The sequence below is a fragment of the Dasypus novemcinctus genome, chromosome 23 (assembly GCF_030445035.2).
Source record: "Dasypus novemcinctus isolate mDasNov1 chromosome 23, mDasNov1.1.hap2, whole genome shotgun sequence".
Classification (NCBI taxonomy): Eukaryota; Metazoa; Chordata; class Mammalia; order Cingulata; family Dasypodidae; genus Dasypus; species Dasypus novemcinctus.
Window position 1 is genome coordinate 72,074,705 of NC_080695.1, and position 534,033 is coordinate 72,608,737.

At 57.3% G+C, this 534,033-nt stretch overlaps 21 protein-coding genes, 3 long non-coding RNA genes and 1 pseudogene across 62 annotated transcripts; 14 read left to right on the plus strand and 11 right to left on the minus strand.

Moving 5' to 3' along the window:
• Positions 1-68,647: 68,647 nt before the first annotated feature.
• On the minus strand, positions 68,648-70,599 carry LOC139437459 (uncharacterized). Its single transcript, XR_011647262.1, has 3 exons — positions 70,489-70,599; positions 69,076-69,227; positions 68,648-68,786 (listed from the first exon to the last, which is right to left on the minus strand). It is a non-coding gene; the product is annotated as an uncharacterized lncRNA (long non-coding RNA).
• A 1,468-nt stretch (positions 70,600-72,067) lies between these two features.
• On the plus strand, positions 72,068-103,086 carry MEIOB (meiosis specific with OB-fold). Its single transcript, XM_058286656.2, has 14 exons — positions 72,068-74,065; positions 75,102-75,178; positions 76,744-76,801; positions 79,897-80,028; positions 82,495-82,567; positions 84,672-84,867; positions 87,349-87,449; positions 87,938-87,990; positions 88,077-88,172; positions 90,824-90,925; positions 93,341-93,494; positions 95,645-95,828; positions 96,497-96,583; positions 102,705-103,086. Exons 2-14 carry the CDS (start codon positions 75,110-75,112, stop codon positions 102,813-102,815), a joined length of 1,416 nt encoding a protein of 471 aa, XP_058142639.1. The 5' UTR covers positions 72,068-74,065; positions 75,102-75,109; the 3' UTR covers positions 102,816-103,086.
• A 5,000-nt stretch (positions 103,087-108,086) lies between these two features.
• FAHD1 (fumarylacetoacetate hydrolase domain containing 1) lies at positions 108,087-109,221 on the minus strand. The gene has a single exon (XM_071211449.1). The coding sequence runs from the start codon at positions 109,171-109,173 to the stop codon at positions 108,508-108,510; it is 666 nt and encodes a 221-aa protein (XP_071067550.1). The 5' UTR covers positions 109,174-109,221; the 3' UTR covers positions 108,087-108,507.
• A 188-nt stretch (positions 109,222-109,409) lies between these two features.
• On the plus strand, positions 109,410-132,910 carry HAGH (hydroxyacylglutathione hydrolase). Its single transcript, XM_058286658.2, has 9 exons — positions 109,410-109,516; positions 111,858-112,033; positions 112,476-112,540; positions 115,364-115,481; positions 116,786-116,894; positions 119,432-119,535; positions 120,144-120,245; positions 132,375-132,454; positions 132,652-132,910. The coding sequence occupies exons 1-9, from the start codon at positions 109,441-109,443 to the stop codon at positions 132,749-132,751; spliced, it is 930 nt and encodes a 309-aa protein (XP_058142641.1). The 5' UTR covers positions 109,410-109,440; the 3' UTR covers positions 132,752-132,910.
• LOC139437428 (uncharacterized) lies at positions 112,942-114,277 on the minus strand. The gene is made up of 2 exons (XR_011647244.1): positions 114,011-114,277; positions 112,942-113,461 (listed from the first exon to the last, which is right to left on the minus strand). It is a non-coding gene; the product is annotated as an uncharacterized lncRNA (long non-coding RNA).
• On the plus strand, positions 120,256-126,989 carry LOC131275648 (uncharacterized). Its single transcript, XR_009183125.2, has 2 exons — positions 120,256-121,879; positions 122,084-126,989. It is a non-coding gene; the product is annotated as an uncharacterized lncRNA (long non-coding RNA).
• A 24,712-nt stretch (positions 132,911-157,622) lies between the features above and the next one.
• On the plus strand, positions 157,623-160,525 carry IGFALS (insulin like growth factor binding protein acid labile subunit). Its single transcript, XM_058286659.2, has 2 exons — positions 157,623-158,020; positions 158,673-160,525. Exons 1-2 carry the CDS (start codon positions 158,005-158,007, stop codon positions 160,445-160,447), a joined length of 1,791 nt encoding a protein of 596 aa, XP_058142642.1. The 5' UTR covers positions 157,623-158,004; the 3' UTR covers positions 160,448-160,525.
• A 586-nt stretch (positions 160,526-161,111) lies between these two features.
• NUBP2 (NUBP iron-sulfur cluster assembly factor 2, cytosolic) lies at positions 161,112-167,057 on the minus strand. The gene is made up of 7 exons (XM_058286666.2): positions 166,970-167,057; positions 162,767-162,885; positions 162,488-162,686; positions 162,145-162,299; positions 161,969-162,079; positions 161,792-161,861; positions 161,112-161,523 (listed from the first exon to the last, which is right to left on the minus strand). Exons 1-7 carry the CDS (start codon positions 166,983-166,985, stop codon positions 161,345-161,347), a joined length of 849 nt encoding a protein of 282 aa, XP_058142649.1. The 5' UTR covers positions 166,986-167,057; the 3' UTR covers positions 161,112-161,344.
• A 367-nt stretch (positions 167,058-167,424) lies between these two features.
• SPSB3 (splA/ryanodine receptor domain and SOCS box containing 3) lies at positions 167,425-172,836 on the plus strand. 6 transcript variants are annotated; one of them, XM_071211450.1, is made up of 8 exons: positions 167,428-167,515; positions 167,908-168,113; positions 169,234-169,371; positions 171,149-171,326; positions 171,423-171,610; positions 171,682-171,784; positions 171,905-171,977; positions 172,166-172,836. In XM_071211450.1, the coding sequence occupies exons 3-8, from the start codon at positions 169,246-169,248 to the stop codon at positions 172,554-172,556; spliced, it is 1,059 nt and encodes a 352-aa protein (XP_071067551.1). In that variant the 5' UTR covers positions 167,428-167,515; positions 167,908-168,113; positions 169,234-169,245; the 3' UTR covers positions 172,557-172,836. The 6 variants fall into 6 exon arrangements, with proteins under 6 accessions (XP_058142645.1, XP_058142644.1, XP_071067551.1 ...); XM_071211451.1 differs by having other exon boundaries at positions 167,429-167,515; positions 171,852-171,977; XM_058286662.1 differs by having other exon boundaries at positions 167,425-167,515; positions 167,998-168,113; positions 171,682-171,977.
• On the minus strand, positions 169,643-176,117 carry EME2 (essential meiotic structure-specific endonuclease subunit 2). Its single transcript, XM_004459420.3, has 8 exons — positions 175,886-176,117; positions 175,474-175,610; positions 175,096-175,188; positions 174,486-174,577; positions 174,243-174,339; positions 173,998-174,113; positions 173,664-173,853; positions 169,643-173,593 (listed from the first exon to the last, which is right to left on the minus strand). Exons 1-8 carry the CDS (start codon positions 176,115-176,117, stop codon positions 173,423-173,425), a joined length of 1,128 nt encoding a protein of 375 aa, XP_004459477.1. The 3' UTR covers positions 169,643-173,422.
• Positions 176,118-176,238: 121 nt separating this feature from the next.
• On the plus strand, positions 176,239-177,601 carry MRPS34 (mitochondrial ribosomal protein S34). Its single transcript, XM_004459421.4, has 3 exons — positions 176,239-176,590; positions 176,792-176,834; positions 176,916-177,601. The coding sequence occupies exons 1-3, from the start codon at positions 176,270-176,272 to the stop codon at positions 177,191-177,193; spliced, it is 642 nt and encodes a 213-aa protein (XP_004459478.2). The 5' UTR covers positions 176,239-176,269; the 3' UTR covers positions 177,194-177,601.
• Positions 177,602-177,808: 207 nt separating this feature from the next.
• On the plus strand, positions 177,809-179,546 carry NME3 (NME/NM23 nucleoside diphosphate kinase 3). Of its 2 annotated transcripts, none has more exons than XM_058286689.2 (5): positions 177,809-177,876; positions 178,659-178,789; positions 178,871-178,972; positions 179,056-179,168; positions 179,278-179,546. In XM_058286689.2, the coding sequence occupies exons 1-5, from the start codon at positions 177,831-177,833 to the stop codon at positions 179,393-179,395; spliced, it is 510 nt and encodes a 169-aa protein (XP_058142672.1). In that variant the 5' UTR covers positions 177,809-177,830; the 3' UTR covers positions 179,396-179,546. The 2 variants fall into 2 exon arrangements, with proteins under 2 accessions (XP_058142672.1, XP_058142673.1); XM_058286690.2 differs by having other exon boundaries at positions 178,659-178,783.
• Positions 179,547-179,769: 223 nt separating this feature from the next.
• On the minus strand, positions 179,770-227,036 carry MAPK8IP3 (mitogen-activated protein kinase 8 interacting protein 3). 25 transcript variants are annotated; one of them, XM_058286680.2, is made up of 33 exons: positions 226,590-227,025; positions 211,515-211,635; positions 209,169-209,239; positions 208,819-208,910; positions 206,175-206,198; positions 203,718-203,769; positions 199,713-199,959; positions 199,184-199,286; positions 198,863-198,981; positions 191,970-191,981; positions 191,191-191,208; positions 189,558-189,615; positions 188,896-189,048; positions 188,207-188,288; positions 186,549-186,679; positions 186,218-186,274; positions 185,941-186,111; positions 185,100-185,226; positions 184,878-184,973; positions 184,455-184,610; positions 184,008-184,170; positions 183,354-183,536; positions 183,089-183,278; positions 182,776-182,895; positions 182,614-182,694; positions 182,476-182,543; positions 182,256-182,404; positions 182,008-182,179; positions 181,799-181,912; positions 181,684-181,722; positions 181,378-181,557; positions 181,145-181,294; positions 179,770-181,053 (listed from the first exon to the last, which is right to left on the minus strand). In XM_058286680.2, exons 1-33 carry the CDS (start codon positions 226,914-226,916, stop codon positions 180,932-180,934), a joined length of 3,948 nt encoding a protein of 1,315 aa, XP_058142663.1. In that variant the 5' UTR covers positions 226,917-227,025; the 3' UTR covers positions 179,770-180,931. The 25 variants fall into 25 exon arrangements, with proteins under 25 accessions (XP_058142663.1, XP_058142667.1, XP_058142653.1 ...); XM_058286684.2 differs by lacking the exon at positions 206,175-206,198 and having other exon boundaries at positions 203,718-203,766; XM_058286670.2 differs by lacking the exon at positions 206,175-206,198 and having other exon boundaries at positions 203,625-203,766.
• Positions 227,037-229,192: 2,156 nt separating this feature from the next.
• Positions 229,193-242,377, minus strand: JPT2 (Jupiter microtubule associated homolog 2). 2 transcript variants are annotated; one of them, XM_004459425.5, is made up of 5 exons: positions 242,250-242,377; positions 239,325-239,473; positions 235,263-235,405; positions 232,699-232,747; positions 229,193-231,743 (listed from the first exon to the last, which is right to left on the minus strand). In XM_004459425.5, exons 1-5 carry the CDS (start codon positions 242,291-242,293, stop codon positions 231,565-231,567), a joined length of 564 nt encoding a protein of 187 aa, XP_004459482.1. In that variant the 5' UTR covers positions 242,294-242,377; the 3' UTR covers positions 229,193-231,564. The 2 variants fall into 2 exon arrangements, with proteins under 2 accessions (XP_004459482.1, XP_023444815.1); XM_023589047.3 differs by lacking the exon at positions 242,250-242,377 and adding an exon at positions 239,620-241,861.
• A 267-nt stretch (positions 242,378-242,644) lies between these two features.
• On the minus strand, positions 242,645-312,244 carry CRAMP1 (cramped chromatin regulator homolog 1). Of its 2 annotated transcripts, none has more exons than XM_058286694.2 (21): positions 311,982-312,244; positions 309,762-310,102; positions 300,750-300,943; positions 296,304-296,457; positions 287,821-287,904; positions 283,682-283,730; positions 273,203-273,288; positions 272,725-272,848; positions 272,224-272,305; positions 270,991-272,097; positions 270,212-270,389; positions 254,057-254,238; positions 253,893-253,967; positions 252,107-252,188; positions 251,477-251,581; positions 251,069-251,247; positions 250,392-250,451; positions 249,730-249,961; positions 248,930-249,094; positions 247,946-248,091; positions 242,645-245,719 (listed from the first exon to the last, which is right to left on the minus strand). In XM_058286694.2, the coding sequence occupies exons 2-21, from the start codon at positions 310,099-310,101 to the stop codon at positions 245,555-245,557; spliced, it is 3,789 nt and encodes a 1,262-aa protein (XP_058142677.1). In that variant the 5' UTR covers position 310,102; positions 311,982-312,244; the 3' UTR covers positions 242,645-245,554. The 2 variants fall into 2 exon arrangements, with proteins under 2 accessions (XP_058142677.1, XP_058142676.1); XM_058286693.2 differs by lacking the exon at positions 311,982-312,244 and adding an exon at positions 310,502-310,582.
• Positions 312,245-314,150: 1,906 nt separating this feature from the next.
• On the plus strand, positions 314,151-393,536 carry IFT140 (intraflagellar transport 140). Of its 2 annotated transcripts, XM_058286695.1 has the most exons (30): positions 314,156-314,263; positions 317,186-317,346; positions 320,963-321,184; positions 324,078-324,199; positions 324,372-324,514; positions 324,795-324,970; positions 326,071-326,162; positions 326,612-326,718; positions 327,209-327,354; positions 335,563-335,766; positions 335,995-336,067; positions 337,047-337,138; positions 340,901-341,028; positions 347,402-347,519; positions 350,528-350,658; positions 352,683-352,848; positions 354,181-354,312; positions 357,846-358,045; positions 381,696-381,873; positions 383,408-383,598; positions 383,997-384,092; positions 384,262-384,394; positions 384,487-384,630; positions 385,110-385,238; positions 385,331-385,513; positions 386,609-386,815; positions 387,015-387,227; positions 387,296-387,462; positions 387,853-387,994; positions 392,946-393,536. In XM_058286695.1, the coding sequence occupies exons 2-30, from the start codon at positions 317,200-317,202 to the stop codon at positions 393,150-393,152; spliced, it is 4,389 nt and encodes a 1,462-aa protein (XP_058142678.1). In that variant the 5' UTR covers positions 314,156-314,263; positions 317,186-317,199; the 3' UTR covers positions 393,153-393,536. The 2 variants fall into 2 exon arrangements, with proteins under 2 accessions (XP_058142679.1, XP_058142678.1); XM_058286696.2 differs by lacking the exons at positions 381,696-381,873; positions 383,408-383,598; positions 383,997-384,092; ... (7 more) ...; positions 387,853-387,994; positions 392,946-393,536 and adding exons at positions 367,112-367,284; positions 367,561-368,692 and having other exon boundaries at positions 314,151-314,263.
• TMEM204 (transmembrane protein 204) lies at positions 361,177-376,330 on the minus strand. Its single transcript, XM_023583064.3, has 3 exons — positions 375,976-376,330; positions 370,017-370,172; positions 361,177-361,557 (listed from the first exon to the last, which is right to left on the minus strand). Exons 1-3 carry the CDS (start codon positions 376,229-376,231, stop codon positions 361,313-361,315), a joined length of 657 nt encoding a protein of 218 aa, XP_023438832.2. The 5' UTR covers positions 376,232-376,330; the 3' UTR covers positions 361,177-361,312.
• On the minus strand, positions 393,502-418,159 carry TELO2 (telomere maintenance 2). Of its 4 annotated transcripts, none has more exons than XM_058286699.2 (21): positions 417,987-418,159; positions 417,037-417,372; positions 415,896-416,170; positions 414,356-414,424; positions 414,114-414,261; positions 412,741-412,843; positions 411,177-411,245; positions 410,892-411,033; positions 410,378-410,514; positions 409,926-410,005; positions 409,633-409,737; positions 409,306-409,394; positions 408,963-409,054; positions 408,504-408,620; positions 408,328-408,399; positions 396,462-396,650; positions 395,825-395,916; positions 395,648-395,747; positions 395,413-395,477; positions 395,154-395,269; positions 393,502-394,058 (listed from the first exon to the last, which is right to left on the minus strand). In XM_058286699.2, the coding sequence occupies exons 2-21, from the start codon at positions 417,369-417,371 to the stop codon at positions 393,952-393,954; spliced, it is 2,502 nt and encodes an 833-aa protein (XP_058142682.1). In that variant the 5' UTR covers position 417,372; positions 417,987-418,159; the 3' UTR covers positions 393,502-393,951. The 4 variants fall into 4 exon arrangements, with proteins under 4 accessions (XP_058142682.1, XP_058142683.1, XP_058142680.1 ...); XM_058286700.2 differs by having other exon boundaries at positions 417,770-418,123; XM_058286697.2 differs by lacking the exon at positions 393,502-394,058 and adding an exon at positions 394,124-394,417.
• Positions 401,521-405,314, plus strand: LOC139437482 (ubiquitin-associated protein 1 pseudogene; annotated as a pseudogene).
• Positions 418,160-443,431: 25,272 nt separating the features above from the next.
• PTX4 (pentraxin 4) lies at positions 443,432-444,004 on the plus strand. Its single transcript, XM_058286243.1, is given in 3 exon segments — positions 443,432-443,664; positions 443,666-443,967; positions 443,970-444,004. Coding segments are annotated over 3 exon segments (570 nt in total).
• A 15,578-nt stretch (positions 444,005-459,582) lies between these two features.
• CLCN7 (chloride voltage-gated channel 7) lies at positions 459,583-487,777 on the plus strand. 3 transcript variants are annotated; one of them, XM_004449169.5, is made up of 25 exons: positions 459,583-459,807; positions 467,992-468,063; positions 473,013-473,084; positions 473,223-473,288; positions 473,833-473,965; positions 474,148-474,257; positions 474,744-474,824; positions 475,264-475,326; positions 475,394-475,477; positions 476,761-476,854; positions 477,290-477,354; positions 477,821-477,937; positions 478,576-478,630; positions 479,358-479,418; positions 479,821-479,959; positions 481,851-481,944; positions 483,182-483,351; positions 483,870-483,921; positions 483,993-484,120; positions 484,201-484,286; positions 484,409-484,538; positions 484,955-485,014; positions 485,099-485,275; positions 485,350-485,430; positions 485,665-487,777. In XM_004449169.5, the coding sequence occupies exons 1-25, from the start codon at positions 459,652-459,654 to the stop codon at positions 485,749-485,751; spliced, it is 2,433 nt and encodes an 810-aa protein (XP_004449226.2). In that variant the 5' UTR covers positions 459,583-459,651; the 3' UTR covers positions 485,752-487,777. The 3 variants fall into 3 exon arrangements, with proteins under 3 accessions (XP_004449226.2, XP_071067558.1, XP_071067559.1); XM_071211457.1 differs by having other exon boundaries at positions 459,597-459,807; positions 478,579-478,630; XM_071211458.1 differs by lacking the exon at positions 459,583-459,807 and adding an exon at positions 467,772-467,874.
• Positions 487,778-488,117: 340 nt separating this feature from the next.
• CCDC154 (coiled-coil domain containing 154) lies at positions 488,118-496,660 on the plus strand. Its single transcript, XM_058286244.1, has 18 exons — positions 488,118-488,276; positions 489,121-489,223; positions 489,426-489,699; positions 489,784-489,961; positions 490,065-490,111; positions 490,258-490,353; positions 490,658-490,781; positions 492,442-492,543; positions 492,649-492,777; positions 492,876-492,985; positions 493,182-493,308; positions 493,378-493,515; positions 494,121-494,240; positions 494,572-494,648; positions 495,060-495,177; positions 495,835-495,921; positions 496,279-496,466; positions 496,539-496,660. The coding sequence occupies exons 1-18, from the start codon at positions 488,118-488,120 to the stop codon at positions 496,642-496,644; spliced, it is 2,283 nt and encodes a 760-aa protein (XP_058142227.1). The 3' UTR covers positions 496,645-496,660.
• On the minus strand, positions 496,417-500,254 carry PERCC1 (proline and glutamate rich with coiled coil 1). The gene is made up of 2 exons (XM_058286245.2): positions 499,767-500,254; positions 496,417-498,285 (listed from the first exon to the last, which is right to left on the minus strand). The coding sequence occupies exon 2, from the start codon at positions 498,251-498,253 to the stop codon at positions 497,447-497,449; it is 807 nt and encodes a 268-aa protein (XP_058142228.1). The 5' UTR covers positions 498,254-498,285; positions 499,767-500,254; the 3' UTR covers positions 496,417-497,446.
• A 5,688-nt stretch (positions 500,255-505,942) lies between these two features.
• Positions 505,943-506,963, plus strand: UQCC4 (ubiquinol-cytochrome c reductase complex assembly factor 4). The gene is made up of 2 exons (XM_004449172.4): positions 505,943-506,039; positions 506,120-506,963. The coding sequence occupies exons 1-2, from the start codon at positions 506,008-506,010 to the stop codon at positions 506,493-506,495; spliced, it is 408 nt and encodes a 135-aa protein (XP_004449229.1). The 5' UTR covers positions 505,943-506,007; the 3' UTR covers positions 506,496-506,963.
• A 3,722-nt stretch (positions 506,964-510,685) lies between these two features.
• Positions 510,686-534,012, plus strand: LOC101445826 (unk like zinc finger). The gene is made up of 3 exons (XM_058286702.2): positions 510,686-510,802; positions 511,519-511,728; positions 531,110-534,012. Exons 1-3 carry the CDS (start codon positions 510,717-510,719, stop codon positions 531,288-531,290), a joined length of 477 nt encoding a protein of 158 aa, XP_058142685.1. The 5' UTR covers positions 510,686-510,716; the 3' UTR covers positions 531,291-534,012.
• The last annotated feature ends 21 nt before the right edge of the window (positions 534,013-534,033 follow it).

Consider the following 534,033-nt stretch of genomic DNA (forward strand, 5'->3'; position numbering starts at 1 on the left):
CGTCTTATTTTCCACCTCACCGTTGCCACGCCAGCCCCCTCTTCCTGCGGCCCTCCCTGGAGTGGCCCTGCCACCCCGCCTGCCCGGCTCCAGGGCTGTGAAATCCACAGAGAGGGGAGACTGGGGACCCTGAAGGTGCAGCTCTCCTCTGGACCTGGCGGGCCCAGCGCCTCGGGCCAAGGAGGCCTGGCAGAGTGACTGACTCCTTGGGTGGTGACCGTGCCCCACCTGCTGCCATCACTAGCCACAGGGACAGCCGAGGCTTCCAGGGACACGAAACAAGCAGGCCCAGGCTCTGCGCCACGCCTGTTCCTCCTTGCGGGGCGAGGAATTCCTCCCACCTGCCTTAATCCAAGCCACGCTGCGTGCGGCCTGGGCGGGGAGAGCCCCGGGAGAACGGCAGTCCACGGCGCCGCTGAGGAAGGGTGCTGGCGGGGCACCCAGGCCCACGCTCTCATCAGGGGAAGGCGGCCCTCGGTGGGACAGCGGGGACAAGTGCGGTCTTTTTTTATTTTTTATTTTAAAGATTTATTTTCACTTTTCTCCCCTTACCCCCGTTGTCTGCTCTCTGCGTCCTTTCTTTTTTTTAAGATTTATTTTTTATTTCTCTCTCTCTCTCTCCTTCCCCGCCCCCACCCCCTTGTCTGCTCTCTGTGTCCATTTGCTGTATGTTCTTCTGTGTCTGCTTGCATTCTTGTCAGTGGCTCCAGGAATCTGTGTCTCTTTTTGTTGCGTCATCTTGCTGCATCAGCTCTCCGTGTGTGCGGTGCCATTCCTGAGCAGGCTGTGCTTTTTTTCTCACAGGGCTGCTCTCTTGCAGGGCACACTCCTTGCGCGTGGGACACCCCTATGTGGGGGCACCCCTGTGTGGCAGGGCACTCCTTGCGCGTGTCAGCACTGTGCATGGGCCAGCTCCACACGGGTCAGGAGGCTCTGGGGATTGAACCCTGGACCCTCCATATGGTAGGCAGATGCTCTACCAGTTGAGCCACGTTCACTTCCCACAATTGCGATCTTGTTCTCTGTCTCTGGAGATGGCTGAGCAGGGAGCCCGCAGGTTGGATCCCCGCTGCCCTCTTCCCCGCCGCTGGGGCAGGCCAGATCTGCTAGGAAGCCGAGCGGGTGCACAGGGGCCCGTCCCCCGTGGCAGGGAGGGGATCCGGAGAGCTCTGGCCGGAGCGTGGGGGCCGCCTTATTCAGGGGGTCTGGCTCCCTCCACCCCCTGGACCCGTCCCCAAAGTGGGGAGATGCAGGGAGGCCAGAGGGGAGCAGGGTGGGGGCTGCAGAATCTTGGACGGGGCCCGGGGTGGGGGCGGAAACAAACCCCGGTTTCTGGGCCCCCAGAGGGTGCACTGCCCAGTGGTCTGCTCCAAAGAGCAGGGACGAGAGAGGAGGAAGCAGTTGACCTGGACAGCGGCCTCTCCCGGGGGCCCTCTCTGGACCAGGCCCTGCAGGGCTCGGCGTGGCGCTGGCCCAGGAAGAACTCAAACGGCCATCACGGTGTGAGCTGCCTCCAGGCACCGCGTGGGAAGGAACCACGAGCGGCCGCTGGGAGCAGAGAGCGCCCGCGGGCCAACGGTCACCCAGAAGCAAGGACCGCGGTCCCACAGCCACAATGAAATGAATTCTGTTGACGGCCAGGGGGCTTGGGATAGAATCCTGAGCCTCTGATGAGACCCCAGCCCCGGCCGACACCTTGCTCGCAGCCTGGCATGACCGTCAGTCAAGCTGGGCCCAGCACTCCAACTCGCGTTAACTGTGAGATCATCAAGGGGAGGTATTTTAAGCTGCTGAGTTTGTGGTTATTTGTTGTGCAGCAGTAGAAAGGTAGGACAAGAGGAAGAATGTTCTGGAAAAGAGGAGCAGCTCTGCAGATAAGGCTTTTGCCACCCTCAGCTTTGGGATAAAGAGGTGTGGGGAAGAATCCAGAATCGCAGGGTGCCGATTTGGTCTGTAGTGGCGGTTTCTGCCGATGGGCCCCCGTGTGTGGGCAGCTCTCCCAGGTCACGTGCCCCCCGCCCCTCCCCAGAAGGAGTGGGAAGGCTGGTGTTGCTCTGGGTGAGAAGCCAGGGGGTGCAGTCTGGCTTGAATTAAATATCATAAGCTCAGTATTAATTGCTGCCAGAAACAAAAGCTTAGTTCCAGTCCCACTGTAAACACAAATGCTTCCAGACACTGGCCCGTGGGCTGCAGGGGAGGCCCACATGGTTCCTTGGAAGCCCCCCCGCCGCCACCCCCCCCCCCCCCCCCCCCCGTTCCCGTCCAGTCCACATGGCAGAGCCCCTGGTCTGGGGGGGGGGAGGGGGAGGAATGCTGGATGTAAGAGAAACCCCCACCCGGGGACAGCTCCCTGGGCGCCTCCCGCTGTGAAATTCAGCCCAGGGCTGTTCCTGCCTCCAGGCGGTAGCAGAGGATGCTAAAGGTCTGTGCTGCCACCAGCACTGCCTGGGGGGGGAGGTTCTAGCCCCCCGACATGCCAGCCTCGCTCCCGGGTGCCGCAGTTCTCTGAGGAACGACCTCACGGCCCCGTCTGGGCTGGAGGAAAAGGTCGTTGCTGCCCCTCTGCTCCTCGGACCCAGGGCGTGGCGGGTGCTGGGCAGGAGCCGCCTGCTGCGTGTGGGTGCGCGGTGCCGCTGACAGAGGACGCCCGCGATCACAGGCTCTGCCTCCCCGAACCAGCTCAGCGGGCATCGCAGGAAGGGCTCTTGTATTTGACCAGTGCCACTGCCGTAGTGGTGCCCCAAACTCAGGGGCCTAGAAAGTGTGGAAGTGCAGGACGGGGCCACCTGGGCTAAGGCCACGGTGTCGGCAGGCTCTGCTCCCGTCCGCAGACCCAGGGACGCCGGTTCCTTGTCACTGGCAGGGTCCAGCTCCCGGCGGCGGTGGGACTGAGTCCCCGTCTTCTTGCTGGCGGCCGGTGAGGGCCGTTCCCAGCTCCCAGGGCCGCCCCGTTCCCCAGCCCGGCGCCCCTTCCTCCGTCGTCAAAGCCAGAAGCCGCTGGTGCTTCGAATCGCCCCGACCCGCTGGTCACCACTCTGTGCTCTCTGACCACAGCCGGGAAGAGGGCTCCGCTTTCTCAAAGGACTCACGTTGTGTTCGGCCACCAGGTTTGTGGCGCTTTGTTACGCGTGCATTAGTCAGCCAAAGGGGAGCTGATGCAAAGTTCCAGAACTCTGTTGGCTTCTTTTTTTTTTAAGGATTTATTTTATGTATTTCTCTCCCTTTCCTCCCATTGTCTGCTCTGTGTCCATTTGCTGTGTGTTCTTCTGTGTCTGCTTGTTTTCTCGTCATGCGGCACTGGGAAACTGTGTTGCCTTTTTTTTTTGAGTCATCTTCTGTATCAGCTATCCAAGTGTGCGGCCCCACTCCTGGGCAGGCTGTGCTTTCTCTGCAGAGGGTGGCTCTCCTTATGGGGCGCACTCTTTGTGTGTGGAGCTCCCCTACACAGGGGACACCCCTGCGTGGCAGGTCATCCTTGCACACGGCAGCACTGCACATGGGCCAGCTCATCACACGGGTCAGGAGGCCCTGGGTTTGAACCCTGGACCTCCCATGTGGTAGGCAGACGCTCTATCACTTGAGCCAAATCCACTTCCTCTGTTGGCTTTTATAAAGGGTATTTATTTGGTGTAAAAAGTTACAGTTACAAGGCCCTAAAGAGTCCAACTCAAGGTACCGTAAGAGGTACTTTCTCACCAAAGTCTGTTGCCACCTGTTGAAGCAGGATGGTTGCCGATCTCCGCAAGGGTTCAGCCTTCCTCTTCCTCTAAGGCTCCGTGGGCCCAGCTTTTTCACATCTCAGCTGTAGGCTGGAGGGCTCGTTTCTTTCCAGGCCTTCTCAGCTGCTCAGGGCTCCAGTCTCCTCAGCTGCAAACTACCATGGAAATGGCTAAGCTCTCCCGGGGACTTCAGCTGTTTGAGCCTTCTCCTTTCCGTCACACGGCAGGACAGAAAGACCAAGTTCTCTCCTCTTCCGTGTCTTCCTCTGTGGGTCTTCTTGAGTGAGTGTCTGTTTATACAGCCCGCCCAGGGCTTATAGAGCCCACCGAGGGGGCGGGGACCAAGCCGAGGCATGCCCTACTGATGTGATTAGCCTAACTGAATCATAGGCCTCTCAGCTGAGTCTAATACAGTCAAAGGGGCTCCTGCCCACAGGAACAGACCAGTTCACAAACAATCTCTCTTATTGGAATTCATACATAATCTCAAACTACCACGTAACAGCTGAACGAAACTGATACACTGCTCTTCTTGAAAAATAAACCCAATTTCCAGGACACTCGAAGAGAGCACACTGCCCTGGCCCGCCTCGGTGGGCCTCTCAGCCCTGCCCGAGCTGGACAACGCACTCCCTGCCCGAGCCCAAGGGGGCTGCTGAGGGAGAGACGGCTGGGCAGGGCCAGCAGCGGGGGGCCCCGTGGAGAAGGGGCTGGCGGAGCGCAAGGGAGGACGTCGAGGCACCGCCTGCCAGGCCCTCTCCCCCGGAGGCCGCTCGGGGCCGCACGCGGGACCCCCGCCCTGTGCCTCTGTCGTTTGGGTCAGAAGGGAAGAAGATGCATGGGGTGCCTGGGGGGTTCGGAGAAGCTGGGGGGCGGTGGTCTTGCAGGCGGTGCACTGGCCCCACGGACAGAAGACGTGGCTCTGCTTGGCCCTCCCCGCCCCAGCCTCAGTTTCTCCATCTGCTACACTGAAGAGGCCTGGTCGGCGGCTGTCTTCCCGGAGCTGCTGTATTTGGGTCCTTCCTCGGGCATGCAGGCCAGGCTCCGAGCGCACGGGGTGGGGGTACGGGCGACCAGCGATCGCGCCACGCCGCGCCTGGCGTCTGTGCCCTCTGCACCTGGGGGACCTGTGAACGTGGAAACTCACCTGGGGGCAGGGACCGGGCAGGTGTGCTGAAGTTAACGCTCTCGGGATGGGGAGGGGCGTTACCCAGGTGGGCCCAAAGTAGGCGCAGGGGCCCTTAGAAGAGGGAGGGTCAGTAGGAGAAGTGATGGCAGAGGCTGGAGAGAGGTTGGAAGATGCTGCGCTGACGGCTTGGAAGACGAGGGCCACGAGCCAAGGAGTAGGGGCGACTTCCGGAAGCTGGAGAAGGCGAGACATGGTGCGTCCCCTACAGCCTCCAGAGGGAGGGGCCCTGCCCGCACCTCGGTTTCAGACACCTGACCGCAGGAGCCGTGAGCGGACACCTTCGTGCTGTGTTAAGCCGGGACGTGTTTGTTAATTTGTTACAGCAGCACCGGGAAGCCGATACACGGCGTTGGGAAGGTCTGTTCGGCTACGATGCTGACTTTGGGGGCGACCTGTGAGGTGGGGGGAGGGAAAACTGAAAGTGGACGTCGCTTTCCAGGTGGAGGAGATGCGCGTGCACAGAGCCTGGCAACGGAGGAGGCGGCAGCTCCCAGCGCTTCATTATGCTCTTCAAAGCAATCGAAGGCCCAGGAGAGCTTGTCCGTGTGGAGGACACCCAGGGCCCAGGGCTGCAGGAAAGGGCCGTTAAAGGGCCCGAAGTAGCCAGCGTTCCTTTCTTCTGCGGTTGTGTCCACTTTGGGGCTGTCGTGAATCATGCCGCTACGAGGCTTTGTGTGCAAGGCTGTGTGGACACGTGCTTCCGTTTCTCTTGGCAGAGTCCTGCTGGCTCGGTGGGCTGCATGTCCCCTTTGGAGGACCTGCTGGCCTGCTTTTCAGAGTGGTGGCCCCACTGCACGCCGCCCCCCCCCCCATCATGGGAGGGCTCTGAGTTCCCAACGCATTCTTTGAGTTTTTAATCGTTGCCTTCCTTGTGTGTGTGAAGTGGTCTCTCTCTCGGTTTTGCTTTATATTTCCCTGATGGCTATTGATGCTGGACATCTTTCCTGTGCTTCTTGGCCATTTGTAGCCCTCCTTTGAAAAAAAGGTCTATTCAGATCCTTTGCCCATTTCTTTTTTTTTTTCCTTTTTCTTTTTTGTGTCCGTTGGTTGTGTGCTTTCTGTGTCTGCCCATCTTCTCTTTAGGAGGCACTGGGGACCGAACCTGGGACCTCTCATGCGGGAGAGAGGTGCTCAGTTGCTTGAGCCACCTTAGCTCCCTGGTTTGTTGTGTCTCCCATTGTCTTTCCTCTTCGTGTCTCTTTGTTGCATCGTCTTGTGTCAGCTCATCACGTATGCCCATTGTGCCACCGCACTGTCTCGCGCACCGTCTTTAGGGAGGCTCTGGGAACTGAACCTGGGACCTTCCGTGTGGTAGGCAGAAGCCCAATTGCTTGAGCCACATCCGCTTCCCCCTTTGCCTATTTCTAAATAGGGTTACTTGTCTTTTTTTTGAATTGTAATAATTTTTTTATGTATTCTAGATGAAAGTCCCTTACAAGATATATAACTGGCAAAAATTTTCTCCCATTCTCTGGGTAGGCCTTTTAACTTTCTTGTTGGTGTCCTTTGAAGCACAAATGTTTTTAATTTTGGTGATGTCCAATCTATCTATTTTTTCTTTGGTTGCTTGTACTTTTGGTGTTATGCCTAAGACACTATTGCTAAATCTACACAAAGATTCATACGTATGTTTTTTTTCTGAGTTTTATAATAATACCTCTTACATTTAGATTTTTGATCCATTTTGAGTTTTTTTTTTAAGGTTTATTTATTTGTATCTCCCCTTCTCACTGTTTTGTGCTGTCTGCTCTCTGTGTCTGTTCATTGTGTGTTCATCCATTTTTTTCTTTTTAGGAGACTTTGGGAACCGAACCCAGGACCTCCCAAGCAGTAGGCGGGCACCCAACTGCTTGAGTCACATTTGTGTCCCTTGATTATTTATTTATTTATTTATTTATTTATTTATTTCCCCTGCCCCTGCCTCCACCCCCACCCTGATGTTTTTTGCTGTCTGTGTCCATTTGTTGTGTGATCTTCTGTAGCTATTTCTCTTTTAGTTTTCTCGGATTCACTGAGATTTGATCCTGGAGACCCCTGATGTGGAGAGAGGCTCCCTGTCAATTGCACCACCTCAGTTCCTGGTCTCTGCTGCGCTTCACCTCGACTCTCCCGTTCCTCTCTCTTTTGTTGTGTCATTACCTGCTACGTGACTCACTTGCACGGGCACTCAGCTCACCTCATGGGCACACTTTCTATTCTTTTGTCACCGGGAGGCCCCAGGGATCAAACTCAGGTCCTCCCATATGGTAGGCGGAGGCCTTATCGCTTGAGCCACATCTGCTTTCCGAGCTATTTTTTACATGTGACGTGCTGGTTAATTTCTGAGCTCTCCCTTTGATTCCATTGGTCTATGTGTCTGTCCTTGTGCCTGTACCCTGCTGGTTTGATTACTGTGGCTTGTAATAAGTTTTAAGGTTGGGAAGTGTAGTCCTTCAACTTTGTTCTGCTTTTTCAAGATGGCTTTGGCTATTCTGGGCCCCTTACCCTTCCATATAAATTTGATGACTTTTCTATTTCTGCAAATAAGAATGTTGGGATTTTTTTTTTTTTATTTTATTTCTTTCCCCTCCTTCCCCCTCATTGTCTGCTCTCTTGTGTCCATTTGCTGTGTGTTCTTTTGTGTCTACTTGCATTCTTATCAGGCAGACAAGAAATCTGTGTCTCTTTTTGTTGTGTCATTTTGCTGTGTCATTTTGTTGCGTCTTCAGCTCTCCCTGTGTGTGGCACCGCTCCTGGGCAGGCTGTGCTTTTTTCACACGGGGCGGCTCTCCTTACAGGGTGCACTCGTTGCATGTGGGGCTCCCCTAAGTGTGGCACACCCCTGTGTGGCACAGCACTCCTTGCACGCAGGCAGCACTGCCCATGGGCCAGCTCACCACATGGGCCAGGAGGCCCTGGGTTTGAACCCTGGACCTCCTGTGTTGTAGGGAGATGCTCTATCAGTTGACCCACATCCATATCCCAGGATGTTGGAATTTTGATTGGGATTGCATTGAACCTGTAAATTGCTTTGGTTAGAATTGACATCTTCATAATATTTAGTCTTCTAGGTCATGAACACAGAATGTCCTTCCATTTATTTAGATCTTCTTTTATTTCTTTTAGCAATGTTTTGTAGTTTTCTATGTACAAGTCCTTTACATCTTGGTTAGATATTTGATTCTTTTAGTTGCTATTGTAAGTGGAGTTTTTTTCTTGCTTTCCTCTTCAGATTGTTCATTACTAGTGTATAGAAACACTACTGAAACAGTGATTTTTGTGAGTTGATCTTGTATCCCACCACTCTGCTGAATTCATTTATTAACTATTAGCTTTGTGGTGGATTTTTCAGGCTTTTCTGTATATAGGATCATGTCATCAGCAAATAGGGAACATTTCCTTCTTTCTTTCCAATTTGGATGGCTTTTCTTTTCCTTTTTTTTTAACCTAATTGCTCTGTCTAGAACTTGCAGTGCAATGATGAATAACAGCGATGACAGCGGGCATCTTTGTCTTGTTCTTGACCTTGGAGGGAAGCTTTCAGGCTGTCACCATCGAGTATGATATTACCTGGGGGGTTTTCATTTAGGCCCTTTATGAAGTCGAGGACGTTTCCTTCTATTCCTAGTTTTCTGAGTGGTTTTTATCAAGAGGTGCTGTTGAATTTTATCACATGCTTTTTCTCTGTCTCCTGAAGTAACAATGTGTTCTTTGTTGATAATGCTGCATTATAGTAACAGATTTTTTGGGTGCAAAATCAACCTTGCATTCCTGGGATAAATCCTACTTGATCATAGTGTATAATTCTTTTTACATAATATTGGAATCGGTTTGTTAGAATATGTTGAGGGTTTTTGACTCTATTCATAAGAGACGTGGGTCTGGATGCTTCTTTTCCTGTGATGTCTTTGTCTGATTTTGGTATGATTTCTGGAGAGTTAGAAGAGCTCTGGTTTTTTAGGAGCTCCTGAGGATTGAACCCGGGACCTTGCACACAGGAAGGGTGCTCAACCACTCGAGCTACATCTGCTCCCCAAGGAGAGTTGCTTTTTTAAAAAAATTTTAAAGATTTTTATTATTTCTTTCTTTCTCCCCACCCCCTCATTATTTGCACTCGCTGTGTCTGTTCATCTTTTTTTGTTTCTCTAGGAGGCACCAGGAGCAGAACCCGGGACCTCCGATATGGGAGGGAGGTGCCTAATCACTTGAGCCACTTTGTTCCCTACTTTGTTGTGTCTCTCATTATGTTTCTCCTCCATGTTTCTCTTGTTGCGTCATCTTGTTGCATCAGCTTACCATGCCTGCCCATCCCGTCATCTCACTGTCTTCTTTAGGAGGCACCAGGAACCTCTGCTCCCTGCCCTGTTGTGTTTCTCATTATGTTTTTTTTTTCTCATCTTGTGTCTCTTGTTGTGTCAGCTCGCTGCGCCTGCCCATCATGCCAGCTCACTCTCTTCCCCAGGAGGCACCAGGGTCCAAACCAGCAACGTCCTGTGTGGTAGGCGGGAGCCCAGTCCCCTGGGCCCCAGTCCCCTGCTTCCCTGCTTTGCTTGTTGGTTTGTTTGTTAGGAGGTACCAGGGATCAAACAGAGGCCCTTGTACCTGGGAAACAGGCGCTCAACCGCTGAGCTACACCCGCTCTCCAAGAGCTGCATTTTAAAAAGAGTTGTCAGGGAGGGTTTCACTGAGCAGAAACTTGAAGGAGGTGAGCAAGAAGCCCGGTCATATCTGGGGACAGAGCACTCCAGGTGGGAGAATGGCAAGTGCAAAGGCCCTGGGGCAGGAGCGCTGGGAGAAGAGGCCATGGAGACAGAGAGCGCCCCTTACACGGGGCAGCGGCGGGGAAGGAGTCTGCGAAACCTTGGGCTTTCTCTCCGAGTGGCAGGGGCAGGGTCTGAGGCCCACGGCTGCTACTGTGGAGAAGCGCCTGCAGGGTAGCAACGGGTGGCATAAGGGAGACTGTGGGTGCCAGCCCGAGAATCACGGAGGACTGCCGGGGAGAAGACGGGGAGAAGCGTGGGAGAAGGTAGGAGCAGGCAGGACGGGCTACCTCTGGGGTGGGGGTGAGGCAGGAGGCCCTGATGTCCGGCTCAGCCCCTGGAAGGGGGGCGCCACCATGGATGGAGGCAGAGAAGACAGCGTGGGAGGGTGGCCGGGGGTCCCGGCCGGGGCTGCGCGCTCTGGGGGCAGCGGCGTGTGCGGCCAGCTGTGCTAGTCCGAGGACTGGACGGAGGTCGGGAGGAAGAAGCAGCCCGAGGCCGGGGCCCTCCGGCCCCTGGAGCCGGGCGCCGGGTGGGGGGCCGACCCCGAGACTGCTCGGGGAGGAAGGCGGGAGAGCGGGCGCTGCTGGGCCCCGGAGGTACGGTCACTGGCCAGGCCGCATCCGCCGGGCGGCCCCTCGGTGCTGCGGGCGTGGGGGCCGCCTGGTTCTGTGCCTCGTGGGCGGTCGGCGTCCCTGGCCTGCACCCCCGTGGGGCCCCCAGAACTGTCCCCAGCCGTCGCCCAGCGATGGGCAAGATTGGCCCTGGGTGAGAACCCCAGATTGGGACAGGTTTAGAGGGAGGGGGTTGCTGGTGACCTGGGCACTGGCGCGGAGGGGGCCAAAGCCCCCGGCGGGTTCCCGGGTGTCAGGCTTCATGGGGTGCGGCGCCCGCTGGCTCCCCTTCTTTCCTCCCGCGTCCTCCTGTACCTTGGATATTTTCTTTTCTTTATAGAGTTTATTTACTTTTTTATCCCCCACCCCCGTTGTCTGCTCTCTGTGTACATTTGCAGTGTGTCTTTCTGGGTCTGCTTGCCTTCTCATTAGGTGGCTCTGGGGACCGATCCTGGGACCTTCCAAAGCAGGAGAAAGGCGCTCAGTCTCTTACATCACCTCAGCTCCCTGGCCTGCTGCATCTCTTATTGTCTCCTCTGAGTCTCTTTGTTGCGTCATCTTGCTGCACCAAGTTCTCCACGTGGGCCAGCTCGCCCTCACCAGGAGGCCCCGGGCATTGAACCCTGGACCTCCTCTATGGTAGATGGGAGCCCAATCCCTTGAGCCCACCCGCTGCCCCTTTTGTCCCTTGCATTCACCTGGGCACGCAGGCAGGCCGTGTGCCTGGGGGAGAGCTGCGTCGGGGAGGGCGCATCTCCCAAGCACCCGCCTCCTTCTTTCCCCGTCCCGGGGACGTGCGCTGCTGTTCTGTGGGTTGGGTGTTCCTCACCCACGGGGCAGGTCGTACTCTAGCAGCGATTAAGAACCACACTCTGGAAAATGTCACAATTAGAAGGGACAGTTGGGGGCCCCTCAAGAAGGCCTGCTCCCACCCCCCCGTGGCCCTGTGTCCTCTCCTGCAAAGACACGCCCCCTCTCCCAGGGCCAGGGCCCCCCAGTCCAGGAAAACGGCAGGGCACCCCCGCGGGATACCGAGGTACCTCTTTGGGCTGAAGCTGCTTCGCCTTTCCTCGCCTGGACGGCACGTGGAGGGGGAAGGCCTCGCCCGCTGCCCGGGGGCGCCACACCTGGTCCAGGTTGGGTCCCTCCAGCCGGCCAGGAGCCCTCCCGCCCGTGCCCTGGAAGCCGGTGGCTTTGCCGACAAAAACGCCCCCGAAGACTCGAATGCAGAGGCCGGTCCCGCCGCCCCGCCCGTCCCTCACTCCGAGGACGAGCCGTGTGGGAGCTGCGCCGACGACGCGGGGAGACACGCGGGCTGCGCTGCTTTCTCCAGATCTGGCCCCCCAGGAGGGTGGGGGCTGGGGGTGGCGAGAGCCAGGATAACTTTTTAAAAAACATTTTTAAACCTTTTACTCTGAAATACTTTCAGCCCTCCACAGGAGAGGCGAAGACGCCTCCATCCCCGGGCCTCCTCGGCAGCTGCCCACGGCCAAGCCCAGGCGCCAGGCCAGGCGTCTGCAGCGGGGCCTGCCGGCTCCACGGGGCGCCGCGTGCCCGGTCGTGTCCCTCCCTGCCCCGGCGCCCCGTCCAGCACCCCCACTGCGTTTCGCCGTCACGTCTCCTCAGGCCCCTCGGATCTGGGACACTTTCGCGGACGTTCCTTTTCTTTCGTGACCTTGACCCTTTGAGGAGCACCAGACGGGGGTCACCTCGGGCGTCTGATGCTCTCTTGATCCGGGTTTGGGGGAAGGACATTGAGGAAGTGAGGGCTCCACGTTCTGTCCCTGGTGATTCGGACGTCGTTTGCCTGGGTGGGGGCGGCCTGCGATCTCTTTTTAATTAATACACATTTGGGGGAAGTGGATTTGGCTCAACGGATAGAGCACCCGCCTACCACATGGGAGGTCCGCGGTTCAAACCCCGGGCCTCCTTGACCCGTGTGGAGCTGGCCATGTGCAGTGCTGTTGCGCACAAGGAGTGCCCTGCCATGCAGGGGTGTCCCCCGCGTAGGGGAGCCCCACGCGCAAGGAGTGCGCCCCACAAGGAAGGCTGCCCCACAAAAAAAGCGCAGCCTGCCCAGGAATGGTGCCGCACACGTGGAGAGCTGATGCAGCAAGATGACGCAACAAAAAGAGACACAGATTCCCGGTGCTGCTGACAAGAAGGCAAGTGGACACAGAAGAACACACAGCGAATGGACGCAGAGAGCAGATAACTGGTGGGAGGATAGGGTGGGGAAGGGGAGGGGAAAGGGGGAGAAATTAAAAATAAATAAATAAATCTTTAAAAAAAATGACTCTCAGACTTTGAAATCGATAAAGGATGCCCTGCAGCTCTACTGAACTGCAGAGAAACTGTAACTCATGTTTCCCTCCCAGTTTCTCCTTATGGTAATGAAAATGTTTATCCTTTTTCCATCCATTTGTGTTTTGGAAGCAGATAAATTGTTTTGTAAGTTTCAGAGGTCTATAGCAGATGGGGCTTTGCCCCAAGACAAACTGTATTTCTTTAAATTGATTATGATATGATTTAGTACTTGCATTGTAACTGATTTAAGTCTTTTTTGAATATTGTGATGACTTTTTGGAATTCAGAGGGTGGAATGTAGCAGTTTGATATGGTTATGAATTCCAAAAATAGATATTGGACTAAGTTTGTAATCTGATCTGTACCTGGGAATGACTGATACATGCTTAGGGCGTGGAGTCCCCACCCACAAAGGCAGCGCCAAGAACAGAGTTGGGGATTTCTGATGTCAGAGTTTGAAGCTGAAGACCCGGGAAGTCAGCACGCAGAGGAAAGAGAAGCCAGCACCAAGAAAGAAGGAACCTCGAACCCGGAGAAAAGCAAGCCCAGGAACGTGGGAACCCAGGAAGCCTGAGCCCTCGCAGACGTCTTGCTCAAATAAGACTTTGGTCGGGGAAGTAACTCATGCTTTACGGCTGGTATCTGTAAGCTCCTACCCCAAATAAATACCTTTATAAAAACTGACTGATTTCTGGTATTTTGCATCAGCACCCCTTTGGCTGACTAATACACCATCCAATACGGCCACCACGTGTGGCCGCTGAGCAGGTGCACCGGGGTGCCCCCGAATTGAGAGGGGCTGTCGGTGCGAAACGCAGGCTGGGTTTCCAGTCTCAGGATGAAGGAAACAATGTGCACCTCTCACCGACAACGTTGTAGATGCATCGAATCACAGGCGACCTGATAACAGGTGGGTTAGATAAAACACGTTACTAAATTTACTCTCCCCTTTCTTTGTACTTTTCTGCTGTGGCTTCTAGGACATTTCCATGGAGCCCGGTCCCCGCTGTACTTCTGCGGGGCAGCGCCGCTCCAGAGCGCCCCGGGGCGGTTCTTGTCATCCCAGGAGCTGGCGAGCGCCGGGGGAGCAGGGGCCGCTGCGCCGTGCCCGGGCCCCGCGTGTCGGGCGAGCTTCTGGCCTCCTGCCACCGCCCAGGCCCAGCCAGCAAACACCCAGAGAGCCTCCTCAGGGCCGGGGCCTGGGGCACACAGAGGGGCAAGATGTGCCGCGGGACCACAAAATCACAAAATCACACGGGAGGGGTCTCCCCCCCCCTCCCAGATGTCCACGCCCAAGTCCCCAGAACCTGGGAACGAGTTCTCTTACGTAGCAAAGGGGATTTTTTTAAGGCTTCGTCTCAAGAGTCCAGAGGGAGGTGTGTTTTTTTTTTAAGTTTAAAAAAAATTAATTTATTCCCCCCTCATTATTTGCCATCTGCTCTCTGTGTCTGTTCATTGTGTGCACTCTGTGTCTGCTCGTCGTCTTTTTCTTTTTCTTTTTAGATTTATTTTTATTGATTTCTCCCCCCTGACCGTTGTCTGCTCTCTGTGTCCATCCGCTGTGTGTTCTTCTGTGACGGTTTCTATCCTTATCAGCGGCACTGGGAATCTGTGTTTTTTTTTTTTTTTTAAAGATTTATTTATTTATTTAATTTCCCCTCCCCTCCCCCGGTTGTCTGTTCTCTGTGTCTATTTGCTGCGTCTTGTTTCTTTGTCCGCTTCTGTTGTCCTCAGCGGCACGGGAAGTGTGGGCAGCGCCGTTCCTGGGCAGGCTGCACTTTCTTTCGCGCTGGGTGGCTCTCCTTACGGGGCGCACTCCTTGCGCGTGGGGCTCCCCTACGCGGGGACACCCCTGCGTGGCAGGGCACTCTGCACGCATCAGCACTGTGCATGGGCCAGCTCCACACGGGTCAAGGAGACCCGGGGTTTGAACCGCAGACCTCCCATGTGGTAGATGGACGCCCTAACCACTGGGCCAAGTCCGTTTCCCTCTGTGTTTCTTTTTGTTGCGTCATCTTGTTGTATCAGCTCTCCATGTGTGCGGCGCCATTCCTGGGCAGGCTGCACTTTCTTTCGCGCTGGGCGGCTCTCCTTACGGGGCGCACTCCTTGCGCGTGGGGCTCCCCTACACGGGGGACACCTCTGCGTGGCACGGCACTCCTTGCGCGCATCAGCACTGCGCATGGCCAGCTCCACACGGGTCAAGGAGGCCCGGGGTTTGAACCGCAGACCTCCCATGTGGTAGGCGGACGCCCTAACCACTGGGCCAAGTCCGCTTCCCTTGTCTTCTTTTAAAGAGGCACTAGGAACCAAACCCAGGACCTCTCATGTGGGAGGGAGGCGCTTAATTGCTTGAGCCATGTTCACTCATTGCTTGTTGTGTCTTTCATCTTGTTTCCTCATTGCATCAGCTTGCCACACCAGCTTGCTGTCTGGCTCGTCTTCTTTAGGAGGCACCGGGATTGGAACCTGGCACCTCCCATATGGGAGTCAGGCGCCAAATTGCTTGAGCTACATCTGCTCATCGGCAAAGGGGAGTTGAGGTTGCTAGTCAGCTAGCCTTAAAATAAAGAGGGTACCTGGGTCACCCACGTGGGCCCAAGGCCACGTCCCTTCACCACGCAAGAGGCCATCAGAATCAGGCAACACGTGGCAATGTGCAGAGGTCCTGTGATGGAGCGTTTGGGGCTCAACCTGCCGTGGCCGGCTTTGCAGACAGAGGGGACCACAGCCCTGGAGCGCAGGTGGCCTCTGGAAGCCTCTGGAAGCCTCTGGAAGCTGGGAAAGGCCAGGAGACAGTCTGCCCTGAAGCCTCCGGCAGGAACCAGCCATGCCAACAGCTTGACTTCAGCCCAGGAGCCCCACGTGGGACCTGTGACCCCAGGGCTGGGGACAGCAGGTTAGGGTTGTTCGGAGCCTCTGGGTGGGTGACGACCTGTCCCAGAAGCAGCAGGAGTCTAAGCCAGGGCTGCACGGAGGGGTTCTTCTTTTCCTTCCTGGGATATTCTACTTTTTCTTTTCTAAACATGGATTTCGTAATAAAAAATCAAAAGGAAAACATCCCGTTGGACAGACTTAAACAAGCAAACTAATACAAAGCCCCCGACATTGTTAGAGGGAAGTTTGTACCCAGAGGAGGGGGCAGGAGGGTGGACCTCAGGACGGAGAGGACCCCCAGAGGGTGCAGGCCCCGGGGTGCTCCAGGAGCACCTGGGACCAGCCGGACCTCGGGGGACGGGCGGCAGGGTGTGCGCGGGCGGCCCAGAGGGTCTCAGCTGCAAAGTCACAAGGTCACGTTTGTGATTTATAATCAGTGCCCAGCGGCTGGGATTGAAAGAGAGAGAGTCTGCGTTCCAAGTTAGGGCCTTCCTGGTTAGGGGGCTGTTTTTGTTTTGTTTTTGTTTTTATTGTGGTAACATCTATACTCCATACATTCTCCCATTCTAATCACTTTCAAGGTTACAATTCAGTGACATAAATTACATTCACCATGGACCATCACCACCACCCAGAACCAACTCTGCCGTCACACCAAACAGAACCTCTGCTCCCGGTAAGCAATAGCTCCCCATTTCCCCTTCCCTGACCCCCCAGAACTTGTCATCTTCTTTCTGTCTCTGTGACTTTGCATATTCTAGGTATTTCACATCAGCGAGTCGCTCACTAACTGGCCTTTTGCGCCTGGCTCCCTGCAGGGAACGCAGTGTTTTCAAGGTGCGCCCAGGTTGGCGCAGCACCTCGTTCCTTGTTCACGGCTGTGTAACATTCCCTTGCGGGGCTGGGCCTCATCTTGCATTCAGGAGGTGGTTTTAACACCCTGTGAGAGGCTCCCACATGAGAGGTTATAAGGCAAGGGGAGATTAAGGTTTGCCCGGCAACTGGCTTTAAAATGAAGAGATTATCTCCATTGTTTTTATTTTCAAGGCATTTTACTAACAGGTGTATTGTGTTTTTTTACTGTGGTTTTGAGATGCATTTCCTTCAGGATTAAAGATGTTGAGACTCACCTTTTTTAAAAAGGGGAGATTGTGTCTGGTCACGGGGGGGGGGGGGGCCCGGGGCAGCCACAGGGGTCCGCTACAGAGAGGGGGCAGAAGAGTGGAAGTCAGGGGCCGAGGCTGGAGGGAGCAGCCCGCCTCACGTGGCCGCTGTGGTTTCGCTCAGCACAAGTGGGTCCCCAAGGCGGCGGGTCTTCGCCCACATGGACTCCCCCGAACGGGTCATGAAGCCGGCTCCTCCCTCGGGCCCTGCCGGGGAGGGGCCCGGCCGTCCCCACCCCAGGACCGTCAGCCCACAGAAGGTTCTGGGCCTCCCCCTGCCGGCTCCTCCGAGAGGGGCTGCAGTGTGCGGGGCAGCGCCCGCGTGCTTGCCTGGGAGGCGCTCCTTTCAGCTCCGGAAGGTTGCGGGAGAAGCACCTGGCACGCCTGCTCCGACCCTGCTCTGACCCCGGGGTGGCCGAGCCAAATTCCTAACAGGAGGGGCCCTGGGGCGCCACGCCCCTCGACGGCAGCCTGCTGGAGAAGGTTCCAGAGGGGAGGCGCCCCGGCCCAGCGGCGCTGCGTGCTCTGTGCTCGAGTGTCTGCGCGTCTGTGCCCACAGCCCTCCCCGGGCCAGCCGCGCTCCATTCCGACCCGCACCGCCGGTCCCCGCGGTCAAGGCCCGTCCTGAGAGGTCGTGCGGGAGGGCAGCCCCCGAGGGCCGGGGGATACAGGGTTCAGGCCCCCGTGCTTGGGAGGGGGGCAGGGGTTTGTGCCCAATGCTGCGGGATGCAGGGGTTCAGGTGCCCAGTGCTGGGGGTGCAGGGGCTTGGCCAGTCCGTCCAGCAAGGCCGGGGCTCCCTTGGGGAGCTGGAATGGCAGCCCCCTCTGCAGGCGCGCTGGCTCCTGGCAGGTGCTAGCCCACCCCGCGGGTGGGGTGGCGGGGGTGGCGGACGGTCCCTGCGGGTAGCTGTGCCCCCGTGGGCGGGACAAGCCCCCAGCCGTAGGCTCTGTCTCCCCAGCATTCCCGGAGCGCGAGTTTCCTCTCTTGGCACTGCCTTTTGGGTTTTGTTGCTTTATACACATTTTTCGGTGGTAAAATACATGCATGAAGTTTGCCTCTGTAACCGTTTTTAAACACGGCACTTTTTATTAACGAGCCACACACGGTACAGCCACCCAAAGCGTACAGTCAAGATCAGTGGCTCTTGGTGGGATCACAGAGCTGTGCATTCATCACCACAATCAATTCCAGAACATTTTCATTGCTCCAACCATTAAAACAAAAAAGAAAAAACCCTCACCCCTCCTATCCCCCACTATTTTCAATGTAGACTTTCAAATGTGCAGGTCAGTGGCATTCATTATGACCATCACCACTATTTCCAAACCTTTTCCATCCCCCCCCAAGCAGAAACCATCCTCATTACACAGGGAGGCCCTGCCCCCCAGCCCCTGCTGACCTCCCACCTGCTTCACCCCTGTGAAATTGTCTCTTCTCGATCCTTCATATAAGGAACTCATATACTAATTGCCCTATCTTTTGGGGTCTGGCTTATCTTACCCGGCATCATGTTTTCAGGGTTCATCCACTTGTCGCGTGTGTCAGAACTTCTTCCTTTTCTCTATGACTGAATAGTATGCGTTGAATCGGTGGACCACATTTTGTTTCTCCATCCATCGGCCGGTGACTCTTGAGTTGTTTCACCAACACCAGTGAGCATCTGACTCCCAATTTTCAATTCTTTTGAGAATAGGGTATATGCTTTTTTTTTTTAAAGATTTATTTTACTTATTTATTCCCCTTCCCATTGTGTTTGTGGTCACTGTATACTCTCTGTGTCCATTTGCTGTGTGCTCTCTGTGTCTGCTCATCTTCTCTTTAGGAGGCACCGGGAACCGAACCTGGGACCTCCCATATGGAAGAGAGGGGCTCAATTGCTTGCGCCACCTCAGCTGCCTGGTTTGCTGTGTCTCTCGTTGTCCTTCCTCTTCGTGTCTCTTTGTTGCATCATCTTGTTGTGTCAGCTTGCCGTACCTGCCCATCGTGCCAGCTCACCTTCTCCAGGAGGAGAACCTGAACCTGGGAGCTTCCGTGTGGTAGGCGGAAGCCCAGTCACTTGAGCCACATCTGCTTCCCAGTATATGCTTTTTAAAAAGCCTTGCTTTAAGTATTAGGTTGGTGCAAAAGTAATTGCAATTTTGCTTTGTTGAAATTTGCTGTTTGATATTGGAATACACTCTTAAATAAATGCGGTTATGTTACACATCATTTTAATGTGCATTTCTTGCTTTTTTTGTCTTAATGACTTTTTACTTGCTGCTTATTTTATATTTGTTTTAGACTATGAAAATGATGTTAGACAAAAAACAAATTCAAGTGATTTTCTTATTTGATTTCAAAATGGGTCTGAAGCAAAGGAGACAACTCATAACATCAACAACGCATTTGGCCAGGAACTGCTAGTGAACGTACAGTGCGGTGGTAGTTCAAGAAGTTTTGCAAAGGAGACGAGAGCCTTGAAAATGAGGAGTGTAGTGGCTAGCCGTTGGAAGCTGACAACCAGCGCTTCTAAAGCTGCAAGGCTGTAAGGTTCTGCCTCGTCTGGCATATTCACCCGACCTCTCACCAACCCACTCCCTCTTCTTCAAGCATCTCGACAACTTTTTGCAGGGAAAATGCTTCCACAACCAGCAGGATGCAGAAAACGCTTTCCAAGAGTTCGTTGACTCCTGAAGCATGGATTTGTACCCTACAGGAATGCACAAACTTGTTTCTCATTGGCAAAAACGTGTTGCTTGTAATGGTCCCTATTTTGAGTAATAAGGATGTGTTTGAGCCTAGTTGTAATGATTGCAAATCCTCGGTGCGCCGCCGCAGTTCCTTGTGCACCAACCTAAGACCAGACAAGAGTTAGAACAAAGCCAGCACCATCTCTTCTCTTTAGAAGGGATCCAGGTGTATTGCAAAACAAGCACCGAGTGTGCGTGCCAGAGCAGGGCACTGCCACTGACACCTCGGAGGTCCCCGAAGGCGTGGGAAACGGCGCCCAGAGGCCGTGTGCCAAAAATGATTGGCGCCAATCAATGGGAAACTGTGTTTGGGCCTCGCTGTGGATATCTGACGCGTGTGTTATAATTGGTTTCCCAACCAGCCCTGACTCCTTTATTAATTGCACACGTTCCCCCTGTCAAACGTGGGCCTGGAGACGCTGCGCCTTTCGATCTGGCCCTGACAAGCTCTTGGCTGGGAGCAGAGCCCGGAGGTCGCCTCTCCTGCAGGAAGAGGCTGGCTTGTCAGAACTGCACGCACCACCGTGGCACCTGCTGACAGTTTTCCTGAGCCCCCTTGACCACGGCGCTCTTTAGAGAGAAGGCGCCAGGAGAGCCTCGACAGCTTGAGCCTGCTCTGCTGCTCAGGAAGCCAGGCTGCTCAGAAAATGTCTTCTGGAATTTAAACCAAGTGCTTGAGTCACCGATGAATGCTAGAATTAGCAGCAGAACGCCTAAGGCAAAACAATATATATGCATAATTTTAAAGGTTCTTCCTGAAATGATTTTTTTTTTAAGATTTATTTATTTTTTGTTTCTCTCCCCTTCCCCGCCCCCCCCCCCCCAGTTGTCTGCTCTCTGTGTCCATTCGCTGTGTGTTCTTCTGTGTCCATTTGTATTCTTGTCAGTGGCACCGGGAATCTGTCCTTTTTTGTTGTGTCATCTTGCTGCGTCAGCTCTCCGTGTGTGCGGCGCCACTCCCAGGCAGGGTGCACTTTTTTTGCGCAGGGCAGCTCTCCTTAGGGGGCACACTCCTTGCACATGGAGCTCCCCTACACGGGGGACACCCCTGCGTGGCACGGCACTCCTTGTGCGCATCAGCACTGCACATGGACCAGCTCACCACACGGGCCAGGAGACCCTGGGTTTGAACCCTGGACCTCCCAGGTGGTAGGCGTATGCTCTGTCCATTGAGCCAGATCCGCTTCCCTGAGAGTCATTCTTATGATGATGGTTTCTTCTTCTTGGTGCCTTATGGGAACCCACCCTTTCCACAGGCTTGCCCAATGGCCATTTTCTTGGTTCCACCCTCATCAAGTATCTAGGTGTTAACCAAGCTCCAGACCTCTCCCTCCAAGAGTGTTGGGGTGATTGCCACACCTTACTCAATCTTTGGGTTAGTCTTTTTTTTTTTATTTTTATTTTTTTTAAAGATTTATTTATTTCTCTCCCCTTCCCCAACCCCTGCCCTGGTTGTCTGTTCTGTGTGTCTATTTGCTGTGTCTTCTTCTGTGGTTGTCAGTGGCGTGGGAATCTGTGTTTCTTTTTGTTGCGTCATCTTGTTGTGTCAGCTCTCTGTGTGTGTGGCGCCATTCCTGGGCAGGCTGCACTTTCTTTCGCGTTGGGCGGCTCTCCTTATGGGTGCACTCCTTGTGCGTGGGGCTCCCCTACACAGGGGACACCCCTGCGTGGCAGGGCACTCCTTGCGCGCATCAGCACTGCGCATGGGCCAGCTCCACACGGGCCAAGGAGGCCCGGGGTTTGAACGGCGGACCTCCCAGGTGGTAGGCGGACGCCCTAACCACTGGGCCACGTCAGCTTCCCATGCACAGCGACGTGAAGACAACATTCCCCCCAACCTTTGGCATACAGGCTCAGCCCTCTCAGAGCAACGAGTTGATCACTGGCCTTCCCTAACCTTTGGGGGACAGGCCCACCCCTCTCAGACCTGAGGGGTGCTGACCTTAACCGCCCTAATCCTTGGGGAATGTGCCCCTCCTTCTCTGTGCCCTGGGGCAGCAAAACTCGCCCATCATCTTGTCATTTTTATGCACTGCTCTCAGTCGGTGAGATGCTCATGACAGGACGAGAAAATGAAAAAAAAAAAATTCCAGGCTGGCATAAAGACTTGTGGGGGTGAGATAAATGGAAGCGAATAATAAGGCGTTCTGAATTTGGGCCTGTTTCTAGAAGCTACACGAAAACATGGAAAAACAAGCATCGACCCATAGATCTTGGTGTGTGGGCAGCCCCAGAAAATTCTGGAAGGTTCTAGAGACTGAGGAGTCTATAGAAGCGGTGTTGCTAGCACCCTGAGATGTCTCTGGCCTCTCTAAGGCGTGACACAGGGAGGCGCTTCCAGCCGGCTGTTGGCAGCACCCAAATCTCAGGAACCCCAGGCAAGCGTGGGGAGAGAAGAGCTGGCCCCGAGCTGGGAGGAACAGCGCCAGCGAGGACGCCACCGGCGCAGACCTCCTCCCATGACTTTCTTTTTTCCTTAAAAAAATGTTATTTTTATTGAAACATAATTCACATACCATGAAATTCACCCATTTAAGGTGTACCAGTCGGTGTCTTTTCATATAGTCACCACTGTCTAATTTCAGAACATTTTGTCCCCTGAGAAGAGAGCCGCGCCGTGGGCCCTCCCGCGCCGTCCCCCCTCCTCCCGCGCCCCGCTCCGCTCGGCTCCCGGCTGCCCCTGCAGATTTCTGTGTTCTGGACGTTTCCCAGGATTGGGATCACACGACGTCCGTTTTTTTGGTTGCTGGCTTCTTTCGCTCAGTGTGACCGAGGTCCACGTTTGTGGTGGCGCGTCCCAGAACTTGGATCCTTTCTCCCGGCTGAAGGGTGGGCCGCGGTGTGGACAGGTGCTTTTGGTTCGTGCTTCCGTCCGTGCAGGGCCCCGTGGGGTGTTCCTGGCTCTGGCGAATTGGGGCGAACAGTCGTGCATGAGCCTCGGTTGGACGCGCGCTTCCAGCTCTCTAGGGCGTGGCTAGGGGTGGGACCCTGGGGCCCACTGGGGCGTCTGTGGAGGAGGACGTTGCCCACCTCCCGCCAGCGGGTGTGCGGGCTCCTAGGCCTCCGCGAGCCACGCGGCCCTCCCGCTCGGTGCCAGGGGCCGGCGCTGGGCCCGTGCCCTCGTTCTGCAGGCCCCTGCGCCCGGCGGCTTTCGGGCCTTCCTCTAGGCAGGCAACTCCTGGAGAAGGGCTCCCGACCCACGGCGGGTGCTGGCCGAGACCCGGCTCGCCCCGTAGCCCTCCCTGGCTCACCCCGAGACAAAGACCCAGGCCCGTTTATTTATTCATTTTTTAAAGATTTCTTTCTTTCTTCCCCCTCGCCCCCGTTGTCTGCTCTCTGTGTCCATTTGCTGTGTGTTCTTCTGTGTCCGTTTTGGATTCTTGTCAGCGACACCTGGAATCTGTGCCTCGTTTTGTTGTGTCACCTTGCTGTACCAGCTCTCCGTGTGGGCGGCACCACTCCTGGGCAGGCTGCACTTTCTTTCGCGCTGGGCGGCTCTCCTTATGGGGTGCACTCCTTGCGCGTGGGGCTCCCCTACGCCGGGACAACCCTGAGTGACAGCATTCCTTGTGTGCATCAGCACTGCGCGTGCGCCGGCTGCACATGGATCCTGGGTTTGAATCTTGGACCTCCCTTGTGGTAGGCGGGTGCTCTATCGGTTGGGCCAAATCCACTTCCTTATTTATTCATTTTTAATCTTTCAGAACTTCAACATCTGAGAACTTTCCCTTGAAATTATCGCCGTTGGAACTCAAAAGAGTAAGTCCTCAGTGTGTAGGGATTTGAAAGTTCATATTAAAGATAACTTTTTGAAAAAGGTAAAATCCTTTAACTCGTTAGTTACTGAGGGAACCGAGAGGATATGACAGTGGTTCAAAGGAAAAACCCGTAGGCAGGTAAACCAGAGCTGCTGAGAGGAGCTAGGAGGCTTCAGGGCTGGCTCCGGGTCACGCTTTGCATTCAGGCTGACGTGGCTCATTTGCATTATTATCAATTTCTCCAATTTACAGAGTTCTAAACCAGTTCCAAGACAAGCAAAGGCTGAGATAACCTGGAAGGCCCATTTTGAGCATTTTAAAGACTTTTATCTGTAGTCTTCCTGGCGGGGAGCATGGTCGTCTCCAGGAAAAGTTTCTCAACTATGAAATAAGGCGGGGCTCATTGGCTTTGGCCTGACGGTTGGCAGAGGCACGAGTGCGAGTTCGCCCTCCAGGCCTGCTGGAGTTTAGACGTCCACGAGGAGTCTCGGGCTGGGCTTTTCAAAACCTCTAGAACTTGCTATCCCCAGGCATGGAAACAGGCGAAGAACCACCCCCCTCCAGATTTCAGCTGTAGCGCCGACACATTCAGGCAAATTCTTCTCTTCGGGAGGACCCCCAAATATCCCACCTTTCTTGGGTGGCCAGGAGCAGCCTTCCTTCCGCCTGCAGACTGGGGCTTTGTGCAAAGCTGGGCAAGCGCCACGCCCGAGCTCCCGGAGGGCTCTGTGGGAGGCGGGTGGCTGCACCCACCATTCTCCCTTGAACCACTCCAGTGGACATGGTCTTTCGTATGAAAGGTCTTTGTATTTAGCAAAATAGGTCCTTGTACAAAGCAGGACAGGGAGGGGACGTGGCTCCTGTGGTTGAGCGCCTGCTTCCCACACGGGAGGTCCTGGGTTTGGTCCCCGGTGCCTCCTAAAAACAAAAAAGCAAACAACAGGGAAGTGGACGTGGTTCAACAGATAGAGCGTCTGCCTACCACATGGGAGGTCCAGGGTTCAAACCCAGGGCCTCCTGGCCCATGTGGAGTTGACCCATGCTCAGTGCTGCTGCAGGCAAGGAGGGCCATGCCATGCAGGGTATCCCCTGCGTAGGGGAGCCCCACGCGCAAGGAGCGCGCCCAGCAGGGAGAGCCCCCTGGGTGGGACAAGCGCAGCCCGCCCAGGAGTGGCGCCGTACACACAGAGAGCTGATGCAGCGAGATGATGCAATAAAAAAGAGATGCAGTTTCCCGGTGCCACTGAGGGTGCAAGTGGACACAGCAGAACATATTGCGAGTTAACACAGAGAGCAGACAACGGGGCGGAGGAGAAATAAAGAAAATAAATCTTAAAGAAAACAAATCAAACAACAAATGAAAAAACCAATTCAAGGGAGCCAGTGTGGCTCAGGGGTGCCTGCTGGCTTCCCATGCAGGAGGTCCAGGGTTCAATCCCCAGCCCCGGAACTGCCAAACAAAAAAGCAGGGTAGATTCTTACTATGCCTGTGCCAATAGCTATTTTGCCATGAAAAATAAGTTCCTGAATTCTGGTGAGGGTGTGTGTATATTTCATTTCGGTTTACAAAAGCAGAATTTGATGAAATTTCTGTGGATTACAGATAGCTTAAGATGAGAAAAACACACTAATGAAAGATATTGCATGGAGCAGATGGGAATCCTTTATATTTTAATGTAACATTTTATGTAATCTAAGAATCTTTTAAAAAATAAATAAAAAATATAATAAAAAGAAAAAAGATGAGAAAAGGCTTCCTTATACGTCCAGAAAATAGACTGTTAAAATACCATCCACAACATTCCAAACACACCACCCCACTAAAAGGTCGCTCCCAGGACATTTGGTCCATGGGATTCGTCCCTTCCAGTGGATCTCGGGTTGGGGGTTTCACGGAGCCTTCTGCTTCTCAAATAAAAGTCCTGGACATCTTGACTTAGTCCCCTGGGACGGGCTGAGAGTTGTTGGAGGGATGTCTGCTCTGCCCTCGACAGCTTATCCTTGGAAGGGTCCACCAGGGGCAACGGTAAATGAAATGTGGCCCACCTGTGGAGTGGAATATCACTCAGCTGTAAAAAGGATGGAAGTGCTGGTATGTGCTACAGCATGGAGGAACCTGTGTCGAGTGAGATAAGCCAGACTCAAAAGGACCCAGAATGGATAACCTCAGAGATGTGCAAATCATTAGAGGCAGGGTACCAGGGGTGGGGCAGGGTGGGGGATGGGGACAGGGCTTTTGGGGTGAGAGAGAAGTTGTGGTGAGGGGGGGGGTGGTGATGGCAGCACGACATTGTGAATGCCTCCGAATTGGACACCTAAAAGCGGCTGAAACGGGGCCTGTTGGGTTGTTTATATGCTACCACGATAAAGTAGAAGAAGGTTTCCTTTGAAGTGTTAACATTTTGAAGTACCTGTCACGGTCCTTTCCGTGAGGCTGAGACAGCCCTTCTTTGTCGAAGGCAAGCTCTCTGGACTGGAGCATCAGGGTGAAACCAATCCTGTCCGTAGCCCACAGTCACTTAATGGCCCTGGCTAGTTTATTATTGATAATTTTCAAAACTGAGCAGGCTGAGAAGCATTCACGAGAAGAATAATGCAACTGGCAAGGAAATCTGGCATGCAAAACAAGATAATAAAGACAGGCCAAGAAGTTTTTGAGACAAAATGTCTCTAAGAATAATGATAAACCTATTTTCAAAGAAATCAGTGATATTACATCTAATTTATAAAAATGGGTCAACATAAATTTTAAAAAGGACAAAGGTCTCGAGATAGATCATATAATTACGGCATCCTGCAATTTTCTTTTTAAATCAACAGTGTCTAGTAGAGAGATTCAGTCAGTCTGGAGTCAGCTCCTCTCTATCTTTTTAATATTTTTATATTGGCATCTATATTTTTATAAAACTTAAAAAAAAAAGATTTTATTTATTTATTTGTTTGTTTGTTTATTTATTTATTTATTTATTTCCCCCCTTCCCCTCCTCCCGCCCTGCTGTTTGTGCTCTCTGTGTTGTCTTCTCTTCTCATTTTTTCTCCTCTGGGAGTCACTGGGATTCAATCCTGGCGATTCCTGATGCGGAGAGAGGTTCCCTGTCAACTGTGCCACTTCAGTTCCTGGTTTCTGCTGTGTTTCACCTTGACTCCCTCCCCCTTTTTAAAAAAAGGTTTATTCATTTATTTATTCCCCCCCGCCCCCTCCCCCGCACTTTGTTCCTTACCTGTCTCTTCTGTGTCCATTCGCTGTGCTTTTTTTTTTTTCCCTATCTGCTTGTCTCCCTTTGTTGGGTCATCTCGCTGCCCCAGCTCTCGGCGGTGCACGGGCCAGACTGCCGTCACATACGGTAGGCGGGAGCTCTATCAGTGAACCACATCCGTTTACCTTTATAAAACTTTATGGGTAGGTCTGATGAGCATCACCAATGCGGAGATTCACATTAAAGAAGTAAATTTGTGGCCCAATAAATACTCTAAATCATAGCTGAAATTGAGACTGATCGTTTGATTCTGTTGTTGCCTATGTATCAGGTAAAGTAGCATCAGGACCCTGATAAATACAGGATAACTCGATAGAACTATTTGATAGGAATTTTATAGTAGTTTATCTACATGTAAATAGTTTAGAATAGTTTTATGAATATTTTCCCTGATGTTAGAAACATACTTTGAGAGACAGGGACATGGAGCTCTACCCAGGACAGACTTCCTGTACAGGGTACCGCTTCTAGAACATTGATATTAGATTGGTGCAAAAGTAACTGCGGTAGTGCATTATTGAAATTTGCCATTTGATATTGAAATACATTCTTAAATAAAGGTGGCTATGTTATACGTCATTTTAATGTGCATTTCTCGCTTTATTTCTTTTGCTAATGACATATTACTTGCTGTTTATTTTATATTTATTATAGACTATGGAAATGATGTTAGACAAAAAGCAAATTTGAGCGATTTTCGTATTTAAGTTCAAAATGGGTTGTAAAGCAGTGGAGACAACTTGCAACATCAACAACGCATTTGGCCAGGAACTGCTAAGGAATGTACAGTGCAGTGGTGGGTCAAGAAATTTTGCAGAGGAGACGAGAGCCTTGACGATGAGGAGCATAGAGGCTGGCCATCGAAAGTTGACACGACCAGTTGAGAGCAATCATCGAAGCTGATCCTCTTACAACTACATGAGAAGTTGTGGAAGAGCTCAATGTCGATCACTCTACAGTCGTTCATCATTTGAAGCCCATTGGAAGGTGAAAAACCTCGCTAAGTGACCGAAAATCAGAAAAATCATCGTTTTGCAGTGTCGTCTTCTCTTCATGCAACAGCAACAAACCGGTTCTCGATTGGATTGTGACATGTGACAAAAAGTGGATTTTATATGACAACTGGTGATGACCAGCCCAGTGGTGGGACCGAGAAGAAGCTCTAAAGCACTTCCCAAATCTAAACTTGCACCAGAAAAAGGTCATGGTCACTGCTTGGTGGTCTGCTGCAGGCCTGACCCACTACAGCTTCCTTTTTTTTTTTTAAGATTTATTTATTTATTTCTCTCCCTCCCCCCCAGCCCAGTTATCTGTTCTCTGTGTCTATTTGCTGCGTCATCTTCTTTGTCTGCTTCTATTGTTGTCAGCGGCACCAGGAATCTGTGTTTCTTTTTGTTGCATCATCTTGTTGTGTCAGCTCTCCGTGTGGGCGGCACCATTCCTGGGCAGGCTGCACTTTCTTTCGCGCTGGGCGGCTCTCCTTACGGGGCGCACTCCTTGTGCGTGGGGCTGCCCTACTCGTGGGACACCCCTGTGTGGCAGGGCACTCCTTGCGCGCATCAGCACTGCGCATAGGCCTGCTCCACACGGGTCAAGGAGGCCTGGGGTTTGAACCGCGGACCTCCCAGATGGTAGACGGACGCCCTAACCGCTGGGCCAAGTCTGCCGCCCACTACAGCTTTCTGAATCCCGGCAAAACCACTACATCTGAGAAGTATGCTCAGCAAATCGATGAGATACACTGAAAACTGCAACATCTGCAGCTGGCAGTGGTCAACAGAAAGGGCCAATTCTTCTCCACGACAACACCCGACTGCATGTCGCACAACCAATGCTTCAAAAGTTGAATGAATTGGGCTACAAGGTTTTGCCTCATCCGCCATACTCATCTGACCTCTCACCAACCGACTACCACTTCCTCGAGCATCTCGACAACTTTTTGCAGGAACAACACTTCCACAACCAGCAGGATGCAGAAAATGCTTTCCAAGACTTCATCAAATCTCAAAGCATAGATTTATTTTTTAAGATTTATTTTTTATTTATTTATCTCCCCTTTCCCACCCCACCCCCACCCCCCGCCAATTCTCTGCTCTCTGTGTCCATTTACTGTGTGTTCTTCTGTGTCCGCTTGTATTCTTGTCAGCAGCACCGGGAATCTGTGTCTCTTTTTGTTGTGTCATCTTGCCACATCAGCTCTCTGTGTGTGCAACACCCTGGGCAGGCTGCACTCTTTTTGCACTGGGTGGTTCTCCTTACGGGGACCACTCCTTGCACATGGTGCTCCCCTATATGGGGGACACCCCTGCATGGCACTGCACTCCTTGTGCACATCAGCACTGAGCGTGGGCCAGCTCATCACACAGGTCAGGAGGCCCTGGGTTTGAACCTTGGACCTCCCATGTGGTAGGCAGACGCCCTATTCGTTGGGCCAAATCTGCTTCCCTCAAAGCATAGATTTTTGCAATACAGAAATATATAAATTTATTTCTCATTGGCAAAAATTAGAAAATGGTTCCCTTTTTTTAAAAATAAGATTTACTTTTTTATTTATCCCACCCCCCTGCCATTATTTGCACTCACTGCCTGCTCTCTGTGTCCAGTCACTGTGTGTTCTGTGTCTGCTTGTTTTCTCTTTAGGCAGCTCCAGGGACCGATCTGGGACCTTCCGGGGTGGGAGAGAGGGGATTAGTCTCTTATATCACCTCAGCTCCTTGATCTGCTGCATCTCTTATGGTCTCTCCTCTGTGTCTCTTTCTGTTGCTTCCTCTTGCTGCTCCAGTTCTCCACATGGTCAGCACTTTGCGTGGGCCAGCTCTCCGCTTGCGTGGGCCAGCTTGCCTTCACCAGGAGCTCCAGTAATCGAACCCTGGACCTCCTATATGGTAGACGGGAGCCCAGTTGGTTGATCAATATCCATTTCCCAGTGGTTCCTATTTTGATTAATAAAGATGAGTTTGAGCCTAATTGCAATAATTTAAAATTCACAGTCTGAAACTGTAATTCCTTTTGCACCAACCTAATATTAGTAGCATTTTACGGACACAGATTTAACCTAGGGCAGGCTGAGCTTCTCTTCTGATCGCACGGTTGTTCCCCAAGATCTCTTATGACAGTGACACAGGCGATGGCTCTCTTTATTTCTAGCCCCTTTTTTTATATAAAGTCAAAGAACAAATCTTTGGGATTTTCCAGGGGCCTTCTGGAAAATCTCAAAGGTAGCTTTATGTGCAAAAAATATCCTGAGGGTTTTTTTTTCTCCCATAATCAGGGTCCAGTTTTGGAAAAGAAAAAACGAAAAAGTTGTCGGTGGGGATTTGGACACTTGATTAAGCCAGGATCCTGCGGGTTGGAGAAACAATCCTTGGTTACCTATTTAATCAAAGTGAAAATAAAAATGTGTCAAGATTAATGTAGTAGGCAACATGACAGCCAAGGGTCTTAGCTCTTTCGTGAGATACCTTTGTTTTTTGCTTTTCCCCTAAAATAATCAAGGCCATAACAGCGTCAACAAAGCTCAGCCAATTGTTCCGGAAGGACGCAGACTCCTGGCTCTCGGGCCCGGGGGAAGGATGACTTCCACACTGCGGGAGGCGTTGGCCAGGACGCCAGGAAAGCCAGCCCCTGAGCGTCTACACACTTCACAGCTTCTCTCCCCTGCAGGTGCCTTACATTCCTTTAATCTAGCCCTGCCTCTGCTTTTCCAGTCTTTTATGAGGTTGACGTGGTCGGGGAAACATTTAAAAAATAATAGACCGTTTCCCATTTAGAGGTTTGTGACATTTCCAGCAGGATTAGATTCGGCTTCTTCCTCGGAATTCTGCAGGAGCGACGCCCTGTCCTCCCTCCACTGTCCGCTCCTCCCTGGGGCCGTGACCTTTGATCACCGATGTCGTGGGAGCCAACCGTGGTGGAGTTCCTACTTCTCCCTTGACACTAAGAAGCAATCAGTGGCAGACAGACCCCTTGCAGATATCGTGAAATAGCATGAAGCTTGACGGCCCCCAGGACGCAGCCTCCGTGACCGAGTCCTGCCTTTCCCCACCGTCGGGGGCCGTGGCCCGTTCTCCAGCCCGGCCTGCCCTCTGCCCGGCCGGAGGCCGCCGTCCCCCCGGAGCAGGAGCCCTCTCTTCCCCCCTTCCCTTCCTTATGCATCTATTTTCTGCGTGGACTCATGAATTGCTGATTTTTTCCATGGTTTATACTTCATTACAGCTTCATCATGATGGTGGTGCTCAAATGGTGCCAGATCTGCCCGGCAGGAGCCCCTCCAAGCGGGCGCCTCTGCCCTTTTGGCAGGCCATTCTTATTAGATATTATATCTCTATATAATATTATATATATTAGTAAGAATGTCTTTACTTTCTGCTCTCACAGTGGTTGAGGTTCATCTTAGCTTTTTCTGCTCAGCCCTCGGAAGCAGGCATTTTCCTAAGGAGCTCAGGTTCCTTTTTGTGGGAATTTATTTATTGAATGATCGCTTGACCAGCAGATTTTTTTTTTTTAGAGGAGGAACTGGGGACTGAACCTGGGACCTCCTGTACGGATAGCAGGTGCTCAACCACTGCGCTACGCCTGCTGCCCGGGAATGGTATTTAGAAACTGAGATCCTGGGGTCTTTGCTTTGAGGTTCTTTTAGCAGATGGACTTAGAATATAAATAAGCGTAGGTATGCGTACCCGTGTGCACACACGAGCTGGGATTCCTGCGGGAACTTCTTGGGACGTCATGAGTTCACACGGCAGCAGCGCGCCTCCACTCCATGTCTGCTGTACCTTCCTTCTCCCAGGAAGATCGACGGATCTGCTCAGAAACCCTCCGTCCTATACTCTGAAGTATTTCTTCACACCTTCTACTACCAACAATGAGTCTAGGAGGAAGAGGATTTCTCTGCGGCGCTCCCTGCTGCACCGTATAGAGGACGACTTCACTTATAATGAATTGCTGGGATGTGTCCGTCGCAACTTTTTCAGCGGGGCTATGTCTTTCCTTTACAGCAGTTGGGTTCATTTGTTTCCATTTGCTCTCGGTTTGAGTTATTTTTCTTTCATCCTTGTTAATTTAATTTTTTGAGTATGGAGAAGATGCCTCCAAAAACTCAAAACAAACTAAAAGGTATCCTTAGAGAAGTGCCACCTCTTTCCATATACTTCTCGCCCAGTTTCCGCACACCCCTTATAGGTAGCCAGCACGATTGTTTTCGGGTTTATCCTTCCCGTGTGTCTGTTTGTAAAGACGGGCACGTGTGCACACACACACGTGTATTTTCTGACTGCATGTGCTCGCCTGAACTTGGCATTTTTCACATAATGTCTCTTGGAAGTGACCTGGTATCTACTTGCAGAGAGCTTCTTTGTCCTTTTTTTTTTTTTTAAGAGTATGCCACTGTGGGGATGAAATGCAGGTAATTCACCAATCACTTCTGTTTGGACATTTAGGTAGTTTCCAATATTTTGCAGGGGTAAAAATGCTGCAGTGAAAAATCCTTGTGTTTTCATATTGCTGGACATGTGGCTTCAGGTACGTTCTTAGAACTGAGATTGCTGGGCTGAGGAGTGAGGGTCTGTTTATTTTATCAACCAGTGCCCCCTTCCCGGCCGTGGGGTGGCACCATTCTGCCTTCCCGCCGGAACGGCCAAGGGCACCCATTTCCCGACGGTTCTGCTGACACAGCACATTTTCAAGCTTTTGTGTTTTTGACAAACTGATGAATGAGAAAGCATTTTGTTGTCATTTTAATTTACATTTCTCTTACCGTGAGTGAGGCTGAATATCTTTTCAAATATTTAAGGCCATCTCCATATCTTTTTTTGTTGTTCTTGTTAATTGTCTATTCTTGCTTCTTTTTTTTTTTAAACAGGATTTCTGATCTCTTTTCTCCTTGATTTTTAAAAGTTTTTCCTGTACATTAGGAATATGGCCTTTTGTCTGTGATATGCATTGAAAATATGCTCTTCTGGTTTGTCATTTATCTTTTAACTTTGTTCAAGGTGTTTATTTGCCATGAATTTTATTTTTTAGTTTTTAGGTAGTCAAGTGTGTGTCTTGTTTTTTTTTTTTAATAGTGTGCGAATCCAGGTTATGGAAGAATTCACCCCGATTCTCTTCTAGGACTTACTTGTTTCCATTTTTCAACCTTTAGTGCTTTGATTCTTTTGGAGTTTATTTCTATGGATAGTGTGAGGAAGTGACCCAGTGTTATCCTTTTTGTCCCCTAATAGCCATCCAGTTTTCCCAACATCATTTATAAAAAACCTGTCTTTGGCCCCCTGATATGAGATTCCAGTTTATCATACACTTTATTCCTATGGGTAGTTAGGTCCCCTTTTGGACCTTCTCATCTATTCCGCCAGCCTAGACATGTTCCAGGGCCACCGTGCGTAGCCTGTGCTCACATCTGGTTGGACGAGTTCTCATTCAGACCTCTCTCTTTTCAGTGTTCTCCTAGTTCATAGCTGTCTTTTAAATGAAACCAAAAACTGGTCACTTAAATAAAATTTGAATCTCAGAGCCTAAGAACAAAACATGACATTTTAAAAAACAAAGGCCACGTTCTTTTTTAAAATAAAATTTCATCAAAGTATATCATTCATACATGAACCTGCATAAACAAGTATATAGTAAAAATTGTGAATTTACAAAACAAACATGCCTAACATTGTACGGGGATCCCATATATCTCCCCAACACCTTCTTGCATGGTCGTGAAACATTTGTGACAAACTGTGAAAGAGCATCGTCAAGCTCTTCTACCAACTAGAGCCCATATCTTCCATTGGTGTCTTTCCCCCTGACTGACCCAATTATTAACACCCTGTCTCAGTATTATACGTTTGTTCTAGTTCATGGGAGAACGTTCTCATCTTTGTCCTGTTAACCACAGTCCCACAAAGGTCATGTTCTAACACTGAGAATGCTAAGCGAACGTGGAAATGTTTTTGCTATGATTTGGCATTAGAAAAATGGCCAATGAGTTTATTGCGTTCTGATGTTTAACTGCTCAAATTCCTAGCTGGGTAGTTCTTGTTCCAGAAATATTATCGTAAATAGGTGTCAATGCCTTTATTCTGTTTTACTTTCTGTTCTTACTCTTTGTTATGGAAAACAAACAAAAGAGGGGAGAAGGGGATAAAGAATTACCGTGACCCTGCCACCACGCCTGCCACCTTGTTTCATCCAGTTCCCCAACTTTTCTTCCCCAGGAACGTCCCAGGGCTTATATCCCACCGGTACGTTTTTCAGCAAGTATCTTTAACGGTTAAGACCCCTTTTTCTTTTAAACAAAATCGCAATATCATTATTATCCCTAACTAAAGCAACAAGAATTCACTAATAGCACGCACCCTTGGTTCACGTTTCCCCGTTTTTCTTTAAAAGTCTTTTGTTTGTTTAAATTAGGATCTAAAAGAGTGATTCTCAGCAGGGGCACTTTTGACCCCATGGGCCATTTAGCAATGTCTGGAGACATTTTTTCTTTTAACTCTTTTGTTTTCTTTTTTAAAAATTATGGTTTTTTTAAGTCTTTGTGTGTGTGTGTGTTTTGTTATTTAGGAGACTTTTTTTTTTGGAGGTAACAGGGCCCTGGGATTGAACTCAGGGCCTTGTACGTGGGAGGCAGGTGCCCAACGGCTTGCGCCACATCCGCTCCGCAGGAGACGTTTTTGATGGCCACGCTTGGGGTTCTCTACCAGTCTCTGGCCCGTGGAAACCGGGGATGCTGCTAACTGCCCTTGCAGTGCCGGGAGAATCGTCCCGCCATGGTCAGGGGCAAGGCGCCCTAGCAGGGGAATCCAGCATGGCTCTTGGGTTGCAGTTGGCTGATAAGCCAATAAATGTCTCTTAGTTCATGTGATTCCCCTAACCCTCTCTAGAAAAACTCTAGAGTGAGCTTTAATAAGGAGGAAACATATTCTGATGTGGAGACAATGATGAAAATTGACAAAAATAAAATGAACAAGAATCTCAGAAAAGACGATTCACGTCACAACAATCCCCTGCCCTCCATGGCTCCTTCGTCTGTCTGCTCGTTGTGTCCACTCGTCGTCGTCTTTAGGAGGCACCGGAACCAAACCGGGATCTCCCACGTGGGGGGCGGGCGCCCAGCTGCTGAGCCACATCTGTTTCCTGCATCATAATAATTTTAAGCGTTTGCCAACAAATTAGAAGACAGATCAAACAATTTTTTAACAAGTGAAAAGCCTCTTTAAAAAAAAGTCGTACCCGTGTGGAGCTGGCCCATGCGCAGTGCTGATGCGTGCAAGGAGTGCCGCGCCACGCAGGGTGTCCCCCGCGTAGGGGAGCCCCACACGCAAGGAGTGCACCCATAAGGAGAGCCGCCCAGCGCGAAGGAGGGAGCAGCCTGCCCAGGAATGGCGCCGCCCACACTTCCCGTGCCGCTGACAACAACAGAAGCGGACAAAGAAACAAGACGCAGCAAAAAGACACAGAAAACAGACAACAGGGGGAGGGGAGGGGAATTAAATAAATAAAAATAAATCTTAAAAAAAAAAAAAGTCGTAATCAATGACCATTTCCTTTTCCCCTTCTGTGCCTTTAAAAAAATGAACATTTCATCTATTTGAATAGGACTGACCAGAAAGAGATGCAAAAAGTTAGCTGCTGCCCTGAGCTGTCCGTCTAGCTGGGGACTTCCCAGCCTAATGACATGCAGGAAACGACCTAGCAGCCCCTAGGTCCCTAGGAAAGTACCAGGGAAGTTTTCCTACTTCCCGCTGGCCCCCGGCGCAGGAGGGGCTGGACTGGGGAGAGCCTGGCCGGGGCCAGCAGCCCACCCCGCCCTGCCGTCCTGGCGCCTTCCTGACCCCAGGCAAGGGCGCGCTCGGCCCCCCGCAGTGCGGGACAAGCCCCCAGCCCCGACCGCGGTCACCAGGACCTGGAGGCGGCCAGGGCGGCAGGAGGCCTGTGTCCCCAGGGAGAGGATCTTTACGTAAAAAGGCGAGGGGACAGGGACGGTAGGTGCCGCTCGCCACGCGGCCTGCGTGCCCGGGACAGAGGGAAATGCGTGGAGGGTCAGGCACGTTCCCGGGGGGGGACACCAGGGAGCTGAAGGCCGGCACCCTGAAATCTGGGGACATCAGGGGGGCTTGAGCACCCGAAGGTGCTATGCTGTGCACGGTTCAGTGGGGCGGTGACATTCGCGCTCCTGGACCGCTGCCCCCACCACGAGCTCCCCGTTTCTCCCCGAACCCCGCTGGCACCGGACCCGCCTGCTCTGGCTCCTTGAGGAAGTAGAGTGAGATGACCTCGGTGTCCCTCAGCGTCTGTCTCCAGGCGCATCCGTGTCACACGGGGAGGAGCGCGCAGCTCCCTTCCAGACCCGAGCGGACGCCGCCCGTGCCCCTCGAGCCCCTGCTCAGGGCCCCAGGTGCCCCCACCTTAGCTGCCAGGAGCCACGGCATGGCCATGGGCGCCGTCCAGCGAGCAGAGCGCCCGGGAGACCGCTGCCCAGAGCACCTGAGCGCAAGGTGCGCTCCCAGGGTTGCAGCTAAGCCAGTTCTGAGTGGCAGAAAATCCCAAATGTCGCCTGGAGAGGTGGAGGAACAGATTTATTACGCGCGGGCCCAGAGGAGAGTCACTCTCCAAATTCTGAGCCCTGTTTTTCAGTTTTCATAAGTTTATATAGGATTTTATGGGGAATCAGCATGACTTTTGCTCATTGGCTAATGCGTTGCTAGGCGAAATTTTGCAAGTGGGGCTACAGAAGCAGAAGGCAGGTGCAAGGCCATGCTTTCACAGGCTGATTGACAGAAGCGGAGGGCAGGAGTGGTTTGTTTGACAGTCTCCTGCAAAGCCATGTTCTCACAGGCTGATTTACAGAGGCAAAGAGCAGGAGCGCTTCGTTAGATATTTTTCTGCAAGGTTATGCTTTTTATTTCTCAACAGTAGGATGCACTGGGAGCAATCAAAACACATTTGAAAAAGGAGAGAGAGCGAGGAGGAGAAAGCCATGGAAGTAAGAAGCGAAAACCAGAAATGAACTACGAGGGTCCCAGGGGCGGTAGGAGGGCCGGGGAGCAGGGCCTCAGGATTCGGTCTTGCCCTCGGCCCCCTTTCTGCTCTCTTGACCTGGGTCTCCTCCCAACATCCCTGAAGTGGGGGGCGACAGGTGGGCTCCGTGAGAGAGGGAGGGAGGGAAGCAACAAACACTCTATTTATAAACGTCTGAGAACAAACTGCCGTCTCGGCCATTTGTGTCACTTTTTTTTTTTTTAATTTCTTTGTGTCACTTTTTAAAAAAATTTATTTTATTTATTTCTCTCCCCTTCCCTCCCAGTTGTCTGCTCTCTGTGTCCATTCGCTGTGTGTTCCTCTGTGTCCGCTTGTATTCTTGGTGGCGCTGGGCATCTTTGTCTCGTTTTGTTGTGTCATCTTGCTGCTCCATGTATGCGGCGCCATTCCTGGTCAGGCTGCGCTTTTTTCATGCTGGGTGGCTCTCCTTGCGGGGCGCACTCCTTGCACGTGGGGCTCCCCTACTCGGGGGTCACCCCTGCAAGGCACAGCACTCCTCGAGCGGCAGCACTGTGCGTGGACCAGCTCATCACATGGGTCAGGAGGCCCTGGGTTTGAACCCTGGACCTCCCATGTGGTAGGCGGACGCCCTATCCATTGAGCCATGTCCACTTCCCTGTGTCACTTTTATACCAGTTGTCTGTAGCTCCAGGTGAGCGTCTTGGCTTCATGCACCTGGCACTTGGTGTTAGAGACCCATCCCAGCTCTGATGTCATCGGGTGTCCCCTCCCGCTCCTCCACGCTCCTGTGGACGATGGTTTGGCTTTGACCCAATAAAGGGACACTTTCACAGTGACGCCACCTCCAACAGAATCCACGTGCTCTTTGGCAATTCTAATGCGATTTGCAGGAGAAAAATTTTGACGGATAATTTTAGCTGAGAAAGTAACTGTCAATGCAGCCTTTATAAAAATAGAAAAATAATTAAATAAAAAAATTTTTTTTAAAAAGGAGACAGCTGGAAACAGCAATGTTTAGATGTTTCCCTTGCAGCTCATTGATGGTGGAAGTCTGTAAATACCTAAGAAAATATAATTGGCTCATCATTTAATTTTTTTTTTAAGATTTATTTTATTTATTTCTCTCCCCTTCCCCCCTGTTGTCTGCTCTCTGTGTCCAGTCACTGTGTGTTCTGTGTCTGCTTGTATTCTTGTCAGTGGCGCTGGGAAACCGTGTCTTGTTTTTGTGTTGCGTCATCTTGCTGCGTCAGCTCTTCGTGTATGTGGCGCCACTCCTGGGCGGGCTGTGCTTTTTTTTGCACGGGGCAGCTCTCCTTGTGGGGCGCGCTCCTTGCGCGTGGGGCTCCCCTATGCAGGCGACACCCCTGCGTGGCACGGCACTCCTTGCATGCAGCAGCACTGCCTGTGGGCAGCTCCACACGGGTCAGGAGGCCCTGGGTTTGAACCCTGGGCCCTCCGTAGGGTAGATGGACGCTCTATCAGTTGAGCCATGTCAGCTTCCCTCATCATTTAATTTTAAGGCTGCAGTCGCACTTATTAAATCCCAGAAATGGCTCACAGAATCCAGTGTCCTGTAAATACAGCTTGGTCCCCACAGAACGAGGCCAGGAGGGGAGTTGTTCAATCTTGCATGTTGCACGGCAGCGACCCCCTTCCCAGTGGTGGGAGGTGTGGGGGGGCCTCCAAGAGCGTGTGCCAAGGCCCTGGGGCCTCTCCCTGGCCTCGGGCGGCAGCTCCGACGGGGCCCTGCAGTACCGCCACACTGGGGGTGAGGTGGTTGTCGGGGCGGGCTCCCGGTCTCGAGGCAGAGCAGCCTGGCTCAGCAGGGGGGGTCGGAGGTGCAGCCCCCTCGCCGGGGCTCAGGCCCCCGAAGGCTCTGGGAAGCCAGGCCCCGGGGGAGCGGGCCGTGTGCCGCGTGGGGCGGCCCGTTCGAGCGTCCTGGAGGGGCTGGGGTCGCCATCACCATTCCTTAGGGGCCTTGCTGCAGGGTCTGGCCTCCCAGAGCCGCCGCTGCCTCGTGGCCCACGAGGATGTCACACGCCCGGCGCTCCCGTCACGAGGTCGTCCGGAGGCTCCAGCAGGACGAGGGCGGTGGAGGACGGAGCGCGGTCACTCGGGGAGAGGCGCTCGTCAGTCCGTTAGGTGGGTCCAGAGCCTCGGCCAAGCTGCAGGTGGACGTATGCGTTAGATGGCGCGAAGTCTAGTGAAACAACAGCAGAGGAGAAGGAGTGCTACGAGGACGGGAGAAATCGGAGTCCCTGCGCATGGCTGGCAGGAGGGAGACGGCGTGGCTGCTGCGGACAACGCTCCCCCGGGTCCTTGGAAGTTAAACGCGGGCCACGTCCTGACCCGGCGTTCCCGAAGGACTGACAGCAGGGGCGGGCCCTCCTGCTGGGGTGTTCGCCTTGGCCGTATTCGCAGCAGCCAGACGGCGGACGCCCCCGAGGGTCCATCGGTGCCGAAGGGGGAGACAAACGTGGCACATCGCACCACGGAACCTCCAGCCCTGAGAGGGAAGGCCTGGCCCTCCCCGGCTGGGGCCTTGAAAGGACGGTGCTGGAGGCCACATGCCGGTGGCTCCACGTCCACGAGCCGCCCGGACAGGTGGACCCGCAGGCCAGCGGTTGGCTGGGGGAGCGGCGACGGGGAGAGACTGCGTGACGCGCGCGGGGCTTCATTCTGGAGTGAGAGAAATGCCCGGAACACGAGGGTGCCGCGATCGTACAGCATGTGACTATGCTCAAGGCCAGCGGATCGTTCCCTCTAAAAGGACCGATTTTCTTATGTGAATTTCATCCCAACAAATTACCAAAAAAACAGATGGGGAGAAGCGGCTGTGGCTCCATCAGCTGGGCTCCCGTCTACCAGGTGGGAGGCCCTGGGTTTGCGTCCCGGGGCCTCCTGGTGAGGGCAGGCTCGCCCACACGGTGCGGAGGGTCGCCCGGCCCACAAGTGCCATGGAGCACCACCCAGTGCGCAGAGACCACAGAGCCGACGCAGCAAGGTGATGCAACAACAACAACAACAGAAAAGGGAGACAGGCGAAAACACAGAAGAGCGCGCAGTGAATGGACACAGAGACAGACAGCAAGCAAGCTGCAAGCGGGGAGGGGAAATGAAAATAAAATAAATACAGACACAGAAAACGCACAGCATATGGGCACAGAGAGCAGAGGGCACACAAAATAAAATAAAATAAAACTGACGGTGCTGCAGGGGCTGCAGCGGCTCCGCCAACTAGATGACCCCATGTCCCAGGGACTCCTGCCTCCTCCACAGTCACTTCCACGAACCAAGCAGGCGTTTCAAGGTGGCAGGAGGTGGACTGTGGCCCGGGAACAAGCTTTCGGGTCCTTGATTCCTTCACAGCCTCCCCAGCCACCTCTGGCTCGCAATACGCGGATTGAAAGACTTGGGTAGAGAGAACAAGATAAACAAGCATTGCTGTTTCCAAATGAAGGACAATAGGTAAAAAAAAAGAAGAGGCGACCGAAAAACGATTATGACTGTGATGAGTGTCATGAAGGAAATCCCTGGGGGGTAAGATACAAAATACTGGGAGGGAGAGCACAGCCTCCTTCGGAATCGTGCCTCTCTGGGGAGGAGGTGCTTGAGCTGAGACCTCGTGGGTGAGAAGGAGCCAGGCACGTAACAGTACAGAGGTTCAGGAACACAGAATGGCACGTGCAAAGGCCCTGGGGCAGGAAGAAGCTTGAATTGTTCCCCGTCTTGAAAGCATCCCCAGGGCGGTGGGCTTGGTGAACTGGGGAAAAAGTGACAAGAGATGAGGCTGGGAAGGGAGGCAGGGCCACGTACCCCCAGAACTCTTGGACAGAGGCCCTGAGCTAGGGTAGCTCGATAAAACACAGGGCACCCAGTTAAATGTAAATTTCAGATAAACAACGAATCATTCTTTAATAAAAATATGGCTCAAAAGATGTGCATGGAACTTTTTTTAGTAATAAGTATGACCCAAATATTGTATGGGATATGCTTATACTAAAATATGATTTGCATTTATCTAAAATTCAAATTTAACTTGGCATCCTGTATTATTATTTGCTAAATCTGGCAACCTTGGCTAGGCTTGAGCACTAAAAGAAAAACGGTGCCCTTTTCCCCACGACCCCCCCGTATGACAAAAAATTTTAACTGAATGGTATTTCAGGTGTGGCGAAGTTCAGCAAAGTGTCATCTCCCCCCACGATGTCCATTTAGGTTTTTTACCCCCTCCATTCTTTCCTGGAGTTTCCTCCTTGTTTTCGTGGGTGCTGTGGCTCGAGTAGGCGTGCGTGGGCGTGCAGTCTGCCTGCGGTGGCCGTGGCAGCAGGGGGTTTGGATTTTACTTGGGAATTCCCTGGAGGGCTGGGCAGGAGAGGCTTACGTCCCAGGGAATTTTCCTTTCTCAGCAAAAAAAAAAAAAAAAAAGAGGAGAAATTCACGACATAAAATTAACCATTGTAAAGTGACATTTCATACGGTCACGGTATTGTGCAGCCACCATCTCTATCTAATTTCAAAACCTTCTCACCGTAACATTTTTTGTGATCTATGTATCTTCAAAAAAATACAATTAAAAAAAATGATGGGGGTGGGGGAATGGGGAGGGCGGTATATGGGAACCTCTTTATGTTTTTTAATGTAACATTTTGTGTGATCTATTAACTTTAAAAAAAAAGATAATTAAAAAAGTAAATTAAAAAAAAACAAAACACAACCATTCTCACCACTCCAGGAGTAAAACCCCGCACCGGTTAAGCAGCGGGCAGGCTGCTCCCTGACCTGAGGGACGTGCCTGTTACGGGTGTCTCATGTAAGCGGGATCACCAGTGGGCCACGTTGTGTGCCTGGCTTCTCTCAGAGTGATGTCTTCGAGCGTCACCCACACCTCAGCAGGGCTCAGAACACCGTTACTTTTTTTTTTTTCACCCCTCCACTGTAGCTTTTGTTTTTTTTTTGCTTGCTGTCTGCTCTGTGTCCATTCACTGCGGGCTCTTTTGTGTTCTACCTTGTCTCCCTTCTTTCTGTTGTGTCACCCTTGCTCAGTCGGCTCTCCGTGGTGTCTGCGGGCCGGGTGGCGCCCTGTGACGTCTGTGGGTGAGCCTGCCTTCACAAGGAGGCCCCGGGACGCGAACCCAGGGCCTCCTCTATGGTAGATGTGAGCCCACCTGATGGCGCCACAGCCGCCTCCCAGACGCCATTACTTTTCAAAAAAAGATTTATTTTATTTATGTATGTCTCCCTACCTCCTCGTCGTTTGCACTTTATGTGACTGTGTTTTAGGAGGCACCAGGAACCGAATCCAGGACCTCCAGGTGGGAGGCAGGTGCCTAATGGCTTGAGCCACCTTCGTTCCCTGCTTTGTTGTGTCTCTCATTATGCTTTCCATCTTGTGTCTCTTGTGGCATCATCTTGTTGCGCCAGCTTGCCGCACCTGGCTGTTGCGCCAGCTCGCTGTCTTCTTTAGGAGGCACTGGGAACCAAACCGGGGCCCTCCCATGTGGGAGGTGGGGGCTTAGTTGCTTGAGCCACATCCGCTTCCCACGTCGTGCCTTCTTACAGCCGAGTGGCACTCGTTTAAGGACGGGCCACGCTGCCTTCCTCCCCCGCCTCTTGACCCCTGGGCAGTCCCCACCTCTCAGCTCCCCCGGAGATGCCGCCATGCTCGCTGGTGTACTGGTGTACTAGGATCCGTTTGGGTCTCTGCTTTCAATTCTTTTAAAAAAATGTTTATTCTACTGACAAGTATACGCTCTAACATCTCCCTGCTGGAGCACGTCCGGATTTAGGGTTCAGGGACACTAACGACACTCACGGTGCCGTGCTCCCGTCACCCCCCTCCAGCACGTTTTCCGTTCTTCGGGTCTACGCCTGGGAGAGTGGGGACACCCCTTCGACAAGTCCCTCGGCCATTTCCTGTGGCCGCAGTGTGCGTCACCGGGAGGGCGGCTCTGGTTCCCGGGGGGAGGTGGGGGAGAAGCTCCTTCCTCCCGTCCCCGAGCCCCTCTGCTTCGCTCACGCGCCACCCGTGTCACCTCCTGGCTGCACCCAGAGCGACAGTCACTTGCGGCTGGGCCTTCGGCTGCCACTCCCAGTTCACCAGAAACACGGGGGACAGGGGACTGCGTTAAACGCCCCCCAGGGATGACGCAATCTAGACCGTGGCTGCCGGGAGGACTGGTAGACCCGGCCCCCCGGGCCACTCCTGGCATCTCTGAATCGGGAGGGCCGGGCGAGGCCCGGGAATCAGCATATCTACAGGTCCCCAGCTGCTGTTCCTGGTCCAGGAATGACCCTTCCAGAACTGTTTTCCTACCACACCCACAAATAAGCTACCGGCCAAGAAAGGTGGAAGAGGAGCTCACAGCTCAAAGGAGACGGAAGGGGCCAGCTGCTTCGCACGGATCTTATTTGGATCCTAATTCTCACCATCGGTCAACAAATACCCTTGACCTTTATTAGAAAATTGGAAATGTTTAGCTCTCACTGAACATTTGATCCCGGTAAGTAATTCTTATTAATTTCAGAGTTGTGATCATGGCATGGCGGTGATATTCTAAGGGAAGCCTTGCCTCTTAGAGATGCACGCTGCAATATTTATGAGTGGAATGATAGAATGGCTGGGCTGAGCTTGGGGGTCTCGCAGGGGAGTCGGGGGCGTGCAGCCGAGAAAAGCCGGGCGGTGAGGCCAGAAGGGTGGACGGGCGCGCCGCCCTCGGACGGTTACTGGACTGCTACATCCACTTCCGGATGGACTGAAAGCTTTCCACGACGACAGGGTTAAAAACAGAAGTCTCCCGGCCTCCTTTGGAAGGGGGTCGATCCTCTTCCTTTTTAAAAAAAAAAATGTTTTTAAACTTGGGGATAATTCTGGATTCACAGAGAAGTTGCAAAGTTAGTAGAGTCTCCAATGCCCAGAGTCAGCCTCCCCTCGCGCCATCCCAGCCCCGGGTGTGTGGTCACAGCTAGGCGCTGAGCCAAGCTCCGGCCCTGACTGGGGTGTCTGCAGTTTTCCCACTGACCTCCCCTTGCCAGGACTCCGGGCACGGAGCCATTCTGCACGTGGTTGTCGCGTCCCCAATCTCCCCTGGCCGGTGGCAGCTGCTCAGTCTTGCCTTGGTTTTTACTTTTAAAGATTTATTTATTTTATTCCCGCCCCCCCCCCCCCCAGTGGTCTGCTCTTTGTGTCCATTTGCTGTGTGTTCTTCTGTGTTCTCCTGGATTCTTGTCAGTGGCACTGGGAATCTGTGTCTCCTTCTGTTGCATCATCTTGCTGCGTCAGCTCTCTGTGTGTGCAGCTCCACTCCTGGGCAGGCTGCACTTTCTTTTGCGCTGGGCGGCTCTCCTTGTGGGGCGCACTCCTTGCGCGTGGGGCTCCCCTACGCGGGGGACACCCCTGCGTGGCAGGGCACTCCTTGCGTGCATCAGCACTGCGTGTGGGCCAGCTCACCACATGGACCAGGAGGCCCTGGGTTTGAACCCTGGACCTCCCATATGGTAGGCAGATGCTCTATCAGTTGAGCCACATTCGCTTCCCTTGCTTTGGTTTTTAAGTGCAAGTACAGCTTTAACCGTAAGGGAGGAGAAAGCGGCCGTGAAGCAGTAGCCTTGAACCCCCCTCTCCTGCCACCCCATGTCCTCTCAGCTTGCCCATGTCCACTGCCCCGGCCACCCCCAGCCCTCCCCTGGAGGGCTGGCAGGTTTGCTTTCATCTCATGTAAAAATAAAAGCATTAATTAACCATTAATGCCAGCTGGGCGACACGCTTTCACGAGCTAGCACGTTCACTCTTCATAAGAACGCTATGCGTCGCCATCTGCTTTTATCCCCATTTTATAGTTGAGCATACTAAGGGCAGAGAGGTAAAGCAACTTGCCCAAGGTCACGAAGCTATCCTTCAGGCTCAGCCAGAATTACCAGTGCGAAGGATAGGCTAATGTGCCAGCTCTGCCAGGTAACTGTGCCCAGCTGTTTGGTCAAGCAGGCGCTGGGCTGATTGTAATAGAAGGACATTTATGGACTTTGGTCACTGGTGAGTTTACTGCACAGATGGCTATATCAACAGGGAGATTGCCATCAGCAGAGAGTGATGTTTTATCCTATCAGTTGCAGGCCTTAAAAGGAGCAGTGATTTCAGCATTCAGGGAGAATTTCCCAGCCTGACTTCGGAGAGCCAATGTCTCCTGGGAACTCATCAAGGACCTTCGCCGGGGCCCCTGGTTTGCAGCCTGCCTGTGGAACTCAGACGTGTGCATCCCCACAGGCACGTGAGAGAATTTTACAAAACCTGCTATTTACAGATACCTCCTGTTGATTCTGTTTCCCTAGAAACCCCTACTAATACACTAGTCTAAATGCAAATCTGATCAATAAAGGCTTAAAACTTTTACCATCCTTTTCCCCACAAGGTGCCAATAAAATCAAGGCCGAATTCTTCAAAACAATCATCACTCTGGTTTGAGAGGTGACTGAGGGTTCAAACGTAGGGAACTAACCTTCAATTTCCAGCGCGCTGAGTTAGTAAATTATTGGTCATTTTCTTTATTAAATATGTGCTTGGAGCCTTTAAAAAAAAAGGGGGGCCTTAGAACTTTCTGACACCTAAATAATTTGCCCACTTCTGAATCCTAAACCAGAAGTCAGCAAAGAGATTAATAGTAATTTACTAGAGCATCAGAGCGAACATTTAGATTAAATACTGCCGAGAGATCTCACCTCCGCAGGGCGGCCTGAGCACGTGCTTTCCTACTAGTTTAGATTTAGTTACTTCTCACCTAAACTTCAGTTGCAGCAAGTGTGGCTATTGGGTGAAGGAAAAGAATAATTCACACCTTGACCAAGTCCTATTTTTATTGCTTCTAGATTGACCAAATAAAATCGAATTACAGATCTTCTTATTTCACTTTTCATATTCTTGTTTGAAGGCTAAATATGTATTAATCATTTCATCCATTGTAATGGTATGTGGTATTAGCAGAGCATTGGACTTTGTAGGGTGGCTGTGATCAGGATTGAAGGCTGAGATTTTCCTGCTAGGCTCTCTTAAAAAGTTATAACAGATTTTTAAGAGGCAAAAAAAAAAAAAAAAAAAAGAGAAACAAGTGAATAAAACTCTTGTCTACAAAGCATACAGTGTGGAGGAAAACGACACAAGCTCTCAGAGGAAAATTGGGTTAATCTTGAACAAATGGCTTTGTGAGTTATTAGATGCTATTGGGACCCACTATTTGTAATATCAGCGAATTTTGAATTGATTCTCTCTGGGAACATTAACTGCAGTAAAATGTTCCAGACAGGGGTATTAGTAAAATCTCTTTATTAATTAAAAAGGGAACAAGGCAATTATATTTACTGTCGGGCCCCCTAAATCATTTTCTATTTGCAAATTCTTTTAACTGCTTGCTATTTGCTTGAGGCTTTATGGGAGCTAGCTGAAGGGAAACAAGCAGGAGCTTGCAGGAAGCCCGGCAGGGTGCGGCGGCTGTGATGGCTGGGCCAAGCGTGGCTGTGGGGAGAAACCCCCAAAACTCCCCGCACCCCAGGTCCAAGGCCTCCCCTGCAGGTGATTGTTTTCTGAACTCACCTGAGGCCCAGGAGCTCCCACTAAGACCAGGAGTACGAGAAGGGAGAGCAACAGTGAGGCAGGGTCTGCCCAGCTCAGCACTTCTGACCTTTGAACTGGGTCAGCCTTTACTGGGGGGGGGGGGGGAGCTGTGCATTGGAGGGTTTTGTTCAGCACCCCTGGCCTCGCAGCCCTAGATTCCAGGAGCAACCCCGGTCCCTGAGCTGTGCCTCCAGACCTTGCCAGGTGTCCCGTCGGCCGCGGAGGCCCTCCGTGCAAACCTCACCTGCCGGAAGAGTGGGGAGGCCATGGAGGAGGCAGGTGGAGGGCTGCCAGGTTTAGCAAGTAAAACACGGGGTGCTGGGGTGCACTTGAATTACAGATAGATGGGTAAGTTTAAAGGTAAGTATGACCCAAACATTGCATGGGCTGTGCTGATGTGGCAGCAAAGCCAGTAGTTCTCAGGGGCAGAAAAACCCAAATGGCACTCGGAGAGACGGAGGAACAGATTTATTATGTGTGGGCCCAGAGGAGGCTTAGTCTCTAAATTCTGAGCCCCGTTTTCCAGTTTTCATCTGTTATATAGGATTTTGTGCTGGAGTGGCATGGTTCTCGTTCACTGGCTAATGCGTTGCTGGGCAAAATTTTGCAAGCAGGGTTACAGAAGCAGAAGGCAGGTGCGAGGTCATGCTTTCGCAGGCTGATTTACAGAAGCAGAGGGCAGGAGTGGTTTGTTTGACAGTCTCCTGAAAGGCCATGTTCTCACAGGCTGATTTATAGAAGCGGGGGACAGGAGTGGCGCGTTAGGTATTTTTCTGCAAGGCTATGCGTTTTATTTCTCAACACTTGGTGTCCTGCGTTTTATCAGGCAACTTCAGGGCCGAGGTGATGGCCATTTGGGAAAGGCCATGGCTTGGCAGAGAAAGAAAAAGCCTAAGAGGGCCCCCTTACAGAGCCAAAGCAGCCTTTAATTCTGAGATGCCCCAAGAGTCTGAAGTAGACTTCAAAAGGGCTGGAATCCCGTATGTCTATGACCAGTGACTTTCCGGGACCCTGTGGACTGGCTTGGGAGGTGTGTGGTAGTTCGTGCTATTCCGGCTCTGAGCTCCCACACCGAGGGCTGATCGGTGACACGGCAGCAATGAAGCAAATGGGACTTGGGAGACGCTTTCCCCTTTTTCAGTAGTTTGGAAAGATAATTCAGTTTTAATGATTTTACAAAAAGCACTACTGCCAAAATGTGTACTGACATTTCTACACTTTTAGCTAATTTGTGCACTGCCGTAAATGGGGTTCACTAATTTTTGTTCTTTGAATCCAGGCTGCTTTTTAAGAGATTATTATTGGAAAATAGCTTTGAGAGCTTTTTTTTCCCCCTTTTGAAATTAAAAGAATTCAGGTTTATGGTTTAAAAGTGAAGCTATTCAGAAAACTATAAAGTGAAAAATAAAAGGCTCCTTTCCCATCAGCTCCAATCCCCTCGTCCTGTTTCCAGAATAACTGCTACCAACAATTTCTAATGTGTTGTGCCAGAAATTTTCCATAGAAAATTAAGCAATTAAAGGTGCATGTCCTGCTGCCGCTGCTGGCCTCTGAGCTGGTTCCTGGGGAGGCTTCACTGCCTGCATTTGTGCTCATGGAAAATAACCTCTCTGCCTGAGTGCGCGCCCGAGGGGTGACTTGCTTCTGACCCAAAGCGTGTGGCCAGGTTGGAGGGTGACCCTTGCTGCTGGGTTACAAAAGATGGTGATTTCTGCCTGGCAAGCAGACCCTGTCCCTTCTTGGTTTTCACACCTTGATGACACGCACTGCCGGGCTGGAGGGGCCCCACGGCAAGGAACGGAGACCCTCCATCCAACAGCGCTCGAGGTATTGCCTGCCACCTTCAACCACGGGAGCCTGCAGGTGAGACCTGGCCCCTATAATAGACCCTGAGCAGAGGACCCAGGCCCGGATTCCCGGCCCACAGAAACGGTGAGATAACAAGGGTGTGTTGTTTTAATCTGCCAAGTTTTGTTACGCGGCCGTAGATAACTAGTACACCTTCCCTTGATGCAGAATGAGGTCATAGTCTCTATACTGTTGGAATGCTCTTGAAAATGATAGGAATTGGCCAAAAAGGAGGAATAACAGAATAAGGAAGAAGGAGTAAATGTTGATGGTTTCTCAGTTACCAGGTATTAAAGCCCAGTCGTGTCGTGGCATCACAGAATGGGTGGACAGCAGTACCGTTGTTGAACCGGATTTTGAATGAAGCAGAAACTTGTTGCCCTGAAGGTGTGGCAAGAAATGAAGTGAGCAGCAAGGTACACTTCACATTTAAGGGTAAGTGCAAAAGGCAATTGAGACCAGAGAAGGTCCCAGATGGGGAGCAGATGTGGCTCGAGCAGTTGAGCACCTGCTTCCCACATGGGTAGTCCAGGGTTTGGTTCGTGGTGCCTCTTAAAAACAAAAACAAACAGCAAGCACACACAAGGAGTGCGCCCTGTAAGGAGAGCCGCCCAGCGCGAAAGAAAGTGCAGCCTGCCCAGGAATGGCGCCGCCCACACGGAGAGCTGACACAGCAAGATGACGCAACAAAAAGAAACAGATTCCCATGCCGCTGACAACAACAGAAGAGGACAAAGAAGAACACGCAGCAAATGGACACAGAGAACAGACAACTGGGGGGAGTGGGGGAAAGGGGAGAGAAATAAATAAAATAAATCTTAAAACAAAACAAAACAACAATAAGCAAAGAAACAAAGCAAAACAAAACAAAAAACAACTCAGGGGAGCTGCTGTGGCTCAGTGGTTGAGTGCTGGCTTCTCACATATGAGATCCCAGGTTCAATCCCCTGGGTCTGGTACCAAAAAAAAAGAAGGTCCCAGAGTGAGTCTGAAGGCTTGCAATGGTAAAGATTTGGGGAGATTTCACCCTTTGTGGGGTACCTAGTGCTACCGAGGGGCAGATCTTAAGGTGGCCAGCATAATGACGTAAGGTCACATGCCTGCATAAAGCGAAACACCGTGGAAAGCTAAGTGTTACCAACTTTAGGTACAGAATAATCGTGCCCTAACTTGTTGCTATTTTACTATGGGCTTTTTGATAGAATGCTCTCGAGATTTTTAAGGAGCACTTTTACCATGCTTCTCAAATGCCCACAAGTCACATTTTCTCTGGCGAAACGTCAGAATAGCAAGTTTCAGAGCTTTCAACATGGGCTCAGACTTGCCCACACTCTTCTTTTGCTGGAACTCAGAGCCATCACTTACTAGGACAGCGCCAAGGCCCCAGAGTTTCACAGCTAACTCTATTCCTTTCTCCCTCCCACAGGTCCACACGACATTTCTAAAATGTGCTGCCTGCCACGGTGTAGTCCCATCAAACGCAGGTTTTTTCCACTTTATATTGCAGATGCGTTTCAGCCACGTTGGATGTAAAACGATTCCTAGTTTCCGTTGAGTTCCACAATCAAATCATAAAAGCGCTCCCCGGAGAAGATTCGCCAATAGAACAAGTTGTAATTTCTGATGGTTAATTTTTACTTACTGAGATATACAGCATTTTAACACTCTCACAGACCTAAAATATCCATCAGATGCTGGCCACCGTGCTCAATTCCACCCCATCTAAAACCACAGGAATATCTTTTTTAAAAAAAAGATTTATTTATTTATCTCCCCCCTTCCCCTCCTCCTGCCCTGATGTTTTTGCTGTCTGTGTTGTCTTCTCATCTTTCTCCTCTAGGATTCACTGGGATTCCATCCTGGAGACCTCTGATGGGGAGAGAGGTTCCATGTCAATGGTCCCACCTCAGTTCCTGGTTTCTGCTGCGCTTCACCTTGACTCTCCCCTTGTCTCTCTTTTGATGTAGCATCATCTTGCTGCGTGATTCACTTGTGCAGGCACCGGCTCACCACGTGGACACTCGCGTAGGCACTGGCTCACCATGCGGGCACTCAGTTGCCATGTGGGCATGCTTTCTCATCTTCTTTTTCACCAGAAGGTCCCAGGGGTTGAACCCGGGTCCTCCCATATGGCAGGCGGAAGCCTTATCACTTGAGCCATATCCGCTTTCCAGGAATATCTTTTATGCTTAGAGAATATCAAAAACAAGGGTCAACACATGAGAGGTCCGCGGTTCAAACCCCGGGCCTCCTTGACCCGTGTGGAGCTGGCCCATGCACAGTGCTGATGCGCGCAAGGAGTGCTGTGCCACGCAGGGGTGTCCCCCGCGTAGGGGAGCCCCACATGCAAGGAGTGCGCCCCATAAGGAGAGCCGCCCAGTGCGAAAGAAAGTGCAGCCTGCCCAGGAATGGTGCCGCCCACACTTCCCGTGCCGCTGACGACAACAGAAGCGGACAAAGAAATAAGACACAGAAAATAGACACAGAGAACAGACAACCGGGGGAGGGGGGAATTAAATAAATAAATAAATCTTAAAAAAAAAAAAAAAGAACAAGGGTCAGGAAACTTTCTCTATAAAGGCCAGATAGTAAATGCTTCAGGCTTAGTGGGTCTCCTGGTCTCCATTAAACGCTTCAATCTGCCATTGCAGCTCAAAAGCAAGCATAAACAATATGAACATGAAAAGGCATGGCTGTGTTCCATTAAAACTTTATGGGCACTGAAATTTGGATTTCCTCTCATTTTCACATGTCATGAAATATTCTTTTTCTTTCGATTTGCTTTTCAACCATTAAAAAATGTAAAACCCATCCGTGGTTGCCAGGGAAGCAGGGGGAGGGAAGGGATGACAAAGTGGAGCCTGGGGCATTTTTGGGCAGTGAAACTATTCTGTGTGATATTGTAATAGTGGAAACATGACACGATGCATTTGTCAAAACCCATAAAACTATGCAACACGAAAGCGCTAATGGGAACTATGGACTTCAGTTAATTATAATGATCAATATTGGTTCACCATTGGTTAAGAAATATACCACACTGATGCAGGATGCTCATAATCCTAAAAATCCTCTGAAAAAGAGGAGAAACAGCAAGATGGTGTCAGAATAAGGCGCTTCTAGAGGCACCTCCTGCCCCAGGGCAGTTAGTAAAAACCCAGAGCTCTCTGGAGCTAGCTGAAGCACCTGTTTGGGGGCTCCAGGAGACTAGAAGGGCATCCTGCCATATCCCTGAAGGAATGGAAGGAGGAAGCTGACCATCTGCAGAGAAGACTCGTAAGTAGAGTGCTCCATGCCCCGGAGGCTGGGGCCCATCCTCCACTGGAGGCACAAGCCGCCTCGGCAGCTGCTCCACAGCTGGAATTGAAAGCTCCACTTCCCAAAAAGAGGAGAGGAAGAGATGGTTGAGCACCAACTTCAGCTCCTGAGGAGTAAATTTAGTCAACTAAGGCATAATCCTAAGAAGAGCTGAAGTTTGAGCCTGTCCAAGTCAGAAAGAGACCAGAAGCTGCCATCTTAACTCTGCGCCTGGCACGAGGGGAAGCAGGGTGGACTGAAAATCCCAGTGCTGGTGGGGACTGGCTTCTTTCCATCCAGGTCAGATTGCAGCTCCAGCCTAAGCCCCAGTGCCACCTCCAGCAGGGAGGAAGCTGCAGGGACCTGTGCCAGCCTCTCTGGGAAATTACTAGCCAAGCTGCGGAGGCCAGTGATTGTCCTACTCTGGCAGCATGAGCCACCCCAGGAGCTAGTCTGTGGCTCGAATTGGAAGCTCCATTTCCCAAAACCAGCAGAGAAGGAGATGGTTGGGTGGCGATTTTGGCTACTGATTGGTAGACTCGGCTGGCTAAGATATAACACTGGGAATAGCTGGGCTGTGAATCTGTCCAAGTCAGAAAAAGGCCAGTGGCTGCTGTTTTGACTCCACTCCCAGCCTGAGGGGAAGCCAGAACCAAAAATCACAGTGACAGTAGGAACCAGTTTCTTTCACCCAGATTGGCCTGCAGCCCTAGCCTAGGCTTCAGCCCCACCTCTGGCAGGGAGGAGGCTGGCGGGCCCTGCACCAGCCTGTCCAGGTAACTGCAGGTACCTTTGACTGACACACACTGAAAACTGGAAGTCTACTGGGCAACTGTGGTCATCTTGGACCTACACTGCATAGATTGCTGCCCACACCTGCAGCTCCATCCCCACCCCAGGCAGGGGGGAAAGGGATGTGAAGCTTCATCAGTCTCTCTGGACAACTACAGTTTAGGCCTGCATGACTTAGATTACTCCACACAGCTGTGACTCTGTCCCTACCCCTGGCAAAGGAAAAAGGTGGCAGAAGCTTCATTGGTCCCTGGTGCAATGAGGGCAGCTTGAGCCTCCACAGCTTACAGCACCAACTACATGCTTGGTTCCTATTGTACAACCAGCAAGGGAGAAAGGGCAGGAAGCACTAAACTAAAGAGAAACACTGCACACAGAATAAATACTCTAGTAATGCAGATGCCAAGACACCGACAAAAAATTACAATCCCCACCAAGAAACAGGAAGCTATGGCCCAGTTAAAGGAACAAGATAAGCCTCCAGATGATATAAAGGAGTTGAGATAACTAATCATAGATGCTCAAACAAATCTTAATAAATTCAATGAGATGATTGAAGATATTAAGGATATGAAGAAGATACTGGATGAGCACAAAGAAGAATTTGAAAGCAAAAATAGCAGATCTTATGGGAATGTAAGGTGCAATCAATGAAATTAAAAAAACATTGGAATCATATAATAGCAGATTTGAGGAGGCAGAAGAAAGGATTGGTGAGCTTGAAGAAATGGTCTCTGAAAGTGAATATACAAAAGAACAGATGAAGAAAACAATGGAAAATATTGAACGAGGTCTCAGGGAACTAAGTGACAGCAAAAGGTGCGCAAACATATGTGTTATGGGTGTCCCAGAAAGAGAAGAGAAGGGAAAAGGGTCAGAATGAATGTTTGAGGAAATAATGGTAGAAAATTTCCCAACCCTATTGAGGGACATGGATATCCATGTCCAAGAAGCACAACATACTCCCATCTGAAAAAAATCCAAATAGCCCAACTCTGAGACACATTCATCAGAATGTCAAATGCCAAAGACAAAGAGAGAATTCTGAGAACAGCAAGAGAAAAGCAATGCATAACATGTAAGGGATACTCAATAAGATTAAGTGCTGATTTTTCACCAGAAACCTTGGAGGCAAGAAGACAGTGGTCTGATATATTTAAGATACTACAAGAGAAAAACTTCCAGCCGAGAATCTTATATCCAGCAAGACTGTCTTCCAAAAATGAGGGCGAGATTAGATTATTCACAGATAAACAGAAGCTGAGAGAATTTCTAAGCAAGAGACCAGATTTTCAGGAAATACTAAAGGGTGTGCTAGAACCTGAAAAGAAAAGACAGGAGAGAGAGGTATGGAAGAGAGTCAAGAAATGAAGATTATATCAATGAAAGTAACTAAAAGTGTCAAAAGAGAGGTGAAAATAAAATATGACAGATAAAACTCAAATAGTCAGGAATAAACTTAACCAATGATGTAAAGCACTTGTATTCAGAAAACTGCAACTCAATTTTAACAGAAATTTAAAAAAGCCTAAATAGCTGGAAGAACATTCCATGCTCATGAATTGGAAGACTAAATATCATTAAGATGTCAATTCTACTCAAGTTGATATACAGATTCAATGCAATCCTGATAAAAATTCCACCAGCATTAAAAAAAAAATTGAAAACACGATCCTCAAATTTATTTGAAAGGGCAAGGGGTCCTGAATAGCCAGAAACATCATAAAAAGGAAAAGTGAACCTTCATCTTCAAACTTTAAATCATATTATCTAGCTATAGTGGTAAAAACAAAATGGTACAGCTTAAAGACAGACGCTTAGACCAATGGAATAAAATTTATGGTTCAGAAACAAACCCTTACATGTATGGTCAAGTGATTTTTGACTAGCCTGTTGAACCCACACAGCTCGGGCAGAACAAATGGTGCTGAAAGAACTGGACATCCATTGCCAAAAGAAGGAAAGAGGACCCCTATCTCACACCTTATTAAAAAAATTAACTCAAAATGGATCAAAAACCTAAAAATAAAAGCAAGAACCAAAAAACTTCTAGGAGAAATTATGGGAAAATATCTTCAAGACCTGGTGGTAGGAGATAAGAGGAGGACTGAGATGAACTTCTGATGTTTAATGTATGTAGAAGTTTCAATTAGCTTTACTGTAAAAGTGTGGAAATGTATAGAATGGATGGTAACACACAGTGAGTAACAGCTAGTTTATAAATGGGGATGTGGCTGACAATGGTAGTCTAGGGATGTAAATGTCAATTGACAGAATGCTAGAGAATAATCTAGGAACTGAATAGCACAGTAAACCAAGAGGTGGATGAGAATTGTTACAGATGCAAGAGCGTCCTTTGTGAGCTAGTGCCAATGTACATCACTACTGCAGGGTGTTGGGAATGTGACAAGCATGGGAAAAATACAAGCTGGGGTGACCTATGGACTATGGTTAGTAGTAATAACATAATATTCTTGCATCTATGCGAAAGATATACTGTGTTGATAATGAGGCAGTATGGAAAATGTGGGCCAAATGTATTCTATGAACATGGTATCAATCAGGTGATATTATTGTAGTAAATGTTCCACCATAGTGTGATGTGTTGATGGGGGGGTGTTGTTTGGGAATTCTGCACATGTGCCTGATTGTTTTATAAGTTTACAACTTCTGTCATAAAAAATATACTTAAAAAATAATAATAGGGTAGCTTGGGGGAAAAACATATGCCAAATGTAAGATAAGGACTATGATTAGTAGTAAGGTTTTGACAATATTCTTTCATAATTTATAAAAAACGTCCCATGACAATGCAAGGTGTTGGTGGAGGGTTGATGTATGGGACCTCTGTATGATGATATGCATGTTTGCTTTGTAAGTTCATAACTTTTACTATACACTTGTTTATGTATGTTCATATATAAATAATATAGAGATAATAATATTAGGGTTAAAAAAATCCTCTAAAAAATAATGTCTAGTAATTAAAGAAAGTATAAATCTTTGTATGACTCAACAGAAAATCAGGCAGTGGCCCAGATTTCATCCACAGGACATACTTGGGCAACCCTTGATCCAGGACGTACATTTTATTTTCCCAGTCCCCAAAGCTCTTTCATCAGGGTTTGTATATTTTTGATGCCTATTAGGGTTGAATTATACAATTACATCTTTCCAAGATGTGTATATATCTAAAAGATCATACTTATCGACCCATTTATCTGGACTTTAAAAAACTACTAATCTGTCTATCTTTGTTGTTTCACTGGTGAATTTTGTCCATTTACAATAATTGTCATCTTGTCATCTTTGATGTTATTCCTACTATCATATTATTTTAGTTTAGCCACTCATTTTCTTTCTTTTTTTAAAAAAATTTTATTTTATTTATCCCCCCCCCATTATTTTGTGCTTGCTGTATGCTTGCCTTTTTTTTTTTTTTTAGGAAGCACCAGGAACTGAACCTGGGACCTCCCATGTGGAAAGGAGATGCCCAATCACTTGAGCCACCTCCGCTCCCTGATTATGTCTCTCGTTGTGTTTCCTTGTTGTGTTGACATCTTGTTGTGTGGTCATCTGGTTGCATTGTCATGTTGTAGCATCAGCTCACTGCACCAGCCCCTCCCATCAGCTTGCGGTCTTGCTCATCTTCTTTAGGAGGCACCAGCAACTGAACCCAGGACCTCCCATGCGGGGGACAGGCCCCCAAGGGATTGAGCCACATCGGCTTCCCTCTTTCTATTTATTTTTAATGCTATCTCTCTTTAAAAATTGTTATCTTCATCTCTCCCCATATTAAGACAAGAATTTAACACACTCTCAGCAATTTTAGTTATGATAACTTTTTTTTTTAAGGGGTGCTAGGGATTGAACCCGGGACCTCGTACATGTTGTAGCGTCAGCTCCCCGCACCAGCCTCTCACATCAGCTTGCGGTCTTGCTCATCTTCTTTAGGAGGCACCAGGAACTGAACCCAGGACCTCCCATGCGGGGGACAGGCACCTAATTGCTTGAGCCACATCCGCTCCCCCTCCCAATAACTTTTTTTTTTTTTTAAGATTTATTTATTTATTTCTCTCTCCTTCCCTCCCCCTCCTCGCCCTGCCCCGGTTGTCTGTTCTCTGTGTCCATTTGCTGCGTTTTCTTCTTTGTCCGCTTCTGTTGTTGTCAGCGGCATGGGAATCTGTGTTTCTTTTTGTTGCGTCATCTTGCTGTGTCAGCTCTCCGTGTGTGTGGCGCCATTCTTGGGCAGGCTGAACTTTCTTTCGCGCTGGGCGGCTCTCTTTATGGGGCACTCTCCTTGCGCGTGGGGCTCCCCTACGCGGGGGAAACCCCTGCGTGGCACGGCACTCCTTGCGCGCATCAGCACTGCGTGTGGGCCAGCTCCACACGGGTCAAGGGGGCCTGGGGTTTGAACCGGGACCTCCCATATGGTAGACAAATGCCCTAACCACTGGGCCAAGTCCACTTCCCCCAATAACTTTTAATTATGCCTTAATTTGGGAATATTTTCTATTTTTCTCTGTTTTAAGAGAAAAGGATAGTAACAACATTTTCCAAAGAATTTTGGCATCTTTACTGCATATACTTCTTGCAATTTCTCCTGTGGTTTCTTTCTGCTTATTCATATACTTCTCCCCACACACTTTTGTGTGTGCCTTGTGTGGCAAAGCTGAGGCCTTTATTTCTTAAGAACAGTTTTATCGTGTCTTCATATTTGAAAGCAGTCAAGCAATTAAGCTGGACATAAAGTTCTAGGTTATTTTCCTTTAATACTTTGAAAATACTATTCCATCGCATCTTTACCCCTGCGCATGCAGTTTCACTATTGGGACATTTGTTACAAGGTCCTAGCATTAATCTTATTAATATTATTATTGAGATATAATCCAAGTACTGTAAAATTTAAAGTCAGTGGTTTCTAGTATATCACAAAGCGGCAGATCCTCACCATGATGTAATTTCTAAGCCTGTTCATCATGGTAGAAAGAAAGCCCGTCCACATCAGCAATCACTCTCCATTTCTTCCTACCTCAACCCCCAGCAACTGCGAATGTACTTTCTGTCGCTATGGATTTGCCTTTTGTGGACATTCCATATCAATGGGCTCACACAATATGTGGTCTTTTGTGTCTGGCATCTTTCCCTCCTCATAATGCTTTCACATTGTAGCATGTATCAGAACGTTATTCCTTTTTATGGCCAAATAATGTTCCATTGTATGGATAGATCACATTTTTGCCTATTTTTTTTTAAAGATTTATTTATTTTTTATTTCTCTCCTCTTCCCCCAGTTGTGTGCTCTCTGCTTCCATTTGCTGTGTGTTCTCTTGTGACCGCTTCTATCCTTATTAGCGGCACCGGGAATTGGAATCTGTGTTTCTTTTTGCTGCGTCATCTTGTCGTGTCAGCTCTGTGTGTGTGCGGTGCCATTCCTGGGCAGGCTGCACTTTCTTTTGTGCTGGGCGGCTCTCCCTACGGGGCGCACTCCTTGCGCGTGGGGCTCCCCTATGCCGGGACACCCCTGCGTGGCACGGCACTCCTTGTGCGCATCAGCACTGCTCATGGGCCAGCTCATCACACGGGTCATGAAGCCCTGGGTTTGAACCTTGGACCTCCCATGTGGTAGATGGATGCCCCATCTGTTGGGCCAAATCTGCTTCCCTCGAAGTTCTTAATATTTGCAGAGGGGCCCTGCATTTCCATCATGAGCTGGGCCCTGAGATTTAGGCAGCTGGTTCTGGTGGTATCTGAACCTAACCCAGATGATACAGTCTGACTCCAAAGCGCATCCTGCTCCAGATCCTGCTGCTTCCTCAGTTCTCTGTGTGGAGAAGGCAGGGGACACAGGTGGCTTTGCCTCTTAGCGGCCATGGCCTCGCTGAAAGAACCCAGATTTCTTTTGAGTCCATGGGATTTGGAGGACTGTCTTCCCCTGCCCCCAGCTGGGCATTTGAAGCAGACCTAAGACATCAGTGTTCCCCGAGCCTCTGGTCACGGGATTGGCTCAGGTGGGGACAGTGACCCACATCCGTCAGCGGCGGCCAGGAGCAGAACTTTGGTTTGATCCATCGGAGGAGACGCAGCTCTCTGAGGGATGGTGTCTCAGTTTGCCAGGGCTGCTGTGACAAAAACCACTCACGGGGTTGGCGTCGACAACAGGAATCTATTGTCCCTCACTGTTTTGGAGGCCAGAAGCCCAAAATCAAGAAGTTGGCAAGGCCCCGCGGTCCTCAGGGCCTGGCGTGCTCCAGGGCTGGCTTTCCGGCAATCCGCTGCCCAGTGCCATCTGTCTGCTCATCTCCTGCTCTGGGCTCTCCTAACCGACGGGACCCGAATCCGCTCTGCTCCTGAAGGCCTCGGCCATACTGCATCGAGCCTCGCCCCCTTCCCCAGGCTCGTCCCAGGTCCCTTTCACAAAGGGGTTCACGCCCATGGGACCGGGGGCAGGACTTGACCGGGGCTTTGTGGGGAACGTGAGCCAACCTACCACAGATGGAAGGAAGCCAAGGCCGGGAGATACTGAGTCCTGGATCTTCCAGGACGTTCCAGGGCCTGGAGCTGATAAAATCCACCACCACCCTCTCCCCTTTCCTTTAAAGCCAGCCGAGGTTGTACTTTCTGTCACTTACAACGAAAGAATCTGTATTAGTCTGCCAAAGGGGTACTGATGCAGAATACCAGAAATCTGCTGGGCGTTAGACAGGGTATGTATTTGGGGTAGAAGCTTACAGATACCAGGCCAGAAAGCATAAGTTCCTTCCTTCACCAAAGTCTATGTGGAGCAAGATGGCTGCCGACATCCGCGAGGGCTCAGGCTTCCTGGGTTCCTACGTTCCTGGGGCTTGCTTTTCTCTGGCTTCAAGGTTCCCTCCTTTCTGGGGCTGGCTCCTCTTTCCTCTGCGTGCAGACCTCCCAGGGCTCCAGTTTAAGTCTTCAGCATCAAGCTCCAAAATAAAAACTCCAACATTAAAAGCCCCCAACTCTGTCCTTTGCCATGCCTTTTATCTGTGAGTCTCCACCAACTCCACGTCCTAATCGTAACTCAATCAGGCCCAGGTACAGATCAGATTACAAACATAATCCAATATTTCTTTTTGGAATTCATCAATTATATCAACTGCTACAGAGTCTTAGTGTATCCATAGAATTTTCTCAGAGAAAGGGATGTCTCCACATGATATCACAATGGAAATCCTAACAGGCCTGTTGTCTTTGCAAGATTTTAGTTTTTTGGGGGTGCCACTTTAACACAGCAAATCATATTTGGAAAAATTATCAAGAAGTTCCATAGGAATTGGGAAGGTAAGAGTCTAGCTGATGAAATAAGCAGAATGTGCATGTTCACAGTCAGAATCTAGGGTACAGTTTACCAGGGGCTGCGTGGAAGGGATTGGGGAGTTCTTGTTTGAAAGCTATTGTCTCGGAATCTGTACATCAGTTTCAGGAAATATGATATGAATAAGCTAAAAGATTATCGCTGTGGAAGGGAAAAGGTTTTATGGTGGATCTGGGGAAGTACTGTGTATTGTATATATGAATTTCGGTGATCTAAGACTCTTGTGAAGCTGACATTATGTTGGGATTCACTTTACAGGAAGTTTTGGATCACAGAGTGGTTCAACAATGGCAGCGGAGGAATACTGATATAGGATGTTATTGACAGGATATATATGGCTGACAGGGAGTTATACAGGGCATATGCCCAGGGTATATAGTAATGTCTGGATATACTCATAGTGGAAACTATTAAAAACAACAGCTGGGGGGGTACCGGGCCCCTGGCCGGGGGTCACTGTCATGGACCCTGGGGGAGCAGTGGCAGTCCCCCAGGGGCAACGGCAAGAACCAGGAAGGAAGGAGGGCCCAACAGTGGGTTCCTGATACTAATGGCTATGCTTTTGAGCCTATACACCTGCAATAAGAACAAGGCCTAGAGTAGCATTGTGCCTGGGAGTTTCCTCCTGACAGCCTTCATGTTACTCAAATGTGGCCACTCTCACAGCCATACTCAGCATGTAGATGCAGTGCATTCCCCCCAACATGGGACATGACACCCGGGGATGAGCCTCCCTGGCAACGAGGGATCACTACCACATACCAGCTGAAGATGCAACTAGAAAATGACCTTGAATTAAAGGTTCAATACGGATCAGCAGAATATCCCTGTCTACATATAATAACATGACTTCAAAATGCTGTTTGACCTAATGTAAGGGGGAAATGGAGAGGAGAAATGAGATTATAAGGCTATGAGTCTCTAAAAAAGAGTCTGGAGGTTGTCAGAAGGAATGCCCTTATGTACAACTGAGCAGAGTCTAAGAGACAGATAAAGTAGATACAACCCCAGGTATTGGTTCTTTTGAGGGATAAAGAGACCCACGGGTTCTATGGTCATGGCAGATGGGATTCACTGCCATGGCAGATGGCCCTTTTTTGGAGCTGGTGTTTCTACATGATGGAATTGGACTCGGAGGGGATCTCTTCTCACAAGACTTGCATGATACTTTATTGGAATTGTAGTTGGTGCTGGGGTTTAAGATATATTTAGGGGATTTGAATCTCTGGACTGATAATAAGACACCCAGGCCCAGAGCCTCAACAGACTTCAGCTCCTACACTTTGATTTATTGGACTGACCCCACTCAGCTAACATGGAGTTGAAGAAGGTCAACCACCACACCATGGAGCCTAGAATGTCTACAACTGAAAGCAGGAGGAGTGCATCCAGTATCCATGTGGAATCTAAGCCCACACTTGACATAGATGTGCAATGGACACAACCAATCCAATGTCCACAGAGAAAATGTGGAATGGGTGTGGGAAGGGTAGCCATGGTGGCTGCTGGGTTTGGGGAATGGGAGGAAGAGATGAGATGTGGAGGCGTTTTCGGGACGTGGAGTTGTCCTGGGTGGTGCTTCACGGACAATTACAGGACATTGTAGATCCCCCCAGGGCCCACTGGATGGAACGTGGGAGAGTGTGGGCTATGATGTGGACCATTGACTACGGGGTGCAGTGATGTTCAGAGATGTACTTACTGGGTGCAATGGATGTCTCACGATGATGGGAGAGAGTGTTGCTGTGGGGGGAGTGGGGGGTGGGGGCGGTGGGGTTGATTGGGACCTCGTATTTTTTTAATGTAATTTTTAAAAATAAATAATTTTAATAAAAAAAAAGATTTCATTGGTTGGGAGTTTCTGTCTGGGGTGGGGGAAAAGTTTTGGCAACAGATGATGGGGATGGAGGCACAATTTTGCATATGTAATTAACACCACTGAAATATATATTCAAAAAAGGATAAAAAGGGAAATTTTAGGTTGCATATAAGTTTACACACACACAAAACCCATAGAACCGTACAATATAAAGAGTGAGCCTAATGTAAACAGTGGGTGAAAATTAAAAGCATAATTATAATAATATTCTTCATGAGTTTTAACAAAGGAGCACACTAATGCAAAATGTTCATAAGAGGGAAAGGTGCATGTGTGAAGGGGGTTATAAGGTATATTAGTTAGCCAAAGGGGCGCTAATGCAAAGTACCAGAACTCTGTTGCTTTTTTTTTGTTTTTTGTTTTTTGTTTTTTTTAAAAAAATATTTATTTATTTATTTTTTTAAATTACATTATGAAAAATATGAGGTCCCATTCAACCCCACCGCCCCCGCCCCCCACTCCCCCCACAGCAACACTCTCTCCCATCATCATGACACATCCATTGCACCTGGTCGGTTGCTTTTATAAAGGGTATTTTTTTGGGTAGAAGCTTACGGTTACAAGGCCCTAAAGAGTCCGACTCAAGGTACTGAAACAGGTACTTCCTCACCCAAATCTGTTGCCACACATTGAAGCAAGATGGTGGGCGACATCGGCAAGGGTCCAGCCTCCCTCTTCCTCTTAAGGCTCCCAGGTCCCAGCTCCTCCCGATCTCAGCTGGAGGCTGGAGGGTTCGTCTCTCTTCCCGGGGCTTTCTCAGCGCTGCAAACGGTCAGGCAAAAGGCATCATCTCTCTGCCATGTCTTTGGAGCGTCTCTCTTTCTCTGTGTGTCTCCCTGTGTGTCTACTTCTGTGTGTCTTCTTGACTGAATGTCCATTTGTACAGCCCATGAAGGGGCAGGGACTCAACCCTGCACGCCCTCATGACGTGGCAGAATCAAAGCCCTAATCTTGATTTAATCAAGTCAATGGAAAGTCTTTGAATTTAAGTCAATCAAAGGGTAAGGGTATCATGCCCAGAGGAACAGACCAGTTTACAAACATAATCTGTATCTCTTTTTGGCATTCATAAATAATATCAAAGTGCTCATATGGGAAATCTACTTTCTGCATAATGTTTCCGTAAACCCACAGCTGCTTTAATAATGATTTTACAAAGAGCCTGCCTGGACTCCTCTTCATGCATCTAATTCACAGTGTCTTAAAGTATATATTTGTTCAGTTATAGCATAGTTTAAGGTCATTAAATATATTGATTAAAGAGATTGCGGCTTGGGTTGATGAAAACAGCCTGGAAACAGCCGTGGAAGTTGCACAGTACTGTCCATGTCCTTAATGTCACAGAACTGTCCACTAAAAATAGTTGAAATGATTGTTACGGCATTTCTACTTTACCACAATTCAAAATAAATTCATAATTAAAAATGAATTTGTTAAATATTATGTATAATGCGGTAGAATTTTTGTAAACAAATTTGAGCACAGTGAAGATTTTTAAAGTATTTACTCACTCATGAACAAGGGTTCTCACTGGGTTACAGATTTAGGAGTGATCTGAGTTTCTTCTTTGTACTTTGTTTTTTTTCTCAGAATTTTTACAGTATGAGCCCATGACATTTTAGAGCAGAAAAAAAGAATTTTATTAAGTGTTAAAAAAGCCATTTGTAGGGGTGGTAAGGGGGATTAACTATAAATGGGCATTTTATTGGGATGATGAAAATGGATTATGGTAATGGTTGCACAACTTGGCAAATTTACTAAAAACATTGGCTTGTAGAGTTCAAATGGGTAAATTTTATGTATGTGTATTAGTCAGCCAAAGGGGTGCTGATGCAAAATAACAGGAATCGGTTGGTTTTTATAAAGGGTATTTATTTGGGGTTAGAGCTTACAGTTACCAGGCCATAAAGCATAAGTTACTTCCCTCACCAAAGTCTATTTTCACGTGTTGGAGCAAGATGGCAGCTGACATCTGTGAGGGCTCAGGCTTCCAGGGTTTCTCTGGGCTCAGCTCCTCCGTTTTCTCCACAAGGTCAGCTGTCGACTATCAGGCCAACAGCTCTGTCTCTCTCCCTGGGGCTCAAGATTAAGACTTTAAACTCCAACATCAAAACTCCAACATTAAGAACCCTCAACTCTGTCCTTTGCCCTGCCTTTTATCTGTGATTCCCCCCCACCAAGGGGCGGGAACTCAATGCCCTAATGACAAGGCCCGATCAAAGCCCTAATCATAACTCAATCATTCCCAGGTACAGACCAGATTACAAACATAATCCAATATTTATTTCTGGAATTCATAACCATATCAAACTGCTACAGTATGTAAAGTATACCTCCATAAAGTTGTTTTAACAATAAAAAATATAACTGCAATGATGCATTAAAACATCTCCATCCACCTCATTAAGCGACCATTTTTGAGACAACAGGAAACTGGAAAATACTACAGTTTTGAATTTTCTAAATTTTTTAACCAGGGTTTGTGCTCCTTTTTTTCTTGGTCTTCTCAGCTATGAAGAGTTCATATGCAAGTTGTGCAATTTGTAGGCTAGTACTATTCAATCTTTTATCCTCTGACATTTTTAAATTACAATAGCCAACACTGATATGAAGATAAATTTGATCCAATTAAGAGAGCGATTGGTCTTAATGGGCTGGCTCCATCCTGAATCTTCTAATAGCGAACATGCATTCATGGCAAAGCTCGCGCAGAAGTCAGGAGATAAAGGATTTGCAGAGGCTAAGGACCTGAGCTGAACCTTGGAACTAGAACTGGAATCTTTAGTTCCTGATTTCTCATTCTTTAAGCATTTTACTCTCTTGCCCAATGAGTTAATACATTTTAAAATGGTGTTAAAACTTCTCAGTATAGGATGTGCTCTATGTCAGTACTTCTGACCATAAAGTGATGGTTTTAAATATCATATCATTTATAATAACCTGGATGAAATCTCTGTTGGAATTCTTTCACATCTTTTCTCTAGAGTTATAGTTCAAAGACTACAATTGTTTAAAAATTTTTTCACCTTTTTTCTTCACTTACAAATATACTTATAAAAAGATACAAGCATCTTACTTACACATACCTATATATATATAAGTAAGACATACATAGTACATATATCTTACTTATATGAGAGCCTGGCAAAACAAGAAAGAAAAGACATGACATGGAGATTCTCTTTTTTTCCTGTGAGTCGGTGGCTTAGATCCCCTGGAACAACTTGATCAGTGGCTGGTATTGTATGAAACAGTTGACCTAAAACAGTCCATCAGTTTCCTGGCATGCCACTTTTCAACAGCCCGGTGTAATTATGATGGGCTTTATTGACATAATAAATATGAGAGCGCAGCTGGTCTCCATTTTCAGTTGTTTAATGGAAGAAATGAAAGATCTTGTAATATGGAGTTGACACAGAGAATTTATCAAGATACAATAAAATTTTTCAATAGCTGTGACCTCAGGGTCATAAAATCACTGATCAAGAGGGAAAAAAATTTACGATATAGAAGTGACTTTATTGACTCGTTTTATTCCTTGCTGCAACACCAACAGAGCGAATAAACTGCTTCCTACTGCCCTCTCTTCTAAAGCCGAGTGAGCCTGTGGACAAATCAATGCAAATACTGTCTGAAATCACAAGCTATAATGAAAGAATAATATATGGCGCACTTGTCTTTTTTAAGGGTCCTGAAAAAAAGTGGAGGGTAATGGAATTCTACTATGGAATCCTTTGAAGCTAATATCAACATGCATAAACACTGAAACACAAAGAAAACACGTCACTGATTTTTCTTTAAAACAGTAAATGAGGCCACCTTGCTCATAATTTTTTTCATCTAAGTCTCAAGATGTCAATATCAAAATAACGTTTAATTTAGGAGCAAAACACAGAAAGTTGTACAAATTCCCAGGATCTTTAAAAGAAATAAGCTGACTGCTGGAGCTCAGGCACATCTGCCTGTCATTCGCTGCTCCTACTTCATGGCTGTGGGGAGAATTAAACGATAGATGGCAAAGAAGCCTTTTGTTGCTGCGTGACTCTAAAAATAATGCATTCTTGGCAAACTCGAATCTAAACACAAATAATGAAATGTGTTACACTTGGGTAACTTTTTTCTTCTCCTCCTCCCCAAATCAGAACTTGCAGGATGTATACTTTTAATTGTGGGACTTTCTGGCAGTTCCCTCCAGACCTGAAATGTGATGTTTTCCAGTGCCGAAAAGTTCATTGCTCCAACAGGGGTGACGAGGCAAGCTGAGGGTAACTTGTTTTTTTTTAATTTAACAGCTTTATTGACATATACGTACCGAATAATTCATCACTTAAAGTGTAAAGTTAGTATATTCACAGATAGGTGCAATCATCACCATTATCTAATTCCAGGATATTTTCATCACTCCCCAAAGAAACCTTGGACCTGCCAGCAGTCACTCTCCATTTCTCCCCAACTCCTCACCCTCAGTCCTGCTGTGGCCCCAGGCAAGCACTAAGTAACTTTTTCTCCGTGGATTTGCCTATTCTGGGCATTTCACATAAATGGAATCAGGTAATCTGTGTTCCTTTGTGCCTGGCTCCTTTCACTTAGCCTGATGTTTTCCGGGTCCACCCAAGTCCCTGCGTGGATCGGCATCTCATTCTTTTTCATTTATGGCCAAATAATATTCCATTGTATGGCTAGACCACATTTTGTTTATCCATTTTTCCGTGATAGACATTTGGGTTGTTTCCACCTGTTGGCTGTTATGACAATGCAACTACGAACCTTTGTGTGCAAGGTTTTGTATGGATATAGGTTTTCATTTCTCTTGGGCTGATACCTAGGAGTGGAATTGCTGAGGTATCTGGTAACTCTCTGTTTAATGGTTTAATGAACTGCCGGACTGTTTTCCAAAAAAGGCTGTCCTCTTTTGCTTTCCCACCAGCAGGGTATGAGGGTTCCAGTGTCTCTCCCTTCTCACCAACGTTTGCTGTGGTCTGTCTGTTTGATTTGAGCCATCCCAGTGGGTGTGACATGCTCTCTCATGGTCAAAGTTCACTTTTCCATTTGAATTACTCCAATGTCCAGAACCAAAACCAGACCTAAAATGCAAGTCTGCTGGCCTCCCACCATAGCACACAGCAGCCCATATAGACTCCGAGTGGAGAGTGATGCCCTCTACCCCTTGCTTTTTTGCAGATTTGTCACATCTTAAAGCCTGGTTGTTCCTGACTATAGAATGACTCATTCAGCAAGCACTGGCTATGGGCAAGGCACTAGTTAGCTACGGGAGGATTCCGAGATGAACGAGCTTTCAAAAGTTTTCTGTCTGAGAGGAGAGATGGACATATACCTAAATAAATACATTACATTTTCCCACAGGGTATCGAATTTTGTATTCATCTTTGTCCCTCTGGGGCTATCCGAACCTTTTATTTGACAGATAAGGAAAATGAAGTTGAGAGAGTCTTGAGTGACACAGCTAATTAGGGGCAAACTTGAGATTCTGATGGGACAGATTGGCTTTTAGGTTATGGGCTACCTCCTTCTAAACCTCATTCACTGTCTCATTTCAGACAAGCGGGTAACAAAACTACAAGACAGGAGAACTCCGACTGATGAACACTGAAATTAGGTATGCCGAGGATTGTGTATTGTCTTTTTGTCAGAGTGATAACTTTAAAAATTGGAGTGTCTTTTTAAATTGAGGTTATCTCTTGCTTCCTTTAGCCTTTGCCGACTATGGGAACAATACAGACAGGTTATCATGTCCGAGGAAATTCCTAAACCCATACGTAAACCTCACAAGGAACAAGGCCTGAGAGCTTGACGCAAAGGGAGGAAAGCCCAGGGCTGCAGATCCCCCATCACCCATGTTCTCTATCTTGTAGCAATTTTGGACTCTAAGAGAACCGAACTGTGTACCACTTATCATTCCAAATAGTAGGGAGGCTTCATTCCAGATAGCCCTTAGTAAGATTTCCTGAAAGTAACAGCGAAGCAATGAACATGGACCCCATGGGCAAGGAAATGGAGAAGAGCGTGGAAATGAAAATACTGTGGCGACAGGATGATTGTTTTAAAACATTTAAAAAATATTTGTGTATTTGCAGTGCAGGAAGTCCATTTTAAACATAAATTTATTGGGGAAGAGGACTTTGGCCCAGTGGTTAGGGCGTCCGTCTACCACATGGGAGGTCCGCAGTTCAAACCCTGGGCCTCCTTGACCCGTGTGGAGCTGGCCCATGCACAGTGCTGATGCGCGCAATGAGTGCCGTGCCACGCAGGGGTGTCCCCCGCGTAGGGGTGCCCCATGCGTAAGGAGTGCGCCCCGTAAGGAGAGCCGCCCAGCACAAAAGCAAGTTCAGCCTGCCCAGGAATGGCACTGCACACACGGAGAGCTAACACAAGATGACGCAACAAAAAGAAACACAGATTCCCATGCCGCTGACAACAATACAACAATAGAAGCGGACAAAGAAGAACACATAGCAAATAGACACAAAGAACAGACAACTGGGGTGGGGGAGGGGGAGGGGAAAGAAATAAAATAAATAAATTTAAAAAAACATAAATTTATTGAGCATATAAAAGTCTCAGGACTTCAGCTCCTACACTTTGACTTACTGGACTTACTCCACTCAGCTAACATGGAGTTGAAGAAGGTCAACCACCACAACATGGAGCCTAGAGTGTCTACAACTAGAAGCGGGAAGAGTGCATCCAGTACCCATGTGGAATCTAAGCCCTCACTTGACATAGGTGTGCAATGGACACAACCAATCCAATGTCCACAGAGAAAATGTGGAATGGGTGTGGGAACGGTAGCCATGGGGGCTGCTGGGTGTGGGGAACGGGAGGAAGAGATGAGATGTGGAGGCGTTTTCGGGACGTGGAGTTGTCCTGGATAGTGTTTCACGGACAATTACGGGACACTGTAGATCCCCCCAGGGCCCACTGGATGGAACATGAGAGAGTCTGGGCTATGATGTGGACCATTGACTATGGGGTGCAGTGATGCTCAGAGATGAACTTACCAGGTGCAATGGATGTATCACGATGATGGGAGAGAGTGTTGCTGTGGGGGGAGTGGGGGGCGGGGGCGGTGGGGTTGAATGGGACCTCATATATTTTTTTTAATGTAATTTAAAAAAAATAATAAATAAATATTTAAAAAAAAAAAAGTCTCAGGAAAATGGACACGTTAGAGAAAGAGTGGGGAAAAGGGCTAGTGCTGTAAATTGAGTCCAAATTGCCGAGAGTGATAGATTCCAAGCTACGGAATTTTTACTGTAATCCAGGGGTCTCCAAACTACAGCCCGTGGGCCAGCCTGCTTTGTGAATAAAGTTTTATTGGAACACAGCCATGCCCATTTTTTCAGCTATTGTCTGTGGTTGCTTTTTTGCACTATAAGGGCAGAATTGAGTCGTTGCGAGAGACCGAATGACCCACAAAGCCTTAAATATTTATTATCTGACCCTTTACATCAAAAGTCGAATGCACCTCACCCCCAACCCCCACCCCTCCATAACAACGAACTGTAGTGAAGATTCCAGATCAAGGAGAGGCTGTGATGGAGCTGTGAGAGGCTTACTCTGGAGACGGCGTGGGCCGGGCTGGCCCTGGTGAGGCCAGGCCGCTCCAGCAGGCTCCTGCCCCAGCCCGTCCATCCCTCCAGGGCCAGAGGTGTCCACACTGGGCCTAAAAAGGCGAGGGCATGTGTACTCTACAGGGGACTCCCACATATCCCACAGCAAACCCTTTCCCCCTTCCCCAGCAATGATCTTTTTACATGCTCATGTTCTAGATGCTGCAGCTGATGGACAGATTTTGAAACATAGCTATCAAACACGGTTCCATTTTGGTTTACATTATGGTTTATATTTTAGACTGTACAATTTTCTAAATTTTTAGTTACATTATGGTTTACATTATGGCTTACATTTTAGCCTATAGTTGCAATTCCTACTCTCCGGTTCATTGGACTTACCCAGGTCAGGTAATAGGGAGCTGAAGATGGTCAACCACCACACCAGGGAAACAAGAGAGCCAACAGCTGCAAGCAGGAGGCATCCATCAACACTGTGGGATCCAAGGCCCCTCTCGACTTGGAGGTGGAGTGGACCTCACCATCCCAGGGTCCTCAGGAAGGAGGAATAAAATATGGATTAGAATAGACTTACTGGTATTCTACTACAGAACTATTGTGACTCTAGCAATTGAAGAAACTGTAGCATTGATGTGGAGAAAGTGGCCATGGTAGTTGCTGAGGGCAGGGAAAAGGAATAGGAGATGTGATGTGGGGGCATTTTCGGGACTTGGAGTTGTCCTAAATGACATTGCAGGGACAGATGCTGGACATTATATACCCTGCCATAACCCACTGAATGGACTGGGGGAGAGTGTAAAGTACAATGTGAACTATAATCCATGCGGTGCAACAGTGCTCCAAAATGTATCACTAAATGCAATGATGAAGGAGGTTGTTGATGTGGGAGGAGTGGGGGTGTGGGGTGTGGAATATGTGGGAACCTCTTATATTTTTTAATGTAACATTTTTTGTGATCTATATATCTTCAAAAAAAATACAGTAAAAAATGTGCATTAAAAAAAAAAAGACAAGGGCAGATGCAAGAGATAATCCGAAGAGAAACAGAACTTGATGGCTGACTAGGTGGAAATGGAAGGAAAAGAGAGTTCAAAACTACTGGTCATGGCTGGAATTATGTCCCCACAAAGGTATGTCGAAATCCTCATGGCCAGGACCACAGAACGTAGCCTGGTTTAGAAAAAGAGTTGTCACGGAGCGAAACTGTCCTGAGTCCAGCTGCCCCAGGATGTCCTCTTCACTTTTGCCTCTTCTGTTTCCTTCTCTTATTTGCTCCAATAACTCTTAAATTGGCCAGTTTCGTCCTTCAGCCCATTCCCCATGTCTAGTTCTCTCCACCCCCCTGGCTGGTTACCTCACTTTTCTTCTCTAGTCAAATGTTTGCAAAAATTTACAAAAATGTCCGTAACTCTGAGCACACCTCCAGCCTAGTAAGTGCTGGCCACCACGGCCCCTCCGGGGCGAGGGCTTTCCTTTACGACTGGGGGAGTAAGATCAGTTACTCCAGTGACTGGCCTATTAGTAGTTCGGATCCTGGGAGGGATGCTGTAGTAGCAACGTCCACCTTAGAGAAGTTATTTCTGTAATTATGAGGTTAAACAAATAATGGTGATCTCATCAGTCATTGCAATAATGGTCAATTTTTTCCTTCCCATTTGTACTTGTAAAGTTGATCACTACATATTTCCCCTGTCACCCATTTGGGCCCCAGGTGGTTTGACAGCTGGCATGCTCCAGGGAGGGGCGGATGGGGCCGCATGCCCTTTCTTTTGCCAGACACGCAATGTTTCTCACCTCTGACCTCTGTTCACTCATCCTCCACCTCCACATCCAGGGGTAAGAGCTAGGCATCTCTTGTCCTTGTTTTTGTTATGTGCCTCCAAAACGTATTGACAAGTCAATTCTACGGTTAAGAACAAACCCATTTCACAGAATTGTTATAAAAATGGGAGAAAGGAGTAATTTATGCCAGAGGTAGTTTTGATTTCATCAACACGAAACAATTCCAGTCTTTGGGGCTAGGCTAATGTGTTTCACAAGAGCTCGGCTTATGAAATGCCTGTTGTGTTCTAGTGAGCCTGACATGTGCTTGCTTCATCTTATGGAGGTTTCAGCAAAAATTAATTTACTAAAAATACAAAAAAAAGCCCACAAAATATAAAAAGGAAAAAAACCTAAAAGGTAATTTACTAAAACATGAAAAAAATCAAAGAAAAAAAAGTATTACCTCCCCCCCCAAGCTTAACTGAAAAAATGTATGAAAACAATTTTTTAAACCAATTTTTTTTCTTTAAAATATACTTAAGTGGAGTGGGTGTAGCTCAGTGGTTGAGCTCCTGCTTTGCATGTATGAGGTCCCAGGTTCAATTCTGGTATCTCCTAAATAAACAATTAATTAAAAGTAAAATATACTTTAAAATGCCTTTTCATTCTCTTGGAAAGATAAAGATATGTTCTATGAAAACAAAGACTGGAAAAGGATATGGAAATTGAAAAGACTTTTTCTATTGAATTTGAAATGGTGGTAACATGGGTCCTCTATTTTGATTTCCATGATCATTTGGGGAATTAAAAAATTACAAAAAAAAAAAAAAAAGACTACGTTTTGATGACAACATAAAACTTGCCCCTGATATTGTGTTTTTCTTTTGTAACATATGGTGGTATACTGCGAACCAAGGATTTTTTTCCTTTTAAAGGAGAAGCTCAAAAATTTAACATGCTAGTTGGGGACAACTGTAACGGAGTCAGTGTTGGCTCCTCTTTGCCCCAGATGAGAACTTTCACACCACGAAGTAGTTTATACTAAGCTGTTAGGCTAACAAGATTTCCAAACGGTAGTAGCAATTGAGGCTTCTCATCAGTCCGGCGCAGCCGGGCGCTGAGCCCCCCATGCCTGTTTCGGGGTCCCCCCCCCCCCCCCCCGCTCTAGCGGCCTGCCCAGCCCTCCCAGCAGCTCCGCCGGCGCCCCCCAGCGCCAGGGGCAGGGTCTGCGCCCGCACCGCCTCCCTCCGAAGCCCTCGGCTGCAGGCGCCCTCCTCCCTTTGTGCACTTTTTCTTTTTCAAACTGAGGTCCCTGGAGAGCCGCACGCAGGTGAAAGAATTAACCCAGGGATAGCCCGCACCTCGCGCGGCTGCCCCGGGTGCTGCAGCTCAGAACCTGGACTCAGAGGAGGAGGGGCGGGGCCGGGGGCGGGCCGGGGGCGGGGCCGGGGCCGGGGCCGGGGCCGGGGCCGGGGGCGGGGCCGGGGGCGGGGCCGGGGCATGGAGCTGGCGCGGGGGCGGGGCCTAGGGGCGTGCTCGGGCGGGGCGGGGCGGGGCGGGGCGAGCGCGGCGTGCGCGCGAGGGCGGCCGGGAGCGCGCGGCTGAGGTGAAGGCTCCTCGCGCCGAGCCCGGGGCGTCCGGCCGGGGCAGGGCCCGCGGGCCGCGGGGCTCTCACCAGCAGGGAGGGGCGAGCCCGGGCGGCGTCTGGAGGCAGCGAGGCCCCCGGCCCCGCCGGCGAGGGGGCGTCTGGGGCTGGGCGCGGACCCCTTCCCCAGGGGCTCGCCCGGCGCTGCGAGGCCGCTCGGGGGCCCGGCGCGCGCGCGCGGGGCTCGGCCTGGAGCGCGGGGCCGGCGCCTTCCTGGGACCCGCGAGCGGGCGGAGGCCGGGAGCCGCCCGCCCTGTGGGAGGCCGAGGCCGGCTTCGTCACTTGGTCCCAGCCCGGGGCCCGCGGGGGCGGTCGGGGCTCCGCAGGTCCCTGGGGCGGAGAACTGAGCTGTAAACACGCGTGCTCCTGTGGCACAAATAGGAAGTCAGGCCGGGCCTCTGCCGCCCAAAAGGTTCCCCGGTCACCCGCCGGTTTAGTCAGCCTGGCGGCAGCTGTGTACGAAAGACCACCCGGGCGGACACCTGAGGAGGGCTGAGAGGGGAAACAGAGGCAGGGCCGAGAGAGGAGCAGGGGGAGCGGGGAGGGGTGAGGCTGGCAGCTGAGGGACCGGCGTGTGGGAAGTGTGAGGAAGTGAGAGCAGCAGGCTGGAGAGCGGCGGCAGGAGGAACAGGCGGCGGGAAGTTTGGGTTCCATTGAGTGCAAGGGAGTGACATGATTTAAGGTTTTAAAAGCTCACTCTGCCAGGAGTGGATCTGTAGTCAGCCAGCTGGGGAGAAGCATCAGATTCAAGACAGGACTTAGGAGGTAGCCTGGGCGGGACTTGGATTGTTTGGGGCTGAGGCGGTGACAGAGGAAGTGCTGGTGAGACGAGCCGTGGTAATGGGATTTTCTAAGATGGGCGCCAGCACAGCACCTGGCCCCTGGGCAGGGGTGAACAACTGTGCAGAAGAGATGGACTGCACACACGCAAGCCCACACCCCAGACCCCGCCCTGGGCAGTACCCAGAAGTCGGCAGAGCTTGTGGCTCTGCTTTCACTTCCTCCATTCCCAGCCCAGGCCCCAGGAGACCAACTGGCTTGCTCAGAAGTTGAGACCACTGGCCTCCATATCAGCAAGTTAGTGGGCGTTGCTATCACGGTCCCACTGACCCCTTCAGCTGACCCGAGGGCCACATACATACCTTCTTGGAGCCAGTGGCTAGCAGTGTCCCTTCCTCATGGGGGTCCACAGAGCCCCAGAGGGAGTAAGGACCCAGCAGTGCAGCTCTCTCTAGAGGAGAGCTCCAGCAAGGAGGCACATGCCTGGCTCAGGCCATGCCCCCCCCACCACCATTAATCTGAAAGGGACGGACTAGGAAGGTCCAAGGAGGGAAATTCCTGGAGCCCTGTGGTGGGCGAGCTGTTGGAGATCTTGAGGGTGTGTCTGGTTTCTGGAGTGGAGGGCCTGCCCCAAAGCAGGCCACCACCACGGCTACCTTAGCCTGGACTAGTTCCACCAACGCTCTTTCCCTCCCACCTTGGTCAAGGATCTGGGCCAGTGGCCTCCAGGCTGTACGCATCCTGTCACATGTCCTTCCTGTTTTCATTGCTCCCCTCTGAGGCTCCTGGGTGGGTACAGTGAAGGACACTAGGGACCAGCCCCCAAGTCTAACCCCTCTTCTGCCCCAGGACATCAGACCACACGCGTTGAATAAATAATGTCTCATAAACTAGGTTACTGCAGGAAAATGACAGACCTGGGCCCAGGAGGTGACAATGAGGATGGAGAAATATATATTTAAGATATATTTTGAAAGTGAAAGGGACAGTGGTTGCTGATGAATGATGTAACCTTTGTACTACCATATTGAGCTCTTTTTTCTTGTTAATTTTGTGTTTCTCACAAGGTCCGGGGAGAGAAGTACGTCATATTTTTTGTGGGCAGACGCTAAAGTATATCTCTGTATATGTTGGATAATAGTAGAAATTGAAGGAACTTGAAAGAAATCATATAGATATCACGTAAGTCAATGAGCAAACCATGTAAGTCAGATGCTAAAGAGTAAAAATTTGGAGAATCCATTTAAAAGTTAGTTGGAACAGAAGCGGACAAAACACGCAGCAAATGGACACAGAGAGCAGACAGCTAAGGGGGTGGTGGGAAGGGGAGAGAAATTTTTAAAAAAATTAGTTGGGCAGGGTTTTTACACAAAATCCAACTTCTGAATAATTCTCTCTAACCTCAAGTGACTGGCACTTGATATGTTCTTAATAAATATTTGTTGCTTGGACAGATGAATTGGTCACAGTTTGTTAAGTATTTTAAAGAGTGGAATTGCATAGTGAGTGAACCAGATCACAGCAGGCTAGAAAAATGAGTAGGAGGGAGCGGAGGGGTCTAAAGTGATTGGGTGCCTCCCTCCCAAATGGGAGGTCTCAGGTTTGATTTCCAGTGCTTCCAAAAAAAAAAAAAAAAAAAAAAGAATGAGTAGGAAACTTAACATGCTCACCCTCCCAATTGTTTCTTCCGGCACCAAAAGGTCTTTGAATATATTGAGGGGCTTGCAGCAGCTAGGCACTTTGTGTACATAATTACTAATTTTCGCAACTGTTCAAGGTAGTGGTATCCACGTTTTATGGATGAGAAAATTATAGCTGAATATGTCAAAGTGCCCAGTTACAAGCTAGGGTTCTGGGATTCAAAATTATGTTGGACTAACTCCACTGCCTCCCCAAAACTCTGAAGTCCTCAGACGTGTCCTGGAACCAAAGCCTCTGGATGAGGGCGTTCACAAGAGTTTTAGAAAAGGAAATCTGCTAGTTTGTTGTGGCTTACAATTTCCACTACAGTAAAACCTTTCATAATGATGATAATGAGATACAAGCTGCTGTTTTATTCATTTAATATCTGAGGACTAGCTATGTGCAAGGTAGCACTGGAATACATTAAAATATGTTAGCCACTGCCTCCATATTAAATTTTTTTAATATTGGAATTTTTAATGAATTATTTCAGTTATTTAGTTTATACACCTAAATTATATTTTCTAAAATGCAGATTAAAGAATGGAAAACTCCATTGCTTCGAAGACCTTCACCGCTCTTTCAGATCTGCATCCGAATATGGCTAACATGGTAGATACTGTGGTTTGGGTGCTCTCTAATGAAAGCTCATGCGTAATATTACCTACATCAGTGTTACTGATTCACCCGGCACCTGCTGTGTAACTGACAAGTGTGCAGAGACTCACTGCATTCACGTGATTGTTAGATAGGAAGTATCTCTACGCTTCTTTGTCTTGACACCAGCAAAATGAAAATTAATCTTTCTTTTGACTGTAGGGTAAGAGATACAACTGTAGATCTAACTAGCAATTGCTCAAGAAGATTAAAATTTTATTTGTATCATTTTAGTTCTCTATTAAATATCTGCTCAAATTAACCAAGTTATGGACTTACATGCTTGCCGTTCCTGCTTTTATGACATGAATATACCCAGCAAGTATATTTATAAAATGATTATGTGAAAAATTTTGGGGAAGGATTGTGAGGGAATTCAATAATTTCTAATATCCCAAGACTGTTAGTTATTTAAAAGATATCTGGGTGGAATTGTCTTGTAAGGTGAAGGACTTAGTGTAAAGCAGTTCCTTTACCCCGATACCTTTCTTGCCCTTGAGCAGTGTGTTATGTCATGTACACTGGGCTTTTGCAAGCCAGATCTCTGAAAAAGTGGGGTAAATTTTAGGTAACTTCAGTAATTTGCAACTCAAAGTTTATTAATGTTAAAAATTATTGTTGTTGTAGTTTTCCTTGAAAGGTAAACCTATTTGCTTAATTGCCTCTTTAGTTGGAAAATTTAATCACCATTTCCATTAGTTTTGTTTTTCCAACAAAATTCAGTAAGCCCTGCATGCATAGGAAATTAAATAATATCAGTGTGTCTAAATGCAGTAAGGAAGCTAACAGCTCAGCTAGGATGTGGTAGTCCTAAAAGGTGGACTATATTTTAAATGTAACAGATTATTGCAGGGTTAAAATCACTTGTTAGAATAAGTAATATAAATTTAGGTTATCCTTTCAGAAGAGCTAGTTGTTTTTATTTTTTAACACACTTTTAATTTTTCTTGGGTAGGCACTAAAGAGAACTTTAACATTTTGTGGTGATGTTGATATCTCTAAGGTTTCAGATCTAGGACGTTTTAATCGATTATTACAATTTATCAGCAGCAATGTACAAGTTTTGTCACAATCTAATTTATATTATTGTCCAGCATGCTTGGCTTAAGAAGCTAAACAATTTTATGTGGATTGTTCCAAAACCCCATATAAAAGAAAGCTTTGAAGACCATGGCAAATTAAATTGCATTAGAAATGTGCTTTGAATGAATTCAGTAAGGATTGATAGCATAGCTCAGTTACTGCGCTCCACCTAGTGATTGAAAATAAAGTAGAAACATACTAATATTAAATGATGATATTTGAAATAGGAGTTAACTGTCTTATTACTTTGTTCTATTCCTTGTGGAATTGAACATTTATGAAGTTCTTTTAGATGTTGGTCTGGAGTAAATACATTTAAATGGTTCCTAGTCAAAAATGTTTGTTAGCACCAGTAAAATATAACAGGTCCATGAAATTAAATTTACTGTCTACATCTGTGTTTAATATTGGTCTTCTATAACCTTTTTGTTTTGCAGAAAATAATCGGGATAGTTATTGGAAAAACAGATGTCAAAGGCTTTCCAGACAGAAAAAGCTGAGTTCTCTTTAACTCTTTGCTTCATTTTTTTCATAAACTGTGACTTATGAGTACAACAAAGTATATTTAAGTGATTAAATTTTTCATGCCTTTTTAACAACTTAAGAGCAATGGCTGTGTTCTCTAGGGTAAGGTAAAGTACTCGCTTCAAGGCCATGTGTGAGAGGACATTAAAATAATGTTTAATGATTTTATTTGCTGTTTTCAAACGTAATTTTAATGTCTTTGCTCAATGCCAAAATTGCTAGTTAAAATGGTCAAGGCATTGACTTCGGTCAGCGTGTTTACTGAACACATTCACTGTGAAGTCTTGTGGATTGGAAGATAAGAGAAACTGTGGTCTCATACCACCATCAGCGCTTGCAGTGTCCGAGGTATGGACGCTGTAGCTGGATTGGGCTCACTTATTCCCTGAGAGATCTGAACTCAAGTACTCCATGTCTGACCTGCACACGTCTATGAAATGGGGACAAATAGAGCTGGTGTGAAAATTACACGAGCTCATACTTGTAAGGGCCTCATACATGGCTCAGAGTAAGAAGCCTGAGCCGGCTACCACTTTCAGTCTAGAAGGAGACAAGTACGCTTGTCAATCACAAAATCAATAATCAATTAAAAGACCAAAAGTGAGGAGGAGAAGTTTTCTGAGCAGGGAAGTGTGATGGTGGAGCAGTGTCCTAGGGAGGTGGCAGTGGGACAGCAGTGTCTGTGTACGTACACAGCCAGATAGCCGAGGGAAAGCATTGCCTTCCGTTTGTGTAAAACACAAAGCCAATGTTTTGGCTTTAGTGGTTCTTACAGTGTTGCTTGAACTGTACAAGACTTTTGGGACTATGGAAACATAATCCAAGGCTGAAATTTTGTTTTTTAAATCAACTCAGGGGGAAGCGGATTTGGCTCAACTGATAGAGCATCCACTTACCACATGGGAGGCCTAGGGTTCAAACCCAGGGTCTCCTGACCCATGTGGTAAGCTGGCCCACGTGTAGCGCTGATGTGCACAAGGAGTGCTGTGCCACTCAGGGGTGTCCCCTGCATAGGGGAGCCCCACGTGCAAGGAGTACACCCCCTGTGGAGAGCCACCCCGCATGAAAAAGTACAGCCTGCCCAGGAATGGCGCCACACGCACGGAGAGCTGACGCAGCAAGATGACGCAACAAAGAGATACAGAATCCCAGTGCTGCTGACAAGAATACAAGCAGACACAGAAGAACACTCAGTGAATGGACACAGAGAGCAGACAATTGGAAGGGGGAAGGGGAGAGAAATTAAAAAATAAATCTTAAAAAAAAAAATCAACTCAGGGAAGTGGATGTGGCTCTATTGATAGAGCTTCCGCCTATCATATGGGAGGACCTGGGTTCGATCCCTGGGGCCTCCTGGTAAAAAAGAAGAGAAGGCATGCCCATGCAACAAGTCAGTGCCTGTGCGAGTACCCACGTGGTGAGCCAGTGCCCATGCAAGTGAGTCACACAGCAAGATGATGACGCATCAAAAGAGACAAGAGGAGAGTTAAGGTGAAGTGCAGCAGAGACCAGGAACTAAGGTGACACAATTGACAGGGAACCTCTCTGCCCATCAGAGGTCCCCAGGATCGAATCCCGGTGAATCCTAGAGGAGAGAAAATGAGAAGACAACACAGACAGCAAAAACAGCAGGGCGGGAGGAGGGGAAGGGGGAGAAATAAAAAATAATCTTTAAAAAATAAAATCAGCTCACCTTCAGGGAGCAGATGAGGCTCAGTGGTTGAGCACCTGCTTCCCATATACAGGGTCTAGGTTCAATCCCTGGTACTTCCTAAAAAATAATAATTATCAACTCACCTTCAAAATTTTGTAGCTGACATGCAAAGATACAATAGAGATTGCCAAAGCTGGCAGTTAACTACTATTAGCTTTAAAGGTGTTAATGCCTTTTTATCGAAGGTTACAGTGTGTTTCCGTTTAGCAGAAGTAAATCAGAGCTTTGGCTAACCAGATTCACTTACTAATAATCTTGGTAGAGTTTGCTGAAATTACCTGAGTAATTGTGGCTGTGTTAATGACTCACACTAACATTACGTATGAACCATAGGTGAGTGGTAGGTATTGCCATCCTTATTTTCTTTCATATTAATAGTTGAGCTAGATGACAAGGATGTCATCTCCTACCCTGTGCGCCACTACATATTCCTTTCTGTATCTGCTTTACTTCAGTGTCATCAGTTAGATCAGAAATACCATTTGAACTGTTTGAGAATCTGTAGAACTTCCTGTTTTCTAAGCTCTAAAAGCCTTAACTTAAAATACATGAATTAGAAAAAAGTCATTAGTAAAATATTTACTAAAACTACAACATGAAATACAATTTTTACACATCAGATAGTGTGGGGAGGAGAAACAGTTCTCTATTCTTTGACTTCTTTTTAAGATGATGTGTACAGTGTACTTTTTTTGGGAGAAGATATACTTACTGACTTAAAAATATTACACATAACATTAATATGTTTTTCATTAAAAATTTAGAACAGTATAGAAAGTCATAGAGTTGAAAAGTAAAATTCCCCCTTCCATCTCCCATTCTTCCTATCCCACTGCCCTCCTCAAAGGTAAACACTAACAGCTATAATTTGCACATGTATTTAGATTGTAACACTTTTTTAATTAGCAAAAAGCTATAATAAAGAAATTTCCATTTTGAAATTAAAAAAACCTTGCTGACCCCTAGTGGTGTTCTTTTAATAGCACACAATTTGATTTGAAATAATGTAGATCTGAATTACAGCTGAGGATGAAACAGTAACAGTGAGAGAGAGACGGAGACTTGAAGCTAGTATCTGGATGGTTCAGCTTGCATATCATTTCCCTCCAAATACACAGATAACAGGGAAGACAACAGCGGGGCTGACAGTAATGTGAGTTCTCTACGTTGGCAGCTTGTTACTACTTGACTCTGAAATTCTCAAAAGCATAACATTATAGGATTTATATCTGAAATAATATTTTATAGCATTTTATTTGAGTGTTTTTTTATCATAGCAATAATCATATTTTCTCAAAGTTGAAATAAAACTTTTTCCATTTGAAAAATAAAAGTTTTGGTTTTCCCTTAGATATAGGATCAGAAAGATACACTTTCAGCTTTACCATTCGAGATTCACCAGCCCATTTTGTAAATGCAACATCCTGGGGAAATGAAAATTACATCAAATCGCTTTCTGACAGCTTTAGGGTTGGCGAGTGTGGTAAGTTGGCATTGATTCTTAAAGTGTATTATATACTGAGGGACTCAAAATAAGACACAGTTCATATCTGTAAAGATCCTTAACAGAAAAAATGTCAGGTGTTACGGGTATAATGCCAGGCCTTCAATATAATTACTTGAAACATACACAAACATGATAGGCAAACACTTTTACCATCTTTGATTTATTTCCTATTTCAAGTTGCATCAACCCCTATTGGTACTGTAATACTTTATTTGTAAACCTATAATAGGGCCCCTGAATAGATTTTGATAAAAAGTTGATATTTGAATTTTTCTGTAGCTTCCCCCCACTCCAGTGTCTCTCTGACAGCACAGTATAGTACAGTAGAAAGAATGAAGACTTTGAAAACAGGTGTTTTTGTTTTTTTCCTGTGTTTTTGTCTCCTAGCTCCTAAAACCAATACCACATGAAGGGTTGGCTTAACAACAGGAGTTTATTGGCTCATGGTTCAAGGACTAGGAGTCTTGCTTTCTCTTGGGGTGGTATCTTTTGGCTGGCCAGCAATTTCGGGGTTTCCTTGGCTTTTCTGTCACATGGTGATGCACATGGTGGCATCTCCTCCTTTCTCTTCTGGGTTCTGGTGACTTCCGGCTGCTCCTGAGGCCCCTCTCTCTGCGGCTTCCTGGAGGGCCTCTGGTAGTAGCTTTGAGACCCGTGCGATTTAGTTGGGCCACACCTTCACTGAAGTCGCCTCGCCAGAAGGCTCTAGTTACGAGGGGTTCACCCCACAGGACCGGGGTGGGACCTGAGCGTGCCTTTCATGGAGGACATGAGTCCACCCCAACACCCGGACTCAGGTCTCAGCGCCAACATTTATCTACACCGTGGCTCTGAGAAAATTTCTGACTTGTTGGCTCTCAGCTCTAAGTTATAACCTGTTAGGATCTTGTGAGAGTTAAATGAGAAAATGTGCCTAGTATTAAGCAGTGAACTTAATCACTCAATAGGTGACAGCTCTAACCTCGTAGAAGAAATTCAGGAAAGCACATGTACCATGGTAGAAAAAGAGAAAGGAGAGAACAAATGGAGTCATTGAGTCAGTACCTAGAACACAGGGTACCAGGGGCTGGGGGTGGGAGTCGGGAGTGGGGAGTTAGTGCTTGAACTGCAGAGATTTTTCCTATTTGGGGTAATTAATAGATGTGATGGTTGCACAACATTGTAAACATAATAGCTCTGAATTTTATATCTGAATGTGGTTAAAAGGGAAAATTTTTGCTTATATATATGTTACTAGAATAAATTTTTAAAATGCTATATGTCTGTACAACACAAAAAGTGAACCTTAATGTAAACCTTGGACTATAGGTGATAGTACAATTATAATAATATTCTTTCATCAATTGAAACAAATGTATCACATTAATGCAAGGTGCTAAAAAATAGGTTGGGTGGCTACATGGGAACTCAGTATTTTCTGCATGATTTTTCTGTAAGCCTAATCTTCTCTAAAAAAAAAAGAAAAGTATGATGCAGATGATTAAGCTATGCCTCCCTAGTTCTGGAGTATCAAGCAGCCAGTTACCCATAGCAATTATTTAACTCCTAATCATATATTGCCTTGTATTAGAAACGTTTTGGGATTATGTGTAGTATATCTCAAGTGAATAATAAGGTCATCACACGTAAGGTCTATGAAGGCAGCAGACTTTGCAAACATTAGATCCCAGTATAGGTAAAACATATTACTTGAATGAATGTCAAAATATTAGCCATAAAATGAGATAAAGATATTTTTAGTATTAAAATATATTACATAGGGATGGTTGTTGAGGATAAATGAGATATGGGATTTTATAAAAGCCAAAAGATGATGATGATTATAAATTTAAATAGGATGCTAGTGTTGTAAAATGATAAAATTACAGAATTTTAAATCAGAACAATATGGCTTCAAATTTTTAGCTCTACTTACTAGATATATAACATCAAGAAAATTATTTAACCTCTGTGAGCTCCAATTTCTTCATTTGTAAAATGGGGATAATCGTGGGATGGTTGCATAAGGAATTAATGAAATAGAGTACAAAAAGTTCTGATAAAGCCCACAAAGAAATCAAAACCCTAACATGTTAAGTTCACAAAGCTGTAAATGTGAAGCCAGGAAAAGTGCAACTGTTAACTGGGTAGAGAGTAATTCAAGAGTTTGTTTTATAGAAGGCATGTTGTAACCACACTGCATGTCCAGTATAACCAGTCAATAAAGCAATATGTTGGGTCATCTGTCGGGATTTAAACACAAGGCCAAGAAGTGTCCTCTGAGGTCAAGTTGCTGGGTGTACCCCAGGAATCCATTTCTCCTCGTGTCATGAGAAAATTAGTGTGGTGGAAATAGAGCACCAGCTCAGGTGATTAGAGGCATCATGAGCTACACTCGTTTTGAACTACTATGATTTATCCTGTTACTATTTTGTAACGGCATCATACTTTTCCCTGTTTTAGTGATAATTGAAAACCCCCTGGTCCAAAGAAAGGATATAGAAAGAGAAGAGAAATTCAGCCCTGCAACTCCTAGGTAAACACCTTTCTAGTGCAGACCTCGACCATCTTTGTCCTAGAATGATAATTTTGTGTGAGTCAGACCAGTCAAGAGCTTACAATTAGGTGCTGTATTTCAATATGAAAATTCAGAGTTTAATTCTTTTTTTAAAATTTACCTTTATTATGAAATAATTTACTTTGATATGGGGGCACATGAAAAAATGGCTTTGTTTTTAGTACTTTGGTTCTCACTTTTAGATTTGCAAAATGTTCACTCTAGTCATATTAAAATTGAATAATAATAAATCTTGGAAATGATCTAGTTTTGCATCAAGGTATAACTCTGCCCACACGCCTTGTTCTCTTAGGTCTGAATCAAGGGTTTGTGGGCAGGTTATTCGCTGAGGGCAGGCTCTCAGGGAACCAGTAAGGACAGGTGGGGGAGAGGCCTAGCCCAGAGGTGGCTCCAGCCAAGACCTAGCTCAGCCTGGTCCTAGGAGGGAGCTCTGGAGTGGGAGTGGCACCCCACTGAGGGGAGGGGGCTGGGCTTCGTGCCTGCCTGGTCGTTGGCTGTAGTATGCCTCCCTGGCGTGGAGGGCACAACCTTGAAGGCTTTCCTGGCTCAGAACAGTTAGCCAGAGAAGGACATAACTGTGACCCTGCACCAGCCTGGCAACGGGTGCTGGGCAGGACAGAGTCTCCACCGTGTGCGTGTCTGCCTCCAGGCCAGGGCTTCTGAACCTTTTTTGTTCCATGGACCCCTTTGCCAGTCAGGTGAAAACCACGGACCCCTTGCTAAGTCCACAGTCTGCTGTGTATTAGTTCATAAATATTTCACACCCGCACCAACACATCCCCACAAGAGTATTTTTTTTTTTAAATCTCAATTCAAGGTCACAGACTTCTGGTTAAGAGTCCGTGCTCTACGCTGACCCCTTCCCTCCTACTTTCCTGACCTCTTCAGGCATCATATTCTCAAGGCTTGTTTCTCTGCAGCCACACTGGCCTTCTTTCCGTTTCATGGACACCCCAGGCTCATTCTGCACTAAGAGGTTTTGTACTTCCTGCCTCTCTGCATAGTACCAGCTTCTGTCGCCCACAAAGTCCCAGCTTGAATGTCGCCTCCTCGGACCTTCCCCGTCTACTCTGCTTGTGGTAGCACTCTCAGCCACTTTCTAGACCGCCCTGTGTTGTCGTTGTCATTGCCCTGGCCGCTATCTAACATTATTGGGGTGTTTGTTGTCTGTTTCCTCTTCGTGTGTGGGCACGCCAGGAGAGCACAGGTCTCGCCACCTTGCTCACCACTGTTCCCCTGGTGTCTAGAATAGGGTCTGGCACATAACAGAGTCTCAGTAAGTATTTTTTGGAATGAATGAATGAATGAATAAATGGGGGGAAGAACATTCTTGGCAGAGGGAACAAATGTGAGACGTTTTTCACCTGAGAAAAGGTCAGTTTCATAAGCTAATGGTGTGACAAGGCTGGCCTAGAGGAGGAGGGTGGGGAAGCAACAGGAGAGGAAATGAGGGAAGCAGGCCCTTTGGAGAACTTGCCTGCCTCCCCTCATCCTTGGTGGAGTGGAGCCTGCGGGCCGTGGGCTGGTCCTGGTGGTGTAGGAAGCTGCTTGGGCTGCAGGCAGAGGGCAGACTGTAGGGGATACAGCTTAGTTAGGAACCTGGGTGAAATGTGTACAGTAAATAACTGAGGGAAAAGCGGGGGTGGGGGCTTGCTGGCTGCAGGGGCCAAGCCCCCCCAGTTTCGGTTCAGGTTGAGAGGCATTCTACACCCTGCTTCCTAAAGGCGCCATGGAGGACTAGGAGGCAGAGGCGCCGAGCACGGAGAGTCCCTGTCCTGAGCGCGTGGCCCTGTGTTTCCCCGGCCCCTAGTGTGGCGGAGTGCTCTTTTGCCTCTACTTTACAGCAGGAAGCTGAAGCTCAGGTTTGTCTTGGCCAAGGTCAGACAACTACTATGCTTAGTGAAAGTACATGTAAAACAAAAAAAATATTTTGCAACTTTTTCAGTGTATCTAAAAGTAAAACATATACATTTCTTAATGTAGCCTAAATTAACTGTGAATGTAGAATTGGTTTTCCATGTAAAAATTACTTGATATTAACTCATTTGTTTTTGAAATTTAGCGACTGTAAACTGTTGCTCAGTGAGAATCACTCAGTGGTAAAAGTTTGCCCTATCTATGACGTGGACACCAACTTACTTTCTTTGATCCATTTACCTGTCAAAGAGTCTCGTGATTATTATTCATTGGGTGACATTGTTGCCAATGGACAAAATCTTGATGGGAAGATTGTTAATGTGCTTGCAGCTGTGAGATCGGTAAGTTGAAACCAGAGAAAATTAAGTGCGATTGGGGGGCCACCCGGCACTTACTTTGGGTTTGGAAGGTAGTGATCATGACCAGCTGGAGCGCGTTTCCTCAGTATTTTGATCAGTAGTCCATTAAATTAATTCTAAAAAACGGTAATACTTATTATTAAAGGAAAAGTAGCTTTCTATTTGTGAATGAGTAGCAAAATTAAACCATGTTTTAATGCTGAATACAGCACATCACTCCTCTGGAAAGTGACCCACTAACCATCTGAAAGCGTTTCATACTTCAGTTGCTCAAAGATGCAAATGGAGAAGGTTGAGCTCATTGAGGGAGTGTGCCCCAGTCTGCACCCTGTTCTCAGGGCTGCCCTGGCGTGGAGGGGGGAGTAGGGGCTCCTGGAGAGGCGGAAGGCAGGGCTCATGGGTGCCCAGGGCCTGACTGCCTGCTGCACAGCATCGCTCTCCCTCCCACGCTGCTGTTGCAGCAGGCTCTGGGCTCTGGGCTTCGACAGACTCGAGGGGCTTGGCAAGGATTCAAAAGTAGAGTTTCCCAAGTAGAGTCTGTGAAGACAATGAAGGGTCAGAGGAGGGATGGTGGTCAAAAGACGGCGAAGGAAGTATGCTCCATTCTTCTTGTAGTTCACCTGAGTAAATACCATTGCTCTTCAGTATTAAATAACTGAAGGAGAGAGGGTGCCAATTGTCCCCCACGCAGGCCCACGGCGCAGAGCCCTTAGTGCTTCGTTTGCCACCCTTGTCCCGGCCTTGCCCCGGCCAACACCTGCCGTATCATGAGTGCACAATATAATTTAGGAGAGAGAATAAACACCCTTTGTGACAATCTTGAAAAATAGGAGAAATCATTTTTTGGGCAATTTTGGTTCAGTCTTACTTGAAGGCAAGATATGATCTCGCAGTTCCCCCACAGTTCTGTAAAACGTATTTACAGCACAGTGAGAATTTTCTAAAATTCAGTATAAATATAAGCAAAAACCTGTAACAGCCTATTCCACATGCACATACACACATACACACAAGAGTTTAACCACCTCTTGCACAGGGCTACATTACTTCTTTTTTTCAGTCCTTTTTGCCCATTTTGCTTCTAGCCCTTTTACATTTCCATTTCTCTGCATTCACTTTGTTTTTATTTTTTTTTAATTCCCTCTTTTTATTTTTTATTTATTTCTCTTCCCTCCCCCCTCCCCCCAGTTGTCTGCTCTCTGTGTCCATTCGCTGTGTGTTCTTCTGTGTCGGCTTGCATTCTTGTCAGCGGTACCAGGAAACTGTGTCTCTTTCTTGTTGCATCATCATGCTGCATCAGCTCTCCATGTGTGTGGTGCCACTCCTGGGTAGACTGTACTTTTTTCACGTGGGGCAGCTCTTCTTGCAGGGTGCACTCCTTGTGTGTGTGGCTCCCCTACATGGCGGACACCCCTGCATGGCACAGCACTCCTTGCACGCATCAGCACTGCATGTGGGCCAGCTCACCACATGGGCCAGGAGGCCCTGGATTTGAACCCTGGACCTACTATACGGGAGGTGGATGCTCTATCGGTTGAGCCAAATCCGCCTCCCTCTCTGCATTCACTTTAGACTGGCTCACTTCCTTCTCCTCTCTACTGTCTCTTCAGTTTAAAATTTCCTGTACCTCTGCACACCTCCCTCGTGCTCTGGCTCTCTTTCCCCAGAGCCTGCTCTCTTGGCACCTGCAAGCCTTTCTTCTGCTCCTGCCACAGAGCACAGTCCTGGGGAGGAGGGACAGAGCCAGTGGGTGACGGATGGCCTCACATGTGCTCGGAGCTGTTGCTGTGGCCTGTCGATGGCTGAGAACTCAGTGGAGGGACAGAAGGGTCCCCTGACTCCACCTCCACCTCTTTTGTTTCTTCAGGGGGTACAGGAATTGAACGCAGGACCTTGCACTTGGGAAGCAGGCATTCAAACACTGAGCTCATCTGCTCCCCCCCTTTTTTTCCACCACAACCTCTTTGATCCTTTTAGCACACAGTGTGGACAGCATCGGAGGGCAGTCAGAGTGCTTTGTGTATATCATCTCACCTGAGCCTCACCTGCTGACCCTGTGAAGGAGGCAGAGGAGGGCTCAGTACCGGTGCTGTGTCTGCGCTGACAGCTGAGGCACGTGGGCCCTGCCAGGCTCTGCGCAGAGCCAGGGGACACAGAGGTCAGCAGTGTGCTGTCGTGGGCCTTGTGTCCTGGCGTGCTGGAAAGACCTGGCAGCCTTGGTGTAAAATACGTATGTCTGGGTCTCTCTTCAGCCAGAAGTGTGTGTAACTCATGTCCAGCTGAACACACCTGGTTCAGAGATGGAAGATGCCCCCAAATCAAGTACATAGTAGTAGTTCTTGCTATTTTCATATTTCCAATTTGTTGTTTCAAAGGTAAACAATTTAACATTTCCATCAAAAAATATTGAGTACTCCTAGATGAACTAAAGGTGAAGAATAAAGATTTCCTTCCATCTCTAAGGTTGGAGAGCCCAAGTACTTTACAACTGCAGACCGAAGAAGAGGCCAGAGATGTGAAGTTAAGCTCTATGATGACACAGAGTCTTCTTTTGCCATGCTATGGTAATCTCTCACATATATTCCAAACTTAAATTACTGTTGTTATTACCAAGACAGAACATTTTAGTTTATCAAAAAGATGATGGATTTTATATCAGGAGAGGAGTTATGATAAGAAGAAATGGTATCTAAAAACCTAGACTTTGCTCCTGTCTGTCCAGTCGTTATAGTCCCTGCTGTGGGACCACCTTACAACGGTGTAGAATCGCGTAGATGGGCTCCACGATGATCATCTCTGTCACGGTGTTCTACAGCAAAGGGTGTTTGAGTAGGTCCCTGCGGGTGGTGCTCTGCGGGACTCCATGAGAGGGTGTGGAAAGGGAGCGGGAGACAAGCAGCCTCACAAGCAGGTTCTGAGGCAGTGGGGGGTGTCCTGGATGGACGGGGTCGCCAGCCCCCCATTAGGCACTAGTTTTTGGTAAATAGCATGGCTATTCACCAGTTTTCTTCTAATGTATTCAATTATGATCATTTCTTTTTAAAAAATTCAGCTGGGATAATGAATCTATTCTGCTTGCACAAAGCTGGATGCCACGAGAAACAGGTACCTTATTTTCATATTGTGTTCAACATTTGTCATGTTTTCATCCCCCCATGAAATAATTTTAAAACGACTTTTTCCCCAACCAGTAATATTTGCCTCAGATGTAAGAATAAGTTTTGACAAATTTCGGAACTGCATGACGGCGACTGTAATCTCAAAAACCATTATTACAACTAATCCAGGTAAAAAAGCTTTTTGAAAATGCTCATCCCTTTTGAAATGACTGTATTATTTATTCCAATATTTGGGCAGTTTATTAAAATGCAGTTTGGGTTTAGTTTGAATCAAAAGTGAAAAACTGCTTAAACAACATTTTTGTAAACTCGCGTTGAGACTCTTCGGTAACTTTCCTAAAGGGCTGTGAGGAACCAATGTTGAAAGTCTCATCCACCTTGAGATTTTTGAGAGATCAATGTTATAGCTCAGATAACCTAAATTATTGACTATTTAACAAATTAATTGAGTTTCCCTACTTTTGAATCACTGTTGCTGCTAGAGCACTTAGAACGGGGCTGTGGCGTCACTTCATAACTGCACTTTAAGTGCCTGAAGGGCCACCTGCGTGGGGCCACCCCCCAGTGCTTGTACTTACCTGCACGCCAGGCTGAGGTGGCCACTCCTGAGCCCTTGGAGGGGTCAGCTTCGGGCGGCCCCTCCTCAAATCGGGTACGGGCAGCTTCTGTGCGAAGCCAGGGGAGCATAGCGTGAGGAGTTGGAGGGGGTGGGCCAAGAAGGCTTCCAGGCTGCTCGCAGGGCTCGGGTCTCACGCTGTCTGAGAGCAGGGTGGGATCCTGAGCAGAGCGGCCACCTGGCTGACAGCATTCTAGAAGCAACCCTCGGGCTGCTTTGTTGTATGTTGATAGTGAGTGACACAGCCATGGTCTGTCCTCAACACTTAGTACGATAGTGCCCTGTACATGTCCTTTAGGCAGGAGGGGTGGTGGTGGGAATTTGGTTTATTTATTAAGCACCAACAATGGAAAATCTCCATCTTTTAAGGGTAAATTTTGTTCAGGAGGATTTCTAAACGACAGTTGGATTTGTCTGGTGAAATAGCTCATCAAGCTTGACATTATTCATTGCAGCTAAAATTCAATATTAAATTAATGAGACAGGTCTTCCAGGGTGATTTGGCTTTGAAACAGATGCAAAATAAAAATGTCTGTAGAAGAGAGGAGACAGTGCAGAGCGGGACGGGGTGAGGGTTAGAAATGAAAAAAATATTGTCTGTGGAATAGATGCTTTCTTTCTCAAGGAGACATATAGAAATCCTCATCGGGATGTGTGAATTTCAGCTTGATTGTTTAAATCAGCTTCTTCCTGCTTTCCTGGGCTGCACTTGCCACGTAGAAATTAAGAACCTCTAAATGGCTTCAGTTTTCACCCAGAGTGAAAACCAGGCTTCCCTATGACTTCTGGTTTTCTCTGCCTTCCCTGCAGAAATTCTGGGATAGGCTTTTTCCCAGCAGGGGGTCTTCACAGCAGTGCCCACCCCACCCTCCCTACCAGCTTCTGTCCCAAGAAGAGCTTATTGGTGTGGTTTCTGTGGCTTCCCTCCAGCAACTGCTCCCGTCTGATGAGGAGCCCTTTATCATTTCAAAACCATTCATTCATTCACTCATTAATTTACAAATGCTCGTTGCTTGTTGAGTGCCTTTTATTTACCGAGTACTGAGACAGCATAAATCCTTTCTGGCATACGGCAGTGGGTGACTGGATGGTGGTTGAACAGGTAGGAGGATGTCACCATCCTGGATACCGGAGATACAGGGAGGAAAAGGCAGAGCCCCTGCCCACAAGGAGTTCAGCAGCTCCCAGGCTCATGGGAGAACCGGAGGGCCGAAGGAGAAACACCGACATCTGCCACAGGAGTTGGGGTCCAAGAGGAAGTGCCAAGTCCTACAGTAGCCTCTGAGGCCGCTCGGTGCGTGCGGTCCCGCTCAGCCGTCGTCGGGGCAGTGGTGGAATGTTGAGTCAACAGGCTAAGGGGTGATGCAGTGCTGAAGAGCCCTTTTCCAGATCAAGTCCTTGCCTTCCAGCCCTCCGTCCAGTGGCTCCTGAGGATACCCACATCCTGATCTGAGGAGCAAGTCTTTAAAACTATCTTTTCTTTTAAAAATAACTTTTTTTCTGGTTAGAAAAGATATACTTATAAAAATCCTTTCATTCCTGGGTTTCGGCAGGAAAAAACAGCAACAAACAAACGAACAAAAACAACAACAACAAAAATCCAAAAAATACATGAAAGCATAGAAAGGAAAACAAAGCCCCTGTAATCTTACCTAGGCATAGTCATTTCCTTGCTAGACCTCTTTGCTAGTGTTTTTGTTTGTTTGTTTTTGAGGTACCAGGGCCAGGGATTGAACCCAGGACCTCAACTGTGGGAAACTCAACCACTGAGCTACACCAGCTTCTCTGAGTTGGTTTCTTCATTTGTTTGTTTGTTTTTTAGGAGGTACCAGGGATAGAACCCCGGACCTCATACATGGGAAGTAGGCACTCAACCATTTGAGCTATATCTGCTCCCCTGCTGGTGATTTTATATTCATAGGTATATATATGTAGATTTCCTTAATTAGAAAATGAGTTATTGTAGGATGCTCTTTTCACACCCTAACCCTAACCCTAGCCCTGTAATGGTGTGTGGTGGGCAATCCTTACGTTAATGAGGAGAGCTCCATGTCTCCATTTTTAGGGACTATATATATAGGACTCCATTTGATTACGTTTTTCTGTGTTTTCACTTTTTACCTTCAAAATAATTTTGGGTCATGCACAATGATTTTAAAAAGTAATCAGTTGCTTTTTCCTTGTTATGCATTTTTAATTTAAGTTACACAAGAAGCTAACATCCTACTGAGTTTTATAAGAGAAAATGCAGAAGCAATTGCTGTGGGTGATGAAATTGACAGTTACTTGAAAGAATCTGTAAATTGTAAGTGAAATTTTAAATATTATTTGAACTTGTAAAGGTCAAAATTTGGACCTATGAAGTTTTGTTTGATACAGTAAAAGATAGCAAATTCTTATTCTGCTGGTTATTTCTAGTTTTAAAAAGGCATTTTTAAACTTTGGGGGCTTATATAACCTTTGGCCAATCTGATGAAAGCTATGACCCTCTCCCCAGAGAAGTAGCGGCTCACACACAGAATTTTGCATAAAATGTCTTGTGTTCACGAAGCCCTGTAAGAGGCTCTACTTTAAAAGGTATGCTTTTTCTCCCATTCGTTGCCTATGGGAGATACATGGGAGGAGGGGGACAGAGTGACGTCTAAGCTTGCTCCCCAGTGACACGCTGTACAACCCAGTCTCCAAGAGCAAGTATTTCACCATCCTAGATGACACTAAATTCACTTCAAGAGGGCAACAGTCAATTTAACCGTGGGATAAAGTGTTTGGCAAGTTCATCGTATACCTTAATGAGTTCTTAACAAGAACTGTGTTACTGCTTCTGTGGAGGATATTTAACAAGTTTTACATCCATTGCAGTCACTGATGGAAAAGAATACTACTGGATCAAGATATAACTATCACCTTTTTGTCTCACAGAAGGACTAGCTTTAAGCCACATTATTTACCAGAGCTAAAATAAAGTAGTTATTGTTTTGAAAACTTTTTTTTTAAATGTTGGTTCGTTTGCAAATAATGACACTTCAGGAAGCATGGAAGGGTTCACCAAGCCATGAAGTAGGCTTACTACCAACTTACTTCAGTCCCTGACCAGTCATTCAACCAACAGGGACAAGAAAACAGTGGCCACTGCCTTCCTCTGGGCTACTCAAGGGTCACGCCAAAGTGATCACAAAAGTGGTATTCAAGGGCCCGTTTCTTTTTCTTGACTGTGGGAGCTTTTATAATTAAGTTTATTCAGATGCAACAATGACATGCCATTTCTTTTTTAAAAAATTATTATTACTGGTTGAAATTCACAGAACATAAAGCGACCTGTTTTAAAGTAGCATGTAATACAGTCGCATGATATTGCAACCACTATCTAGATCTAGTTCTGAAACGTTTTCATTGTTCCAAACCCTCAACCATTAGCAGTTTCTCCCATTCCTACCTTTCCTCAGCCCTGGCAACCACCAACTGGCTTTCTGTCTAACAGATTTACCTGTTCTGGATGTTTCTTTTACTTGGAATCATCCAATATATGTCCTGTTGTTTGTGGCTTTTTTCACTTAGCATAATATTTTCATGTTCATCCATGTTGCAGCATGCTTCCTCATTTAAAACCTTGGGTTGGGGAAACAGATGTAGCTCAAGTGATTGAGCTCCAGCTTACCACATGGGAGGTCCTGGGTTTGGTTCTCAGTGCCTCTTAAAGAAGACAAGCTGACACGATGGGCTGGAACAGTGAGCTGATGCAATAAGATAATGCAACAAAAGACACAAGGAGGAAAACACAATGAAAGACGCAATAAAGCAGGGAATGGAGGTGGCTCAAGTAATTAAGTACCTCCCTCTCACTTGGGAGGTCCCAGGTTCGGTTCCCAGTGCCTCCTAAAAGGAAGATTAGCACACGATGAACAGACACAGCAAATGCAAAACAACGAGGGGGTGGGGAGAAATAAATGCATTAATCTTTAAAAAATATAAAAATAAAAACTTGGGTTGATTTTTAAAAAAGATTTATTTATTTATTTCTCTCCCCTTTCCCCACCCCCCTGCCCCATTGTCTGCTCTGTGTCCATTTGCTGTGTGTTCTTCTGTGTCCACAGCAGCACCGGGAATCTGTGTCTCTTTTTGTTGCATCATCTTGCTGCGTTAGCGCTCTACGTGTGTGATGCCACTCCTGGGTGGGCTGCACATTTTTTGTGCGCAGGGGCTCTCCTTGTGGGGTGCACTCCTTGCAGGTGGTGCTCCCCTACATGGGGGACACCCCTCCATGGCACAGCACCCCTTTGCACATGGCAGGACTCCATGTGGGACAGCTTACCACACGGGTCAGGAGGTCCTGGGTTTGAACCCTGGACCTCCCATGTGGTGGCAGATACTCTATCAATTGAGACAAATCCGCTTCCATGGGTTGATTTTTTAACTGATGTTTAAGAGTTCTTTAGATATTCTGAATATTAGTCTTTTGTTTTATAAATTAACATCTCCCACTCTGGCTTGCCTTCATTCTCTTTTACTGTTAATCTTTTGATGATCAGAAATTCTTTATTTTAATGAAGACTAATTTCACCTTTTCCTTAATGTCCAGTGATTTCGCATCCATTTCTGTATGTTTTAAGGTATGGTATCCTAACATAACAAAATTTGTTCTCCTTTGAACTTTGTAGCTTTTCTACTAGTAGTTCTTAGTTCTTAGAATATGTACAGAACTTTAATAACTTTTTATTTTTAGTGACTACAATAGTTGATGTCTATACAGTTGAACAATTAAAGGAAAAAGCTTTGAAGAATGAAGGAAAAATGGATCCTTTTTATGGCATTCTTTATGCTTACATTTCAACACTGAACATTGATGATGAAACTGCAAAAGTAGCTCGAAATAGATGGTAAGTAGCCAAATTACTTTTAGCAAATTTTTGTAAGAATGAGAAACAATTATGACTAATGAACATGAAGCTCAATAAGCGAGACAGCTATTCTTTGACATGGTGAAGGGGCCTGTGGGGATCCCTGGGTTCTCGCCTGGTGCTGAGAGGCAGAGTCCACATCAAGGCGGACTGCACAAGGCAGAGTGCGTTCTTAAGCTGGTGCAGGCCAGGAGAGTAAATCTTAAATCTGCCTCCTCAACGAAGGAGGTGAGGGTTTTTACTAGGTTTAGACAAGGGGGCTTGGGACAGATGCTGTTGCCCGAGCCCACCTGCAAACTAGGTCTTGCAGAGTGGGCATCAGAGGAGGGAGGAGGCGCGAGCTCGTGGCCGCCGTCTCTGCCCACGTTAAATGCGCTCCTTAGAGCGTCCTTGGCCTCAGGTTTCTCAGTCTGTTGCGTGTTTTATTAGGTTAGATAAGGGGGAGATGAAAAACAGGAGCTTGTTAGCATCGAAAAATAGGGATTTGCCAAGGAGTGGAAAACAGGAACTTACTCTGTGACTAAGGACAGTTTCCATTAACAGGTAACAATGTCTAGCTGCATGCTGCACGTTACAGGCATGAGGTTACCTGGCTTAAACTAAACTGTCATTCATCAGTTAAATTTAAAATTCAGGCTGCAGTGTAGCCTATATCACCTGGCTGCCTTTGGTCCATTTCACAGTAGTTACGTATTTCAGTGGATGTGTAAGCAGCCCACACTGGAAAGTTCCCACAGCCAACCACTGAGAGTCCAAGTATAATTTACTCTATTTCTGTAATCCTAAGAAGTAAAGATGTAAGACTAACAGAAACTTAGATTACAGGATGTCACCTTACAACTCAGAAGAAAATTATTTTACTTGTCATATCCAATAGTAATGTCACAATAGCATTTAAGAAAATCATTTTCAGCTGCATGAAGACTATGATTTCCAACATCTTGGTAAAATATTGTATATACTTCATAGAAAAGGAAACTCTAGGAAGTTTAATAATCTTACCTAAAAGATGCTTGGTGAGAAATGTCTAAAATGTTATTATGAAATTCTCCCTATGGAATTTTTTAATTGAAAATTTTATTGATAATTATAGATTCATGTGTAGTTGTAAGAAATAGTAGTGAGATTCTTTGTGCCCTTTGCCCAGTTTCCCCCCCAAAAGTAACATTTGGAAAAGTATAGGGTAATAGCACATCCCGGATATTGACATTTCTGCCATCTGCTGGTCTTTTCCTTGGTGTCCCGGTTTTACCTGTACTCCTGCATGGGTGTATATGCAGTTCCGTACCGTTTTATCACCTGCGTGCATTCATGTATTCACCACAGTCAAGATACTGATCTATGGACTTTTAAAGCATTTTATGATGAGTATTAAATGAATGTAGATGCTGCTGTGTAGCACATGTATTTTTTAAGGCTAACTACTTTTCATCGTCTCCTTTAATTTTTCCTACATCTTTCTTATCGATATGTGAGGGAAAGCATCTAAAATTTGCTAAAAACTGACCCAGTGGCTAGGCAAGAAACCACACTCTTGAGCTTACTCCCTCAGTTTGAGAAATTTGGATTCATGTTCCTGTGCAAGTTGACTGAAGTAAGGCCTGCTTCAGAAATGTGGAGGAGCCCAACATTACACCCAGAGAGGGGGCGCCTTCTGAGCAGGGCTAAGAGCCTGTGCTCAGGCGGAGCAGAGGCACCGCCGGCCAGAGTCCTGGGGTCCAGGAGGGACAAGACCCCGGGACGGGGAGACACACTGGGCACATTGGGCACATCTGCCAGGACAAAGCCTAGGCCGTGGGCGCTGGAAGGAGCTCTGACGTCTAAGTTCTGCAGCTGCTGGGAGAGGGTAGGAGGAAGGGGCGAGGGCAGGGAACAGAGGGGAGCAGACGGGAGGGGAGGAGGCAGGTCAGGCAAGGACTGGCTGGCTTGTGCAGGTTCATCCCAGAGAGGGGCTCTGCCTTGTCATGCCCCTGCCATGGCCTGTGCCCTGACCCTTGTGGCGCTGTATGTCGGTGCCCACCCCCCACCCCCCGTGCCAACCCCGAGGCCCTGAAGCGAATCCTGCGGCTGCAGAGCAAGCTGGTTTGCAGTGGCCGTCACCATGTTTTATTTTCCTTGTTTCTTTTTAGCTCAGGCTGTGGTTATCTTGTAAACGAAACATCCAACACCTGCACAACTTGCAACAAAGTTTCTCTGGAACTGAAGCCTGCTGCGCTCAGCTTTGACCTGCTGATTGACCTTACTGATCACACCGGCACCCTCTCCTCCTGTAGTCTCGCGGGAAGCATTGCTGAGGAGACTTTGGGCTGCACGGTAAATAGCAAAAGGAGAAAATGGGTAGAAATATTTCCAAGTTGATTTCTCTTCTCCAAATCATAGGTTATTTTTGAGAACATTTAGTAGAAATTAATTCACTCGTAAAGAGGTCTGGGGGAAAAACAATTTTGATGTAAACACATTGCCTTATCTAAACAAATAGTCATATTGTATTTTTAAATTATAGAAAATACTGATGGAACGATGACTGAGGGCTTTAACCAAAGTGGAGGAATAAACATGACATTTTATATAGTCAAGTAGCAACGAGTAAAACAGCATATGGAGACTTGGATCAATCATGGGGGGCTCTCTAGGGAGGGGGGTTGGTACCATTTCACCTACCCAGCTGTATAGAACCCACCATGAGTTTTCTTCCTGGTCTGTGGCTGGATAAGAAGCAGCAGATAATGCATTAAAGCAGATACTTTCCTGAAAAAAAAAAAAGCAGCAGATACGTAGAGATTCACAGATTAAAACCAGCTCATGACGTTTACCAGCTTTTCTTGCCTTATCTTCTTTATCAAGAGAATTGACCTGTAATCACTGTGAATAAAATTCCAATTTGTGAGCAATTTAAGTTTTACATTGTTATCAAAATGAGTTATCTATACTTCTGCCAGAACATTTGTTTAAGCGTTTTATTATTACTTTTTTTTAACCAGGTAAATGAATTTCTTGCAATGACAGATGAACAGAAAACCTCATTAAAGTGGCAATTCCTTCTGGAAAGAAGCAAAATATATGTAAAAGTGAGTGTATTCAGAAACTAAGACAATCCTAGGATAGGTACCTAATAAGTTAGGAAAATTATTTTTAATTGTGCCCAATTCCTAGATGTGCAGAAGGATTCAGCTACATCCACAAGGGGAGAACCAGGCTTTCCCCTCCAGGAAAAAGGAGTTCTAGATGGACAAGCGAGGAGTCCTCTGCGCTCCAGAGGGTGTCAAAGCGCAGTCCTCTGCCTGCGTTCTGGGGCGGGATCCCGTATGCCCCCTCCTCAGCCCTGCGACCCTGGCACGTTAACCCTCCCCGCCAGGCTTCCTGATTTCAGGTCTCTTTTACACTCTTGAAAGTTATTGGGTCTTTGTTTATATAAGTTATAGCTATCAATATCCACTGTATTAATGTGAAATTTTTAAAACACAAGAATCCCTAAGCTACCCATTCCATGTGTGGTCAGAGCAGTGCTCTTGCCACATGTCTCATCGTCTCTGGAAAATGGAGCGTAAAAAAGGCACATGACATCCTGGTATTATGGAGATGGTTTTGGTCGCACGAATACCTTGAGAGAGTCTTGGAGAATTGCTGTGTCCATTCCATCTCAGCCCTGTAAGCAGGTTTTCCCACTGTTAGTGGTTTCCTTCCTTTCTCATCAGAATAGGTTGCAGCTGGGGAGTGATGGCCTCACCAGTATTTCTAGAACTTCCATGTGAGGCCTCTTCATTACGGGGCAGGAGGGGGGACAATTGCAGTCATATACTGCATCTCTTCCACCGTTAACTATATATTGTTTATTCCCAAACCAGAGCATCCTCAGCTCCTTGGCCAGCTACATGTTTCCCCCCGAAACTGGAGGTTCCTGCTGCTAATCAGTTTGATCAATTTAGTTAAATTCATGGCAACTTATAGTTTCCCAAACTTTATTGAAATGCAACTCCCAGCTTCCCTCAAGTAAAAAGGTAGTGGACCTTTCCAAAGAATATGTTAAAAAGATATTTAGGGAAATGGATGTGGCTCAACCAATTGGGCTCCTGTCTACCATATAGGAGGTCCAGGGTTTGATGCCCAGGGCCTCCTGGTGAGGGCAAGCTGGTCCATGCAGAGTGCCAGCCCATACAGGAGTGCCACCCTGCATGGGAATGCTGCCCCATACAAGAAAGCCACCCCGCACAGAGTGCCGGCTGACGTGGAGAGCTGGTGCATCAAGATGACGCAACAAGAGACACAGAGGAGAGATAATAAGAAGACGTAGCACAACAGGGGGTTGAGGTGGCACAAGAGAGTAATCGCCTCTCTCCCACTCTGGAAAGTCCCAGGATCGGTTCTCAGAGCTGCCTAATGAAAATATAAGCAGACACAGAAGAACACATAGCAAATGGACACAGAGAGCAGACAACAGGGTGGGGGGAGAGAAAAAAATAAAAATAAATCTTAAAAAATATATATATATATATATTTAAGGGCTGTCCATGTGCCAGCTGGGCCCTGAGGCTCAATTGAGTTGCAACACCTACTCTCCAGTTCATTGGACTCACCCAGGACAACTAACAAGAAGCTGATGATGGACAACGACCATACCAAAGAACCAAGAGAGTGCAACTGCAAGCAAGAGAGTCTCATCAATCAGCCGTGTGGGACGAAGCCCTCTCTCAATTAGAGGTGGAGTTGGCATCACCATCTAAGAATCCTCAGTCATTGGGAATGACCTATGGACTAGAGTGGACTTATTGGTAGTCTACTATTAGACTTACTGTGATTCTAGCAATGGAAGAACTTATATCATTGATGTGGAGGCTGTGGCCACTGGAGGTTCTGAGGTCAGGGAGAGGGAAAACAGATGTAATACAGGGGCAGTTTTGGGACTTGGGAATTGTCCTGAATGACATTGCAACTACAGATATAGGCCGCTTTTTATCTTGCTCATTGGAACCTAGTTTGTTCCAGGTTTCTGGGTTATTCTTTCTGTCCCAACTGACATCTAGATTGCGCATTGCCAGATGCAAGACACACAGTGCTGCTCCAGTAGCTCCAGTTCCAATAAATACAAAGAGGGGCATCAAGCTCAGGTGCTTCTTGGCCTGCCCGACAATCCAGGGGAACATGTTTGCAGCAGAGGCCTTGAGAAAGAACTAAGTTTCAAGGCCCAGGAATTAGCAATCTCTGCCTCGTGATACATCTTAACCTCTAGCAGTGTGACGTAATCTGTCAGATTACAAGGATATGAAAATACAAATAGTAATTATGAATGATAATGTCTGTTTTTTTAAACAATTTACAAAGCACTTCCACCAACATTTTATTTAGTATGTACTGAGAGCAGGGAAGGAGAGAAAGAATGTTGGCTGAAGTCCTATCTCAGCTGTGAGGGGCAGCAAGTGGCAACAATTCTTGGCCCCATTTTCCTTATATGTTTGTCCTACTCCCCTTCTAATGAAACCTTTCAACAAATCCTGTGATCCCCCAAAACTGAAGAGTTGCTAGTGCCTGGGAGACCTCTCTCCTTCAGAGTTGTAGGATCAGGGAACTTTAGAGGCCTGGATGACATCGCAAGAACAGATACAGGCCCTTATATATCTTGCCATAACCTACGGAATTGTGCGGGAGAGAGTGTGAACTACAATATAAACTATAATCCATGCTTAGTGGCAATGCTCCAAAATGTTTTCATCAATTGCAGTGAATGTACCACACTAAATTTGTTACAAGAAAGAAAAAAAAAGAAAAACTAGTTACCAGAGAAATCTAGAAAAAAGATATTTAGGTAGGATTTAACAGAGATCTTAAGCAGGTATAAAATGATCATACTGGGAAGTGGATTTGATTCAACGGATAGAGCATCCGCCTACCACACGGGAGGTCCAGGGTTCAAACCAAAGGCCTCCTGACTTGTGTGATGAGCTGGCCCACGCGCAGTGCTGATGCGCACAAGGAGTGCCATGCCATGCCATGCTGGGGTGTCCGCCGCGTAGGGGAGCCCCACGCGCAAGGAATGCACCCCGTAAGGAGAGCCGCCCAGTGTGAAAAAAGCGCAGCCTGCCCAGGAGTGATGCCGCACACACAGAGAGCTGACGCAGCAAGATGATGCAACAAAAAGAGACACAGATTCCCCGTGTAGCTGACAAGAATACAAGCGGACACAGAAGAACATACAGCAAATGGACACAGAAAGCAGACAACTGGGGGGGGGGCAGGTGGGAAGGGGAGAGAAATAAATAAATAATAAATCTTAAAAAAAAGATAATACTGCATCACAAAATGTAATAAAGGTCATGGGAATCAAACATAATATCAATTGTCATAATCAGTTAAAATACCATGTGTGGCAGTTTGATATAATTGATGAATTCCAAAAAGAAATATTGGATTATACTTGTAATCTGGTCTGTACCTGGGCATGATTAAGTTATGATTAGGGAGTTGTGTCCCCACCCCATGGTGGGTTGGGATTCACAGATAAAAGGCAGGGCCAAGAACAGAGTTGGGGATTTCTGATGTTAGAGTTTGATGCTGGAAACCCGGGAAGTCAGCACCCAGAGGAAAGAGAAGCCAGCTCCACAAAGGAAGGAAACTTGAAGCCAGAGTAAAGCAATCCCCAGGAACATAGGAACCCAGGAAGCCTGAACCCTTGCAGACGTCGGCAGCCATCTTGCTCCAAACAGACTTTGGTGAGGGAAGGAACTTATGCTTTATGGCCTGGTGTCTGTAAGCTCCTACCCCAAATAAATACCCTTTATAATGCCCAGCAGATTTCTGGTATTTTGCATCAGCACCCCTTTGGCTGACTAATACACCATATGTAATTTATAAAGAACTTATTTTGCTTTAATATGTTAAAACAGTATAATTATATATATTGAACATTTTATAATATATTTAGTACATTTTAATTAAAAGGCAATTACAAGTAATGGCTACTTGGGAAGTGGCTGTGGCTCTATCAGTTGGGCTCCCGTCTACCATAGGGGACGCCCTGGGTTGGTGTCCCGGGTCCTCCTTGTGAAAGGCAGGCTCCCGCGCACGCTGAGGAGTGCCACTTGGCCAGCAGACGCGGTGGAGCGCCAACTCAGCAAGGTGACACAACAAAGTTGGAGACAAGCAAAAATGCAGAAGAGTGTGCAGCAAATAGCATGCAAAAAGCCATGGGGGGGGGGGAGGGGGCTCGGAGGTTAAAAAAAAAAGTAACAGCTACTTAAAATGGTTCAACTGTGAGATTTCCAAGGATATTAATTTTAATGTTTTAAAACACATGGTGATATTATTACAGACCTTTTAAATCTGATATTAGTGTTCAAAGAAAATTTCTTAAAAGGGTAAAAAATCATGACTCATAGAAAAATAAAATTAACACATATCCAAGATTTAATTGAACTCATCGACTGAGGGAAGCAGTAGGATCTAAAAGACACAGGCAGGCCTCCTGAGATGTTGGGTTGAGTTTGCCCCTTCTGCAAGAAAGAATCTCCTGCGTCTTCACCCAAACAACTCATTTGTGTATCTGTGAGCAGGAATCACATGAGTTGCCACCAGTTTTCTGCCACCCACTCTTGTTACTCAGGTCAGCCAGGGCAATGGAAGGCGCAGGCCAGGGGTCCAGTGAGCAGAAGGTGAAAGCTGTGCCAGAAGGGCATGTGCCATGAGGGAGCCTGTCGTCCTCACTGTCCGTTCCAAAGCCTTTCACAGTATTTTCAGACTGAAAATATTCAGACCATTCCTCTTAGTCTTTGAAATTAAAATATCCAGCTGCTGGGAAATGGACTTGGCCCAGTGGTTAGGGCGTCCGTCTACCACATGGGAGGTCCGCGGTTCAAACCCCCCGCCTCCTTGACCCATGTGGAGCTGGCCCATGCACAGTGCTGATGCGCGCAAGGAGTGCCGCCCCACGCAGGGGTGTCCCCCGCATAGGGGAGCCCCATGTGCAAGGAGTGCACCTGTAAGGAGAGCCGCCCAGCGTGAAAGAAAGTGCAGCCTGCCCAAGAATGGCGCCGCCCACACTTCCCCTGCTGCTGAGGACAACAGAAGCAGACAAAGAAACAAGACAACAAGACGCAGCAAATAGACACAGAGAACAGACAACCAGGGTAGGGAGGGGAATTAAATAAATAAATAATCTTAAAAAAAGAAAAAAATATCCAGCTGCTGTGACTTTTCAGTACATATTAAATAAAATGTTAGTGGAAGTGCTTTGTAAATTGTTTTTAAAAAGAGACATTATCATTCATAATTATTAATATTTGTATTTTCATATCCTTGTAATCTGACAGATTACGTCACACTGCTAGAGGTTAAGATGTATCACGAGGCAGAGATTGCTAATTCCTGGGCCTTGAAACTTAGTTCTTTCTCAAGGCCTCTGCTGCAAACATGTTCCCCTGGATTGTCGGGCAGGCCAAGAAGCACCTGAGCTTGATGCCCCTCTTTGTATTTATTGGAACTGGAGCTACTGGAGCAGCACTGTGTGTCTTGCATCTGGCAATGCGCAATCTAGATGTCAGTTGGGACAGAAAGAATAACCCAGAAACCTGGAACAAACTGGGTCCCAATGAGCAATACAAATTCTACTCAGTGAATGTGGATTACAGAAAACTGAAGAAAGAAGGCCCAGACTTCTAAATGAAATGTTTCCTTTAAAGCCGCTTACCATGAAGGTCTTCCAGAAACTGTCCGTATAATTTTCCAGTTAACCTGGAAATATTTCCCTTCTAAATACACGAAATCATGTTGGGTGTATCATGTTGGGGTTCATACTGATTAATAAATATTTGAAATTTGAGGGAAAAAAAAAAGATGTACCACAATATGGGAATCTGTACAAACATTAACCCTTTTTCATTCATTTGATTTGTAATCCCAACTCTTCTACTTGAGAAATATGTCATAAAAAACATAGATTTTTACAAAATCACTGTCAGAAGCCAGACGTAGAACTTCTCTATTGTACTTTGCCTGACACTGGAGCTCTTTCCATTGTCTTACAATTTTTTTTTTTTTGTACTTGATTATCCCTTGCTTGTCTTACAACTTCTAATTTAGATTTATGTTAACATCTGTAAATGAAACTTTTCATCGCAGTTCTCCATTCATGACATTGGTTTTCAACTTTATATACAAGGTGATTTTTAAAACCAAACCTCTCTCTTTTTTGTTCTACAGTTAGTTTTATCACGCAGAGCAAGGGGTGGACTGAGAATCAGCGTGCTGTCATGTAAGCTGGCAGATCCTATTGAGGCAAGTAGGAGCTTGTCCAGGCAAGAAAATATTTGAAACCATCCATCATTGTAAACTATGAAAAGTAGGAGTTTTAACTTTCTTTGAAGTGGAATATTAGTTCGAAAATTATGATTCAAATTATATTTTGTTCAAACGTGGTAGAAATGTTTCTGTAAATTGTTATGATGTTCCCTCTGAAAATGGTTTGGGGAAAAGTCTGGTCTCTGACTCATGGCTTGTGAGCCCTTTTCTGCGGGCTTCGCCTCATCTTTTCCCAATTGGAAGCTATTCATATGAATTAATAAACAGGGTGAATGTTCCCCATGGACAGAAGTGAATGTTTTCTGTTCTCAGCCATTTCATTCTTATCTTCCTGGAGAAAGTCCCTGGGGAAGTGTGGGACTGACTGCTCTGAACACCAAAGGGCTTTTCCAAATCGCCCCCACCCGGCAGACAGGTGGGAGCCGCCCAGTGTTTTTAAGGGCGTGCTGACTCAGGACTCGGCAGGGTGGGGACCCGCTTCAGAAGCTGGCGGAGCCACGCCCTCACCTCAGGAGCTCTGAAGGGGGAGGCCCGCTGAGGATTGGGGCAGGAGCCTCCCTTCCCGCTGTGGGTTCTTGACAGCAGCCCAGGGGTGCTGCCCAGCTCCGTGCCACCCCTAGTCACTGGCTCTGGCCAGAGATGCCGCCCGTGAAGACCCAGCACTAAGGCCCACACCCACCCCCAGTGCAAGGTATCGCCAGCGTATGCCAGGCCTGGCACTTCTGAAGGTACACATCATCCATCACAGGACTGAAGGGGAATAAAAAGGAAAAAGTAAGTATAGCAACTTTTACAAGCCTAGCGTTGGGAGACATAACTTAAAGGTCAGGCAGGAATGGTTTCTCTGGCTCTTACAGTATGCAGCCACTGGGGAGGGTTGCAGGTTGACCACTGCTATATCCAAATCCTGGTAATAAATGAGGTAACGTGGGACACCCCTGGTTGTGCAAATAGCAAATGGGCCCAATGAAGAGGAGGAATGGGTTTTTTAAGCAAGGTGAAATTGGGAAGGTGGGTGGGGGAGAAAGGACGGGAGATGCGTGGATGGGGAAAGGTCACACAGGGGAGGAAAGAGCAGGGAGGGCGTCCCGCCGTCCAGTTCACGCACACCCTTGGCTAAGCGTGCCCTCCCCTCGTCCCATGTCAAGAGCGCAGGAGATGGGGAAGGATGCCCAGACGTGGATGGCAGAGTGGCAGGGCCAGGCCCCTGGGGCCCGGACTTCTTGCAAGGCCCTATGTGCTAGCAGGGTCCAGAGCACCAAGGCCTGGACCAAGGGAGCTGCGCACAGCTCTTTGGGCCCGGAGCAGTCCCTGGGCCTCAGCGGCTCTGGCAGCCTCCCCGTCGGCTTCACTTGCATGCGTGGGCACAGCGCGCGTCCTCACTGCAGGCCCATGGCCAGGAGCCAGTGCGGCCAGCCCAGGTCTGTGGGGCCAGCATGGCCAGCAGAGGGCTCTGGATTCCTTCCTCGCTGCCTCCGCGGACTTGTCTCCCAGGCAGCCAGCACGGAACTGGGAAACTGCTCGTCCCTTTCACAGAAGGGACGTCTAGTGTCATACAAATCTGCAGGGCTAGGCATCAAGCCCAACTGAGAAGGTGCCCCACAGGGCTTCCCTTGCACATTTACGAAATAAAGGTTGCAAATGGGTGGATATCTAAAATTTGGCTGTAGATTAGCCAGTCACTCAAACCAGTAAAAGAGATGGGCCTCCCAGCAGCTTGCAGTAAATAACCACCTGCATGTCTGGACTCACCTTGGCTCTGCTACTCCCCAGGGCTTCTCTGTCCTGGTTTTATCAGCTTTTGACCTCCCCGTTTTTTATATATATATATAGTTTTGGCGGTTATCTGATTTTTCTAATTTATGAGTTCATTTCAATAAAATGTTTCTTTGGCAAATGTGTTGGTTCAACACTGTGCATGGCCGAAACACAATATATATTTGGCCAACATAACTTACCTTGAGGAACCCTGGGGTTGTTTTTGCTTTTTAAATATTTTTTATTATAAAGTTCTACATGTTTATTGTAGGAAAATTAGGAAATAATAGATAACAGGAAAGGAAACCCCATAATCCCCCTCCCATATTTTTGCATGTCTTTCTTGACTGTCTACCTACCTGTGGCAAAACACATAATTCATAATATAGGCTACACTGTAATCTGTGTTTACATTTAATAATTTATATGAATGTTTTGTCATTAAATATTCTATATAATCTTAATAGCTGCTTATCACTCCAGTATATGCCTATATAGGATAGTGAACTTAATCAATCCAATACCATTGGACATTTGGGATGCTTTGCATTTTTTGCTGTCGTAAACAGCTGTGGCTAAATCTTCATCTATTTTTTATTTGTTCCTTGGGATACATTTCTAGCACTAAGTTGCTATGATAATATTAATAGCTAACATTACCGAGAGCTTCTTATATGAGTCTTTGTAAAAAAGCACTTATCTCATGCCATCATACTGGTGCTGTTATTCTGCTAATTTTACAGATTGAGTCTGAAGTACAGTGTTTATGCCCAAAGCCATACAGCTATTGGAGACTCAAGACTTGAATCTGGTCAGTCTATTTTCAGAGCCTCTTCTTTGCTATGTCAAAGTAGGAGCATTTGTGAGGCTTTTGATCATTGACAAGTTGCCTCTAGATAGGTTTTTAACAATCTCTTTACACAACTACTGGCAGTGCACTAGTTTCCAGTTACTTGAATTGTGGTCCACTGGAGTTACAGTAGTTTACCCGTCTTACCCAGTCTGCTGCCTGAATCTCATCTGAGGGCTAATGAGGTACGTGCTCTTGTCTAATCCACTGCCTTCCTCACTCAGCATTCCCTTCAAAGAACTTTATATGAAATCAACTGTTCGTAAGAACCTTGATCTGAACTTTCCAAGGAAAATCATTCATCCTACTTATTGTCTCCTTGGGAGATGTCAAGGGGCAAAGGGAAAAAGAGTAAGGAGGGATGTAGAAATTGGTCACAGACATTGAGTGATTTCTGGGTACTCAGCCCTGTGATAGATTCAGAAACACAGAAGGGAGGACAGTGACAAACACAGCAAAAGTTAACAATGGCTGAATTTGGTGAAGGTTCTGTAGGATTCATTGTACTAAGCTTTCAGTTTTTAATTTTTTTCAAATTAAAAGGTGGGAAAAAACATATCTTCTTGGTGACAGAATTACTGGCGATTTTCACAAAGGAATTGTGGGAATTGGGCCATCTAGAGTTTGATGCTTGCAGCCAAGGACTTTGTGTGCTGCACCCACAATGCTGATGTCAGGAGTTTGTGGCAGAATAAACACCTGCTCTGGGCAAAGCTGGCGCCGCCCCTCTGGTGCTCCCTGACCCCAGGGCAGCGTTCACGCTCTGCACACTCCGGGTGCAGGCTGGTGCCTCCCAGGCAGGCAGGGACATGTGGACCTTGCGCCTGCCTTCTCCCCTTAGCGTGCTTTAATAAACCAACTGGCTAGGCTTATCTCCAGTGGACCGAGCACCTGCTCATGGAGACAAACACACATTCCCCATGAGCAGGCCCTGTGACCTGAAATGTGCTGATTCTACTAGTAAGCAGAAACAGCTCATATCCCAAGGTGGGACTGACCACAGAGTCCTGAGAATAACACAGAGTGAAAAAACAGAAACATGCCGAACAACATGGAAAGATATTCACAATACAGTGAAAAAAGTTTAGGAAACAGTACATAGTATAAGCAAAATCTGTTTTAAAAAGTATAGCTATACCCATGAATTTGGAAGGATGGACATAAAATGGTTAATCTGGATACCTCTGGGCGGATGAAATTTTGGGGGTTTTCTTTTTGCTTATCAGTTTTTTTTTACTCTTCTGTAATGAACATGTATTATTTAGGCAATTAAAAAGAGAAACTTCATCAGAAGACAAGAGAAGTTAAACTAGCATGGCATTTAATAGGCAAATCCGTAACTTAGATTTTGAAAACAGGGCCACATAATACCAAAATGTTTGAATCTTCTTATATGTCTACTTAGAAGATTCAACCTGCACTGTATTCAAGACTTCAGGGTCTGCTCTCAAGACAGCGGGTCTCATCTTGGCCCTGCCACTGGGCTGAGGCTGCTTTAACTTCTAAATCCACATCCTCATCTGTAAAATGGTAGTAACAATACCAACCTCCCTCATAGCTTTGCTGAGGGTTAAATAAAAAGCAGAAAGCTCTTGGTTGTATCCAGCAGTACGAAGTGCTAAATATTTGTTAGTCAATCTAAATTAGATATGCTGTGTTTACACTGACATCAGGAGCCCCCGTGAAGTCTAAAGGCTCCAGCAGCCACTCTAATAGCTACGCTGTGCACCTGCCTTAGCTTTTTGTCAGAAGCAGCACTCGAAGGCCATTCAGCTTCCCTGAAGTCTCCTCATGACTGCCTGTTACTGGTTCAACACAGTGCAAAGGAGCCAGCGTCCTCCTCACTACTATTAAGGGAGAAAAGTACACTTTAAGGCCACACAGAAGATAGCACCTTTATTTGGAAAACAATTTCAAAATGATCTTTCCAGACTCTGAATCTATGACACCCTGAGTAAACAGGTGAAGTCTTTTGAATTGCTTACTTATTAAATAGAATTTTAAGGTAACTGATTATCTGGAATAGTGATTTTCCAAATTTCCCTGGAATCACTTGGAGTGCAGTATAAATGCACCTACCTTGGCTATTACCACAATTGCTTAAGTGGGTCTGGGATGGGCCAGTAAGCTTGGAAATTTTTATTTTTACAAATACCTCTAGAGGATTATCATTATCAAGGAAATTTGGAAAATACATATTTGGAACATGATTTCCATGTTCCTCTGCAGATTTCAAGTCCTGACCTACTGAAAGCCCAGACTGACCCATTAAAAAGTCTTATCCAGGGACGTGGATGTGGCTCAAGCAGTTGGGCATCCATCCGCCTACCACATGGGAGGTACTGGGTTCGGTTCTGCTGCCTCCTAAAAAAAACAAATGACATAACAGTGAGCTGGCACGGCAAGCAGACGCAACATGACGCAATGAAGAGACACAATGAGGAAACACAATGAGAGACAAAACAAGCCAGGAGTGGAAGTGGCTCAAGTGAATGGGCACCTCCCTCCCACATGGGAGGTCTGGGTTCAGTCCCCATGCCTCCTAAAAAGGTGAGCAGACACAGAGAGCAGACAGCACAAACACGAGGGAAGGGAGAAATAAATCTTAAAAAAAAAAAAAAAAGTCATATCCAGTACAACTTTAGAAACAGAAACTACCATCAGTCTTCTGGACATTTGGTTTAATAATCCTTTATTAAGCTAAATGCCCATTCGATCCTTTAATCTGGTGGTTTTCTAGAAGACACTTTTTTGGTTCCATACTGGCCTCACAGATCTATATCAGGTTGAGTGGGTGTTTTTTTTACAGCCATTTTACCGAGACTTAACCACATACCACACAAGGCACCCAAAGTGTGCAACCAGTGGTTTTTGGTATAATCACAGTTGTGCAATTATCACCGCTATCAATTTTAGAACATTTACATCAAGTCTTTCTTGAAGGGTCCCTCTTCCTGAGTTGAGTCACAGTGATCTGATCAAATCATTTTTTGACTTCTCACTGAAGGCTTTTAACATTTAATAACCTTTTCCTGCTTCCGTCTTGCTCACTTCTCTCCAGAGACTTGTTAAGAAGTTGGGATGCTTTTTACAGTCTCAGTCCTGCGGCCTTTCCACCTTGAATGTCATACTGATAACCCCGTGTATGCCAGCCTCGATCTCATCGTTTTCTTTAACAGGACCGACGCCCTTCGGCGTCCCGGTCAAGATAATATCTCCTTCTTCCAAGGTCATTATCCTAGAAACGTAGCTGATGATGTAGGGGATGGAAAAAATCATGGAGGACGTCTCACCCTCCTGCCGGAGCTCGCCATTGACCTTGAGCCAGAGCTTGAGGTTGTGCGGGTCGGGGATCTTCTCTTTGGGCACGAAGGCGCTGACGGGGCAGGAGGCCGTGAAGCCCTTGGCCAGGGTCCAGGGCAGCCCTTTCTTCTTGCACTCGCTCTGCACGTCTCGCGCGGTCATGTCCAGGCACAGGGCATAGCCGGCCACGTAGTCCAGCGCCGCGGCCTCGGGGACGGCGCAGCTGCGCGCGCCCATCACCACGCCGAGCTCCAGCTCGTGGTGCACGCAGCGGCTGTGCGGGGGCAGGAGGACGGGCGCGCCCTCGGGGACGTAGGCGGTGGATGGCTTCAGGAAGAGCACCGGCTCGCTCGGCGCCGCGCTGCGCAGCTCCCGGACGTGGTCCGCGTAGTTCCTCCCCACGCACACGATGTTCTTCCCCCACTCCCAGAAGCGGGACAGCTCCCTGCCAGCCGCCATGCTGCTCGCGGGCCGCGGGCTGGGGTCACGTGGGCGCTGCGGGCCGCCGGGCGCCTACGGCGTCCCTGCAGAGACAAACTACCCCGAACGCCGTTCCGCAGGCGACAGCCCGCTCGGCCTGGCGCTCGGCCGGCTGCTGGGGGCGGGCCGCGGGCCGGGCTCTTGCGCGCTGATTGGCGGGGGACGGCGCGGGGCGGCCTCCGATTGGCCGCGGCGCGCCCCCGCCCGGCGTCCTGGCCCGCGCCGCAGCGGCGCCGCCGCGCGGTCATGGTGCTGGGCCGCGGGCTGCTCGGCCGCCGGAGCCTCGCCGTCCTGGGAGCCGCCTGCGCCCGCCGCGGCCCGGGTAGGCGGGCGGGCCGGGGCGGGGGCGCGGGCCGGGCGGCCGTCGAGCCCCGGGGACCGAGCCGTTCCCGAGCCGGGCCCTCCGCTCGCGGCCCCGGGAAACCGACGCTCGAAGCCGCGGGCCCCGAAAGCGCGAGCGGCGGGCGCCGTGGGGCCGGGCCGGGGGCGCGCCCGGGGGCCGCAGGGAGCAGCCGGGCCGAGCCGCGAGCCGGTGCTGTTTGCCCCCGGCTCGGGCACCTGACTCCTCGCGGACCACCGGTCGGCAGGCCGCGGGGCCCAGGGCGGGCTCCCCGGGAGTTGTCAGACACTCGAGGGGGAGTGGGTGACCCGAGAGCGGGGTCTTGGAGGGTAAGAGCCCAGTCCCGGGGCGGCCGCTCGGCCTCCGGCCTCTCGACGGTAGCGTTTTCCACTCCCGCCTGTCCCCATGGCCGCAGAGCGCCCCGAGGCGGCGCGTCCTTGTCCCGGAGCCCAGGAGGATGCCGTGTCGGTGTCCACAAATTAAAGCACGTCGTCCTCAAGTGAAACCCAGAACGACCCCGGGCTCCTGTGGACTGGGAGCTGGGGGTCCCTGGCCTGGTGGCCTCCTCTCCTGGCTCATGGGTCTCCAAAACGAGAGGCATGGCCTCGCAGGCCTCCAGGGACCGGCTCGTTGAGCCTTACAGTTAGGGTTCTCACTGGGCTGCCTCCTGTTCCGTCGGAGTCCTTCGACCTTGAGTTTTGAAATCTCCTCTTCATCCCTTGGTGTCCCCTCTGGCCGACGTCGCAACAGGGGCAGTTGGTTAACGTGCTGCCTTTGGGAGCCGGTCAGCACTTAGCGGACAACTGGGGCATGTCGCAAGCAGTGAAGCCCCCCCTTGCCTGTTGTCAAGGGTGACCGAACGCAGCCCAGGCTCTGGAGCTGGGGTTTCCTGAGGACCCCCGAACTACGTGTTTTCTTCTGTTCCAGGTGTCAGGGCTAAGAGTTTTTGCGTAGGAGCCAGGCAGGTGGCTGCCCCATTTAAAGGAAGCCAGCTCCTGCCAGTTGCTGCCACACAGAAATACAGGCCCAGTTCAGGAGAAGCGGAAATCCACGAAACACCTCGATTTTTAAAACCTTTTTGGGCCAGTCATGTCTCTGGGCTTGGCAGCAGGTATATGTGACCTCTGCTCATGTAGGTCAGCACAGTTGCAAGCCTGCGAGGCGCCGGGTAGAACTTACGGAAAAAGAGTAAGGTTTCTGGTGGTGCCAGCCCCTGGGGAATTCTTTCCTTAGAAATAAATTCCTCTTTCCCCGTTGCCAGCTTCTGCCCTGAGCCCTTATGCTCAGCTGCAGCTGTCAGTGAGGCTTCCTTCACGTGGGCAGCCCCGTTTTAGCATTCTCCTAGGAAATGCTCGAATGGGCCTCCTCTCTGAAGGCTGCGGCCACACTCCTCAAGTCCTGTGCCATGCCTTCTGCTCCCTCTGCCACGCACACGTGCACACACACACTGGCGTATACACAGTTACACGTACACACAGGCATGCACACGCATACACAGCCCTGCCTGGGCGTGGGCAGCGTTGGGGCTTAGAGGAGGTAGAATATCACGGGAATTTGATCAGCCACTGTGTTTACTTTTCTGTTGAGGACAGGGTCTGGCTAACACCCAGCTGGCTGTCAGCGATAAGAAGGAATTAGAGATCTTTGTGTGGTCCTTAAAGCTACAACTTGGCAGTTTCCCTGTCAGCAATGACAGGTTGAATTCTGCAGTTAGAGGACCCTGCAGACATTGTCCGTTTGTCCGTCGGTGCTGTCTGCTCCCAGGCCCTGTTGGGGAGAAGCCCCAGCACCTGTGGAGGGACACTGGCTAGCTTCTTGCACCTCCTGCAGTTTCCCCCTTTCAGACTCAGGCCAGGCCCTCCTGTCCTCCGGAAGAGGTGGTGGTTATTCCAGGAGCTGGCGACTTGTGCTTAGTATCCACATCCCTAACCCCTGCCATTTGGAAGCGAACGCGGTCGGAGCAGGCCTGAGAAAGCCTCGGCGCAGGCCGGGCCCCTGGCACGTGGTGGCTGGGTGCGGCCGGCCGCAGTGCGCGGGCGCCTTTCTTTTTCGTCTTCTCGAGTTGGGCACAGGCGACCTGGGGCGCCCACGGGCAGTCATTCAGGCTGGCGGGTCCCTTGGAGCCCTTGAAAGCGAAGAGTCGCGGCCGAAGCTAGAGCCCGCCGCCTGGCCGTGAACCGAGGCGCTGCCACCTTGCCCTCGGGGCTGCGTGGGGATGTCCTGACCGAGGCCCCGGCCGCCGTCCAGGATGGCCGCGTGCTCCGAGTCTCCGCTGGCCGGGGCCCCACGTGGGCCCTGACCTGGAGCTCACCTGTGCCTGCAGGTCCTGCCCTGCTGGGAGTCCTTGCCCGCCACGCCGGCGCGAGGAGCAGCCTGACCATGGAGCAGGCTGCCATGAAGGTGGAGCTGCTGCCCGCGCTGACCGACAACTACATGTACCTGCTCATCGACGAGGACTCTAAGGAGGCCGCCATCGTGGACCCCGTGCAGCCCCAGAAGGCGGGTGTCGCCGGCCTCGGGCCAGCGCCCTGGCGGCCTGCCCCTCTCCACCCGGCCCAGCCCCCCGCCCCAGCCGCCGCGCGGGCCCTGGCCAGCCGGTCACCCCACAGCTCTCGTCAGCCCCCCGACGGGTTTCGTAACCGCGGTGTCCTGGCAGCTGTGCAGTTGTTTTGAAAACGATTAAACTGGTAGCCGGCCCCCCGCGGTTAACTGGGTCAGGCCCGAGACAGGGCGGAGGAGAGCGCGGGCGCCGACTCGAGGGCGCGGGCCGTCTGGAAGGGTGGGCGTGGGCCCCGCCGCGCCCCCTCGGGGCCGCGACCCCAGAGCTGGCCGGCCCGGCGCCAGGCTGCTGGGGAGCAGGCGCCTCCACCCTGCCCTCGTGGCGCCCTCCGCCGGGGCGCAGGGCTGACTGGGCCCCTGTGTCCTGTCCCCTTGGTGGCAGGTTGTGGAGACCGTGAAGAAGCAGGGCGTGCGGCTGACCACGGTGCTGACCACCCATCACCACTGGTGAGTGCTCGGCCACGGGGCTCCGCGCCGCGGCGCGGGGGCGGCGGGCTCTCGGGCCCCTCCGGCGTCGTGGGCAGCAGAGCACGGCGGGGACCTGGAGCCTCTGCGCTGTCCTGATGGGCTCATGCCCGCGGCTCGCTGTCCCCAGGACTCGGCCGCCAGCCCTCCCCCCTCGGGCCCCCGAGGCCCTGACCACTCACCCCGGGCCAGGGGCCACAGCGCTCTCCGGGCAGGGCCGGGTCTGCAGTGCCTCTGGGCCCCAATACCCTCCCGCAGCCCCCTCCAGCCTCTCGGGCCCGTGGGGGGCGTCTTGGCTTCCAAGTCCAGGGAGAAGTCAGTCTAGACACTCGTGTTTCCAGAAGAGCCGGCAGCCACGGCTGGAAAGGTGGTGGTGCTGGTGGTGGTTTTCATCTTTTTTTAATTTTTAATTTTCTTTAAGGTACATGGATCACACGAAATGTTATGTTAAAAATATAGTAGAGGTTGCCATATACTGCACTTCAACACCCCCCGCTCTTCCCACATCGAAAACTTCTTTTACCATCGTGGCACATTCCTTGCATTTGGTGAATACGTTTTGGAGCAGTGCTGCCCCACATGGATGATGGTTTACATTGTAGTTCACGCTCTCCCCCATCCACTCAGTGGGTTATGGCAGGATATATAATGTCCAGCATCTGTCCCTGCAATAGCGAGGACAACTCAAAATCCCAAAAATGCCCCCCATCACACCTCCTCTTCCCTCTCCTTGCTCTCAGCAACTTCCGTGGCCACTGTCTCCACATCAATGCAGCGGTTTCTTCCATTGCTAGAGTCACAATAACCCTGTAGTTAGAATACCAGCAAGTCCACTCGAATCCGTATTTTATTCCTCTGGAGAGGTGTTTTTTGTCATCAGTTTGTTTTTGAAGTAATTGAAAGCTAAAGGATGGAAAAAGAAAATTTGTTTGGGATTTTGGGCCAGAGTTGCCTGTCTAAGGTTCTTCTTTTGGATTTTGAAGGTTTTGAAGCTCTTTAGATCTAGAAAAGAGTGCTACTTATTTGGCCCTGAACCTTCTTTTCCACATAACTGCCCAAGTGCAGCCTTGAACCTGCCCGCGGCCGCCCGGCCTTAACTGCGCCTGCCTTCCCGCTGGCCGCACAAGGCCTCTCGTCCTCTCCGGGTGGCAGGACGCAGCTGTGGCCGGCCAGGCCTGCTGAGCGGCTGCTGCGGCCGTCACGGCTGACGAGGCGCACCCGAGCCCCGGGTCCGCGGGGCCCTCCCGGAGCTGGGTGCGGGCGCCATCGTGGGTGCGCAGGGCCGTGCTGGAGGGCCTGCGGAGCTTACCCCAGCTCGCTGCCTCCTGGGGGTCCCGACGGAGCTGGTGCCGGCTCAGCGTCCCCCCGGGCTGCCAGGCGGAGCCCCGCCTTCCACGCCCCCCCCCACCTGCTCCTGCCCGTGCAGCCCCGCCCCAGGTGTCCCCTCCTCACTTTCTGGGCTTTTCTCAGCACCCTCTCGGGCTTGGGTGAGAGCAGGAGGCCTTAAACCACGTCCTAAAACGAGCTCCTGGGTACAGCCTTTGCCTGATGGGACGGTCACGCTGTTGCTTCTTCTCAGCGGTGGCACCTGAAGAGTCTGTGCGCCCGGCGTCTGCCTTGTGCTTTCCTTGTTCTTGCCTGGGGCCCCGGCCGCTGGCCTCTGTGAGTGACACGTCCTCCTGGAGCTGGCCCCTGGCCTTGGGCCACCTGCTGCGCTCTTGTCACCTTAGGGGCCGTGGACGTGGCTCCAACGCACGTGAGGGAGCACCTGAGCACACCTGAGGGGCGGAGCTTGGAGCAAAGCCTCATCCCCAGGTGTGATGCTCCCAGCCCTGGGCTGGCGTCAGCTGCGCGGGCCGCGTGGTAGTGCTTTCCGCGGCTGGTCTGGGTGGCTGGGACTGTGGTCGCAAGTACCAAACGGGGCCTTGAGACGGGCTCGTCCCTGGAGCAGGAGCGGCAGCCTGACTTCTAGAGAGGGTCCCTTCTGCGCTCCCCACCTTCGGCGGCTCGCTGGCAGTCTCGGGCCTTGGGCCTCGGGCTGTGCCTCAGCTGCCGCGTGGCGCTCCCCGGCGCTGGGCCCCTGCCTGGCCGCCCCTGCTCAGCAGGACTCCAGTCTCTGGGTGAGGCCCTGCTCGGGGTGTCGTCCTCTGCGTGCCGCACCTGCCCACAAGGACCCTGTTTCCAGAGAAGACCCCGAGGCTGGGGTCGGGCCTGTAGCCTGGTTTTTGGGGTGTTTCTGAGACGCGGATTGGGTTTTCTCCCGGTAGTCGGGATGCCTTGGGAGCACCTGGAGGGGTGGCCCGGGTGGGCTTCCAGCTCTAGGCGCCCAGTAGAGGTCCAGGGAGTTACACCCCCCTGGGGCAGCTGGGGCATCGCGGCTGAAAGTGGTTCCCCCCCTCCCCCCGGCCCGGCGCATGCTGGAGCCGGGGCGGCTTCCAGAGCCCCTGCGCCCCTGCAGGCAAGTCGGGGTGTGCAGCCGGGAGCCAGGCCAGATGCAGGGTCCCCGGTGATCCCCGCCCCCCGAGCTCGGGAACGGGGCCTTGGGGCTACGCAGGCGGTTGGTGCTTCTCTGCTCCCCAGAAGCTTCACCGCGACGGGGCAGGGCGTGGAGGGCCTGCCTGGGAGCCGCGCGTCGCGGCACGTTCTCTCCGAGGAGCCCGTCCTCTGCTCTGGGAGACGCGCGGCTCCTTCTGAGCAGCACGGCTGGGCAGAAGAAAAGCCCCGTGTTGGTCGGGTGTTGAGAGGTCAGCAGAGCCCACGGCAGCCGAGTGACCGTGAGCCCTGGGGACCTCTTCCGGCCTCCAGGGACCACGCTGGCGGCAACGAGAAGCTGGTCAAGCTGCAGCCCGGGCTGAAGGTGTACGGGGGCGACGACCGCATCGGGGCCCTCACCCACAAGGTCACACACCTGTCCACGCTGCAGGTGAGAGCCACGGGCCCGGGGGTGGGACAGGCCTGGGCTCCAGGGGGTCGGCCTGACGGCCTCTCGGGGGCCTGCCTTGGGGGTCTGCCCGGTAGGCCGGCTTGGGTGGTCTTCTCCATAGAGGGCTTGCAAGTGCACGGGTGTGCAATACAGTAAACTGGAGAAGCCGCACGCAGGCTGTGAGGGGACATTGTGTTGGTGCCGAGGGCTGTGGAGGTGCTAACAGCGAGGCTCCTTTAGGGGTGGTTGGTCAGATGTCCACAGAGTGCTGCAGCAAGAGAGCACGTGTGTGTCATGTAGAGAGCATGTGTGTGACAGAACACGTGTGTCGCGTAGAGAGCATGTGTGTCATGTAGAGAGCACATGTGTATAACAGCACGTGTGTGACAGAACAAGTGTGTCGCGTAGAGAGCACATGTGTCATGTAGAGAGCACTGTGTAGCAGCATGTGTAACAGCATGTGGTGTAATAGAACGTATGTTATGTAGAGCACGTGTGTGTAATGTAGAAAGCACGTGCTTAGCAGCACATGTGTAATGGCATGCCTGCATCACGTAGAGAGCACTGTTGCATGAGTGCACGTGTGTCACGTGAGAGCACGTGTGTCACGTGAGCATGTGCAGGCGTGGCAGGACGCTGGCAGCTGGTGGTCTGCTGGAGCGGTCTGCATGTTGCTCTTCTGAGGTTCAAGTGTTTGTGAAGTGAAGAGATGGGGGTGGGTCGGGCCGAGAAGGAAAAGCAGACGAAAGAGCAAGCACCTAAGGAGGAGAAGTGTCTTTCCTGGAGAGCTGTCCCACTGAGACCCGCCCCGGGTCGTGGAAGGAGATGGATAGGCCTTTGTTTGGCTCGCCGGCCGGCAGGCGTGCTCCAGGCCAGCGCTGGGGCTGTGTCGGCGGGAAGCCCCCTCGGTGGGCGTCCCCCCTCACCTGCCACTGCCTCCCCAAGGGCGCCCGGCCCCCCCCCCCCCCCCGGCTGGGAGGGGCGCCTGAGGGCGCGCGTGCCCCGGAGTGCTGCGGCGTGCAGGCCGCTGTCCTGGGAAGGCTCCCCGCTTATTTGGGGGCACAGGTTATTGCTTGCTCTTTTTTTTTTCTCGAGGTACCAGGGCCAGGGATTGAGCCTGGAACCTCACATGTGGGAAGCCGGCGCTCAGCCACTGAGCCACACGGGCTCCCGAGTTGGCTTTCTTGTTTGTTTTGCTTGTTTGTTCTTAGGAGGCACTGGGCACCGAACCCAGGACCTCCCGTGTGGGAGGCCGGCGCGCAGCCGCAGGAGCCACCTCCACGCCCACCGCTTGCTTTTTTAAGGTGGGATCCCTCGTTGTCAAATGCCTGTCCACGCCGTGCCACACTTCTGGCCACATCTGCTACTTTGCGAGCAAGCCCAGCAGCCCAGAGCCGCCCGCTGTGTTCACAGGTGAGTGGGGCGAGGGGCCGCGCGGGCGCTCTCCGCAGGGGCTGGCGGGGTCTTTGGAAACCTCTGCCAGGCCGGCTGCACAGGGCTGCGCTGCCCAGTCGTCGTAGGTCGGCTGTGGGGAGGACCGCAGCCTCGGTAGACAGTGCCCCCGTCCTTCCTCGGCCCGCTGGCTGCTGCGGGTGCAGGTCAGGGCCTCAGGGGCCCTCAGGGGGCACAGCGCCCGGGGGCGTGGCCTGAGCGCAGGAGGACCTTGAGAGGAGCGGGGGCAGGGCTTCCGTGACAGAGGCCCAGGTGTGCTCGGTCAGGTGTTGCGCGCCTGTCCCGCACGCGGCCCTCGGGGTGTCCTGGGGTGGGCGTTTGGCAGAGCCAGGTCTGCACATGAGCGGCCCCTCCGGAGGCACGATGCGCTGTCGGGTGGGGGTGGGGGTGAGTGGCCTGCGGGAGGCCGTGACCTCTGGGTGGCTTCTCCGTCCACGGGCTGTGAACACAGCAGCGCTCGGCCGGGCTGCGCCTGGAAGCGCCTGGTGTGGCTCTTGTGAGAACGAAAGGAAGAAAGCGTTGCTTCTGATCAGGGCATCCACATTGGGGCACAGCTGCGGAGCGTGAGCCCCCAGGACAGCGGGCGGGAGGCAGGGGACAAGCAGGGGCGAGCACGGAGCAGGCCACCGGGCCCACTGCACCCCCAGCGAACGCTGTCACGAACGTTACTAAAGAGTCAGTGGCCTTGGAGCCCTGAGCATCCTGGGAACCTGCTAGAACCACACGTTGTGACCGCAGTGGAAGTTTGTTTAAAAGCACGCCTGCTGAGCGCATCTGGGACCCTGGAAGGGGGAAGGACACCGTGGAAAACTTGGGGCCGGCCTGGAGGCTTCCTGCAAGGCCTGAGACGTGTCCCGGTCCTGACACCTGGGCCACGGTGGGGACGGCCGCGTGGAGGGGCAGGGGCCAATCCAGAGTCTTTCTGGAAGCAGCGTTCTCATCCACCCCAGCGGCACGTGCCTTTCCTCCGGCTGGGAGCACGAGGCCCCCCAGAGCCGACCGTGCACCCCAGATCCCCAGCAGGTCCCGGCCCTGCACGCCCGCGTGTCCGGGGCCCCCTCGCACCTGCGGGAAGGGGGGCAGAGGCGCGCCCCCTTGGCAGGTAGCACAGGATAAGTGACCCCGGCTCTCTGCCACGAGCGCTGCTGACATCAGGGACGTTTGAGGCAAAATCCCTGAACCCCGGTTTCTGCCTTCGGTTGAAGGCGGTTACGCGCTCCGCCTGGTTGAGCCGCAGGGATGGCGGGGGGTGCAGGTGACCCCGTGGACTCCCGACACGCCCTGGCCAGCATCCCCGCGCTCGTCACATATCTGGGATGTGCACTTTGAGCTTCTAACAAATCCTGCCTCGCAGGGTTACCGTGGCCCGGCATGCGGGGGAGTCCACGCGTGGCCGGCTTCCCGATGCCACTCTGCTGTAGGCAGCCACGCCACCCGGGAAGGTGGGCGGGGGTCGCGGCGCAGGGCTCTTGGCACAGCTGGGGTTGCCGTGCCCATGGCGAGCGCAGTCTCGTTCAGGTCCTAGGAGGGCAAGTGGGGTCCTGGGGGCCGGCAGGGAGGGTGGGAGGCCTGGGGGCCGAGTGGAAGCAGTGGTTGTTTGTGGAGGCAGGGCCAGCCCAGACGTGGGTGTCCCGTGGGCTGCAGCCCCGGGACACGGCGGGGAGGGGCTGTGAGGTCAGCTGGGCAGGAGCCGCAGGCATGAGCGCGGCTGCGTCTGCACTTGAGGGCCTGAGGCCGGTGGTCGTGGCCGGTGGCCCGGCCTGTGGGCGTTGTGGGCGCAGGCGGCACTGGGCAGCGCCAGGCCTGCGGCCGCTGGCCCTCAGGCTCCTGACAGCTAAGGCAGGGTGCTGGGCCAGGAGGTGCAGGGGGCGCGGGGGCAGGGCCACGCTGCCCCACGCCACCTCTCCTGGGGTGGTGGCCCCCCACCAGCACCTCCTTCCTTAGCCCTGAGGGTTTGGGGCTCGTCCCCAGGGTCCTGGGAGAGGCCTCGAGGGTGGAGCCGAGCGGGGCCTGGGCTCGCTCGTTCGTCCCCTGGGTCTCCACAGGGCGGTGGTCTGCGCCCTCTGACGGGGCTCTGGGAAGACCCCTTGGCAGCGCTATGCTGGACAGGGGGTCGGGGCGCTGGGAACGGGCTCCTGTGACTGGGGAGGGGTCTGCAGCCAGGGGGCCTGGCCCGCCTGCGAGGGCCGGTCACGGGGGCTCCTGGGGGCCTCCAGCGGGGGCTGGCGAGCCTGGCTGTGGGGAGGAGGGTTGCTGGGTGGCGGCGGCGAGGGTTCTGGAGGGACGCCGACGGGCCGGGGACGGGAGCGTGGGGAGCTGGGCGGTTTTCGGGCCTTGCGGGGCAGGTGGTGCCCGTTCTTGAGACTGAGGGCATGAAGGTGGGGAGGGCGTTGAGCGCTCTGGTTGGGGGCGCGGTCTGGCCTGGGCCCGTCCAGCTGAGCCTGCTCCCGAGGAGGCCCAGGGGTCCTGACGGGTGCCCGGACGCGGCTCTTCTCCAGGGGACACCCTGTTCGTGGGTGGCTGCGGGAAGTTCTACGAGGGCACCGCGGACGAGATGCACAAGGCCCTGCTGGAGATCCTGGGCCGGCTCCCTCCAGACACGGTAGGCACCGCGGCCTGCGAGCACCCGCCCTCGGCCCGCCCCGGACCCGCCCCCCATCCTTGGCTGGCTGTGGCCCTCGTTCTGGGCCCGGTGGGCGCCCCAGCCCCTGGGGTGCTGCCCACACTCGCTCCCAGGCCGGTAGCCCCGCGGGGAGCAGCAGCCTTACCTTGGTACTGGGAAGAGCACGGGGGCTGGGGGTATTTCCTCGGGAAGTGCTCTTCCCCCAGCGAGATGGCTCCTTCATCTGCCTGCTTGCTGAGTTTGCTCATTGTGTCTGCTCGTTGCATCAGCCTGTTGCATCTGCTCATCTTTGGGAGGCATCAGGAACTGAACCTGGGATCTCCCATGTGGGAGGTGGGTGCCCAACTGCTTGAGTCACATCCACTCCCCAGTTTTCTTTTTTAATGTGCTTTTTATGGGTGTTAAGCACGTGTGCCAATAAGTGTGTGTGTCCCAAGGGGCACTAACTGAACATGCCACGGAGAGGTCAACAGATCAAGGTCAAGAACAAAGCTGTGCTGGGAGCCCCTCCTGGTCCCTCTAGGGAAGTGTCTTAAACAATGGGTTAGGCTCTTCTTTCAGAGCTGACGGTTTTGGCTTTTTCTCAGAAAGTGTATTGTGGTCACGAGTACACCATCAACAACCTCAAGTTCGCCCGCCACGTGGAGCCTAACAACGTCGCCATCCAGGAGAAACTGGCCTGGGCCAAGGTGAGGGTCGGAGTTCCCGGGAGGGTCCCGGATATGGAGAGCTAGCGAGGTGGGGGCAGCTGCTGGCCCGGCCTCCAGCTGGCTTCTGAGCCTGGTGGGGAGGGGCCAGGGACAGGGTCTGCCTCCCTGCTTTAGACCTTCGCGGCCCCCATTTCACTGCATGGCCAGTCCCCTGGACTCTCAGCAAGAGGCAGTGCCAACTTGGTGGGCCTGGGCAGGCCCGGGGCTCTGCATTTCCAGTATCCCCCGCCCCAATTCTGCACTTGGAGCAGAGGGTCAGAGGAGGGGCATCTGGTGGCTGTGCTGGTCTCACTCTGGTCGGGGAAACTATCTCTGCTGTCCCCTCAGACTGGCCAGAATCGGGCCACGAGGCCCCCTTCTCAAGGGCACTGGTCTCCTTGGCTGCCCAGTTCTGCCCCGTGGCCGCATCGCCACCCCCGGGGCAGCTCGTGTTGGCCGGAAAGCGGCATCACTGCAGGTGCCCAGCAGGTGTGAGGGGCTTCCGGGCTCCAGGGGCCATTTGTCCCCTTAGTTCACTGAGAGATGATGTCAGCAGGCTACACGCAGACCTGGGGGGCTTGGGCGCTCGCTCCCTCCCGCGGAGGGATGAGGCCGCATGCATTTTGTTTTTGTGTAACGTCTTTTTTTTTTTTGAAAGGCAAAATCTTTTTTTGCATTATTTTTTTTCAGGAGGCACTGGGGGTTGAACCCAGGACCTCGTATATGGGAAGCAGGCGCTCAACCACTGAGCTGCACCTGCTCCCCTTACTTTGTTCATTTTTAAATTTTTTTATTTTTTTACTTCTCTCCCCTTCCCACCCTCCCAGTTATCTGATCTCTGTGTCTATTTGCTGTATGTTCTTCTGTGACTGCTTCTGTCCTTATCAGCGGTGCCGGGAATCTGTGTTTCATTTTGTTGCGTCATCCTGTTGTGTCAGCTCTCTGTGTGTGCTGCGCCATTGGCCCAGTGGTTAGGGCATCCGCCTACCACATGGGAGGTCCACGGTTCAAACCCCGGGCCTCCTTGACCCGTGTGGAGCTGGCCAGGCGCAGTGCTGATGCGCGCAAGGAGTGCCGTGCCACGCAGTGGTGTCCCCCACATAGGGGAGCCCCACGCGCAAGCAGTGCGCCCCTTATTTCGTTCCTAAGACCACAGTGTACTTCACACGTTAGACCGACGGAGAGTTGAGACACCTGCCAGCAGCGCCTTCTGAGCTCCCTCACCTCCGCGACCGTGTGGTAATGGAATGCTCTGGAATGAAGCCCTGGGAATTGATTCAGATGATTGCCCACTCCTGGGGCTGTGCGGCCGTCGTGCCGCTGCCACTGCTGCCGCCTTCCTGTGCCCTGCTCATGTAAAGCATCATTTTCAATTTGTTTCTTTTTTCCTTTTGGCTTACACAATAATCCTCATTCACAGGAATTCTAACGCTGCCTTAATCAGTTATAAATACTCCCCCCAGTTTTTTACACTCTGTTCATAAACAACACGTTTCTTACTATAACAAAGGGCTCCTACTACTACACACAGTTTTGTGCCTTGCTTTTCACTTAGAGACGTGCCTCGGTGTGCCCTCCGTGTCAGCCCACAACGCTGAAGGCGTTCTTTCCACGCTTCTCTCAGCTGTGCTGAGGTGATTGACATACAGCGGAACCACCTGTCCTGAGGGAACAGTGGGTGCCTCGGTACATTTTGGCAGTGTCGACACCTCGTAGCGCCGCCACAGGCCCAGATGCAGGACATCCCCCTGCCCCGGAAGGTCCCCTCGCCCTCCCACCGGTGCCCCCCCCCCCGGCCGCCTACTATCCGCCTTCAGTCACCATCGTTTTTCCTACAGTTTCACAGAAATGGAGTCACCTCGTGCTACTTCGTGGTGTCTGGCTTCTTCCACTCAGCACAAAGCTTTTGCGATTCACCTGTGTTCCTTTTTACCTGTGAGCAGCAGCCCATCGTACGGACAGACTGCCGTTTAGCCATTCACCTGCTGAGAGACGTCTGGGTGGCTTCCGGTTTTTCAGTGTTGTACATAAAGTTGCTGTGGACGGTTGTGTACGAGCCTTTTCTAGGACCATATGAATTCCTCTTGGGTCCATACCTAAGAGTGTGACTGCCGGGTTGTCTGTGCGTGCATGCTGAGCTTGTGGGAAGCTGCCCAGCTGTTTTCCAACGTGGCTCTACCATTTTGTCTTCTCACCACCATGCATGGGAGTCCACTTGCCCCGCACTGTCACCCACGCTTGCTTTTGTCAGTCTTGATTCTAGCCATTCTCTTCTTCCTTCATCGGTTGATGGACGCGTAGGTTGTTTCTATCTTTTAGCAGTTGTGAATAATGCAACTAGGGACATCGGTGAGCAAATATCTGTTCAAGTTGTTGCTTTCAGTTCTTCTGAACATATTCCTGTAGCAGGATTGCTGGGTCCTGTGACGTTTCTCTGTTTACTTCCTGAGGAACCGCCAGATGGTCCTCCACCGAGGCCTCGCCGTTTTACGCCCGCCGACACTGAGGGAGCGCTCCTACTTCTCCACAGCCTCTTCCGTATTTCCAGTTTCCTGTCCTTTTATTAATGGCCATTCTGTATAGTCTGAGGTGATATTTCATTGTAGTTACGATCTTCCTTTCCCTAATAGCTAGTGATGTTTCAGTGTCTTTTGGCCATTTTGTATTTCAACTTCAGAAAAATGTCTACAGTTCTTTTGCCCAATTTTTAATTGGTTTGCTTGTCATTTTATCATTGTGTGATCTCTTTATATAACATGGAGGTCAATCCTTTATCAGATATAGGGATTCCGAGGATTTTTTCCCACTGAGGAGGCTGCCTTCTTACTGTCTTGACAAAGTCTTTTGAAGAACAAAAGGATTTAATTTTGAGGAGGTCCCATTTATCTGTTTTTCTGTTGCTTGTGTTTTGGGTATAAGGTCCCAGAAACCACCTACCACAAGATCTTGAAGATTTTTCCCTACATTTTTCTAAGAGTTGTGTGGTTCTAGTTTTTATATTTAGGTCCTTGTCCATTTTGGATTTTTTCTGTAAAACATTTCATATAAGGATATCTAGTTTTCCTAGCACCATTTGTTAAACAGGCTTTTCTGTCCCAGCTCAGTGGTTTTGCAGCCTTGTCAAAAATCACTTGACCACAGAGTTGAGGATCTATTTCCTAACTCTCTTTAATCCCACTGGGCAATCTGTCTATCTTTATGACAGTACCATGCTGTTTCTACCACTGTAGCTAGATAGATGCTTTAAGTCAGGGAGTGAGAGGCCTCCAACTTCATCATCTTTTTTAAGATACTTTTGGGCTATTTGGGGGCACTTACCTTCCAGATAATTTGATAATTGCTTTTCCAATTGTACAAAGAAGGATATTGTAATTTTTATCAGGATTGTGTTAAATCCACAGGTCAGTTTGGGTAGACCTGACACCTTGATATTCAGTCTTCCACCCATGAACATGGAATGTCCTTCCATTTATTATGCCGTCGTTGGTTTCTTTTTTTTTAAAAGATTTATTTTTATTTATTTAATTCCCCCTCCTCCCCCGGTTATCTGTTTTCTGTGTCTTTTTGCTACGTCTTGTTTCTTTGTCCTCTTCTGTTGTCATCAGCGGCACGGGAAGTGTGGGCGGCGCCATTCCTGGGCAGGCTGCACTTTCTTTCGTGCTGGGCGGCTCTCCTTACGGGGTGCACTCCTTGCACGTGGGGCTCCCCAATGCGGGGACACCCCTGCGTGGCACGGCACTCCTTGCACGCATCAGCACTGCGCATGGGCAGCTCCACACGGGTCAGGGAGGCCCGGGGCTTGAACCCTGGACCTCCCATGTGGTAGACGGACGCCCTAACCACTGGGCCACGTCCGCTTCCCCGTTGGTTTCTTTTAGCACTCTTTCATAGTCTTCTGAATACAGGTCCTTTATGTCTGTGGTTAAATTTATTCTTAAATATTTGATTCTTTCAGTTGCTATTGTAAGTTGGAATTTTTTTCTGATCCTCCTCAGATTGTTCTTTAGCAGTGGAGAGCAATGCTGTTGACTTTTACATATTGCTCTTGTAGCCCACCACTTTGCTGAAATCATGTATAAGTTCTGATAGTTTGTTGTGCACATATGGGATTTTCTAAGTGGGGTTATATCAGCAAATACTGGAAGTTTTACTTCTTCCTTTCCTATTTGGGGGCCTTTTGTTTCTTTTTCGTGCCTAATTGCTCCAGCTAGAACTCCCAGCACAGCGCTGAACGCCGTGTCGGCGGTGCTGTCCTGGTCCCGCTCCCGGTCTCCGTGGGAGAGCCCGTCTGGCCTCTTGGCATTCGGTGTTGAGAGTGTCCTCTTAGGACCTCTCACCCCTGCGGGGTCAGAGGTGATGGCCCAGGGGCCTTTCCCCTCTGTCACCGCTCGCTGCTCCCGTGGGTGAGGGACCAGCAGTGTTTCCGGCAAGGGGGGGCAGCAGCTCAATGTCCACCCCTTGGCCACTCCGTCCCCAGTCCCCAGTCCCGCCTGGAAACAAGTGCGGCACTCCCCTGGCCTGCAGGGATCCCGGGTAGCTTCCTCGGACAACTTCTGTGCCCTCTCCCCTAGCGTGCGCGCACGCCGCGCCCTGCCGAGCCACTCGGACCCCGTCCTGGGGGGCCTCCCAGGATCGGCTGAGCTCTTGACACCGTTGGCTCTTTCCACGGACGTGAAGCAGCTTCTGGTCGCTGAGGTCTTGAGGTTTCTCTGCAGTGTTTGTAATTCCCAGTGTTGCCACTCTGGCACATGCTGTTAAATATTCCCTGGGCATGTCCTGTTCTCCTATCTTACTATAAATGATTATCTGTTGGCAGTATTCAGGATAAAATTGAGTTTTGTATGTTGACCTTGTATGCTGTGACCTTGTGGAATTCACTTATTATGTCATCTTTTCCACAGATTCCTTACTACACAATCTTGTTGACTTTCCTTAGAGACAGTTTCATTTCTTCCTCTCCAGGCTGTAGGCCTTTTATTCATTTTTGTTCTGCTTTGGACCTTCAGTGCAGTGTTAAATAGCAGTGGTCAGCGCCGGCATCCTTGCCTCCTTCCCAGCCTTGGAAGGAAAGCATCCATTTTGTCTTTTCATTTCTTTTCTTTTTTTTTTTTTTAAGAGATTTATTTTTATCTAGGTCTTTCTCCCCACCCCCTCGTTTGCACTTGCTGTGTCTGTCTGTCTTCCCGGGGACCACACCCGGGACCCTCAGTGTGGGAGGGAGGTGCCTAATCACTTGAGCCACCTCCACTCCCTGCTTCAGGGAGGCGCCTAATCACTTGAGCCACCTCCACTCCCTGCTTCAGGGAGGCACCTAATCACTTGAGCCACCTCCACTCCCTGCTTGGTTGTCCTCATTATGTTTTTCTTCTTGTGTCTCTTGTTGCATCATCTTGTGGCATCAGCTTGCCACGTCTGTCGTGCCAGCTCGCTGTCTGCTTTAGGAGGCACTGGGAACCAAACCACAGACCTCCTGTCTGGTAGACGGAGCCCAACTGCTCGAACCACATCCACCTTCCCATTCTTTCCTCTTGAATGTAAAGTGAGCTGTGGGTTTTTCATATATCCTCTATCAGGTCGAGGAAGTTCTCTCCTGTTTGTGTTTTTCGGAGCATTTTTATTATGAATGTTGGATTTTCTCAAAATGTTTTATAATCATTCTATTTTTTTTTTTTTTTACTCCATTACTATGGTGAATTACACTGATCAATTTCCAAATGTTAAGCCAACTTTGCTTTCCCAGAATAATCTGAGTCATGGTGGATTACCTTTTTATATACTGCTGGACTGTATTTTTTTTTAAGATTTATTTATTTACCCCACCTTGTTTGTGGTCGCTGCCTGCTTTCTGTGTCCATTTGCTGTGTGCTCTCTGTGTCTGCTCATCTTCTTTTTAGGAGGCACCGGGAACTGAACCTGGGACCTCCCATGTGGAAGAGAGGGGCTCAGTCGCTTGAGCCAGTTCAGCTCCCTGTTTTGTTGTCTCTCTTGTCCTTTCCTCTTTGTGTCTCCTTTTTTACGTCATCTTGTTGCACCTGCCCATTTTGCCAGCTTGCTGTCTTGCTTATCTTCTGGAGGCACTGGGAACTGAACCTGGGACTCCCATGTGGTAGGTGGGAGCTTAACCACTTGAGCCATATCTGCTTCCCTGGGCTTTGTTCTTTATCTGAGTTCACGAGGAATATTGGCCTGTTGTTTAGTTTTCTTGCAGTGTCTTTCTGGTTTTAGCATCGGGGTAATGCCGGGCTCATAAAATAATTTGCAAAGTGTTTCGTTCTGTTTTCCGAAGGCATTTTTATGTCGTTGCTAGTTCTTCCTTTGACGTCTGTTAGGAGTGACCAGTGAAGTCTGGACCTGGAGTTCTCTTTGTGGACAGGTTTTTAATCGTGAATCCAACATGTTTAATTTATATGGGGCTGTTAGATCTCCATTTCTGCTTGAGTCGGTTTTGGAAATGTGTATACTTCAAAGAATCTGTCCATTTTGACTAGGTTTTCAAATTTATTGGCATAGAGTTTTCGTAATACCCCCACTTTGGTATCAGCTTTGAGATTGAATTCACGTGGAATAAACTGCGCTTGTTTATAGGGAACAGTTCAGTGTGTTCTGAGAGATGTTTATCCCACTGCAACGACCATAATTATGGTACAGACGAACGGCCGCCAACCCACCTCGTACCTCATCTGTCACGTGGCATGAGCTTGGTTTGCATTTTCTAGAATTTTATATAAATGGACTTATATAGTATGTGTGTGTGTTTATTTTTTTTGTCTTTTTTCATTTTTTTGATATTACATTCAAAAAACATGAGGTCCCCATATACCCCTCACCCCCCTCACCCCACTACTCCCCCCATAGCAGCATTCTCCTCCATCATCATGAGATGTTCACTGCATTTGGTGAATACATCTCTGAGCATCGCTGCACCTCATGGTCAATGGTCCACATCATAGCCCACACTCTCCCACGTTCCATCCAGTGGGCCATGGGAGGACCTACAATGTCCGGTAATTGTCCCTGCAGCACCACCCAGGACAACTGACAAGTCCCGAAAACGCCTCCACATCTCATCTCTTCCTCCCGTTCTCCACACCCAGCAACCACCATGGCCACTTTCTCCACACCAATGCCACACATTTTCTTTGATTACTAATCATAATAGTTCATGAATAGAATATCAGTAAGTCCACCCTAATACATATTCTATTCCTCCATCCTGTGGACGTTGGATTGGTTGTGTCCATTCCACATCTATGTCAAGAGGGGGCTTAGATTCCACATGGATGCTGGATGCAATCCTCCTGCTTTCAGTTGTAGGCACTCTTGGCTCCATGGTGTGGTGGTTGACAATCTTCAACTCCATGATAGCTGAGTGGGGTAAGTCCAATAAACCAGAGTGTAGGAGCTGAAGTCTGTTGAGGCTCAGGGCCTGGCTATCATATGGTCAATCCAAAGATTCAGATCCCCTGGGTATATATTAAACCCCTGCACCAACTACAATTCTGGTAAAGTTAACAGGAAAGGCTTGTGAAATGAGATCACATCTGAGTCCAGCTCCATCATACAGAAACACCAACTCCAAAGACAGGCCAACTGACATGGCACTGAACTCCATCTGCCATGACCATAAAACCTGTGGGTCTCTGTAGCCCTCAGAAGAACCAATACCTGGGGTTGTATCTACTTTCTCTGTCTCTGGGTCTCTGCTCGGGTGTGCATAAGGGCAACCCCTCTGATAACCTCCCGGCTCTTTTTTTAGAGACTCATGGCCATATAAACTCATTTGTCCTTTCCATTTCCCCCTTGATTTAGGTCAAAAAGCATTTTTAACCCTTGTTATTATATGTAGACAGAGCTATTCTGCTGGTTCGAGTTGAACCTTTTATTCAAGGTCATTTTCTAGTTACATCATCAGCTGGTACTTGGTAGTAATCCCTCGGTGCCAGGGAGGCTCATCCCCGGGAGTCATGTCCCACTCTGGGGGGAAGGCAACGCATTTACATGCTGAGTTTGGCTTCGAGACTGGACACATTTGAGCAACACGGAGGCTCTCAGGAGGTAACTCTTAGGCACAGTGCTGCTCTAGGCCTTGTTCTTATTTCAGGTGCACAGGCTCACAAGCATAGTCATTAGTATCAGGGGCTCATTGTTGGACCTTCATTCTTTTTTGGTCTTTGCTGTTGCACTTTGGGGATTGTTGCTGTTCCTTTAGGGACTGTAATAGAGCTCCCCTGGCTAGGAACTCAGCACTCCCTCAGTTGTTGTTTTTAATTGTTTCCACTATGAAAATATCCAAACATTTTTATGTACCCTGGATATATGCCCTGTAGAACTCTCTGCCACCCATATTATTTTTAATGATTTTTAAAAAAGATTTATTTATTTCTCTCCCGTTCCTCCCCTTCCCAGTTGTCTGTTCTCTGTGTCTATTTGCTGCATCTTCTTTGTCTGCTTCTGTTGTTGTCAGCGGCAGGGGAATCTGTGTTTCTTTTTGTTGCATTATCTTGCTGCATCAGCTCTCCGTGTGTGCGGTGCCATTCTTGGGTAGGCTGCACTTTCCTTCACGCTGGGCGGCTCTCCTTATGGGTGCACTCCTTGCATGTGGGGCTCCGCTACATGGGGACACCCCTGCATGGCACAGCACTCCTTGCACACATCAGCACTGCGCATGGGCCAGCTCCACACGGGTCAAGGAGGCCCGGGGTTTGAACCACGGACCTCCCTTTAATGATTTTTTTAATCCCACCCCCACCCCCAATACCCAAGAAGGCTCCCTTGTCTGCCTGCTCCTTGTTTCCTTGTCTTCCTGAGGCAGCACCAGGAATCAAACTTGGGACCTCCCATATGGGAGACAGGTGCCCAGCTGCTTGAGCCACTTCCGTTCCCTGCTGGTTGCAGCTTCTTGCTGGTTACAGCATCTGCTCGTCGTGTTTAGGAGGCACTGGGAACTGAACCTGGGACCTCCCATGTGGGAGGCCAGCACCTGACTGCTAGAGCCACTTTGGCTTCCTGCACCTATTTTTTCACTTGGCTTGGTGATTTTGTGGTTCCTGTTGCCGTGTGGAGCAGTAATTCTTTCCTTCTTACTGCTGGGTCGTATTCTGTTCCTTGGATATAGCACCTTTTGTCATCCACTCACCTGTGGACAGACATCTGTGCTGTTTCCAGTTGTGGCCTTTTCATGATAAAGCTGCCGTTTATCATGTACACTTGTGTACAGTCTTCGTGTGACATTTCTTTTTAAAGATATATAGATCACACAAAACATTACATTAAAAAATATGAGGTTCCCATATAGCCCACTCCCCCTCCTGGTGTGACATTTTTTTCTCTCTCTTGGGTAAGAGTGATTGACTGTGTTGTATAATAGGTTATGTTTGACTTTCAAGAAGATACTGAACTTTCCCAAATTGCATTATTTTAGAGCTAAGTATGAGAGTTCCAGTTGTTCCACATCCTTGGCAACACATGGTATTGGCAGTCTTTTAAAATTTTTTTTTAAGATTTACTTTTTATTTTTACTTTATTTTGCATGTACTTTTTATTTACTGTCCCCCCGCACCCCCGCCCGATGCTTCTCTCCTCTCTCTCCTCGTCTTCTCCAGGAGGCACCGTACCAAACCTTGGACTCCCAGCTGGGACGCGAGTTTGGCATCTTTTTTCTTTGTCCGCTTCTGTTGTCGTCAGTGGCATGGGAAGTGTGGGCGGCGCCATTCCTGGGCAGGCTGCACTTTCTTTCGTGCTGGGCGGCTCTCCTTACGGGTGTACTCCTTGCGCGTGGGGCTCCCCTACGCGGGGGGCACCCCTGCATGGCAGGGCACTCCTTGTGCGCATCAGCACTGCGCATGGGCCAGCTCCACATGGGTCAAGGAGGCCCGGGATTTGAACCGCGGACCTCCCATGTGGTAGACAGATGCCCTAACCACTGGGCCAAGTCCGTTTCCCCATTTTAATACTTATGAGGTGATATTTCATTGTGCTTTTAATTTGCATTTTTTCTAATGCCTAATAACATCAAATATCTTTTTATGTGCTTATTGGTCATTTTGTGAAGTGTTTATTAATCTTTTGCCCATTTGAAAATTTTGGTTTGTTGTCTTCTTGGGTAATAAACTGTACACATATTCTGGAAACAAGTCCTTTGTCAGATAAACATATCTTGACTAGTTCTTCTGATTTTGTGGCTTGCTTTTTTGTTTTCTTAACAATGTCTTTTGAAGAGCAAAAGCTTTTAGTTTTTGTGAAATCAGTTTACCAGCTTCCCTTTTATGATTCATACTGTTTATATCCTATGTAGAAATCTTGGCCTATCCCAAGGTCACAAGAATTTCTCCTGTTTTCTTTGGGAAGTTTCATAGTTTTAGCTTTTAAATATAGGCTCTGCCCCCTCTGCTGCATATCTCCTGATGTTCTCACCCGATTTCTAAGATTGGTTGTTTGTTTTCTCTTTTTCTTTATCAGTTTCATCAATTTTTGTTGATCTTTTAAAAGAGCCAACTTTAGTTTTCTGTTTATCTAGGCCACTGATTTCTGATCTTAGGTTTATCTGTTTATGCCTTCCTCTTCCTTGATAGGTCCTTGAGGTTGACTTAGACTTTCTTCTCATCTAACACAAGCACGTAAAGCTGGCAACTTACCTCTAAACATTGCTTGAACCTCATCCCGAACATTTCAGTATGGTGCATTTTCATTGTCTTTGATTTGAAATGTTTGAAGAATAGCCCTCGTGATTTCTTTAACGCTTAGGTTATATGGAATTGTATTAATTTTTTTTAGCCTTTTCAACACAGTGTTGTGTAAAATTTCAAACATCCAGAAGGTTTACAGGATTCTCAGTGAGCGCTCGTGGGCTCCACCAGCCTGCAGCGAATGCTTCAGGGCGCTTGTTTCTCCTCACGGCTGTCTGTCCGCCCGGCTGTCTGTCCGCCCGGCCAGCTCGTTTCCTCCCTAGGTGGAGCGCTCTGTCTTACCGTCCGGGGTTTCCGCCTCGTGCGCTCACAAGCTGCGCTGCACGAGCACCTTGATGCGCCCAGACGCTCAGTTCGCCGGGTGGTCCCAGGGCTGGCAGCTCAGCCTCCCTCGGGGGCCTTTCAGACCCCTCGGGCCTTACCCTCGGGAGATGAAGCGCACTCCCCCTCGTGGGAGCTGGAGGGGGCGGCAGGAGCTGGAAGGGGCGGCAGGACTGTCCTAAACCGTCCCAAGGCCCCAGCGCGCCCCGGCAGGCCAAGGACGGCCACAGAGGACACCTGCTGTCCCTGCATGCAGGCTGGGTGGGGTGGTGCCTGCGCATCCAAGGGCCGGCCTGGGGGCTGGACTGGGGGCCTGGGCCGGGGCCTGGGCTGAGGGACCCGGGCTGGGGGCCAGGCTGGGGGGCCTCCGCAGGGGGCCAGGGCTGGAGTCTGGGCTGGGGGTCCTGGACTGGGGTCCTGGGCTGGGGGCCAGGCTGGGGGGCCTCCGCAGGGGGCCTGGGCTGGAGTCTGGGCTGGGGGTCGGGCTGAGGGGCCTGGGCTGAGGGACACGGGCTGGGGGTCCCGGGCTGGGGGTCCTGGGCTGGGGTCCTGGGCTGGGGTCCTGGGCTGGGGGCCAGGCTGGGGGGCCTCCACAGGGGGCCTGGGCTGGAGTCTGGGCTGGGGCCTGAGCTGGGGGGCCGGGGCCGGGGGGTCTGGGCTGGGGGGCTGGGCAGCAGCTTCCCAAGGGCCCGTCAGCCCTGCCTCCCCCTCCCCTGGCCTGGCGGCGAGGGGGCAGCGTGGGGTTCCCACCGTTCAGGCCGTCCTGGCCCCCTGGTGCCCTGCCGGCATCCCCGTCCTCTTCTCTCTGACGCTGAGGGGGTGGCCAGCCCCACCCCGGGGCTTCTCCCGGGGCCGAGGGAGCCCCTGCGCACATCCCTTGCCATGCAGGGTGTGCCTACAGCACGCATGCCCTCCTCTGTGTTCTGAGGTGTGTTTTTTTGCCATTTTCCACTTTCAAAACCTGGAAATGGAAACCCCACACTGACGAGTCGCGCTCGGGCTCCCTCCCCATCCTTGACAGCAGAGCGGGGTGGGGCAGGGGGGAGGGCTCCACACGCACCCCTGCCTCGCCGGGCAGCCCTGGGACGCCGCCTTGGTGCTACAGCGGCCACGTCTCCCGCAGGAGAAGTACGGCATCGGGGAGCCCACGGTGCCGTCCACCATCGCGGAGGAGTTCACCTACAACCCGTTCATGCGCGTGAGGTGGGTGCACGCCCCGGCCCAGGGACTGGGTGGGGGGGAGGGCGCCCCGGGGCAGGGGCGCCTGGCTGCCTGGGGGGGGGGCTGCCCCGCCCGTGCCCCCTTGCTCGGGGTGGCTGGCCCCCGGGGACGTGCCTTGGGAGGGAGCGGCCGCGGCGGCCTGGCGCGGGGCCTGCAGCCTGGCGCTTGGCCTCCGGCAGGGAGAAGACGGTGCAGCAGCACGCGGGCGAGACGGACCCCGTGACCACCATGCGGGCCATCCGCAAGGAGAAGGACCAGTTCAAGGTGCCCCGGGACTGAGGCTGCGGGGGCGGCGCGCTGCGCGGTGGTTCACACCCGCCACCGGCGCAGCAGCCCAGGCCTGGCTTAATTTTAACTTAATTTCAGAGCCCTGTGCTTACGCTATCAAATGTTCCCGAGAATATTTATAAGAGAAGTTTTAAAGATATTTATCCCGAAGCCTCTGCTCGTTCTCTGTGGCTTTGTGCGCGAGCCGCCCTGCCCCGCTCCCGGCCCGCCCTGGCCCTGCGCTCCCTCACATCCTCCCTCGTCTGCTCACCTGGACAGTAACACCCGCCCAGAGGCGCCGCCAGCCTCGGGTCCTGGGTCGTATCTCCACAAAGCCTTTTCAGCGTCCACACAGGATGCATCGCCTCCAGCCCGGTGAGAGCAGGAGCCCGGCCGGGCCAGCAGGCCGCCTGCCACCTGCCGGGTGGGGTGCTCGCACCTGTCCGAAGCGGCCCTGGCAGGTGGGCGGGGCTGGCGGTGCCTGGCCTTGCCGCTGTGGCCACACTCGGTGCCACTCCAGCCGTCCCACAGCCCAGCGGGCAGCCTGGGGGTGCTGGGCCGAGGCCAGAGGGGCCGCTGGCGGGCAGGGGTCCCGCGCTCCCTGCTGCCCAGAGCCTCTGCCAGAGGCCGGCGGTGGCTGCCCCACAGCCCACGCCAGGCCTGTGCCCGTGGATGTGCGGGCGTTGCCAGTGTGCGGTGTCACCTCACTCGGGGCCCACAGCCCCCAGCCCGTCTCTGTGGCCCCCCAAGGCGGAGCCCATGGAGGCCCCCAGGCTCTTCTGTGAGCACCTCAGGACGCGGGCAACTGCCCCACCGCCACTGGCGTCTGGCCCCCGAGGGCTTTGGCTGCACCGAGCCACGGCGCCACCGAGCCACGTCCAGGTGCAGCAGAGTTGGCGGGAGCAGAGGCAGCCCCAGTCCGCAGCCCCCGGAGGAGCCCCGCCTCCCAGGCTCCCGAGGCGGGCGAGGGTGCCTGGTGGAGCCCGTGGGCCAGTGGGTGGGGGGAAGCGCGGGAAACGGCTTCCCGACAGGCCGGCTCCGCTCTCAGGGTTTCCGCCATCCCCATTTTCTGCTAGCCTCAGGGGCGGGGGGGGGGCCACAGGGGACTGGCCACGCCCTGCGAGCGCCCCGGAAGGCCCCGCGCAGTGCTCATCGCGGGAGCAAGCCAAGCCCCAGCACATGCCTGCCTGCACCTGCAGACCCTGGTGAGGGGGCACCCTGCGTGCACCCCGGGAACCTGGCCCTGTGCCGGCCGCCCCCCTGCTGTGGCCCCTTCTGAGTACATGGCGCCAAGAGGCTCAGAATCCAGCACGCATTTCAGGTGCATGAGAATCAGGTGAATTCAGTCTCGTTTAGGGTCACGATGGGACAGATGGCGCGCCCAGCCCCGTCCACCCGCCCTCCCAGCACGCCCGCCTGCGCAAATGCTGGGCGCAGCGTCCACAGTGCCTCCTGTGAGGGCCGCGCTGCCCTGGTCTTGGCCTTTTCTGCAAATCACACACTTGGCAGTGGCGGTGGCGTACGGCCTCCGTCCAGGGCTCTTCCGCTACGTGAACGGGCCTCCGTCAGTCACTGGGCCCCCGAGGGGCGTTGGGGCTCCCACGCAGTCACGCCGGTGCAGCGCCATGAGGGGACATTTCTAGCTTTAATGCGCGGCAGCCCTGCCCACCACTGCACCAGCCCCTTCCCTTGTGGGGCGCGGGCGTGCACGCACGTTCTCCCTGGGCCCCCGCGGTCCTGCTGGCTATCAGCGGCGCGCCTCCGCAGCGCCGTCACGGACGAGGAGACGTGGTGTCTGGAGCGCACGGGATGGAAGAGCAACGGGCCCCTCCACCAGCTTGGACAGAGCCCGGGGCCCCCGGCTGCACACGGCCTATCTCCCTCGGGGACCCACGATGCCCGAAGGACGCTTCCTGCCGGCTGTGGCCCTCGGGGACCTGCCTTTCCTCCGAGGACGCCGTGGCTGGCGTGGGCACGTCCATGACACGTGCGGAAGACGGAGCCGGGGTCGGCCCCTTTGGCCGATGCCTGGACAGTCGCCGAGGTGCCTCTTCTCGGGGACCGCTGCTGGCAGGTGCCCCCGTGGCCTGTGGCGTGGTCAGGGCTGCAGCGGAAGTGGGTTGCTGGGCCGCAGGGAACGTTGCCGGCACCTCTAGGGAACGTACATCCTGCCGGTGGCATGGAAAGTCTGCAGTGCTCCCCAGCTGCCGCAGGCCGCCCCTGAACTTGCTCGTCTGTGCTGATCTGGGAGGTGCAGAGACGCCTTCCCGGAGCTCCTAGCGCGCACTTGCCGGTTCCGGGGGAGCGGAACTCCTTTCCCTGTGCTCGTGGGCCACGTGGGTGTTCCTGTCTCTGAACTGCCTCGTCAGCCTCTCCCCAGCTTTCTACCAGACGCTTTTTTCTTACTGATCAGCAGGGGTTCTTTAGATATTCTAGTTTATGTCTTCCGTATCTGATCTGTGTGGTTTTTTGGCTAAGATTTATTTCTCCTCACCCCCTCACTGTTTGCTCTTGCTGTGTCTGTTCGTCTTCCTTGTTTCTTTAGGAGGCTCCGGGAACTGAACCCAGGATCGCCAATGTGGGAGGGAGGCGCCTAATCGCTCAAGCCACCTCTGCTCCCTGCTTTGTTGTGCCTTTCATTATGTTTTCCTCCGTGTGTCTCTCACTGTATCAGCTTGCCATCTTGCTCGCCATCTTTAGGAGGCACCGGGAACTGTACCCAGGACTTCCGTGTGGGAGGCAGGAGCTCAGGTGCCTGAGCCACATCCACTGCCCACGGTGTGTTGTGTGTGTTCTTGAGTTAGGCCTGATGGCAGGTTCTGGTCTGCTGCCGGCTGTCCACGGTGATGTCGTCTCAGACGATGTTCTCGTCTGGCTCAGGGTTTCCTCCTTTAGAGGAAGTGCGCGTGTGTCTTTGAGAGCCCCCCTCCTGCCCCAGGCCCCCCGTGCTGTCCTCTCATCCTGCTCTGACTGGCTTTCCGGGGGCGGGACTTGCGTGGAGGCAGCGTCTCTGCAGGTGGACTGAGGTAAGGATCTTGAACTGAGGTCACCGGAACCCCAAAATCCAATGCCTGGTGTCTAGAGGAGACAGGAGGACCCCCAAGCGCAGAGGCGCTGCGTCCACCAGTCAGGGCCTGGCCCCACACACCCAGGGGCGGGCTTCGGCCCAGGAACCGAGCGAGGAGCACGGGCTGCTTCAAACCCTCGCAAGGCAGGGCAGGTTCAGCACGGGAAGTTGGGGTGCCGCGGTAATAGACGCCTAGAAACGCAGGCGAGGCTTTGGAGTTGGTTCATGTTTTAAGACAAATGACGGAAAAGGCTAAGATTGCCTTGACGAGCCCATCTGTAGGGAGGGGCGAGAAGGCGCTGCGGGCAGCACTGGGGGCAGCACTGGGGGCAGCACTGGACACAGCGAACAGCAGGCGGAGCAAGCACCTGCCGCCCCGCACCCACGTGAGCCGAGCATCGTAGGACAGCGTGCTAGCGGAGCTCCCGGCGAGGGCTTGGAAGGAAGGGGCGCAGGAACTGGAGGAAAGGCAGCGCGCTGGCCGAGTTGTGGTCTACCGCTGGGCGGAAGGCAGAACTCCCATGCAGCGAGCTTGGCTGTTCAGTGGATGTTTCTAAGCTCAGTATGGAAGGTGCAGCCTGGTTTCTCCTTTTTTTAAAAAAAATTATTTATTTCTAGTATCCCCATTCCCCCGTTGTCTGCTCTCTGTCCATTTGCTGTGTGTTCCTCTGTGTCTGCTTGTCTTATTAGGTGGCTCCGGGAACTGATCCTCATACCTTCCGGAGTGGGAGAGAGGCGATAACTCTCTTGTGCCACCTCAGCTCCCTGTTCTGCTACGTCTTCTTATTGTCTCTCCTCTGTGTCTTGTTGTGTCATCTTGCTGCGCCAGCTCTCCACGTCGGCCAGCACTCCTGCACAGGGTAGCTGTTTCTGCAAGAGGCGGCATTCCCGCATGGGCCGGCACTCTGCATGGGCCAGCTCGCCCTCACCAGGAGCCCCTGGGCACTGAACCCTGGACCTCCTGTAGGGTAGACGGGAGCCCAACTGCTTGAGCCACATCCGTTTCCATCCTTATTTCTTGTAGTAAAATGCAAGAGGAAAAAGAAATTGAGAGCTGTTGAGCAAGAAGGAGCCAGCACCTGATATCTGGGAGCACCGCAGCCCCTCAGGCCCCCAGGTTAGGACATTGGCCGCTGGGAAAGCAGGCTCTGCAGAGGCGGCCACGGCGTGCGCGGAGGCCAGGGCGTGACTCGGGTCCAGCACACCCTCCTGAAGAGTCAGGAGCAGGGATGGGGCTATCCAGGAAGGGCGGGGGCCCATGTTAGGCCCATGAGGCTTTTGAGAATGTTCTATCAGCAGAAACACTGGCAGATTAGGCTGGAAGTGTGACGTGCAAAGGCATCCCAATTCACAAAGGTCTGCAGGTAGCAAAGAGGCCGTGGGGGCTGCTCAGCCGCAAACTCGCGCTCCTTCCAGAAAAGGAAGACCGCCGCCGTAGCGCAGGGGCCCCCAGGCTGGAAGCCAAAGGGAACTTGCCTTGCAGACTTCAAGCTCGTGTGGGGCCTGTGATCCTTTTTTTTCCTTCCAGTTTCTCCCTTGTGGAAGGAGATGTCCCTTCCTGATAACTTGTTTTCCAGCTTGACAGGTTCACAGGGGAATTTTGCCCCAGGATGGACCATAGCAGACCCTCAGCCATACCTAGTTTAGATGAGGCAGGTGACAAGATCTGGGTCTTTTCAGCTGACTACGTTTAGATAGATTTGGACTTGATGCTGGAACGGGTTGGGACTTTGAGGATGTTGTGCTCAGTGAGTGCATTTTGCACATGGGATGGACTTCAGTTTTGGGGGGTGTGACAGTTTGAAGCTGGGCAGACCCCAGAAGATCAGGCCTTACGAGCTTATCCATTCCTGTGCACCGAAACCCACTGTAGATGGGACTTTTGATTATGTTTGGTTAAGGACTCCCTTTAGATTAGATCACTTCAGTAGAGCACAGCCCAGGGAGGGTCTTAACCCTCTTACTGGAGTCCTGTATAAACAGAGGATTAAAGACCGTAGAGGGAAGCGGATTTGGCCCAATGGATAGACTGTCTGCCTACCACATGGGAGGTCCAGGGTTCAAATTCCTCCTAACCTGTGTGGCGAGGTGGCCCATGTGCAGTGCTGATGCTCACAAGGAGCGCCCTGCCACATAGGGGTATCCCCCACGTAGGGGAGCCCCATGCACAAGGAGCGCGCCCCATAAGGAGAGCCGCCCAGTGTGAAAAAAGCTCAGCCTGCCCAAGAGTGGTGCCGCACACACAGAGAGCTGATGCAGCAAGATGACGCAACAAAGAGAGACAGATTCCTGATGCCGCTGACAAGAATAAAGCGGACACAGAAGAACACACAGCGAATGGGCAGAGAGAGCAGACAATGGGGGGGGGGGGAAGGGGAGAGAAATAATTTTTTTTAAATCTTAAAAAAAAAAAAGAAGGAACAGCAACAATCCCCCAAGTGCAACGGCAAAACCAAAAAAGAATGACGGTCCAACAATGAGCCCTTGATACTAATGACTATGCTTGTGAGCCTGTGCACCTGAAATAAGAACAAGGCCTAGAACTGCAGGGTACCTAAGAGTTGCCTCCTGCGAGCCTCCATGTTGCTCAAATGTGGCCAGTCTCGAAGCCAAACTCAGTATGTAAATGTGTTGCCTTCTCCCCAGCGTGGGACATGACTCCCGGGGGTGAGCCTCCCTGACACCGAGGGATTACAACCAAGTACCAGCTGATGATGTAACTAGAAAATGACCTTGAATAAAAGGGTCAACTCGGACCAGCAGAATACCTCAATCTACGTATAATACCAGGAGTTAAAAATGATTTTTGACCTGATTAAAAGGGGAAAATGGAACGGACAAATGAGTTTATATGGCTATGAGTCTCTAAAAAAAGAGCCGGGAGGTTATCAGAGGGGTTGCCCTTATGCACACCTGAGCAGAGTCCCAGAGACAGATAAAGCAGATACAACCCCAGGTATTGGTTTTTCTGAGGGCTACAGAGACCCACAGGTTCTATGGTCATGGCAGATGGAGTTCAGTGCCATGTTATTTGGCCCTACTTTGGGGTTTGTGTTTCTGTGTGATGGAGCTGGACTCAGATGTGATCTTTGTTCACAAGCCTCTCCTATTACTTCTACCAGAACTGTAGTTGGTGCTGGGGTTTAATGTATACCCAGGGGACCTGAATCTCTGGACTGACCATGTGATAGCCAGGCCCTGAGCCTCAGCAGACGTGCAACTCCTACACTCTGGTTTGTTGGACTTACCCCACTCAGCTAACATGGAGGTGAAGAAGGTCAACCACCACACCATGGAGCCAAGAGTGCCTACAACTGAAAGCAGGAGGATTGCATCCAGCATCCATATGGAATCTAAGCCCCCCCTTGATATAGATGTGGAGTGGACACAACCATCCCAAGGTCCACAGGATGGAGGAACAGAGTATGGATTAGAGTGGACTTACTGATATTCTATTCATGAACTATTGTGATTAGTAACCGAAGAAAATGTGGCATTGGTGTGGAGAAAGTGGCCATGGTGGCTGCTGGGGGTATGGAGTGGGAGGAAGAGATGAGATGTGGAGGCATTTTGGGGGGTTGGAGTTGTCCTGGGTGATGCTGCAGGGACAGTTACCAGACATTGTAGGTCCTCCCATGGCCCACTGGGTGGTCTGGGGGAGAGTGTGGGCTATGGTGTGGACCATTGACCATGAGGTGCAGCGGTGCTCAGAGACGTATTCACCAAGTGCCATGAATGTCTCATGATGATGGAGGGGGTTGTTGTTATCGGGGGAGGAGTGGGGGCTGGGGGGTGTATGGGGACCTCATATTTTTTTAATGTATCATTAAAAATTAAAGACAAAAAAAATATATATATATGTATATATAGGAGGTTCCCATGTGCCCCACGCCCACCCCACCCCACTCCTCTCACATCGACAACCACTTTGGTCATTGTGGTACATTCATTGCATTTGGTGAATACATTTTGGAGCACTTTTGAAAAACAGCAGATCACTTTTCCACCCATTGCTTCCTATTAGTCCTCCCCAGAGACAATCACCCTCATTTTGAGCTTTTTTCTATGATTTTTTATTGTTGGTATTTTGAAACAATGTATGGATACTGCTTGATTTCCTAACTGTGCAAGTATCCATTGGCTTCCTGACAGGGTGGTTGAAGTCTTAGCTCTTCCTCTTTCCACACTCTCTACTCGTTCTGCCCTTATCAACACACCAGAGTTAGAGCACAAATTTTGGTTAAATCAGAAGCCACTTTTTACAGTATTATAACAATGCAAATATTGTTATCTGCTTAGCCACATAATACATTTTATATAATCCTTTGTTTTTCCTGGAGTTAACAATTGCCTCATTTTAATTAGTTGTTTTTAGTATTCTGTATGTACATATTAATTTTTCCCTAATGTTCCAACATCTGTCTTTTGTACCTAATTAATAAGAGTCCAAGACGCCAGTTCCATTTCCCTCTGGAGACTGCCCACTCTCCTCCTCTGCTGGCCCGTTGCTCGCCGGGCCGCTCACGGCCGTCTTTCACCTGCCCTTCGCTGCGCTCCTTGATAGATCCACCCAGATTGCTTTTTTATCTCTTGCCTTATTTGCTCATTTTGCTGAAGCCTTCCCATCAGCAGCTTCTTAAGGGAATCTGTAAAGTAAATATTTCTTAGCCTTTGCATTTCTGAAAATACCTTTATTCTTTCCCTACAGTTGATTGAAACTGCCTGAATATAGAATTCTGGGTTGAAAATAATTTTCCCTCAGAACGTTGAAGGCGTTGGTCCACTGTCTTCTACCATCCCTTATTGCTGGTATGAAGTCCACTGGTATTGTGATTCTTTTTTTTTTTAAAAAAACAATTCAAGTTTAATTTCCTGGTATATGTTCTGTACTTAGACAAACACTAAATTCTACAACATACATAACATCAACATGGGAAAATACCAAGTTCATCGTTGCACATACCAATAAATACATTTGCTCCAGAAAAAAAAAAAAAAGAGCGTAGACATGGAAGGAAGGGCACAGAGACGGAGAGAAGTATCCAGGGGTTGACAAGCGTGGGGGAGAGAAAAGCCGCAGACAAAAGCCTGGCCCTGAAGCGGCGAGGCCGGAGGAGAAGGCGACGAGCAGCCGCCACGTGTCCTGACGCGCAAGCTGAGCTGGGGAGGCGCCTGCCAGAGCCGCCGCGGGCCTCACCGCATGGCAGGAGCCCGGCGTCGCCGCAGCCCACCTTCAGGGAGAGACGCTCACCCCGTGCCAGGATCTGGGCGTTCCCCGCGGCCCGGGGCGCCAGCGTGTAACCCGGGGAGCCCGCCGTAAACGCCAGCCACTCCTGGTACCGCGGCCTGCAGACGGGCGGGCCAGCGGGCGGAGCACGGTGGGGACCGCGCTGACCCCAAAACCTCTGGACGCGACCTTGCTCGGAAATCAGGTCTTGTCCAGGTGATCCTGCCTCCAGGTGAGGCCGGCACCCTCGACTGCCCTTGTAAGAGGAAGGAGAGGGAGCCCGAGACGCAGACACGGGCACGGGCAGTGAGGGCGCAGGGAGAGGGAGCGTCCCCCCGCCAAGGGGCGCCACGGCTGCTGGCCCCAGGAGCGGGGAGACGGCACCGACGGGGTCTGCCCAGGGCCCCGGGGGGAAGCGACCCCCAAAACCCTGATTCCAGGATCTGGCCTCCGGAACTGTGAGAACGCGCTCCCGTCACGAAGCCGCCCAGCTGTGGCAGCATGTCGTGGCAGCCCGGAGACCTAACAGAAGAGGGTTCCAGAGAGCTCAGGGCACCGCCGTCCTCAGGGCGGCCGGGAGCACTGAGTGAGACCTGAAGCGACGGGGGGAGCGAGCGGGCGGCCAGCTGGGCGAGGAGCCAGTGCAAAGGCCCTGGGGCAGGTGTGCAGACGGGGCAGGGCCGGGGGGCAGGAGCCGAGTGGGGAAGGCGGCATGCAGGGCCGCTTGCGTCGGGCACGTGAGGCCGTGGCGTTCAGAGGAGCAGAGGCCACCGGTGCTGAGCAGGACGCCAGCTCTGACCCAGCCTTGACCAGGACTTCCCTCACCGCCGTGCCCAGAGGTGCTGGGCGAGACCCACGGAGAGCAGGGCGCCGGCGGGGTGGACCGGCGTGGAGGTGAGAGGCCACGCCAGGCCAGGGCAGACCTGAGCCATGACCCCTAGGCCAGGGGTGACTCCACAGGCGGTGACCCGGGCAGCCGGAGGGCGGTCGTACGTGGGCTGCGCCGGGGGGGACGGTGGTGGCTGCCACAGCCTGCAGGACCCGGCTCGGTGCGTTGCATCGCTGCCTCTGGGCGCCCGGCCCACGTGGATCCTCCAGCCAGGGGACTGGACGCGAGGCCCGAGGGCGCGAGGGCGTGAGGCTGGAGGCGGGGAGCGGAGGAGCGCGGGCGAGGCCGGGAGGAGCCCGAGCCGGGTGGTACCCCGCGAGGACGTGCGCCCGGCGCCTGCCCACGGGAGGCACGCTTCCTTCCCTCCCGGGTTTGCCAGGCGTCCGAGGGGAAGTGAACGCCGTGGCTCACTGGTCCGGGTGGTCGTGTGATAGGCTCCCCAGGCCTGAGTGGACTTCAGCTTCCCGGGCCGAGCCCCGCTGGCCTGCCCACGCCGGCCCGCCCGAGTGCCAGCAGCCCTGCGTGCTCCGCAGCCCTGCGTGCTCCTTTGCTGGAAGGCGCTGGGCGCCCAGCGCGCCCCGGGAGCACTTGCCCGGCCTGCGCGCGAGCCTCGCGGCCCTGTGCTCCTTCAAGCCAGCCCTCCTCTCTCACGGTCCTGCAGGTCGCGCCATGCGTCAGGTCTGCCCCGCAGCGCGCCCCCGGGCTCCGCTCCCCAACAGACAGGCGCACGCTTCAAACAACCCGGCCGCCGCCCCGGCGCCCTGCAGGGCCGCCTCGCCAGCTGGGGCCCGCCGAGGGCTTTAGCCTCGTCTTTTGGAAACCTGAACTTGGAATCATTACGACCTTCTGTCAGTGAAACTGTTCAAAAGGGAGGACTCCGGAGGCTCCCGGCCGGAACCTTCTGTGGACGAGGCTGGGGGCAGCAGGGCCAGCCTGGCCAGGTGGCCCCCACGGCCTGCTGGGCTCACTCTGCGCGGACCCCTGCAGAGAGGGTGTCGGCAGCAGGGCTCACCTGGGCTCTCGCGTCCCCAGACCTCTCTGGGTGCCCCCGGAGCCTGAGCGGGAGCGAGTGCGCGTGTCGGGCCGACTGGGGCCGAGCCGCCTGCCCTCCCTCCCCAGCTCAGGGAGGTTTCCATGTTCTCTGTCAGCAAATATTCTTAGGCCATAACCTCGACCTCCTACATTCTCTAACACTCTGATTTCTTTTGTCAACCTGAAATCCAGTTCTTTCCTTTCTCTCTGACGTCTGCTCCAGCAAGCCTCTGCTGAAGCAGCGGCGCCTGCAGGCCTCGTTCCATGGGTGGTGGGCAAAGGCTTGCAGGAACTGAAGGGAGAAACCCCGATTCCGCTGCAGTAACTGGTGAGTGACACCCTGAAATAACTGATGGGACAACTAGGCAGAAGACACAAAATATATTCCCTGAGCAGCAGCACTACATTAGAGAACCACAGTCAACGAGGGCCAGAGAACCCCACCTTCAGAAACTAAAAAAGCATTTCTAAACAGTATGTGGGTCAAAGAAGACTGAAAAGTGAAGACACAGCTGAGCTTATGGGTGCGGCTGGAGAAGTGCTTGCAGGGAAACTTAAAGTCTTAAACAGCTAGACGAGAAAAGAAGAAACGCCTTTTTTTAAAAGTTTTTTTTTTTTTATTTCTACCTTCCCCCCTGGTTGTCTGCTTTCTGTGTCCATTTGCTGTGTGTTCTTCTGTGACCACTTCTATCCTTCTCAGCGGCACCGGGAATCTGTATTTCTTTTTATTGTGTCATCTTGTGTCAGCTCTCTGTGTGGGTGGCACCATTCCTGGGCAGGCTGCACTTTCCTTCGCGCTGGGCAGCTCTCCTTACGGGGCGCACTCCTTGCGCATGGGGCTCCCCTACATGGGGGACACCCCTGCATGGCAGGGCCCTCCTTGCGCGCATCAGCACTGCACGTGGGCCAGCTCCACACGGGTCAAGGAGGCCCGGGGTTTGAACCGCGGACCTCCCATGTGGTAGACGGACGCCCTAACCACTGGGCCAAGTCTACTTCCCAGAGAAAGGCCTCAAACCAAAACCTAGGCTTCAGTGGAGACTGTGGGGCGGTGGCAGAGCAGGAAGCCCTGGACTCGCTCTCCCCAGAGAACACCTGCTGAACTGGCAGGCACGCCTGGGTCCCCTGCTTTGGGACGTGGGGCACTTGCAGCATGCAGGGGAGAGCCGGAAAAGAGGACGTAAACGCTGGCAAACATGGGTGGCTCCCACCTTCAGTGCAGCAGCCGCCACCGTCCCTCGTGCAGCCGGGGTCAGCAGCCTGCCTTCCAGGCGCTTGCTGGTGTCCAGGTGGGCAGTAAGTACCTTGTCCCCCGAACGCCAGGGGTGTGGTCACTGCTTATTGCAGGCTGGGGGCCAGCAGGGAGGGCGGCTGGCCTGTCCGCTCCCACAGGCCGAGGCGGATGTATGGAGGGGATGTATAGAGACAAGAACCCTGATTTTTCTTCCCGTCCCCGCTCGGGAACAAAGACAGTTTGGCAAATACATAAATGGATGACTTCAGGCCTCAGCAAGTAAAAACAAATAAAACACAACAAAACCACCAGCAGAAACCGGCAGTCCCAGAGGGGTGGAAGACTTAGCTCTCCAGTCATAACAACATAATTCTCAGAATGCACAGTTGTCAGCAAAAACATTGCCAAACACACAGAGGAAATAGGCCCATTTCAGGAAAAGGGAGGACTGAGAAACCCGTCCTGAGGAGGCCACCCCGGGACCGTTAGTCAAAGGTGGTAAATCACCTGCCTCAAATATGCCCAGGAGACTAAAGGAAGTCAGAAAACATCCAAACAAAAGAAAGAAATGGAAACGATAAAAAGGAACAAAACAAGTTTGGGAGCTGAAAAGTAAAATCATTCAAATGACAAACTCACTAAAGGGATACAATAGCAGATATGAGCAGGTCAGTGAACTTGGAGGGAAGAAGAGTGAAATCATGTAGTATGAGGAGCAGAAAGAAAAAAGAACGAGGAGAAAAATGAACAGAGCCCAGGGACCTGTGGGATACCACCAAGCAAACCAACATACATACCCTGGAGTCTGAGGAGGATGAGAGAGAGAAAGGGGCAGAAAAGTGCTCAAAGAAATAACGCCTGAAAACTTCCTAAACCTGATGAAAGACGTGAAGCTACACATCCAAGATTCTCAACAGACTCCACACAGGACCAGCTCAGAGATCCATAACAAGACACACCGCAGTCAAAGTGTCAGAGCGCAGAGACAGGATTTTGAAAACATCAGGAGAGAAGTGACTCATCACGTACAAGAATGCCACCTAGGATCAACAGCTGATTTTTAAAAATCAGAAACCATGGAGGCCAGAAGGCAGTGGGAGGACGTTTATTTTTTATTTTTTGTCTTTATTTTTTTAATATTACATTAAAAAAATATGAGGTCCCCATGTACTCCCCGCCCCCCTCACCCCACTCCTCCCCCCATAGCAACAAGGGAGGACGTTAAAGGCCTTAAAGAAAACAAAGAAACAAAAGGACTGTCAACCAGGAATTCTGTATCTGGCAAAATTACCCTGCAAGGATGAAGAAGAAATTAAGACATTCACCCTTCAAACAAAAGCTGAAGGAGTTTATTACTAGAGGACCTGCCCTACAAGAAACGCTAAAGGGAGTCCTTCAGGTCAAAATAAAAAGACACTCGGCAGTAACTAGAACCCATAAGGAAAAAAAAAAAAAGAGCATTGATAAAGATAACTATACATGTAAATTTAAAAATATATATTGTTGTACTTTGGGTTTGTAGTAACTGATTTTTCCCATGCTATTTCACAGGCAAGTGTATGAAATAACATTTTAAATCTTTGTTACTGGGCAGTGTATAAAGATGTAATGTGAGACAATATTATAAAGGGGGAGATACATAACATGCATAACAGTGCAGTGTGTGTACACAACCAAAATTACTTGGTATTATTCAAGCAGATTTTCAGTGCAGATGGAGCAGCCTTCTTCGTGGAAGAAGATGCACCCAAGACTTTCATATGTAGGGAGAAGTCAGTGCCCGGGTGCAAAGGGCAGGGCTACCGCAGCTGGAGAAGCCGGCGCTTATTTACCATTCCAAAATCCTAGGGCCCTCAAGAACTATGCACACTTTACTCTGTGCTCTAGAAATGGAACGACGAAGTCTAGATGACAGCACCTCCGTTTACAAATGGTTTACTGAACATTTCAAGCCCCACTGTTGAGACTATTGCTCAGAAAAAAAAAAAGATGGCTTTCAAAATGCGCGTGCTCATCGACAGTGCGCCTGCTCACCCGAGCGCGCTGATGCAGGCGGGCGAGATGAGCGCCGGCTCCTCTGATGGCTCTGGGAAAAGTAAACTAAAAACCTTCCAGAAAGGAGTCACCATTCTAGATGCCAGGAAGAACATCAGCGATGGGCGGGAGGAGGTTCAAATACCAACATGGACAAGACTGGAGAAAGACGATTCCACCCTCACGGGTGGCTTTGAGGGGCTCAAGACGTCCGCGGAGGAGGTAGCGGCAGATGCGGGGGACTCAGGGGAACCGGGGTTAGCAGGCGGGCCTGAGAGGGGACCGGATGGCTGCAACCCCACAAGGCTTTACTGAACGAGGAGTTGTTCTTACGGAAGAGCAGAGAGTGGTTTCTGGAGCTGGAACCCGCTCCCGGGGAAGAAGCTGTCAACACTATTAGAATGACAAAGGACTTGAAATTCCACATAAACTCACCTGATAAAGCAGCAGCAGGATTTGAGCAGATTGACTCCAGTTTTGAAAGAAATTCTGTAGATTAAAAAAAAATGCTATCAGCACATCACGCATCAGAGAAATCTTTCACGGAAGGAAGAGTTTGTCCATATGGCAAATTCTCGTTGCCTTATTTTAAGAAATTGCCACAGCCACCTCGGCCTTCGGCACCCCTTTCCCCCCCCCCCCCCCCCCGTCAGCGTCAATGTCGAGGCCAGACCCTCCACCTGCAAAAGAGTACAATTCGCCGAAGGCTCGGCTGATGGTTAGCATTTTTTAGCAAATAAAATGTACCCAAATTGAAAACTTTCGTGCAAAGAATAGTATCAAGAAAGTGAAAAGAGGGAAGCAGATGTGGCTCAACTGATAGAGCATCCGCCTACCATATAGGAGGTCCAGGGTTCGAACCCAGGGCCTCCTCGACCCGTGTGGAGCTGGCCCATGCACAGTGCTGATGCGCGCAAGGAGTGCCCTGCCACGCAGGGGTGTCCCCCGCGTAGGGGAGCCCCACCCTGTGTGAAAAAAGTGCAGACCGCCCAGGAGTGGTGCCACAGACATGGAGAGCTGATGCGGCAAGATGACACAACAAAAAGAGACGCAGTTTCCCAGTGCTGCCGAGAATGCAAGCAGACAGAGAACATACAGCGAATGGACACAGAGAGCAGACAACGGGCGGGGGGGGGGATAAATCTTTTAAAAAAAGGTGAAAAGACAACCTACAGAATAGGAGAAAATCATAGCCACACAGGAAGGGCTAAGCCAGGTGTGGTACACACAGTGGAATGTTATTCAGCCATAAAAACAAAAGGAAGCTCTGAGACCCACAGCAAGGGTGAACCTTGAAAACCCAAGCTCAGAGAAGCGAGCAGGGCACGTAAGGACAAATACTGTATGAAGTCACTTAGGTGAGGGATCTAGAAATGGCAAGTCCACAGAGAAAGATTAGAGGCTCACCAGGGTTTAGAAGGAAGGGAGAAGGAGAGTTTCGCTTGGTGGGTATAGAGCGTATTTAAATAAAGTTGTTTTTTTTTAGATGGCAAGATTTACATCTTAGAGTAAAAACACAAAATATATATTGTCCCTTCAGGAAGTGGATGTGGCTCAAGTGATAGAGCTTCCGCCTACCATTTGGGAGGACCTGGGTTCGACCCCTGGGGCCTCCTGGTAAAAAAGAAAAAGAGAACGTGTTCCCACGTGAGTGCCCGCGTGGTAAGCCAGTGCCTCGTGCAAGCGAGTCCCGCAGCAAGATGAAGATGCATCAAGAGAGAGACAAGGGGAGAGTCAAGGTGAAGCGCAGCAGAGACCAGGAACTGAGGTGGCGCAATTGACAGGGAACCTCTCTCCCCATCAGAGGTCTCCAGGATCGAATCCCAGTGAATCCTAGAGGAGAGATGAGAAGACAACACAGCAAAAACAGCAAGGCGGGAGGAGGGGAAGGGGGGAAAATAAATAAATCTCTAAATATATATATGTGTGTGTGTGTGTATAGTTCCTTTAATAGAGAAAGCAATAAAAATAGGTAGTATCCAAGTAAAATAACCCTGAGCCCTTGGTGGTGTTTTCCCATTCCATTGGAGTGTTGCCAGTAAAAGTAAATGAAGCAGAACCTAGACACTTTTTCTTTTTTAAACTCAAGAAAAAAATAGGCCTTCAGTTTTGTTTGAATAGTGACCAGAGGGCAAACATCAGGGTCATGCTTGGCTGAAGAATAATGGTCCTTATTTCAATTTGTGTCCTCTGCTCCCTTTTGTTTAACCTTAGAGTTGCAAGGAGTTACAGAACTGCTATGGCATCTCGCTCTAAAAATTCTAATTGTACTCCCCAGGCGAGAGCCGGCATTTGCGCTTTGTCCTGCTGAGGCTCCACGGGTGGGAGCACTGCCCAGGACCGCAGGCACTGGCTGTGGCTTCTTGGAAATAAAGGAGAAACTGACTAATTCATCTCCCTCTGTTCTGGGAGCTCTACTTATGTCAGAGGATGCCTCTCAGTTCGCTTGGTGACTTGTACAATTACCAGAGTCCGGGGTGGGAGGGCAGGGATGGAGGGCTGTGTCAGAGTTGGAACCCTTCCGAGCCAGATGGAGAACCTACTCCTAAGTGAAGACAAGAAGAGCAATTCAGAACGTCTCGCCTTGTTTTTTTCCAGACAGTGCCACTTACTCCTGTAGTGTGTGTGTGCTCTAGGTTTCATGCTGGTTTGTAGTTCCGTGATGCTTTTCTAGTGATAGATTTCATATTTTATATACATATTCTTTCCTTTCCAGCACAAATTCATTTACCACAGCAGCAAATTAATTTTTAAGCAGATACAACAGTTATTTTGTTACGTTTTCTTTGTGTGTGTGTGTGTCCTTTCACTGTGTTCTTCTGTGTCTGCTTGTCTTGATCCCGGGACCATCTGGAGTGGGAGAGAGGCAATCATTCTCTTGTACCACCTCAGCTCCCTGGTCTGCTGTGTCTCTTATTGTCTCTTCTCTGTGTCTCTTTGTTGCGTCATCTTGCTGTGCCAGCTCTCCATGTGGGCCAGCACTCCTGCACGGGGCAGCACTCCTGCACAGGCCAGCACTCCTCTTGGGCCAGCTCACCTTCAACCAGAAGCTCCAGGAATTGAACCCTGGACTTCCCATATGGTAGACAGGAGCCCAGTCACTTGAGCTACAGCCACTTCCCAGTATGTTTTCTTTAAAGCTGTACTTTGTAAACAGTACTTTTCTTTCTCTAAATCTGGAACCATTATGAACATACTTTATTTTCAATTAAAAAAATTAAAACTTTCATGCAAAGGACATTATCAAGAAAGTGAAAAAACAAAGTGTTGAATGTGTTAAAATATCCGGAAACCATATATCTGATAAGTGTTCAATATCCAGAATATATAAAGAATTCCTCCAACCAAACAACAAAGAAAAAAAACAATTAAAATATGGGCAAAGGATTGGAGTAGCCATTTCTCTAAAGAAGACATACAAATGGCCAAAAACACATGAAAAGATGCTCAACACCATTAGCTGTTGGGAAATACCATTAAACCACACTGAGCTGTCACTTTACACCCACAAGTACGGCTAGGATTGAAAAGATGGAAAATCAGTGTTGGCAAGCATATTAGTCAGCCAAATCGGTTGTTTTTATAAAGGGTATTTATTTGGGGTAGAAGGTTACAGATACCAGGCCATAAAGCATGAGTTACTTCCCTCACCAAAGTCTGTTGCCACGTGTTGGAGCAAGACGGCTGCCGACGTCTGCCAGGGTTCAGGCTCCCTGGGTTCCGACGTTCCTGGGGTTTGCTTCTCTCTTGGCTCAGGGTTCCTCTCTACCTGGGGCTGGCTTGTTTTTCCTCACAACCAAGCTCCTCTGTGTGTCAATTCCTGGGGGTCCAGCTCAAGACTCCAGCATCAAAAACCTCCAACAGAAAAGCTCCAGCTCTGTCCTTAGCCGGGTCTTTTATCTGTGAGTCTCCACCCACCAAGGGGCGGGGCCTCAACGCCCTACTGATGTGTCCCAATCAAAGCTCTAATCATAATTTAATCACGCCCAAGTCCAGACCAGTTTACAAACATGACCCAGTCCTTATTTTTGGAATTCATGAGCCTTATCAAACCGTTCCAGCAAGGATGCAGAAAGATGGAAACCGTCGTTCAGCATTGGTGGGAAAGTATGATGAGCAGCCGCTGTGGAGACACAGTCTGGCAGTTCCTCAGAAAGTTAAACACAATTACCGCATGACCCAGCAATTCCACTACGAGGTATATACCCCACAGAATTGAAAACGGACTCGAACAGGTATTTGTCCACCAGTGTTCATAGTAACACAATTGAGAATTGTCAAAAGATGGAAACAACCTAAGAGTCCATTCAACAGATGACTGGATAAGCAAAATGTGGTATATATACATGTGATGAAATAGTACTCAGCTGTATGAAATTCGGACATATGAAACTACATGAATGAACATTGAGGGCATCGTATTGAGTGAAATAAGCCAGATGCTAAAGGTCAAATATTATATGATTCCACTTAATGAAACACCTAGACTAGGCTACAAGAGAAAGCAGCATAGAGGTGACCAGGGGTAGGCAGGGAGAGAATGGGGAGTTATTGCTAATGGATAGAGTTTCTGTTGGATTGATGAAAATGTTCTGCAAATAGCGAAAACACAACATTGTCAGTGTATTTACTGTCACTAAATTGTACACATAAAAATAATTAAAATGGTTTATGTCCATTTTACCATAATAAGAAAATAAATATCAAAACAAAATCCTTAGGCTTCTACCTTAAGAAAGTAGGAAAAAATTTTAAGAGGGTTAAACACTAAAGCAAAAAATAATGGAAACTGTGTGGGGTGGGGAGTGTGAGGATGATGGTTTATGAGAACTTTACATCCTTCGTGACTTTTCTATAAATTTATAACTGCTCTAATATGAATGGGAAACAATGAAATGAACAATGAAAATGGGAAAAAGAGCAAACTAAACCTACAGGAATCACCAGGCAGGAAATAATAAAGATTAGAGAGATCAGAGAAATAGAAAGCAGAAAAACCAAAAGTTGGTTCTTTGAAACAACAGACTTAAACAGCAAACAAAAAACTCAGGTAGACTGGCCAATAAAATAAAAGACACATATTACCATAATCATAAATGAAAAGGGGTCATCACTATTGGTTCACAGAAATTAGACTTATAAGGGAATACTAACAGAACTTATGTCAGCAAATTAGACAACTGAGATGTAATGGACCAATTCCTAGAAAAACACAACATCAAAATGGACTCTGAAGTAGAAGGTCTGAATTGATGTATGACAGGAAATTCAACTAAAAATCTTCCCACCAAGGTAAGCCCAGGCCCAGCTGGCTCTCTTAGTGCTGGCAGTCACATCCATCCTTCACAAACACTGCAGAAAATAGAGGAGGAAGCACTTCCCAGCTCGTTATGTAGAGCTAGTTTTATCATGATACCAAAGCCAGGAAAAAAACATTGAAAAAAGAAAACTGCAGATCAGTATCTCTAAGAAGCAAAGACAAAAAAAATCCTTAATAAAATATCAGCAACCCCAATTCAGCGACATTATACCCCATGACCAAGTAGGATTTATCCCAGGAATGCAAGGTTGGTTAAACATCTAAAAATCAATGAACACACTATGCCATATTAATAGAACAAAGGAAAAAACCAAGATCTATTAGAATAGATGCAGAAAACAGTCACTAAAACCCAGCACCTGTTCATGATATATAACCTCTCGACAAACTCAGAACAGAGGGAAACTTTGAGCTCCAAAAAGAGCATCTGCATTCGTTTCCTCTTACTGCTCTAACGACTCACCGCCAGCTTAGCGATTTAAAGCACAAACACACCGTCTTGCAGTTCTGCAGGTGGAAGTCCCACGCGGGACTCACCGAGCTAAAGTCGGGGTGAACTAAAATCTGGGGACCCCAGCTGAGAAGCCAGCCCTTGCCCGTTCCAGCCACCAGAGGACAGACACCCCAGCCCTTGGCTGGTGGCTGGTGCCCCTTCCTCCGTCTTCACAGCCAGGGCCGGGTGGTCCTCACGTCCCTGACACCCCCTCTCCTGGTGCCTCTTCCCGTGTGACTGCGTCGGGCCCACCGGGGTAGCTCCCTGGCCCTGACGATTTTGAGGTCGGCTCATAAGCAGTCCTTCTCGGCCAGGAAGCCAAGCTGCCCCCAGGCCTAAGGATTCGACTGTGGACCTCGGTGGCCGGGAAGCGTCTGTGAAAAACATGCGGCTAGTGTCCTACTACTGATGAAAGCCTTTCCCCCCAAGACTGGGAGTAAGAGCAGGATGTCCGCTCTGGCCACATTATTCCAGATTGTACTGGATGGGGAATAAGGTGTAAAAAAAAAAAAAAAGGTGATGGGGGAGGGAGAAAAGAAGTAACAAGTCTTTACTCACAGACTCCATGGTCCTATATGTAGAAAATCCTAAAAAATTCAGATTAATACACAAAACATGACTAATAAACAAGCTTGGAAAGACCCTAGGATACAAGGGTAATACAGAAAAACCCATTATATGTCTATATACTAACAAACAAGCCAAAATGAGGTTAAGGAAATTTGAGGTTATTCACAATAACATCAAAACCACTAAAAATACGTAGGAATTAATAAGTACAAAATACATACACTGAAAGTTATAGAATGTTGCTGAGAGAAACTATAAGATCTACCCAAATGCCAGACATCCACGCCCACTGCCCAGAAGACGCCGTGGGCCAGGTGTCCGTCCTCTCCAGTATCAGAGTCAGGCAACCCTCTCAAACTCCCAGTGAGCTGATCCTCAGTTTACGTTTACGTGCAAATAGAATTTTGACAAAGGAGAACGAAAGTGGAGGGCTCACACTGGCTGATTGCAAAACGCACACTAACGTCACAGTATGCACGCCTGGTGCTGGGACAAGCACAGCCGCGAGCTCGATGCACCAGACCTGGGGTCTAGAAACAAATCCTTACATTCGAGGTCAGCTCATCTCGACAAAGACGGTAAAGGGGAAAGGGTGGTATTTTCAGCAAATGGTGTTGGGGCAATTGGGTAGCCCAGGGAAAAGCGTGCTAGCCCCTCATCTCACGGCACGCACAGGCGTGAGCTCAGAGCTGATGGTAGGATGGCAGACCCCAGCAGACATAAACGTAAGAGGAAGACGCAGGAGAAACGCGTGGCGCTCCCGGGCTCGGCGAGGAGTCCTGAGGGCAGCACCAGAGCAGGGGCCACACACGGGGAAGGTCAGTAAACGGGGCCTAATGGAAGTTAAAAACATAAACACTCCCCTTTCCCCCTCCCCCACCGGCCACCTCTAGCTCGCGCATTTGCTATTTCTAGGTAGCTCTCTCCAGTGAGATCACACAATTTTTGTTCTATTATCTGAGCATAATGTAAGGTTCTTCTGCGCTGCAGCAGGTCTCGTGACTTCATTCTTTCTTATGGTCAAATAATTCCACTGTGTGTGTGTGTGTGCCACATTTAAAAACCCATTCATCTCTGGATGGACACGGTTGTTTCCACCTTATGATAGTGTACGTAATGCTGCAGCGAACATCGGTGAACAAATATCTGATTGAGTATATACCTGGAAATGGGAATTCTGGGTCGTATGGCAATGCTCCATCTACCCTTTTGAGGAGCTGCCCTATTGCTTTCTACAGTATCTGCACCATTGTACATCCCCCAACAGTGCACCAGAGCCCCGCTTTCTCTGCATCTTCTCCAACACTTATTTTCCACTTTTTAAATAGCCATTTTTGGGGGGGTTTGGTTTGTATTTCCTTAATGGCTAACGATGTTGAGCATCTTTTCATGTGTTTATTGTCCATGTGTATATCTTCTCTGGGAAAACAACTTTTGCCCATTTCTTAATTGGGTTATCTTGTTGTTTCACGTGAAAGTTTTTTCTGTATTCTGGATATTAAGCCACTATCTGACAGATGATTTGAAATGTATCTTCTCCCATGCTATGGGTTGTATTTTCATTTTCTTGATAATTTCCTTCAATGCACACCCGTTTTTAATTTTGGTGAAATCAAATTTGTCAGTTGTCTCTTGTTGCTCGTGCTTTCGGTGTCAGATCGTGGACTCCACTGTCAAATCCCAGGCCGTGAAAATGTGCCCCCTTGTCCTCTTCCAAGAGTTTTATAGTTCTAGCTCTTTCACACTTCAAAACACATCATTAAAAAAAAAAGATAAGCCACTGATTGGAAAAATATTTGTAAATCTTTGGTCTGATAAAGGACTTGAATCCATAATATATGAAGTATTACAACATAACAAAAAGACGACAAATAACCCAATTAAAAAACAGTAAAAGTCTTGAACAGACATTTCACCAAACAAGATATAAGAGTGGCTAATAAGCTCACAGAAAGGTGCTCAAACTCATTAGGCAACAGAGAAATGCGAATTAAAATTAGAAGACTTAAATATAAAAGACCGAACATACCAAATGCAGGGGAAGATGTGGAGCATCTGGGACACTCAGACGTTGCTGGTGGGAAGAAGGTGAAAGGACACAATCACTTTTTTTTTTAAGATTTATTTTTTATTTATTTCTATCTGCCCCCCCCCCCCCCCATTGTCTGCTCTCTAGTATCCATTCGCTGTGTGTTCTTCTGTGTCTGCTCGCATTCTTGTCAGCAGCACGGGGAATCTGTGTCTCTTTTTGTTGCATCATCTTGCTGTGTCAGCTCTCCGTCTGTGTGGTGCCACTCCTGGGTGGGCTGCATGTATTTCGCGCTGAGTGGCTCTCCTTGTGGGGTGCACTCCTTGCGTGTGGGGCTCCCCTATACAGGGACACCCCTGTGTGGCATGGCACTCCCTTTGCGCAGCAGCACTGCATGTGGGCCAGCTCCACACGGGTCAAGGAGGCCCTGCGTTCAAACCCTGAACCTCCTATATGGTAGGCGGATGCTCTATCCGTTGAGCCATATTCGCTTCCCCACAATCGCTTGTGAAACAGTTTGGCCGTTTCTTTAAAAGTTAAACACAGACTCTAGGGGACCCAGTAATCCCACTCCTAGGAATGGACCCAAGAGGAACAGAAGCACGTGCACACAGAGGCCGTGCACACGCGTTCACTGCAGCTTTCTCCATCATCAGCCCCGAGCGGAAACAGCCTGCGTGTCCACTGAATGGGCAGAAAACAAAACGTGCTGTGTCTGTGCAACACAACAGTGAGGTGCTGCTCCATGCCACTGTGGATGAGCCTGGGGGACGCGGGCTGCGAGGGCTGCCAGGCCCAGAGCAGCGTGCGGTACGAGCACACGCTCTGCGGCCGCCCGTACTGACGGGCGCCCACCTACTAATGTACAGTCACTGTTGGGTCAGGTATTGCCAATGGGTTAGTTTCATGGTATATAAATGACACACCACTAGGACGTTAAAGAAGACCTAAATAAGAAGAGAATATGCCACGTCCTCGGATCGGAACCTCGACGTTGTAAAGCTGTCGGCGCCCCACAAACTGGTCTATAGAGTTTCCGCCACAGCACCTAATTCCAGCAGGTTTGCTTTTTGTTTTAGAAGCTTGACCGACCGATGGGGAAGCACAGGAGAGTTTGCACAGCAGGACAGAGGAAATGGCCTGCTCTTGAAGACGGGGCGGCAGGACTCGCCGCAGCCGTGGAGAGCCATCGGGGGACGGCCTGGCGACGGGGGCACAGCGAGCGGACGCCGAGGGGCGACGGAGGTGGCACTGGGAGGCGGTGGGGCGTGGACAGTCATCGTAGTAAAGGGTGCCAGGACCACCGTAACCACCCAGAGAAGACCTACCTCACGCCCTTGAGGTTAATTACAGGGGAGCCGATGGGGCTCAGCGGTTGAGCGCCGGCTTCCCACATACAAGGTCCCGGGTTCAGTCCCCCGCCCCCAGGACCTCGAAAAAGAAAAGTTAACGACGGGCGGATTACAGATATCGATGTGACAGGCAAAGCCAAGCCTCTGCGAGGTATTTAAGACTGTGCATTCAGGTCCACACACCCGAAAGGACACTGCAGCCAGGAAGAGGCGGGCAACTCAGACAGTGAAGGCCCCTTTGGAGTTTGGCCGCCTTCGTCGTTGGTATTTGGGGATCAAGTTCCACGTAAAACGTTGTAAGGAGCATCTCACATGTCTACGATAAAACTAAGACAAAACTAAGACTCTCACCAAAACCACCGGGAAGCAAAGGAAAAGCGGGCGCCGGGCAGAGGGTGCTGGCAGCGCCCAGGGGGCTTCTACCCCGTGTTTTTTAAAATTCCCACAACTCAGATAGACATTCAGGCCCCCGGGGTGGCTGAAGCAGGAGACGGGGGTGGCGGGAGGCCAGGGCGCCTCTCAGGGTGCTTAGGCCCAGGCTCGCGGGCGCTCCCCTCAGGCTGGACTAACGAGCAGCGCGCCCCGCGCTTCCTCAGGTCTGCGGGGACGAAAGCTGGGGATGCGCTGAGGGGGGAGACCCCTCAGGTGGCAAATGGGAAGAAAAGCCGGAGGCCAGGGGAGTGGGGCCTGCGGAGGGTTTGCGGGGCTGGGGGGCGTGTGGCCTGCAGAGTGGGGATACGGGGTTTGGAGGTGCGCGAGCGTGAGGGCAGGGGGTGCGGGGTGAGGGAGTGTGGGGGTGAGGGAGGGGTCGAAAAGGGCGGGGGCGTGGGGCGCAGGGCACGGTGTGGTGCGGTGCAGGGCAGGGGCTGCAGGTGTGGGGTGCAGGGGTTGGGGACTGCGGGGCGAAGGGCAGGGGTGTAGTGGGGCTTGGGGACGAGGGTGGGGGTCCCAGCGCAGCGCCCGGGTGTCCTGGGGTGCTCGCAGGCCGGGCTGGCCGTGGGCCCCGCACAGACTAAAGGGCTCAGGACCCCCCGCGGGCTCGGCCCCCCAGGCCCTGGGCCCCCGCGGGGCGCGGCGGGGAGCGGCGGTGGAGGAGCCCGCGCCCTGGCCCGGCGCCTGCTGAGTCGGCGCTTTCGGCTGTGTAAACGCGCTGCCCTGGGTGTGGACTTTCTCCCCCCGGGTCTATGATTTCTCAGAAGAGAAGCGAATCGGGCTGGACGAGAATCAAAGCGCAGCGGGCGGGCGCAGGCCGGGGCTGGGGGCGGCGGGCAGACCCCGGGCCGGGCCTCACCCCCCCCCGCGCCCCCCCCCAGCCCCTTCCAGCACCTTCCCTCCCCCGCGCACGGCGGCGGGAAGCGAGGCCCGGGGCAGGGGCGCGGGGCGGGGAGCAGGCACCGGGGCGCGGGGGCGGGCCGCGGGAGGCGGGGCCCGGGTCAGCGCGGGGGTGCGGGGCGCGGCGGCCGCTCTGCCAGGCCTTCCTAGAAGAGGCCGCGGGGCGGGGGCCAGACGCCGGCCGCCCGGGTCACGGGGGGGCCTGGGCGGGCGGGGGCCAGACGCCGGCATGGGGGGGCTGTGGCTGATACCCCGGGGGGCGGGGACGAGCGGGGAGGGCGCGGGGCCAGGGGAGGGGGAAGTGGGGAGCGGGTGGGCAGGCTTGGCTGGAAATCCTGGGGCGCTCGCTTAGCCCCCCGCGCTGCCGTCTGCTCAAGCTGGGGAGAGGCGGGTCCCCAAGCCCCCAGAACTGCGGTGGGGCCCCGAGGGCAGGGAGCCTGCTGCGCGCTGGGGTCTCCTCTCCGAGCCCCCGAAACGGCAGGAGCCCCTGCCCCACCCCTCCCCCACGCAGGCGGGGGCGCCCGGCCCACCCCGCGCCGTGGGCGGTTCTGGGTGGGTGCAGCCTGCGGCCCGGCACGAGGGGGTTAAGGGCGCGGGGCCGCCAGTCGGCCTCCGACGCAGGGCGGGGAAGTTGGCGCGGGAGGCTCGGCGCCGCCACACGCTGCCCAGCGGTCTGACCACGCGGGATGGAGCGGAGCGGAGGTGAGCGGCGGCCCGGCGGGAGGACGCTGCCCACGGGGCTGGGGGCAAGGGCGGCCGCGGGAGGGCAGGCGGCGGGTGGGACGAGCCCTGGGCCCTGGGCACGAGGGCGGCATGCGGGGGTGCAGACTGCTCCGCACACCCCAGCGCGGGGCCTGCCCGGAACCCCGCTGACCGGAGCCTGATGAGGAGGGGGCCGGGACCCTCCCGGAGCCTGGAGGACGCACCCGGCCCGCGGGCCCTCGGCCGTGAGGCAGCGGGGAGGGCAGGGGGCACCCGCAGCACGCCCGCCACAGCCCCCATCTCCACCCCCGGGACCCCACGCCGGGCACCAGATCTGGGGGCCGGCCGCGGTGGGCTCGGAGCTGCGTGCCCTCCCACGAGAGGCCCGGCCCCACAGCCCCGTCTGCACCACGCTCGCCTGGGGACACAGGCGGGCGCCCCACGCCCAGTTCCCCGTCCAGTCCCCGGGGGGCAGCGGGGCAGCACCCCGCAGGGTGCCGGCAGCAGCCCGGCTTTGGGCGGGGGCTCAGTGCCCTCTGGGGTCGCGTCCTCCCCGCCTGGCGCGTGTGCTGAGCCCTCGGCCCTCCCCGCGGGGCTGCCCACCCGGCACACGGCACCCCGGAGCCCCCAGCGCTGCCTCCTCCCCACGCAGGAACCCCGGCCCTGGCCGTGCTGCTGGCGTCCTGGGCGGTGCTGAGCCTCAGCGGGGCGCTGGGGGCCGTTGCGGGCCCACGGTGCCCGGCCCCGTGCGTCTGCAGCACGGATGCCACCGAGCTCAGCGTCTTCTGCGGCTCCCGCAACCTCACGCAGCTGCCCGAGTTCGTCCCCAACGGCACCACCGCCCTGTGGCTGGACGGCAACGAGCTGGACACCGTCCCCGAGGCGGCCTTCCAGAACCTGTCCAGCCTGAACTTCCTCAACCTGCAGGGTAGCCAGGTGCGCCGCCTGGAGCCTGACGCCCTCCTGGGCCTGGGCGCGCTGAGCTACCTGCACCTGCAGCGCAACCAGCTGCGCAGCCTGGACCCCCGCACCTTCGTGCCCACGCCCGGCCTGGCCTTCCTGGGCCTGGACCACAACCTGCTGAACCGGCTCGAGGGCAGCCTCTTCCGCGGCCTCGGCCACCTCTGGGAGCTCAACCTCGGCTGGAACGGCCTGGCCGTGCTGCCCGACGTCGCCTTCCAGGGCCTGGCCAGCCTGAGCGAGCTGGTGCTGGCCGGCAACCGGCTGACCTACCTGCAGCCCGCCCTCTTCCGCGGCCTGGGCGAGCTGCGCGAGCTGGACCTCAGCGGGAACGCGCTGCGCGTCATCAAGGTCGGCGTCTTTGTCCAGGTGCCCAAGCTGCAGAAGCTCTACCTGAGCCGCAACCTCCTCACCGCCGTGGCGCCCGGCGCCTTCCTGGGCATGAAGGCGCTGCGCTGGCTGGACCTGTCCCACAACCGCCTGGCCAGCCTGCCCGACGGCGCCTTCCCCGGCCTGATGGGGCTGCAAGTCCTGCGCCTGGCGCACAACGCGCTGAGCCGCCTGCGCCCGGGCACCTTCCAGGACCTGCACTTCCTGGAGGAGCTGCAGCTGGGCCACAACCGCCTGGGGCAGCTGGGGGCCGGCACCTTCCAGAGCCTGGGGCAGCTGGAGGTGCTGACGCTGAACGACAACGCGCTCCGCGTGCTCGAGCCCGGCGCCTTCAGCGGCCTCACCAGCATGGCCGTCATGAACCTCTCCGGCAACTGCCTGCGCACCCTGCCGGCGCAGGTGTTCCAGGGCCTGGGCCACCTGCACAGCCTGCACCTGGGGGGCAGCTGCCTGGGCCACCTGCCCCCGCACGCCTTCGCGGGGCTCTCAGGCCTGCGCAGGCTGTTCCTGCAGGGCAGCGGCGTGGCGGCCGTGGACGCGCTGAGCCTGCAGGGGCTGCCCGAGCTGCTGGAGCTGGACCTCACGGGCAACCTGCTCAGCGAGCTGCCCCCCGAGCTCTTCCAGGGCCTCGGCAAGCTCGAGTACCTGCTGCTGTCCCGCAACCGGCTGGAGGCGCTGGCCCCCGAGGTGCTGGGCCCGCTGCACCGCGCCTTCTGGCTTGACATCTCCCACAACCGCCTGCGGGCCCTGCCCGAGGGCCTGCTCTCGCCGCTCGGGCGGCTGCGCTACCTCAACCTCGGCAACAACTCCCTGACGGTCTTTGTGCCGCGGACCCCCGGCCTGCAGCACCTGTGGCTGGAGGGCAACCCGTGGGACTGCGGCTGCGCCCTCAAGCCGCTGCGCGACCTGGCGCTGAGCCAGCCCGGCGTGGTGCCCCGCTTCGTGCAGGCCGCCCTGGACGCTGACGACCACCAGCCGCCCGTCTACGCCTACAACAACATCACCTGCGCCAGCCCGCCCGGCCTCGCCGGCCTCGACCTGCGGGACGTGGACGAGGCCCACTTCGCCCAGTGCTGAGGCCCGCGGCCGCCCAGTCCCCGGCCGGGGTGCCACGGCCACCGTGAGGCTGGCGCTGATTAAAAGCCCTTAACAAGCCTGGTGTGTGGCCTGAGTCAGAGCGCGGGGCGGCCGTGCGTGCGCCCAGTCCCCTCCCCCTGCCCCCGGCCCTGCATCCCGTCTGGGGGAGCACCCCATGAGCCCAGCGCCTGTCCCTGCTCCGGGGCAGTGTCCTCGGGTGCCCTAAAGCCAGAGCGAGGCTGTGCGGCCAGTCGAATCGGGCCGGGAGGGGGCCAGCCGCACCCAGGAGAAGGCTGGGGGGAGCTGGGCATCTGGGGTGGGGGAGCCGGGCGCTGCTGGGCTCTGCTGGAACTCCCTCTCCTCATCCATGCACCCACCGCATTCTGCCCACAGCACCCTCGTGTCCCCTCCCACTCCCCTGGAAGGGGGCGATTTCATCAGATGTTACCCCCACCTTGTCCCAGTGGCGCCTCCCCCGCAGGGCTCCCCGACTCCTTCCCTGAAGGGCAGGCGCCCCCTTCTACTCCCAGAAGTCTGCCCTCCCTGGGGTTCCAGAGGGCCCCGGGTCAGCCCCCACCCCCCTCACGCAGGTCATGGCGGGTCACGGGCCTCGGAACCCAGTGCACGAGACAGCTGGTGCATAGAAAGATCTAGAACCATCAGACACAGGGTGGGGTCTGTTTAATGGCAGCACAGCTGGCTCTGACCACAGAGACCTCCCAACACGTGGACGTGGTGGGAGGCGGCCCCGCAGGTGCTGCGTCACGCCACGTCCCCTCCTGCCGGGGTGCGGCTGGCCCCTACAGGGGCTTCCACCTGCCTTGGAGGTCCAGGGAGCATGGCTGGGGCTGCCTCGGCTCTCGGTGTCACGGGCACGGTCCCCCGCAGCGGGCAGGGTCAGTCGGCTGCAGGCCCTGCCAGGCCGTTGCCGCCGGGAGAGCCGAGCTCGTGGCCTTCCAGAACCTTCCGGGCGATGGCGGCAAGCGCGGGGAACGCGGGGCTCCTGGGGAACTCCTGCAGGAAGTCGCCGCCCTCCTCCAGGCTCCGAGCGAGGCAGGGGTCCAGGGGCACGGAGCCTGCGAAGGGGCGGGGACACGAGGCCGGGGGCTGGTCCAGGGGCGTCGGGGGTCTGGTGAGGCCGGGTGGGCATGGGGCTCCTACTCGAGGCAGGACAAACGGACACCTGGCCGGGGGCTGCCCCACCCCCTCCCATCCAGCCTGGCGATGGGTGTCAGGGCCGAGCTGGGCCCAGGAGGCGGCTCGAGCTCTAGGGCCGAGGTGGGGGGCGTGGTGGGCATGGCAGCTTCTGGTGCAGGAGCAGGGCCCCGGGGTGCGGGCACTCACCCAGGAAAGGGACGCCGGTGTGCTGGGCCAGCTCCTTCCCGCCGCCCGCCGAGAAGACGTTGCTGCACTCCTGGGGCGCAGGGTGGCTGTGAGGCGGGGGCCCTCCGGGGGCGCCCCCCAACCCCTGGCATCCCCGGTCCCTGGCGTCCCCGGCCCCTGGCGCTCCTGGGGACTCACCGCGCAGTGCGGGCAGACGAAGCCGCTCATGTTCTCCACGACGCCGACCACGCGCAGCCCCGTCTTGCGGCAGAAGGTGAGCTCGCGCCGCACGTCGCCCACGGCCACGGCCTGCGGAGCGCAGGGTGAGCGCGGGCAGCGCCAGGGCCCGCCCGCCGCGCTCGGGGCCCGCTGACCTGAGGCGTGGTCACCACCAGGGCGCCCAGGGGCCCGTGGGGGCGCAGCGCCTCCACGGCCGACAGGTGCTCGTCCGAGGTGCCGGGCGGCGTGTCCACCAGCAGGAAGTCGAGCTCGCCCCACGCCACGTCCGCCACGAACTGCTTGATCAGCGCTGCGGCGGGGGCGCGGTGGGTCGCGGGGGTGGCCGCCGCCCCCCAAGCCCAGCCTGGCACCCCGCCGGCCTCCCCCAGAAGGGGGCCCTGGGACCCCCAAAGCAGCCCCCAGGCCATGGGGCGGGCAGTGCTGCCTTCAGCTGGTGACAGCCGGGGGGGGGCGGCCCGGGCCAGCCCCTGCGCCTACCGTTTTTCTTGGGGCCCCTCCACACCACGGCCTCGTCGGGGGTCTCCAGCAGGAAGCCCACCGACATCAGGCAGAGGCCCCGCTCGCCATCCAGGAACACGGGCACCCAGCCGCTGTCGCACTGGTGCACGGCGCGGCCCTGCGCGCGGAGGAGGCGCGGCACACTGGGGCCGCACAGGTCCACGTCGAGAACGCCCACCTGCGGGGACGTGGGGCGCCGGCTCAGCGGGGCAGGAGAGGCGGCAGTGGGGGCAGGGGGCGGCGCGGGGCGGGCCTCACCTTCTTGCCCGCGTGGCGCAGGGCCAGGGCCAGCTGCGCCGTCAGGGTGCTCTTCCCGACGCCGCCCTTCCCGGAGAGCACGAGCAGCACGTGCCTGACGCCGGCCAGGTTGCCCGGTCCTTGCGGGACACAAGACGGGGGTCAGCGCCGCGGCCCCGCCCTCCCCAGGCCCGAGGCGGTGCGCCTCCCGGGGGCTCCTTCCCGCGGCGACCTCGCGGCGCGCTCGGCAGGTGGGGCAGGGGCAGGGGCGCTGCAGCTGAGCGGGACCGCGGGCCTGGGCCTCCCCAGCTGCTCGAGACCCCCGCGGGGGGCTGCGCTGAGGGCCACGCTCTGCACCCCCGCCCCCAGCGGCCGGGGCACGGCCCCTGCTGCCCTGACGCCCGCGGGTGCCCCGTGGTCGCCCCACCTCCGCCCTCCCCGCGTGCTGGAGCCCCGCCCCCGCCTTCCCTGCAGTGGTCGAGCCCCGACCCCACGTGGCCCCGCTAACACTGCACGGCCTCGTCCCAGCGCCCCCGAGCCCGCCCTCCTGCCACCCTCCCGGCCCTGGCAGTCAGGTCGGGGGCGCCTGGCAGCCCCTATGCAATGGCGTGGGCAGGGCCCCCACCGCTGCGTCCGCGGCCTCCGTGCCACGAAGGAGAGGTGCCGCCGGGGGCATGCGGGGCAAACGCGGGCTTGGCCCTGCCATCCTTGCCCAGCCGCCCCCGTCTTCCTCCCTGGCCACGTGGGGGAGTCGCATCTGCCGGTGGGAGGGGTATGCGTCCAGGGGTCCCCAGGTCACCGGCGGGGACCGCGGGGCGCGCTTCCAGCCAGCCTGCGGGATGAGCCCCCGCCCCAGCACGGCCTGAGCTGGCGCTGCTGCCGTTGGTGAGGCACGGCAAGGAGGTGGCACGGCTCAGGGCCTAGCGGGTCTTCAGCTGGTAATTACTCATCTCCTGTCCCGAGTGGCCGCCCCTTCCACTTTAGAGATATCTTAGGGACACCATCTCTTCACCTGGTAGGCGGTAAATTTGCATATCGTACTTAGGCCGTTCCTGAATTCTTGTTCTAAGCTTTTAGACAAACCTGCTCCTGAGTTTTAAGTCATTCTTAAAAAGCTTTTCTCCACACAGGTTAGGGATTATTCACCTACCTTTTTTCCTACTAATTATTTCTTTTTTTTTTTTTACATTTTGCTCTCTGGTCAGAGTACTTTTAACCCAATTCGTTGAAATAATTTTAAGTATTCTCTCTGTAATACTTTTCACAGTTACAATGCAGATTTTGATTTTATGCTTGGAACCCAGACACTCGATAAATGCCTGTTGACTGAATGAAAACAAACACGTAACTTATTTCAAGTCCAGCTGCCCAAAGAATTAGAGAACAGGCGCTTCGCACCAGACCGTTTGGAAATGGCATCTCCTAAGGGGGAAATACGTAACTGAGAATGTATTTCCAGGAAGCTTCGTGACTGGCTGAGGAGCCACATGTCCCGCCAGGTTTTCCAGTCAAGCCGGAGGTGTGCCATTTCCGTCACCACTGACTCGCCCAGGGTGGGGAAATGACATTTCCCGGGGAAACCAGGGAGCACTAGATGACCTTGAAGGTGCTTTCCAGCCCTTCACATTCTACAGCCCTGCGAGGGGGCAGGAGAGACCCAGGCCACACGTTAACTTAAAAATTAAATTACACGGAAAAGGATAAAGAGATAAAAAGAGAAGTAAAAAGATCAAGAAGTGAGCATGGTTTCTGTAGGCTTGTTTTCCATGGACCGAATAGGAAACAAGAGTTCATGTGGAAAAACAAGCACTATTCCAAAGGAGGATTACCCAAGCGTGAAAAACAAAACGGGAAAGGAGTAAGTGAAAACGAAGGTAGTTCCCGAATTTCATCTATGAATTTCAAATGTGACCTCTGTGTGTGTGTTCTGCTATTTTTAGGAGGTACCTGGGAACAAACCCAGGACTTTGTACATGTGAAGCAGGCGCTCAACCGCTGAGCTGCACCTGCTCCCCCGACGTGTTTTACAGGAAGTGAACCACATCGACCTTTCACCCAAGCTGCAGAGTTCATGAATGAATTATCAACAAAGTGCATTCACTAAGCATCTACTACTACTTCCGGCTGTGCTGGAAGGTGCAAGAAAATAATGAAAAGCAGTACCGAATTTTATGCTGGGCAGTGGTAAGGAATGTACCAAGTACATTCATTTCTTATTAAATTGCCTTAGTGTGACCAACTTATTTTTCAATAAATCTCCAGCCAGATTTATTGAATGCAACAGAATTCTATATGCAAAGTGACCTGGACCTGAGGCTTCAAGTCGCGAGCCTGTCTGAGCAATGTTCTGATGAGTCAAATCCACAGAGTGGAAAAAGCAGCTTACTCTAAAACCAAGAGGGGCGCGACTCATCCTGCAGCAGGCCTGCAATCCATGTCTCGGGTTGTGTAGTTATCTTGTTTCTAGTTTTCTTATTTCTTTATAAAATCTTTACTCCCTTGCCTAAAAAAAAAATTAAACTAAAGAAAAATAAAACCAAAAGGAAAACGCCCATGGTCTACCTACTGGAGCTTTGATGGTTCCGTCAGGTAAGTAACCTGGGCAGGTCCGGGTCCCAGTTACCTGATTCTAGGTAAACCACAGGAATGTCGGCGGGTGGGGGCCGCTTGGCCAGGAGCTAGGCTGGCCCAGGCCCCACCTGGCAGCTCCGACAGGGTCCGGGGAGCAGGTTCAGTGCCTGCGAGCCTGGCGCTGGACCACAGTGCAGTGACGGGGGAGTCTTCATCTTGACCTCCTAGGGCTGCGCCCAGGTCTCCTCGCCCCACCCGCCGCCCGCCACAGCCTGGGATCCTGACGTGCTTCGTGTTCTTCTCCGTCACTGACCTTGGGCACTGCTCCATGCCGTGACACAGGCAGCATACAGGAGGCCCCCTGCCTCATGCCATATACAAAAATCAACTCAAACTGGACCAAGACCCAAATATAAGAGTCAGAATTATAAAGCCCCCAGAAGAAAACGTAGGGAAGTTTCTTCAGGACCGTGTGCTAGGCAGTGGTTTCCTAGACTTTACACCCAAAGCCAAGCAACAAAGGAAGAAATAGATAAACGGGACCTAACCAAAATGAACAACTTTTGAGCCTCAACGGGCTTTATCATTAAAACAACCTACACAATGGGAGAAAATACTGGGAAGTCTGGTAAAGGTTTAATGTCCAAAATATATCAGGAAATCTGTCCACTCAACAACAAAGAAATAAACAACCTAATTAATAAGTGGTCAAAAGATATGAGTAGACATCTCTACAGAGACACACAAACTTCCACAAAGCACATGAAAAGATGCTGCAGCTATAGGTTACTAGGGTCAGGGTGGGGTAAGGGTAGGGAATAGGGAGTTAAGACTTAAAATGTAGTTTCTATTTGGGATAATGAAAAGTTTTGGTAGGGGATGGTAGGGGAAATTTCAAGTTATTTGTATGTTACCAGAATAAAAATTTGAAGACCTGCACAACACACTGAATGCTAAAGTAAACCATCGACTATAATTACTACTATAATGATAAAAATGTGCTTTCGTTAAGTCCAACACATGTACCACGCCAATGCAAGATGTTAATAAGAGGGTAGTATACGGGAGCTCTGTATTTCACTCGCGATTGGTAAAATCTCAAATAAATAAATAACTGGAATTTTTAAAAAGCAACATCTCTCCCACCACAGATAGCCCTTCTTGGGAGCCGTATCGTTAAGTCCAACCAAATCAGGATGATTCCACACATTGAACTTGTCAAGTTTTCACGTGCAAAAACTCTTTCTGGAAAGACACCCCACACCTGGGGTTGCCTCTGAACCCAGGGAGTCGATGTGCTTCCTGTATAGATATCTTCCAGGATTTTGAATTTTGTGCATTTACGCCCTCGTTCAAAAACAACAACAAACCTTCCATTATTCAGACCGCCCCCCGCCCGCTCCCGCTGCCGCTCCAGCCCAGCAGCCGCAGTCCGTCGGGAAGCCCAGGCCTCCTCCGGCGAGTCCCGGGCTGGACTCGTCCCCGGTCCCGCTCAGCGGCGGAGCCCCCTCGCCCGCACCCCGGAGGGGCCGCGCCGCTGCGGTCACAGGGCCCGTCCCGGGGAAGAGGCAAGGCGAGGCCCCGGGCCCTCGAGGGCCCTCAGCGGCGCCGCTCCGCGGGGACTCCCGCGCGGACTAGGTCCTCCAAACTCACCCGCCTCCACCTCCATCCCGCCGCCGCCTGCACCTCGCGGCTTCCGCCCGACTCCTCTCGCCGGCCGCCCGCCTCCCAGTCGGAGTGAAGGGCCTTCGGCCCAATGGGCAGCGGGAGAGACCCTTGGCTCTTCTTCATAGGCCCGGGCCCTCGCACCTTAGCCAATCAGGCCGCCCGAGAAGTGCCCGCTGTGTTCGGCCCCGACGACGTCGCACATACTAACCCACTTCCTTGTCAACGTCCGAATTGGAGACCGCCCAATAGGTGCGCAGGCTTTCTCTCTGCCGCTATCAGAAGTGACCAATGGGAACGTCGTATTGGGATTGACCGGTCCAGCAGCCTCTCCACGGGAGGCGTGTCCTGCGAGGCCCGCCCCCTTTCTGAAGCCGCGAGCCAGGCGGCCCGCCTCCCGCCGCCAGGGCCAATGCGGCGCGGGAGGCGGGCCGCGGGGCGGGGATTGTTTACGTCCCGCTCGGGAGCGGAAAGTAGGTCACGGCGCGGGCCCGGCGGAGCGCGGCGGCGGCGGCGGCGGCGGAGCAGCTCGAGGTGAGCGGCGGGGCCCGCGGGCCGCGCCTCTCCTCCCCCGGGCCGCGGCCGGGCCCCGCCGGGCAGGCCCGTGCCCTCGCCCCGGCCCCCGGGAGGACCGCCGCGGCCCTGACCTTGCGGGCCGGGGCCGGCGCGGAGCGGGCGGGCCGGCGCTCCCAGCCCCGGGGCGAGGTCGGGCCCGGACCGGCCTTTGTTCCTTTGTGGTGGCCCTCGGGGCGCGGCTGCTGTCGCCGCCCGAGTTCGCGCCGGGCCCGGGCTCGGGTGGCCGCCGAGCGGCAGTGGGTCCGCCGCGGGGCCGGGGCCGGCGCCCGGGCAGGTCCTTGTTCGTCGCCGGCTCCCCGCAAGGGCATTTGCGCGCCCACTAAGGCCCCCCACGTCTCCCACGCTCGCAGTTTGGGGAGTAACTTCCTGAAACATCACCCCTGAAACCGAAATTAGGAAGAGGCCGCGAGAATTGGAAAAATCTCAGCCCTTTTCTGCAGCCACCCTCCCGCTGCGAGATTTGGGCGTGTGCTGTCCAGACTTCGTTCTGGGTGTCGGGCCCTTCTGCCCCTTCACCTTGGCCCACGTAGCTGGGAGTTGATTGTGCCAAGTCCAGGTAACGGCTTGGGAGACCCAGTGGGCTTTCCTGCACGTTGGGTAGAGGAGTGAGTTTTCCACTTTACTGAGGAAGGAGGACCTGCGCTGGCAGACAGCAGCGCTAGAAAGCTGGAGTGCAGCCACTTGATACTGTGGACCTTCTTCCTGGCTGGCCGGGACCGCCTCAGGGGCAAACAGGCCTTGCCCTCGCTGGGTTTTCCATCCAGTGGGAGAGCCAGGCAGTAGGAGTCGCAGAGATCAGTATGTCACGCTAAGTTCTCGAGTTGAGAAGGAAAGCTGTGGTAGGACTTGGCCGTTTGCAGAGTGGAGGAGAGAGCTGGTAAGCTGAAATTAAGCCAGCGTGGCCTGTGCAGGCTGAGGTGAGCTTGCCAGGCCCTGTAGGACTTTGCATTTTATTCTACGAACAGCCAGCCCTGGAAGAATTTTAAGGTTTGTGTTTCAGTATCGTCACTGCAGCTGCGGTGCGTGTGAAGCGGGAGGAGACGGAGTGAAGGCCTGTGGTGGGGTCCAGGGGAGAGGGTATTGGTCCAGACTGGACGGTGGCCGTGGACACGATGGCATAGGTCCAGAATGTATTTTGGAGGAGGGTAGGCAGGGCCTGGGGAGGCCGTGGCCCCCTGGGTGTGTGGGGGCGGTCAGGCTATGTTGGGAAGGAAGGAGGAGGGGCTAGGAATGACTCCCTTGCTTCTGGCATGAGGAACTGGGGGGCATGGAGATGCCATTTGCCAAACTCAGCAATGGAGGAGGAGCAAGTCAAGGTTTGAGACACCTGAGGCATGTGCAGGTGTGACAGGTGCATAAGACTGAGCCCAGTGAGACGGGTTGGGAGGAGCATCTGGATGAGCCATGGACATCTGGATGGCACTGCACACTGTTTGCCTAGGGCTTATCACGGCACTCAGGTTCTGGAGCGAGGTATGTGCTCATTAAGAGCTCCAAGGCTCTGGCTCAGGACCCAGGTGGCTCACGAAAGCCTCTGCCTCTGGGTGGGTCTTTTGACACAGCCCTCCGGGGGCAGCTGGGAGCTTGCCAAGAAGTGCCAAGGGCAGCGTGCAGGGGGTGTTGGGAGAGGCTCCAGTGGGCTGTCTTCCTGGCTCAGAACCTGTGCTTCCTTCCAGATCCTCTCCACCATGGCCAGACGCCCCCGCAGCAGCAGGGCATGGCACTTTGTCCTGAGCGCAGCGCGCCGAGATGCCGATGCCCGGGCCGTGGCTCTGGCGGGCGCCACTAACTGGGGTTATGACTCTGATGGACAGGTATGTTCTAGTGGGAGAGCTGGGCACCACTTTTTTTAGGTGCAGAGCCCAAGGCAGCCACTACCTGACTTGGGAATGAGAAAGATGCTCCTGGGGTCAGAGGACTGGACCAGCCCAGAGCCGCCGCCTGGGTGCGAGCGGCCCAGCGGGGCTCTGACCCTAGCTGAGGAAAGGCCCTGGCGACCTGGGTGGGCTGACAGGACTTGGGGAGAGATGCCGTATTTCTCCGTGCGCTGTCCTCTGAATGCCACGGGTCTTGGAGAACTTAGCAGTAGGTGCTTTGGTCAGTTTATTCAAGAAAGCTACATCCTTCTGTCCCCCCAGTTGGCTCCCAAAAGGTAGCTGTTGTTAACGTGGCATCTGGCCTTCCTCATATAGATAAATACTCTAGATTTGGCATATAGAAAAAGTAATTTTGATTCTTGGAGATCAAATTTCCTGCCCCTTGCCCCACATCGAATTCCCAATCGCAGGAGGACCTAGGGACAGGGAGGTCATCCGGGAATTTGGGCATTCCCAACTCTCGTCTGCCCTACGTGTGGATTTTGCGGCCAGAGCTGTACTGTAGCGCGTCCCAGCCTCACAGCCCCCGACGGGCCTGCGCTGGCCCTGCCCTGGCGGGATGGAGTGGCAGGGGGTGGGGGCTTCCTGCCTGCTGGGGTGGGGTGAGGGTGGGAGAGGGGATGGGGCCTGTCGGGGTGGGTCTCAGCCCCTCTTCCCTGCATGGGCTGCCCCTTGAGGGCCTGGCAGGAGGGGCGCTGGGCGCTGGGCACCGGGCCCCTTCCTGCCACCGCTTCCTGCCTGCCGCCAGCTCACGCTGTGGGACCCTGAGGAACCTGTTCTCCATGTGTCTGTCCTGGACTCAGGCTGCGGGCAGGCCTGTGGTGGCGGGAGGCAGGGTGTCTGACACATGCATGTTGCTCGTCCCCTGTCACCTAATGGGCCTGGGGGCGTGCCCAGCAGCTCTGAGGGCTGAGCGGTGCTCTCCTCCCCGCTGCGGTGGTGCTGACGCACCAGCCCAGGCAGGGCCCAGCCTGCCTCCTCCCCAGGGAAGAGGACGCCCTGCTCCCTGCCGCCGTGGCCTCCAGCCCTGAACTCTGGCAGGACGCTCGACCTGGCTGCCTTGCCTGTGCCCACTGCGGTCCCCTTGTTTCCTAGCGCTGAGCGGCCTTCTGCCTCGGGGCTCCCCGTGCTTCTCTGAAGTGGGACCTCTTGCGTGAGGGAGGTGAGGGAGGTCGGCTGGCCAGGGTGGCAGAGTTGGGGAGCCAGCAGGTGTGCCCTGGGGTGTCTGTGGCCTGTCCAGACGAGCCAGGGCGGGCATCCCCCAGCCCTTCTCCATCTGGACAGCGACTCCAGTCCCACACGGCTGGCTTGAAATTTGGGACGTGGGGGAGCAGGGCACTGCCGCTTGTGACTTCAGAGCTGTGTGCCTTGGTTTACCCAGCCCATCCCAGAGTGGACAGCTGGTGGCATCCCAGGAGGGCTGCGGTGAGCTGGCCACCTGGGGCCCCCAGGGCTGCCGGCGGTGGGGCCGCATCCCGGCCTGCTTTGTCCTGGCGGCAGGGGAGCTTGGCAGCAGCGTGAGCTTGCGGGCCTCGGGGCTGGGGGGCTGGCAGGGTCACGGTACTCGGGGCTCCCTGCCTCGGGTGGCCTGGTGACCCTGGGCCCGCCGTGGTGGTCGCCAGCAGCCTCGAGGCCCCGGAGGGCCGTGGGCGGGCGGCCGGTGGGGAGGGCAGGGCCCTGTGGACAGCCGCGGGAACAGCCTGCTGTCCCGCAGCACAGCGACTCGGACTCGGAGCCCGAGTGCTCGTCCCTGCCGCCGTCCATCCCCAGCGCCGTGCCCGTCACCGGGGAGTCCTTCTGCGGCTGCGATGGCCAGAGCGAGGCCCCCTTCTGCGGCAGCCTGCACGCCACCCGCCGGGGCTTGGCCTGCCGCTGCGGGGAGGAGGACGAGCGTGAGCGCCTGCGGGCAGTCCTGGGCCCCCAGCCCGCGCGGGGTGGGCAGGGCGGGGTCCCCGGGGTGGCCACAGCTGGGCCTCTCGCCCTGACAGACTTCGACTGGGTCTGGGACGACGGGCACAAGTCCTCGGCCACCCTGCTGAGCTGTGAGGACCGCCAGGTCCACTTCCACACCGAGTACAGCTGCGGAACAGCCGCCGTCCGCGGCACCAAGGAGCTGGCAGAGGGCCAGCACTTCTGGGAGATCAAGATGACCTCGCCCGTCTACGGCACCGACATGGTAAGTGCCAGGGCGTTTTGGCCGGGCACCGTGGCCCGCCCCACCCCCGCTGCCAACCCTGTTGCTCCTAGATGGTGGGCATCGGGACGGCGGCCGTGGACCTGGACAAGTACCACCACACCTTCTGCAGCCTGCTGGGCTGCGACGAGGACAGCTGGGGCCTCTCGTACACGGGTGCGTGCTGGAGGCGGGGGAGGGGGGGTGGCTGGGGCTGTGGGGCTCACCCCCCCACTGCCCCCAGGGCTCCTCCACCACAAGGGAGACAAGACGAGCTTCTCCTCGCGCTTCGGCCAGGGCTCCATCATCGGGGTGCACCTGGACACCTGGCACGGCACCCTGACCTTCTTCAAGAACAGGAAGTGCATAGGTGAGCGCCGCTGGACTCCTTCTACGCCCAGGAACCTCAGCCGGGCCGCAGGCCCACCCCGGAGCCCCACGGGGACCCCGGCCCCCAGGCAGCCAGGGTGCGGCTTCCCCCGTCCCCTGAAGGCGACGTCCGGGTGAGGGAGGGGCGGGCAGGGTCGGCGGCTGGCAGCCTCGTCCCTGCCCCCGCAGGTGTGGCGGCCACGAGGCTGCGCAGCCGGAGGCTCTACCCGATGGTGTGCTCCACGGCGGCGCGCAGCAGCATGAAGATCATCCGCTCCTGCGCCAGCCGCACCTCCCTGCAGTACCTGTGCTGCCACCGCCTGCGCCAGCTGCGGCCCGACTCCGGGGACACGCTCGAGGGCCTGCCGCTGCCGCCCGGCCTCAAGCAGGTGCTGCACGACGAGCTGGGCTGGGTCCTGCGCATGAACTGCGGCCGCCGCGAGCTGCCCGCGCCGCCCGGTGCCAGCAGCCCCGGGAGCGGGCCCTGCCAGCGGAAGCGCTGCCGACGGACCTGAGGCGTTTGCCGGGGGAGGCAGCCGCCTTCCTGGCCTTGCTCCTGGGCAGTGGGGCCTGCACCTGACCCGGGCCGTCTGGCTGTCCCTGAGGCTGAGAGGACCTTCCTGCGGCAGCCCCAGGGGCCCTCGGCTTCCTGGGCCAGGCGGAGGCGGCGCTGCTCGTCGTGGAGACGGCCCAGGGAGGCCATCCTGCTGTGCCCCCGAGGACAGCCTCGCCAGGGCCCTGCCAGGCCCGCCCCTGCCGGCCTTGGGGGCCTCGGGCTGCACGGGCTTAGCATGTCACCTGCTGCGGCCCCTCCCTGTCGAGCCCCGGGTCGCCGTAATAAACGTAGTTTCTCTACCTGATGCCTGCAAACGCAGTGAGGCTCGATGGGTCCCGATGAGGCCGGGGCTCCTGAGCACGAGGGCTTTTTCCGGGTGGTGCTGCCCCGACAGAAGAGGCGCACGCCCCCCCCTCCCTTGGGGACTGAGGGCCCAGCCCCTGCCTCTGGGCCCCACAGCTTCACACGGCTCCCCGCAGGGCGCTGAGGTTCCGGCTGCCTGGGCACAGAGCCCAGCAGGGTTTCCCGTGGGGCCTCTGCCAGTCTGGCCTGAGCCTGGGTCTCCGTCTCCACCTGTGGCCACCCCCCTGGCATCCCCGACACCGCGCCTGAAGCACGGTGCCCGGTGCTTACACAAAGCCCTGCCAAGGGGAGCTGGTGTAGCTCAGTGGCTGAGCGTCTGCTTCCCATGTACGAGGTCCCAGGTTTAATTCCCGGTACCTCCTAAAAATAAAAAAAATTTAAAAAAGCCTTGCTAAGTACCTGGCCCAAGCCGAGGGGGCAGGAAGCCCCGCTGCTTCTGCCCTGGCTCCGGCCAGTCCCCTGGGTGGGCTGCGCTGCTGTGCTGGTGGCAGGACGCGGCAGCGGCGCCGCCCTATCCTGCGGTGCAGTCAGGAGCCCAGGTCGAGCAGGAGGTCGGGGTCGGTGGCGGTCAGGAAGAGGCAGATGCGGCGGGACAGGTCGGGCCCCACCCTCCGGGGCCGCAGTCCCCCCGCCGCCGGCACGGGCAGGTCAGCCAGCAGGGCCAGGCGCTCCCGCTCCGTCCTGCAGGCCGCGAACGCCTAGGGCAGGGCGGGAGTAAGCAGGGAGGGCCCGGCGGGCCTCGGCCCTGGGGGTCGGGATGGGGCTCACCTGCTGCAGGAGGCGGGGTGAGGGGAAGGCGGCGGCCACGGCCTCGGCCACGGCGGGGCCCACGCGGTTAAACTGCCCGAGCTGCCTGCGCCACACCTTCCGCAGCCCCGTGCCGTCGGGGGCCACGCGCTCGCCCGCTGCCCAGCGCCCGGCGGTGCAGAACGAGAAGGCCCGGGACTCCTGGTACTGCCTAGATGCAGGTGGAGCACAGCAAGTCCATCCAGGGCTCACCGGGCCCTGCTGCCCCCCCAGGCGACAGCAAAGCCTCAGGGTGGGGCCTCAGACCCCCCCATCCCTCCCATGGAGCCCCCAGTCTGGTGGGGGCAGCACATACTTGTAGGGGCGCCAGGCAAGGGCTCTGGTGAAGGCGCACACGTGCTCGCTCAGCTCCCGCCAGGACGCCACCAGCAGCACATCCAGCTCCGCCCAGAGCTGCAGGAGCGCCAGGGCCTGAGGGCCAGCGGGGCTGTGGATGGGGGCCCGGGAAAGGCTTCCCTGGGGGGCACCGGCCTAACGCCCCCTCCAAGCTACCCTGGCACCAAACCTGGCCCCGCGGGCCTTGGAGCAGCCTGGCCTCACCTCTTCCACCTGGGGCCAGCTGACGGCCCCCTCGGCACCCGGCGCTGCTGGGCCCTCCTGCTGCTGCCGCGTCCCACGGGCTCTGGGCTGCTGAGACCTGAGCAGAGGAGGCCGGCCCTTCGGCTGGTCCCACCCTCCTTGGATTCTCCTGCTTCCCCCAAAGTCCAGGGACATCACCCCACCTTCCCCCAAGCTCCCACGGCCCCACCCAGCCCTGCTAAGGGGAACAAGGGTGAGCCGTACCGCAGGTGGGCGTCCAGCCCGATGACAGCCAGGTGGGGGCGGGCAGGGCTCTCAGGGCAAGTCCAGGGCACCGAGCAGGCTGGGCCGGACACCTGCAGCCAAGGGCGAGTCTGCAGCCAGGCCTCCAGGCCCCGCCCCGGGCCAGCCAGCAGGAGAGAGCGCGGGCCCGAGGGACGCAGCCACACGGCAAGAGCGCGTGGACATCCCCTGCCCGCCGGCTCTCCTGGGAGGGCTGCACCTCCATGGCCACAGGGGCGCCCTAGGGAGCCAGAGGCAGGGTCTAACCTGGCTAACTCAGGAACAAAAACCGGCCAGGCGTTTCCCATCTCCCCACACGAAGGGATGTCCACGCAGCCGCACGTGGGCGGGGGGCCCCTCAGTGCCTGTGCTGCCTCACTTCCTGCTGCCCCCAAACCCTTCTGATTCTGGCTTCGGCCCCCTAGACACAGCCGCAGCTCCCTGTGTCCCAGCTCACTGCCTGAGATTTCTGACAAGAGCCCCAAGGGTGCCCAGCGCACTCAGGTGGGTGCCCGCCCCCAGTCCTCTCCCGAGCGCAAGGACTGCGCTCACACGTGGAGGGAAGGAGCCAGCCTGTCCCCCAGCCCCGCACCTGGGTCAACTGGGCGATGCCCCGCAGAAATTCCTCCGGCTCCAACAGCAGCAGCACTTCCTGCTCACTTGCATCCCACACCTCCGGGGACACCTGTGGGGACACCCTGCCAGGACTGCTCTCCAAAAGCCCCCTGCCCCGTCTCCCCTCGAGGCCGACATGCTAAGAGGCTGAGTGTGCACCAAACCCAGCCCTGTGCCTGACAACACAACAGTGTCGCCCGTGCCCAGGTCGCCCCCCTGCAGGCGGGAAGGGCAGCTATTTTAACCGATGGCCGCCAGCGTTATGTGAGAGCACCGGGGTAAAACATCCGCCTCCGTGGGGAGGCCGGATAAAGTGGGGAAAAGGAGCCCCTGCTGGGTGGGCCCAGGCACTCACGCCGTGGGGGCAGGGGTCAGGCTCGCGTCTGCTCCACCTGAGGCTGTGGGCCTGCGGCTGGGGCTCGATGTGGCACTCACAGCCCAGGGCGTCCAGGGCCGCCAGCAGGATATCGGCACCAGCATCTTCCAGGACGGCTGGGGCCAGCCCGAGGTGGGTGGAGAAGGCACGGTCATTCGCTCCTCAACCCCAGCTCTGGCCCCGGCTGCTACACAAACCCGGGGACCAGAGCCGGACCCCCGCGCTTCTCCAGCTCCCCGGCTGGGAAGCAGCCTGGACGCCCCCTGCCACCGCCGCCCCCAGGCGGGCTGCGCACAGCCCAAGAGCCCGAGCTCCGGGCAGAAGGGCCTGCGGAGGCCCCAGCCCGCACCCCAGCGCCCGGGGTCCTCGAACGCCCCGCGCCCACCCGCACCTGGGTCCACGCGCACCGCGAGGCGCCGCAGGGCCCGCTCGGGCCGCAGCAGCCGCAGCGCCTCGGCCGCCGCCCTGCGCTGCTCCGCCGGGTCCTGGGCGCTCGCGGCGGCCTCCGCGCAGGCGGGGCCCTCGGCGTCCGAATCCGAGACCTCCCAGGTCGGCGGCCGCCGCGAGCCCCGACCCCGGCCCCGCCGCGGGGCCCCGTCCCTCCCGGGCCCCGCCCTCGCCATGGCCGGCCCGGCCTCCCTCCCGCTTCCGGCCACGCCCGGACGCCTGGGCCCGGGGCACCGGCTGCTTCCGGCGGCGGGCGGGCCTCGGGGCGCGCGGCGGCGGCGGTTTCCGTCCGGAGCGCTGAGGCCGCGGACCACACAGGCGGGCAGCCATGGCGCGGAGGAAGGTTCGCCCGCGGCTGATCGCGGAGCTGGCCCGGCGCGTGCGGGCCCTGCGTGAGCTGCGGCAGCGGCCGCGCGACTCGCAGCGCTACGCCCTGGACAGCGAGACGATGACGCGGCCGCACTCGGGCCGCCAGTTGCCCGCGCGGGCCTGGGCCGACGTGCGCCGCGAGAGCCGCCTCCTGCAGCTGCTCGGCCGCCTGCCTCTCTTCGGCCTGGGCCGCCTGGTCACGCGCAAGTCCTGGCTGTGGCAGCACGACGAGCCCTGCTACTGGCGCCTCTTGCGGGTCCAGCCCGACTATACCGCGCAGGTGCGCGCCGCGCCCACCCCGGACCGGCCTACGCTCCTCCCTGGCCCCTGGGCTCCATGCCTGCCCGGGGCCGCCCCGCGGGGCAGCACTGCCTCCCGTCTCCCTGCGGTTCTGGGGGTCAGGGTCTCTGGCCTGCCGTTCTGGCGGCAGGGGGCCGGCGAGGTGGTGCCTGAGCTGACCCCCTTTCCACTCGCTTTGCAGAACTTGGACCACGGGAAGGCCTGGGGCATCCTGACCTTCAAAGGTACCGCTTAGGGGACTGAGCAGGGAGGTCGCACCGCGCACGTTAAGTGGGTGTGTACAAGTCCAGCCCTTCTCTCACCAGGCAAGACGGAGAATGAGCCCCGGGAGATCGAGCAAGTCATGTACCACGACTGGCGGCTGGTGCCCAAGCATGAGGAGGAGGCCTTTGCCGCTGTCACACTGGCGCCGGAGGATCCCCCGCGCCCTGTGCCTTACCCCCCTCTCCTAAGGGCCATGATCTTGGCTGAGCGGCAGAAAAGGGGAGACCCCAGCACTGAGGAGCCCATGCTGAGTCTGGAAAGAATACACCTTGATTCCTGGGACTATCCCGCAAAGCTGGAGGCCAAGAAGAGGTCCTAGAGCTCCCCAGTCTAAAGCGTCCAAATCAGCAGGCTGCTTGAGAGCTGCAAGGTCATGGGGACTATTTTGGGTGACACGTGTGACACCTGTGAGTCCTGCGGGGCTGCCTGACTCGGGGAGTTGTGTTCTGGCCGAGAGGGGTAGGCCAGGACTCTGCACCTGCACTCCTGCTGCCCCTCTGGGCACCCCCAACACCCAGCTCCAGGCGGCTGCTGGGGGTGGGGGTGTGAGGGTCCGAAGGAGTGGGCAGCTGGAAGCCTGGGGGCCTAGCAGGCAGGGAGGCTGCTAGTTCCCAGACGCCCCCGAGTCTCTCTGGTACCTGTCACTTGGGTGGGGGTTCCTGAGCCCATACCCTGTTTACTTCTGGATTCGGGTAGAAGCCTTGAGAGAATAAAGGTCAGCGAAGGAGCCTGGGTTGTGGTTTCTTGCTTTTTGGGGTTTTGGGAGCCTGAGGTTGGTCGTGAGCAGCTGGAAGTGGGGCGCAAAGGCTGTCCTTGCGTTTGTGCTGCTGGCTGGGCTGGTGGAGGGCTCCGACGGTACCCAGCAGGGCGGCTGTTGGAGGCCGCGAGCGGCGGGGAGGCCCGGGGGGCCGCGGCCCCTTTAAGCTCAGCCCCGCCCCTGCCGCGCCGCCGCCATCATGCTCTGCCTGGCGCTGACCGTCTTCGCGCACCTCTTCCCCGCGGGTGGGCGCGGGGCCGGGCCGGGGGGCGAGTGGGCGCTGGGGCGTGGCGGGCGGGGGCAGGTGGGCGCGGGGCGGGGCCGGGGTGGGGCCGGGACGGGGTCGGCACGGGGGCAGGTGAGCGCGGGGCGCGGCCGAGGCAGGGGTAGGTTTGCGCGGGGCCGGGCCGGGGGGCGAGTGGGCGCTGGGGCGTGGCGGGCGGGGGCAGGTGGGCGCGGGGCGGGGCCGGGGTGGGGCCGGGACGGGGTCGGCACGGGGGCAGGTGAGCGCGGGGCGGGGCCGGGGCGAGGGCAGGTGAGCGCGGAGCGGGGCCGGGGTGGGGCGGGGCCGGGGTCGGCACCGGGGCAGGTGAGCGCGGGGCCAGGCCGTGGCAGGGGTAGGTTTGCGCGGGGCCGGGCCGGGGGGCGAGTGGGCGCTGGGGCGTGGCGGGCCGGGACGGGGTCGGCACCGGGGCAGGTGAGCGCGGGGCGCGGCCGGGGCGGGGGCAGGTGAGCGCGGGGCGGGGCCGGGGTGGGGCGGGGCCGGGGTGGGGCGGGGCCGGGGTCGGCACCGGGGCAGGTGAGCGCGGGGCGGGGCCGGGGCGAGGGCAGGTGAGCGCGGGGCGGGGCCGGGGTGGGGCCGGGCCGGGGTCGGCACCGGGGCAGGTGAGCGCGGGGCGGGGCCGGGGTCGGCACGGGGGCAGGTGAGCGCGGGGCCGGGGCGAGGGCAGGGGTAGGTTTGCGCGGGGCCGGCCGGGGGCGTGGGCGGGGCCGGGCGGGCGGGCGTGACCCCGGCTCGGCCCCGCAGCGTGGCCGCGCGCGCAGGAGCGGACCTTCGTGGCCGTGAAACCCGACGGCGTGCAGCGGCGGCTGGTGGGCGAGGTGGTGCGGCGCTTCGAGAGGAAGGGCTACACGCTGGTGGCGCTGAAGCTGGTGCGGGTGAGCGCGCGGCGCGCGGCCCGGCAGGCGGGCGGGGGGCGGCGGGCGGCCCGGCGGGAGCCTGTCGCGTTGCCTCCGCAGGCCTCCGAGGAGCTGCTGCGCGCGCACTACGCCGAGCTGCGGGAGCGGCCCTTCTACAGCCGCCTCCTCCGCCACATGGGCTCTGGGCCCGTGGTGGCCATGGTGAGCGCGGGCGGTGGGTGGACGGGCGCGCCCGGACCCCCATGGCTCCTGCTGAGCTCACCCCGGGACCCCTGCCCGCGTAGGTGTGGCAGGGGCTGGACGTGGTGCGGGCCTCTCGGGCGCTCATCGGGGCCACCGACCCGGCCGCGGCCCAGCCCGGCACCATCCGCGGGGATTTCTGCATCGAGATCGACAAGTAAGGCCCGCGGGGCCGGCCTCAGCCCCTTCCCGGCTTCCCCTATCGCCCCACGTGGCCCCCGCCTCTCCCGCCTCTGGCGATGCTCACGCTGTGCCCCTTCCCGCAGGAATGTGGTGCACGGCAGCGACTCGGTGGAGAGCGCCCGCCGCGAGATCGGGCTGTGGTTCCGCCCCGAGGAGCTCCTGTGCTGGGAGGACAGCGCGGGACACTGGCTGCAAGAGTAGCCGTTGCTGGGCTGCAGGTGGGCCCAGCTGAAAAGGGTGGGGGATGCCCTGCCTCGGGTGCACGGGACTCCAGGCCGCTACCCACTTCTGGCTGCAGGCTGCTCCCTTGCTGCACGGAGCTTCTGGGGCCCTCCAGGGCCTCCCAGTGGGCTGCCTCCAGGGTGCCCTGGCCCACATGGGCCTCGGGGCCAAGAGGAGCTGGGAGGAGGCTGGCTCGCGGCCCCCCCCCCCCCCCCCCCCGCAGACACACCTGGAATGCTCGGGCCCCAGCCCACTCTCCGGCTGAAAACTTGGTCCACTGCTGCCTATTTTATAATAAAGTGGAGCAAACCCCCGCTTTGCCCCGTTAGTTCCTGCCCAGGGAAAGGCAGAGACAGGGTTGTAGAACCTTTATTACATACAGAGCAGGAACACGGGCTCGCCGGCAGGCAATCGCCCCACGGCCGCTGCTCCCGAGGCGTGCACCCGGCTAGCCCCGTGTCACTTCACACTCCGTGGGGACAGATGAGGGGCTGTACATACATCACAGTGGAGAGATGGGGGGAAGGGACAAGCCTGCAGTGTCTGGTGCCGCGGTGGCGCCAGGCCGAGGGACAGCAGCCCGAGATCTGTGCTTCTCTGGGGGGCTTGGGTGGGCAGCGGGGCTGGGCTGCCCGGATTCAGCGCCTCAGAGCGAAAGGAAGGCTGGGGGCAGCTGGGAGCGGGCGAGGGCCGGCCAGGGCAGCTGGAGCCCACCTGGGAGGGGCCCAGCCCATGCACGCACCTGGGGCCCGGCCGAGGCAGCCCTTGTCCTGAGCGCTTGGGCCTGCCTCAGCAGCTGCGCACGGCTGCCCGGGGAGCAGGCCGCCTCAGGCAGCCCTAGGCACTTAGTAACGTGTCCGAGCTGGGGTCCTGGGGGCACGCCCACCCAGCAGCCTGAGTCTGAGGCCCCCTCTTCCTGGCAGCCTGAGAAGTCCCACCCTCGGGACTGGGAGAAGGGAAGGGAGGGCAGGGCAAGGGAGGGGAGGGCTCTGGGGCCAGGGCCCACGAGGACCTGCTTTGAGGACAGAGTAGGACAGCGGTCTGCATAGGCTGGGAAGGGGACCTGACCTGGGGCTGTTGTGCCAGGTCCCTGGGCACCTGGCCTGAGGGGACAGGAGCTTCAGGAGGGAGAAAGTCCAAGGGGAGTTGGGACCCAGGCATTGGGCAGCTGCGGCCAGCCCAAGGCAGAGCACAGGCTGGATCCCTGCCTCCTCAGGGGCGGCAGGGGTCGCAAGGCCCGTGGGCTCGGGCTCGGGGAGGGAAGACAGCAGTGCCCGGGGCCGTTCCTGGGGGAGAAGGGAGCGTGCAGCCCCGGCATCCGGCCTGCTCTGGCCTTGAGACACCCCTGGGCCGTGGGCGCTGGGCTGGGGCTGGCCCGGAGCTGCTGGGAAGGGGTGTTCCGCGAGGTCCCGCATCCGCGGGACAAGTGCCAGCCTCACGCCCGCTGCTGCCGTGCTCTCCGGGAGAAGCTGCGAGCTGAGAGGTCGGAGAGGGGTGGGCGCGGTTGGCGGGCACTCACTCGGGGGTGTAGGAGACCTGCCACACGATGACGTGGCTGCGCTCTGCCTTGGACAGTGTGGGCTTCACCTGGCCCGCGTCCCCCGCACCCTCTTCCGTCTCGTCGTCCTCTCCGTCCCCTGGAAGGCCAGCGCACAGGCCGTGAGCCCCGCTCCTGCCTGCGTCCCGGGCCCCGCTGCCCTGGGCCCCGCTGCCCTGGGCCCCGCTCACCGATGCGGAAGTCGATGTAGCCCTCCCCGCCGCTCAGCACCAGCACGTTCTTCAGCTTCTGGCCCTCGGCCTCCGAGGTGGAGGCGGCAGGCCCGGGGCCCTCGGACGGGCTGTCCAGTACGCTGCCGTTGAGGGTGGCCAGCACGTTCCCTGGAGGGGGAAGGTGGCTCAGAGCACAGCCAGAGCCTCCCGCCCCGCTGCCTGCACCCCGGCAGGGGGGGCTGCACTCCCACCTGGCACGGAGACGAAGAACTTGACGGCGTCACGGTGCCCATGGAAGCAGAGCTGGGCCTGGGCCATGGAGCAGTAGGGGATGAAGCTGCTGGCTGACTTGTCACTGCTGTCGTCACCATACACGTGGATGACACCCCCAGGACGGCCTCCCTCCCCGGAAGTGGGGGACGTCTTGTTGGCTAGAAACAGGCCAGTGGAGCTGTACAGCCCGCGGGCCTTGGAGAGGGCGGGGAGAAGGGGCAGGGGGAGAAAGGGAGGGGGAGGAGAGGAAAGGAGAGGAGAGAGGGAGGGGGCCGGGGCCTTACCGCGGAGCCCCAGGAGCTGACCTCGGTGCAGGACCACGGCTGGGGGAGAGAGGCGGCAGTGAGCAGAGGGGACGCCGGGGGCGGGGCGGGGCGGGGCCGCGCGGGGCGCACTCACTCTCGGTCAGCGGGATGGAGATGACGACGCCGTTGCCGGTGCCCACCCACAGGCGGTTGCCCGCGATGAGCAGGGCGGTGATGCGCACGAAGGAGAAGCCCAGCTTGCCGGTGCCTGCGGGCGGCGGGGGCGGCGGGGTTGGCGACACGCGCGCGGCGGCAGCGGTGGGCCCCGCCCCCGCTCGGCCCCGCCCCGGCCCCGCCCCTCACCCAGCATCTTGCTGACGTAGGGCTCGATGTCCACGTCCTGCAGGTGCTGGTGGGTGTGGGCGTGGTAGAGCCGCAGGGTGGAGTCCAGGCGGATGGACACCCACACGCCGTCGCCGACCCACGCCAGCTGCCGCACCTGGCTCTCCCTCCGCGGGTGGGCGTCGAAGGACTTCTGTGGGCGAAGCGGCTGGTCAGCCCGTGGGGCGGGGGGACGCGCCCGGGACGGCCCCGCGCCGCGCCCCACTTGCCTCAATCTGCATGGTCTTGGGCTGGATCACGTGCACCTTGTTCTTGTAGCCGCACCACACGCGGTCGTGCACCACGGCCATGCAGCGCACCGCGTGGCGCGGGTGGCCCAGGCCCAGCAGGTGGTGGTTGCTCAGGTCCCACTGGCCGTCTGCGGGGAGCCCACCGCCTGCTCAGCCTGGCCCACGGGCTGCGGCCCCCCCGCCCCGCCCCCACGCTCACCTTCGCCGCGGTGGAAGATGGCCAGGGTCCCGTCGGCCAGCGCCACCAGCACGCGGCCCCGCACGTGCCTGCAAGGCAGCTCGCTCAAGCAGCCGCACCCCGCGGCCCTCCCCACGCCCCCGGCCCAGGGAGACCTACACGAGGCTCAGCACCGAGTCCTTCAGCCTGATGGAGTGCAGGCACCGCTTCCAGTTGCCCACCGCCGAGTGCACGTAGAGCCTGCAGCGGCGCGGAGGGCACGGTGAGGGCGCACCCTGCCCTCCGCCCCGCGGGGTGGGCTCTGCCCCCGCGCCTGCCTACCAGCCGTTCTGGGCTCCCAGCCACATGGTGGGCGCTGCGCTGCTGCTCGCCCCCGCAGGGTCCCCGCTGGGCTCCGGCTCCGGCTGTGTCCCGCTTGCATCTGCTTCTGGCCCGTTCTCGCTGTGGACAGGTCTGTGGCTCCAGGCCAGCTCCGGCCCCCAGACTGCCCGCCCCCCACTGCCGCCATGTGCCCTGGCCTGCGGGGAGAGCCTGCCTCTGGGAGAAGTGTGGTCCTGACGGGTAGGCAGCTGGGACTGCCCTGGGGGCAGCAGCCATCCCCTCCCTCCATCTCTACCTCGCCGCTAGGGCACACCTGGCTGGCCGGGTGCTGGCTGGCGGGGTGGGCGCCGGGTCCGTGAAGACGTGCTCTGTGAGGGGCCCTGGCCGTGCTGGGGCTGCCTCGGGCTCACTGGGCCCTGAGTCTGGCACCTCCGTGGCCTCAGTGGCCTCCTCTGTGGACTGGGACGGGTTGACCTTCCCGTTGCCAGTGGCAGCCACCTCCCCTGTGGAAGGGAGGGGTGAGGTTGTGCTGGGCAGAGGCCGGGGGCGAGCGGCCCACCTGGGGCCCCAGGACTCACCCTGCCCCTTGTCCAGCACCGGGGTGTCCCCGCGCGAGGAGCAGTTGCTGCGTGGCACGTTGCAGCGGGTGGCACAGCCCACCAGCGTGATGCCGGCCAGCACGCCGTCTGTGCCCGAGTCCTCAGGGTTGACGTCACTGTCCAGGAAGATCTCCCCCGGCGGGTAGTCGCTGTCACTGGCCGCTAGGGGAGAGGTTCCAGGCACTCAGCTCAGGCCGAGGAGCTCGGCCGGGCAGGCCTCTACGCGCACGGACCAGCCGGCCTGGGTGCACGGGCGGAGGCCTGGGCGCCAGCGAACACTGCCTGTGGGTGGCCACCAGGCGTGAGCCAGTGGGTACTGAGAGCCCAGGGAACAGGCAACCTGTGACCATGTGACAGAACCTGGGGGCTCCAGGAGCGCAGAGCTGCCCTGCCCTTGCTGCCACCCGCTGCCTCCCCGGCTGGCACCTGGGCCTGGCCAGGGCCCCGGAGAAGTTTTGCGTTCAGCACAGAGCCGGGTTTCCTGACCATCTGACGGGCTCCGACCTGCTCAGGGTCTCAGGCCCAGCCTTGGCCTCGCCCGGCTCCTCCTGGGGGACCGGCAGCCCTCCCGAGGACGCCCGCCCGCGGGGCCGCCCGCTGCGCCGAGCCCGGCTTCCCGGGCCGCCGGCTCACCGGGGATGCTGGCGATGCACAGCACGTGGGCGTTGCACACGGTGAACTGGTCCACGACCGTGCCCGGCTGGTTGGCGTCGACCACCACCACCTTGCTGGTGCTCAGCGTGCTGGTGAGCACCCACACGCGGCTGGAGGGGGCCGGCTCCTGCGGCTCCTTCGCCTGCGGGCCGAGGAGACCGGCTGAGGGCCCAGCCTGCGGCCCGGGTGCTGCGGCTTTCCCGGAACCTCCGAGGACCTGACCTGACTGCGGCTCCAGAAGGGACCCTAGGGCCGCGCTCCAGGGTGCTGGGTGCCAACCCGGTGGGGGGTGGCCACAGGGCTGGCCCGCCTGAGTGACCTGCCCCCGTCTCACCCTGGGGCCTTCGACTTCTCCATCCCCAAACCTGACCCTGAGCGCAGGCTGCGCGTGCGGACGCAGCGTGAATGCCGGTGCTGCGCTCTGACCTTCTTTTCCGGAGACGTGTGGTTGCTCCTGGCCTCGCCTTCCACTTCCCGGTCGCAGGTCAGAGGGTCGCGGCCGGGCGCGGGCTTGATTCCATTCGCGGGGTCCTCCTCGCTCGGCCGCCACCCGCTCAGGTTGACCCCCGCGGCGCACCATAGCTGCAAGCACTGGGCTTCAGCACCCCGTGGGGAGGGGCCGCCCCTCCCTCGCCCTGCCTCCTAAGCCACGGCCTCCACCTGGCCAGCGCGGTGCCTGCCGGCACAGCCCCTCAACAGAAGCACACCTTGACTGCTTGGGACTACAGGGGGGTGGGCGGCTGGCTGGGGCCGACCTGGGCGCCCCCCCCCGACTCCCCGGCTTCAAGCAGGGCCCTACCCTTGCCCGCAGGAGGGCCTGAGGGAGCCCCCCGGCTGGCACGGGCTCACCTTCATGGTCGGGTCCTTCTCCACCAGGGGGCGGCAGTACACGGGCACCGGCACGTTCTTCACCCGGGTGTCCTCCTGGCCGCCGTTGGGGCTCAGCTGCAACGAGGCAGGGAGGCACTGGGGGGCGCGCGCGCGGTGGGAGGGGCTGGGGGAGGGGCGGCCCTGAGCCTTCTGCCCCTCCGCTCTGCAGACTCAGGCCCCCGCGGAAGCGGCGCCGCTCACCTGCTTGTACTTGGCCGGCAGGCTCCAGCCGCAGGCCTGCAGCCGCCCGTCGTCGTTGCGCACGTGCTCGCGGACCTGGCGGTACTGCTCGCGCTTCTGCTCGCGCCGCGCGGAGGACGTGCAGTCGCTGGCAGGGGCAAGGGCAGGGTGGGCCTCGGCCACTGCCTGCGCAGTGCAGGGCAAGAGCCTGCCTTGCAGGGAGGTGCCTGGCGCCAACAGCGCGTACCCCAGTGCCTACCCCTCCAAGGAAGGAGCTGCGGGGAGGGCCCGGGACGGGCCACAGAGACGCCCGCCCGGGTTAGGCACCCACTGGAAGGAGCCGCAGTGGCTTTCCCCAGCACTGGGACCGGCTGGCCTTAGAAGCCGCATCGCCTGCCCCCGTTCCAGGAGCCCCTTGCTGTCCCGTCACCGAGGAGCAGCCGGTGGGGAGCCCACCCCAGGGAGAACTTGTGAGGCCCCCACGCGGGGACAGGATCCCACTCTGCCCTGGAACCAGACGCTCAGCCCCAGCCGAGAAGCGCCCACCTTCAGCAGCACAAGCTGCCCGGGAGCAAGCCTGGCCTGCAGGGAAGCTTCTCCCAGCCAAGCACCCTCGCAGGAGAGCGGCCGGGCATGCTGTGGGGCAGGGCCACCAGCCGCAGAGCCTGGGGCACCCCGCAAGCCAGGGCCCCAACACTACCCCTGGCACGCAGTGTGTGCGTGGAGAGGCCCTGCCCCTGCGGCCTGGCCAGCGTGCCTTCCTCCGTGGGCACCGTCCCCTGCAGAGGCGGATAGCAGGGCCCTGGCGGTGGCTGGCCCCACCCCGCGGCGGCCGGGAGGAGCAGGGAAGGGGGCCACTCACTCGTCGGGGAAGAACTCGAGGGGGCGGCTGCCGGCCGAGATCTGGCACATGGTGTGGCTGCGGCGCTGGCTGAAGCCGGCCGTGGTGGGCGACTTGTAGTGGATGTTGACAGCGGGGTAGGCGCGCTTGGCGGGTGGGGGGCTGGAGGAGGAGCTGAAGAGGCGGCTGAAGCTGCCCGCGGAGGCGGCAGAGAGAGGAAGGGAGAGGAGGTGAGGGGCGCAGCCCGAGCCCGCCGCCCCTCCCGACCGGCCGCGCCCTCCCCGCCCCCAGAGCTCACAACTGCCAGATGGTCGACTTCTTCTTCTCCTGCACCGACGGGTGCTCTCGGGAGGCCCTGCGGGCGACACGGGGAAGGGCTGTCCTGGCCTCTTGGCTCCCTGCCTGCGGCCTGCGCCCAGGTGGCAGCAGAGCCCCCATAGAGGGACTTCACGGGGAAAGGGCCCCGCACGGGGTCCCACGCCACTTCCCGGAGGAGCCCTCACTGGCCGGAGGCTCTGCCCTCCTTCCCAGGATGCCTTGGACCCCCCTTGCCTGCGCCCCTCCTCCTGCAGGCTGGGGACTGCACGCAGGCTTGGGGTTGCCAGCCAGGGCTCCCCTCGGGCGCCCACCTGATCATCTCGGTCCACCGCACGGCCTCCTGCAGCTCCATCAGCCGCTCCTTGTACTGGTTGCGCTCCATGAGCACGCGGGCCATCTCCACCCGCGTGAAGCGCCGGCGCTGGGTCATGGGGACGCTGTCCTGCATGGGGAGGGGTGCCGCTGCTCAGTGGGGTGGGGCACAGAGCCCTCGCCTCCTCCGGGGTTAGGGGGCCTCACGGCAGCAGCAGCAGCGAGCCAAGCACCACCCCAGACCCTCAGCAGAACCAGCAGGGGGGTGTGGGTCTACTCGCCTCTCCCAAGTGTCCCAGGAGACACCTGAGAGGCATGCACGGGCGTTTCTGCAGGTCCCTGGACACCCCAGGCAAAAGTCGGGGTCCGGTCCCAGAGGCCCAGCTGTGCTGGGACGGCCCAGCATCGCCCAGCCCTGCAAGCGCTGGCAGGCAGGTGGGCAGGGCACCCTCTGCACGGCCCGTGGTGTCCGGCCCTTTGCTCACAGGGCGCCCCAGGCCTCAGATTAGAAGGCCCCCAGTTGGCTGGCCCCTGTCCTCCCGGGGAGGGGTGCTGGGAGTGGACACGTCGCCCTCAGTCCCACCTGGCACTGGGGTAACTGGTGGGGGTGACCCAGCAGGAGCAAAGGTCAGAGCCCGTGCCTCTGGAGGGCCCCGCACCCTGGCCCCACTGCTACAGGGGGCAGGGCTCCTGGGGGAAGCCGGCACTCGGGTGTGACACCGGGGCTTGTCCTTGAGGAAGGCCGGCCTGGCCGGAGGGCGCTGGGAGGCAGCGCTTGGGCAGCTGGCTTGGGCGCAGGGGGGTGAAGGACTGAGGGGTCAAAGCCAGGGGGAGAAGCACCGCCAAAACTCCCCACCCACACAGACCCCCGAGATGCTCCTGGACAGGAGGGACCCCAGGGGGTGGAGGTGGCAGGGCTACCCCCAAATGCTCCCTGCCCGTCGGGGTTGTGCAGCGTGCTAGGGGATGCATGCAGGGGCGTGCGTGCACGGGGCGTGCGTGCAGGGGCGTGCGTGGGGCGGTGTGCACACAGGGGTGTGGACGGGTGTGTGTGCAGGGGGCGTGCGGGGGCACGCAGGGGCATGTGTGCAGGGGTGTGGAGGGGGTGTGTGCAGGAGGTGTGTGCACAGGGGGCATGGAGGGGTGTGTGTGCACTGGGGATGGAGGAGTGTGCGCGCAGAGGGTGTGTGCAGAGGGGCATGGAAGGGCATGCGCGCAGGAGTACGTGTGCAGGGGCGTGGAAGGGTGTGTGTGCACTGGGGATGGAAAAGTGTGCGCATAGGGAGCATGGAGGGGTGTGCTAGGTGATGTGTGCAGGGGACAGAGAGGGGTGTGTGCAGGGGCGTGGAGGGGCATGGGTGCAGGGGCATGAGTGCAGGGGCGTGGAGGGGTGTGCACGCATTGGGGACGGAAGAGTGCGTGCGCAGGGGGCGTGGAGGGGTGTGCACGGGGATGTGTGCAGGGGGCATGGAGGGGCGTGCGTGCAGGGGCGTGCGCAGGGAACGCAGAGGGGCACGGAGGGGCATACAAACAGCCGTGCGGGCTGCGTGCGAGGGCCTGGGTCGCAGCTGGAGCGGCGGGCGTCTGCGGGGGCAGCCCTGGACGGGGAGCGTGTGGTGCCCGCCCCGCCCCCCAGCCCATGAAGAGGGAACTGTACCAATTCTGTACAGAGATAGCTGCTTACATCCTCCACCTCTTCTTTGGGCTCGCGCCGGGCGATGATGGCCTCGGACTTCGCTCTGCAGCACGGGGAGGGGCGGTCAGGGCCCGGCGGCTACCCCGCGCCCTCCCCAGAGGGGCCTGACTGCTCCTGCCCCTCCTGGGACCGGCGCCCTCACGTCCACCGCGCAGGTCCTCCCCACCCCAACCCGTCCTGGCGGCTGAAGCCAAGGAACGGTCCCTGAGACAGCAGCCGCCGTCGGCAGGACGCAAAGCGGGACCACCCAGGCAGGTCTGCCCTGTGCCCCTGCAGGGTCTGAGCCCTTGGGCCTCCTCCCCCTGCGTGCCCCCCCGCCTCCTCCCCCTGCGCGGCACCCCCACGCCTCCTCCCCCTGCCGCATGGTCCCCCCACACCTCCAGGAATGGGCCTGGAGCCCCTCCTGCTGTCGGAGTGCCAGAGCAGTGAGCGGACGCAGGTACTGGGAGCCCCAGGGCCCTGTGTCCCCCTTCAGGGGACGTAAGAGCTGCAGCCAGTCCTGCCTGCACCCAGAGAGAAGGCTCAGGCAGGACCACCCCCTGGAGCCCCGGGGGGGAAGCAAGGGGTCCCTCTGCATCTGGAGAGCACCCGAAGGGCCGCCCTGCTGGCCTGGCAGCTCCTCCTGAGCCCCAGGGCGCCTGGGCCCTCACCTCTTCAGCTCCTCTTCCAGCTCCTTAATGCGGTTTTCCAGCTTGACTTTGGCCTGCTTGGCAGCTTCCAGCTCGCCCCTCAGCACCTCCTGCTCCCCCGACAGCTGGTCGACTTTGGCAATCAAGTCGTTCTTCACCACGTTCAAAGCGTTTCTTAGAGAGCCAGAGAGCCGAGTATCGTTATCTGCGCCTGCTACACGCATCGTGCAAGGGGACTTTCAGCGGGGCCGCCTCGCTGCTGCACCTTAGGGGGCCCGTCCTCATCAGGAGCGCAGCTCCTGTTCTACCTGGGGGAGCCCTCGTCCTGGTTATAGGGGAGCCCTCGTCCTGGTTATAGGGAAATACTCGTCCTGGCTGCGGGGAGCACAAGCTGTGGTCTGCCCTGGACATCTGGTACGTGCACCTGTGCCCAGTGCAGTGCTGAAGGACGCACCTCCTCAGCACCCCAATGCGACACTCCGCAGCGGGGTCACCCTAGTTGAAGACGTCACTCAGGGATCTCGCTCCTGAGACACTTCTGCTAAAGGAATGGTTTCGAGGAATGCAGGGACCCCCGGGACAGCTCAGCCAGGTGGGCCAGCCCGCCTGCTCAAGGGGACTGTGGCCCAGCAAGGAGGGGCCGCCTCGGCATGGCCCTGGGAGGGGCGGGGGTGCGCCCTTACTTGGTTTCTAGAAGCTGTGAGTTCTCCAGCAGCAGATTCCCCACCTCCTTGCCCATTCCTGAAACAAAAGGTGAGGAGGCTCCACCTGTGCCTGTGAGACGCCCCAAGGGAGGCAGGGCAGGCAGGCCCACCCGTGGGCACCAGGGAGAGGGGCCGTGCAGGGACCCCTCCTGCCCGGGCGGACAGTAGCCCTAGGACTGGCCCTGGGCCTGCAGCCTTCCTGGATGGGCAGGCCGCCTCTGGGGCGGGCCCTGAAGCAAGGGGTGGGTGCTCCTCGAGGCTCCTGCGCCCCAGCTCCGTGGCTTCTAAGTCCGTCCTGAAGCAGAGACTTCTCAGAGTCTCCTTGAGGGCGTGGAGGAGGGAGCCGGAGTGACGGGGCAGCGAGCCTGGGCAGACGGCGCGGGCCAAGGCAGGTGCCCTCCACCGGGAAGGAACCCTGCTGCCCTGGCCCGCAAGGGGCACGCCTCACGCCCTGTGGTGGAGCAGGTGGAGGGCGGAAGGGAAGTGAGGAGGACAGTGTCCCGTGCTAGTCCCCACGGGGGCTGGCCCGTGTCCCCAGCAGACCAAATTCTCCATAGCAGGGCATGAAAGCCCAAACGGCGCCCACTGTGGAACCAGGGAGCCCCCCTCCTTCCTCCTCACTTCCCTCTGCCACCCAAGGCAGCCGCGCCCAAAGGCACCACGGCGCGCGCACACACAGGCACACGCCACGGCGCACAGGCACGCACGCCACGGCGCACGCATGCACAGGCACGCACGCCACGGCATGCGCACACACCATGGCGTGTGCATGCACAGGCGTGCACGCACAGGCACACATACCACGGCACACACGCCACGGTGCGCACGCACAGGCACACACACCATGGCGCACATACACATGTGCATGCACACCACACGCACACCATGGCACATGTGCACACTACACACACACATGCACACACAACGCACATATGCAACACATGAGCACACACCGCGGTGTGCATATACACCACGCACACATGCACACACACCACAGCACGTGTGCACACATGCACACACCACGGCACATGGAACATCATACACACGCACACATATGCAACACACAACACATGCGCACACCGCACACACACCACGGTGCGCAGGCACACCACACACACAGCATGTGCACACCACACATGCATAATACACTATGCACGTGTGTACACACACCGTGCACACACATGTGTACCACAAGGTGCATATACCACGTGTGCACACCGTGTGCACACACACGTTCCACGCGTGTGCCTGTGCACCCTGTGTCAGGTCTGGAGGAGCCCTGCCTGCGGCCTTGGCGCCGGCTCCCTGGCCTCATGCGGGCTGCGCCCTCATGTGGGATGTGGCAGATGCCCGGCTCGGCCCAGGCCGGCCTGTGGGAGCTCCCCGGGGCTGCCCTGCGCAGCCCGCCCCTGGCCTGGCCGGTCCTAGGCGGCTGGGAGGCTGAGCATCCGGGCGGCTGCTGGCGGGCGGCCCGGCAGGGTCGGAGGGAGGTGGCCTGGCTCCCGCCCCCACCATGCAGGAAGGAGCCCACGGCTCGTGAAGCACAACACGATGTGGGGCAAAGAGGAAGCCAGGATGGGGCAAGCAGGCTGAGAGGCGGCCTTTGCCTTACCAAAAACGTCATCGCGCACTACGGGAGCCGTCCCGTCCCACGGAGGCGGGCAGGCCAGGGCGGGAGGGCGGGAAGGGAGAGAGGGGAGAGAAAACAAGCCTGTTAAGCCCGTCGCACAGCAGCGGGAAGGCTCTCAGGCTACTTGGCGCAGGTCAGGGGTGGCACTGCTGGGGCTGGGAGGGAGGAGGCAGGAGCAGCTAGCGCGCCTTCTGGAAGGGTCCAGGACTTTATCCTTGGGGTTGCCCCAAGATTGCGACGCCTAAAGCGCGTGTGCAGTAAAAGTTGAGGGGTTGTTAGAAATGCAACTATCAGCTTTTAACAGAAAGAGGGGGTACGGTGGGGCCCCGGCCGGGCCTCTGGCAGACGCAGAGGCTGCGTGGCTGGTGAGGGGGGCCTCGCCAGGCGGGAACCCCATGGGACCCGACTGCTGGGGTGCCCCTGACAGAGCGGGGAGACAGGGCTTGCGCCTGGGCCTGGCGTCAGGTTCTGCCAACTGGCCGGCACTTGTGTCGCCCCACAGGCCCTTAGGAAAGGCCCTGGGGCCTGCGCGGGCTCGGGGAGAGGGCTCGGGCACCCACAGTGCCCCTCAGATCCACGGCCGTTGTCGGGGTGGGAGGGCAAGCTGGAATGAGCTGGGGAGCAGAAGCAGGCCTGCGCCAGGGCTGGGGCCAGCCGGGGCAGCTGGGCGGACGCCGGCAGGGGGTGGCAGGGGCCCGAGCACGGCCCCTCCACCTGGGGAAGAGGTGGCCCGACACTGAGGCAAACGGAGAGATACACACCTGAGAACTCCCCTGGGGCCGTGTCCAGCGAAGCAGAGAGACGGGGGAAAGGAAGTGGACAAAGGTCAGTTGGTGACTGGAACCAACAAAATAAAGAAGTTCTTATTAAAGACAACATCACAACGATTCAGCCCGTCAGCCCTGAAGGCTGAGGAGCAGGTGCCGCAGGCCGGTGGGGGCGGAGCCCACGCAGCACCGGGCGGCCGCAGCGCCGCCCCTCACGCCGAGGCCGCTCTGACCCCTGCCCGGGCGGCTGCTCAGCCTTCCCTGTCTGTCCCTGCCCGAGGAGGGCTGACCTGCTGACGGAGGCCTCTGGGGGCACGTGGTGCTATACGGTGTGCAGGTGTGAGTGGTGCGCATGCGTGCGTGTATGTATGCCTGGTGGGCATGCGTGCCCCTGCACGTCTGCGTGGTGCGTGGCGTGGGCAGGAGTGCACGCTGAGGGTGACCAGCCTCCAGGACCCGTGTGAACGGGCCCTGCTGGGGCAGGGGGCAGCGCGGGCCCAGCCCAGCCTCCCGGCCCTCTGGTGAGGCCAGCCCTAGCAGGAACGGCATGGCCTGAGGCGCAGGATGACCAGAGGTGACCAGCGAGCAAGGGCTCCAGGAGGAGGGACGAGAAAGCCAGCACAAGGCAGGGTGGGGGGGGGGGGCAGGCACCCGTGGCCCCCTTGGGGTCCCACCCCTCTCCTCTGAACAGCAGAGGCTCATGAGAAAATGGGACATGGGTGAAAAAGGCTTCTTTCCCCAAAAGGGAAGGTCAGATGAAACAGCGTTAGCGCTACTCGATTCCCTCCAGGTAGGAGGCCCCTGCATTCACAGGACAGAGCACATCCTCTGCAAAGTCCAGGAGCAAAAAAGCACAGGGACCAGGAAGCGGAAGTCGTCTCGCCCTCCACCTCCCAAAACAACGGCTGCCGGCGTTTTAGATCCTCTCTCTCAGGCCCTTCTAGACAGACATCGCTTCTTAAGACACAGAAACAGGGCCTTCCCTCCCTCCTCCTCTGGCCCCTGCTCACCTCGACCCGGCCCTCCAGCCAGAGCTCTGTCCAGGCGTGCGCCCGCCCTGTGCCAGGCATGCAGGGCCCCTACGCCTGCGTGACCAGCGAAGCCGCCTGTGGAGCACCTCTTTGCCTGAGAAAGTGGGGCTCCCCCGGCGGGGCTGCTTTCCCTCGGGGGAGCGGGCAGGGGTTCCCTCCCCCCGGCCACAGGGTCTCCAGCCTGACTGCCGCCCAGCTGCTTCCCTCCTAACTTCCCTCTTAACTTCCGCCTGCTCTTCCTGACAGTGGACGGCACTCCCTGGCCGCCTGGCGGCTCCCGTTTCGTGTCCCCCGTCTCCCGGCTGCTTGCTGCAGCCTTAACTGGGGAGGTCCTCACTGCGTGTGTCCACCGGTCGCTGTTCCCCGTCTTGGCCTCATCTCGTAGGGCCCCACGTGCAAAGCGTCCCGGCGCTCTTCGTCAGTCCGTGACCCGTGCGTCCCTGAGCTGAGCCGTCAGCCCCTACAGTTCCCCTGTCCATGCGCGGTGGGGCTCGTCTGGCTCGAGTGGCGCCCTGGTGCCCCAGCACACCCTGGCCCCCACTTCCCAGCGCCTGGGAGCGCCTCGCCAGCCACGCGCGGCTTCCCACAGGTCCAGGCCTGCTCCTGGCGCCGGGGGCCTTGAGCGTGGCCCTTCCACTCCATGGCACCATGGCATGTGCTGACACCTGGAGGGGCAGCCCTTCAAGCAGGCTCTTTTTCGAAAAGCCCTGGACTGTTCTCACATGGTTGCTTTTCTGAGAGAACTTCAGGATCCACTCCTAAGGTTCCAGGAGAAACAAGTCTGCTGGGGTTTCCCGGGCGCTGGATGAACTTAACGCAGGGATGATGGTTCTCCGCGTGAGCCAAGCCGCCCCACGGTTGGCCCTGTGCGTGGTTCACGTCTCCACAGCGGCCTGGCACCACCAGCCCCAAAGCCCAGCGCATCCGTCTCAGACTCTCACGGTCAAATGCTGAACAGGAGCCCCAACCAGCCACTTCAGGCGCGCGGAGCCCAGCTGCTTTGTGCGCCCCATGAAGCCGCACCCCCTGCCAGCCAAAGACGAGCGACAAGACGCCGAGCCGCTTCTGCCCTCAGAGCCCCTGACCCCGACGCCCTGCGTGGTGGCTCAAGCACCGGGACACATGCGCCCCTGCCCTGAGGGTGTGCCGGCCCTCTTCCCTTCCCTTCCCCGCTGTCTGCCGGGGCTGCCCCAACGGCTCCCACGCTGCTGCCACCTCCTGGCCAAACACTCTCCCGCGCTCCAAAAACCCTTGAACTCAAGGCAAGGGGTGGTCTGTGACATCGCCGGACGGCGTTCACTGCTGGATCTGTACACCCAGGGACCTGTGACGTCTTCCTCGGTACCCGAGCCTTCCTTACATCCCTGATTAGCTTTTATAGTTTGCTCTGCAGAGCGTGGCTCCTGCGCGGGGGCGAGTTTGGGTCACTGCGGAGGCCTGTCGCTGACAGCCTCGGGCTTCCTGCAGGGTGGCGGAGGGCCCTAATGCCGACTCTGAGATGACGAAGCCTGGGTCTGAGTGTCAGCCTCTAACTAAATGGCCAGGGCAAGCTGCTTATGTGTTCTGCATGCCAGTCATTTGTAAAATGGGAAAACAGTGCCGAGTGTGGGGCTGCTGTGGAATCACACAGGACAATGTGGCGCAGCAGCTGGTACAGCGGCCGGCTCTGCGCCGGGCCCGAGATCCCTAAAGTGTGGTGCGCCTCACGACAGGGGCCACCTTAGGTTAGATGGAGAAAGCCGTACGGTAGCCAGGGGCACTGCCCTCCCTTCACGGCCAGAGTGATTCCGTCAAAACGCTGCGAGCGGCCTGGAGGCACTCCCAGGCAGTGGGCGCTTTGGGCGAGGCCCCACTCAGCCCTGCTCAGCCCCGCTGCCCCTTAGGTGGCCTCTGTGTGCTCGGCGAGCGCCAGCCCCTTTCTCTGCGCTGTGAAGGACTGTCACAGAACCGAGGCTCGGAAGAGCAGCCACGGCCCACCTCCCTCCTGCTCAGCGGTGCACTGTGGGCCTCGGGGCTGCTGCACCCGCTCCAGACCGCTGTCCTCAGGGAAGGGGACCAGGGGCGCCGAGGTGGCTGCCGCGCTCCCCGAGGAGGGGGTGAGGGCAGACAGGAAGCGGAGGCCCAGGTCCTGCCTCCACTCGGTGGCCAGTTACATCAAAGTTCACCTGCTGCCGCTGGCGGACTGCGCAGCAACGGGACCCTTTCCCGAGCTCCTCCTGCTGCCTGACTCTCATATGTGCACGAGAGCTTCCGGAAAGGCCCATCACTACCAAGAGGGTCTTGTTTCAACCCAAACTATGTGGTGCCCAAGTGGGCCACCCCCTGCCAAGTGCAGGTGCAGCCACCACCGCTCGCCGCCTGAGAACAGCCACCAGGGACACCGTCTTCTTCTAGAAGACGCGGCCCCTGTGCCTGGAGGCCACAGAGGCCCTCCTCTCCACCAGGAGTGCTGGTGGGCCCGCGACACCCCCTGCCCAGAACCTGCCCCGGTGGCCCGCGGTCCCCAGCTCCGCGGAGGGCCTCCCCGGGGTCCTCCCTGAGACACCGTTCCTAGCTCGCTGCTTCTCCCCATCACCGCTGGTGGCGATTCTGCATGAAAGTGACCTTTGCCATGAGGCTGTCTGAAGAGGGGCCTGTGGGCGGTGACACGACAGAGGGTGGCTTCGATGCTGCTTGAAGCTGGCGCCGCGGCGAGGATGGCAGTACGCTGGGATGGACAGTGAAGCAGCGGCGCTGGAGTGCAGGCGTGCTCTGGAGGGACTGGCAGTCTGGACGCCCCTCCAGCTGCAGGCTGCAGAGCATAAGCACAGCACGTGCGGGCGGCAGCAGGAGCCGTGACAGCCGGGGAGGCCTTGACGGGTGACCTCAGGGTGAAAGACGGTCCGTGCCCGCAATGGGGAGGCATCCAGTCACACAGAGGACGGAGCTCTGTCCTGCACCACCTCACGGCTGCGCCTTGCAGATGTCGAGCTGTGCGGAGGTGGCCGGACGAAGGCCAGACACCGCCTGGCTGCACTGAGGCGCAACGTTCCCCTCAGGCGGGTCCCCAGACAGAGGGCAGAGGACCAGCAGCTGGTGACGTCCCCCGCAGGCGGGTCCTCAGACAGAGGGCAGAGGACCAGCGGCTGGGTGAGCAGGGGCGATGCGAACAGGCACGGGCTGCCTTCGGGGTGACGAGTGCTCTACTGCTTGTTGTGGTGACGTCTGCAGACTGGACCGAAGGCCGCTGCACGCTCATAGCGCGGGCACTGTATACAGGGGGTATTCCAGCTCAGGAAAGGTGCTCGGCAGAGCGCAGCTGGCGGCTGGAGTTGAGGCTGCCACTGGGCGCAGGCCGCACTGCAGTGGCCATGGGGCCTTGCGCCTGGCCTCGGCGTCGTCCTCTAGGAAGTGAGGTGGCCCCCGTGCTCACTGCCGCTGAGCCCGCGGGGGCCAATGGCCACAGTGCCTACAAAAATGCTGGTTTCTATGTCCTGCTCCGTGACGGCAGACTGAAGAGAGGCGCAGGGCCTCCCATCCTGCCCCTCCCCGACAGTCCATGCCTGCTGCTGGCCGCTGGGGCTGCCCTGGACCGCTTCCAGACTGCACCCACGGCCTCAAAGGAGCGTGGAGAGGCCATGGAATTGCCCACCCATGTGCACTGTTCCAGGGAGAAGGCTTTGAATCAATTTCTCAAAAGCTCAGGGCACCGCCTGCTGCCAGTCCTCCAGCACGCCTGGCACTGCCTGTCTCACCTCCAGAAGCTGCTGCCTGCACAGGTGCCACCTCCACCTGGCATGCTCTCCCCGCCCCATCCCGATGGGACCCTGTGCACCCTTTGGCGGCTGAGCTGGGCAAAGACACCGACTGCAGCTGCTGTCCCTTCTCCCTGCAGACGCCTTAAGGACACGCCCTCCTGGAGGGCACCCTGAAGGCCGGGCGGGCGGTGGGCCCTCTCCACACCCTGCGGGAGCAAGATGGAGCCCCACAGGCACCCTCACTTACCTCGGTGCTTCTAGAAATCTACTCTAAAGAGACGGCCAGGGACGCGGGCAAACATTCACGCCCAGAGGTAGCTCTTCTGGCAGGATTTGTAACAGCAACATTCAGAACCAAGAAGACGGGGTCATAACCGACAGCACACAGACAGGGCCAGGCCCACAGAGGAAAGGGGAGTTAGGAATTTACGGGGTACTTTTCTAGGTTCTGGAAGCTGCTACGTCACCCACAATCAGAAGGACAGAAGTGGCGCTATAGCCTGCGTCCCCGCCCGTGGCTGTGGCAGAGGCCTGCCTGGAGGCGGTGACTGCAGTGCTGGAGAGACCACAGCAGCACTTCTTTGGCTTTTACTCTGTTCTTTGCCTTTTCTGGTATTATTAGAATATTATTATAAGCGCTTATCATTTTTCCAAAAAAAAAATGCTGAAAAATTGAACATAGAGAGTACAATCTGGATTATGTACGAGAATGGAAGGAACTATGTCACAATACCAACAGTAACTGCATCTATTTAGTAGTTTTTCTGCTTGTTAATAGCTTTCATGCATTTTTCCATACATTTTTAACAATAAGCACGAGAAAATATTCAATTAAATCATACCCTGCCTTTATTGGGAAGGAGGCTTTTTGCTGAAACCTGGCTGGAAAGAATGTGATCTCAGGCGAGAGGCAGGGCTGGCGTGGATGTGCTGGGCAGGTTGCGCCCCACACGCACCCTGGGGGCCCCACCTGGGGAAGGCAATCCGCCACCCAAGCTGAGAATGGCGGGAACGTTTTGCTGGGCTCAGGCGTGGCAGTGTCTGTGGCTGGTGCAGAGCGGGCCACACAGCTGGGCGTGCTCGACACCCAACGTGGGAACAGGTCATTCAAGCTAACTGGTGGGAAGCGACCCAGCAGAGGGCCTGGCAAAGAAGACTCTTAGATGTGAGACGGCACTGCCTTGGCACCAGGGCAGAGGGCGCTGATCGCGGGGCCTCAGGCACCACTGCACTGAGATTCTGGAAGCAGAACCTCCCCCCGCCCCAGGAGAGTCCCCATGTGTCCAACGGGAGCAGGTGGACTGATGAAAAGCCACCTGCCTGTGTTCCATCTGAGCCAGGACAGGTGAGAAGCACCCTCCCTGGTAGCACCCAAAGCCGGATGTGGAGAGAAGTGGGGGAAAGCGGAACCGTAACTGCCCCTCCGTGGGAGAGACGCCCGGCCATGGAAGCCCACCTACACCCAGCTGGGCTGCCAGGAGGGGGCTGCGAGAAGAAAGGCCTCTTAGAACACGTGGCCAAGGGGGTTTGCGCCCTGCCCTACGTGGCGGTGCGCCGAGGCCTGTGGCCACGGCCCTCGGCAGTGCAGCGTGCTCAGCTGCCCGGGAGGTGGAGGCAGGCGCTGCCACTCATCTCTGGTCAGGAGCCCACCTTGAGGTCAGGCTTCCTGTCTCCTGCAGCCTTTCACACCCACTGGAGAGTTCCAGGGGGGCTTGTGTGCCAAGGGCTTGGAGAGGCCCCCAAAGTGTCCGCACACTTCCCCAGAGTTAAGGGGACGAAGGATGGCTGCCCTCCCCCAAGTGTTCCTAGAAGTAGGCTATTTGGGGGAGGGCTTGGAGAGGGGGCGGGGTGGGAGCTACTGGGCATGGGGCTTCTTTCTGGGGCACTGAGAATGTTCTGGAATGCCACCGTTGTGCCGAGTGCCCAGCTCTGTGACTACATAAAGAACCACAGAAGTGTACAGTGTACAGAGTGGGCTCTAGTGTGTGAAACACATGCCAACAAGGCTGTGAGAAACATCTCTAGCTACGCCTGGTATAAAATTCTCCTTTCGTGACAAACAGAAACAGCAAGCAAGCGCCGCCACACGGGGTGAGCGGCAGAGCCTGCCGGGTTTTACCTAGCAGGTCGGCCCCTTCGTCCACGTCCCCGATGACCTCGGACCCTGCGGTGGACAGCTCGTGGAACAGGGAGTCGGTGTTGATGCCGAAAGCCTTGTTCACGATCCCTTGGGTAGGGCTGTAGGGACACGCCCAGAGGGGACAGGCAGGGGCGTCACTGGCCTGCCCCCACCCGCGTGCTCCCAACCCCCACTCTTGGCCTGTGGGTGCAGCGCGGCTCATGCCCGTGGGGCGAGAAGTGGGGATGGTGGGGCCAGGCCCTCCTCGGGCTCCACAGGGCAGCAGCAGCAGCTCTCCTGGGGGGAGGGCCGGGCCAGTACCTGCTGCCGTTGCGGTCCAGGCGGGGCTCCTGGCACATGTCCAGCTCCGGGGTGGAGTCTATGATGTCCTGGACGTCAGACCACTCATCACTGCTGCCCATCCCTGAGGGTACACAAGACAGCCTGGCGTCAGAGGAGGGTCCAGCGACCTCCCCCCACACCCCACGGCTGGCCCCTGGAGCCAAGTCCCGAGGCCTGTGCGAGACCACCCGTGGGCAGGCAGTTGGACGGGCAGAGCTGTCCGAGTGGCCAGAGGGGCCCAGAAGTGCAGGGCCCCAGGAGCAGAGGAGACGGGCCCGGCGGTCCATGCACTCAAGGCTGCCTGGCGGTGGGTCGGACCCCAGAAGACCCCGTGGCCGTCAGACCCCTGGAAGTGGGCCAGGGACTGCCCGTCAGGTGAGGGGCAGGAGGCCCTGGGCCCCTTCACCCCTCGGCACTAATGGAGTGTGCTGCCGGGCGCCGCGGGGCTCCGACCACACGGGCGGAGGCTCCACGCGGCCCCACGCGGCCGGGGCCGGGCGCCGCGTACCGATGCTGACATTGCGCATCTCCTGGGTGACCTGGACCTCCATGTTGCGGCTGTTGCGCTTCTCCCGAGCCCGCTTGCTGTTCCTCGTGCCCGGGCCGTAGTCCCCCAGGGGCTGCAGGCTCTCGTGGAGGGGCGTGACCGCGGCCGAGGGCACGGACGACGTGGGCGTGTTGGACTTGGTGCCGGCGGTGCTGGGTGTAGCGGCCGCCGAGGACTGGCCCGACTCGGACATCTCGTCTTGCGGGCACTAGGAGCAAACACAGGGCGGAGGGGCACGTCGCGGCGGCATCCTCCGCCCAAGCTCCGGGGCTGGCCGGGGAGGCCTCGTCGCCTCCACCTGAGGCCCCACTGCTCAGCCCCTTCGCCCCTCGCGAAGGAGCTGGAGTGAACCATGCCGTCCTCCACATGGAAGGGACGGGGCCTCTGGCACCTGTCGGGCCAATTCCTTTGGGTCTCCTCACTCACGGGCAGCTGACGGAAAGGTTGTGCTTACTTGGCCACTGCCGTGGCCTCCTGGAAGTAGCTGCTACCTTAGTACATGGTCTGAAATGTGGCTTTCAACCCGTACCCTTCCAGAAGACAGTCCGATGAGGCAGGGTGTGATGGAGATGAAGGGACACGACACGGGGGGCAACCCTTTGCAGCCTGCTGTCAGTCGGGAACAAGCGGCAGCCTGGCAGCGGGAGGCTCTGCGCGGCGGGGCCCCAGAGGAGCCGGCCGGGCCGGTGCGGCTGTGGAGCGCGCCCTGCTGGGCAGCACGCGGCCAGCCCTGCCTGCCTGCCTGCCGGGGAGCGGGTGGACTCAGTGCTGGCTGCACTACCCCACACACACCTGCCGTTGTCTCCCAAACAAAGGGGACACTGAGGGCACCCTAATGCTCAGCGCTCCAGGCCTCAAGTCAACGCAAAGGCAAATGAACAGAAACTCCATGTTTTAAGAATGGATGTAGCCAAATGTTCTGGAGGTAAAAACCCAAGATTTCTGTGAACTGCAATTAACTCTTCACCTTAAGGATGCCATTAGGGAGGAAAATATTCTCTTTCAACAAATGTGGGCCGTAAAACACACCTTTTTTTTTTCCTGTGGTTTTTCCTAAAGAAAATATTGGGCAAACACAGCAAAAATGGTGCTGCAAAGCGGCATCCCACACGCTCTTCTGTTATGCCGGCTCGTAACCTCGGGTGCGGCTCTGCAGCAGCTCTGCCTCCTGGCTTGGCCCCACCCCCCAGCCTGCTAGTTGCTGAGGAAGGGCTGGCTGCTGGAGCGCTGGCCCCCAGCACACACGCCTCGGCCGACTGCGCCGGATCATACGTCCTGCTGGTGCCCCCACTCTTGGGGGGCTGCCTAACGGGGGGATGCTGACCCAGAGGTACCCAGTCCTCTAAAGCTGGGGGGACAGCTGGGGCCCTCTGAGGCACACCATTAGCTCAGAAGGCAGCGGCCACCTCCAGAAGCCAGCCGGAACCGGCCCTGAGCTGCCTCCGCCGCCTCCTGCGCCCGCCAGGTCAGGGGAGCCTCTCAGGCGCAGCACATGCGGCATTCATTTGGAAAGTGGGCTCCTGGCTCCATCCAATGGGCGCTGAAATTGCTCTGCGGCAGGGGCTCTCACCCCAGGCAACGCTGCCCTAGCGGGCACTAGGCAGGCCCGGACTTTGGTCCTCACCACCGGGGGTGGGGATGCGTCCAGCATCCGGGGGCAGGGCCAGGGTGCTGCTGAGCACCCTCCAGTGCAGGGGCGCCGTCCGCCGGGGCGCAGGAGGGCTGCCCGGGAAGGCCTATGCTAGAGCACCACCACACTCCCAGAAGGCTCTGCAGGAAGATCCTGCCCTCAGGTGTGGGCCCTGGGAAAAGCCTCTCCTCTTCATCCACCACCCAGGCTGAAAGAGGCGACTCTCACCCTCCCTGAAAGTTATGCCTTGGAAATAAAGGTTCCCAAGCAGACTCTGATCCTCCACAGCTCAGGGACCCTGCGTCCCACAGGAGGGGTGCCCACTGCCGTCTTGCAGAAGAGTGGGGGATCCTACCAGTGGGGACCAGCGGGACATGTGGGTGAACCCACACCTCGAGGCCAGCGTTCCCTGGACCTTCCTCTACAGGCCGCGACGTGCCAGCTGGAGGCAAGGGCTCTCAGGGTGTCTCCGGCCAGCTGGAGGCGAGGGCTCTCAGGGTGTCTCCGTTAACCCTGGCGGTTCCCTCGGGGGATGCTCCGTGTGACCGCACCCCCAAATCCCTCTGGCTCGTGTGACCTGCGGGGCCACCACTTACCCACAGACACACCCCTGGCCACAACTTACCTAAAGGCAAACCTCTCAACCTCCTAAACACCGAGGCGGAGCAGTGCCCTCCAAACGCAAAGAAACCAGACTCTTAGCGGTCAATCCTCACCATGAGAAGCCACAACTGTTTGGTTAAAACACTGAAAATACAGCACATAAAAACAAAACGACAAAACAAAACAATAAAAAATTAAGAAATTAGAATTAAATCCTAGAGCATGAACTCAAAAGGACTGAAACATAATTATTTAAATAAAATAAAAATAAAATAAAACACACCTACAAACTAAAACATAAAACACCACGATTATGAAGAGGAAAACTGTTTCAGACAGAAGAGTAGGAGAAAGGAGGGTGACGGGAAGAAACGAAGTCAGACACAGGCCTGAGGAGCTGGAGTCCGGACGGCCAGGGCTCCAGGCACATGGCCCTCAAGCTGATGCCCACATGGCAGCTTCAAGTGCTGACAGGGCAAACTCCAGCTGAGAAGTCCAGTACAGGTGTGAGCAAGAGCGGGTGTGAGCAACCAGGTGTGAGCAAAATGCTGTGTGAGTGATCAGGTGTGAGCGAGAGTGGGTGTGAACGAGATGTATGTGAACAAGATCGGGTGTGAGCCATCAAGTGTGAGCAAGACACGGCGTGAGTGATCAGGTGTGAGCAAGATTGGGTGTGAGCGAGTTCAGGTGTGAGTGAGATGTATGTGAGCGACAGTGGGTGTGCGGGAGCCACCTTAAGGGGCAAAGCCGGCCCAGCCGGCCGAGGGAGCTCTGGCCTGCCAGTGCCAGGCACCAGCCAGCACCAGGTGCCTGGCAGGAGCCCAGGCTGATGGCCGCTCCGTGGAACACAAGCAGGGTGGGTGAGGCCATGTGGTGCCCGAGCTGGCAGGCTGGCAGAACCCTGCAGGCAAACTAGACACTCAGAGGCTGCGGGAGCACAGGCACCCAGGCCACAAGGCAGGCTCCTGGAGAAGCCCCCACCCACGCCCACAGGCCCACTGGCGTGATGCCTTCTGCAGGCATCCCAACATCAGGGTGACAGTCACCAGGCCCAGGCTGCCCCCGAGGGCCACCTCCACCGCTGGGTGGCTCAGGGTCCTGGCCTGCCTTCGCCGGCCAGTGCGAGCCCCAGACCCATGCCCTGGCGCTGTTGGCCTGGTGCTCTCTGGTCTGCAGTCTGGGATGTGCTCACAGCTGGCACACCGTGGAGGCCCATTGGCCACGTCAACTCAGACGGAGGAGCTGCTACCACGGAAAACAAATGAGAACAGACTATGGAGAGAAGAACCTGGCCTCTGCCCCCTCCCCGTGGGCGCGGCAGCCTCAGACACCAGGGACTTGGCCCAGCCAAGGAGACGGCCCCGGCCCAAGGCACCGCCCTGTGCTGTGTGCCCGAGGCAGGCTGGGACATGGGGCGTGGCTGTGACTCGGCATGGCCCCCGTATCCTGGGGTGGCAGGGCGCAACGAGCGGCCGCGGCAGCGGGGGCCGGGCCCTCCACTCGGGTCATGACTTGGGGGGTCTGGTAGGGCGGGAGAGGCTGCAAAGGGTTGTGCTCAGGGAGCAGGGCTTAGGCCCGGATGGATATGGGGTGCCAGCGACAGGGGGCGGGACCCGCACTCCATGGCCCGGCTACGAAACCTGGTGGCTGGCGCTGGACTGCAGCTGGCCGAGGTCACTCAGGTGCCAGTGGTCCGCCGAGGGCAGGGGCTTGCCCCCCATCTGTGCACGTACCGTGCCGTCCGCCAGGGGAAAGACGTTCAGAGAGGTGGGGCGCTCCTTCCTGCTGAAACACAGGGGGAGAGAGGCGGCCGGCAGTGAGACGCAGCTCCCAGACAGCCCCGCAGAGCTTTCTGGAAACACCGAGGCCTGTTCTGCAGGTAGAGCTGCCCCAAGGGGTGTCCGGACAGAGGCGCACCCTCGGCCCGGGCTCAGGGAGCAGATGGGCTGTGGGAGGTGAGGGAACGTTCCGGGCTGCCTCGTGTCCCCTTGGGTGGCGTGCCCCCGCTGATCCAGCTAACCAGCTCACGGGCGGAGGGGAGGTGCTGCCTCGTGCAGCCCGGCCCGACGCGGCCCTCGCCCGGCAGCGAGCATGTTCTGTTGAGCGGGAGCTCGTGCAGCACAAGGCACTGCTCTCTCCTCTTCCAAAGCTCTTCTGCTGACGCGCGCACACACCCAACAGTCCATCCCAGGCGCATCACCGCGAGCTGCCGTGCTGCGTAAACGACTCAGGGGCAGCTGGCACGTCTGCGAGGGGGCGTGCCTGCCGCCTCGCTCTGTGCGAAGGACACCTGCACCCTTTAACTTTAACCTTGAAGCTGCGCTCCGCCGCGTGCACGCTGCCTCCTGTCTCTGGAATCCCATGACACGTGGCCTTTTGTGCATCATGCTGTCGAGGTTCACCCAGAACTTCACTCCCCGTTCTGCTGTACAGACTGACGGATCCATTACACCTTGACTTCTTCTGGGCTTAAAGGAAGCCTGTGGAAGCCCGTGGAAGGCTGTGGAAGCCTGTAGCCGCAGGCACGACGGGGCTTTTGCTCACCACAGCACAAGGCTCGAAGCGGTGACTTTCAGGCTGCTTCCTGGTTGGGCCGTGGAGCGACGCGGGGGAACTGAGCTGCTTCTGCCCCTGCCCTGTTTCTTGCTGGATTTCCTTCGTTCAGGCCTTCTCGCCGCCGATGCACAGCAGAGGGCACCCTGTCCCGAGAGCCAGCCCCGGGGCCTTCTCCCTGCCTGCCCTCAGTCGCCGTGGCGTGAACCCTGAGGTGGGAGTTTCCCAGGGGTAGACTGGGCTGCGAAAGCCAAGATGCAAGCTCCGCTCCCCGCCTGCGGTGCTCTCGTGTACGGGGGACTCCCCAGGGGCACTATCGAGGACTCCAGGCCCGCTCTGCTCTCACTCCGCCTCCCGTCCTAGTGTGAGCGGCGGCCCCAGTTGAGAGGGCAGACAGCCACCCTGCAGCGGCCCGCCGCCCACCACTGAGTCGGGAAGGAGGTCAGGCCTAGCGGGGGCGGGTCTGCTTCCCCCCCCTCCCTCGGGCTCTCCAGTGCTGCAGCAAGGCGTCCCTTCAGATGGTGGAGGCTCCGCGAAAGGCGAAAAACAAGCAGGCAAGATGTGGGGACAAGGGGATTTCGGGGGCCAAGGGGTCTAGGCCAGAGGCTGGGTGGCTTCTGCAGAGAAGGGGGGCGGCCTCCTCGGAGGTGTCCAGAGGGTGTGGATGGTGACGGGGCCCAGGGGGCCACCATGGAGGCCACAGCTGCATGCGCACGCAGTGTCTCCCAGAGACGGCGGAGACTGGACGCAGCCACACAGGCCGCCAGCACGCCTGGAACGCAGTGAGGAGGGGCTGCCACAGCCGGCGGGCCCCGCAGGCCCCCGTGCCACACCCCTGGACTCCTGATTTCCAGCTTTGGGGGCAGGGGGCTACTCTCCCAGGGCCAACTCTTTCTCATTAGACACCCTCCCCGACTTTGGGGGGTGCCCTTGCTGGACCCCAGATGCCAAGGGGCAGCCATAGGGAGCAGGTGGGCCTCTTGCTTCAAAGGCGGGGCACGGGCCAGCGCCTAGGCTGCTGCGCCTCGATAGAGGCCTGCTCCTAAGCGTGGCCCGAGACTTGCCTCTCTGCTCGTCCCTGCGGAGCTGCACATGGGGCTGGTGGCCTTGGCCCAGAGCCTGGCAATCACGCGCCCTCATCGCGTCTGTGGCTCCCCCAGGAGGCTCGCGGGCTCGCCCCCATCTCACAGAGAGGGAAGGAGGCCCGGAGAGGCCGTGTGCTCGCTCTGCTCACGGAGCCGGGATTTTACTCTGCATCTGTCTAACGCCCGAGTAGAGTCAGAGGCCCCGTCCTCTGCTCCTGAGGAGTGGCTGGCCTGGTGCTGGGACAGCACACAGCCCAGTGGCAGCCATCCTCACTGTCTATCCCTGACCTGTGCAGGGGGCAGGCGCCCAGGGAGCGTGTGCAGGTCAGGGGCGGGCCAGGGAAGCCCTGCGCCGCCTCCGCCTCTGCTGCGGGGCAGGACCACCGGCATCCCGGCACCCTGAGTGCCACCGTCTGTGAACTGGCCAGGCGGGACTGCCTCCCAGGTCCCAGGTAAGGGATCTCCGTGTGCACCTTCATCCCCTCCTTCTGCCCCAACTCAGACCCCAGTGGCAGCCCCCACAGAGGCCAGCGAGCACGGCCCAGGCTTTACCTCGTCCTCCACGACTGGCGAGCACTGCGGTGCAGCGACAGACACAACAGGCAGGACACGGCGGCCACGGCACAGGAAGCAAGACAAGAAAACACCATTAGAGGGCAGAGGTCACGCACGCACTCATCCACACATGCTCCCGCAGCAGCGAGCACGAGGCTGCGAGGCGTTCAGGCACCCCACTGCACGCTGCCCTCGACGCAGACAGACAGACGTGGAAGCATGGCAGACGGCCACGAAGGACAGACGTGGGACACACCACCCTCTCTGCTGCGGCCCACACGGACATGCGGGCGGGCAGCACGCGGGCGGTTCTCCTGCCACGCTGACATGTCTGCAGAGGCCTTGAGCTTTGCTCTGATACCACAGGGGCTCAGAGAACCAGCCGGGCACCGTGGAAAGCCTCCCTGCCTCGAGGGCCTGGGTGTCAGCCGGGGAAGTCTGAATCCAGGGCGATGGGCCAGACCTAAGTATTTGTCCTCCAGAGGATGACCAGTCATGGCTCGAGAGAAAGTGAGCCTTTGGCAAAGATGCAAGGGAGGGTCCTTCCACCTTAGCCCCCCCCACCAGACAGCAGCAGCACAGAGCTCAGGAGGATGTTTCCAACTTCTCAGGGTCCTGCCAAAGCAGACACCCACCACAAGGAGAAGCTTACGCCTCCTTTATTTCTACTGGGGCAGGGGCTGCCGTGCACGCTTGCTCTTCCAGAACCAAGGCCTGGGGCTGGCATGGGACTTGCACAGCTCGCCCCCAGCAAGCCCTGAACCCTGGTGGAGTGCGTGGAGGGAAGGCAGGGGCGTGGAGAGCGCTGCGCTCAACCACTCCAGCGACCATGAGACGACCGATTCTGTGGGCTCACGATGGAGTAATGCCCCTGGCCGGCCAGGCAGGGCGGCGGGAAGAGCAGCCCAGACACGCGGCCCTGCCCTCCCGCCTCCTGGGCTATGTGCTCCTCGGAAGGCAGGGTGCCCATGCCTGACCCCGCAGGAGGCCCTTCCTCTTCACGGCCCAGGGCCGGAGAGAGCACAGCGACAGAGTGGGGTCTTGAGCTGGGCCATCCCCGAACAGAACACTTTCTCCATGGCAAGGACAGCGGGGTCCGGAGCAGGCCCCGCCTCCACCTCCGCGGGCGAGGACTCGGGGGCCTGCCGCGCCTGGGGCTGGGCTGCACCGCAGGGACGGCTCCACGCCGGGGCACCTTCGGGTCCTGCCTGGGCTGAGAGCGTTTTGTGGCCCCCGCAGCCCGTGTGCGCTGAGGCCGCGGGGCTGGGGCTGATGATGTGACCTGAGGCGCGCACAGTGCCGCCTGCCCCTCCCGGGCCTGGAGGCTGCATGCCTGGCCGCTGGCCTCCGGCTTGCTCCTCTGTGGCCTCCCAGGGCGCCTCCTCAGGGCGTGCCGGCAGGGAAAGAGCGTAAAGGGTCCAGAGCGCCTGGCACTCCGTGGAAGATGCCCGTGTGGCCTGACCTCTGCTGGAGGAACCACCTCGGATCCAGCGTCCCTCAAAAACACCGAGTCTCCTGGTTCAGGGTCAGAATTCCAGCCCAGTGGCCTGGAGGCTCCCATGGCGGCATCCGTCGTGGGCCCAGAAGGCAGTGTCCTGTCCGTGAGGTGGAGCTCCGGCTTGCTGTGCTCCTTCAATCCTCTGGACTCAGAATGGGAGTGGACAGACGTCCTGCGCACAGGGCCTCCCCAGGGCCAGCCACTAAACAGCCCGTGTCCCAAGGGTGCCCCACTAGGCCTGGCATCGACGGCAACAAGGCACCCACGGTGGCTGCAGGTCCTTCCACCCGCGACAAGAGCGAGGCTGTGTCTAAAACACGCTGGCGGCTCCCCTGCTGCCTTCCCGGATCCACGTGCTGTGCGTCCCGACAGCAGGAGCCGTGGGAGTGCGGGAGCGTGAGTGCTTGGGCCGGTCACCTGGAAAGCAGCAGGCCCGAGGGCCCTGGGCCGTCCTATTTGCAGGCAAGAGCCCTGCCGAGCCAGGCGCCGAAGGCCTTTGTCGGACGTACCGCAGAGGCTTTGGCTAGCACAGCCCTGGCTTCCCAAGGTTCCCCTGCACGGGAGAGGGAGCACCACTCCACACGGCTGGAGGCTGCCCCTTGGGGGCATCTGGGGCTGCAACTCCTGCCCGCCTTCCCCTGACGACAGTGAGAACGGCGGGACCACCTTCCCAGGCAGAGGCCACCTGCGCGGGCCTCCTAGAGGCTGACTCCTCAGGCTGGAAAAACCCTCAACAAAATCCTGGACAAGCCACTCACTTGGGGGACTGAGTTCAGTTTTATTCTGACTTGACTGGCACGAAGATTGAGAAGGAGCAGACACCTGTAGGCCTGCCTGCTCCCCGAGTGGAGCAGCACAGCCCCCGAGTCGTGGGGGGCAACCCTGCTGTGGGGAAGGCAGCTCAGCCCGCGACCGAGGTGCCCTGGGCCTCCGTGCCCACCCACAGGCGGGAGCTGCCCGGGGCCTTTGGGACTGAACAGGAAGCGGCCACACTGCAGACAAGACCGCCTGCGGCTGTGGGCCACCCCGGCGAGTGCTCCTGGAGCCACGCCCCTCAGGGACCCTGCTCTCCCGAGTCGGTGAAGGGGGAAGGCTCTCGCGCCTTGGCGAGTGGGGCCCGCCCTCCCAAGCGGCCGGCCGTACCTCCTCCCTGGCAGGCTGCCCTCCGTGTGGCCATGGCCCCCGCCCTGCTGCATCTTGGACCTCTCGATGTGCTCCACGTAGGTCTGGATCATCTGTGGAGAAAGGCCGCCCCCCGTCAGGACGCACCCGGCCCGGGCTGCCCCTCTCTGCTCTGACCTGGCAGGAATGACAATGGTGCTCAGGGGAGCTGTCATTGAGCCAGCCCGGGCTAAGCTGCCCGTCAGTGCTGGCTGCAGGGCACCAGGTAAACCTGGCGTGGTGACCCCACCCGAGCAGCGCAGAGCGGGGCTGAGGCCGGGCCTGCCGGGTCCCCCTCTCCGCCTGGGGACCCCTGCCGGGCCGGCACGTACCTCCGTGTGCCGCTGGTGCAGGGCGTTGTACTCCTTCTTCATCTCCGACTCCCGCTCCTCCAGCCGCGAGACTGGAAGACACAGCTCCATCAGCCGCGCGGGTCCCCCCCTGCCGCCCACATCGCTCCTCTCGGCGGGGGAGTTGGGGGCAGGGATTCCAGGTGCCTGTGGCAGGCTGGGCGCCCCTCCAGCCCAGGGGGGGACCCTCTTATCAGAAGAGGCTCGGAGGCTCCTGGGGCCTGGGCTGGAGTGTGGCCTGACTGAGCAGGTCGGGGTGGGCAGGGTGGGACAGAGTGTTTGTGACCGAGAACACCAGGCGCTGCTATCAGGAGAAACAAGACGCCAAGACCACAGGGAGAGGTGTGCTCTCCAGGTCAGCTGGGGGCGGAGGTAGAGGAGAACTTGGAGAGCGTGCTGTGTCCAGGTGAGCCAGCAGGGGCTTAGGGAAAGAGCCAGAAGCCCCAAGGGGAGTCTGTGAGATGTGCTCAAGAGTGACGAGGAGCCCGCTGAGCACGCTGGAACACACTGCGGTGTCCCGGCCTGCAGCAGGGGGCCTGACTGGGCTGAGCCCGTGCGCCCACAGGGCTGGCAGACAGGCCGGTGCCACCCCCAAGTTGCTGCCCTTGGAGATGCCCACGATGGACAGCTGGGAACTACAGCGGTGGCCAGGAGGCCCCGCCCTGCCTCTTCCATGGGCCAGCGTGCCTCTGGCCTAGCCCCTTCCGTCTGTGCACACCTTGCTCTGCCGAGCTCTGGCTGCAGCGCCCACCAAGTGAAAGGGCAATGTGGCAGAGCCAAAGACAGCCTGGGGCAGCCACATGACCCCATTCCACAGGACCTTCCGCCTGTGTGGCTGAGTGGGTGCCTGCACCCGACCCCGGCCGCCCACTGCCTGCCTTACGCTGCTTTGCTAAGTTCCATGAGTCTAACACCCTGCTTTGGCCTCACTCCCTGCTGATCTGTGGCCTCTGCACAGCTGCCCAGGGGGTGCCCAGAGGCTCCCACAGCAGCACAGAGGTTTCTGCTCGGGGCAGGGCCTGAGGTGCTTCGCTCCCAGCAAGCGTCCAGGTGACCGGCGCTGCTGGCCCGTCCCTCCCTCGGAGGGTTTCAAGTGCTCGTGGACCCGGCACAGCACACACATGGCAGTGGCTGCTGGAGGAAAGATGCCGCCTCCCTAGCTCGGGGGTTCCTGACCCAGCCTCGCTCTGTCCTTGCGGAGGCTGAGGGTCATGCCTCAGTCCTGGAGAGGCGTGGGCTCCAGGTCTCAGGGCCTCTCAGGACTGCCCCGTGAAGGCCGTGCACGCCAAGGCGCCGCTGCCCACAGGACCCGGAGGCCTGCTCCCTTAGCACCCGGCTCTCGTGCTTGGTGCTGACCAAATGTGCAACTTCCGCCGACAGTTTAGAGGTTCATGCTTTTTTCCTTCTAGGGAAAGAGCTGGAAGGTTTCCATGTATGAAAAACATTTTAAGTAAAGCAAATATTAAGGCTCTGGAAGAATGAGAGAAAGCGTTCTCTCTGTGTGCCTAAATTGGGCCATTTGGTTGCTTCTATTTTGAAACTCTGCCGAGTGTCGGGGGAGCCTGCTGTGCTGTGGGCCGCCAACCCGCCCCCGGGCTTCGGTAGGTTGCTACCCCCGGCAGATGGCCTGTCGGCCCTGGCTGGAGGCAGGGATGGGCCAAGGGTCTCAGACTTGTGTTTCTCCTGATTTGATGGGACCTTTTCTGAGAAATGAAGGCCTCTGCTATCCAAGGTAACTGGGTGAAACAGCAAAGCAGGTCCCAGTCACTGAAACATCGCATTACAGAAAAATACAATGACATGGGTAAATCTAATTTTGGCACTCAAGTCATTTTCAACAAAGACTTCTAGAAACTAAAATAATTGTTGTTCTTACAATTAAAATCAAAAGTGCTTTTCTCCCTTCTCCTTACAGGGGATGGGATTTTCTATGGACACCCTTTACCAGCCACAAGCTCCTTCCAGGAACTGTCACTGCAGAGGTGCTCCCCCAGTGGGCAATCGCCCCTCCCCGGTGGACAGCCAGAGGGACCCGACGGGGGGCGGGAGCTTTGCTCTGAAGTCCACGAAGCAGCACAGGTCAGATGGACACACCGGGCGAGTGCTACGTGACCAAAGGGGCCGGCCTATTTTATCTTATTTCCACAAAGGACCTGAGGCAGATGACAGAGGCGCACAGCAGTGAAAAGAGGGAAGCAAGTGGCCGGGGGACGTGGTGAAACGAAGCATGGGCCCGCCGGCTCTGCCCTCGGCTCTTTCCGGTCAGGCTCTCAGCAGCCTCCTGCCGGCACCGGCCCTGGAGCCCCAGTGTGCGGCCCGGCCACTTACTCTGATCTGCATAGTTTTTGGCCTTCAGCTCCAGCTGGCGAGTCTGGAACTCATAGTGCTCCACCTGGACCTGCAGCTCTTTCTTCTCTTGTTCCAAGGCATCTTCAAACTCAATGAATTTCTAAATATGAAAGGAAGAAAAGAACAGGTGTCATGCATGTGCACGTGCCAGCAGATGGTAGCTGGTGGTGGCCAGAAGGCACCGCCACGGAGGGCCCGTGGGCTTCCAGGAGCCGAGGCCAACGGCTTCTCCAAGCTCAGGCCAGCAGCGGTGGCGCTGGAAGGTGGCTTCCCACCCAGAGCCGGGCTCTCCCGGCCACACCACGCTGCCTCTCAGCTCTGTAAGCAAACCTTGGCACGGCAACACGGGAGAGCTGGCCAAGGAGGAAGGCTTCCCATACAGTGTCCAAGGCCCACTCCAGAACAGTCTGGCCAGCTAAAGGCATGTCGATACTTCTGCTTTCTCCTGTCCAAAAAGATTCCTTTGGTGTGCAGGGGCTGGTCATTTCCCCCAGAGCTGCCTGGTGGGAGTGCAGCCCGTGCAGCCACCAGGGCCCTGCCCTGCGAGGGGCCCAGCACTTGGTTCAATGCTCAGCTCTTCCTGTCTCGAGATCCTGAATGACTCCTGAACAAGAGGCCTGCAGTTTCATTCTGTGATGGGCCCCACAAGTTACGCAGCCAGTTCTGTTTGTTATTAAAGAATGATATTCCTCCTCTCTATATCGACCATCTAACTGCGGTCAAGTCTGCTTGTCTCTGAATCTGTATTTCAATCACAACTCATTTCAGGATGCCACCACCACGCGATTAACGGGCGCCACAAAGGAGGGCTCCAAGTTTGTTAACAGAGGAGGGGAAAGGGCCTAGATTTGGAATCTTATCATTACACGGTAAGTTTCTGAGCGAAATTAGTATCAAACCAAGGGAAAAGAAAGCACTTTGCAAAGTAAAAGCAAGTCTTGAAAGGCCTTGAGGTTGCAGTGAAAGCTGGCGAGGGGAGAAGGCAGCCTTTCCTGCAAGCCTCCACAGGCCGGCCGCTGTCGAGGTGGGGGCAGCCACAGGGAGCTGTTAACACCCCCGCTTTACTGCTGAGGAAACTGAGGAATGGCATTAGGAATTTGGAAGCTGAGACATCTCCTGTAGGAAGCATACCTACCAGCTGGGTTTTCAAGGCACAGATAAAGTCGCTCGTTTGTTTCGGGGTTTGGTTGTCTGGAGGAGGAAGACTCATCTGGGATGGCCACGGCTGTGTTTCCTGTAGGCCCCCCCACCCCCCCACCAGCGTCTAAAAGGTCTTTGTGCAGAGAAGCCCTGGGGCGCTGCTCGAAGGGTGCCCCCTTCTGAGCAGGGCTGGAGAGGGTGGCGGGTGAAGGGCAGGGCCGGGCAGGCAGGAGAGGTAGCAGCGGGAAGCTGGCAGGAAGGAAATCAGGCGCAGTTTACATCAAAGGAAGTGAAAAATAAATACCCACAGCCAGGAAAATGCACACCAACTGTGCAGCTGCAGGAAAAACCCAAAATAAGCAGTTTTGAATTAACCATGGATATAGTGGCCAAAGCCAGCCTATGAAAAATCACATAAATGCTATCTGATGCTAAAGGATATTTTAAACATTCCCATTACTTAAAAAAATAAAATTACTACACAAGTAACAGACAAGAGCATTAAGCAAGAAGTTGTTTTTTTAAAAAGATATTTATCTCTCCCCTTCTTATCCCCTCTCTCCTGTTTGCTCTCTTGTCAGTGGCATCGGAATCTGTCTTTTTGTTGCGTCATCTTGCTGCATCAGCTCTCTGTGTGTGTGGCACCGCTCCTGGGCAGGCTGCACTTCCTTTCGCGACTTCCCTTACGGGGTGCACTCCTTATGCGTGGGGCTCCCTTACATGGGAGACACCCCTGCGTGGCATAGCACTCCTTGCGTGCATCAGCACTGTGTGTGGGCCAGCTCATCACATGCATCAGGAGGCCCTGGGCTTGAACCCTGGACCTCCCATATGGTAGGCGGACATTCTATCAGTTGAGCCAAATCCGCTTCCCAAGTAAGATATTTTTAAAAACCATGATCCTACTGTTCAGTCAGTAAAAATCAGGTGTTATGTTCTTCCAGATTCCTGGGCAGTGCATGTATGTGTGTGTGTGTGTGTGTGTGTGTGTGCAGGGCAGAGGTGTGATCCTTTGTGCACACTGTTTGGTAACCTGCTTCACTCACAATAAACATCAGAACGTGTCTACCCCAATAAATGTATCCCATTTCAACAGGTGCCATGTTCCACCGTGCCTGTGCGTGTGCGTGCGGAGAGCCCAGTTACTTGTCCATCGCCTGCCCTTGGTCTTGGGGGTGCTTGGAAATGTTTGCAAAGCTGTCTGCACGCACCTTTGTGTACCTGCCCAAGGCTCCCTGCTCTCCAAGGCTTTGGTGACAGAGTGTGGCTTGCTCTGACACCAGTTCACTCCCCCAACAAGGTGGGAGAGCCCTTCCTGCACTCTGGCCATCACCGGGTGCACCTGCCAATGCAACAGCGAAAAGTGGCAGAGCATGACTGCTGGGGTTTTCGGGACCTTGTCTACCAGTGGTGCTGAGCGTTATTTCATGAATCTGTCAGTCAGGTCTGTGATCTTTTTTTTTTTAAAGATCTATCTATCTATCTATCTATCTATCTATCTATCTATCTATCTATCTATCTATCTATCTATCTAACTATCTATCCTCCTTCCCCTCACCCATCTTTGTCTGTTCTCTGTGTCCATTCATTGTGTGTTCTTCTGTGTCTGCTTGTCTTCTCATTAGGTGGCTCCGGGAACTGATCCTGGAAACTTCCGGAGTGGGAAAGAGGCAATCGTTCTCTTGCGCCACCTCAGCTCCCTGATCTGCTGTGTCTCTTATTATCTCTCCTCCGTGTCTCTTTTTGTTGTGACATCTTGCTGCGCCAGTTCTCCGCATGGGCTAGCACTCCTGCGTGGGGCAGCATTCCTGCGCGGGGCAGTACTCTGCACAGGCCAGCACTCGTGCGGGCCAGCTCACCGCACAGGCCAGCTCGCCTTCACCAGGAGGCCCTGGGCATTGAACCCTGGGCCTCCTATGTGGTAGACGGGAGCCCATTTGCTTGAGCCACATCCGCTGCCCTCTGGGGGCTCTTTGCTGAACAACTCGCTCTGTCCTCTCCTGACTCTCTGCCGTTAATTTCCTATTCTGCTGGATTTCTAAGGACTTTCATCAGCTCGGAGCAGGAATGTGCCTTTGTCTCTAGGCTGCAAGTACTGCCTCCAGGTTGTAGCTGGTGTGTTCGTGGTATAGAAGTCAACTCAACAGCATTCCCCATTGCTTTGCAATGCCCCTTTAATCATCTGTTAAATCTCAGTATGGAGTCAGTGTATTTCTGGACTTTAAATTTTGTTCCATTAATCTATTACTTGTCAGTACGAAAGCTTTTTAAACATGAACTGTAGCTTTACAGTATCTTTAAAAATCTGATCCATGTCCTCCTCTAAATCTTTCTTATTATCTGACCTATGTTCTCCATCCTAAGTCTCCCTTTTCAAGGTTTTCTTGGCTATTTCCACTTACTTTCCTACGAACGATCGGAATCACGTAGTTTGTTTTTTTTTAAAGATTTATTTATTTCTCTCCCCTTCCCCACCACTGTCTGCTCTCTGTGTCCATTTGCTGTGTGTTCTGCATCTGCTTGCATTATACGGTGGCACCGGGAAACTGCATCTTTTTGTTGTTGCGTCATCTTGCGGCGTCAGCTCTCCCTGTGTGTGGCGCCACTCCTGGGCAGGCTGCGCTTTTTTCATGCAGGGCGGCTCTCCTCGCAGGGCGCACTCCTTGCGTGTGGGGTTCCCCTATGCAGGGACACCCCTGCGTGGCATGGCACTCCTTACATGTGACAGCACTGTGCGTGGGCCAGCTTACCACACGGGTCAGGAGGCCCTGGGATTGAACCCTGGACCCTCCACGTGGTAGACGGACGCTCTATCAGTTGAGCCACGTCCGCTTATTCACTTTTGACTATGCAATCTGCCTGTCAGAAAGCAGTGAAAGGAGCAACGCCTGGCCTCGTTCTTTACGTGAAGACGCTCAGGGCTGGATGGGGTGGGGGTGGGGTGTCCGCCTGCGCCTGCTGAGGGTGGCTTGAGGGGCAGCCCGGGGCGGGAGGTGTAAACCCACACTCTCCAACAGGGCTGGGGCACCACGCGCGGGTCCTCTGCTGCTGGGGCCACTTCAGCAGAGCCCCGTCTCCCTTCCTCAGAGCCCCTGCATTTGCCATGGGGGCAGCCGGAAGCTCTCCAAGTGGAAGGCAACAGAAGGAGACCCCCCCAGGGGCTGAGGCAGGCCCAGGCAGGCTCGCGTACAGTCTGTCCCAGAAGGTGACAATTAAAATCAATGCGAGGTGGCAATGCCAAAGAGCCTTGTCACGCCACATAGTAACACATACCGAGAGGCTCCTGAGGGAGTTGGTTCCAAACCAGGTCAAGGGCAGAGAGACCCTGGCGTGATGATATTTTAAGGCCTCCCAGCATCAGGAAATATGGGGGCATTAACCAAGAGGAAAAACCAGTCAGCTGCGAGCTGGCAGTGGCGAGGCAGGGGAGGCGAGGCGAGGCAGGGGAGGCGAGGCCACGCGGGCACACACGCCAGCGCTGCGGGCAGCCTCCGACCTCGCCAAGCCCAAGGGGCGGGCACTGGTGAGGGCTCAGCAACACCTTTCTCTCCTCTGCCTTCCTGTCCACCTGGCTTCCCAGCAGGACACGAGGCTGGGGGCGCACACAGAGCAGCACCCCAGGCCCAAGGCACAACCCGGGAATCCAGAGACAGCAGGAGCCCCTGGCCTGGGCCCACCCCGAGCCCGCTCGGCCCTCTGGGGAGGGGCGCCTGCAGGTAGGGCTGTGTGGCCGAGCAAGCCCGCAGTTCAGCTCGGGGCCCGCGAGGCGGGGGTTTAGCGACTGCACAAGACGCCAGCACAGAAGTAAGAGCCACCCTCTAGGGTTCTGAGTTTACAGAAATGCCACAAAAGATTGATAGGGTTTTCTATAGTAAAAAATAAATCCTTTCTTCCCCTCTTGAAAAAAGTATTTCACATCATTAAGGTAATTTGAATCAACAAAAATGCAAGGTACCAATCTGCATCCAATATTAAAAGGTGAGGCCAAACAGAACGGGGGCGGGGGGCTTAGTCCAATATGGCTGAAGTCCTTCCAAGCAGAGGAAACTGGACGGAGGGAAGCCCAGGGAGCAGCCGGGAGCCGGGGTCAAGGTGCCCGGAAGAGAAAGACGCCACCCGTGCCGTGCCATGTGCCAGAAGAGCCAAGGACCCCGAAGACTAGCAGCCAGCCAGAGGACACCCCGGAAGGAAGGCAGCTTCCAGCCTCCGAGACCCAGGCGGAGCTGGTGGAAAGTAAACCAGTGCAGCGATGTGGGAACCCAGTTCTAAGAAGGGCTGCTGGGGAGGGGGAAGGTGTGTTCCAGGGAGTATTCACCAACTGAGTTAAAGCCACGAAACATTCAGTGAATGTTTTCAAAGGCAGAAAACAGTTTTATTTTCTGATCATTTACTTGAGATAGAAGGGAATCAAAAATTTTCAGTAGTGGGGGGATAGGGTAGAGACTAAGTTAAGTCTATAAAGCTTTTCCTACCCATGAGGAAGTGAAATAACTTAAAAATAGAATCCAACAATAACAAAACATGAACGTAACAAAGGAAAATAAAACCTCCGACTACCAGCATTCGGTGTGAGAATCTGCATGGTACTGGATCTCAAAAAATAAAAATCTCCTATCTGAACAATCTCTGTAGCATAGTATCTCAGTCTCAAAGACCTACTGAAGGCTGGATGAGAGCTAACCAAAACCTGTCTGTAAGCATGCTAATCATATGTACTACAGATTTAAGTTGGTTTGAAGTCATCAACTGTCTAACCAAGTCTAATCCAGACATCATGCAGGTGTTGAGGCCACTCTTACTGACAGGTCTTCTGGGCGCCCCAAAGAGCAATGGCTAGCAATTATATGGTTAAGGAAAACACACCAGGGTCTTTCCCTCATGTCCAGATAAGAAATACCTAATGCCCACTTATAAATACCAATATATCACACCATTCCTCACTTGTTAAACTATCCGTTTATTTTTTTAATTTATGCACCCCCCCACCCCGCTGAGATGGCTCCCTTGTCTGTTTGCTTGCTGTCTGCTCCTTGTTGCTGTTTCTTTCTCATTGTCTGCTTGTTGTTTGCTCATTGTCCTGCTCATTTTCGCTTGATGTCTGTTCATTGTCTGCTCCTTGTTTGTCTTCTTAGGAGGCATGGAAACTGAACCTGGGACCTCCAATCTGGGAGGGGCACCCAACTGCTTGAGCCTCGTGCACTCCCCTAGGTTTATTTTTAAGACATACCTCCTCCTCCCACTAACAAAGTACTGCTTTGAAATTAAAGTTAACTTTTGCTTTCAGATTTTTTATTTTTGGTGAATTTCAAGACACATGTAGAAATGACTCGAGAGCATGGGCTCCTTCAAAATCCGGGACTCCGGGGGTGGATGGAGCTCAGCGGCTGAGCGCCTGCTTCCCATGTATGAGGCCCTGGGTTCAATGCCCGGTACCTCCTAAAAAAATAAAAATAAAATAAATCTAGGACTCAGTAAAAAATACACGAGAGTCAGCTTTTCTCAGTATTATACAGAATGAGATGATTCTTCCCATTTCATACACAGAAGGGCAAAGTGAGCTGACAAGTATGACACAGCAGTCAGTACTCAATCCGAGTGTGCAAGAGAGATGACAGGTGAGACTCCCACGTGCAGCCACGAACGTGTTGGTGAGTTCACAACCCAAGGACAGTTTAATGGCAGAGCAAACGAACATCATAAAAAACCTAACACTTCTATCTTAGTTGATCTTTTGGCCAGGGCTACACACAGGAAATAACTCACTTGGGCCAGTTTGGTACAAGAAATAAATCAAAGGTGTCGTTCTTTTGCTTTCTTTGACCAATTCAGCTCTTTCCTGGGCGGGAGGTTGAGTTCTGCCTGCCTCTTTCAGCAGGCCGAGGGGGCGCTGGGTGCAAGGCCGCAGCTGCCGACCCTCGAGGAGCCGCCCTGCCCCTTCCAGACCACCCTGCCTCGTACTGTCAGCGGCTCCCACTCACCATCAAATGTTTCCACCGAACACAGGACGGCTGGAAACCACAGGTGTGCACAATGTGGGCAGGTGAACAGATCAGGGCATGGGCAGTGGCTCCAGAATTACAGAAGCTGCCCCCAAGGCCCACTGGGCAGGGTATGGGGGTGTGGCAGGACATTTCTGTATTCAAGTATTAGACAGAGTCTGGGCAACCTTGCCACCAGCTCAGGGATCCAAGGATCAGGCTGAAAATCAAGGGGCTGGGAGGAGATGTGGCTCAAGCCGTTGAGTGCCCGCCTCCCACACGGAAGGTCCCAGTTCAGTTACTGGTGCCTCCTAAAGAAGACAAACAACGAACAGATGAACAAAAAAAGAGCCGAGCATACAATGAGAAAAAATGAACAATGAGCAAAAATAATGAGCAAGACAATGAGCCAAAACAAATGTACAGGGAGCGGATGTGGCTCAAGCAGTTGAGTGCCCACCTCCCACATGAAAGGTCCCGGGTTCGGGTCCCGGTGCCTCCTAAAGAAAATACAGACAATGAGCAAAAAATGAGCAGACAATGAGTGCAAAATACAAGCAAATAGATGAGGAAGCCGTGGGGGTGGGAATCAAGGGGACTTTGCTTTAATAATAAAGGAACTGTTTGACTTGGCATCCTCCAGAAACCAACCCCACAAATGGCACTGGTTTAAGTCACATTAATTTTTAAGAACTGGGAAGACAGAAAATGAACATGGTACCAGGAGAATTAAGAAAAATGAAGATGAAACTAAAATTCTAAAATGTCCCATCCTGTGAGAAGTTTACCTGGGAAAAATTATTTGAAGTACAATTTTACTCTGAAGCATCTGTAATAGTTTGCCCTGGTTTCTTCTCATTGTCTGCTTTTTCTTTAGGAGGCACCAGAAACCAAACCCAGGACCTCCCGTGTGGCAGGTAGGCGCTCAACTACTTGAGCCACATTCACTCCCTGCCCTGGTTTCTTTTTTATTGTATTTATTTTTTAAAAAGATTTATTTATTTATCCCCCCCCTCCCTTGCAGCTTATTTTTTTGCTGTCTTGTTTTCTGTGTCCATTTGCTGTGCGTTTTTTTCTGTGTCTGCTTGTTTCCCTTTGTTGCGTCATCTTTTTTTTTTTTTTTTAGATTTATTTATTTATTTAATTCCCCCCCCTCCCCTGGTTGTCTGTTCTTGGTGTCTATTTGCTGCGTCTTGTTTCTTTGTCCGCTTCTGTTGTTGTCAGCGGCACGGGAAGTGTGGGCGGCGCCATTCCTGGGCAGGCTGCTCTTTCTTTTCACGCTGGGCGGCTTTCCTCACGGGCGCACTCCTTGCGCGTGGGGCTCCCCCACGCGGGGGACACCCTTGCGTGGCAGGGCACTCCTTGCGCCATCAGCACTGCGCATGGCCAGCTGCACACGGGTCAAGGAGGCCCGGGGTTTGAACCGCGGACCTCCCATGTGGTAGACGGACGCCCTAACCACTGGGCCAAGTCCGTTTCCCCGTTGCGTCATCTTGCTCCGTCAGCTCTCCGCGGCACACGGGCCAGCCTGCCTTCACAAGGAGACCCGGGATGTGAACCCAGAGCCTCCCATACGGTAGACGGGAGCCCAGCTGATGGAGCCACAGCCACTCCCTGCCCTGGTTTCTTAGATTGTCTTCTCTACTCCAGCTTCCAGCTTCCTCTTCCATTTCATGAGCAACATGCCAAGGACCCTGATGATACCCTCAGTGAACAAAAGGGGCGTTGGTCTCAAGAAATATAATTCTAAGCTCGAGAGACATAAAGAGAAACACACCTGAGCAAGCACTCATTCAGTACTTATTTACTGGGAGGAGAAGCGGTGACAAGACTAGCTTGTGGAGGCTTGCATGCTACTTTACTGGAATTGTAGTTGGTGCTGGGGTTTAAGATATATCTAGGGGATTTGAATCTCTGGACTGACAATATGCTAGCCAGGCCCTGAGCCTCAACAGACTTCAGCTCCTACACTCTGATTTATTGGACTTACCCCACTCAGCTAACATGGAGTTGAAGAGGGTCAACCACCACACCATGGAGCCTAGAGTGCCTGCAACTGAAAGCAGGAGGATTGCATCCAGCATCCATGTGGAATCTAAGCCCCCTCTTGACATAGATGTGGAATGGACACAACCAAGCCACGGTCCACAGAGAAAATGTGGCATTGGTGTGGGAAAAGTGGCCATGGTGGCTGCTGGGTGCGGGGAATGGGAGGAAGAGATGAGATGTGGAGGTGTTTTCGGGACTTGGAGTTGTCCTGGGTGGTGCTTCAGGGACAATTACCGGACATTGTAGATCCTCCCAGGGCCCACTGGATGGAACATGGGAGAGTATGGGCTATGATGTGGACCATTGACCATGAGGTGCAGCGATGCCCAGAGATATACTTACCAATTGCAATGGATGTGTCATGATGATGGGAGAGAGTGTTGCTGGGGGGAAGTGGTGGGGTGGGGGTGGTGGGGTTGAATGGGACCTCATATTTTTTGAATGTAATATTTTTACAAAATGAATAAAAAAAAATAAAAATTTAAAAAAAAATTTGATCATGTTAAAACTTAAAAAAAAAAAAAAAAAGACTGGCTTGTGGAAAGGGTAGGGGACAAGAGCCCAGAAGTAGAGAAATGCAAAGAACGACACCCAAAGCTGGTGGAAAATATGAGGTTGGAGGGTGGGGGGAAGGACGTCACTTGAATCTGGTTCTGTGGGTAAGACTCTACATTCCCCACTGCCTGTCTCACGCGCCCCACCAAATGAAGGGTACATTTCCTGAGGACAGGGACCCTGTCACACTTAACTTGGCATCTCCCCAATCTCTTGCCCATATCAGGTACCCCCTCCAAAACAATCTGATGGTGACCACACTAAGTGGGCTTCCTGGGTTGGGCCTGTCCACTCCCGGATGGGGGCACCATCCTGGCACTTGGGGGGATGCCCCGGTCCCGACACTGGTCACTCACTGACCGAACCTCTTGGGTCTGGCAACAAGCCTTGCGGGGTCCTCCGCCGGCCGGCCTGAGCAGGGCCCGTGGCAAGGCCTCCACCAGCAGGCGGGCGGGCAGGCCTGCACCCAGCGGGATACCGCGAGGCAGGGCGAGGGCGAGCGGGAGCCGTGCGCTCAACGACCTGGACGACCTCAAGGTCATGACGGTGACGGCAGCCGGATCAACAAGCACAGACCACACGAGTCCATTTCCACAGGGTTCTACAAAACGGAAATTGGTCAGCACTGACCGGAAGCAGAGCAGGGTTACCTGGGGATGGGGGATGCAGGGAGGGGCTGAGGACGCTGCGGGGGTGAGGTTTGTGTCCACAATCTTGGCTGGTGCTGGCCACACGTGTGGACGTAGGGCAAAGTTCACCACACTGTACCCTTTAAAGACGCACAGTGTAGAGGACAGCAGCGATACTTCAAAAAGTTGTTAGAGAAAAAAAAGAAGCTCAAGCCAGGGTGGATCCCCTCCTGTGCGTCATCACCAGACCCTTCCCAGTTGCTAGAGGTCGACCCCGGCTGCTCAGCCTCTGGGGGTGTCCTCACTCGGGCATTCTTTTTTCTCTTCATCTCCCAATGTCTCCTTCTCTCTGGTTTCCTATGTCAGAATCTCACTACTTCTGAGATCATTTCCCTTTTCTGGAATTTGTCCACTGGATCAAAAAAATAATAATAATTCACCTTTTCAGCATCCTTCTGTCTTGCCTGAAGCTGCGTGACTTAGAAATTTGTCCGCCCTGATGCCAGTGCCCCTGAGCCAGCTCGTCCGTGTGCCTGTGCGGGCCACGGCCCCAGCCGCACGCAGCTCTCCAAAGTGAAATGGGGTTTAAAACTCAGCCCCCCAGTGGCACAAGCCACACCTCAAGCGCTCAATGGCCACCCGTGGCGGCTACAACACAAACGAGAACACTTCCATCACAGCAGCAAGCTCTGTAGACAGAACTGCTCTAGAGGCTCAACCCACAGAAACGGTCCTCAGGCCTCAGCCAGGCAGCGCGCGGGCCGGCGAGCACGCCTTCTTCCCCGCCCACGCCCACGCGGCTGGGCCGTCATCTCCTCAGGCTGCCCGGGCAGGGAGAGCAGACAGACAGGCGCGGGCTCAGGGAGAACTGCAGGGCCTGCCGTGTGCCCACGGGAAGGCCCGCGTGGCCGGCAGGGGGAGGGCTCTGCCCGGGGCCGGAGGCCGACTCCGTTCCTGCAGGGTCCCCGTGCTGCCGCCGGGCCCCGGGCCTCGGCACCTGCTCCGGGCCACGCTCTGCGGACCAGGCCTGCGTAGGCCTGGCGGGAGGCAGTGGGAGCCCTGGGAGCCCTGCCTCGGCCGGCTCAGAGGCCGACAGAACAGGCAGCTCTGGACACCAGATCTTACCAGCTTCATCCGGAAGAAGAAACCATTTTAAAAAATGCCTCCTAATACCACAGCATGACAGAAGAAAGAGCCTCCTCTGAGCAGTGGCACATTTACTAGTTTCAATATGGGAAACAAGAATGAAAACTTGTGATTTAAGATTTGAATTCCAGCGAATGGACAGAGAGAGCAGACAATTTGGGGGAGGGAAGGGGAGAGAAATAAAAAAAAGATTTGAATTCACTTATGGAAAAAGGCAAAAAAGGGAAGCAGGTTGAGCACCTGCATCCCAGGTGCCCTGCCCTGGGTTTAATCACCGGTGCCTCCTAGGAGAAAAAGAAAGGCAAAATATCTCTACAGAATACTATAGACTAGGACTATGAGTTTTTCCCTCTAGCTTAATCCTTTCCAAATGTTCTTCTAAGAAATGGATGACTTTTTTTATAACTAGAAAAAATTAAGTTTTGGATAAAACTTCCCTCTACTCTGCTTTCCTTACAGAGCCTCCAACGCCACGGACAGGGCATATATCCACACGCACATGTTTTGTGGTCAGAGCGTCCACTTGAGTTGCTTGCGATGAGATGGAGGGTGTTACCAGCAGGTTCTTTAGGGCTATGGAGACTTTAACCTCCTTTGAGCTAAGCCCTTGGGCAGTGCAAGGGAAGGGGCTCTTGCTGCCTGGGTAAGTACAACACACACGGTTTCTGTGACCAGTCCTTCTGTGATTATACTGAGGGCAAAATGTACAACTCACCCTCTAGCCCTAACCCAATCAGTTGCCTATTTCGAAGTGTCTCCTTTTCCAACAGAGAAAAACTTGACGGATTTTTTTTTAGAAGGTCCTGGGGACTGAACCCAGGACCTAGAACATGGGGACAGGTGCTCAACCAGAGCTACATTTGCTCCCCTTTGAAAGTTGTTTTTTCCCATTTGTTTGTTTTCAGAAGGTACCGGGGATTGAACCTGGGTTCAAGCACAAACATTTCTTAAGGTCTCTGGGGGAAGATCAGGAGCTGCAAACAGGCCCATTTAGCTCTGTGTGTCTGCATCGAGCTGGGCTGGGACTTGCCACTCTCCAATACATGGGCAGTGTCCGAACCAGAGGCCTCAGCTCGGCAGACACGCACAGGCAGGCTCTGGATGCCGCAGGACTGACACGGGAGGCTGCCTGGACCCTGCAGGGGCCTCCTTCTGGATGGGTTTCGGCACTACTGCATCCATCTCGCCAGGGCTCTGGAGGCAACCAGGGGCCGGGGGCCGAAGGTTGGAGCTGGCACTTGAGATGAAAACCACTTGCCAGTCTGGCAACCTGCACACTTCGCAGGAAGGTCACTGCGGGCCAGAGTGGGGCAGAAACCCGTCTGGGTGGCGCGACCTCCCCAGGGTGGGGTCGCCACCCCCGCGTCCCCACGCGCTGCCTGCCGTGATTCCCACTGAGCCAGGCTCTCGAGGTCAGAGCACACTCGCCGTCTCCAGCTGCAGTTACTACGCCAGAAGAGGGCTGGGTGTCTGTTCCGCTTGAGCCTTTTCTTCTCTTTTTAAATCCGTGCAGACGTTGTCTGCTCAGAGCCGCAGGCAGCTCCAGTTACCTCCTCTGACTAAGCCTTCTTGAGCAGCATGGCTGGGGACGGAGCTTCCCTTTACAGCTCACGCAGGAGGCGTCTGCGATGCCAGCATCTCGGTGCCCGCCATACTCTAGCCCTTCTGTTATCAGACACGTAAACACGTCATCACAATTTCCTGTCTGGAGAGAGAAGACAGCCCGCAGTGCCCAAGTGGTCTTCTCCCACAGGACTGAAACGCACGCTTGCTTGCTTTAGTGCACTGACTGCTTACTTAGGTTATTTGGGGTACTTGATTTAGTGACCTAGAATTCTAAATGCTTCTGTCGCCGTAGTGTCCTTTGAGGTCTTTCCAAGGACACACCACTAGCACCTACTCAGAACCTTGAGGCTGCTGGCCAAGCATTTGTCTGACCCGTGGCTCTCTGCTCATGGAGCACTCAGTGTAGCTTCTGTGAATAGCTGCCCCAGTGGTGGTTCTCAACCTCCAAGCCGATTGCGTCTGAAAACCATATGCACACCCAGCAGCTCTCAGTCCAGCAGTGTGTGTAAGTGGGTGGGCAAAACACGCTCAATTGTGGATGCATTTGAACTGCACAGAGCGGAGATAGTGCCTAATCTATGCACAGCTAATTTTTAGGCAAGATTATGATTCTTAGCCATTATGACTCATCTCCTTTTAGTTTCTTCTCATTCACTATTGAAAGAAACCTACCCGAAACCTCCATCGGGCATGAAATGGCTACCTGAGCCACTAGAGGTGGAGGGCAGTGCCCGGTGCCCCAGTACCTGGGATGCCGGCCTCTGGACCCCACAGCCTGATACAAGGAAGAGCCCAGCCAGGAGTCGGGCCGCACGGGGTCCTGCCCCCCGGCTCTTCTGCGCCTGGGCCTGTGGTCGGGTCTCTCCACTTCCAGGCTGTTCCTATCCAGGAAAACGCCCACGCCACTCTGAGCTCTGGCGTGCCTTTACGCCGACAGCTCTAACTCTGTTTTGGCGGTGCCTGGGCCCCCATTCCGTAGACAGCAGCAGCCTCTTAACGATACAGAAACCCCCAAGCCAAACAGAGCGCTCGAAGTGGGAATAATGCAAGACACTGTTCATTCTTACAAATAAGCTTTAACCCAAATGAGGGTATAAACCCACCCGGTTGACGGAAAAGTCAAAATACATCTTTCATTTATTAAAGTCAAGAATGTGCTAAGTGACTTGGAAATAAATATAAGTTTAATAAGACACTTGCTATTCGTATCTCAAAGAGCATCCCCCATCTCCTAGACTGCTGGAATTCCCCGGCTCGGAGGTCAGCCAGGGCACTTCGCTCCTCTGACGGAAAAGCGAAGCCCAGAGCTGGCAAGCGAGCGGCCAAGGTCACAGAGTGGGCCTGCGGCCCAGCACGGCCTGGAAGCTGCCTCACTCAGCCTTCCTTTTCTACAAAGGGCAAGGCTCCAGGCCAGGCACCTGGTCAGTGCTCACACCCCGGCCGGTGACCCAGGAAGGTGGTATTCCTTCCCGCAATGCACAGCTGGCCCGAAAACCATTTCCAGGAGATGGAGACAGATGAGAACCAAGGGCATGTTTCCAAATTCTCTGAGCCCCTGCAAGGCCAGGGGACGGCTCTGCCTCTTGTACGGACCTAACCATCTTCCCCGAGAGGTGCCCTCGGCACCTGGCGCAGCCCGACTGCGGCTCTGGTTATGTTTACATCCATCACCAAACCCACGCACGCCACAGACCTTCAAAATACCGTATCGGGGACAAAGGAAAAGGTCTTCTGGCATCGCCAGACCTCCTCTGGCTGCAGAACCCGAAGGACACCCGAGATCCCGCGGCGGGGAGGGGAGGGGTGGGGTTGCGAATCACGGCGCCCTGAGATGGGAAAACCGGGGCCTAGGGATTCGGGGTGGCGGAGCCCGCAGGAGCCGGGCGGGCCCCGGGGCGGGGGCGTCCCCGGGCGGTGCCGGGGCGGGGGCGCGCGCGCGGGGTGGCCGGGCGCGGCGGGCCGGGCGTGGCCGGCGGGCGGGCCCCACGCACCTCCTCGGCCTGCCTGCGCAGCGCCTTCTCGCGCTCGTACTGGGTGAGCAGCTGCTCGTTGTCCTCGCGCAGCAGCTCCAGCTCCACCTCGTGCTCCTGGTTCTCGCTGAGCACCGAGTCCAGGTTCTCCAGCACGTTCACCACCAGCGGCATCAGCTCCTTGACCACCTCCTCGTCGTAGCAGTGGATGAGGCGCTCGAACTCGCGGTAGATGGAGCCCGCCAGGCCCGACACGCGCTCGGACATCACCGAGCCCGAGCAGTAGTCGTCCTGGTACACCACCACGCCGCCGCCCTCGTCCATCTGGATCTCCATCATCGCGGCCATCGCCGCCGCCCGCGCGGCCCGCTCGCCGCCGCCGCCGCCGCGAGGGTCCGCAGGCCGCCGCCGCTGTCGCCTCAGGCTGCGCCGCCGCCGCCGCGGCCGTCACTCACTCGCCGGAAGCCCGCCCGCGCCGGAAGTCCCGCCCCGCGCGCCGCGGCCCCGCCCCGCAGCCCCGCGCCGCGCCGCCAGGGGTCGCCCCGCGCGCGAGGCCGCCGGCTCGGGGCGGAAGCTCGGCTGGGCGGGGCTGACGCGCTTCCGGTCGGGCCGGGGGCGGCCCGCTGTGAGGGTGGGGACGTGTCACGTATACCAGGGCGTCTCTACTGCTCTATCTAGTCTTATCCACTTAGCTTTTAAATTCAAGGATGGTGTTTTCATTGTTCGCCGGGTTTGGTTTTCTTGTATTTCACCAGTTTCGAAGGCTTATTCCTTTTTACCATCTGCTGAGTTACGACATCAGGCCTGATTCTGCTGTCTGGGCTGGCCCTTCCTCGGACTCCCCCGAGCCCCTCTGGCTGGTGTTCCTTGGAACTCGTCTGTGAGATTCCTTGCGGCTCTGAAATAAAATGAGTTGCTCTAGAGGGTTTGCCTTTTCTTTCCCGGGTCACCTGGGGGCTCTATGAACCCAAGGCTAAATTCTCCAACCTGCGGTTCTGTAGGCTACACAGGTGGTGTGAATTCTGGTGGAGACCAGCCAGTGCCAGTTTAAATCTGAGGAATGCTCCCTCACCCCTGCCTTCACCTTACGCTGTGCACAATCCGGAGGTCCTGCTTCCAGGCCAACTCCAATCTAGTCCCAGCCACATCCAAACCATGAGCTCCTCTGCAGTCAATGCACCCACCCACCTGCTGCTCTAATTCATATTTCTCCCCGGCACAGTGTTTGCCATACGGGCGTTGACCAGCCCCACCAAGATTAGCTATCCCAGCTTCCTAATAGTCTTAGATTCAGATTGTGGGGGTTTTGATCCTGGTTGAGTGAATCGAAGTCTCCATTTCCAAACATGCAGAACTGAGTCTGTGAATGTTGGTAGATTGAGCTAATCCACAAAAGGGATTTAGCACTATCTCTAGCTGCTACCTAACAGTAAGCATGCAATTAATGGTATGTAGAAATGTTTTATATTTCCAAAATAAGGCAGGACAAATGGATGAAATTCATTGAATTCTCCCTGGTGAGCAAGTTACTGAGAAAGATTGTTTTGGGGGATGTTTAAAGACTTCTGTCTTGGGTCTTTTTCAGAACTTTAACCTCTTTGAACTCCTGAAGTTGCATGTCTCAGGAGGGACAGCTCCTCCCAGGAGAGAGCAAATAACTTGGCCATCAACTTTAGTAAATTTTGATTGCTAGCATAACTGGACACAGTTGTGGCTTGAAACTGCTTAAAAATCAAAACTTTAAAACATTATTTGGGACTGTTTCTTTCTTCCTCCTAATATCTTATCCTTACGTGTAAAATGGGCACACACATCTCAGGACCGCCCTTTAATTTCTAAGTGTATTCCTAATCCCTGATAGTCACCCTGGTCCCTGTTCCGTTCCCCTCATTTCATTTGTTGAAGCTGTTATCAACAGCTAGCTGATGTTTCCCCTGGTCTAGCACAGAGCTTGACGTGGTGGCTCTTGGACGGCTGTTACTCCCTCACCTGCTGCAGGTGGAGCCACCGCCTGGTCTCTGGAGACCGGTGGTCGACACCCTGGTGCTGACCTGCAGCTGGAGTGGCTGCTGCATGTAGAGGATTTCATGCTGCCCTTGGAAGACACACCATACTGCAGGTGACGGGTGGGGCTGAGCAGGTGCAGACCCGTGTTTCAGGTAACCCATGTCCGGGTTCTATCTGGAGTTCTGTCCGAGCCAGCAGGCAGTGGTGTGGAAAGGCCTAGAGGAATCTCTGGGCAGGTGTTCTCAAGTTTCTTCGTGGTGCTTCCATGCCACGTATGTGAGGACATGGACTCTGCTTGCGGTACGTACTAATAAAGAGGAAAGGCTTTTGGCCTGTCCTCTCTCTAGGATGGGCTAGTGCAGCATGCATGTGTGGGACTTGTTATTGGAGTTTCAAAGCCAATTTTCTGTTCTTTAGGAAAACAAGAGGTGTAGGAGAGGAAAGAATCAGTGCCCATAGTTAAGAAAATGCAATACCCCACTGCTGCATTTCTAGCCATTCTACTTTGGTTTTCAAATGAAAAAACCTTAAATCCACAGTATGTTTGAGAATATGAATTTGGAGACTGGGCCACTGATGAAAGCACACACACAAACACAAAAGGCAAAGACCTTGAGTACTTGATTGCTAAGTTTAATTCAACTGTTATACCCAATTTTGCCTTGTAAAAATAACAAAACGTTCCTATCAAAATTACATTGAGATGTGAGTTCAGGTTTTTTGTTGTTACAGGTCTAGAAAAACGTTGGCACCAAATGCACTGAAAAAAGGTTTAAGGCTTAATAATAAGACAGACTCTAGTAATTTCTCAAGGCAGCTTAGAGGCTGAGAACACAATGCTGAGGCTGGAATCTTCCAAAGACAGTCATCCCCGATGTTTAGAACGTCTCCCTAACCCAAGCGAGCACCCACCCCGTCGGGCTCAACGCAGGGGTTCTCTCCGGCTTCTCCCAGCGAACAGACCACCCAGCTCGAACCCTGCTCCTGCACCACCGTGGAGGGAAAGGAAGGGGGGAAAGGGGGGAAGGGGGCTGAGTGAGGTGGGAAGGTGTGGGTGCCACCCAGGGGCTCTCACGTTTTCCTCCCTCCGTCCCTGCTGCTGCAGAAACCCCGCCAGAGGCAAGGAACTGAAGGGCTCTCCCCCTGCGGGCCGACAGCAGGGCCGTGCAGAAAGGAGCCAGCGCTGGCCTGGATGCCGAGTCTTCCCCGCGCACGCCACTGCCTCCTAGAAACTGTGGTTACAAATGTTGCTCATTTCTACCGTTAGAACATGTCCTTGGTGCTGGAGGTTACCTAAGTTTGTGCACTTGGGCTTAGAAAGCCAACCATCATTTCTTAAATGGGGAATACAATTGCTCTCAATTCTGAACAACTTGCTTAAAAACGACTATGCAGCAAAGAATTTGAAAACTGTAGGCAACTGGCTCCCAAGTCGGCAAGGTGAGTGGAAAGGAGAAGGCGGCTCTTTGGTGGCTCAGCCACGGGCAGCACCTCCACCTCCAGGGGCGCGGTGGCGCATGGCAAGTGTAATGTATGGAAGCAGCAGGGCCACGGTGAAGGCGCCGACCCGGCCGCGGCATGACCGATTCTGACAGGGACAGAGGGACCTCTACCGCTGGGCGTGGGCCTTGTGGGCACTCCTCCCCAAAGCTGCCCGCTGGTGTGGGCCCCACGTGCCTCCAGCGTGGGGCCTGGGGCTGCAGCCTGCGGGCGGGTGGGCTGGGAAGCGCCTGCCCACGGGCCTGCTGCTGGGCCCCTGGCCGCCCGTCTCTGATCTCCTGCGCAAGGTGGCTTGTGGCCGCATACAATCAGGAGGTGCTGCAAGGCTTTAGGAAGGGGGCCTGAGCACCCCCTCCTCTTTGGTGGGCCTGAGGAATGGACCTTTCCCCGGAAAGGTCAGAAACAGTCGTTTACGTGAAACTGGTACTTCAAAATCAGCTCCCTGGCGATTCCGAGAGGATTCGGACGTTGAAGCCCAGGCTCTCGAGCAGCGCTTCCTCCCGTCGATGGGAACAAAGACCCTCCAAGGGACGCCACTGCCCGGAGACCTCCGGCTGGACTCGCGGCGCCAGCGGAGCTCCTGGTTCGGGAGGCACCCGCCCACGGCGCTGCTGGAAACGTAAGAGGCTGAGACGTAAGGCTCACGTGAGGGAGGAAAAGGAACAGCTCACAGAAGCCTGCAGAGTCCATAGCCCCTTCTCGTGGAGGAGGCGGGGGCTCCCCCGAGACCGGCCGCGGTTCGAGGCAGCAGCACAGCGGGCCTTCTGGAGAACCAGCACACAGCCACCTTGCAGGGGGAAGACGAGACACAGCACGAGGGGGCGACACCGCGAGTAAAACATCTGCGGACGCTGCTTTAAATGTAACGTTTCGGCTTTTGTTGAAAGCTGCTGAGGAAAAGCAATGGAGAGTTTCCAGAAGAGACTGAAGGACAAGACACTGCGGATAAATGAGGCGGAGACCTGGAGGCAGCGGCGGTGGGTGCTCTGGCGGAATCGGCTCCCGTGAAGAGCAAGTGTCGTGAAGAAAGGCGGTTCCGCTCGGCCCACTCGCGGCCCACCCCGCCTGCGTTAGGGCTCCCTCCGTCCCACGGCACGACGGGTTGCTCTGGGTGTTCTCTGGATTACTTCTAGGTTTGCTGTGTTTCACTTGTTCCAGGAAGTCCGTTTAGCCCGCAGAACGCGCAGAAGACCCCGCCCGGCCCTGCCTCCCCGCCACCACGCACCCTCTCCCCACCCACCCCCCGAGAGGTCCCTCGAACCTGGAACTAAGTCCTGAACGTACACCTGGGGAGGGGCTTCTATCCCCACGAGGGTGTCTCCCGGGTCCCCTGCGCGGCTCCCGCAGGCGGCCATGGAAACCCCGAGCAGCTCCGGGCGCACGACAAACCCTCTCCCACCCCCGCTCCGTTGGGCTAAAAGAAACTACCCCGGGAGGCCCTGGCTCTCGAGGCCCTCGTCCGACCCAGTGAAGCGCAGCGGCAGCCCCCTCAGTAGAAGGAGATGCTGGACTTGCCGCCGGGGGGGTTCAAGACCTTGTTGTGCGAGCGCGGCCGCGGCCCCAGCCGGGGCTCGTGGCTGTCGGCGCGGGGCGGGGGCTCTGGCTCGCGGGCGCCGTCTGCTCCTCTCGGGCCACCCTTCTCGTCTCCCGGCGGGGCGCTCGCTGCGGCTGTGGGACAGAGCCAGCACACCACCCCGTCAGAGGCCACCCACGCCCGAAAGCCAGGGTGCGGGTGAGACGTCTGTGCGGTTCACGCCGTAACGGAGAGACAGTAAAGCAAGGCTTTTCAGCTGGGACCGAGAAGCCGGGGCGTGAAGTGGCAGGTGCAGGACGTGAACGGGCAGAAAGGGGCTTAGTGCCCTGCTCCTTGCTTGAGTGCTCAAGAAGCTGCTGCTGCTTTACCGCGGGCTGGACTCCATTCCCATTTTTCCCGCCCCAAGTCTAAAACGCAAACTTCCTCCCGCTAAGTGTGAGGAGCAGCAGCCGTCTTAGCTGGAGGTCTAACGGGGCAGGCGAGCTTTCCCGACGCTACGCGTTCAACTTTCTTAAGGCTGAACAAACTCCCGTGCACTCTGGCTGTCAATTTAGGGACACGGTGACCCAAAGGCAGGGTAAGTGCCGAGCCCGCTTAGAGACACAGGTGGCCCTCAGATTCCGACCTCCAGCCCCACAGTGGAGCGGCTCGTTCCTGGACCCCGCCCACCCGGCCCGCGTTCTTCCTCCCCACGGCTAAGTGGACGCCCCCCCCCCGTCCTTCTTTTCCTGCCCTCTTCTATGCCCTCCCTTGCTGCATCAGTCCTGCCGGTTCTCCCCCGTCCATGGGTCCAGAGGGTTTTAGATCCCTGCCCTTTGCCACACAAGAAAGGACAATTTGTTTTTGGGCCTGGGCTGGGTAGCAACGATCAGAAGTGAAGAAAGGCCTATTGTAATCGCTGGGCAGTTCTGGAACTACCTAAGCCCGTTTCTCTGGCCTCCGTCAAACACGGCATCCTCGCAGCGACAAGCACAACTGCGCTGCTGCAGGCAGCTGGCCTGGCGGGGAGACGACAGGTCCCCGCATTCTCCAGGGACGCGGCACGGCCGAGGGGAGCGCGCGGGAGGGGGCGGGAAGCGAGGGTCTCACCTGGCGGTCCCGACTTCGGGTCTTCTCCTTCACGTAAGAGAACGTGGTCCTGCAACGAGGCAGACAGCGAGGTCAGGCTGGGATTCCAAGCCAGAACACAGATGACTTCGGCTCTACTTTTAAATTTTAAAAGCATTTTACCACAGGCAATTTTAATCACGAGCAAAGCAGAGCAAACAGCATGGCCCACTCGACAGAGACCGCAGCAGCCGGGCCGGTGCCTCCGAGCCGCCGCCCTGGTCCTGGCCGCCCTGTTCCCCCAGCTAGACCCCGGGAATTTCACTTTATCCACACACGTTTTAAGACGTGACTCTAAACGTCCTTAAGAACAAAAAAACAGGGAAACGGACTTTGGCCCAGTGGTTAGGGCGTCCGTCTACCACATGGGAGGTCCGCGGTACAAGCCCCGGGCCTCCTTGACCCGTGTGGAGCTGGCCATGCGCAGTGCTGATGCGCGCAAGGAGTGCAGTGCTACACAGGGGTGTCCCCCGCGTAGGGGAGCCCCATGCGCAAGGAGTGCGCCCTGTAAGGAGAGCCGCCCAGTGCGAAGGAGGGAGCAGCCTGCCCAGGAATGCCGCCGCCCACACTTCCTGTGCTGCTGACGACAACAGAAGCGGACAAAGAAACAAGATGCAGCAAAAAGACACAGAAAACAGACAACTGGGGGAGGGGAGGGGAATTAAATAAAATAAAAATAAATCTTAAAAAAAAAAAAAAGAATAAAAAAACAAAACAAAAATCCCACAATCATAGCACTCTCACAACTGCAAAAATGAACAATTCCTTAAATACCAGAAACACTTGGTACTCAAATTTCTCAAACTATCTTGCTCTTTTTTAAAGAGAGATGCTGGAAATTGAAGCTGGGGCCTCGTATGTGTGAAGCAGATGCTCAACCCCAGCTCCACCCGCTCCAGCCAGGCTGTCTCAATGAAGATCCAAATGAGGGCCGCACACTGCCTCGGAGAACGCGTCTCGGGTCTCCTCGGTCTCGAGGATCTTCCTCTACTGTCTGCTGTACGGTTTCCTCTATTTTGCACTGTTCTGACTTAAAACCCCTGGTATCAAACACAAGGTCTGATCTGGGCAAGGCTTGATTCTTCTAAGACGGTGGCTTCAAAATGGGGGTCCCGGCTGTGACTCAAGCGGTTGAACACCTGCTTCCCACGTGGGAGGTCCTGGGTCTGGTTCCCTAAATACATAAAAACAAAATAAAACAAAACACGCAAACATCGGAAAAAACCAACCCAGGGGGGCTGATGTGGCTCATGCTGAGTGCTGGCTTCCCATGTGTGAGGTCCTGGGGTCAATCCTCAGCCCCGGGTACCTCAAAAAAACAAAAACAAAAACAAAAACAAAAAACTTCAACGGTGGCACTGGCTTCCCTCACAGGCCTCACGGTTCTTCGCGGTCTCTGGTTGGAGATGTTAGCAGCCACTGATCATTTGTGTAGCAGTTTTTGTAGTAACGAGCTGGTCCTCTGGCAGTCCCCAAAGGTGACAATCTAGTTTTCTTATCAGCCTGAGCCCAGGGCTTCTAAATACCTGGCGCACGGTGATCCACGCAGGCGGTGCACTCACTGAGGCCCACGCGACACCCTCTCTGGGCAGGGCCGCCCCTGCAGTCGTCCCTGTGTCCTTGTGCCCGGCTCACCGTGCACGCCCTGCCCTTGCTGGGGGCGAAACAAACCAGGAGGCTCTTCTGCCCGCCGTGCCCGCCAGCTGCACTGACGGCCGCTCTCCTCTGCACGGCCGCCCGTCTCTGTGCCGTGTCGAGCGCAGCGGGCAGTGCCTTCTCTTTTGTGCTCAGTTGGCTCAGGCCCTTCTCGTGGTGGAGACCTGCCGGATTCTAGAACGCTGCCTTGAGCGTCGTAGTCGAGTAACAACTCGGAGGCTTGAGCCTGACTTCCCCGGGCCTCAAGGCTGGAAACGGCCACGGCTGCGGTTCAGCGCGGGTGGCAATGCTAGGCACGGGTGACTCCAGAGGCTTCAGAGCCTGCTCCTTTAGGGAACCAGACCGTGTCTCTTGACCACAAAAAAGCAGGAAAACTAACAGGTTAAAAACATCGCTGATGTCACCCGAGTTGTTCTGCCACCACCCGCGCAGGGGCGGAGCAGCGGGGGGGGGGCGGCGCGGGGCACGGAGGGCCTCACCAAGCAGGGCTGAAGCCACGTGAGCGACCCGCCCGCCGTCCACGCACGTCCAGGTGAGAGCACGTGCTGCCACGTGCATGGGCAGCTGATCGTGTTCCAGCAGTGCCCTCACCCTCCCAGTGTTCCAAGCGCCCATGCAGGCTGAATGGGGGCCGGGTGCCCCCAGAACCAGCACGGCTCCTCTCCAGGACAGACGAAAATAGCGAAGAAACCCCGAGGGACGCTCAGCTTTCTGGGTCTCTCGCCCCGGGGGTGCTCGGGGAGGAAGGCGGCCATGCTACGACGCACACCTGCTGCTTGCGGCGCACTAACCAGAGGACCAGCCCCCGAGGCCCCTGCCAGCGCCGGCAGGGACGCCTCGCGCCTGCCCTGGCGCGTGCCCTCCATGCCGGCCACCTGCCTGGTCCTCACCTTGGGCTTGTTTGGGTGTGCCGAGGGGGAAGAGGCAGTGACGGGGGACCCAAAAATGTCACTGGTCTTCCCGCCAGGTGGGTTCAGACGCTGCCGGGTCTGCGCGGGCGCAGGTTCCTCGAAGATTCCACTTCCTTTTCCGCCTGCAGAAAGAACCACAGGTGGGTGAGCCGGGCAGAGCGCTGCGGCCCCTCCCGCACGTGCCCCCTCCCCCCAAACCCGGGCCAGGCCCCACAGCGCGGCAGCCCCCAGGGCTCCCCTCGCACCCAAGCCCTTTACCCCGGGCCTCGAGAGGTGAGAGGACGCGCACCAGCACACTTTCCCTCTAGAGCTCTGCTTAACCCTGAATCGTTCCATTCTTCCGTTAACCCAGAAAAGCTTTCACTAGAGTGAAAATAAACTCCCGAGCCTTTAGACCACAAAGCGCTCTGAACTTAAACACGCGGCCGAATCCAAGGCAAAGCTGTGCTCCGGGAAATTACACTGACCATTCTCCTGACCTCGTTCTGCCTGGAACTTTCAGTGACAGCCAGATCCGTCAGCGAATTCCAGGCAGCCGACACTGACTGCAGGCAGCCAGTGCGCCACGAGGGAGGGGGCACTGCTCGGTGCGACTCGCGCGGGCAGACGCCTCACGGCTGGACACGGAGAGCAGGGCCTGCGGGCTGTGGCGGCCGCCCGGCAGGGGGTCTCCCCCTCAGGGTCTGTGTGGGGGTCTCCTCCCTGGTGCAGCGCAGCCTGGCTCTGCGTGGAGGGGAGGAGGGGTGGCTGGCATCAGGGCCAGGGGTCTGGGCACTTCCCATTTACGAGGGGAAGAGGCAGCGGCTGCGCCACTGGCCAGGCGGTGGCGAGCCTCTTCTCCTGGAGATGGGGGCGGGGCCGTCCCGGGCCGCGTGGACCCTCAGCGAGCCGCCCCGGCTCCCACGGCCCCGTACACACCGGTCATGCTTCCCACAGCCCCCCAGACGCTGCTCCGTGAAAGGAGAAAGACGCCACCCTCTAGGATGCAGCTCAACGTAAAAGAATGGAGAGGTAAACCTTTTAGAAAGGGGGCTTCCTCATTTGCATATCTAAACAAAAAACTAGTGACTGACACTCCCCACAACCGTGGTCCCTGTGGGGGCGAGTGTGGCGTGCGGGAGGGGGCTGCGCCAGGGCAGGGGTCAGAGCGGCCCACAGGATGTGAGTCTTGGCCGCGCTGCGATCCCGTGTTTTCAGTTTATGGTGCGCCCCCAGCGCCCCGCTCGCCCCTGGAGCCCCCCTCGCCTCCGGCGCCCTCCTCGGGCGGCTCTGGGAGCCCTGGTCGGGGAGGGGCCCTGCTGCGGGGCGGCCGGCCGGGGCCAGAGGCCCATCAGGTGAGAGTGCGGCCGCACGGCCAGGGCTGCCCCCTCCCTGGGGCGCCCGTGGGCCCCTCCTCGGGAAAAGGCGCTGACAAGTTTGGGGTGAGCAGGGGTGCCTGGGCCTCCACGTGATCGTCCCCCACGGGACTGCCGGGTGCTGGGGAGCACGTCCCCCAAAACAGGTCCTGGGCCCTGCATGAGGGGATGGCCCGGCCCTGGGGAATGGGGGCGCCTCGGGAGCGGCCGGAAGTTGACGGGACCAGGAAGAGAACGGAACACGCCGCCACGTGCTCCAACAGGGTCGAAGAACTGGGAGCGAGGTTGGCGCTGGGCGGCAGGCCGACCCACCGCGGGGCGAGTGCTGGTACGGGAGGCCCCGGGGGTCACGCCCGGCCACGCAGCCCCGTCTCCCCCGCACGCCCTTGACTCATTAGAGATTAGGAAGACCTGCAAGACCCACCTAGCGCGAGGAGCGGCGCCTGCCGGGCGTGGAGAGCCGCCCCCACCGCTCGAGGCCGCCCCGCTGCGTGCCACAAGGGCGCACGACGCGCTTTCCAAAATGGTCACGTGGCTTTTTTAAAACGGGAAGACCAGAAAAGCTCGATTCCGAGTTTTTGGCTATAGGTGATACTCGTTCTTGGGTTTTCTAAAAATTGTCCTCAGGAGACCTGACTCCCCCCAACGACCACAGAGCAGGCCAGGCCGCGCTGGCCTTGACGGTCTCACCGCTTACACGCGCAGCGCCAAACAAGCTGGTTGTGCTCGTGGGCTCGACGCGCTGCTGCGCACCGCCTTGTCTGGTCTCTACTACTCAAAGTTTTACAACTCAAGCCTGGAAACTGGAAAGGAGCTGCCCAGGCACACTTGGACCTTAAGAAAAACAACTCCAAGACACGTCATTCTGACACCGGCTTGCAAAAGAGAAACAACCCGTCCTGGCAAGCTTTTGGGGAAACAGGCAGGTGTGTGCGTTCTGGGTGAAAACCAGGCAACGTCTTTAAAGAGCCGTCACGCGCACCTCTCAGTATTTTAAGTTCACAAAACCTTTGGCTGAGCGACTCTGTTTTGAGACATTTACCCCAACAGGTATGCTGAGGGGTAAGTTTAGATCCAAAGGCTGGTTCTACCACTCATCAGCCATGGGGCCTCCGACACAGCAGGGGCCTCCCTGAACATCAGTTTCCTCTTCTGTAGAGGCAGAAGCACCTACCCCTGGGAGTATAGTAGGGACTACGTGAAAAAGGGGCTGGCACAGCATCCAGGCCGCCTGGGCAAGCCCTAACCCCAAGCCAGGTGACAAGCGAAGGCCACAGAGCCTGTAAGGAAACCGAAAAGAGCCTCGGGGGCCGGGGTGGCGGGCCTCACGACTTCCAGCAGGTGCCGTGTGGCGCGTGCTCAGCCTCACGTGCCTGAGCTGTGCGGCTGCGGGGCGAGGGGCGAGGGCAGGACCCCGGAGCTGCCGCGCAGAGCTGGCGGCGTCCCCGAGAGGATGCGCCAGGGACGCTCTTCAAAGGGCGCTGGCGGGGACGGAAAACCAAGCCCACGAGAGTGGGGCTGGGAGCAGCGGCGACTCCGCAGAGGGCGCTGGCGGGGACGGAAAACCAAGCCCACGAGAGTGGGGCTGGGAGCAGCGGCGACTCCGCAGAGGGAGCGCCGCGGCCGTGCCGAGCTGCGCCTGTGACCACGAGGTCTTGTGGCGCTGCCCGCTGCCACTTTCCAGGCACCTGCGTCCTCCAGGGAAGCTCCCGGCAAGCCCCCTGCAGGTGGGCCCAGGCTTGACCCTGTGACCCTGGACGCAGCTAGCCTGTACCCAGGTGGCGCCCTGGCCCCACACCGCCCCGGCTCCCAGGAGCGGCCCCCGGAGGCGAGGCGGGGCGCTGTGCAGCAACCCCCCCCCCACCCCGCAACCAGGCCCCCCTGGCCCTGCGACCACCGCCGGCCCCATGGATGACGGCTAGCTGCTCCCGCCCGGGCAGCAAGCCCCGACCTCGGCCCGAGCACCGGTCTAGCGCTGACCCTGCGGGATCTTATTTCCTCTGTGAAACGCTAACTCCTGCCCGTCTTGCCCACCTTCATGAAGGAGCACGCCTGGCTGCCCCTCCGGCGCAGACGCAGGCGGGGAAGCACCGGGAGGCCACGGTGCAGCGCCCCAGCGGACTCCGCGTCAGCGGAGAGAACCACTTGCTGAGACTCTCTCAACGTAGCCACCCGAGGGCGGGGTGAGCGCTGGAGAACCCTCTAGAAGGAGCCCGGGGCCTCCCATCAGGCCTTTTAGTTTCCACCCTTCCGGTGATCTGATAAAAAAACAAAAACCCTTCCCAGGAAAAACGTCTACTAAGAGCCACAACTCATGCACCACCCACGGCAATCTCATCCGTGGATCCTGGGGGGGGGGTGTCCATAGGACAAGGGGTCACCCCTTCACTCGACCGAGAGCCCCCAGGCGTGCATGGGGCCTGCGGTTCTCTGCACTCAAGGATTGCCTGGTGGGTGGTAGGAAGATTCGAGAAGGTTCACTCCACCTTCAGAAGAGAAAAACAATAAAAATTTTAAAAGAGAAAATAGCAGGACGGTCTTTTCCCCCAGGAAAACACAGGTAATGAGGACTAACGTGCACCAGGTAACGAGGACTAACCCATACCAGGAAATAGAAGGATCACCAGAGAGAAAGGGCGGCGGGGGCAGGTGGCGGCCGAAGGGCTGAGGCTCCCCAAGGCCCTACCTGGGGGGTTCGTCCTCTTGGGCACGTTCTGAGGCTCCTCGCTTGGTCCGAAGATGTTGGAGGCCATCCTGTGGGGCCTGCCGGGGGGAGCGGCGTCCCCCGGCGCGCCGCAGGGCCTGCTGCACTCTCCTCCCAGGGGCTTCATCGATCTGCGTGCAGAGAAAACTCGCGTTACTGGCAGCCGCCCTTCACGCCGGCCGCAGCGCAGGACCCATTGCAGGACTGGATGGGGCGCGGGGCGACCACCGGATGCTGGGGTGCGGGGCTGACGCTGCCTTCGGCCCGGGGCACCCACCTAAGTTTCCTACGTACATCCTGGGTACTCCAGAAGATTTCCAGAAACGGCTACGTTTCAAAATCACTCCTAAGACCGCGCATCGGTAAAAACAGCAGAAAAAGGTGGCTGCCTTCATGCGTGATCCTGCACCTCGCGCCGGCGCAGCACTTACTACGTGCCAGGCACCGCCATGTCCGCTGCGTCCTCAGATGTGCCTGTCTTACGGATGGTGAGACAGATCGAGGAACCAGGCAGGTTCCCCAAGGCCACCCAGGAAGTGGCAGAGCCCGGACGGTGGCTTCCAGCCCAGGAATAAGCCAGGGGGCCACCCACCAGGTGTCCATGGGCTAGCCTGCCCCTGCGTGGGGGCCGCCGGCCACTGGGCGGGTGACACGTGGGCGGATGGGATGGGGACGGGCCGTCATGTCCACACGCTGGACTTCCAAGCTCAGCACAAGAACACACAAGCTCTCCCGGCTCCTCTGCACCCGCTGTGTGCTGAGTTACAGCTAGCGTGCGTCAGGTCGAAAAAAGCACGTCAAAGACAAATCCCACCCGAGCCGACAAGTGCATGGTCCCTGCCATCCCGTGGCATCCCAGGAGCCCCACGGAGAGCAGCGGCGTCCCCGCCACACCGTCAGTCCCGGGCTGCGGGGAATGGTCTGGTGCAGGGGTCCAAATTTAAAGGAGAAATTCCCAGGAGAGCCAGCTCTCGGGTCAGTTTCGCTGCAACAACTGAGGACCTACGAGGTGCCGCAGCACCCGCGCTGGCCCAGCGCCTGTTTGCCCCCGCAGCCGAGCGGAGACGTGCTCAATCTGCAGGCTTCCACGCGGGAGGCCCGGGAAGAGCCTCTGCTGAGCTGGGGCCGAGCCGGCAAGCGGCCAGTTTCACTCGCCCTCGGCGACTGGACCACCCGGGACCGCATGTCCCCAGAGCCACAGGGCCAGAGCCAGCACAGGAGTGGCGTCAGGTGAGCCTCGCCAGAAGCTGGGCGAATGCCACCCGAGACCTGGTCCCTGGGAGAAGGGGGCCCGCAGCCCATAGCAGCTGGCAGAGCGGGCAGGGGCCGGGCCTCCTGCTGGGTGCCGGGGTCCCTTTCTTCTTGGGAGGCGGCTGTGCCAAACCCGCCTATCGAGCAGTTCCTACAAAAAAGGCTCAGAAAAACATTTAAAATCGCCAGGGCTGATGGCGGTTCGAGGCGGGCGCCTCGCTGGGGGGCACTGACTTGCCGTTTGTCCCCCAGCCAGGGCTGCACGTCTCACGCGTGGGCCCCACGGGCGTCTCCTCAAAAAGAGGGACCGAGATGGTCACCTCGAGGACGGGGTCGTGCTGACTGAGAGCAGTTTACCATCTGCCTGTGCGAGACCCTCGAGGTCCCGAGCTGACCGGGGCACTGGGGGCCTGGGCTCCGGCCGCGGGCCCCGCCTCTCCTCCCGGCACCCGGTGCCAGCCTCGGTGGACAGGAAGCCACCGCCGAGCTGTGGAGGCTTGAGTGCCTGCCCAGCACCCAGGGCAGGCCGTGCCCGCAGGGCTGTGCCCTCTGTGTGGATGTGCCCCCGTTGAGGACTGGGTGGCCGGCGAGCGTTCACGGCGTCTGCTGTGCGCCTTTCTGAATCTCGTTTTACTTCGAGCGTTTCAGCGGGGAGCGCTGTTCCCAGAGGCTGGGTCACCCAGGAAGGGCCGCGCTCATTGAGTGCTTTGCTCACAATGGAGCCGGCGACGCCAGGCGCCCGGAGATGGCGACGTGCCCCATCACCCAGGGGAACGCTGTGCCGGGTGGTGGCCCTTTGTCGGTGTCAGTGCAGATCTTCAGGGGAGCACCGGGGCTCCGGCCCCCTCCCGAGACCCCAGCCTGCCCCTGCCTTCTGGAAAGCTCTGGCGAGGTTCCAGCTTGGGAGAAGCGGCCCAGGCCGAGCCCTCCCCGGGGAAACGCGGGGGCTGGGGGCAGAGCCAGGGCGTGGAGGATCCAACGAGGGGACGCCGGGCGGGCCCTGGCCCGTTTTGAGCAGGAGGAGCGCAGCCTCGCAGCCCCAGCGCCCTCCCCGGTGCCCCAAGGGAGGTTCTCCCTAAGCCAGGCCCCCAGCGGCCGCGCTCCTGCGGCGCCGCTCCGCCTCCACCTGCACGGCCAGCACCAGGTGGTGTGGACGCCGGGGGCCGCCCGCGGGCCTCGTGCGCGCAGCCACAGCCGCGCGGCGCCGGGCCGAGCGCTCGGGAAGTCCGAGGCAGGCCCCGGGCGGCGTCGCTGCTTCCGCAACACGCGGGCCTCGACGGGGCGGAGCCGGGCGGCCGAGCGCGCTGGGCCCTGCGCGGCCCGGAGCGGAGCGGGGCGGGGCGGGGCGCCCCCCGCTTACGGCTCCAGCTCGCCCGGCCCCGGACTCCCGGGGCTGGTCACGGAAGAGCGTCCCTGCCCAACGCGCTCGGTGGGAGAACGACCACGTGCACGGCGGGCCGCCCCGGGCGCCGCGGAGGACTCGGACCGCGGCTCCCGACAAAGTGAGGCAGGAGCAGCGAAGTTCGAGCTTCCCGGAAGGGAAGCTTCCCCTCGGGAAGGGCCCGAGGGTCCGAGCGGCCCCCATCCGCAGCTTCAAGCCGCCCCTGCCGGAGGGCCCCGCGCCCCCGTCTCTCCCACCCCCCCACCCCGCCGCACCTGGAGCCCGCGCAGCCGCGCTCGCCCTCCGGGGCCTGGAACATGTCGGACACGCCGCCGCCTCCCGCAGCCGCCGCGCTGCGCTACCCGCCCGGCCCCGCGCAAGGAGCCGAGGCCCGTGCGCGCACGCTCATTGGGCGCCGGCAGCGCCCATCAGACCTCCGCAGCCTACCGGGGCGCGGGCCCACCCCCATGGAGCCGATTGGTGGGAGCCGACGCCGCTCAGGCGGCCGGGCGCCGGCATTGGGCAGGGGAGGGGGCGGGCCCGCGAGCGCTGCCGGGGCGGGGCTGGGGGCCGGGAGCCGCAGCCCGGGAGCCGCAGCCCGCGCGCCGCCGCCCGCGGACGCCCGAGAGCTCGTCGCTTATTTCAAAAGAAAAAGGGCAGGAACGACAGCTCTAGATCAAGTATTAGTATGTATTTATCCACAATAATAAAAACATTTACAAGTTGAACTGGAAATTTAAACATAAGAATTTTAACAGCTTTTATTATATTAAATAACCAAAACACCTCTTATTCCCCAAATTGGTAAAGAATAAATAATATAATTTACAGTATGGTACAAAAAAATAATCAGGAAAGACAGGCATTCTGCTTTATACATACGCTGTATATGTCTATTTATAGCCTATAAAACAAATTCACATCTCAAGCCCCAAACCTTAGATGATATGGCTTAACTAGTATTGAAAGAAATGGCATTCAATTCTGCTGCCCAGACCCAAGCTGGAGCCCGGCTTCCTGTTCCGGCACGCAGGGCACAGGTCGCTGTAGTGCTTCCAAGCTAAACCGACTTAGCGTGACTGACCAATTACTTGAGGTTGGGAGAGCTGGGATAGTTGGGAAAAGTTTGCTGTGGATTTCCTCCACCATCCCCCCTTTTAAAAAATCTTTCCCTTTTTTCCTTATGAAAAAGTGCCTATTTCCTCACAAAAGTATCTGACAGATATCAGTGTTTCAAAAAAAAAAAAATACAGCTGCTCTTTTCCTTCTTGTCTCCAGCCACTCGTAGGCCCTGACTTCTCTTTGCAAAACAAGTTTGGAGCCAGAGGTGGGATCTAGGTAAGGAGGTTCTTGGGCTGGAAAGGAAACCCTCAGGGACTGAGGTTGCAGCACAGAAGTCTAAGGAGAGGATTCCGGGGCTGAGAAGCTGGAGGTGTGGGAAGGCAAGTGCTCGCACTGGTGACGGGTCCCCAGGGCCCATTCCTCAGCAGATGCTCCACCGAGATGAGCGAAGCTGCTGCCAGCAAGTGCCTGTGAGCTCAGGACTGGCTGCTGCATCTTCTACAGAGGGACACCTGCCACGGCTTTCCCGGGAAAGGATCGGGCTGCGACTTTTCTAAGACACCGATCTCACCTTGGTCACCACATGCCAGACGCACAGGAAGCCCCGCGTTCCTGCAGAGGCTGTCCTCATTTCCACTGCAAAGGCTGAGCAAGATGCTGGAAGCAGGAGACTCCTGCTGAGGTCTCCTGAAACTTCCAGCCTCCACCAGTTGTCTTTTTATACACACATACTCATTTGGGTTGGCAGAAAATGCTGCCGTTTTTTCCTGCTACAAATGACATCCTTTTCCCTTTACTGTGACAAGCACATGCTTACACGTGCCGATGGCTAGAGAAGCCATGGAACTCCCTGCAGTCGTGTCGGCTGCATCACAGGCTGTAAGGCTCGCCGCCCTCCTTGGCCCACCCAAACACCCGATCCTGGCGGCTGGACCTGAGGCCCGGCAGGCCCGACGCCCCCGGCTGTGCCCAGAGCACAGGCCAGCTTAGCTACTCCGGCTCAAGCAGCACTGCCTCTGCCCCATGAGGCTCCGGGCAGCATTCTGACGAGCCCCGAGGAGCTGTGCTGGCTCCCGTCAGCGAGGCCTGTGCTCGGTGGGGAGCCCCCGAGAGGCAAGAGCTCTTGGAAACGCTCATGGGCAGCTCCTGCCCAAGCTGACCCTCCCCGGTTCTGTGCTGGAAACTTCCGTCTAGACGGGGCAGCGCCAGCCAGAGACGTGGGATCCAGAGCAGCGCCTGCTTGCTCCTCCTCTGCACCGGCTCCCTCTGTGGCCGTGGGGGGGCAGGCCTGCTAGCTCGTGACAGGAGGGGTAAGTGGGCAGCAGACATGGCAGGAGGTTCAGGGGCCCGGAAAAGCCCACTCAATCCACGAAGGTGCAGGTGAGACGGGGCGCAGGTATTGCCTGCCCAGCACGCCAGCTGTGGCTCCCGGCCACGCTGCAGATGTTGGCAGGGGGACTCGTGGGGGAAGACTGGTGGCTGGACCTGTGGTAAGTGGCACCAGGGACATGGCCGGGTGAGCCCTGCCCTCCCCCGGGGGACTGAACTGCCGCGTGGACGCCCGAGCAGGAAGAGGAGGAGGGATCCAAGGAGCCGCAGCGCGGGCCTCAAAGCACCCCCCGCAGCGTGACAACAGGAAGAGGCGACGAGGAGGGGGGGGCGTCTCCCGTGAAGGTGGATGTGTGCCTCACGCCGAACGGAATGCGCCCAGAGCTTGAGAACTTATCAGCAAGGCTCCATCCGCAGCTGCGTCAGTGCTCAGGGCTCGGCCCCCTCGGGAGAACAGGTGTCCCACGTGGCCTAGAAGCTGCGTGCAGAGGGACCAGCGAGGAGGCCAAGCCTGTGGGCCGGTCCTTCTACGCCTCCTGGGGCTGCAGTACCAGCCGAGTTTTCCAGCCGCTCAGCAGGGTTTTCCTCCAAGTCCAGACGACACACAAGACGTGCTCCTTTCCCCTTCCGTCGAGTCAAGACAGAACCTCTCGATGGAGAAGCATGAGGCTCACGTCGGTGTCTCTGGGTGCTCGGTGCCCTGTGCGGAGGGCCCACTACCAGCCCCACTGCCCTTCCACCCACCCCTGTAGCACTCCAGAAACGGAGCCATCAAGCCGGACGGCGGCCTGCAGCCTTCCTGTGGAGCGCGGGGAGACCAAGACTCCCTGGGACAACCGAGCTCGTCAAGGCCTTCCCGCTGCTGTCTCTCAGGGAGCAAATGCCAAGAACATCCTCCACGGCAGCCCGGGCGGAGGCTCGGCTGAAGGCATCGCGCTGCAGGTCCCGTCCGGGACCCCGGCACTGGTGGGCCCCGCGCCGATGCTGGAGAACGCCCTCAGCCCCCGCCTGCTGGAATACGGCCGCACGTCCCAGGCAGCGGGAGTGCCTCTGAGCAGACATCCTCTGGGGGGGCCTGGGCTTGACTTCGGGGGTGGGGGGGAGAGGGCTACGCCTGCCACAGGGAGAGACCGACGGCCCCGTGAATCCCCTGCTGTGGCTTCTAGGGTGTGCCCACTGCAAGGGGCCGTCACTGGGAGAGGTCGCCAACCGGAGGGCCCCCTCCAGCGCCATCGAACAGTGCCTCGCGGCGGCCGGGCTCAGCGATGGACAGCTCCTGCGCCAGGTCGCTGAAGCGCGAGATGTAGTCGACGCTGCTCTCGTTCATCATGCACGCCAGCTGCGAGTCCACCACCTGCGGGCAGAGGCGTGGGAGGCGGGTCCAGACCGCAGCCGCCGGCAGTCAGCTCCGTGCCTGGGGCAGCAGCGTGGAGCAGGGCGCCTCCAGGTTGGGGGACAGTGGCTCCCCTGTGAGGACTGGGTGGGGGGAGAGCTTCCCAAAAGGCTGGTAGGGTGGGGGTGCAGGGGCGGGAGGGCTGGAGGGAGGGACTGCAGGGGAGGGGTGGCACGTGTCCTGGGCGCGATCGCTAAGTACCCGGGGGGAGCATGCTCGAGGCAGAGGAGCCAGCAAGAGCAAAGGCCCTGAGGCAGGACCAAGCTTTGGCTGTGTGAGAAACACCAGAGGACGAAGAACAAGGCACAGCGTGGAAGGCAATGCGCGGAAGGCAAGGCGAGAGATGCAGGGCCAGCACCAGCGCAGGGCCTCGGGTGCCAGGGCTCTGCTGCCTGGCCCTGCCTCAACCCCCAGAACGGAGGCCCCATCTGGGAAAACACGCGTCAACGGGTGGCACGACGAGTGAACGAGAGGCCTCTGCAGAGTCTGGATTAGGGCCAGGGCGTGAGGTTAAGCTTTCAACCAGGGGACATTCCAAACACAGGAGAGCAGAGAGCTTCTCCCCACGGTGCTCCCTCCAGCAGCTCCCACCGCCAGCCCCGTCCTTGTCCTCTCTCGCCACCCCCTGTTCCTCTACTCGCCCCCTCCTCCATCCTCTCTCGCCCCCTCTTCGTCCTCTCCTTGCCCTTTGGTGCACCCATCCCCCCATCTGTCCACTGCGTCCACGTTTCAGAACATGCTTCTAGAGGATCAAAACTGTAGAAATGTAGGCAGGCAGAGCACTCCTGCCAGAAGTTAGAGGAGGAGGAGCTGTGCCTTTGGTGAGGAGACCCGGGGACTTCCTGGGTTTTCTATGTCATCTTATTGCAAACCTAGCAATGCTCTGAAAACAAAGTGCTTAAGCGAGCGCAGTCGCAGTGTAGAGTGCAGGTACGACACTTAGCTGCTGTTTACAGATCCCAGCGAGAGACTCAACGCTTCGCTGACGTCAGTTGTGTCTCCGCCTGGCACTGCCCTTTCACAAGCAACATGCCTCCGGGGACCGCCCTTGAGGTGCAGGAGCCTGCGCCCTGCACGACGGACTCAGGCCTACAGCCAGCCCTGGACCCCTGCCCTGGACCCCCGCACCTGCCCCACCCCATCGCCACAGGAGGGGGCGCTTGGAAGCATCGACCTAACCCTGGGCCAGGAACCGTCTGTGCCCCGAGGTGCTCCGGGAAGGGGCTGGCCAAGGGGGGTTGCCACCTACACCCACACTTGATGGATGCTTTCACAAAAACACAAAAAAACAAAAATGCCCACTCGTGCCACGGCTGGGCACAGGACCCTGCCCGGGCTGACCCCCGCTCCTCTCAGGACTGACATTCGCACGCGCAGGCTAGGAAGGCTGAAGAGCCCCGGGAAAGAGCGGCGGGCGGTGCTTGTCCCAGGGCTCCCGCTGCACTTGGCCAATGGCAGCCGCTCACACCTGGCATCCTGGAGCCCAGGTGTGGGAACGCTGTGCTCCCCCGGTGCCCCCCCTTGCAGCCAGGCCTTGTCGGCAGCATGTGGCACTGGCCGCCCACGGATCTGCTGTCACTTTCAAGGCTGCTGGCCCCAGACGCCACGCAGGCGGTGTCTGAGGAAAGCACGGGGGGGCTACAGGAGCAGGCTGCTGGCCAGAGAGAGCGCTGCTGCATCCCGGTAACACGGAGGGCGACAGCCTGAGCCTGGCCACCACGTTGAAGACCTGCGATGACCCAAACCTGTCGTCCCCTGACTGGACGCAGAGCAGCTACATGCCCAGCGCCCCTGCTGGGCCAGCGGGACAGGGCGGGTCAGGACGCCGCGGCGGCAGCGACAACGACTCGCCCGCTCAACCGCCAGCCACTCTTCCACAAACGGTAAGGGTGCTTTACAGAGAGGAACCAGCCAAGGCAGAGGCACAGCGCTGCGCGCCCAAGGTGCCGAAGCCGCGAACACGATGGGGCCCGCCGCCCACCACCCGGTGGGAAGGAACGCCGGCCACTACACTGGGGGCCCCATGCCTGAGCACGGCCAGGGCCCGGGACTGGGCGTGCGTCCTCCCGGCCTGCACGGGACAGCAAGTGGCCCTCCACAGCCCCCGGGTGGGCTGAGAGGGGCGCCCTCCAGAAGGGGTACCCAGTCACACGCAGGCGGAGAAGGGCAGCGGCCGGTGGCACTCACCTCTGCGACATCGGCCAGGGACCGGGACACGAACGAGTCGCGCGAGTTCCCGTCCAGCAGGCTGGGGCCCAGCAACGAGGTGCCGCTGGGGGCGCCCCCAGGCGTCGGCAGCAGCCTGCGGCTCTTCTCGGGGGAGATGAAGCTCGCTGCGGAGAGGCCGAGCGGACGCCTGAGCCGACTTGCCGGACCGCTGCCTGGGCGAGGCGGCGGCGGGCTGCCAGCCAGGTCCCTCCCAGCACCCACTGGCACGTGCCCGGGAGGCGTTCCTCACGCAACACACGAGTGTGGGAACGTCCTGCGCAACAGGGCGGGCGCATCCTCCCGGGGACCCCACATCGCTCTGCTGGGACTCGGTCCCCCGCCCCACCCCTCATCCTAACCAGTCCCCTGTGACTGCTGCTCAACTGCACACTTGCGCGTCGCTGCTTGCGAGCCAGGCGTGCTGGCACGAGCTCCGCCCAGGCAGGGAGAGGCTGTGTGTCTTCCCTCGAGCATATGCCCACCTGGGGCCCGGTGAGCAAAGGGCTCCGGGGAGGATGAGGGCACCTGGGAGTGCGCCAGCCTGTGCTGCAGGACGACGGAGGAGCAGCCGCTTCAGAAAACGTCACTGAGCACAAAAGCGAGGGGCGGGGGCCACGTTCTCCCTGACCCGTGGTGGCCAGAGCCCCGCAGGTGGCCGGGAGGGAGGGGCGGCGCAGGGGCTGGCCGTAAAGGGCGTGTGTGGCCACTAGGAGGGGGCACCCGTCTTCACCGGGGCATGTTACGGGCACGTATGTTTGTCACGGTTCACGAACACTATGATAAAATCTGCCCTTACCCATGAGTAAGGTTATGCCTGAAGAAACAAATTAACTCAAAAAGGAAAAAACAGCTCCTACGAAAAACACACACAAATGGCCTCGGGAGGCTTTGCCAAGGTGCAGAGCCCCCACATCCTCTGCCTCGCGGTGTGTCCCATGGGCCTGCGGGCAGCCTGACGCTCACCGAAGAGGCTGCTGAGAGAGGAGTCGGCGGAGTCGCTGGGGCACCACTGGGGGTCGTGGGGGGGCGAGGAGATCCAGCTTGGCTGCGGGCTGCTGGGCGGGGAGGAGAGGCTTTTGGAACTGTCGCTGCCGTTCAGTTTTGCGGGGGAGAGCGAGACCCCTTCACCTGGAAACGGAATCCCAGATCAGAGGCGCCGGGGGCTCGGCAGCGCCCCAGGACCCCGCCAGAGCGCCCACACCACCAGGACCGCCAGCCTGCAGGGAGGACGCGCAGGCCTCCGAGCGGCTCCTGCCTCCTTAGAGGCAGGGCCGAGGGCTTCCTGGAGCTCAATCGCTGGTGCCCACGCACCCCGAGAGCTGCTGAGCAGGGGGCACCGGCAGGCCGGCTGCGGGCCCAAGGCCACTCGCCGGCAGGCAGCGACATGGGGCTCTCTGCCCGTCTCCTTCCCGTGCAGCGAGCCCCACCTGAGTGGTGAGGCCAAAGCAGGGACAGTCCAACCACCCCCAAAACTCTGTACAACGCACAGGCCGCCCACCCAGACCTAGAGCAACTTGAAAAAGGCCTCTTGATCCCAAAGCTGGAGAGGGCCCCATGGACCCCCACCAGCCTCGGGCCACCTTTGGACCTTGTCCACCTGGGCGGCCCCTGGCTAAGCAGGGCCTCGTGTGGGTAGGCACACAGCACTCAAAAGCACTTCTGGAACATTCCCCCAAACTGCGCAAGTACCCGCGGATCCGCAGGGCAAACCCAATGGCGCCTGGTGACGCGGATGCCTGCGCACCGAGGCCGCCCGTGCTCACCGTACTGGCCGGAGCTGATGGCGATCTCGATGATGGAGTCGCTGATGTGCGTGGCGGGCTCGCCCTGCGAGAGCACGTCCTCGGGCGGGCCAGGGAGGGAGATGTCCAGCAGAGCGGACACGTTGGGCGGAGAGAGCCGCGTGCTAGAACCTTCTGACGGAGGAAGAGGAGTGGCGAGGCCGTTTTGGAGAGGAGTTTTGGGCAGCTCGGACAAGGAGAGAACGGGCGGCGCCTGTGGGGAGATGCAGGTGTCCTGAGTATCATAGCCCACAGTGTGGACAAGGGAGGCCGGGGGCAAGAAGCAGCCGCCCCGCCCTTCGGAGGAGAGCCTGCCCGCGGGAACCCCCTCCCCGGGAGCCACCGGTGGTTTCAAGGCCGGGAGGCCGGCGGGGTAGGTGCGGCCCTGCACGGCGGAGGGGTGTGCCGGGGAGCTGGCCGCTCGTGGCCCTGCCCACCCTGCCTGGCTGGGAACTGCCAGCCAACCATGGGGAGAGACGAAGGCCACGGGAGGCGGCCGCAGCCAGCCAGGCGGGAGGGCAGACCACGCGTTGCCTTCCTGCCCCGTCACGGCAGTCCCAGCAGGACCCTGGAGGTGGGGCGAGGGTCTCCAGGGCAGGCGTTCTGGGGCCACGCTGCACTCGGCGGCCTAAGCGCTGCCTCACCTGGAAGCCGTTAGCCGCTGGCTCCTGCGAGGGGACGCCGATGAACGGGTCGCTCGGGCCCTAGAAGGTGACCAGGCGTGCGGGTCAGCAGCTGCATGGAGCCGAGCTGCCTGAGAGCTCCGTGGGGAGGGCAGCGTGACCCTGGCCTCCATTACACAGGCTGCGCCGCAGGCCAGAGGCTCAGCCACGCCCCCCCCCCCCCCGAAAACCCCTGTGGACACAGAGTCCTGGCAGAGACTGTCCAGACAGCACGTTCTGCTCCCCTTGGTTCTGCTCCCCCTGGGGCGCCCGTGAGCTTGAGCCACGTCAGGCACAGGGAGCCGAGGTCGTGGGGAAGGAGCAGGACGGCCAGCCAAGGCCGGTGAGCGCACTCAGTACCCAAGGGGAAGCCTCGCCACTGAGCAGGTGCCACGCCAGGGCCAGCCGATCCTCCCGCCACAGCCTGGGTGACGCCTGCCAGACCCTTGGGGGCTCTGAACGCCCCCTCCTCTGGGCTAAGGAGCGCACACTCACAGCGCAGCCCCAGACTCCTCCCTGCTGCAGCGACTCGCCTCCTGTGGCCCTGCAGCCCTCCGGGGTCCAGCCTCTGGGAGGGCAGAACCTGATGTCCACAGGACCTCGGCCCTCTGGTCTGGGCCTCCGTCCCCACCCAGGCACGGGGCTACGTGGACACTCACGCCCACGGCAGAGAGGGGCTCTCCATCCTGGTGGCTTCTCCTGGCGTCCGCACCCGAGACGGCAGCGGTCACTTCGTCTGAAGACAGCGGGGGGACGCCAGGCAGGCCCTCGGTGTCCAGGACAGGGAGGGGGCTCGCGGGGATGATGCCGGCGCTTTTGGCGGCTAAGTCGATAGCACCTGGCGGAAGGAAGGGCGCCTCAGGTCCCTGCTTTGCAGAAACCCCACAGTAAACCCCCAGAGGCTCAGGGCCCGGTTCCCTCCCTCACGCCTTGTGTCGACACAAGAGCCAACGGCTCTGATACGGAGACATTATGGCTTGGAAAAGAAGAAACAAAAACCTTGCAAAACAGACACCCCTGGGGACCCCCAAGCGGCACCAGGCGCCGCACCAGGTATGGAGACTCACTGGCCAGGTGGCTGGTGGCTGGGGATGGCAGCACCTTGGGCACGATCGGCCGGGACAGGGCTGCTTTGGTCAGAGCAGACTGGATTGGCCGGAAGGAACCTCGTCCTGTGGGCAAGACCAGAAGTGGCTTTGGGGATGTGCCCGCCGGCCCCTCGTGCCAGCAGAGCTGCAGCCGCTCCTCCGGGAAGGATGGCGCGTGTTGAGCCGAGGGCAGGGCCCCCGCACTAGCCCACGCAGGGGAAGGTGGAGGCCAGCAGGCTCCTGGGGGAGCGCCCCGGTCGGGGCTGCGGGAAGCTGCTGGCACGGCTCCCGCCCAGGGCTCAGCCCTTAGGGACGGGGAGCAGCCAGTCCAGCCAGGACAAGGCACCCGGGGGGGTCGGGGCGGCAGAGCTCAGACGAGACCCCGGAGCTCCTGGAGACCAGGCAACGCGAGAGCGTGTGCAAGCCACGTGGGTGCAGAGGGCTCTGACCACCCGGGGAGGTTGACCTCCCCGTCAGGGCCCCACCGAGCTGGCAGGGACCGCGCGAGTGGGCCCCCGTGAGGCCCCGCGCCACGCACCCGGCGGGGCGGGCCGGCCGCCCTGGGCAGAGGCCTCGGCTGCAGAGCCCCCAGGAGGGGCCCGCCCTTACCGGCGGCGGCGGAGTTAGACAGGACGGAGAAGGAGCAGACGCTGTGGGGCTGGTGTTCCGAGGGCCTGGGCAGGAGAGTCCGCTGTGGGGAAATGCACCGTCAGCGACGCAGAGGCTGGCGCACACGGGCGGGAGCGGCCACGCGGGGCCACCCCAACCAGGCGCGGCCTGGGGAGGCACGTCGTGCCGCTTCCGCACCCACGACACGGCCTCTCCGGGGGTCCCGGCCCCGAGCTTTCCCACAGACGCCTGGAGGAGCGCCAGAGGTTCTGGATCAGGTTGGAATGCAGCAGCCTCGGCAGTGCGCGGGGGTGCAGCCCGCGCCTCCCTGCTCCTCCTCCCGGCTCCTGCTGCTGGGGGCCCTTCTCCCCAGCAGCCGCCACCCAGGAGGCCCAGCTGCTGCGACCAGGAGCCCAAGTGCAGCGTCCACAAAGCCACCTAAGCCGCAGCGCCGCGGGCACGGCCCTGACAGACACGGGGCTCGCCGAGACAGGCCCGCCCCATGGATACCCACGGTGCCCGCAGGGGCCAGCGCGATCCGAACAGGGCCGAGCAGCGAGCGTCTCACGGGGTGCACAGCCCGCGCGGCCACCCGACTGCACTGCGCAGGGGTTACGCAGACGGCGCGTGGGGCTGGAGCCCGCAGAGCTTCGCTCCATGGACAGTCGTGGGGAAGGCGGTTTATGGGGAATGCCCCAGAGGCAAGCCCAGAGCGGGCAAGAGATGAGCGCCTGTGGGGCTGGGGGCTGCCGGCAGGCACGGGGCTTCTTTTTGGGCTGGTGAGAACCTTCGGGGATTAAACAGAAGCACTTGTTGAACAACCCTGCAAATATGCTAACCCACTGAGCTGCACAGCCTGAATGAGTGAAGTCTGTAGTATGTAAATAATAGATCAATAAAACCAAAATAGTCACTGGCCAGAGGTGGGTCGACTAAAAAGCCCTGGGCTCGCCCCCGGCTAGGGGAGGTTCTGGCCATTTCCTGCCCAGGCGGCTAAACATTCTCAACCAAGCGCATCACTGCTAGGTTTGTCTTGACAAAGAAACTCGAGGGACTTCCTAAGAACCTGAGTGCAAACCCTCGATTCTAAATAAACTAATTTCAGTAGAAAAAAAAGACTTCTAAGAATTTATCAAGAGAACTGGTGCGTTAATCTAATCAAGTCATGGGCTTGGCTGCCGAGAGTCCTCTCGGCAGTGCAGCTCCGCCTGCCCGCCCTGTCCCTCGGGCCCCAGCTCCCTGCACCCCTTCTGGACTATCTGGTGCCCCGGGGCCTCAGTCCCATCATGTGACCCCGCGAGCGGGACGGCCTCCGGCAGCACCTGCCCCTGCCCCTGCCTCCGCCGACTCCACGTGTGGCTACGCCGTGTCCAGGAGGCGGTGGGGTTGAACCCGGGACCTCGCGCACGGGAGGCCGGTGCCCGCCACTGGGCAACGCCCGCTCCCCTGAGTAAATGTGTTGAAACAGGTGTTCTGGGGTCTTCAGACACAACCTAATCTGGGAACTCCTGGGCGCGAGTCCCAGAACCTGGTCTTTTTCACAAACAGTTTTCAACGCTGTGCGGATGTTATCTTCGTTTTCAAGCACAGGTGGTTCCACCACGACTGCTTTATCCTACTCATGGGAGGGAACAGGAAGTGCCCCCATTCGATAGTGTGAAAACCTGGGACCTAGAAGGAAGCCGCACGGGGCCCTGACAGCCCGGGCGGCAGACAGCGGGGCGAGGCGCAGGGACACCCCGGGGCCCGAGGCCGGGCTCGTGTGGCCCGCGCGGGGCTTCCTGACCTGGACCACCAAGGGCTTGCGCAGGTGCCGGTTCCGCAGCTTCTTGGGCTTTGGCAGGAAGAAGTCCGACTGCATCTGCGGAGGACACAGTGCCTGGCTTGGGGCCTCGGCAGCCGGGAGCCTCGGCAGTCCCACCCACTGGGGAGCGGGCTGCCCGCACTTACGCTGATGGAGCTCAGGTGCTGGCGGAAGGTCAGCTCAGCTTCCTTACTGGGAGAGAAGAGCTTCCCGTGTCGGCTGTTGGGCGGCAAGGTCGTTGGGACGGCAAAGAGGCCACCATCCGAGTCACTGCTTCCCGTGCTGGAGGGACCGGCCACCAAGAGGGGCCGTGGAGGGTTTCTCAAACCTAGGGATGGGAAAGGAGTCTTGACACAACCTGCGCGCCTGGGCAGTCTCCCATGCGAATGAAGCTCAACCGAGAGGCAAATCAGAACTAGGACGCTCGAGTGCTGGGGAGTCACGCAGAATGTCGCCCGGTCCCTCGAAGGGCTCGCCTCACATCTTAGCCCCACCACTACTGCCCACGGGGTCACTTCTCACTCCCACCACTACTGCCCACGGGGCCACTTCTCACTCCCACCAGTGCTGCCCACGGGGCCACTTCTCACTCCCACCAGTGCTGCCCACGGGGCCACTTCTCACTCCCACCACTGCTGCCCACGGGGCCACTTCTCACTCCCACCACTACTGCCCACGGGGCCACTTCTCACTCCCACCAGTGCTGCCCACGGGGCCACTTCTCACTCCCACCAGTGCTGCCCACGGGGGCCTCAGTCTCGTTCCCACTCTGGGTGGAGCATGCTCCCCTGATGGCACACAGGCCCTCCCCCACTGTGCCGGGCCCCCAGTGCAGACCACAGGCCAGCAAACTTTTTCAGTCAAGTCAGTGTTTTAGGTTTGAGGGCCGCGTAGACTCTGTCGTGGCTATACAACTCTGTGGTTGCAGCACAAAAGCAGCTATGGACAATATGGAAATGAAATGCACGTCTGCGTTCCAGTAAAACTCTGTTTACACAAGGCAGGTGGCGGGCTGGAGTGGCCTACAGGCCACAGTTTGGTCACCGCTGGTCTAACCCTCCAGTTTTACAGAAAAGAGACCCAGACACAGAGGGAGGGAAGAGCACCTGCAGGAGCTGTTACGTGGGGCTCTGCTGGCTGCTGCCCCCTCCATGCTCTGAGATTAAGCTGAAACCACGGAGCCCAGAGGCCAGGTGTGCTAAGCACTCGTGTGGAATCGAGAACTGCAGGCTCATTACTGATAAACATCTTCAGCTTTGAAAAAGGAAACTAAAGAATTACAGAAAGAGGAAATTTTAAAAAAACAAAAATCCAAAAAACCCAGAATGGAAGGTGGGAAGGGAAGATGTCATCTACCAGCTGGTCCCGTTATCGAGGAACAGGCCTTTATCAATAAGGACAAACGATTCGATGATGGCCATGGCCTTCTCCATCTCACACGGGAAGGACAAAGCTTTAGTGAGGAGACCTGCATTCCCAGAGGGCTGTGGGGCGCCGGGTACAGGGCTGCAGGGCACCAGGGCGGACAGGGCACCAGGGCTGCGGGGTGCTGGGGAGGACGGGGTACAGGGCTGCGGGGTGCCGGGGCTGCGGGACACTGGTGCGGATGGAGTACGGGGCTGTGGGGTGCCAGGGCAGATGGGGTGCCAGGGCTGCGGGGCAGCAGGGCAGATGGGGTGCTGGGGCCACAGGGTGCCAGGGCTGCGGGGCGCTGGTGAGGATGGGGTACAGGGCTGCAGGGCGCCAGGGCGGATGAGGTACAGGGCTACAGGGTGCTGGGGTGTACAGGGCGCTGGGGCGGATGGGGTACAGGGCTGCGGGGCGCTGGGGCGGACGGGGTACAGGGCTGTGGGGCGCCAGGGCGGATGGGGTACAGGGCTGCGGGGCGCCAGGGTGGATGGGGAACAGGGCTGCGGGGCGCCACTGCTGTGGGGTGCTTGGGTGGATGGGGTACAGGGCTGCGGGGCACTGGGGCACAAAGGCTGTGGGGCGCCAGGGGTACAGGGTACAGGGCTGTGGGGCGCTGGGGCAGATGGGGTACAGGGCTTGGGCCGCCAGGGCAGATGGGGCACCAGGGCTGCGGGGCACCAGGGCAGACGGGGTACAGGGCATGGGGCACCAGGGCTGCGGGGCGCTGGGGTGGACGGGGTGCCAGGGCTGCGGGGTGCCGGGGTGGACAGGCAGGGTGTGTTCTGGCAGCTCCCTGAGGGCCCAGCTCGGGTGCCTGCCTTTGCTCGAGCCTCCTCTGGTGGCTTCCCCAGCAGCATCTACAGAAATGTTTAAGGGACGTACACACCTTTTTTTTCCTCTCTTTTTTAAACCAGACATTCAAGGAAAGCCATATCGTGTCCCGCGCTCACCACAGACATAATCTGAAACCTTATGACCACATACAACAAAAAGTACAATCTTTGCAGAAATAGTTTGGAAAAGTCGCTATACAGTGAACACCTGTAGGCCACAACAAGAAAACAATAAGTAAATAAAGGAATCCCTGTGAGAAGGACAGGATCTGAATTCCAGAGTTACCGTGTTATAATACTCAAAATGTCCATTTCTTAACAAAAATTTACAAAGGATACAAAGAAACAGGGGAGTAGGTTCATTCACAGAAGAAAAAGAGAATTTGATGGAAATCATACCTAAGAAAGCCCAGGTATTGAAAATTACTGGTCAAAGACATTAACTTTCTTAAATATGATCAAAATGCTGAAAGAAACCATGGACAAAGAACTAAAGGGAGTCAGGAGACCAACAGATGAATGGAGAGGAATGTCAACAAAGAGACAGAAATCATGAAAAAAAAACCCACAAAAGTCCAATAGCTAAAATGAAAAAAATCACCAGAGGGGTTCAACAGCAGATAAGAGCAGGCAAGAAAAAAAGTAATTTTAAAGCTAAGGAAACTGAGATTATCCAATCTGAAGAGTAGGAAGAAAAAAAAGGGAAAAAAAGGCCAGAGACTGAAGGACATATGGGAATAAGAGGAGTCCCCAGAGGAGGGAGAAGGGGCAGAAAGAGGGCATGAGGAGGTTATGGCCCAAACGTCCCAGATTTGGTGAAAGGCAAGAACCTACAAGAAAGTGCAACGGATTTCAAGCAAAATAAACTCAAAGAGGTCCACACTGAGACACATTATAGTCAAACTGTTGGAATCCAAAGACAAGGAGAGAATCTTGAAAGCTGCAGAGAAGTGACTCATTCCATCAAGGACTCTTCAGAATAATTAACTGCTGATTTCTCATCAGAAATGATGGAGGCCAGAGTCAGTGGGATGACATATTTAAAGTCATTAAAGAAAAACCAAAACAAAAACTGTCAACCAAGAATTCTGTATCTGGCAAAACCATTCTTGAAATAATGAGAGAGAAATTAAAATATTTCCAAATGAACGAAAGCTGAGACAGTCCATTACCGGCAGTTGTTCACAAGAATTGCTGAAGGAGCCCTTCAGGTTGACATGAAAGGACATTAGATGGGAACCATAAACTATACAAAAAAATAAAGAACATCGTAAAGGGAACGAGAGAGAGCAGTATGGAAGCGAGTATTACTGTACTTTGGGACTGTAACTCTTCTTCTTTGACTACATGACTTCAAAGGCAAAAGCGTAAAATAGTATTTATAAATGTCGATAAGCACACAATGAATAAAGGTGCAATCTGTGACAATAACAACAAAAGGTGGAGGAACAGAGATATACAGGAGCAGAAAGTTTACAATACCAACTGTTGAAACTAGGTTGGTATTTCTCAAACTAGGTTTACTAAGCGTTACGATGTAAACTCTAATCCCCAAGGTAATCACCACAAAAATAACTAAAATGATATAGAAAAGGAAAAGAAAATGGAAATCAACTAAACGCGCAAAATACAGAACTGGAGGAAATGACACACAAAAGGCACAAGACATACAGAAAAGAAGTAGCTAGGTAGAGGTGGGGCAAGACGGCGTGTGCGTGAGTGCACCTCACAGTCTCTCCAGCAAAGAAGCGGCCGAGTGGGGTTGGAATCTTGCTGGAACGGGCTGTTTCGGGGCTTGCAAGGCAGGAGGTATATGGACATCAATTTGGAGAGACTGTGACAGAAGTAGTGCTTGCCAAAGGTGGAAGTGCAGGTTACAAGCACAGAGGTTGGAAGCTGTGGGGAGGCGGGACCCTCCCCCCTAGGGCTGGCGGCCACAGTGTTCCCTCAGAACTGTCGGTTGTGCGGTGGCATTCCTGGGTCCTGTGACCCCCAGATGTGTGGTCCCCAGGTCCGTGGCCCCTAAGCCCCGACACATAGCCCGCGTTCCACACACCTACATACCTTAGTCTGCAGAGTCCCTGACTTCCTTTTCTCAAGTCCAGCGCTCCCAGAGGTCTGGATTACCCTAGCCTTCTGGTTTTGGACTGACTCTGGGAGCGGGGGGATTCGGTGGAAGTGCAGAGGGGCCAAACAAGTACGGGTTCAATTTTCTGGTCCCCCCCCCCCTTTTATTTTGTGCTTGGAGGAGCATGCCAGCTGGCTTGGGGAGAGCCTGGGAAGAAAGGAGTGGGAAATCTGCAGAGAAAGCCCAATTTACCTAAACATCCTGGGATAGGAAACTTGGTCTGGGAGAAGGTGGAGTCAGAAAATCAACTAGCCCTCCTGTAACACACCTAAGAGAGAGAGACTGTAGGAGGTGCTTTCAAGTTTTCAATACTATACTTGGGGTTCCTGGTGAGGTGTGGGTGCTCTCTCTATAGAAATTAAGAGTCACTGTTTTCTGTGTTGAGCTGTTCAACAAGGACCCACTTGAATCTCCTACTGGACTTCTCAGGCAGCTTTCCTGCTGCCTGGAAGAGAGCGAAGTGAGGAAGGGAGAAAGGGGGAACATCAGATTCCTAAGCATTTTTTAACTGCAAAGAGGATTCCTTGCTTGAAACTTTGTTGGTTTGTCTTCTTGTTTTTCCTTCCTCTTTATTCCCCCAAGGCCCTTTCATCTTTCTTTTTTTTCTCTTTTTCTTGCTCCCCCCCTTGTCCCTTTTTTCCCCCTTTCTTTCTCTTTCTTCTTTTTCTTTCTTTCTTTTTTTTTTTTTAATATTAGATGCTGCAGGGAGCACTTCACATTTGCTGTATTTCCTCATCCTCCATTTCCTCTTTTCTGTGTGTATTGATTTTGGCCACTAACACTATCCCCTTTCCTCTGCATCTTTCTATCTCCCATCATTGATTGTTTCTCTTACATTACACCTCTCTTTGTTTGGCCCCCAATTTTTCTGACTTTTTATTTCTAATACCTTTGTTCTGTTTTCTGCCTTACTTTCACTCTTTATATTATTGTCTTTTGTTTCTTCTTTCCCTCTCTTCTGAAATGACCTTTTAATTCACACTATATTTCTCCCCATATTCAGTTTACTGTCTCATTATAGATACTCTAATTTTCTTACTGTTATGACTCTACAGAACTTACATGAGTCTAATATCCATTCTCCTAGATCTCACACGGTTCCACTGTTATTATTTACTATCAGTACTATTATTCACTTCCTTTTCTTACCCCTTTTGTTTTCCCTAACCTTAATATTTTCCTTCAAGTAAACTTAGCCAGCAACAAGGAAATAGAAGAAGAACAAAGTGACAAAGAGAAGACTTAACACGCACGAAAAAAACACTTATTAAATCCCAAACTAGACAAAGAAGCTAAGCAAGTGATTAAACCCGTCAAGATAAAATGATGACCAGACAGCAACAAGAAACTACAAACCAAACTAATAATCAGGAAAACATGCTCCAATCCAATGAACAAACTAAAAATCAGGAAGAGGAGCAGAACATCAAAAAAGTAATTAAAGCTCTCAAAACATATTAGGGACCAATTTGATGAAGTGAAAGAAAAGATTAAGAATATGAAGGGAAACGGACTTGGCCCAGTGGTTAGGGTGTCCGTCTGCCATATGGGAGGTCCGCGGTTCAAACCCCGGGCCTTCCTGACCTGTGTGGAGCTGGCCCATGCGCAGTGCTGATGCACGCAAGGAGTGCCCTGCCACCCCGCGTAGGGGAGCCCCACGCGCAAGGACTGCGCCCCGGACCGAGAGCCGCCCAGCGTGAAAGAAAAGTGCAGCCTGCCCAGGAATGGCGCCACCCACACTTCCCATGTCGCTGACAACAACAGAAGTGGACAAAGAAACAAGACGCAGCAAATAGACACAGAGAACAGACAACTGGGAGGGGGGGATTAAATAAATAAATAAAAATCTTAAAAAAAAAAAAAGAATATGAAGAAAACACTTGGAAAGAATATAGAAGAAACTACTATCATACACAAAAAGATAATGAATATAATGGTGATGAATGACACAATCCAAGAAATAAAAAATACACTCTCAGCAAATAACAGCATACTCGAAGAGGCAGAGGAAAGAATTAGTGGGATGTGGAAGACAGTACATCTGAAATCAAACAGATGGTAGAACTGATCGATAAAAAGATAGAAAAAATCCAGGACGGACTTAGGGACCTGAATGACAATGCAAAACACACAAACATACACATTATAGGCATCCCAGAAGGAGAAAAGAAGGGAAGGGGACAGAAGGGGTGCAAGAGGAAATAATGGCTGGGAATTTCCCAAACCTATTGAGGGAGATGCATGTACGTGTCCAGGAAGCACAACACACCCCAAACAGCACAAATCCCAACAGGCCAACCGCAAGACATATACTTGCCAAATTATCCAATGCTCAAGAGAAAAGCGAACCATCACATATGAAGGAGGCTCTATAAGATTAAGTCCTAATCTCTCATCTGAAATCATGGAGGCGAGAAGGCAGTGGTAAGACATACTTAACATACTAAAGGAAAAAAATTTCCAACCAAGAATACTCTATCCAGCAAAGTTAGCATTCAAAAATGATGGAGAGTTCAAAATATTCACAGATAAACAGAAACTAAGAGAGTATGCCAACACGAATCCTGCCCTTCAAGAAATACTAAAGGGAGTTCTGCAGGAAGAAAGAAAAAAACAAGAGAGACAGAGTTGGAGGAGAGTATAAGAGCAACTAAAAAGACAAAAACAGAAAAAGAAAATCAAACAGAATATGACAAACACAAATCCAAAGAAAATATGGTTAATATAAGTAATTTCTTGAAAATAATAACACTGAATGTCAACGGAATAAACTAACCTGTCAAGAGACTCAGACTGGACGATTGGATAAGGAAATATGACCCATCTACATGTTGTCTACGAGAGACACATCTTAGACCCAGGGATTCAAGGAGTTTGAAAGTGAAGGGCTGGAAAACAATCTTACAAGCAAACAATAACCAAAAAAGGGCAGAAGTAGCTATATTAATATCAGACAAAATAGACTTTAAATGCAAAACAATTGTGAGAGACAAAGATGGACACTACATGTTAGTGAAAGGGATAATCTTTAAAGAAAAAAGAAAATCATAAACATTTATTCTCCTAACAAGGGTGTCTCTAAATACATGAGGCAAACACTGGAAAAACTAAGTGAAGGAATATATGCCCCTACAATTACAGTGGGCACCACTATCAGCTTTGGACAGAACATCTCAAAGAGAATCAATAAAGAAACAAAGACTTTGAACAATATATTAGAGGAGCTGGACCTAATCGACATATACAGAACATTACACCCAAATACAACAGAATATACATTCTTCTCAACATGGATAATTCTCCAAGACAGACCACGTGCTAGGCCACAGACAAAGTCTCAATGAATTCAGAAAGATTGAAATTATACAAAATACTTTCTCTGACCACAGTGGAATGAAGCTGGAAATCTGCAAGGGTCAGAGACCCAGATTTGACACCAAGATATGGAAATTAAACAACACCCTCTTAGAAAAACAGTGCGTCAAAGAGGAAATCTCAAAAGAAATTAATAACTACACTGAAACTAATGAAAATGATAACACAACATATCAAAACTATGGGATGCAGCAAAAGCAGTACTGAGAGGGAAATTCATAGTTATAAGTTCATTAAAAAAGAAGAGTTAAAATTAAAGACCTAATTGCACACTTGGAGGAATTAGTAAAGAACAACAAACTAAACCCAAAGGAAGAAGAAAGAAATAACAAAGATCAAAGCAGAGCTAAATGAAATAAAAAGCACTTGAAAAAATAAACAAAACCAAGAGCTGGTTCTCTGAGAAAAATCAATAAAATTGACAAACCCTTAGCTAGACTAACAAAGAAAAAAAGAGAGAAGATGCAAATACACAAAATAAGAAATGGGAAAGGAGCTATCACCACTGACCCCACAGAAATAAAGACTATCATAAGAGGATACTTTGAAAAACTATATGCCAACAAGGAGGACAATTTAGAGGAAATGGACAAATTCCTAGAAACACATAAGCAGCCTATATTGATGAAAGAAGAAATTGACGATCTCAACAAACCAATCACAAGTAAAGAGATAGAATCGGCCATTAAAAACTTCCCAACTAAGAAAGAGCCCTGGGCCAGATGGCTTCACAGGTGAATTCGACCAAACAATCTGGAAAGAATTAACACCAATCTTGCTTAAACTCTTCCAAAAAATTGAAACAGAAGGAACATTGCCTAACTCATTCTATGATGCCAACAATACTCTAGTACCAAAGCCAAACAAAGACACCATAAGAAAGGAAAATTACAGACCAATCTCTCTAATGAATTCAGACGTGAAAAATCCTCAACAAAATACTTGCTAATCATATTCAACAATACATTAAATGAATTATGCACCATGACCAAGTGGGATACATTCCTGGTATGCAAGGATGGATCAACATAAGAAAATCAATTCATGTAATACACCATATAAGCAGATTGAAGGAGAAAAACCCACATGATCATATCTATAGACGCTGAAAAAGCATATGACAAAATACAGCACCCTTTCTTGATGAAATCACTGCAAAAGATCGGAATAGAAGGAAAGTTTCTGAACATGACAAAGAGTATATATGAAAAACCCACAGCCAATATCATTTACGAGGGTGAAATCCTAAAATCTTTCCCTTTAAAATCAGGAACAAGGGAAACGGACTCTGGCCCAGTGGTTAGGGCGTCCGTCTACCACATGGGAGGTCCACGGTTCAAGCCCTGGGCCTCCTTGACCCGTGTGGAGCTGGCCCATGCGCAGTGCTGATGTGCGCAAGGAGTGCCGTGCCACACAGGGGTGTCCCCCGCGTAGGGGAGCCCCACGCGCAAGGAGTGCACCCATAAGGAGAGCCGCCCAGCGCGAAGGAGGGAGCAGCCTGCTGAGGAATGGCGCCACCCACACTTCCCATGCCGCTGACGACAACAGAAGCGGACAAAGAAACAAGACGCAGCAAAAAGACACAGAAAACAGACAACCAGAGGAGGGGAGGGGAATTAAATAAATAAAAATAAATCTTAAAAAAAAATAAAATAAAAATAAAATAAAATCAGGAACAAGACAAGGATGCCCGCTATCACCCCTTCTATTTAATATTGTCTTAGAAGTACTTGCTTGAGCATGGAGGCAAGAACCAGACATAAAAGGCATCCAAATTGGAAAGGAAGAAGTCAAAATTTCACTATTTGCAGATGATATGATCCTATACATAGAAAACCCTGAGAAGTCTACCACAAAGCTTCTAGGGCTTATGAATGAGTTCAGTAAGGTTGCAGGTTACAAGATCAATGCGCAAAAATCAGCAGCATTTCTGTACACCGATGATGAGCAATCTGAGGAGGAAATCAAGAAACAAATACCATTTACAATAGTAAATTAAAAAACCAAATACCTAGGAATAAATTTAACCAAAGATGTAAAAGACTTATACACAGAAACCTCACAACACTGTTCAAGAAAATTAAAGAAGACCTAAATAAATGGAAGAATATTCCCTGTTCATGGATAGGAAGACTAAATATTATTAAGATGTCTATTCTACCAAAACTGATCTACAGATTGAATGCAATTCCAATAAAAATCAACACAGCATTCTTTAATGAACTAGAGAAACTAACAATGAAATTTATTTGGAAAGTAAAGAGACCCTAAATAGCAAAAGATATATTGAAAAAGAAAAATGAAATTGGAGAAATCACACTACCTGACTTTAAAACATACTACAAAGCTACAGTAGGGAAAACAGCATGGTATTGGCACAAGGATAAACACACTGACCAGTGGAAGCAAATTCAGAGTTCTGATATAGATCCTCACAGACACAGCCTCATGGTATTCGAAAAGGCCACCAAACCCTCTCAACTGGGAGAGAATGGCCACTTCAACAAATGGTGCCTGGAGAACTGGATAGCCATATGTAAAAGAACGAAAGATTACCAACTCACACCTTAATAGAAAAATCAACTCAAGATGGATCAAAGACCCAACTATAAGAGCCAAGACCATAAAGATCTTGGAAAGCAGTGTAGGGAAGCAGTTACAGCACCTTGTAATAGAAATGGCTTCATGAACTTCACACCAAAAGCACAAACAGCAAAAGAGTAAATAGATAAATGGGACTTTTGCACCTCAAAGGAGTTTGTCAAAAAGTGAAAAGAGAGCCTACACAATGGGAGAAAATATTTGGCAACTATATATCTGACAGGAGACTTATATCCTGCATATATAAAGAACTCCTATATCTTGAAAATAAGAAGACAAACAACCCGTTTAAAAAACAGGAAAAAGATTTGAATAGACACTTCTCCTATGAAGAAATACAAATGGCTAAAAAGCACAAGAAAAAATGCCCCAAATCCCTAGCTATTAGGGAAATGCAAATCAAAACAATGAGATATCATCTTACTCCCCTAAGACTGGCAGCTATCAAAAAATCAGAAGACTACAAGTGCTGGAGAGGTTGTGGAGGAAAGAGGAACACTCATCCACTGGTGGTGGGAATGCAGAAGGATCCAGCCATTCTGGAGGACAGTTGGTCAGTTTCTCAAAAAACTAGCGATAGATTTCCCATATGACCCAGCAATTCCAGTGCTGGGTATATACCCAGTGGAACTGAAAACAAGGACAAAAACCGATATATGCACACCAATGTTCATAGCAGCACTATTCATTATTGCCAAAAGTTGGAATCAACCCAAAAGCTCATCAACGGATGACTGGATAAGTAAAATATGATATATACATACAATGGACTACTACTCAGCTATAAGAACGAATACACTACAAGCACATGTGATAACATGGATGAATCTTGAGAACCTTATGTTGAGTGAAGCAACCCAGGCACTGAAGGAGAAATAATACATGAGCTCTCTGATATGAAATAAGTAAGCCAAGCTGTATCAGAGAGGTAGAGACTGGATGATAGGCTTAAAGAAAGTTGGGGGGTAGAGAACAGCTGCGAGCTGACACCTACATGGGTGAAATCTATGATAAGCTGGAGGTAAGTATTTTTACAGGGAAGGGATAAAATGGGGGCATAGGGATACCTCTGGGTGGGGTTTTATGGACTCAAGGGTGGTTAGGGGTGAGAGGAAGGGTCAGATGGCCCAAGAAATTGGGGAGAGGGCGGGGGGAACATTTGAACATAGGAGATTGTCAGGTATGTGGTTGAAATTATAATGTAGAGAAAACTCTTCAGAAAATATAATAAGAAAGGTTACCTGTATAAGATACTTACGGGGGGGCATCTAGCACAGGGCAAGCTTTTAGGGAGTGTGTGAGTGCTCATTTTGTCACAGTGGGTTATATCACTGGGTGGAGACCCAAACAATGAGAATGAAGGTATACCCACATCCTGGGGAGGACCGATATTCTCAAAGAGAGGGAACTGTATCTCTTGAGAGAATTGGTGGCTCCCAGTGGGTTAGAGCAGTCAAGTATGTCAAGCCCTCAGCATTGTTGCAAGTATCTCTGAATATGGTCCTTCAGGTAATGATTGATTGTCATGGTGGGCCCTGAGGGGAGGGGGAAAGAGGTATTGAATAGATGGAACCAGTGTAACTGTGGGGCAATGGAAGTGATTCACAAGATCATGCAAGGTGGATATAGGACAGGTTAAATTACACCAAAAGTGTATAAAAGTCTATAGGCTAAAATGTAAACCATAATGTAAAACATAAGATAACTAAAAATTCAGAAAATTGTATAGTCTAAAACATAAACCATAATATAAACCCAAATGGTTTGAAAGCTATTGTTTTAGTATCTGTACATTAGCTGCAGCAAATATAGTATGAACATGTAAAAAGATCATTGCTGGGGAAGGGACAAAGGGTTTGATGTTAGATATGTGGGAGTACCATATATTGTATATGTGAGTTACTGCGATCTAAAACTTTTGTGAAGACAAACTTAATAATTAGAAAAAAAAAAGGATGTAGACACTGAGGAATAAATGGAAGAAATTGCCTTGCCACTGCATATACAGGGCAACACCTATTGCACTGATGAAAGGCAAAATGTCAAAACAAAGCTTTTTCATTTTTTCATTTTTTGATACCTCAGTTTATTTTTACTTTTTAAAATTTCTAAATTAGCATGTATTTTATATCTAACCTTTAAAGCCATCACTATATTCCATTTTACTATTAATGGAACCTGGCAATATATTAGGCTTCATTTTTAAAGAAGTTTCAAACCCAGAGAGGTTCTATGGCAAGGAGGAACACTGGTGTGGGGTGTTATTGATAGGGAGGGATATTGGTAAGGTATGTATACAGGGTACATAAAAATGTTTGGATATTTTCATAGTGGTTTCAGTTAAAAACAACTGAAGGAGTGCTGAGTTCCTAGGCAGGGCAGCTCTATCACATTCCCCAATTGAACAGCAACAATCCCCCAAGTGCAATGGCAAAGACCAATAAAGATGGATGGTTGAACGATGAGCCCTTGGTACTGATGGCTACGATTATGAGCCTGTGTGCCTGAAATATGAACTAGGCCTAGAGCTTCAGGGTACACAAGAGTTACCTCCTGGGCGGCGGATTTGGCCCAGTGGTGAGGGTGTCCGTCTACCACATGGGAGGTCCATGGTTCAAACCATGGGCCTCCTTGACCCGTGTGGAGCTAGCCCATGCGCAGTGCTGATGCGCGCAAGGAGTGCCATGCCACGCAGGGGTGTCCCCCGTGCAGGGGAGCCCCACGTGCAAGAAGTGTGCCCCGTAAGGATTGCTGTCCAGCACGAAAGAAAAGTGCAGCCTGCCCAGGAATGGTGCCGCACACACGGAGAGCTGACACAAGATGACACAACAAAAAATAAACACAGATTCCCGTGCCGCTGACAACAGAAGCAGACAAAGAAGATGCAGCAAATAGACACAGAGAACAGACAACCAGGGTGGGGGTGGGAAGGGGAGAGAAAAAAAAAAAAAAGAGTTACCTCCTGAGACCTCCATGTCACTTAAATGTAGACACTCTCTAAGCCAAATTTAGCATGTAAATGCATTACGTTCCCCCCAGCATGGGACGTGACTCCCAGGGATGAGCCTCCCTGGCACCGATGGATTACTACCAAGTAACAGCTGATGATGTAACTAGAAAAAAGACCTTGAATAAAAGGGTCAACTCAGACCTGCAGAATGTCTCAGCCTACATGTAATATCAGGTGTTAAAAACTGCTTTATGACTTTGGATAAAACAGGGAAATGGAAAGCACAAGTGAGTTTATATGGCTAGGAGTCTCCAAAAAGAGTCGGGAGGTCATCAGAGAGATAATGCTTACGCACGCCTCAGCAGGGTCCCAGAGACACCAAAAGTAGATAGAAGCCTAGGTACTGATTCTCCTGAGGGCTACAGAGACCCACAGGTTCTATGGTCATGGCACATGGCTCTGGAGTTCAGTGCCATGTCAGTTGGTCCTGCTTTGGAGTCTGTGTTCCTGAGTGTGATGGAGTTGGACTCAGATATCACCTTACTACACATGCCTCTTCTGTTACTATTACTGGAGCTGTGGTTGGCATTTGGGTTGGTGTGTACTCAGGAGACCTAAATCTCTGGACTGTCCATGTGATGGCCAGGCCTCAGCAGACTTGCAGCTCCTACCCTCTGGTTTGTTGGACTTACCCTGGCCAGCTGACAGGGAGGTGAAGAGAGTCAACCACCACACCAGGGAGCCAAGAATGCCTATTTAACTGCAAGCAGGAGAACTGCATCCATCAACATGTGGAATCTAAGTCCCCTCTTAATATGGAGGTGGAGTGGACATAACCATCCCAGGGTCCACAGGATGAAGGAATAGAGTATGGATTAGAACGGACTTACTGATATTCTACTATGGAACTATTGTGATTAGTAATGGGAGAAATTATAGCATTGATGTGGAGAAAGTGGCCACGGTAGCTGCTGAGGGTAGGGAGAAGAAGAGATACGATGTGGGGGCATTCTCAGGACTTGGAGTTGTCCTGGGTGGTACTGCAGGATCAGATGCTGGACATTTTATGTCCTGCCATGGCCCACTGGGTGGACTGGGGGAGAGTGTATAGTACAATGTAAACCACTATCCATGTGGTGCAGCAGTCCTCCAAAATGTATTCACCAAATGCAATGAATGTGCCATGATGATGAAAGAGGTTGTTAACATGGGAGGGGTGGGGTGAGGGGGGTAGGGGGTATATGGGGACCTCATATTTTTTGAATCAACATTAAAAAAAAAAGAAAGAAAAAAAGAGAAGTAGCTAAATATCCAAAATCCTTCCTCATCAGTGATTACTTTATAAAAGATTCACTTTAGGTAAAGAGACACAAAGAGGTTAGCAAAAGATGTGAAAATATACTCGATGCAAACAGCCAAAAGAGAGCTGGAATGGCTGTGTCATCAGATAAAATAGGTTTTAAATGAAGAAAAAGAAAGATCATAAAGACAAAGAACATTATATATTGATAAAGATTTGGTTATCAAAAAGATGCAGTAATTATACACATATGGGCTCCTAACAGCTGTATTCCAAATTATCTGAAGCAAAACATGACAGAACTGAAGAGAGAATAAGAGAGCGGGAGATTTCAGTACTCTACTTTCAATAATTGATGGAACACCCAGACAGAAGGTCACTAAGGAAATAGGCTTTGAACAACCATAAACCAGGTGGACCTAGAGGCACACAGCCCACGCACGAGCAGAGGGCACATTCTTACATGCACACAAAAGATTTCCAAGACAGACAGTATATTAGGTCACAGTAAGTCTTATTATGTGTTAAATTCATAAGTAATTTCAAGGGACCCCAAACAGCCAAAACAATCTTAAAAATGAACAACAAAGTTGGAAGATTCGTACTTCCCAATTTCAAAACTCACTACAAAGCTACCTATGGCCCTAACAGCATGGAGGTGGCTTAATGACAGCTATGGACCAATAGACTAGAACTGAGAGCCCAGAAATAAACCCTCACATCTGGGGACAACTGATGTTTGCCAAGGGTGCCAAGACCATTTTATGGGGCAAAGAATGGCCTCTTCAACAAATGGTGCTCAGAAAGCTGGAGAGCCGCATGCCCAAGAATGAAGCTGGACTCTTTCCTTACACCATATTCAAAGAATCTGTTCAAGATATAACAAAGACCTAAATTTAAGAGCTATAACTGTAATAATTTTAGAAGAAAACAAAGGAGGAAATCTGCATGACTTTGGATTTAGCAATGATTCCTTAAATTTGACACCAAAAGCACGAGCAATAATTAAGAAAAAAAATGAATTTGACTTCAATAAAATTAAAAACTTTTCTGCATTGAAAGACACTATCAAAAAAAGGATATTATCAAGAAATTGTAAGGACAACTCACGGAATGGAAAAATGGAAAAATCTTTAAGTCATAGATCTTAAAAGGGTTTAACATCCAGAATACAAAATGGACCCCTACTACTCAACAGCAGAAAGAGAAACAACCCAATTAAAAAGGGGCAAAGGATTTGAACATCATTAGCTATCAGGGAAACGCAAATCAAAACCACAATGAGATGCCACTTCACACCCACTAGAGTGGCATATCGTTAGGAAAAAAACAAGCATGGGCGAGAATATAAAAAACTGGAACTCCTGTCCACTGTGTGTAGGAATACAAAATGGTGCAGGCACTGAGGTTTCTCAATAGCACAGTTTAGTGGTTTCTCAAAAAGCTAGTCCTAAAATTACCCTATGACCCAGTGGTCCCTGCGCCCAGGCCTCCGCGCTGGCCCCTGCCACACCAAAGTCCTCTGCCCTGGGCCTCCGTGCCCAGCCTCGCCTGGAGCAAGCAGCACCCCTGGGTCCTCGGCCCTGTCCGTTGGCCTGAGGCCGGCTTGGGAGCGGCCGGGACAGGTGTCGCGCAGTCCTGCCCCCAGGAGCCGCCCAGGACCGCCGGCGTGCACTGCGGGGCACTGAGCAGGCGGGGCCTCACCTGAGGAGCAAGGCGCGGCGCTTGGAGAGAAGGTCTTGCCGCTGCGGAGGGCTGCGGGGTTCCGGGCACAGCGGGGGCTCCGGGAGCTCACGGTCACCACCTTCCCTGGGGGGGCCGACGACTGCTCCTCCTGGGCGGGCCTGGCTGTGGCCATGGAGCTGGCGCTCGCTTCTGGGGCCTGGGGCAGAGGGGGCCGGGCATGGAGGAGCAGCACAGCAGCGCAGCTCCAGCGCTGGCCCCGAGAACCCCGACACCCTCGGGACCCAGGGCAGCACAAGGGCGCGCGGCACACTCCCATGGTGCAGAGGCCGGGGGAGCACCCCGTCCCTAGGAGACCACACCCACTTCCTGCGGGAGCAAGGGGCTAGAGGCACTGGCCCTCTTGTTGCCCCTTCCCCGGGCCAGCCTCCTTCCCGGGCGCCGCGGCCACAGCTCCCAAGGTTTGGAGAGGATCTCCAGCCCCGGGCCCGCACGCCTGGGACCAGGCCAGGGCTGGGCGGCTGCTGAGGGCCCCGCTGGCCGGCCCACGACATCACCCTCGCCTCCCCTCCAGGCCGCAGCCTCGGGGGCCAACAGGGTCCCTGCGGCCTCTGTGCACGCAGCTCTGCGGTGGCACGTTCAGAGGCGGCAGGCCACGGGAGCTGTCGGCGCTCCTCTCTGGAGCCCTGACCAGGGCCATCATCAGGACTGACCCGGCACCCAGCAGGGAGTGGGCGGCAGGCGCCACGGGCCCCGGATGAGGGAGCCCCTCTGCCTGGGGGTCGCGGGCGCGCACTCACCAGCCGGGGGTTGACCTCGGTGGAGATGAGCTTCAGGAGGCAGCCGAGCAGGCGCTGCGTGTGGCCGGCGGCGGGCGCGGGGCTGGCGTGGGGGCCCTGGCCCGCGGGGCCGCGCACAGCCAGCCAGTCGTACTCCAGCTGCAGCTTGCTGGGCCGGCCCATCATGAGGTAGACCTCGGCCAGCGTCAGCCCCTCGGCGCTCTGCAGGCTCCAGCCCTCCTCGCGGGCCTGCCGGGCCGGTGGGCCGGCGGGCGGGGGCTCCGGGGGGCCCTTCTCCGGGGGTGCCTCTGTGGGCCCCTCCGCGGGGTCCTTCGTGCACGTGCCGGGCTGCGGCCCTGGCGGTGCCCCCACGCCGGCGGGCGGGGTCATCCTGGCCAGGGCGGGGTCCGTGCTGTCCCCAGCGGGGCCGGGGGTCTCGGGCGAGTCACAGCCCCCTGAGGGAAGGGTCTCTCGGGCGGCCCGGGCCTCGGTGCAGCGGCACTGCTCGGGGACGATGAGGTCCTGGCAGGACTTCAGGTAGCGGGGGAAGGGGTCCAGGAGGGACAGCTCCTCCCCCAGGCCTGGGAGCTGGCCGCAGGCGCACAGCTCGCGGGCGGGCCCGTCCCCGCCCTCCCCGGGCACTGCCGCAGAGGGCCCCTCGAGACCGCCCCCCGCGCTGTCCTGTGGCCCACAAACGGGCCTGTCAGCAGCGTCCGGGCTGCTCAGGCTCGGGGCTGGCCCCTCCCCGGGGCCGCTCTCGGGCGAGCTCTCCCCCGAGCTCTGTGAAGCGTCGGTGGGCGCGGGGGGCCGCCCCCCGCCCTTGCCCTCGGCTCCGCCCCGGGGGCACCTGCCCTGGCCCCTGGCCGTGCCCTGGCCGCCCTGAACGCCCAGGATCTGGGCCGGGGGCAGCAGGTGAGAATCCTTGGCACTCAGCCTGCAGCGGCCGCTCTCCTGCCAGTGCACCGTGCAGAAGGCCTTGGAGTGCGCCACGCGGGCCACGCCGGGCAGGGGCGCCAGAGTGCAGTTCTCGCCCGGGAAGAGGTGCAGCGCCACCCGCTCCTGGGACAGCGCGTCTCGCGCCTCATCGCCACACGCGTCCTGCAGCTGCCGCTCCTCCAGCGTCTTGCGCTGTGCACTGTTAAGGAACAAGCTCGCCCCCGTGGGCCCCACCGCACGCCTCGGCCCAGGGACAGCGAGACCCCTCCCAAGCGGTGGGCGCCACGGGTCGCAGGCGCTCAGGGAGGAAAAAGATACGACGCGCGCCTCGTGGAGCGCCCACTTCTGCTTCAGGAACTCGATGAGGCTGGAGACCTTGCGGTGCAGCTCCACCATCATCCTGCAGGGGCGGCAGGGCAGCATGCTGGGAAGGCGCAGGCGCAGCCGGGAGGGCGCAGGGCTGCCCGAGCGCGCGGTTTAGGTTAAATGTCCAGACCGAGGGGGCTGCAGGAAATACCCCCCGGGGGGAGCATGCCACCGGGTAAGGCTGCAGCCACAACTGGGACAGAGACACGGGCAGGGCCCACCGCCGTGGACCCCGGCCCCTCTGGCGCGGGGGCCGAAATCGATCCTGAGAAAACTGACGCGTTTTCTGGGCGGACGCGGGAAAGCCAGGGTCCCTCGGGACTCGGAGACCACCTGCCCCACAGGGGCAGGAGACCAGGCACGTCCTCCTCCGACGCCAGGGAACGTGGGTGAAGGCTGCGCGGCCCTCCCTAGCCGCTGGTGCTGCCCGCCTCCCGCCGAAGGCGGCGCTACCTGAGCCGCGGGTTCTGGGCGAGGCTCTGCACGCGCGCCCAGGCGTGGTTGTTGCGCGGCTGCAGCTCCACAGGCACCTTCAGGGGCAGGCGCACTGGCTTCTGGTCCTCCTCGTCGCTCAAGCCTGCGGCGGAAGAGCCATGCGATGGGAGCCGGCCGGGCGGCAGGGCAGAACCTCAGCAGCGCAAGGGGTACTGGGGGGGGGCGCACAGAAAAACCCGCGAAGCCTCTCCCCAAAGGGGCCCTGCACAGCTGCTTCTGAGCCCCAGGGGACTTGCTGCCTACCAAGGGGGTCCCAGCGCGGGAGCTGTCGCCCGCAGGACCAGGACCGCGCAGGCTCGAGCGTAGGGCAGCCACAGCACCCCTTCGCCAGTCGTGGAGCTGGTGCAGCTCCTTCAGGCTGCAGGCGCCCTCCGACCCCGGCACCTCCACTGCTCCCCCACAGCCCCCGCCCCTCCAACCCCCAGGCCCCACATACCATCGGGGTCACAGAGTCTCTTCAGGGCCCGGCACATCGGGGCCTTGATGCGCAGGTTCCGCCCTTTGTAGCGCACTGTGGTGGCCCTGGGGAGGTGCGGGGCCAGTGTGAGGGCCCCTCCACACACAGGTGGCCCCCGCGGCCGGCAGCGACAGCGCCCATCCCGCCACCCGGAAGGCCACTTCCCAGAGCTGCCCGCTGGCCTCCCTTGCGCCCCCGGAGCCTCGCCGCCCCGCAGCGCCCCTCCTGCTCCTCCTGGGCTTGTCAGCCTGATCGCCGACCACAGCAGCCCGAGCGGCCTCTGCGGCCCTCCACGAGCTCGATGGAGGCCACTGCCAGCAGTGGGTGCAGGGCCAGCCTCGAGATCCCCCCTGCTGGCCGCCACAGCCCCAGACCTTCTCCCACAGCTGCACATGTCTTAGGACAACACGCTCGGCCCGAAGCAACCAAAGCAGCTGCTTCTACAAAGCAGAGCAGATGCCCGGGAAACACGCAAACAAGCAGTTCAGCTAAACGTGGGCACGACGACTCAGCAGGCGGACGGTGCCACAGGGGCCTCCCGTCTTGGTCCACCATAAAGCTGGTATGCGCAGCCACTGCTTCACGGCTGTGGCTCCCGGAGGAAAGCGGCTCGCCACCGAGGGAGGGGTTCACGCCTGTGTTATCAAATGCTGCAAGGATCTCTACGTTGTTTTTAAGCTCTGCTTTAACCGACTTTTTCAAACTATGTCAGAAGAGCTTTTTCTTCACTTGCTATTCGGTTTAATAAAAAATATTCAGTGAAAGATGAATAAAGTATGATTCTAAAAATGTGCAAAAACCAAATCGCACATTTGCACCTGTACATAGGCGAGTCTGCAGTTGTGCATTTAGGCATGTAAATTTCCCAAGGAAAAACGTCAATGGCTATGCATGCGATGATGTATGTCATTTTCACTCACCCGCTTCTGGGCAGCAGGGCAGGATGGGCGGTGGGTGGGCCTTTTGTATTTTATGTGCACCTGTGGGGTCAGAGCTTTTAAAGGAACGTGCGAATCCATTACTCGTGTAACCGGAAACAAGTGTTCCCCTAAAACGCAAGGGCTCTGTCCAGGACGGGGAGACCCGAATGTCAATGAGCGTGTCCAACGGTGGCGTCTCATGTGCACCCGACGGGAAGGAGGCAGCAGAGCACACCACTGCACGTCCTGCCCCGCAGGGGACAAAGGTGCCCCTCCTTCTTAGAGGGGGAAACCCAGGGGGGCTCAATCCCCCAACAGCAGGTTTCAACTCTCCAGGCTTAAAGTGAGCGTCTACCCAGCCTAACAGGTGGCAAGTCCTCCAGTGGCCAGGAGGCAGGCACAGCGGGCAGCACAGAACGCTCAGGGGTCCCGGCGCCCCCTGCCTCCCACCCATCCATCTCTCCACCCGCTAACCCGCCCGTCTGTCCGTCAGTCCGCCCAGCACCGCCCGCCTGAGCGCTGACTTAGCTCCAGCACAGGACCCCGGGCAGCAGGGCTGGCTTCAGGTAGCCTGGCCGCTGGACGAAGGGCCTGCAGGAAGAGGCCTCCGCTCCCCTCTTGTGCCTGGAGGGGTCACTCGAGGACAGGGCCCTGCAGTACACGGGCAGAACACTGTTCTGTGGGACCTGCGTTCCAGGGAATCCCATTTCCCGTTAAGACTGCCGTTTTGTCAGTTTCTCAAAAAATTATCCATAGATTTGCCATATGACCCAGCAATACCACTGCTGGGTATATACCCATCAGATCTAAAAACAAGGACACAAACCGATATATGTACACCAATGTTCATAGCAGCATTGTTCACCATCGCCAAAAGTTGGAATCAACCCAAAAGTCCATCAACAGATGAGTGGATCAATAAAATGTGGTATATACACACAATGGAATACTACTCAGCTGTAAGAACCAGTACACTACAATCGCACGTGATAACATGGATGAACCTTGAGAATCTTATGTTGAGTGAAGCAACCCAGGCATTGAAGGACAAATACTATATGACCTCAATGATATGAAATAAGTTAACTGCCTCAGAGAGCTAGAGTCTGGAAAAGTGGCTTACTGGAAATCGGGGGGTGGAGGAACGATGTGAGTTAATGTCTGTAGGGGTGGAATCTGTGATGAGCTGGGGGTAAGTATGAGCACAAAGAAGGGACAAAATGGGGGCAAGGGGTTACCTTCGGGTGGGGTTTTCTGGGTTTGAGGGGGGCTGGGGATGGGAAGAGGGGTAATATGGTCCAAGAAATAGGTGGGAGGGAGGGGCAACATACAAACATGGGAGAGTGCCAGAAGTTCGTTGAGAACTAAATGTTGAGTAAAACGTATCAAAGTATAAATAGGAGGGTCACCTGGTTAGGACGCTCAGGGGGTATGGTCTGATGCGGGACGGACTCCGGAGGGAATAGCTGAAGGCTCATTTTGCCAAGGTGGGTTCTACCATTGGGTGGGGTGGACCCATATCCTGGGGAAGACTAATGCCGTCGAATAGAGAGAACTGTATCTCTCGTGAGAAAGGACGGCTCCCAGGGCATTAGATTGGCAGGCGTTGTGGGCCCTAAGGGGAGGGGAAAATGGACGTGCAATGGATGGAACAAAGGTAAATAAGGGGGCAAAAGAGGAGTTAGGTGAGAGTACACGAGGATGAATATAAAACAGCTAATATTACACCAAAAACATATAGGGGACGACAGACTAATAATGAAAACCATAAGACAAAACATAGGATAACTAAAAAATTTAGAAAACTGTACAACCTAAAGTATGGACCACATAGTAAGCACAAATGTTACCTTGTTTGAAAACTATAGTTTCGGAATCTGTACATCAGTTTCAGGAAATATGATATGAATAAGTTAAAAGATTATTGCTGTGGAAGGGAAAAGGTTTTATGATGGATCTGGGGAAATACTGTATATTGTATATATGAATTTTGGTGATCTAAGACTCTTCTGAAGCTGACATTATGTTGGGATTCACTTTACGGGAAGTTTTGGATCACAGAGTGGTTCAACAATGGCAGCGGAGGAATACTGATATGGGATGTTATTGACAGGATATATATGGTTGACAGGGAGTTATACAGGGCATATGCCCAGGGTATATGGTAATGTCTATATACACTCATAGTGGAAACAATTAAAAACAACAGCTGGGGGGGTACTGGGCTCCTGGCCGGGGGGTCACTGTTGTGGGCCCTGGGAGAGCAGCGGCAATCCTCCAGGTGCAACGGCAAGAACCAGGAAGGAAGGAGGGCCCAACAGTGGGCTCTTGATACTAATGGCTACACTTTTGAGCCTATGCACCTGCAATAAGAACAAGGCCTAGAGTAGCATTGTGCCTGGGGGTTTCCTCCTGACAGCCTTCATGTTACTCAAATGTGGCCACTCTCACAGCCAAACTCAGCGTGTAGATGTGATGCATTCCCCCCAGCGTGGGACACGACACCCGGGGATGAGCCTCCCTGGCACCGAGGGATCACTACCACATACCAGCTGAAGAAGCAACTAGAAAATGACCTTGAATTAAAGATTCAATGCGGAACAGCAGAATATACCTGTCTACATATAATAACATGACTTCGGGAAGCGGTTTGACCTAATGTAAGGGGGAAATGGAAAGAAGAAATGAGATTATAAGGCTGTGAGTCTCTAAAAAAGAGTCTGGAGGTTGTCAGAAGGAATACCCCTATGTACAACTGAACAGAGTCTAAGAGACAGATAAGGTAGATACAACCCCAGGTATTGGTTCTTTTGAGGGATAAAGAGACCCACGGGTTCTATGGTCATGGCAGAAGGGGTTCACTGCCATGACAGATGGCCCTTCTTTGGAGCTGGTGTTTCTGCGTGATGGAAATGGACTCAGAGGGGATCTCTTTTCACAAGACTTGCATGCTACTTTATTGGAATTGTAGTTGGTGCTGAGTTTAAGATATATGTAGGGGATTTGAATCTCTGGACTGATAATATGACACCCAGGCCCAGAGCCTCAACAGACTTCAGCTCCTACACTTTGACTTAATGGACTTACTCCACTCAGCTAACATGGAGTTGAAGAAGGTCAACCACCACAACATGGAGCCTAGAGTGTCTACAACTAGAAGCGGGAAGAGTGCATCCAGTACCCATGTGGAATCTAAGCCCTCACTTGACATAGGTGTGCAATGGACACAACCAATCCAATGTCCACAGAGGAAATGTGAAATGGGTGTGGGAACGGTAGCCATGGGGGCTGCTGGGTGTGGGGAACGGGAGGAAGAGATGAGATGTGGAGGCGTTTTCGGGACGTGGAGTTGTCCTGGATAGTGCTTCACGGACAATTACGGGACACTGTAGATCCCCCCAGGGCCCACTGGATGGAACGTGAGAGAGTCTGGGCTATGATGTGGACCATTAACTATGGGGTGCAGTGATGCTCAGAGATGAACTTACCAGGTGCAATGGATGTATCACGATGATGGGAGAGAGTGTTGCTGTGGGGGGAGTGGGGGGCGGGGGCGGTGGGGTTGAATGGGACCTCATATATATATATTTTTTAATGTAATTAAAAAATAATAATAATAAATATTTAAAAAAAAAAAAAAAAAAAAAAAGACTGCCGTTTTGTGACTTCCCTTTTTGTCCTTTCCAGTGAGACTGAGCAGAAGCTCTTTTTGTACCAGGCAACCCCTCTGGGGTTGCAATCACTTGCCTGTCTTCTCGAAGTTCAGTGATGGGCCGAGACCAAGACCAGAGCCATGGACGAGCGAAGAGCTGAGCTCAAGCTCAAAGGGGAGGAGCCTGCTCGCGCCCAGGGAAGTACCAGAGGTGAGCGACGACCCCGTGAACTCCTGCCCAAAGCTGGCAGGCCAGGCCCGGGTGTCCGTCAGCGGCGCTCCTGCACGGAGCTCACCCAGCAGACAGCAGATCCAGCACTCGTGCAGAGCAGCCGGCTTTCCTTCTCTGAGCAGAGCCTTCTCTTCTGCAAAGTGCTAAACACTGTGCTTCGGGGGCCGTGACCCTTTTAATAAGACTTAACTTGGAAACTGTTCTCAATGCACTTGTTTCTTAATTTAATTCTCCAAGCATGTGAGCAAGAGGCGATTCAGAGTTAACTGACAAGTGGACAGAAAGTTAAGTGCACCCACTTTTGGAATCACGTGGAGTGGTTTTCCACTGGCACCTTACTAATTGAACACCATCTCTGCTTCATTTTTCATCTTTACAGACGTTTGCTGTGTCTTTCCATTAGTGAACGGAGCAGAATAAAAGGCCCAGAAGTAAACCTTCGAGTACAGCCACGGATCTTTGACGACGTGCAGAAGCAGCTCTGTGGAATGGAGGGAGGGCCGTCTCCTCACACAAACGGTGATGGGGACCAGCGGGCAGCCACAGGTCAAAAAGAGGAACCGCAACAAACGCCAGGCCACACGCACAGATCAATTCTAAATGCATCACGGGTAGGAACGCAAGTTGTAGGACTGAAATGATTGGAAGAGCCCCGGGAGAGCACCTTCGCGACCGTGGCTTAAGCCAAGACTTCTAGACACGCCACTTAAAAGCACAACACAATGACACCTGGACTTCACCGAAGTTCAGAACGCTTGCTCTGGGAACAATGCCATTCAGAGAATGAGAAGATAAGCCCTAGATGGGGAGAAAATATTTGCTAACTGCGCACTTGGCAAAGACTTTCCCCTAGAATAGGTAAAGAACTGCTCTAAACTCAAGGAGAAAACAGGCACATGACTGGAGCAGATGCTTTGCCTAAGATGACGGACAGACGGCAAATTAGCACAAGGAAAGCGGCTCATTGCTAGTGGTGAGGAAAACGCAGCTGGGCCTGACGAGATCCTGTTTCCCACCTGCTGGACACGCTGGACAACTGAAAACACCGGCACTGGCCCTGAGTTCGGGAGGCGGCAGGGCAGTGTCCTGTGCGGTTGAGACTCACGCTCGCCGCCTCCAGGGGGAGCGCCAGGGCACACGAGGGCCTGCAGGCGACAGCGTGGAGTGGCCTACTCAGAACCACCACGTGCAGTCGGCCTGAGTGCTCTGTCCTGCAGACAGATGGATGGCAGCGCCCCTGTGCCCCAAGCTGCCACGCTGGCAGCCTGGCGAGGCCCGGTGCTCGTCCGAAGGAAGGCCGCCGGCTGTGCAAGGCCGCATCCCGCTGACCCAACCCACATGATGTCCTGGAAAAGGCGGAACCATTGGTGCAGGAATAGCCCGCAGGGTGCTGGGAGGAGGGCACCTGCGGGGCCCAGGTCCTGTGACCCTGCCCGGCTGGGCCTCCTGGGCTGCGCCAGGCCTCACGCACCTGCTCCCTGGCCCGGGAAGCCCCGCCCAGTGCAGACCAACCTCGGCACCAACGTCACTGCTCCCAGGAGCCTTCGCAGACGCCACCGGGAGGGCCCCTCCTGGCACCCGGCAGACGCTCTGTGACGTCTCCCACAGGTCACAACACAGCAGCGTGTCCACACACAGCAGTATGGGGGTCCGCTGAGCGGCATGCACGGCCCTCGCCTGAGTGGACACTTTGCCCTGCAGGTTTTGCGATGGTGATTTATGCTCACCCCGTGTCTTTCTTTTTAAGGAGGGATCCTACACGTGGGAAGCAGGCACTTGGCCCTGAGCTGCACCTGCTCCCCTGGTGTCTCCCTAACACCTCTCTCTCTTCAGTCACAGCTCCCTTCCGGGAGTTGATTTGGGAAATGAGGGCGGCGACCACTGGTCAGCTGTCCTCCACGGCGTCTCGCTGGATGCTGGCCTTCCCCTGGTTGGGCCCTCTCCTCCTAGTCCGAGCATGGCTGAGAATTCTTCCTGGTGTCGAGGCACCTGAGGACGTTGCTGAATGTACTCTGATGGCTCATTTCTCTCTTGCCTCGTTTTTTTTAATGCACCTTTGATTTTTGGCTCAACTTTCTCTAAGTGTTTAAAATTTCCCAGCTTAAGTCAACAAATAGGGCAAGGACTCATTAATGGGGTGCAGTTTTTCTCCCAGGAGTTGGGGCTGAAACCTCGAAGCAGTTTTCCCCTTGCAGTTTCCCTGCGGCCGGCAGGTGGCGCTCGTCAGCAGGCCAGGCCTCAGGGGCGCTTCCTCCGCAGAGCGCAGGTTCAAGGGGGGCCCTGCCGGCCAAACCCACTGAGGGGAGGCCGCCCCGGCCGGGTGGCACCCGCACTTCCAGGGCGAGGCCTCAGTCAGTGGCCGTGGACCACGGGTTTGGCCCAGGCTGGCTGCCCTGGGGGGCCGGTGCCCCGGCACGCCCCGGGGTTGGTCACGCACGGTCATCCTCTCGGGCGCTTCCCGGCTGTGCGTCGCCAGGCTGGGGGTTGCGCAGCACCGTCCTGGTCTGCTGACCCCCACGGCAGGTCCCGTGGACAGCTTTCAGCCCCTTCCCCACTCCATGAAGTCAACACTGCGTTCTCGTGCCTGGTGCCGAGCAGGCCCTCGGAAACTTCCAGGATGAACGGTGTGCTGCTCGGCAGCACCGGCCTCTCTGTGGTGGTGAGTGAAATCTCCCGAGCCGCCCCGGCACCTGCTGGCCCTGTCCGTCTCAAACCTTTTCCAGGGGTCATCTCCTGGTCTGCAAGCTCGACGCCCACCCGCAGGTGAGCGCCCAGGTGAGGGGCAGCCAGGTGAGCCTCATGGGCGACGGGGTCGGGCTGGCTTCGCTTGCCAAGCGGAAAGCTCTGCTCTCCCCAGGGCGACGCCTGAGCTGTGACCCGGGTCCTCAGCCCCCTCGGCCCCAGGTAAGGCCAGGCGCAGAGAAGACGCGCGCTCAGCCCGCCCCACCTCGGGCTGCCCGGGCACCGGCTTGCGGTGCGGAGGCAGACGCGGGTGCCGGCAGTCGCCCACGTGGGCACTTCCCTGGGCGTTCCCGCGGGCAGAACTGCCGGGCAAGGGGCAGGCCCGACCGTGTGCGAGCGCCGGCCCTGACCCTGGCTGCAGGGAGCCGCGGGTGTGCTGCGGAGCCCCGGGGCGCCCAGGGGAGGGCCGGCCTCCTGCCACCGGCGGAGCGCCTCTCCATTTGCTCAGAGGCTGTTTAAACTTCCACACGGTGCTGCTGTCCTCCAGGCAGGACCGGGCCTGCGCCTGGCCATCTGGAACACGCTGGAGGTGGAAGCTCTTCCTCTGGCTATTTCACGTACTTGGTAGAATCACACGGCACCAGCTGCCCCTGAGAAATGGCGCCAGCCCGACCCGAGCTCGCATGCAGCCTTCTCGGCTGCGCCAGCCCAACAGGAGGGGCCGCGGTCCCAGCCCTGTGCTCCCGAGGCCCTCCTCTCTTCCTATGGCGACTTGGCTGCCAGCATTTCTTCTGCCACGAGCTGCCTGTCCGTCCCTCTTCTGCGTTTTTCTTGTCAACCTGCAGGGCCTCTCGCTCCGCAGCTCTCGAGCACACGTGCTGCTCGGCATCGTGTCTCTGGGGCCGCCACCGGAGGACCGAGCATGGGCAAGATCGGTGCTCATTCCGCCACTCCTGAGCGGATGCAAGGCCCCGGCTGCCCGGGCTGACGGGTGCCGACCCACCTGCCTCTCCCATCCGCACATTCCCGCTCCTCCTGTGGGGACGCCTGCCCTGGGCAGTCACTGGGCAATGGGCCACTGGCCCACACAGCCTTTTGTTTTTTCAGGATTTATTTATCCCCTGCCCTTTGTCTGCTCTCTCAGTCCAGTCACTGTGTGTTCTTGTGTGTCTGCTTTTACTCTCATTAGGCAGCACCAGGAACCAATCCTGGGACCTTCTGGAGTGGAAGAGAGGTGATCCCTCTCTTGTGACACCTCCCTCTTTGACCTCTTATTGTCTCCCTCTGTCTCTTTTTGTTGCGTCACTTTGCGGTGCCAGCTCTCCGCATGGGCCAGTTCTCCTGCGTGGGGCAGTACTCTGCAAAGGCCGGCATTCCACGTGCGCCAGCTTGCCCTCACAGGGAGGCCCAGAGCATCAAACCCTGGACCTCCCACACAGCAAATGGGAACCCAATTGCTCGAGCCACATCCACTTCCCCTGTGCGGCCTCTTCTGACCTGATGACATCCACGGAGACCCCGCTTCAGCCCCGGGCCACGTGGCCTGGGGCCTCACTCAGCCCAGTCCACTCAACCATGACACGTTTCAGAAGTGCTCCCCGGCTTTCCCCCGGGGTGTTCCTGATGGGGTGTGCTGTGTTCAGATCTCTCCCGCGTCCTGGTGGCCCTCTTTCCCGTAAGGTGAGGTCGCAGCTCTATGAGGACCCAAGGGAGCTCCTGCCTGTCAACGCCAGCCCCGCGCCTTGAGCAGTTCCATGCTCCTTGCAGCAAGGACGCATCTGCGGTGGGGGCGGCTCGGTCGGAAAACCCCCTGCCCCGGTACTGGCGAGGCGTCTCGCAATCCTTGACACGTCGGCCCCCGCCCCACTCCGCGGGGAGCCCATCCTTCCTCGGGGCCAATGCGCCCGTCGCATGACTCCCAGGGGACCCGCATCCCTCCAGCCCCACCCCGGGCCCCGCTACCCCTGAGGCCTGGGACGGCCGCCCACGGTGCTCTTGCTGGCCCAGTGTCCTCCGCCACGCCCGCGTGTCTTTTCCTGACAGGCCTTACAATCGCTCCGTCAAGTTCTGGGCAGGTGCCAGGCTGCGACGGCGGCTGGCCCTCCCTGCGGTGGCGGTGGAAACCTGCCACTTCCCGCTGCCCGGGACGCACAAGGCCCCGCATCTAGGGTCTGCACCAAGCTCACGGCGACTCACGGAGAGGAAGAAGGCCCGAACCCGAGCGCCTGAGGACACACTGCGCGGCGCCCGCCCCCCACCCGATGGTGGGGAGGCCCCAGGGAGGTTGTCCCAGGCACGGGGGTGGGGGCGCATCTCAGGCAAGGAGAGGAGGGCGGGCCGACCAGAGCGCGGCGCACAGAGCACTGTTCCGGAGGCTGGGGCGCAGAGGGGCCCTGGGGAGGGGGCGAAAACCCGTGGAGCCGTGCAGCGACAAGGGGAGGGGCAGAGCGGGAGGCTGCAGCGCCTTCGCACGTGCCACCCGCAGCCCTGGGGGAGAGACCCGGGGCCAGGCACAAGGTGCCGCTCGCAGGAGGGGCTGGAGTGGAGCCCCTGGAGCGCAGCCTTCGCGCCGCCAAGAGGACTTGGGGACACTCCTTCCTGAGTGTGAGGGTAGGACAGAGAGCCGGGGCCTCTGCTCGGCCTCCGGGGCCAGAGGGGTGCACCACTGCCGCTGCAGACGTTAGAGCTGGCAGGACAAGTGCGGCTGCGGCGAGAAGTGCAACAGGGAGGAGGACAGGGGCCCCCAGCACCATGGCACGCACAAGGGCTGAGGGAGACAAGAAGGGGTGAGCCTGAGGATGGAGGAGACGCCAGAGCGCCCAGGCCAGGGGGGGCGCGGGCGGCCGTGAGGACCTGGGGAGGGGCTGGGGTCCGCCAGGAGTGGTGCTCAGAGCCCTGTGCGCTGCACGCTCCGTACGCCGGCCGCAAACGCACACCTGTGCAGGTCTGACGGGGCTCGGTGGGGAACTTACCCAACCTGGATGAGCTCGTTCAGCTTGGCCGCGTTCTTGTCGTCCATACCTGCGAAGGGAAGGAGGGTGACGGGCGTGAACACGCCGAAGGCCCCGGGGACTCTGTGGCGCGGGGCCCGGACCCCTGCCTGAGATGCCAGGCCTGCGGAGCACCCGCCTGCCCACCTGGGCTCCTCGGCGGTCCACCCTGCGCAGCACAGCCGGCCCCTCCTTCAGAGGACCAGCCCGGCCCTGCCCACCCTGCTCGCCCCGGCGCGCCCCAACATCTGCTCGCGAGTGCAAGGCGCGCCCGGCTCCCTAGAGCAGACCCCTCCTCTCCCTCGTGGGTGCCCCCCACCCCTTTTCCCCAGGGCAACGACAAAGCTGCACCGGGAAGTCCATGGAGAAGCCAAGGATGCGCCTGAGTGTTTGCTGTGAGACCCCTGACTCTCCTGTAAGCGTGAAAACCACAGAGGCATGGGAGCAGCGGCCCGAGGGAAGCAAGGTGCCCGTGGGAAGCGGCGAGCCACAGCCCTGCCTCCTCGGGCCGGGGAGGCCGGAGCAGCCGAGCAGCCCAGCAGCGGCGAGGAACAACCGCCGCGGGCCGGCTGATGGAGGGAGAAGGCAGGCCCCGGCGCACGGCCGGGACGGCCAGCACGCTCAGGACGCGGTGTTCCTCTCGGGCTCCAGGAAAGAACCAAGGGAGCTGGAAGGGAGACGCGCAGCTGCCCAACGCCGTCGGCAGCACGAGGAGGACCCGTGCCCACGAGGCGTCACGCTCGCCTGCCAGGCAGCCAGGGCAGTCGGGCACTGGCCCGAGGGGTGAGCAGGAGCTGGGGGGGGGGGGCGAGGGAGGGGCCTCGAGGGTGGCGGGCAGTGCAGGTGGACAGAAGGCCGGGGCAGGTGGGCAGGCGGGCGCGGCACCAAGGGCGGCTTGCCATGCGGTCCTGGGAGCCACGGAGGCCGTGGGGGCCTGAAGGGAAGGCAGCAGAAGGCGGGCCGCCTCGCTGGGGCCACCCAGCCCGCAGCTAAGCTGCGCAGCTCCGGAAACCCTGCGGCCGCAGCTGGGGTTCAAGGAACCGCCCCGGAAAGGGGTGCCCCTCTTATAAAACAAGGCTGCGGTGGCCCCAGGAGACCCAGCGTAGGCCAGCCGTGCCGCCTGTGCCCGCCGCCACCCTGTCCCTGCAGCAGGGACGTGCCTCCGGACGCACGTGAGGCGGGCGTCAGCGCCTCCAGCACCTTGAGCACGCTCCCAGAGGCGCCACGATGCGGGAGACGAGACCAGGCGCGCGGTCGCTGCCTTTGGGGTCCCACGCCACAGGGCCCTGGGCTAGCAAAAGCCTTGGGGCCGAGTGACGCGCTGACAACCGGGACCCCCACACGTTTTCTGAACATGACGGTCGCTGGGCACAGAGCACACGGGGAGATGCCGACGCGTGGATGCAGGGCCCGTCCCACAGGGGCCAGGAGCGGCTCCAGGGGCTGGCTCGGGTCAAGGTCAGACGCACCAGTCCTGTCCATGCACTCGCCTGCCTGCTCACCTGCACGCACTCGTCCCCCGCACCCCTCACCTGTGCTCATCCCCGCACCCCTGCCCGCTCACCTGTGCTCATACCCATGCTCCCCTGCTCACACTCACCTGCGCTCGCCCCACGTCCCCTCGCTCACCCACTCAAGCACCTGCCCGTGCAGGTCTGATGGGCCCCCGCTGCCCTGGCTGGCTGCTCATTGGCCGCTCAGCTGCTTCCCTCCTGCCCATCGGATGCTGCTCAAACCTGCTGCCCGGGGGCTGCGGCAGGAGCGAGCCGAGTGTGCGAGAGTGAAGCACGGTGGGGTGGACCAGGGAGTGGAGAGCGACTGCCTGGCTCGGTGGCCGGGCTTTGCTCAGTGCAGGGTCCAGCACAGCCACCGACTGCAGGGAAAGGACCCAAAAGGAAGCCCGGGGCTTGGGAAGCAGTCAGAAGTGTCCCGTCCGTGCCAGGCGCAGAGGGCTCAGGTCTGGCAGCGGGTGGTGGGAGAGGAGGGGTGCAGCGTGTGGGGTCTGGGCGGCAGGAGCCTGGGCAGTGGGAGGGGCTCCAGGTCAGGCTTGTGACTGGGCTAGGCAGGTGCCGAGGCTGAGATGGGAGAACTCGGTGGCTGGAAGGAGGGCCTGCCCCCACTGGCCGGGCTGCTCTGGAAGCCGTGGGGCTGGCCAGGGCTGGCCAGGTGCCCAGGTGAAGAGGACACGGCTGCAGCAGGACCACCTGCCATCGGAGGGCACAGCAGAGCAGGAGACGGGGGCAGGAAGAGACCGGGGACTGTGACGCCAACGAGGGCGGCGCAGGTGAGGGACGTAGGAGGAGCTGCTGGGCACGAGGGCGGGGGCCAGAGTGCCCTTGACAGGGGCGCTGCTCAAGGGGGGCAGCCCCAAGTCCTTCCAGAAGCTTCCAGGAGGGGGACAGCCGGAGGAGGCCGGGCGGCGGGAAGGAGGGAACACGAGGCTGAGGCGGAGCTCCCCTTCCCCTTCCTCAGGACAGAGGCCGTGGAGCATGTACAGGAGCCGCTGGGCAGAGGACCAGCCGGCGTGCAGGGGGGTGCCACGAGAGGGCAGGGGCCTGGGGCGCAGGTGCATATCCACAGGGGGGCGGGGCAGAGCCTGAGGCCGTGGGTGAGGGAGGGGAAGGGGCCGTGGCCGCAAAGAACGGAGAACAAGAAGGCGGTGCCCCTTCCTCCCCCGCGCCCTGCTCCCATGAGGCTGACACACAGCAGACCCCAAGCAGGAATGACGCACGGGCAGGAAGCAGAGAGGTGAAGAGAACACGCCCCAGCGCTGCTCCTGCTCGGAGCCACCTCTAGCCACGCTGCCCGTGACAGCCAACAGCAGGGCAGACCCGGAGCCCATGCCTGTCCCTCCCCGCTCCGCGGCCCCAGTGCCCACCCCGCCTGAGAGGGGCCACTCCAGGGGACAGGCCGTAAGCACAGGCCTGGGGACTGGCCTGGGGGGCCGCTGGGCTGTATGGAGGCCACGCACGGCACGGCTGACAGGCGACGAGGAGGCTGTGCATCACCAAGACACGTGGGCGGGCACCCAGGGAAGGCAGCCACGGCCCCCCGTGGCCCCTACGTGGCCGCTACGGGGCACATGCATGACAGCAGGGGCTTCAACATGGATCCAGGCCCAGCAGATCCCCCGAGGGCGCCCAGGAAAGGCCTGGAAGAGTCGAGACGGGCAGCTCGGGACTAAGAGACGGCAGCGACTGCGGAACCTCGTGCAGGGCAGCGGGCTCAGCTCGCGTCCGTGGGCGGCTGGGGGCCTGAGCGTGGGCAGCCTGCAGCGAGGCCGTGGTGCCTGCGCACACGCGTTCACGGCCTCAGCGGGACAGGGAGGCTGCGGGCACCAGAACGCCTGGTCCAGGTGACGTGGACGGGCGTGTTCAGGGCGCAGTGTTACGCCGCAGGTTTGACACACAACTGAGCAAGAGCCAAGTGCACCTCTGCATGCCGTTGTGTGCATGCACCTGTGTGAGTTCATGCAGGTACATGTAAACGTGTGCCTGTGTGTGCGTATGAAAGCGTGTACCTGTGCATGTGTGCCTGTGCTTCCGTGTAAGCACATGCTTGTACGCGTGCATGCATGTGCATGTAAGTGTGCGCCTACATGTCAGCGTGCACCTGTGCATGTAAGCACGCCCCTGAATGTGCATGTACGCGTGAGCCTGCGTGTAAACATGTCTGCACGTAAGCGTACACCTGTGTGCGTGTAAGCATGCACCTGCATGTAAGCATGTGCGTGTGTGCACCTGTACAGGTAAACATGCACACGTGACTGTAAGAATGCACATGTAAAACGTGCACCTGTGTGCATGGAGCGTGCACCTGTGTGTGTACGTATGTGCCTGTGGGTGCAAGCAGGCACCTCCATGTAAGTGTGCATGTGCCTGCGCTCACGTGTCCGGCAGACCCGCCAGCCTGGCAGAGGGCTAGTGGCTGTGACGGTGCTGGCACCCGCATCGTCATCGTGCCTCCTTTGAAATTCCCTGCAGAGCTGGAGCTTTCCAAGGGAGGTGGAGGGAAATGGGAGCCGAGCCCTACGGACTCTGGAGACGGACGCGGAGGCGAGCGGGTGAGGACGCGTCACTTGCAGAGCGCGTCGTCCTCAGGGCCACAGGCCTTGTACTCACAGCCCCCGATCTTCTTCCGTAGCTCGCCGTAGCAGATTAAACCGTAGAGCTCCTGGGACGACTTCTTGAGGCCACGGGAGAACACTGCAAGACAAGAAAGCGCGGGTTTCAGGGGGGCCTGGGGCGCGTGTGCTGCGGTGGGAGGCGGGGCCCGCTCCTCTGCCAGGGCTTGGCTCGAGACGGGATGCGCGCCAGGTGGGTGCAGGTGCGGGGGAACGCGGCACCAGCTTCCAACCTCCGAAACGAGGAGTCAAGCGCAGGGTGGGGAGGGGGCTGCAAGAGAGTGACACCCTGCCGAGCAGGAAGGGCGGTGGGCTGGAGCCGCACAGAGCTGCAGCCCCGCGCCGCGCACGCACGTGTGTGCAGCACTAGCCCGGCCGGGCCTGAACCGCTGCCGGGGCTGGCCCACTCGGTCACCCTCCCTGGGTCTCCTGCCAGGGCTGCCTGTGGGCCTTGCGAACCCAGCAGGCTGCGCGGGGACGCCGTGACCTGCCCACTGCCGGCTTCTCCACAAGGAAGACAGCCAGACCGCGCACTTTCCGCCTGCCTGTGGCCGGGCGCAGCCAGCGGGAGGCAAACGGCTGTGGGGGCAGGGGAAGAGCTGGGTCCCTGGCGCCGCATGGCACCTCTCACTGCAGGCGGCTTTTAAGGAGAGCACAGCCTCCCATGCCCACCCCCACACACTCTCGCCAGCCCCTGGGTCCTCTCCTGGGCCAGATGGGAGGTGGTGTGCCACGACGGGCCCCAGGCTCGGGCCCCAGGCAGCAGCGCCTACGCACGCCACCGGCTGCTCCTGCGGACTCCTGAGGAGAAGACCCGTGACCTGGCCGGGTCCTCAGAGGACACTGTGGTGCGAGGACGTGCAGTGAAGGGCCCAGGCAACGAGGAGACCAGACGTGGCCCTTCCAGACAACAGGACCTTACGCAGCCACAGAAAGGACCGGAGTTCTGACGTGAGCGACAATGGCACGCACCGGGATGCTTCGTGCCGAGGGGCCAGGCAGACACAGAGCACGGAGCCTGCGCGGCCCTGTGTGTGAGACGCCTGGACAGTGGCGCCGGGGCTGGGCGCTGGGCTGGAGCGGGAGGTCGAGGGCGCGGGCCGCCCTCTCAGGCGACACGCACACCCGGACTGGGCCGTGGGGATGGCAGCACAACGCCGCGAGCACACCGAGAGGAAGCCGCTGTACCGGGAGCGGGTGAACCACACGGCGTGCAAACCACTCTTTTTAAGAAACACGCCTGAAGACACCGCGACGGAAAGTGGCGAGAAGAGCAGCGCCCCCGGGCGAGGCGGGCGGCCAGTGGAGGCCTGGGGACCCCCTGCCCCCGCGGCCCTGGCCGTCCCGGGTGCGGCTCCTGCCCTTTTCCTCCCAGCCTCACGAGAGACGGGCACAGGACGAGAAACAGGCCAGCCCCTCAGAACGCCGGGCTTGTGGAATGAAACCTGCACCTTCTGGAAACGTGCTCTGGACCCAGGGGGTGGCCCCAGAGCAGCCGCGCTGGCTGGCCCGGGCTGGAGCACAACGCGGCAGACCAGTCCACGGAGGGCTGCTGGCCCTGCGGCTCGGACAGGAGCCCTGGGGGAGGGCAGCAGCAGGCGCTCTGGATGCCTGGCATCGCCACGGCAGACCTCACTGCACCTTTCCCCAAGGCCATCCTTCCTGGCCGCCATGCCAGGAGCAGCAGGCAGCCCACTTCCACCGGCGAGTCGAGAGCACTGCTGAGGCCACAGGAGAATGTCACCACCCTGCACGACGCAAACCAGTGGTGTGCGCTCACCCAGGCAACTTGTGAGTCCTGGTGACCTCCGGCCCACGGCCCTGACCTCTAGCCCCAGGGCAGCTCAGCGAGATGGGCCTCTGTGGGCACAAGTCCCCGCAAAACAGCCTGACAGCGCCAGCCTCCATGAGCAAGCAGAGCTAGGGCACAGGGCCCTGGCCAATGGGCGCAAACAGGCTGCCAGCTGCAGGTGGTTGCAGTGGACAGCAAGACACATGCATGCAGGAGGCACCAAGACAGGGATCTGCAAGCCTGCATGCCGGGCAGGGAGCAGCCAGGAGGGTGGGTGGCGAGGACTGAGCCCAGCAGCTTGGCCGTGCACCCAGCGAGGGGCCCCCAGGGAGGGTCCATGCGGCAATCTGCAGGGCCCAGGCCCAAGGGCGAGACTCAACCCCACTAGAGGCCCTCGCCACCAGCAGCCTCGGGAGACGCCAGGAGGGCCGGGAGGTCGTCCCGCAGGGACAGTGCTGGAAACAGAGGGTACGAGTGCCCTGCGGCCGCAGCGGCCCATGCAGCAGGCCCTGCGAGCGCGGCCTGAGCCCTGCGGCGGCCAGCATCTCGCAGGGACCCTGCGCAGCCCTGGGCTCCATCTCGATGATCTCGCTTTATGAACACCCTATCCGTGGAAACAGCCTCCCAATTCTCCACAAATCCCGGGGCGCCTTCCAGGGGAGGAGACCGGCTCTCAGGAAGCGGGTCAAGGAACATGCTGTCTCACAGGACCGTGGCCAAGGGCTGAAAACCATGGCTGCTGGCACCGTGCGGGCGAGGAGGGTGCTGCTGGCACCAAGGAAACGGGACAGATGCAGCACAAGACCCCGCCTCGAGGCCCGGGACCCGGCGAGTGGCTTTCACGTAACCCCGTGGCCAAGAAAAGCCTCGGCTAATGACAAGCGAGGCGACAACCTGCAGGAGAAGCCAACGCTGCTGACCTGCCCTAAGGTGACAGAATCAGCTAGAAGCATGTGGAAACGGCCACGTGGATGCTAAAGACAAAGCAGTCAGGTTCAGGGCCTGGCCCCACACAGGGAGCCTGACGTCCACTTCCCGGCTCTCGCAGCAGCACGAGGCCCATGGGGATGAGTCAAAGCGCTGTTGCAGGGGCTGGACCGTGCTCTGCCGGAGCTGGAGCTGGACAGTATGCGCTGCTGGGCAGTTCCCGCCATGTGCCGGCAGCTCTGGACGTGGGTGCCCTGTGAGGATCCGCAGGGGGATGCCCTGCGTGGCTGGGGGAGGCTCTGAAGAAGGAAATGACCTTAAAAAGACTCCTGAGAAACGGAAGGACACGTCCTCGGGAGGTCAAGGCTCCAATGAGCTTCCCTCAAGGCCAGGATGCCCACGGCCACCACCAACACTCGACACAGTGCTGGAAGTTCCAGCGGAGCAATCAGGCAAGGGTAAGGAACAAAAGGCGTCCAAGCTGCAAAGGAAGAAGTAACACTTTCCCTATTTGCAGACGACATGATTCTACATACAGAGAATCCTGAAAAATCCACAGCAAAGCTCCTACAGATAATAAACGAATTCAGCAAAGTGGTGGGGTATAAAATCAACCCCCAAATCAGTCGTCTTTCTATATACAAGCAATGAACGATCAGAAGAACTCAAGAAAAAAATTCCATTTACAATAGCAAATAAAGTAAATATCCAGAAATAAATTTAATCTAGGATGTAAAGATTTGCATGCAGGAAACTACGAAACACTGCTAAAAATTTTTTAAAAGACTTCAGTAAATGGAAGGACATCCTGTGCTCACGGGGTTGAAGACAAGGTTGTGAGGATGTCAATCCCATCCAGAGCAATGTATACATCCAATTCAATCCCAACCAAAAGACAACAACTTTCTTTTGAGAGATGCAAAAGCCCATCATCAAATTCATACAGTGGGTAAGGGCTGCAAAGAGCCAGAGCCGTCTTAGAAAAGAACAAAGGTGAAGGACTGACACCTCCCAACCTTGGCACTTACTACAAAGTCACAGTAACCAAGACAGCATGACACTGACACAGGATAGACACACAGACCAGTGGAAGAGAACTGAGAGGTCCAAAATCAGCCCACACATTCACAGCCAACTGATTTTTTACAAGGGGGCAAAGCCCACAACTGGGAAAGAACAATCTCTTCAACAAATGGTGCTGGGAAAACTGGAGTTCTATTTGAAAAAATAACCAAAAAGGAGGCCCCGTACCTCACATCATACACAAAAATCAACTTAAAACGGATCAAGACTAAATAGAAGTGCCAGACTGTCAAACTCTGAGAAGAAAGGGTAGGGAAGCTTCTTCAGGACCTTGTGCTAGGCAAGGCAATGGTTTTCTAGACTTTACACACAAAAGCTAAGCAACAAAAGCTGGGGCGTCATTAAAATGAAAAACTTTGGTGCTTCAAAGGACTTTATCGTGAAAATAAAAACAACCTACGTGATGGGAGAAAACATTTGGAAGCCACAAATTCAATAAGGATTTAATACCCAAAATATAAGGAAATCCTTCTACTTTACAACAAAATCACAAACCAATTAATGGGCAAAAGACTTGAACAGGCATCTCTCCAAAGATGATACACAAACGGTCCGTAGGCACATGAAAAGACACTGGACATCACTAATGATCAGGGAAAATGCAAAGCAAAACCACAATGAGATCCCATTTCACACCCATTAGAATGGTCACTATTAAACTGCAAATCACAAGCACTGGAGAAGACGCAAAGAAATGGGCTGGTGGGAATGGAAAATGGTGCAGCCACTGTGGAGGGCAGTGTGGGGGTTCCTCAGAAAGTGAGGGACAGAACTACCATATGACCCAGCAACCCTTCCACTTCCAGGTACAGACCCAAGAGAATCCAAAGCAGGGGTTCAAAGAGACACCTGCACACCGACGTTCACAGCGGCATTATTCACAATTGCCAAGAGATGGAAGCAACCCAAGTGTCGGTCAATCAATGAAGAAACAAAATGTGGTGTGCACACACAACTATTATTCCACCGTAAAAGGGAATGAAGTCCTGGACACGACAACACGGTGAAACTTGAAGACATATTGAGTGAGCAAGCGAGACATAAAGGACAAATGTTACACGAGCTCGGTGATAGGAAATAACTAGAATAAGCAACTCAGAGTCAAAAACTAGAATATGGGACACCAGGGGACAGGGCGGAGACAGGGAATGGGAAGTTCAGGCTTAAAATTACAAGGCTCCTATTTGGAACAATGGAACGCCCAGGTAACAGGGTGGTGACGGCAGCGCACCATGGTGAACACAGTTAGCAGCACTGAAATACCTAACGCGGTCGTTACAAGGGGAAATGCTAGGCTGTATGTGTGATCATAGAACAAAAATGTTTTGAAAATCCATGGACCTGTGCAACAGCGAGCCCCACGTTAGACCGCAGGCTGCAGGTAAGAGTGCGATTCCGCAGCGCGCTTCCAGCGCCGGGAACAGGTCCCCACCAGTGAGGCTGTGGCTGGCCGGGCGGTGTTCCGGAAACCTTCATTTGGTGCAGGATTACTCTGTAAACCCACAACTTCCGCAGCACGGGAAAAAGAGGAAAAAAACAAGACTCCTGAGAATCAAGGACACGCCACCAAGCAGGTAAAGGTCAGAACGGACGACGAGCCGCCGAGGACGACCGTCAGGAGGCAGGACTAGCAATGACAGGCAGCTCGGCGCGGCAGCACTGACACGCCAGGCTCTGGCAGGCGCCTGCACTGCGCGCGCCACGAGGCTCAGGACCACCTGCTCTCGTGGGCTTGGGCCGCAGCAGGGAAACCTATCCAAAGAAAGGAGAGCTGTCAATAGAGGTGTCCACGCCTGTGGTACCTCCAAGAGCTGGAAAGGACACAGGCGTCCAAAGGAAAGGCAAACATTCCATGGAACATCAACGCCAAGAAACAACATGACACGAGACACATGGAGATGCTACAGCAACGGAAAAAGGAGGTTTGGAAACAACACCGTGGGAGGGAGACAAGGGAGAGAAAAAGGCCCCAGGCCGAGGGGCAACAGTGAGGGGTGCCTGGGAACCAAGTCCTGGCCTCACCTCGAGTCTCGGCCGCGCTCCCGCTGGATGCAGGGCAAGTCCCTCCACGTCTCGGGCCCCCGTGTTCTCAAGGGCCCTGTGAAGGACACCCCTGGGTTCACGCGAGAGCACGTGAGGAACCGGTCAGCCTGCCGGGCCTGCGTGCAGGGGGCGACAGGCACGGAAGGGGCCCAGGGAAGGGTTCGGGAAGAAACGCCCCTGGAGCGCAGCACACGGCCAGGCAGACGCGGGCGGTGCCTGGCCTGGGAGGGGGCCTCTCTCGCGGAGGCGGGCCCGGGCAAGCCCGCGGGCGTGGGGTACAGGCTCTGCGCTCGAAGTCACGGGGTCACGGCAGGGCTTCGCGCAAGGGGTGGCAGGGCTGGATGCGCACTGATGTGAACCATGCGGGGAGGTCAGGCCTGGCAAGTGGCATGGGAACGGATGGCAGGGGGGAAGGACAGCTCTGAAGGCCTTGGGGGACAACCGGCTAGACGCCAAACCACAGACGTGCCGTGGGGACGTGCAGGGCCCGGGACTCGGGATGGCTGCAGGCAGCTGCTGGGACCTCCGAGCCGAGGGCAGGGAGCGCAGGACCTGGTGCTGGCTGGTGGCAGAGGGCGCTCCTCCGGGACGGGTCAGGCGCTATGGGCCGCCCTTGGTAAGAAAGGCCCTCAGGAAATCAGGCAGGCAGGCCCGCCTACGGGCAGCACCCCCGCACCTGGCCGGCAGGACTGGGGAGATGCAGGCAGCGCACGGTCCCCGGGCTGCGTGTACTCAGCACCTGGGCCCTCGCAGAGCACAGTGGCCTGACCCTCTGGGCCCAAGGCCGGACGAGGAATCCCTGCGCATGGCGTCCTGAGGCACACAGAGCAGAAAGCAGACCAGGTGCGTCTCCAGAGAGCAGCCCTGACTCTCCTCCCGTGACAAGCGTGGCGAGGAGGCAAGAGCGCCAGGGGGCGGCCTCCAACCCCAGTGGCCGCCCCCTCACGGCCTGGGCAGAGGGGCTCGCTCCGGGGTGACAGCACGCGCGCACGTGCACATGGGCTCCAGAAGCTGCGCACACTCCCGGGGTGGACAGGGGCTGAGGTCGGGGCTGGCAGGACGGCCCACGGTGAGAGCGACCGTCACAGACAAGGGCTCTGAGCGCAGATTTGGATCCTTTGAAACAAGCGAAGGCACTGGAGAAAGCAAAGGGGGCTGGCGAGCACAGCACACACGGAGCTGTGGAAACGAGCTAGTGGGCTGACGGGGAGGTGGGGGCGCCCCATGGGAGCAGCACAGGCAGGACGCCATGAGCAGGAGGGCACAGGCACTGGGGGCAGCAGGGAGCCAGGAGAACCGTGCTCGGCCACAACCAGCCGGGCTGAGAAGCCATGGCCTGGGAGAGCCTGGCAGGCCCTCAGAAAGATCGTGTACCAGTCTCCTGACCAGAGAGCCCACTCCGGGGTCAAAACACCCAAAGAGCGGGAAGCATGGGCGCGGACAGACGGCTGCACACCAGCAGCCACCCAGCAGGAGCCATGACAGCCAGTGGTGTAAGCAGCCCAAGGGTCCAAGAGCGAGCAAACGGGTCGGCACGACGTGCTCCATCCACAGCAGGGTGTTCCTCAGCCGATAAAAGGAAGTTCTGACACATGCAACTACACGGTGAACCAGAGGCCAGATGCAGAAGCCATGGGTCTGCCTCCACTTCTAAGAAACCTCCAGAACAGGCAAATTCCCAGGGTCAGGAAGGATACCAGAGTTTCAGGGACTGGGGGAGGGAGGAATGGGGGTTTATTGCTTAACGAATACAGAGTTCCTATTTAATTTTTACTAAATAAAATAGAACTTTAATGAACAGAAAAAATGAAATTTAAAATCCTCTGCATGTCGGGCTTATCAAAAATGAAAGACAAGAACAAAATGAGAACACTGGAATTAAAAATAAAGATGAGGGAAGTGGACTTGACCCAATGGATAGGGTGTCCACCTACCACATGGGAGGTCCACAGTTCAAACCCCGGGCCTCCTTGACCCGTGTGCAGCTGGCCCATGCACAGTGCTGATGCACGCAAGGAGTGCCCTGCCACGCAGGGGTGTCCCCTGTGTGGGGGAGCCCCACGTGAAAGGAGTGCGCCCCATAAGGGGAGCCGCCCAGCGCGAAAGAAAGTGCAGCCTGCCCAGGAATGGCGCCACACACACGGAGAGCTGACACAGCAAGATGACACAACAAAAAGAAACACAGATTCCCAGTGCCACTGATAAGGACATAAGCGGTCACAGAAGAACACACAGCAAATGGACACAGAGAGCACACAACTGGGGGTGAGGGGGGAAGGGGAGAGAAATAAATAAAAAATAGACCTTAAAAAAACAAAAGATGGAAGACTAGAGCAGACCGTGCAAACCCGGAACTCCCAGCACCGAGGCCGAGCCCGGGAGCCAGTCTCCACCCTGCGGGGGCCGAGGCCCTGCCCACCTGGCGGGCCCTGGGGAGTGGGCTGGTCTGGCCCCCCGTCCCCGCCAGCTGCGGGGCCCTGACTCACGGTGGGCAGCCCAGCTCGGGAAAGCCGGGAGGACACTCGGAGCCAGGCAGTGGACTGCAGGACCCCGCCAAGGAGCACCGGAGCGCATGCGCCCGTGCCGGAGCGCAGGACGGGTGCTGGGGGGCGCCCTGCCCGCCCCGGCCCGCTCACCGTTGTCGAAGTCGATGTACTTGGTGATCTTGTGCCATGTGCGGTAGTAGAAGTGCCGGACTTGCTCCTTGTTCTTGACCATGCTCGCCGGCTTGCCCTTCTTCCGGTACTTGAGCGCGATGTTGTTCTGAATCGCCTCGAAGTCCTTCCCGTGCTGGAAGACAAAGGCCACGTTAGGAGCAGGCGGGCTGAGGCCACACGGACGCTTTCCAAGAAAGGACACGGGCCGGCGGGGGCCAGCAAAGTGCCTTTCACGACTCGGCATCACAGCCTGCGCTGCACCGCCCGAGACATCAGGCCTTTGGTGTTTTGCTTTGTGCTGAGGAACCGGGGCCGGGGACTGAACCCAGGACCTCGCGTGTAGGAAGCAGGCACTCAACCAGAGCCACATCGGCTCCCCTGCCTTGGGTTTTTCATTTGTTGGCTAGTTGTTTTTGTTTTCAGGAGGCACCAGGGACTGAACCTGGGACCTCCCAAGTGGGGAGCTGGCGCTTGGCCGCTGGAGCCACGTCCACTCCCTTCAGGTAGATTTCTGACAGGCTAAGGGATGAAGCAGCAAGAGAAACTCGGGAGCAGCGCTGGAAGTGCGCGAAGCCGAGGGTCTCAGAGCAGAGACTTGGGGCAGGCCGTGTGGATGAACCACCCAACTCCTAGATGCCCCGAGGCCACGAAGCAGACATCTCCGTGAGGGGCTGCCAGCCGGAGGGCACGAGGAGCCCAGCGTCAGCCCACACACCTTAAGATAAAGAGAAAACACGCTCTGCTTTGTAAGACAAAGGCATTCCACGTTCCAGCAGGGCGCGCAAACGCGGATGTCCAGATGGAGAATGACAGGGCGCACACCTGGGCACCCCTCCTCCAACACCTCCATGCAGAGTGGAGCACGTCTTCGCTGTTCAGGGCAGAGGAGTCTGGAACCGTGCCAGAGAACACGCGGGCCCTCGGAGCGTTCAGGCAGTGCCAAGAAGAACATTCCGGAGAACACGTGTGCCCTCAGGGCGCTCCGGGCACCGACAAGGAACACTGAGGAGAGCAGGTGCGCCCTCGTGCATTCCAGGCACCGCCACGAGGAACATTCCTGAGAGCACGCGCGCCCTGGTGCATTCCAGGCGCCGCCACGAGGTCCGGCCGCCTGCTGACCTCATCCGCGCTGCGCCAGGAGGAACGAGCAGCAGGGCCTGGAGGCGCTGCCCCGGCAGCAGCAAGCACACCAGCACCCGCGTCCTGGCTTCCAGACACCATTTCCCACACGAAGCCGGCGCTCCTTAGAGAAAGGGCTGCGTCCAGGGCCGGGACAGGGAAAGCACGGGTGTGTCTGGGACATCCCGTGGTTCCAGAAACATTAAAGAACGGAGGGAACACGTGGAGAGGACACGGGCCCCCCAAAGAGGTTCCCGACGGCCAACCCCGGGGCGGCTGGAGCCGCAAATACGCAGTCAGGAACGGGTCACGCCTCGGAGAACTGGAGTACCCCCAAGTCCACGCTGACGGACAGCAGAGGCACCGCGCCGTGGGGAGAAGGGCGCACCTTCCTCACGTAGGATCCCACCAAGAGACGCAGGGAGGGAAGCGGAAGCAGAGACCACCCCTGGGCAGGCACTTGGCAGCGACCGCAGCAGGCAAGAACCAACACCAGCCACCACAAGGCGTGGGAAGAATGATGATGGGACACAGCATCCTCGGCATCTCAAAGCAAAAGGGGAGCTTCGAGTGGAGAATCCCGGCCGACACCACCTGCAGCCAGCGGTCCAGCTGCGTGTCCCCAGGAACGCGATGTCACATCCTGTGCCACCAGGCAGGGCCACCTGACAGCCTCGCTCTGAGGGTGCTCCTGGCAAACACGGTAATCCAAATTTACGACCAGGAAACCTGAGACAAACCTGAGCTGAGGGGCAGCCTGAAGTCCAGGTGGGGAGAAGGAGGACACAAAAGGTTGAGGAGAAAGGCGTCGTGATGACAGACAAGCCCCGGGGCCCCGGGGACACTGGGCCGGGCCAGGTCACAGGCCAGGCCGCGTGTCTCCGTGCCCGCTTGCTGCCGTGCGGTAGCGATGGCAGCACTGGGGAAGCGGGGGCAGGGGAGGTGGCCGCTGTCTGGACGCCTTTTGGTTCACTGTTCAAAAAACAGGTCAGGAAGGGCAGGTAAAGAGCTAAAAAGGCAACGCTGAGGGTAAGGGAAAGCTAGACGCAAGCGAAGACACACACTTCCAAGACTAAGAGCGGGAAGCTTGCGGTGCTTATACAGTGCTTATGGAGAGGGAGCAGCGGCAGGGGCCCCAGCTGGACCGGGAGGTGGACAGGCAAGGGCGGGAGGAGCGTTGCGCGGGGTCAGAGGCGCGGCGAGGCCTTCTATGGTGGGTGGTGTGGAGGGGCGGGGTCAGCACACCGGCCACGCTGCCAGGGGGCTGCGGTGGGAGCCAAGAGTCAGGAGGCAGACGGCAACGCAGGCACGGCAGAGGCGGGCGGGCGGAGGGCAGGGCGCCTGCCCAGGAAGCCCTCCGCCCGCCTGCCTGCCCACCACTAGTGCCAGGTGCACGAGGCCTCGGAACCCTGCCCAGGATGGTGCTGACCGGGCAGGGCCGGGGATGGGCCGGGGCAGCCCTCCCGGCCCGGGGAGCCCCCGAAGCAGCGACAAGAACCACAGCGCTGCTGCTCCTCCTGCGCTCGGGCCAGGCTTTCACTCTAGGGGCCTCAAAAAGGCAGAGACCTCGAGAGGAGCAGAAGATGAGTGCTCCGGGCAGGGGCCCCCGCTAAGCTGGTCCAATCCACCCCGCCCGCCGAGTCCACGGTCACAAGCGCCACGACCACCAGCTGCACCCCCGATCCCACGACAGCTCCATGTCCTTCGGGCCAGACACCCCAAATGACCAACACAGAGCTCTCTCTCACACCCAGGTGCACGGTAGCTGCAACTCACAGCACCCACGGCAGGAAACTAAGGGACCAGGGCGGCTACCGCAAGTTGCTGCTGCCAACTGAGATTCCCGAAGGCCCAGCGGAAGCAGAAGACGCAGGGAGAAGGGGCGAAGCAGCTGCTCCCCCGCAGCTGATGCAGCCAGGACTCGAGGGTCAGGCTCTGGAGGCAGGTGAAGGGCAGGTGCGGGCAGGAAGTCTCCCGCCACTGCTGAGAACCGTCAGCCACGTCCACTGCACAGCTTTGTGTCTGTGGAGCCGGAACCCCTGGCAGAGACCAGATGCTCTCCAAGAGGGAAGGTCCGCTGGCGAGCCCCAAGACCTGTGGGCTAGCCACCCTCTCGAGGCACACCTGGGGCATCCGTGACACAAAAGCACCCCTGCACTTCCTCCTGGAGGCCGCAGAGGGAAGACAGCACGCTGGCGCTTGCACGACTTTGCAGCTACCGCTGGGTGCCGCAGGAGCACTCTACATTCTCCCCGTGGACGGTGAGAACCGGAGAGCAGCAGTCCACCATCTGGCCAGCACGGGCAGGCGGCGGCGTCACCCACAGCATGGCCTGGAGTCGGTCCTGAATTCCAGGCCTCTGCCTACCTTGACAAGTGTCTCCTTTCCTAATTGCTCTATAAATGCGTCACAGTTTAGCCACGTCCCTTTTTGAGTTTGTTTCCAGTTTTAGTGTTTCCCATCACCCCAACTGACCAGCTACAAAAACAAGTCTCTCTGACCTCACCTACTCCGGATGCCATCTCCCAAAAAAGTGCCCCAAAAATGGACTGCACAGCGACGCTCACTAGAGCATTATCTACAACAGAACCCGGACGGAATTTAACACAAGAACGGCTGTGTAGACCGCGACTGGCAAGCTTTCTGTGAGAGGGGTCGGTAGACTTGGTGCTGCGGCACCGTCAGCCCCAGCTCAACTGCCTGCAAGTGGGCGTGGCCAGGCTCCAATAAAGCTTTATCCACACACGCGGGCATGAGCGTGCAGGCCAGGGCCTGCCAACTGCTGAAGCAGCGCATCTCCAGGCACTGACTCCAGCACAAGAAAGAGCTGTGCAACGGCGTGATAATGTGCGGACGTAAACTAAACAATGAAGACCCCGTGGTCCCTGAACAAGCCGCCCGCCCCAAGGTGCAGCGGTGTGGGCCCACAGGGTGGGGGTGTCGGCCTCTGCCCTGCCCTTTGACCCGAGTGGCCACCATGCGCCCTAGGGTGGAGCCCGCTGACTCGTGTGGCAGCCGCCCCGGGCGGCAGCTGCAAGGGGAAGGGCCGGTGGGGAGCACCGCTCCACTCAGGAATGTATTCCAGAGGCGGGAACAGGGACCCTGGAGAGAAACCAAAGCAGCACCCCAAACGCGGCCCGACAGCTGCCTTGCTAGCAACAGCGCCTAACGCCCCCGTGAGGCGGTCGGAGGCCACGGCCATGCACCGGAGACCCCCGTGCCTTGGCCTTGGGAAGGGCCCTGCACCGGAACCCGCCGAGCCCGGGTGAAAGGAACGGAAGGGGATGCAGAGCCGGAGTCACCCACCTCATACAGCCCCTCGAAGAAGGAGTTCTTGTCCTCGGTGCTCCACGACTCCCACTGCCGCCGGACTTTTTTGCCTTCCTCCTTCTCGCCGGCCGCCGGGCCCAGGTTCCGGGAGGAGGCACGCGAGCTCCCTGCAGGGGCAGCAGAGGAGATGCCAGGCCCACTCCCTGCGGCCGCTCCGCCGCCGTCAGCGCCTTGGAGAGAGAGGACTGTGCAGTCATCTGCCCCAACAAGCTGGAGGGCTGGGCAGGGCCGAGCGCAGACGGGAGGGGCTCGGGGACACCTGCAGCCCGCAACCTGCACCGCGCTCCGCAGCCGGGGGCCCTGGGGGATGCCCAGTGGGTGACGAGGCTTCCACACCTGGTCTGGCGACTCTCTGAAAGGTCTGCATAGCGAGGAAGAGGTGGGAGTCAGGGAACGGCTTCTAACGGCATGGCAAGAGCACGCACACACTGCACTGCCCGCGTTGGAAGCACCGCCACCTTGTCCCCACCTGAGGCTGAGCCGCACATCCATTCATCACCCTCTCTTTTCCAGATAAAATCTCAGCTAATTCTTAGCTTTTCAAATAAACAAGCTGGAAATTTTTAACTCAGGGAAACATTCAAGTGTGTATAACATACCACCTTTTAGATAAAATGGATATTTCGAAATTTAAGCTAGTTAACACCCATGACCTTTAAAACCCCAAATTCCTCATTCTTGACCAATTTCTCTCAACACCATCTGCAGTTCTGAGAGCAACCTGAGCACGTTGCCAATTCTGCGAGAACACAGAGTCCTCGAGGCAAGCCATGCCGTGTAAAAGAACGTTGGATGGATAAAAAGCGAGAAGAAGAGGGGCAACCGCGTGCCGTGGACGGAGACCTCTGGGCTCCTTGGGAGCGGGGAGGCGGGGGCTGGGATCACAGATGCCAGGTCCTAGGGCCTCAGCCCACCACCCGCCAGCTGGGCAACAGGTGCTCCCAGCAGCTTCCTGCGACAGCCTGGATTCTCTTTTCCTGAGAGTGCAGGACCACAGAGTGGTAGGAAACCTTCAAACTCTTGAATAATCTTAAAACAAAGATAAAAGTAAGATGATAAAAACAAAAAGGCCCAGGTTCGGCCAGCGCAGATCCCTGTTCAAGCGCCTTCCTGCGAAGTACTCCTGGGCACCTTCTGTAAAAACCCACCTCCTGGCTGGTCCTGGGAGAAAGGGGCTCGCTTGTCTCCCAGAGGGCAGTGAGAAAGACAAGAAATGGAGAAGCAGAATTCTGCTAGGCCACATGCATTTGCAAAGGTGGCATCTGGAAATAACGCGAGGAATGGTACAGGGCTGCCTGGTGGACGTGGCGAGACGCAGGCGCGCTCTTCACTCGCCCCCCCATACCTCTTGATCCGTGCGCTCTGAATCACTGCTGCAAAATTGACAGCCCCTGACGGGTCCCCTGGGTAGCTATCAGAAGCAGAGTGCTTTTTAAATACCGGGAAACCTCGTTCAGCCAGAGGCACCAGCTCAGCTCCTGCCTGGAAAGGAACCGCCTCGGCCGGGTGGCTGATGTCCCACGGCTACACACCCAGAGGCGTGGCCAGCTCGGTCTTACTGTGCTGCACTGACCGAGTCGATTGTAAATACCCGTGGACCGAAGCCCAGCGACCCGAGGGCTCAGCTCCCAGCCATAGCAGTCACTGTCAAGTGCTCAGGGCCACGCGTGGCCACCGGCCCCCATGTGGACAGCAGGCGCCCAGCACGCCACACTCAGGGCAGCGACTACACAGCCACGAGACGAAGGACAAGTGAGGGCGAGCGCCTGCCGGCCCGGCCTGCACTCCAGCACTCTGTCCCGTCTGACCCCCAGGCTGCGCATTCTCCATGCTACAGAGTGGGCAAAGGAGGGCCTCGGCCTCTTCCCAAGGTTTCAGAAAGGACACGTCCTTAGCCGAGGGAACGTCATGAGAACGCTCCAAAGACCGCACAGTCACTGGACAGCCACCTCTGACGTCTGGTGCACACCCGAGGTGGTGACTGCTCTGGAAGCACCGTCGGAGGATGCGGGCAGGAAGGGCAGCGCACCTGGCCCACCTGAGCCTGATGGGAAGCCGCTCCGCCGCTGCACCTCGGGCTCGCCCAGCGACTCCAGCCCCAGCAGAGGAAACACAGGAAGCTGGATTCCACACCCGGCCTCCGGGAGTGGCGCCCTGCAGTCCAGAGTCCAGGGGAGACAGCAGGTGGGGCCGGTGGGAGGAGGGGGGAGGCGCCAGGGGCTGCGGAAGCGGAGGGGGAGGAACACCCCCGTGCAGACCGAGTGGGCCCGGGGGTCCTCTCCAGGGGCAGGGACGGGTGCAGGAGCCGGGGGAGAAGTTAAAGAGCAGAGGGCCACGGTCGCTGCTCCGCCCGTTTCTGAAGTCCCGGCTGGTCAGCGATGGCTGGCAGAAGCCAGTGCCCAGGGACGGGAGGGACGCGGTGCACGAGGACAGGCCCAGGGCGAGAGGCGGAGAGCAGGCCTCCCAGGCACATGCTCCATGGAAGCCGGCGAACCCAGCGCTGGCTTTACCCTCCCCGCCCGGAGACGGGTGCCTCCAAACGGAGCCCCGTCCCTCCCCACCTGCACCGGTGCCCAAGCGCCACCTTATTTTGACCCTCCCCGCTCCCAGGGCCGTGTCCCAAGCCAGCTCCGCTCTTTCCTCCACCTCCACCCCCACAGCCCAGGCTGGGGGGGACAGGCCCCATGGCCTGGGCCTCCTTCCATCTCCCTCTATTGGACCGTGACTGTCCCCCTACCCCACGGCCCCTCCCTTACATGCTTCCCCGTGTCGCCCTGGAAGACCCCCCCTGCACCTGCCTAGCCGAAAGCTCCCACCCTTGGGAAGAGAAAGCGGCCCCACCTCCCAGATGGGATGCCGAGCCTGGCAGGGCAGAAACCGGCCCACTGCCCACGCCGTGCAGCTGCCGGGTGGCCGGCCGGGCCTGGGGACGATGCCCACCCCAGCAACGCGCCCTTAAACAGCACTCCTAACACACATGCGAGTTGACTCGCAGTGCAGAATGATGGTCCCCGTCTTAGAAATAGGAAACTGAGGCCCAAGAGCATAAGAGCCCCACATCCTCTGCCTCAAAGTGAGGGCATTTCCCCACATCCCGCCGTCTAAACCTGCTGAGCGCAGAGCAGAACCCTGTCACCATTCGGATGTGGCTTCTAACATCACAGCTACTCTTCTAATATTACGCACGGAACTAGAAGAATCCTAGCGTTTTAGAGTGGAGAACACTGAGCAGATGAGGAAACGGACAGACCGAGCAACCTGCCCTGAGCCCCATGGCTCCTGCGTGGCAGGGGCGGGACTCTGCAGGATCTCTGCTTCTCCGTGGCTTCACTTAGGGACAGAGTGGAAGACGCAGCTGCCGCCCGCCACGCCGCACACAACCTCTCGTTGCCCTGAAGTTTAGTGGACTTGCTTTCCAGCGTCAGAAGCAACAGAAGTCTGAGCCGAGCCGGACGTCCGACCGACACCGCTCTGGAGACGAGAGGAGGTGCAACTGCAGGTGAGTCCCCATGCTCCGCCCACTTGCAGCTAGAAGACGAGCCGGAGCAGGGCCGATGGACACGCATCTCTGGGGGTGGCCGACTGACACCGGCACAGGGAAGCTTGGCCGTGGGCGTCCTTGGCAGAGTGGAAGGGCCCCGCGGAGCAGGCCGAGGGTGCCGCAGACCTCCAGGGCCCCACACACAGCCCCGTCCAGGCCACACCACGTCACGTTCCGGACAAGGCAGGACACCTGAGGTCGGCCCCCTGGAGCACTGGCCTCCCACGACAGGCGGCGCTGACGTCGGCGCTGGCATGGTGAGGTTTGCTTTCGGAGCCCCGGCGACTGGAGGCCCTTCCTCTCCACCAAGGTCACAGGGGAGCACGCAGGACCTCAAGCACGCAACTGCTGGGTCAACTGCCACTTCAAAACCTCACTCCAAAATAAACAAGCACTAGGGAAAAACACACCTCACTCCAAAAGCTGCCGTGCCCACGCACCGCACCCGGGTCGCCTCCCAAAGCTGTGCCAGCCACGTGGCAGATGTTCCACAACGAAAGGCGGCAGTGCCCCGGACACTTGTCCCGCAGCCTCTGGCATCTTCTGTCTGTGTGGCGAGAGCCCCTCGCCCCAATCCGTGACACCCTGCCTCGCTGGTGTCCTCTTCCAGTCATCTCTGCACCCCCTGTCCCCAGTGTTGGTCCTGCGGCGAGGACAGCCTGTCTGCCTGGCATCTGCACGCGGTGCCCACAAGGCGCAGCGCCCTTCTGCACGCTCGGACAAGGGTGGGCCCCCAGCTTCAAAGATCTCTCCCCCAGACATGTGAGAGAAACAACCAAAACCCCAGTGCTCCTACAGGCAATGCCGCCCCTTTGCCAAATGCCATCAAGAGTTCAAGTTGTCTCGCGTGGTTACGTCTCGATTGCCCAGCGCACCCGAGCCTCCTGGAAGGCGAGGGGGTGGCCTTCTTCTCGGCCCGTCTCGTCCTTCAGGGATAGGACACTGCGGTGACGGAGTGCATGAGGCTCAGTTCTCCCTGTAGGGTTTTGCCTACTCAAGTCTTTCACTTTCCTGTCTTCCTACAACCCGAAACAAGACACAACGAACCACATACAAGGAGAACCCTAAGGAATACTCTGTCAGCAAGAGGCGATTCCACCGAGATAGCCGGTACCACAGGAACGACCCTCACCTCGGGAGTGAACGAGGAACTCCAGCTGGCTCACCCTTCAATCCGCTATTCAGACGTGACTTCACCAGCGCGTGCACGTGCGTATGCCCACCCACCTGTGTCTCTGACGGGACACAAACGCGACCTGTAAACTGGGGACCTGGTCACTGACCGAGACTCTCAGGTTTGCAGCTGCCTTCCTCTGGCCTGGGAAGCTCCACCCCGATCAGCCTGGAAGGCCCCCGGGGCTCCCACCCTGCTGTGTTTGGGGGGGCCTGCGTCACGTCTGGGCAGTCGGTGGGACGCGACGGCCCTCCCTGGCGAGGCCTGAGGGTCTTCGGACAACACGACCTGCACAGGCCTGGCTGCCGTGGGCTGCCCGCAGCCCCCTTGCTTTTGACTTGAACGTACAGGATTCAGCTGAGCGCGGGGACCAGAGCCTGGCCTCGGCGGGCTTGTGAGGATCTAACGTCTCCTGGCGGCAGCGTACGGCGCCCAGGGCCCTCGTCAGCGAGGAAAGGGGAGTGCTGTCGGAGACACGCCCATGTGGAACGGGCCCCCTGCGCCGCAAGCAGCTGGCCGCCTGGACAGAGGAGGGCCGCCCCGTGCCTCGCCCCACCTCCTGCTCCTGAGGCCAGGGCGACGCTCAGGGCCCACAGGACAGAGACATCCTGACCTCGGGGAATGCGCCTTCTGGATCATGCTCCTGAGAACACACCTGCTGCTCCCCACTGCCCTCCACCACACGCCAGGGCTCCTGCGGCCCCAAATGCTCACGTGAGCACAGCTGTCAGCAGCGTGCTTTAAAAGCAAGGGATCTTGGAGGAGTGGAGGTGGCCCAGCGGTTGAGTCCCTGCTGTGGGAGGTCCCGGATTGGGTTTCCGGTGCCTCCTGAGAAAAACAAGCAGCGAGCAAAACAAATGAAAAAAAACCGGCTCAGGGAAGCCAATGTGACTCAGTAGTTGACCTCTGGCTTCTCACAAATGAGGTCCCAGGTTCGGTCCTCAGCCCCCCAATAAATGAAAACAAAAAAACAAAAAAAAGCAAGCCACTGAAAGCTCAGGTGTGTCAGGCCAACTGTCCCTCTGCATGGACTGAAGCAGCTACGTGGCGGTTCTGCGGGCAGAGGCTGGGCCTCCTGACTCCTGCTCACCCTCTTTCCAAAGCGGTACCAGTCTCTCCAAGGCTGACACCATCTTTCAGAAACTCCTAGAAGCTACAGGTGGCCCACAAGATTAGGAAAGACATAAACAGGAGTAAACCCCGCAGGGCAGTTTACAGGTTGCGAAGCACCGGCACAGAACACCCGGCTACACGTCCAGACACAGGAGGCCTGGTTCTATCATCCCACCTGGGAGACTGGCCGCATGGCCCACATTTGGCCGGTGCACCCCACGACTAGCTCCCCCGTCACTGGGCGAGGGAAACGGAGGGTCCGACTGCGCCAGGCATCCCCTAGGGGTGTGCCTGGGACACAGCACTCTGACCTGGCCTGTGGCCCCTCACCCTTGCAGCTGTGCGTGTGGGCTGTCATGAACAACGGGCCCCATTGGCCAGTTCTGCTGCTGCTGTGACGAGGACGGTGCTCGGGTCATCCCCGCTCACGGACAGAGAACTCGAGGTCTCGAGAGATGCGGCTGCTGGCCCGGGGTCGCTTGGGGAGGGGCCTGGGGCGCTGCCTCCAGGACCTGCGATCCTGGGTTTGGCTCTCCAGTGCCTCCTTGGGTCACCCGGGCAGCGTGGTCAGGCTGGTTGTGCTGGAATGGCGCAGGGCCGCTGGCTGCGGGTCTGTGCTGACCTTCTGTTTAGGCTGCACCCGATGTTTGAACCACAAACTTCAGTCTCTGTGCCCACTGACCAATCAGGTCACAGAGGCCCAAGACGCCTGGCGGGGCCACACCCTAGTTACGGTCGCTCCTCCAACTCAAAAGAATTGACTTTGAATCTTATTAGGAAAAAAAATCTTTCTCATGGGAGTCAACAACAGTCTATTCTTACAGAGAAAGAAAATAACCCAGTGGTGTGGAGTAAAACAGAAGAAAAAGGACTTTCCTTTTCCCCAGCATAGAATGGCTTCTCCTCCCAGGTCACAGCAAGGGTCTCACGCCCATGAAAACTGAAACTGGCCGAGCGTTAGGTAACCAACCAAGGACCCGGCAGCCACCGCGCTGTGGGTCTGCTGAGGCAGACTGGAAATGACATTTCTTTGCAAGTAAAAAACTTAAAATTGTGAGTGGTGTTCTCCATTTCCTTACTGACAGGAGATCAGGTGGAGGATTTCATAGATGCTAAAGGGACTGTAATGTCCCTCTTAGAACTGCTCCCGAGGCCAGCTGGAGAACGTCGGGCCTTCTTTCCCGGTGGCTGAGGCTGGCGAAGACTGGGCAGGAAGGAGGGAACTGTCCTGAGCCCAGGGAAGTCTGTCCAGTGGCTCCCAGGAACCTGGACCACAGCAGCCAAGGGGTGGCCCACTCAGGAGCTCAGTGCCAGCTGCTGGCCGAGAAGGTCTGGGAAGCAAGAGACAGGCTGCCTGCTCTTCAACAGGCCACAGCATGCTGTAGCTTTGTCACGTACTTAAAAAAAAAACACATACAACTTGCTGGCTGGAGAAGGAAACGCAGGAGCCACAAGGAGCTCAGACTCCAACAAATCTGTGTGTTACCAATACTAAGACACTACAAGAGACGACTTGCTGCTTCAACCCTGCAGTGGGACAAGAACCATCTGGAAGCTCAATGCCGAGTGCAAAGCTCCTCCAGGGGAACATCTCCATCTCAGCAAGAAACACTCCACCGTGCAAACAAAAGCAAACTTCCCCTTCTCACTGTACTGCCAAGTAGCGAACTGAACAGACTTTCAGCATCGCTTCACCCCAGCCACGACTTACAGGTCACAGAGCTCCCTTACGCCTGCACCTTACTTAATTTTAGTGCCCACGTGCGAGAGGAGAGCAGTCACCGCTGCCTGTCCTTCCAAGATAAGGACACCCATCTGTGAAAAAGCAGATACACCAGGGCCCGTGAGCAGACAGGTCAGAGGACCAGGGTCAGAGGGTGAGGCTGGGAACCCCAGCTGAACTCCAGGTCCAGGGCTTCGGAAACCAGAACAACAAAGCCCTGCGAGGATCTCATGTATGATAACTCAAGACACTCTGCAACTAGAAAGTAAAATGATTTTCTATGAAGCAAACAAAGCCAATGAAACAGACTCAAGTTCCCTAATCAGCCACTTTTACACCAAAATAAACTTATATGACACAAGTTTTGATGTCTGAAACACACTCTTCAAGCAACTTACATTTACATTTTGCTCTGTTTAAAAAACTTGTTACCAAAAAACCAGGGCCATCATATTCCAGAAGCTAGCCCTGCTCAGTCGAGGATGAGGCGGGAGAAGGACGTTTACCAGGAAACATTTGGCACAGATATCCAAATGCCTTCTTCATCACTTTCTTCAAATATTTGCTTCCAAAAACTATCAGAATCATCTAAAACACTCAAGTCTCCCAAAAAATTAATGGAAAGTTTGTTTTTTTTTTATGCTACTCTCACTGGAAATTGTATTTGCTGTTGATAAAAGTACTACAAACTTGGTGAAATGAAAAGACCGTAAGAGCAATTCCTCTTAAGATTAGAAAGCACCGTGCTGAAATAACAATCAAGCAGAGCAGGGGCCTAGGAGCGAAAGGCACGAGAGCGACGCTCGGTGTCTGGATGATTTGGGTAGGGAGGCCAGGAGAGCAGGGGCGGCCTCAGTCACCTCGAAGCCCTGGACAGATGCTACCGGCTGTGGCTCGGGCCACAGATGTCTCCACTACTTACAGGGCCCTCGAGGAGCCCTTTGTGGCACCCAAGTAAACCTTGGCTGAGGCTCAAAGGGCCCCTCTCGAAGCCTCCAACCCTTTCAAGCCAAGCAGCCCGAAGCAGAGGGGGTGACTCCTTTGCCGCATTTCCGGGAAAGAGAAGCAGCAGATATTTTCTCTTTCTATTCCCAAATTATTGTCACCTGTTTAAAACAGCCTGCCTCATAAAATCATCACCAGTCCTTCTGGAAAACAAACCTTAAGACGTCTACTCTACCTGCCCAGAAGAAGGGTACTTAGTTTCTCCTTAAGGGGTCTGTGTCTACACGGTTGGCCTCTTTGGAAAAGGGGGCAAAGTGCACCTCCAAAGTGAGTGTTTTCCAAGTGCAGACAAGAAAGGGGCCCCCATCATGGAGGGGTGAGTGGAACAGGGTTTGGGAGAGGGGACGGGTGCCCCCCGAGACCCCGCGGGACCTTGCAGTGGCACCCCCTGACCCGGGTGGGGCTCCCCCGCGAGGAAGGGCCCGGCTGTACCTTTTCCCCGGGCGCCGGAGCTGCTGGTGCCGCCGCTGCCCACCGCACAGGACGCGTCCTTCCTGAGCCTCTTGCCCTGTGGCCTCACGCTGGACCTGAGGAAGTGATGCTGGTCCTGGGAGGAGACCTGCAGGGGGGAAGGTGCCCGCGGCAGGCCCGGGGGGGCAGGGGGGCCGTCGCCGGGGCCGGTGATCTCCTCCTTCTTTGTGCTGCTGGTCTCCTCGGCCGCTTCTCCTCCGCCAGCCCCTTCTCCTTCCAGGGCCTCCTCATCAGCCGCTCTCTTGCCCAGCTTCTTGAGCCCTTCCTCCCCGCTGCTGCCGTCTCCCAACTTCACTGTCATCCTGGGGCGCAGGGGGAGGGGGGGGGAGAGAGGGAGACCCCGTGAGCCCCGCGGCGGGGAGAATCCCTGGCCGGCGGAGGGGAGAAGTTTAGCTGCAGAAATTCCCTCTCAACATGGCCGCCGTTGTTTGTTACAAATCCCCTCCCGGCGGCTCTGCCCGGCCCGGCCCGCACCCCGGCCCCGCGGCCCGCGCCGCCCGCCGCCCCCCGCGACCCCGGCCGCCCGCACTCCCGGGACCCTTCAGGGGCCCCGTGCGGGGCGGCCCGAGAAACGGCCCGGCGCGGGCCGCGGGCGCTGGCGGGGCGCGGGCGGCGCGGGCGGGGGGCGGCGGCGGGCGCAGGTTGGCCGGGGACCGCGGGGGCCCTGGGGTCCGGGGGGCGGCGCGGGGCCGGGCGCCTACCCGGCGGGGACGCGGCTCATGGCCGCGGCGCGCAGGCGGCCCGGGCCGGCCTCCTCGCTCTCCTGCGCGGCCTCGGGCCGGGTCGGCCGCCGCTCCCGCTCGGCTCCCCTCGTCCCCACCCCCTCCCCGCCCCCCGAAACGGGCGCGGGGCTCCCAGGGCCCGCGCACCTGCCCCGCGCGGGCGCCCGCAGCCGCCCCGGGGCGACAGGGAGGGCGCGGGCCGCCGCCTGGCACGGGGCGCTCCACGCTGGCTGCTGCCGGCCGGGCCTGGCTGCTCTTACAGCAGGCATCGAGCACCAGGTCAGGGTTCTGGCAATCCCGCGTCCCGGGGCAAGAGATTATTTTGCTGCTGTGGGATCTGCGAATTAAACATGCTTTTGCAACAAAAAGGCCTGTTGCATCGAACAGGTCAGGGCCACAGAGGACCCGACAGCACAGTTATTTCCAGGTCCAACAGCCGGAGTGAGCAGAAAAGGATGTTCAAACTCGGGTCAGGGCAGAGAAATTTCCTGCACTAACTTTGTTTCCCACTCCTCGGGGAACATCAACAACGCAATGCAATACCTCTGAAGACCCCTGCGGCCCAGAAAACAATGCCACTCAAAAAATAACTCAAGAGATTCCGGTACATATCGCATCTTGAGTCCAGAAATAGCCAGTCGTGTGTACACGCTCTGAAGCACAGAGCTGAGTGTGAGGTCCCTCAACAGAGTTCCACACCATGCCCACCCAAACTGCCTGGCACTCGGGCAAGGGGATCGATTCCGCTTCAGGGGAAAACCGGAGCCAGCCACCGGCAGAACCACCAAGCCCAGAGTCATGGTCAAGACAGCTTGTGGGAAGATGTGGAAACGAGTGAACTACACGACCACTACTTCTACTACTCTGACCTATTCTGCCACAAAACCAACATCAACAGCTTTCCTGTCTCCACCTGACCCTTTACACCCCTGGGGTCCAGGCTTCTCCAAACGACCCTGCCAAAGAACAGGCTACAATGCGGCACCCCAACCAGAGGGGCTTCCGTCCCCAGGACTTCCCTCGACCATTCTGTTTACCCCTTTCTACTTGGGGTGCCTGAGAAGATCCCAAAATATCTTTCTCTGGGTTTTAAACTGCAGACGCCCTTCCCAAGGATCCACTGCGCCACCGCCACCCACAACGCCGGCCAGGACCCGAGCAGAGCGTTCGGGGTGTGCCTGCCCAGAAGCGGCAGAATGACCAGCCCGGGCAAGGGAAGGCCGCGGCCGGAACGCGCGGAGGACACTGACTTTCCCCTTCGGGCAAAGCACCGCGCGGGGGCTGGAATCCTCCGAGGTTTCCCGGAGTCACCACGGGCCCGGCCGGGTTTCGGGGCCGGGCAGATTTCGGGTCGCGCGCAGAGGCGGTGGGCGCGGCGCTGCCCCGCCCAGGGCGCCCCGCACGGCCCGACCAAGCTCCCTGCGGGCGCCCCCACCCCGCGACCCCGGGCCCCGGTCACCTTTTTCATCAACGCCTCGCGGCAGCCTGGCTTCCCGGGCTCCCGGGGGCGTCCGGCCCGCGGCCCGGCGGGCGCCCGCACAACCGCCGGGCCGGGCAGCCTCCTTCCCGAGCGCCGACCGCAGCGAGGCCGCGACGCCGGTGCTGTGCCGCCGCCTGGGAGCGGCGCGGCGCTCGGCCCGGCACGTCCCCTCAGCGGGCCGGCCAGCGGGGCTCGAGGCTGCGGGCGCCGCTGCTGCCGCCGCCGCTCGGCCTCGGGCTCGCCCGCCGCGCTCCCCAGCAGTTCCGGCTACGGCGGCCGGCGGAGACCGCGGGACGGCGCGCCGGGGCGGGGGCGGGGCGGGGCGACGCGCGCGGGGACGAGCACGCCCGAGGTCGGCGGCGGGCGCGCCGCCCGAGCGGCGCTCCCATTGGTCAGCAGAGGGTGCGCGCGCATGCCCGCACGGAAACTGGGCTGGAACAAGGGGCGGGGGCCGGGCGGGCGAAACGAGCGATGTTGTGACGCCAGGCCCGCGGCCGTGCGGGCCGGGGGCGTCCCTTCGGATTGGTGGAGCGACAGCCAATGGGGTCAGCGCCCGCGCTGTGATTGGCCGGGGCCGTGTTGACGGATGCGTGAGAAGAAAACGCAGAGTCTTGAATCCGGCGCGAACTGGGTTTTTCACGAAAAAGTGTAAAAGCGCCTCCGGGCGGGTGGTCCGTGCTCTTCACTGAAGGGAACGTGTTCTTTTGAGCCGCTTTGGCGTAGCTGGCTAGGCTGGGCACTTGGGCCACTTCAAAATAGCGATGAAAGAGCATCTTTAAAATCCTAGTCGTAGGTCTGTACTCCAAAGATCTGAACGCAGGGGAGGAGCGGATCTTGTCCCCAGTGTCCACCGCAGCATTAGTCACAGTGGACAAAAGGCGGTAGCAACCCCTGTGTCTATTAATGGAGGAATGGAAGAACAAAAAGGGCCCAGCCGTACAATGGAATATTACCCAGTCAGGAAGCGGAGTGGAGCGTTGATCCGTGCAATAAATTATGTTGCATAAAAGAAGCGAGACACAGAAGGACAAATACCTTGTGACCGCACTTATATGAGCTATCTAGAAATGGCAAATTCATAGAGACAGAAAGAAGACGAGACTTTAGCAGGATTTAGGGAGGGGGAAATGGCGAGTGATTGCTTAATTTGCTTATTTGGGGTGATCAAAAAGTTTTGGTAGCACACATTGTGAATGTCATTGACACTGAATATGTATAGTTGAAAACTTTTAGGTTGCAAATATGATATTAAAATAGATTTTTTAAAGATACAAACGGGATGTTTTGCGTTACAGGGAAACATTAAATGAAAATACAATTCTAGTGTTTATCAAAATGGAAATTTAAAAAATACTTCCTGGTAGTACCTGATCCAGTACATGTTCTGTGCCATGCAGTAGTATCTACGTTTTCTTTATTTTTTCACTTGCTTAACAAGTGATATTTTTGCTTTCTGTTATTGTGGCATTTTTTAAAATGTCACTGACTGCTTTCAGAGTAGAGTGGGGTGGATGGGTGGGGATTGAGTTTTCAAAGTTATTTTAACCACACCTAGCGTCAGGATCAGGACACAGGTCGCTAATGACTTTGGGAATGCAGCCATGGCCACGAGTCAAGGCGGCTTCCAATGGGATAGACATGTATCCCTGGTCCACCCTTTTTCGCCCAAGGAGTCCTTCTGGGCTCTAACGCGCTGAACACATGCGATAAATGACCTAATAACTTCAAGAACCTATGTTGACTCACTTTGCTCTAGTCAGAAATACTGTTGAAACACACCGTCCTATTAGAGACCAAACCCAGTCAAAATAAATAAAAAGTCTGGGGTCAAGAACTACCCAGCATCAAGCAGGCACGGCATTATGGCTGACCCAGAGAAGAAAGCGTCCTAAAGACTCGCGCCTGTCCTCCTCCCAGTCTCCCCATTGCCTTAGTTAGCTCCTACACGGCGGGAAAAGGGTCACCTCTAGCCTAGGAAAAATGTTACCAGCTTCCCCTCTCTGCCTCGTACCGAAAACCCTGGCCCCTGGGCTCCGCTTTCTGGAGTTTAAGCCAGGAGCTACATCCGGCGAGATTGCCCCCCGGCAGATCCCTGGGCGCTCGGAGTCTCACGAACGTGCCCGATCACCTTCGGCTCTTTCCGGCCTCTCGGGGCGCTTCGGGCTGCCTCGGCCTCCGCGTCGCTCTTCGGCTGCGGATTCCGAGTTCCGGGCGCGGCCGTTGTCCCGGCAACGCGCGGCGGCGCTGCGGCCCCGGCCCAGGTGAGTCCGCTCCCCGCGCCCGGGCCGTAGGGCCCGAGGCTGGGGGGATAGGGGACCGAGGGGCCGAGGCCGGGGACTCGGGGGACTGGGCCCCGGGACTCGGGGTTCGAGCTCGAGCGAGCCGGGGGCCGGGCGGCCGAGGCTGGCGGGCTCGGGGCGCTCCGCCCGCGTCACCCCGACTTCCTTTCTCCTCCAGACCCGGCGGCCCCCCAGGCCTCGTGGCCTTTCCCCCGGGAGAGGCGGGCGGGGCGCGGGGCGCGGCCGCCCAAGTGCGCCCCCTCGGCGTCGCGAGGCGGGCTGCGCGCCGCCGAGGGTCCCGAGGGCGAGCTCGGGGGCTCGGGGGCGCGCCCCCTCCCGGCCCCCTCGCAGGACGCGGGGCGATGACCGAGTTGACGTGGGCGCCCCTGGGACGGGCGCGGGGGTGGGGAGGGGGACAGCGCCGGCACATTCCAGACCCAAAGGCAGGGCCGGGAGCGGCCGGGGAAGCGGCCCGTGCCTCGGCCGCCCCGGCTTCCAGGAGCCCTCTGGCCTCCAGGCCTGGCGTGGACGTGGCGGCGGACCCTGCAGCCGTGGCCCCGAGGGGGGATTCCCCGTGCACCCCATCTCAGCCCTGAGGTGGCCTTAATTGAACCAACTCCCCGGATCCTTTCCTGGAAAGTGGTTTAATGGGGCCCTAGAAGGGCGGAGAAGACCTTGCTGCCCCTGGGGTGAAGGCTTCGGCCAGGCGCACTTACGTTTCAGACACAGAGTTGGTTGTAAGGAGAGAAGTATACACATTTCTGAAGTGGCCCCACTGAGAGACTGCACTTAAATGATTACTTTATTGTTAGGCTTCTCTAATCCTTGTATTTATTTTGGTAACTTTTTAAAGATTCAGATAACTTGTTCATTGTAGAAAAATGTTAAACATGCAAGTGAAATTAATGACAAATAACTCCACATTGTATAAAATTGGGATAATTCAGACCATCTGCTAAGCCATTTTTTATAGTTAACAGAACATCAAGGGCATCTTTCCAGGCTAATAAACCTCTTCCGGGGGAAAGGGAAAGGGGGGTCTCTTCTGTGCAAGGCAAGGGTCTGAGGCCGAGGATGCTGCAGCCAGCCACAACCCTTTGGGCAGTGAGGGTCACACACTGCAGGGACCAAGGAAAGGAGGTTTCCTGATACCCCAGGAGGTGTGAAAGGGACTGTGAGCTTCATAGGAAGGTCTGTGTGTGTGTTTTGGGGGGGAGGGGAGAGCCTCTGGGAATGGCCCAGGCAGGAAAGAAGGTACTTTACAAATCCTCTAGCATATTTGGTTCTTCCAAAGGGACCTTTAAGGTAAAACAACAGGGAAGCATCAGGTAGAATTTTTGCAATTCTTTCTTCATCATTACAACAAGAGTAACGTATGACTCCTTTTAGAGGGAGCTGTTCTCATCAAGTAAACTTGTTAAATGTGAATTTTCTGTACCCCAGGATTCAGCCCCTTGACTGACGGCAGTCCACTAGCACTCATTTCCCAGGGTCTGCTTGGCCGTTCCAGGGGTGTGGCTCTCTGCAGCAGCTTCGTTTTAAGGTTTCCACAGGACCTTGCCCAGGGAAAGCAGAGCCCAAGGGGCCCGCTGTGCAGGAGCCTCCTCTGATCCGCGTGAGCTCATGGGAACCTGGCCTGGAGACCAGAGGTGGCCGCTGGCCCGGGTCTCTCCATCTGCAGTGGAGAGAGTGTGACCTTAGTGTTCTAGAAGGAGGTAAACCCTGGCAGGTGACTGCTGCCTTGTACGCAGCTGTGTTCCAGCTTCTCCTTCAAATGCTTTTCCTTTCCAGACCCACACTGAGGCTCTGGGCATTATTGAAAGCAAAGGGCCCCATCCATTCTGACCTCGGCTGCTAGGACTTTGCAGGCCTTGAGTACTCGTAAGTGGTAGCAGATCAGCCCACAGCTCTTCTCTTTTCTGCCCATTATCTTCCCCAGTCAGCCCCTGGGCACAGAAATGTGGGCAGTAGTCAGACTGCCATTGCGTTCACTATGTTCCTCACCCCCAGAAAAAGGAGAGCACGTGGGAAGCAGCTGTGGCTCAATCACCTGGGCTCCTGTCTACCATATGAGAGGCCCTGGGTTCACGTCCCAGGGCCTCCTTTTGAAGGCAAGCTGGCCCATGCTTGTGGAGAGCTGACAGCCTGCTTGTCGCAGAGAGCTGGTGCAGCAAGATGATGCAACAAAGGGAGACAAGCAGACACAGAAGAACGCACAGCGAATGGACACAGAGAGCAGATAGCAAGCAAGCCACAAGGGGGGGGAAATAAATAAATAACAAATCTTTAAAAAAGGAAAGGACAACATGTACATCTCTTCCTGGTTTAAAAGGAAGGGAAGGGAAGAAGGAAAGGAAAGGAAAAGAGCTGCTAAATCCGTGGAAGGCCTCCAGCTCCCCTCTCAGCAGTGCCATGGTGCTGTGGCTTTATTCCTGGAACAGGGTCCTCCTGGGGGTAGGGGGGGTCGGCAGCTGGGTGCTGGTGCCCTGCTGGAGCTGGAGGGCTGCTCGGGAGCCATCCTCTGTGCTGTGCTGCACCTGACTGGAAAGAGCCTTAGAGAGCAGCAGCTGTCCTCGTTACTATTGGAGCAGACTTTACCGAGAATGGCACCGGGGTCCAGGCTGCAGGCTGTGAGGAAGGGGCTTTGATTTATTTGCAGTGGTTTGTTTTGATGGCTTTATTCTTGGCCACTGTGTCCTGGTCTCGTCCTTTGCTTCTAGTTTTACACTTTGCTCTGCTAGCGGTATCTCTGACATAAAGTTGCCTGCATCAGTCCAAAGAGGCCTTTGTAAGTGGCCACAGGTTGGCGTCTTGTGCATTTGTGCTGCTTCCTTTCCTGAATCTATTTACTGTCACTTTGCCAGTTTAAGGCCAACTAGACTTGGTTCCTTTTGCTCCCTGCAGGTTCCGTCTTCATCATGGCCCTCTATTTTGATCACCGAATAGAAGCCCCCGATTCGGCTGGGTCACCCTCGCACGTCAGCTGGCACCCCGTCCACCCGTTCCTGGCGGTGGCCTCCGTGAGCGCCACCCTGGCAGGCAGCGTGGACATCTATCTGGAGCAGGTGAGTCCTCGGGAGTGGCTGCTCCCACCTCGGGAGCTCCTCGCTCCTAGTCTTCTTTGTTTGTGTGCCTGTGGTCTAGCCGTGTCACAAGGCGCACACACGTCGCCCGTCGTTGGTCCTTGACATCGAAATTCCCAAATGTGCGGGCAGCCCTTCCTCCTGGCGTTTAGGTAGGGGTCGCGTTTAGGCGTGCTTTTTGCAGACCCCACCGGCCGCCACGGTCCCCAGCCAGAAGCAGCCCCTCCGCGCTGTCTGTCCAGCCTGGTGCCCTGTCCTGCCACTCGCTCTGCGCCTCTTCGCGTGGCCCGTTGGTAAAGTTCTCCAAGCTTCTGAAACACCGAAGTTCTGAAACCCGCCATCTGGCTCTCGCCAAGCAGGCAGGGGCTTCAGCAGCTCCCACGAACCAGCCCTGGGCCTTTTTCCGTCTTCAGCTAATGTCCCTCTTCGCCGGCTCCCACCCTTTCCGAAGTCCCGTGGGAACACACAGGGCCTCTCCTCCCCTGACCTCCCAGTGAGCACTGCTCACCCTTCCGCCCCTCCAGACCCGGAGTGATGCCGTGGGCCTCAGCCGCCCCACCCCTCCTCCTCACGTGGCCTCAGGCGCCCCTGTCCCTCCTCCTCACGTGGCCTCAGCTGCCATACCCCTCCTCCTTCTCATGTGCCCCCCCCCCATGGCTTCAGGTACCATCCAAAGTGCATGAAATGCCCTCTGAGCTGCAGGCCCAGGCACCCAGCTACCCACACAGCAGCAGAGACCTCAGACACCACAGAACAAAAGTGGGACTGTGATCTCACCCTGCCCTGCACCCCCGCCAAGGTTGACCGTGAACCGTTCATCCCGCGGCCCAGGACGGGCCTCCCACCCCCGTCTCCCCAGTATGTAATCCATCGCCAGCTTCTTCCCACTTTACTCCTGAACCGGCGACTCCCCGGCTCCTCGCCGCCTCCACCGCCCCTTCACTGGCGCACTGAGTCCTCCAGCTCCTCCCCTACGAGCGCTCCTCGCCACGGCCACAGGTGGAGTCACTCCCTGCCCACTCCCTGCTCTTCAGATGAAGGTGGACGTCCCAGGCTTGGCGCCCAGTGTGCTCCAAGGCCCGGCTCGGCCTGTGTCTGGCGTGGGATGCCCCTGGCCTGCCCTGGCACCCCGTGTGCACCCTGCCCCGGGCTCTCCTCCGCTGTGCCCACTGCCCGGAAGGCTGCCCCTCTGCCCTCGGCTTAATCAGCGCCTCGTCCTGCAGTCAGGGGCTCAGGGCACCTCCTTGGTGCCCTCCCCAGCCCTCGATGAGGGCAGACCCTCCTCCTGCGTGCTCCCCAGCTCCCCTGGCCCAGGCCCTCTGCCCTACACCCCACTCAGCCTCTGTCAGGCTTGTGTAGAAAACGCCTGGCGCACTTTCGCCCAGTTACTTTAGAGTCGATTCCTCCCTTCCACGAGTCAGAGAACTCTCTAAGGTGCGTTATCAAAACTTTTTAGGGGAAACGGACTTGGCCCAGTGGTTAGGGCGTCCATCTACCACATGGGAGGTCCGCGGTTCAAAACCCGGGCCTCCTTGACCCGTGTGGAGCTGGCCATGTGCAGCGCTGATGTGCACAAGGAGTGCTGTGCCACGCAGGGGTGTCCCCCGCGTAGGGGAGCCCCACGCGCAAGGAGTGCACCCGTAAGGCGAGCCGCCCAGCGTGAAAAAAACTACAGCCTGCCCAGAAATGGCGCCGCCCACACTTCCTGTGCCGCCGCCTACAACAGAAGCGGACAAAGAAACAAGACGCAGCAAACAGACACAGAGAACAGACAACTGGGGGAGGGGGGCAGAATTAAATAAATAATAAATCTTAAAAAAAAAAACTTTTTAGATTAAATTATTATTATATTCCAAAATAATACTAGTTTTAGTTAAATTTTTAGACTTTGAAAATTTAAAACCCACTATTACAAGACAAATCAACAAAGTGTATTTCTAATGTTTCCACTTGGCACAAGGAAACCTTCAGGATTTCAAAATAACAATTTATTAGATGATAACAAGGGTACAGAGATTGGAGCAGGTATAACCAAAGATTGAGAGCAGGAGTCCACTGGAAGCACTGAGAGCAAACTGAGTCGATCTCTGAATACACGAATATTTATGCCCTAAAAAACCCACTTCACGGACAATTACGGGACATTGTAGATCCTCCCAGGGCCCACTGGATGGAACGTGGGAGAGTGTGGGCTATGATGTGGACCATTGACTATGGGGTGCAGTGATGCTCAGAGATGTACTTACCAGGTGCAATGGCTGCGTCACGATGATGGGAGAGAGTGTTGCTGTGGGGGGAGTGGGGGGTGGGGGCAGTGGGGTTGAATGGGACCTCATATTTTTTTAATGTAATTTTTTTTTTTTAAAGATTTATTTATTTTTATTTATTTAATTCCCCTCCCCTCCCCCGGTTGTCTGTTTTCTGTGTCTTTTTGCTGCGTCTTGTTTCTTGTTTCTTTGTCCGCTTCTGTTGTCGTCAGCGGCACTGGAAGTGTGGGAGGCACCATTCCTCGGCAGGCTGCTCCCTCCTTCGCGCTGGGCGGCTCTCCTTACGGGTGCACTCCTTGCGCGTGGGGCTCCCCTACGCAGGGGACACCCTGCATGGCGCGGCACTCCTTGCGCGCATCAGCACTGCGCATGGGCCAGCTCCACACGGGTCAAGGAGGCCCGGGGCTTGAACCGCGGGCCTCCCATGTGGTAGACGGACGCCCTAACCACTGGGCCAAAGTCCGTTTCCCTTAATGTAATTTTTAAAAATAAATAAATTTTAAAAAAAAGAAATGCAAAAAAAAAATAGCATAGTGAAACCTCATGTAAAGCATGAATATGGGTGAAATTAAATACATGACTGTTTACAAAATATAAATAAAAATATGCTAGAGAGAAGGAAACAGAATAGCAGCTATGTAGGGCAGGGGAAGGATAGAGTGATAGGTGATTTTTGTCTGTTTTTATTACTATATTGGAATAATGAAAATACTCTAAAAATGATGGGTGTCATGAATGTACAAGTATGTTATACAGAACACCATGGATTATATAGTTGGATGGACTTATGCTTTATTAATATGTATCAATAAAATTGATTTGTTAAAAAAAAAAACCCACTTCCTTGGAAAATTCTAGACAACACAAGAATGTGCAAGCATGCGTTCCATTAGCTGTCAGAACAATGATTCATCACATGTCGCATGGCTGGGACACACCACTGCACACTCTCTCAAAATGAGGGTCCTAAAGGCCCGTGACTTCTAGCGTCTTCTGAGAAGACCCTGGCAGGGTCTCGGGGTCCCTCAACCACTCAGAGAACCTGATCTGCTGCCCATTTGTGCAGATCCCCACTAGAATACTTGGTGGGTGTCGGCAGCCCCATGAGGCCTTCTGCTTGCTAATCTGGTCAGCACTGCCAGCTCAGTGTCACCCGATGCTCCAAAACTCGGCTCAGCTAGTTCCACGGAAATTAAAGGGCCTCACCAAAATGTCCCCTTAATGAGCAGCTCTTTACGCCTTCTAGCTGATGTCGAGCCCACTGATGAGCCAGACAGCCCCTGAGCACATGCCACTGTCTGTAACGCAGCCTTTCCCTCTTGCCAACATAGGGTGAACGAGTGCCCGATACTCACATGGAGAGATCCTTCCGAGCCACTTCCCTGTCCTGGCACCCGGCGCGGCTGATCCTGGCCGTCGGCTGGGAGGCTGGAGAAGTGACAGTGTTCAACAAGCAGGACAAGGAGCAGCACACGGTGCCCCCGACGCACGCTGGCGACATCACCGTCCTCAGCTGGAGCCCCAACGGAAACTGCCTCGTGTCCGGAGACAGGGTGAGCAGGCACGCTTCCGACATTGACCTCAAAGCCCTACCCTTCCCCACCCGTGCGCTCAGAGACACAGGTCTGGAAGTGTGTTAAAGACCAAACTGTTTGAATCAGATTTGCCAAATTCAGCAGGTCTTGCAGGATAAAAGTGCAAAATTTGTTTCACATTGGACCTCAGGCTCAAAAATTTCGTTCTGAGACCTCACCGTATGGCAAAGCTGTGTGCATTGGCCAGGATCCTCCAGGGAAAACTGAGCTGACAGGCGTGTGTGTGTATACCGTAAGGGTCATTACAGGGATTGACTCGTGCACCACCCCCGCGCCCTTAGACAGGGCAGGCTGCACGCCGGGACCTCCACGTGAAGTCTCAGGGCCTCCCCCAGGAGGAGCTGGCTGGCAGGAGAGACAAACTCGTCCTGACTGCTGAAATCCCTGATCTCCCCAAAGGCCTCCAGCTGACTGCGTGAGGCTCCTCGCGTTTGAGGGCACGCTCCTCTGGATTGTAGATGCAGCCAGCCGGAGGTGCAGTCGACTGCCTGAGCAGTAAACCCCCGTCCTCCCTCACAGCCAGGGCAAGGCCAGGCGCACCCCAGGCTTGGGGAAACGGCACCCAGCCATCCGCGCCTCTCCCCGATGCCGTGCGCCCAGAGCGCCAGCGTTGTTGCTGAGCGGGGGGAGCCCTCCACAGTCGCCCCTGTGTGCGTTCACCCCTTGCTTTTCACCCACCTGCAGGGTCACCTTGCCATAGCCCAGGAGGTGGTGCACAGGGCAGGCAGCGGCAGCCCCGAGGCACACCGTCGCCTCGCCAGGGAGGGAGAGGCGCGAACCTGGCCCGCCACGGGGCCCAGCGGCTCGGCCTGTGGCTGTGGGCCGAGGAGTGGGAGGGAACGGTGCAGGGATGTCCTTGGTGTTGACGTTTCTAGCTTCTGGCCCAGGCTGGGGCAGGTCGCATCCCCTTCTGTCGGAACGAGGGGCGTTTGCTCCCCTTGCCTGAGCCACACACGCTCCCCAAAATGCTGGCAGGGGCATCTCCAGACCAGCGGCCCCAAGACTGCACGTGCTGTGCCGTGGTCTGCTCAGGATCCTGGAGAGCTGTCAGCCAGAAGCTCGTCTCGTAGGTGCTGGTGAAGAAAAACCCCGAAGCAGCCGTCACGAGGAAATATCAGGGACGAGCACCAAGTACAGGCAGATTGCAGAGTGCAGGGCGGTGGCGACCTGGCTCTGCATGCCAAACCCCTGTACAAGGCGGGGCCTGCAGCGCGCAGCTCTGGAGGGGAGGGCTCCTCCTCCAATGCGGATTCTATACACTTTTTTTTTTTAACCATGGACAAGTATTATATTTTAAATGCTTTTTAAATAATAGCGATAGACAGATCTCATCTTCGTCAGGCTCTCGGCGCCAAGAAGCATCAGTTTGCTAATAGATAGTATTCCTAGCATATGTAAGCGTGATGCTTTTCTCGGCCTGAAAAAGCCTCTTGTTCGGGTCTTCTCCATGTGTTGCTTTAAAACTACACATTTGGAAACTGTCTTACTCAACCCAAGAGAAGGCGCGTGCCGGAGCTGACGAGAGAAGGGTGGGGAGAAGAGTGCGGTGCGGGTGCCAAGCCTGTAGCCGGACGTGCCCCTGAGAAGGCCGGGCCCCGAAGCCAAGGGGACGGGCCGGTGGGGTCCAACAGAGGTGCTGCTGTCGGCAGAGCTGGCCTTCGTCCCCCGCCACGCAACCCTCCTCCCTGGAGCCTCCCCAGTGCTGGTCTGTGCTGCGAATCAGAGACTTGTAGGAGGGAGGAAATTCATCAAGTATGTGGATAATTGATTTCCAAAGGGGAAAATCAGCGAGCGAGCGAGCAAGCTGCGAGTCCAGGGCTACCCCGAGGCCTTCTGGTTTTTAGACCCTATTAGGTACCCGCTGGCACTTCTGATGATTTCAGTGACCACCCAGCGAGCTTCCCACCCAGGCCCAGTTCCCCCACCGCCCCCAGCAGGTGGAGCCCGGGCTCCCTGGGGAACGGCTGCTTCTGGGCAAGGCGGGCCTGGAGCCCCCCGAGGTGCTGGAAGGCAAGGCAGCACCCCCAGACCCCACTGTGGGGCGGCCAGGCGCCCACACGGGGCTCCCAGGGCCGGTGCTGGAGCCGGCCGAGCCTCCAAGTGAAGCTGTCCTGGGCTGTGGCCCCAAGTCCAGGAGAGACAGCCAAGGCCTGCAGCCTGCACTGACCCAGCCGAGGGGCGAGCGGGGACCCGAGCGAGTGGGGCAGGCGCGGCCCCCCTCCGCCGAGGAAGCCCTCGAGTGTGCGTGACGCTCGCCCCCGGGAGCTGCAGCGTGCCCCCCGGGCGTGGGCTGTGCAGGGCGCCTGCTTCCAGAGCGTCCAGCGCGGTCAGGGGCAGGAGTCACCTCGGGGAGAGGCCCAGCGGGTACGACCCCGGCCCGGGAGGTGTCACCGCAGCCCCCGCGGCCCCCGCCCTGGCGGCCTGTGAGGCAGGGCCCTCCCCCGGGCCCTTCCCCCCAGCCCCAGCCCGCCGCGGCCCCAGGCGACCTCCAGGACGGCCGACCCTCACCGCCAAGGTCGGCGGGAGCAGGGCGCAGGCGAGGCATGTGAGTGGGGCCTGCTTGGTCCTGGCAGCTGCGAGGACGCTGGGGAGAGCAGGGGCCGGCAGAGGACGGCCCTCAGCCCGACCGCGTCCCGCTGCCTCGAGCCGACGGACGCCCCGGGCCGGGAGCCGCCAGGGCCTGGACTGGGGGGAGCAGGGTTGTGCACGTCAGCACACGCCCGCCACCTCCAGGGCGCGGGGAGGGTTGGGGCCCCTGGGGGCCTTGCCCCTTGGGCTGGTCGTGCTGTGCACTGCGCCCCAGCCCCGGCGGCCTCACCGCACGTCCTGAGCCTGCCCCTGCCCTTTGCAGCTCGGCGTGCTGCTGCTGTGGCGGCTGGGCCAGAGGGGCCGCGTCCAGGGCCCGCCCCTGCTGAGGCTCGAGTACGGGGCGCCCTTGGCGCACTGCGTCTTCCGGCTCCCCCCTCCCGGCGAGTAAGTCGAGGTGCAGGCGGGGATCTGTGCGTTCGTGTCCCAAAGGGGGTCGGGGGCCGCGGGCCGTGTAGAAACGGCCCTCGCCCACGCGCCTCAGCGCGCCGGGGCTTACAGCGTCCTCCTGCGAGGAGGGCACGGCCCCCTTGCCGCCACTTGTCCACATCCCCTCCAGGGACCTGGTGCAGCTGGCCAAGGCGGCTGTGAGCGGCGACGAGAAAGCGCTGGACATGTTCAACTGGAGGAAGAGCGGCTTTGGAAGTTTCCTGAAAATGGGCTCTCAGGAGGGCCAGTCACTGTTTGTCGGTTTGATGGACGGTGAGAAACTTAAGCTATGACTGTCATCAGCTGAGCACTGTAGGGGCCTCGGGCACAACCTTAGCCCCACGGGCCACGTGTCAGCCTGACAACGAGCTGTGCACGGCCCATCCCGGCACGAGCACTCAGCCAGGGCATACGGTTATTGGCAGGGCGACGTCTGCCTGCTTTCTAAAAACGTCCTTTATAAAGAAGTCTTAGCTTGGAAATTTCCTGAAGCACGTGCAAAGGGCCGCCCGTGAGCTCATGCTGCGTGTCCCCGACATGTCCCCGTCCCCAGGCACCGTGCACCACGTGGACGAGAAGGGCCAGACAGCCCAGGCGGTGGCCGCCGACAGCCCCCTGCGCACGCTGCTCTACGTGGAGAGGCGCGAGGCGCTGGTGGTGGTGACCGAGACGCTTCTCCTGTCCCTGTACACACTGACCCCCGAGGGGGGCGCCAACGAGGTCATGAAGGTAGGGCAGCGGGGACCCCCACCATCCCAGGGGAGCCACAAGTCGCCAGGCACGGTGTTGCGGGACCCTGGCACCCCAGAGGCTCTGGCGCAGGCTTCCTACTGCCTCCAGCTGCAGGGGCCCCATCGCCATTCGGGTGTCTCCCTGCGTGTCTGTGTCTCCAAACGTCACCTCGGGGCCACCCTAATCCTGCACGGCCCCGACTTGGCTGCACGGGTCGCCCCGCAGGCCGGGTCACAGAGAAGCAGCCTTCGCGGGCCCCGGCGCCCCGTGCTGGTAAAGGCAGGCCTCATCAGCGGCCAGGGGCCATGGGGCCGCCTTCCCTCCACGCCGTGGGCGGGCGGCCCCCGGGCCCCCGAGGGCCGTTCCTGGTCACGCGGCGCTCCGCTTACAGGTGGCCGTGAGGGCAGTGCTCGTGTCCAGTGTCACGGATGTGGTCGGCGTGTGGGGAGAGGCCACCAGGGGCTGTCTGCTGGGGCGGGGGTGCCGAGATGCCCATCAGAGGAGCCCATTGACCTGTGTGCCCCACAGTGTCCCACCACGCCCCCTGCAGCTCTCAGCACGGGCGGAGCAGGTGACCCTCGCCCATCAACGGCCATCACGGCCCTGGGCGTCACGGCGCTTGTCGCCATTTGGGAGCTCAGGGTCTGGCCCGTGTCTGCTCGTGGGGGCCATCGTGCCCCCCGCGCCTGCTGGCAGCCCACACACACGCAGCACCTGCGGGCTGCCTCAGTGCTCGGCCAGTCATTTCCGGTGCTGGAGCCTGGTGGTGGAGAGCGTGCCCTGGGCGCCCCTCAGGCCCTGTCAGGGCTGCCTGCACTCCATCACGCGGGCCTGAGCGTGGTTCTGGTGGAACATGGCCTCACAGGAGAAAGGTGTTCTCCTGGACTGGCCCCACCACGGGCCAGCAGACACCGGCAGCACCGGCCGACGCACAGGGCCAGCCACTGGCCCCGGCCGTCGTCCCAGAGCCGGGGCCCTCCCCCGGCGTCCTCCGCCTGCTGCGACGCTCGGCGAGGTTCCAGGAAGAGCCTGGAGGCCACACTCTGCTTTCCAGCTCTGCGGGCACCAGCGCCTCCAGACTGTGCCCTGCTCCCCAGGTCAAGCTGAGCGGGAAGACGGGCCCCCAGGCGGACATCGCGCTGATCGAAGGCAGCCTGCTCGTGATGGCCCTGGGCGAGGCGGTCCTCAGGTCAGTGGGTGCCCAGGGGCTGCCCCCACGGAGCGCCCGCCCAGGCCCCGCTCCCCCCTCGGACAGGCCTCAAAGACCCCGGCCCGCCCCTTCCCCCGGGGGCTCCCACCACCGGGCGCCGCTGCCGCACGTGGGCCTGTTTCTGGAGCCTTGTGCAAGTGCAACCGTGTATTCCCTGCCACATGCGCCCAGCCCAGACGGCGCGCTTCCCCTGTGTGGGTGTTGCTGCGCGTGGCAGATCGCCCATGCTCCCTGCAGCACGGCGTTACGTCTCATCTTTCCCTGGGCCTTCTCTTCCGTGCGCGCGCACCGCCACGCTCCTCTCCTGGGGGTGTCGGTGTCGATGTCGTGTTCTTTCCCTGCTCTTTCCAGTCTGCTCCCCCAGAGCAGGGGGAGGTGCCCCTGGGCTTTCTGGCTTTCTTCTTTCCTTTTTCTTTTTTCTGTTGTAGGTTTTGGGATTTAGAGCGCGGCGAGAATTACGTGCTGAGTCCGGAGGAGAAGTTTGGTTTTGAAAAAGGAGAGAACATAAACTGCGTTTCCTACTGTCAAGCCAAAGGTGAGGCTTCTGGGCCTGGCATGAAGAGCCATAGGGCCACCTTGGGCCTCTCGCCAGGGCCCGAAGTCGGCCTGGCGCAGGCCGGGCGCTGGCGCAGGCCGGGGCGCTGGTTCAGAGCTCAGGCCCGGCGTTCGAATCACGTCAGTCGAGGACCAGCAGGCGGCGCCCCCAGGCAGGCAGAGGGTCTGGTCAGCAGCGTGGCCAGCCTGCCCGCGCTACGCAGCCTGTGCACCCTCCTGAAATCTCAGAGCCGGTGCGCGTGGGCACGGCCGCGTGCAGCCAGCCATGCGGAGCCAGTGGGCGTGGGCTGTATGCCGCTCTGGCCCCGGCAGGCCCGGCTCTCCAGGGGGCAGAGAGTAAGCCAGGGCCACCCCGCCCACGCGTGTCCTGTGCCGTCAGGGAGTGCGCGGGCCTGAGAGGAAGGGCGCGGGGGCGGGCAGCAGCGGGCTGGGGAGCCGCGGCTCAGGCGGGCGGGGCCCGTGTCCCGTAGGTCTGCTGGCCGCAGGAACCGACAAGGGCCAAGTGGCCATGTGGAGGAGGACGCCAGGGGCCCGGGACGGCCAGGGGGCGGAGGGCAGGGACAGGTGGGCCCTGCAGAGCCCCACGGAGCTCGACGGGAACATCACACAGATCCAGGTGTGGTCCGCGGGTGCCGGGCCTGGGGCGGGCACGGGGCCAGGGGGCCGGGCTGTGCGGGGTGGGCACCGGGCTGCGGGGCCGGGCTGCGGGGGGCCCAGGCTGCGAGGGGTGGGCACTGGGCTGGGGGGGCCAGGCGGGGATGGGCACCAGGCTGAGGGAGTAGGCACAGGGGATGGGAGGTCCGGGCTGCAGGGGGTGGGTCCTGGGGCTGGGGGTTCTTCTGTCTATCACCCAATCTAAAATGATGTAAAAATAACCACAGTAAATGTTTTCAAAGGCTCTTTGAGTTTCAGAATTGCAGATAAGGGATCCATCTCTCTGTACCTGTCCACCCATCTGTCCACCTATCCATCTATCCGTCCACCTCACACTCTCTTTCTCTGCCTACCTTGGAAACAGCCTGGTGGAGCTGTAACTCACACGCCAAGTGGCTTTGAGCATGTTGAGGGCGTTTTGCAACATCACCCCATCACCACCAGCTTTAGGGCATTTCTGTGACCCCAGAAGGAAACCCCGCCCCTTAGCAGGCATTCCCCGCCCCCACCCCCAGCCCCGGGTGGCCACTGGCCTACTCTCCGTGTCTGTCTGGACTTGCCTGTTGTGGACACTTCGTGCAAATGGGGCGTGAGCGGTTTCTGTGATTGGCTTTGGCACGGAGCGCCATGTGGTCAGCTCCTGTGCGGTGGCAGCTCCGCGTCTTTCGTCTTTACAGTCGAGAGCAGTCCCCTTGGTCCAGGCCACATCCTGCCTGTTATTCCTTCAGATGCTTCCGCCTTTTGGCTCTGCTGAATAACGCCGATGGGAACGTTTGGGTCCCAGTTTTTGTGTGGCTTCAGTTTTCTTGGGCGTATACCTAGGATGGAAGCACGGGTCATGGGGCAGCTCTGTTGAGCCTTTTGAGGAGCTGCCAAGCTGCTTTCCAAAGCGGCTGCACCATTTTCCCTTCCAGCGGCAGCACAGGAAGGTGGTTTTTTCTCTGCATCCTTTCCAACACTTGCGATGGCCTGTCCTTGCCCATCGCCATCCTCACAGGTGTGACGGGGCAGCACACTGTGGCTTCAATTTGCATTTCTCTAATCCCTGGTGAGGCTGCACACCTTTCCATGTGCTCATGGGCCCTTCATGAATCTTCTTTAGAGAAATGTCTGTTCAGCTCCTTGGCACATTTTTAAACCAGGTTATTGTCTTTTTATTATTGAGCCATAAGAATTCTTTTTATATTCTAGATACAAGTCCCTTATCAGATATATGACTTGCAAATATTTTCTCCCATTCTGTGGGTTGTCTTTTCACTTTCTTGATGGTGTCCATTGAAACACAAAAGTTTTTAATTTTGGGGTAATCAATTTATTTCTTTTCTTTCATTGCTTGTTCTTGTGCTGTGATATTAAGAATCCACTGCCTGGTCCAAAGTAACAAAAATTTACACCTATGCTTTCTTTTCAGAATTTTATGATTTTAGTCTTTTGCCTCATTTAGGTCTCTGAGCTACTTTGAGTTTATTCTTGAATATGGTGTGAGGTAGGGGTTTAACTTGATCTTTTGCACATGGATATCCAGTTGTCCCAGCACCATTTGTTGAAAAAACCACTCTTTCCCCCATTGAATCATCTTGGCCTCTTTTCTAAAAATTAATTAACAGTGAATATAAAGGTTTATTTCTAGACTCTCGATTCCGTTGTGTTGACCTATTTATCTACCCTGATGCTAGTACCACACGGTCTTGATCAAACCTCGTGATAAGGTTTGAAACCAAGAAGTGCGAATCCAGTTTTATTCCTCTTTCTAAGACTGTTTTGACCATTTGGAGACCCTGGCATTTCCACACGAATTTGGGGCTCAATATCTGCAAAGTAATCATCTGGGATTTTGATTGGGAATGGGCTGGCTCTGTAGGTCAATTTGGGGAAGATTCCAGCTTGACAATATTAAGTCTTCTTAGCAATGATCTTGGGAAGTCTTTCCATTTGTTAGCTTTTCTTTAACTTCTTTGAATAATGCTTTGTAGTTTTGAGAGCATACATTTTGCACCCTTTTGTTAAGTTTATTAGGAAATATTTTATTCTTTTTGATATATTATAAATGGAATTGTTTTCTTAATTTCCTTTTCAGATTGTTCATTGCTAGTATATAGAGACACATATGATCTTTGTATGTTGATCCAGTACCCTGCAACTTGGCTGAACTCATTATTTCTAATAGTGTTTTAGTTGGTCCCTTCAGATTGTATACTCTCTACTAATCTATTTTCAGGTTTGCTGATTTTTTCTTTTGCCAGTTCAGATCTACTGTTGGCTGCTTCAGTGAATTTGTCCTTTCAAATATTGTAGTTTACAACCCCAGAATGTATATTTGGTTCTTTTTTAGAAACCACTTTTTGAGACCTCATCCATATACTACATAATCCAGTGTTTTTAGTATTCACAGTGTCATGTGACCTGCCCACAGTCAATTCTAGGATGACTTTACGACCCTAAAAGTAGGCCTTTCGCCTGGGGGCTGTCCCCTCCGGGGCTCCGTCCCTGCAGGCCTGGCCACCATGACCCGCCTTGGGTCTCGATGGCCTTGCCTCCCCCGCATGCCTCAGTGGACGGGATCATACAGCAGGCTCCTCGTTCCTCCTTTCTGCGCCACACACGTCACGTTTTCAAGGCGTATCGGCACTTCGTTTTTGTAATCGCCAAATGGTATTCCGTCGTATGTGTAGACCGCTCTCCGTTTGTCCCCTCCTCGGGGTAGGTGGGCTTGGCGGGGTGAGGGCTGCCATGGGCACTTGCGGATAAGCTTTGGCGCAGGCTTCTGCGGTCACTCCACCTGGATGTTAGGTTCTTCTATAATCTCCGTGATTTTATTGATCTTCTTTTTCTGATGAGGTACTGTCAGCACATTCTCCTTTTTTTAAATTAATTTTTTTATTTATTCCCCCGCCTGCCAGTTGTCTGCTCTCTGTGTCCATTTGCTGCGTGTTCTCCTGTGTCCGCTTGTGTTCTTGTCAGCAGCACTGGGAATTTGTCTCTCTTTTTGTTGCATCTTCTTGCTGCGTCAGCTCTCTGTGTGTGCAGTGCCACTCCTGGGCAGGCTACACTTTATTCGCGCTGGGCAGCTCTCCTTATGGGGTGCGTTCCTTGCACGTGGGGCTCCCCTATGCGGGGGACACCCCTGCATGGCAGGGCACTCCTTGTGCGCATCAGCACTGCTCGTGGGCCAGCTCCACACGGGTCAGGAGGCCCTGGGTTTGAACCCTGGACCTCCCAGGTGGTAGGTGGACGCTCTATCCGTTGAGCCAAATCCACTTCCCACGTTCTCCTTTTTCACAGCTTCCTTTCCATAAGCACGGCTTCCTTGGGGCTTTGAGCGTATTTGCAGCGGCTGCTTCGCAGGCCCTTCTCCAAGTCCGACAGCTGAGCTCCCGGGAGTGGCAGGCCCGCTCTTTCCCGTGGGCGTCGTGCTCTCCAGGCTCTTTGCATAGCTCTTACTTTTGTGTGGAAAGTGGATCTCTCAGATAACACATCGTACTGGCTGTGGACGCTGACCCCTCCCTCCGTCACCGCTGGAGCTTCCCGTCGTCGTTCTTTATTGACCGGCTGGACCCCTACAGTGACGTCCATGTCCCCTGCGGGTGACGCTCTCGTCCTGTTGCTCCTGGAGGGCTCGGCCTCAGGTGTGCACCGGGGCACTCTGGGACGGCCGCGGGCTGCGCAGGGCTCCCGTGGACTGCCTTGTCCCCTGATCCTTTTGTGAAACTTTCTGCCTCTGTCGGCAGCCCACCCAGTTGTCAAGCTCCACTCTTTCAGCGGCGCCCTGGGCGTGGTCTGGTCCCGTTAAGTTTGGGCTTCCCTTGCCAGGGTCTTTTTAAGTATTTTTTGTTTATTATTTTTGTAGCCCCACCCCCTGAAATGGCTCCCTCACCTGTCTGCTCGTTGTCTGCTCGTCTTCTTTGCGAGGCATCAGGAACCAAACCCAGGACCTCCCCTGTGGGAGGCGAGTGCCCAGCCACTCGAGCCACTTCCACTCCCTGCTGGTTGCATTGTCTGCCGGTAGCGGCGTCTCGCTGGTTGCAGCATCTGCCCGTTGCAGCAGTTGCGGCATCTGCTGGTTGTGGCATCTGCTGGTCTTGAGGAGGCCCCGGGAACTGAACCTGGGAATTCTCATGTGGTAGGCGGGTGCCCAACTGCTTGGGCCACATCTGCTCCCAGCAGGGTGGTTTCTGAGGCAGTCTTTGAGGTTCGCCCTGACCCAGGAGGCCTGGCCGTCCCCATCCTGGAGCTCTCTGGTCCCCTCGCTAGCCCGGGGTGGCCTGCTCCTCTCCTGCAGCTCCCAGCCTTTCTAATTGCTCACCCCCACATCTCCTTTGTTCTCAGGAGCATCCTCGGGCTGGACCTTCCTCACACTTTGTTTTAAATAGTCACTTCCTTTACGGGAGCGTCAGAGCTCTCTGTGCTTACAGGCTGTGTCTTCCCAGGGAAAACATCACTGAACCACTGCCCCAGTAGCGGGGGTGGGGGCAGCGGCCCGCTTCTCTCGCGTGACACCCCTGCTTTGTGCACAGGCACAGGTGGGGCAGTGACCCCTGGTCTCGCCGGTGCGGACTCTCTAGCTGGTGGCCGAGTCGGGCCATGCCTGGAATTGAGCGTCTGCCAGCCCCAGCGCCGCGGGAGAGGAGGGCGCCCCATCCTCACGGCCTCCCCGCCCCGGGTGCAGCTTCCTGCGCCGAGCTGGCTCAGGCCACGGACTCGCTCTTCTCCGAGAGAGTCGCGGGCTGCCCGCACACACAGGCCTCCGCCTGCCCCGTGCCCGGGGCCCAAAGACTTGAAGCGAGTGGCTCCTCGGATCACCTTTGCCTGGAGAGCGCGCTGCGGGTCCCGGCGCAGCCGCCCAGGGTCCTCTCCGGCGCTCCCGCTAACGGCTTCTCAGGCGCGACTTCCTCGAGCCTGTGCGGCAGCCGGAAGGAGAAGCCCGGAGGAAGGCGCTCGGGGCCACCCAGCCTCCCGGGCTCCGCTCCGCTGCTCCCTCCTCAGAGCCTCGCCCCAGACAGGGCCAGCAGTCTCCAGGCGAGTGAGGGGTTAACTACTCAAAATCAGCAGAAAACCGGCAAAAAAGCGCACAGAACGTTAGCAGGTCTGTAGAGAAAGTAGAACTTGGTGAGTCTGAAACTGGAGTACGCAAACGTTTATTTAAAACTGGGCAAAAACAAATGATAAAAGGAAAGGAAGTGGACTGGGTAAATAGTCACTTTAAAGCATGTAAGTGCTTGGTCTCAAAAGCACCCTATTTTCTCAACCCCCAGTGCGGGTTTTTCCTCAGTTAACCCTCAAGTTGGCATGGAGCTTGTGCAGGCAATGGCTCCTTTTTTCATGTCTGCTTTTAATTTTTTATTTTTTTTACTTTTAGGGGAGAGAGAGCTCTCTATACAAAACCTATAATTTTTAATTGATGGTGCACCTTTTAACGAGATTTTAAAGGACATGAAGAAAACTCAAATTCCAGGAAAAATAAGGGACTCAATGGATAAATTGATGAAGGAGAGCACAGGCAATTTACTTAAGAATAGCTTATAAACATAAGAAGCTCACTTGCACTCTCAGAGGTGACGGAAGAAATGCCGTGTTAAATGAGTCCATAGGATAGGGCGGTGACCCTCGGGGAGGAGCCCCAGGCCTGGAAAATCCACATAAATGCACAGCCAGTGAAAGGAATGATTTCACTTTTTTCCTGGAGAATTTGAGAAATTAATTTTAAAGCTCATCTGGGAGATCAAATGGCCAAAAAAAGAAATCTGACAAAGAGTGAAAACCAGGGCCACTTGCTCCATCGTGGGGAACGAGCCTGGCGGCCACAGCGGATAAAGCAGTGGCTTATTCGGAAGGGAAGGGGCTCAGTGGCATGGGGTAGACAGTCCAGAGACAGACTGGGTACATTTTTATATATAAAATGAAATCATGAAAGTGGCATTTCATGTTGTCAGAGGAAAGCTGGATAATTTAATACGTTGTGTAAAGTGGCTTTCCATTTATTAAAAAACTACGAGCGTCCTACGTCCTGCTCAGAAAAGTAAACTGGAAGAATTAAAGACCTAAACAAAGAGTGAAACATAAAAGTTGTAGCAGTAAGGAGGAGTGTTCTCGGCTTCTCGGGGCGGACATGACCTTTCTGAACAGAACACAGAGAAGAGGTGCCTTGCGGTGCCAGGACGCCAGGCCCGGCCCAGGAGCACAGGGCGCCTGGGCGGCAAGCGACGACGAGGCCGGCGAGGACCAGTGAGCGGGGAGCAGAGCGAGGAAAGACGCTACCCGTCGTCAGTCAGAAACTTCCAGGAATTCACATGAACCAGATGCATAGAGCAGCAGGAAAACGTGACGGTGTTTCAGAAATTCAAATGTCCAAGAACAGATATGAAAACGGGGTTCAGCCTTACCATTTTTGAAATCTAAATTAAAGGAAGAGGCGTCACCGTTTAGCCTGGCGGGACAGGCTCCAGTGCCAACCGCTTGGTGCAGGATGGTGAGCGCATGTGTCATGGCTTTGGACATGTCCCCTTCCCTCCAGCAGTCCCATTTGTGGAGATTCAGCGGAGAGAACCCCCTGCGCAGGCCCACCCCCAGGCCCCTCGCAGCGCGTCTGTCCCGGGCTGGAGGCAGCTCCGGCGCCCGCTCACAAGGGCTCACTTAGAGAAGTGACCACCTGGCCCGTGGCAGGGCACTGCAAGGAGCGCGCCGGAGGGGGCAGTGGGCCCGAGGGAGGAGCCACGGTGCCGGGCATAGGTGCGCCGCCTTCCCGCGCAGCCTCTGCGTCCCAATCGTGTGCCGTGCGCTTGTGTTACCAATTCAAGAGCTAAACTTTGAGAAGAGGAGTGAGATGTACGTGGAGTCCAGCCATGGACACACTTGCCTCTGTGGGCGTTAAGTGGAGTCAGGAGAGGAAGGGCAGCGCGTTGCTTGCGCTCTCACAGTTATAAAATGACCGCATTTATATATCCCTAGGAAAAGAGTTTTGAAGTGAAATCATTTCAGACTCAAAGAAAAGTTGCCAAACTAGTGCAGAGGAGCCCCTCGTACAGCGCCAGACCCTCTAACGTCAGCGTCCCACATCTGTTGGGGGATTTTCGCGAGGCCCGCTCTGGCCTGAGGGCGGGGTTGCTTTCCCACAGGCTTGTCCCTCGCTGCCTGGGCGCCGCTCGATGGCTTTGGTGGGCCTCCTGTGACGGAAACAGGTTGCTCCGTCTTCCCCGTCCCGCGTGACCTTGGCACGGCTGCCGATCGCGCACCTTCTGCTTTGCAGCCTGCCCCACACTCGGGCGCGTCATCCGGGCAGGCCGTGCGTGCTGGCAGGAAGCGGCGGGAGTGAGGCTCCGCCCAGCTCCGCGCCTCGCCCGAGCCGGTGCCCATCGTCTGCCCCATTCTGAGAATGTCGCCTCGAGCACTCGCCCAAGGGTGCCCGCTAGGGCCAAGCGCCTCTCGTTCCCCTGTAGTGGACGGGGCTGCTGGGGGACCCCGCGCCTGTCCCGTTAACACACTTCATCACCTCGCGTCAGCAGCCGTTGGCACTTTTGTCCCAAAACAGTTACACTCTGGTGGCACCGAAAGGAATGAGGGACTTATAGGGAGACCTGAGCTGGGAGCGCTGGCGGCTGACTGTCTGTCCAGGGGTGTCCGATTAAGCCTGAGTCTGCTCGCCTTTGAAGTGGACCAACACCACCAACCCCCGCCTGGGCTGCTGGGCGTGTCCGGCACGCACAGGGGCCTGAGCACCAAGCGACCCCCGACACCCAGCGCAGGCCGGCTCGGTGTCAGCGCTGGCGCCTGTGCTGCGCGGTAACGTGGCGCTGCGGGGCGAGGGCGTCGAGGTTGTTGGGCGCTGAGGCCGGAGGCTGGGGGTGTTAGGCCTCTGTGCGTTCAGGAGTCACAAGAAAGTCTCAGAGAACCCAGAAGGCAGGCACGAAGCAGTGCGTGTCTGCGAGGTGGCACTTGGCCACGTGGGATGTGTCTCCGAGGGCTAACGCCTGCAGTGGGGTCCCAGACACCCCCGTCAGGGCAGACCCCGCGACCCCGAGCGTTGACAATTACCAGACTTGCCACGAACCCTCCCGCGAGGCGGGCGCTGGGCCTCTGTGCCCAGGAGGCAGGGCGGGGCCTGGGTGCAGCCGGGGACCACCGCCCTGAGGTCTCCCTCTCTCCCCTCGGCCCCGTGGACCCGCCGCCTCCCCAGTGGGGCTCCCGGAAGCACCTCCTGGCGGTGAACAGCGTCAGCTCCGTGGCCATCCTGAGCGAGCAGGCGCTGTCGGCGCACTTCCACCAGCAGACGGCGGCCGTGCAGGTGTCCCCGAGCACGCTGCACGTGGCCTTCCTGCCCAGCGGCACCACCTGCAGCCTGCACGCCGACATGCACGTCAGCGGCGTGTTCGCCACCAAGGTGAGGCCCTGGCGGCTGCGTGGCGGCCCAGCCCCCGCAGGTGCGGGCCCCTCCTCCGCTGGACGCAGCGCGGCCCGCCGGGTCCCCGCTGTCCTCGGAGGGACCACGTGTGATATTTAGGAATGTGTGAAGGGTGAGAAGGAAGGGCTTGGGAGCGCGGCGCGGCGGCCGCACGCACACCCCACGTCTGCCGGCCGGTTGCTCTCCACTTCCCGTTGCTCTCTGCAGGATGCCGTGGCCGTGTGGAACGGAAAACAGGTGGCGATCTTTGAGCCTTCTGGGGCCACGCTGCGAAACGCAGGTAGGAGACACCTGAGAGGCCGAGCACGCCTCGCTGGGGCTCTGGTGGCGGGCGGGGGCCAGGGGGCTCGCACCGCAGCCCCGACTCAGCGCCTTCTGGACGCCCCGTGGCGAAGCAACCGGGCAGCCAGAAGGGGCACACACCGAGGCTGCAGGAGCTGGCGCCCCAGCTCACGGCGTTCCTCTGGGGGCACCGTGCCACCCTGCTCCGGATCACTGCCATCCCCCATGGCCGCCTCTGGTGACTGCCCATGCCCCGGGGGCTCCTTGGGGCCCCCCGACTCTGCCGGCCACCTCTGCCCTCCGTGGGCCAGTGCGCGACCTGGTCAGTGTCTTGCGGCTGCCTCAGCCAACAGCCACAAGCGGGTGGCCAAAGCCACAGTGAGGGGTTGGCAGGGCTGCCCCGGTGCCCTGAGAGCCTCTGTGCCCACCTCCTCTGGCTTCTGGTGGCCCCGGCCGGCCTGGGCCTCCGCTGGGCCCGTCCTGACCGCTGCGTGCTTGCCCAGGGGACCTGTGGCTCCCATGGCCACGGCAGCCCCGACTCGTTGGCCCAAACACCCCTGGGGTGCTTTCCCGCTGGGCCCAGCGCGTCTGGCTCTCCCACGCCCCGGCTGTCTGCCCTGGGCGCTGCCGCCCAAGCTTGGCTTTGACCTTGCACACTCCACATGTACGAGCTTCCCACACGTGCTTCCTCCCTCTCCTGTGAAGCCGCGTCGGCCTCATCCTTAGCCCCTGGCGGGACCAACAGAGCCAGTGTGGGGACAGCTGCTGCTCCGAGGCGTCCTCGAGGCCACCCACAGATAGACCGTGCCTGCCCACGCACACCCCTGCCGCATGGCCCGGGGCGTACCCGGCCCCGGAGCCGCACCTGCCTCACCCGCGATGCTCGCTGTTTGAGGAAGGCCCCGGGAGCAGGTGCGGCGCTGACACCCCATGCCGTGGGCGAGGCCTGCAGCCGCCAGGGCTTCCTGTCCTTCCAGGCGCCTTCCTGTGCGAGTCTCCGGTGCTGGCAATGCACGAAGACAGCGTCTACACCGTGGAGCCAAACCGTGTCCAAGTCCGCACCTGGCAGGTACGGCGGCTCCGGGGCTCATGGGCCAGGGCGCTTGGTGCGGGAGCTGGCTTTAGGGCGCTGCCTCGGGGCGGAGCGGAGCCCGTGGCTGCCCTCACCCGCCAGGCCTGACCCCCTCCAGCTGCAAACACGGGGTCTGGGGCAGCCCCGGGCGAAGAGGGCGAGCTGCTGCCCCCGCTTCCACGGCGGTCGCGCTCGAGCGGCGGCAGGCCTCGCTTTCTCAGATCCCAGCTTCTCTGGCGGCCGTGGTCAGTGCCCATGGCGACACCCCCACGTCCTTCCCCACCGCAGGTCCCGTGAGGTCACAAGGCAAGGGCCGTTGGCGTGCCCGGGCGGTGAGGGGCAGGGGTCATCCCCACCACACCTGAGGGTGGAGGCCGGGACGGAACACGCGCCCCTCAAGGTCGCCATCGTGCTGCCCCCCATGCCCACTGCTCTCCCCAAACCCCACAGGCCCGCCGGAGCCAGGGGCCACCCCATGAGCGAGGCTGCCACGGCTGCTTAATGCGGCAGTGAGGGCCACACGGGCATGTTCCCTCACGGCTCTGGACGCCAAAAGTCTGGGGCCAGGGGGTCCTCGGGGCGCTCCCAGCTCCGTAGCCTCCCGCGGCCTGCGTGGCTCTGAGGCCGGTTCCCAGGCCGGTCTGCTCGTCCTCTTCTCCTTCCTCTTCTCCTCCAAGGACACCTGCCAGTCACAGCTGTGGCCCTTTCTGCAGACAGGGGCACACCCACAGCCCAAGGGCAGCCTCCTCCATGCAGCTCCAGGTGCGGGGGGCCAGCCGAGGGCCCCCCGGGGCAGCCCCGCTTTCCCAGGACCCGTGTCTGCTGGGGGTCCGAGAAGAAAGCTGCAGGGTTGGGGGCCCGTGTGCTGGGAGCCAAGTCCTGAGTCAGGGTCATGGGAGACGGGGGCAGCCAGCGGCCACTGAGAAGCTCGGGGCTGCCGCGACCAGCGGGGCCTTTTGTTTTTTCTTAATTAGAGAAGTCACAGCTTTATAGAAAAATCATGCGGAAAATAGAGTTCCCATAACCACCCTGTTCCTAAGCTTGCATCAGTGTGGGGATCTGTTACGATTCGGGAGAGAACGTTTTCATAGCTGTATGGTTAACCACAGACCACCGTTTCCATTAGGGCGTAGCCCAGTCCTGTGATTTGTAAAAAATTTTACTCTAGTGACATATAGACGACCTAACATTTCCCCTTTTAACCACCTTCGCACCTGTGCTCCCGTGCTGCGATCTCCGTTCACGTTGTGCTGCCGTCGCCACCACCCACCACAACTTCTCTGTGCCCCAAATACCCAAATAGAAACTGTGCAAGTTAACACGCGCTCCCACCCCGGCCCCACCCCAGCGTCTACACTCGGTTTCTGACTCTGTGAACTTGCTTTTCTCATTATTTCACATCACCTGTGCCGTACTACAGCTGTCCTCCCGTGCCTGGCTCCTTTCCCTCACCACGGTGTCCGCGAGGTTCGTCCGTGCGGCCACAGGTGTCAGGACTTCCTTCCTGTTTACAGTGGAGTAATGTTCCCCCGTGTGTACACACCACACTTTGTTTGTCCTGCCTTGGTTGACGGACACTTGGGTTGCTTCCATCTCTAGGCAATTGTGAATAATGCCACGATGAGCATCGGTGTGCAGATACCCTGCTTCCACCTCTCGGGTGTGTACTTAGCAGTGGGATTGCCGGGTCTTGTGGTAATTCTACACTCATCCTTCCGAGGAACTGCCAAGCTGTCTTCCACTGCGGCTGTACCATTTTACATTCTCACCAGCAGCGGATGAGTGTTTCTCTTTCTCTGCATCTTCTCTGATGCTATGATTTTCTGGGTTTGTTTTTTCTTTTTAAGTAGCAGCCAGTGTAGTGGATGTGAAGTGGCATCTCATTGTGGTTTTGATTTGCATTTCCCTGCTAGCTAGTGACATCGAGCCTCTTTCCGTGTGCTCTCTGGCCATTTGTGTATCTTCTTTGGAGAATTGTGTCTTCACGTCTTTTGCCCATTTTCCAATTGGGTCATTTATCTTTTTGTTGTTGGATTGTAGGCTTTCTTTATATATTTCTTTATAAATTCCCGCATATGAAAGCCTTTTAGGATATAGTTTCCAAATACTTTTTTCCATCCCGTAGCTTCTTACTTTCATGATGAAGTCCTCTGATACCCCAAAGCTGTTAGTTCTGAGGAGGCCCCTGGGCCTCATTTCCCTTTTGTTGCTTGGGCTTCGGGTGTCAAGTCTAAGGAACCACCACCAGCACAGGGCGTGGCAGGTGTCTCCCTGGGTCCCCCGGGGTGTTAGAGCGCCAGCTCGTCCGCCCGGGGACTCGGCGCAGGGCAGCGAGGCAGGGCCCGCATTCAGCACATGCACACCAGCTCTCGCAGCGCCGCTGGTTGAAGAGGCTGCCCCTTCCCAGGGGAGAGGCCTTGGCGCCGTCAGAAATCACTGACCGTCAGTGTTAGGTTGACTCCGCGCCCTTGACGTCTGGCGTGCAGGCACCCTACTGTGCACTGGGGATGCGCCGCTCCCCTCTCAGTAGGGCCTGGGACCCCCCACCCTGAGGCCGGGCGCCTCTTGTGGCATCGGAGGCTGCGTTTCCTTGACTCGGCCCCACCACGCCCAGGACTGGGGCAGCGCCTCAGAGCCGCCACCGGCCCGGCACGGGGCTGGCCCATCTACCCCTTGGGGGGCCCCGGTACCAGCGAGCCAAGCCAGAGGCCTCGAGGCTGGGGAAGAGGAGCCACTCCAGCCTCTTCTGCCAGCCCCCTGCCCGCGCACAGTGCCCCCCAAGCGGCTGCGTCGGCCCGGCCCTGTCGGCCCTCTTTCTACAGTGCCCGCCCGTCCGCTGGCGCGCACAAAGGCAAGGCTGGTGGAGGCTGAGCCCGCGGCCTTCCGGCCCCAGAGGAAAGCCCCCTCCTCGCTGCGGCGGGCGGGCGCCGTGCCCCAGGGGGCAGGTGTGGGGGCTGCGGGCCTGCAGGGGGAGCGGCCGTGGCCTGCAGCGGCCCTCGAGCTCACCACCTGCCCCGCACCTGCTCCCGGCCTCCACCCTGGCACGCTGCCCCGCCTGGGCCCCTCGGGGAGCCCCCCACCCTGCAGCTGCTCCCCGGCCCAGCCCCAGCGCGGTGTCGAGAGGTGAGCCAGGAGCTCTCGGTGCGGGGCCCGGGGTCTGGCCAGCGACAGGCCGAGGACCAGGTCTGGGCAGGCCTGTGAGGGCGGGGGTGGGCTCACGGGGGACAGTGACTGGAGAAGCCCCCTCCTGCCTGGCAGCCCCGGCACCTCGGGCATGGCATCTTCCCTCGGTTCCTTCGTTTCCACACATTCTAAGGGCAGGCAGGCGGGTGGATCACATGCGCATGTGCAGACCCGTGTCCTTGCACAGGTGGACCCAGCGCCCAGCGCGTGGCCCTCCCTCACCCGCCTCCAACCCAGGGGAGCCCGTGTCCTGACACTGGCAGGGCAATGCCCTCGCCAGGCGGGGCCTCTGGACCCACCGAGTACCCACCGAGTGCCCACCAAGTGCCCACCATGCATGGAAAGCACTTGTTGGTTACTTCGCTGTCATCTGCTCCCCACCAGAGCATAAGCCCGAGGGCCCCAGAGCTGGCCCCGTCTTCCCCTTGCGGAGTGAGAGCCTGGCAGAGTGCTGGGGGCACCCTGGGCCGTCAGGAAATAGTCACCGACGGGTAAAGGAGCAGACAGGGGAGGGTGAGGGTCGCTGCAAGGGCAGCGCTGCCGAAGCCGCTGCCCCAGGCTCCCCCCTCTCTCCAGGGCACGGTCAAGCAGCTCCTCCTGTTCTCGGAGCCTGAGGGGAGCCCCTGCTTCCTGGATGTCTGCGGGAGCTTCCTGGTGGTGGGGACCGACGCGGCGCACTTCAAAAGCTTCGATCTTTCCCGAAGGTACGTTTTCTCTCCAGATCACTGTAACCAGTTTTTAAAATGAAAACTAAGCAGGGGGTAGAAAATGGAAGAGAAACTGTAGTTCTCTGTGTCCTCGTTTCAACATGAAGGTGCCACTTGAGTTTTTGGAACACCTTATGTCTGAGGCTGAATTTATGGTCTTCACGTGGTCATCAGGGAAGTGGCATTTCCCTTTTAGACTCACGTTGATTAAAAAAAACAAAACCATAAAATTCTAGAAGAAAACGGGAGAATTCCTCACCCTAGAGTGGAGAAGGCCTTTCTAACTATGACTCAAAACTCATAAGCCACCATCAGAACACAGAAACATTCAACTCTATGAAAATAAAGCAAAAGTAAACACAAGAAAGTTTCTAATGGCAGAAATCAGCATAAGCAAATCAGAAGACAGAACAAATTGGGAAAAAATATATTTCCTATCGCAGGAAAACAAAGCCAATCTCTAATATGTAAAGACTTTCTTAATAGGAAAATCATCCTCCACCAATAGAAAAATGGGTAAAGGATAAACACCACTTAGATACCAATAGATTCCTAAATATCTGAAAAGATGTTGCGATTTCATTTCAGCACAGTAAAAGAAGCACACTAAAAACACTAGACTGGGAAGCAGACATGGCTCAAGCAATTGGGCCCCTGTCTACCATAGGGGAGGTCCAGTTCCGATTCCTGGGGTCCCCTGGTGAAGGGAAGCTGGCCTGTGCAGTGAGCTGGCCACACAGGAGTGCTGGCCCACGCAGCATACCGGCCTGTGTGGAAAGCTGACGCACCAAGATGACGCAACAAAAAAAGAGACACAGAGGAGAGACAGTAAGAGACACAGCAGACCAGGGAGCTGAGGTAGCCCAAAAGATTGAGCACCTCTTTCCCCCTCCAGAAGGTCCCAGGATCGGTTCCTGATGCTGGCTAAAGAGAAGACAAGCAGACACAGATGGACACACAGCGAATGGATACAGAGAGCAGACAACGAGGTGGAGGGTAGGGGGAGAAATAAATCTTTTGGAAAAAAAAACACAAAACACTAGACTGAAACTCGCTTCTGGTAATGGAAACCGGCTGCTGCCAGACCTCCACTCCCAAAGATAGCATCTGTGACTGCTGGGCGAAGCCTAACACACAGGCACCTGGGGCACGGGAGAGCAGCTCAGAGAGGAGACCAGGCGAGGGGACGCGTGGAAGAAAGGAAGGGCACGAGGGCTGTGGCACAGACACCAGGGAGCTCAGGCCCTGTCCACAGCAGAGAAGATGTCCCCATGCCCCTCCTATTAGACCACTCTCCAGAGAAGCAAGGTGGAGTCCAGAATACCCACACGTGTTCTTCACACATCTGTGATGCAACTCAGAATTACTAAGCACGTGAAGAAACAGGAAAACCTGTCCCAGATTCAGTCAGTGGACACTGGAGTTGCAGTTAGCAGGCAGGAATTTTAAATTCCTATTCAGCTATGCTCAAGGACAAAAAGAAAATATGCAGAAAACAGTGATGCCATCATGATTAAAGTTCTTATCAAAAGAGAAATAAAAGGGAAGTTCATCCACCTGATAAAAAGCATATTTGAAATGTGTTTGATGGTGAAAAATATTGAATATTTTTATTGTCCTAAGGTTGGAAACAAAGCAAGGATATCCCTGCTCACCACTTCTTTTTAACATCCAACTCCGTGAAATGATGCAGGAAAAAAAAGAAAAAGGGCATAAAGATTAAGAAGCAAGAAAAACTGTTGTGATTCGCAGTTAATATGATTGTATATGAAGAATGTTCCAAAGAAAATGACTCTAGAACTAATGAGAGAATTCAGTAAGGAGGTGGAGACAAGGTAAGACAAAAAAATCAATTTTATTTTTATACATTTGCAGCATACATTTGGAATATTTAGTAGAAAACTCAAGTGCAGTCACAGTAGCACTTAAAAATGCAAAATACTTAGGGATGAATTAACAGAAGACATGTACAGACCTCTCTACTAGAAAGTACAAAACTTTGTAGAGGGAAATGAATGAAGACCTGAATAAATAGTTTGAAAAACTCAAGATGTATAAGGCATCAGTTCTCCCCCAATTTATCTGTATACTTAAAAAGTCTCAGGTTTGTTTTGTTAGAGAAATTGAAACATTGATTCTAAAATATATGTGGAAAGGCAAAAAGTCTAGAATAATCAAAATACCTTGGAAGAAAGGAATGAAGGGAGGACATCACCCCCTAACTGCGATGGGTTCATCAGCACAGCAGCACAGAGAGCCCAGGACACCTCCAGACTACACGGCCACTTGATTTTTTTTTTTAATCCAGCACCTCATACGTGGGAAGCAGGCACTCAACCACTGAGCTGCACCTGCTCCCTCCCGCTTGGCTTTTGACAAAGGCTTTCAAAGCAATCTACTGGGAAGCCTTTTCTACAGATGTGTGAAGACACCTGGATGTCTTTATTAAAAAGAAAACAACCCTGAGCCCTACCTCACAGTATACACACACAATTAATTTGGATTGGAACATAGACGTAAACCTAAATTCTGCACAATAAAGCTCCTAGAATAAGAGAATATTGGGAAGTGGATGTGGCTCAAGCAGTTAGTTGAGTTCCTGCCTATCATACAGGAGGTCCTGGTTTAGTTCCCTGTGCCTCCTAAAAAAGATGAGCAAGACAGCAAGCTGACATGAAGGGCTGGCCCAGTGAGCTGACGCATGCAGCGAGATGATGCAAGGAAGAGACACAGTGAGGAAACACAATGAGAGACAACAAGCAGGAAGCAGAGGTGTCTCAAGTGATTAGGCGCCTCCCTCCCACACAGAGGTCCCGGGTTCTGTTCCCAGTGCCTAAAAAGAAGACGAACACAACGAACAAGCACAGAGCGCAGACAGTGAGCACAAAACAACAAGGTAGGGGATATAAATAAATAAAACAAATATTTTAAAAACCACGTAGAATGTTATTGTGCGGTAGGCAGTTTTCTTAGACAGGATCCAGAAAGTCATGACTATAAAAGAAAAAAATAGTGCGCCCTGCGGTCCCGCGGATCTGTCTCTTGCTTCAGCAGTGTTTGAACGGAGCAGACCTGGGGACTCTTTCCCACGCTCCTCAGCATCGACCCCTTTGCAACTGCTTCTCCAGTTGCAACCTCCGGGACCAACTTCTCGGCCATCCCACGCTTCCGGGACAGGCTCACACCGCTTTTTGAGGTTAGCTTCTCATTGTCGACCAACCGTGTCCTCCCAGAGCTGTCAGAATTATTCTGCCAACATGGAGGCCGCCGTGAACCGCCGGTCACCCTGCAGCCACAGGCCTCCTACACCTCCCTCTCTCTGGGCTACTATTTCCACCACGACGATGCAGCCCTGATGGGTGTGGACTGCTGCTTCTGCAAGTTGGCGAAGGAGAAGTGCGAGGGCACTGAGCATCTCTTGAAGATGCAAAACCATCGCGGCGGCCGCGCCCTCTTCCAGGACATGCAGAAGCCTTCCAGAGTCGAGTGGAGTCATACCCTGGACCCCACGGAAACTGCCCTGGGCCCGGAGAAGAGCCAGAACCAGGCCCTTTGGGGTCTGCGTGCCCTGGGATCTGCCAACACAGAGCCCCCCTCTGTGCTTTCCTGGAGAACCGTTTCCTAGATGAGGAGGTGAAACTGATCGAGAAGACAGGGGACCACCTGACCAGCCTCCGCAGGCCAGCCAGCCCACAGGCCCGGTGGGCGAACATGTCTTTGAAGGGCTCACCCTCAAGCACGACTCAGAGGCTCCGGAGCCCAGAGGCCATGGCGGGGGAGCTCTGTCCCCCCAGCATCAGGCTCCTGCCTGAGCCCCTCCAGCCAGGAGGCATCTTTCAAACTGCCATCTTGTAGCCCTCTAGCAAGTCCCAAACCAAATGTAAACAGGAAAGCTTTTCACAGGGAAAAGAAAAAAAGACAAGACACAACACCAAAAGCACAATCTATGAAAGGAAAAAAAAAGGATAATTTGTACTTTATTAAAATAAAAAGCTTCTGTGAAAGATAATTAAGAGAATGAAAGGATAAGCCACAGACAGGGAGGGAGTATTTGGAAAATACATATCCGAGCAAGGTCTTGTATTTCAAATATGCAAAGAGCTCTTAAAACTCAACAATAAGAAGACCAATAAATGGACAAATAAGTGGGCAAAAGGCCAGAACAGACACCTCACCAGGAAGCTGTACGGCCGGCCAGTGAGCACGTGAAAAGGCGCTCAACATCAGCTGGCCCGAGGGAGTGGGAAACCTAAACGACAACGAGATCCCGCTGCACCCCTAGTAGAAAGGCTAAAATCCAAAAATCTGACAACACCAAGTGCTGACAAGGGCGTGGAGCAACAGGAGCACCCGCTGATTGCCCGGGGAACGCAAGCTGCTCCAGCCGCTGTGGAAGACAGCCCGGCAGTTTCTTGCAAAGCGGAGCACAGGCTTACTGTGTGCTCCAGCTGTCATGCTCCTAGGCATTTACCCAACGGACCTGAAAAGTGATGTTCACACAAAAACCTGCATTCAAATGTTTATTTCAACTTTATTCTTCATTGCTAAAGCTGGAAGCCACCAAGATGCCCTTCAGCGGGTGAATCAGTAAACAAATTGTGACACATCTATGCAACACAGTATTATACAGTGATAAAAAGAAATGAGCTTTCAAGCCACAAAAAGACACGGATGGATCTTAAATGCGTATTGCTAAGTTAAAAAAAAAAAACAGTTTGAAAATGCAATATACTATTATGTTCCCAACGAATGCCGTTCTGGAAGAGGCAGTACATTGCCTACACGATGCTTTAGATATCGTGGTTGTCGGGGTCCGAGGGGGAGGGGCGGGTGGGACGTGGGACGCTCGCGGCGTTTCCAGTGCTGAAGCTCTCCTGACAACACTGTCCTGACCGATGCAGGACGTGATGCGCTGGCCCAAACTGCACATGTAAAAAAATTAAGAGAGCAAGGGCTCCCGGGGCGGATGGAGACTGTGAGGGTGGAACTGCACTGCAAATGCGCGAGCAGCCCGCTGCCTGCAGGGGCCGCGGGCGGAGGGGGGCCATCGGAGGGCGGAGGGGCAGAGGCCGAGCCTCCGTTGAGCTCGCCCCGCCCCTGGGTGGCCCCCGAAGCCAGTGACAGCGGAGGGCGCGGGGATCCCGGCTAGCCGGCGCGGGGTCTCGAGCGGCCCGTGGTCAGGACCAGGTGGGAAGCAGCAGCGGGCGTTCAGGTGCCTTGGCGGGGGTGCAGGGGTGCAGCGTGGCACACGGCCCTGCTTCCTGCCGTCGGCCGAGCACCCCGGGCCCGCTCCCTGTGCCACCCGCAGCAGGCAGAGCCGCGGCTCCCTGGGGAACGGCAGCTTCTGGGCAAGGCGGGCCTGGAGCCCCCCGGGGTGCTGAAAGGCGAGGTGGCGCCCCAGACCCCACTGAGGAGCGGCCAGGGGCCCAGGGCCGGCGCTGGAGCCGGCCGAGCCTCCAAGTGAAGCCGTCCTGGGCCATGGCCCCAAGTCCAGGAGAGACAGCCAAGGCCTGCAGCCTGCGCTGAGCCAGCCGAGGGGCGAGCGGGGACCCGAGCGAGTGGGGCAGGCGCGGCCCCCCTCCGCCGAGGAAGCCCTCGGGTGTGCGTGACGCTCGCCCCCGGGAGCTGCAGCGTGCCCCCCGGGCGTGGGCTGTGCAGGGCGCCTGCTTCCAGAGCGTCCAGCGCAGGCAGGGGTGGGAGTCACCTCGGGGAGAGGCCTGGCAAGAACGACCCCGGCCCGGGAGGCATCACCACGGCCCCCGCCCTGGTGGCCCGTGGGGCAGGACCCTCGCCCGGGCCCTTCCCCCCAGCCCCAGCCCGCCGCGGCCCCAGGCGACCTCCAGGACGGCCGACCCTCACCGCCAAGGTCGGCGGGAGCAGGGCGCAGGCGAGGCATGTGAGTGGGGCCTGCTTGGTCCTGGCAGCTGCGAGGACGCTGGGGAGAGCAGGGGCCGGCAGAGGACGGCCCTCAGCCCGACCGCGTCCCGCTGCCTCGAGCCGACGGACGCCCCGGGCCGGGAGCTGCCAGGGCCTGGGCTGGGGGGAGCGGGGCTGTGCGCACGTCCTCCAGGGGAGCGTGTCTGGGTGGACACCGCACACGCCTGCCACCTCCAGGGCGCGGGGAGGGTCGGGGCCCCTGGGGGCCTTGCCCCTTGGGCTGGTCTGGATTTCCAGCGGGGGCAGCCTGGGGGCATCTGTTTACAACTGGAGCAAGCTCAGGAGGGGACGCAGAGGAGGCAACGAGGCTCCCTGTTGGCGCTGGCTCACAGCCTCTCTCCGTGCGGCGCAGGGCCCCCGTCTGTCCTGGGAACTGGGGGGGGGGGGCCCTGCCGAAAGCCAGCGCGGCCCGGACTGACGCTCTGCCCCACAGGGAGGCCAAGGTGCACTGCGACTGCAAGGACCTGGGCCAGCTGCTGCCCGGCGCCGGCGCCATCGCGTCCGTGAAGTGCAACGCCAGCGGGAACAAAATCAGCCTCCTCCTGAGCAAGGTGAGTCCCGCTGCCGCCGCGCCCAGGTGGGCCCATGGGGCCAGCCCCAACCCGCTGCCGTGCTGCGCGGCGCTCCTGCGCACTGGCCCTCCCGCGGCCCTGCCTGCCCCGCCCCCGCCCCATCTCCTCCCACCCCACGGGGTGCTTGTTGGGTCAGAGCCAGTTGCTTGCTTCCTTCAAGAGTCCCCACCCTCCTCTCTTCTGCCTCCCCCCCATGCCGCCTCCTCGGCTGAGCTCACTGAGTGCGTACCCCGCAGCGCCCTGTGGGGGGACTAGAGGGACCGCGGGGTAGCGGGCGCCGAGGGCGGCACGCGGAAGGGCCCGGAAGGAAGGTGACGGGGGCAGGCTCACCTGGTTCAGCCGGGGTAGTTCCTGGTGCCGCTGGGCTTCGTTGGTTCCTCCTCTGCTCACTTCATGCATTCATTTGTTCCCTTGTTCACACTCATGCGTTCACTTGTGCGTTCTCGTGCGTTCATTTGTTCCTCCTGCTCACACTCGTGCATTCTTTCCTCCCTCCCTTGCTCACTCGTGCATTCGTTTGTAAAGTGCATTCGTTTGTAAACGCCCCTTGAGTGCTGTGGGGGCAGGTGCCTTATGAGGCACAGTCTACACGCAGGCGGAAGACGCCGTGGACAAGGGAAGTGTACGGCGGGGACGGGAGTGCCGGAGGAGGGGTGCACAGTGCAGGGAGAACGTGCCCCCGAGGCTTCCCCAGGGAGGGCGATTAGGAGTAGACAAGTGCTCGGGGGGTCCCAGGGAGAGGGCGCAGGCAGAGCGGGGCCGTGCAAAGCCCTGTGCTGGCGCGGCGCGGCCGGGCTGCGTGACCGGGCGGCCCCCGAGCGCATGGAGGAGCCTGGCCCCAGGTCCCAGAGGCTCAGGCTAGGTGGGTGGGGATGGGCACCGTCGCAGTCATCCCAGAGGGGTGGGTGGCTGGTCGTGCGGCAGGGCCGCCAGAGGACAGCGGCCCGAGCGGGCCCCAGGCAGGCAGCGGGGGGCCGGGGCCTACCCCCCCAGCCTTTACACACAGCAGCGTTAAGCGCCATGCGTGCTGGGGGGGGGGGAGGCTGCCGCGTGGGAGGGGCCCAGTGTCCGACTTGCCCAGCGCCCTGGTCATTGCGTGTCTTGGGCCCGGTGACGCCCAGAGCCCCCTTCTTAGGAGGTCAGACCTCGTGACGGTCCCGAGCTGCGAGTCTGTCCGTACTGCAAGGCACGATACCTTCCTCTGACTAAAAATTGAACAAGTTTTCGATCTCTTCTTCTCTTGAAAGTGCTGCATTGCACCTGCCAGCCCCCCGCTGCCAGCATGCAGCCCTTGCTGGCTCCACCAGGTGCCCCCGCGCTGCCCTCGCACTGCTCAGGGGGCCCCAGTCATTGGCTGGCGCTTCCTCAGCCGGCAGGCCCGGGGCCCGTGCGGCAAATGCCGGCACCACGGCAGCCACTTCCTGGCCTCGACTTCCCTTTTGTGTGCACACATCGTGCATGTTCCCTGTGCGAGGATCAAAGGAAAGACACGGACAATGAGGCGCTACCTCCACCGCGGAAGTTCCTGTCCCAGTTCCACTTTGCCCCGCGCCCTTCCCGGTTTCCTGGGTGGGGAGGCCGGCAGGAGTCACAGCCTCCAGGGCTGGGCGCACAGCCCAGCGGGAGCAGCAGCGCCACCCGCGTTGTTGGAGAAATGGCAGGGGCACGTGCAGACGGGCGGGCAGCTGCCTGAGGCCAGGCCCTGGGCGAGGAGGGGGCGAGGGGACGGCGCTCGGGAGGGAGCAGTGGAAGTCGTGCAGGGTGCTCGTGTTACGCTTAGAAAGAGCTTCTGGAAAGAGGCCCGCGTCAGCCCCGGGCGCTGAGGCAGAGCAGCAGCCCTCTGGGGCTCTCGTGAAGGGTGTTCGTGTGGGGTGGGAGCTTAGAGCCCCAAGGCCTGGAGAATCCAATCAAGGTCCCACCAGAGGAACTGCCTCGCCCAGAGCCACGGGCCCCATGCTGAGCAGGACAGCGGGCGGCGGCGAGGCTCGACCATCCTCTTCCTCCTCGGGCTCTGTGGCCTGGCTTCTTCTAGCCGCAGGCTGGCGGGGGCTCGTCTCTCTCCCCGGGGCTCGTTTCCTTCTGGGCTCAGCTGCTCTGGTCTCCACAAGGTCAGCCCTGGACGTCAGGCTCGTCTCTCCCTGGGCCGTGCCCGTGGTGCGCCCTCTCTTCCTGCGTACCTGCTGCCACGCGCCTGCTCCCGCGTGCGTGTGTTTCGTGCCCAAGGGGCGGGGCCTCGCCCCTGAGCCACCATACCACGTGGTCAGATCCGAGCCCTTCCCTGCGCGTCGTTTAATCAGACGCCCCTGCTGAGTCTCCTCCAGCGAGGGGATCGCCCGGAGGAGCGGCGGTTGTCGATGCACCTGTGTTCCTTTTTGGAGTCGTAGGTAGTCCCAGCTACCCCGAGGCACACCTCGTTCCTTGACGGTCACTCAGGTGCTCCTGAAAATGGACGCAGAACGGGGCTCCTCGGCCTGCGGTGTGCATGGGAAGCCCCGGGCGCCGTCTCTGGGGTCCGACAGCGGGGACGCCAGGTGCCAGGGTGGGCGCCGTCTGGCTCTCACAGGGTTCAATCCCCGGGCGGCCTGAGTGTGCAGCCTGGGCCGCCCTCCGGCCCTCTCCAGTCCGTTCCCCTCTGCTCACCGCTGGGAACGGCTCCTTGGAAGCCAGCTGCCCCGCGCTGTCCGGCCAGGCCCTCCAGCCGCAGTCACACCTCCAGCGGTGTCGGTCACCGCCGGGCGGCAGGGTCTTCGCAGGCGTTTGGGTTTGCCTCCAGCTCTCTAAGCTCGTAGGCCAGCGATGGTGCGCACATTTCAGCTAGATGTGATACAGCTGAAAGGACGTTCCACCTGAAAGCTCTGTGGCCCCGCCCGGGCCCCGCGGGCCAGCACGGGCTCCTTCCAAACACGCAGCGTGCCACCCCACGCTCGGAGCCAAAGAGCCGCCCACGTCTGCATGGCGCCGTGAGCATCTACTTTCTTCCTCTGCAGGCCGACAACAGCCCCGACTCCAAAATCTGCTTCTATGATGTCGAGATGGACACCATGAGCACCTTCGACTTCCAGAACGGACAGATGGACTTCGGGGATGTGCTGTCGTGCAGCGGGCAGGAGCCGGGCAGGTGGGGCTGCGCCGTCAGGGCCTGGCTGGGGACAGGTGGACTGCAAGGACGTGCTGCCGTGTAGCGGGCAGGAGCTGGGCAGGTGGGGCTGCGCCGTCAGGGCCTGACTGGGGACAGGTGGACTGCGGGGACGCGCTGTCATGCAGCAGGCAGGAGCCGGGCAGGTGGGGCTGCGCCGTCAGGGCCTGGCTGGGGACAGGTGGACTGCGGGGACGTGCTGTCGTGCAGCGGGCAGGAGCCGGGCAGGTGGGGCTGCGCTGTCAGGGCCTGGCTGGGGAGGCGCAGAGGGTGTGCCGGGCCTGCCACAGGGCAGGTCGCGGCCTGGTTGTTCTTCACACTCAGCCCCTCAGCAGTGACTCGCCGTGAGAGCAGAAGAGCACCGCAGGGCCACGCTGGGGCAGCGGGGCAGCTTCAAGTCTGTTCCCCCGGTTTTGGGGTTCTGAAATGACTTTGCTAGAAAGTTGAACTTGCAAAGGGCTGTGGTCGAGGGGCCTGCGTGCGTGGGCCAGGCACCGTGGCACCGAGAGAAGCAGAGCAGCCCTGCTCCAGTCTTTTCAGGAAATGTAATTCTGAAACAACAATGGTCTTTCTTCAGAGAGTTAACGTAACGCGGCTTTAAAGTTCCTTCTGCTACGAAGGAAATATCCCCAGAACGTTAAGTGCTTGTATTTCATGTACAGTTTACCTGGGACTTTCGCATAAAGTAATGCAAGAATGCTCGCCAGCCGTGTTCAGGAGGACGGTGGCCTTGCCCCCAGAGGAGCACGGCTGAGGTTCAGGTGCACAGAGCAGGTCCAGGACGGAGGGGCGAGGGCGAGCGCGGGCCGCGGGCGGCGGAAGGGCGAGGGCGAGCGCTGGCCACGGGCGGCGGCTCCAGGCAGCAGGAGCACCAAACGGGGCCAGCCATTGCCTCTCGTCCCTCTCTTCCTCGCTGCTCTGGCATTTGGCCACGACTCCCACCCCTCCCCGTGTCCCCCCGCCCTCGCCCAGCTGCTCTGCCAAGGCTCCTTTCTCCTAGAACCTTCCGGATCCTTGTTGCACGCGGGTTGGTGCACTCCTCTGCGGGCTCTCCCCCGTCTCCCGCAGGCTTTACCTCTCACCTGACTTGGCTCCAGCTCTCTCTGCACATGATGCTCATGTCATTTTCTCCCTGTGTCCCCAGATGCCAGCCCCTCTCCAGTCCCGCTTCCTGCCAGCGGGGTCACTTCTGGGCACCCCGACTGGAGGCTCAGCATTCACCTTTGACCCCTGAAGCGAGGACCCCCAGGCTGCAGTTTTTCTTGTTTGACCTGTCTTTTATCTTCATTTTTATTTTTGTTTTTAGGAAGTACCGGGAGTCAGACCCAGGGCCTCAGACACGGGAAGCAGATGCTCAACCCCTGAGCTCGCCCACTCCCCTGACATGTCTTTTAGGCTCCTGCTTCCCGCCTCAGCTCCCAACGGCCGTTCACTGCTCCCCTTCCCGGGAGTGGAGTCACGTTCCGAGGCCGGCCTCGCGCCTGTCTGTCCACACCCCTGAATCTCAGCCCGCTCAGGGGCACCCACGGGCGCTCCCGGCTCTCGTGGGCCCCCGCGGATGCTCGCCTTGCCACAGCTCCCTGACTACCAGCAGGGGCCCTGGCAGGGTTGGGGACGGGTCGACCCTCCTCTAGCTACCAGGGGCCCCAGCCCTGAGTCCCTTTTGCTCCCTCTTGCTGCCCTATGTTCCTGCCGCCTGGCCTTGCCTCCCCCCAGCACTCCGCAGCGTCGTGGGCTGTAAAACTTGGAGTTTCCTACAGGGAAAGGCCCGGAGGGCAGGACGCGCAGCGCCCACGGGGACGCCGTGGGCCAGGAGCCGGTCCCCTGGCGCTCCTCAGGGCCCGAGGCCCCTGCCGGCCGCAGCGCCGAGGCCCCGAGAGGACAGTGGGCCCTCCAGCCAGGCTCTCAGGCCCAGAGCGCGTGTTGGGACGGGCGCCGCGGTGCTGTCGCGTGTGCCTGGGGCGCCCCTCACCGCGGCGCTCAGGCAGAGCCTCCTTCTCCCCCAGGAGCCTGGCCTTGGCAGACGAGACGCTGGCGCGCTACCTTCCCGTGAGCCACTTCTGGGCCCAGAGCGAGCCTAGGCTGCTGGTGTGCGAGGCCGTCCAGGTGGCGCCCGGAACCCCGTCGCCGCACGCAGAGCAGCCGGCCCCGGCCAAGAGCAGCGGCTGCACGGTACATGCCACAGCTACGGGACCGGGAGGGCCGCGCAGGCGGAGGGGGCGGGCTGGAGCGCGACCTCGGCGGCATGGGCACCTCCAGAAACCACGGTGGCCGGCCCCTCCTGGCCGAGGAGCCCCCCGAGGGGCGCCGGACCACACAGCGACCCCGCAGGGAGCGAGGGGCCCCGACACAGAGCAGCACACCGCCCCGCCCTACCGGGCTGCCGTCTGCCCTGCGTCTGGCCTGGTGGTGAGCTGGGCGGGCGCACGAGCTCACTGCAGCTCAGTGCAGCGCGTGCCTCCCCTGCCAGGCCGGCGTGGGGCGGCGGCCCCTCTGCCCCCCGTGGCCCGGGTGCTCCGGCCTGGCCTCCAGGCAGGGCAGAGCGTGGAGGACCAGCTTGCGGGCGAGGACCCTTGCTGCGGGCACCGCCCAGTGCTGCCTCTGGGCACAGCCGGGCCGTCCTGCAGAGGGGCCCACGGAGGCTGGCGCTGCCACCCACTGACTGCCCCCCCGCAAGTCCCTCCCCGCCCCCGGCAGCCCACCCCGTGAAGGGCTGGGCCCCACCCAGCAGGGCCGCAGCCCTGAGGCATTTCCGAGCCAGGCATTTCCGAGCCAGGCGTCTGGTGGAAAGCGCAGGTTCCCGTGTGCGCGCCTCCGCACCCCGCCTCGTCCTCAGCAGCGCCTCCTCCGTGGGCGCCTGGCGAGGGCAGTGCGGGGCAGCTGGCCCGGCTGAGAGGCCGTGGAGGGTGCTGAGGACCGTCTGCCGCAGGCCTCGGCCCCCCCGAGGCTTCCCGAGGCAAAGCCAGGCCTGGGTCCTGACACCGGGCGGGAGGCCGTGCCCTCTCCTCAGCGCGGCCGCCCAGGGGTTTTGTTCGGGCCGCAGTGAAGCGCTAAGGGGAAGGGCGAGGCCGGCGGGGTCCCAGGGGCTCTGTCTTTTGGGAAGAGGAGGCGGGGGGGGGGGGGGGGGGGGGGGGGGGGGGAGGGCTCCGGCCAGCCCTGGGCGTCCTGTTTCCTGCTCAGGAGGCCACAGCAGTTCTGTTGACCCTGTTGATTTGCAAACCAGAGTAAAGACCCTGAGGGGAGAGACTTTGAATGCAAGGGCACTTCAGAGTGTCCTGCAACAACCTGGTGGAACGGCCAGCCGCAAAATAAGCCAGGGGGCGGCTGGTTCCGAAACCCTTCCAGAAGACGAGTCAGCTCACCAAGAAGGAGCCCCCGAGACACGCTGCCAGCCACGTGCCGTGGACGGGGCCCTCGAGGCGTGGGCTGCCTCCCCTCGGGGGCCGCGTCTGTCCCAGCGCACAAGTGCCGCAGGGCACCAGCACCTCTCCTCCCCCCTCCCAGGCAGATGTCCTGATCCTGTCGTTCTTCCTGTCCGACGAGCACGGCCTCTTGCTCCAGGAGAGCTTCCCCCTGCCACCCGCCTGCCAGACGCTTCTGGGCCTCGAGGTGCCCCATTACTACTTCACAAAAAAGGTGCGGCTCCCCCAGAGCGCGTGCAGGGTGTTTCCCAGCTCCCCCTGCGGCCACGACCTACCCAGTCTCCCAGCACACTGGAGGGAGGCGCTCGGGGGGCCCCTGGGGGTCATGGTCATTGACTAGCACAACCCCCTGCCCCAGCTCATCACCAGCATCCCGGCCGGCGCTGCTCTGTGACAGCATCGCAGCCTGAGGGATGCCTGAGCATGCTCGGAGGAGGGGCTCCGCCGGCTCCCGAGCACCTCCCCGGAAAGAAGCCGTTCAGCTTCTCCCCTATTCTTTTCCCTTCTCTTCCCTTCTCTTCCCTTCTCCTCTTCCCTTCCCCTTTCCTTCCCCTTCCCTTCCCCTTCCCTTTCTTTTCACTGCTTTACTTTAGCAACTTACATATTCCCATCCTGCTAGAGGAAATCCACCCTCCCCCGGGCAGGTGCAGCCCTGGACCTGCCCGCGGCCCTCACTGCCGGTGGAAGGCCGCCGCTGGCACGCCCTCCCAGCCGCGCTGTTCTGAATAAGACCTGGCCCTTCCCAGGACGTGGCTCCCGCCTCCCGGTGTCCCCAGGGACAGAGGTCGGCTCCCGTGGGTCCCCACAGGGCCTCCCCGGGTGCCTGCCCAACAGTGGGGCGCACCGGCCCAGGCTGCCCCTCCGAGTGCAAGCCGTGCACCTCGGGCCCCCGCCTGGGGGCGTCCAGGACCGGGCTGAGCTTTGTCACCAGGCGCCCGCCTGCCCAGACCTGAGAGCCCTGTGGGCGCCTGGGCCTCCATGTAGAGCCCACGAGCCCCAGGCTGGGCTGCCCACTCTGTGCTCCCGCCCAGCGCGGCGCTCAGCCTCTTCCCAGCCCCTTCTCCCTCTTCTTGGGGGGGCTGCAGTGTGGGCTTCCTTCTTCTTAGGAGGTACAGGGACTTGAACCCAGGACCTCGTACGGGGGAAGCAGGCGCTCGACCACGGAGCCACACCTGCTCCCCAAGTGTGTAGATTTTTTTTATTATCATTTTTTTATTTATTCCCCCCCTTGTAGCTTGCTTGCTGTCTGCTCTGTGTCGACTCACTGCACACTCCTCTGTGTTCTTACTTGTCTCCCTTTTTGTTGCGTCACCTTGCTGAGTCGCCTCTCCGTGGCGCCTGCATGCTGGGTGGCACTTTGCTGCATGCAGGTGAGCCTGCCTTCACAAGGAGGCCCCGGGACGTGAACCCAGGGCCTCCCCTGTGGTAGACGGGAGCCCAGCTGATGGAGCCACAGCCGCCCCCAGGCGTGTAGACTTCTATCTGGCTTTTCCTTGGCTTTTCCTCCGCAGCTGCTAGTCAACCTTCGCGGCGCTCGCGGCGCTGTTCTGGCCTTCCCAGTCAGGGGCGATCGCTCCTGTACCGGGGTGCAGGGCGGGGAGCGCCACCGCCGAGGAGCCATCAGACTCGACAGGGCATGCGCCCTGGGCACGCCGACCTCGACGTGGCCGCCCGTGCCGCCCCCCTTGGGAAGCTGCGCCCTGGTCAGAGCGGCAGGGCTGCCCTCCCAGGCCCCCAGGCGGGCGTTTGCTGAAGGTGGATCAGGCTCAGTGGCTGGGGCCGCGAGTGCCAGGGTTCTGCGGGCACCTCGCCTGCTGGGCGCAGCCCTCACAGGAAAGACCGCGGGGCTCTCGAGACTGGCGTAAGGCACCTTCACCTGCCCGGTGGTCACGCGCTGCGTGAAATCGCTCCATGAAGGGCGTTCCCGGGTCTGCCATGCTGGTGATGTTCCAAATTTCTTTCTTCTTTGCATTTGAATATTTGAGTGGAAAACCCAAAAGTGGCGGAAGTTCTTTGTCCTCTCCCTGCTGGCCTGCGCAGTCACGCTCTTCGCTGTCCACTCTCTTCTCCATCCTGAGCCCCTCTTACGTCCCCCTGCTTCAACTCTGCCGGTTCCCAAACGTCCCCCGTCCGTTTGTCTGTCCCGTTAGAGCTGCATTCTCCGTGCAGCGCTGCTTCCTGCTCACGCGGGTCAATCTCCCCGCGCCCCACCGGAGGGCCCGGGAGCCGGCCGGAGCTGAGCAGCCACCCCACCACGCAGCAAGGCCACGTGGCAGTGCCTGGCCCCCGCCCGCCCTCAGCCTGCCGCCTGAGTGTGTGACGGGGGGCCTTCCACCCTGGTCTGCGGTGGAGGCAGCGGCCGTTCCCCACGTTCGCGCTGGGGTCCTGAGCCACTGGGCGGCCCCAGCAGGCCTCCTCCGAGGCGGCCCCAGCCACCATCCTGCCCCCAAGTGCAGCCCTTCTCCATGCTGCGCCTGCCTGAGCCTCCCGGGGCGGTGCGGGACCCTCACGGTGTGCGCGTGACCCTCCGGGAGCGGGGGCCCTCGCCATGCTCTGCTGGGATTAGCTGAGAACCCGGCGGGGTGCTGCGGGTGTACCCACTCGGGCCGTGCTCACAGGGCGCCCCCATTTCCGCGTGAGTTGGCAGGGGCTGCGCCCGGCCTGGCACGGTCCATTTGGAGCCCAGGACCAGGCCGGTGTCGGCGCTGGCGGAGCAGCAGGCAGGAATGCTCTTGCCCTCGCTGGGCGCGTGCCTGCGCAGGCGGCGTCCCCTTTGTGCAGTTAGTCCACATCACTGGCTCTTGTGGCCTGCGCAGCCCCGCGAACCCGCACTGCGCCCTGCCGGGTCCTCCGCGGCCTCAGGGCCTGTCCGGGCTGCCCTCCTCTGTGCCCGTGCCCCTTCTCGCGGAGGCCCGGGGCGCTGCGGCGGCACAGGCTGAGATCGCAGCTGCCAGGCAGCGCGGCAGGGGCGAGCGCAGCGAGCGGAGGGGAGGGGGCCAGGGGGGCCCATATGCCTCCCAGGAAGGCAGAGAGAGCGGAAGAGGCAGGTGACGAGCAGCGGGTGCAGGGGGCTCGCGGCCCCGAGTGAGGGTGGCGAGGGGGCTGCTGGCGGGCACCCAGCCCTCGGAAGGCTGGTCCCCGGAGTCGGGCGGGGAAGACCCCCAGGCAGGGAGGCCGTCCGGCAGGCGTGTGTGTGGCGAGTGCTCGTGGGGGGCTGTGTGGGGGCCCCGGGGAGAGGCTTCACTTTTCTGTGTGCCTTTTTGGGGACCGCTCCGCTCAGCTGATGATTCTCTGGAAAGACACAATGGAGGGGCAGCACCGACCAGGTCCCTGTTTTGGAAAATTCCAGCCCAAACGACAGCGGCGTGACCCAAGTGCACGAGACCCCGCAGATGGGTGTGCACGTCTGAGTTGTGCGGGAGAGTGGCAGTTCTTGAGGGTTCTTCACTGAACCCTCAAACTGGTGGGAGCGAGCCCAGCCCTTTCATAACCGTCGAAAGTCCGGGGTTGCGAGGCCGAGGCTGAAAACCCGCCCAGGCATGCCGGCTTGCGCGCACCCCACTCTCGGAGACCGGCGCCTGCAGCTCCGACGACGCTGAGCGACCCTGGACACTCTCCCCGCGCCCGGCAGCGCCGCCTGGCCTCCCGTCCTCTGCCCGCCTGCAGCTGGCTGTGCTCCCGTGACAGACAGCACCGAGGGCAGGGGACGGGCGCGGGCGTCGGTAACGGGCGCCCCCTGTCATTCAGCCTGGAGAAGAGGACAGAGGGGACCAAGCGGACCCCGGGCAGCCGCACATCCCGCCGGCGGTGGGCAGGAGGCCCCTGCGGGACTTCGCCGGGCTGGAGGACTGCGACGCGCCCACCCGGGACGCCATGCTCAACTTCAGCTTCTTTGCCGCCGTCGGGGACATGGACGAAGCGTTCAAGTCCATTAAACTCATCAGAAGGTAGGAGCCGGTCCCCGCCGCGGCCCCCGCCCCCCACCTCCCCTCTCAGTTGGAGCATGAACTCGCCAGCTCCTGCATACTGTGGTCTTGTCACTGGTGACGCCCTGCCCCGCTCGGACGCCGCGACTCGCCTGGCGCGCCCTGTGGGGAGGCGGCAGCAGGCGAGCTGGCCCTCGCCGCGGTCACTCCAGGACCCTCGCGGGTCGCTGAGCTCCCCTTTGGCTTGTTTTAAAGTGTTCCGGGCACTTGCTAGTCAAGAGCCCCCCGGTTGCTAAGCGTGACCGACACACGTCCCTCTGAGAATAACCGCGACAGATCAGAAAAGGCCGAGGTAGATCAGTGCCAGATCCCACGGGCAATGGAGCCTGCGCAGGCGGCCTTCTAACCCAAGGCCCCGGCCAGCGTCTTCCTCTCTGTTGCTGAAAGAATTCAGGAATTCTTCACAAAAGCACTTGGCAGGTTTTAATTTCCAAAACGTAGAAAAATTGATGAATAAAACTAAAGTAGGAAAAGACCGAGTGAGAGTGAGGAGGCTGAGGCAGGCCCCGCTTGGCAGCGACGGTTTCTGCCCCGCGGACATTGCCTCGGAGAAGCGCCCAGGGCACCTGCTGCGCGGCCTCTCTGTGCCCAGGGGGCAGGAGGCCCACGGCGAGAGGCCTTGGGGCTCTGGGCTGGGCAGAGGGGCTCCTCGGCCCCCTCCCTGCCCACTTCTCATTTCGGACTCCCACGTGAGCACAGGTGAGCCCCAGGCCAGCTCTGGAGCCTCACGCACACTAACTTACGTTACCTGACATCGGCTACAAGTAAAGTTGGCAGAAACAGCACAGCATCGCAAAAAACAATTTTTGGCACACAATTGGGGAAAACTCCATTCCAGGGATGAAATCGGGGAGGAAGGGAATGTCCGAGCCTCCCCACTGCCCTCTCGCGGGCCACTAGCCGGTCACTCATGACCAGCTCGGTGCATAGCAGGCTGTGCACCCACGGGTGCCTTAGGAGCCCCACAAGCCACGCTGCCTCCTGCAGCACCCACCCTGCTCCTCCTTTGTCCTGACTGAAGCTCCTGGAGCATTTCAGGTGCTAGAGCCCAGCTGCCGCCCTCGCGTTCCCTGGAAGGTCAGAAGCAGCACAGGGGAGCAGCCCTGTGTGGAGGCGGCGGCCGAGGGGCCAGGCCTGCGCCTGCCTGCGCGTGGCCCCGGCTCCGGGTCAGAGCCCTTGTCGGGAAGAAGGCGGCAGGAATGTGCCTCCAGGTAGCCATGGGCCCGGCAGTCATCATGGATGCGCCATCCTGGGGGCCTGGGTGTAAATGTGGCCAAGTCACCCCGGGCGCCTGATTATAAATGTGGCCGCGCCGTCATGGGTGCCTGGTTGTGAAATGACCACGTCACCCCAGGGACCTGGGTATGAACATGGCCACATCGTCACAGGCGCCTGGGTATAAACGTGGCCACGTTGCCACGGGCACCTCATTATGAACATGATCCCACCATCATGGGTTCCTGATTATATACGGGCCCACATTGTCGTGGGCACCTGGTTATAAACGTGGCCACGTTGTCATGGGCGCCTAGTTATAAACCTGGCCACGTTGTCGTGGGCGCCTGGTTATAAATGTGGCCTCGTTGTCGTGGGTGCCTGGTGATAAACGTGGCCACGTTGTCGTGGGTGCCTGGTGATAAAATGGGCCCCGTTGTCGTGGGCGCCTGGTGATAAACGTGGCCACGTTGTCGTGGGCACCTGGTGATAAACGTGGCCACGTTGTCGTGGGCACCTGGTGATAAACGTGGCCACGTTGTCGTGGGCACCTGGTGATAAACGTGGCCACGTTGTCGTGGGCGCCTGGTGATAAACGTGGCCACGTCATGGGCGCCTGGTTATAAACCTGGCCACATTGTCGTGGGCGCCTGGTGATAAACATGGCCACGTTGTCGTGGGTGCCTGGTGATAAAATGGGCCCCGTTGTCGTGGGCGCCTGGTGATAAACGTGGCCACGTTGTCGTGGGTGCCTGGTGATAAAATGGGCCCCGTTGTCGTGGGCGCCTGGTGATAAACGTGGCCTCGTTGTCGTGGGCGCCTGGTGATAAACGTGGCCACACTGTTGTGGGCGCCTGGTGATAAAATGGGCCCCGTTGTCGTGGGCGCCTGGTGGTAAACGTGGCCACGTTGTCGCGGGCGCCTGGTGATAAACGTGGCCACGTTGTCGCGGGCGCCTGGTGATAAACGTGGCCACGTTGTCGCGGGCGCCTGGTGATAAACGTGGCCATGTTGTCGTGGGTGCCTGGTGATAAATGTGGCCACGTTGTCGTGGGTGCCTGGTGATAAAATGGACCACGTTGTCGTGGGCAGCTGGTTGCATGTGGCCACACCATCCTTGACCCGCACTATTAAAGGTGGCCACAAGCCTGAGCGCCGGGCACGGGGGGCCAGCCGTGCGCCCCCGAGGGGCAGACCTGAGCATTTTCTCTCCAGCTTGGGGAGCTGTGGTTCATTTGCCTCCCACGGATTTGGGAAGCGGCTTGTTTGGAAGCAGCGTTGTGTCAGGAAGGCATTTCATAGCCCACCCACAGTGAGGCTGAAGGTAGGTTGATGGTTCTTCATGGAAAAGAAAAGAGCCGCTCTCTCTGAACGCTTTTTTAAGCTAATAGGTTCCCTCGCTTACTCTGCCACTTGGCCTGTCCCAGAGGGTCTTCTGGAACCATCTGTCAGGCACCAGCAACCCCACATATACCCCTCCCACTGTCTCTCAGCCCACGTGACAGATACAGAAACATTCTCTCCACCCAAGTGACCTTGTAGATGGAGGAGGTTTGCACATAGCGGTAAGAGGTTTGCACTTTATTTTAACTTAGAAAATAGTCAGGAGCAAAACAGAAAGCTAACCCATTCTGTAGTGAGACCGCAGCAGTCTGGCTGGAGGTGCGGCTCGTTAGAGGAATCTCACGGACTCGGCGAGGAAACCGCCCCACAGGCTCCTGCTGGCCAAGGGCCCCCGAGCAGGGACGCCCCCTTCCAATCCGCCCTGGGATGTGGGGGACCCCCGGACCGGGCTGCGCAGGCGGAGTCCAGGGTGTCGGGGTGAGCAGCACGCGTGACCACAGCCGTATGTGTTACACATGGCGCAGTAACGGGCGCGTGCGCGGCGCACACGTGCGCTCGGCAGCCTGCTCCAGGCGCAGCTCCACCGGCACGGGTGGCCTTCGGCCGCCAGCTGCTGCTTCTCAGCAGATAGTTAGAGCTAGTGTCCCCGGAAGCCCCTCCCGGGTGCACTCAGCACGGCGACTCCACGTAGTCGTTGTCCAGCCCACGGCGGAGCCGCGCCGGCAGGGAGCGGCTGATGACGATGACCCGCGGCGCCGTGCAGGCCTCCCTCCTGTGGAGGACGTGCCAGATGAGCAGGGCCGCCGCCAGCGTGGCCAGCAGGCAGGCGCCGATGTCCAGGTAGCAGGACCACGCAAGGCTGGTGTGGGGGCCGATCCTGTAGAAGGCCACGAGCCCGATGACCAGGACGAAGCCTGCAGAGAGAGAGGGGGTGAGAGGGGCTGCTGCTGCGTCCGCCCCGCCCTGCTCCTTTCTGACCCTCTGTCCTCCCAGGATGAGTCATGGCTCCTTCACAGTGGGGGCCCTGGGGGGAGCTTGCGTGACCTTGACCAGCCTAGAGGGGATCTCCTGTGACATTGACCAGCTGGGAGGACTCGCATGACCTTGACCAGCCTGGGGGATTCCCAGGGGGGTCCTCATGTGACCTTTACCAGCCTGGAGGGACCTTGCATGCCCTTGACCAGCCTGGGAGGGGCTCATGTGACCTTGAACCAGTCAGGGGGGGAACTCGCGTGACCTTGACCAGCCAGTGGTGGGCTTTTGTGACCTTGACCGCCTGAGGGGGAGGGCTTGCGTGACCTTGACCAACCAGAGGGGGGCTTGCGTGACCTTGACCAGCCAGGGAGGGGGGCTCGTGTGATCCTGACAAGCTGAGAGGGAGGGCTCGTGTGACCTTGCCCAGCCTGGAGGCGAGCGCGTGTGACTTTTACCAGCCAGGGGGGAGCTCACATGACCTTGACCGGCCGGGGGGGGCAGTGGTTAACGTGACCTTGCCCAGCCCTGCAGGCCTGTGGCCTGATCTGGCCACCACGGAGGGCGTGCCTGGGCTCTTGAGGATGGTCTCCAGTGAAGTGCCCCCTCGCCCGGGTACCCTCCCAGGGGCTGTGGGAGAACCAGCTGGTCACGGGCCTTGTCCCCAGCCGGTGCCAGCCTCGCCTTGTGGAGTTTGCAGGTGCGTCCACAGCACCAGGCTCCACAGCGCGGCTCTTCACCTGTGACTTGTCTCGGAGTTTTTTCAATGCGTGAGAAGTTTAAAGGGAAAGAAGACGTGGGCACTTTCTGAATTTTACCTCGAGCAACCCAGGCTGGTGTTTAACTTTGCCCAAGTTCCAGCTCAGAAGAGTTTTTAGAGGAGAGAGATTTTCTTGAAAAGCCCAGCGTCTGCGCAGGTGGGGTGGGCGGAGGCGAGGCCGGGCAGGTGCAGGTTCCTTCGGGCCTCTGCCCCCGGGCCTGAGCGGGCACGCTGGGTTCTAGAAGCTCCTCGCCCCGCGCCCCCTGCCCATCCTCCCCCTCCTCCCTGTTGCTTCCTCACTCTCCTCTCCCCCTTCCCAGGTCAGAGGCCGGCAGGGGCAGGAGGGCCGTGCGGGGGCGCCATCGTGGGCCCCCACTCCCTGGGTGGCGCCACAGCGTCTTTCCAGAGCTTAGCGCCTGACGGTACCCGTGCCTACAACAGGGAGGCCAGGCTCTCACGACCCACGTCTGGACCCAATGCCAGGACGCTGGCACGCCCAAGAGAGCTTGGGCTGAGCTCAGCCCCTCACGCCCTGCTGGAAAGCCTGGGTCTGGACCCCACGGCCCTGCCCGCCTCATGCCTTGACTGACCCGAGGGTCATCACGCACGCCGGCCGGAGGACTGGCCACGGTGCTGGCGAGCAGGCGCGGGAGGAGGCTGCAGGGAGAGGTGGAGCCCGGCAGGAGACACGGGCCGGGGCAGCGGTGGGGGCTCAGCGGGCGCGGTGCTGGTATGGGCGGGCTGCGGCCACCTCAGGACCCGCCTCCTGGCTCCGGCGCCCCCCACCTGGGGGCATCCTGGTTTGGGCAGTGGATCTCCCTAACCCAGACTGGTCCAAACCAAACTCCCCACCCTGGGCCCTTAAGCGCAGGTGCTCCCTGCCCGCCTCGGGGATCAATCAGACCCCACGGGTGGCCCCGGGTGCAGTGCAGCGTCCGTGCCGGCCGAGGCCCAGGGTCTCGTCAAGACCAGAAGGCTGTGGGGGCCGTGGCAGTGCTCCCTCATCACCTGGGACTCTGGGAGGGGCACCTCAGACGGCAGAGACGGCCTCTGCGTCTGCTCCTTGCCACGCCTCTTGGAGCTCTTTCTACATGGAGAGCCTCCTCCTCCCTCCTTTCTGTAGAAAGGCATCTGCTGGGGACCGGACGGCTAAAGGGGACTCGGGCACTTCTCCCTACCAGTGAAGAGTGTGTCCCCTGCTTGCAACTGCGTTACTGACTTTTTCAAGAATAAAGGCAGTCTAGTTTGTATTTTTTTGATGGAAATGAAAATACTTTAAGGAAGCAGATGCGGCTCAAGCAATTGGGCTCCTGTCTGATATGGGAGGTCTAGGGTTTGAGTCCCAGGGCCTCCTGGTGAAGGTGAGATGGCCCACATGGAGTGCTGGCCCACATAGAGAGTCGGCACAGCAAGAGGACGCAACAAAAAGAGACACAGAGGAGACAGTGAGAGACGCAGCAGACCAGGGAGCTGAGGTGGCGCAAGAGACTGAGCACCTCTCTCCCACTCCCGAAGGTCCCAGGATCAGTTCCCTGTGCCGCCTACAGAGAAGATGAGCAGACATAGAAGAACACACAGCGAATGGACAGAGAGAGGAGACAGTGCAAAACAACGAGGTCGGGGGGGAGAAATAATCTAAAAAAAGAGAAAGAAAATACTTTAAGAATCTCTGCCCCTCATTTTCCTGGTGGAGCAAGAATAAATACTGTGTCTGACAGGTGGACGTTGTCTACAAAGTAGGAAAGAAAAGCCACGGCCCCTCTTCCATCCTTGGCCTTGAAAACTCTAGTCAGACCAGCAGGCGCTGTCACGGGGCCAGGCGAAGCCCGGCTGAGGTGCGTCTTCGCGCTCCCCTGGGGGTGGCGGAGGCTGCCCGCCCCCCGGCTGTCCAGGGAGGCCTGCGCGCCGGCAGGAAACGCTCACTGAAAACGAACCCCTGTGCTGTCGTCCTTGGAAGACCCGTGCCACTTCCGTTTTGCTTTAGCTCAACTCAGAACACTCAGAATGGAGAAGGGCTTCATCTCCCCAGCGCTGAAAACTCGAAACACCATCCTCTCCTGCGCCAGGAAGACTCAGAAAGCCCGCTGTGAAGGGCCGTGGGCAAGGAGGCTGCGGCGTGGCCGGAGCCTGCCCAGCAGGCACCACGAGGGGCCCGTCCAGTGGGGCAGAACCCCGGGTGGGTGGCACAGCTGCAGGGGACGCTGTGGGCTCCTGCCGGCAGACCACCTCCCAGGCCTGCCTTGAGCCGACAGGAGAGCGGGAGCGCAAAAGAAAAATGGGGTGGAGGGGCCTCCCGCATGCTTCCCGGAGCAGCACTAGGGCGAAGCAGCCAGCCGCGGCCCCCACCCGTCACCAGAGCGGCCGCACTGCGCCCGCATTCCCCGGGGAACAGGCTGGCCTTTTGCTTTGGCACGTGCACCTCCGTGGGGGAGGCAGGAGGGGAGGGGTGGGCAAGCGAGGGAAGGCGGGCCTTCGCGCCAGGGTCCCCGCTGGATCTGCCTCGATGTCGCGGCCCTCCTTCTTCCCGAGGCCACTTCCCAGGAAGGTTTTTCCTCCCAAGATGCCTCAGGGACGTCAGCCGGCCTGCGTGGGAACGGGTCTTGGGGAACGAGTGAGCAGGCTGAATCCTGCAGCCCGGGTCGCTTCCATCTCGGCGAGCTGACGTTTCCAAAGCAAACAGCCCCTTCCCGTGAGGGTCAGCTCGGCCTGCAGAGCGCCCGCTCCCCCCTTCCTTCCTGCCGGCTCCGGGGGCTCCAGCGCCTGCCACAGACCTTCCTCTCCAAGCGGCCATCCAACCTCCATGCAGGCACACAGCGCAGAGGCCCTGGCACGGGTCCTCCTGGCCCCAAGGCCCCTTCCAGGGCCGTGGTTGTGCCGCGGGGGGTTCTCCCGTGTGACTGCACCCGCAGAGCTGGAAACGTGCCTGTGGCCCGGCTCCGGCATGGCCAGCTTCGGGCGGTATTTACAGAACAGGCTCGGGAAGGGGTCATCTTGAGCACTTCTGTGGCTGGAATTTTCCAGCACTTGTGAGCAACAAAACGATGCCCAGCCAAGTGTTTTCCTCTGAGGAAGAGAGTCTGGGAAAGGAAGACGAGACGACAGTCCGGACGACACGCACGTGTGCTTCTTGGGAGCCCAGCGCCCCAACTGATGCACGGCACGCAACCGGCCTCAAGTACAGAGGAGGTGGAAGAGATGGGCGACGGCGAGGGGCGGCTGGGGTGGCCCCGGGTGCTTGGCAAGGGGGCCCAGAAGACGACAGGGTTATCCGGAGCACACAAAGAGCTGGTGTGTTGCAAGACACGCCATGGCAACCGCCAGCGGAAAGCGTCCCGGCTAGGACCACGGCCAAGCTCCCCCGCTGGCCCGGGCGCCGCAGGGCACTGCTCAACCCTGCGTCCTCCCCGCTCAACCCTGCGTCCTCGGCAGGTGGGGCAGCGCCCCCAGGGTGCTCGGAGTTCTTCCGTTGTAAGGAAGAGCCTGGCGATGTTGGGAGTGGAGAAGGGAAGTGGCAGATGGGGACTCCGAAGGCTGCCCGTGGGGTCTGACCAGGCTCCATGGAAGCTGTGCATGACACGCGCCACGAGGAAGGAGCTGGGGAAGCCCCGGTCTGGCGCTGGAGGGTCTCGGGACATTTCCAGACCTCGGCCAGGGCACCCTGAAAGCTGCTGCACGGCCCAGCTGCCAGCAACGGCGGTGAGAGCAGGCAGGAAGCGGACAGGTGCGAGTGCACCTGCGCAGGGCCCAAGAGAAACCTAAAGCCGTGAGGAAGGGACCTGCGGATCAAACGCCAAGCACTCAACGTCTCCCAAAATTGGGCGCCCATTTGAAAACTAGACGCCCGAGAAAGGTCCAGGGTCACTAAACGACTGAGAGGCGACACTGAAAATTCTGCAGAGATGAAGGGTGAGGAGGAGTTCGCGATCAAAGCTGACAAGCTGTCAGCTAGGGATGGCGTCGAACAGGCATAAGAAGAGCAGCGACCGGCCCCGGGAAGGCAGGGCGTGCCACGCCATGTAAACGCGTCACGATAAACTTGTAACAGACACCCCCGTGGGCCGCGATCGCAGGAGGGCGCGTGCCGGGCCAGAGGCGGAACGTTGCGCGGCTCTGAAGGGCCGCGGCTCTTCTAGGACAGCGTCCGCCGAGCCGGGCTGGCGGCAGTGCGGCGTCCTTGGTGCGGGGGAGGGCTTCCCTTCTGCCTTCGTGCCACCGCTTTCTAGAAAGGACTTGCCGTGGCTTATTCACTACACAACGAGGGCTAAAAGCAGGAGTTTCCAGAAAGGAGAGCGCACGAAAAGCATCACTCCAGGGCACTCAGCTGCGCTGCGAAGTGAGGCTCAGCCTCTACCTCTACCCGACGGGGAGCCCTAAGCCCGTGGGGGGCCAGGTGCCAGGTGCCGCGAGGGCCTCGCGGGGCTGGAGTGTGACCAACAACTTGCCTTCTGAGGTCTCAGCTCGGGCCCTGTGGAGAGTGCGGTGTCACCGCTAGAGCATCAGCACTGCCCGGGCTCGGCTGGCACTGGACAGCAGGCCGGGTCCTGGGCCGTCACAGCAGGGCCGTCCGGCCCAAGCCAGCCCCGAGGACGGCTTCCCCCCTGGGGGTGCAGCCGGGAGCCCTGGCATGGCGCTCCTCGGGGGCCTGTCCCCAAGCCCCTGGCACGCTCGGGAGGCCGGCAGGGGCCCTGAGGCCTGTGGCAGGGGCGAAGGAGGCGCCTGGTGTGTCTGCCCCACAGGACAGCAGGAGGAAGGCAGGGTGACTCGCCGGCCAGCATCACGGGAACAGCCGCCACGCACCGAGGACCCCTCCCGGCACCCGCCGAGCCGCCTCTGCTTTCTTGGGTGCCGAAGCCGGCGTCCCTGGGCCTGGCCGGCCTGCAGCACCCACAGGGCCAAGCACCTTTTCCAGGTCTGCTGGCGATACCCCCTCTTCAGGGCTTGCCTCCACCCCCCACAATAGCGAGGCACCCACGGGGCAGGACAGAGCTGGGCGCAGAGGCGGGACAGGAGAGGCCTCACGGGGTGGCGTGGCACCCAGGTAGGCCGGGCTCGACGGGAAAGGCCGCAGCCGGTTGAAGCAGGCCAGCTGGCAGTGGGCGTCGCTTACCTGCGCCCTGAAGGGCCCAGGGGGGAACCGAGGGCTTCCCGGCACCTTACACCTGCCGCCTTGCCAATGCCCACCCAGAGCAGGAAGCGGGGGAGAGACCACGAGGCCCGGAGCCAGTCCAGACGGCGAAGACGCGTGGATGGGCAGACGCACACGCCCGTGTCCATGGCCTCGGCCGGCCTCCTGCTTTCTCCCGAGCCACTTTGAGTCTGCACCTGGGCAGACTGCACCCAACATCGTGCTCCCCAGGTCCAGGCTGCCCCGGCCGGGCTCGACCAGGCGCGTGGACCCGCCCCCCGGCTGCACGGCACCTTCCCCACCCCGGGGGACGGGAAGGCACAGCCGGTGGGCTGCGGCAACGAGGGGTTCGACTTGCAGGTAAACGGAAGCTACGCTTGGAAAACCCTGCCAAGAAACCGGACAGGAGCGCAGGCGCGCGTGAGGCCTGGGCACACCGGGGTGAGCAGCGGCTGCGCCGGAGCCCTGGCCAGCCTGCGCAGGGCTCCGGCCTCCATGGGCACGCCTGGGCCCGGGGGCACCGGGAACGAGCCAGCAGGCCCTCCAGAGCAAGGCCGGCCGGGGCCCCGCGCGTCTGCACGCCCTTGCGGCACCCAGCTTCCAGGGCCCCTGCCGGCGTACGGCCCCTGCCCCCCGCCCCCCACCCGAGCACGCGGGACCTGGCGCGGCTCGCAAAACAGGTAACAGCAGGCACTTCCTGCCCGGGACGGGACGTCCTGGCGCCCTCCTGCCGCCCCGGCGGCTCAGGCAGGCTCGAGCACAGGAAGAGCCCGGCTAAAATTAGCCCGCGGCGCTCCCGCGCTGCTCGGCAGCGCACCCGGCCAGGCAGGCCGAGATGCATTTCCTTTTTGGGCAAAACAGAGCTGGTAGGGGGTGGCGGTCGGGACACCGAGGGGGAGAGGCGGCCTGCGGGGACTGCAAGGCCTGGGGAGCATGCAGGATGGGGAGTGGGTGCCCCCAAGCCAGCCCCTCGCCAGCGAGCCCCCGGGCAGTGCCCCCTGCCGGCACGCGCAGGACAGCGGGTCTGGGGAAAGCGCCGTCCAGTCTGGAGGGGACTGCGCTAAGAAACACGACGTCTCTCTTGACGCCAGGCCCCGAGACTGCGGAGCGCGTCCGGAGGAGAATTCTGAAGGGATTCAGGGACAGCGATTTCCAAAAGCAAGAACCTGTGCTTCTGTTTCTCTTCGGCCAATGAAATACATTTTTTTAAAATCCAGTTTTCCAATCCCATTATCAAAATCTTCCACTTCCTCCTCGGAGGGCTGGAACTGCAGATAACCCCACGCAACTCCAGGCCACAGGAAGCGGCTCCTGGCCTCAGGTCAGCAGGGGGTGAAACGGGCCGCTTCCCCAAACCCATCACCGCCGCCGTGTGAAGCGCCCGCTCCCACCCCGGGCCCGGGGAGCGGCGGGAGCCCCCGCGCACCTTCCTGCTCAGCGTCGCCCAGAGGCGGCTGCCGGGCTGCGGCCGGGTACGGCCGGATGGGAATCTGCTCAGCAGTTTCCCAGGTTCTCGGGGACAGGAAACACGACGGAGCCGAGGCAAGCATCCGGCTCTCTCCACGCCAAGCTCTGCGCTCTCTGCTGGACCTCGGCAGGGGGGCACGGCTCCCAGGACCACACGCTGGGGCCTCGACGGCGCTGGAGGGCGCGGGCCCCGGGGCCCCCACCCAGGCGCGCTCCGGCCCGCCAGCACCTGCCCCGTGCGTCCGCCTCGCTCTGGAGAGCGCATTTCTCCAGAAGCATGTGTCCCGTGAGCTGGCCCCAGACCTGCTGTGTTCTGGCCCCTCAGAACTGCTAGCCTGGTACCCCCTAAGCGAGCAGCAGCCCCAGGCGTCCCCAGGCTGGACACGAGCTGAGGCGGGGACACAGCGGGGGAGGCCTCTGTTCCTTGGCAGCGCCTCGGAGGGGCAGCTTGTATGGAACCTCCTGGAACAAGGCCCTTCGTCGTCCTAGACGGCCACGGCAGTCCCGTCTGCCCCACACCCTGGACGTCGCTCTGGAAACGGGCAGTGGGTGTTTCCAGGGCCCAAGGAGGACCCTCGGTTCAGTGACAGCCGGGCCGCGGCCACACAGCAAAGCGGGGCGCCCTGGGCTGCTGCCAGGAGGAGGCGGGTTACTCGTGGGCCCTGCCGTGTGACCGCGTGGCGCCAGGGTGGGGCAGGCGCGTGTGCCCCCTGCATGCGAGCACATGTGCGCAAGCGCGGGCCCCTGCCTGCTCCGGCAGCAGCTCTGCGGCGTCCCTCCCTCCACCAGAGCCCGCTGTGCCGGCCCAGCAGACGCACCTGGCAGTGGGTGCGCCGAGGGCTCGGGGCACTCCTCACTGGAGAAGGCGGACCGGGCCGCTCGCACCCTGGACCCAAATCCCGGCCCCGGGAGCACCCCTGCTGGAGGATGGCCAGCGCATCGCCGTGCTCCGCCCAGGGCCCCGGGTTCAGCGAGTGTGCTGGCGCCCGGGGCCTGCAGCCGCTCGAGGAGGCCACATGGCCGGGGCCCGGTGCCGAGCGGGTACTTACTCGCCAGCTGGAACGCAGCGGCCATGGCCTCCTCCCAGCACGGCAACTCGGGCGACATCAGGGGCAGGCCCGTCAGCCCCAGGAGGAAGGTGAGCTGTCCCGCCGCCAGCGCTGCCGTGGCCACCAGGTTGCAGGCACGCATCATGTCGAACTGCACTGCGGGGCGAGAGGCGGAGAGGCGGGCGGTCGGCCAGGTGCAGAGCGTCCCCACGAGGGCTGCAGCAGCGCTCTTTAAGAGCGGCATTCGAGTCGCCACTGCACCCGTATGGGTGCGCGCCCAGAGCACCACGGCAGGACCCGGTGGATCCCGCGGTCTGCACGCCCTGTCATCGCAGCGCGATTCGCCATTGCCCGAAGGCACAAGCAGCCTGCGTGCCCACCAGCTGGCAAGGCTTGGGGGCAGCGCAGCTGTGTAAGCGACATGCTGGTCACACGACGTGGGCAGTGAAAGGACAGACAATGCAAGAGGCCGTGAACGTGAGCTACCTGGAGACGTAGCCTTTTCAGCGACAGCAAGTAGAGGGCAGGCTGGCAGGGTGAGGGGGCTGCGAACGGGGGTGGGGTTTCCTTCCGGGGGAGGAAGATGTCCCTGGACTGGACAGTGGCGGCGGCACAGCACCGCGAAGCTGCGGAACGTCCCTCAACTGTTCGACTTAAAATGATGTGAATTTCACCTCAGGAAAAACGTGGGTGGCCTCAGGACCCACTTAAGACTGCCTGTCGCCCAACTTTTATATTGATGACCTTTTTGACAGCCAGTTGGGACACCGATCTCTTTCTCTTTCTGACTCCAAGAACGAGTTACTTGATACACATCTCGAACTTTCCAGACGAGCAGCGACTTATCTAGGGGAATCAGAACTCCCCACTACTCGAAACACAGAAGGAAAGTGGATGCTGGGGTAGAGAAGGCTGCCGCTCTCGCTGCAGCCCCATCTCTACATTCCACATTGGCCCACAGACTATTTCGGAACCTTTGAAATAAGACTGGAACTTGTGAAGTCAGCAAATGCCGGTGAAATGCTGGCTTCCCGCTGCTCGTTCAGGGCTCTGTGCAGGGTTCTATCTGGGGAAGGAAAGCTGTTTCTCTACACAAGGTGTGAGCATCTCTGCTCCCTGGGGACGCCCCCGCCTGCTCCGCCTGCCCTCGGCCCCACCGGCATCGCTGCCCGCCTCACCCGGGCACCTGGCACAGGGGTGTGGGCGGGAGGGCAGAGGCCAGGGGCCGGGGCGAGCCTGAGGGGCGCCGTGGGGCTGCGGGGCGGGCTCTGGGGAGGTGGAGCAGAGGGGGTGCCTGGGCCTGGCCAGGCCTCTCCAGAGCGGGCACCGGGCACCAGGGCCCAGGAAGCTGACGTCGCCAAGAAAGGCCCCAGGTGGCGTGGGCGCCGCCAACCGAAGCCCCCTAGGCGGGCTCTTGGCGCATGAGGGGGGCCAGCACGGGCGCCCAGCTGCCAGAATGCTCTACAGAGCTGCTGCCAGAAGGGCTGCTGGGTGGGATGGCTGCCTTTTAACTAATTTTTACTTTTTCCATTGCGGCAAAACATACAAAACTTAAAATTTACCGTTCTAACATTTTTTAAGTGAATAATTAAGTGGCATTAACTTTAACCAGAAGGTTATGCCCACCCCCCCATCTCCTTCCGGAACTTTCCCATCAACCTAAATAGAAACTGAGCCCATTAACAACGGCTGTCCTTCCCCTCCCGCGGCCCATGACCTCTGGCCTGCTGCCGCTCCCCGTGGCTGTCCACATACATGGCCTCAGAGCCTTGCCCCTCGCGTGACGTCGGGTTCTTCCGCGCCGTCGCACGTGCGGCACGCCCTCCCTTCCCTGGCGGGCGGCCTCCATCGTGGGAAGGGGCCCCGCGCGGCAGGTCGGCCCAGCCGGGCTGGTGTATGTGCGCAGCTGAGCCGAGCGGGCGAGGGGGCGTTTTTACAAGACCCGCGGCCGCCGGCCCTTGCGTCGGCGTTCACGGGAAAGCCTGAGGGCAGGGGTCCTGGCTGCGCCGGGGAGGGCCGCCCTCGCCTTCGTGCTAACGTGGTCTCTAAGCAGTTGTTTAGCCAGTAGTGCCGGGACCGGCAACCCGATGCGGCGGCCTGGACGCCACAGGCGCGTCAGCGCCCCCGAGGAGGCCGCCCCGGGGCCATGGCGCCACCCGAGGCCGGGCAGCGGCACTGCCCACGGCCCCTTCTACCCACTGGGCTCCTGTCCCCTCCAGCAGCCAATGCACCCGACCATCGGGGAAGCTGCCCCAGAGCTGGGCAAGCCGGGGTGCGAAGGCAGGGCCTATCTCCCTGTCCTCCGCCCCGTGGTCGGCTGCCCCGGGTCCCTTCTGACCCTTTCCCTGACTCCAGTCGGCCCTGTTTCCCGAAGGCCAGCTCTCAGGGCTGCGCGCCCGGCCCTGGCAGCCGCCATGGAGCGCCCCCTGCAGAAGCGGGGGCTCCCTGGGAGGCGGCCCCGGCAGCCGCCGTGGCGCCCCCCGTGCAGAGGCGGGGGCTCCCTGGGAGGCGGCCCCGGCGGCCAGGCCGCCAGGCGAGGTGCGCAGACTGCGGCGGGCCTCCCGCGTGGGTGAACGTGACACCAGCGCCCCTGGGTCCACCAGCAGGGTGAGGGCCCAGTCCTTGCCTCGCCAGAGACCCCCCGCGCTTGGTCCACCAGCGCAAGGCTCTTAGCTGGGGTCCGTGAGCTGGGCTTGGGGTTCTGAAGCAAGTCTTCCAGCGGGGACGTGCCGGGGCGGGGCGGGACAGTCATTAAACGACACACCGCACCATGCGGGCTTGGCAAGGGGGTCCCTGGAACAAAACAGGCCGAGGACCCCTGGCCTGGGGAGAGCAGTGGGGCCCCGGCGAGCACGAGCACACGCCTCTCCTGATGGACACCACCCCGTGGGCCGCCTGGCCTCCCTGCCCCTGGCATGGGCTCGCCCGCTGTCCTCAGGGACGTTCGTGCAGGCTACATGCGTAGCCCCGGCCCTCGCCGTCCTTCCTGGTGACTCCGAGAGCACGGCACCCTAGGCCGACGCACGAGCTGCCATGCAGAGCCTCTGGCTGCGTCCCCGTTACCCACGATTGTGGGGTGTTGGGCATCGGAGAGCTCAAGGAGACGACGGGGATGGCAGGGTGCTCGCCTGTGGACCTGCCTCTGCACAGAAGGGGGCACTGCCGGCGGGGGCCGCCCTGGCCTGCGCCCACTCCTGCAGGAGCCCCGCGTGCCCCTCCCCTGGGTGCGCAGCCCCACGTGGCAGCGCCGTGGCCAAGGCACAGCCAGCGGGAAGCCTCAGGCCGCAACGCCCCCCGCGTGGCGTCCTGCCAGGTGGGTCTGGGCTCAGGGACTCGGAGTCACGCCTCACCACCCATAGGTGCGCTGGCAGGGCAGCCAGTGTCCGAAGCCAGGGCGCATGGCAGACGGGCCGGGTGGCCCCCGGACAACGGGGCCGGAGCCTACCTCGGGCTCTGTGCTGGGGACATGAGATGGCATGCGCGGGAGGGCACGGGAAAGCTGCTGCAGCTCTGCCACCATCCTCACGGGGCCATGTCCCCAGCAGGCACTGGCCACGGAGGAAGGAGCCGCTGGGACTGGGCGCAGCGCAGCTGGGACTGGCCCTTGCACGTCCGCGCAGAGACCCAGCGCGGCGTTTGTGCACACGTGCCGTAGGACCGCGGGGAACGTGGGAGACGGGACAGGGAAAGGAGCTGGGGGTCAAGGCTAGGAGCCTAGCAGGCCGCCTCCGGCCATGGGGCCTCCGGGGACTGGGCCTCAGGCCCTCACAAGGCCACCCCCTTGGCCCTGTACCCCACGGGTACCCAGGCCGCGGGGCAGGAAACGGGCCGTGGCCGAGGCTCTGGCCGGGCCCGCGGGGGCCGTGTGTGCCCAGGCCCGGGTGAGCTGGGGAGTGTCCACACAGGCGGGAGGGAAGGGGCCGGAGGCCACGGGCACCCCAACATCCACCCTTGCCAGGCCGGGGCAGCAGGGGATGGTCCAGAGCCGACCGCCTGACACTGGTGACCGGCGGGAAGTGAGACGAGCAGAGGGAGGCGCCGGGGTCCGGGGCTGAGCAGGGAGAGGCAGGGCTGGGGTCCACGTGGGCTCTTCTCCTCCAGGGCCGCCTTCAGGAGTCACAAACCCTGCGCCCCCGGCTGCTCTGAGGCCCAGACCTCAAGGAGCCTCCGCCACGGCGAGGGTGGCGAGCGCCGGGGGCAGCACAGCGCCCCCAGGGGCTCCTGTTGGCCGGGATGATCACGGGCCCACGGGGACCCTCTGCCCAGGCCACGCGAGGCCCACTTTGGCCGCACGTGCTGACTCCAAGTGGCGCACGCTTGGCCCTTGCCCTCCAAGGGGCTGCTCCTGTGTGCGAGACGCTGAGACCCCCGGGGCCTGGCCCCCCATGCGCTCCTCGGACCCTTTTCCTCTGCCTGGGAAACAGGGGTGACCAGCCCCCTCCCCCAGGCCCTGGGCAGCCGGTCCGGGTGTGACGTGTGCGTGGCGCACGTGGCGGGCACCTGGGGCGGGTCCCCGTGGCTTACGCTCCCACGGCACGTGGCACACAGGTCGTGCGCTTTCAGGACTCCCGGGGAAGCGACCTGCCAGCGCGTCAGAAAACCGACCACCTGGGCCTTGTGTTTGCCTGAAGCCACGCGAGCCTGGGCACAGGCGTGGAAACCCTCCTTCCGCAGTGTGGCTCGTGCGGCCTCGGGGCTCGACCGCCGCACGGCCTCCCGGAGTGACGGGGCCACCCTCCGGGGACCCTCTGCATTTGGATAACGGGCCATTTTAGGTGACGCGGGGACCGGTAACGGGAGTCTTTCTCTTCACCTAGCGCCTTCTCCCATTTCCCAAGTTCGTCAGCATTCTCAAGTCAAGCTCCCGCCTCACAGACAGAACCAGGGCCCAAGGTGGGACTGCGGCTGTCAGGGGCGGGCGGGCTCTGCCCCCAGGGCCAGGCACGCGTTCCGCCTCCCTTCCGCCCTGCTGCAGGGGTGCTGCGACCTGATCTAAAGCCAGCCCACCCCCAACGACCCCAACCAGCACACCCACAAACCAGGCGGCGGCAAACCACAGACCACTTGATGTTTTTACAAAAACTCATCTTCAACCCAGAAAGATGCCCGTCCCCGCCCCTGAGTGACGGGAACGGCAGGGGAAAGCCCTCTCCTGCCCGAGACCACGCTCCAGGGCCAGGGGCCGGGGCAGCTGCTCCCCAAGGGAGGCAGCGGCAGGAAGCTGGGGACTCGGCTGCCCCCCCCACCTGCTGGCTCACACGCAGCCCCACCCAGCCCGCCCACCCGTTCACCAGACACGCAGCTCCAGGCAGCCCCCGGGCTCCAAGAGCAGACCTGGGCTCCCGGGACAGGCAACGGCAGTTAGCGTGTAACCGGGGAGGGTCTGGGGGGCTGGGGACATTTCAGTAACGGGGGGGGGGGGCGGAGTGAGACTAACAGGCCTCAACTGTGTGCACGGGAGCGGAGGAGACGAGAAATTTCAGGTTGTGTGTCAGTCCCCAGCGTTTAGAGAAAGAGAAGTGACAAGTCAAGGCAATCCGTGACCCCAGACTGCCTCCGACAGCCGAGGAGAAAGTCCCAAAGGCCGTCAGCGGGGCACAGAACGAGGACAGACTGTCCGTTCCCACTGGGTTAACTGGACCTCAGGTGTTACATAAGCGAACATCCTTTTTCTCAGGAAGCGTGCATGGAAGCGTTATGCGTTTAAGGAGCGTGATGTGCGCAGCCTGCTCCCAAATGCCCACAGCACAGACAGACAGACAGGAAGGAAGGAAGGAAGGCAGCCAGCAGATGGGGCAGCGTTAGACGTTGGTCAGCCGGGCGTCTGGATAGAGAATGTGCTGGAGCTCCCTGTACAGCGTCCCTATTCGTTCTGGTCATCTTTCTGCGAGTCGGACGTTAATTTCAAGTAAAAACTTTAAAACCAAAATCCACCAAAAAAAAAAGAGAAGAGACTCACGCCTGACGGTGCTGCGGGACTCCTGGAAGCCGGCCGCCTCGGAGCCCCAGCCCAGCGCCTCGCACTCGCGCTCGCCCGCCGCGCCGCCGCGGCCGCGCTCGGCCAGCCAGCAGGCCTCCCACAGGCCCACGCTGCGCTCCCGCCCGTCCTCCAGGCTCTGGTACACCCAGCTGGGGGTGAAGGCGGCGGCGTTGTTGAGGACGAGAGAAACGAGGGCCACCAGCACGGCCGTGGCCACGAGCTTCCGGACGGTCATCGCTGCCCGCCGGGCACTGTCCGCTGGCGGCGTGGACGCTCCGGCGGCTCGGTCAGCCGCGGTGCTGGAGGGGCGCGGGAGCTGGTGCTGGTCGGGGGCTAGAGGACATCAGCGCTCATTCTCGGAGCTGGGCGCGGGGCTGCAGGGCGGCACGTGGGGACCCTGGGCGCCAGCAGGGAATCGGCTCAGCCACGCCGGGCGCCCCGTCTCACGGCTGGGCCTTACCCGCCTTCCTGTACCTGGACCGGGACCCGGGCTGCGCTGAAACCGACCGCCGCGCGGCCCATCCCGGGAGGCGCGGGGGCCCCGGGCAGGAATCCAGAGTCTCGGGCGGGGGCACTGCTCAGGGCGGCGGGGGGCCCCGGGGGGCTCTTCTCTCTGCGGCAGTGGAAACAGAAAGGGACTCAGGAGACGGCCTGGAGGCGGGTGCCCGGGACGCTGGCACCGGCAGCAGCTCGGCTCCCCTGGGGGCCGGTGGGGGGGCCGGGCTCCCAGCCGGGCAGTGGAGGAGCAGCGCCGGAGCCGGGGGCCTCCACCCGTGCCCGCGCCCTGGCCCGAGTCGCCCCGCGCGCGGCAGGTCCTGGAAAGCAGGGCGCCCGCCGCGAGGAAGCGCAGACGCGTGAGTGCGCTCTCTCCCTGTCCCTCTGCCCAGAGGAAACGGCTGTTTTTGAGGCTGTTTTTGGTGAGCCGGAGGGCGTAGCCAACTGCAGCTAGTCACGGCGCTGCCACGGCAGCCGGACGCGAACAGGATGTGCTTCCTGAGAGGAAGGGCTGGGGGCTTCTGAAGCCTGCTCCTGACCACCGCGCCGCCGCCCCCCTTCCTTTCCGAGAGGAAGAAGGCCCGGCCGGCTGGGAACAAACAGGCGGGCTCTGTTCTCACGTGTCGTGCCTGCTCGTGGGCACCACCCGGGCTCCCGGGGACAGCACAGACGGCGGAGCAGGCAGGGGCCCCGCGGCCCGTACCCCGCCGCGGCTTTGCGCCCACACGGCCGGCGGCCCTTTCTAAGCCGTGCTGAGCAGCCCCGGGGCGCCGGGCCGCCCCTCGGGGGCACTCTGCCTCGACCAAGAGACCGCCCCGTGGACACAGCCGCGGGACGCCGCGAGGGGCAGCGGACCACGGGAGGGCTTCTCAGGTGGCACAGAGGCCAAGTGCACGGGGACTGGCCACACGGTCACCCACACCCAGGTCCGGCCCGTGCCTGACCTCGCCGGCCTGGCAGTCCCAGGGTGCCCGAGGCGGGGCCCTCAGGGTGGCAGCGGCCTCGGGCTGAGAAAGTGCCTTGCGGGAAGGGGGGAGGCCGGGCGAGGCCGTGCCTGTGATGTCACCCCGCCCAGAGCACGCTGATGTCAGGGCGCCCCGCCCTCCGGCACGTGCCCTGCCATCACCGCCCCGACGGTCACCTCTGGGTCCCCAAGGCCCCGCCCCTTCCCGCGCAGGCCGGTGGGGGTCCTGAGGAGGCGCCCCAAGGCCAGGGCTGCGCCCTCGGGGCCTGCGCCGGCATCAGGGCATGCCGCCACCCAGCACCCTGGCTGGCCCCACGCGCTGCTGCCCTTGTCCCACCGTCCTGGTCGTGGGCTTAGGTGCAGGAGCCCCTCCTCTGGGCAGGCTCAGGGGGGCAGGTCCAGACCCTGCGGGGGCCCAGCGCGGACCCCCAGGGTCCTTAGACAGCTGCGCTCCAAGGACCCACTGAACGGGCAGAAACCAGAGACCGGGTGACCGTCTCCAGCCCAGGCCCCGTGCTGCTCCAGCCGTCCGTCCTTCCGGGGTCCCCTCCGCAGGGTCAGCCGGGGCCCGTGGGAAGGTCCGCTCATGCCTCCCTGCTGCCCTGGTCAGGAACAAGGCGGGCCCTAGGGACAGCCCCCTCTGGCGGCAGGGGTCCCTGGGAAGCCCTGCCGGGCAGCCTTGGCCTCCTGGCCCTCCCAGCACGTCCGAAGTCCTCCTGCCACTCGCCGTGAGATGCCTGCCTGGGGTCAGGCGCACAGTCGCGAAGCCGGGCCCTCGAAGCTGGCCCCTGCCCTCTAGCTCTGGCGCAGTGGGGTGCAGGCCTGTGGAACCCTCAGACATCATCCTCGGTGTCACGCGGTCCTCGGGCCCATCCGTGGAGGGGCCCCACTGCTGCCCTGAGCACTGCTCAGCCTGGCGACGGTCTGGGTCTCCTGCACATGGGCTGCCGACCTCTTGGATACAGCAGAGAAAACCTGAAGCTCTGGCAGCAGCGCCCACAGTCTGCGGACCGGGGCCTCAGTCCCGGGGCAGAGGCTGATCTAAGCTGGCAGCGGTCGCCTGGAGCCGGGCAGACGGGGGCCCTTGTGGCCAGTCACCAGGAGCGTCTGCAAAAGACAGGTTTTTCCAGAAAGCTGGGACCATTGCAAGGCTGGGTGCTTCTGCCACCCCATCTGTTTCTTGTTTGAGACGCCTTTTGGATTTGATGAAGTGCAGATGAGAGTGATTTTCCACGGGCAGGAAACCGTCAAGAGCTGGATGAGGACTAGGAGAGGGTGTTCACTTCTCGGAACCCTGGAAGCTGCACAAGCCCCCCGCTCCGGGCTGCAGTTAAAGCTGCCCCTAGGTTCTCGGCACGTCCTGCCCAGGCCAAGGCCCGTTGAGAAGGCGGCGGGAGCAGAGAGCAGCCCGCTGCAGTGCAGAGACCTGCTGGCTTCGGGCCTCCACCCGGCCTCGGCCTCCTCCAGGCCCGCCCCCAGGCCCGCGGCACGTCCAGCGCTGGCTCCCCTCCCCGGGTGCGCCAGGGCTCTTTCCTGGGAAGGAGGCGGTGTGGAAACAGCCGGGGGGCCAGAGTGGGCCAGTGCACGCCGCGCAGCCACGGGCGCGCAGCAGACCCAGGCGGGGCGCGGGCCCCTCGCCACCTCCCCACCCCGAGCGCAGCTGGTTGCGGCCGCACACGCGCCGTGTACGTGAGTCAGAGGCCGGCGCCCTCTGCGGCTGCAGCTCCGCCGTGCTCTTTCTTGGGGCAGTTTCCCTCCCGAGCTGGGCGCGGACCCCACCGTCTGTTGTGGGGACGAGGCAGCGGAAGGGAGGTCCCCGCCCCCCGCCGGCCCCCTAGAAGATGGGTCAGAACGGACACAGGGTGTTTTGTAAAATGTCCTAACCACGTGGAATCATGTAGAAAGAGAATGAAAAGCCCTTACTCCCAACGAGCTCCTTGGCGTTGACGAGGCGGTCACAGCCCTCGGCAGTCCTGCGTGGGCAGCGCCTGAGGCTCGGGTCTCGGGTGGGCTGGCCTCACCTTCCCAGGCTCAGGTGTGTTTAAAGAGCGTGTGGAGAGGGTGGAAGTGTGCAAGACGGGCGCCTCCACTCCCAGCGGGGGGGACACACAGAGGCGTTCCGCAGAACTCGCTAGAAGCCGGGGTGGGAGGGCCCCGTTGCTTTTGAAAGTGCAGCGCTGACCGCGGCTCCCGTGCTCCGCCAGCTGGTGCCCTGTGGACCGGGCAGCGCCGTGGGGGCCCTCAGGGTGGCTGGGCCGAGAGCACCGGCAGGGTGTCTAAACTGGCAAGAACCAGGATTTCCCCCTGCTGGTGTGTTTCAGGCCCCGCGGGGTAGGGGGGGGCAAGCCTATTTTCTATTGTACGGAAAAGGAGGAAGCCGGTACACAGGTGGGAAACGCGCTGACCCTGTGCGCAGACACCGGCCCTGGGACCCGGGCAGCGTCTTCCCGGGGAGGAGGCCGGGGTCGGTGCCCCCCGGGCTGAGCGGGCGTCTCCGGCAGCGGCCGGTCCTGTGACTCCTCAGGGCCTCCCGAGGCTGTGGCGGAGCGGGAGCGTGGACGCCAGCCATCTGGGGCCCAGGGACGTGCTGCCGTGAGGGCCCCGTGTGAAGAGCCCTGGAACCGACTGGGGGGGCAGCCACGGCACCGGGGAAGCCCCAGGCGGGGTGTGGCAGCGCGGGACCCAGAGGCGGCGGCGGGCCGAGCTGGCAGGCAAGGCCGCGGTCCCCGTCGCACCCGAGGGCCTTGCTGCCTCTGGCACTCCCAGCGGGGCTGAGACCCACGTGGGCCACAGGGGGCCCCTGCACCTCGCCCCAGCCGCCTGGTGTCCTGCCCGGCCCCTCGCGGCCCCCTGGGCCCGGGGCCCCTGAGACCCCCGCCCGCCAGGCCCCAGGCAGGCGCTGCCTGTCACCAGCAGGCCCTGAACACCCGGGCGGCGTCGCACTCACCCAAGGCCGGCCGGCGGCGTCCCTCCCGCGCTGTGCGGGCACGGCCCCTGGCGCGGGGCTGCTGGGCTGGGGCTCGCTCCGCAGGGAGGGCCTCCGGAAGCCGCTGGAATGCGGAGGCGGGGCCTAGCCCGAGGCTGCGCTCCCTGCGTGCCCACCCCGGACCCCAGGCTTCCTGGGGACCGCCGCGGGGTGGGAGCGTGCGCGGGGGTGTGTGCACACGCTGGCCGTGTGCATGGGTGTTCGCATGAGTGTGCGTGGGTGTGTGCACGGGTGTGTGCCTGTGCTTGTGAGCGTGCATGTGTGCACGGGTGTGCGCATGTGAGCCTGTGGGTGTGTGCACAGGTGTGTGCACGGGTATATGCCTGTGTGTGAGCATGCGTGTGTGAACGGGTGTGCGTGTTTGAGGGTGTGCGCACAGGTGTGTGCGTGTGAGCCTGTGAGGGTGTGTGCATGGGCGTGCGCCTGTGCGTGTGTGCATGGGTGTGCGCGTGTGAGCCTGTGGGTGTGTGCACGGGTGTGTGCGTGTGTGCACGGGTGTGTGCACGGGTATATGCCTGTGTGAGCGTGCGTGTGTGAACAGGTGTGCGCGTTTGAGGGTGTGTGCACGGGTGTGCGCGTGTGAGCCTGTGAGGGTGTGTGCACGGGTGTGCGCCTGTGCGTGTGAGCGTACAGGTATGCGTGTGTGAGCCTGTGGGTGTGCATCTGTGCGTGTGAGCGTGCATGCGTGCACGGGTGTACATGGGGGGTGCTCGCAGGCTGTGGCGCGCAGGGCCTGGTGATGGAGGTCCCAGGCAGGGGCAGGGGCGCCGAGGGCTGCAGGGAGTGGAGCGGGCCCCTTGGGTGCCCCTAGGAAGGCTCCTGAGGACGGCCTGAGGGCCGGGGCTGGTTCTCGCGACGGAAGTCCAGGCCCACGCCACACGGTTGACGCAGGGCGGCAGGCTCCCGGCCTGGGGTCCCTCAGCCTATCGAGGGCCATTGTCCCCGGCAGGTGCCCGGCGTCAGGCCTGCCACCCGGGGCCCGCTCCACAGAGCCGGGGGCCGCGCATGCGGGCGTCGGCGGGGAGTGGGGTTCGGGTGCTGCCCCGGGGGCCGCGCAGGCTGGAGCTGGCAACACGCTCAGAGCTGCGGGCCACGCGGGTCTGGGGGCACAGGAGGGCCGTGGCCTGGGCGCCGGGCCACCCCTCCCGCACTGGCCAGGGGGCCGCAGGGGCCCGGCCTGCACCCGCTCCCTGCTCCTGCCGGGGAAGGGCGCGGTGGGCCCGGGGCTGACCGCTGCCTCTGCCCCGCCCGCAGCACGGCCGTCTGGGAGAACATGGCCCGCATGTGCGTGAAGACGCAGCGGCTGGACGTCGCCCGGGTCTGCCTGGGCCACATGGGCCACGCCCGGGGCGCCCGCGCCCTGCGCGAGGCCGAGAAGGAGCCCGAGCTGGAGGCCCGCGTGGCCATGCTGGCCGTGCAGCTGGGCATGCTGGTGAGTAGGCCGCGCTCGGCCGGCAGGCGGGCTCACGGGCGCGGCGCGGCCAGCCTCGAGGCCTGGACTGCAGGACAGTTCCCCGTCCCCTCCTGCCCCCAGGGGCCCAGGCGCCCTTGGCAGGCCTTGGGTGGCGTGGGACAGAAACCTCAGCTGCTCGAGCCCTAACGGTGACCCCAGGGAGCCCCCTGTCCTGCCGCGCCCCGCCCTGCCCTCGTCCCTCAGTTGCCACTTACGGCCTTGCCCTGCCTGCGTGCCCCAGCTCCCAGCAAGGGCCCAGCGTCCGAGCAGGTGGGGGCGACTCTCAGAGAAGGGGGGCATGCTGCTCATGTCTGCCCCGTGGGGATGCGCTCGCTTGAGAAGCACAGGCCCCCCTCTCGTGGCAGGCGGAGGCCCACGGGGGCCAGGCCTGGGCTGTGAGCCTCGGTTTCTCGTTTCTTTATCTCTCTCCCTATTTCTCTTTTTTTTACTAGTTCTATCTTCTCTTTCTCTGTTCCCCTCTCTGTTTCTCTCTCCATCTCTCTTTCTGTTTCTCTCCCTCTCTCTCTCCTTGTTCCTATTTCTCTCTTTGTTCCTCTCTCTCCCTTTCCTTGTTCCTCTCTCTGTCTCTTTGTCCGTTTCTCTCTTCTTGTTCCTCTTTCCCTGTTTCTCTCTCCTTGTTCTCTTCCTCTCTCTCTCCTTGTTCCTCTCTCCCTCTGTTTCTCTCTCTCTCCTTGTTCCTCTCTCCCTCTCTCCCTCTCTCCCCCATCACTGTTTCTCTTTTTCCTCTCTCCCTCTCTCTCTCCTTGTTCCTCTCTCCCTCTCTCTCCTTGTTCCTCTCTCCCTCTCTCCCTCTCTCCCCCATCACTGTTTCTCTTTTTCCTCTCTCCCTCTCTCTCTCCTTGTTCCTCTCTCCCTCTCTCTCTCCTTTTTCCTCTTTCCCTCTCTCTCCGTGTCTCTCTCTCCCCGTCTCTCTCCTTGTTCCTCTCTCCCTGTTTCTTTCTTCCTGTCTTTCTCTCCTTGTTCCTCTCTCCCTCTCTCTCTGTCTCTCCCCATCTCTCTCCTTGTTCCTCTCTCCCTCTCTCTCCGTCTCTCCCCGTCTCTCTCTCCCCGTCTCTCTCCTTGTTCCTCTCTCCATCTCTGTTTCTCTCTCTCCTTGTTCCTCTCTCCCTGTTTCTTTCTTCCTGTCTTTCTCTCCTTGTTCCTCTCTCCCTCTCTCTCCGTCTCTCTCTCTTTCCTTGTTCCTCTTCCTCTCTCTCCGTCTCTCTCTGTTTCTCTCTCTCCTTGTTCCTCTCTCCGTCTCTTTCTCATCCTCCTCTTGGCCGTCAGCACATGGCATGCCTTTGAGCTGTCACCCCGAGCAAGTCTCGAGCGTGTCCCCGCGCCCTGAGCTGTTCCTCGGCCTTGCTCACAGGGAGCGCCCTGGTCGCACTCGGGGGCAGAGGCTGCCCCTGGCCGCTCCTGTGCTGAGCCCCCAGCCCGGCCTCGGGGGCTCGTGGTCGGCCCCGGGCAGCTGGAGGCAGCGACGCTGGCCCGCCTTCGCCCTTCCCCTCAGGAGGACGCGGAGCGGCTGTACCGGAAGTGCGGGCGCTACGACCTCCTGAACAAGTTCTACCAGGCCTCCGACGAGTGGCCGAAGGCCGTGGAGGTGGCCGAGCGGCACGACCGCGTGCACCTGCGCAGCACCTACTACAGCTACGCCAAGCACCTGGAGGCGGGCGCCGACTGCAGCCTGGCCCTCAGCTAGTGAGTGAGGGGCCCCGCACGTGCTGCGCTCGCCTCCCACTTCTGCTGCGCAGGCGCCACGAGGGCCCCGGGAGAGCCCCCGAGTCCGGCCCCGGGCCTCTGGGCTTGCTGCGGCCCTCAGGAGGCCTCTCCCCAGCCCGGGCGCCTCTCCAGGTGCAGCCCGGGCCGCGCCGGGCACTCAGAGCCAGGGCCCTTGTCGGCAGTCTCCAGGGGTCCCCAGCCCGGCCCCACGCCAAGCCTTCCCAGAACGGGGGCTCCCCTTCCCGAGGCCAGTCCCCCAGGAGAGCGGACGCACCAGGGAGTCTGCGGGACGGCCATCTCCCGCTTGCGTGGCTGCTGCACCTTGCAGGGGACGGAGACAGGCCCTGGGCCACCACCCCTGTGCCCTCTCTCGACAGCTATGAGAAGTCGGACACGCACCGCTTCGAGGTGCCCCGGATGCTCTCGGAAGACCTGCAGTCGCTGGAGCTCTATGTCAACAAGACGAGGGACAGGTGGGCGCCCGCGGGCGGGCGGGGGGCCAAGCCCCCCCTTGGCGGCTGCAGCAGCCCCCCCGTTCCTGGCAGCTGGAGGCCCCGGGGGCCGCCTGGCCTCCTGCAGCCCCTCCCTGCGGCCCCCGTTGGCCGGCGGGAGGGGGCCCTGACGGGAGGGGGCCGTCCGCAGGGCCCTGTGGAGGTGGTGGGCGCAGTACCTGGAGAGCCAGGCGGAGATGGACGCCGCCCTCCGCTACTACGAGCTGGCGCAGGACCACTTCTCCCTGGTCCGCATCCACTGCTTCCAGGGTGACATTCAGAAGGTGAGGCCCCAGCGGGCGGCGGGGGGGCGGCGCCGGGCGAGCCCGGCCATCGGGCCGCAGAGCGCGCCTCGGCTTCCGTGGGCTCTTTCCAGGCCGCGGAGATCGCCAACGAGACGGGGAACTGGGCGGCGTCCTACCACCTGGCCCGGCAGTACGAGAGCCAGGAGCAGGCGCGGCAGGCGGTGCACTTCTACGCGCGGGCGCGCGCCTTCAACAACGCCATCCGCCTGTGCAAGGTGGGCTGCGCCTCGGGCGCCAGCTGCTCTCGGCCCTCGCCGCGGTCTGCCTGCGTCCGTCCCTGCCCCTCTCCGCCCCCTGCTCCTCCGTCACACCGCCTTGCTGGCACTGAAACACTTTCCTGCGTTCAGGTTTGGCTTCAGATTCGGGTCCCCAAGCAAGTCAAAAAGGAGCTTTGCCGCTCCGTGCGCCGGCACCGCCTTTACGGGAAGCTGGGGCTGGTGGGCGTCCCGCGTCCATCCGCAGACACGTCCCAGTCCAGCCTCTGGCTTCGGGGAAAACCCACAGGAGGGAGAGCCGCGTGCCGGGTGTTTCGCGCGGTGATCTTTATAACAGGATAAAAGAGAACCGAAAAACCAAGGTTCTGAAAAACGCCGGTGCCCGACCCCAGAAAAAACAACGCCCCCTTTAAAAACCACAAACCGGCCAGGCGGCCGCGGGGTCCGCAGACGCGAGTGGGCTGGCGGTGTCTCTGCAGGAGAACGGGCTGGATGACCAGCTGGTCCACCTGGCGCTGCTGAGCTCGCCGGAGGACATGATCGAGGCGGCCCGCTACTACGAGGAGAAGGGCGAGCAGATGGACCGGGCCGTCATGCTCTACCACAAGGTGGGCCCCGCCGACGGCCCCGGGGGGCAGCGAGCGCGGGGGGGCGCCGTGCGGGTGGGCCGGGGCGGGAGCTCAGCGCCCCTGCCCCCCAGGCCGGCCACTTCTCCAAGGCCCTGGAGCTGGCCTTCGCCACCCAGCAGTTCGTGGCGCTGCAGCTCATCGCGGAGGACCTGGACGAGAGGTCGGACCCGGCCCTCCTGGCTCGCTGCTCGGACTTCTTCATCGAGCACCGGCAGTACGAGAAGGCGGTGGAGCTGCTGCTGGCCGCCAAGAAGGTGCGGGGCCTCGGGCCGGGGGGCACTGAGGCACCCCTGCCCCCAGCAGCAGGGGCACTGGGGGCGCCAAGGCACCCCTGCCCCCCAGCAGCAGGGGCACCGGGGGCGCCGAGGCACACCTGACCCCCAGCAGCAGGGACGCTGGAGGCCCTGGGGCCGGGGCAGGCCCAGAGCCGTCGCCCCGCCAGGTCACGTGCCTCCTGTGCCACCTGGAGGGGGGGCTTTACTCCAAGTGCGGTTCAAAACCGTAGAAGGAAGAAAAACACAACGTAGGGGGGGGGCGTTGAGAGTCAGCCCAGTGAGAATAAAGACGGCGTGTGGGAAAAAGTCGTCGGCAGAGCCAGCTGAAGGCTAACACAGGGAGAAACACATCCTGCTCTTACTCCAGAAGGCAGGTCTTAATGCACGTACAGTTCCCGCCGCCAGCACGTTTCCCGGCGACCCGAGAGGAGAGGGCAGGCACGCGGGCGTTCCCGGCGGAGGAGGGCGATCGCCCCTGGAGCAAGGGGCTCGGCCTCGCTCGGCCTCAGAGACGCCTCCCAACGCGGGGTCCCGTTTGTCAGGAATTAGTCCAGGAAAGGCCAAACGGTAGGGGATCCCCCTCGCCTTCCTGGGAAACACACTTCCCATGGCAGGTGCGCTCCGACGCGCACGAGCACGTCGCCGTGGCCAGGCAGGCCCCCGCCTCCGCTCCGGCCAGCGGCTACGTCCGCGTACGCTGGCATTGGCATGTGGCCGCGCTCCTTGCCCACAGCAGGACGAGTTCACTGCCAAGCCCCTCGGTGGATGACGGGGCGCGAAGCCGCGCTTAAAAAGAACGCGGCGGCCCTTCACGGGCTGCGCGGGGCTTTAGGTCCCTGTAGAGGCTCTTTAATTAACATCTGAAAGCGCCTCAGGGAAAACAGGGCTCGCGTTTGTCCTCCCACAACAAACCTAACGTACTCGGGGGCCCATGTGTCCTGACCGTCCTGGACGTCGACAGCAGGAGCGCGGGAAGGGCGGCTGCGCCCCGGGCCCCCGCGGCCGGCGGGTGTCGCGAGCTTGCCCCTTCCAGAGCACCGCGGGTGAGCGCCCCCTGGTGTCCGTGGCCCGCAGTACCACGAGGCCCTGCAGCTGTGCCTGGAGCAGAACCTGACCATCACCGAGGAGATGGCGGAGAAGATGACGGTGCCGCGGGACTGCGGCGACCTGTCGGAGGAGGCGCGGCGGGACCTGCTGGAGCAGATCGCCACCTGCTGCCTGCGCCAGGGCAACTACCACCTGGCGACCAAGAAGTACACGCAGGCCGGCAACAAGCTGAAGGTGACCGCCGCAGTGCCGGCCAGCCCCACACCGCCCGCGGCCGCTCGGGAACGACGGCTGCGTGCGCGGCTCACGCAGCCCCCTCCGTGTGCCCGCCGGGCGGCGGCAGCTCTGCCCACAGGCCCCGAAGGGCTGCCCTGGCCGGAGGCCGCGCCACCCCCCACGCATCCAGGCCAGGGCCTCGATCTTTCCTCTCCAGGCCATGCGTGCGCTGCTGAAATCTGGGGACACGGAGAAAATCGTGTTTTTCGCGGGAGTGTCCCGGCAGAAGGAAATCTATATCATGGCCGCCAACTACCTGCAGTCCCTGGACTGGCGGAAGGAACCCGAGATCATGAAGAACGTCATCAGCTTCTACACCAAGGGCCGGGCCCTGGACCTCCTGGCGGGCTTCTACGACGCCTGCGCCCAGGTACGGCCCTCCTCGGGGCGGGGTGGGGCGCAGGGGCCGCGCAGGCCTGACGGGTCCGCTGTGCGCAGGTGGAGATCGACGAGTACCAGAACTACGACAAGGCCCACGGGGCGCTGACCGAGGCCTACAAGTGCCTGTCCAAGGCCAAGGCCAAGAGCCCGCTGGACCAGGAGACGAAGCTGGCTCAGCTGCAGAGCAAGATGGCGCTGGTGAAGAGGTTCATCCAGGCCCGCAGGTGCGCCGGCCGCGGGGCGCGGGCGCAGGCACGGGGCACAGGGCCGGGGCGGGCAGGGCGCCCTGCAGCACGGCCGAGCCTGCCCCAGGCCGCAGTCGTTCCCCCCTCCCGCCCTGGCTCCGTAAGTCCCAGGCTCGCCCCAGCCCCTCTGTGCCCCCCCCCCCGCCTCCACGCCACACTGCAGCCCCAGGGCCACTGCGCCCTGGGGGCGCCCCTTCCCCGCACGCCCTCCCACATCTCCCTGGCAAACCCCCGCACAGCTGGTCCCCGTCTGAGCACCACCAGGAAACGCTCATCTTGCGAACCGCCTGCCACCGGCGCCCCCCGAGACCCCTCCCGCCGCCCCCCAGGCGCCCGGGGCGCCGGCTCAGGCCTGGTTTGCCTCGGCAGGACCTATGCCGAGGACCCAAAGGACGCGGTTGAGCAGTGCACGCTGCTGCTGGAGGAGCCGGGCCTGGACGGCGCTGTCCGCGTGGGCGACGTGTATGGCTTCCTGGTGGAGCACTACCTGCAGAGGGAGGAGCACCAGATGGTGAGCCGGCCCGGGAGAGGTGCTGGCCCTTGGGCGGGCGGGGTGGGGGGGCAGCGGTGGCCCCAAGGCCGGGCCTGGCTCGGGCCTTCCCCACGCCCGCCTTCTGCCCCGGGACACAGAGCTCATTCCTCAGGGCTTCTGCTCTGCTACGATCCTAACTTCACCAAATCTGAAAGCCCTTTAGTTCTACAAGTTTTCAAACGTATGTGTAAGTAGAGAGGACACGTCCACCCCCGGATGTCCCCTCGAGCTAGTCTTTGGCCAGCTCTCAGCCACCGTTGACCTGCTTTCTGTGGCCGGCATTGGCCTTTCCTAGAGCATCACGCACGGGAGCGCGTGCTCTGCGGCCCTCGGCGGCTCTTCCCACTCGGTCTGTCCGGTGCCGCGTCTTGTCAGCCCTTCCCCAGCGGCCTCCCGGGTGCTCCGTCTTCCGGTGGGACGAGCGATGAGCAGGGCTGCCCTGGCCACGCCGGCAAGGCTGTGGGCCCCCGCGTCTGCATTTCTCTTGGGTAGACCCAGGGGTGGTGTTGCTGGGTCATCCGGGAACTCTCTAGCCTCCTGCGAAACCTCCACCCTTGTCTAGAGCGGCTGCACGTCCCGCATTCCCAGCAGCTGGTGCAGCTGCAGCTGCGCCCGCCCTTGCAGCGCGCGGCGTCGGCGGCTGCTCTAACTTTAGCTGTTCTCTCAGGTCTGAGTAGCATCTCGCCGTGGTTTCAGTTTGCACCTCCCCAGCGACCGTGATCTGGGCATCTTTCCGGGGGCCCTCTCGGCCTTCCGGGCACGCCCCTCGGTGAAGAGCCTTTTCAGGTCCCTTCCTTGGAGGGTTGCGCTGTCCGTCTGCTCATCGGGTTTCCAGAGCTCCCTCTAGGAATCCTGGGTAAAGGTCCTTTGCAGGACACAGCTTGGCGTTTCCTGACCCCCTCTGCTCCGCACTGGCCATATCTAACCCCTACACACGTTATCACCTCCAAATGTACTAGTGCCGTTTATGTCTGCACAGTCACGGGTACTTTATAGAAATCAAAAGGAAAGAGTCTATTATTTACTTACACTTTACTGTTCCGGATGTCCATTATTCCTTCCCAACAATTCAAATTCTCATCTGGTACCATTCTTCTCAGCCTGAAGGGTCCCCGGCTCACTTTTCTTCCAGCACACGTCTCCTGATGACAAGCCCTACGTGTGCATCAATCTGAAAATCCTCTAGGCTCTAAGGGTGTGTTCACTGGGTAAGGAATTCTGGGGTGACAGCTCTAGGCTTTTGGCCCTTGAAAAACGTCCTCCCGCTGCGCCCGGGCTTCCCTGGTTCCAGCTGGGGCCGTAGGGCTTGCCCTTGTGGATGAAATGCCATTTTCCTCCGTCTGGCTTCCTTCACCCTTCTCTGGATGTTTGGTTTTCAGCAGTTTGCAGTGCTGGCCTAGGTGCTTTCATGGTATTTATCCCACTTGGGATTCACTGGCCAGCTTTGATCTGTAAATTTATGTCTTCCACCAAATTTGGGAAATTTTCATTTTTTTCTTTCTTTTAACATTAATTAAAAAACACTTTTATTGCTAAAAAATGCCAACTATAGTCTGAGCCTCCAGCCAGTCGTCATGCTTTTGCTGGTGGAGTCTTGTCCCCTGATGGCTCTGACTGCTCTGGTGGTGGCTGCAGCAGCTTCTTAACACGAGACAACACTGGCGTCCGCCGTCTCGATCGACTCTTCCTTTCATGAAAGATTTCTCTCTAGCACGTGAGGCTGTTAGGACATTTCACCCGCCGGAGAACTTCGTCAAACCAGCTACGTTGATATAATATTCTTTGTTGTCAACAATATTTACAGCATCTCAAGAAACCACTTTCTTTGCTCATCCTAAGTGCCTCCTCCTCAGTTAAAGTTTATCACATCTTCAAGCTCCACTTTTTTTTTTTCCCCAGAATCTTAGAATTTATTTTCCGAGTGGTCAGTTAAGCATAATTTAAAAAACAAGCTCGAAGCTCAGCACGTTCAGGGCTTTTCTAGTGAGGACTAATGTTATCCGAGCACTTGGCTTTTCTGGGCTCACATTTTGGCTCCACCATTTTCAGCTCTTACGTCTTAGGCAGGTTACTCAGCTTTCTCGGTCTTGGTTTCCTCATCCCAGCTTGCTGAAACCACTGGGGTTTCTTGGCTTGCCTTTCTGCCGCCGTCACATGGCGATCTGACTCCCACCAACTCTCCCCTCTGGGTTCCACTGACGCTCCACTTCTAATTCTCTGCTGTGTCTACCACATCTGCAGTTTACTTCCTCCACTCGAGTCCTGAACCCTTCAGGGTTGTCCACGAGGGGTGGAGGCAGCTTCTGTTACTAATGGGTATTCTGACCTCCTCACAAAGATGAGAAAGGTTTTCCTGCCTCGTGCTTTCTGGGACTCCACCGCAGCACGCAGGCCTTTCCACAGGAGCTGCACGCGTTTCGGTGCATGCACTGAGGCTCTGCTCAGTGCTCTAAGTCTTTCTTTTTTCCCTCTGCTCTTTGGATGAGCTGATTTCTATTGCTCTATCTTCAAATCCTCTGACTCTTTGGCTATCTCCAAACTGCTCCTAAAGCCCTCCAGCAGACTTCTCACTTGACGTTTTGTATTTTTCAGTCCTAGAATTTTCACTTAGTTCTTTTTATTTCTTTTATCAAAATCTCCTATTTGTTCATCCATTGAAACAGGTTATTTTATCCCCTGAACAGAGTGAAAACTGCTCTGCAGTCTCAGCTGCTCGTGCCAGCCTCTGGGTCGTGCCAGGCTGCTGTTCACTGCTTGCCTTTCCTCTTGAGAACGGGTCAAATTCGACTGTTTCTCCTTATGTCTAGTAAGGTGTTTGTGTCCTAGACGTTGTGCATGACCCATCGTAGAGGCACTGGATTCGGTGATATTCCTTCCGAGTACTGCTTTCTTGTTCCTGAGGCAATCACTGCCCAGCCCGCGGTCCACGCTGCCTCCCGCGGTGGACAGTGGCCAAAGCCCCCGTCAACGCTCCCGGCTTGCTTGGGCCCCGGAAGCCTGCCACCACCCCTGCCGCACGCACGGTGCAGACGGCCAGATTCGGGCTCCCCCTGGCTCCTTTCCAGCGTTGCCCCCTCCTCTTTCAACTGCAGTGCTCAACCAGGTTTGATTCTGCCCTCTGGGCGAGCACGGGCCGGTGTGCCGACTCGCTGCCCCTCGCAGGGCCTGCCCTGAGGCAGAAGCTCCTAAAAGCAGGAGCCTCACCTGGCGGGTCCCTGCGCCTGTTCTCCCCCCTGCAGCTGCCCACGGGGTTCTCTGATGCTTTACATTTCTGTCTGAGGTTTATTGTTGGGGTGGGGGCGGCGCTAAGAAGCGTTTCTCTTCGTCTGTCACTCCTAACCGCGGCACAGGCACCTCAGAACCCCCGCAGGCCCAGGGGCTCTGCCCCGGCCCTCCTCCAGCCCGGGGAGCTGCCCAGCAGTTCGCCCGGGCGACCGGCGGCCCTGAGGACTCTGCTTCCTTCCCTCAGTGCTCGCGAGTAATAACACGTTACCTTCAGAAAACGTTGCCACGCGGTCAGACTCGTCAGGCCGCCATTTCCAGAATTGAGGGGGAAGTTATTCATAAGTCGCCCGTTTCCCACTCCCACCCCTGGGGCGCGAGGCCAGCCCCGTGAGACCCAGATGTCCTGACCTGATCACTCATCGCCCACCCGCCCCTGACCACGAGCACCCGCTGCCCTTCCGCCGCTGGGAGAGGCCAGCTCTGAATCTAGCCCCCCGAGGCTTCTTCCCGAGAAGCATAAAATCAAAGCCGGGCACCGAGGCGCTCGGGCACAGCACGCTCCAAGTCCACAGAGGCGCGGCGTGAGCGTTTCACTGCAGCTGTCGTGACCCCCTCCCTTCCAGGCCTCTACCCCCGCCCCTCTTCTTCCCACCCGCCCTCGCTGCCCTGCCATCAGCCTGGGTGTCAGCTTCAGCGGCCGCCGGTCAGCACACGGGGACGTGTCCTCCCTGGCCGTCGTCCCTGAGGCAGCTGTCCCTGGGGCCTTGCCACCAGCTCCACACACGGGCCTTGTCCCTCGCCGGCCCTCCCCACCTCTGGCTCTCCTGGAGCCCCTCTGCCAGCCTCCCCACCACCCCGGCCCCCCGTGCTTGGCCGGCCTGCGTGCCCGCTCGGGCCCCACGCTGGGCAGCCAGTGGGGGCTGTGCCTCCTCCCGGGGTCTCGTCGCCCCCTCCACAGAGAGCTTGTGTGGGCATGCATCCCGCCACCCCCAGCCCCGCAGAGGCTTGGCCGACCGAGGATGCCAGCGAGCTCTCGCCACGAGCACACGTGCTGTCTCTGCGTTTCCTCTTACGACCTTCCTGCCTGTCCACACCTCGATTTGTACTTATCCTTACGTTACACCTTTATTTTAAGGAGGTACTGGGGATTGAACCCAAACCTCGTACACGGGCAGGAGATGGTCAGCCGTTGAGCTACACCTGCTCTGCTGCATTTATCCTCTAATATCCTAGTGAGAGCTCTCAAAAAGAACACTGCTCTCAAAGTCTTTTCACCCTTCAGACATACTAAGTAAGGGCTGACTGCTTCTCCTCGCTGGGAAGGTGAAAAAGCTGCTCGTCAGGCTCTGAGCTGCCGCCGCGTGTGCCCCCAGGGTAGGCCCTAGAACTGCCCGAGGCCTGTCGCCCTCGCCTGTGGCCTCCCGGGGACAGCAGGTGTGAGCAGGGCGCCCCGTGCGGCGGCCTGAGCCACGGGCAGGACCAGGCACAGCTCCAACCAGGAAGACCCGGCCGAGCGGCCCTTGGAGGCGGCTCAGGCCGGCCACAGGCCCAGCCAACAGCCGAGGTGCCCCCGTGCGAGTGGCCCCTGCGGGGCGCGGCCGGGCGCTGTGCCAGCACCCGAGGGTGGGGAGCCGGCTTGGGGGCCGCCACGGTGGGGGCAGGCAGGCGGCCCCTTGCGCTCAGGCAACGGTGCTGTCTGCCCTAGGCCTACAAGTACCTGGAGGAGATGCGGAAGCGGCTGCCCTCGGCCAACGTGGCCTACTACGTGACCGCGCGCACGGTGGAGGCCGTGCACCAGGGCCTGGGCGTGCCCGTGCCCCGCGGCCTGCCCGAGCACACGCGCCACGGCAGCGCGGATGCGCACAGGGAGGCGGCCGACGAGGTGCTGGAGGAGGTGGTGCCCGAGCTCTGACGCCGGCCGCAGGAGCCACGGGGGCCGCAGGACTCACCGGCGGGGAGCCCACGCACGAGCCCGTTTCCTTACACACACAGCCGGAGCGCGATGCCCAGTGTGCCCGCCTGTGCCCTCGGAGCAGCAGCTTTACACACCCGCCCGGCGGCCTGCCTCAGAAGCTTCTAGAACCTCATCAACTGAGGCTGCCACGGGAGGGCAAGGGGCTTGCTCCCACGTCCCCCGCACCTGCCCCCAGCCCGGGGCGGGTGGCTGGACAGTGCCCCTGGGGCGTGAGGCTCAAGGCCTCCGTCTGCACCGTGCCTTCGTCAGCTCCCTCCAGAGAACAGGCGCTTCTCTCACGCGCTGCTGAGATTTCTATGAATAAAGTAGTTTATTTTGTCAGTGCCTGTGTCCTCTCACGACCCCGCAGATGGCTGTGGGAAGCTGAGGCTGCCCATCACGGCTGTCTGGCCGCAGCGCCCCGTGCCTCCCCTGGCCAGCGCTCAGCCCTCGGCCTTCAGGGGTACACAGCAGCCCCCTGCCCACGGGCGAGGCAGCTCCCACGGGAGGCGCAGGTTTGGGGCCCTGAGGGCGGCCCTCCGTCCCACCACCACCTCAGAGTCCAGCCCGGCCGCGGCGCTTGGTGCAGGGGGGGCCACTGCACCCCGTGCTTCTGTACGGACGTCCCATGTATTTCCAGCACGTCCTCAGCCGGCCGGGCTATACGTGGCAGGCGATGGCCCTTCCCACGCCTGGGCTAGGACCAGGCAGCGGCCGCGGGCGGCACAACCGGCCAGCGCCGCCTGTGCGTTCAGGGCTACGGGGCCGGCGGGGGCAGGAGGCCGTCCCTGAGCTTCTCCAGCAGCAGCAGCGCCTGCAGTGCCAGCCGCCTGCAGTCCCCGTCAGGGTCCTCCTTGGCCACATCTGCAGGCGAGGACAGAGGCCGTCGGCATCGCCGCCCCTCGTTTCCCGCTCCCCACCCATGCTGCTCCCCGTGGGCCTGTGTCCCTCTGTCCAGTGAGGAGGCAGGTGGGAGGTACAGACCCAGGGCCGCCCCCGCCAGGCTGCTCAGGCCGGGGACTGGGGAAGGCCGTCTGCCGCGGCCATGTGGGAGGCCTGGAGGGCGCCTGGAGGGCCCCTGGGGGATCCCCGGGGCCAGATGCCGAAGGTAGAGCAGGAGACCTGACGCCCGTAGCTCGGGGGGGGCCTGGAGATGGGCAGCCGCCCCTGGCGGGGATGAGTGAGCAGGGATGTGGTGAGGGACCCCTGCAGCCCCACGATGCCTGGGGAGTGAGAGAAGGGCATGGCCCATGAGGCTGGGGTCGCAGGCGCCCCGTGGCTCAGACAAGGCTGGCTTGGGCTCTGCCTTCGCCCCCGGCCACCAGGCCCTTGGGGTCTCAGGAGCGGGACACGGGGAGGGGTCCCGTGCGCAGAGCCCTGCGTTGCGGGACACACGCCCAGCCCGGCCCTCGCTGCCCCCAGCAGCACCAGAAGCAGCAGGATGCTCTGGTGGTCCTCCCAGCACCAAGGGCCACGTCCAGGGCCACCGGAGGGGGTGTGCAGAGGCCAGGCAGGAAGTGCCTGAGGTGGACCCACAGGGGCGGGGGCTGGGCAGGGGCTGGGCGGGGACCAGGAGGAGGTAGTGGGGTACAGGGGGGTGGGGACCAGGAGGGGGTGGCCCTTGCCGGGCACGCTGCCCTTGCCACCCTCAGCCCCTGGCACCTGCCCTGCTCCTTGAAGGTCCTGCAGGAAAGCACCCACGCAGCTCCTTGGCCCACAGGCCCAGCCCCACCACCCAGGCCCCCCGCAAGCCTGGCTGAAGAGCCAAGACCCGGGTGCCAGCGCCCCGCCCCGCGGCAAGCCCGAGCCCCTGCACGCCCCGTGCCCAGCTGCCCCCAGGTGGCCTCCCAGACCACCCGGGCCGGGGTTGGCTGCGCGAGAAGCCCTGTGCCTGGGCGGGGGTGGCAGGCAGGCTGGCCCCCAGGCACCCCAGTGTCCGCCCCGGGCTGGGCTGCTCACCTGCCAGCCAGGACCTAGCCTCCAGGAGCTCGTCCAGCAGGTCCTCAAGCAGCCGCTCGGCGGGCACGCCCAGGAGGACGGCGGAGACCGCGCACAGCAGGCCCTGGCGCACGTAGCTGCCAAGTGAGGAGGCACAGCTGAGGCTCAGCCGGGGGCCGCACGGGGTGGGGGCCACGTGGGGTAGGGGCCTGGCTGCCTCCCGTCCGCTCCTGTCTCCCTGCGGCCCCCCAGGCGTTGGCCCCAGCCCGCGGGCACTCACCTGTCGCCATGGAAGCGCAGCGCCCACACGAGCTCCAGCAGGGCCTTCCCCATGGACACGGCCACCTGGAAGGCCGGCAGGCGTGGGCAGGGCTGCCAGTGGCCCCCTCAGGCGCCGCGGACCCGGGGGGCGCTCCCACCACCCCACAGAGCTGGGCCCACAGCCCCCACCGGCCGGGGCAGGGCTCGCAGCCGAGCATCGGGCAGGTGGGCCGGCGTCCCCGGGCCCCACTCACGGGCGCGTTAGCAGCCAGGTGCACGAGGGCCGCCAGGGTGTGCAGCAGCCGCCCCAGGACCAGCTGGTCGTCCCCCAGGAGGTCAAAGGTCACCAGAGGCCTGGCACGGGACAGAGGGAGTGACGCACGCGGCCCCCTCCCAACTTCCCCCCTCCTGCCCCTGCCCGGGCAGCGCACCTGTCCAGATGCGAGATGAGGGGGAAGAAGAAGGCGCCGACCACGGGGCTGAGCGCGCTGGGGCCGCAGGCCGGCTCCGCCCTCGAAGGGCCCTGCCGGGATGGAGCGGCTGAGGACACGCTGGGCCCACCCAAGCCCCGCGCAGCCCCGCACCCCCAGCCCGGCCGGGTCTTCCGGGGCCGCCTCCGCCGCGCCCGGGTTCCCGGCTCTCCGTGCGCAAGTGTCGGCGAGCCGCAGGCCCAGGGCCGCCTCAGCCGGCGCGGCTGCCCACCTGGGCGCTGCTGACGTCCAGGGGGGGCCCCGACACCACGCCCTCTGCCAACAGCCCCGCCTTGGCCCGCCCCATCAGTGGAGCCTCCTGTGCGAGAACCACGACGTCCGCGGGAGCCCCCAGGACCCCCAGCAGAAGCCCCGGCCTGGGCAGTGCGCCCCTCCGGTTCGCTCGCTTCCGCCCGAGGTTGGGGCGCTCTTCCGTCCACGCTGTAGTCCCGTGTTAAAGCCACGTGCCTGGGCCGCCCGCAGCGTCTTGCCACGGGCCTCCCCTCCCAGGGACGTCCACGTGGACACCCCTGCCTCCCACTTGGCCTGGCCTGGCCCAAGCCCCGCCCCTGGAGGCCTGAAGGCGGCCCCGGCCCACCTTGGCGAACCGCCGGGTCTTGCTTTCGATCCGCTGCTCCACGACCTTACGCCAGTCAGGAGCGCTGGCACTGGTGAGCGGCGTGGGGGGCAGCGGCGCGCCCTGGCGGCCAGGGCTGGGAGCCCCTTCTGCGAGGGCCTTCCCAAGGCGCCCCGGCCGAGCCAGCTCCTGCGCCGCCAGCGTCAGGACCTAGAAGGCAAAAGACGGGGTGCTTTAGGGGGAGGACGCGCTGCCTCGGCTCCACGTTCACTCCCAGCACGGAGGAGACGGCCCCTCAAGCGCGCGGCGGCCAGGCGTTAGGCGAGCGGGCAGCGGGGCTCGGCTCCAACCGTGGCGCCGCCCTGGGCACTCGAGGCGGGGGTGGACGAGGCGTGGTGCCCCGGTTCCCGCGCCTCTCCCCCAGCGTCCCCCACTGTGCCCAGCCCGTCCACGGCCCGAGTGCAGCCTCACGAGACAAAGGAGCCAAGCGCCGACACGCTCGAGCCCACGCGGGCCCGGAAACACCTCGAAGAGCTGGACCCGGGGCCACAGAGCACAGACTCCGCCCAGGTGGAAAGACGCCCACGGCCAGTCCACAGGAGGCGGCCAGGGAGGGGCAGGGGGCTGGCGGCGAAAGGGGATGGAATGTTCCGGAACCAGGCAGCGAGGGTGGTCATACCCCCTTGGGAGTGCACTAAAACCACCAAGCTGTGCGCCCTAAAAAGCTGAGCATAGGCCTTCCGAGGAGACGGCGGATTAGAGCGTCCCGGGACTCTCCTCTCCCAGAAAAACAGCGAGAGGACGGCTGGAGCGGCCTGGGAAGAACCTTCTAGGGTTCAGGACCCCAGGGGAGGCAGGACATGCCCAGAGGAGAGAGGGGCGTGGGAAAAGCAGCCTCAGGGAACCGAGTGAAGGCTGCGGCTGCCCGCCGCGCCCTGCCCCACCCACCGGCGATTCGCCCACCCACAGGCCTGGGGGCCTGCGGCTACAAGGGCTCCAGGGACCCACCTCCCCGGGAGAGGGGAGAGCGGGGGACACAGCCCAGGGCTGGCCAGCTTCTGACCCCGGATCTGGTCTGCTGGGTCCCAGGAGCCCATCCAGGTGGGTGGGCCGCCGTCGATGCCTCGGGAGCCGGCGGGGGCTAGAGGTGCCACCCCGTCACCCTCCTCGATGGCCAGGGTGGGTTGAGGCCTCGGAGGGGAGGGGAGCTAATTCCTCCCCGGGAACAGGGAGGGGCCGCAGCGAAGGCTGGATCACTGGCTCGGAACTGAGCGCTGCCGAGAGCGCCATCTGCTGGCAGGCCGAGGAAGTGCACGTGAGGAAATCAAATACGGGAGGCTTGTCCAGCCTTTGCAGCCTCCCGCCCCAAGGCCCCGGGAAGTGGGTCTGCAACCCATTGCTGGTCCAGAGCCCAGACATGAGCAACTAGCAGGACAGTCCTAAAGACCCAGAACAGCTCGAACCAAGAATCCAAGAGCAGCAGGGGCACACAGCCTCCAGCCATGAAAGCCCTACACGACAGAAATCGAGCATCTGTTTTCTCACCACCCTAATCAGATGCCCAGACATCAGCAAAAATCACCAGCCATGCTAGGAAAATGGAAGGCATGGCCCAAGGAGAGGAACATATCAAAGCCCCAGAAGAGGGAAGCGGACTTGGCCCAGTGGATAGGGCGTCTGCCTACCACACAGGAGGTCCGCGGTTCAAACCCCAGGCCTCCTTGACCCGTGTGGAGCTGGCCCATGCGCAGTGCTGATGCGCGCAAGGAGTGCCGTGCCACGCAGGGGTGTCCCCCGCATAGGGGAGCCCCACGTGCAAGGAGTGCGCCCCATAAGGAGAGCCGCTCAGTGCGAAAGAAAGTGCAGCCTGCCCAGGAATGGTGCTGCACACACACGGAGAGCTACACAACAAGATGACGCAACAAAAAGAAACACAGATTCCCGGTGCCACTGATAAGGATAGAAGCGGCCACCGAAGAACACACAGTGAATGGACTGAGAGAGCAGACAACTGGGGGGGTGGGGGCGGGGAAGGGGAGAGGAAAAAAAAAGCCCCAGAAGAGAGGCAGGATTTCAGACAACTAATCAATGAGACGCATACAATTTTCCAAAACCAAATCACAGCAATAAATAGAACTAGACAGAAGATCAACAAGGAAAAAGAGAACTGAACTTAAACAATACAATAAACGAGCTAAATCTAACAAACATATACAGACAGTTGCATCCCAAATCAGTGGGTTATACATGCTTCTCAAGCACCCGTGGATCTTTCTCCAGGATAGACCGCGTTAGGTCACAATGCAGCTCTCAATAAACATAAAAAGACTGAAATAATACAAAGCAGCTTCTCAGATCATAATGGAATGAAACTTGAAATCAATAATAGGCAAGAAAGGGGAAAATTCACAAACGTGTAGAGGCTAAACAACACACTCCTAAACAATCAGCAGGTCAAAGAAGAAATTGTGAGAGAAATTAGTAAGTATACTGACAAATGAAAACAAGTACACAACATATCAAAACTTAAGGGGTACAGCAAAGGCAGTGCTAAGAGAGAAATTTATAGCCCTAAATGCCTATATTTAAAAAGAAGAAAGAGCTAACATCAAAGACCTAACAGCACATCTGGAGGAACTGGAAAAAAGAACAGCAAAACAATCCCAAAGCAAGCAGAAGGAAAGGAATAATAAAGATTAGAGCAGAAATAAATGAAATTGAGAACAACAAAAAAATAAAAAGAGAGAAAATCAGTAAGACCAAAAGCTGATTCTTTGAGAAGATCAATAAAATTGACAAACCCCTTAGCTAAACTAACAAAGAAAAAAGGACAGAAGATGAAAATAAATACAATTAGAAACTGAAAGGGGGGAAGTGATGACCGACCCCACGGAAATAAAAGGAATAAGAAAATATCATGAGAAACTGTATCCCAACAACTAGACAACCAAGATGAAGTGACCAATTCCTAGAAATGCACAAATAACCTACACCAACACTAGAAGAAATACAAGAACTTAACAAGCCAATCACATTCAAAGACACTGAAACTGTCATAAAAAATCTCACAACGGGGGGGCGGATATGGTTCTAGCAGCCAGGTGCCCGCCTACCACATGGGAGGTCTTGAGTTCAGGTTCTGACGCCTACTAAAGAAGACAAGCAAGACAGCGAATTGACGAGCTGACACAACAAGTTGATGCAGCAAGAGGATGCAGTGAGGTGATGCAACAAAGACACAGCAAGGCAACACAATGAGAGCCACAACGAGCTGGGACTGGAGGTGGCTCAAGTGCCTTGGTGCCTCCCTCCCACATGGGAGGTCCTGGGTTCAGTTCCTGGTGCCTCCTAAAAAGAAGATAAACAGAGCAGACAGCGAGTGCAAACAACGAGGAGGGGGGAAGAAATAAATAAATAAGAATAAATCTTAAAAGAAAAATTTCCCAACGCAGGATGGGGTGGGTGTAGTAGCTGAGTCGCTGAGTGCCTGCTTTGCACATACAAGGTCCTGGGTTCAATCCCTGGTACCACCGAGACAAACAACAAATACACAAACAAATCTCCCACGAAGAAAAGTCCAGGCCAGATGGCTACAGAGGTGAATTCTACTAAGAGCTCTGAGAAGGATTAAAACCAATCCTGTTTAAACTCTTCCAAAAAACTGAAGAGGAGGGAAAATGACCTGAAACATCTTTATAAGGCCAACATGACCCTAATACCAAAGCCAGGGTAAGTTACTACAAGAAAAGAAAACTACAGACCAATCTCTCTAAGGAACATAGATGAAAAACTGTCAACAAAATACTTGCAAACAGAACCCACCAGCATATCAAAATAATTATACATCACAAGCAAGTTGGATTTATCCCTGGTATGCAAGGCTGGCTCAACATAAGAAAATCAATTAACATGATACATCACATTAACAAACTGAAGGGAAAAACCCACATGATCACCTCGATCAATGCAGAAAAGACATTCAACAAAATCTGGCATCTTCTTTTCTTGATAAAAACACTTCAAAAGACAGAAATAGAGGGAAAATTCTTCAATATGATAAAAGGCATATATGAAAAACCCACAGCCAAAATTGTACTCAGTGGGGAAAGGTTGAAAGCCTTCTCTCTAAAATTGGTGTAGCAGTTTGATATGGTTGTGAATTCCAAAAACAGATGTTGGATTATGTCTATACCTGGGCATGATTGAGTTATGATTAGGGCTTTGATTTGGCCATGTCATTAGGCCATTGAGTCCCCACCCCTTGGTGGGTGGGAACTCACAGATAAAAGGCAGGGCAAAGGATAGAGTTTGAGGGTTTTTGATGTTGGAGTTTTGATGTTAGAGTTTGATGCTGAAGCCTTAAGCTAGAGCCCCGGGAAGTAAACTCACAGATGAATGAGAAGCCAGCCCCAGGAAGAGAGGAACCCTGAGCCTAGGAAGAAGCAAGCCTGGGAAGAAAGGAAACCTGAACCCAGAGAGAAGCAGGACCCTGGAAGGGAGGAGCCCAGGAAGCCTGACCCTCACAGACGTCGGCAGCCACCTTGCTCCAAATAGACTTTGGTGAGGGAAGGAACTTAAGCTTATGGCCTGGGATCTGTAAGCTCCTACCCCAAATAAATACCCTTTATAAAAACCCACCAATTTCTGGTATTTTGCATCAGCACCCCTTTGGCTGACTAATACAATTGGAAACAAAACAAGGATGCCCACTGTTACCATGTCATTCACATTGTACTAGAAGTTGTAGCTAAAGCTATTAGATGAAAAACAATAAAAAAGAAGCATCCAAATAGGAAAAGGGAAAGTAAAACCCTCAATACTCACAGATGGCAAGATTTATATATAGCAAATTCTGAATTATCTATGACAGCTACTTGAGCTAATAAAGTGAGTTTAGCGGAGTGGATGGATACAAGATCAACATGCAAAAATCAGTAATGTTTCTATACACCAGTACGGAACAACCTGAGGAGGAAATCAGAGAAAAAAATCTGTTTACAATAGCAACAAAAAGACTCAAATACCTAGGAATCAATTTAACAAAGATGTACAGGACTTATATGCAGAAAACAACAAAACAATGCTAAAAGAGGGAGCGGCGGGGGGGAGGAGGGGAGGAGGAGTTCAACACGGGGGCTGCGGTGCTGGCGGTGGCGACGGGGACGGCCTGGCCTGGGGCGGGCAGAGTTGGAGGTGGTGGCATTGGCTCTCCCTAGGGGTCGTCAGGAGCCCAGGGGGGACCGAGCCTGGGCGGCCGGCCGGCGCCAACACCCTTTGGCTTTGGGACGGTGGCAGCCACGGCGGTTCAGGTTCTAAATGGCTTCTAAGAAGTTGGGTGCGGATTTTCGTGTATAACTTCTCCTTGGAAAAGAAAACCATTGAATGGGCTGAAGATAATGAGAAAATCCAAGAAGCCCAGCGGGAACTGAGTGCAAGGCTGAGGAGGCAGAGGCTCAAGTGAGTTCTAAGAGTGGCCCTGAGGGTGAGAGCAAAATGAGCTGCTCCAGGACTCACAGCACATCCACAATGCCACCGCCGATCCGTCCCTTCCCTGCCGGCACATCCACAATGCCACCGCCGATCCGTCCCTTCCCTGCCGGCACATCCACAATGCCACCGCCAATCCGTCCCTTCCCTGCCGGCACATCCACATTGCCACCGCCGATCCGTCCCTTCCTTGCCGGCACATCCACATTGCCACCGCCTACAGTCCCATCCCTGCCGGCACATCCACAATGCCACCGCCGATCCGTCCCTTCCCTGCCGGCACATCCACAATGCCACCGCCGATCCGTCCCTTCCCTGCCGGCACATCCACAATGCCACCGCCGATCCGTCCCTTCCTTGCCGGCACATCCACATTGCCACCGCCTACAGTCCCATCCTTGCCGGCACATCCACATTGCCACCGCCTACAGTCCCATCCTTGCCGGCAAATCCACAATGCCACCGCCGATCCGTCCCTTCCTTGCCGGCACATCCACATTGCCACCGCCTACAGTCCCATCCTTGTCGGCACATCCACAATGCCACCGCCGATCCGTCCCTTCCCTGCCGGCACATCCACATTGCCACCGCCGATCCGTCCCTTCCTTGCCGGCACATCCACATTGCCACCGCCTACAGTCCCATCCTTGCCGGCACATCCACAATGCCACCGCCTACAGTCCCATCCTTGCCGGCACATCCACATTGCCACCGCCTACAGTCCCATCCTTGCCGGCACATCCACAATGCCACCGCCTATCCGTCCCTTCCTTGCCGGCACATCCACATTGCCACCGCCGATCCGTCCCTTCCTTGCCGGCACATCCACATTGCCACCGCCTACAGTCCCATCCTTGCCGGCACATCCACAATGCCACCGCCTATCCGTCCCTTCCTTGCCGGCACATCCACAATGCCACCGCCTATCCGTCCCATCCCTGCCGGCACATCCACAATGCCACCGCCTACAGTCCCATCCTTGTCGGCACATCCACAATACCACCGCCTACAGTCCCATCCTTGTCGGCACATCCACAATGCCACCGCCGATCCGTCCCTTCCTTGCCGGCACATCCACAATGCCACCGCCGATCCGTCCCATCCTTGCCGGCACATCCACAATGCCACCGCCTATCCGTCCCTTCCTTGCCGGCACATCCACAATGCCACCGCCTATCCGTCCCATCCTTGCCGGCACATCCACAATGCCACCGCCTATCCGTCCCATCCTTGCCGGCACATCCACAATGCCACCGCCGATCCGTCCCTTCCTTGCCGGCACATCCACATTGCCACCGCCTACAGTCCCATCCTTGCCGGCACATCCACAATGCCACCGCCTATCCGTCCCTTCCTTGCCGGCACATCCACAATGCCACTGCCTATCCGTCCCATCCCTGCCGGCACATCCACAATGCCACCGCCTACAGTCCCATCCTTGTCGGCACATCCACAATGCCACCGCCTACAGTCCCATCCTTGTCGGCACATCCACAATGCCACCGCCGATCCGTCCCTTCCTTGCCGGCACATCCACATTGCCACCGCCTACAGTCCCATCCTTGTCGGCACATCCACAATGCCACCGCCTATCCGTCCCATCCTTGCCGGCACATCCACATTGCCACCGCCTATCCGTCCCATCCTTGCCGGCACATCCACATTGCCACCGCCTACAGTCCCATCCTTGCCGGCACATCCACATTGCCACCGCCTACAGTCCCATCTTTGCCGGCACATCCACATTGCCACCGCCTACAGTCCCATGCTTGTCGGCACATCCACAATGCCACCGCCTATCCGTCCCATCCTTGCCGGCACATCCACATTGCCACCGCCTACAGTCCCATCCTTGTCGGCACATCCACAATGCCACTGCCTATCCGTCCCATCCTTGCCGGCACATCCACAATGCCACCGCCTATCCGTCCCATCCTTGCCGGCACATCCACAATGCCACCGCCTATCCGTCCCTTCCTTGCCGGCACATCCACAATGCCACCGCCTACAGTCCCATCCTTGCCGGCACATCCACAATGCCACCGCGTATCCGTCCCTTCCTTGCCGGCACATCCACATTGCTACCGCCTACAGTCCCATCCTTGCCGGCACATCCACAATGCCACCGCCTACAGTCCCATCCTTGCCGGCACATCCACAATGCCACCGCCTATCTGTCCCATCCTTGCCGGCACATCCACATTGCTACCGCCTACAGTCCCATCCTTGCCGGCTTACAGCACCACAGCGCCCTCACCCTGACTTGCGTCAGCAGCAGTGCTGCGAAGCAGAAAATCCTCAGTCCGCCCCACACAGAGGCAGATTTCAATCCTGCTGATTTCAAGTGCGAAGAGGACCCATTTGACAAAGTGGAGTTAAAAACTATTGATGAGAAGGAAGAGCTGAGAAACATTCTGGTAGGAGCCACTGGACCCATTATGGCTCAGACTTTGGACAGTAACTTGCCGAGAGGCGGCTCTGGGTCTGTGTTACAAGATGAGGAGGCCCTGGCCTCCTTGGGGCGGGCGACCCTAGAGTTCAAGCCTCTTCACAAACCCAAGGGCTTTATAACCCTACCACAGTCGGGCAACTGTGACAAGATGTCGCTGACTTGCAAAGTGTCCCTTCCCCCCACCCCTGCAGTAAGCAATATCAAATCTCTGTCCTTCCCCAAACTTGATTCTGATGACAGTAATCAGAAGACAGCCAAGCTGGTGAGCACTTTCCATAGCACGGCCTGCCTCTGCAACGGCACGTTCCGGAATTCCCTAGAGCCTTCCACCCGGAGCAGTGCCAGTGAGCTCAACGGGCATCACACTCTTGGGCTTTCAGCTCTGAACCTGGACAGTGGCACACAGGTGCCAACCCTGTCCCCCTCCTCCCAGATGCCCTCCCTCTCTGTCTTGTCTGTGTGCACAGAAGAATCATCACCTCCGAATGCAGGTCCCATGCTCACCCCACCTAATTTTTCAGTGTCACAAGTGCCCAACACTCCCAGATATCCCCAGGCCTATTCTGGACTGCAGACACTATCCCCCAGTGAGTGTGTCCTGAGAGCCATGAAGAAGAAAGGGGAAAATACTGAGCAGATTCTCGACTATCTCTTTGCACATGGGCAACTCTGTGAGAAGGGCTTCGGCCCTCTTTTAGTGGAAGATGCTCTGGAAATGCACCAGTGTTCAGGGGAAAAGATGATGGAGTTTCTTCAGTTAATGAGCAAATGTAAGGAAATGGGCTTTGAGCTGAAAGACGTTAAGGAAGTCTTGGTATTACACAACAATGACCTCATGGCTCGGGCAGGAGCCAGCTGAGACCAGGCCCTGCCTTGGCCCTGCCACGGAACCACCGCCCCCAGGAGGCCCTGCAGAGCCCACTTGTGGGCAAGGCAAGGGGCACACTTCTTCTGGATTTTCTTTTGGGAAAGGAAGATCAGGTGCTTGCCAGTCTCTCTGGGCCTAGGCTTTGAGCTGGGGGGAAAGTGGGGAAGAGTTGGGCAAGGCAAGTGCCACCAGAACAGTCCTGGCTGTTCCTTCCATATTAAATGGATTTGTATTTTGAGAAGTGTCCGTCCCCCCTCCTTAGCCCACCAGAGACGGCCTTGGTCATTCTGGGGTCTGTACGTCATCAACCCAAACTTGGCCTGGCTCCCAGGTGGCATCAGGGAGAAGGGGTGGGAGAGCCAGACTGAGCCGCTTTGGGGCGCGGTTACCCTCCCGCCCCTCCCCCACAGGGCGACTGAACGTGAATCCATGCTCAGCGCAATTGCAAGGTTCTTCCAGGCTTGGTGTGCTTTTTTCCACCCTTTTAAACAAAGCCTCTTAGTGTTACACTGGTTCTGCAATGTCTGAGGTGTAAGAACGTCCTTTTCTGCGTGGGGCTCCGAGTTTGCCTCTTCTGCCAGGCAGTCGCCATGCCTCCCTGCCCCAGTCTGCTTCTTTGGGCTTGGTTTGTACTGCGGCCCTCTCCTACCCAGGGTTTGAGCGTCCCATGCTCTAGGAAACAGGTGTCAGTTTAAGAAATCATTGGCCCCTTCCCAGCACATTGAAAGGGGGAGAAAATAGGCCATAATTTAGTTGCCTCGCACTCTCTCTCTCTCTTCTCCTTGGAGAACAGCCTCTCCCTCCATCCCACTGCTTCAGGATGACACAGTGAGTAACACCTAGTCATAAAATCAGTCTCTTTGGTTTGTTTTATATTATGGTGTACATCACTTAAGATTAAAAACAAAGGATATACAGTCTTGATGAATCTAAAGTAATTTACCAGCTATTTTGATTCTTCAGAGAACTACCAGTAAAAATCTAAAAGGTGAAAAAAAAAAAAATGCTAGAAGAAGTCAATGAAGACCTAAACAAATGGAAGGACATATCGTGTTCATGGACTGAAGATTAAATAGCATGACGGTGAAAATCCTACCCAATCTGGTTTACAGATTCAACGCAATACCAATCAAATCCCAACAGCCCACTTTACAGAAATAGAACAGGAAATTACCAAACTACTTTGGAAGGGAAAGTTACCCAAATAGCCAAAAGCACTCAAAAAGAAGAGCGACGTGGGAGGAACTTCACTAGCTGGCATTGAAACATAGTGCAAAGCTACAGTGGTCAAAACAGCATGGTGTTGGCATAAAGCTAGACATATCAATCAGGGGAACAGAACTGAGAGTGCAGAAATAAACCACCTCTACGGCTAAACGGTTTTTGACACACCTACCAAGGCCACACTAACAGGACAAAACAGTCTCTTCAACAAATGGTGCTGGAATAACTGGATAGCAACCAAAAGAATGAAAGAGGACCCCTATCTCACTCCCTATACAAGAATCAACTCAAAATGGACTAAAGACCTAAATATAATAGCCAGGATCATAAAACACTAGAAGAAAATGTAGGGAAAAATCTTCAAGACCTTGTGGTAGGTGGTGGTTTCCTGGACCTTACACTCAAAGCATGTGTGACAAAAGAAAAAAAAAGATAAATGGGACTTTCTCAAAATTAAACACTTTGCACCTCACAAGACTTTATCAAAAGGGTGAAAAGGCAGCTGACTCAATGGGAGATAATATTTGGAAATCACATGTCCAATAAGTTTAAGATCCAGGATATATAAAGAGATGCTACAATTCAACAATGAAGACAACGATCCAATTTAAAAATAGGCCAAAGCGGAGGGAGCAAAAAAACTTGAAGAGACATTTAACCAAAAAAGATACAAATGGTGAAAAAAACACATGAAAAACTGTTCAACAACACTGGCTATTAGGGAAATGCAACTCAGAGCTACAATGAGCTCTCATTTCACACCTACGAGAATGGCCACTATTAAAAAGGCAGAGAACCACACGTGTTGGAGAGGATGTGGAGAGACAGGAACACTTATCGCTGTTGGTGGAATGCAGAATGGAGCAGCCACTGGGAGGACTGCTGGGCAGCTCCTAAAGAAGCTGACTATAGACTTGCCACATGACCGTGCTACACCACTCCTGGGTATATACGAAGAACTGAGAGCAGGGACACGAACAGACATGTGCACACTGATGTTCACAGCGGCACTGAACACGACTGTCAAAAGCTGGAAACAACCCAAGTGTCCATTACCCGATGAGTATGGCAAACTGTGGTGTGTTCACACAATGGACTATCACGCAGCTGTAAGAAGAAATGATGTTGTGAAGCACATGGCAACGTGAGTGAACCTAGGACATTCTGTTGCACGATGAAGCCAGAGCGATTCGTGCTGCTATGAACAAAACCATACTGTGTAAACTCAAGGCATTAAGAACTAGAAAACTGGTCACCAGGAATTGAAAATGGAAACCTGAGGTTTAATCTGTACAGAATTGGTGAAAAGATCTTTGTAAATCTTTGGAAATCACCAGAAATGGTGAAAGCACATGGCAGCGGCTGGAACGAGCGGCGCTAACACGCGGGTGTGGCATCTAAGGCGCGTGATCCCTAGAAGGAAAGCTGAAAAACGCAGCATGCGACCGAATGGCACAGCAAACCTCGTGTGAAACACGAACGTGGCTCAGAGTGCGTGGATAAGGCTGTTTCCCTTTGAAACCCCGAGCAGCCATATGTTCACGTTACAACACGATATGATCAGGCAAAAATACAACCAAAGCAAACCACGGAAGAAGACAGGAAAGGTGAGTTTTAGGACGTGTGACTGTCGCCTCAAGAAAGCTGCTACTTAAGAGAAAAGAACAAACCTGCCGAGGAGACCCACGGCCCCCGCAGTGCCCTGTGAGGCAGCCGAGAGCAGAGCCCGCCGTCCGCCGGACCAGCCCCTGCTGCGCCCACGCGCCCTGGCCCCCCCCAGGCCCTTCCTGCCTGGCCTGGCCCTGGGCCCTGGACACGGTGGGCACGATGGGGGATGGGGTGGGGGTGGGACTCACGTCCAGGATGTCCATGCGCTGCCGGAGGCTGTAGTTGACGGCGTAGAACTGCGTGGTGAGGTACTCCGCCACCTGGGCCGGGCAAACGAGAAGCCACTGCAGGCCGTGGCCTCGGGACCCCCACCCACGGCCCCTCGCCTCTCCGGGGCCCCGCCCGCAGGCCCGGGTGGACTCACCCGCACGGGGTCCGCGACCGTGACGGCCACCAGGGCCCCCCGCCGCAGCTCCACAAATCCCGGCACACAGGTCTTCTCCTCCAGGTGCAGCAGCACCGCAGCCAGCTCCACACTCACCTGCACGGGCGCGCTCAGGACCAGGGCCTCGGGGCTCTGACACCCACAGCCGCCCGGGGCCGCCCCGCGCGCGCTGGACGCAGAGCCCAGACCTGGCTCTTCACGACGCAGCCGGGGTGCAGGCCAGGGGGGGAGCTGCGCCAGGGGCCCCGGGCCTCCCCAGTTCCCCCAGCCCCCCAGCACCCCCTGTGGCCCTGTGGCCTCCCCAGCCTCCCCCCGCCTCCCCAGTGCCCCCCACAGCCTCCCTGGCACACCCCCCGGCCTCCCCATGGTCTCCCCAACACCGCCCCGACTCCCCCAGCACCCCCCACGGCCTCCCAAGCGCCCCAGGGGCCGCCTCACCTCGCGGGTGGCAGCAGGGCTGCGGGGCACCAGGCCCCCCAGGGCGCGCAGTGCAGCCTCCCAGCGCTCCGCGTCCTCGGACGTCGTCAGGGCTGCACAGACCACACAGGCCGTGTTGGCCGGAAGCCCTGCCTCCCACAAAGGGCGCAGGTAGCCACGGCCTTGGGAACGCTGGGCAGATGCGGGCAGAGCGCCAGGCTGGCAGTTCCGAGCGAGCGGCTCTGCCGGACCGAGGGCCGCGTCCAGCCATCCGCCATGGAGGGAGTGAGACGGGGCCGGGGCGGAGCACAGGGCGGCCGCTGTCCCCAGCCCATGGCACAGGGACGGGGGCCGCCGCACCCACCTTCCAGACAGTCGCGGATGTACGCGGGCGCCTTGCCGCTGCCTGGCACTCCGTCCCCCGACATGTCATAGGGGACAAACTCGTCGTCGCTGTGGGAGGAGCAGGAGTGAGCAGTGGCCGGCCAGCGGCTGCGGGCGGTGCTTCCCAGCGCGGCGGCACAGGCCCCGGGTCAGCTGGGGCCTGCAGGGGAGCCACGAGGGCCGCGCCCGCTGACTCGAGGTCGGAGCACACCACCGTGCCGGCGACCGCCTCCTCACCCACACCTCACCCGGCTCCGAGGCCGCCCCGGGGCGCTCCTCCTTGCCCGCTGCCCACATGGGACCCCACCTGTCCAGCTCGGAGTCAGAGCCCGGCGCCTGGGCCGGAGGGGCCCTGCCTTCTGTGCTCTCTCCGGCCGGCGTCTCGGCAGCCCCCGGGGTGGCGGGGGGGCTCCTGGGAAACCAAAGCAAGCCCCTCAGGCACTGAGAGGTCACCCGCGGGAAGGCCGCGGCCTCCCCAACCCCAGCCCCAGCCCCCTCGACTCCTCCGCTCGGCCCTCACAGCTAGGTTCAGAATGCGAGATACGAGGAGAGCCCAGGGGGCAGCCCCCGCCCCGCGCAGGGAGAGAGCGTGGGCATCACCCCGACTCCGTGGCGCCGTCCTCCCCTGTCGGCAGGGCCGCCAAGGCCCGCAGCTCTCGGCTCAGCTCGTCCTCTTCGTACTGAAAGCACAGACGCTGGAGGCAGCTCCGCCCGGGCCCCCACCCCGCCCCCACGGGCCCCACCCGGCCCCCATCTGGCCAACAGCCAGCCCCCATCCCGGGGACGCCCTCCACGGCAGAGCCTGGGCGGTGGTGGGCACGGTGTGCCATGGGGGGCAGGGCTGCCCTCCAGGGGGCCGAGCGCCCCGGGCGCTCCACGGACAGAGGGCAGCCCCTTAAATCCCCGGGGCATGCGTTCGGGTGTGGGCCCGTGCGAGGGCCCGAGACGCCCCGGCTGGCGGGGGCTCTGCAGCTGGGGACGGGGGCATGCGGGGCCTCCTGGGGGCAGGGGGCCAGGCAGGGCGGCAGGGAGCCCCGAGGCCTGGCGCTCACCTGGAAGCGCAGGGGTGGCCCCTCGGGGTGCAGTCGGGCGCTGGCGGCCTCGGCCACGACCATGCCCAGGCGGCGCGTGGCGGGCAGGCTGCTGTCCAGGCGGTTCTTCACGCCGGCCAGCACGCCGGCCAGCAGGTCTGCAGACGGCGGGTGGCCCTCAGCCCGCGCCCACGCCGCCCGTGCCCTCCGCGACACCCGGCCAGCTCTACCGCGCCCCCGCCCCGGCCCAGCCCACGCCAGCACGCCCACCTCTAGCCAATACTCCACCCCAGCCCACCCCTGCCAACACCCCGGCCCCGCCGACGGCCCCGCCGACAGCCCCGCGCTGGCCCGCCCTGCGCCAGCACCCCCTCCCCAGCTGACACCCCCGCCCCGCCCACACCCCCGCCCTGCCTGACATGCCCGCCCCGGCCGACACCTTCACCCCCACCCACACCCACACCCTGGCCCACCCCCACCCCCGCTGACCCTCCACCGGTCCACCTCCGCCCCCCACCGCCACCGCCCGGCTCACCGTCCCGTACGCCCGCCAGCTCCGGCTCCCGCAGGTGCGCCAGGCAGATGAGCAGGGCCTTGCTGACGTGGAGCTGCTGCGGCAGGGGCGTGTGCCGGATGGCGCTGCGGCTGCCCCACGTCTCCAGGAGCTCCCTCAGCACCTGCAGGAGCCACGCGTGCCCGGGAGCCCACGCCTTCCCGCGGGCGGCCCCCGGTGCCCACCCCCGCCCACCAGAGGGGCCCTCGACGGCCTGCCCCGCTTGGCCCCTCTCCTGGGCACACACGGGGCGCAGGGGGCACTTACCTGCAGCAGGAGAGGGCGCCGCCGGCTATCCGCGGCCAGGTACCCCAGCAGGCCCTGCAGCATGGCTGTCTGCAACGAAGGCCCGGCTCCTGAGGACGGGCAGGGCGCGGCCGCCCGCAGGGGCGCTCCCGGGACGGGGCAGCACAGGGCGGGCTGCAGGGGCGACCCTGTCCCGCCGACCCGAGGCAGGGCGGCCTCTGCACACCTTGGGCCACGCAGATTTCCGGGGATCTCCCACCTCACATGAGGTTTCCAGTTCGCGTGGAAATCCTCCCTCTCCCATGAGGTGGAGTTCCATCTATGAAGCACGGCTGGTTCTGCTTGTCCAGGGACCACCTCCTGCCTCGTAAGCTCTCGTGACGTGCCCACTTGCCTGCTGCCTTCTCGGGCTCCTCCTAAAACCTCTCGCTACGCTCTACAGCTACCTAAGGCTACACCCCGCAGTTCCTACTTAGGCCGCATCCTGTCTCCATGGAGGCTCGCTGCGCGCGTCCCGCTCAAGTTCTGTCACTTCTACTGTGACGTCTTATTTGGCTCTTGGATTACTATTTTAGGAATACGTTTTAAAGAGGCTCAGTTCCTACTGCTCCAACACTGATGCCAACAGGGCAGCGCCGAGGAACCCAGCGCGCTGCACGCTCTCCCTGCCGTTTGCGGGCTGGGCCGGGGACCTGGTCACAGGAGAACATTCTAGAGCACGGGCGAGGAGCTTCCCCCGCCCCGCTGGGTGGTGGGGTCTCGGAAAACCACCTCGGTGGTCCTCGCATCGAGGGCAGCTGCTGGGAAACGTTCCCCAGGCCCCGCAGAAGGTTCCATTGTTACAAAACAAAGCTGAGCCCCGTCCCGCGCCTCCTGCTCCAGCTGTGGCCGCGCCTGCTGCCCGCCCTGGCCATCCCCGGGTCCCCCAGGCCTGGCCACTTGGCAGCGTCACGGCCACCCCCGAGCGGGACTTGGTTCATTTCCACCCTCGGCCCTGACCTTGGCACGGGAGCCAGTGCGACGCGTTTCCACACAGCCCTCTGCCCAGCCCCAGCCCTCCGGGACCCTGCCGCCCCGCAGCCTCAACCCCCGCCCACCCGCCCCGGCTGTCGGCTCGTGCCCCTGTAGGCGGCTGCTCACGGGCACCTGCCAAAGGGTCCCCGCCGGCCTCCAAGAGGCCCCGCCCACCACGTGGATGGCGTGCCGCGGGCGCGGGGCGCGCAGCAGGCCCTGTGGGCGTGGACACGAGCGTACGTGCACCCCCCTCCAGCTCCAGGCACCTTCCTCCCACTGCGCAGCCGGCCCTGCCACCAGAGCTGGGCTCCAGCGGAACGGGGCCCCCGCCGCCATAGGAGGGCCCGGAGCCGAGGCCGTGAGCCAGGAGGTCCCCACGTGCCAGCATTGAGCCCGGTGGGGAGCGGCTACCAGGACAACTAAGAGTGGAGGTGCCGCCGGGGGCTTCGCGTTTGGGGGAGACCCACCCCAGGCCTCGCTCACGGCAGGGCTGTCGCTGGGCAGCCCCCGGGCCGGCCCCCTGTGCCACTCGGCTGCCTTCCCACAGCCCGTGCCCGCCCAGCACACTCACCGTGGAGCGGTACTGCAGGAGCAGAAGCTTCCGGGTCATCACAAACTCAGCCTTCTTGCTCTTCATCACCAGGTCCCCCAGCAAGCGCGACAGGACCGCGGGCCTGCGAGGGGGTGGCGGGGAGCGGGCGTCACGCTCCTCACGGGGGCGCTGGCTCGGGCCGGGCGGGGCTGTGCTGTGCCACCCACGTGCCGTGCGCCCCGCGCCCCTGGGGCCAGGCCGAGCGCCCCGTTTCCAGGTGACCCACGGAGAGCCACCGCCCGGGGGCTACGAGGGCATGACGTGGCCGTGTCCCTGCCCTGCCTGGCCAAGTCCAAGGTCAAGCAGCTTCGTTGGCAGAGGCCAGCAGGCTCCACAAGGGCGGGGGGCAGGGGTCACGGGCCGCCGGACTCTCAGGTCCCTGTTGCCGAGAGCAGCTGCAGGCACACATAAGCGTGCAGGCCGGCTGCGTGCCAATAAAGCTCTATTTCCACAAACGGGTTTGGGCTGGACTGTCCCGAGGACCCCCGCGTCCCCAGGAGGGGGAGACTTCTGGTTCCCAGGGGGGGCAGATCCCTTCGACCAGCGAGGTCTGAGATAGGCCTGGCTCCTTCCTCACACACACTCCAAACGCCACGTGGCCAAGGCCACGAAGGCAAGAGCACGGAGAAAAGACAACAGGGAGGAAAAGAGAAACCGGAAGAGCAGGAAAGAAGCCTGCACCAACACGCCCACACTCGGAGCAGGAAGGGCGCGCGGTGTGGAGTGCGGGGGACGCCGCGCGGCGGGCCCAGGGCGGCGAGGGCTCCCGCCCAAAGCCCCAGAGCAAACCCGGAGGGATCAGGTGGGGGCAGGATCTCAGGGAGCAGGGGCTTTACCAAGAAACGCCAAGGACACGAGGCCAGCGCCCCGAAGAGGACCTCTGGCTCCCAGAGAGACGCAGACGCCTCGACGCGCCCCACGCACACGGGCGAGTCGGCCTCGTCCATTACACACACGTGCGTGGAGGCCGCCGGAAAGCGGCCACAGGCGCCCCCAGCGTCTACGCAGGAGGACTCTAGGTCAGGGCCGCCGCGTCCTCCCGCAGCACAGACCAGCCGGGGGCCCTAGACCCGCCAAGCGACAAAGGCACAACCAAGCGACCCGCCTGGGCCAGCGGCCCCGAGGAAGGCACAGCGCCATCCGCGAGAGGCCACCACTGCATGCCCCAGGAGCACTGACCGTGAGGGGTCACCGGGGCCTCGGCGCAGGCCCCGGCGCAGGACCCCAAGGACAGCATCAGAGCCCGCGCGCCCTGCCTTCTCGGAAGGCAAACACGCTCACAAGCAGAGGGCACCGCAGCGGAAGGGCCCAGAGCCCCCGCCATCCTGGAAGCGGGACCCGCCGCCCCTTACCCCGGCGCAGCCTCCACGAGTCCAGTCAGCACGGCCTCCAGGGCGCGGTCGGGCACGCGCTCCAGCAGGCGCCAGCACACCCGCTGCCACACGCCGTCGTCCTGGGTGAGCGCGGCCAGGCGGGGCACCAGCACCCCCAGCACCTCCCCTGCGGGGACACGCGGAGGCCTGGGCTGAGGCCGGGCAGAGGCGAGGGGGGGCGGGGGGCTGGCGGCGGACCCGCAATCCGGGGGCATACTCACTCTGTCTCCCGTGGACACAGGCTTTCCCCAGCACCCGGGCCACGAAGGACACGCAGCAGTCCACGCCGCCTGCGGGACAGAGGCGGGCCTGAGGGCACCGGCGGCAGGCGCCCCAGGGAGCCCCGCGGGGACGAGGGAGCGCGCAGCGCGCAGACGCCGACTCGGTCCTAGCCGTTCGTGAATCCAGCCTGACCCCAACCAGAACCGGGGCCGCCTAACACGTCGCTCCGGCGACACCGTTTAAACCCTCGAGGCCTCAGTTCGTCGGGCGGCCACGGCAATGCGGAAGACGCGGCAGCGCGAGGCGAGCGGGCAGGGGCGGGCGCCCAGGAGCACGCTGGGGGCAGGGAGGCCCGAGGGCGCACGGCCCCGAGATGGTGAGAAGAACGAAAACAGAAAACTACGCAGGTGAGGCGGGGCAGGAGCGGGCGGAGCGAATGTGGAACGTGGCACATGTGAGTTTGGAAGCGTGGCCCTTAAAACGAGGCAACATGTGACTCGTTGCGGCCTCTGCCCTGGAGGCCACCAGCGCGTCTCGAGGCCTCGAGGGCAGGAGCGCTGCACGGGGGCTGGCGGGCCTGTCTGCGCCGGGAGCCCTGGGTGGGCGTCTTGCCGCGGCTTCCCCACTGCGGCAACCCCGGTGTCCAGGGCATGGCACGGTTGCCAGCGCGCAGGCTCGAGTGGCGCCCGGTGTGCAGTGGGGGGTGCATGGAGGGGCCTGCTGGACACACATGCCTGCTGCAGACAGGGCAGGAGCAGACGACCGGCCCAGAGGCGGCACGGCCACGAAGCCTGGGGCCCGCGCATGCACCCCCACGTCCAGCTGGGACGGGGGGTGGGGCAGGGCGCGCGTCCCCACTGCAGACCCCCCGTGGGGCAGAGCACCGCACAGTGCGCCTCGGCCTGTGGTGGCTCAGGGGCCTCCCGCCCCCTTCCAGTGCCCCCTGGCTGGCTGGGCCTACTGCAGCGTTTGGGGCTTCCTGTGGCCACGACACGTCTGTGACAAGAGCAGAGGGCGGAGGACAGAGGGCAAAGGGCAAAGGATGTGAGCGTGACGAGGGCAGAGAACAAGCATGAGGTGAGATGCAACCGATGACCCAAAACCCCCTCGCAGGGACCCTGCCCCTTGAGTCGCTGATGCCACCCACCCCCAGGCACCAAAGACCCCCAGGCTCCCCGGGCCGGCGTCCCGCAGGCGCCCGCAGCCAGTGGCCCTAACCAGGTCAGGGGACCAGGGGGGCGGCCACGCAGCGGGAGAGACGGACCCGCTCCCGGCCTTCAGGAAGCAGGGGAGAGGGCCTGGCTGCCCAACCCACTGAGCGCGTCCCCCCCGCCAGGAAGGCGTCAAGATCGCCACATTCCGAGGCCCACAGTTGAGACATGGACGTGGTTCCGGCGCGAGGGTCATGGCCCTCTGACAGGGGCCTGCCCGGCGGCACTGCCCAGAGACCCTAGAGCCCCCCAGAGGCCTCACCAGGGGGGAAGAGGGTCGAGGAGTGCTGCGGGAAGTGCGGGCGCAGAGGTGTGGGCACAGGCTCACCTCGGAGGGCCTCGGCGACGTCCTGCAGCGCCCGCACCGCCTCCACGGCCAGCAGCGGGAAGTAGGCCTGCGGCAGGAAGGCGGGCAGGGTCTCCCGCCGCAGCCGGTTCCCCAGGCGGTCGGGCAGGCCCACCACTGCGCCGAGCAGCGTCTCCTGCAGCAGCGGGGAGCCGGGCTGCGTCCGCCGACACTGCGCCGCCATCAGCGCGGCCAGCCTGCCCGCGCTCAGGAACTCCGCCAGCAGCCGCGCCAGCCTCAGCAGACGGAAACTTGGGCTGTGCCAAGGACAGGTGTGTCAGGCACGGCCCCCAACCCAGGGGACACGCAAGTACCGCCAGGCAGGCAGTCCCAGCTGCCGGTATCTGCGCCCTGACACGCTGACGGAAAGAAAAGGTCGGGGGTTGGTTTGCTTCCTCGACGACCGCGGCCACCTCCGGGGGGACACATGCCTGCCGGGCATTGTGCCCCGTCTCCAACCTCGGGGTCAGAGTGGACACGCCACCCCGTCTCCTGCCTTACGCCGCCCTCCCACGGAGCTTCCTTTTCACCACGGCAACCACCGAAACCCCAGCTTCGCGAAGACGGCGTCCTCGCGGGGGACGCGGTGCGATTGGGCACCGGGCCGGGAGCTCCCTCGGTCTGGCACCCAGGTGGGGTCCGGTGCCCGCCAGGCACCACCGTGGTCCCCTTGAAAACGCGGGGTAACGCAAGCGGCCGAGCGCCTGCTGCAGCGGCTGGAGGGCCTCGCGGCACGGAGGGACCATGGTGCTAAGGACAGGGACACGGCAGGAGGGCAGGTGGACACCGTGGGGCTAAGCCTGGAGACAACCTCACCACCGCGGCCTTCGGCGACGCCAACGTGCCAAATTCCCGTCCTCCGCCCACACTGTGCCCAAGGCGCCGAGGACGCACCGTGGGGCGAGGAGGCCCAGGGGCTTTCCTCGTGGAGAAGGCCAGGGCAGCCTCCCCCGGCCTCCGGGGTGTCGCGCACACAAGGACAGCCCGCGAGAACAGCCGCGCACAGGCTCCGCTCACCTCTGCGCCACTGAGGGCCGGGTCCCCGCAGAGGGCCCACTGGTTGGCAGCATCCCCCCCCAACCCTGGCCGGGCCGGCGACCCCGCGGCCACCCCGCCCACTCACCCGGGGGTGGCCTCGACAGCCTCCAGGAGCACGAGGAGCGCGTGGTCAGCCGGGCCCTCCAGGAAGAAGCTGGCCCACAGCGCCTCCAGCCGCCCGCCGGGCAGCAGCCCCAGCCAGTCGGCGCTGGCCTTGCTGACCAGACACCTGAGCAGGGCGGGGAAGTGGACCTGGGCAAACTCTTCCCTCTCCCCGGGCGGGGCCGGGCTCTCCGCTCCTCCCAGGTACCGCTTCAGGGCCCCCAGGGTGGCAAAGACGTGGCTGCCGTCCTCCGAAGACGCCAGGGTCTGCATGGCTTCCCCGACGGCGAGCCGGACGGCAGCGCGCTCGGGGTCCATCCTGCGGCGAGGAGGAAGTCCGAGGGCAGATGGCGTCCGGCCCGCGGTCCCCTCCGCCCCGCACTTGCCCAGCGGCCTCCTCGGCCTCGCCTGGCTCCGTGTCCTTCCCCCCAGGGGTGGCCACTGCCCCCGCCAGCGTCCCCCTGCCAGCCTGCAACCCTCCCTTGTCCGCAGCAGCGGCTCTCAACAGGTAACTCGTGGCAATGTCTGAAGACATTCTTGGCTGTCACAACTGGGGGGGGGGTTCCAACCGGCACCCAGCGGGAAGGGACCAGGCAGGCGCCTCAACATCCCAGGGCAGCCCCTATCCCAGAGAACGCTCCCCGAATGCCAGCATCTGCGGGCGCTGGCACCCCGAGGCCCGGCTGTGGGCCCTTCCTCTCTGAGACCCCGGTTACCTGCGGGCTCCTTCCGGGCCCCCCGCCCCAGGGTGAGCTGAGCGCCTGGTCAGCTGCGCGCCCCCGGTGCCCCGAGCTCCACGAGCTGCGAGCCCCGCCGTGCAGGCCGCGCCAGGGTCCTCGCAGGGGCGTGAACAAGGACGTGGCCCTTCCCGCCCGCTGGTCCCCCGGGGGCTCCCCGAACACGCGCGGGCGGCGGACGCGCACGGAGGCGCACCTGGCGCCGATTCGCCCCGCCGCCGCGACCCCGGCCTCGCTCGGCTCGCAGCCCAGGACGGGCGGCCGCGACCAGGGGCACTTCCGGGCGCGGGCCGCGCTGCCGCCGACTTTTTGGAACCTCAGGGGCCGGTCCCCGCCGCCACACGTGACGAATCTGCGGAGCGCTGGCCTGCGGCCGAGCTGCGCCTGCGCCAGCGAGAGGAGGCGTGGGCGGGGCCGGGGCGGCTGTGGGCGGGGCCGGGGCGGCCTGCGGGGCGCGGCTCGGTGTGGCGGGACGGTATGGGCGGGGCGGTATGGGCGGGGCACTGGCGGCTGTGGGACGGGCCCCGTGGTGTGGGCGGGGCTGCGTGTCCCCGCCTCCAGCCCGCGCCTTGGAGCTGCTGCGCCTGCGCAGGGGCGGGTCCCCGGCCTTTTCCCTTCCGGTCTCCCTCCACCGGCGCCTCGAGACGTCGGGTCCGCGGCTCCCTCGGGGGTCCCTCTGCCCAAATGCCCGGTGCTCTCCGAGGCCGCGCTCGCCTTTGAGCAGCTCCTCCTGAGCGCCTGCCACATGCGGGCCTGGCTCCCACCCCCGGCGCCGGCGCTAGCCCTGGAGTTACTGGCCTGTCGGGAAACGCTCGTGAACAGGGGCCGGAGCGAAGGCTGGAGACACTCGGACCCCAGTGAATGCGGTCGTGTGGACCAGGCAGGGTCGTGGGACAAACACAGGACCCGCCACGCGGAAGGAAGGGGCGAAAAAGGCGCCATGGAGACCAGCGGGGGCCACTTTAGGCAGGGAGGACAAAGCCCTAACTGTGCCGACAAAGGGGCAGGGAGGGAGGGGGCAGCTGACCTGCTCATGGAAGGGGCCGGGCAGGACGCAGGTTTACCCAAAGTGGCAAATAGTCTGTTGCAGCAAAGCCAGGAGTTCTGAACGACAGAGAAACCCAAAACAGCACCCAGATGCAGAGGAAGATTTATTCCGCGTGGGGTCGGGTGGGCTCAGGCGAGAGTCACTCTCCAAATTCCGAGCCCTGTATTCAGTTTTTTTAGGTTTATATAGGATTTTATGTGGGATCAGCATGACTTTTGCTCATTGGCTAATGCGTTGCTAGGCAAAATTTTGCAAGCAGGGTTACAGAAGCAGAATGCAGGTGCAAGGCTGTGCTTTTGTGGGCTGATTTACAGAAGTGGGGGACAGGAGTGGTTTGTTAGACAGGAATCATTCATGTTGATATTCTCCTGCGAAGGCCACATTCTCACACACTGATTTACAAAAGCAGGGGCAGGAGTGCTTCATTAGATCATTTTTCTTGCAAGGTTATGCTTTTTATTTCTCAACAATTCCCCCCTTTAACACCCTTATAATTTTTATAGGGCATTAAGCTAAGTGGGAAAACAAGGTGGTAAAGCATTTTACAAAACACAAGTTATGTTACTAAGATTATTTGTTTTTTTTTTTAAAGATTTATTTTTATTTAATTCCCCTCCCCTCCCCCGGTTGTCTGTTTTCTGTGTCTTTTTTGCTGCGTAAGATTAGTTGTTTTTTTAAACTACATTCTAGCTTCTGGGAGCTGTAGTTGTTAGTTTAGTCCCCAACAGTAATCTGACCAGTTTGAAGAGGAGCAGGAATTATAGGGAACAGGAGTCCATCTAGTCAGGTGACGGCGATTCGGTGGCTCTGGGCAATTTGGATTTTCAAGGGACAGTCTGGTATGGGGTGAGTTGTCCAGTTGTTTTGTTTCTTGTTGGAGTGTGCCCTTTTAACTCTAGTATGATGAATCTAAGGGGCAATATCTGCAACTTCGAGAGCAGTAGGGGTTACAAGGATAACAGTATGTGGGCCCGTCCACGTGGGCTGGAGGGGCTCCTTTTTTTTCAGTCTTTTACCCAAACTAGGTTTCCGGGCAAGTGCGGGTGTACTGGGTGGCCTAATGGGATGGTATCCTGAGACAGGACAGTTTCATGTATTTGGGCTAGGGTTTTTCCTAACTGCTGGAGGGTAGAATCCTGACCAGTTTTTCCTAGGAGCCTGAGATTTCCCTTGAAGATTTGAATAATTGGGGGGTGGTTGTTTAAACAGAATTTCAAAAGATGAATAGCCTGAGGGTCCAGGGATGCGTCTGACTTTAAGGGGCAGATTTACTCAAGGGAGGCCTGTTTGGTTTGTTGTATTTTTTACAGAACTTGGCTAGGCTGGTTTTGAGGGTTTGATTTATGTATTTTACTTTCCCTGAGCTCTGAGGCCTACGTGCTGTGTGGAGCTGTCGCTTAATTCCTACCATTTTTGCTAGCTCTTAGATGATGGTTGCTAGGAAAGCCGGGCCATTGTTGCTGCTTATGGATAAAGGTATCCCGTGCTGGGGAATTATTTTTCGGAGCAAAGCTTTAGTTACTTCTTTTGCTTTTTAGTATGGGTGGGAAAGGCTTCAAACAAGCCACAGAAGGTGCACATTATTACTAGTAAGTACTTATCCTCTCAAATTGGTTTTATCTCTGTAAAGTTTGTTGTTAAGCCTTCAAAAGGGGCAGTTCCTGTGTGCTGGATGCGGGCCGGGGCCTGGGGACCTTGGGAGGGGCTGCTTTTAGCTCAGGTTTGGCATTGGCTGCTAACGGCGGTGCAGAGCGAGGTCATCTGGGCAATGTGGTGATATTTCCCAAGCAGGCTTTTAAAGCAGTTTTTTCAAGTGGGTGAGCTGGTGGCATTGCTGGACAAGGGTGTAGGCCGCCGCCTTTGGAATGAAGCTCGGCTATCCGGGAGTAGCCAGGTTTTCTCTAGGGTTTGGTGCTTTTTTTCCCCTTTGTCCACTCCTGTTTCTCCCGGGCATAGTGTAGTTTTTCAATAGTATATTTCCTTTAGTAACTGCATCTCCTTTTTCTGATGTCCCTGACAGTGAGTGATGGTGATTTTGCTTGGTTTCCAGACTGCCTGTAGTAGGTGAAGGATTTTTTCTTTTTTTTTCCCCCTGCAGTTAGGAGTTTCTTCCCCTTATAAATTGTTCTATGGGTATGCACAGTAGCAAATGCATACTTAGAATTAGTGTAAATGTTTACTGTTTGCCTGGCAACCAGTTGTAGGGCTCGAATTAGCACCCAAAGTTTTGCTTGCTGTGCAGATTTCCCTTTAGGTAGGGGAGCTGCTTCTATTACTTGTTTGGCCGTGATGACTGCGTGTTTAGCAAGCCTTTTTCATTTCTGATGAAACTGCTGTGTGTGAATAGGGTTTGATCTGGGCAAGGAAGTGGCCTGTTCTGGAGGTTGGGGCAGCTGGCATACACTTTTTTGTCATTTCTGCGCAGTTGTGTTCAGGAGTTCCTTTTTCAGTTGACAGGAGAGTGGCAGGATTTAGGAAAAGAGGTGGTGGGGGGTTTTGCAGCTCTGCAGGAGCTGAGTCCAAGTTACCTGAGTCTTTTGTTGAGTCCCGGGATTTTCTAATTTAAAAACAAATAGAGGGAAATGGATTTGGCTCAACTGATAGAGCATCTGCCTACCATATAGGAGATCCAGGGTTTGAACCCAGGGCCTCCTGACCCATGTGGTGAGCCAGCCCACGCACAGTGCTGATGCGAGCAAGGAATACTGTGCCATGCAGGGGTCTCCCCCATGCAGGGGAGACCCCTGCACAAGGAGAGCCGCCCTGTGCGAAAAAAGCGCAGCCTGCCCAGGAGTGGTGCCGCACACAGAGAGCTGACACTGAAGATGATGCAACAAAAAGAGACACAGATTCCTGGTGCCGCAGATAAGAATGCAAGCAGACACAGACGGACACACAGCGAATGGACACAGCAGACAATGGGGGGAGGGGAGGGGAGAGAAATGAAAAATAAAATCTTTAAAAAAAAAAGCAAATAGAGACTGGCTCTGGGGAGCTACCCACAGGTGGAAAAAAAAGCATCCTTTAAATCCAGGCACGTAAACCAGGTGGCCCCTGGCAGTTCTGGCAGCAGCGGAGAATTTCAGGGTGAAGTATTCCCCCCTTTTTGGGGTGGCCTTTCTCAATTGGTTGGGTCTAGATTTTCAAGCTGCTGCTAACAGGGAGACCTGCTGTTTTCATTTGCTTTTTTGCTTCTCCCTCAGCAGCTTTGTCCCAACTGACGAATACTTCGTTTGCGACTTTGAGGAGCTGGGAGATGTTTATTCCTGCAAACCCATTTAGCTTTTGAAGTTTTTGTTTATGTCTGGTGCCGCCTGGGTCACGAACACTGCATTGACCATTCTCTGCGTTTCTGGGGCTTTCAGGTTGAAGGGGGTGTAAATCTCGAAGGCTTTGCAGAGTCGCTTATAAAAATCTTCTGGAGGTTTTTCAGGTTTTTGGGTGACAGAGGCCGTTTTGGACATGTTTGTGGCCGCCTCGCTCTTTCCCGCACTGCCCTGAGGAGGGCTTCTCGATACCGCTGAAGGGCAGCCCGCCCCTGATCTGTGTGAAAGTCCCAGGCTGTTGAGCTTCTGGTGCTGCTTCTCGGACCCATTTCTCTGGCTTCAAGACACCTGCGGGGCCTGTCTTTGCAACTAGTTTCTGGCTTCCGTGAGGATCTGGCATTTTTTTCTATTTTGAACAGGGTTAGGAGTTGGTGGCAATTATTTCAAGTGGGGCGGGAGGCTTAGAAATGGGCTAAGCGCCTGAGGCTTTTCTGAACGTGAAGGGCTGTGGGGCTTCCAGTTTAGAGACCTGCAGGTGTGAAGGGCTGCTAAGCAGGATTGGCCTCCCGGGTGGACAGTCCCGTCTGCACTGATCTGGGCTGGACCCTGTGATTCACGGAGGGCATCTGAAGGGCAGGTTGTGCTGACTGGAGTTTTTTTTTTTTTTAGCCAAAGTGGTTTCAGGATCCCCCTCGGGGTGGGGGGCTGACGGGCCCAGAGAGGCTGAAGGTGGAGGAGTCTCTGGGAGATCTGCCTGTGGAGGCTCCAGGCAGGGAGACGCCCTGGAATGGCTGAATGTACGGCAGCGGGTAGTGGGTTTTCTTCCAGAGATTTTTGTAGAATAATAGGTTTTTTGAAATCCAGCCATTTGAGTTTCTAGGACCCTATTCTGACCCTTCTTTTCAACATAGAATCCAACCCCAGGGGGCAGGGTTTGGGCGATTTCTAGCCAGGAATTTATGTAGGGAAACTGCTCAGGGTGGCCGGGGGTCCCAGTGGCTGCCCGCTGAACTGCACAAACCTTGGCCACCTCTAGGGTCCCTCTGAGGGCCAGTTAACACCACACTTAGGCCACGCCAATTCACAGAGTCCGGAGAATTTCGGGGGACATATGGACACTATAATCCCCAGAAAAGCCCTTTTTGAAAAGTTTTAGCATATGATCTAAGAGTTTGGACTGTGATGATCCCATTCCTGAGCTGGTGTCGCAGGACAAACAAAGGAGGGGGGCCCTCACAAGGCCACTCAGAGGCCCGCCTGTTGCGTCTCTCCTGAGAACTTAGGCTCGTTTTCGCTAAGGAGTCTGTATAGAGTCCGGATTAGCCGTTATGCCGTATGGCGTAGCCACGGGGTGCAGGTTGGGACCCACTCGGACTCCACAGCGCAGGCCGTGGGGCCACAGACTGGATCAGCAGAGGCCTCTGCTGTCCCCATTCATTCCCTCAATCACTCAGAGGTTCCACGGTCCCACCCAAGGGACTGCCCTATCCTGGAACCTCGAATCTCGAGATTTTGGGGAGTTGATCATTCTCCCCTTCCTTCCAGAGACGGGCCTGATTGGGACTCAGAACCCCGGGGCTTTACCTTTCTCACGTCTCCTGATGTTCCATCCACCTCTCCACCGAGTCAGGCCCGGGAGGACACAGCCCACAGGGGTCCTTTCCCCAAAGAAGGCCCTGTCAAGGGGACAGGTGGCGCTGCCTCATTCATGTGTGGAGATCTTCGCAGGCCGTGCCCGCCAGTCCCCAACTGGAGGCTCAAAGGGCCTGCTTGATTGGGTTTCCCGGCCATGGAACCAAATGTTGCAGCAAAGCCAGGAGTTCTGAGCGGCAGAGAAACCCAAAATGACACTTGGAGATGTGGAGGAACAGATTTATTCTACGCAGGCTCAGAGAAGAGTCAGTCTCCAAATTCTGAGCCCCGTTTCTCAGTTTTCATAGGTTTATATAGGATTTTATGTGGGATTGTTGTAGAATTTGAGAGAGGTTCAATTATTTGCATATAGAGAGGCCAGGACTCAGGAATGATTTTGAGAAGGAAAAATGGTTTATTGACGGCTGGCTGGACTCAGGAGCTTTCTGTTTCAATCCTGAGCCCAGAACAAGACCTTTTTTTTTTTAATTTTAATTTTTTTATTCATTTTGTAAAAATATTACATTAAAAAAATATGAGGTCCCATTCAACCCCACCACGCCCACCCCACCACTCCCCCCCCAGCAACACTCTCTCCCATCATCATGACATATCCATTGCATTTGGTAAGTACATCTCTGGGCATCGCTGCACCTCATGGTCAATGGTCCACATCATAGCCCATACTCTCCCACGTTCCATCCAGTGGGCCCTGGGAGGATCTACAATGTCCGGTAATTGTCCCTAAAGCACCACCCAGGCCAACTCCAAGTCCCAAAAACACCTCCACATCTCATCTCTTCCTCCCATTTCCCGCACCCAGCAGCCACCATGGCCACTTTTCCCACACCAATGCCACATTTTCTCTGTGGACCTTGGATTGGTTGTGTCCATTGCACCTCTATGTCAAGAGGAGGCTTAGATTCCACATGGATACTGGATGTAATCCTCCTGCTTTCAGTTGTAGGCACTCTAGGCTCCATGGTGTGGTGGTTGACATTCTTCAACTCCATGTTAGCTGAGTGGGGTAACTCCAATAAATCAGAGTGTAGGAGTTGAAGTCTGTTGAGGCTCAGGGCCTGGCTATCATATTGTCAGTCCAGAGATTCAAATCCCCTAGATATATCTTAAACCCCAGCACCAACTACAATTCCAGTAAAGTATCATGAAAGGCTTGTGAAGAGGGATCCCATCTGTGTCCACCTCCATCACGCAGAAACACCAGCTCCAAAGAAGGGCCAACTGACATGGCAGTGAACCCCATCTGCCATGACCATAGAGCCTGTGGGTCTCTAGCCCTCAAAAGAACCAATACCTGGGGTTGTATCTACTTTATCTGTCTCTGAGACTCTGCTCAGGTGTGCATAAGGCAGAACAAGACTTTCGAGTTTCTTTTATACAGAGAGGAGAGGTTAAATGGTCCCTTTGTTTCAGTTCTCAATAGGCTTGAATTAGCATATATGTCTTCCACATCTTAGGTAAGCTTTTAGCTTGGACTTCATACATTCTAGATAAGCTTTTAGCATATTTGGTTTGCATTTCCCCTGAATACTTAAAGTTTATAGACCTTGCATTGTTAAACTGTTTCCTGGGACTGGAGTCCTTGCCATGGTCACCAAGGACAGGACTGCAGCCCCCCACCGTCTCACACCCACAAGTCAGACAGCTTAGGCTATCTCTGAAGAGACAAAGAGCCTCCCACCCATAGCCCACATCAGGATCAGCATGACTTCTGCTCAGTGGCTAAGGCGTTGCTAGGTGAGATTTGGCAAGCGGGGCTACAGAATCAGAAGGCAGGTGCAAGGCCATGCTTTTGCGGGCTGATTGACAGAAGCGGGGGGCAGGCATGGCTTGTTAGATTACAGAAGCGCGGGGCAGGAGTTGTTCGTTTGGTATTCTCCTGCAAAAGCCACATTCTCACACGCTGATTTACAGAAGCGGGGGCAGGAGTTGTTTGATATTTTTTCTGCAAGGTCATGCTTTTTATTTCTCAACAATCTGAGCTGGATACGCACTTGGAATCGCAGGCTGAAGAAAGCACCGGCCAGCCTGGTGGAGAAGGCATGCCTGAGCTTGCCCATATCATATGCATCTTAACTGCAGAAAATAATCCAAATTTGTCTTCTGGTGGAGTTCTTGCTTGCAAGCCCAGTGTCATCAAAGCTGTTTGTAGTAGAATGAACCTGCATAGAGTAAGTGATGGAGGGTTGGTGATCTAGAAGGCCCACAGAGGCCTTGCAAACCTTCCAGAATGCTTTTGATTCTGAAAATGGGGGGGATACTTTTTAACACAATTTTTTTCAATACAAGGGAAGAATATTCTTGTGGATTCCCAACGTTTTGTGATATGAGCAGAATATCTTTAGCATTTCCCATTATTTGTTCATAATTTGTTTTCTGATAATTGCCACTCTTGTGGCATTGCCTGTTCTGCACTATTTTTTGCCAGCCTCAGACAGCAGTTACCTTTGTAGTGAAGTTCTGGCCCTAGAAACCAGCTAGAGTTATTTTATTAGTGGAAGGCTCTGGGTTCTGGGCCGTTAGGTTCTTGGCTATGCCGCAAAAAAGAATTTAAGGACATGCTATAGAGTAGGCAAGGGAGTAAAGAGTTTATTTAAGAAACAAGAAAACTAGACATTAGGTAAATACCCAACCTGAGCCAGGGGTTGCAGGTGGGCCACAGGGTGACGGGGCCCCAGCGAGCCTTTTGAAAGCCTGTGCTCCCCCCCCTTTCTGAATGTTGGGGAGGGGCCCAGCTGTTTGCTGCTCTGATGGGTTGGCCCTCCTGTTAGCTCTCAGGGGGCCCTTGGGGAGGCCTGTTGTTTGGAGGTATCCAGGACTTCCCCTTGACCTTGAAAGAGTTCCACATTGGACCCCAGGGCCGGGTCCATGCGGGGGTCTTTCTGGTATTGTTCTTTGTAGCAGGGGGTTTCCATGGGGTCTCACGGCCATGTTCTCTGATGGGCCCCAGCTTTTCTCCCTCCTTCCCTATACTAACCTGCCTCAACTCCTCCCCTCCAAGAGCTTACGCCGTTATTCTTAACGAGCGCTGAAGGGCGATGGCCATTCTGTAGCTGCGTCCAGCTGGTTAGGGCCGTCGTCTCTGCCTGGCAGGGTGTCCAGCCCTCTGGCTCTTCCACTGAGTGTGAGGGAAGACAGGTCCGGCACCGTGGCTGGAGCTGGATGACTTCGCTGTGAGACTAATATCTTGTTCCGGAAGGCGTTGATCTTGGAAGAAATAAACTTAGTTACAATTTAGGACACGTGGTCCTACTGAAAGGAGATAGAAGGTGGTGGTAGGTGGGCCCAGAAAGGTTGCCAGCCATGACATACTGGACCCCGAGGGAGAAAGGCCAGTTGCCTTCAAAAGCTGCCTCCTCCCAGGGTTGTTGGGAAACGGCATTCTTCCTTGAGTTCTTTTATGCTGTGGTTAATTCTAGGGAGAGACTGGTAGACCTGCTGGGTTTGATATAAACTGACAACCCCAGTTCCTGCTGTGGTGGTTATGCCTAGGAGAGCTAGGAGAGGCATGGAGAGGGGCACTGCCCTAGACATACACAACAAAGACAGTTGGGGCAACAGTAAGACAAGCACATGGCAAGCAAAACAAATACTTAAGAGAGCCATTCCTTTATCTTATAGGTACATTCACTAACTACTTAGGAAATGAATTACAGGAAGCGGACTTGGCCCAATGGATAGGGCACCTGCCTACCACATAGGAGGTCTGTATTTCAAACCCCGGGCCTCCTTGACCCGTGTGGAGCTGGCCCACACGCAGTGCTGATGCACGCAAGGAGTGCCCTGCCACGCAGGGGTGTCCCCCGCATAGGGGAGCCCCACGTGCAAGGAGTGCGCCCCATAAAGAGAGCTGCCCAGCGTGAAAGAAAGTGCAGCCTGCCCAGGAATGGTGCCGCCTACACGGAGAGCTGACACAGCAAGATGATGCAACAAAAAGAAACACAGATTCCCGGTGCCACTGATAAAGATAGAAGCCGTCACAGAAGAACACACAACGAATGGACACAGAGAGCAGACAACTCGCGGGGAGGGGAGAGAAATTTTTTAAAAATCTTTAAAAAAAAAAGAAAATGAATTATGTTTACCAAGACTTTAACATATTCAATATCCCTCTACCTAGGACTTAGAATAGAAGAGATGTTATCTATTCAGATAGTATAGCACTTAATACTAGTTAATGCACAAGCTCCTCTTTGAGCTGTAGATAATAGATCTAAGCTCAGGCCTGCAATACCATACTTGTTGTCTCTCCATGGGAGCAAGTCATAGTGCCAACTGTGTTTGCTTAAGTTCTACTCACATTACTCTGGTAATTATTGCTTCATTTCGTATGTCCTTCACACAGCCAGCATGCTGCAGCACTGTTGGCCCGAGAGAGAGGTTCCAGTGTTTCACGGGCCTGGTGCATAGTGCCCTTTAGCACTAAGAAACAGAGCCAGTCTAGAGACTAGGTCAATAGCCACTGCTGGCTGCTGCAGGAGTCTGAAATGGCAACATACTCTCCATCCACTTCAGGAGCATAACCAGAGATGTGGTAGATACCTTTATCATTTTAGGGTTCTCAGTGACCAACCTACCCGATAACTCAAATGGAGAGGCACCATGCAGGGTACTGAAGACCTGGTTTGAATGCACAAGAGAATTTGACAATAAATGAAGTCTATCTCTTAATTTTTATATACTTTTCTCTATTTTCAGTGCAGTTTATAATATGACATGAATTTATTTTTAGTGCTTTGCTTTTTACTTCTACAGTTTTACCATGATTATGTTAATTAACAGGTATTTTACTTTAGCAGTACAAGGAAAAAAAACTACTTTCTCCATTATTCTACGAAAACCTAAGATTCCCAATGGAATCAAAATTGTCTTACCTTACCACTATGTTAACATGCAGATTGAGGTGACCTCTGACAGGTTTCTCTATTATGAAGTTACGTTTTGTTATCAATATCAATTTAGGTTCCCATTTAATAATGACTTCTTGGAATTAGCCGTTTAAATACTTCAGATTAGACAATGTTTTTACAAACTCTCTAGATCCAACCATAACCACATAGACTAGTTACTTTACTTTTAAATAAGCTTATTAAATTACAGTTAGCAACCAATGAAATTTACCTTTATCCATTTAAGTGTCTTGTCTTACAATCCCCTTTCTGTCCTGTGAAAACTAGTCATTTCACTTTAGGACAGAGCAACCTTTAATTAAACACAAACTTAACATTTTTATCATTGTTAGAGAAAAATGGCGCTCACTGGGACATGGAGACTGATGACTGCAGGTAGAAAGGTTATTGGGAAGCTCTCCCAACAGGGGGCTCTGAAGAACAGTCTTCAGCCCACCCCTGGAGGGTAGTGGAAATGATTTTGTGCAGTACATCAACAGGCAGGGAAACCAAGTACAGCCAGGGGCCGGATGGCCAGGGGGAAGTGGGCTGGGAGGTGGGGTATTCTTGGAATGCAGGAGGGTTGGTGGTGCCTGGGCTGGAGCGGGGGTGAAGGTTCTTGTCTGCTCCACTTTGTTTCTTCTTGGGGGAGGATGGGCTGCCTCCTGGCTCGTAGGCTGTATGGCCTGCTCAGTTGGTTATGGCTGGAGGCTGCCTTTCTTCAACCCATGTCACTGGGAAATTGAGGCGTGGTCTTATGACCTGTTAATCCTTGCAAACCTTGTAAGGGTAAACTCTAACAACATCTAAGTGATTTAATGCGTATAATGTTAATTATTTTTGCTAGTATACTAAAAACCTAGGGAGATGACAACCCAAGCTAAATAAAATTGAAGCAATTATACTTTATGCAAGGAATGTTCTTTTTTTCATTCCTTCACAAGAGGTTAAAACCTCTTTTCTTTAGTAAAATTTTAAAATTGTGACTAATCTTAAAAGCATACTGATGGCCAGGTTCTGCAATAATTATAATTGTTTAATTTGTTTAAATCATAATTTAGAAAAGATCTCGCCATAGCTTTCAAGGACTTTACTTAGTGATAATTGGTTATAGGATTATTGGCCACCCTTATTTTAAGGCTCTTAAAAGGTTTAAATTGGGGAATTACAGGACAAACTATGATTCTTAATTCCCTAGCCTAGAAAATAGAGCTTTAATCACACCTAGCCCTTCCCTCAGAGCTCTTGCCAAGAGAAGGCCCTGGGGGCTGAGTAGGTCAAAGAACTTGGGAAAACCTTTTTCCTTTCTCAATGGTTTCTATAATCACATTTCTAAAGCTGGATAGTAGGACAGGGAATCAACAGATGGATCTGGAAGCTGGCAGAGTCCACGTGGACATCAGTAACCCCGAGACGGCTGCTGGAGGACCCTCCCCAAGATCCTGCCCCTCAGAAGAAGACTTCCTCCAGAAGCCAGGGGAAGCCCTGGATGTTCCCCGAGGACTTCATCATTGGGCGCTCACAGGGGATTGATGGGTGGAGTGAGCAATCAAAGCAGCCAACAGCTGGAGCCCCTCCCCTGCCATCAGCAAGGGGGGGAATAAGTAACAGTTCAAAGAGCATCGCCAGGCCTGAATCCGCTCTCTCGCCTTTGGACCTCCGCTCTTACCTTCACCCTGTCCCAGCGCCGGTCCGTGTGCCTGCTCCTGCCCTCCGCGCCCTGCTCGCGCCATTTTTCCCCACATGGATCAACATGCAAGTAAACTCGGGGATTTACCATCTATAATGGGGAATTGTTGTCTGTGAATCAGCCTGCCTGAGCACTTTTCAGCCCCTTCCTCTTCACCTGGGACCCATGGTCTGTAATTTTCTCCCATTTCTCATCCCTCCCCACCTAAATTACTGGCCTAACTCACCCGACATGCTCTTGAAATTCATTTCTGCAGCATAGTCAAGAACCTAAACAAAATCTGGGAACATTTCTATATGACCTTTCTATCCTGCTTAGCATAATTTGGGCTCCAGGAATATTCATTCACACATATAAGCACATATTTAACTTTTCTCAATTTGAATAGTGTTCTTTTAAGAATTTTCATTTGTTAATTTGATCTTACCATCCTGATATATGAAAATATTATGCTGATCAAATAGACAAAACTCGCTAAAGTTACTTATAATTTTCATTCTCACAAAATAAGTTTAACTGTAAACATTTAAAAGATCTCTTTGAAGGCTATTTCTGGTTATTCTAATCTGCACTGTGACCATACAGTTTTGCACAAGAATTTCTTTCTTTTTAGTTACTGGTTTATAACCAAACTGTTCCCAGTGCTTTGAAATACAATCCACAGCATTTTCCTTTACTTCAGAGCTCTGCTTGTTTCCCATTTTGACCTTGATAGACCTTGAATAAGCAACACTAATTACATTATATACTCACTGAGGTCACTGAAGTCTCAAGACTTTTTTTCATGACCTGCTGCTATCAGAATTCTTGACACTCAAGGAGGGAGGTCCCCAATCCCTGTCCTTGGAGATCCCAGGACTCCAGCAGCCACTGGACTGGAAGAGTGGACGTCCCTGAGGGTCAGTGATTCCCACAAGAGAAAGTGGGCCTGTTAGCACCAGTGCAGGGACAGAGGCAGGGGCATCTTGAGTTTGCTTTTCCCGAGGCCCTCGGAGCAGAAGTTTCCATGGCCTCAAGCGGGAGAGAATGGAGCGGTCACCATAACGGAGGCAAGCAAGCACACCCAGGGTAAGGCCAGTCCTGAAATAACCACCAGCAAAGGCAAACTCGGTTTAGAATCACATCTCAACAGTACGCTGGGGGAGAGGCTAGCCTTGAAATAGCCACAATCAAAGGGAGGTTCAGCTTACAATTACCATTACTATAGCAAGCACAGGCAAGCGTGAGGCTAGGCCTGAAGTAACCACAGCAAAGGTAAATTAGTCTAAGATCACCATCACAACAGCGGGTCTAGGCTAAATCCACCCAGTGACAGCCATGTTGGATTTCACCCTTTCGTATGTAATATAAACCCATCTATATAATGATGTTGTCTTAACTGCTTTTCTAGTAAGTTTTTACTTCAAAACAAGTTGGGCACTTTCGTTTATTAACTAAGAAACTAAAATAATTTTACTAGTAACATCGGTGCTAAGTTTTTCTGGTTTTCCAAGCAGTTGAACTAATTCTACTTGTGCTTTCTTTTATACATCAAATCCAATTGCAAGATAGTGTTGACATTCAAAGACTCACTTTTAGGTCACCTTTCGCCATTATCCAATTTGTAACCGGCAGACCCCAAATCTGATTTACGAGTTCCTAGGCATGAGCAGATGGGCAAAGGTAAAGTGAGCACAGATTAGAACAGAAGAGAGGATTTTCCACGCTTAGCTCAGGGCAAGCCTGATGGAAGCCGTTCTCCAGGAACTTTTTAATCTGACTTGATGGCATGTGAAGAGCGTCCTTATTCCACAAGACAGTAAACGGCCTGGGTCTTGAGTCCCCATTCCCGCCCCTCATTAGGCACGACCAAGGCTAGACAAGTCCAGATGGCGGGTCACCCAGGGCTCCTGGTGGACGGCTCGTGCGTGGCTTCCGGCCCCTTCCGTCTTCCCGGGACAAGGCCTGGGCAGCCTGGGTGGTGAGGCAGCTTGGGGCCCGCTTCCTGCTGACTGGAGCCTGGAGCAGATGGCCCCGAGGACGTCCCCAGCCCTGTGCCCACCACTCCTTCCCTTCTCCATCTTGGCAGCGTGTTCTCGATTGCTGAAACCTGAGAAGGCTGTTTCCAAAAGGGAGTTAATGGGAGGCTGGGGGCCCAGGGTAAGTCTCTGCAGTTTTCTACCAATATCCGAGGCAGACTGGCTAATAAAGTGAGTTCCTAGTGTTACCCGATTTTGTCTAGGTTCCTGACTGCACTGCAGAAATAAATTTCAAGAGCATGTCGGGTTAGTCAGGCCAGTAATTTATTTAGGCAGGAAGGGACGATAAATGGGAGAAAATAACAGATCAGGGGTCCCAGGTAGAGAGGAAGGGACTGAAAAGTGGTTAAGCGGGCTGATTTACAGACTATAATTCCCCATTAGAAGTTATAAATCCCCAGATTTACTTGAATAGCCATCCAACCGGGGAGGAAGGCAGCCAGAGTGGGGGTCCAGAGGCAAGAGAGAGCTCAGACCTCATGCCCGCTTTTTGAGCTGTTGATTATCCCACTCCTTAGCTAATGGCAGGGAAGGAGTTCCAGCTGTTTACCTTTGTTTTTTAATTCCCCCCCTTGCAGCTTGTTTGCTGTCTGCTCTCTGTGTCCATTCGCTGCATGCTCTTCTGTGTTTTGTCTCCTTTTCTGTTGCGTCACCTTGCTGATTTGGCTCCCCGCAGCGCTTGTGGGCTGGTGGTGCTCCACGGTGCTTGCGGGCGAGCCTGCCTTCACGAGGAGGCCCCGGGATGCAAACTCAGGGCCTCCCAAGTGGTAGATGGGAGCCCAGCTGATGGGGCCACAGCCGCTTCCCTGTTTACCATTTTGACTGCTTATTTCCCCCATCAGTCTCCCAGGAGGGCCCATGAGGAAGTCTTTGGGGAACATCCGGGGCTTCTGGGTTCCGGAGAAAGTCTTCCTCAGAGCGGCAGGATCTTGGGGAGGGTCCTCCAGCAGCCATCTCCGGGTTATTGATGTCCGCCTGGACTCTCGCCAGGTTCCAGATCCATCTATTGATTCCCTGTCCTGCCAGCCGTCTTCACCTAGGAAGAGCTGTCCCTCTCCAGAGCCAGGCTCTACCCGAGCGTACTTTTATTGCCTCTACCAGCTCTCCTTGGAATGAGGGTGGGTTTCTCATCCTGGGTGAGTAGCTTCCCTGAGCTTACTAAAGCTGACGGTTTGGCAGCACATTTCCCATCCCTCTCGGGCGGCGTGTGACCCTCAGATCCACCTGCCCCCTCCTTCCCTCTTACACAGGTTTAACTGGAATTCAGGGCCCAACAGAGGCCACTGTGGGCCACACTGGGGCCATGTGGTGTGGCAGGAGAAGCTTAGCCGCTTCCTTTTTAGACCCTGTCCCCGTTCCTGGGAGGACACCCCAGTGGGGAGTCCGCTGGAATTCTAGAGGCCGCGCCCATCGTTCAAGGGGGAATGGGGGAAAAAAGGCTGTCCGCCAAGCCACCCAGATCCCAGCCGGAGTGAACGTTTGCCCTCCAAACGGAAGCGCCCAAGCCGGTTGGGGACATTTGGAACGAGCCGCCAAACCGCAGCGCCCAAGTTACTTAAGTCCTGGGGACGTCTGAGTGGCCGCTCCGGCTCCAGGCATCCCAGGAATCACAGGCACCAGGCGCCCGGGCGTCCCCGGGCAAGCTGGGACTTGGGACACGTCTGGATCAGGCTGTGACCGAAGCTGGCAAGCGGAACTTCGATTTCCTGGAAGAGGGGCTGGCTTGGAGCCGGTCTCCTGGCCTCCTCTTGCAGGGGTCTCAGAAGGGGAGAGGGACCACTGCCAGGGGCCAAGCTCTGCAGCTAACACCCGACACCACGAGGGACGGTCAGAAGCCCGCAGCTTATGGCCAGTGCCTCGGGGGCCGGAGGGAATGGGCTGAGAGGAACTCGGGGGCCTCCTGGGGGCCGCGTGGGAACACACCTCCAGGCGCGGGCCAGGCCGAGGGTCGGGGGCCTTGCTGCTAAGGCAGAAGTGGGCACAGGCGGGTCGTGTGTGAAGTTCAGGCCCCGCAGGCCCGCGGGCGGGGAGCGGCGCCCGCCCCTTTGTCTCGGGCTGGCTGGCCGTGTACCTTAGTGGAACAGGCCGAGTTCTGGGCTCTCAGGTTCTTGGCTGTGTCACATAAAGGAAGCTCAGCAAGGGAAGAGCAAGTTTATTAAGAAACAAGAAAACTAGAAATGGGATGAGGACACAGCCCGAGACATGGGGTGCCGGTGGGCCTCAGGGCGAGGCACGCGGGGGCCCCAAGTCGGGCCTTTTGAAAGCCTTTCCTCCCCCCTCCTCAGCTGGGGCGGGGCCCGCGGTTCGCTGTTCTGACCGGCGCCCACCTGTAGCTCTCAGGGGGCCGGGGGAGGCCTTTTGTTTCAAGACATCCGGGCTTCCCTTTGACCCGGGAAAGCGCTCCAAATGGGACCTCGCGGCCAGGGCCCATGCCGGGTCTTTCCGGTTTTCTTCTTTGTAGCAGGGGTTTCCAGGCGGGGTCTCGGCCATGCCCTCTCCACACCCCAGCTCTCTTCCCCTCTTTCCCTACACTAACCTGCCTCAGTTTCTCCACAAAGCAACAAATCTGCCTGAGGTGCACGGGAAGACAGCCTAGTTGTATCCTGAAGGTGCTTTATTTTTTTTTGAAAACACACACACAACATCTAAGGATGTGAGAGTAAAGAACTGTAGAGGATGGGAAAATGGATGTGGCTCAAGCAATTGGGCTCCCGTCTACCATATGGGAGGCCCCAGGTTCGATTCCCGGGGCCTCCTGGTGAGGGCGAGCTGGTGCAGCAAGATGATGCAACAACGGCAGATAATGACACAGAGCAGACCAGGAGCACAAAAACAATGGAGGGGAGAAATGTACAAAAAAAAGGGTGAAGCAGAGAAAACAGAGACTAGGGGCCCAGGGGACCCCAGAGGGAAAAAAAAAGAATTGTAGGAGATCTCCTTTTTTTCAATTCATGAACTTGGAAGGCTTTTGCAGCTGTGTGGCTTGGAATTCCAGTTTAGCAAATTACCATAAGATATGTGGTTTTTTATTAATTATTTAATTTTTCCAGTGTACCTGAATCACCAAACTGGGTTCTCCAATAACATCCAAATTGTAATGTTGCCTTGCTTTGAGATAAAGTATATTTGGCAAGAGTATTATAAACCCTTATGAATTTTATGCATGTATCTACTACATTCTTCAATCATTTCTAGAAAATCTTTTGACACCAAATGGATTAATTTATGGCTATTTATTATTTGTTTTAATATCTCACTACTGTGAATTTTTTAATGGTGAAATTATCTTTTATGACAAATTATGATTTTTATTTTACACATAAATTTCTATAGTTTAAATTTTTTCAGCTTTTAAGATTCAAACAAATTTTGGGTAATTTGGTATAATTTGTAATGGTTTATGTTATTTTCAGAGCTCCAAATATCACATTGAAATTATTATAAATAGAATAAAATTATATACTTTAAATCTAAGGAAATACTACTTAGAGCTATTTCCATGGGTTCAGTGACATTTCATTTTATAACATCAGGCATGGTTCAGTGTAGCTGTCACAAAACGGACTCGAAGATTATTAGCTTAATTCCATTTTTACAATCAATTTCTTGAATTATTTTGAGTTTCACATGTATGAAATCTGATAATTCTGAACAGAAAGAGTAAAGTATCTAAAAGAAGCTACTGGGCTGGGAGAAGCAATGAACGTATCCTTTGTAACTGGTGTGCATGCTGGGGATGCTTTGGCAACATTCTCCCTTATGTTTGCACTCTGTTCCAGCCGGATGGAATAGCCCTTGTGTGTAGCTGACATAATGTCATTCTCTGGTCCTGCGTGAAGTGGAATTCATGGCATTTCCTCACCCCATTTCCAGAGAGCTGCAGGGAGCTTCCCTGATCATTAAATTTATTCTGCTCCTGAGTTTTTGGTCTAGAAGACATGATTGCCACAATATAGTTCATTTATTCTTTAGACTTTAGCCTTGTAAGTTAAAGTGCTTCACACGATGATGTTAAAAACTATTTGTCCATATAATTTTGCAAGAACAGCCAGAAATAGCAGCTACGTACAGCACGGGAAATACAGAGTTCGAGAGGTGAGGAATTTTCTTGTTTGTCTGTTTTTTGTTTATTTTATTGAAATAATGGAAATGCTTTAATAGTGATTAAAGTGATGAACGCAGAACTATGTGATTATACCAAATACCACTGATTCTACACTATGGATGAATTGTATGCTTTATTAATATGTATCAATAAAATTGATTTGTTTAAAAAAAAAAAGCTATTTGTCCCTTTACTAAATTTGGGGGGTGGAAAGGGGTTGGCAAATGATAGGGAATGAAGAAGGCAAAGTGGTTTATTGTTCACACTGCCCGGCTCTGACCCAGTGCTCTACTGGTGGTACCTTCCCAGGATGACGCTGTGACATTCTGTACAGAGCAGGGAGTGCAGCCAGCTTGTTACCAAAATAAAGAATTGACTTTAAAAATGGCGAATGTTATGATGTGTATAACCTACACTAATGTTGTTTGAAAAAGGAAAAAATCTAAACGATGAAGGAGCTCGAAGCAGCACCACCAGAGTGCAAAGCAGCGCTGGCCCATGGAAACACGCGTGTGCCATAATTAATTTTAAGTTTTCTTCATTAGCAAAGGAAACAGGTGGCAATAACTTAACTCAATACACCCAAAACGTCGGGCCGGCCGGGCATCAAGGGCTCCGTGGGCGGAGGCAGAGCCTGGACGACGCAGGGGTGGCTGCACCCGCCAGAAGAGACGGGGCAGCTGTGGCCAGAGACCTCAAGGCGTGTGGCAGCGCTGCGGCCCTGGGAAGGTGGGAAGGCTGTTAGCCTGGGGTGGCAAATGTGGGCGTGCATGGACTCCACGGAGCGCTGTGCCTGAGGTCAGGCGGGCGCAGGACAACGGGCCACAATGGGTGCCTCTGCCTCCAGGCCCCCTGCCCTACAGCCTATGGGCAGCCGGCGGGGAGGACACCAGGAAGGGGCGACAGCACAGCCACGGGAGTTGACCCGAGCCCCAGCGAGGGGGCTGTTTCCTGACCAGACATGGGAATTTAATATAAATTTCTTCTGTTGGTTTTTCAAACCATTTAAAAATGTAAAAAACTATTCTTAGCTCATGAGCTCTACAAAAACCAGAGGTGGCCAGTTTTGGCCCACGAGCCATCGTTTGCTGACCCATGGACTGAAAAACTCCCTTCTTTTTAACTTTTTCCCACAGGCCTGTTGCTGTCTATTTGACAGGCTTCGTGGGTCTGCCTGGACTGCAGGATATCTCGTAAGGGTCTGGTCGATATGGAAGAGCAGATTACCCTAACTGGCCTTTCCACACTTTAGTCATGCAAACAAGAAGAGATCACGGAATACAAGGAGGACTCAGGGTCCAATTTCTCCCCTATTGCTATGACAACTACATTTTCCAAACCTCACATTTTAGTCAGCCAAAGGGGTACCAGAAATTGGTGGGTTTTTATAAAGGGTACTTATTTGGGGTAGGAGCTTACAGACCCCAGGCCATAAGCATAAGTTCCTTCCCTCACCAAAGTCTATTTTCACGTGTTGGAGCAAGATGGCTGCCGACGTCTGTGAGGGCTCAGGCTTCCTGGGCTCCTCCCTTCCAGGGTCCTGCTTCTCTCTGGGCTCAGGGTTCCTCTCTTCCTGGAGCTGGCTTCTCTTTCCTCTGTGAGTTTACTTCCCGGGGCTCCAGCTTAAGGCTTTAGCATCAAAATTCAACATCAAGAACCTCAGGGAAACAGACTTGGCCCAGTGGTTAGGGCGTCCGTCTACCACATGGGAGGTCCACGGTTCAAACCCCGGGCCTCCTTGACCTGTATGGAGCTGGCCCATGCAAAGTGCTGATGCGCGCAAGGAGTGCCCTGCCACGCAGGGGTGTCCCCCGCGTAGGGGAGTCCCACGCGCAAGGAGTGCACCCCGTAAGGAGAGCCACCCAGCACAAAAGAAAGTGCAGCCTGCCCAGGAATGGCGCCGCCCACACGGAGAGCTGACACAACAAGATGACGCAACGAAAAGAAACACAGATTCCCGTGCCACTGACAACAACAGAAGCGGACAAAGAAACAAGACGCAGCAAATAGACACAGAGAACAGACAACCGGGGTGGGGGGGAGGGGAGAGAAATAAATAAATAAATCTTTGGGGAAAAAAAAAGAACCCTCAAACTCTGTCCTTTGCCCTGCCTTTTATCTGTGAGTCCCCACCCACCAAGGGGCGGAGACTCAACGCCCTAATGATGTGGCCCAATCAAAGGCCTAATCATAACTTAATCATGCCCAGGTACAGACCAGATTACAAACATAATCCAATATCTATTTTTGGAATTTACAACTATATCAAACAACTACACCTCACATATGTGCTCATGAAATGACAGAACATTGAAATGTGGATATTCCAGAAAATCTGGCACTCATGGTCACTGTACTCACAGCTCGATGTGCATGTGAAAAAGCAGGGCTAAGTGGGAGGCAGCGCATTTGGGGTCCTGGGTGATGAGCAGGTCCCCATTCGCCTATACTCACATTCACAGCAACTAAGGCTGACGTGGAATATTTCCTGAAATAACTCCGGCTTGACGTTAGAAGGGAGAGCAGAGTGGTCTCTACAGAAGGCCCCTGAGTCTTGACCAAGTAGAAAGGACCTCGATTCTGGTCCTGACCGCAACACGTACTGGCTGTAGTTCCTTGGCCAAGTGACATCTCTTTGAACAATTTCCTCATCTCTAAAATTCAGGATGGTAGTACCTATTACACCTCACAGGGCTGTGGTGAAGGTAAAATGAGGTTCTGTCATAGAAGACCTCTGTGAAGTATAATTTGCTATCATCACTTTTAATCAATATGAAAATCAATTCTCTAATGGTGGACAGGGATAACTTTATGAGAAAACTAACTACTGCAACTGCTCTGAGGAAAAATTCCATCTGGCACAAAGCCAGTCAATACTGATTAAATAGTTAATTATAGTGATGGAAATAGTAACACACTAGGTTATCTAATGCCGTGTAACAAGCCACCCCAAAATTTCAACATCAATTTATTATTTCTCACAATTCTGTAGATTGGCTCTTCTTTTTCAATATAGGCATTTAGGGCTATAAATTTCCCTCTCAAGACTTTCTTTGCTATACATCCATAGGTTTCGATGAGTTGCGTTCTCATTTTCATTTGTCTCAATATATTTACTGATTTCACTTGCAATTTCTTCTTTCACCTACTGATTATTTAGGAGTGTGTGGTTCAGCCTCCACACAATTGCAAATTTACCTCTTTCCTCCCTATTATCAATTTCCAGTTTCGTTTCATTAATCTGAGAAGTTGCTTTGTATAATTTCAATCTTTTTATATTTATTGAGAGTTGCATTGTGCCCTAACAGGTGGTCTATCCTGGAGAAAGACCCATGGGCACTTGAGAGAATGTGTAACCCACTGGGTTTGGGTGCAGTGTTCCATGTATGTCTGTTAGGTCTAGCTTGTTCAGCATATTGCTCAAGTTTTCTTTTTCCTTGTTGATCTTCAGTCTAGTTGCTCCATCTAATGATGCAAGTGGGGTGTCGAAGTCTCCAACAATTATTGTAGAAATGTCTTTCTCTCCCTTCAGTTTTGCCAGAGTTTGTCCCATGTATTTTGGGGCACCCTGATTAGGTGCATAGATATTTATGACTGTTACATCTTCCTGTGGATTGTCCCTTTTATTACTATATAATGGCTTCCTGTAAATCTTATAACTTTTTTGCATTTCAATTCTGCTTTGTCCAACATTAGTATAGCTACCCCTGCTCTTTTTTTGGTTACTACTCACATGGAGTATCTTTTTCCAACCTTTCACTTTCAACTGGTTTGTATCTCTGGGTCTAAGGTGAGTCTCTTGTAAGCAGCATATGGATGGCTCATGTTTTTTCATCCATTCTGTCAGCCTATATCTTTTGATTGGGGAGTTTAATCCATTCACATTCAATTATATTACTGTAATTGCATTATTTACTTCTACCATTTTATTCTTTGGTTCTCATATTATATTAGTCAGCCAAAAGGGGTGCTGATGCAAAGTACCTGAAATCATTGACTTTTATAAAAGATAATTATTTGGGGTAGAAGCTTATAGTTACAAGGCCCTAAAGAGTCCAACTCAAAGTTACTTCCTCACCAAACTCTGTTGCCACATGTTGAAGAATGATGGCGGACGAAGTCTACAAGGGTCCAGCCTTCCTCTTCCTCTTAAGGCTCTGTGGTCCCAGCTTCTTCCGATCTCAGCTGTAGGCTAGCATAGGGCTCGTCTCTCAGAGCTTCTCAGCTGCTCTCTTCTCTGCAGCTGCCAACTCTCAGGTTCATCTCTCTTCCTGGGACCTCTGCCGTGTCTATGGAGCTGTCTCTCTTCCTCTGTGGTCTTCTCTGTGTGTCTACTTCTTCTCCTTGATTGAGCATCTGTTTATATAGCCCACCAAGGGTGTGGGGACTCAACTCTGAGTTCCCCCTTAAGACGTGGTTGAATCAAAGCCCAAATCTTAACATAATTTAATCAAAAGCATCTCAGTTGAATCTAGTACACAGGATATCACATCCAGAGGTACACCACTTTACAAACATAATCAAAGATCTCTTTTTGGAATTCATAAATAATGTCAAACTGCCAGACATATGTCATATCCTATTTTCATCTGTCTTTCTACTCTTTTGGTTAGCCTTTCTGCTATTCTTTTTTCCATACTCTCCTCCAAGCCTCTCTCCTGTCATTTTCTTTCATATACTAAGGTTTCCTTTAATAGTTACTGCAAAGGTGGTTTCTCTTTTATGAACTCTCTTAGTTTCTGTTTGTTTGTGAGTATTTTATACTCACCTTCATATTTGCTGGACTCTCAGCTGGCCGTTTTTCTCTTTCAGTGTCCTCATTGTACCATACCACTGTCTTCTTGCCTCTACGGTTTCTGATGAGAAATCTGTGCTAAGTCTTACTGGGCATCCCTTATATGGATAATTTGCTTCCCCCTTGCTGCCCTCAGATTTTTCTCTTTATCTTTGACATTTGACTTTCTGAATAGTATGTGTCTTGGAGTAGGTCTATTCAGATTTATTCTGGTGCGCTTCTTGGACTTGTAAGTTCATTTCTTCCATGAGAGTTGGGGAATTTTCAGCTATTATTTCCTCAAATACTCTTTCTGCCCCTTCTCTTCTCTTTTCTTTCTGGAACTCCCATGACGTGTGTGTTGTTGTGTTTCATGTTGCCATTCAACTCCCTGAACTCCTGCTCAATTTTTTCCATTCTTTTCTCTCTTCAGTTTTAGCTGTTCCATCTTCAGTATCACTTATTCTTTCTTCTATCATTTTGAGTCTGCTGGTGTATGCCTCTAATGTGTTTTTTAGATTTATTTTCCCCCTTCCCCCACCGCCTCCCCTTCTGTTTTTGCTGTGTAATCTTCTGTATCTCTTTCTATTTTTGTCTTCTCTTCTCATCTTTCTCCTCTAAGATTTCTCTAAGACCTCTGACATGGAGAGAGGTTCCCTGTCAATTGTGCCACCTCAGTTCCTGATCTCTGCTGCGCTTCACCTTGACTCTCCCCTTGTCTCTCTTTGGTTGCATCACCATCTTGCTGCATGACTCACTTGTGCGGGCACTGGCTCACCGCATGGACACTTGCCTTGCTGTGTGGGCATTCGGCTCGCCGTGCGGGCACTGCTTCACCACGCAGGCAAGTACATGAGCACTTGGCTCACCGCATGGACACTTGCCTTGCTGTGTGGGCATTCGGCTCGCCGTGTGGGCACTGCTTCACCACGCAGGCAAGTACATGAGCCCTTGGCTGACCACGTGGGCACTGGTGTGAGCACTCAGCTCAACACACAGGCCCTCGGCTCAATGCACGTGCACTTGGCTGACCACGTGGGCACTGGCGCGCTGCACAGGCACGCTTTCTCTTCTTCTTTTTCACCAGGAGGCCCCAGGGATTGAACCTGGGTCCTCCCATATGGTAGGCAGAGGCCTTATCACTTGAGTCACATCCACTTCCCTCTAATGTGTTTTCGATCTCACCTATTGTGTCTTTCATTCCCATGAGTTCTGTATTTTTCTATTCCGGATTTTAAATTCTCTGTGCTCTCTCAATGTCTTCTTGATGTTGTTTATCTCTTTAGCCATATTTCTTTCATCTCATTAATTTGATTTTAGAACTTTGTGTGTCTCTCGTTAATTAGTTGCCTCAAATCCTGCATCTCTTCTGGGGCTTTGATGTATTTCTTTTCTTGGGCTATGCCTTCCATTTTCTTAGTATGGCCTGTAATTTTTTGCTGATATCTAGGCATCTGATTGGGATGGTAGTTTACTCGGATGCTCAATTTCTCTTTCTTTGCTAGGAATTTGGTGGCAAGAGGCAGTGTGTTACTGCTGCTCTTTGATTCTTGCTTTGACCTGGATCATTAGGACTGTCCTTGCTAGTTGCTCAAAACTGCACTCTGGACACAGTAATGGGTTGGAGACCCACTTCCTAGGGCCTTGGGGAGGGAGGCTATAAAGGCCAGAAAAAGCCTCTCTTCCTTTTTAAATTTTATCATGTGCACATCCATGGTCTGCCAGCAGATGGCGCTCTTTGGCAGCTCTCAGTTCAATGCCTGGTCAGCGTGTGTTGAGCTTTGCCTTTGTGATTCTTTTCCTTTGTCCCTCTCTCCTTGGGGCTGTGTCCAGCCTTCGCCTGGTATCCTAAACCCTAGATTTTTCCCAGGCTGTTTCAGCCTGTCCTCCAGCTATTTTCCTGGTAGAGAAGACAGTGTCGTTCTGGTCCGCCTTCCTCCCGTGTCTCTTGACCTCTGACGCCAGGTCCTCTGCTGCGAGGCTCCCGCGCTGCTGGACGTTTAGCCGCCTCCCTGGCCTCGCTCACCAGGTGCGGGTCGGTCACTCTTGAACAGCTTTGCTCCCTTGACAGCTCTGAAGCTGGCCGCTGTGAGTAAGAGCCTTCCGGATCGCTTCTTGGCATGGGGCTAACGCCCCCTGCCGCCGTGTCTATTTGCAACGTGAGTCCTGAGCTCCTTTTCCCAACGCCTCCACCAAGGATGCGGTCTCCCTCGGCCCTGGCTTGCCCACAGGCCTGTGGGCCCATCCGTCGGCAGTTGGGTCCATGCAGCCGTGGCCACCTGGGCACCCTCCTCTCCCACGCCCTCGAGGGCAACAACAACGAGCTGGTGCTGCACGGGGGGAGCTCCACCTGATCCCCCACTCTGTCGCTTTGTGATCGGAGCCCGGCCTTCAGGGAGCCACCGCTGCAGCCGCTGCTGGAGGGCCAGTGGCCTCTGCGTCACCTGGATGTACATACAGGGCAGGTACTGGCTCTATGTGGACCGCAGGCTAGTGGCCATGGGCTTCGGCTTCAGAGAGGGCTACGAGACCCCTTCCAGTGGGGCCCTCGTGCTGGGCCAGGAGCAGGACCCCTTGGGGGTGGGTCCAACATCTCTGAGGCCTCTGTGGGGAGTGGGTCCCTGGGACCGGACACTGGCCCCGGGGGAAGCCTCCAACTTTGCCCCTGGGAAGGAGCTCTCTATAGTTGCCCTCCCGATGCTGGCCAATGCCGCATCTGTAGGCGGATTCATGCACAGGGTCACCAGACCTGCCTGGAGCTCTGCCCGTGAGGCCAGGCCACGTTAGAGCTGTAGTTGTGCTGTGGCCAGCCATCGGCCACCCCTGGACCTGGGTACATTCCAAAAAGCACCCCCCCAGGCTGGGGAGCGAGGGGCCAGCACTGCTTCCTCTCTGGGCCGAGCACACCTGTTTACTACTGTGGGATATGGCACCATACCGTGGGCTGAGGGGAGGGGGAGGGTTCCCGGCTGCAGTCTGGATCCGGCAGGGCTGCTTCCTTCCCGCCGCTGTGGGTGCTCCCTGGTCGCGCGAGCACAGGCTCCACCTGCTCTTCCTCTGCAGAGGGCCTGGCCCTCCAGGCAGCCATGCAGGCCTTCCGCAGCCTCGCTCCTCTGGGGTGGACTTGCGGTGACCAGGCCTGCTTCCTGGAGGACTCCCGTGTCCCTGGAAACCGTGAGGACACTTGGACGATCTTCGCCCTGTCGCTGACGTGGCTCAGGCACATGTCCCTCTGGGTGACGGTTATTCCAGCATCTCTCAGGGAAAGGCCTGTGGCACCACGGCCCCCTCCCAGGGAGCCCCAGGGGTTCCCTCGTGGTCAGCGAGGTAGTCCTGTCCTACTGCCCCGTGGCGAGGCTGCCGGAGCCCCAGGACGCAGGGACAGCCCGTCTCGGGTCAGCGGGAGCCCAGGAGGCTTATCGCTCAATATCTCGTGAGCCATGGCTTCCACACAGCAAACCTAGCCACGTTAGGGGTACGCCTCCAGGGGTTGTAGCAAGTTTACCGCGTCTGTACCACAATCGGTCTTAGAACGTCGGTGGTCCTACAAGATCTGCGCCCGTCCACTGTTTCGCCCCCAGCCCAGCCCCGGCCTCCGCGCCTCTGCCTTCTGTCCCTGGATTTGCCTGTCCTGGGCGATTCATCGAAACGGCTCCTCTCCCTCGGCCCGTTGTCGAGGCCACCGGGAGCAGCATTGGCGCGTCACCCTCGGCGTCTGGACGCCGGGCCGCCAGCGGGCAGAGCCAGTGCTGGCCCGGCCGGCCGTCGATGGGCATTTGGGCTGTTCCTGCGTCTGGGTGCTTGTGAATGACGCGGCGATGAACCTTCTCGGTCAAGCCTCGGTGTGGACCTAGGCTCTCGTTTCTTCTGGGTAGATCCCTCCGAGCAGAACGGCTGGGTCATCTAGTGTGTGGCTAAACTTCTAAGGAAACTGCCCAGCTGTTTTCCACGGCAGCTGTACCGGTTCACATTCCCCTCCAGCAGTGTCTGGGGGTGCCAAATTCTTCACATCCTTGCCAGTACTTATTGTTTGTCTTTTTGTCAGCTTTTTACTTTTTAGAATTCTAAACTGTGGAAGGTTAAATAAACAAGTATGGACAATTGGAACACATGGCATGTTTTGTTGTGAGTTTTTCAAGTTTTAATCGATTTCATTGAAATGTGTTCATAAACTATACAGTCCATCTAAAGTATGCAATCGATGGCGTTTGGTATAATCACAGAGCTGTGCTTTGATCATTTCAATCTCTATTAGGGCATTTTCATTACTCCACAAAAAAAAAGAAAAAAACAACAAAAAAACAAAAACAGGGAGTGGCTGTGGCTCAAGTGGTGAAGCACCCGCCTCTCACACGGGAGGTCCTGGGTTCGGTTCCTAGTGCCTCCTGAAAAAGCAAACACACAAAACAAAACAACTCAGGGAAGCTGATGTGGCTCAGTGGGTGAGTGCCAGCTTCCCACGTGCTAGGTCCTGGGTTCAATCCCCGGTGCCTGGCACCTAAAAAAAAAAAACAAGGGAAAAAAAACACCCCTTGGTCATCACCTCTCCATCTCGCTCCTCCCCCAGCCGTCGTGACTATTCGTCTATTTCCATCTCTGTAATTTATTTGTATTTGCCTCTTTATGGATGGAGTCTAACCATAGGTGGCCCTTTCAGTCTGGTTTCTTTCACTTAGCACACTTCCTTGTTTTCATTGATGGGCGGTTATTAATTTATTGCACACCACTGTCCGCAGTTTGCTTTAGTTGTATTTTTGCCCAAATACCACCCTGATATTAAATCTTTTAACAGTAACGTACGTTTGTCCTGTTTCCGAGAAGAACCTTCTCTGCTCCTTTTTCCCAGGAGGGTCTGCTCGGCTGCACGGCCCCGCGTCTCCACTTTCATCTTCCCTCCAGGACGCGGGCGACCTGGACTCCCGGCCACCGCTCTCGTCCCCCAGACTGGCACAGAGCAGCCCTATTTCACCCGCTTCCACGTGATGTCTACTGACCTCCACAGTACTGGGGATCCCCAGAGGAGACCCCGAGAACCCGGAAGGCAGTTGGGGCGGAGAAGTGGGGGCTGCCCTCTGCCAGGCCAGCGGGGCACCCCTCGGGGAACAGGCCGTGGACGGCCCACCGGCAGGGCCTGCAGCAGGCGGGAGCCTCGGCCCCCGAGACCCCCGCCCCCGCGCCCCCCACGCTGGGTGCCCCTAGCCTTCCCGAGGCCCCTGCCGCAGCACTTGCTTCTGAGTCAGAAGCTCCAGGGGGTGTGTGGGGCCTGGAAAGTCCCGGCCCGCCTGGCACGACCTGAGTCACGGGTGCCACTTCCCCTGGCCGCCGCCCGGCCTGTCCCCTCCCGAGCCCTCTCACTCCACCCCTGCGGTGGAGAGAGCAGCGGCGGTGCCTTTCCTTGGGAACGCGAGCTCTTGAGGGACATGGGTCCAAAGCAGGGGTGCGCTCGGCTGAAGCACAGAAAGCCCGGGGCTGTCACTGTCCCTTCCTCCGCGGCCCGCAGGCCCCGCGGCCGGGAACCAGGCCCCCCGTGCCCCCGGGGGCACCTGGCGCGGCCACGACTCTGATGCCGCAGCGGCTCGGCAGGGGTGACGGGCCAACAGGGGAGCCGGGGTGCCCGTGCCCGGGGTCCGCGTCGAGACTGCCCGGCGGGCTGGGGGTGCTGGCGGGGCATCTGGGCCGGGCCCGCTGCGGGGAGCTGGCGCTGCTCCCCTAAAGGGGAGGCCTGTCCAGGCTGGGCCCGCGGGGCTCCCAGGGCACCTGGGGTTCGGGGCCGGCGCGTCACGCAGCTGGCCACGTCCACCCAGCCCCACGGGCACCGCCTGTACCCACGTCAGGTGTGTCTGGACGACCCTCAGTCACCCCAGCTCAGGGTCTGGGCTGACGAGGAACCACTCTGGGTCCCCCCCTATTTGTCCTGGGAATCCACCCCCATCCAGCCAGAGCACAAGGCCTGGGCGCCTGGCCGGCCGCTCACCCCTTGGCTGCACTGATCACCCCCTGCCAGCACGCCCCGGGTCCCCTCTGCTCGCGCGGGCGCTGCGGCAGCCCACTGCCCCTCTCTGCTCAGCCCCTGGCCCACCGGGTCGTCCTGGCCGCCCCACTCGCCCACCAGACCCACAGCCGCTCGTTGGCTCACTCCTTGAGCTGCGGCCCCCGCTGTGTGCCGGGTGCTGCCATGGAGGGCCCTGGGGTGGGGGTCCCGCTCGTCCCACACTGACCCCGAGGCTCTCTGCCCCCCTTGTCTAGAGTGAGACCTTTGAAAGCACACCCGCCTGCTCCCGGGGCCTCGACGCCCGTCCCCGGGGGGCCACGGAGCCCCTTGGCACCTGCTCTGCAGGGCACTGCTGGGACATGGGCGAGAAGAGCCCTCCGTGGGGGAATTCAGCGCTCGGAGCCTCCCTCCTCTTAGCTGCAGGTTTCGTTTTGGTTTTATTTAAATTCCTTTTGGGGGGAGGCATTATATTTTCAGAGGCTCTAAAGGATTCTTAACGTCTTTTCGTTCCCAGGAGATGCAAGCCTGGCCCCTTGTGGACGCCACGTGCCCTTCGCCTCCATTCACCCGGGTTTTTTAATACCAGTGTCATCGATACATATGAATAAAGCCTGCAGTCCATCCAGAGTGCACAATCAGTGGTGTCTGGTAGAAACACATAGTTGTGCATTCATCACTTCAGTCATTACTAGAGGATTTTCATTATTCCAATAATAATAATAAACAAAAAAGACAAACAGAAAAAGCTCTGCCCCTTAGCAATCACCTCTCAGTCTCTCTGTGCTTCCCCTGCCATACACAGCTGCTACTTTCTCATTTACTGGTATATATATATATTTTTTGTTTTATTTTGTTTTTTAAAGATTTATTTATTTCTCTCCCCTCCCCCCTCCATTGTCTGCTCTCTGTGTCCATTCTCTGTGCATCCGCTTGCATTATCAGGTGGTACTGGGAAACTGCGTCTCCTTTTTGTTGCGTCATCTTGCTGCATCAGCTTTCCGTGTGTGCGGCGCCACTCCTGGGCGGGCTGCGCTTTTTACACGTGGGGCGGCTCTCCTTGAGCGACGCACACCTTGCACCCCTATGCGGGGAGGCCCCTACGTGGCACAGCACTCCTTGCACACGGCAGCACTGCGCGTGGGCCAGCTCACCACACGGGTCAGGAGGCCCTGGGTTTGAACCCTGGACCCTCCATATGGCAGACGAATGCTCTATCAGTTGAGCCACGTCCACTTCCTGGTATATATATTTCGTATGGATGGAGTCAAACAATATGTAGGTGCCCTTTGTCTAGCTTTTTTCACTTGGTATATTTCTTTTTTTTTTAATCCTTAATGGGAGATTATTAGTATATTATATACGCTACTGTCCATAATTTGCTTTGGTTGTATTTTTGCCTGGTATTACTATAATATTAACATACATTTGTTCAGTTTCAAAGAAAAACAGTCTTATATACTTACTATCAACCATATTTGTGTTTCACGTTTGGTTTTACTATCTTACACAGCCCCGTGTTACAAGTTTTAGCTTTCCTTCTAGTACTATGCATGACCGTAGACTTGCCCTTTCTACCACCGTCACGCCCATATATTAGTGTTAGGTCCCAGTTCAAAGCAGCTCGGAGACAGACCAAAGGTCAGGAGGGCGGCTGCAGAGGGTCACTGCGGATTTGCTCTGTCTCAACAAAGCCTCCCGGGTTTCAGCACCAAGTATTAGATCCCGGTTCAAAGAGGCTCAGAGACAGACCGAGACTCAGGCAGGAGTTTATTAGGTCACCTGCGTGGCGGGGTACGGAAGAGAGACCCCAGCCCCCGCCTGAGCTGGGGAGGACCTTCTGAACTGGCGGAGTTGGGCGGGGTTGGAGATACAGGGTGGGGAAGTGCGGTGCTTGCTGTTCTCAGGGTGGGGAGAGACTCTGAGGACTGCCCCGTCCTTGGGGAGAGAGTGAGCCTGGACACAGCTGTCTATGCTCGGATCCACAGCTCGAGCTCAGGCTCAGTAAATGACAATCTAACCATTAGCCTGCTGGCTACAAGCCCCACGCGTGCTTCCACCATTTCTGTTCATTGCCAAAGACTTACAAACAACCTTTTTACCACTTCTGCAGAGATTAACCCTCAGCTTTCTATTCTCCAACCTCATTCTATTTTCTGATGACCTATATTCTAGTTATTATCTCCAGGACATTTCACAATATTTTTAGTTCATAGTAACACAATCATACAATATTTGTCCTTTTGTGTCTGGCTTGCTTCACTTGACATAATGTCCTCTAGTTTCATCTATGTTGTCATATGCTTCACGATGTCATTTCCTCTTAGAGCTGCATAATATTCCATGATGTCAGGAAGCGGACTTGGCCCAGTGGTTAGGGCGTCTGTCTACCACATAGGAGGTCCACGGTTCAAACCCCGGGCCTCCTTGACCTGTGTGGAGCTGGCCCACACGCAGTGCTGATGAGCGCAAGGAGTGCTGTGCCATGCAGGGGTGTCCCCTATGTAGGGGAGCCCCATGCGCAAGGAGTGCACCCCTTAAGGTGAGCTGCCCAGCGCAAAAGATAGTGCAGCCTGCCCAGGAATGGCGCCGCACACACAGAGAGTTGACGCAGCAAGATGACGCAACAAAAAGAAACACAGATTCCCGGTGCCGCTGACAACAGAAGCAAACAAAGAAGACGCAGCAAATAGACACAGAGAACAGACAACTGGGGTGAGTCAGGGGAAGGGGAGAGGAATAAATAAATAAATAAATCTTTTAAAAAAAATATTCCATCGTGTGAATATTCCACGGTTTGTTTATCCATTCATTGGATGATGGACACCTGGGCTGTTTCCAACTTTTGGCAGTCATGAATTATGCTGCTATGAACAGTGGTGTGCAGATGTCTGCTCACGTCACTGCTCTCAGTTTCTGGACTTTTTTTGTTGGGAGATTTTTTTTTTCAACTTTATTTTGTACATTAATAATTGAAAATATAAACAATTAAAAACTAAAAAGAAATCACAGTTGAATGAAAACATACATTTCTCAATTAAATGGACTGGATACCTATAAATTTTTTTTAATCATACAGTATGTTGCACAATATTTTGGTTCATAGTAACACAATCATAAGGTATTTGTCCTTTTGTGTGTGGCTTGCTTCACTCAACATCAAGTTCTCCAGGTTCATCCTGCGTTGTCATATGCTTCACAACATCATTCTTCTTACAGCTGCGTAATATTCCATCATGTGAATACACCACAGTTTGTTTATCTGTTCATCTGTTGACGACACGTGGGCTGTTTCCAGCTTTTGGCAATTGTGAATAATGCTGCTACGAACATCAGTGTGCAGATGCCTGTTCACATCACTGCTCTCAGTTTCCGGACTTTTTTTGTTGGGAGAATTGGTTTTTTTTTACTTCAGTAAACTTTCATAGAAAATATATATTTCTTTTGATGATAGAGGCTTTTTCTTAATTACAGTTGTAAACTTACAAAACAATCATGCACTGCTGAGAACCAGCTCAGCAATAGTTTTGCTCGAAGGGAAGGCAAAGGAGAACTTACAGAAATAACAGACAAAGAGAAACACAAGAGAGGAACCACGGACGGAACCAGGGGGCTCACAGCTTCTGGAACTGAGCGCCTTAACCCTAGCTTCCACATTGTATTTATTGGAAACTACCCAGCAGCTGTTTGCTATCAGAACTGCACCATCATCTACAATAACAGAGAACAACTGCAACATCTACAATAGGGCAACATCTACAATAGAACAGGTGAACCTCTTTTTCCCACAATGCACATGTGTGGAATTCCCTTCAACCACACACCCCCATGCTGTGGAACATTTATTACAGGTTATGAGACAGTATCATGAGGCTGTTAACCACTAACTATATTCCATAGTCTCCATTGGGTATATTTTTCCATACTCTTACTGGGAGATTTTTAATGACTCAGTCTCTTCAACTGTGATTCATTTGTTGAGTTCTTGCATTTCTTGTAGTGTCAGTGTAGGTTATTTCTGCATTTCTAGGAATTTGTCATTTCATCTCAGTTGTCTAGTTTGTTGGCATACAGTTTCTCATAATACCCTCTTATGATCCTTTTTATTTCTGTGGGGTTAGTTGTAACACCCCCCTTCTCATTTCTGATTTTATTTATTTGCATCTTCTCTCTTTTTTCCTTTGTTAGTCCAGCTAGAGGTCTGTTAAATTTTATTTATCTCAGAGAACCAGCTTTTGGTTTTGTTGATTTTTTCTATTTTTGTTGTTGTTGTTCTTGATTTCATTTACTTCTGCTCAAATCTTTATTATTTCTTTCCTTCTGCTTGCTTTGGTATTGTTTTTCTGTTCTTTTTCTAGTTCCTCCAGATATGCAGTTAGGTCTTTGATTTTAGCTTTCTTCTTTTTAAATATAGGCACTTAGGGCTATAAATTTCCCTCTAGGCACTGCCTTTGCGGTATCCCATTAGTTTAAATATGTTGTGTACTTGTTTTCATTCGTCTCAATATACTTACTAATTTCTCTCACAATTTCTTCTCTGACCTGCTGATTGTTTAGGAGTGTGTTTTTTAGCCTCCATACGTTGCGAATTTCCCTCTTTCCTGCCTATTATTGATTTCCAGCTTCATCACATTATGATCTGAGAAGGAGCTTTGTATAATTTTAATCTTTTTATATTTATCAAGAGCTGCACTGTGCCCTAACACGTGGTCTATCCTGGAGAAAGATCCATGGGCACTCGAGAAGAACGTATAATATAACCTGCTGATATGGGATGTGACATTCTGTATATGCCTGTTAGGTCCAGCTCATTTATCATTTTGTTCAAGTTCTCTTTTTCCCTGTTGGTTTTCTGTCTAGTTCTATCTAATTATATGAGTTGTGTGTTGAAATCTCCAACTATTATTGCAGAAATGTCCTTTTCTTCCTTCCATTTTGCCAGTTTGTCTCATATTTTGGGGCACACTGGTTAGGTGCATAGATATTTATGACTGTCATATTTTCTGGTGGATTGTCCCTTTTATTAATGTATAATGCCTTTCTACATCTCTTAAAACTTGTTTTGCATTTAAAGTCTGTTTTGTCTGATATTAGCTTAGTTAGCCTTGCTCTTTTTTGGTTACTGTTTGCATGGAACATCTTTTTCCAACCTTTTACTTTCAGCTGGTTTGTATCCCTGGGTCTAAGGTGAGTTTCTCGTAAGCAGCATCTGGAGATTCATGTTGTTTTATCCATTCCGTCAGCTTGTATCTTTTGATTGGGGAGTTTAATCCATTCACAATGATATTACTGTAAATGCATTATTTACTTTCACCATTTATTGCTTTGGCTTTCATATGTCATATCTTATTTTTGTCTGTCTCTTACTCTTTTGGTTATTCTTTCTGATAGTCTTCCTTTCTACACTCTCCTCCAAGCTTCTGTCTTTTGTTTTTTCTTTTGGGCTAAAAGTCTCCCTTTAATATTTTCTGCAAAGCTGGGTTCTTTTTCCATGAATTCTCTTATTTGTGAATAGTTTAAACTCACCTTCATATTTGAAGGACAATTTTGCTGTCTGGCTGCAGACAATTTCTCTGCTGGTTGCAGAGAATTCTCAACTGGCAGTTTTTCTCTTTCAGTGTCCTAATTATCTCACACCACTCTCTTTTGCCTCCATGGCTCCTGGTGAGAAATCTGCACTATCTTACTGGGCGACCCTTGTATGTGATGGTTTGCTTCTCCCTTGCTGCTCTTAGAATTTTCTGTTCATCTTTGGCGTTTGACATTCTGAGTAGTCTAAGTCTTGGAGCAGATCTATTCAGAATGTTCTGGTTTGGGTATACTGTGCTTCTGGACAGGTAAATTCATTTCTTTCATGTGAGTTGGGAAATTTTCAGCCATTATTTCCTCAGATACTCTTTCTGCCCCTCTATTAGTCAGCCAAAGGGGTGCTGATGCAAAGTACCAGAAATGTGTTGGCGTTTATAAAGGGTACTTATTTGGGGTAGAAGCTTATGGTCACAAGGCCCTAAGGAGTCCGACTCAAGGTTCCCTTCTCACCAAAGTCTGTTGCCACATGTTGAAGCAAGATGGCGGACGATGTCTGCGAGGGTTCAGCCTTCCTCCTTCTTTAAGGCCCCGTGGTCCCAGCTTCTTCCCATCTCAGCTGCAGGCTGGCGTAGCGCTCGTCTCTCTTCGCGGGGCTCGTTTCTTTCCGGCTCAGCGGCTCTGGTCTCTTCGTAAGGTCAGCTGTGAACTAACAGGCTCATCTCTCCTTCTGGGGCTGCAGGATCCTCTGCATCTTCTCTGTGTGTCCACTTCCATGTGAGAGTCTGTTTTACCAGTGCACGGAGGGGGCGGGGACTCGATGCTAAGTCGCATTCTAATGACGTGGTTGAATCAAAGCCCCAATCTTAACATAATTGAATCAGACGTCTCAGCTGAATCTAAAACAATCAAAGGGTTAGCACGCCCAAAGGATCAAACCAGTTTATAGACATACTCTCTCTTTTTGGAAATCATAAATAATATCAAACTACCACAGCCCCTTTTCCCTTCTCTTCTCCCAAGACACGTTTGTTGTGCTTCATCTTATTCAACTCCCAGAGACCCTGCTCAGTTTTTTCCATGCATTTCTCTCTCTGTTATTCTCTCCCTTCAATTTCCTGTGTTCTGTATCACTTACTCTTCTTCTATAATTTAAAAAATTGATTTCTTTTTATTACTATTATTTTTATCCCCCTCCTCGATAGCTCCCTCATCTGTCTGCTTGCTGTCTGATCGCTGTGTCTGCTTTTCTTTAGGAGGCATCAGGAATTGAACCTGGGACCTCCCATGTGAGAAGCCAGTGCCCAACCCCTTGAGCGCATCTGCTCCCTGCTGGTTACATCGTCTGCTGGTTGCTGCTGGTTGCAGGGTTTGCTCATTGTGTGTGGCAGGTGCAGTGTCTGCTGGTTGCAGTGTCTGCTGGATGCAGCTTGTTGCGACATCTGCTCTTCTTCTTTAGGAGGTACTGGGAACTGACCGGAGACCTTCCATGTGAGAGGTGAGCACCAAATTGCTTGAGCCACATCTGCTACCTTTTCTATCATTTTGAGTCAGCTGTTGTATGCCTCTAATGTATTTCTGAGCTCACCTATTGTTTCTTTCATTCCCATAAGGTCTATTATTTTTCTATTTAGTTTTTCAAATTCTCTTCTTTGTGCTCACCTCATGTCCTTTTTTTAAAAAGATTTATTTATTTATTTTTCTCCCCTTCCCTCCCCTCCCATCTGCTCTCTGTGTCCATTCGCCGTGTGTTCTTCTGTATCTGCTTGCATTCTTGTCAGGCAGCACTGGGAATCTGTCTCTTTTTTGTGTGTCATCTTGCTGCATTAGCTCTCCATGTGTGCGGTGCCACTCCTGGGCAGGCTGTGCTTTCTTTGCACAGGGTGGCTCTCCTTGTGGGCTCACTCCTTGCGCGTGGGGTTCCCCTATGCAGGGGACACCCCTGCGTGGCATGGCACTCCTTGCACGTGGCAGCACTGAGCGTGGGCTGGCTCACCTCATGGGCCAGGAAGCCCTGGATTTGAACCCTGGACCTCCTATATGGTAGGTGGATGCTCTGTCAGTTGAGCCATATTCACTTCCCTCGCCTAGTGTCCTTTTGATGTCCTTTACCTCTTTAGCCATATTGTATTTCAACTCATTGATCGATTTAGGAGATTTTCATGAATCTCACTGATTAATTGTCTCAAATCCTGTGTCTCATCTGGGGCTTTGATATATCCCTTTTCTTGGGCCATTCTTCCATTTTCTTAGCATGGCTTGTAATTTTTTGCTGATGTCTAGGCATCTGATTGTAATGGTGAGTTTACCGTGATGCTCAATTTTTTGGATTTATAGGGATCTAGTGACAGGAGGCTGTGTTATACTGCCTTTTTTTGAGTCTTGGCTCAATCTCTTCTAGATCTTTAGTTTTGCAAAACCAGGCCATGGACCGAGCAATGGGTTACAGATTTGCTTCCTAGGGCCTTGGGGAGGGAGGTTGTAAAGGCGGGGAAAAGCTTCTTATTTAAATTCTCACACATGCACTTTCTTGATCTGCCAGGAGATGGCGCGCTTTGCCAGCGCTCTCAGTTCAGTACCTGCTTGGGGTGTGTTCGCTCCATCACATTCCGGATCAATGTGATAGAGGATCCCGCCTGGAGGCTGTGAGCCTGGTGATTCAGACTTCCTCAGAGGCTGTTCTCCAACTTTGCCGGCAGCCTCCTCCCTTCTCCCGGCTAGGAAATAGCTCCACTCCCCTCTGCATGCTCAACCATCAGTCCTGACCAGTAGAGAGGGAAACTGAGGCATTGGATCTCTTTAGTCCCTTGCAGGCTCCCAGGGAAAACAATGGTGCAGGCCCACCCAGTTGGGAAGGGCTCCTGGGACACAGCAGATCAGATCCGTGGGTCTAGAGGGGATGCAGGAGAGTGGATGTAGATCAAATGGTTGAGCACCTACTTCCCATGTACGAGGCCGCGGGGTCAATCCCTGATACCTCCTAAAAACAAAACAAACCAAAAAGCCGGCTCTCATTGGGGAGCAGCTGTAGCTCAGTGGTTGAGTGCCTGTTTCCTGTGTATGAGATCCTGGGTTCAATCCCTGGTACCTCCTGGAAAAAAAAAAAGGCTGACCCAACTTAGGTCGCATCCATCTCCCTCCCTCCCCGGGGGCTGGACCCCTGTGTACCCCTTTGTGGGTAGACACTGGCCAGAGGCTGGAGAATTCAAAGCTGTCTGCTCCGAGGGTGAGGGGAGGGGCCCCGGCAGCTGCAGCTTTAACTCACTGAGTTTTCTTGTGGAGATTCTTTTCCTTTGTCTCTCTCTCTTCTGGGCAGGGTCCAGGCTTCCACTGGTGTGTGAAACCCTAAAACTTTTTTTTCCCCGGCTGTTTCTGCCTGTCCTCTAGTTATTTTTCTGGGAGAGAAGCAAGTCCTGTGCTGCTCAAATCTTCCATCTTCCTGGAAGTCAATTTGTGGTTTTTATTTTAATTTTTTTTGGGTAACAGGGTTGGGGATTGAACCCAGGACCTCATATGTGGGAAGTTGGGGCTCAACCACTGAGCTACCCGGGCTCTCAACTCACGTGGTTTTTTTTTTGTTTTTTTTTTAAAGATTTATTTATTTATTTAATTCCCCCTCCTCTCCCGGTTGTCTGTTCTCTGTGTCTATTTGCTGAGTCTTGTTTCTTTGTCCGCTTCTGTTGTCGTCAGCAGCACGGGAAGTGTGGGCGGCGCCATTCATCGGCAGGCTGCTCCCTCCTTCGCGCTGGGCGGCTTTCCTTACGGGGCGCATTCCTTACACGTGGGGCTCCCCTACGCGGGGGACACCCCTTCGTGGCAGGGCACTCCTCGCGCGCATCAGCACTGCACGTGGGCCAGCTCCACACGGGTCAAGGAGGCCCGGGGTTTGAACCGCGGACCTCCCATGTGGTAGACGGACGCCCTAACCACTGGGCCAAGTCCGTTTCCCAACTCACGTTGTTTTAACATCCCTGCATTCATGCCACCTCTCCATATTGTGCTTGCAATTAGGTATGTTTTTTGCATTTTTTGTTTTTACAGTCGTGGTGGTACTTTTTTCCTCGTTTTTTTTTTATTTTTTTAAAAGATACTACAATTACATAAATGTTACAGAGAATATATAGGGGATTCCCATATGCCCTGCTCCCCACACCTCCCACGTTCCCACATTAGCAACGTCTTTCATGAGTGTGGTACGTTCATTGCAGTTGATACACATTTTGGAGAGTTGCCGCTAAGCACGGATTGTAGTTTACACTGGTTCACACTCTCTCCCACTCGACTCTGTAGGTTATGATCTGATCTATAATGGCCTGTATCTGTCATTGTAATGTCATTCAGGATGGTTCCCAAGTCCCCACAACGATTAGGTTTCGAATCATCTGAGAGTAACTTGCAGCCCTTGCAGCCCATCCCCCTACACATTTCAACACAAACCTCTTAGGAACAAGGACATTTTCTGAAATCACCCCACCACAATGACCACATTCAGGAAATGCCCCCTGCTCCCGTGCTGTTGCCTCACACACGGCCCATGTGTAATTTTCGCCAATTGTAAGCGCAGAGCTGTGCGCCTAGTTCTCACATCTCTTCAGCCTCCTCGAATCTGGGCCAGCGTGGAAGAGAACTGGCTAGTTCTTTCGCAGGACCCCCTCACTTTGGGTTTTTCCGATGTGACCCCCCTCCAAATGCATGCATGTCTTTGCATTTTCTCTCCCAACCCTTCCTGCTGTTTCCCCCTCCCCAAATTGCAGCACTGCTCCTGATTAGTTAAGAACTCTCTGGAAGCCTTGACTGGTCAATTTTATATGGGAATACTTAAGCTGTTCCTCCAGGAGCCTTGAAGGATATCCGTTTCCTGGAATCCCATCCTCAGTGAACCCTTCTGGGACCTGCTTCCTGAAAAAGTCACACACGCACCGCCCTCTTGCCTCGATAATCATCTTCAAGCGTGCACCTTCCTTTCTTGAGCACTGCGCTGCGTTCTTTAGAAGGCCGCACAGGGCCTTCCTGGCTGCGTGTGGGCGTACACCACAAGAGACCCCTCTTGTTTTGTGGCAAGCATGGATGATCAGGCTCGGAAAATGCTCCCTGTCCTCCCGCTGCCGAGGACAAGGACCCTACGTAAGCCCGGTTAGAGGTTTGCAATAGTGAACAAACTGTACCTCTGTTTCCCCTGATGTGCATTGGGAAATAGGTATTTCTTCCCCTGCCCCCCCCCCCACGTCTGAGGGCATGGCACTTTCCCACAGGTTAAAGAGACCTGAGTAAAGGGAGATAGAGATCTTCACCATTTGCATATCAGAGGGAGATGGAGATCTTTACTACTTCTACCTGTCTATTAGAGGGAGACCAGACAGAAACATTTACTATTTACAAACTCTTTAAAACCTTACAGATCAAAAGAAACACCTGCTCCTGCAGCATTCCAAGAAGCCGTAAACTCCCTAACCCACTCTCCTCTAGTCACTATCAGGGAAAATTTTCAGCTCTAGGGCTTCCCATTGGCCCCTGCCCCTCACTCGGACCCTCGAGCCCCTCCCACCAACTATCATTTCCCCGTCTAGGAAAGTTCTGTATAAATTCAAGTCCCCGCCCTTCCAGGAGTGGGCTGAAGTCTCTCTTCGGACCACCACCAGGCTGGTGGGGGGATGCAGCCTGTTCTTCAGACCCCTTCCATTGGGAGAGCTTCTCAATAAATAAATTCTTTGCTGATAGTCAATCAGTGTCTGTGTCCCAGTAAGAGCCGTATTTTCTCCAGCACCCCCTAAATAAATGCTCCTGGCTCGCCAGGCTGACTTGTCCGGGGCTCTCTTTGGTCTGGTGTATTCCTATTGGTTTGGCAGGAAGCTATGGCTTTACGTAGCACCTGGCCATGCTCCGGACACCCGGTTGAGCGTTTTCTTGCAGGAGCACTGCCTAAGTGATGTGTCCTTCTCAAGCGTCACATCGGGAGACCTGGGAGGCTCGTGGCTCTGCGCAGCTCGAGTGCTTGCTTCAGCTGGTGCCCGCCGGATTTCTCCACAGCAGAGCTTCCTTTCTTGCTTTGTTACGAATAATAAACCGTAGGACCATGTTTTGAGGCTGTGCACATATTCTGCTTCCCAACAAACTTTAACCCAATGGCTTGAGCCCCCGTTAATGAATCTTGCCTGAATCGGTGACAGCCACAGCGGTTGTATACTGGGGATTTCTCTAATTCCATCGTTCCTTCCGCCATTTAGGGGTAACCTATTGCAAACAGGTGCTTTCCCTCCTCTCCCCGCTCTTTCCCTCTCCTCCCTTTTTCCTATCACTTTGGACGTGGAGGTCTTTTTCTTTTCCATTATGTTACAACCCATCCCTGTCCTTACAGGTTTGGACGCATTTGGCCAGTGGGGCCCATTTAAGGCGGCTCCTGTGTCCTTTGGACAGGTGGCACCGAGATGGTGGGCAGTTCCCTGAGAGGCCCAGGCTCACCTCCTCCCGTCCCCGCCCGGCCCCCCGGATCAGCCCCAGCGCCCCACGCGCTGGCTCCGCATCCTGGGGACCGGTTCCAGCCCTAAAGGCCGTAGCCTACCCGTGATCAAAGGATTGTCACGTATGCAAAAAAGGTGTCCCAAAGGGACGGCTAGGCGTTAGAGCGGCCTGCGTCTGCCTGCCGGGCCGGGGTAATTCGGATAAGACGTCTCTGCGTCCTCCACAGCGCCTAGCGCCGCCGAGCGTGAGGGTGCGGGGAGCACAGCGCCTGGAAGAGCCCAGGGTCCCGGTCCCCCGGGCGGGCGGGACTACAACTCCCAGAAGGCCGCGCGCCCGCTGCCCCTCCGCGGCCGCCGTCGCGCGCGTCACGTGACTGCCCCGCGCGGGTCACGGGAGCAAACACCGGCTGTGGGCTTCCCGGGCCGCGTCCGTCGGCCGCCGGCCATGGCCAACGTCTCCAAGAAGGTGTCGTGGTCCGGCCGCGACCTGGACGACGACGAGGCGGCGGCGCCGCTGCTGCGGAGGACGGCGCGGGCTGGGGCGCCGCCCGACGAGGGGACGCCGCTGCTGAACGGGGCCGGGCCCGCGGCCGCCCGCCAGGTGAGGCCCGGGCGCCTCGGGGGAAACTGAGGCCTCGCGCCGGCCGTCGCGGCCGGCCTGGGACTTCCGGCGTCCGCGCGGGGTTGGGGACCGGCGGGGCGGAAAGACCCGGCCTGGCTTCGAGCGCTCGCCGGGCCACCTGGACCACCCGGGTCAGACGCGTGGTTCCGAGTGACCCCCGGATCCCGGTCCGGCGCGGAGCCGCCGATCCGCCCGCAGCCCCGAGTCGGGGCCCTGGGGTCGTGACGAGCCTCGGGGTCCCGCCGCTGTGGCCACCCGGTCTCGAGGCCCGCTGCGTGCGGGGCCCCTGCGCTCGTTTGAGCTCAGTTGAGCCTCGCAGTCACGCTGTGGAATAAGGAGACGTATTGCCCACGTTTTCAAGAGAAAGAAAGGGAGCCCGGGATGGGTTGGGGACCTTGCCCAAGATCTCACGTGGTCAGTGGCAGAGCGAGCACGGAATCTAGGCTCTGGAATTCTGAGCCTTTGCAAGATGCTCAGGGGCAGTTGACCACCAGGGCTTTCTACAGTTAAATTCTGAGCAGGTTTTATGAGCGGGGATGGACACAGGCGAGCTTGTTGCCTTGGCAGGTGCGGCCGTAAAGCAAATAGATGTCTTAATGTTTCCAAAATGGCTTTAAGGGCCCCCAGATGGTTTTCTGTTCCTGTGATTTTTTTTAAAAAATTGTAATAAACGTATGAGCAACTCTCATGTTTGTTCTTTGAAGTATAGGAGGTTGTGACAATTTAGACTGCAGGGTTTCTCTTTCTGTGAGCATGACTGAGGAACTCGGCCATCTTCCTCCGTGGGTCTCAGCACAGATGTTCAGGGTCACCTCAGAAACGACAAGTATTTTGCTTTGGTTCTCCTAATCCTTCATTGTTTTTGCAACGGACAGCCAACTGCGGCAAGCCACACTTCTCGGTAGTTGTGTCTTTACATGCGTTCAAGGTTGGGAGATTCACAGTAACAGTTCCCGCTGCCGGTGGGTGTGTCTGATCTAATATTTTTTCTTTCGTATTTGAGCTTTTATTTGTAGTTTTGAAGATGGTACAAATGTTATGAACAATTTATACACATTTCTTAGTGTACGTACTTAAAACCTAAAAAGCCACGTAGTTTTTCTAAAATTATTCCAGTTACTTTCCAGCTTAAAATTTCGAGGCAAGTTCTACTTAAGAGGATATCAAGTACCAATATCTTAAATGTTGATCAGTCGTTATACCTTTAAGTCCCACTAATTCACAATTTAATACCATACACACTACATACGCACAATCCAGTCTTTTACAGCAGATAACAAAGTTGTTAGAAAAACTGGACAACCATGACCAAGGATGGTACAGAGTTCTGACAGGGAGAGCCAAGATCAGGGAGTGGTTTGAAAAAGTATGTCTACTAAAAAAACATGGGAATAGGAGTAATTTAAACTGTTCAACACATACTAAATGCATAACTGTGATGCCAAATCACTATTTAGTATGTGTTGTGCCATAGAGTCTAAAAACTTCCAGCCCGCAGTGGAACGTTGACACCCAAGACAGTCAGAGCCTCCCTTAATTCAATATCCCACTGTTTTCTGGTTGTACCAAAAATAAACAACCAGCAAATGATTTCCCCTCTTTAAAAAAAAAAAAATTCACACTTAAAAAACTGGGATGAGGTGGAATTGCCTTCTTAAATATGTTTCTTCTAGATCTACTAAAAAACTTGCATTTACAAAATAGCTGATAAAAATATTCTTCTGGATTGTGTAAGAAGGAAGAAACAGGGCCCATGATAAGACATGGTATACAGTATTAACCAGACTTGGTGTCTTTCTCCCTTCATCAGAAGCTGGACTCTCCTCATTTTTAGTTTCTCAGTTTTCTGCAGGTAAATCATCTTTTAAGTTTCTTGATTAGCCACTTCAGCTCATTTTCCCTCTGCTCCCCTTTTTTCCTTTTGGTTGCACTTTTCTCTCTGAAGGTTTATCCTTTCCTGCTACCTTCTTTTTTTTTTAAAGATTTATTTATTTATTTAATCCCCCCCCCCCCGGTTGTCTGTTCTCTGTGTCTATTTGCTGCTTCCTGTTTCTTTGTCCACTTCTGTTGTCATCAGTGGCACGGGAAGTGTGGGCGGCGCCATTCCTGGGCAGGCTGCACTTTCTTTCACGCTGGGCGGCTCTCCTTATGGGGCGCACTCCTTGCTCATGGGGCTCCCCTATGCGGGGGACACCCCTGTGTGGCACGGCACTCCTTGCGCGCAGCAGCACTGCGTGTGGGCCAGCTCCACACGGATCAAGGAGGCCCGGGGTTTGAACCGCAGACCTCCCATGTGGTAGACGGACGCCCTAACCACTGGGCCAAGTCCGTTTCCCCCTGCTGCCTTCTTTGACTTCACTTCCACTTTCACAGGAGCGGGTTTAGCGGATAGCCTCGCCCACCCCACCTCCTCTTGAGCTTCTCCTTCCCGGCCGCTTTGGCTGAGCTGACCTTCCTCTTGGGCATCTTGGTGGTGCTCCTTACAACCTAAATTTGAGTTAGCGAATTGCTTTTGTTGACTGCTTGGCCTTACTCTGCTTTGCAATTATTCTTGGGCTGCATCTCTAGAACTTGTATTTAAAAGAATGATTATTTTCCCAGTCCCTTGGAAATAAATCAGACAATGAGGGAGAAAGACAGCTCTTTGTGTGAGAAGGTTGTTCAGCCTCATTTGGGTAACATCTTGGGCCGAGATGCTTGCTGTACTCTGCAGAAGTGATCCGAGGGACTTATTTTGGGTGGTGGAAATACATGTGATTTGTTATTTTCTTCTTGGTGCTTCTTGTTTTTGTTTTTTTTTCCTTGCTGTTTTAAATTGGCTTGAAGTTCCCAGGATAGAAAGATGAAGTTGGCTTTAAGGGTTGAGAGGTAAAGAGGCTGAAACCTAGACTGAGCTTACTTTTGGGTTTATCTTGGGACTGTATGCATTTGGGGTTTTCCAAAGAGCACTTAGGGAAGCGGACTTGGCCCAGTGCTGAGGGCGTCCGCCTACCACATGGGAGGTCCGCGGTTCAAGCCCTGGGCCTCCTTGACCCTTGTGCAGCTGGCCCATGCGCAGTGCTGATGTGCGCAAGGAGTGCCGTGCCACACAGGGGTGTCCCCCGCGTAGGGGAGCCCCACGTGCAAGGAGTGCGCCCTGTAAGGAGAGCCGCTCAGCGTGAAAGAAAGTGCAGCCTGCCCAGGAATGTCGCCGCACACACCGAGAGCTGACACAACAAGATGACCCAATAAAAAGAAACACAGATTCCCATGCCGCTGACAACAACAGAAGTGGATAAAGAAGAACACGCAGCAAATAGACACAGAGAACAGACAACCGGGGCAGGGGGGGAGGGGAGATAAATTAATTAATTAATTTTAAAAGATAAGCATATGGTGAGTATATTTTGACCACAAGTTAAGGAAGGCCTAACTAAAAGTAGTTTAAAAAAAAAAAGTGGAAAGCGGACTTGGCCTAGTGGTTAGGGCATCTGCCTACCATATGGAAGGTCCGCAGTTCAAACCCGGGGCTTCCTTGACCCATGTGGGGCTGGCCCATGTGCAGTGCTGATGAGCGCGAGGAGTGCTGTGCCACGCAGGGGTGTCCCCCGCGTAGGGGAACCCCATGTGCAAGGAGTGCGCTCCGTAAGGAGAGCCGCCCAGCACGAAAGAAAGTGCAGCCTGCCTAGGAATGGCGCCGCACAAACGGAGAGCTGACACAACAAAAAGAAACACAGATTCCCGGTGCCGCTGATAAGGATAGAAGCAGTCACAGAAGAACACACAGTGAATGGACACAGAGAGCAGACAACTGGGGGGGGAAGAGGAGAGAGAAGTTAAAAAAAGGTGTTTATTAAAAAAATAACAACAACAAAGAGTTTCTATTTGCAAATAGAGGAGTTCACTTTTTTGAAAGAGCTTGTTGGTCTCTGCTATTCCCTTAAAAGTCTTTACAAGCGTTTTTGTTTGTTTCCATTTAATAATGGATATCTGCCCTTAACTAAAAAAAAACAAGGACCCGGCACCTGCTCTGTGTCCTGAGACATGTAGTTAGCCTGGGACACAGGTGACTAAAGCACCTCCTCCCCGGGTGCAGCTTCGGGCAGATGGGAAGAGACGGGCCTGGTGCCCTGGGGACCACAGGAGGGAGCCTGCTGCCCCGGGGGGCGGGCGGAGGGCTTCACGGGGTGACATAGGAGCTCAGTCTCGACTAGCAGGAGGCCCTCAGGCAGGCGGAAGACTGGGCAGGACAAAGGACATGTGTGTGTGGACCCTGCAACAGCTCGGAGCAAGGCCTGGAAAGCAGAGGCCGGAGCCAGCGTGAGCAGCGCAGCGCGCAGGCCGTGAACAGAGAGCCCTGCGGGAAGCTGGTTCGCGGTTCGGGGCCCCCGGCTCGCCTCGCGTGGGCTGGCGGGGGGAGGCCTGGCGGGCTCGGTGGCTGTGCTGCTTTCAAGGCGCTACAGTGGGAGCGCGGCTCTGGCCCGGCGGGGTGCGGGCAGGGTGCGCGGCACCTCGGGCTCGGCGTCCTGGTCTGCAGAAACGCGAATGCGTGAAGCGCCGAGCGCCGTGCAGGTGCAGGACACGTTCTCAGCGCGCGTTCGGCACAGGGTCTGTGTCACCAGCAGCAGCTCTGAGCCTCTCAGCTGTGGGTTGGACGTTCGGGGCGTGACTCCACCAGCAGCTGACTTGACTTCTCCTTTTATTTTTTATAGTTAGTTGTATTTTTAAAATTTTCCACAAGTTGCCAGCCCTGCCCGCCCACCAAGCAGTGGCCTCCCCGCGTGCCTCTGCCACGTCGCTAACCTTTGATGCTTGCGGAGGTGACACCCTGGGCGGCTGGACCTCCGCCGTGGCGTCTTTTGCCCAGCAGCGACGTGGCGCGGGCCAGAGCCTCCTTGTACGCTGAGTAACGTCCACTCGTCTGGTCAGAGCACATGTTGTTTGTCCATTGTCTGCCAGTGGAAGCTGGGGCCCTCCCCGCCTTTCGGCAGCGATGCCGTGCACGTGGCGTCCAGGCGTTTGTCCAAGCCCCGCACTCACCTTGGGGTGAGCAGGACAGGATTCCTGGCCACGGGCCACTCTGAGTCTGCTGTGGGGCCAGCACGGCCCTCCCCTGGCTAATTCCTTGAGGCTCTTTTCTTGGGGAGGGTCTGCTTTGGGCCCCGCCTAGTGCTGTGGGGACGGGGACGTGGTGAGCGCCCTCGGGGCTCGAATGACCGGTGGCGGCACGGAGGGCATGCGCCGGGGTCTGAGTGTGGGGACTCGGCCTGGCTGCCTCCGGCCCTGGGGGTCAGTTGCAGGATTTCCGTGGCTGGGCAGTGGCGTGGTGGCTGCTGCCCGCTGGACCCCCGGCCCTCCTCCTGCCGTGAAGTAGCCGCTGAGGGTGGGCTGTGGGCAGCAGGTGCAGCTGGGGCAGGGCAGCCTGGCAGGGGCCTGTCCACCCTGGGGGGTAGCTCCTCGGTGTCCCCGGCCCCTTGGCCCTGCTGGAGCAGGAAGGAGGGAGGTCAGCCAGCGAGTCACGCTCACGTGCTGGGCAGCGGGAAGCGGAGCGGCCTGCGAACTTACAAGGAGGCACGTGCTGGCGCCGCAAGCCGACAGGGGCTCCAGGGTTGGGGTCAGCAGGCAGTGCTTGCGCACGGGGAACGTGGCAATGGCGGGGAGGCCTCCCGGGTGAGCGCTGGAGCCGGTTCTGGTCCTGCCTCTGGGCACCAGGCCCAGCCTGAGGCGGCCTCCTGCTCCAGCACCACCCACCGCGGCCTCCAGCCCCCTCGAGAGGCACCGTGGCTGTGAGAGCCCCCAGCCCTGCACTCGCACCCGGGCTTCAGCGCCTTCATCCAGGAGGGAGCCAGCCCGCGCCCGGCTGTCGGGTGGTTGTCGCTTGGTGAAGGAAGGACTGGCGCGGCCTGCTGGGCGGCTGCTGGGGGCTCCTGAGCTCTGCGCTCCCGGCGGGGACCCCGCCTCGCCCCTGCGCGGCTCCCCTCCTCCTGCCTCCCCCTGACCCCCAGCCTTAGTCGTGTAGGGTGCAGACCCTGCTCGTGAGCTCGGGGAGCTGTTGCCCCCTCATGCCTCCCGAAAGCACCCCGGGCCAGTGCCTGTGGACACCGGGCGGGTGCAGGCCTGGTCGGTGACATGGGGCCTGCATCCACCCGGGCTCCGGGCCTGCTGCCCGCCCCTCTCTGCGCCTGGCCGCGCCTCTGTGGTCTGGCGCCTCTCCTTCCTCTTCTGAGGGTCTCCCTCGCACGTCCCACCTCAGCCCTGGCATTGTCCTGCAGCCTCTGTCATGGCCAGTGCGTGGCTCGTCATCTTTGTGCCCTAGCTCTGCCTGGCGGGCCTGTGTCCTCATGGTACGGGCTGCCCGGTGTGTGTCGGAAGGCAGGGCAGGCAGAGTGGAGCCCCGGGTGGTCTCCTCAGCCTAAAAACGTGTTCCAGTCATTCTGGAACCACCGAAGTTGCAGAGGCAGCGTAGGGAGGTCGGTGCCCGCCGCCCGGGCCTGGTGGTGACGGCATGAGCCAAAGCGCGGGGCCCACAGAGGGTTGGCAGGCTCTGTGACGCTTCATCACGGGCTGGCCCCTCACCTGGAAGCCCCTGTGCCGGGTGCCCTGCAGGACGTGGGGTAAAGGACAGTGCCTCGTCTTCGGGGTGGGCCTCTGAGCACCGTGGTTTGCGGCTTAAGGCACGCCCCCAGGACTTGACCAGGTTCAAGCAAGAAACAGGGACTGGCACGTCAGCACAGACGGCCGGACTCTCAAGGCAAGGTCTTTCATCACACGACATACCCCCAAAGACCCCGAGGTGGACACGAGGTGGTGCCAGCCGGCCTGCCCTGCAGCCCGTCCTCTCCTGCGGGCTGGCAGCGGGTGGGGCCCGCGAGCCGCGCCCACTGCCCGTGCCCTCCGTGCCTCTGGCAGCCTCTGCCGCGCTGCCAGCCACGCTCTCGGGGGGCCAGGCTGTCGGAGCCCTGTGCCCCAGCCTGCGCTCAGGCCTGCTGGCAGGCGTGGGGACCTCCGACCCACCAGGACCGTTTGCTGCAGCCTGGTACTGGGAAAGACTGGTGACCAGCAAGGTGCTGCGGGCTCAAGGGATGGCGTTTTGTGGCGCGGTGGGAACGGGGTTGTAAATTGCTGTGGCTCGTTTATGCCGTCCTCAGTGCTGCGTGAAGTGGGAACAGACTCTCTCTGTGCGCTTCGCTGCCGGGCCAGCATGTGGCCTCCCAGCTGGGGCATCTGGGCGTGGCCGTCAGCGGGTGCAGGAATTTCCCAAGAAACGCCTCGGCTGCTGCCATGGCCCGGGCCTCCTGCCCTCTGCTGGCGCCAGGCGGGATGGGCCGGAATGCACCTCCCTTTGCCTGCCCGTGGGTCCCGCTCAGGCGTGGGCACCGGCCCTCCTGGGTAGTGCTCACCCAGGAGCCCAGATTTCCTGGGGCCAGGAGCCCACCGGCCTTTCTCCTTGTCCGCATTTGGCAGTTGGGGTCGCGGCCAGCTAATTTCCATAGTGGAGGCTCTTCTCACGCACCTGCTCTGCTGATGCCTCGGGCTGTCAGCGGCTGGGGCTGGCCCGAGCGGCCCTTCTTTGGCTGCTTTCCCCGTGGAGGCGGCGGCCCTGGAGAGGGACCTGCCCTGCCCCAGCGGGGGAGCTCGGCCCGCCCTGTGCTTTTAACTCGCCCAGGAAGCGGGCGGCGTGGAGCAGAGCCACGAAGGGGCTTTCTTGGATCGGGGATGAACACAAGTGTGGCCTCATCCCAGCCCATACTCAGCAGGTTCTGGACTCGGGGAGAGCACTTGAGGGAGGGGGTGGGCGCTCGGGGGTCCCACCAGCATCTGAGCAGGCATCTGCGGCTGCAGCCTGCCGAGCCGGTTCTGCCGGGCAGGCCCTGCTGCAGCCGGCGAGGCAGAAGGCACGTGTCAGGGAGCTGGGGGTGGCAGGTGCTGACGCGTGAAAGAGAGGGAAGAAGGTTCCCCAGGAGAGGGTTCAGGGTCCGGGGGACGGTGGGGGCGGCAGGGAACCCAAGGATGGAAGCTTCCGGGCCATGGGGAGCCCTCGCGCTGGCAGGCGTGCAGCAGTCAGCGGTGGGGCCGGGGAGCTGGCGCTCGGGGAGGCGGCACGGGCGCTGTGGGCAGTGCCAGGCGCGGCCGGGCCCCGTGGGCAGCCTCCGTGTACACACACGCTTCCTCCTCTGCTTTCAGCCGCCCCGGTCTCGGTTCTTGCGCATCGGGCAGATGAGCAACGTGGAGCTGGATGACGAGCTTCTGGACCCGGTGAGTGAGGGGGGCCTCCCTTCAGGGGCTGGGGGCCGCCCTCTCCCCGAGCCCCAGCCAGGCGACAGCACAGCACGCCTGGGGGCTGGGAGGTGGGGAGGGCCACGTGGAGGTGGGGGCACGGGAGCATATGAAGTTGGGGGCGTGGAGGAGGGGGCCGTGGCGAGCAGAGGCTGTGGAGGAGTGAGCGGGACGTGCAGGGGCCCTGGGAAGAGGCCGAGGCGGGCGGCGGGGGCTCGAGCAGCGTGAGACCGGGCGCGGCGGGCGGTGGGCACGGCAGTGGGCTCGGCGCCTCCTGCCAGCTGGGCCGCGGCCACGGGAAGGCCCCGCCCACCAGCCCCAGCAGGGCTCGTGCTCTGCCCCCCGCAGGGAGTCTCACAGGGGGGGGGGGGTGGGGGGGGGGGTGGAGAAGCTTCTCAGCCGCGCCTTCGCGGCCGGCTGCTCAAACGAGCCCTGCCCAGAGGGTTGGCATCAGCAGCGGGCCTCTGTTGGCTCGCGGGTTCCTGCGGGTTCCGGGCTAAAAGTCCAAAATCTAGACTTCAGCCAGGCGGGGCTTTCTCCCCAAAGGCTGTGGAGACCCTTGCTCCAGGCTTTTCTGTCCTGTGGCTGTGCTTGTGGCGGCGTCTCCTTTCTCTTCCCGGTCCCTTTGGCTTCTGGCTGTTCCCGCGGCCTCTCTCCCGCCCTCTCCGGAGGCCCCTGGTAGGAAGGTCAAGGCCGGTCCTGATCGAGGGGCAGCCCGTCCCCGTCACCGCGCCAGAGGGTGCTGCTCACCGCAGGCCAGTCCTGGGGTACACGGTTCAGGCTGCACAGGCGTAGCTCTCAGTCCCTTCAGTGTTTCACCTCGTCTCAAAGGAGCCGAGGAAATCCACCTCCTGTCCAGCTGAGTCAGCTCCGCGGACAGAATGAGGACGCAACGGCGCTACACAGCCCTGCGGAGCCGGCCCTCTGCCGCCCTGCCCCGGGCTGTGACCGCCCGCGTGCCTCTACAGCTCCTCCTCCTCCTCCCGGGCAGGGGCTGCGGCCCTGGGGCGGGAGCTCCAGCCTGCGCCTCAGGGGAAGGCGAACGAGGTGTCTGTCTCCTCTGCGGGTCAAAGCCGGGCTGGTGCTGCAGCCCCAGGCGGGCGCTGAGGCTCCCCGCACCTCCCCTCTGCCCCAGGCGGCTCTCCTCCTGCTCCGCGGACCCCGCCTGGGCGCGCATCCCTTCAGGTCCCTCGCATTGCATTTTCTGTGTTAAAAACCTGTTTATCCTGATCTCTCTACAACCAGTTACAGCGAAAAATCCTAGAACTGCCCATCCGGGAGCACTGTGCTGTTAGTTTCATAGGTTTACAGTTGGAAATAATGAGCCTGTCAGCACGACCTTTTTTTTTTTTTTAAAGATTTATTTATTTAATCCCCCCCCCCCCCCCCCGGTTGTCTGTTCTCTGTGTCTGTTTGCTGTGTCTTGTTTCTCTGTCCGCTTCTGTTGTCCTCAGCGGCACGGGAAGTGTGTGCGGTGCCATTCCTGGGCAGGCTGCACTTTCTTCGTGCTGGGCGGCTCTCCTTATGGGGCTCCCCTACGCGGGGGACACCCCTGCGTGGCAGGGCACTCCTTGCGCGCATCAGCACTGCGCCTGGCCAGCTCCACACGGGTCAAGGAGGCCCGGGGTTTGAACCGCGGACCTCCCATGTGGTAGGCAGATGCCCTATCCATTGGGCCAAGTCTGCTTCCCTGTATGTTCTTGAACTAACCCACTCCTGTGGGTGTGGGGCTTTGTTCGATTTTGGGAGGCACTGGGGACTGAACCCAGGACCTCCCCTGTGGGAAGCAGGTGCTCAGCTGCCGTGCCACATCCGCTCCCCTGCAGGGCCCTGTTGATTGGGCAGCGCCAGTGCGGCCTGACTCAGGTGGGGTCTCAGCCCTCTGGCTGGGTCTTAAATAAGTGGAGACACAGAGAAGGGAAGCCACACATTGACCCTGCAGTGGCGAGGACTGCAGGAAGCAGCAGCCCCGAGAGCCGAGAGAGGTGCCGGATCTGGAGCCAGCAGAGCCCAGAGGCATGGAAAGAGGCCCCCGAGGGCAGGGCCCGGCAGCAGCTCCAGGCTGAGGGGACAGCCCTGCCGTGTGCCTGGTGCCACGAGGCAGGACGCCAGGATCCCCAGTAGCTGACTCTGCTGAGGGCACCGCTGATGGTGCCTTGTTTGGACACTTCACAGTCTCTGACCTGTAGGTTTTTCCCCAAGTAAAATTCCCCTTACAAAAGCCATCCCATTTCCAGCACGTTGCATTGATAGCCAACCCTGTGGCAAACAAAGACGTGTTCTAGATAAAAATCTCTAGCTGGATAAATGACTTGCAGATGTTTTATCCCATTCCATGGGGCCTGTTTTCACTTCCTTTTTCTTTTTTTGGATTCATTGTACCCAGGGCCTTGTGTGAGAAGCCGGTGCTCAACCACTGAGCCACATTGGCCCCCCTGAGTTGGTTGTTTCATTTTGCTTGTCTTTTTCGGAGGCACCAGGAACTGAACCCAGGCCCTCCCATGTGGGAAGCAGGCGCTCAGCCGTTTGAGCGGCTTCTGCTGCTCTTTTCTCGCTTTTTTGATTTGTGTCTTTTTTTTTTTAAAGATTTATTTCTCCCCCCTTCCCTCCCCCAGTTGTCTGCTCTGTGTCCATTCACGGTGTGTTCTTCTGTGACTGCTTCTATCCTTATCAGCAGCACTGGGAATCTGTGTTTCTTTTTGTTGTGTCATGTCTCTGTGGGCGGCGCCATTCCTGGGCAGGCTGCACTTTCTTTCGCGCTGGGCGGCTCTCCTTACGGGGCGCACTCCTTGCGCATGGGGCTCCCCTATGCGGGGGACACCCTGTGTGGCAGGCACTCCTTGTGCGCATCAGCGCTGCACATGGGCCAGCTCCACACAGGTCAAAGAGGCCCGGGGTTTGAACTACGGACCTCCCATGTGGTAGACGGATGCCCTAACCCCTAGGCCAAGTCCGCTTCCCGTTTTGTTTTTTTTTTTTAAGATTTATTTATTTATTTCTCTCACATTCCCTCCCCCCACCCCCTGCCCGGTTGTCTGTTCTCTGTGTGTTTGCTGCCTGTTCTTCTTTGTCCACTTCTGTTGTTATCAGCGGCACAGGAATCTGTGTTTCTTTTTGTTGTGTCATCTTGTTGTGTCAACTCTCCGTGTGGGTGGTGCCATTCTTAGGCAGGCTGCACTTTCTTTCGCATTGGGCTGGCGGGGCGCACGCCTTGCACGTGGGGCTCCCCTATGCGGGGACACCCCTGCGTGGCACAGCACTCCTTGCGCGCATCAGCACTGCGCATGGGCCAGCTCTACACGGGTCAAGGAGGCCCGGGGTTTGAACCACGGACCTTCCATGTGGTAGACAGACGCCCTAACCACTGCGCCAAGTCCGCTTCCCTTGATAGTGTCTTGTGATGAAGTCCAGTTTATCTCCTTCTTTATTTTGTTGCTCCTGCTTTTGGTGTCCTGTCTTAGAAACCATTGCCAAATCCAAGATTGTGAAGATTTACCCTACTTTTTTTCCCAAGACTTTTATAATATAATTTTGACTTTTTACATAAGTCTTTGGTCCATTTTGAATTAATTTTTGTGTCTGGTGTGAGCTGAATTCTTTTGCATGTGGATATCCAGTTTTCCCAGCACCATTTGTTGAAAAAACTATTCTTTCCCCATTGAATTGTTTTGGCTTCTGTGTCAAAAATTAATTGGAGTAAGCTGGTGGTAAATTTTGGGGTCTCAGTTCTGCTCTGTTTGTCCATATATCTGTCCCTGGGCCAGCAGCAGTCTTGATAACTCACTTGTACTGAGTTCTGAAATCAGGAGGTGTGAGTCCTCCAACTCTTTTGTCCTCAAGGCTGTTCTGGTTTTTCTGGGTCCCTTGCATTCCCGTTTGAAGGGTCAGCTTGGCCATTTCTTCGGAAATGCCAGGTAGACTTTGGCTTGGGCTTGTGTTGAGTCTAGCGGTCTTCGCCTCCTGACCCGTCATCACAGGGTGTCTTTCCGTTTATTCAGGTCTCCTGTCATTTCTTTCTATGACGTTTGCAGTTCCAATGTACAGGTCTTGGTGTTGCTTTCAAAATTATTTCTGGGAATTATTTTTATTTTATGTGTCTTCTTTTTAATGTTTTTGTAAATGGAATTATTTTCATTTTCAGATGTTCACTGCAAGCACATAGAAACAATTTTTAAAATATTTTTTGTAATTTTTAATATCCAGATTTAAATTTTTTTTTTAGTTTTTCTGATTTACATATTTTTTTAATTATGTTTTTTAAAGGTATATAGATCACACAAAATAGGAACCGTTTTTGTATTTTGATCTTGTCTCCTGCAACCTCGTTGAACGCCTTTATTGGTTCTGAGAGCTTTTTTCCCCCGTGGGTTTTTAGGATTTTCTGCGTACAGGGTTGTGTCATCCTGCAAATAGAGCTGGTTTTGCCTCACCCTTTGCGTTTGACTGCATCGTCCTCCTTCTTGCAGAAGTGCCCTGTCTCCGTCGCAGCGGCGGGGGGCGGGGTCCTCTCCTTGTCCCTGACTGAGCGGGACACTGCCAGCCGGCACCGTCAGGCCGAAGCGAGCTGCGGGGTCCCGTAGCTGTCCTTCACCTCTGCCCCGCACGCACCGCGTTTTTCACCACCGCGAGGTGTGGGGTTGTGCCGTGAGAGGATCGCGTGCTGCCCGTCCTTTATGCTCTTGGGGTGCGTGGCCTCGGTCCACGTTCAGGTGCTGAGCTGGCCTTGCCCTGCTGGCTGTGACGTGCTAGCGTTTGTGTTTTGAGAATTTCTCATCCACGTTCACAGTGATACTGGCCTCTGTTTTTCTTACCTTGTGCTGCCTTTGGCTTTGGCATCAGGATAACAGCCTCGTGGCTGCGTCGGGAGCATTCCTTCTGGTTTCAGCAGCCAAGTGGTCACACGTGCGGCTTTCTCCCCCTGTCCCCAGGAGATGGAGCCCCCTCACCCTTTCCCCAAGGAGATCCCGCACAACGAGAAGCTTCTCTCCCTCAAGTACGAGGTCAGTGCCCTCATGGCCCTGCGCGCCCCGCCTGAGAGCCCCTCCTTCCCCTCCCCGGGCACTGCCAGTGCACCCTCCTCCTGGCCTTGAACCTGGAGCGGGAGTCAGTGGCCAGTGTCCTCTCCCCGTGGCCTGCAGAGTCTGGACTACGACAACAGCGAGAACCAGCTATTCCTGGAGGAGGAGCGGAGGATCAACCACGCGGTGAGTGGGGCGCGCGGGCTGTGCCCTCCCAGAGGTCCCGAGGCCTGCGAGCCACGTGCAGTCGTCCTGCCCACCCACGCCCGCCCTCGGCTGCCCTGGTGCCACGGGATGGCCTGTGTCCACCCTTAGCTGCCCTGGTGCCACGGGATGGCCTGTGCCTGCCCTCGGCTGCTCCTGTGCCACGGCACGGCCTGTGCCTGCTCTCTACCTAGAGCAAGCCCGTCTCCCCCTCCTCCACCGCTGGGCGCACCCGCTGGCGTGTTCACTTGGTCCTGGCTCCCCCCCTTCAGCTCCATCCCCAGCACCAGCCACGGGAGGGACTCCGCGTGTTGTGCTTGTCCTAACAGCCACGTTGCAGACATCGGGTGTGGGGCAGAACCAGCAACCAGTTGTGCATTTGCTGCCCCGGGTGCCCCACGGAGCCTCAGGGTTGCTGGGCCGCGGGGCCTGAGGACAGTGCTCTGCGCTGGCGTCGGGAGCCCCTGGCTCCGCGGGGCCTGTGGCGTGCGGCCCCGTGACCTGGCGGCCCCTGCCTCCCTCGCAGGCCTTCCGCACAGTGGAGGTCAAGCGCTGGGTCATCTGCGCCATGATCGGCATCCTCACGGGCCTGGTGGCCTGCTTCATCGACATCGTGGTGGAGCGCCTGGCCGGGCTCAAGTACAGCGTGGTCAAGGGCAGTATCCTTCCGCGCGGCCCGACGGCGAGGCCACGAGCTCCGGGCACGCTGGGCTTGGGGCCGCGAGGCCGTGGCAGCCGTCTCCTGGGGCGCGGTCTGGGGCTGCGTCGTCTGCGAGCCGCACTCCGGGCGAGGGGCTGGGGCCGGGCGGCGAGTCAGCCGAGCGTCCTTGACGAGCCGCAGACATCGACAAGTTCACCGAGAAGGGGGGCCTGTCCTTCTCCCTCCTGCTGTGGGCCTCGCTCAACTCCGCCTTCGTGCTGGCCGGCTCCGCGATCGTGGCCTTCATCGAGGTGCCGCCGTGGGGGTCCCGGGCAGGACACTCCACCGGGGCGCGCAGGGCGGGGGCCGCGGGGGGCTCGGTGAACCCCAGAGGCCCCTCCAGCCCCTGCTTGCCCCACCCGCTGTCCGGTCGAGTAGTGGACAGGTCCGGTTCTGCCATGGGAAGCGAGACTGGCGTGGGTAGGCGGCGGTGGGCCGGGGGGCTCGTGCAAGGTGGTCAGGAAAAGCAGCGCCTCGACGCCCCGGGCCACCTGCTGGTGCCGTGCCCATCTCCCCACCCCAGGCCCGGGGGCCGCCGTCCCATGTAGCGGGGGTGCCAGGGAGCCCGGGGCCCGTGTTTTGGCTACTCAGGCCTCTTCTCTGTACCCCACTTCCACCCCGTGCCCCACAAGGGTCTGCTTCCCTTGGAAGTGCCTCTTCAAGCCCCTGCCCCGTGCATGGTGGGGCCGCATCTCCCTGGCCACCCCCACTCAGCCAGGGCCCGCCTTCCCTTCCAGCCGGTCGCCGCTGGCAGCGGGATCCCCCAGATCAAGTGCTTCCTCAACGGGGTGAAGATCCCCCACGTGGTCCGGCTGAAGGTGAGGCGCCTGCGCGGCCTCCTGGGGCCCTTGGCTGGGGAGGGCGGCCGCGAGCGGGCCAGGCCTGCCGGCGCCCAGCACCAAGCGGGCCATGCCACGGCGGGCCCCAGCTGCTCTCCTTTCCAGGGCTCCCTAGGAGCTCTCGGGGGTGGGGTATTCCGGGGGGCTGGGGGCCCCTGCAGTTGCGGGCAGAGCCTTCTGGAAAGCGTCTGCTCGGTGCCTTTGGGTGTCCAAGTGGACCCGAGAGGGTCCTCCCTGAACTCTTCTCTCGTGAGGGGAGGATTGGTCCTCGGGGTCCGGGTGAAACGAGCCTGCCTGCGGGGGCAGGGCCATGGCAGGTGGGGCTCCGAGGGGCGCGCGGCATGGGGGGCGCGGTGGAGGGGAGGCGGGGCCCGGGCGAGGCCACTGAGCCGCCCGCGCCCCCGGCCGTGTGTTGCAGACCCTGGTGGTGAAGGTGTCGGGGGTCATCCTGTCGGTGGTCGGGGGCCTCGCCGTGGGGAAGGTAAGAGGGGGCTGCGCCCGCTGGGTGCGTTCCGGGTGCCAGGGCCTCACCTCGCCCCGCCCTGCAGGAAGGGCCCATGATCCACTCGGGCTCCGTCATCGCCGCGGGCATCTCCCAGGGGAGGTCGACGTCGCTGAAGCGCGACTTCAAGGTGAGACCCTCTCCTGCGGGGGCAGGAGGCGCGGGGCCGGTGCTCAGCAAGCCCGAATCCGCCCGCCCTGCAGGCGCCCACCGCCCCACAGACACCCCCCGCCCCGCAGACGCCCCCCGCCCCGCAGACGCCCTCCACCCCGCAGACATCCCCCGCCCCGCAGATGCCCCCCGCCCCGCAGACGCCCTCCACCCCGCAGACATCCCCCGCCCCGCAGACGCCCCCCGCCCCGCAGGCGCCCCCCGCCCTGCAGATGCCCCCCACCCCGCAGACACTCCCCGCCCCGCAGACGCCCCCAGCCCCACAGACCCAACCCTCCAACCCCCGCAACCTCTCAGCACAGCGTGTCCTGCTCGCAGCACCTGCCCCCTTCTCAGCTGCACCCGCTGTCCTCCGGCCAGCCCTGGGCACGGTGGCCCTGCTGCTGGCCCCCCGATGGCCTTCGTGGCACCTCGCAGCAGCTCCACTCCCCCCAGGCTGCCCCGCCGTGGCCCTCCCCTCGCAGGGGTTTTGGGGGCTCTCGCGGTGCCGGAAGCTTGGAGGTGTGCTGCAGGGGCGTGGTGTGGGTGTTTGTGGGTGTTGCCCGCAAGGCTGGTGTGTCCGCACTGGGACCTAGGGGGCCGCAGGGGCCATGGGCCCCCCGCCCCTCCGGCAGCCCTGCTCCACCCCGCAGGGGGCCTTGCCCCCTCGTGAAACTGTCTCCGAGGTGCCCCTCGGCCCTGGGGCTTGGAGCTGCCAGGAGAGTGGGTGTGAGCAGCCCTGGCCACGGAGCCCTCGGCCCGCTGAGCGTGCGCCAGGCCCTGGGCAGTGCTCCAGGGTCCGCAGCGCTCGGCCAGTGCCCCAGGGGACGTTTAGGGGCTTCGAGAGCCGCAGCCTGACCGAGGCGCCTGTCTCCCGAGGAGCCCTGCAGCGGGCTGCCTGTGCCTGCCGGTCGCCGCCAGCGTCCCGGTGGGCGGGACGCTGATCCTGTGAACTCGGGGCCAGCCGGTGGTTCCCAGCGCGGGACCCTACAGGGCGGGGCCAGCCGACACTCCTGTCACCCCCTTCCCGGAGTCCTTTCGGTGTCAGCTCGCGCTGTGGTAACGCTGTCGCGCAGCAGAGCGTGGCTGCGCCCGCCTTCCGCTGGGTGCTGGAGGGCGTGTCCCCAGTCCTGAGCTGGTGCCGCGGGCCCTGCCCCTGCCTTCAGGCCCCGGACCCCACCTTGGCACCTCAAACAGGCGCCCACTGTGCGTGGGCAGGGCCTTCGGGCAGCCCGGCTGAGGCCCCCCGGGTCCCCGTTCTAGATCTTCGAGTACTTCCGCCGAGACACGGAGAAGCGGGACTTTGTCTCCGCAGGGGCTGCAGCCGGTGTCTCTGCGGCGTTCGGTGCCCCTGTGGGTAAGTGGGGGGCCGGCCCTACCCTCAGCCGCGCCCTGTGGGACCCAGCGCTTGGCAAGCCCTGGGGGGGTCTTGTGCCCCTGCTCCACCCCAGCCCAGCATCGCCATCAGGGCCTCGCTCTCCCCATTGGGGTCCTCACTCTCCCTGTTGGGGCCTCGCTCTCCTCGCGGGGGTCCTCGCTCTCCCTCTTGGGGCCTCACCCTGTTGGGGGTCCTCGCTCTCCCCGTTGGGGTCCTCGCTCTCCCCGCAGGGGTCCTTGCTCTCCCTCTTGGGGCCTTGCTCTCCCCGTTGGGGTCCTCGCTCTCCCCGCAGGGGTCCTCGCTCTCCCCACAGGGGCCTCACTCTCCCTATTGGGGTCCTCTCGCCGTGAGGGTCCTTGCTCTCCCTGCGGGCGCCTCGCTTTCCTCTCGGGGCTCAGCGGGGCTCCCCTGCAGGTGGGGTGCTCTTCAGCCTGGAGGAGGGCGCGTCCTTCTGGAACCAGTTCCTGACCTGGAGGATCGTGAGTGCTGCCCGGGGCCCAGGCCTCAGCCTCTTGCCCCTCCCGCTCGGCCCGTGCCCTCACCCCGCCCTCCACCCTGTCGTTGCCGGCCCCTCCCCCCAGCCCGCCTGGCCTGCTGTTGGGGTGAAGCCCCCGGGCTCCTGGAGGGCCCCAGCTCCACCCTGCCTTTCGAGCCGTGAAACCCAGGCCTCAGTCTCCCCCTGGTGCCTCCCTGGGCCTGTCGGAGGGGCTTGGGCCCCACCCAGCTGCCCACCCTCCCCACCTCCACCTGTGCCCACCAGGCTCCGCGCCCACCCCCTTCTTCCCTTGGAGGGGCCTCGACTGCCCCCCAAGAAGCTCCCCGAGTGTGGGGCAGGACGGGCCCTAAGCCTGGCGGTCAGCCCTGCCGGCCCCCTGCCCCCGCCCCACCTGTGAGGACTCGGGTGGAGGCTCCGACAGTGCCTGCTCCCCTCTGCTTCGCCCACAGTTCTTCGCGTCCATGATCTCCACCTTCACCCTGAACTTCGTTCTGAGCATCTACCACGGCAACGTCTGGGACCTGTCCAGCCCCGGCCTCATCAACTTCGGGAGGTTTGACACGGAGGTACTGCTCTCTCGTCCCTCCTCGCTCTCCCGGGCCCTCGGGGGGCAGTGCTGTTAAGGTCCAGGCAGGAGAACCCAGGCGTTAGGGGCGTCCTAGCCCTTAGCCGTGGACCCGAGCCCTGCCCGTGAGTTCCTGCCTAGGGCGGCGTGTGCCCAGCCACCTGTGGGCGTCCCCCAGGAGGCCGCACGCGGGCCACGGTGGCTCAGAGAGAAGGGGGGGGCCAGGCCTCTGGTCTGCCCAGTGCCTCTCGGTAGCCCCGGCTATCAATCCTCCTGGACCACAAAAATGCAGATTCCCAGGGGCGGAGGGCGTGATTACACCCCCCGGCGGCTCTCGTGCTCTCGGTGAGGGCAGGAACCCCGAGACGCGTTCCTCGGGTGCCCGACCACCCACCATCAAGGCTGCCGGGACAGAGGCCTGCACAGAGACAGCAGGCATGGGAAGGAAGGGCTCCCGGGCTTCCCAGACCCCCAGACCGACAGGCGTGGGAGGCCTCCTGCTGACCACGAGCGGCCTCGCCCTCCTGGGGGAGCCTGCGGCGCCAGGAAAGCACCGGGGCGTCATCCCCAGGAAGCGCTGGCACCCGGTGGGAGGCGCCGCCCGCCCACTGCTCACGCGGCCCTTGCTCCTGTCCGCAGAAGATGGTGTACACGATCCACGAGATCCCCATCTTCATCGCTATGGGCGTGCTCGGTGAGGACCCCCCTCACATGGCCGCGCGGCAGGAACAGAGCAGCCCGTGGGAGCGGGTGGGGGCCAGGCCACTCGGTGCTGGGGCTCCAGGACCCCGTGCTCTCTGGGCAGCCAGCTCAGTGGAGCGTACCCCAAACACACGGGAGAACCCTGGGCACCGCACTCTGCTTCTCCCTCCGCCTCTGGCAGGGCCTTGGGGGTGGGGTTTTGGGGTGACCCCGTGCCTGTCTCCCAGGGAGCTGAGAGCTACCAAGGCCTACAGGCCACACCTTGGCGGGGTAGGGTGCACCCCTGGAGCTGCAGGGGTTCCCTGGGCCCCTCCGGGCCCTGGCGAGCTCCCCCTCAGTGGTGGCATGGCACCCTGCCCTCGTCTGTCCTGCCACCCCCTCCTCTAGAGACCTGTCCTCCTGAGGCTGCCCTGCTCCCAGGGCCCCCCCGTTCCACCTGGAACACCCAAATCCAAAGCAGGTCGCGCTCCGTGGCCTGGGGCGGGGGGCTCCTGCCCTCTTGGGGGCGATGGTCCACCCGGGCCGCTCCGGCAGGAGCTCCTTCCCGGAAGGAGATGCCTTTGGGAGCAGGCAAGTCCGTCCTCTGGGGAGGCAGCCAGGGGTCCGGGCAGCCCCCGGCTCCGTCCTCTGCAGGCGCAGTTGGGCCCCAGGCCACGCGGTGCCATGCAGGCAGGGCAGGCCCGCCCCCGCCGTGTCCTCACCGGGCCTTCCTCGCTCAGGCGGCCTGCTCGGCGCAGTCTTCAACGCCCTCAACTACTGGCTGACGATGTTCCGCATCAGGTGCGGCTCCTCCGGCGGGTCTCGACGGCTGGGCCCCCCCCCAAGGGCCACGCCAAGGCCACACCGGCCCGTGTGTGCCCCCGTCACGGTGACGGAGGCGCCTGCCCCCAGTGGGGGCGGGGAGGCATGCGGCCCAGCCCCACCTGGACCAGGGCCCCGTCTCGCGGCCTTTGCGTCTCTCTCCCGGCGGTGCGTGGCCTGTGCCTCTGGGAGGCTCTACCTGAGGTTCTGAGCCTCGGGAGGCAGCAGGGTACTGGGGGCAGTTCCCCGGGGCCGGTGTGGCACGGAAGCGGGCAGCCCACAGGGCCCAGCGGCGGGGGCCGGGGGCGGGGGCTGCTCATGGGTGCGCACCACCCGCCTGCCCGCGCAGCTGACCCGCGGAACGCGCCCGACGCCCTGCAGGTACATCCACCGGCCCTGCCTGCAGGTGATCGAGGCCATGCTGGTGGCTGCCGTCACTGCCACCGTGGCCTTCGTGATGATCTACTCCTCCCGCGACTGCCAGCCGCTGCAGGGGAGCTCCATGTCCTACCCCCTCCAGGTAGGAGCCGGCCGGCCCCCGGAGCACGCGCTCGGCCTGCTGCCCTGGAGCTCAGCAGGGCTGGCTCGGGGGGATGGCCCCTGGCTGCAGGGCATCTGGAGGAGCGTCCACGTGATGGAACTGAAGCCTCCCCAGCACACCCCAGAGTGGCGACCCACCCGCCTGTGACAGCAGACTGACACAGGGTCCTGGGGGGTGTCCATCAGCAGCCTACCGGGGACGCTCCTGGCAGCGTCCACTGCAGAGCCCCGAGGGGAAGCAGCCCGGCTTCGCCAGGGGACGGGCAGCCAGAGCGTGGCGCTTCCCTGTAGTGGTGTGCCGGGCGCACCGGGGCGTGCCGAGGCGTGCCAGTCAGGCGGGCGGTGAAAACCTGTTCAGTGGACACCACGGCACAGGACACGCAGGTCCGCTTGCCTGACATGTGCAGAGCAAAGCCGGAGTCAGAGTGGGCTCACCCCCACCGGGGGCTGCGGGGAGGAAATAGGGATCTGAGCACGAGCCTGGGGTCACCTTGGGGGTGAAGAAAGTGCTGTGTCGGTAGGCAGTGGGGCTGGTTCCACGACCTGGGGAATGTGCTGGGAGCCTCTGAGCTGAAGCCACTTTCACTGGCCTTCGTTTTTAATTGAAAAGTCGAGAGCTTACAGATCACATGTGCACGCCTCACGGGGTCTGGTCCCGTCCCTCGCCGCGCTCCCTGCGCTGTCGTGGACCGTTCGTTACGCGTGTTGAAAGGGCCTCATCAGTCTCACTGCTGCTCGTAGCCTGTAGTTGACGTTGGTGCATTGTTTCTGTGAACCACCGTTTTGTATCGTATGTTTATTGTAGCTCACGAGAACCCTCTCCCGTTTGCCCTGTTAGCCACGGGCCCCCCTCCACCCCTGGACTCCCCGTGCTGTTCAGTCCCTGCCTTGTCCAGTCCGTCCCGAGCGCACAGGCGGTGGCTCTCAGTGTTGTCACAGTGTGTGCTGTCACCGTCTCCATCGGTTTTAGAATGCCTACGCTACTCGGAAAGGGGAACGCCCACACCCCTTCCCCCCTGCGTTGTTGTCCCTGAGGATGGCTGCAGTATCTTTGTCTCTGCCGTAGGATCCTCTAGCGTTATCGTTGACTGTTCCCTCAGGTTACGTTAGCTGTGTTTTCTGGGTGTCACCGTGTCCTTACCCGTTGGGTTTGCTCTGCTGAGTGCAGCCCTCAGCCCCCGAGCCCCCTGTTCTCCAGCTCTCGCTCAGCCGACGTTTCCGTCCTGGTCAGCCCTTTGCCAGCCTCACCAGTCAGCGGCATCGGGTGGACTCACCGTAACGTCCCCCACCGCCCCCTTCCCTGCCGTGCGGCGTGTGCGGCGTCAGCTCCCTTCAGCCCTTGTGCGGTGCCCTGCGCTCCGGGGCTGGCCTCCGCACAGTCACGCTCGTGCTTAGAGCGCGGTCGGAGGTGGTGCTGAATCTGTCCTAGTGCGTCGGGCCTGTTTCACTCAGTGTAGCACCTCGAGGTACACCCGCGTTGTAAAAGGGAACTTCACAGTGAGCAAGTTACGTTCCAATAAAGCTGTTTCCCACCCCCTTCGCCCCCCAAAAACCAACAGCACAGGTGGGCGGGCAGGTCCGGACGTCTCCCTGGAGGCAGTGGGGTCGTCGCCCTTTGGCCGCGGCCATGCTCACGTGTCCCCCCGGGTGTGACCCGCGAACGCTCCCGGGTGGGGGTCCAGGGTCTCCCACGCCCTGACTCTGGCTTGCTCTGAACCCGCCGGCGGTCGGGGCAGGCCTGATGCGCCAGGTGCAGCTGCCCCACCAAGCTCTGGGGGGCGCCGCCCTTGGCAGGGGGGCAGAGGCTGGGCTCCGCCCCTGGCCCCCGAGCCCGCAGCCCGCCCCCACCACGGCCCCGCGTCTCCCCGCAGCTCTTCTGTGCGGACGGCGAGTACAACTCCATGGCCGCTGCCTTCTTCAACACGCCGGAGAAGAGCGTGGTCAGCCTCTTCCACGACCCCCCCGGTGCGTGCCCCCCGCGCCGGCTCTCCCCCCGGCTCCCCCGGGGGCAGGAAGGGCCTGCCGGCGCCTGCCCAGCGTCCCGGGCGCGGCTCCTGCCCTCCGCAGGGGGTGTGCTTGCGCAGCCGGGCGGCTTGCGGGGGCGGCACGTCCAGGGGCAGGACCCACGCCACCCGCTGGGCCCCCATGGGCCCCACGCCCCAGGCAGGCCGGCTGCTGCCTTCCGGGGTGTTTACCCCCCAGGAGTGTGTTCACTTGTTTGGACTCCTTTTCCCAAAGCCCAAAAGGACCGCCACCCCCGCCCGGCCCGTGGGCGCTGCAGCCGGGCGGCGAGGCCTGAGAGGGCCCCGGGCGTCCCCTCTCTCCACTTCGGGGTGCATGGCTGTCCAGGAGCCACACCCGGGCGGGGTCACGTGGGATTTGGCCCGCCAGGCGGGTGCTGTCGGAGTCGCCCGTGCAGGCCGTGGCGGCTCCAGCCAGGCTGCATCCCACCCGCCTCCCCCCTAGCGTGCTCGCCACCTTGCTGCATAGCCTCGGCCAAGCCTTGGCCCGTCCCCGTCTCCACCTCCCGGCACAGGCTGACGCTGCCGTTGCGTACACTCCTGGCTCCCATCTCGGTGTGGGCCAGAGGCGCCCCCAAGACCTCGAGAAAGGCTCTCAAGTCGGGGAGCAGCTTCGGGGTCTGGGGCTTGGGCCGGTGCGCTCCACGGCCCCACAGGGCTGCGCGCGGGCGTCTGCAGGCCCAGGTTTGCGCTGACGTTCCCATCTGGCCTTCCCTGGTGGAAGGAGGCCGTCGGGGAGGCCGTGACCTTGCGGGTCCAGGGGCCAGTGCGCCGAGCTTCCCCAGGCCCAGCCGACCCCTTCCCGTGGGGCCGGTACCCCGCGCACCCTCCCGGACTCGGGCTCCTTCCCTACGCCTGGTGCGTGCCCTTCCCGGGCACATGGGCTCCTCAGGCCACGGGCCTGACACGTCGGCGTGGCTTGTCAGGCGTAGGGGACGGCACGCTGTCCACAGGTCTCCTCGTCGAAAGTCGGGTTCAAGGAGCCGAGGGGCTGCGCGGCCATGGTCCTCCGGGGTGAGGGTGGCCTGGCCCGAGCCTGGCGTGGGGACAGCGGGCGCCTCGCTGAGCAGCTCTGTCAGCCGCCGCCCTGGCCGTGGTCTCCTCTTCCTGGCGTGTCCTCCATGGAGGGGGTGGGCCCCTGGGCATGGGGGCCCGTGGGGGCTCAGCGCCGCTCTCCGCAGGCTCCTACAACCCCGCGACGCTGGGGTTCTTCACGCTGGCGTACTTCCTCCTGGCCTGCTGGACCTACGGGCTGACCGTGTCGGCCGGCGTCTTCATCCCCTCCCTGCTCATCGGGGCGGCCTGGGGCCGGCTCTTCGGCATCTCCTTGTCCTACCTCACGGGGGCCGCGGTGAGCGCGTGGGCGGGGGCCGCTGCCCGTGGGCCCCACAGGGAGGGTCCCCTGAGTTCAACCGCAGGGAGGGAGAGGAGGCCGTGAGCCCTGGCAGGGCGGGTGCGGGCGCGCGTGGGGGCCCGGGGCCCAGCCCTGTGCGCCGGACGCTTCCCTCCCTCCCACATTTCCCTCGTGGCCTGTGGACACGGGCCCTCCCGCCGTCCACCCATCCAGGCCCGGGCCGTGCGGCGCTGGGGCTGCCCGCCAACGTTCTCCTGGCCTTTCCTGACCGGGACGTGAGACCCGTGCCGTGAGACCCGCCCTTCTAAAGCGTGCGGCTCGGCGGGGCTCGGGGCCAGAGCGTCCTCATCCCCCAGAGCGTCCTCATCCCCCCAGAGCGTCCTCATCCCCCCAGAGCCTCCTCGTCCCCCAGAGCATCCTCATCCTCCAGAGCGTCCTCATCCCCCCTGGAGGCCCCTGTCCCTGGGCACTGCGGCGCTGCGCCCCGCGCTCAACCTGCCCGGTGTCGCCTGCAGGTCTGGGCTGACCCCGGCAAGTACGCGCTGATGGGAGCCGCCGCCCAGCTCGGTAAGTCGCGGCTGCCGGGGGGCGGGGCGGGAGGGGGTGTAGGCCTGGCCCCAGCACAGACGCCCCTGCAGGCGGCATCGTGCGCATGACGCTGAGCCTGACGGTCATCATGATGGAGGCCACCAGCAGCGTGACCTACGGCTTCCCCATCATGCTGGTCCTGATGACGGCCAAGATCGTCGGTGACGTCTTCATCGAGGTGCGTGGGCAGGGCGGGGCTGCGGCTCTGGGGCGGGGCGGGCCACGCCCTTCCCGCGCGTGACCCCGCGCTCTCCCCAGGGCCTGTACGACATGCACATCCAGCTGCAGAGCGTGCCCTTCCTGCACTGGGAGGCCCCCGTCACCTCGCACTCGCTCACCGCCAGGTACCGCGCCGCCTGGGGCCCACGCCGGGCCCGTCTGCGCCCCAGCTCCCTGCCCTCTGAGCCTTGGCTGGGGGGAGACCTTCGACCGTGCGGCCCCCTCCCGACGCCCACGCTCCTTCCAGGGAGGTGATGAGCACTCCCGTTACCTGCCTGAGGAGGCGCGAGAAGGTGGGCGTCATCGTGGACGTCCTTAGTGACACAGCGTCCAATCACAATGGCTTCCCGGTCGTGGAGGCTTCAGACGACGCCCAGGTACAGGGTCTGGGGGTGGCCGGTTGCCCCCAGGCGCATGGGAAGGACGCGGGCGCCCTGTCGAGGGAGCTGGGGGGGCGGGGCTTAGTGGATTGGGACGTGGTGGCGCCACAGCGTCAGAGGAAGCGGCCCGCCGCCTGGACACCCAAGCTGCCGGGGGGCCAGGGGTCCTCGCGACCCTGGACATGCTGCTGGCCCCGGCCCTGGCTGGTCGGGGGTGGACCGGGCCAGGCAGCGGCCCCTCTTCCCCGCCAGCGCTCCAGCCTCCCCGAGCCCTGTCGCTGTGGCTGCTCCTTGCTGGGGCCGGGGCGAGCAAGCACAAAGGGGTCGGGCGCCGGGAGCCCGGGGGTCGGGTACCTGGCCGGGGGCCCAGGCTGGTTGGCGCCCGCGGTGCCACCGCGTCGGCTCTCTTGCAGCCCCCGCAGCTCCAGGGCCTGATCCTGCGCTCCCAGCTCATCGTGCTCCTGAAGCACAAGGTAACCTGCGCTGGCCGGGGCCTGCGGGGGGGCTGCGCTGGGGTGGGAGCGGGGGGCCGGCGCTGGACACGCCTCTGCCCGCAGGTGTTCGTGGAGCGCTCGCGCCTGGGCCTGGCGCAGCGGCGGCTGAAGCTCAAGGACTTCCGCGACGCCTACCCGCGCTTCCCCCCGATCCAGTCCATCCACGTGTCCCAGGACGAGCGCGAGTGCAGCGTGGACCTGTCCGAGTTCATGAACCCCTCGCCCTACACGGTCCCCCAGGTGGGCCTCGGTTGGGGCGGCGGGGCCGGGCCAGCGGGGGCGGGGCGCTGAGCCTGTCCTGGGCCCGCCCGCAGGAGGCGTCCCTGCCGAGGGTGTTCAAGCTGTTCCGGGCCCTGGGCCTGCGGCACCTGGTGGTGGTGGACAACCGCAACCAGGTGAGTGGGCGGGCCAGGTGAGCGGGCGGGGGACCGCGGCCAGGTGAGTGGGGGCTGCAGCCAGGTGAGTGGAAGGGGCCTCGGCCAGGTAAGGGGCGCGTCCTGCACGGCCTGTTCCTGCACCTGCAGCCTTGAGCACCGCCTGTGCACGGGGCACCTGAGCCCCCATGCATGCGGGGCGAGGGTCTTCCCGGGGCGGCTGTGCAGTGGTGGTGATGGGCTCTGCCCCCACAGGTGGTCGGGCTGGTGACCAGGAAGGACCTTGCACGGTACCGGCTGGGCAAGGGCGGTCTGGAAGAGCTCTCGCTGGCCCAGACCTGAGGCCCTGCCGCCTCTCCTCGTCCTCCTGCGAACTGCGGCCAGGCCCGGCCCTCACGCCGTGGCGGGCGAGGGCATTGAGTGACACTTCCGCTCATTTGTCTCCACCCTTGGCGCTCCCGTCTCGGACCCTGGGACTCTCCTCCTTGCTGTACTTGAAGAGGTCCAGGCCGGCGGCAGCTGACTTTCTCCCTGCCTGTGGTCACCCGAGAGCCAGCCAGGGGCTGAGTCTCGAGCACTTTTGGGTGCTCTCCCCAGGCACCCTGCCCGGGCCCCCCCGGCCCTCTTTTAGGAGGCACCAGGGATCGAACCTGGGACATCGTACGTGGGAAGCAGGCACTCAACCCCTGGGCTATGCCCGCTCCCCCAGCCCGTTTTGTATCCACCAGGCTGACACTCTGGCCCGTTCTCGTAGCCAAGAAGGGACCTGGCCTGGGCGCGGTCCCAGCTGGACTTTCAGGGTGAGGGTGTGAGGGTGGCCGGGGGAGCAGCTGCCGGGGCAGTTCAAGGAGAAGCCGGCTGCCCTGCTGGGCTCCCAGCGCCTTCCGAGCGCTGGACCTGATGGACTGCACCTGGCCCGCTGCGCCCTGGCCCCAGGCTGCTGCTCGGACCTGCGGCCCCGGGCGGCTCAGTTGCACGTCGTGGCTGCTTCTGCAGAGCCAGCCCAGCAAGAGGTCCCGTGAGGCCCTGCTGGTCCCGCTCACACCCACGCTGTTGGGAGGCAGAGGCCACGTCTCTGGGCATGGCACACTGAGCTTTCCCTTCCCCGGCCCACCAGCACAAGTTCCAAGATACACCCCAGCAGCACCCGAGCTCCGTGGGGCGGAGGTCCTGGGCGCGGCCGAGCTGGGTGAGCAGACTGGGTGAGCAGACGGCAGGGGTCAGCCCCGGGGCCGGCAGGCGGAGCGTCTCAGCACAGAGTCCATCGGTCCCAGCCACAGTGGCTTCTTGCCTGTGGCCGCCGCCATGGGGCCCCCAGCGGGCCACGTTCTGGGGCGGGGGTGCTCCAGGTGGCCCCCGAGGTGCAGGAGCCAGAGAGCGCTGCACCGGAGGCCGAGAGCCCCACCCAGGCTGGCCCCCACCCGCGCCACCTCTGGGCCCCCTGCCCCCCCATGGGGGAGACGCCGGGACCTGGACTGGTTCCCAAGCCCTTTCCCACAGCGACCCTCTTTAGACTGCGCCGTGCCCACAGGCGCAGCTCCGCGCCACGCGACACAGGTGCCTCGAGTCGGTTCGTACAAGGGCTGCCCCGTGGTTTTTACCTCCTGTCGAGGGAGTGTGGCTGTCTCCTCCTCCATGGCCCTCCCTGGTGGTGACTCTGCACCCTCTGGCCCTCCGTGAGGGCCAGTGGGCTCGGCAGTAACAAATAAAGGCCTTGCCCTGAGCCTGTGCTGGCGTGGTGCCTGCCCGTCCAGGTGGCCTTGGGCCTGTGGTGGGCTCTGAGATGGGGCCCTGTGCGGGGTGGTGAGGTGGGGTCCTGGGCTGGCACCCTGTGAGCCTCCGGGGCCTCAGGTGCAGGCAGGGGGTGCCCTAGGAGGTGGCCCTGAAGGCCCTGTGTTAGGGTTCTCCAGAGAAACAACCAGCAGAGGAGATCATCAGTACAAGCACATTCCCTCGTGGCCGTGCAGGTTCCACAGGAGGCGGCCAGCGGGCCCTGACGGAAGTCCAAGCAAGGGAAGCAGCTGCGGCTCAAGCACTGGGCTCTCGTCTACCATATGGGAGGTCCGGGGTTCGATTCCTGGGGCCTCCTGGTGAAGGCAAGCTGGCCCATGTGGAGTGCTGGCACGCACAGTGGGCTGGCCCGAGTGGAGAGCTGGCGTAGCAAGATGACGTAGCAAAGACACACGGAGGAGAGACAATAAGATGCATCAGACCAGGGAGCTGAGGTGGCACCTCCCACTCGGGTCGGCCTCAGGATCAGTTCTGGTGCTGGCTAAAGAGAAGACCAGCAGACACAAGAACACAGCGAATGGACAGAGCAGACAGTGAGGTGGGGAGAGAAATAAAGAAACGTTTAATTTTTTTTAAATGCAATGAGTGTCATTGATGAATTTCCGGGAGACCTTGGCTGTCCAGAGACGAGCTGGGGAATTCCCTCTGAGGGCTGGAGTCACTTCCCCTTTCGAGGCACCCAGCTGATTGGTTAAAGCGAGGCTCGCTGCTGACGGCTATCTCCCTGGTCAGTGGAGCTGTATTCAGCCTGTGCGGTGAGCTCACTGGTGACAAGTCCACCCATGTCCCTGTGTCACAGCTAGCCCTGCGCTTCCTTGGCCAGACAACTGGGCACATGACCTGCGGGTTGGCACCTTGGCCTGACCGCCAGCCCTGGGAGAAGCCTGCCGTCCTTGGACACTCGCAGCGGGCACGGCATGGTGGCCATGCCCTGTGCCCGGGGGGTCATCTGCGTGGCCCTGCCGGCCATCTTGGCCGCCGCTTCTCGCCTCAAGCTCTCCCCAGGGGAGTCAGGGTCTGTAGCCTCGGGCTGGCACCCCTCAGCGCAGGAGCTGCGCGTCTCCCCTCAGCGCCTCGCAAGTGACCACGTGCAGCCGTGGGGCAGGCCCTGCTCCCAGGCGGCTTTGGACGGCGCTCCCCTCGGCTGGGGGGCCTGAGTGGCAGTGGGTGGTGGTCTGGACCTGGGCAGGGCAGAGGGTCTCCTGAGCTGGCCTGGGGAGGGGCATGGGTGCCCGGGCCGAGGAGCTCCCCAGGGAGGCTGGACGTGTGCTGGCCTGAACCAGGACGCACTGGGAGTCCAGACCTGGTTCAGAAAACGACTGAGAAGGATCAACCACTTGTGTTGGTTCGCGTTAAAAGGGTGGCGTTTTGGATGTACCGGGTTGGCTAAGCGGGGCCACTGAACGCATCCACGGGTCACTTTCTCAGAGTCGAGGACGGTGCCACCCCTCAGGGTTCCCACTTATTGGCTGTCAGTCTGTCCTGGCCCTGGGCCACCAGGCTCTCCCAGCCTCTCCGGCAGAGCGTCCGCAGCTGGGGGCTGGCGAAGCACTTGGCCTGTTGCACCTCTGCCCGCCCCCCCAGGGGCATGGTGCCCCCTCGGACCCTTCCAGAAATGGGCAGTTGGGGAGGGCTTGCAGGAACAGGAGGGCTTAAGTTCCGTTGGCAGTTGGGCCGTGAAGTCACAAGGTTCTGGCAAGGAAAGGAAAGTTCCAGAAGAGCCTCCACTGCCCAGCTCGCCTGCCTGCCTCGGTATTCTCTGGGAAGGAGGCAAGAATAGAAGGCATGATGTTACCGCCCATTCCCACGAGGTCCCTGCCCCCCCACTTCCCGGGCCCCCACGCCCCAGGGACCCCTAGGGACCCCCACACCCCAAGGCCCTGGAGCCCTCTGGGCCCTGACTGCCCTCCCTTCCCCCAGCCACTCCCCAACCGGCCTGGCCTGGGCACCTGGCTCTGGGCAGCCCCAGGGCCTTCTGGTGGGGGCAAAGCCACTGCAGGGGCCACTGGGGAGGCTGTGTCAGGTGGGTCCCAGACTGTGTGGGACCGGGCTAAGGGGAGGGCGTGCTGGGTGCACATGGCCGGCGCGTTGTCCAACCCCAGTGCCCCCCGCCCGGCCCTCCAGCCTGCGCCCGTCCCCCAGGGCTGGGTCACAGGCGGGCCGCGGGGCACGGGCAGCGTCGGGCTGCCGGTGCAGGCTCTGAGCCCGGCTGCTGTTGTCGCCAGCTCCACCCGCGGGCGGCCGTCGGGGGTCCCGTGCTCGCCCGCTGGCCGCAGAGCTGGCAGACGCCAGCAGCTTGTCCTGGGGCGTGCCCCCCGCCTCCCGGCCCAGCACTGCCACCCTGGAGGACCTGGGGCTGCTCCTGGCCGAGGGCCTTGCCAGCCCGGTGTCCCCTAGTCCAGAGGGGCTCTCGGAGCGCTATGAGTCCAGCCGCCTGGCCTCCTCCGCCTCCATCCCCGAGCAGGACACCCCTGGGCGCTGGAAGCAGCTGGAGCAGTGGTGAGCACCATGGGCGCAGGGCGGGTGGCCGGGCAGGGGCCTCACTGGCACCACACCACTCGGCCCTGCCTCTCGCCCGGCCAGGGTGGCTGACCTGCAGGCCGAGGTGGCCTGTCTCCGTGGCCACGAGGACCGCTGCGAGCGGGCCATGCTCAGCCTGCTGCAGGAGCTGCTGCAGGTGCGGGCGCAGGTGCAGGCGCAGGACGCGGAGCTGCGGCGGCTGCAGCAGGCCGCCCGTGCCCCCGAGAGGGACGCTTGCGAGGTGAGCCGTCCCCTGAGCCCGGCTTGCCCTGCCCCGCACCCCCACAGCCAGGCCAGGCCAGCCCTGAGGGCCACACAGGTACCACTCGCCCTCCTGCTTGCAGCTGGCCAGCAGCCCGAGCCAGAACCAGATCCAGGCCCTGGACAGAAGGTACCTGCCGCGGGCACAGCGGCTGGCGCCCACGTTTTCCTGCCCCCTCCCCATTCGGTGTTCTGCTCGTGCAAGCAGCTCATGTCCGCCTCGGGGCAGGGGGTCAGAAGGGGCCGGGCCGGCGCCTGAGGGGGACTCTGTCCCAGGCTGGTGGAGGTCCGCGAGGCCCTGACCCAGATCCGGAGGAAGCAGGCGCTGCAGGACTCCGAGCGCAGGAGCACTGGCCAGGAGGTGGACGTCAGGTGGGCCCCTGGGTCCCTGCAGCCCCCACCTGCCCTAGGAGGCCAGCTGCCGGGAGGCCAGGAGGGTCTCGGGCTCACCGTGGACCCACTGCAGAAAGGAGAGCTGAGCCTGGAGTCCCTGCCCCCTCCCGGTCACTTCCCACCTGCCACCTACCCCCAGCAGGCGTGGACACGGGAGGGGGCGGGCAGGTTCCTCCTGCCACGGCCGGGCATGGTCCAGCCTGAGAAGAACCCGGCAGCCTCCCCTGCAGCTCCCAGCCGGGCCCTCTGCGGCCGGAGGGGCTGACCCCTGCCTTGGCCCCAGGTTGACCAAGGTGATGGGGCAGCTGAAGCAGGAGGCGCAGGCCCGGGAGGCGGCCTGCAGCGCCCTGCAGAAGAGCCAGGAGGACGCCAGCCAGAGGGTGGACCACGAGGTGGCCAAGATGCAGGTGTGGGGGCGGGGGGGCCGAGCCCATGGTGGGCAGCGGGGGTGGGGGGCCAGGCCCAAGGGGGCAGCGGGGGTGGGGAGCCAAGTCCATGGTGGGCAGCGGGGGTGGGGGGCCAGGCCCAAGTGGGCAGCGGGGGTGAGGAGCCAAGTCCATGGCGGGCAGTGGGGGTGGGGGACCGAGCCCCAAGCGGGTAGTGGGGGTGAGGGGCTGAGCCCATGGTTGGCAGTGGGGGTGGGGGACTGAGCCCCAAATGGGTAGTGGGGGTGAGGGGCTGAGCCCATGGTGGGCAACAGGGGTGAGGGGCCAGGCCTGAGCAGGTGGCGGGGGTGGGGGGCCGAGCCCGTGGTGGGCAGTGGGGGTGGAGGACCAAGCCCCCAGTGGGCAGCAGGTGCTGGGAGACCCCACTCGTGGTGGGCAGCGGGGGTGGGGGGCCGAGCCCCCAAATGGACAGTGGGGGGTGGCGGAGCCCAGCGCAGGCAGCAAGCTGAGTGCCTGGTGAAGGTCAGGAAGGGACTCTGTCCCCACCCGTCCCCTCGGCACCCCACCGCCACTGAGTTCTTTGGCCCTGTCCACTCGCCTGGACCTGGGTGTGCCCGAGCCCTGCACTGCCCCATCCCGGAGCCCCTGGCCCCAGCTCCATCATCTCTCCCCCGCTGGCCGCACCACACTCGGAATGCCCAGTCGCCCCGTGCGGCCAGCAGCTACCCTCTCGGGCTGCGCAGGTCTGGGCCCCTCCACGCAGAAGGGTCTGCGGCGCTGCCAGCCTCCCCGCGGCCGCGGCCCTCCCGCTCCCCTCCCGCTCCCCTCCCGGGCAACCAGCGGAGCGGAAGCCGCATCCCTGAGCCCCGGCCCCGTCCTCTTCCCACTGCCCGAAACCGTAGAGACGGAATTACTTCCTGAGGGCACATCCTCCTGGGGCCCTGGCAGGCGCAGGTCCCTCCGCCCGCCACCCTTGGGGGGAGCCCTGCTGTGGGGGGCGGCGGGGTGGGCGGGCGCCACCCCTGCAGCTTGCCTCCAAGCTATGCAAATAGAGACGGCGGCCTGCAGCGGCCGCGCTCCCCGCGGCTGCCCGGGTGCTTCCGCTGCCCGGAACCGGTGGCACGGCCCCCGCTGCCCCTTGGGGGATTGGAGTCCCGGCCCCAGCGGGGCCCAGCCTGGCCTCCTGCCTGGGGGAGCTCCAGGGACGTGGCCGGGGGGTCCTTGACAGGCACCCCGGGCGTCCTCTGAGCCTGGGATGGACGGTGGCCGGTGGGCCCCTGCCGGCTGCCTTGTGAATTAAGTGTCTTTGGGGCCACGGCGGCTTCCGGGTTGACGCACTGGCTCTGCCCCGAGTTTGCCGACCCCTGCCCCGGGGTCCCTCTTTGGGGCGGGGAGTCCCCGGGGGTCCAGGGCACAGCGAGGGCAGGTGGCCACCAGGGCTGGGCGAGGGCGGCCTGGGCCTCCTCTCCCCGCCCCTCCCCGGTGGAGGGTCTGTTCGGTGCTCACAGCCCCGGGGCGGCGGCGGGCTGGGAGATGGCGGGGGCGGGCGCCCACAGGCCCTAGCGATGCACCCAGCGGTGGGCTCCTTGGCAGCCAGGTAGGGGGTGCAGGCCGAGCTCTCTGCTCGGCCTGGGGACGGTCACCCCGGGGTAGGGCCCCCAGTGATGCCACGGCCCCCCAGGTCCAGGTGGCCCAGCTCGGTGAGGAGATGAGCTTGCGCTTCCTCAAGAGGGAGGCCAAGCTGTGCAGCTTCCTGCAGAAGAGCTTCCTGGCCATCGAGAAGGTGGGCGGGCCGGGGCAGGGCGGCGGGGGTGGTGGGGCCGGGCGGGGGGGGGCGGCGGGGGCAGCGGGGCCGGGCGGCTCACACCGGCGGGACGCCACCCAGCAGAAAATGAAGGCCTCGGAGAGCAGCCGGGCCAAGGCGGAGAGCAGCCTGTGGGAGGAGCTGGAGAGCAGGTGGCGGCGCATCCAGGAGCTGAACGAGGAGCGCGCGCGGGCCCTGCAGGGGCAGCGGGAGGTCAGTGGGCCGCCGGGGGTGGGGGTGGGGGTGGGGGGCCGGGGCGGGCTGCGGGGGCCGGGGTGGGCCGGGGTCTCAGGCGGCTGCGCCCGCAGCAGGAAGAGTCCCACGTGCTGGAGCAGTGCCGGGGCCTGGACCAGGCCGTCGGGCAGCTGACCAAGTTCGTGCGACAGAACCAGGTGTCGCTGAACCGCGTCCTGCAGGCCCGGTGGGTGCGGGCGGGGCCCCCAGGAGTGGGTGGAGGGGGGCTCGGCTCTCGGAGCGCACCCGATTGGGTACCCGGCACCTCCCGGGGAGGGGGCGTGCATTTCCCAGCCCAGCCAGCGCCCCCGGGGAACTCAGCCTGGGGCAGAGGCTGGACGCCGTGGCCCCGCTGAGGGACAGCTCGGCGGTCCCGTCCCCAGCGACGCCCAGGACGGCGCGGACAAGAGCCCGGCGGGCGAGCTGGCCGGCTACCTGCAGGAGAGCCTGGAGGCCGCGCGGGCGGCGGGCGAGCTGGCCCAGCGGGAGACGCAGGGCGCGCTGGCCCTGGTGAGCGCAGCGGGGCGCTGCGGGGGGGGTCCTTATGGGCGCCCCGCACCCACCGCCCTCCCCCCACAGCTCCGAGAGAAGAGCCGGGCGCTGGAGGTGTCCGTGGCCGAGCTGGGCGGGCAGGTGAAGGACCTGAGCCAGCACCTCCTGGCGCTCACCTGGAAGCTGGACCTGCACGAGCAGACCCTGGGCCTGCGGCTGGCGGAGGTGGGCCTACGCCCCCGCCCAGCCCCCCACCCACGGGCGGCACAGGCCCAGGGGCCCCTGTGTGCGGCACGTGGCTGATGCCGGACCCTCAGGCCACTCCGAGGTGCCCCCCCACCCCAGCTCTTTCTTTAATAAGAAGTCGTTGCGGTGCCGGGCGGGGCGGGGTGCCTGGTGCCCGTGTCAGGCGTGTGGCTGTGCCACTAGCAGCACTCGCACGTGTCACTGAATCGTTTCCATGGCCCCAAACAGGGCCCGACCCCCGTGGCCTCCCCGTCCCACGTGCCGCTATGAATCTGCATCTAGGTCTCTCGCGGGGGTCCCACAGTGTCTGTCCTTTGGTGTCCAGCTAGCGTCCCCCCGCCCGACAGGCTCCAGCCCACCGAGCTGAGCGCCAGGCTGGGCCACCCTCTTTCACCTGCCCCGCCGCCAGTGGACACGGGGCTTGTTTCCGCACTTGCGTGTGGCGCCCCCGTCCTGCGGCTGGGGGGGGCTGGAGCGAGGCGGGGGGCGCAGCCACCTCCCGGGCAGCCCGCCCCCTGCCCCGCGTGGGCCCCGTCTGTCCTCCCTCCGGGCAGCGGCCCCTCACGGGGGTGTCCGGGTCCCAGGTGAAGAACGAATGGGAAGGCGCCGAGAGGAGGTCCCTGGAGGACTTGGCGCGGTGGCAGAAGGAGGCCGAGGCGCACCTGAGGGATGTGCGCGAGAGGGTGGACAGCCTGCCCAGGCAGGTGAGTGCACGGGACATGGCCGGGGTGCCTCTGCCCTCCCTCCCCAGCTCCCTGCCCCGCCCTCCCCATCCACCCCTCCCCTCCCCATCCACCCCTGCCCATCCCCCCACCCTTCCCCCCCACCCTCCCCAGGCCCCCTGTCCTGCCAACCCCTTCCCTCCCCAGTATCCCTGCCCCACCCCCTTCCCAATCCCTCCGCCCTCCCTTCCCTCCCCAGCCTCCAGCCCCCCGCTCTCCCCTCCCTTCCGTCCCCCACCCTCCCTCCCCAGCCCCCCGCCCGCCCTCCCCCCAGTCCCCCGCCATCTGCCCACCCGCCCTCGTCCCTGTTAAGATCGAGAGCATCTCCGATAAGTGTGTCCTGCACAAGAGCGACTCAGACCTGAAGATCTCAGCCGAGGGCAAAGCCAGGTGAGGGCCACACTGCCCAGGGCTCTGGACCCCCACCCAGAGGCCAGCCTCGCTGGGGTGGCCGTGTGCTGACCCAGGGCCTCGGGGGGCCTGGCTCCGTCCATGCTGGAGTGGAAGGGCCCGAGCTGCCACTGCTGAGCTGGGGGCGCTCCTGAAGGCCCTCGGCACCCTGTCCACTCCCAGCCCTCCCACAGCCTCCCCCCAGAGCCTCCCCTCTCCTGGGGCCCTGTGGGGGCCGGGGCAGCTGCAGGGCCCACCGGCGGGCTGCGGCCCAGCGCTCCGCAGTGGCGGGCACTGCACCGGACCCTGGCGGCTCCACCCGCTCTGGGCCACCCCCGCCTCGCGCCGCCTGGACCGGGCAGTGCGGCTGACCCCGGGGCCCCGGGCTGCCTCGGGCCTTCTGAGCCGCAGGGAGTTTGCGGTCGAGGCGGTGCGGCAGGAGCTGGCGGTGCTGCTGGCGTCCATGCAGCACCTCAAGGAGGACAACCCTAGCCGGAAGGTGGCCGAGATCCAGGGCAAACTGACCACGGTAGGCGGGGGCAGGGGGCAGGGCGGGCGCCCCCCGCGGGGCCCTCCCCCGGGCAGAGGTGTCCCCAGGGGGCTCTGACCCAGGACAGCTGGCCCAGGGGTGCTCCCCAGTCCGTGTCTGGGGTCCCCACAAAACTGCGGTGCAGCCCTTATAAGGGAAGGAGTTGAGTCCCTGCCGGCGGCCACGCTGGGGGTGCCTTCCCAGCCCCACCCGCACTCGGGCGACATGGGGCTGGGAGTGGGCAGCCAAGCGGCGCTGAGGAATTTGCCAGGGGCACCTGGCTGGACCAAGGCCTGGGTTCCAGAGCTGAGCCCTGAGGGGACCGCTGACACTGCCCTGGGGGGCCGTGCCCTGCCCTGGGGGTCCTTGGAGGCCATGCCCTGTCCTGGGGGGCTGCTGACCCTGCCCTGGGGGGCCTATGGGGGCCATGCCCTGCCCTGGGGGGATCCATGGGGGCCATGCCCTGTCCTGGGGGTCTGTGCCCTGCCCTGGGGGTCCTTGGAGGCCATGCCCTGCCCTGGGGTTCTGTGCCCTGCCCTGGGGGGGGGGGCGTGGGGGCCATGCCCTGCCCTGAGGGGCCTTGGGGGCGACGCCCTGCCCTGGGGGGTCTGTGGGGGCCGTGCCCTGCCCTGGGGGGCCCCATGCCCAGCTCTTCAGTTTCAGAACCAGCTGATGAAGCTGGAAAACAGCATCCAGGACAACAAAACCATCCAGAACCTCAAGTTTAATACGGAAACCAGGCAGGTGAGCAGGAGCCCCTCCGCTGTGCCCCCAAGCCTCCCACTGGCCCACAGGGAGGGTTCGCGGTGCCTGTCTGTCCATCTGTCTGTCCGTCTGCCTGCGTGCCCGGCGAGCTGCTGCGCAGCGGGGACACTGGCCTTCAGATCAGGACCCCTGGCCCTGGGTGAGAGAGGAGCTCAAGCCTGGGTGCGGCCCGGCCCCGCCCCGCCCCGCCCCATCCCCCCCCAGCCCCTGGCCCCGCCCCGCCACGCCCCATCCCCGCCCCCAGCCCCTGGCCCCGCCCCCAGCCCCTGGCCCCGCCACGCCACGCCCCATCCCCGCCCCCGGCCCCGGCACGCCACGCCGCCTGGCTCCCCGCAGCGGGAGGAGGAGATGGCCTCGCTGCGGGAGAGCACGCTGCGGCTGTGGAGCGAGGAGGGCCCCTGGGCGCTGACGCCGGGCGGCCGGCGGGTGCTCCTGGCCCTGGTGCGGCAGCGCTTCTTCGTCAAGGACGTGGCCCCCGGCGAGGAGCTGCCGGTGAACCGCTGGGGCGTGTACCAGGCCGCCAGGTGGGCGCCGCAGGACCCCCGGGCGGGCGCGGGCGGCCCGGGGCCCGCGGGCTGAGCGCCGTGTCCCGGCAGGTGGCTGCGCTGGAAGGCGGCGCTCATGGGCCTGGCGCCCCCGGAGAGGCCCCGCGGCCTGGGTCCCCGGCTGCAGGCCCCGCCCCCGCCCCTGTCCCCGAAATAAACGCGCTGAATCTGTGCTCGAGTCCTGCCGGCCTCCGCGCTCCCACCGCCGCTCCTGGCCGGGCTGCGGGGGGCGGGCCGTGGGCTGCAGAGGGGCGGGTCGTTGAGGCCGCCTGCGCCGCCGGGAGTATCCGGGACAGGGCTGCGAGGGGCTTCGCGGGGCAGTTGGGGTCCAGGCCGTCAGGCGCAGCAGCCCCGGGAGCCCCCAGTCCCCAGCCCGGCAGCTCCAGACCCACGTGATGAGGCCGCCCATGTGGGGCAGACCGGGAGGCTACAGGCGGGCGGGTGGGGTGACCCACTCAGGGCCCCCGCCCTGAGCCCTGAGCTGGCCGCCAGCTGTGCCCTTTAAACCCCGAGCCGACCGGGCAGGGGAGGGGGCTTTGGCAGCGCTAATCCTGGAGTAAACAGGCTTGTTTGCGCGCCGCCCCTCTTCCTCCCCTGAGAAGCCCTCAGCTCGTCCCCGGGCCCGGGCCTGCTGTGGTGCTGCGGGGAGGGGTCTGCAGGGAGCGCGGGTGGGCACCGGTCTCGAAGCTCAGGGGTTCGGTCGGGCAGAGGAAGGGCCAAATGCCCCCTTCCTGGGCCCAGCGGGCAGTGCTGTGGGGCCGAGGGCCGCGGAGGCCATGTCTGGTGCCCGGGCACGTGGCCTTGGTGGTGGCAGCTTCGTGGCCCAGGTCGTGCCAGCCGGGCTCAGGAACCAGCTACCAGGGCGTCCATCCGGCCAGAGTGGACTCGGGGGCTCTTCGCAGGGGGCACGAGGCAGAGTGAGGGCGCCCCCGGGTGCACCCCGCAGCCCGGCGCCTCCGCTAGGCCTGCAAGGCCGGGCCGCCCGAGTCGGGGCCCGGGCCTGGGCCGCCGTCCGCCTGCAGCTCGGGCCCGGCCTCCGCCGTCCAGTTGGCCAGCAGATCGCTGAAGTCGGGCGGGCCCGGGAGCAGGCCCGGAGCGCCGGGGTCCGGCTCCTTCCAGAAGGACGCGGGCAGCCGCCTCTGCGCCATGGGGGTCAGGTGGCCGTACTTGCGCTCCAGCCTGAGCCTGCGGCCGGCCGCCGCCCCGGGCCCCGCGTACTGCCGCAGCCCGTACTCGAAGAGCTCGGCCAGGGGCCCCAGCGGCGGCCCCCCGGCCCCGCCGGCGCCCTGCCCGCACGTCTGCGCCTCGGGTGACCCGGGCCCGCGGGCGGACGCGTCGGCGTCGGCGGGGGCCCCGCCCTGGGCCGCGCGCACCAGGTCGGCGTAGTAGAGCTCCCGGGCGGTCCTGCCCGCCGGGCAGCCGGCCGTGTGGACGTCGCAGGCGTCCGGGTCCTGCCCCTTGTCCTTGCGGCCAAAGTACCTCTGGATGTCGCCGCTGATGAGCTCGGAGAAGCGCAGCAGCTGCAGCGTCATCTCAGGCCCGCTGGGACCCGGGGTGGTGGCCTCGGGGGCCCAGCCTGAGCTCTGGGGGCCCGGGCTGCGGCCCCCCAGACCCTCTCCCTGCAGCTCCAGCTCCCGCTCGTCATCCTCGTCCTCCTCCTCCTCCTCGGAAGTGTCCGGGGGCTCCAGGGCTGCCAGCAGGAAGGGCTGCTGGAGGGGCGGGGGCAGCTGGAAGTCGCACCGGCTCCGGATCACCCCGGCTGCCATCTCTTCGCTGGCGGCGGGGGCAGCAGGGCCGTCTGGGCAGGGGGGAGGTGAGGAGGGAGAGGGTGCTCAGTCCGGCCAAAGCCTGGCCACCGCGTGACTCCCGCGCCTGGGGGGACAGTCTGTGCCCCCTGGGCTCAGAGCCCATCAGATGCCCTCTCTTCCAGGAAGGCCCCCTGGATTGCCTCTTGTCCCTGAGTGGGCAAGTCCCCGTCCCCCGGAGCCCCCAGCCCTGCAGGACCCGGCGGGCCGCCTGGGGGCTTGGGTGCTCTTCTGTATGTCCTCAGGAAGACGCCGAGCTCGGGGCAGGGGGCAGTTTTGGAGAGAGGCTGAGGGCGGCCCCATGGCGGGCCTGTGGGAGAACGAGGGGTGAGCTGTCGTGTCTCGCAGGGGGGCGGTGAGTGGGGACATGGTACGGGCAGGACCTCGGGGAGGAGCAGCGGGTGCGCCTCGGGGGCCGGTGGCTGCAGCGGGGCTGCGGGCGGTGGGGAGGGAAGGCACAGGCGGCCTGGCCCTGCCCAGTCGGGGGACCGCCGGGAGAGGCGAGGAGGCGGAAGGGCCCGGGGGTTGGGTGCGAGTGGGCGCGGGGGCCGTCACCCAGGCTGCACTCGCTGTGGCCTCGAGGGTCCTCCTGCGCCTGGACGCCGGGCCCGCGAGGGCCATGGCCGGGAGGAGCCCCGGGCCCGCCAAGTCCGTCCCGCGAGGGCCCTGGCCCCGAGGTGCCCGGGGCGCCCGGAGCTGGGCCGCCCGCCCAGCGTGCGTGAGCTCCGGCCTCGCAGGGAAGCTCGAGGGGCGAGGGGGTCAGGAGCACCCAGCCCCAGCGGGAGGCCCCGTTCCAGGCGCCCGCTTGTCGGTGGGGGGGCAGAGGCGGCAGCTTCGGGGTCCGTGGAGTCGGGGGGGCACGGAAGAGTGTGGCCTGAGGCCCGAGGGGGCCAAGGAGGGGCGGCGGGGGCTGTCCTCGGGCCAGCGGCCAAGTGGGCCGGGCCTTGCCCCTCCCCCACATCCGGTGGCCCGAGCCGGGCCCTGGGGGAGGCCGAGCCTGGACGCTGCCTCCTCCAGACCCGGCCCTGTGGCCGCCCTGCGCAGCCCGGGGCCCCGAGGGCGCGGCGGGCCCTGCCCACCCTGGTACCTGGGCCCCGCAACCGCCCAGCCCCTGCCCCGTCCAGTTACCTGGTGCCCCCCACCGCCCCGGTACCTGGGGCCCCCCCACCACTTCTTACCTGGGGTCTCCCCATCACCCTGTTACCTGGTGCCCCCCACCGCCCTGGTACCTGGGGCCCCCGCAACTGCCCAGCCCCCTGCCCCGTCCATTTACCTGGTGCCCCCCACCGCCTTCTTACCTGGTGCCCCCCCACTGCCCTGTTTCCTGGTGTCCCCCATCGCCCTGTTACCTGGTGCCCCCCCACTGCCCTGTTTCCTGGTGTCCCCCATCGCCCTGTTACCTGGTCCCCCCACCGCCGTCTTACCTGGCCCCCACCGCCCTCTTACCTGGCCCCCCACCGCCCAGCCTCCTCACCTGGCTGAGGCCGCAGCTCCCTCGGCAGCCGCCTCACCTGGATTCGGGTATTTATAGCCGCCCCTGCGGCCGGCCGGGCTGGCAAATATTGGCTGGCGGCGTTGTAATCGCAGACTGGACAAACACCGCCCGTTTGCTCTAGCACCTGGCAACCAGGGCGCCGGAGGGGCCCCACAGATAGGCCGCCCACGCCGCCGCCTGCCCGGGGACCGTGGAGTGTTTGCGCCGGCCCAGCTGGCCCGCGCCCTCGGCCCAGCGCCCTTATCACACAGCGCACGGGCCCCCACCCAGCCTCGCCAAACAGGCGGAAAATCAAATTTCATGCGATTTTGACTTCTGGAGTAGCCTTCTCCACAGGACATCCTGCCTCTCCAGCGTGCTGGGAAAACGGCGCTCCGGGCGCCTGGGAGCAGGCGCTGGCCAGGGGGACGCTGCGAGGACCCGGGCAGGGCACTCAGGCACCCGGCACCCAGCCGGCACCCAGCTGTTCCCGCCCCAGGCCCAGGCTTGTGCCCCAGCAGGTCCGTCCTGGGCGGGGCTGAGACATCGCCTCCCCGCCTTGCTCTGGTTGCAGCCGGTCCCGGGGCTACACCAGCAGCACCCCAGAGCCCCTGGGGGCCCCCCGCCGGCTGGTGCTTTCTGCACGCGACCACGCCCCCACCTCGCCCTCCAGACCCTGAAGGAGCAGCCCCAGGCTGGGGGACCCCAGTGCCCTGGCCGCTGTCGCACCGCGTGGCTCTCGTGCAGCAGAGAAAGCCCCCCAGCCTGGCCCCGCGCCCCACAGTCACGGTCCCGAGGCCCCCAGATTCTGGGTTTTGTCCCCCCAGCCTTGGGACTCCCCCATCGACGCCCCCAGCCCGGGGCTGATGTCCTTTCTCAGCCCCTGGAGGGGAGCAGGGGCCAGCCCTTCACCCCTCAGCCCCTTCACAGACAGGGCCAGGCGGGGCGGCGAGGAGGCCCCGCAGCCTTCTGGGGGCGGCAGCAGCAGTGCCTCTTGCTGCTCCGCGTAGAAAGTTCCGGGCTCCGGCCAGGGCAGGGGCTGTGCTGGGATGGACAGATGGACGGATGGATGGGAACTCTGGGGTTTGTGTTCCGCAGGGGCAGAAGCGGCCCAGATGGGTGGGCAGGGGCCACGGGGGGCTGCGGCCTGGGGCGGGGGGTGGAGCAGGGCCTCAGGCCCACCTCGGGGTCTCCAGGGTGGTGGGGGGGATGGGGAGCCGAGCTGGGTGAGGAGGCGGAGGTGGGGACTCGGGATGGAGGGCCTGGCGGGGGGCTACCTGGGCGGCAGGAGGGGCCCCGAAGGCATCCCTACCCAATTCCTGGAACCTGCGGCCTTGGCCGGGGAGACCGAGCATAGGACCTTGGGGGGCCCGCGTCTGCGGGGGGGGGGGGGTGAGGGAGGGGTGGGTGAGGGTCAGCCCAGAGGAGGAGGCGAGCCGACTGGGGCGGGGGCTGGGGAGGGGGCCCCGAGCCCGGAGAGCGGGCGGCTCCAGGAGGCAGGAGAGACGGGGGCAGGGCGCCCCCCAGCCTCCGCCGGGCCCCGCGGGCACCTGGACGTCGGCCGCGTACGGCCACTGTGGACTTCCGGCCTGCAGGACGCAGGGATCCCGCCGGTGCCGCGTGACGCCGCTGGTTTGCAGCGCTTGGACTCAGCGGCACCCCCAAGTTGAGGAGCGTAGGGCCCGGCTCGCTCCCCGTGCCCGGCCCCCGGGGGACACCTCGTGCCAGGCCCCAGGGCCCCTTCCTTTCGTCCTGCCCTCTGCCCGGAACTCACTCTGCAGAGCCGGGGCCGCGGGGGTCTTTGGGACCCCCGGTGCCAGGGCGAGGGTGTCCACTCGTGCCCACCCTGGGACGGCCCACGCCCAGCCCAGCCCTTCTCCCGCCCTCTGGGTGCAGCCCTGATCTTCCCTCTGCCTCCACGGAGGCCAAGGAGAGGAGGCCGGGCTGGGCCTGGGGGCTTCAGGGTGGGCGAGGCGTGAGCCCTGGGTGTCGTGGGGGCGGGCGGGGGACAGCCTCAAGCGTGACTCACGAAGCGGATCTGGGGCCGGAGGGGTCCCCCCTTCCTTGTCCGCCATCCCCGCTCCCAACCCCCACTCCGTGTTTGAACCACCTTCTAGGTGGGCCGGGAGGGGAGCAGATATGCTCAAGCAGCTGAGCTGGGCACCTGCTTCCCACGGGCGAGGTCCTGGGTCCACCCCCCGCCCCGGTCCTTCAGGAGACCCTGGAGTCTGCAGAGTGGAAGCTGCAACTGGTAGCCAGCCAGCCTGTGGAGGGGGGGGCGTGGGTCCCCGGCCACCCACCCCCAGCCGGGCCCTGGCGTGGGGCCAGGGGCCGAGCGTGCGTCCCAGCGCCTACTCCCAGTCCGCGTCCAGCCACGGGCAGCGGCAGCCCCCAGCCTGGCCCCCTGGCCCCACCAGCCCCCACCCCGGCCATCGGCAAGGCCCAGAGCCCCCAAAGGCGGGGGAGCTGCCCGTGCCCACGTGCCCCTCCCTGGGGAAAATCAATAGCTCCAATCTGTCGGCTTCGAGCGGCGCTGCCGTCAGTGCCCCCCGCCTTGGGGTGCGGGGGCAGCCGGGCACAGCCCCCGGACATCTCGCTCTGCACTTTGCCATAGTAAAGGCCAAGGCTGGCGATGTCCTGGGGGCATGGCGGGCCGACCGGAGCAGGTGGCCCCTCGAGCGCCGGCCCTGGTGCCCCCTCCTGGTGCCCGGCCAGGTCGTGCAGGCTGCCTGGGGTCCGGAAATGGCCCGGGGGACGCAGGAGCCCACGGGAGAACCGGCGGGGGCCCCTCCCACTCGTGGGCAACCAGCTGGGGGCGGGGTGGAGGGGGCTGTTGGGGGGCCTGCTTCTGAGCAGCCTCGGACGCGGCTTCGTCCTGGAGGGGGGACCGTGAGGGCGGGGCTGGAGCTGCGCCTGGGGTACGGCCACGGCCCTGCTCGGCGGGCTCGGACAGGGCTGCGGGGGGTGGCGTTTTATCTCGAGCCGTCGTGTGGCGGGGGCCCCCGACGCTGAACTTGGTGACCATCTCGCCTTCACCCAATTTCCAGCCCAGCTGCGGGCGCCCGTCCAGCCGGGGATTGGGGCTGTGCTTCTCCCGAGCCCTCCAGGCCTCAGACCCGGTACTGAGCCTCGAGCCTCAAGCCTCGGCCGGCAGGGCTGGGTGGGCTCACAGCGCCTCCGAGGCTGGGGTGAAGCCCCCACCCGCCTACTCTGGGACACACAGCTTTCCCAAGAGTCCCTGAAGCACTCAAGCCAGGCAGCTGCTGGGCCCGGCGCTCCGCTCCTGACCTCCGCCTCCTCCAGGAAGCCCTCTGGGATGCACGGGGCCGATTCTGGCCGAGGCTGCCCGCACTGCGAGCCCCCCAGGGCAGGCCTGCATCTGGCATGCAGAGGGTGGGTATTCTGGGGCGGGGGGGGGGGGCAGGTGGGGCGGGGCCGGGAGGAGGACCTGGGCAGACAGGTGCCTCTGTTGACACGGCAGCTGCGAACACGGGCAGGGCGGGGCAGGCGGGCTGAGCGCGAGCTCCTGCAGGTGGCTGCCTTGGCTCTGAGGCGGCGAGTTCCCAGGGGTGACGTGCTGGTCCCTGAGGCCTCGGTGCTGCTTCCACCAGGAGGGGCTGCAGGAGAGGCTGCTGGCGAGGCAAAGACGCTGAGCTCGGAGAGGGCCTGGGGGCCCCCAGGGCAGCCTGTGTCTTCTCCTCTTGGAGCCGGGGAAGCCAAGGGGAAGGGGCAGGGGCTGCACCAGGACCCCCTGCTGGACGCGGTGAGGTGACAGTCCCGGGCACCCGAAACCTGGAACAGATCCCGGGGGACCGGGCTAGCTGGGGCATTCTCAGGGGAAAGGGGGAGAGGAAGCAGGAGGAGCCAAGCGGCCCCTCCAGCACGGAGCCGGGTCCCGCTCCCGGGGAGAGCCAAAAGGGGGTTTTCAGCTCCGACGATCTTGCAGTCAGAGGGGCACAAATTCCTGTGACTCTGGGTGTAAGACATATTTTACTTCTAAATAAATCAATTTTGCTAGAGAAGTTGTTCTAAATCATTTACTCCCAAATAAAACGTTTCATTTTCTAAATCAAATGTACTCAGTCCCCCACTTCGGAGGGTGGCAAGAAATTCAAGTCCGACCTTGGTGTAAATTTAGAACCCCTTCCCTTGCCTTCCCTGGAGCCAGGCCTGCGCAAGGCAGGCCGTGCCCTGCTGGAGGCGAGCACCAGGCTTCTGCGGGCACCGCGGGCACTCCTCCTCCTCCCACCCTGTGTGCTGCGGGGTGATTGACCCTTCTCGGCCCGCTGAGGGCACGGGCAGCTTTCCCATGGACCCACGCTGTCACCAGAAGCACTGCTGCTCTTGGGGGTATGGTGTGGGGGTGAGGCCTGGGCTTCCCACTGAGGCAGAGGAAGCCGCCTCCCAGTGCCGGCGCACTGCCTCCCAGTTCCCAAAACCCACCTGAGGAGAAGGGAGGCTCAAGGTTTCTGGAAATTACCATTCTCTTTGCTTCTTTTTGTAACAGGAAGAGGGGGGAAATGTTTTAATTCCTTGTGATTGATCCATAACAAGAACAAACCCAGATCCGTAGCTCAACATTTTATCCTGCCTGTGATAAGTCCAGTTGCAAATGGCTCAACGTTTTCCACGAGAGTATAGTTTTTGTTATAAGTACATGAGCTAATATTCAACATAGCTGATTCTGAAGATGAACTGTCCCTAAGGCAGCCGCACACACGGAGTGCTTTACACAAACCACCTCCTCACGGGGCCGCGCCCCGAGGGCAGTGATTCCAGCAGCTTCCCTGTGAGGCCAGTGGGCTGACTCTCCAAAGTGGGCGGTTGTGAGGCCACACAGCTGTGCACGCCTGGCTCTGCCGGCTTTGAGAGGGGGGCGTGCCTGTGGCAGGACGTCCCCGGGAGAGCTTAGCAGGACCAGCTGTCTGGGGTCAGGGACCACTGCCCTCCCGGCTTAGCAATGTGTGCATCGAACGTGCCGTCCCGCAGAGCCGCGTGGCTTCACCAGCAGCCGAGCTGCTTCGGGCGCAGACACAGCTCTTAGTGAGCAAACACAACAACATGTGAGCACGCAACCGGATGCCTAGGGAATGTGCTTAGTAAATACTTCTTTACCTAAGCAGCTCCGGATCGTCTTAGACATAACTGAGATGTCTAATAGAAACTCTATTTCTAGAAATTTACTCTTTGCACTTAGTTCCCTGAAGGATATTAACCAGACTTTCTCACTTTGGTTTATAAGAGAATGTCTCAAAGCAAAACCAGACAGAATGGTGTGAGGAGCACCCAGTGGGTCTGTAACTGTTCTGAGAGACAAGAAGCTTGATAACGTTGAGCAGCCGGCTGAGGAGGGAGGCGCGAAGACCCTGCTAAACTGTGTTTCATTAGCCACTGAAACCAAGGACAGGTTTGGCGTGCTCGGGAACTCAGGGTGAGAAAAGGCCTGTCCCTCCTCACAAGACCCCTGGCCCCCTCCTTGGCCCATGAAACCCTAGCTCCCATTCTCCCTTGGAGCTGAGTTTGAGAAGACTCCCCCGTTCCTTGTGCACTCGCAATAAATCACCTTCTCACTGAGAGACCCGTTTCTCCTCCATGGCTCCGCATCAGGCGGGCCCTTCTACTGGAGAAAGCTGTGCTTAGGGGACACCCGCACCGCTCCCCGAGCCAAGGAGGCCTGGCTCTGCCCCGGAGGAGCTCCCGCCCAGCGCGGAAGGGCCGCTGACCCAGAACGGGAACAAGACGACATCAGATGGCCGAAAGGCCTACGAAGGAAACCACCTAGGGCGCAGGCCAGGGCTCCCGGAGGAGCTCCTCCGGGGCTGCGCCCTGGACGGCGGGAAGGGTGCAGGGGTGCGGGGAGGGGATCCGTGGGACTGGGCAGCAGCAGCGACCGGACGGTCCTGGGTTCCGGGCGGGGGGCGCCGTTCTCCCGCGGGGTGGGCCACTCAGAGGCGAGCACGTCGGATGACGACGACCCTCGCTGCTCCCGGCAGGCCTGGGTCCCCACGTCGTAGCCTGGAGACCCGGCAGGCGCATTCCTTATGAGGAACTACACTTCCCGGCATGCCCGGGGCCTGCGACGGAAGAGGCCGCCGGGAGAGTGCGTCATTTCCGTTGCGCGTCGGGGCACACGTTCTGTGGTCGTGAGCAGAGGCCTGGCACCGCGTCTGGTTTCCGGCTCGCGCGGCGGAAGTGACGCTGAGCGGCGCGCCGCGGCGCCGAGCGCGGAACCGAGGTGGTGATGAGTCGCGTCCTCTGTGCCCCTGCGACCGGGTGAGCTCCGCGCGCTGTCCGCGGGGCCGAGGCGGGGGGCGGGCGGGCCTTCGGAGCGCTCACTGCTCTCTCTCTTCCAGGACCGCCCGCGCGCTGAGGCTCTTGCGCTGGGCTTCCCGGAGCCCACACCCGCCGCCCGGTGGCCGGGCTCGGGCCCAGTCTGTGGTCGAGGGGCAGGAAGAGGATGACCCCAACCGACCCATTCGGTTTTCTTCCAGTAAAGCCAACCCGTGGCTCTGGACCGTGGGGCATTCCCTGGGAAGGGAGCAGCAGCGGCCCTGGTGGAAAGTGCTGCCTTTCAGCCTCTCCCTCATGCTTCTCGTCATCTGGTCCTACCTGAGGGAGGAGACCAGCAAGGACAAGTGGTTGAGACGGGTATTGGAAGAAGAGACTCTGGAACCCAGTGATCGTCCTGAGGAGCTTGAAACTCCTGCCGGTTACCGGGCGAGAACTTAACTGGGTGCCCGGCTTGGCCAGCAGGAAGGGGAGATGCAGCCTCCCTTAGGCTTTGACGTCTCGTTTGACCGGTTTTGTCCTGGTGAAGCGTGAGTCCTCAGCACAGAAGGGCTGTCTGGTCGCGCAGTAGGCCACGCACACCTGCGCGAGGCAGAGCAGAACCACAGCAGATTGGGACCTGCCTCCTACGTGATGCCAAAGAATATGTCCACAAGGTCTTCAGATCCGTAGGAATGGTTTTGGTTGCAGTGTGTGCTGTGAGATTCGTGGTGCCTTTGTGAAACAGTATGTGTCTACAAAGCCTTTCTGCTGATACTTGTATTTTTCTGGTAATTTGCTTTCTGAGGCAGAGTAACTGGCATAAGAGTTAAACTTTATTATGTACTATAGCGTGTGTAAATAATACTTATTGATGTTGGTTTTACACACTAACAAAATGAAAATAAATTTTACTTTCGTAGCGTGAAATTAAGGCAGTTCCTTTTTTTTTTTTTTTAAATCTCACTAGAAAAACATCTCAGTTTTTTTCCCCCCAGAGTAGAAACAGAAAAGAAACTTCAGTGTAAGTGGTGGAATACATTATCAAACCATAATAAAATAATGGACTTTCCCAACTTTCTGAACACTTTATTATTACCAAGGCAGCAACTTTTTGAGTAGAATGAAACTTGAAAGTATTCTTTTAACAAATTACGTGCAACATTTTGGGTTACATAAATGACATTTTTTTCCCAAGTGGAAAAATCTGTTTTAATTTTGAATTAAAATGCTTAAAGGAAGATTTTTATGCATTTAACCTTCTAGTGGAAAGTTTCCTTTATCTTGGTGTGTTTGTGGTGCTGGAGTTAAGTGGTGATTTCTCTAACACCTGTTTGCAGAGTGGGTTTGGATCACTCTGCTTGTGTGATAATATACTGACTTTATGTGTATGTGCACCAGGTGTCTGCACACATCTGTGAATTATGCTTGTGAGGGAGGTGGGGCTGATGGAAACGTCATCTTTTTAATGATGGAGAGAATTTGGAAAGATTGACCGTCTTAGGTCAGGTTACAAAGTCCCAACAGGAACAAAGAACTAAGATGCTCTCTCTGGCCTGGAATGCTTGTGACCTGTTTGGTTGTGAAGTCTTTTCTTTGAACAGCAGTCGTTCAAACCTATCCCTTACGTTTCACTTGTGCCAGCTACTGCGGGGAACAAAATGCAGCAGAATTAATGGAAAAAAATCTTTGTTTTGGTTAAAAGTAACTCATATCACAGAAGCAATATGTTTTATCTGGAAAGTGCAGGCACTAAAATCAGCAGGAAGAAACAAGGATAATCCTATCACCGAGGAAATTTGGTCGTTTACCTTTTTAGATTTTTTTCATGCAATTATAAATGCAGTTTTCCAAAAAACACAAGTCAGATAATATTTTTTTTTTGGACATCAGACCACATGCCAAAGATTCCAAGTGCTTCCAGGGAGTATCTGAAGGTCTTTCGGATCAATGACTTCATGCCAGGGACATGGAGATTTCTCCTAAGCAAAAGGAGGACCCTAGGCCAGCTGGCAGCAGTAAGCAGACCCTCCCTAAACCTCGACTTTTCAAGGAGTGACAACAGACTAGGTTAATTTAAAATGGCTTTTTTTTCCCCCTTAACTTGTTGTTTTTTTTTTAGTATGCTGGTCTTATTTCTCAGCGAGCCTGTCGCTTTTCTTTTCCCAGGGTATGGCACATTGACTTCTCCATATAGCACTCCCTGAGCATTTGAGCAGGAGTGGACCAGTGCAGGTATGCTAGAATGGAAGTGGTTCCAGCGCTTAGTGAGATGACAGAAAGAGGAGGAAACGGCTAGAGTAATTCCTTTCAGAGAAGAGTTTACCTAAATGATCCCTTGTTGAGCAGCAGTCTTAGAAGGCTCTGGCATTGCTGTGCATTTTACCCCAAAAAGGTGAAACTCAAGTCTTGAGTATTACCCCAGCCTTTTAAGAACATTCCTCAAAGGCACTAAAAATGATGCCATAAATCCTTTCAGGCGATCACAACTGATCTCTTCAAGGAAGCTGCCCAGTGGGTGAGGAGGATCAACAGATGTCTTCACCTCTCACCTCAGCCAAGATCCTCAGTTCCCTTTATCTTAAGCCCCCAGTTTCCTTCATGAGCTGTGGACCACCCCATGGCCACCTCCTGGGCTGTTAGGTTGCTCAAACTCCTTATTTCTAAAGCGATCCACACCCCTACCCTGTTTTTTCCTCTTGTTCTGTATCCCACTTAGTTTTTTTTTTTCCCCCTAAGATTTACTTTTTTATTTCTCTCCCCTCCCCCCAGTTGTCTGCTCTCTGTGTTCATTCGCTGGGCGCTCCTCTGTGACCACTTCTATCCTTACCAGCGGCACTGGGACTCTGTTTCTTTTTGTTGTGTCATCTTGCTGTGTCAGCTCTCCGTGTGTGTGGCGCCATTCCTGGGAAGGCTGCACTTTCTTTCGCGCTGGGCGGCTCTCCTTACGGGGCGCACTCCTTGCTGCATGGGGCTCCCCTATGCGGGGGAGAACCCCTGCGTGGCAGGGCACTCCTTGTGCGCATCAGCACTGTGCACGGGCCAGCTCCACACGGGTCAAGGAGGCCCGGGGTTTGAACCTGGGACCTCCCATGTGGTAGGCGGACGCCCCATCCATTGGGCCAAGTCCGCTTCCACCACTTAGTTTTATTATCATTTACCCAGTCCTCACTAGAGACGCAGGAATTACCTGAGACTTTCTCTTGCCCTGGCAGGCTGTCGGTTTTCAAGATGGTTATTCCTCCTAAGAATTGGTGAACCCTGTCCCCACCTGCTTCACTGTAGTGCTTGATTTTTTTGGAAAATATCACATTCTTGATTTTTTAAAGTCATTTTATTTCAAGATTTAAATAGTTTATAGAAGTGATAATTTAGAAAATGCAAACATGAAGGACATAGCCATTCATCCTAGCTGCTAGTGATACCTCTTATCTTACTGTTATTTGCACTTCATAAAAATAACTGGGAACGAATGGATGGAAACTGTTTTGCTTTGTTTCTAACCTCAGCTGGAACACTTTTCATGCCGCTAAAAATTCTTAGAAAAAATCATGTTTAAATCATAATTTAACCCTTTTCAGACCAGGGCTATTAGGTGGTCTCAAGTTTTTGCCAAATAGCTCTCTGACAATTGTCTTTTTACCTAAATTTTGAATCTGATATTTTTGAGGGAGGGGAAGCATTGGAGTTCCCAAAAATGGAAGATTCTTTTTCTTAAAAATATGAACCCCTTTGCCCTATACCCTGGGCTTCCTGAGAGGTCAGCGGCCTTGTGGGTTGCTGTTCAGAAAATAACAAAAACCTGCCAACTCGGTAGGTTCTGTGATGTGTTAATTTGCATTTTAGAATGACTAGTGAGATTGACTAAAAATGTCCCCTGTGCTAGCAGTATGTGAAACAGTGTTCTCTGGCCTGGGAAGATGCAGGCCCCTTGTCCTCCGGGACCGGCCCACTTGGGGCCGTGTCTGCCAGGGCTTCCCACCGGCCAGCGCTGGGCTGCTTCTCTGAGCCCCACCCCGCTGTGCGCGGACACTCTGGGGGAATAGCGCGGTGTGTCCCTCTTGACCGGGAGCCTCTTGGACTCATTTAAAAAACAAAACCAAAGCCGCTAGGCTGAGATACCATTCACCAGCTTTTTAGTCCACCCATAAAGGGTACCATTCAAAATGTGCAGGGCAGGCTGCGCAGCCAAGCCGCGGTCTAGCTGGACGTTCCCGTACCCCTGCTGGCAGGCGCCTCTCTCCACCGCCAGGTGGGCCCCTTGGCGACCTCAGCCCCTGGCACGCACGCAGGGAGTCCAGGAATGAGCGCCAGTGCGCGTGCAGGTCGCGAGCGTGGCCCCGCCGGGGCGCCTCGCCCTGCCCCGGGCCGCTGGCCGGCTCGGGAAGGTGCGGTTGCAGGCGGGGGCGCAGGAGGCGGGCCGGGGGCGGGCCCATCCACACCGCGGGGCGCGGGGATGGCCGCGCGGGTCCCGGGCGGGGGTCGGCGGGTGGCGAGGGCACCCACCCAGCGCAGGGACCCCGGGCGGGCCCGGACCCCACCCCCTCCCCGCGAGTGCTACCTGGGGGCGTGGCGGTGGGCGGGGCCGGGCGAGGTTGGGGGCGCGGGTGGGCTCCGCGCGGGGGGAGATCCGGCGGGGGCGGGTCCGCGCAGCGCATGCGCGCTGCATTGTTTTGACTGAAAATGCCGTCGGTTTCGAAAGCGGCGGCGGCGGCGGCGGCGGCGCTGAGCGGGTCCCCCCCGCAGACGGAGAAGCCAACCCACTACAGGTCAGCGACGGGGCCGGGGCCGCCGCCCGGACGCCGAGCCGCCGCCGGGGCGCGCGGACGCGGGGAGGCGGGAAGCGGCCTCGCGCGCGCCCGCTCCGCGCGCGCCCGCGCCCCGGGGCCTGGGGCTGGGGGTCCGCGCCCCTCCCACGCCCCGACCCCCCGCCTTGGCCGCCTCCGCTTACCCCGGCGCCGGGACGGAGCCAGGGTTCGGGGTCATCCAGATTGGGGGCGGGGTCGGGGGCGGGGATCGCGCCCACGATTGGGGTGCGGGGTCGCTCCGGGGATCGGGGGTCCCGGGCCTGGGTTCAAGGGGGTCAGCGCCTGGGGTCAGAGGTCGGGTGACCGAGCCTGGGTTCTGGGGGGCGGGAGGCGGTGCCTGGGGTCTAGGGTGGCACCTGGGCCTGGGGTCGCGGGATCCGCGCCTGTTTTGGGAGTGGGGTACGACCGTCCGGCCTTGGGCTGCTGCCGCCTGGGGTCGGGGACCAGGGGCGTGCGACGGGTCCCGGGGTTGGGGCTCGCTCGCAGTCGGGGGCCGTGGGGGTGGGGGGCGGTCCGCGCCCGGGGTCGGGGTGGCCTCTCACCCGCACGCCGCCCGCCGCCGCCTGGGGGCTGGGGTAGCTCCAGCGACTGCGGGCCTGGGATCGGGGAGCGGGCCTGGGTCGCCCCCGCGCCCAGGGCCCCGGCCGCCCGACCCGCAGCGCTGTGTGTCTTTTTAGGTACCTAAAGGAGTTTAGGACAGAGCAGTGCGCGCTGTTTCTGCAGCACAAATGCGCGCAGCACAGGCCGTTCACCTGCTTCCACTGGCATTTCCTAAACCAGCGTCGGCGCAGACCCCTCCGCAGGCGCGACGGCACCTTCAACTACAGCCCCGACGTGTACTGCTCCAAGTACGACGAGGCCAGCGGCGTGTGCCCCGACGGCGACGAGTGAGTGCGCGGCCGCGCCCGGGACGCTTCCCTTCCGGGGTGACGTTGCCAGAGACGCAGCCGCCCCGGGGCTCGCTCGCCGCGTGGCCTGGGCACGTCGGCAGCCCGCTGGGCACTTTCGACACGTGGCACCGTTTTGGGGGGCGTGTCTACGCCGGCGACGGTGGGGGAGGGGCCTGCCCTGTGTTTATCCAGTGTGGGAGGGATTGTGTGAGTCTTGGGGATAAACCAAAATTGTCCCACGTGCCGCTTTTGATTGCGCCACAGTTTTCCCCAGAGCCTGTATTAGAACCAGCTCCTATTAGGTCCAGCGGGGCTTGGCCGCGCCGTCGCTGTTGTTGACTGATTTCCAGCCAAGGAGTTTGTCCTCATATTTATTTCCCCTACATCCGAGTGCACCTGGAATGTTTTATTTCTTGCTGTTTAAATTTTTAATCAAAAAAAAATGGATAGATAGTAAGGGAGGTTACTTTATTTGCGACTGTCATTTGTGTAGCACTTTTTAAAGTTTAAGAACCCAAGGGTTTGTTTGGGTTGCTCTATTATTTTAATTTTTTTTGCAAGTTTCCTAATGGTGTTATGAACAGATGTCTTTATTTTGAAATATGTGGAATGGAAAAGTGGAAAATACAAGTCAGATTATAGATTTACGTAATAGGTGGGAATTGGTAGTGGGAGGTGTTCTCCTTCGGGGGGTGCTTCCGTTCTTGCTTGGGGGAGCCCTTAAGGGGCGCCACCCACTCAGCTTCCATGGGGCTTGGGGTCTGAGTTGGGTGGGGTACTGAAGGCTCACCCCCACCCTCCTGTGGGAAGGGAGCGGGCCTCCATCCAGCCCTGGGTCTGAGAAGCGCCCCTCCAGCACAGGAGCTGGGTGGAGCCCGCTGCCCTTCCTGGAGCAGTGGCGAGTGTGGGGTGGTTCGGAGCGCCACAGCCTCTGGCGGGTGGAAGCCTCGGCTGGAGAGGAGCTGGCTCGCAGTGTTTATGTTACGGGGCCTTGTTGAACTGCTTCCTGAGCTAACGAGAGGTTAGGTGTGGGTGAGGCAGGGGGGGTATCACCTCTCCCGACCCTGGGGACTGCGTGGCCTGGAGGGGCCACTGCTGCCCCTGCCCCCTCTGTCCTGGTGAGGAGATCGGGTTGTGGAGACGCAGAGACCCATAACCCAGCAGCGGCCCTGACCCTGAGCCGATTGTGAGGGCGCGTTCATTGGTAACACGCGAACGCGAGTGTCTCTGAATCGCCTCGGGCGTCCTTTTGCTGATTGTGCCCCACTGCCGGGAGCCCCGGAGCAGCAAGCACCTCCCTCCTAGGGCCACGTGAAGGCGGGCGTGCTGGTCGGTAACCAGGAACAGGCTGGTTACAAAACGTCACCCGGAACCCTAAGCCTGAGGCCCGCACAGCTGTGGACTTCTGCCCACCAGGTGGGCAGGTCCGAGTGCTCCTTTGCCTGGTGGGAGGTCCCCCCGACCTGTCTGGGCATCCGTGGCACTGTGCAGGGTGATTTGCTGGTCCCTGGCGGGCTGACCGCCCCTCGGGCCCAGATGAAAGCTGGGTCCTGGTTCTGCTGAACCCCATCTTCTGGGGTGGCAGCGAGTTCTCCCTGGAGCCCTCCTTTCTGCACAGCCTGGGGAGCACACTTGGGTGCCAGCCCACTGGCGGTGTCCGAGTTTTCCCCTGGACCTGCACTGGCAGCCTGCGACCAAAACGCGAGCAGGTGGCCAAGGCCAAGCCCCTGCAGCCTGTTTCAGGCGAAGGGAGCATGGGACCCCGGGACACCCGGCCCCTCCCCGCCCTGCCCCCCTCCGCAGTGGGCTCCTCCCCACCCATCTCCCGCACCCATGCTGTCACCTCTTCCTGGGCACCCCAGGGTCACACTCCGTGGGCACCCCCTTTCCTCGGCGGGCCGGCACCCTCCCCGATCCCGCTGGCACCCGGTTTTCCCCCCTCGGCACCACGTTGGCCTCCGGACAGTGGCAGACTCGGCTCCCCGCGGCGGGTCGCCACCGAAAACGCCCTTTGTTCCGTGAGGTCCCGCCCCCTCCCTGAGCGAGCGGATTGGCCGGCCCCACCCACGTGGCTGCCGGCCCCGCCCCCGTGGGAACTGGGGTCGGAGGCTCCGCCCCGCGAGGGAGTGCGCCCCTCCCTGTGGAGATGCGCCCAACCGCGCGTGGAGGTGTGCCCCTCCCTGGTGGAGATGCGCCCAACCCCGCGTGGAGGTGCGCCGGCCCCTTGGAGGTGCGCCCGCCGCGCGTGGAGGTGCGCCGGCCCCGGTGGAGGTGCGCGGGCGCTGCGTGGAGGTGTGCCTGGCCCCGGTGGAGGTGTGCTCGCCGTGCGTGGAGGTGTGCCCCTCCCTGGTGGAGATGCGCCTAGCCCCGCGTGGAGGTGTGCCCCTCCCTGGTGGAGATGCGCCTAGCCCCGCGTGGAGGTGCGCCGGCCCCTTGGAGGTGCGCCCGCCGCGCGTGGAGGTGCGCCGGCCCCGGTGGAGGTGCGCGGGCTCTGCGTGGAGGTGTGCCTGGCCCCGGTGGAGGTGTGCTCGCCGTGCGTGGAGGTGTGCCCCTCCCTGGTGGAGATGCGCCTAGCCCCGCGTGGAGGTGTGCCCCTCCCTGGTGGAGATGCGCCTAGCCCCGCGTGGAGGTGTGCCCCTCCCTGGTGGAGATGCGCCTAGCCCCGCGTGGAGGTGTGCCCCTCCCTGGTGGAGATGCGCCTAGCCCCGCGTGGAGGTGCGCCCCTCCCTGGTGGAGATGCGCCTAGCCCCGCGTGGAGGTGCGCCGGCCCCTTGGAGGTGCGCCCGCCGCGCGTGGAGGTGCGCCCGCCGCGCGTGGAGGTGCGCCCGCCGCGCGTGGAGGTGCGCCGGCCCCAGTGGAGGTGTGCCTGGCCCCGGTGGAGGTGTGCTCGCCCCGCGTGGAGGTGCACCGGCCCCGGTGGAGGTGCGCGGGCTCTGCGTGGAGGTGTGCCTGGCCCTGGTGGAGGTGTGCTCGCCGTGCATGGAGGTGCACAGGTCCCGGTGGAGGTGCGCAGGTACTGGTGGAGGAGCACGGTCCCCGCGTGAAGGTGTGCCTGGCCCCGGTGGAGGTGCACCGGTCCTGGTGGAGGTGCGTCGGCCCCGTGGAGGTGCGCCCTGGTGGAGGTGCACCGGTCCTGGTGGAGGTGCGTCAGCCCCGTGGAGGTGCGCCCGAGCCCACATGGAAGTGCACCAGCCCCGCGTGGAGGTGCGCAGGTCCTGGTGGAGGTGCGCGGGCCCTGCGTGGAGGTTTGCCCGGCTCCGGTGGAGGTGTGCAGGTCCTGATGGAGGTGCGTCGGCTCCGTGGAGGTGCGCCCGAGCCCACGTCGAAGTGCGCCCAACCCTGGTGGAGGTGCACAGGTCCTGGTGGAGGTGCGTCGGCCCCGGTACAGGTGCGCCAGCCCCTTGGAGGTGCGTCCACCCCGCGTGGAGGTGCGCAGGTACTGGTAGAAGTGTGCCTGGGCCCGGTGGAGGTGTGCTCGCCCCACCTGGAGGTGCACCGGCCCCGCATGGAGGTGCACCCGGTCAGGCCCTCGTGGACAGCGTGCCCCTGCACAGAGCTGGGCCTCCCTCCCCAGCGGGTGCCCCGAGGCTGTGGCCTTCAGGAACAGGCTGCACCTGCTGCTCCCTGGTCTCTAGAATTCTCCCCTCAGGACTGATCCTGGAGAAAAACAGCCCCCTGCCTGGGTTTTTTTTTTAACCTCCCCCACCCTGGACAACAGGCTGGGCGTGGAGGGCGGCTGGCCCCCCGCCCACGCAGGACCGGGGACCTGTGCTGGGCCCTGGGCTGGGCCTGCACCCCTTGGGGCTGTGAACGCAGCTCTGGGTGCCCCGGGGCGCATGGATGGGCATCAGCTCTGCAGGGCGCAGCGGCCCTGCCCGGAGTCCATTTTCCCTGGAAAAAAACCCACACGGGCCTGGGTACGAGGGTGTGGAGGGCTGGCCCTCTCCCCGCCTCACCCTGCTGCCCACAGCCTCCACTTAGGGCCTTCTGTTTTCATGTCCGGGACACGGAGGGCCTCCCCGCCCAGGGTCTAGCTCTGGGGCGGGCTCCTGCCTCACCTGGCCAGGTAGCGGTGCTGCACTGGAGTGCCTCACGCAGACGCTTCCGTTGAGCAGGACTGACCTGCAGCAGGAGACAAGGCGCATGGCCGCGGTGGCGGAGACGCCTCCCCAGGCACAGCGCTCCTTGCTGCTGGGGCTGCTGCCTCCCGGGCCCCCGGCGGGGCCTCCCCACTTCCCGCACTCTCCCGCGTGCCCCCAGGACTCCCCTCGTGGCCCTGTGCGGGGCGAGCCGGGCTGTGCGGTGCTCCGCTGCGAGGCGCTGAGGCCGCCTGGCGAGCACCGCGGGGTGGGACTCCGTGTTGCTGGGAGCCTGGCGTGTCCCCGGAAGGAGCCTCTCGCGCATTTCAGTTGGAAAAGCCGGGACCCTTGGGGTCGGCGGGAGTGCTTTGCGTGCCAGGGGGTGAAAGGGCGGTAGCTGGCCGTGGGGTGAACTCTGCCGGCTCCTAGGATGGGGTGGAAGCAGCGGGGCTTGGCCCACGTCAGATCAGGTGTTGGGGGCGCTGTACCCCCAGAAGTAGCCCCGGCTTTCTGGTTCCAAGTCCGGAGCTGAGGGGAAGTCACAACCAGGTTATGGGGCTGGAATCGGTGAGACTTGGGAAAAACGCAGGCACGAGCCCTGAGCGCTGGCACCGAGCCCCCTGCGCTGCCCGACTGGAGCAGGGGCAGCCTGGCGGCCCAGCACGACCAGCCTGCGCAGGGGCTCCGAGGAGAGGGGCGCCTGGTGGCCGCTGTGTGGGCACCGCTGGGCATGGGCTCGTTGGTGAGAGCAGTGAGGAGTGTCCAGGCTGCTTGGGGGTCAAGGACAGCCCTCTAGAGACCGGGGGGGGGGGGGGGTCGGGCACAACTGAGCTGGCGGACTTGGCGGGCGTGGTGCCCGAGAGGAGGGGCAGGTGGGAGGCTCTGCCTCACCTTCCCTCTTTTAATTGCCATGAAACACATATATGACGGAAAAGTCTCACAGTGGACGGCTCTGTGGCATATGTGAACTCACCATGTTGTGCCCCGTCCCCAGCATCTCTTTCCAGAACATTTCCATCACTGCCAATGGAAACCCCGCCCCGACAAGCAGCTCCTCCTGCCACGGTCCCCTCCCATGTCCCTTCTGCGCCTGCGGCTTTGCCCATTGCCGGTGTGCCACGTAAGTGGCTCGTCCAGCTTTTGCCCTTTGTGCCAGCTTCTTCCACTCGGCACTGTTCCCAGGGGTCGCCCATGGAGCTGCATACTGCACGGCACTGTGCAGACGGAGTGCGCTGTGTGGACGGAGCACGCTGTGTGGATGGAGCGCGCTGTGCTCGCCCTCTCTTCCGGTGATGGCCTCCCGGGCCCCTTCCGCCTTCTGGCGAGTATGAGCTTGCCTTGTGGCCACTGCTGTGCTGGCACCTGCTCGAGTCGCTGCTCTCGGCTCTTTTGGGTCTGTGTCTAGGAGTGAAACTGCCAGCAGTGCCCACCCAGCCCAGCAGTGCCCATCCAGCTCAGCTGTGCCCCATCCAGCCCAGCTGTGCCCGTCCAGCAGTGCCCGCCCAGCCCAGTGGTGCCCGCCCAGCCCAGCTGTGCCCATCCAGCCCAGCCGTGCCCGTCCAGCAGTGCCCACCCAGCCCAGCTTAGCCCACCCAGCCCAGCAGTGCCCATCCAGCCTGTCCAGCCCAGTGGTGCCCGCCCAGCCCAGTGGTGCCCATCCAGCCCAGACGGGGAGCTCTGGGCAGGGCCCAAGGTCTGCCCTTGCAGCGCCCTCCAGGGGATTCTTTTTTTTTCCAAAGATTTATTTTATTTATTTCTCTCTTCTTCCCGCCCCCTGTCATCTGCTCTCTGTGTCCATTCGCTGTGTGTTCTGTATCCGCTTGTATTCTTGTCATGCAGCTCCAGGAATCTGTGTCTCTTTTTGTTCCGTCATCTTGCTGTGTCAGCTCTCCGTGTGTGCAGTGCCACTCCTGGGCGGGCTGCACTTTTTTTCACGTGGGGTGGCTCTCCTTGCGCATGGGGCACCCTTACATGGGGACACCCCTGCGTGGCATGGCACTCCTTGCGCGCATCAGCATTGCGTGTGGGCCAGCTCTGCATAGGTCAAGGAGGCCCTGGGTTTGAACCCTGGACCCTCCATATGGTAGGTGGATGCTCTATCCATTGAGCCACATCCGTTTCCCAGGGGATTCTGATGTGCGCAGTGCGGGCCCCTGGGTGGGGCAGCCCCACACTTGGCTCAGAAGGATCTAGAAATGCCTGTGGAGGAGTCAGTTTGTTTGAGTTTGGCGTGGGGAGTGGGTACTTCGCATGTCTGAGGTCCCCAGTTTACCGGGGCCAGTGCTGCCTAAAAAGTAAAAAAAGAGTTTGGTGGATGAGCCTTGGTTCCAGGTGAGCGTTGCCAGAGGGCCACGGCAGCCCCAGGCTCTCCTGGAGACGCGGGCGCCCCTCGCACCTTCCTCCACGCGCCTTGGGCCGCTGGTCTCTGATTTCTGGAGGGAAAACCCCGGCCGGAGCGTGGGCCCCAGGCCTCCCGTGCTGCGGCTGCGCTGGCCCTGCTGGCCCGCCTGCAGAGGCTGCGCCCCGGCGCCCAGTCCGGCCCGGCCCGTGCCCCTTGGGGTTGTGCCGCCTCCCAGGTCGGGGAGCGCAGCGTTGTTTTCCCGAGGGGTCGGCTTTCCTGTGAGCTCGTTTCTGTTGAGTAGGAACTGGGCAGGTGAGCCCTTCGCTTTGTCCACCCATTTCCAGGCACTAACTCAGCAGGTCCAGTGCCCTGGCCGTGGCGGGCCTGTGTTCTCGAGACACTCTGACGTCCGCGCGGTGGCTGCAGCCACAGGGTGGAGGGCGGCGGGCGGGGGTCTGGCCACGGCAGGCCGGGGTCTCGCCACGCCCCGGCCCCTCAGGAGTCCCTCGGGCCAGATTGTCAGGGCGCACGCCCTCCCTGATGTTCCTCTAGGGACGTTGTCCATTGCACAGAAAAGCTGGAATCGCCGGACGTGACACAGCACCCACCAGCGGTGGCCGGTGCCCCCGGGCCCGCTTGCGCTGCATCTGCACGCGCCCGCCTTCCGCCAGCCCTCCGAGGCTCCGCAGGTGCCCGCCCTCCGCCAGCCCGCCTGCTCGTGTCCTCTGGGGACACGGCCACCCCCCCATACAGCGGGAAGCGCTGCCCTCCTTCACTGGCGCCGTCCCACCCAGGCCCCGACTGTCCAGCTAGTTTTCAGACGTCCCTCGTTTCCCCGAAGCGGCCCGCCCGCGCGGTCCAGCAGCGCGGTGTCTGTGCGTGAGCTGCCGCTGCCCAGGACAGTGACGCGTGGACAGCCCTAGTGGACGCAGACCCCTGGGCCAGGCCAGACGGGGCTCGGGAATTGGTGCGGGCAGCGCTGCCTCAGGGCAGGGTCCTGGGCCAAACTGTGGTCCTGCGAGCCCTGCGCCCTGCCCGCCGTGGACAAGAGGAGGCCACCCCGGGGCCTGACGCGGACGGCATCCTGGGGAGAGGCGGGGAGGAGACACGTGACGACCAGGGGCCCGGGCTGGCCAGAGAGGGGGCGCACCCCAGCGCCTGCGGGGGCAGCGCGGCCCCCACCAGGCATGGCCCCACCCTGGGCTCTGAGTAGATGCGCGGTGCCCGGCGAGGGCGGCCGGGGAAGCTGGGGCCCGTGCCCTCCACCCCGTGCGGACCCCTGGCCCCGCAGAGCCTCCCCGCCCGCTCCCCTTCCCGCACGGCCCTGGCTCTTCCTCCCAGCACCCGGCTCGTGCCTCCCACGCTGCCTTCTCCAAGGCTCTCCGTCCACGCCCTGCTTCCCGCACACGGCAGCACAGACTCCACCCCTGCCCTCCAGGGCCTCGCCCACCTGGGCCACCACCCCCCCTGCCCCGGGCCCCAGCGCAGAGGCCTCCCCGCGCCACCCCGGGGCCTCTGCGCCAGCCGAGCGCGGCCAGGGAGGGCTGGCCCCGTGTCCCCGAGGCCGGGCTCCTCGGGCCCCAGACTTCACGAGGCCTGCCCGCCCCGCTGCTGCCCCCAGCCCCTGCCCGGGGCCTGCGTCGGCCACGCAGGGCAGGGAGGGGCGGGGACGCGGGCCACAGCCAGCCACGCAGGGCAGGGAGAGGCGGGGACGTGGGGCCCGGGTTGGCCACGCAGGGCGAGGACGCGGGGCACAGCCAGCCTCTGCCCCTCATGCGCTCCCAGCGCTCTCCTTAGGCCGACGCAGGCGGCCGACGCTTCTCAGACCTAAATTGGGGTCTCGTGTGCTCGGGGGATCCCTGGGTCCCTGGCGGGCCCTCCCCAGCTTCACTTCCACCCATCCCCCGAGCGCCCCTCGCTGCCCCCGTAAGAGAACCCCCCAGCCTTGCCGCCCCCAGGAGACGGCTCTGGGCCTGGCGCGTCCCCCTTCCCTTCTCCACTCGACCCCCTGCCGGGCCCGAAGCTGCGCGTCCCAGCGGGACCCTGAGGAGGGGCTGCGCTGCCAGAGCGGGGGGTCTCGGGCTCCCCCCACTGAGTCACCCCCATCCACCCCGGCTCCCCCGTGCGTCTCTCCTCAGCTTCCTGCGCCCAGCACGGCGTTTGTCCCTGGACTGGGCCCTTCGGTCTCTAAACGGGCTGGTGGTGACGCGTTGTCCACACCGTGCGGTGCGGGCGCCCGAGGAGGATGCCGAAGGCCCCGCCGCGTTCTGGAAACGCTCCTCGACCCTCGCCTCGATTGTCTTGTCTTGGGGCACCTGCGCGCTCCAGTGGAAACGTCTCCCAAGGGGCAGGGTCCACGGGCGGCGGCTGGCTGGGTTTGGGCTGCGCGTTTCCTCGAGACGAGATGTGGGTCCTGCCCTCGGCCGGAGACCCCCGCCCCACCCCCGCTCCTGGTGCTGTCCGGTGCCGCCAGGCCCCCGCTGTCCTCTTCTTTGTGGTTGGCGCTTGTGGGAGGTGCTTTCGAGGCCATGGAGACACCCTTTCCCACCGAGTTTCACCTGCCAGCTTGCGCCTCGGGGCGTCTCGGCCGCGTCAGCAGTCACCAGGATGGCTGCCAGCTGACGGTTTTGCGTGTCCTTTCCTGCTCCTGTGTTCACTGGTGCTCGTCCTGTTGGTCTGGCCCCGAGGTGCCCTGCTGTGCTTGGCTGGGGACAAGCCCCCTTCTTTTTGGTGCTCAGATTGTCCCAGGCTGGCCAGGGGCGCCTCCACCTTGCCCCTGCCCCGGCCCCTGTGCAGCCTTTTCGTCAGGACCCTCCGTTCCTCTTGGTGGGGGACGGGATTCTGGCTCCAGGGTCTGGGCGCTGGTGGGCGCGGTGCTGTTGGGGTGCGGCTGCCCCCAGGCTGCCGCGAGGTCCACGCGAGGGAATAGTGCACTTGCACACACGTGGGTCTTCACGTTTACATTCACATGTGCGTAGGCGCACACGCGGACCGATGCACTTACATTCACATGTGTATGCGCCCACGCGGATTGATGTGCCTACATTCACACGTGCATGTATGCACACGTGGGTCGACATGCTTACATCCACACATGTGTATGAGCACGCACATCTTCACACATTCACACGTGTGTATATGCACACATGGATGGGTGTACTTACACTCACATGTGCACAATATGCGGATCAACATGCTTACATTTGCATGTGCATGTTCTCACACATGGACTAATGCCCTTACGTTCACATGGATATATACGAGCACATGGGTCTTCTTGCTTATATTTACGTGTGTATGTGCACACCCCTCTAGGTTCACATCTGCACATGCATGTGCATACACATCCCTATACGTTTACATCCACACGTGTATATGCACAGCTCTACACACTTGCAGTCACAGCTACATTCACACATGCATATATGCACACCACGACACAGCCACACTTGTGCATATGCACGCAGCCCCGCATGCATATATCCACACGTATGTGCACGCGCCCCTACATGCTTACCTTCACAAATGTGCATAAGCAACGCCCCTACAGGCTCGCACCCGTACACGTGTACACACGTGTCCCGACATGCATGCATGTGCATGTGCACATGCCTCCACATGTTTACATTGACAGGTGTGTATATGCACACTCTATACACATTCATGTGTGTACAGGCATTTGTATCTACACACTTAAATTTACACATATATATGTGCACACACCCCTACATATTTAAGGCCACATGTTTGTGTACAGACTCATCCCTGCATGCTTATGCTCATATACATGTGTGTGCATACCTACACACTTACATACACGTGTGTGTGTGCACACATCTACACGCTTGTGGTCACGCTTGTGTACGTGCTCATACCTACACTGACATTTACATTTTATATAAATGGAACCATATACTGTGTTACACAATACGTTTGGCTCATAGAAACGCAATCACACAGTATTTGTCCTTTTGTGTCTGGTTTGCTTGGCTCAACATAATGTCCTCCAGGTTCATCCATGTTGTCATATGCTTCACAACTTCATTTCTTCTTACAGCTGCATAATATTCCATCATGTAATATACCACAGTGTGTTTACCCATTCATCTGTTGATGGACGCCTGAGTTCTTTCCAACTTTTGGTAATTGTGAATAATGCTGCTATGAACATCAGTGTGCAGATGTCTGTTCTTGTCACTGCTCTCAGTTCTTCTGGGTATATACCCAGGAGTGGTTTGCAGGGTCACATGGCAAATCTATATTCAGCTTCTTTAGGAACTGTCCAACAGTCCTCCGCAGTGGCTGTTCCATTCTGCATTCCCACCAACAGTGAATAAATGTTCCTATCTCTCCTCATCCTCTCCAACACTTGTAGTTCTATCTTTTTAATAGTGGCCATTCTTGTAGGTATGAAATGATATCTCATTGTAGTTTCCCCATAGTTACTGATGTTGAACAATTCTTCATGTGTTTTTTTGACATTTGTATTTCTTCTGTGGACAAATGTCTATTCAGGTCTTTTGTGCATTTTTAAATCAGGTCATTTGTCTTTTTATGGTTGAGTTGTAATATCTCTTAATATATCATGAATGTTTTACCCTTATTGGACATGTGATTTACAAAATATTTTCTCCCTTTGAGTTGGCTGCCTTTTCACCCTTTTGACAAAGTCCTTTGAGGTGCAAAAGTGTTGGATTTTGAGGAGGTCCCATTTTTCTGTTTTTTCTTTTGTCACACGTGCTTTGGGTGTAAGGCTTTTAAGATATTTCCCCACATTTCTTCTGGTAGTTTTATGGTCCTGGCTTTTATATTTAGGTCTTTGATCCATTTTGAGTTGATTCCTGTATAGGGAGTGAGATAGGGGTCCTCTTTCATTCTTTTTGGTTATAGAGATCCAGTTGTCCAGCACCATTTGTTGAAGAGATTGTTTTGACCTGTTAACATGGAAGGTTTGTCAAAAACCAGTTGGCCATAGAGGTGAGAGTTTATTTCTGGATCCTCAATTCTATTCCACTAATCAATGTATCTATCTTTTTTTTTCCTCATTTCTTTTTTATGCTGTGTCTATCTTTATGCCATTTCCATGCTGTTTTGACCACTGTAGCTTGTAATATGTTTCAACGTCAGGCAGTGAAATTCCTCCCACGTCACTCTTATTTTTTGGAATGCTTTTGACTATTTGGGTGCACTTTCCCTTCCAAATTAATTTAGTAATTGCCTTTTCTCTTTCTGTAAAGTGGGCTGTTGGAATTTTAATTGGTATTGCATTAAATCTATAAATCAGTTTGGGTAAGATTGACATCTTCACAATATTTAGTCTTCCAGTCCATGAACACAGAATGTCTTTCCATTTGTTTAGGTCTTCATTGGTTTCATTGATTGATTGATTGATTGTTAGGCCAGTAATTTATTAAGGAATGGTGAGAAGAGAAATGGGAGAAAACAACACATCATGGGTCCCCAGGTAGAGAGGAAGAGGCTGAAGAGTGATAAAGAGAGCTGATTAACAGACTACAATTTCCCATTATGAATTATAAATTCCTGGGTCTACTTGCCTGTTCATCATAGTGGGGCGGGGGGTGGGGGGGAGGTGAGAGCAGGAGTCAGTAAGCAAGAGAGGACTATTGATTTCTTTTGGCATTGTTTTGTAGTTTTCTGCATATAGGTCCTGTACTACTTTGGTTAAATTAATTCCTAGGTATTTGAGGCTCTTTGTTGCTAATGTAAATGGAATTTTTCCCCCTGATTTACTCCTCAAGTTTTTCAATACTAATGCACAAAAACAGTATTTCGAAAAAAATTACGATTTTTGCATGTTGATCTTATATCCTGCCGCTTTTCTGAACTCATTTATTAGCACAAGTAGCTTTGTTGTAGACACTTCAGTATTTTCTTTTTTTAAAGATTTATTTATTTATTTAACCCCCTCCCTCCCTGGTTGTCTGTTCTCTGTGTCTATTTGCTGCGTCTTGTTTCTTTGTCCGCTTCTGTTGTCGTCAGCGGCACGGGAAGTGTGGCCGGCGCCATTCCTGGGCAGGCTGCACTTTCTTTCGCACCAGGCGGCTCTCCTCACGGGGTGCACTCCTTACGCATGGGTCTCCCCTATGCGGGGGACACCCCTGCGTGGCAGGGCACTCCTTGCGCGCATCAGCACTGCGCATGGGCCAGCTCCACATGGGTCAAGGAGGCCCGGGGTTTGAACTGCGGACCTCCCATGTGGTAGACGGACACCCTAACCACTGGGCCAAGTCCGTTTCCCACTTCAGTATTTTCTAAATGTAGGATCATGTCATCTGAGAATATTGAGAGTTTTACTTCCTGTTTTCCTATTTGGATACCTTTAATTTTTTTTCTTGTCTAATTGCTCTAGCTAGAACTTCTAGTACAACGTTGAATAACAATGGTGACAGAGGGCATCCTTGTCTTGTTCCTAAAAGCTTTAAACCTTTCCCCCTTGAATATGATGTTGACTGTGGGTTTTTCAGATACACCTTTTATCATATGAGGAGTTTCCCTTCTATTCCTATCTTTGGAAGTGATTTTATCCACAAAGGATGGTGGATTTTGTTGAATAACTTTTCTGCATCATTTGAGATGCTCATGTGGTTTTTTTTCCTTCAGTTTGTTAATGTGGTGTAGCACATTGATTGAATTTCTTTCGTTGAACCAGCCTTGTATACCAGGAATAAATCCCACTTGGTCATGATGTATAAGTCTTTTGGTATGCTGTTGAATGCTATTTGCAAGTATTTTGTTGAGAATTTTTATATCTATGTTCATCAGAGAGATTGGTCTGTAATTTTCTTTTCTTGTAGTGTCTTTTTTTTTTAAAGATTTATTTTTTATTTATTTCTCTCCCCTTTCCCCCTGCCCCCACCCCAGTTATCTGCTCTCTGTGTTGATTTGCTGCATGTTCTTCTTTTTGTCTGCTTCTGTTGTTGTCAGCGGCATGGGAATCTGTGTTTCTTTTTGTTGTGTCATCTTGCTGCGTCAGCTTTCTGTGTGTGTGGCGCCATTCCTGGGCAGGCTGAACTTTCTTTCACGCTGGGCAGCTTTCCTTACGGGGTGCACTTCTTGTGCATGGGGCTCCCCTACATGGGGGACACCTCTGCGTGGTACATAAGCACTGCACATGGGCCAGCTCTACACGGGTCAAGGAGGCCCGGGGTTTGAACTGCGGACCTCCCATGTGGTAGATGGATGCCCTATCCACTCGGCCAAGTCTGCTTCCCTCTTGTAATGTCTTTATCTTGATTTGGTATTAGGGTGATGTTGGCTTCATAAAATGTGTTGGGTAATTTTCCTTCCTCTTCAATTTTTTGTAAGAGTTTAAACAGGATTGGTGTTAATTCTTTTCTAAATACTTGGTATAATTCACCCGTGAAGCCATCTGGTCCTGACTTTTCTTTGCTGGAAGATTTTTGATGGCAGATTCAAACTCTTTGAATGTGAATGGTTTAAGTTCTTGTATTTCTTGTAGCATCAGTGTAGGTTAGTTGTGCATTTCTAGGAATTTGTCCATTTCATCTAGGTTGTCTAGTTTGTTGACATACAGTTTCTCATATTACCCTCTTATGATCCTTTTTATTACTGTGGGATCAGTCGTAACTTCTCCCCTTTCATTTCTGATATTGTTTATTTGCATCTTCTCTCTTTTCTTTGTTAGCCTAACTAGGGGTTTGTCAATTTTATCGATCTTCTCAAAGAACCAGGTTTTGGTTTTGTTCCTTTTCTCTATTATGTTTTTTGTTCTCAATTTCATTTATTTCTGTTCTAATCTTTATAATTTCTTTCCTTCTGCTTGCTTTTGGAATGGTTTGCTGTTCATTTTCTAGTTTCTCCAGCTGTTGAGTTAGGTCTTTGATTTTAGCTCTTTCTTCTTTTTTAATGTAGGTGTTTAGGGCTACAAAGTTCCCGCTTCAACTGCTGAGCCACATTAGCTTCCTTGAGTTGGTTTTATCAATAGTTTTGCTTGTTGTTTTGTTATTGTTATTGCTTTTGTTTTTTTAAGGAGGTCCCAGGAACTGAACCCAGGACCTCCCATGTGGAAGCTGGGTGCTTAACTGCTTGAGCCACATCCACTTCCTGTCATTATCTTATTTTTGTCTGTCTTTTTTGTTCTTTTGGTTTTCCTTTCTGCTATCCTTTCTTTTATTCTCTCCTCCAAGTCTCCCTCTCCTGTATTTCTCTTTCAGGCTCTAAGGCTTCCTTTAGTATTTCCTGCAAAGGTGGATTCTTTTTTGCAAACTTTCTTAGTTTCTGTTTGTTTGTGAATATTTTAGACTCACCTACATATCTGAAGGACATTTTTGCTGGATAAAGAATTCTTGGCTGGCAGCTTTTCTCTTTCATTATCCTAACTGTATTATACCGCTGTCTTCTTGCCTCCATGGTTTCTGATAAGAAATCTGTGCTAAGTCTTAGTGGGCGTCCCTTGTATGTGATGGTTTGCTTCTCCCTTGCTGCTCTCAGAATTTTCTCTTTATCTTTGACATTTGACATTCTTTGTGGTATATGTCTTGGAATAGGTCTATTTGGATTTATTCTGATTGTACAGTGCATTTCTCAGACATGTACATTCATTTCTTTTGTGGAAGTTGGGAAATTTTTAGCTATTATTTCCTCAAATACTCTTTCGGCCCCTTTTCCCTTCTATTCTTCTTCGGAACTCCCGTGACACGCATTTTGTTGTGTTTCATGTTGTCATTCAACTCCCTTAGCCCCCGCCCAATTTTTTTCATTCTTTTCTTTCTCTGTTCTTTTCACTCTTCAATTTCAGCTGTTCTGTCTTCTGTATCACTTATTCTTTCTTCTATCATTTCAAGTCTGCTGTTGTATGCCTCTAATGTGTTTTTTGTTTTTTTTTTAAGATTTATTTATTTATTTAATTTCCCCCCCTCCCCTGGTTGTCTGGTCTGTTCTTGGTGTCTATTTGCTGCGTCCTGTTTCTTTGTCCGCTTCTGTTGTCGTCAGCGGCACGGGAAGTGTGGGTGGCGCCATTCCTGGGCAGGCTGCACTCTCTTTTCACGCTGGGCAGCTTTCCTCACGGGCGCACTCCTTGCGCATGGGGCTCCCCCACGTGGGGGACACCCCTGCGTGGCACAGCACTCCCTGCGTGCATCAGCGCTGCACATGGCCAGCTCCACACGGGTCAAGGAGGCCCGGGGTTTGAACCGCGGACCTCCCATATGGTAGACGGACGCCCTAACCACTGGGCCAAAGTCCATTTCCCTGTTTTGTTTTTTTTTTTAAGATTTATTTTTATTTATTTGTTTCTCCCCACCCGTTGTTTTTCACTTATTGTGTCTGTTCATCTTCCTTGTTTCTTTTAGGAGGCACCGGGAGCTGAACCTTGGACCTCTGATGTGGGAGGGAGGCGCCTAATCACTTAGGCCACCTCCACTCCCTGCTCTGTTGTTTCATTCATTTTGCTTTTCCTCTCTAAATCTCTCCTTGCATCAGCTCACTGCGCCTGCATGTTGTATCAGCTCGTTGTCTTCCTTTTTTTTAGGAGGCACCAGGAACCTCCATATTTGCTCCATATTTGCTCCATATTTGCTGTGTCTCTCATTATGTTTTTTTCTTCATGTGTCTCTTGTGGTGACAGCTTGCCATGCCTTCCCTGTCATGCCAGGTTGCTCTCTTCTTTAGGAGGCACTGGGATCTGAACCAGCGACCTCCATGTGGTAGGCAGGAGCTCAGTCTCCTGAGCCACATCTGCTTCCCTCTAATGTGTTTTTTATTTCACCTTTCATGTCTTTCATTCCCATAAGCTCTGTTACTTTTCTGTTCAGGTTTTCAAATTCTTCTTGTGCTCACTTAACATCTCCATGATGTCATTTATCTCTTTAGCCATATTGTCTTTCAACTCATTAATTTGATTTTGGAAATTTGTGTGCAACTCATTAATTAGTTGTCTCAAATCCTGCATCTCTTGTGGGGCTTTGATATATCCCTTTCTTGGGCCATTTCTTCCATCTTGTGATTTTTTGCTGCTGTCTAGGCATCTGGTTAGGATGGTGAGTTCACCCAGATACTTAATTTCTCTCTCTAGCAGGGATTTAGTGGCGGGAGGTTGTGTTACTGCTGTTCTTTGATTCTTGGTTCATCCTGGGTCTTTAGGATTGTCCCTGTTAATTGCTCAAAACCGGACTCTGGACCCAGTGATAGGTTGGAGACCCACTTCCTAGGGCCTTGGAGAAGGAGGCTATAAAGGCTGGAAAAAGTCTCTCTTACTTGTTTTCAGTTTCCTCGCATGCCCTTCTTTGGCCCACCAGCCAGTGGCACTCCTCGGCAGCCCTCTCTAGTCAATACCTGGTCAGGGCGTGTTTGCTGCAACACGGGTGAGATCAGTGTGCTGGGGGAAGAGGATCGTGCCTGGAGGCCGAGAGCCTGTAATTAAAACTTTCTCAGAGGCTGTTCTCCAGCCTTCATCAGCAGCCCCCTCCCTTTCCCCAGGTGTGAAATAATCCCACTCCCCTCCGTGTCCTTGACAACCTGTCCTGGTCATTGCAGGGTGAGATGGGGAGGGTCGCATCTCTCTGGCCCCCCGCCGGCTCCCAAGGCAAGCATTGGCGCCTCCCCGCTCAGCCTGGATGGGCTCCCAGGACCCCGCAGACCAGATCTGGGGCCAGAAGCTGGTCAGCCTTGGGCTGGGTCCCTCGTTCTCCCTGCTTCTGGGGAGGTGGGTCCCTGGGCCCCCTTCATAGCCGCAGGCCCTGAGGCCCGAGAACTCTAACGTGTTTTTAGTGTGGGCCCATCTTTTCAGTTGTCCCAGTCACGGCCTTTTGTGCCTTTTTGTCTCCGTTATTGGACCCAGCCCAGGATCATGGATTGTATTCAGTTGCCTTCGTCTCTTTACCCTTGCTCTCTTTTTTAAAAAAATGCGGTAGCCTACAGACGACGTAAAATTCCTCGTCTCACCCAGCGTACACCTCCGTGGCGCTCGTCACATTCACGGTGCTGCGCTCCTGTCACCCCATCCATTATTGAAACTCTTTCTCCACTCCAGACAGAGGCTCCGTCCCCCTTAGGCAGGAGCTCCCCCCGCCCCACCCCCGTGACTGGCACTCACTTTTCTCATTGAATTTGCATCTCTTGGCTACTTTGTATAAATGGAATCACGCACTCTCTCTCCTCTTATGTCTGGCTCCTCTCACTTAGCCTAATGCCTTCAGGGTCCATCCTTGTCACCTGCACCCTGATTTCATTCCTTCTTACAGCTGAATAGTCTTCCACGTGTGTCTGGCCCGCGTTCTCTTCAGCCCCGACGCGGGGCTGTTCCCGTGTTTCGGCTGCCGTGAATGATGCAGTGATGAATGTCGGGACGTAGACATCTGTTCAAGTCCCTGATTTCAATTCTCTTGGGTGTCTGCCTAGTAGAGGGTTCACCACGTCACGTGGTACTTCTGTTCTTAGCTTCTGGGAAATGCCAAACTGTCTTCCTCTTCCACAGCGGCCTCAGGGTTCTCGCCAGCACTGGTTATTTTCCAGTTTTTAAAATCACGATCATTTTAGTTGGTATGACGTGGTGTCTGAGGGTGGCTTTGGATTTGCATTTCCCTCTTGGCTACTGATGTTGAGCATCTTTTCATGTGCTTATTGGCCATTTGCATATCTTCTTTAGGCAGATGTCTATTCACGTCTTTTATCTACTTTTCAATTGGGTTTTTATGTTGTTGAGATATAGGATTCCATTATGTATTCTGGATATTAAGCCATCACCAGATATATGGTTTCCAAATATTTTGCCTCATTCTATAGGTTGTCTTTCCACTTTCTTAATCATATCCTTTGATGCACAAAAGTTTTTACTTTTGATAAAGTCCAGTTTATTTTTATTTTTTGCTTGTGCTTTTGATGTAAAGTCTGAAAATCTGTTGCCTAATACAGGGTCCTGAAGCTGTTTACCCATGTTTTCTTCTAGGAGTTTTATAGTTTCAGCTGCTCTGTTCAGGCACTGCACCGCTGTAAGTTAATTTTTGTGTAGGATGTGAGGTCTTGCCTGACCTTGTAGGACTGTGGTTTGAAAAAGGATTCGCTTCTCTCTCAGCACCCATCAACCATATCTGGGTCCCCCATTTTTCTCCCAAGAACTGCAGCCCTCTCTTCCTTGTGGGGGTCTCCAAAAGCTACAGGACTACTGGCGGGGTGGTCTCTTTTAGTGTCTTACCAGGAAAAATACAGCCCGAGTGCAGCGGATGAACTCCCCTGCCCTGCAGCTTTCGCAGTCTGTGTCCGTTCTCTCTGTGAGCTTCTGTATCTATTTCTCTTTTTGTCTCCTCGTCTTTCTCCCCTAGGATTCACCGGGATTCGATCCTGGGAACCTCTGACCTGGAGAGAGGCTCCCTGTCAATTGCGCCACCTCAGTTCCTGGTCTCTGCTGCGCTTCACTTGACTCTCCCCTTCGTCTCTCTTGTTGCGTCATCATCTTGCTGCATCACTCACTTGCCCGGGCACTGGCTCGCCGCGCAGGCACTGGCTCACCACACGGGCACTTACGTGGGCACTGGCTCCCTGCACAGGCGCGCTGTCTCTTCTTTGTTTTCACCAGGAGGCCCCAGGGATAGAAGCCGGGTCCTCCTGTTTGGTAGGCGGAGGCCTTATCGCTTGAGCCACGTCTGCTTCCCTGAAATTTGCTTTTCTATGTAAGTTTTAAAATGTATTTTTAAAAAATAGGAAGGTTGGTTTTCACGAAAACTCAGGCCCAGGTTTTTCTGTTGTGTGTCTGAGGGATTTTTAGTGGTTTGACTGCCTCGGGAGGGTCCTGAAATAGCGCCCGGTGCTGTGTCCAGTGATCCTCACCTTCCTGGTGAAGACAGACATTTGGGTGAAGAAGAGCAGAATCACCACTGGCCTGGAGCCAGGGGCACGCGGAGGGGCGGGGCCGGCACTGCCCCCAGCCCGGCGGCGCCGGCGGCCCGTGCCCCCTCCGACTGCCGTGTCTGCGTCTCCCCAGGTGCCCCTACCTGCACCGGTCCACCGGGGACACGGAGCGCAAGTACCACCTGCGCTACTACAAGACGGGCACGTGCATCCACGAGACGGACGCCCGCGGCCACTGCGTGAAGAACGGGCCGCACTGCGCCTTCGCGCACGGCCCCCTGGACCTGCGGCCCCCCGTGTGTGACGTCAGGTGAGTGAGACGTGCGCCCACTGACCCGCGGGCCCGCTCCCGCCCGTTCGCTGACATTAGCTCTTCCTCTGAGGCCTGATCCTGCCTCTCATAACAAAATTAGACCACCTCACCCGTGGCCTCTGCCCCCGTGTGCGTGGGCAGCTCTTGTGGCATGAAGTTGCGACGTCACGTCTTCAAGGAGCAGGAGCTTGTCCTGGCTGGGCAAAGCTCAGCCTTAGTGCTTTTAAAAGATCCTTGTATGGGGGCAGAAATATATGTATAACCAGAACTATATGTATATAACCAGAACGGCCCCTGTTAAGCATTTCTAAGTGTGCAGTTGAGTGGCATTGATTACATCCACAGTGTCATGCTGCCATCACTGACATCCATTCCTGAAACTTTGTCATCACCCCAAACAGAAAGTCTGTCCCTGGTAAGCAAGAGCTCCCCATTCTCCCTCCCCCAGCCCCTGGTAGCCTGTAATCTGTTTTACGTCTCTATGGGCCTATTGTAGATATTAAGTGGCATGTGACAGTTAGGTTCATATGTCACCTTTGCCAGGTGATGATGCAAGCACTGGCCTGAAATTGGTTGCTATGAAGCTATTGCATGATTTAAATATCAGTAAGTTGATTGCACTATAGCTGATAACATCTAAAATAAACCGAGGAGATGCCGCAGCAATGACAGATGTCTCATCCAATCAGCTAAAGGCCTTAAAGGGAAAACTGATGATTTCAAGTTAGAAAGGAGCGTTTCCATCTCTACTTCAGCCAGCCAGCCTCTCCTGGGGAATTCATTGGAGTTCCAAGCTTACAGCCTGCCCTATGGAATTTGGACTTGCTTATCCCCACATTGGTTGAGCCAATTCCTATGATAAATGTCACAATATTTACATAATGTGTGTGTGTGTGTGTGTGTGTGTGTGTGTGGCCTGTCAGTTCTATTTCCCTGGAGAATCCTGCCTAATACAACTTTGGTATTGGAAGGGGTTCTTGAGAAACAGAATCAGGATGAGATTTCTGAGTTGGTTCTGGTGTTTTTGGAATTGGTTCTCTACTCCTTCTGATTAGATTCAGAGGCACCAATGACTCTGTTTCCAATGATCATGATGGCACTGAAGTCCATGGTGTGAGTTGGCAACAGAGAGGCAGAATAGAGATGCAAATTATCACCACTGGGTATGTCTACTCAGATGCTTATATGAGGCAAGGCTCTTGGAGAGTGTTTTTGACTCCTTACTGAAATTTGTGGAGTAAAAAGTATAATGATGTTGGCTGGCTGTCTCTAAATACACTGGATACAGTTGTTCAAGAAAGAGATGAGTAAAGACTTAAATTCCCAGCTTACGCATCACGTAAATGACATGGAAGTGTCTGTAGGTGCCCTGAAAGGAGCTCTGATTTCATGTACCACAGACTTGAGATCTCTGAAAGCCAGACCCAGAGTCTCATTGTGCGAGTGGCAGAATCACAACGTAAACTAAATTCCCAGCCTTACAGGGTATCTGCTGTTTAAGCAAGGGCATTAATTGAGAAGGAATGCGGTCCTAAAAATTGGAATGGGGACAAAAGGGCTGATAACGATGATGGTGGGGACACTGAAACCCTAGATTCTGCTGAGATGTCTTTCCCAGATGAACCTGTAATGGTATGCCCTGAGAAGTCAGTCGCCCCTCCTTCACCTGAGGAAATGAACCCTGATGTACCTGATAAACCTGTAACCACCTCCCCTGAGGAACAGCCCTCACTCTTCTCTCTGAAGAGATTAATCCTGTTTTACCAGATGAAACTGCAATTCCCTGAGATAATTGGCTTGCAAGATGCTTTAAATTCCTTGCATGACCCACCCCCTCCATTCTTCTTTTCTTCCAGACCTATAACTAGACTGAAGTTAGACCAGAGGCTGAGGTACAGAGTGTGGCCAATGAGGAAATATGCTACTCTCCAAAAGAACTGCATGATTTTTCAGTTTATATAGACAACTCAGGGAAATATGTCTGGGGTTGGATATAAGGGTGTGGGGTAATGTGGAAGGAACATAAAGTTGGATCGGGCTGACGTCCTTGGTATGGGCCCACTAGGCAGAGGTTCTGGATTCAGTGTAGAGGCTCGAGGGTTAGTTTATTCGGGTGGCTGGCTGAAACATGGACCCTAAGGTGGTCAACTCTGCCTGAGGTCAGAGTGCCACAGCTGCCCTGGTGCACAGAGCGTCACGGCCCCTTAGTCAAGTCCCAGACTTGGGACAGTTTACAGACCCAGAGCCCTTTGAATGAAGGGAAGGCCGGGTCCTCTTGGAAAGGATCCTGTTACATTGCCCAAAATTTATACTGTTATTCTTCCTCCCAGCTTCCCCCAAAGAGACCTACAGGCTTTTACCAGAGTAACTGTGCGCTGGGGAAAAGGGCATAATTAGACATTTCAGGGACTATTAGACACTGGCTCGGAACTGGCATTAATTCCAGAAGACCCAAAATGTCACTGAGGTCGACCAGTCAGTAGAGTTCTAGAGGTCAGGTGATTGGGAGCTTTAGACCTAGACAATCAAAGTCCCTGCAGACAATCGAGAGCGAGAAGTAGCAAAGGCTCTAGACTTACTGGTGAGCATTTGCGTGAGAGAGGGTGGGAGATAAATACAACAAAAATACAGGGCCTTCCACCTCCGTGAAATTCCTAGGCATACAGTAGTGTGGGGCATGTTGAGAGATCCCCTCTAAAGTGAAGGATAAGCTGTTGCATCTGGCCCCTCCTATGAACAAAAAA

Excerpts from the sequence above, each read along its gene's own strand:
- MAPK8IP3 (XM_058286667.2), bottom strand. The coding sequence starts at position 226,916 with ATGGCCGCGATGATGGAGATCCAGATGGACGAGGGCGGCGGCGTGGTG. Across the intron at positions 186,680-188,206 it reads GCTATCTCTGTACAGAATTG|GACAGCGTCCCCATGACCCA; the intron begins GTACAGTTCCCT and ends CTCCCCATGCAG. Across the intron at positions 185,227-185,940 it reads CTCGAGTTCTTCCCCGACGA|CGACTGCACGTCCTCCGCGC; the intron begins GTGAGTGGCCCC and ends TGCCCCTGCCAG.
- MRPS34 (XM_004459421.4), top strand. The coding sequence starts at position 176,270 with ATGGCGCGGAGGAAGGTTCGCCCGCGGCTGATCGCGGAGCTGGCCCGG. Across the intron at positions 176,591-176,791 it reads AGCCCGACTATACCGCGCAG|AACTTGGACCACGGGAAGGC; the intron begins GTGCGCGCCGCG and ends CTCGCTTTGCAG. Across the intron at positions 176,835-176,915 it reads GGGCATCCTGACCTTCAAAG|GCAAGACGGAGAATGAGCCC; the intron begins GTACCGCTTAGG and ends TTCTCTCACCAG.
- NME3 (XM_058286689.2), top strand. The coding sequence starts at position 177,831 with ATGCTCTGCCTGGCGCTGACCGTCTTCGCGCACCTCTTCCCCGCGG. Across the intron at positions 178,973-179,055 it reads CTGGGCCCGTGGTGGCCATG|GTGTGGCAGGGGCTGGACGT; the intron begins GTGAGCGCGGGC and ends CTGCCCGCGTAG. Across the intron at positions 179,169-179,277 it reads TTCTGCATCGAGATCGACAA|GAATGTGGTGCACGGCAGCG; the intron begins GTAAGGCCCGCG and ends CCCTTCCCGCAG.
- CLCN7 (XM_004449169.5), top strand. The coding sequence starts at position 459,652 with ATGGCCAACGTCTCCAAGAAGGTGTCGTGGTCCGGCCGCGACCTGGAC. Across the intron at positions 473,289-473,832 it reads AGCGGAGGATCAACCACGCG|GCCTTCCGCACAGTGGAGGT; the intron begins GTGAGTGGGGCG and ends CCTCCCTCGCAG. Across the intron at positions 484,539-484,954 it reads AGGCTTCAGACGACGCCCAG|CCCCCGCAGCTCCAGGGCCT; the intron begins GTACAGGGTCTG and ends GCTCTCTTGCAG.
- LOC101445826 (XM_058286702.2), top strand. The coding sequence starts at position 510,717 with ATGCCGTCGGTTTCGAAAGCGGCGGCGGCGGCGGCGGCGGCGCTGAGC. Across the intron at positions 510,803-511,518 it reads GAGAAGCCAACCCACTACAG|GTACCTAAAGGAGTTTAGGA; the intron begins GTCAGCGACGGG and ends GTGTCTTTTTAG. Across the intron at positions 511,729-531,109 it reads GTGTGCCCCGACGGCGACGA|GTGCCCCTACCTGCACCGGT; the intron begins GTGAGTGCGCGG and ends GCGTCTCCCCAG.
- IFT140 (XM_058286695.1), top strand. The coding sequence starts at position 317,200 with ATGGCCCTCTATTTTGATCACCGAATAGAAGCCCCCGATTCGGCTGGG. Across the intron at positions 324,515-324,794 it reads GTTTGTCGGTTTGATGGACG|GCACCGTGCACCACGTGGAC; the intron begins GTGAGAAACTTA and ends CCCCGTCCCCAG. Across the intron at positions 358,046-381,695 it reads TCCATTAAACTCATCAGAAG|CACGGCCGTCTGGGAGAACA; the intron begins GTAGGAGCCGGT and ends CCCCGCCCGCAG.
- CRAMP1 (XM_058286693.2), bottom strand. The coding sequence starts at position 310,521 with ATGAGCCGCGTCCCCGCCGG. Across the intron at positions 272,849-273,202 it reads GAGACTCTGTGACCCCGATG|GCTTGAGCGACGAGGAGGAC; the intron begins GTATGTGGGGCC and ends CTTCCGCCGCAG. Across the intron at positions 270,390-270,990 it reads CCGAGGTCAACCCCCGGCTG|GCCCCAGAAGCGAGCGCCAG; the intron begins GTGAGTGCGCGC and ends CCTCTGCCCCAG.
- JPT2 (XM_004459425.5), bottom strand. The coding sequence starts at position 242,293 with ATGTTCCAGGCCCCGGAGGGCGAGCGCGGCTGCGCGGGCTCCAG. Across the intron at positions 239,474-242,249 it reads CGCGGCTGCGCGGGCTCCAG|ATCGATGAAGCCCCTGGGAG; the intron begins GTGCGGCGGGGT and ends CTCTGCACGCAG. Across the intron at positions 235,406-239,324 it reads CAAGAGGACGAACCCCCCAG|GCGGAAAAGGAAGTGGAATC; the intron begins GTAGGGCCTTGG and ends TTCTTTCTGCAG.
- EME2 (XM_004459420.3), bottom strand. The coding sequence starts at position 176,117 with ATGGCGAGGGCGGGGCCCGGGAGGGACGGGGCCCCGCGGCGGGGCCGG. Across the intron at positions 175,189-175,473 it reads CTGACCCCTGCCCCCACGGC|GTGTCCCCGGAGGTGTGGGA; the intron begins GTGAGTGCCTGG and ends GTGTCCCCACAG. Across the intron at positions 174,578-175,095 it reads GCATCGCCCAGTTGACCCAG|GTGTCCGGCCCAGCCTGCTC; the intron begins GTGCGGGGCTGG and ends CCTTGGCTGCAG.
- UQCC4 (XM_004449172.4), top strand. The coding sequence starts at position 506,008 with ATGAGTCGCGTCCTCTGTGCCCCTGCGACCGG. Across the intron at positions 506,040-506,119 it reads CTCTGTGCCCCTGCGACCGG|GACCGCCCGCGCGCTGAGGC; the intron begins GTGAGCTCCGCG and ends TCTCTCTTCCAG.
- SPSB3 (XM_058286662.1), top strand. The coding sequence starts at position 169,246 with ATGGCCAGACGCCCCCGCAGCAGCAGGGCATGGCACTTTGTCCTGAGC. Across the intron at positions 171,327-171,422 it reads CTGCGGGGAGGAGGACGAGC|ACTTCGACTGGGTCTGGGAC; the intron begins GTGAGCGCCTGC and ends TCGCCCTGACAG. Across the intron at positions 171,978-172,165 it reads CAAGAACAGGAAGTGCATAG|GTGTGGCGGCCACGAGGCTG; the intron begins GTGAGCGCCGCT and ends CTGCCCCCGCAG.
- NUBP2 (XM_058286666.2), bottom strand. Across the intron at positions 162,080-162,144 it reads TGGTGGTGACCACGCCTCAG|GCCGTGGCCGTGGGCGACGT; the intron begins GTCAGCGGGCCC and ends TGCGCTCCGCAG. Across the intron at positions 161,862-161,968 it reads TCGTCTGCCCGCACTGCGCG|GAGTGCAGCAACGTCTTCTC; the intron begins GTGAGTCCCCAG and ends CCTGCGCCCCAG.
- TELO2 (XM_058286697.2), bottom strand. The coding sequence starts at position 417,371 with ATGGACCCCGAGCGCGCTGCCGTCCGGCTCGCCGTCGGGGAAGCCATG. Across the intron at positions 416,171-417,036 it reads GCTGTCGAGGCCACCCCCGG|CCCAAGTTTCCGTCTGCTGA; the intron begins GTGAGTGGGCGG and ends TCCTTGGCACAG. Across the intron at positions 411,034-411,176 it reads GGCGCCCTCTCCTGCTGCAG|GTGCTGAGGGAGCTCCTGGA; the intron begins GTAAGTGCCCCC and ends TGGCTCCTGCAG.
- CCDC154 (XM_058286244.1), top strand. The coding sequence starts at position 488,118 with ATGGTGGCCATGCCCTGTGCCCGGGGGGTCATCTGCGTGGCCCTGCCG. Across the intron at positions 492,778-492,875 it reads CCCTGCAGGGGCAGCGGGAG|GAAGAGTCCCACGTGCTGGA; the intron begins GTCAGTGGGCCG and ends CGCCCGCAGCAG. Across the intron at positions 495,178-495,834 it reads TCCAGGGCAAACTGACCACG|TTTCAGAACCAGCTGATGAA; the intron begins GTAGGCGGGGGC and ends CCAGCTCTTCAG.
- TMEM204 (XM_023583064.3), bottom strand. The coding sequence starts at position 376,231 with ATGACCGTCCGGAAGCTCGTGGCCACGGCCGTGCTGGTGGCCCTCGTT. Across the intron at positions 370,173-375,975 it reads GTCCCGCAGCACCGTCAGGC|TGCAGTTCGACATGATGCGT; the intron begins GTGAGTCTCTTC and ends CTCGCCCCGCAG. Across the intron at positions 361,558-370,016 it reads CGCTGCGTTCCAGCTGGCGA|GCTTCGTCCTGGTCATCGGG; the intron begins GTAAGTACCCGC and ends CTCTCTCTGCAG.
- PERCC1 (XM_058286245.2), bottom strand. The coding sequence starts at position 498,253 with ATGGCAGCCGGGGTGATCCGGAGCCGGTGCGACTTCCAGCTGCCCCCG.
- FAHD1 (XM_071211449.1), bottom strand. The coding sequence starts at position 109,173 with ATGGCGGCTGGCAGGGAGCTGTCCCGCTTCTGGGAGTGGGGGAAGAAC.
- HAGH (XM_058286658.2), top strand. The coding sequence starts at position 109,441 with ATGGTGCTGGGCCGCGGGCTGCTCGGCCGCCGGAGCCTCGCCGTCCTG. Across the intron at positions 116,895-119,431 it reads GCCGCCCGCTGTGTTCACAG|GGGACACCCTGTTCGTGGGT; the intron begins GTGAGTGGGGCG and ends GCTCTTCTCCAG. Across the intron at positions 132,455-132,651 it reads AACCCGTTCATGCGCGTGAG|GGAGAAGACGGTGCAGCAGC; the intron begins GTGGGTGCACGC and ends GGCCTCCGGCAG.
- MEIOB (XM_058286656.2), top strand. The coding sequence starts at position 75,110 with ATGGAAAACTCCATTGCTTCGAAGACCTTCACCGCTCTTTCAGATCTG. Across the intron at positions 88,173-90,823 it reads CATTATTACAACTAATCCAG|TTACACAAGAAGCTAACATC; the intron begins GTAAAAAAGCTT and ends TTTTAATTTAAG. Across the intron at positions 90,926-93,340 it reads CTTGAAAGAATCTGTAAATT|TGACTACAATAGTTGATGTC; the intron begins GTAAGTGAAATT and ends TTTTATTTTTAG.